Source organism: Ovis canadensis, chromosome 12 (assembly GCF_042477335.2).
Source record: "Ovis canadensis isolate MfBH-ARS-UI-01 breed Bighorn chromosome 12, ARS-UI_OviCan_v2, whole genome shotgun sequence".
In the NCBI taxonomy this organism is placed as follows: domain Eukaryota; kingdom Metazoa; phylum Chordata; class Mammalia; order Artiodactyla; family Bovidae; genus Ovis; species Ovis canadensis.
The window spans coordinates 38,581,404-39,085,932 of record NC_091256.1 but is presented as its reverse complement, the minus strand read 5'-3'; the positions used below and the strand labels follow the sequence as shown (position 1 = coordinate 39,085,932).

General features: G+C 39.1%; 3 protein-coding genes and 2 long non-coding RNA genes across 9 annotated transcripts; 1 reads left to right on the top strand and 4 right to left on the bottom strand.

Annotated features, from left to right (window-relative positions):
• Positions 1 to 28,760: 28,760 nt before the first annotated feature.
• Positions 28,761 to 29,608, bottom strand: LOC138416013 (uncharacterized). Its single transcript, XR_011247478.1, has 2 exons — positions 29,475 to 29,608; positions 28,761 to 29,073 (listed from the first exon to the last, which is right to left on the bottom strand). It is a non-coding gene; the product is annotated as an uncharacterized lncRNA (long non-coding RNA).
• A 2,893-nt stretch (positions 29,609 to 32,501) lies between these two features.
• LOC138416012 (uncharacterized) lies at positions 32,502 to 35,857 on the bottom strand. The gene is made up of 4 exons (XR_011247477.1): positions 35,081 to 35,857; positions 34,240 to 34,519; positions 33,496 to 33,579; positions 32,502 to 32,813 (listed from the first exon to the last, which is right to left on the bottom strand). It is a non-coding gene; the product is annotated as an uncharacterized lncRNA (long non-coding RNA).
• Positions 35,858 to 66,849: 30,992 nt separating this feature from the next.
• LBR (lamin B receptor) lies at positions 66,850 to 97,232 on the top strand. Of its 5 annotated transcripts, none has more exons than XM_069545472.1 (14): positions 66,850 to 67,520; positions 72,881 to 73,059; positions 74,877 to 75,092; positions 77,476 to 77,559; positions 78,223 to 78,415; positions 80,278 to 80,474; positions 82,303 to 82,357; positions 86,276 to 86,467; positions 87,161 to 87,264; positions 88,159 to 88,284; positions 91,775 to 91,943; positions 94,147 to 94,227; positions 94,330 to 94,452; positions 95,193 to 97,232. In XM_069545472.1, the coding sequence occupies exons 2-14, from the start codon at positions 72,895 to 72,897 to the stop codon at positions 95,351 to 95,353; spliced, it is 1,866 nt and encodes a 621-aa protein (XP_069401573.1). In that variant the 5' UTR covers positions 66,850 to 67,520; positions 72,881 to 72,894; the 3' UTR covers positions 95,354 to 97,232. The 5 variants fall into 5 exon arrangements, with proteins under 5 accessions (XP_069401573.1, XP_069401572.1, XP_069401575.1 ...); XM_069545471.1 differs by lacking the exon at positions 66,850 to 67,520 and adding an exon at positions 68,070 to 68,405; XM_069545474.1 differs by lacking the exon at positions 66,850 to 67,520 and adding an exon at positions 68,295 to 70,238.
• Positions 97,233 to 99,142: 1,910 nt separating this feature from the next.
• On the bottom strand, positions 99,143 to 416,550 carry LOC138415814 (dynein axonemal heavy chain 14-like). The gene is made up of 75 exons (XM_069544370.1): positions 416,461 to 416,550; positions 391,172 to 391,442; positions 390,708 to 390,753; positions 390,522 to 390,619; positions 383,072 to 383,232; positions 381,701 to 382,045; positions 371,583 to 371,924; positions 368,117 to 368,486; positions 366,143 to 366,333; positions 363,077 to 363,322; positions 354,518 to 354,639; positions 351,007 to 351,178; positions 349,623 to 349,727; positions 349,412 to 349,530; positions 348,726 to 348,800; positions 334,224 to 334,311; positions 319,726 to 319,979; positions 313,627 to 313,858; positions 312,846 to 312,899; positions 310,629 to 310,774; positions 309,102 to 309,170; positions 308,048 to 308,234; positions 307,120 to 307,196; positions 301,625 to 301,793; positions 296,550 to 296,639; positions 289,918 to 290,052; positions 276,072 to 276,275; positions 269,906 to 269,999; positions 268,413 to 268,621; positions 267,091 to 267,343; positions 261,898 to 261,979; positions 256,685 to 256,914; positions 251,654 to 251,770; positions 243,254 to 243,412; positions 241,842 to 241,977; positions 240,214 to 240,275; positions 238,649 to 238,833; positions 236,839 to 236,967; positions 233,812 to 233,949; positions 232,666 to 232,833; positions 231,223 to 231,393; positions 227,136 to 227,303; positions 225,886 to 225,978; positions 222,768 to 222,965; positions 219,996 to 220,157; positions 217,317 to 217,508; positions 215,322 to 215,503; positions 210,610 to 210,718; positions 209,234 to 209,359; positions 204,894 to 204,988; positions 202,800 to 202,959; positions 195,478 to 195,609; positions 195,027 to 195,122; positions 188,501 to 188,641; positions 184,611 to 184,826; positions 181,005 to 181,235; positions 180,637 to 180,758; positions 178,320 to 178,564; positions 174,232 to 174,653; positions 173,956 to 174,154; positions 159,404 to 159,640; positions 156,142 to 156,227; positions 148,465 to 148,621; positions 146,021 to 146,231; positions 139,873 to 139,975; positions 137,645 to 137,872; positions 127,166 to 127,363; positions 121,207 to 121,397; positions 118,484 to 118,644; positions 117,286 to 117,482; positions 111,823 to 111,935; positions 107,545 to 107,684; positions 104,593 to 104,756; positions 99,766 to 99,912; positions 99,143 to 99,376 (listed from the first exon to the last, which is right to left on the bottom strand). The coding sequence occupies exons 1-75, from the start codon at positions 416,548 to 416,550 to the stop codon at positions 99,161 to 99,163; spliced, it is 12,429 nt and encodes a 4,142-aa protein (XP_069400471.1). The 3' UTR covers positions 99,143 to 99,160.
• A 55,394-nt stretch (positions 416,551 to 471,944) lies between these two features.
• On the bottom strand, positions 471,945 to 503,701 carry LOC138416405 (dynein axonemal heavy chain 14-like). Its single transcript, XM_069545490.1, has 5 exons — positions 503,625 to 503,701; positions 495,856 to 495,990; positions 476,238 to 476,367; positions 473,105 to 473,257; positions 471,945 to 472,061 (listed from the first exon to the last, which is right to left on the bottom strand). The coding sequence occupies exons 1-5, from the start codon at positions 503,699 to 503,701 to the stop codon at positions 471,945 to 471,947; spliced, it is 612 nt and encodes a 203-aa protein (XP_069401591.1).
• Positions 503,702 to 504,529: the final 828 nt, after the last annotated feature.

Genomic DNA, 504,529 nt, shown 5'->3' with positions numbered 1-504,529 from the left:
CATCCAGAATTTAAAGATTTAGATGCCTTCCTAAATTGTTACAATGCTTTACCAAATCTATGACTCCTACATAACACAAACCAGTGGTCAAATGTAAAACAATATATTGTAGATTTACTGTAGGTTTTCAACTTTTTTAGATTTATGCATGTGGACATTTTTATAACGTAACTACAACCACCACAAAAATTAGCTTTTTTAATTGCAGACTGTAATGCATGTTAAACTAATATGTAGTGGCCTTTTCAAGGCCTAGTCCCAGGGAAAACATTTTGTAGAGTATAGGGAGTGGGAGGAGGGGAAGGAATAATTTTTTATTTAAAGTTAATTTCTGCACTATCTTTTTTCTCAGTTATCTGCATGAATAATGATGAGGAATATTTTGTGACTTTAATTGGTAAATATGTTAACAGAACCGAGTACTTAATCTTTTACATCATGTCTTCAGCTGTTTGTATTTTAATTCAGTAACTTCAGTGGTCTGAAACATGATTCTGAGCTTCACATGAATTCTGTCTTACTGTGGAATTCAAACGTTCAATCCCTGAATCTGGCAGTTATTGTTACCTAGGTGCCCTGTAGTTACCCAGGTGTTCAGGTACACATTCCTGACTTCAGAGCTGCTTTCGGACTTTTACGTCGAAATACTAGAAAAGTAACGATGGCAGCGAGTAAGGTCACAGAAATCATCGGATAAAGGGAAAAACGACGAGGGGTCCTGCATAATTTTCTTTTAATAAATAAAGTGAGACTTAGGTGGTAGGAAGAAGGAACTAGATGCTCTGCTTACCACCACATGCGTGTGCGTGTTTGTGTGGGCACTCACGTGTGTGTGTGTGTGTGTGTGTGTGTGTGTGTGTGTGAGATGCACTCCCTTTTCTTTGAAACTTCTAAGAATAAAATAGGGGAGCAATCCTGTATGTTACAATGATAGCATTTTTTGAAAATCTAGGAAATCAGAAATTCTCCAGGTTCTCCGTCTTGGTTTATGCTTGAGTTGTTATGTGCCATATTTGCTTTGAAATCTTTGATTATCTGTAGTTTTACTAAAATTTTGAAGAAATAATCCACTGTTGTCTGCTTTCTGGATTTCTTAATCTACCTTCATAAGACAGAGCTTGTTGATAGCATAGTTTTCTAAATGCAGGTTTGCAGCCATCACCACTTCAAAGAGGTTTGAATGAGGAAATTTTTTTTTTTCCTTATTGAAACAGTTCTTGTTTCTGTAGAAACTTCATTTTTAGATTAATCTGTGATGGATGAGCTATCATAATTCTAATATGCAGTTCTTTTTCTATCAGCTATTCATTGTCATCCACCAGGAAAGACATTAAAGATGCAGCAAGCTTATAGAGTACTACTTTCTTAAATAAATAGGAGGCATTTCCATCTTTATTACCATACTTTTGGTTATGCAAACACTTTGGTGATATAAATGTTTTATGTCCCCCATAAATCTGGTCAGAAATCATTTTTGATTTTGTTGATTAAGTTAAACAGTAGGATAGAGTACTGGGTACAAGTGGTCCAAAGTAAGGTAAAAGACTATGCTAAAAATGCTAGATCTTGAAGAAGAAACTGGTTTATGCACTAAACGTTTTGTGCCTTGGTCTAAATATTAACATGTCTGTGTAAAATGACAAAAAGAACCAGTGTTGAATCACATTTTATTTCCTGTCACTCTGCTTTATCCCAGACTGCTAAATGTGTTCTTTCCAAGAAGTTTGGTTGAATTACTGTATACATTTACTGTCCTGTGTGACAGTTTTGTCATTGTTAGAGATTTCAGTAGTTAAAATGGGAAACAGAAGCTTAGGTTATTTTCCTTATCAAAACTCTGTTCCTGGAGCCACGTTATTATGATGGCTTTCGTGCTCTTGTACATTGGATATCTTAAGCTGAGTGCAGTTTAGGGGATCCTTTCTAATTACAGGAAGGTACTTCTTTCCTTTAACACTGTGATCTGACCTGGGACAAATCTGTACTACACACTATGTAAATGGCTAACAAGTCAACTGCAAACCGACTGAATGTACAAACCTTAGTGCTGGTGCTGAAATCTCTTCAGAATAGTCATCATGATCTCAAAGTTTGTTTCAGAATTTGCAAGCATCAAGTGTCAATCAAAACTGAAGATGAAACACTAATGAATGTTGAATTTTCATGCTTTAGGTGTACTTCCTTTATAGCGTTTTTGTTTCTCTGCTGTTTTTACCATACTGTTCCATTTAAATTTCCTACACGCTAACTTCGTTTGTGCGATTGAAATAAAATTGCAGTATATACATGTTGCTTGTTTGTGACACTTAGATAATCTGACATAATCTGTTGGTTCTAAATAAGTTGCTTTGAATGTAAAAACCACTTTAAAATCCATGGCTTCACTACTTAAAGTTTACATATCACGACACTATTCTTTAAAGATTTCATAAGTCATAAATACTAAATAATGTATACAAAGGGAATATGTGATCATGTATCTACTTTTTGCTTGAAATAACTGTTGGGTGTTCCCTGTTTGTTCTTATTTTCTCTTGGCCCAGCTTGGTATGGTGTCTTATAGGCAAGAATGATACGTGTTTAAGTGTACTCCATTTTGTTCTACAGCAGAGATACATTAAGCTCATTGATGGCAGTTAAATTTTTTCTTAATATAGTTTGCATAAAGGACATTGTATAGTCAAGGGCCTTATTGAGTACTGAATTTTACGTGTAGTGAAATCTGTATCTGTAGTGTTTGTTTATACAGAATATTGAGTTCTTGATACCTGCATATACATAGCAGTATGTTTTATCTGACTCTTATGCAGTATTAATTTTGAGTTTCGCTTTAAAATTCTGTCTTTATTAGAAACACAACAGCCTTTGTCTTCTCTCTGCCACCAGATCGTAACTTTACCTTCCTTCATCTTCTCCACTTCTCATGGCCCCCTGTCCCTGCCACTCACTGACATTTGCAGCTATTACCCAGACTACAGGTGTACACATATTAACCGGCTTTTTTTCTCTATATCCCGTCTCAGGTTCTTGCTTCTCTTTGTGTAAAAATTAGAATGTATGTCTACAAACTTAAGAATCCCTTCCCATTTGAAAATGAATGGCGTACCAGGTGGTAACCTTTAAAATTTGCCTAGATACAACTTTGTTTCCTAAATTTGTGTATACTGTTAGTGCCCTTGTAAAGAATTGCCCTTTAAGTTCTACAGAGAAGCGTTATCCTGTGAAGCACAGTTTACAGAGGTATGCCGCAGCTTCTCTGGATTCCTTTTTGTAGTCATCATAATTTTATATCTAACACCATTAACCTTTAAATTCTATTGACTGTAAGCATAAAAGTGACATCACATAAAACATACTGTGTGCAGGAACCCTGTAGGAACTCTTAATTCCTTTATGAAGCTATTACATAATCCACTTTCCTAAGGACATCTACTCCAGCATTCATGTTAAAGCTCCAAACTTGTTCCTGGCAGTACTGTTTTTGTCTTTAACAGAAACGTGAATTCATATCTGTTCATTTCCTTAAAGCTCAATGGGATGAGAAAGGGATCCCAAGAGTATATTGAAATTACTGATGCTTAATACCTCTGACTTTTTGCTAAGAAGCCATTTCATATTTAGACTTAGACACTTCTGAAGTAGGTATAAGGAATCTTTGTCCATCTGGGCAATTAAAATTGTCCCAGGTACCTTTGGCTACAGAAAGGCACAGTGGAGAACGTTTATTCTTAAGGGTAGCTTTCTCAAACACATTTGCTTAAGAAGCTAAAGTTGGCAACCTCTCAAGAAAGGACATTTATGTGAGCCAAGGACTGTTGAGGGCCTAGAATGTAGACTCTATTCCAAACATCCAGGTAGGCTGTGGGTTAGGTGTGTTCCCTTTATATTGTCTCTAGTTCCTTTTTGAGGCTCAGAAGGTTTTCATATCTGTTCATAATACTAGAAAAGTGAAACCTTCAAGTTTTCAAAGAGTCTAAAATTGATGAGAAAGTATTACTACAGTAAATTTAAGGTGGTCAGGGATATGCGGCATCAGTGTAAGTGGAGGTCTACGATAGCTCCCTTGTGATACCAATGCTGAACTCACAAAAGAGGCAAGTTGAATCCGTAAGGAGAGATAATTGAGGGTCCCTAATGTGTAAGTTATGTAAATTTATATCTTTCTAAATAGTTGTTTTTTTTTAAGAGTCCCTGTGAGAGGGTAACTAAAAGACAGTCATAATGACTGAGGAGGTTAGAAGAATTACTGCCACATTTATTGGTTTTATGTTAAATCTGATGAAATCAATATATGTGAAGGTCAAGAAATTTAAAAAGGACTTTTCTTTCAGTTATTATAGATTTGTCTGTTGCACATGCTCTAAGCTAAAATGTTAGGGTCAATTAAGGCATGGAGTAAGCTTCAAATACTTGCTGATGAATGTAACATAGAATAAATAAAGCTGAAACCTCAGTGAATTGTTGGAGCCAAAAAGTCACAGTGAGCTGTACCTCAGAGACGCTGAGCAGAGAGCAGGGCCCCTGGAAGCTTCTGGAATTGGGTCAGCGGATTCCTAGTAAGAGGGAGGAGATGCAACGTTTTAAGAGTTCTGCATCTCTTTTTAAAGGCATATGTCTAGCAGAAAACTCAGATAACGATCTTTTCTCAGCTGTGTTCCAAGAGAAGACAGCTTTCATTTTGATAAAAATTATTAGAAATTCTTACATATTTCCTAAGAGGACTAAGTTTGCATTTATTCCATAAACTTAAAAATCTGTATACAAATCACAGCCTCATGGTTTATTGTGTTTAGATTTAACTTTTTTCCCCTTTGGCTCCAAGAATGATTTCTTTAGCAATAAGTAAAATGATTTTTAAAATATATTGACAAATCACTAATAGGCAATGAATAATGTTATATGGGTATATTTGGTTTTTAGTTAATGGTGGTTCTTCCAAGAAGACAGTACATATTAAAAAGCGTGTAGTTAGTTGGTCCTTTGGATTTTACAGGAAATGGCACTTACAAAATTGATATTGAGGAGATAAACATTGGTAGGTATTTACATTAAAGGGTCTTTAAGTATCAGGTCCCAGAGTTTCCAGTCAAATCTGTAGAAATTTCTGAGAAGATTGATTCTTGGCTTACACGTAAAATGCAAGCTCTTTTAACCATACAAAAGAAATGTGCCACAGAGGCTTTTAAAGATGTGATTCTTAACAGTTGCTATTAATGTTTCATGCCGTTAGTCACAATCATGGACCCTTAGTCTGAGTCCCTTCTTAAAAAATGAAAGGCATTTTAAAAGACATTTTTCAGTTTGTTTCATTTTAGGTAAGAAGTCCCAATGTGGAATTTTTATTGTCATTAACCAAGTTAAACTCGGGTGTAAACTTGATTTGTCCTGCCTGCCATGGCACCAGCTGTGTTAAATGTTTCCAAGTTCTCGCAGGTGCTCGCTCATACCCTCAAGTCTGAGGTTAGTCAGTTCTCAGTGGTGGACAGCTTAGTACTGTCATCCAACCCCCGTGTGACCATGGGTGCTGCCAGGCTGTGTCAAGTGCCAGTGGTCAGACAAGTGGAAGCTGGATGTGATGAACTCAGTAGACCGGAGTGAGTTCTATACCTTGAAGCATCAGTGGTAGGCACTGACTTTGTCACTAAAGTATCCAGGGAGAATCATAACCCAGGAGAAAAGTATTGGGAAGGTTTAGATATTCAGAAAACAGAGTTGTTAGTATTAAAATCTGGCTTAATTTTCTGTTCATTTTTCCAAGGAGATGGGAGTTTCAGGCCTGAGCAAAGGGGTAATTCACAATTTGGTTTCCCTACCATAGACAACTTGTCTTTGTAGGTTTCAGTTGCGGAAATTTAGCTGTAGAGGGTAGTGTTTGGTCCTCACATAAAACAGCCTTGTTTTTGAAAGTAAACATCATTGAAAGATTGTTTTTTTAATCCACTCCTTCACCCTTTTCTTAGATTTGACAGTGTGTTTTCCTCCTGCTCCTTGGTGTGGGAAGTGGACCAGCCAGTGGCCTGGGCTCCAGTCGGCTTGACCAGCTGTCAGACTGCAGGGTGATCCATGTCCTCCCTGGGGCCGCGTCTCTGCCTGCCTCTAACATTTAGCTCTGCGTGCAATCATCCAGTGTGTGCTACAGCCACTGGATTGCTTGCTTGCTTCCTTTTCGATCGAAGAGAAGAAGAGGGGCCTGGTCTTAAGATCCACTTTTTATTGTTTCAAACTCTTGATCCTGTTCGCTGGAATCCATGCATCCTAGGTGTCGACAATAACGGAAAATCAGTGAAATGACCACTTTGAGGTCAGTAGTGCTGTGTTAGTGCTGGGGTAGCTGCTACTCCAGGGTCCACTGCTCACTCGTGGGCTTTCACAGACCGCGTTACGGGTGTCTTTATTCTCCCGGCCTTGGCTTCAGCCTGGAAGCACACACATCCAGCCATTCCCACAGACCAGTCTGGGATCATGTAAGATGTGAGACCTTGCTCCAGTTGCATACGTTACTGACAAGCTCCTTTTCGCTTTTTCTGGCCTAGCAGCTATTGTTAAGGCAACACTGCAGAGCTGCACGGCCCAAAGCAGCGCTTCTGTTTCTAGGGGAGGGATGCACTCCTACAGCTCTTGTTTGCCCTGAGCCTGCTGTGTGTGCTTTCTGTCACTATCATCTTGGGAGGAATGGTTCCCTCCCCTCTCTGCCCTTTTCATTATATACAAGTGGAGAAGCTTGTTTTTAATCCTCCTGTGCCATTTGGGTGGAGGTGGTTCTTAGTCCTTGCTTGATCTTGAGAAGACTGTGGCTTAAAGTCAGAGGTTGAATGAATGGGAAGGTTTGGGATTAGGAAAGATGAGTCCTGTTCTGCAGACTTTCTTTTTCTTCTTTTCTTGTTGGGCATCTGTGTGTTCTGAAATTCACCTTTTGTTCCCAGTAAGATACGCTTTTACATAATGTATGTGTTTTGGGGGGTGGGGTGGAGAATGAAGTGTTTCTAAGAAAAGTGATTGAGCTAGAAAGATTCTGTCTTGAGACATCTGCAGTTGATGCAAAATATTCGAAACTCAATTACAGTATTTACACATTTTCATCTTTTTTTGGTTTGCTTGATAAGACTGAATGAGGAAGCAGTCTGTAATTATAGCAACATTGCAAGTTTACGCTCTGTAGCTGGGGTAGAGAGAGTGGGTGAGTTGGGGCTAGCCGCATCTGTGCAGCAGCGGAGTGGGACTGCAGGCAGAGGTCAACCCAGGTAAGTTCCAGCACAGAGCGTTCTGTTGCCCCAACTATGGGAGGCGTTTTCAAAACCTTTTACTTGACCTGAGCAAAAATCAGTTCCATTGTGCCCTCTGCTGACCTCTGGGGAGTTGAAATGAGCATAGGTGTGAATGACAGGAAGTCTTTCTGGTGCTTTTTATCTTTTGAGAAGTGGGGGAGTCAGGAAGAAACCTTTCCAGTTGGACAGCAACCTACACCGTTTCCATTACAAGATTTAGTATGTTAAATACATTTTCATTTTCATACCTTCTGAGTTGTTAGTCCATCAGCATCTTGTAGAAGAGCTCCAGTTGGTAGGATTTGAAGGTGAATTAATTACGGTCCAAATGGGTTAGTCTACCATGTTATCTTGCTTCGCTACACAATTTTAAAACTAGAAATATACATTTATGTCCTTAAAGAGTATACAGAGTTGTTTTATTTGCTAAGGATGTGAATATTTGCAGCCCATGGATCTGGGGCTTTATAATCTGGAGTTGAACCTCTTAGGGCAGTATGGACTGAAACAACTCTTTAAAAGTTAAGATTGACTTAAACATACTGAAGGCCATATTTTAGCTGGTATTAGAAATTAATGTCATACAGAACCTCATGTATCTTATCTCATGGAATTTCTGAGTTATTGGCCTCACTGAATGTCAGTAGTAAAAGAAACTGGTAGCAGCTTTGTTTTCAAGCAACGGATTGTCAGTTGCTGCTTGACTCCAATTATTTGTAAATCCAAATAAAAGGAGATCTTATCATCGTCAGGAAAACATTACCTTCCAAGCTTGGCGTCTGTCTGTAAGAAGGGAAAGTGGAAGAGAGGGTGAGACATGAAACCAAAAGAGTGAGTAGGCTTGGTGGGATTAGATGGCACCTAGGTTTTGCACCAAAGTTTTAAATACGAATAAATAAAGAGGAGGACCACTTGCAAGACAACTTAGGAAGGACTTGCCAGAAAGCCGCAGCTCCCGCTGCACACTAGTGCCTTCAAAATGATTCTCTGTATGAATTGCATGCAATTTCATGTAACCATAAAGTGTAACTTGTATGTGCATGACGTGTCTAGAATGTGTAAAGTTCAGCAGAAAAGGGGTATAGCTAGCCCTGTCAGTGGTGTATCAACAAGCCTGCTGAAGTCCTTGGACTTAATGTGACTTAGGTCTGCCGCATCAGAGCCGTGTGTTTGCTTTTAGCAACCATGTCATTGAAATCAGATCCATTCCTCCCTTTCTACTTCCCTTTCCTACTTTGCAGCTTTGCTGGTTTTAACTGCTTCACTCTCTGCTTCTTGGTATCCTCTCTTGTTTTGAAATAAAAAGATGAAATACTTAAGACAAAGGAGAGTTGTTTTTACTTTACCAGTTGCTCTTATCAAAGATATGTGAAAAAGAGTTTGTTTGGCTCTCTTTGACTGTGATTCTGACCTTAAAAAATGCTCAGTTGTAAAAGCTTTCTCTGGGCCTCCTTCTGCATGTCTCCCCATCACTAAGGAAGGTGTCAGGCACTGCTTTCATCTTCTTAAATGCTGCTCTGCACTTCTGTCTAACCGTGTCCGCAGAAGAGAGCGCTATTCTTGATGGAGCCACCTGAGCACCACCTGGGTTTCCCAGGTGACGCTAGTGGTAAAGTACCCACCTGCTTATGCAGGAGGCTGAAGAGACATGGGTTCTATACCTGGATCGGGAAGATCCCCTGGAGGAGGGCATAGCAACCCACTCCAGTATTCTTGCGTGGAGAATCCCACAGACAGAGGAGCCTGGCAGGCTACAGTCCATAGGGTCACAAAGAGACATGACTAAAGCGATTGATCAGGCACGCAAGCACCACCTAGGCTCATCGAGCAGCCTGTCAGGTAAATGCAGGGCTGTGGATACACGCCCCCTGATTTTCTCTGGGCTACTGAATACCCTGTACTTTTCAGTTGAGTGCATGTTAAGTTACTTTAGTTGTGCCTGACCCTTTATGACCCCATGGACTGTAGCTCACCAGGCTCCTCTGTCCGTGGGATTCTCCAGGCAAGAATACTGGAGTGGGTTGCCATACCCTCCTCCAGGGGATCTTCCCAACCCAGGGATTGAACCCACCTCTCTTAACATCTCCTGCATTAGCAGGCAGGTTCTTTACCACTAGCGCCACCTGGGAAGCGCAGCTGTATCTCGTCTGTAACCTACCAGAGTCGCTGCATGCAGATACCCGGAGCACTTTTGGAGTTTAGAAAGCAGAGGGCACCTGAGGCCGTGAGATCCTCCCACTCTTCCTGGATTCCCTAAAGGCCAATTACCTTTCAGCCAAGGATATCCACAAGCCTCTGGTTTGTAAGGAGCTTGATGCTACATTCGTGTAAATGATGTGACCATTTAAAAGGTCTTGTTTAAACCTCTACATTTTTTTTTTCCAAACTGTGGAGTCAGGGAAGTGAAAGAAGGCTTTTCATAGCCTGAGGTAGAACAGCTTGAGTGGTTTCCTTTTTCTCCAGCCTCATTTCTGGCTGAATTTCTTCACCTCTCTGCCTCGAGGCTCACTGGAGAGCAGGGACTGGGGGTGAGGTGGGTTGGAGGTTGGGTGCACCGTGATCTCTGGTTTCCCTTGCTCCTGGAGACCATGATGTTGTTCATTCTAGGTTCAATCCCGTGATATATAGCAAAGAGGTTATCCTAAGAGACTATATGATAAAAAGATTTGCCAGGCTCCTCAGTTGCAAGTAAGATGCTCTCTTGGAGTTTATTATCACGAGACATGATACCCTGAGATGCTGCACCAGCAGTTATGTGACAGCGAGATGTGCCAAGGGGAGGGCAGTCATCCCCACAGTGACCTCAGCCTTGGTTTGGTGCTTCTGCTCTCTCAGCCGGAAAGTTCAGTCTCTGGGTCTTTGCCACGCCATTCCAGCTCAAGCTTCGTGGCCTGGCTGCAGATGGCTGAGGGTCCCTACCACCGATGGGCCAGGCTGATAGTGACATTCAGTAGCAAGAAGTGAACACAACCCCTCTGACCTTGCCAGACCAGTGGAGGTCACATAGGTCGAGTTCACAGCCCCTCTGTGGACCGGGTGTGAAGAGCCACTGTCCTGCTGTTTCTCTTGGGCCACAGGGCCTGTCCTAGCAAAGGCTGAGGGGGTTATTGTAACGCTGAACTGATGTTGCTAACGTCTGTGATGCCATCTGTGGGGAGAAGACACTGCAGATCTAGCCTTCAAAGCTCTCTGATGGGAGTCCCCTGGGATGTGGCAGTGATTTCTATTCTTTTATGATTACGTTTATCATCAGTCCCAAGCGCCCAGAACAAAGATTCATGTGGACAGCCTGGACGCTGGAAACGATGCATAGTGTGGAGTTGTGTTTCCTATTTCTGCTAATGAAACTGAGCAGAGCTCTGGGACCCTGCAGACTGGTCCTGTCAACCCGGAAAGGGCACTGCCTCCCTGCAGTGGGGCCTGATGCCTGAAGTGAGAGCAGATGACGCCTCCCAGGCCAGACGGGCTCCTGCCCTGGGGGCCGCCCAAGCCCACACTAAGGCTACTGTCAGGAGTTCTCACAGCCAGCGTTCCCCACCACATTTTAGCTCTTTTTAGAAAAAAAAAAAAAAAAAGAAACTTGAAATAAAACACATGGGGGCTTCCTAGGTGGCGCTAGTGGTAAAGAACCTGCCTGCCAATGCAAGAGACATAAGAGACGCAGGTTCGATCCCTGGGTCTGGAAGATCCCCTGGAGGAGAAAACGGCAACCCAATCCAGTATTCTTGCCTGGAGAAGCCCATGGACAGAGGAGCCTGGCAAACCACAGTCCACGGGGGCACACAGAGTTGGACATGACCGAAGTGACTCAGGACTGGCAAAGTACATGGAAAGGCCGCTTACATGTACAATGCGCTGACTTGACACAGTAAATACAGCCACTGGGCCAGCACCCAGATCAGGAAAAGACATGCCATTACCCCCGCGCCCACTTGTATTCCCTTCCATCCACACCCAGGAGAAATATTTCTGACCTCTAACCCCATGGATGAATTTTGGCTGTTTCTGTGCTTTATTTAAAGGGATTTGTGCTTTTTCGTGTCTTAATATTGTATGTGAGTTTATAATGTGTGTGGTGGTGATGATGGTGCTCACCGAGCTTGAGCAGCTCCCAGGTCGGGACCCCCAGGGCTAGCGGTGCTGTGAATGTCCAGCCAGCATGTGTCTTTGGTGACCACAGTGATGCGCTTCTCATGGGCATGTGCCTGGGAATAGAACTGCTGGCCACAGCCCACGTCTGTGGCCAGCTTCAGACACTGAGTCGCTTTTCAAGACACTCCTGACAGCAGTGTGTCACCATTACACTTGTGCACGAGTCCGTCACGTAGCCCGCTGTCCACAGGGAACGTCAAGGGGAAGCAGCAAGCTCGCCTCCCCAAGATTCCTCAGGAGTCTGATTTGCTGTCCTGGAAACATGGGGTTAAGGACTTTTCTCACACACCTTCCTTGCCCTCTTACCAAGAGCACTATTCATGTCTACACTTACTGTAAGGAATTTGCTCTGAAGATGTTTCTCCCCCCTCTGATAAGTTTGTTTGTACCTGAGGGAATTGTTTTTAAGTTTTATTTCATTTAAAATTTCCACCTAACCAAGGATGGAGTAATTGTTTCCTCTTGACTGGCAGATTACGAAAAGGTCTCTCAAGGCAAGGAAGTGAGAGGTCCACGCCCAGCAGCCTAGAAAGTCACTGCCTTTAGTTGTGTTTATATATTTATGTAATTTGGGGCACCCCACTCCAGTACTCTTGCCTGGAAAATCCCATGGATGGAGGAGCCTGGTGGGCTGCAGTCCATGGGGTCGTGAAGAGTCAGACACGACTGAGCGACCTCACTTTCACTTTTCACTTTCATGCATTGGAGAAGGCAATGGCAACCCACTCCAGTGTTCTTGCCTGGAGAATCCCAGGGACGGGGGAGCCTGGTGGGCTGCAGTCCATGGGGTCGCACAGCGCCAGACACGACTGAAGTGACTTAGCAGCTATTTTATTATTTATTTATTTATTTATTTAATTTCTGGCTCTGCGGGGTCTTAGTTGCTGCCAGGGCTTTGCTCCAGTTGCCCTGCGAGGGCTTCTTGTTGCACTGGCCTCTCTTGTGAACACGGGCTCTAGAGTGTGCGGACTTCAGTAGTTGCAGTGCGTGGGCTCAGAAGTTGGGGCTCGCAGGCTCTCGAACACAGGCTCAGTAGTTGCGGTGCACAGGCTTAGTTTTTCCACGGCATGTGGGATCCTCCCAGACCAGAGATCAAACCTGTGTCTCCTGCACTGGCAGGCGGGTTCTTCACCACTGAGCCACTGGGGAAGCCCCTTGCTCTGGTTTTGCTTTTGTATTCCTCACATGGCAGGGAATTTGCTTGATTTGAGGAAGTAATCCCACCTTCTGTGTCCAAAGATTTAGGGCATGAAGCGGATGTTAAGATACAAGTCTCTAGGGGTAAATGCCAATATTTTTTGCCTGTATGAGGAGTTAATATATTTTTAACTGGGAGCTATTCAAAATTCCAAACTCCTTTCCTTTCCTACATTTTCAGAAATAAGGGAAAGACATTCCACTTATTATCATCTGAGAAACTATCAGATTCTCTCATCAGTATTGAGACATGTTAGTCAACAAGGTCCAGAAGGTTTGGGCAGCGAATGGAACCAGAAGTGGGATGTTTTTCCTTGCAGGTCCCTTGTTTCACCAACCACTTCATGGCAGGAGATCTCAGATGCTGCTTGTAACCTGGCGATGCACCAGGATTCAGAGAGCTGTTCAGACCGCCTCCAAGTTAACAAAAGACCGAGAAGGATGGACCTTCTGGATTTTAGGGTATTTCTTTTCTGAAATCCTTGCGGATTAAGCGACAAGAATAGGTGTTAAACAACAGGGGTGGGATTAGGTCTATAAACTCAGAAAGCATGACTATCAAGAGGAGGGTACCAAAGAGCTTAAGATTCAAGACAATTGTCTAGTAGAGTTTAGAGCTGGGGGTAACCAGGGGCGTCATCAACCGAAGCCCTGCCTCCACAAGGCAGTTGTTATCGGTGGAGCCAAGGTCTCCCTCACTCCCACCCTCTGCAAGCTGCATCTCAGGTCTAGACAAGGGCAGCTGTAAGTGCGGAGAGATGGGATATATTAATAACTGGAATTTAGCCAAGACTCAGACACAATTAGCTTATAAATAATGTGAATAAGCTTGAAAAGATCATTTTTCCCAAGATCGTGGCTCAGTTTAAAGTTCTCTTTTCACAATAAACTCCATCACAAATACACAGGTGCCTCAACACCCAGAAAGAAGGGAGTGAATTAAGTCACAGGGACAATTTCAGGAGGTGGCTGACTGGATGCTTTTGACCCTTTCTTCTCTAGAACTGTAAGGTGGGGAAGAGGGAGAGGAAGTATGTTTTGCCTCTGAAGTATGGCCCTGGGCTTCCCAGGTGGCACTAGTGGTAAAGAACCTGCCTGCAACGTCAGAGATATAAGAGATACAGGTTCAGTCCGTGGGTTGGGAAGATCCCCTAGAATAGGAAATGGAAACCCACTCCAGTATTCTTGCCTGGAAGATGCCATGGACAGAGGAGCCTGGCGGGCTACAGGCCATGGGGCTCCAAAGGGTTGGACACGACTGAGGGAGCACACAGCATGACGCAAAATAAGGCCCCTGCCCTGTGTAGGGGGGACGTGGGGAGAAGACGTGTGAACTGTGTGGGTTTAAGGTAGTTTACAAAACCAAAAGCACAATGCGTGTGTAACAAGTCATGTGTAATGACAGAAACAGATGAAGAAATAATGCATGTTGCCTGAAGTTGGTGGGGAAGTCCATTCGCCTGGCATCCAGAGGACCTGGGCTTCAAGAAGGAGCAGTCGTTGTTATGTGACAGTGGGGAAGGGGTTTCTAGCAGGGCAACCAGCAGGGCTTGGGGGTGTGCAGCTCGGCTCTCTGATAGCCCCGAGGCTGGGGATGCGAGATGCACATGGTGAGAGGCGGAGTCTAAGGGGGTGGGAGAGAACTGGAGACACCGTGCATGCCACACCAGATTCCAAGGTTTCCAGAGAGGTTCAGAGGTCCTCACGAGAGAAAGAGGGATTGATGCTGATTATATAAAAGAAGAAAAAGGCATTAAGGAGGGGAGGGATGGAGTAGGTGGTTGGGGTTAGCAGATATAAGTTTTTGTATATAGAAAGGATAAACAGCCAAGTCTTACTCTATCACACAGAGGACTATATTCAATATCCTGTAATAAACCATAATGGAAAAGACTGAAAAAAAAGAACATTTGCTAATGTACAACTGAATCGTTTTACAGACGAAATTAACACAGCACTGTAAATCAACTATACTTTAATTTTTGAAAAATATAAAAAACTAAGGTAAAATGAGACGCTTTCTACCTAAATTGCTTTATGTGTTCAGAGAAAAAGTAGAGTATTGGCCCCTTTGGGAGACAAGATTGTGGAATGCTTCTCATTTCCATCTAAGGTGGAGCTGATGTAATAATAATAGGAATCAAGCGCACAATGAATGTCATGCACGTGAATCATCCCGAAACCACCCACCAACCCCTGGTCTCCGGAAAAACTGCCTTTCATGAAACTGGTCCCTGGTTACAAAAAGGTTGGGGACCGCTGCTAAAGACCAGGCATGTAGGTGTTGCCTGGATTCCTGCATATGCTGCCAGGACAGCGGGTGAGGCGACCTGGGATGCAGGAAAGAGTGAGTCCACTGGCCCAGCGCTTTCCTGAGTCTGTTAGAGGAAGGGGGAGACATTCGAGCTGGGGCTTACTGGGTGTCTTGGGGATACCGAGGCTAATCTGACCAAATGCTTCCAGCCTTAAGTAACAGAACACCTAACTTAAAAGCAGCTTAACAGGAGTTTTGTACTTAGCTCCTATTCTGGCTCAGTTGGTAAAGAATCTGTGTGCAATGCAGGAGACCAGGGTTCAGTCCCTGGGTCGGGAAGATCCCCTGGAGGAGGAAATGGCAATGCACTCCAGTATTCTTGCCTGGAAAATCCCACGGAAAGAGGAATTTGGTGGGCTACAGTCTCTGGGTTCACAAGAGTCGAACATGACTTAGTGGCTAAACTACCCACCACCTATTCGCCCTGCTGGGCACAGCGGGATGCACACTCAGGGTTGTGGACACAGACAAAATACACAGCATGTGACACTGGGCAGAGGAGGTGGGAGCAGGTATGGGTCACCCGTACTCACTGCTCAGGACTGCACACCACGGCGCTGCAGTCGGGAGCAGCGTGAACAGCAGAGGTGCGGAGCAGGGGCTGGTGATGCCAGGAACGTGAGGAGCCCCACTTCCCATAGCAGGATGCGACCGGCAGGGAAGTGACACTTGCCACCCAGGGCCCAGCGGGATGCCGGGCAGGGGACCGGGATGTCCTCCCGAACACCCTCATGTGCACAAGACGCCCTCACCACACACTTGGTTCCCAAGGACGGACTCCAAAGAGGAAACGTTGACTCAACAGATTTGCTCACGTACGATATTCCTCCATATGCTCAAAGGACTGGTCTTTGCCAATGTGGGAGGGAGGAGAATATTGTGTTGCTCTTCTGTTGGATGCTGCATTACAGTTCCTCAGAGAAACAGTGCCAGTGGGGTCTGTGTATCAGTTCAGTTCAGTTCAGTTCAGAAGCTCAGTCGTGTCCGACTCTTTGCGACCCCATGAATCGCAGCATGCCAGGCCTCCCTGTCCATCACCAACTCCCGGAGTTCACTCAGACTCATGTCCATCAAGTCAGTGATGTCATCCAGCCATCTCATCCTCTGTCATCCCCTTCTCCTCCTGCCCTCAATCCCTCCCAGCATCAGAGTCTTTTCCAATGAGTCAACTCTTCGCATCAGGTGGCCAAAGTACTGGAGCTTCCGCTTTAGCATCATTCCTTCCAAAGAAATCCCAGGGCTGATCTCCTTCAGAATGGACTGGTTGGATCTCCTTGCAGTCCAAGGGACTCTCACGAGTCTTCTCTAACACCACAGTTCAAAAGCATCAATTCTTCGGCGCTCAGCCTTCTTCACAGTCCAACTCTCACATCCATACATGACCACAGGAAAAACCATAGCCTTGACTAGACGGACCTTAGTCGACAAAGTAATGTCTCTGCTTTTGAATATACTATCTAGGTTGGCCATAACTTTTCTTCCAAGGAGTAAGCGTCTTTTAATTTCATGGCTGCAGTCACCATCTGCAGTGATTTGGGAGCCCAAAAACATAAAGTCTGACACTGTTTCCACTGTTTCCCCATCTATTTCCCATGAAGTGATGGGACCAGATGCCATGATCTTCGTTTTCTGAATGTTGAGCTTTAAGCCAACTTTTTCACTCTCCTCTTTCACTTTCATCAAGAGGCTTTTTTGCTCCTCTTCATTTTCTGCCATAAGGGTGGTGTCATCTGCATATCTGAGGTCATTGATATTTCTCCTGGCAATCTTGATTCCAGCTTGTGTTTCTTCCAACCCAGCGTTTCTCATGATGTACTCTACATAGAAGTTAAATAAGCAGGGTGACAATATACAGCCTTGATGTACTCCTTTTCCTGTTTGGAACCAGTCTGTTGTTCCATGTCCAGTTCTAACTGTTGCTTCCTGACCTGCATACAGATTTCTCAAGAGGCAGGTCAGGTGGTCTGTTATTCCCATCTCTTGAAGAATTTTCCACAGTTTATTGTGATCCACACAGTCAGAGGCTTTGGCATAGTCAATAAAGCAGAAATAGATGTTTTTCTGGAATGCTCTTGCTTTTTCCATGATCCAGCGGATGTTGGCAATTTGATCTCTGGTTCCTCTGCCTTTTCTAAAACCAGCTTGAACATCAGGGAGTTCATGGTTCACATATTGCTGAAGCCTGGCTTGGAGAATTTTGAGCATTACTTTACTAGCGTGTGAGATGAGTGCAATTGTGCGGTACTTTGAGCATTCTTTTGCATTGCCTTTCTTTGGAATTGTAATGAAAACTGACCTTTTCCAGTCCTGTGGCCACTGCTGAGTTTTCTAAATTTGCTGGCATATTGAGTGCAGGACTTTCACAGCATCATCTTTCAGGATTTGAAACAGCTCAACTGGATTTGATTTAGGTCATAGCTGAATGGTCTAGTGGTTTTCCCTACTTTCTTCAATTTAAGTCTGAATTTGGCAATAAGGAGTTCATGATCTGAGCCACAGTCAGCTCCTGGTCGTGTTTTTGTTGACTGTATTGAGCTTCTCCATCTTTGGCTGCAAAGAATATAATCAATCTGATTTTGGTGTTGACCATCTGGTGATGTCCATGTGTAGAGTCTTCTCTTGTGTTGTTGGAAGAGGGTGTTTGCTATGACCAGTGCATTTTCTTGGCAAAACTCTATTAGTCTTTGCCCTGCTTCATTCCACATTCCAAGGCCAAATTTGCCTGTTATTCCAGGTGTTTCTTGACTTCCTACTTTTGCATTCCAGTCCCCTTGCACATATATATCACGAGGAATATCAGATATCATATCTATATATGCGTATGGAATTGCTTATGTGATTACAGAAGCTGGCAAGTCTCCAAGTCTGCGGTTAAGAGGCTGGAGACCCAGACCTGTGGTACAGTAGTACCCCCCTTATCAGCAGTCTCAATTTCCACGATTTCAGTTACCTGGGGTCAAGTGGGGTCCAAAAATATTAATGAAAGTTCCAGAAACAATTCATAAGCTGTGCAGCACTCTGAGTGGTATGATGAAATCTCTGGACTCTTGCTCTGTCCCTCCTGGGATCCCCAACCATCAACTTCGTCTGCCCATTACTCAGCCACTGACATCATTGTGGCTCAGTGACCCAAGAGCCCCCAAAGCAGATGGCTCTCTTCTGATGTATCAGGTCAATGGTAGCCTAATGCCACGCCATTCACCTCACTCTAGCTCATCACGTAGGCTTTTTATCATCTGACATCATAACAGGAAGGGTGAGTACACTATAATATTGTGAGATAGAGATTTACTTAACTTTTATTATAATGCACATTTTTTGACATGTACATACTGCTTAAGGTCTTCCCTGTAGCTTAAAGGGTAAAGAATCTGCCAGCAATACAGGAGACCTGGGTTTGATCCTGGGTTGGGAAGATCCTCTGGAGAAGGGAATGGCAATCCACTCCAGTATTCTTGCCTAAAGAATCCCACGGACAGAGGAGCCTGGCGGACTACAGTCTGTGGGGTTGCAAAAAGTCGGACACAACTGAGCAACTAACGCTACTACTACATTCTGCCTTGTTGTATTTGTTAGTTTTTGGCTGCACTGGATCTCCGCTGCCGCACACAGACTTTGTCTAGTTGTGGACAGCAGCGGCTGCTCTCTAGTCGCGGTGCATGGGCTTCCCATGTGGAGGCTTCTCGTGGGCTCAGTAGTTGCAACTTGCTGGCTCTAGAGTGTGCAGTCTTCAGTAATTGTGACACACAAGCTCAGCTGCTCCCCAGCATGTGGGATCTTCCCAGACCAGGGATTGAACTCCTGTCCCCTGCATTGGCAGGTGGATTCTTATCCACTGTGCTGCCAGAGAAGTCCAGAATATATTTCTATAATTGTAAATTTTGAGGGGCTATGCTGTGTGGCTTGCAGGGATCTTAGTTCACTGGCCAGAGGTTGAACCTGTACCCTCAGAGGTGAAAGCATGGAGTCGTAACCACTGGACCGCCAGAGAAGTTCCTATGATTGTTCTATTTTATTATTATAGTTGTTAATCTATTACTGTGTCTAATTTATTAACTAAGCTTTATTATAGGTATGTATGTATAGGAAAAAACAGTCATGCATGGGGCCCCTTCAGTACTAAATGCAGTTTTAGGCATCCAGTGGATATTTTAGTACATAGCTCCAGTGGACAAGGCTAGATACAACCGTTCAGGTCTGAAGGCAGGCAGGCTCCAGACCCAGGAAGAGCTGACGCTTCAGGTCAAGCCTGAACAGGAAAATGCCGATGTCCCCAGGGACTTCCCTGGTGGTCCAGTGGCTGTCTCTGGGCTTCCAATACAGGCGATGCGGGTTCAATCCCTGATCAGGGAACCACGATTCCACATATTGCTTGGCGTGCCCAAAAGATTAAAAAACAAAATTAAAGCTGATGTCCCAACCTGAAAGCAGTCAGGCTGGAGGACATTTTTGTTTTATTAAGGCCATCAGCTGATTGAGTGAGGACCACCCAGATTGGAGAGAGCAATCTGCTTTACTCAGTCTACGGATTCAAATGCTAATCTCATTCAAAAACATCATACAGACACACCCAGAATATCTGGCCACGTCTGGGCACCCCACAACCCAGTCTACTCCACATGTAAAATTAACCATCATAGCTATGTACTCCTGATCTTCCCTTGGCTGCCAAAGGCCTAGCAGACGTTTGGGAAACCAGACTTTCTCTCTACTTTAGGCCTGATCAAAACGCTTCCTCCCCCACTAAGAGGAAAGGGAGCTGTGATACCCTTCCCCACTGTGACCAGAAAGGGGTTTTTGTCCCCATTTCATTGCCAAGGGGAAGCAGTCAAATTCAAATATTTGTTTCTGTATCCTATTCCCCAAATCCTTCTAATTTACCTGCCTGGGACAGCCTGTCCTGGTGACCCCTGGGGGTTCTCCACCAGGGAGACCCTGTTCTGGGAGTTTGTAGGCTCCTGAGTGTGTGGGAGGGACAGGCGCTGTTGGGAAAAGTGAGACTCACTAAACACTGTGAGTGCGCCCCATGCAGTGCGGAGGGGTACCAGGCAGGGGGTCGGGACAGGGGGTGACCACCCGAAGCCACTCAGGCCTTAGATGTAGGTTGAAAAGCTGGGCTAGACTCAGCCTTACCCTATTCCTGGACGAGGCGAGGTTCACCAGTAAGTGTGTGCACGCGCATGTGTGCGTCTGTGTCTGTATCTGCGTGTGTGTCTGTGTGCTGCAGCTCTGCGTGGTATTTCCATCTTTCAAAGACTTTGCATCACTCCAGGTTACACCGTCCCCACAGCTCCCATCAGCCCAGCGCTCCCCTTCAGTCGGGCTCATTGGCCACAGCATCTGGGGTTCCGGCCGCATCCGGGTGAGAGGGGACTGCAGCAAGCTTCTGAGAGTCTTGGACTTCCCTGGTGGCTCAGACGGTTAAGCGTCTGTCTACAATGCGGGAGACCCGGGTTCAATCCCCGAGTCGGGAAGATCCCCTGGAGAAGAAAATGGCAATCCACTCCAGTACTATTGCCTGGAAAATCCCATGGACAGAGAAGCCTGGTAGGCTACATGTAGTCCATGGGGTCGCAAAAAGTCGGACACGACTGAGCGGCTTCACTTCACTGAGAGTCTTGCAGGAAGGCGAGGTGAGGCACAGGGACGAAGCAGCCAGTCTCCTGGGTAGGTTTAGCCAGCTTCACTCCGCCCCCCAGGGCGGCCAGTTCGCTGCTGCAAGTGAGCCCCTGCGGGTCTCCCAGTCCCACGGAACTGGGCGGCGGCGCTCGGGCTACCCCTGGCGGTCACTTTCAACAGTGCAGCCAGTCGAGAGCGGGTGTGCAGCGCCCTCTGCTGGTCTACAGCTGTTATTTCTTTCCCTTGAATTTCGCCTTGGGATTGGGAAGTACTGTTACTGTCCTTGGAGAAGGCCATGGCACCCCACTCCAGTACTCTTGCCTGGAAAATCCCATGGACGGAGGAGCCTGGTGGGCTGCAGTCTATGGGGTCGTGAAGAGTCGGACATGACTGAGTGACTTCACTTTCACTTTTCACTTTCATGCACTGGAGAAGTGGCAACCCACTCCAGTATTCTTGCCTGGAGAATCCCAGGGACGGGGGAGCCTGGTGGGCTGCTGTCTATGGGGTCGCACAGAGTCGGACACGACTGAAGCGACTTAGCAGCAGCAGCAGTTACTGTCCTTCGTTCACAGTTAAGAAAACTGAGATACAGAGAAATTAGTAATTTATCCAAAGTGAAGCTGACTGAGAGGGGATATGAACCCATACATACTGACTGCCTTTAAGACCAAGGCAGCTAATATGACCTCAAGGTGTGTCCACAAAAATGTGTGCACAGAGTCTTCCTTGGGGACCCAGCAGATCTAACCACTCCTGCGGGGCTGTGATGAGCCCTGTGTACCCCACTTTTGGAAAGCCATCAGCAGCAAATCACAACACATTCAGGATGAATGGCCAAAATGATGAGAGGATTCGAAGTCCAGTCACGTGAGGAAAAATGGAAAGCATGGTTTTTTTTCCCTGGAGAAGGGACTTAGGAAACAGGAGAGGATTCCACACACCCGAAAGAAAGAGGGACTGGAGTGCCCTGGGATCCCACAGCAGGGGGACGGTGGGCGGACAGATCTCTGCGGTCCAGAGCCTTTCGAGGAAGCGCCCCACAAGGTGGACATGACCGCTCACTGGCCCTTGCCAGCAGGTATGGAGGGATGTGGACAAATGTGAGAGACCCTCAAGGCACTTGCAGCCTCTCGGATGCAGAGCAGTGGGTGTTAGCAACAGGGCAGGAAGCCAGACCAGCCCTGGGGAGGGCCCAGGGCTGTCTGCTCTCCTCTATGGGGCGAGGTGGGAGGTTAATTTTGGCTGCACAGGGTCTTCACTGTGGCCTGCCAGCTTCTGTAATTGTGGGCAGGTGGGCTTCTCTAGCTGTGGCATGCAAGCTCTCAGGGGTTTTGAGGGGGTGGCGGTGGATGCTGCTCAGGACCTGGCTACTTTGGGGCATAGGATACATTTTCCAGCCTCTGAGGGGCTGAGCCCTCTACACCTGGGGGGTAGAGGTGTGCTCCCCAAATTGCAGACAGTGACCGAGGGTGTTCTAAGCACCAGAAGGGGGTGCCCTGAACCCCATGCAGCCTCTTTTGCCCCACAGCAGGGGAGGCGGGAGGGTGGGTGCCTGGGAGAACAGACAGACTTTGTTGCTTGTTGTTTATGGACTGCCCAGTCTCTTTGGGTCTCTTCAGAGTTTGTATTTTGTTTCTTAGTGGCAGCCTTTTGGTTGGGCAGACGCTGAGGCCTCCGGAGTGGGGAGACCCTTGCTACTCCTGGCACCTGCCTGCTGGGTGCTGGGGGCTACGAGGGGGAGCGAGGATCGGGTCCTCCGGCCCCTCTCCAGCAGTGAACCCGAGGCTCAGACACTATCCCATGAGGTGGAAGCAGACAGAGGGTGTGGACGAGGGGCATCAGGTGAGGGTCTCCAGGAGGCCAGCGCTGAGCCAGAGTTGAGGGTGCAAAAGATTTATGGGGGAGCAACGCCAGCAGAGAAAAGGGGAGCGAGCGGGGCTGGAAGGAGGAGTTGGCAAGCTGCCTCTGGTCTCAGCAGCCCAGTGGATGCTCAGACTCTCAGTGCCCATTAGAGGAGGCTGCGGGATGGAACTGGCCACCGTGCCCTCACCTGGCTTAGTCACTGGCTGAAGGGGCCGAGAGGAAGATGGCCTTGACTGTGACTCAAAAGCTGAAGCTGATCCCATCACTCAGGTTGCCCCCAGCTGACCACCCTCCTTGCAGCTCCTTCTGAGGGGTCCATCTGAGAGTCACCTAACTCCAGTCCATGATGGAGGGTGAGTGGAGGGGTGGGGGCTGAAGCTAGGCCTGTGCCCCACAACCCACAGCTCCCCCAAGAGGCCACACCAGCATTGGGTGGTCCTCCATGGGTCAGCCTCATCCGGAGAAGGGGCGTTTTGCTGCCCGGCCCTCCCAGTCATCCATGAAGAGGGGTGGCCCCCCAACTATCTGGACCCCCAGGAAGACTGCAGTTGACTTCTTAAGGCAGTTCTGTTCCTCATGACTCACCTGGGACAAAGGTGGCTCAAATAGGGGCCAAAGCACAGCATGTGTTCAGTGTGACCAGCAGGCCAAGCTGGGAGTGAAAGTGGCCGGACAGGGAGACATTGTCTGACCGGAGCTTCTCACTCACCTCCAGCCCCAGGGTCCCCTGAGCCTGGGCCCAGGGTGCTGGTCACCTGCTGCCTGCAGGGTCTCTCCACCCCCCATCAGTGTCAGTCTGCTCTTTCCTATTGTATGCCAGCATTGATGGCAAGTCTTGGGCTCGGGGCCCTGGGACCTCTCTGCCGATGCCCAGACCCTCCCACAGGCACAGAGCTCCAGACCATGGGCTCCTCATCGGATACTGAGACTCCCCGTTTTATAAGAACACGGAATCCCAGAGAGAAGAAGTGGGAGTTGTCTGAGGTCACCCAGCAGCAGATACCGGCTCCAGAGTGGGGAGCTCCTGACAGCCAGTCCGGGTGCTTAAAACCCCAGATCGAACTGCCCACCTCCAAGTGGACCCTTCCCAGCTTGCTGAATTATCCTCTTCTGCCGCCTGAAGTAGGATGCTTGTGTTTTACTGTAGGAAGGGCTGGCACTTATTGAGCACCTACTGTGTACCAGGTGCTGGGAACACGAAGAGAAATAAAACACAGTCTCGGCCACTGTGTGTGAATGAGCGTGTTGCCTCGCTGAGGTTTGTCACGCGAGCACAGACCAGCTCTGGACACCGGAAAGTCCATCTCCATACCACTTTATGTGCCCACAAGGCTTTTCCAGCTCTAGCTGGTCTGAATTTCCTGCTGCTCGGACAAGTTAAGGGAGCCGAGAAGCCCAGGGTGACCTGAGGTTTCACCACAAGCTTGTTCTTGTGGAAACCACCTCCATCCCCAGGTTAGGTGGAATGCGAGGTGGGAGGCACCAGCCAGAGAGGGCAGAGCCAGCGCTGGGCTCTGAGACCAGCACCCTGCGTTGTCAGGCCGCTGTAACAAAGGGCTGCAGACTGCGGGGCGCTTAACCAGCTGGAAGTGTCATTTCACAGTTCGGGAGGCTTCGAAGTCCAAGATCAAGTTGTCAGCAGGCTGGGAAGGAGACTCTATCTCCTTGGCTTCTAAACTGCTGGCTGCTCCCTGTGGGTTCTTATCGTCTTCCTTCCACACACATCTGGGTCCAAAGTTCCTCTCCTCTCTAGTTGTGGCCACGGGCTCAGTAGCTGCTCCAAAGCGTGTGGGTTCCCTGACCAGGGATTGAATCTGAGTCACATGAATTGCAAGGCAGATTCTTTACCCCTGGGCTGCCAGTGAAGTCTCCTCAATTCAGGGGAGTCGGGTTTGATCCCTGTTCAGGGAACCCACATGCCTTGGAGCAACTACTGAGCCCGTGGCCACAACTAGAGAGTCTGTCTGGGCACAGCATCAAAAAATCCCGCGTGACTCAGTGCAGGTCCCACGTGCCAGAACTAAGACCTGACACAGTCAAGTGAGTACATAGATAAATAATTAAAAAACCCACTCTGACTCCCCTATTTCCCCTAAAAGTGGGAAATAAATCTCCCATGTGAAGGTATCTTCCCTGTACCGGAAAGATAAAATGCATTCTTATCACCAGAGTTAGGGAATCCAAGGCTAAGAAAGATGCATAACAGTGTTACTTCATTAGTCTGCAACCCCAAGGACAAGCTCTTTTGTTAAATCTTCCCAAGTAATTGTTTAAAAATGATATGTAAACATCCTCTTTTGGTTATTTCGGGAGTCCCATTTCTATGAGTGTGCATGCTCAGGTGCTCAGCCTTGTCAGACTCTGCTCACTAGGCCTTTGGCAAGAACACTGGAGTGGGTTGCCATTTCCTCCAAGGGATCTTCCTAACCCAGGGACTGAACCAGCGTCTCCTGATTGGCAGGCAGATTCTTTACCACTGAGCCTTCCATGCATATGAATTAATTTTTTAAAATTTGTCTTGTGTCAATTGAATTATTAGAGCAACCAAAAGAACCCAGGAGTGGTGGCAGGACAGGGGTGGGAATTTCCCCCTTCCTGACTGTTGCACAGAGCATTTGGCTGAGGACAGTACACCCACACCCGTCAACTGCAGTGTGGAATCACCTGGGGTCTTGGGCAGAACCTGAGCGTCTGAGGCAGCAAGCGGGGCAAAGGCAGGGAATGTGTGCTCAGTAGCTCAGTCGTGTCCGACTCTTTGTGACCCCATGTGCCGGGAGCCAGCACGGGAGATCCCACCCATGACAAGGTCATGCGGAGAGGCCTGACGGGCAAGGCCAGTCAGGTCTCAAGGGGCCCTCTGCCTGAGCATCTACCCCGAAACCAAAATCTGTCTGTTTACTGTCTGCTATACTATACTCTTCTGACATAACAGGGGCTATCCCCGACCACCTTTCTCTGGAAAAAGTTAACTTAGAGCTCCAACTGATCTCCTGCATATGAAAGGAATGTTTCAGCTCAAATCTCTCTGATGGCTCTCTAACTTGCCTGACAGTTGGAGACTTTTACAGCTTGTGATTGTTTACAGCCCCCACCCCCTGACTGCGAGAGGCACGAAGTTTAAAACATCTTAAAGATATAGAGCCTTTTAGAACTAAGAATTAGTTTGGTAAAGGATTTCATTGCTGAGTTAATGTTTGCTGCCAGGCCTCCATATTCTTTATCATTTAGGCACCTGAAGGATATTAATCAATGTAATTGGTGTTGGGAGCCAGCGTGAGGAACTCCGCCCATGGCAAAGGCCATGAGGAAGGAAGCTTGACATACGCAAAGGCGTGATCAAGCCTCAGGAAACCCCCTGTTCCCGAGCATCTATGCCAAAACCAGAGTACTTTACGGGGAGCTCTCCCCCATAACCATTTCTCTCAAAGAAGGAGTTAACTTGCAGCTCCAGTTAATAAAAATTCCTGGGCGTGATAAGAGTGTTTCAACTTACGAACTCTGAAGTTTCTCTGGCCTGCCTGATCAGGCTCGTCCGGCCACATGTGATTGTTTACAGCCTCCCAACTGTGAGAGGCATGGGATATTTTTTCTAAATACAGACTCTTTTGAGAAGTTAGAAGATCATTAGTATAGTATTAGTAGGATGATTAGGAATTATATTGGTGAAAGGTTTTTTCTTCATTTGTCGTGCCAATAATTACTACTAATTCCCTGCCCTGGGTGTGACAAGGATGTCTCAGGTCAAACCTCTCTGCTGACAGACTAGCTTGTGTGACAGCTTCTCAGCCATAAACAGCACAGAGAGTTTGGAGTATTAGCATAGGGCTTTTTTCATTGATGAGTCAACGATTGCCATCAGGCCTCCATATCCTTAGGCACCTGGGAATATATTAATCAATGTATTTGGAATATAGAAAAGGAAATATAGTAGTTTTTTGATGTTAGCAATACTAGACTTTTGAGTTAATGAATCTTCTCTTTTGTTATAGATCACTGTACTTTGTTATAAATCACTATAAATCACTATGCTATGTAACTTTATCACTATCTTAAGACAAAATAGATCTTAAGGGGAACATTGGTAAACGGTTTACATTTGTTGAGCCAATATTTGCTGCTAAAACTTCATATTCCTGCCCTTATAATGAATATAACTAGCATATAGGAGAAATAAGTATTAACCTTTAAGATTAATCATGTTAAACCTTAGGTTAAGTAAATTCCTTTCTTGATTGTAACTCCCTACACCCTCACCCTATAGGAATGCATTTTATTTGGAGGGTGGTGCCTGATTTAAGAAAAAATCACCCCTGGAAAAATAAGTTTTCTGGTTAACTGACCGGTATCAGAAAGGGCCATAAAATGTCAGCAGACCTCATGGCTAAAAGATGATGAAACTCATAAGACCTTTGTATAATTTTATATGAAGCACCTGATTGTGACAAGGGTCAGGTCTGCTGACCCCCGCGTGACTCTCTATTCATCCCTATGTATAACAAAACGGTATATAAACAAACCTGAAAAATAAAGAAATCGGATCAGTTTCTGGAAAGACTGATTCCCCCGTGTCGTTTCTTTCTCGCTCCCCATTTTCCTGGCTGAATTCCCATCTGAAATGTGGGTACTCACCAAGCCTGCTAATTCTGCCTGGGCTTCTGAGATCGGACCAGGGAGGCCTCAGTGCCTCCTCTCCTTTGGGAGAATGGAAAGACGCCTGTGGCCTACGTAGGTGGTGATTGGTATTCCATGTAAACCAGTTATTCAGCCTCTTTTCTCCACTAATTCTCCTACTACACTATCTGTTTCTAATCTCCCTCTGTATCTGTAATTAAATAAGTTTTTTCCAGGACGCCAACTCTGTCCCCACCTTCGAATCACCCTGGATCCACCGGGGCTGGACCCTGGCAAATTGGGATATAGAAAAAGGAATATAGTAGTTTTTGATGTTAGCAACACTAGACTTTTGAGTTAATTTTCTGTTATAAATCACTGTACTGCTCTTTCTTTGTTATAAATTGTTGTGTCCTTGCTATGTAAGAATGTAACTTTATTTAGTGCTTTCTGAGAGTGGTACCAGACTTTGGGAAGAACAACACTATTAAGGCAAATAAGTTTTCTGGTTGACAGGCCCTTATCAGAAAAGGGCCGTAAAATGTTAATTGGCCTTCTGGCCAGAAGATGGTGTAAATCACCTAAGACTTGTGTATACAGCTAGGTATGCAGAGAGAAAGCCTGGTCTCGATAAGAGTCAGGGCTGCTGACGGTGCATAATTTTGTATTATCCATTGATCTCTATGTACAACCAAGAGTATAAAAAGCTTTCCCACCACCTGAGAAGCCCAAAGGAAAAGAATTCACTCAGGAGAAAGCCTTTAGGTTTTGTTTCTAGCACAGAAATTCCCAAGCAGGATGCCAAGGAAGAGGACGTGCCTTCTTTTCAGGGGAAGGGGCAGGGGTGGTGGCTGCTCCTGGCAACTTCAACTAGCGAACGGCCCCACTGTCAGGGGGTTGGGGACACAGAGTCCCCGTGCCTTGGGACTGCCAGATTTAGCAATAAAAATACAGGATGCCCAGTTCAATTTCAGTCTTAGGTTCACAACAATTGATTTTTTTTAAGTACAAGTACTTCCCACACATTGCATGGAACACACCTACACTGCATGATGACTTACCTGTTAGATCAAGAGGCCAGGAAAGACCTCTCTGAGGGACATCTGGGCAGAGACGGAATGAAATCAAGAGACAGCAGGACAGACCTGGGGGACCAGGGGAAGCAGAAGATGGGAAGGTGTGGCTTATCGGAATCTCATAAGGGTCAGTGTGGTATGTTTCAGATTTTAGTGTGAGCTGATGAAAATGCGGATCCAGTACCCTGCCTCTAATTAGAAGTTGTGGGCAGACCCAGGGCTCACTCCTAAACAAGCCCTCCTGGAATCTGGCTTGCTCCCTCCTCCTTGCATTTTCTGCACACAGTCCAGGGGTTCACCTCATGGTCTTGGGGGTCAGAGGTGGGAGCCCTTTAGGGATCATCTCACACAAACCCCTCCTGTTTCTGGCGGGGTATGGGTGCCAGGGATCTCTGAAGACCTCGCCTGCCGAGATGAAGGGGAGCGAGTGGCTCTTCACAGTTCCTGTGTGTTTCTGGAAAGACCACAGGGAGCACAGGTGTGTGATTTTGGAGACATACCCCCTGCAAGACACAAACACACACTCTCTCTCTCTCTGTCTCTTACCCTACAACCATCGCTTTTCAGCTGGGCCCCCTCGATGGGACATCCAGCTTTGATGTCGTCAAAATCTTGGCATTCTCTACCCACCGAAGCCAGATAAAAAACATGGAGACAGAATTTGGAGGAAATAGAAAGGTGGTTTTAATCTTCTGCCGGCGGAGGGAAGATGCAGCAGGATCATGCCTCAAGAATTGTGCCCCTCTCCCAGGGGGAGTCTAGGGGATTATATAGATGAGGGTTCCAAGCTCTGGGTTGGTGATGAGGAACAAAGTTATAAAGAGTTTGTATAATTCTTGTATTGTTTCAAAAACAGTCGAGGCTGGCATCAGGTAGCCCGGTAGTTGGGTCCATTGTCTTTTGTGACTTGTACTGGGCTTTCTTTGTATAAGGCAAAAAGAGAGGAAAAAAAAAAAAGGCGAGGAAGAGAGTGCTGTAAAGGTGAGAACAGATACAGGATGTAATTAGCATAGAGTCAAAGGACAACAGATGCAGAATGAAGCTTATGCAGAGCTAAGAGGCAGAAAAGCAAACTCAGTCATAGACAACAGACTAGTAACAGTGAAAGTGAACCTAGGAGTGATCAGGCCTGCTCACCGTTCTCAGAAAAGAAAAACCCATTCCTCTTTTTTCCTTCGCATTACGCCAGCTTGACCATGTCAGGCGGGAGGTGGTCTCTACCTGGCAGCTCTCAGTTCCCTGACCCCTTGGGACATGCTTGCAGGTCTAAGTGGAGTCTCTGGCTAGGGCTCAACTTCCTTTTTTCTGGTTTGAAAGAACATGCCAAAGAACAATGTCCCTTCCCCAGAGCAAGGGCCCCAGAAAGCTCCTTACACTTCTCCAAGCTGGGCGGTCAATCGCAGGCCTCTGACTCTTCCCGGGCAACCCGGACCTCAGCCCCCAGCGCCTCTGAGAGCCCCACTAGCCCGTCTGTCCAGACCTCCATCCACCCACCGCCTCCACGAAAGGAAGTGAAAGGGTCAGAACTGCCCCAGCAATGCCCCCTCCCCTCCAGCACCTCCTGCTCGCGCAATCCCGCCCCGCCCCGGGCACACCCATCCTCTGCGGAAGCACGCGCCAGGGCCGCCCCCCGCCCCCGCCTGCCCCCTCCCCCGCCTCCCCCGCCTCCCCAGCCCAGAGCAGAACTGAGACAGGAAATGAGCTCAGCTGCTCCAGCCACAGAAAGGGCGGCTCCCGCAGGTCGGCCCTGCAGGTGCCTCCAAGTTTCTGAAGCAGACCTCACTCTTGCCCCAAACCCATAGCGCCAGGACCTGAAGACCTGGAGAACCCGAACACAGCACTCGGATCGATCTATCCCAAAGGCCGTGCACATCGTTGGTGCTTATCTGGCGCCCGTTGCCCCCCCAGGAAGATACAAACAGGGACAGTCTTTGCTGCACCCACACGGGCCAGGAGCAGCCCCTGCGGTTGCCAAGGATGGGGAGAGCGAGAAACACACCCCTCCTCTAGGCCCCAGATGGCCCCAGACCTCCTCAGCTGCAGTGGCTCCAGGCGGGTTACTTCGTTGCTGGGTTCTGTTTCCTCCGGGAATTGTGAGGTTGAGATGAGGACGCGTGCAAGGTGTGTAATCTGTGACACACACAGGTGCATAACAGCAACCCATCTGCCGTCTTCCTGCCTGCCTTCCCTGGTGACTTGTCAAGTTATTGTGAGAGGGGTAGCTAAGGGTAGAAGACACATCTGGGGGGTTCATGCAGTTCATGGTGACCCTTGTTTTTGGAGGCGGCACAGTAGAGCGGTGGAGAGGATATGGCTTTGGCTGTGTGACCTTCAGCAAGTGACTCAGCTTCTCTGTGCTTCGATGTGAAACTGGCTAAATGAGATTGATACTATCAATACCTACTTTAGGGGGTTGTGTTGAAGATTTAACTACACATATTAAGTTCTCCATTCTGTAAGTGCCTGGCACACAGTAACTGCTCGGCAGGAGTTAGTTCTGGTCATGCTGCACACCTGGGGGCAGAGAAGCAGAGGGCCGCCCCAGGGCACTGCTGATTTTTGTTGGCATCTGGGGGCCCAGACACTGTGCTGCACCTCCACCTTTAGTTTCCCTCTGTTTCCTGATCCTCTTTCTAATAAATTGCCTTTTGGGGTAAAAGTTAGGATCTGTTACTCTTGTACCCTTAACACTGGAATGGAAAAGAAACAACCAACATCATTCCCCTAATCTGACCTGGAGCTTGTATCTCCTTGAGGGGGATTGTTCATTTTTGATTTCTGAGGACCCCCTCCTCCCCCACCAACTCCATGGGCTCATCAGGAATCAAAAGGCTTTCAGGGGAACAGGAACAGGAGAAGGGGCTTAGGCCACAGTTCCCTGAGCACTGCCCCCTGCCTCCAGGGGCTCCCAGACGTCCCCACAGGCTCTTCCTGGGTGGTCACAGGCACACACTGGGATCCCCCCACCCTGATCTTGAGCCTGGGGGGCTCTGTGGACTCGTCCAGGGCGCATGCCATGTCCCCTGGGCAGTCTGGCCTTCCCACTGGAGGGGACCGAGGCCTGGGCTCCGGCCCTGCCAGGCCTTAGGCAGCCCAAGTGGATTTTTCTTGGGCCTGGGCAGCCCCTGAAGCACCAAGAATCAGTCGGCCTCCCCAGCGTTTCCTCTCTCTCTGAGAGCCTGGCGGAGGAACATGGAGGCCCATCTGCCTTTCTGGGTGGAGGAAGGGAACGGTCCTCTCATTTTATTCCTCGTGCCGACAGTTTATTTCATAGCCATATTGTATACTTGCAGCCAAAGACGTGTCAACAAAGAACAAAGAGTGTGGCTCACCACTGAGTTCTACAAGGGCCAGCGTCTTAACCCACTGCATTCCCACCGACAGTGTGCCCCGAGAAGAATTCAGGATGAAAAACAGGATTAGGCACCCTGCGCTTTGATTAAACGGGCCCCTGGATAGTTAGATGCATAGCTTAGAGGAGTATTTTTGCATCTTCCCGTTCATAGGAAAGCACTAAAATCATGAACTTGAGATATCTGTTCTTTGTGATTAGCAGTTGTCTTTTACCAAGATGTGTGCTAGCCCAGATGTATTTCCTAGCCAAAAATCATACAGAAACTGGTTTCTCCCCAGTTTCTTCAGAGTAGTTTCCTCTGAGCTGCTGAGTGGCTGTCTCCTAGGTTATTGTCTTCAGCAATACCCTGAATAAAACTTAAATTTACAGCTCTTACCATGTGTCTTTCTTTAAGTCAACAGATGTCTCAGGGGAGGCCCCAGGTTTCAGGGGAGATGATGCCCACAGCCTGCTGCGGCCCTGCCTGCACCTCTGCCTTGACACTGGGACAGTGGGACCCCACCATGCCCACTTCGCTCACCCAGAAGATGAGGCTTTATATTTCCTTTCCCCAGCTTGGGCCGATCAGGCATTGTCACATTACTTTCTCAGGTCCCACTTCCTGTCCCACTGAGGCCCACAGGCTAACCACCCCCAGTAACTCACATCATGTCTTCGCAGCTTCTTCTGTCTGTTCTCAGGTTATCAAGCATCCAGATTGCTCCCTGGGACAGAAGTCCTGCTTATGCAGGCGACAGGGATGACTCCCAAGCCTTTTTCCCTGTTGTTCGTAGCCCAGGCTTTCTGCCAGCTCACCCAGGCGGTGCCTCTCTTTTGGCCCATGAGATTCTTCCTCTGGACCCTGCCGATCAAGGCTCAGAGCTGACTCCTGGGATCTGCAACACAGGCATCTCAGGCCTCACTCTTCCCCTTCCCCACTCCTAACCCCACCTCTAGTCATTTCCTCTTTCAAGATGCAGACTGGGCTTGCAAGTCTGGTTAAACACCCCATCAAATCTCCTACTTCCTGTCATTAAGAAGGAGAAAAAAGGCAGTTGTTCAGAATCTTCAGATGTGAGCAAATCCCAAGAGTATTTCTTTATTATAAAGCATCTTTCAGCAAAGAAGAAATTCCAGCGGCCACAGTTTAGTATTTTTTTTTCAATGAAACAGAAACAGTTATTTCAATTTAGGAGCAAAATATCGTGGTCCTTGTGCCTCTCTCTTCTTTCTTGCCCTTCTCCACATGATATTTGTGACTTGGTGACATCTTTTTTGCTGATGTCTACATCTTTCTCATGCATCTTTCTCTTGCATCTTTCTCATTCAGCCATGAAATCAAAAGATATTTGCTCCTTGGAAGGAAAACTATGACAAACCTAGACAGGGTATTAAAAAACGTAGACATCACTTTGTCAGTTAAGGCCCTTATAGTAAAAGCTATGGTTTTTCCAGTAGTCATATATGGATGTGAGGGTTGGACCATAAAGAAGGCTGAGCACTGAAGAATTGATGCTTTCGAATTGTGGTGCTGGAGAAGACTCTTGAGAGTCTCTTGGACAGAAAGGAGATCAAGCCAGTCAAGTCTAAAGGAAATCAACCCTGAATATTCATTGGAAGGACTGATGCTGAAGCTGAAGCTCCAATAGTTTGGCCACTTGATGCAAAGAGTTGACTCACTGGAAAAAAACCTGATGCTGGGAAAGATTGAGAGCAGGAGGAGAAGGGGGTGGCAGAAGATGAGATAGTTGGATGGCATCGCTGACTCAATGGACATGAGTTTGAGCAAACTCTGGGAGACAGTGAAGGACAGGGAAGCCTGGTGTGCTGCAGTCCATGGGGTCACAAAGAGTTGGACATGACTTAGCATCTAAACAACAACATCTTTTTCAACCCAGTGCTTCAGACTACCTGGAAGGATTTTATTTGCCTTTCCTGTAAAGCTAAGCCCCCTCACCTTGACCGCTTTAGCTCAGGTCAGCACTAGCTCTCACCAGGATGGCAGGCACAACCCCTTACCCTCCGCCTGTCTCTAGTCTCACTCACCCCACCTCTGCCTACCCTGAGGCGGCCGGGTCTCTGATCGTCTTGTTCTTCTTGCTCAGTGGTGAAACACTGTCTACAGCAGAGGGCAGCAAACTTTCTCTGTAGAGGGTCAAATGCACACAGTTTAAGGCCATATGGTAGACTCCGCCATTCTAGCCTAGGTGGGACTGTGTTCCAATAAAACATCATTTACAAAAATAGGCAGCAGCCTAGATTTGGCCGTGGACTGCAGTTTGCCAACCCTGATCTACAGAAGGTGTGGACAGCTCAACCTGCCCTAAGACACCTTTGCAGGTGTGGTTGCTTTCTCTCTCTTCACTTCCACTTCCCACACCCCTCTGCCACCCCCACTCCACTCACTGCCAGTTCCATATTGCTTCAGGTGCCCCCAATGCATTGCGTTCCTGCTGTGTCTTTGCATGTAACGATTCTTCATCCTGGGCTTCACCCTTTCTCCACCTGGGAATCGCCCACCTCTCCCTCCAGATTCAGCATCACCCCTCCCTGGGCATTTCGGGTCACACCCACTCCCAGCTGTTCACCCTTTCTGCTTCATTTGCCTGACCTCCAACAACACCAGCCCTTTTCTCCTCTTCCTTGGGATTCCATCTTGCCTTGTATTTTTCGCTTTTCCTGCCTCTCCTACCTCCCCTCCTCCGTCTCCTGCCAGTCTCATCCCTGGCGCTCCTCATTGCCCGTTTCCAGCCCCTGCGCCCGACCCTCTCGCTGTGGACCATCTCCTCCCCATGGCTCACTCACCTCCTGGAGGCTGATGCTCCCAGAAGCACACCTCCAGCTGGACTTCTCCAGAGCGCAAGACTTCGGGCTCCCGCAGACGCCACACTCAAAGTCACATCAGCTGCTCCCGCTCGGTGTGTCCACGCCTCAGCTCATTGGCTCTCTTCCCGCATCCCTCGATGTAAGATGGCATCTCAGGTTGGACGTGTTTTTGGAGCATCCTCCAAAGCCCCTTAGCCGCAGCCATCTGTCTGCCTCCAGCTGTTCCACCCCCTCCGCCACATTGGTCCTGGGTCACTACCTGTGGTTCAGCAAGACACCTCTGCCTAGGTGCGCATGAGCCCAGCTGGCCATTCAGTCTCTTCCCAGGGCATTTGGAACTGGGTAGTTCTGGTGTTTCTTCAGTTGAATTGGCCTATTCTGTGTGGGTGGTAGCTGGGGAAAGGCATTTTCCACCACTGCAGGGCCTGGGGGAACAGCGGGAGCTGGTCTGAGAGAGAAGGAGGGCTGGGCAGGCAGAATCAGAGGTGAGAAGGCTGAGGTCAAGGCTGGAGCGTGAGGTGGCAGAGCAGGGGTCATGCGCCCACTGTACAGATGCTGAAGGAGACACCAAGGGAGGAGTAATGTGGTCCCCAGGTGAGTAATCCAGGCTTTGCCACCCTGACCCTCCTTCCCTCAACTGGGTCCCGTGCCCCCTTAGCCTCTGCTCTCTGCCAGCACGGGGGTCCCCTGAATCAGAAGCCCCTTCCTGCTCTGGGTGGCTGGACCCCCCTGCATCTCTGCAGCTGTGCCCCTCTGCTGCGCCTTCCCCTCCCTTAGTGCACTCCTGACAAAGGGTTGAGAGCCAGAGGGCTGGACTGACCTGCTGGGTCTGGGCTGGTTTGGGGCCAGGCCTTTCTCGACTCTGGTCTTCGCATAACAAGGTGATGCTCTTCCTCTGGCAGCAGGGTCCCTGGGTGGAGGTGTGGGTGGGGAAGGGGTCCAGACTCCTCCTGCTGGCTCTGGCTCTTGTGGTCTCTTCTAGCCTGGACTGGGAGCCCAGTAGGCCCAAGACTGCAACCCAGACTGGCACAGCGGGCAGAGACTAAGGAGGGCCACATGGTCCCAGCAGAGTAGCAGGAAGTTTGCCTGAAGTCTCCAGCAGGCCATCTGTTCCCACTAAGCAGAGCGTGTGGTCTTGAGAGAAGCAGCCAGGGCTACAGAGCTGAGCCACCAGGGACTCTCTTAAGGGAGTTCATTTTTTTAAAGGTTTGTTTTATCTCTCTTTGGTTCATTCGGGTTGAATGTGTTTGCATACAGCCCTTTAGGCCTCTGTCCGCTGCACCCCTGCCCTCCAGACCCCAGTGAACACCCTTAGACGTAAAAAGACAAGGAATAAACAGTGGATGCAAGATGAAGGAGAAGGGGATAGGCCCTCCAGGTCCTTCAAAAGCAGTCCATCCCTCTGGGTGAGTTCAGGGCAGCGGGGGAAGCCCCCACTTGCTGTCCCCACAGAAACACTCAAGGACAGCCGGACTCAAGAGAAGTGGCTCAAAGAAGAAGCAGAATTACCTCCCCGACTGGGCCATTGCAGAGGCCACGGTTCACAGCAGGGCTGTGAAAGACCCCAGCTGGTGCGAGGACACCCATACTTTCTGTCACTTTTACCCTATAGATGCTGATTAGCAATTCAACTCTGAGAGGTTCTGCATCTTTAACTGAAAAAAAAAAACACAAAACTTGGTTGGAGTCGTCATGGGGGTCATAAAGAGAAGTGAGAAAAGTGAAACTGAAAGTCACTCAGTCGTGTCTGACTCTTTGTGACCCCGTGGACTAGACAGTCCATGGAATTCTCCAGACCAGAATAATGGAGTGGGTAGCCATTCCCTTCTCCAGGGGGATCTTCCCAACCCAGGGATCAAACCCAGGTCTCCCGCATTGCAGGCGGATTCTTTACCAGCTGAGCCACCAGGGAAGAGGTGACCCTCATTTCTGTGCGAAAGCACTAGTGGGGCGGCTGCTTCCGGGTAGGTGGGTCATTCAGCCATTCAGCAAGCAGTTAACTAGAGGTGGTGACACAGAAGGGTCCTCAAGGATGTGTTCTGTGTGGGGTATTTGGAGGCAGCAGCGTAGGAAAGGAGCTTGGAGAGGTTAAGAGCAGGTGGGGGACGATTCGTGGCAGCTGGCCAGCTGTGTAGCTGTGGTTGCTGCTTTTACGTTAGATTGGATTTCCTCAAGCGTGACAAACAAGAAGGCCTAGTGGAACAGGCTGGCTTTCTGTAACTGTTGTTCAGTTGCTCAGTCATGTTGGACTCTTTGTGACCCCATGGACTGCAGCATGCCAGGCTTCCTTGTCCTTCACCAGCTCCAGGAGTTTGCTCAGACTCATGTCCATTGAGTTGATGATGCCACCCAACCATCTCATTCTCTATTGCCCCCTTCTTCTGCCCTCAATCTTTTTCCCAGCATCAGGGAAAAGGCGAAAAGATACGACAATGGCTTTCTGAGCAGAATCCAAACTTTGGTCAAACCCTGTTACAACTAATTTTGCATCACAATAAATATACTCTATAGTTTTCAAAAATCCTCAAACTTCAGCTTACTATTCTTTACCGCTGAAATCCTTAATATGCTCCCAAAGCGATGAAACAGAAACCCTCGCCGCCGCTCTTCCTGCTCTTGGCTTCCACGAGCATCTGCAGTCTTCCCAGCATCGGGGGTTGGCCCCCCTGGAGTCTCCACATCACGGACACAGACGGAGGCTGGGCTGGTGCCTGGAGGCATCTGGGACTGGAGGGTTCTGGGTAAGACACTCGCCTTCTCTCACCACCGGGTGCCTGCAGGACTGTCTCCAGCGGTTCTCACAGAGATCTGTGCTCCCCGCCTCCCTCCCTCACTCCCCCCCTCCCCACACTGTGATCAGACCTGTCCCTCCTCCCACTCCCAGTGGCTGCTCACCCCCGCCACACCTGAGGGCTCAGACCTCCGCCCTCCCCTCTCCTGCTCCCAGGACGCAGTCCCCAGGACCTCAGATCTCTGCTCTCGTCTCTCTCGATATACCACGGAATATCGATGGTATCCCAGAAACATCTCAAATTCATCACATCCCAGACTGAACTTGTCCCGTTCCCGCCAAATCCTTGCCCCTCTGTTGGTATTCCTTATCTCAGACAGAGACGCCCCCTCCTTCAGCTCACTCACCCAGAAACCCAGCGGTGTGGGGGTGGCGTAGTTAGAGGAATGAGGCTCCCGGTTGAGCCCCTGGGTGCAAATTCCAGTTCCACCACATCCTGTGTTATCCTGGCACAGAGGTTCTTTGGTCCTCCTGTGCTTCAGTTTCAAAGAATGAAAATAGTCTCCTTATACACAGTGAGGAATAAAGGAAATGTTCCAGGGGACCCAGCCACATAGATGGTACTCAATAAATACCAGCTGTTATTACCTCAACAACAACACACACACACACACACACACACACACACACACGTGACCAGTGACGCAGACCTGTGGGCTCGACCTTGTCTCCACGTTCAGGCCCGCCCCCCAGTGTTCCACCATCTCGGCCACACCCTTGACTCAGACCCTCATTATTTCCACTCTGAACTACTGCAGCAGACTCTCTCACCCTTCATAGTCTCCCTACTCCTGTCCAGTTGGGAAATATAGAGCAGCCTTATTGAGATATAACTCACATACCACATAACATCTATTTCTGGTTTATTGACTATGCCAAAGCCTTTGACTGTGTGGATCACAATCAACTGTGTGGAAAATTCTTCAGGAGATGGGAATACCAGACCACCTGACCTGCCTCTTGAGAAATCTGTATGCTGGTCAGGAAGCAACAGTTAGAACTGGACATGGAACAACAGGCTGGTTCCAAATAGGAAAAGCAGTACGTCAAGGCTGTATATTGTCACCCTGCTTATTTAACTTATATGCAGAGTACATCATGAGAAACGCTTGGTTGGAAGAAACACAAGCTGGAATCAAGATTGCTGGGAGAAATATCAATAACCTCAGATATGCAGATGACACCACCCTTATGGCAGAAAGTGAAGAGAAGCTAAAAAGCCTCTTGATGAAAATGAAAGAGGAGAGTGAAAAAGTTGGCTTAAAGCTCAACATTCAGAAAACGAAGATCATGGCATCTGGTCCCATCACTTCATGGGAAATAGATGGGGAAACAGAGGAAACAGTGTCAGACTTTATTTTTTTGGGCTCCAAAATCACTGCAGATGGCGACTGCAGCCATGAAATTAAAAGACGCTTACTCCTTGGAAGAAAAGTTATGGCCAACCTAGATAGTATATTTCAAAAGCAGAGACATTACTTTGCCGACTAAGGTCCATCTAGTCAAGGCTATGGTTTTTCCTTTGGTCATGTATGGATGTGAGAGTTGGACTGTGAAGAAGGCTGAGCACCAAAGAATTGATGCTTTTGAACTGTGGTGTTGGAGAAGACTCTTGAGAGTCCCTTGGACTGCAAGGAGATCCAACCAGTCCATTCTGAAGGAGATCAACCCTGGGATTTCTTTGGAAGGAATGATGCTAAAGCTGAAACTCCAGTACTTTGGCCACCTGATGCGAAGAGTTGACTCATTGGAAAAGACTCTGATGCTGGGAGGGATTGGGGGCAGGAGGAGAAGGGGATGACCGAGGATGAGATGGCTGGATGGCATCACGGACTCGATGGACTTGAGTCTAAGTGAGCTCCGGGAGTTGGTGATGGACAGGGAGGCCTGGCATGCTGCGATTCATGGGGTCGCAAAGAGTCAGGCACGACTGAGAGACTGAACTGAACTGAACCACATAATTCATTCATTTAAAATGTATACTGAATGGTTTTTAGTATATTTACAGAGTTGTGTAACCATCTCCACAACCAATTTTAGACCATTTTCATGACCCCCATTAACGGTACTCCCCATTCCTGCTTCCACTCCCGGCCCTAAGTTAAGTTAGTTAAGTTGCGTCAGTTGTGTCCAACTCTGTGTGACCCCATAGACGGAAGCCCACCAGGCTCCCCCGTCCTTGGGATTCTCCAGGCAAGAACACTGGAGTGGGTTGCCATTTCCTTCTCCAATGCATGAAAGTGAAAAGTGAAAGTGAAGTTGCTCAGTCGTGTCCGACTCTTAGCGACCCCATGGACTGTAGCCTACGAGGCTCCTCCGTCCATGGGATTTTCCAGGCAAGAGTACTGGAGGCCCTAGGCAATCTATTTTCTGTTCCTATAGATTTCCCTATTCTTGACCTTACATATGAGTGGAATCATATAATATGATCTTTTGTGAGTGGCTTCTTTCACTTAGTGTGATGTTTTCCAGGTTCATCCATGTTGTAACAGGTTTTTATTCCCTTTTATGGCCAAATCCCCTGGTGGCTCAGATGGTAAAGAATCCACCTGCAGTGCAGGAGACCTGGGTTTGACCACTGGGTTGGGAAGATCCTCTGGAGAAGGGCATGGCAATCCACTCCAATATTCTTGACTGGAGAATACCATGGACAGAGGAGCCTGGCAGGCTACAGTTCATGGGGTTTCAAAGAGTCAAGACATGCCTGAGGGACTACACATACAATATAATACAATGGCCAAATAATAGTCCATGGTATGGGTGTGGCACTCTGTGCTTGTCCCTTCCCTGGATGATGAACTGGACAACAAAGAATTATTTCCACATTTTGACTGCAACAAATAACGCATCTATGAAATTCGTGTACAAGTTTTTGTGTGGACATGTTTTCATTTCTCTGTATACCTAGGGGTCATATTCTATGTTTAAATTTTTGAAACTGCCTATTTTCCGTGGAGAAGGCGATGGCACCCCACTCCAGTACTCTTGCCTGGAAAATCACATGGATGGGGGAGCCTGGTGGGCTATAGTCTATGGGGTCACTAGGAGTGGGACACGACTGAGCGACTTCACTTTTACTTTTCACTTTCATGCATTAGAGAAGGAAATGGCAACCCACTCCAGTGTTCTTGTCTGGAGAATCCCGGGGATGGGGCAGCCTGGTGGGCTTCCGTCTATGGGGTCGCACAGAGTCGGACACGACTGAAGCGACTTAGCAGCAGCAGCAGCAACGATTTTCCAAAGTGGCTACACCTGCAGTCCTCTCAGTAGTTCATGATGGTTCCACTTTCTCCACGTGATTGCCAACATTTGTTATTCCCTCTCTCTCTTTTTTTAACTCTCTCCATGTTAGTGCTTGTGAAGTGGTATTTCATTGTGGCTTTGATTTGCATTTCCCTGGTGTCTACTGATGTTGAGAATCTTTTTCATGTGTTTGTAGACCATTTGTATATCTTCTTGTGGGAAATATCTATTCAGATCTCTCACCCATTTTTAATTTGGATTATTTATCTCTTTATTATTGAATTATAAGAGGTCTTTATGTATTCTAAAAATGAGTCCATTATCTGATATTTGATATCTGATATTTGATTTGCAAAACTCTTCTGTTCCATGGGTTGTTTTTGCATTTTTTTAAATTGATGTGGACCACTTTTTAAAAGATTTTATTGAATTTGTTACAATATTGCTTTTGTTCTATGTTTTGGCTTTTTGGTCAGGAGGCACGTGAGATCTTAGCTACCCACACAGGCATTGAACCCACACCCTCTAAATTGGAACGAGAAGTCTTAACCACTGGATAGCCAGGGAAGTCCCCTCACTTTCTTGATAGTGTCCTTTAATGTCTTTTAAAAGAAACAAAGGTTTTCATTTTGACGGGTTATGCCAGTGTAGCTATGTTTTCCCTTTGGTTGCATGGGCTTTTGGTGTCATATGTAAGAAACCATCACCTAATCCAATGTCACAAAATTTATGCTGCTATTTTCTGCTAAAAGATTTATAGTTTTAGCTCTTACATTTGGGTTTTCAAGTCCATGTTGAGCTGATTTTTGAATATGAAGTAGAGGTTCAACTTCATTATCCTGCATGTGGAGATATAATTGTCCCAGCATCATTTATTGCAGTGTTCTTTTTCTGATGAATTGTCTTGGCATTCCTGTCAAAAGTCAACTGACTGTAAATGTGGTTGTGTATTTCTGGACTTAATTTTCTTCCCCTGATCTAAATCCCTATCCTTGTGCTATCTTATTTTTAAAAAATTAATTAATTTATTCTAACTGGAGGATAATTACTTTACAATATTGTGGTGGTTTTTGCCCTACATCGACATGAATCAGCCATGGTTATCTTCTTTATCACGCAGTTTTGATGACTTACAAAGACCAAGATTTTTTTCTTTTACTTTTCATTTTGTATTGGGGTATAGATGATAGTCAAGGCTATGGTTTTTCCTGTGGTCATGTATGGATGTGAGAGTTAGACTGTGAAGAAGGCTGAGTGCTGAAGAATTGATGCTTTTGAACTGTGGTGTTGGAGAAGACTCTTGAAAGTCCCTTGGACTGCAAGGAGATCCAATCAGTCTGTTCTGAAGGAGATCAGCCCTGGGATTTCTTTGGAAGGAATGATGCTAAAGCTGAAACTCCAGTACTTTGGCCACCTCATGCGAAGAGTTGACTCATTGGAAAAGACTCTGATGCTGGGAGGGATTGAGGGCAGGAGGAGAAGGGCACAACAGAGGATGAGATGGCTGGATGGCATCACAGACTCGATGGACGTGAGTCTGAGTGAACTCCGGGAGTTGGTGATGGACAGGGAGGCCTGGCGTGCTGCGATTCATGGGGTCTCGAAGAGTCGGACACGACTGAGCGACTGAGCGGAACTGAACTGATAGATGATTAACAATGTTGTGATGGTTTCCAGTGAACAGCGAAGGGATTCAGGCAAACAAATGTATCCATTCTCCCCAAACTCTGCTCCCATCCAGGCTGCCGCATAACATTGAGCAGAGTTCCATGTGCTATACAGTCGGTTCTTATGAATTATCTGTTTTAAATGTAGTGGTGCATACATAACCTTCCCCAACTCCCTAACTATCGCCTTCCCCCATCTTCCCTCCCAACAACCATAAGCTCATTCTCTAAGTCTATGAGTCTCTACAAAGAGTAAGTTAAAATAAAAAAAGTATGAGTCCCTCACATTTGTACTTTTTCAAGATAATTTGGGCTACTCTGAGTCCTTTGAGTAAAGACAGTGATAAACTGGGTTACTCTTTTGCTTAAAGATCTTTTCTGGTTCCCTCTAAGACTGTGTGGCAATTGTCACAGTGTTGCTGGTTTCCCGAGCCTCTGTCAGAGGAGTGGGCTGTGTGTGGGGGAACCAACAAGAGGAGCCAGTCTGTGCTGGACCACAGCTGTGCTCCTCTCCTGTGTCTCCATCACTCCTGCCAAAAGGGTGGCTGAGTGATGAATATTTGTTTTTGTATTTTTTCTAAGTTTTTCTCCTTGTTATTATTTGATTAATTTTATTTTTTGCTCCTCTCCTTGTGTCTCCATCACTCCTGCCGAAAGCGTGGCTGAGTGACGATTATTTGTTTTTGCATTTTTTCTAAGTTTTTCTCCTTGTTATTATTTGATTAATTTTGACTGCACTGAGTCTTCGTTGCGGTGTGTGGGCTTCTCCTTGCGGTGGTTTCTTTTTCGGTGGACCACAGCCGTCAGGAGTTGTGGCTTGTGGGCTTAGCTTCTCCACGGCCCGTGGGATCTTCCCGGACCAGGGATGGAAGCCGTGTCCCCTGCCTTGGCAGCCAGATTCTCAGCCACTGGAGCGCCAGGGAAGTCCCAAGTCTCAAGTCTTTGAATCGCATTTGGGAAGAGCCATGAGGTTGATAGTCTGTCTGGTCTTGGGGGGCCCCGGGTCCTTAACGCAAGGGCACTTCTGGAGCACGGTGGGAACTTGTGCCTGGGCCTCATCTTACAGGCAGGCACCATGAGCACCTGTCAGGTGCTGGCCAGACAAACAGTCCTTGCTCTCACGGAGTTCTCACTCCGGGGAAGGGAAGGGCCAGGAATGAGCAGGATAACGTGAGATCCTGTTAAACTAACAGGAACGGCCTGGAGAGCACTGGAAGGGCAACTGGAAGGTCAGGTGCTGAGATAAGGAGATGACACTTCAGTTCAGATCTGAATGAGCAGTTGGGGTCTCCCTTGGGAAGCTCTGCTAGCGTGACCCCTCCCAGCCAGCCCTGGGTCTGGTCAGCACATAAGCGTGTCCTAAGCTGACTTGTCACTTCCGCTGCCAAGAACAACTACTTTTATTTTGGTTGTGTTCCTTTTATGGTCTCCTGCTTGTAGATGTTTTCATGATGCAACTTTATTAGGACTCACCAAGAGGAAGGGCAGTCTTCACTCTTTCACTAGAACACACATTCCCTGAGGGTAGAGGTGCTCTGCTTTTTCCCATCTGTGTTTCCAATCTCCCAAACAAGTTCTCAGTATATATCTATATTTCTTAATTTATGACCACTCTGAGTGGCATGTGGGATCTTAGTTCCCTGACTAAGGATTGAACCCACGCACCCTGCATTGGAAGCACAGAGTCTTAAGCACTGGACTGCCAGGGAAGTATCTTAAGTACATACATGTTGATTCAACTGACAGTGCTCCATCAGCTGCTACCAAATCTATTTATTGACTCTGACTCCCAACAACTGTTAAAATAAAAACACCCCTGTGTGTGATGAAGCGGTGCTGATTTCTGGTGGATGTTTGTTTGGTCCAAACTTTAGACTATGTGGCACATTTCTAAATGTGGGGCAGGTTGGGGTAACTTCTTTTCCTATGAAGTCCTGTATTCTTTTGTGCACAATAGCTAGTGTTTAATGAGAGTGATGAACTCCCTGATGTTCAAGCTGGTTTTAGAAAAGGCAGAGGAACCAGAGACCAAATTGCCAACATCCGCTGGATCATGGAAAAAGCAAGAGAGTTCCAGAAAAACATCTATTTCTGCTTTATTGACTATGCCAAAGCCTTTGACTGTGTGGATCACAATCAACTGTGGAAAATTCTTCAAGAGATGGGAATAACAGACTGCCTGACCTGCCTCTTGAGAAATCTGTATACTGGTCAGGAAGCAACAGTTAGAACTGGACATGGAACAACAGGCTGGTTCCAAATAGGAAAAGCAGTACATCAAGGCTGTATATTGTCACCTTGCTTATTTAACTTCTATGCAGAGTACATCATGAGAAACTCTGGACTGGAAGAAACACAAGCTGGAATCAAGATTGCTGGGAGAAATATCAGTAACCTCAGATATGCAGATGATACCACCCTTATGGCAGAAAGTGAAGAGGAACTAAAAAGCCTCTTGATGAAAGTGAAAGAGGAGAGTGAAAAAGTTGGCTTAAAGCTCAACATTCAGAAAACGAAGATCATGGCATCTGGTCCCATCACTTCATGGGAAATAGACGGGGAAACAGAGGAAACAGTGTCAGACTTTATTTTTTTGGACTCCAAAATCACTGCAGATGGTGACTGCAGCCATGAAATTAAAAGACGCTTACTCCTTGGAAGAAAAGTTATGACCAACCTAGATAGTATATTCAAAAGCAGAGACATTACTTGGCCGGCTAAGGTCTGTCTAGTCAAGGCTATGGTTTTTCCTGTGGTCATGTATGGATGTGAGAGTTGGACTGTGAAGAAGGCTGAGCGCCGAAGAATTGATGCTTTTGAACTGTGGTGTTAGAGAAGACTCTTGAGAGTCTCTTGGACTACAAGGAGATCCAACCAGTCCATCCTGAAGGAGATCAACCCTGGGACTTCTTTGGAAGGAATGATACTAAAGCTGAAGCTCCAGTACTTTGGCCACCTCGTACGAAGAATTGACTCATTGGAAAAGATTCTGATGCTGGGAGGGATTGGGGGCAGGAGGAGAAGGGGACGACCGAGGATGAGATGGCTGGATGGCATCACGGACTTGATGGACGCGAGTCTGAGTGAACTCCGGGAAATGGTGATGGACAGGGAGGCCTGGCATGCTGCGATTCATGGGGTCGCAAAGAGTCAGACACGACTGAGCTACTGAACTGAACTGAATGAGAGTGAACATTTGTTTGGAGGATTTGCTATATGTCAGGAGCTGTGCCAAGAGATTAGTGCATCACCCATTTTAATCTTTATAACAAGCCATATGAGGTAAGCGTTATCATAATCCCCATTTCACAGATGAGGAAATGAGGCATGGTCTTTTCCAAGGTCACATGCCTGCCAGGTGAGGATCTGGGAGTCTCAATACAGGAAACATGTCTCTGAAACTGATGTTTGGCACCTGAAAGCCCCTGTTCTCCTGGAATCCAGGCAGAGGGGAGCCCAGGCAGTGTGCAGATGCTGTAAGTGTCAGCATAGGATCTGGACTCTTGATGCTGAGAGGTACTGGCTCCAGGGCTTCCTAGTGGCAGCTGCAATTCTAGCGCCAGGCCCAGCACTGCCCCCATCCCCAAGAGGTGCCCCCATCCCCGAGAGGTGCCCCCATCCCCGAGAGGTGCCCCCATCCCCGAGAGGTGCCCCCATCCCCAAGAGGTGCCATTCAAAGAAGACTAAGAGGTCTGTTTACACTCCATCTGAGCTGCTCTTGTTTCCTTTCCTGGTCTCTCTTTTTTTTTTGTCTTCTCTTCTCTCCAGAACATCTCCAGTAGGTGGGGACCAAGTAAAGGGAGTTTGAAGATTTCTGACAGGCACAGTCCTTAGAAACTTTAAAAAAAATTTTTTAACAAAAGTTCCAAAAAAAAAAAAATACTGTTCTGCCTTAACAAAGGAGTCTGTCAGATGCGGATCTCCAGAAATTCACCAGGTTAACTTCCTCAACGCTGGGGCAGCTAAGTGGCAGGGGACTGGCTGCAAAGGGACACTACTCCAGGAAGGGAGACTTTGCCTTTACCGCAGCTGCTGTTCAAAGGGCATCTTGTTAAACCACCGCTGTGTCTGTCCTTGTGAAGAAAGGGCAGCAAGTTGCACCCCCTGCCGCCCCAGGGCAGTCTGTTCAGCATTTGGGGGCACCTACTATGTGCCATTCCCTTGCTCTAAGGCTAGGAAAACAGACCAACTCCCTGCTTTGCAGGATCAGTTCTAGCCCAGAAAAGCTGATGAATGAAAAAGGAGTGACCCCAGGGGAAAGGGCTCTGGAGAAAAGGACAGGAAATGTGTGGTGCTAGGGAACTGTCATTTTCAACAGAGTGGTCCAAACAGACCTCAATGGGAAGAAGACATTGGGGCAAGACCTGAAGGAGAGAAGGAGGGTGCCCAGCTGTGCTGGAGAATGTTCTAGCAGAAAAGACAGCACGTGCAAAGGCCCTGAGATGGAAACCAACAGCGAGGAGGCCAGGGTGGCTGGAGCCAAGTGAGTGTGGGGTGTGTGGCAGGGGATGAGGCCAGTGGAGGGTGTGGGGGTGGCTTTGTGTACCACTGTGAAAGAAGGGAAGCCACCGGAAGGTTTAAAACAGATCATTGACATGACCTCAAGTTTCAAGAAGAGAAAAATCAGTTGATGGCTGTGTGGAAAGCAGCCCATGGGCAAAGGCAGATGCAGGGTACCAGTTAGGAGGCTGTTACAATAATTCAGGCAAGAGATGGTAGCAGGGAGGGTATCGATGGTCAGATTCTGGTGTGCAGCATTTCAGAGGTAAAGCTACCAGGATTTCCTGACAGGTTAGATGTTTCTCTTTGAACACGGAGTATAAAAGTGTGAAAGAGCCTGGGATTAGATTTCAACAAGCCTGGCTCTAGTTCTGGCTCTGCCTTTTGTTAGCTGTGAGACAGGATAAGCAAACCAGCCCCTTAGATCCCAGCTTCCTTATTTGTAAAAAGGAAGTGAGAAATATATGCCCCTTTACCGGTAGGGCAGGTCTTTTTTTTGAGAAGATCAAAGGAGAAACGTGGGTGACCTCTCACTGTAAGCTACAGAGTGCCATGAAGATAGAGAGGTCATTTATTCACCTGCTGCTGAGTTTCTGCAACAAACAAAACCAACCCTGATGATTAGTTTTCACGACTAATTTCTGGTTGCATTTCTCTCCATCAGTGGAGTTTCTTACCTGGGGGAGGGGCTGCCAGAGGGATCAGCTGCCTCTCTCTGCCTCGCCTCTGGGTGCTGGTATGCTGGGGTTGGGGACTGTCCCCTCCCTATAACCTGCCAGAGGTGCCACGGACAACTCTGTAGTCTGTGCCCTGTCTGAGGGCTCCCACGTGAGATGTGGTGGGTACAGACATCCAGCCTGTGTGGGTCCTGCTTCAGACCTTGTACCCTGATGGGGGGCTGCATCTTTCGGGAATGTTCTTCATTTTATTTACTTTTTTTTCTCGAATTTGCACAGGACAGCTGCTGCTGCTTTTAAGTTGCTTCAGTTGTGTTTGACTCTTTGCGACCCTCCATGTTCCAGGTTCCTCTGTCCATGGGATTCTTTAGGCAAAAATACTGGAGTGGGTTGCCCTCTTCCAGGGGATCTTCCCAATTGGGGATCGAACCTTCATCTTTCAGTTCTCCTGCACTGGCAGGCAGCGTCTTTACCACTAGCACCCCTGGGAAGTCCTGCGTAAGACAGAGGACCAGGCTACCTGAAAGAAAGTGAAGCCACTCAATCCTGTCCGACTCTTTGAGAGCCCATGGCTGTAGCCTAGCAGGCTCCTCCATCCATGGGATTTTCCAGGCAAGAGTACTGGAGTGGGTAGCCATTTGCTTCTCCAGGAGGTTTTCCTGACCCAGGGATTGAACCCTGGTCCCCTGCATTGCAGGCAGATTCTTTAACAGTCTGAGCTACCAGGAAAGCTCCGCCCTTCCCTAGTAGGGACCAATAAAGTGATTTCCTTCTTTGTGTGTGTGTGTGTGTAGGTAAGCTACCTTTTTTCTTTTTGCAATTTGCTGCAAAAGTCCTTATTGTACAGACAGTTCAGAGAGGGCCTCTGCCCATAGTAATGTTGCAGAGTGAGTTTATATGGGCCACTGTGACCTTCGCCTGATATAAAGCCCAAGGCTTTGGCTGGAGACTCGGGTTCGATTTCTGGGTTGGGAAGATCCCCTGGAGAAGGAAATGGCAATCCACTCCAGCACTCTTGCCTGGAAAATTCCACGGACGGAGGAGCCTGATAGGTTATAGTCCAGGACACGACTGAGCAACTTCACTTTACTTTTGGCTGGTACCACTGGTAAAGCTGAAATTGAAGAAAGCAGGGAAAACTGCTAGACCATTCAGGTATGACCTAAATCAAATCCCTTATGATTATACAGTGGAAGTGAGAAATAGATTTAAGGGCCTAGATCTGATAGATAGAGTGCCTGATGAACTATGGAATGAGGCTCATGACATTGTACAGGAGACAGGGATCAAGACCATCCCCATGGAAAAGAAACACAAAAAAGCAAAATGGCTGTCTGGGGAGGCCTTACAAATAGCTGTGAAAAGAAGAGAAGTGAAAAGCCAAGGAGAAAAGGAAAGATATAAGCATCTGAATGCAGAGTTCCAGAGAATAGTAAGAAGAGATAAGAAAGCCTTCTTCAGCGATCAATGCAAAGAAATAGAGGAAAAGAACAGAAGGGGAAAGACTAGAGATCTCTTCAAGAAAATTAGAGATGCCAAGGGAACATTTCATGCAAAGATAGGCTCGATAAAGAACAGAAATGGTATGGACCTAACAGAAGCAGAAGATATTAAGAAGAGATGGCAAGAATACACAGAAGAACTGTACAAAAAAGATCTTCACTACCTGGATAATCACGATGGTGTGAGCACTAATCTAGAGCCAGACATCCTGGAATGTGAAGTCAAGTGGGCCTTAGGAAGCATCACTATGAACAAAGCTAGTGGAGGTGATGGAATTCCAGTAGAGCTATTTCAAATCCTGAAAGAGGATGCTGTGAAAGTGCTGCACTCAATATGCCAACAAATTTGGAAAACTCAGCAGTGGCCGCAGGACTGGAAAAGGTCAGTTTTCATTCTAATCCCAAAGAAAGGCAATGCCAAAGAATGCCCAAACTACCACACAATTTCACACATCTTACATGCTAGTAAAGTAATGCTCAAAATTCTCCAAGCCAGGCTTCAGCAATATGTGAACCATGAACTCCCTGACGTTCAAGCTGGTTTTAGAAAAGGCAGAGAACCAGAGATCAAATTGCCAACATCCGCTGGATCATGGAAAAAGCAAGAGAGTTCCAGAAAAACATCTATTTCTGCTTTATTGACTATGCCAAAGCCTTTGACTGTGTGGATCACAATCAACTGTGGAAAATTCTTCAAGAGATGGGAATAACAGACTACCTGACCTGCCTCTTGAGAAACTGTATGCAGGTCAGGAAGCAACAGTTAGAACTGGACATGGAACAACAGGCTGGTTCCAAATAGGAAAAGCAGTACGTCAAGGCTGTATATTGTCACCCTGCTTATTTAACTTATATGCAGAATACATCATGAGAAACTCTGGACTGGAAGAAACACAAGCTGGAATCAAGATTGCTGGGAGAAATATCAATCACCTCAGATATGCAGATGACACCACCCTTATGGCAGAAAGTGAAGAGGAACTAAAAAGCCTCTTGATGAAAGTGAAAGAGGAGAGTGAAAAAGTTGGCTTAAAGCTCAACATTCAGAAAACGAAGATCATGGCATCTGGTCCCATCACTTCATGGGAAATAGATGGGGAAACAGAGGAAACAGTGTCAGACTTTATTTTTTGGGGCTCCAAAATCACTGCAGATGGTGACTGCAGCCATGAAATTAAAAGACGCTTACACCTTGGAAGAAAAGTTATGACTAACCTAGATAGTATATTCAAAAGCAGAGACATTACTTTGTCGACTAAGGTCCGTCTAATCAAGGCTATGGTTTTTCCAGTAGTCGTGTATGGATGTGAGAGTTGGACTGTGAAGAAGGCTGAGCGCTGAAGAATTGATGTTTTGAACTGTGGTGTTGGAGAAGACTCTTGAGAGTCCCTTGGACTGCCAGGAGATCCAACCAGTCCATTCTGAAGGAGATCAACCCTGGGATTTCTTTGAAAGGAATGATGGTAAAGCTGAAACTCCAGTATTTTGGCCACCTCATGCAAAGAGTTGACTCATTAGAAAAGACTTTGATGCTGGGAGGGATTAGGGGCAAGAGAAGAAGGCGACGACCAAAGATGAGATGGCTGGATGACATCACTGACTGGATGGACGTGAGTCTGAGTGAACTCTGGGAGTTGGTGATGGACAGGGAGGCCTGGCATGCTGCGATTCATGGGGTTGCCAAGAGTTGGACACGACTGAGCGACTGAACTGAACTGAACTGGTAAAGCTGGAGTTGCACTGGATAATGGTGAGGAATGAGAATAAGGATCAGGAGCTTGTCCTGCCTCGGGGGCGGCTGGAGGGTCAGACTCGGGGACTGCCTCCTAGGATGCCTGGGGCTCCTCCTGGGCCATCAGCCTTCCCTGGGGCCTGGCTTGCACTCCCTGCCTCCCTAACTCACTCTCTCTGTGCCTTCTGCCCTCTTCCTACTTTTTCTACCCCTGCTGAAATCCTGCCAATCCCTCAAGGCCCACCTCGAATACCACCTGCCCCTGTCACCCCACTGGCGTGTCCCTAGCCCATGAGCCCTCTCCCTGTGGCGGGGACAGCACTGCATAACCGGGAGGCCAGGCCCACTGGAGGCTGGAGGGCTGAGTCCTGGCTCAGCAGCCTTCCAACTGTGTCAACCTCGGCATGCCACTCCACCTCTTTGAATCTGACTGTCCTCATCTGTAAATTGTGAATGATATTCTACCTTGAGAATATAGACAACGAAGGACCCGGATGCAAGGCCCCAGAAGGGTAACGAGATTCTTGGAAAGGCAGGGGGCAGGTAGAGAGTCCCAAGTCCCCTGCTTACAGAGCCCGTGCTCTAGCTTGGGAAGCAGCTGCGCTGGGATTCCCACAGGCTCCTCCTCCCCTAGAGTCCTCTGTGGGCCGAGGGCAGGATAGAGACAGGCCCAGGTGAGAGGGGTATGCTGTGCCCTGAGCTGTACATGCTCTGCGCTCGGGCACTTGCGCCCCACCTTCCCTCTCGCCTCCTGACCTCACCTGAGAGGGAAGATTCCATAGGGGACAAGGGTGGATTCTTCCTCATCCTGTGAGTTCAACTGGTGAGCCCAGCCCGGGAGGTGGCCTACAGGTGGCTCTTTAATTGGATTGAAAAAGTGGAGTGTTTTCCCTCCCTACCAAAAAATAAAAAAGCAATAAAGTGGAAGATGGAGGAGTAGAAGGAAGTTTGGGAGTAAGGAGTTTTAGCCACTAGACCACGGAGGAAGTCCTGGTGATGTTCTGAGTACTGGGTCGAAGCCCCATTGTTGTGGGTACTGTTTCGAATCCGTGGATAAGATAGGAAAGGACAGACTGGCCAGTTGTGACTGCCTGCCGCTTCACCCTGGTGTGTGCTCAGGTCCAGACTAGCCCCTAATCTGAGGAGGGAGGGCAGGGCCAGACCAGAGGGCAGCAGACCAGGGAGGGGCAGTGGAGATGCCCCACAGCCCTAGGGAGACCCTGGGTCCTGGGAGGGCAGGGATTAGGGTCCCCCTGGAGGAAATGGCAACTCACTCCAGTATTCTTGCCTGGAGAATCCCATGGACAGAGGAGTCCATGGGGTCGCAAGGAGTTGGACACGATTGAAGCAACTTAGCACGCAAACACGGAGGCAGACTCAGTGGAGGTGGTGGGGAAAGGGGGTGATGAGGAATGAAGGAAAAGCAGAGAGGGCAGAGAGAGGAAAGGGGCCTCTCCCTGTTCTAAACACCAAGCCCAGTAGGATCCTTCCAAGTTCTGTTCCGGCCCCTCCGTTCAGGGGGCTGCTTGCAGGATGCCCTCCCACTACTCGCTGAGTCAGACTCAGACGTCCCCCTGTGGGCCCCACTGCCTCTCCCACTGCCCCTGCTGGCCCTTGCCTGGGGTGTTGTCCTTAATGAGTCTCTGCAAGACCCCCAAGCCCCTTCTCCACGTCCTGGGGCGGGTGTACCCTTTGTTGTGGCCTGACCACCATGCCAGGCACTGTGCAGATGGGCCCCCACGCAGTGCCTCAGGGGTGCCAACTATATCATTTTCTTTCTGGCAACATTTTGGATCATTACAAGCGTCTTTGAAAAGCAACCTTTTAATTACAGGACGAATGCTGCCCGTGGGAAGGGGCGTCTCCCAAGTGTTCCAGGAACAACTTGGCAGGAGGCACTTTCAAGGGAAGCACAGAGCAACCAGACAGACCCGGTGTCTGTCCAGACAGGAGCCTAGGCCCAAAGAGGGGCTCCCAGGGGAAGAGCAAGGGCCCCTAAGGCAAACGCCCCCTTGCTCACCAGTTCCCTTGCACCCAAACCTCCCCGCCCCCAAGGAAGTCCCTTTGGCCATAAGCCAAATGTTGGGAGGGCTTCCCAGGTGGCACTAGTGGTAAAGAACCCACCTGCCAATGAAGACCTAAGAGACGCGGTTTCAATCCCTGGGTTGGAAAGACCCTTTGGAGGAGGGCATGGCAACCCACTCTAGTACTCATGCCTGGAGAATCCCAGGGACAGAGGAGCCTGGCAGGCTACAGTCCATAGGGTCGCACAGAGTCAGACATGACTGAAGTGTCTGAGCACTCATGCTAAGACATGAGTTGGGAAAGTCACGGGAACTAAAGGTTGGGAACTAGGGTCTCTGCAGACACAGTGCCTTCCCGTGTATCAGAATATTCTCTCCACTCCATACAAAATGGCACTGTCTTCCTGGAGCTCTGGGGCTGGTGTGTTTTGACATGTGCTAACCTAGCCATCCGGAAAAGGCAATGGCACCCCACTCCAGTACTCTTGCCTGGAAAATCCCATGGATGGAGGAGCCTGGAAGGCTGCAGTCCATGGGGTCGCTGAGGGTCGGACATGACTGAGCGACTTCAGTTTCACTTTTCACTTTCATGCATTGGAGAAGGAAACGGCAACCCACTCCAGTGTTCTTGCCTGGAGAATCCCAGGGACGGGGGAGCCTGGTGGGCTGCTGTCTATGGGGTCGCACAGAATCAGACATGACTGAAGTGACGCAGCAGCAGCAGCAGCAGCAGCAGCAGCAGCAGCAGCAGCAGCAGCAGCAGCAGCAGCAGCAGCAACCTAGCCGTCAATGGTTTTTCTGCGTGTCTCAGGCCTGCCCCCGCCCCCCCCCCCCGCCCCCCGCTCCCCCTAACCTCTTCTTTTTGTTTTCAGAAACCAAACAAAGCCAGGCAGGCCAAAACCAGGAGGGGGCTTCCGGGAAACATCTGGGGCTGCTGGGCAGACGTGAGCTGTGACCCTGGCTCACTGGAGAGCTCTGTGCGGCATTCAGAGGCCAGCCCACTCCCAACCCCTGAGAACTCCACCTCCTGGCGTTTTCCCTGGGCTGGCTGATTCCCTGTCCCGGGAGTTGGGTGTTCATATTAATATCCCAAATGCTAATTAAGATCAAAATGACTCTGCCGTTCACCTGGGGGACAGAAGTCTGGACAGGTGACACAGCCTCTGCCAGCCCTCCATGGACAACAGCCTGTGAAAGCTTCTCACTGGGAACCATCAGCATCATAGTCTGCCTTGGGGGTGCGCTTGGAAACTAGTTAAAGGTGTATGATGAGAAACTTGGGAGGAACTCGGTTGACAGATGATACTCAGATGTTTCCTCGAACAAGCGTGGTAGAACCACTCCCAGTCTCCATTATCTAGCCTCATCTACCTGCTGAGCAAGGTACTGCATGGGGGCAGGCAGAGGGTCCTAGGGAGGCTGTTCTCTCTCCCTCCTGATGGTCCCTGAGATTTTGGAAGCCAGTGAGGTTCACCCTGCCTGTGTCCTCAGAACGCTTTCAATGTGACTGTCATAGAGTATATCTCTTGCGGCTCCATCACGATGTCCCATTCCATCAAACTTCAGTGTTTTTGTCCTTAATTGGCATGTCCTCACTGAAACTCTGTGGTCTCTTCTCAAGCAATTTTCCAGCAACAAAGTTTTCCTGGCTAGCCCGTAAGCAGTACTTTTTAAGCATTTGGGTGGGCACGGATCCAGGTGGCAATTTTCGACCATCTGTGAGACTACCTGACAGGTTTCCAAGATCAAGCAGATCCACAGGCTTAAACAGGCAGCTTGCGCCCTGAAATGCACGTGGGGAGGGGCTGGGGTACCCATGTTTCTTCATTCTTATCACCACTGCCCCATGTGCTTTTCATTCAAGTCAAACCATAGGGAGGACTTAGTTTTTACAGAAAAGCAAACTATTAAAAAAAATCGCATTCTTGTAAACACTCTTCTGACTGTGCTGTTCTGAGGACAGGGTTACATTTGGTGACTCTTTCCAAAGGTTTATGGTTTTACCAGCTGCCAGGACCTGGGTGCTTCTTGGGAGGATAAAGGCTGGCTCTGCTCCTAAGTTGCCGACAGTAAAGGCTTCACTTCGCTGCCAACTTCGACCCATCAGCCTCCTCTAAGATAAGCTTCAGGATTTTCATGTTGCAATGCACTCTAAACCACAGAGGTTATGACTTCTCTGTTTCTTCTTTCCTGAACCACCAGGCAGGGCAGCAAGCCCTGCCCACTTCCTGCTCACGTGTTGGGTCTGCAACGACCTTTTACTCCAGGACGTGAAGTCAAAAGCAAGCCCCGAACAATAGCCAGGCGACTCTGTGAGGCGGACACTCCAGCCTGGGCACCGACTCAGGATTGCCTTAACTTCAGAACAAACTGCAATTAGTTATGTAACAAATCCCAGCCAGTCTCACAAACTCCAGACTTTAGGAATGCAATATGGATTAGCTCTATGCTTAGGCATAAAGATGTTGATCTTCTATCTCTTGCACTTTTTTTTTTTTTTCCTCCTGGGGGTGTAGCTGAGGCTCCCCGGGGAGCTGTAAGAGAAGGCACTTCTGATAGAAGCAGACAAGGAGAGCTTGAAGGCTGGGTTTTTGTGACATCAGATAGCCCTGCAGGGGGCTGGGTGTTTGTTGTTACAGAGAGCACAGCCTAAAGAGACAGCTGCGCCAAACAGCAGGCAACTGATTGGGTGTGTTCAGCGCTTGTGCACAGCCCTTTTTGTTGTTTAGCTGCTAAGTTGTGTCTCACTCTTTGGGACCCCATGGACTGACTGTAGACCTCCAGGCTCCTCTGTCTATGGGATTTCCCAGGCAAGAGTACAGGAGTGGGTTGCCATTTCCTTCTCCAGGGGATCTTCCCATCTCAGGGATCGGACCCAAATTTCCTGCACTGGCATGTGGATTCTTCATCCCTGAGCCACCAAGGAAGCCCATGCACAGCTCCAGTTGCCAGCAAACGGGGCAGATAACGAGACCACATGACAAGTCCTAGCTTTCCTGGTGCCTACAGTTCATGAGCCACCAACCGCACATTGAGCCACCACCCTCACTGGGTATAGAATTACTGATTTTGAGGGGTGGAACAGACCACCAAGGACATCTTGTTTCCTGTCCCAAATCTCTGGAAACCAGTTGGGATTTCAGCCACTCTTGGCTGGCCTCTCTTGGCCCCTCATGAGTCACCATGGGCTCCAAGTTAGACAGCCTTTGTCTCTCCTCCCAGCTGTGCCTCTTACTCCTGTGTCAACCTGGCAAGCCAGTTAACCCCTTTTCTAGTTTCTTCACCTGCAATATGGGTATACCACTTCCCTCTTCACAGGATTTTTGGAAGGATTAATAGAGCTATCTGCACAAAAGATACTGGCACCTAGCAGAGTTTTAATGAGTGTTAGGTAGATCTCGTACATATCTCTGTAGTCCCAGACATTGGCTGGCCTGTGGTGAGCTGCTGCATTTCTGTGTGCAGGACAGAGGGTGGGTCCAAGCACTGACCTAACTCCACACATTTCCTTATTCTTTTCTTGCCTCCCGTATGTCCTTTAAATTAACCATGCCAGGATATACAACTCCCACCCCCACTGCTGAACACATCTGTGGGTGACCTTGCCCTCAGCTAGCATTCTGTCTCCTTCCTCCCCTCATGCAGTGAGGGTACTGCATGCTAAGGGGCCGCACCCCTGGACGGTGACTTGGGCAGACCCTGAGAGTCTGGAAACTCTCTGAGCTGGTAGGACCATATCACTATAGCAACCACAGAGAAAATGTAGTGGTACATTCTCTGTTCTTCTCTTTCTATCCTACCCTTTTTTGTTCCAAGTGTGTGTGTGTGTTTTCATCCACTTTTGTTTATCCATTCAAAAAACCATGGACCCATACCATGGCTAGGACGCAAAGACCACTAAGATAATGAAACAGTGCCCATCCTCAGTTTGGAGTTAGAGGTCAGCAAACACATCATGCTGAGTGACATGTGATGAAACCAGTTACGAGTGAAGGACATGTCGCATTAAGTTTTTGTTAGCTAAGACAAGCCCTTCTGCTGGCTGCACTGGGTCACATCTCCACCTGACTGCCCTCCATCTATACTTGACAGCCCTCCATCTATACTTGACAGCCCTCCATCTATACTTGACAGCCCTCCGAGGGCTCTGGCCAGTCTAGGCCGGAGACTGTCTGCAGTGCTTCCCCAAATATCTTTTTAAAAAAAATTTATTATTTATTTACTCAGTTAATTTTTGGCTACACTGGGCCTTCATGGCTGCAAGAGGGCTTTCTCTAGTTGCAGCGAGTCGGGGCTGTTCTCTAGTTGCGGTGCCCGGGCTTCTCACTGCAGTGACTTCTCTTGTTGTTGGGCACAGTCTCCAGGGGGCACAGGCTCCAGGGAGTACAGGCTCTAGTAGTTGTGGTGCGCACCTACAGCTTGCCCCAAGGCAAGTGGAATTTCCCCAGATCAGAGATCGAACCCATGTCCCCTGCACTGGCAGGCGGGTTCTTAACCACTGGACCATCAGGGAAGTCCCCAAGAGCATCTTGACAGAGCGCTCTTTCCTCTACATTGGGGCCAAGATGGAATCTTCAGGCCCTGGTCATGCTGGAGTGATTTTCATGTGATTTAAGCCTTCTTTGTTCTTCCTATTTAGAGACTTCAAACAGGCAACAAAGGGAGTCAGAGATTTTTTAATTTCTCTGAAGTCCTTAAGTGTATAACAAGTCGAAAACTTCCCAGCCCCTTTGCTTTCGGTTTCATCTGTCTGTGGCGACAAGGTTCTAGAAGGCTTCCTAGACTGTGCACCACCTGCCCATGCCAGGAATGGCACAGGCAATCCAGACTTCCGTCTTGAAAGTGCCCCTGGCAGCCCATCAACTTCTAGCTGCCTTTGAAACAGCTTCTGCTCCATCCTCTTGGTTTGCGGATTATAACTTGACCTCTTCTTGGAAGAAATAGAAGCAGAATACTCTGCCACAGCTGGTTGAGGCAGAGCCAGTAGAGGGAGCTCAGGGATGTCATTAATTATTAACTAAGGGTATCCAGAATTTCTAACATATGGCACATGGACAACAGGAGCGAACATTGAAAATAATCCAAATCTTACCGACAAGGAGTGAAACTTGTCATGGGGAACACTCCTGAGCCTGTGGCCAGATGAACAAAGTTCACGGCGCCATGGGCATCGGTGGCCACGTGATTTTCAGGAGTGCTCAGTTGGATTGCTGAACCTGGGAAGTGCCATGCCCCAGGCCAGCCCTACTCTACCAGAGGCGAGCACTTTCCTCAGTGGACGCCAAACTGTGGGTAAGATCTCAAAGGCATTGGTGTGAATTCAGCAAGTATTCCTTGCAAAATCTACCTAAAGGTGGAAGACATGGCAGCTGCTATAGAAAACTGTATGGAGGTTCCTGAAAAAATTAAACACAGAATTACCATATGATCCAGTAATTTTACTTCTGGATATGTGTATGTGCGCTAAGTCGCTTCAGTCATGTCCGATTCTTTGCGACCCCATGGACGGTAGCCCACCAGGATCCTCTGTCCATGGGCTTCTCCAGGAAGAATACTGGAGTGGGTTGCCATGCCCTCCTCCAGGGGATCTTCCTGAACTGAGGATCAAATGCATGTCTCTTAAGCCTCCTGCATTGGCAGGCGGGTTCTTTACCACTAGTACCGCCCGGGAATCCCAAAACTTAAAGTAGGAAGCCGTATACTTCTATACCCAAATTCAGAGCAGAAATATTCACAATAGCCAAAAGATGGAAGCAACTCAGGAGTCCATTGATGAGTGAATGGGTAAACAAAGTATGGTGAAGTGAAAGTGAAGTTGCTCAGTCGTGTCCAACTCTTTGCGACCCCATGGATTGTAGCCTACCAGGCTCTGAGGAGCCTCTCAGTCCATGGAATTTTCCAGGCAAGAGTACTGAAGCAGGTTGCCATTTCCTTCTCCAGGGGATCTTCCCAACCCAGGGATTGCACCCAGGTCTCCCGCACTGCAGGCAGACGCTTTACCATCTGAGCCACCAGGGAAGCCTAAGAAAGTAAAGTATGGTATATACATACAACGGAAAATCATTCAATCTTAAAAAGGTAACCAATTCTGACATATGCTGTAATGTGGATGAGCCCGAGGACATTATTCTAAGTGAAATAAGCCAGTCACAAAAGGACATATACTTTGTGAATCCACTTATATGAGGTATATAGAATAGACAAATTAATGGAGACAGAAAGCAGAATGATGGTTGCAGGGACTGGAGGCGCGGGATAATTATTTAATGGGTACAGTTTCCATCTGGAAAGATGAAAAAAAGTTCTGGAGACTGAGAGAGTTAACTTAGGCACGTTGATAAGGAGTCCAAGCCTAAGGCCCCTTTAAAGAAAGTGAAGTCACTCAGTCGTGTCCGACTCTTTGTGACCCCATGGACTGTAGCCTACCAGGCTCCTCCCTCCATGGGATTCTCCAGGCAAGAGTACTGGAGTGGGTTGCCATTTCCTTCTCCAGGGGATCTTCCCGACCCAGGGATCCAGCCCTGGTCTCCTGCATTCCAGGCAGACACTTTAACCTCTGAGCCACCAGGGAAGTCAAGGCCCCTTTAAGGAGGAGGTAAACATTCCTTCTTTTTCACATTCTTTTGGCTTAGACAACTAGGCCTTGTAGGCAGCAGTATCTCTTATTCAAGGACATACGTTTTTTTGAGCTTTGAATGAATGTTATGGGAGAAGGCCTGGGTAAAACTTCCACAGCCTTGAGTTTTGGATTAACCTGTTCCTTCTGGCTAATCTCGTGCTGACGTCATCCCTGGATGTGTGTTACGGGAAAGGGTTTGGGTGAAATTCTCACAGCCTTGAGGTATTTTTTATCTATTTTCAGCAGCTAGTCAAGAAGTGAAGTAAAGTGAAGTGAAGTCGCTCAGCTGTGTCCGACTCTTTGTGACCCCATAGACTGTAGCCTACCAGGCTCCTCTGTCCATGGGGTTTTCTAGGCAACAGTACTAGAGTGGATTGCCATTTCCTTCTCCAGGGGATCTTCCCAACCCAGGGCTTGAACCCAGGTCTCCCGCATTGTAGACAGACGCTTTACCTTCTGAGCCACCAGGGAAGTCAAGAAGAATATAAGGCTTAATCTAGTGAGGTGGATACTCTCCTTCCTCCTTCTGATGTCTATGCCAGAAGCTTTTTCTGTCACTTTCACTTTAAATAAAAGCACAGAGTGACTGAGACTGTCTTCAGTCCTAGAGTTAAATCTTCTTCAGAGACCATGAATACGGCAGCACCGTTCACCATAAGTTATCAAGCTGAACGGTGATGATGGGTGTACAGTCATGTGAAGCCACTTAGTACCATTGAACCGCACACTTAAAAATGGTTAAGAGGAAACATTTTATGTTATATGCATTTTACCACAATTAGAAAAAGAAGCAAAAAGCGGTAGTATTTACAAATATTACTGATTATTATTAGTGAGCAAAGGATTTTCATAGTAACTGGCAGAATTTATATTGCCCTTTTGGATGTAATAAGAAATAAGAATTCCCTCATTTGACTATGACTGTGGACATTAAGAAGGGCATCCCATTAAATTCGTGGTCAGCACTCTGGGACTCTTTCACAGGCATATACATTGTCTAGTAGGCATATGGGAAGCAAAAGCATGTTTGAAACGCAGACCATTAAGAAAAGTGAGCATAAAGGGATCTGAGTAGCCTGCCTTGGCCAGTGGGAGGTGATTCCCAGAAAAATGGGAGCATCTCCCCTCTGTTCAGAATGGGTGTCTTGGCCTTGACTTATGGAAGGGCCAGGAGAATGAACACAAAGAACATCACAGAAAGTAAAACAGGAAAAAGAAGTGGAAATTAAAATAAAAAGAGCTGTATATTTGTAGAAATGACATTTTTGATTGGTGCTGCTACAATGCTATTTGGAAGATTAATGATATAGGAGGGCTTCCCTTGTGGCTCAGCTGGTAAAGAATCTGCCTACAATGTGGGAGACCTGGGTTTGAACCCTGGGTTGGGAAGATCCCCTGGAGAGGGGAAAGGCTATCCATTCCACTATTCTGGCCTGGAGAAATCCAAGGGGTCACAAAGAGTCAGACTGGACTGAATGACTTTCACTTCCGCTTCCAATGCTATGGGAAGGCTTATAATCTTGTACTTTTGTTACTTTACAAATGGGATGATTCTGAAAGGTAAACCTTTCTTTTTTACATTACATAGACAAAAGGTTATATTACTGAGATTTCAGAAATCTAAGTTTGTAAAAACTATACTCATATAGGCAAAAGTGGCATTTTCTTTCACAATGTGACTTACCCTGGAGAAAATTCGGAGTTCAGAGTACCATGACTTACTTTGCTACATAGAGGTGGTTGTCTCTGTGATCATAGTCTCTTGTATCAGACATAAATAAGCAAAGAAATGTCTTAAGTAACTTAGTATGATGATGCATTTTTTTTTTCTGCCAAACTACTCATGTTAAATAATATTTAGAGTTCTTGAATGGCTGTTCAGGCTGTCTCTGCACAATTTGCAAATACATCTATGTTGCAATTATATTTCATCCATTTTTTTAATGTGGGCCATTTTTAAAGTCTTTATTGAACTTGTTACAACATTACTTCTGTGTTATGTTTTGATTTTTTTGTGGTGGTGGGGTGGGGCTTGAGGCATGTGGGATCTTAGCTCCCCCACCCGGAATTAAACCTGCACCCAACACATTGGAAGGTGAAGTCTTAACCACTGAACCACCAGGGAAGTCCCCTGTTTTAATAGACATAATAGTTAGATATATAATTAGTCACTTATGCAGATGTGTGTTCTGAATAAAATAATACGCTATTGTACTTCAGACAGGCTTTAGGTTGTACAATCAATAGGATGCACTTGCTCAAGAAAAATGAAGAAATTTAAAAAAATTCTGCAAATCTGATTTTCAACATTCATCTCAAGAATTTTATATCATCTCCCTCAAACTTTAAAAAAGAAAATTTACTTATCAGTATTTATTTGGCCGTGGAGGGTGTCTAGTTGTGGTACAGGAGCTCTAGAGTGGGTGGGTGGTCTTAGTTGCCCTGTGGGCATGTGGGTGGGATCTAGTTCCCCAACCAGGGATGGAATCCACATCCCCTGCACTGGGAGGCTGATTCTTACCCACAGGACTACCAGGGAAGTCCCCCTTAAACATGTTTTAAGCAGATTTAATTGCGCTGGCTGTGTGCTGTGCTTAGTCCTCAGCCACGTCTGACTCTTTGGAACCCCATGGACTGTAGCCCACCAGGCTCCTCTGTCCATGGGATTCTCCAGGCAAGAATACTGGAGTGGGTAGCCACTCCCTTCTTCAGGGGATCTTTCCGATCCAGGGATCGAACCTGGGTCTCCTGCATTGCAGGAGTACAGTGAGTACACTGATACTTAAAAAAAAAAAAAATAGAAAAGAAAAAAAAAATTACAGGGGAAAAGTGAATCTTCTAAAACAGCCTCGAGCGGGGAAAGGCATTCAGGCAAACCTGCAGAATTAGGGCATAGGAATCGAGAGCTGAGGAGGAAAGGATTAAAGGTGGAGGCGAGGGCCAGCTTGCATGCCAGGTGTGCTCAGAGGCGCACAGTTACAAAGGTTCTGCGTCTTCAAAAGGTAGACAAAAAGCCCATGAGCTTTATTGTGATCAGCCTGGGAAGCCTCCAGCTGATTCGACAGTGGGGGCAGGTAGCAATTAGAAGTTAATGGCCAGGAGAACCAGGACACTGACCCAGGAACCAGGGGGGCTCAGGCAGAAGAAAGGGCAGGCGCTTTGGAATCTTTAGATCTGGGTTAGAATTTTCACTCCAACACTTATTTCCTGGATGTGCCTTGGCATGTTTGTCGACCTGAGTCAATTTTTCATCCTAAAGATGGGCATAATGATAACTATTTCATTGAATTGATTTGAGTCATAAATAAGATAAGGAGGGGACTTCCCTGATGGTCCAATGGTTAAGAATCTGCCTTACAATACAGGGGACTCCAGTTTGATCCCTGGTCAGGGAACTAATATCCCACATGCTGTGGAGCTACTGAGCCCACACACTACAACTAGAGAGAGTCCGTGCACCACAGTGAAAGATCTGTATGATGCAATGAAGATCCCATGTGCTGTAACTAAGACCCGAGGCAGACAAATTAAAAAAAAAAAAGGATAAGGAATAGAAGTGCTCTCCACACTCCAAGTTCTCATTAGACATTAGTCCCCTCTCCATCATATCCCTTTCTCCACCACCCAGATGCCAACTGCAGGTGCCCCCCACTTTTCCTAAAGGGTGTGGAGCAGTTTTAGTGATAGGGTCGGAGTAATCTCTAAAGAGGAGTGCAAGTGCTGGACATTAGCATTGATGAGCTCAGGCTTAGTTTGGCCGGTAGTGAAGCAACGTGGCAATTACATATAACACGAACAAGTACACTCTGTCCCACACTGGGGCCCCCAGTCTGCCCCAGACAGACTCTGGGTGGGAGGTGGGGGTGGATGGCTGCCCTCAGGGATTTACAGTTTAGCCACTGTGCCAACACAAACCATGTGTCTGGGTTATGTCTAAACCCCATGTGAAGCATCCAATAGGTTCTTAATAGAAACATATTCTGGATCAAGATGGATAAGGGCTCAGAGATTGAGACAAGGGCAGAGGGAAGAATGGTCAGCAGAGTGAGTACTGGTGGCTGGGGGCAAGGGAGACATGGAGAGGAGGGCAGTCGAGTTGTGCTTCTAAGGCAGAAAGCTCTCTTATCTACCCTGCTTAATGGGAACAGTTAGTGCCAGTGAAAGCTCCATTGCCTCTTCCCTTAACGCAGCCTCAGAAGAATCTCAGTTACTAGCCCAAGAGGGAGAAAATTTACTTAGTCTAGCTTTTGGAGAAACACAGATGACACAGTTTCCTAATTAGCTAACCAGTCATTTCTTTAATGGGGTGAGACACAAAGAGAAATAAAATATGATTCCTGCCTTTCAGGATGTCCATCACACAGCAAGGCAGTGACAGGCATATGTGGGCAGTGCCATGGGGGCAGAGAGATGGGGGAAGCTTTGCTGAGGATGAGCAAGAAGGCCATTCTTGGAAAAAGGGAGAAGGCATTCAAGCAATGTGACCAAAGCCCCATCAGAAATTTTGTAGAAATGGAGGGTGAAGTGGGTGGGAAATTTCAGATAGGCATAAAAAGGAACAGAGGGAGCCCATCTTGGGGCAAAGATCTATGAGGGCAAGAGTTTCTGAAGCCCTTTCCTATATGTCATGCTATGAAGTATGAACATTTTCCTGCAGAAAAATAATTCAGGACCCCCAACACACCCAGGTAAATTTTATGCTAATTTTAAAAGTTATTAATCAGCAAATGTTAAAAACAAAATGTTTGAATAATAATTACTTTCTGAACAAAGGATCTTCAAGTTTTAAGATTAAATCTGGGACTTCCCTAATGGTCCAGTGGCTAAGACTCTGTGCTCCGATGCAGAGGGCCCGGGTTCTATTGCAAGTCAAGGAACTAGATCCCATGTGCTGCAACTAACAGTTCAAATGCAGCAACTAAGGATCTCATGTGCTGCAATGAAGATCAAAGATCCTGCGTGCTGTGACTAAGACCTGGTGCAGCCAAACAAGTAATTAAATGTTAAAAAAATTAAATCTGGTGAGTGGGTTAGATTTTTCACTTAGAATAGTATAGACCAAAAGACTGAGGATACAGCAGTCTTATATTTAATAAACTAGCACTACAGGAGGAGTCAAAGGATTAGATACTTAGATAAAAAACAAAAGTGCATTAAAAATTTATTGACACATGCTATTGAAAACACCAGTTAATCTATACTATGAAAGTGAAAGCGTTAGTTGCTCAGCTATGTCTGCCTCTTTGCAACCCCATGGACTGTAGCGGGCCAGGCTCCTCTGTCCATGGGATTCTCCAGGCAAGAATACTGGAGTGGGTTGCCATTCTCTTCTCCAGGGGATCTTTCCAACCCAAGGATTGGACCTGGGTCTCCTGCATTGCAGGTGAGTTCTCTATTGTCTGAGCAACGAAGGAAGCCAATCGGTGCTAAAGGAGGATTCAAAGGACTTAGATACTTAGATAAAATACAACAAAGGCATCAAAAAGGTATTGACACATATGCTATTGAAAACACCAGTTAATCTATCTACAATTGATTAAAAATGCTGACCATGAACTTGAAATAAAGCTGTAATAAGAGTTGTTGGCTGCTATACCTCCCAATATGTATTAGGTTGGTATGAAAGTAATGGCAGTTTTGGATCGTGAATTTTAAATCATTATAACTAGGCTTAAACACATCTTTGTTATTCAAAATAGGAATCATTACAATCAACACATTTTTGCCAACAAGAAATAAGTTTATTTCTGTAGGATAAAAAATACATACTTTGGGATTTGATGAACTCTCAGAAAAAGCATTTTCTGCCTCCTGCTGGTTGTGGGAGCATTTTCTCTGCAAAAAGCTGTCGAGGTCCTTGAAGAAGTGATAGTAAGTTGGCAAGAGGTCAGGCGAATATGGCAGATGGACAAGGTAAAACTCCGTAGCACAGTTCATTCAATTTTTGATGCTCTGGTTGTGCAACTTGCGATTGGACGTTGTCATCGAGAACTGGGCCCATTCTGTTGACCAATGCCAGTTGCAGGCATCTCGTGGATTTGCCGAGCATACTTCAGATGTAATGGTTTCACTGGGATTCAGAAATCTGTAGTGGATAAAACCGGTAGCAGACCACCAAACAGTGACCCTGACCACTTTTTGGTGCAAGTTTGGCTCTGGAACTTCTCAGTCCAGCCACTGAACTGGTTGTCGCCAGCTGTTGTATAAAATCCACTTTCATCACAGGTCACAATTAGAAGGAGAAATGGTTTGCTGTTGTTGTGTAGAATAAGATGACACTTCAAAATGACAACTTTTTTGATTTTTGGTCAGCTCATGAGGCACCCACTTAATGAGCTTTCTTCCCTTTCCAATTTACTTCAAATGCCAAATGACTGTAGAATCGTCAAGGTTAAGCTCTTTGGCAACTTCTTGTGTAGCTGTAACAGGATCAGCTTCAACGATCCTCTCATTTGGTCATTGTCAACTTCTGATGGCTGGCCACTGAGCTGCTCATCTTCAAGACTCTCATTTCCTTTGTAAAATTTCTTGAACCACTACTGCGCTGTACATTTGTTAGCAGTTTCTGAGCCAAATGTGTTGTTGATGTTGAGAGTTTTCTCCGCTGCTTTACAACCCATTTTGAATTCAAACAAGAAAATCGCTTGAGTTTGCTTTTTGTCTAACATTATTTCTCTAGCCTAAAATAAACATAAATAAATAGCAAGTAATGTCATTAGCAAGAAGCATAAAGCGAGAATTGTGGATTAAAATGATGTATAACATAACCACATTTAAGAATGTCTTCCAATATCAAACAGCAAAGTTCAACAATGCAAAACCACAATTACTTTTGCACCAACTTAATATAATTGGATTTAATCCTTACAATCACCTTGTAGAATAGGTACACTTATTATCCCCATTTTACAGATGAGGAAATCAAGCCTTTGAGAACTGGCTGGGAGAGGACTGAAAGTGAGTGTTAGAACTGAAATTCACACTGACTCACAGGGCTCAGTGATGTCTTGAGGGTCAAGTGAAGTAAATAAATGAAGATACAAAAAGTCCTTAGAGCAGCAGGAGGCAGAGGACAGAACTTAATAAATAAAACTAGTTACTATGATTATTATACCAACTCCTGCCTCTTCTTTTCTTTCTTACTAGCCTTACCTCTTTTAAATTCTTCCACTGAAGCTGAGGATAGCAGTATACTTGGGTCCATGTACTGAAAGTCTCTCCTTCTGGCCTCTGATAGTTAAATATTTAAAAAAGTGGGGGGCTAAGTAAGTGTTGCAAATACACATAAATGTAAGTTCTTCAAATAAAAATGAAAGAAAAAATTGTGTCAAGACCAATCTAATTATTTCATCACGGTAATCACGAACTCCATAGCTATGTGAATACAAGCCAATCAGGTCAAACAACATTGGTAAAAATGTGTTTTTATCAGACAGCTCTTGGGATTCTTTTATGAAAGGCTTTTTGCAGCTCACAGTGCATAAGAGTTTGTTATGAACAGTACCAAATGAGTCCAGCTGTACGTCTTCATGCCATGGGAAATTGTACCTAGACCTATATCCTGAAAGACATGTGTCAGACCTGATACCCCAGACTTTCTGGGAAGCAGAGCCAAATAATGCGCACATTAGAAGACATCACATTTCTTGTATTTCACATCTAAGCCTTCCTGGCCCCATGTATGTCTTTTGGCTGCTTTAGTGACAGTGCTGATTGACTTTTTTTCTCCACTACTCAGTGGGAACAGGGACTGTGCCTCTTAACTACTGGTTATGCTTTAATCTATTTTTTTTTCTTGGTTGAGCCTTTTATTTGGGAAGTTAGTTCCCGGATCAGGGATCAAATCCATGCCCCTTGCATACGGAGCTTGGAGTCTACCACTAAACTGCCGGGAAATACCAGTGCCAAGATACGGCTCTTCAAGTGACTTTATATATTCTGAAAATCCACAGCTGGCTAACGGTGGATGACAAATGTCTGAGAACTAAACTGGGAAATCCACCACTCATTCAACACTGGATGTGGAAGACAGAGAAAGTTCAGTATGTTATTTGCTTTTACTTTTTTGTAGTTGTAAACCTGGGTGTTTTGTAGTTGTAACTGAGAAAATGAACAGTCTTGCACCGGAAGCTGGGCTATAAATGGTAAAGTCCACTTATTATAATTTAATGGACAGTGCTTCCAAAATAGAAATTTACTTAAATTTACATAGTAAGTTAGATTAACCTAGTAGTTGGGTTAAAAAAATACTTTGATTAAAACCACACTGCAAAATGGGGAACCTCAGTGGACTGCTTTAAACTCTTGACCTCAGAGGAAGGAAACCAACTAACCAATAATGATAACTTGGAGAGAAAAAAAAGGTTTAGGATCCATAACAGATTCGTCGTCAACAGTGTAATGATTCAGCATTCGGAGGCCAAGTAAAACAAGACTTGCGGGTGTGCAGGTCAAGTGGTATCTCAGCGTACACGGACAGAATTTTCTGTGTGACACCGCACGTTGGTGAGTATTTTTTACTGATATCTCTGCAGGACCTCCCCGTAATGTTGATTCTCCTCCTTACATCAGCAGTCCTAGAAACGATGTGAGCTGTAGGGAACCCGTGGACATTTTTTTTTACCAACCCCCACAACCACCCAATGGCCCCACTGCCCCCACTGTCCCCAAGCTACCGTCCAGGTCAGTTTCTACCGAGATGCAGCCATTGCCAAGACAAAGGAGTCCCAGATTGCCTTCGGAGCCACTGTTTGTCCGCAAGATTTCCAGAGGGGTTTTTTTTTTTTTTTTTTAAACACAGTAAGGAGAGCACTAATAGTGTTTTAGCAAGAAGTACTTTCGGCCTCCGAAAGTTGATCTTTAGTGATCGTTATGCAAATTTATTTTCTTTACAGCTTTTTACGATCTCTTTTGCCAAACTACTTCACACACCAATTTCCCTGCTGTGTATCGCCAGGCAACTGTGGCGCGAATGCTGGGAGGGAAAGGGTGGGGAGAGCGAGCAGTCCGTGGGTCTGGCGGCTGAGATAAGGCCGGGGGAAACACAGCCTTCTCGGGCTGAGCCAGGATCTAATACTCCGAAATCTGCCACCCGCAGTACTGGTCAGGCTGCTGGGTGGGGCGGGGCGGGGCGGACGCGCCACGTCTCGTGACGAATCGACAGCTCTGGGCATGATTCAAAAGGCCGAGAAGCCAATAGGAACCCTGGGAAGGCTGACCAGAGGGGCGGGGCGAGGAGAGGGCGGGGTCGGGGAGGCGCGCGCCCGGGCCGCGGGACCGCGGAGCGCGAGAGCGCGAAAGCGGGCAGTGTCGCGCGCGCGGAACCGCCGCCGGGTTGCTGCTCCGCGACTCTCCCGAAGCCGTTCGTGTTCCCGCAGGATCACCGAGCAGGTGAGCTCCCGAAACCCCGCCCCGCTCCCCGCAGCGCGGTCTCCAAGGGATCTGGGGGAGGCCCGCTGGGAGGGTTCGGCGGATGGGCAGGGGTCCCAGGGCGCCTGGCGTGGAGCGGCGGCTTCGCCCTCCCCTCCTACGGGTCGGTCCGGGCGGCTGCTGGCGAGGCTTGAAGTGCGCCGGGCCCGGCCAGCTGCGGAAATGAAGCTATGGTTTTAAATTGCAGACGTTTCCCTCCATTTTGGACGCGCCGCGTCGGAGTAAAATGATGTTGTCTGGGGAGGATGTGTGGGTGGGTGATCCACCCCGGTGCCTTTGTCCCCGCCCTGCAACATCGGCCCTCCCAAGACTGCTCCGAGCGCCTTTTTGACAGATTAGCCTGGTGGCTTGGCGGGCCCAGCTCTTGGGTAGGCAGAACAGGCGCGGCAGCCTGGCGGACGGGGAAGTGGGGTTGGCAAGTTGACTTTAATTGTCGGTGGTTGTCACTGCCCTGGAGGGTCGTGGCCGTCTCTGGCGACTTCCAAGGCTGGCTGCATGCATTGGATTCCCCCGCCCGGTGTTTCTCCGCACTCAAAAAACGGGCAGGTTTGCGTGCTCCTGCTAAAGCTCTATCTTTTTTCCCACCCTTCTTTTTAATATAGCTTTTTAAGGCTTAAAAAAAATAAGTGCCTGACTGCAAAGGGCCTGGTTCCAGGCGGTTCACCAAAATAATTACGCGGTCTGATCGGGAATCAGGCTGTTGATACTCAGAATGAGCCAGTAGATACATTGGACAGCGCGTGGACGATTCAAGGGTTCAACCTGGAGCAAGTGAACTTGCTCACCTGATGTGTGGAGGAGCCTGCACCCGGCCGGACCCCAGCTAGACCCATGCTTCTGGTCCCAGCCCTCAGGGACCTTTAAAATAAACACGTGCACATCTGTAAAGACACCGTGGTAACTGCCATGGAGAAGAGGATGGGTGTGTGTGCACTAATTTAGATCGAGCACCAAGTCCAATTTAAGTTTGGTTTCTGAGAGCTGTCTAGAGAAGAGGGGAAAGAGTGAGTACGAGGGAAATTATTGCTCCTTCAGTTATTTATTTTGCTTAGGACGATAGTGGGGCCATTCTGCCTGTGCAGCCAGGAAGATGGCAGTTTGTTCTGCACCCTGCGGCAGGGGCAGGAGCTAGGCCAGGGGTTCCTGTTTGAGTTTTGCCCGGTAGGCCAGCCGTGGGTGCAGGTGTTGAAGAGGGAAGCTGTGAGGCTTCATTTGCTCTTCCCTTTCTTTGCCATGTTTAGACTGATTTGGGAAAGTGAAGAAAGATGACCGAAGATGTGATCAGCAGGGAATAGCACATTCTGTTGTGCTGATAAACAGTAACATATTGGAGCCGAAATGTGTAAGGATTCCAGTGCCAACTGAAGCTGAAGTTAGCAAGCATGTGGCTTAATAGAGAAAAGCCTGAGGGTCCCCATGTTTCCACTGCTAATGGGGGGATGCAGTCATTGTGTTCAGTAAACAGAATCTTTCTTTGCAGACATACTTGGCTAAAACCTCCCTTTTGAGGGAGGCCTATCTTTTGATTTTCTAGGCAATGGCAACACACTCATGTACTGTTGTCTGGAAAACCCCGTGGGCGGAGGAGCCTGGCAGGCTGCAGTCCATGGGGTCGCTAAGACTCGGAGACGACTGAGCAACTTCACTTTCACTTTTTGCTTTCCTGCATTGGAGAAGGAAATGGCAACCCACTCCAGTGTTCTTGCCTGGAGAATCCCAGGGACAACGGAGCCTGGTGGGCTGACAGAGTAGGACATGACTGATGCGACTTAGCAACAGCAGCAGCAGGTGATGGTACGGTGACTGCATAAATGTCCTGGGGCTTTTCTGTCCTACCTGCCTCGTTACTCCTGCAGGGTTAGGATGTGATGCACTGTGCAATACTCGTGCAAAGTGGAGGTGTACCATCATAATGGTGGTGGTTTCATCTTTTGGAACATTTGTGTACGAGATAGAGGTCTCCTGAGAAGAATGCTGGTTTGTCCCTTTTTTTTCCCCCTTTTTCAACCACCGTATGAAAGATTGCTGTTCCTAATTCTTTTTTTTAAGTTGAGTTTAGAGACCTAACAGATATCCACGAGATATCTTAATTTGTTTAACCCCAAATATTTGATTGATAACAGAAAAACCTCTTTGGCATTGACCTATGACCAGTATTGGATAGATACTGTGTATGTGGTATCTGTGCAATGAAATTTCTGAAAGGGACAGAATCTGCTCAAGGGATTTTCGCTGGTGATAAAGATCCTGCCTGCCAATGCAGGAGACATAAGAGAGCTGGGTTTGAGCCCCGGGTCGGGACGATCCCCTGGAGAAGGGCATGGCAACCCACTCCAGTCTTCTTGCCTGGAGAATCCCATGGATAGAGGCAGGCTACAGTCCATGGGTCGCACAGAGTCGGACATTACTGAAGCGACTTAGCACACACACAGGCAGCCCTTAATTCCTGAGGGACTGTGTTTCAAAAGTTTGTGAAGAGTTATTTGAAACTTGAATGACATCTTCATGTAGAAAGATGTAATTGCCTTCTGCCAACCCTGGTCAATTGACATCAGAGAACTAGTACTGATAACAGAGGTTTGATTTTAAGGGGTCTGAGAAGAAGGAAGGGGCATAAGAGAAGAGAGGAGAGGGCACATTTCCTTCCTCTTTCTTAGTGTTTGGAGGCTTGGAGCTAAATGTTGAAATAGGCAAAACTTGCTGTTGTCACCTTCCCTTTTTGTGTCCCTCCTCCGGGTCCCAAGGTGTCCACCACCTTCTTTTTTTCAAGTTCCCCTCACGTGACTCCTCAGCCAGGTGGGACTTCATCCTCAGAGCCTTTGGGCTCCTTGTCCTTGCTCCCCCCGCCCCCGCCCCCAGCCCAAGCTCCTTCATTACCCCGGTAATGCTATCTCAGGTAGGTGCCTTGTACCTAACATGCGAATGGACTGACATCCTGTAATCACCACCTAAGTCTTTCTGTTTTCTTTCATCTACCCACCTAGCTCCTATCTATCTAAACAAGTGAAGCTTGTGAAGCTTGCCTCTCCGATGATTAACGGGGAAGAAATGTGATGCTTGGGAAAGACTTTCTCAGGAGGGGTGTGATAATGTGACTTTCTCCTTTCCTAATTCTGGAGTGTCTTCAAAAGCTCTGAGATGTTGGTATTGTTATGTAATCAGCTCTTGACAGGAGCTGAGTGAGGAATGTCTGTTTGTATGCCCAGAGGATATTTCGGGGATGAAGGTGATGCAAAGAGAGATTTTTCTGTCGTACTGCCTTCTTCAGAGGGCCTAGCTTGTTCAGTTGGTGTTGTAGATGTCTTCAGGAGCTGGTTTTATCCTGTGGAAATGTGAATCTGCTGGTCCATTGAGGGAGAAGCTCTTACTACCGAAGAGCTAGAAGCACCCAGCAATCAGTCGATGTTTGGAAAAAAGTAGCAAACAGGTCTCATGTAAGTGGCAATTCCTGCAGATTGCTTGTGGCTTCTTAGGGTGGTGTTCTTATACCAGGCTTCATGGGCTGTGGTTCACTGGAAAAGAAGGCTATAACTGGAGGTTGATGTTTGCTGTAGGCATCTGAATAAAGAACTAGGATACTGGCCTAGTTATGTGGTTGGCAGAATTACTTGGTATACATTTGAGACTTCAGCTGTAAAACTTGAAAGATTTGTGAAAACCCCAAATTTGCTCTTCATTTTGGATTTGAAGTTATTTTTCTCGCTCTTGGTAGGTTATATAATGTTAATTATATTTGATCTCCTTCCAGTCCAAGGGACTCTCAAGAATCAGTTGTTCTATATTTGTCCTATTGATAGTTATTGTTGTTATGCTCTTGTGGTGCCTAATTTAGAAATTAAACTTTATCATAGGTATGTATGTGTAGTATCCATCGGACTATAGTATACATCCCCATAGTATATACGGGGCTCTGTACTGTCTGTGGTTTCAGGCATCCACTGGGGATGCCTGGAGGTCTTAGAATATATCCCTCTCGGATAAGGAGGGAACTACTGTTTATGTAGATTTAAATGTCAGAAAATATGTAGACTTTGTGAGACTGTGCCTTGCTAATTAGAGAAGTGTGGTCGCTGTAGGTGGGTGGTGTTTTGCATGGTGCAAATCACTTGAGCCTTTATGTTTTGTCATATTTAATCCTCAGTGCCACTGCTGTGTGTAGTGTGATTTCCAGTGAAATATGGTGTGGCAGAGAGAACAACCTCTGTGTCCTGACTCCGCCACTCCATGTCGCCTCTCTCTGTGCCTTGGACAGAACAGTTAACATATTTAAGCCTCAACTGTAAAACAGGAATTGTACACTCTTTCCTCCAGAGGCTTTTCCAGCACGAAAGTCTTGACCAGTTAAATATTTTGGAAAGTTATATTTTAGTGTTTAATGTGAAAAGACAAATGTGTATATGCTCAGACTCTTTTTTTTTTTTTTTTTAACTATTCAGACAGATTTTTGAAAATGCCGAGTAGGAAATTTGCCGATGGTGAGGTGGTAAGAGGTCGATGGCCTGGGAGTTCGCTTTATTATGAAGTAGAAATTCTGAGCCATGACAGCAACTCCCAGCTTTACAACGTGAAATACAAAGATGGAACTGAGCTTGAATTGAAAGAGAGTGATATCAAGGTAAGCGCTCTTTGGTTTATAGACCATGTTTATAATAATTGGGAAATCCTGGTAGGCGTGGTTTTTAAGCTTAGAGCAGTCAGGTCTGGCTCTCACACCCCTTCTCTGGATTATATCCTGATTTTGGCTCTAGAAGTGGATCAATGAGGCACAGTGCTGTGTTCCTCGGAAGCTCCCAGTCTGCTGAAGTCAGACACTTAGATCGCCCTCTCCCTGGTTTAATGCACTCTGCCATTCTGTGACAGTTTGTCATGGGTGGTACTGGAGTGTAACAAGAATAGGGAAGGGCTTGGGGTTTTGGGGCAGCCTTTCAGAGCTGAGTGCTGAAGACAGATAGAGAAACTCAGGTGATGGGGCCAGGGGCTTCCACAGTGGGTTGTGTGCCAAAGGCTTGGGTGGGGGGTGGAGACAGACAACCAGTGCTGAAAGGGTGTGGTGGACAAGGGCCAGAGGAGGGTTAAGAAGGAACCAGAACTGGAGAGGTTTGGGTTTCATCCTAGACACTGAGATTTAATCAGGAGAGTGACGTTAGTTAGATTTGAGCCCAGGGCTTCTCAACCTGTCTGGTGAGGACCTGAGCTTGAAAATATCTGATCCATGGTTATATAAGTACTTATTAATATATCATAATTACTAGGCAAATGAAAAAAAAAAAGTACAAAATAAAAGCCCCGACTTTTAATTCTCAGATTCAATAGACATAAAATTACTTGGTCAAAATGGTATAAAAATTTCTGCTCACTTCTTCTCAATTTCATTCCTTGTCTCAGATCAGTAACCCATCTCGAGCCCACAGTGTGTGGACCACAGTTCGAGTGCTGTAGACCAGGGGTCTGTGGCGGTTTTGAGTAAAAGGACAGGTTGCAGATGTCTGAGGCTCTGTGGGATGTATAGTTCGAGCAGCATGAGAGTAGGTCTGGGCGCGGCAGTGTCTCAATGAGATTTTATTCACAGACACTGAACTTTGAATTTCAGATAATCCTCATGTGCCACCAAGTTTCATTCTTCTTTTGAGTTTATTTGCAGTCATTTAAGAACTGTAAAGCCATTCTTAGCTCTGGGACCACACAAAGTGGGTGGGAAGGATTTGGACTGGGGGGTAGTTTGCCTTCCTTGAGGTCTAGATCCCTGGAAACATTTGGAGTAGGTTAGGGCAGGGTAAAATATTACTAAATAACCCAGTCTTGGACTTTTTTTCAAAAATCTGACAGTGTTTTATTTGGAGTGAAACGGTGGGACTGATTTTCTTGTTATTTTTTGTGTGCTCTTTTCTTTTGTCCCATCACCTCAGTCTTTTTTTCTTTAAAGATTTTCTTTTCTTTTTTTGATGTGGACCATTTTTAAAACTCTTTGTTGAGTTTGTTAACATATTGCTTCTGTTTATGTTATGGTTTTTTGACTGCAAGGCATGTGGGATCTTAACTACCTGACCAGGGATCGAAACCCCCTGGATCAGGAGGGGTGAAGTCTGAACCACTGGATTGCCAGGGAAGTTCCCATCTCAGTCTGAGTCAGTGTTATTATATCTCTTGTGTATGTTATTGGGACAATATACAGCTACTTGATTTAGAATAGGCATTTCATGGCAGTACCGTCAAAGGAGAGTTAGGGGTGGAAAGGCTGCCTTGGCCTCGGGAGAGACAGGCCATTGCCGCAGTTGTCATTGGCCTCATTGGATGGATGCTCTGCTCCCGTGAGCTCCTGAAGTGACTTTAGAAGCATTGCTGCCAATCACTGCCATTGCTCCCTTCTTGCAGTGTGGATCTGTATGTGTTGTGACTTAGACGCTGAAGCTCTGCCTTCTCTTCCCTCTCTAGCCTTTAACCTCCTTCAGGCAAAGGAAAAGTGGCTCGACTTCTAGTTCTCCTTCTAGACGCCGGGGGAGCCGCTCGAGGTCTCGCTCCCGGTCCCCTGGCCGGCTACCAAAAGGTTCCCGCCGATCCGCCTCAGCGTCGTACCAGGCTGACCTGAAGGAAGCAAGGAAGGAAGCCAAGAAGGACATGTTGGAAGTTAAACTGACTCCGCTGGTGCTGGTGCGTGTGTTTGGGAGCCCTCCAGCCTCACATAGTGTTTAGTCTGCCCAGATCACGTCTCCCCCTTTATGTGTCCGCGTGTGATCTGCAGTTAATAATATTAAAATGTCAGGGAAACATCAAATCTAAGGTGGTGACTTGGAAAGGTTACATTAGAAAATGACTGTTTGGAAGAATAGAGGGTTTTAAGTGCCATGAAAAAGAACGTTTTTAAGTTTTGAGTGTTACTTAATGTTGTGGTTTTAAAAGAAAAAGAGCAGTGTTTAAATTTTAAATAGATGCAAATTATAGATTGAACTAAGTTTTTATCGTAAATAAAAGTTCATGTAGACAATAATGAGACAAATAAATTTAAAAAATTGAAAGAAAAGAATGAGACATAATATATGGTATAAAAACATTCTTGCTTAGTATCACTGTACTTAATTACCGTCTGTACTCAAAGATGACACTTTTAATTGAATTACTTTCACAGTTCAAGGTTGGAAATATTAGGGTATGCAGAGCCTGTAGGACCTTGCACAATGAATAATTTGGATCACAGACCAAATCAAAATTATAAATAAACAGAATTGAAATGTCATTGTTTACTCTCTTCACTTAATGTTACCTCTTTCCTGGACAAAATGCACATAGATTTTTAATAACCTTAAAAAACTGGATTATTACATAGTATTTTGCAGTCAGATTTAAAAATTTTAAGATATTGGGAATAACCGTCTATTATATTTTCCTACATCACTTTTGTTGTTGTACAGTATTGTTTGGATTTACTGTAAATTGTATGGAGGTAACGTAATTGTTAGCACCCTTGTTGATAGGCATTAGCTTTTTTTCTTTCTAAATGTTCATTATTATAAACAAATATTCTTACACATCTGATATATCCTTAGGATACAATCTTATAAGTGGAACTGCTCTGTCAGATGGATAGAGTAGATTTGAGGCTTTTACTGCATATTGCCAAATTGTTTCAAGAAAGTTTATACCAGTTCAGGTAGGGTATGAATGACTATTTTCTCATTCTGAGTAAAATAGTTATTAGTTTTTTTTTTTTTTCCGCCAATATGATCATCAGAGATTTTCAACTCACTGTTTTAAATTGCATTTTGATGATTATTATATTAGTGAGTTTGAACCTTGTCAGTGGCTCTCTTTACTAGTCAGATGACTCGGGGTAAGGAACAAATGTATGGTTTCTGTCACATGTCATTTTTAGCTTTTAGTGACCACTATATTTTTTACAGTGTAACTTCCTTATAGTCCTGGTGACCCAAGAGCTACAGACTAGCTTTGCTCTTCACCAGTTGAGCCCTGGGCTCACCACGGACTCATTGCTGAGTTGAGGATGGTGTGATGTGCATGAAAGACCGTACTTAGACTGCACGTAGCTTTGACATCACGTCATCCTTGTTCTTTTGGACTCCTGATTGTGATATTTGCATTACTTTGCTTCAGCGTGGATACTCTGTCAATTTGCCATCATTATAGTTTAGGGCCAGTTGACTAGCTACGTTACAGGATTACACTGTGGTTGCTGTGGATCACATATTGGACATTTGCAAAACCACTGCTAAGTGGCTCATTGACACTTTGATAAACTTAAGTATATGTCGAAATCTGTCACTGCTCAGTTAGACCTTGATTTGAGCTAGAACTTGGTCCTCTATTAATGTCTTCTGATAGCTAGCCGCTCAAAGGATATATTTATCTTTTTAATTTGTTTTCCTCCTATTGCTTTATTAGCAGTATAATCTGTCTGTGACTTTAAAGGAGCAAAGTGACAGGTTTCAGCCGTACGTGGCCTGAAAAATGTTTCGTAAATTTAAGTCCTTCCTTTGTACCATCAGTAAGAAATTCCCTCCACTGCGTAAAGAGAATGACATTCAAGGAAAGGGACTGAGTTGAGAAAAGAGAATTAGGGAGAGAAAATGTAAGGTTAAATAAAACTGAGGTAGATGAACTCGAGAAAATAGGCAGTTCACAGATTACTAGTAGTACTCTGTAAGTACCCACTATTTCTTCATTTCCTATTATTTAGAGCATCTGTTATTGAATAGTGAAATTACAAGATTTAGTCTGATTTTGTTTAAAAGATGAAACATTTTATGAAAAATGGTATATTACAGAAAAATCCCAATGAACTCTTTGGCCAACGCAGTAGAAACCTCTAAGAGCCAATCTTTTGAAGACTGGGAAATTCTAGTCAATTCTATTCCATTTCATTTTTAGCAAAAATAGGCTGAAATAGGCTGAGTTCAGACTTTGAAAATCTTTGATTGGTTTTATTGCTTGGTTTCACAGTACTGAATTTTTACCATCATGTTCCCTTTTACTAAACTACCATTCTTATGGTTAAAATGTTTTATATTCTTCAATTTAGAAGCCATTTGGAAATAGCATCAACAGATATAATGGGGAGCCCGAGCTCATTGAGAGGAATGACATACCTCACAAAAACACGCAGGTATGACGTGGTTCATTTCTCCTCTTGGGCAATCTTTTTCTTAGTTAAAGTGACTTTCTCTAAAGAAGCACATTGAAAACCATCATTTTTCTTAGAATCTTTTCTAAAATTCTGTCCTTAAATTAAGACTAAACATAGAGGTTGTCATACTGAGTGAAGTCAGTCAGAGAAGGAGAAATATCGTATGATATCCCTTATGTGTGGAATCTAAAAAGAAATGATGCAAATGAACTGAATTACAAAACAGAAAGGGACTCACAGACTTAGAGAATGAATGGTGCGGTTGCCGGGGGGACAGGGTAGTTATGAAGTTCGGGATGGTCAGGTACACCCTATATTTAAAATGGTCAACAGACAAGGACCTACCATATAGCACATGGAACTCTGCTCAGGGTTATGTGGCAGCCTGGATGGGAGGGGAGTTTGGGTGAGAATGGATATGTGTATATGATGTATGGCTGAGTCCCTTCACTGTTCTCCTGAAACTATCACAACATTGTTAATCGGCTATGCCCCAATACAAAATAAAAAGTTTAAAAAAAAGTGTAATTTAACAAATTTATTAGTTTATATGGCTATATTAAGATACTGAATTAGTTAATGTGGTAGCATTCATGATACTGATTGACTATAGATACTTAATACTTTTTATTTTTTACATAGGAAAAATTCCATTTGTCACAAGAGAGTAGTTATATACCTACACAGTATAGCCTTCGTGCAAGAAGAGAAGAGATCAAATTAAAAGAAGTAGATTTGAAGGAAGAAACAGTTGTCACAAAAAGACCTGCATTGTTGAGAACCTCTGAAGTGACAGCCACACAGTCGAAGGACTTAGAGTTCGGAGGAGTGCCTGGTAGGTAGCAGAATCAGCCTGGGGAGGGCAGGTGGCGTGGGCGAGTGGTCATTGCTGTGAAGTGAGCAGGAAAGGCCTTTCTCTGAAGAAATCTGCAGGCAGCCAGGGAGTGAGCCTGGCAGGAGCCTGGGAGGAATTTTCAGTTAGGAGGAACAATAGGTGCAGAGGCCTGAGTGGGAGCATTTTGGAGGGTTATCATAGAGGAGAAAGGGTGCCCTTGTGGCTGTATGTAAAACTTTTAGCGACCTTTTCATAGGTTTTGAGCAAAGAAGTGTAAAGTGATGAAGGGAAGGTTGGTATGAAAGTTGTATGTAGGAAGGACAGTGAATGATTGGTGATTGGGAAATCTGCTAATAATCAGATCATGATGCCAGGGCCTGGCTTGGCAGTAACACTGGGAATAAGCTGCATGCTTCCAGTGGGGTCATGGTGTCTGCCTTACCTGCTGGACAGGTTGCTTTTGAGGGTCAAAGATCTGAAGCGTTCAGAGGCTTGGAGTTATTAAGTGGGTGGAGTGGTGAGGTTTTATGAGGTTATACCAAGAAAGGACTTCTTGGTCAAATGGTTCAAAATTCTGCATGGCTTAACTCCTTTGTATTTTATAAGTTGTAACTCATGTATGGATGTGAGAGTTGGACTGTGAAGAAAGCTGAGTGCAGAAGAATTGATGCTTTTGAACTGTGGTGTTGGAGAAGACTCTTGCGAGTCCCTTGGACTGCAAGGAGATCCAACCTGTCCATCCTAAAGGAGACCAGTCCTGGGTGTTCATTGGAAGGACTGATGCTGAGGCTGAAACTCCAGTACTTTGGCCACCTCATGCGACGAGTTGACTTATTGGAAAAGACTCTGATGCTGGGAGGGATTGGGGGCAGGAGGAGAAGGGGACGACAGAAGATAAGATGGCTGGATGGCATCACTGACTCGATGCACATGAGTTTGGGTGAACTCTGGGAGTTGGTGATGGACAGGGAGGCCTGGCGTGCTACGATTCATGGGATCACAAAGAGTTGGACATGACTGAGCAACTGAACTGAATTGAACTAAACTCTAGGTGGTGTCCAACATTGCTTAACAGTCTGTGCACATGCTACATAAATGTGATACTGTTTGTTTTTTTAAAAATAATTTTACTTCTTTATTTTTGGCCCTGCTGGGTCTTCATCACTGTGCAGACTTTTCTCTTGTGGTGGGCAGGGGCAGCTCTGTGTTGCCGTGCTTGGGTTTCTCACTGCGGGGGCTTCTCTTGCACGGGCTTGAGGGCGTGGACTTGTGTAGTGGTGGCGTATGGATTCAGCAGTTGCAGCTCCAGGGCTTCAGGGCACAGGCTCTGGTCCTGTGGCACGTGGGATCGTCCCAGATCAGGGATCTGACTCACTTGCACTCACGGGCGGATTCTTTGCTGCTGAGCCATGAAGGAAGCCCTGAATGTGGTACTGGTTTAATTGTTAGAAACTTAGGGATATAAAGTTTTTTGTGTTTTAAAGATTAGACCAATAGATAGTTTTTAGATGTTCCAGTCTTCAGATTGCTGGAATCTCAACATATTTTTTCCCATTGTGGTTGGATTTTGAATGTTTCAGAGGTTGGTTTCTGAGGTGGAATCTAGCTCTTCAGTGCTGATTGTGTGCTGGTTTTTTTTTTTTTTTTTTTTACTACTTTTATGCCTGTGGTTGCTTTCCCAGAAGATGTAACAGGTGGACATGAGGACTATCTCGTGGGACATTAGACACTGGTTTCAAACAGCTAGCCAGACTTGAGTTCTGACCTTCACTAGAAACTCAAGTGATTCTTGCAAAAAAAAAAATAAAACAAACCGGCCTGGATTGAAATAAGAGCCTTGAATGTTCACTGATTATTTACAGGTGCTTTTCTCATCATGCTTGGCCTGCCGGCCTTCCTCTTCCTGTTGCTGTTGATGTGTAAACAGAAGGAGCCCAGTCTTCTGAATTTCCCACCTCCTCTGCCAGCTTTGGGTGATTTATGGGAAACCAGAGTCTTTGGGGTCTACCTCCTCTGGTTTCTCCTTCAGACTCTGTTCCACTTACTGCCGATTGGAAAGGTAAGGTTATGTTGGTGGGGCGTAGTGTAATGAGATGGTCTTCCTTTCACTCCCATGTTTATGTGAACGTATTGATAGTAGTTTTAAGGTTAAAAGCTGTCCATGGTCACAACCACCCAAGCTTAGAAATTTTAGTTTGTTAAACCTTTACTCTTTGTGCTCTGTAACACTTGCTTATCAAGCAGAGCTTTAAGAATCTGATTAAGGGTTCTTGTGTAACTTTCCAGACCAAATAGGAAAGAATAAGCTATTTTGCAAAATAGCCCGAATAATAGAGGTTTCTGGGGAAGAAAAAAGTTTCCTCATATGTCATTTCAGGTGCAGAATTTTAAATTATCACTTGATAGGCTACTGAGCTCAATGGATTTTAGTCCGCTTCTTTTACTTTTTAAAATATGATAAGTTTTCTAATTTTCATCTCAGAACTTTGTTGTTTGGACCATTGAATGTTCTCTTCAAACTCATGCAGTGTCTTTAAAACTTGTCCTCATTGCTGAGTATAGACTTTTTTTTTTCAGTAGAATCCTCTACTTGGATATATTTAAAGGAACATGAGATTCCTTAATGAATAAATAATTCATTTAAAGATCTTATTCTTAGGGCTTTGCAAGTTTGCCAACTGTCTGTAGACAAAAGGATCAGTTTTATTGGGAATGGAGAATGTCAGTGATAGGAGGCTAGAGCTGCAAACTTTAAATACTTTGGGACCTCACCATAACATTGGCCTTAGAGAGGATTCTTGTGATATGAATTTTCAGGTATTTTTTAATAAGACTCTACAGTAAAAATCATAAGTTCAGATAAAGTTAAGTTAAAGTTAGGTCAACTAGATAATATTTATTGAGAAAAGCAGTTTTGATGGGGTTTATATATATTTATTTATAAATATATATATATATTTCGCAGACTAAAACCAAACATAGGAGTTATTAGATAACTTTAGTAGATAAGAATCATTTGAAATTAGCATGTGGTTTTGCTAATCCTGTGATCTCAAACAAACATTACATTTCTACTGGGTTCCCTTTCATAGCTAATGAAAGAGTATAGTAGTTTGGCCGAAGACAGATGATACCATATTAGTATTTTATAATTTATAATGAATTGCACCGTTTCTGAATATTGGGGAGTAAAATTTCGTTGCCATTGGGCAAGTGAACTTTTTAACTCATCCCATTCAAATGTGTTTCTTGAGTACCTTTTAATATGGGGATGCTGTGGGTGATCCAGATGAAGAGATGAAATGGTCCAGTGAACATGCTCACTGTCTCTAATTGGAGATAAAAGAATCACATGAAATGATTGAATAACTGGGTGAGCATATATTTATAAACAGCAGAGCAAGTAGGTATATGAGCTCCTGCCATCAGTGATACGGGCCATAGTGAACTGGGTGAGTGGCGTTGAGCCTGCTTGAAAGGACTGCACAAATGTGGGGGGCTGGAGTTGTACTCCACTTTGTAAGCAGTGGGGAGTCATTGAAGGATTTGAGCTAGAGATCAACATCTAGTACAGGTTTTTGAAAACACATCTAGTCTTGTGGTGGGACATGGGATGGTTGGGGGAGGGTGGCTATTGCAATAGTCTGAGCACACAGAGAAGTCACTACTAGATTTGTATTTGAGATAAACTCCTGAAAGTGGAATTACTTCACCAAAGGGCGTGCTGCAAAGATTTTTGAAACTTGTTACTAAACTTTCCTACCAAAGACAATCCTCCTTGTTGGGCATATTGAAATTTAGGTGATTTTACAAGACGCACACACACACACAGTAAAGTGATGTGCTTTTTAAATTTTTTAATTAAAAAACAAAACTTTTCTTTTAAGGTTGTAGAAGGAACGCCTCTTACTAATGGAAGAAGACTCAAGTACAGATTAAATGGTAATCTTTTTTTTTTTTTTAAGACTCAAATTGATGACTTGATACACAGACTTTTGGGTGTTGTACTCTTTTAAACTATCAAAGCTGATTGCACCAGAGCAGTAAAACGTAAATTATTTCTTAGTAGTCTAAAGGGCATGCAAGTAAACTGCTCACACCTGCAGCCAGTATGTCAAAATTATGCTGTGTAGGGTAACAAGCCCCTCAGTCACTCTTTTCCTCTCTCCAGTTCTATTCTCTTTTTATGTACTTGTTAATTTACTTCTGGCTGTGGTGGGTCTGTGTTACTGCCCGCAGGCTTTCTCTAGTTGCAGTGAGCAGGGCCTGCTCTGATTGCGGTGCACAGGCTTCTCACTGCAGTGGCTTCTCTTGTTTGGAGCACAGGCTCTTGGGTGCGTGGACTTCCATAGCTGTTGTAATGAGTGAACTCAGTAGTTGCAGATCCCAGGCTCTAGGCATGCAGGCTCAGTAGTCCTGGTGTATGGGCTTAGGTGTTCTGTGGCACGTGGGGTCTTCCTGGACCAGGAATGAAACTGGTGGTGTCCCTTGCATTACACGTTGGGTTCTTAACCCCTGGACCACCAGGGAAGCCCCAGTTTTATTTTCTTAATAGTATTTATTATTCACTGAAGCAGTTTTGCACAAGCATTTTATCATCCTGAGTCTTCTCCATGTAGTGAAGTCCTACACGATATAGGCTTCCTGGCCACTCCTGCTCTAGGGAGTTCTTGCTCATTTGCCCCGGCCACTGGCCTGTGGGCCATCTCTAGGCTATATTCTCAGTGCTTTTGCCTGGAAAACTTTGCCCCTGTGTCAGCTGCCTCATCTCTGATGTCTCTCTGCTCAGAGAAGCAAGCCCTCAGGTCCCTTTCTTTCTTTTACCCTGCCTTATTTTCCTGTATGATAGGTCTTCCAGACATCAGGGTGCTTGTCTGTTCATGGGGGTCTCCCCACGAGAAGGTGGCTTGTGGGCTGGGACTTGGCTGCATCTTTGTGGTACCCTCCGTGTCAGCAGAGTGACTGGCCTGTAGGAGGCGCTTGTTAGTGGGAGCTCTGAGTGGATGGAGTGGAAGTCTCACTGAACATCTCAACAAGAGGGCCTTGTCCCCCTTAATCCAGCACCTCCTGTGGTTGGAGTATGTGCTGAAGAAGAGGATCAGCCTACCTTTGCCATGTAAAGACTGATGAAGTTTCATTAACTTAAGAAATAAATGTATATATAGTGTGCTGCACTGTGCCTAGTCACTCAGTTGGGTCTGACTCTTTGCGATCCCATGGACTGTAGCCCACCAGGCTCCTCTGTCCATGGGGATTCTCCAGGCAAGAACACTGGAGTGGGTTGCCATGCCCTCCTCCAGGGATATATAGTGTAGTTATCCTTAAATGATTTTCCATGTTAACTAGACTGAGTAGACTGTTTTCCTTTCCTTGGGAATTATTATTATCATTTTAAATTCTTGGGCTGTTTTGACCCTGTCACTTCTCACCTGTTTGACTGTGGGTGCCTTTTTCAGTGGCTCACCTGGCATCCACCTTATCTGAAGTCCCTCTGCTGGGCTTCAGAGGGGAAGCCAGAGGTGCTCTAGATGCCTCTTGTGCCAAGTTGTAAAGCAGCGAGTCTAGCTCAGCCCCTGACCCATGGTGGTTGCGTGACACTTTTTTGCTGCTACTGTCAGATATTTTGCTTGCTTTTGGAACCAGGTGTAGAATCTGCCCTATGCCTTGCTTCCCCAGTGAGGCTGAATCTGGGGAGGGATGGGGTGGTGTCCACTTCTTGCCATCAGGTCTGTCACTATTTGTGTTTTGTGAGCTTCTCTCTAGGTGCCCATTTACCTCTGAGTGCTCTTCTTTTTTGTTTTGGCTTCCCTTTGAAGGCGCGGCTCCTCCCAGGCTGGGCACAGTAGTCCTGTGCTTGGAGCTGGCAGAGCACGCCAGCAGTGGCTGGACTAGTTGCTTGATCCTTCTTTTTAAAATTTCCTCGTCTGATTACTCTCACTCTAGCATTAGAAAATTTTACCATTATAAACTAAGGAGAGTCCTAAGATGTTTTGAATAATTTAATCCACATAGGCGAGAGAGCAAGAGCAAGAAACTGTGTCATGTACCATTCTTTTTCTTTAATATTCATAAATTTTATGAGCATTAAATGAATGTTTTACAAAGTTACTCATTAGAGTAAACATGATAGGTGGAAAATGTGGATTTAAATAGTTACTTAGAGATGACAGTTTTACTTTACAAAAACCTTGGTTTCATAATTCTTTTTTTTAATTTTAAAAAAAATTTGTTTTAATTGGAAGATAATTGCTTTATAATATCGTGATGGTTTTTGCCATACATCAACGTGAATTGGCCATAGGCATCCATGTGTCCCCTTCCTCCTAAACTCTCCTCCCATCCCCCTTTCAGAATTCTTACAATATCTACCTCTTTTCTGTGTTAGACTGTATTTTTTTTCTTTTTTTAATATAAATTTATTTATTTTAATTGGAGGTTAATTACTTTACACTGTTGTGTTGGTTTTGCCATACATCAACATGAATCCGCCACAGCTATACATGTGTTCCCCATCCTGAACCCCCCCCTCCCTCCTCCCTCCCCGTACCACCCCTCTGGGTAGTCTCAGTGCACCAGCCCCAAGCATCCTGTATCCTGCATCGAACCTGGACTGGTGATTCGTTTCATATATGATACTATACATGTTTCAGTGCCGTTCTCCCACATCATCCCACCCTCCCCCTCTCCCACAGAGTCCAAAAGACTGTTCTACACATCTGTGTCTCTTTTGCTGTCTCGCATACAGGGTTGTTGTTACCATCTTTCTAAATTCCATTGTGTTAGACTGTTTTTATCCAAATGTGATTTGATGACTTAGAGGACAGTTTCTGCAGACACTTGACTCCTGAAAGGAAAACTATTCCTTGTGTCAGAAGAAAAAGCAGACACAGCCTCTCTCTGTTGAGCTGTACCAGGGCTAGCTTGGAACAGGGGTTCCTCTCGTGGGGCCTCCCTTCTACTTTGGAATGGACATTGTCTCTGGGCCCCACCAGTCCCTCCCTGGCATCTCCAGCCCGCTGGTCCCCTTAGTCTCCTGCCCGGCTCTGGAGGGGCCATTTGTGTTGGGGCATTCTTTGAGGGCAGGGTCTTGAGGTCTGTGTTTGGGAGGTAGAGTACAGTTCAGGGTCCTTTGAGACCATTACTGAGAAATTATTTCAGGTAAAAATATTCATAATTTATAACCAAGATTGCCCTGGGGCTTTAAAACGTGTCCACCGGGACTGCCCTGGTGGCTTGGATGGTAAAGCGTCTGCCTACGATGCAGGAGACCCGGGTTCAGTCCCTGGGTCGGGAAGATCCTCTGCAGAAGGCAGTGGCACCCCACTCCAGTACTCTTGCCTGGAAAATCCCATGGACAGAGGAGCCTGGTAGGCTGCAGTCCATGGAGTCGCGCAGAGTCGGACACGACTGAGTGACTTCACTCACTCACTTTAAAATGTGTGTTTGGCCCAGCTCTGTCAGTAATTAGCCATTTGACTTTGGGCCTGTGCGTTTGGACCATGAGAATTTTGAGGATCTTTTATGGTAAATTTTGGTGCACCTCTTTTCCGCTCTCTCTTAATTAAAAGCAGATGACTGTTCACAATGAAAAGTATGTTATTATTAAGTATTATTAATAATTATATTATTAATTAACATACTGTTATTGATTAAGTATGCATGGGAGATGTAGCGTCTATATTGAAGACTGCTAACCTCAGGGGTACTGCTTTTTCATGCGCTTGTGTGTATTTAGCCTGGATAATGAAACTATAAGACTTTGAAAAATAATGTTACATTAATTTATAATGGTATAAATTTCTTGTGAACCCTGGGTTAACATTAATTTTTTGACCCTCCCCCCCCCTTTTTTTTTTAAAGGATTCTATGCTTTTATCCTGACATCTGCACTGGTCGGAGCGTGCTTCTTCTGGAATGTAGAGCTTTATTATGTGTACCATCATTTCCTTCAGTTTGCGCTTGCAGCCGTGGTTTTTGCCATGGGCTTGAGTGTTTACCTCTATGCCAGGGCTTTGAAAGCGCCCCAGGATGAACTGTCGCCAGCCAGCTCTGGTGAGCAGCGTTAGACTGTGTGGGTCCCACGAACGCCTCCCATGAACGTGCCCTCCCACCCCCCTGGCCACCCCCAGGACCCAATTCTAGGCTTTCATAGAACTCTCTTCTCTCTTCAGTTTATGAGGGATGAGAAATAGGAAAAAAAAAGATGAAAAATAATTTTAAGAAAAATGAGAGGAAGGAAATGTGATTCTCCCCTCATGCTTTCCTGTTTGTTTCCTCTTCCTTTTTTAGTCACTTGATGACAGTGAGGCATTTGAATAAGTTGCAGCATTTCAGTAACATTAGTGTTATAACAGTTTATAGCTTATGTTATATTTTGTTTGAAACAGTACACCTCCTTTTTTAAAAAATCAAATAATAGAGATTATAAACTGGTCGATTCTAACTTAAAGTTTTTAAAAACATTAAAAAAAATTAAGTGACTTATTTTAAAAATTGTGAGTCTACATTAAAAATAAAAACTCTAGTTCCCTCAAAATGCAGGAATCTGGGCGCCATAGGTCCCATGCCTGTAGCAGTATGGATATTTCCAGATGGGACCTGCGTCCCCTGCCTGTCTTCCCTGATGGTTTGCCAGGTTCTTGGGGATGACTGAATTGTGATCCTGGGTAGTAGACAGCAGTACAGTTTTAAAGTCTCATAGTTGGTTTTGGAATACTGTTTGGATAAAAACTTTTCCCTTCTTAGGAAATGCCATCTATGATTTCTTCATTGGCCGGGAGTTAAACCCTCGGATTGGTACTTTTGATCTCAAGTACTTTTGTGAATTGCGTCCCGGATTGATTGGATGGGTATGTCTTTTTTTTTTTTTTAATTTCAGTTCAGTAGTACAAACTAGTCTTGCATTTAGAAAGAAATGTAGACAATTTTGAAGTGAGCTTATAGGTGGTATGTTTTTAGGAATAATTATAACTTTCCATAATTTTGTCTACTTCAAATATTTTCTTTCTTTAAATATAGTCCAACGGGTTAAGATGTCCTGTTATAGGTTATTAAATGTTAAAAGAGTTTATATTATTTTGACTATATCAGTTTGTGTTTATGGAAGAAAATAATAGTGTAAATGAATATATGAAGAAAAAATATATTTTCTTCCTTTAAAAAAAATGTACTTTTACCTTATTTTAGACTTGTATGAAAGTTGCAAAAATAAGAGTTCCTTCACACCACTTTCTGCAGTGTTGATGTCTGACAGAGCCATAATATAGTTATCAAGAATAGCAGTTAAAAAAGAAAAAAAAAAAAAAAAGAATGACAAACTCACCTTTTACAGTAGGTTAAATTAAGTCTATAGACCTTATTCTGGTTTCACCGTTTTTCCGCTGTTGGCCTTTTCCTGTTCCCGGATTCTCTTCAGGGCCTGACAGTGCATTTGTTTGTTATTTGGTGTCCGTGTCCTCTAGTCTGTAGCAGTTGATTCATCGTCCTTTGTCCCTCATGACTTCGACACTTCTGAAGAATACTCAGTTGTTTTGTAAGAGGGCCCCTAGATTTGGGTTAGTCCAGCATTTTCTCATGATTGGCAAGACTGCCACAGAATAAGTGTCTATCTCAGTACATCTTATCAAGGGATTGATGTGTCTTGTCACCGATGGTGGCTTCTCAGTGAGGTGTGTCTGCAGCTTTCTCAGCTGGGAAATTACCACCTTTCTCTCTGGAAACTGTACCTGCCCCTTTTGTTTTAGGTGGTCATTAACCTGGTGATGCTTTTGGCTGAGATGAAGGAACAGAATCGCGCCGCTCCATCATTAGCAATGATTTTGGTTAACAGTTTCCAGCTCCTGTATGTGGTAGATGCTCTCTGGAATGAGGTAAGTAATTTTTAAGAGCCTTGGAGTCAGATGGCATTGGGTGTGGGTGAGTGACTTGACTCGTCCAAGCCTCAGATTCTTACACACAAGGTGAGGAGAACATAACCTGCCTCCACGGGTAATGAGACTAAATGAAGTGTGGGTCCGTGTGACAGTGAGCTGACACACAGTGAGCTCTAACAGATGGTAGGTGTCCGTGTGTATCAGCTGCTCTGTCAGCCGCTGGATATTTAAGATCTGTGGATCTTGAATTAGTGGGTGTGACTGATTCATATAAATAAAACTTCATTTCTTAGTGATTCAAATGGGTGAAAATGGATGGATCAAACACTAGCACTGAATTCAGGTCAGTTCAGTCGGTCAGTCGTGTCCAGCTCTTTGCAACTCCATGAATTGCAGCACGCCAGGCCTCCCTGTCCATCACCCACTCCTGGAGCTTACTCAAACTCATGTCCATCGAGTTGGTGATACCATCCAGCCATCTTATCCTCTGTCGTCCCCTTCTCCTCCTGCCCCCAATCCCTCCCAGCATCAGGGTCTTTTCCAGTGAGTCAACTCTTCGCATGAGGTGGCCAAAGTATTAGAGTTTCAGCTTCAGCATCAGTCCTCCCAATGAACATCCAGGACTGGTCTCCTTTAGGATGGACTGGTTGGATCTCCTTGCAGTCCAAGGGACTCTCAAGAGTCTTCTCCAACACCACAGTTCAAAGCATCAATTCTTTGGCGCTCAGCCTTCTTCACAGTCCAACTCTCACATCCATACATGACCACTGGAAAAACCATATCCTTGACTAGACAGACCTTTGTTGGCAAAGTATTGTCTCTGCTTTTTAATATGCTGTCTAGGTTGGTCATAACTTTCCTTCCAAGGAGTAAGCGTCATTGAATTAGGATAGCAGTTTTTGGATTATCAAGGAGAGGCTAGTTCTTAAATACTGGGGGAGTTGTTTTATTGTTGGTGTTTCAGAATACAAAGAATAACTTTAATCAGATGGATATAAAATCAGAAATCATGATACATTGAGGAAACCAGTTTAAATGACACTGACCTCTTAAGGTGGCTTTTCTCATACGTTGATGCAAGATCAGTTCTTTCTGCTACTTGAAGACCGGCAATGTTTGCTAGTCTCTGTCTCACCTAAATATATTATTCTTGAAAACAGTATCTTCTTTGGGTCTGTTCTACAACTGTTTTATCATTTACTTTTATCTTTGTTACCATCTCCTCCAAATTCTAAATTAAGTTTTCTTTCAATTTTAAAAAACAAAATGGATGGTCCTACATCATGATGTTCCAAAGCAAGTGTTACATGGCAGCCTGTTGACATTTTGAGAAAAGATCCTTCTTTAAGCTGTTTTTGAAAAATTGTATTATTTGGTCATACTCAGTCAAGGCGACTTTGAAAACTTGATACTGATATGTCGATAATCTTCCTTTTCTTTGGAAGGAGATTAGGACCTCTTGGAGGTAAGCAGATCTTGAGTACAGGTAGCCACATTTGGACCCTTATTGAGCTCCTACCACTAAATGTGGACCTGGGCTCACCCTGGGAAACTGCACAGATGTTGGGAGCATCTGATACAGAGTTCTCTGAAAATTCCAAGTCTACTCAAAATTAAACGTGCTTCTGAAGTTTAAAAAAAAACACCAGTTCTTATAAATGTACTTCATCTTGCCAGTTGTAGGTCTTTCTTTGATTATGTAACAAATAGATGCTCAGAAGATGGTAGGATATGTTTTACAAGTCAGATGATATTTCCTCGGTTGCTTTATCCCCTCAGAGATTATTTTTTTAAATTCTTATCTGATGATGAGTAATTCTTCCTTCTAGTTTTCTGTCTTGTCATGGAAGTCACTTTTTAAGTGACTTAGAAATTCATGTTTTCTAAAGATTGAAACAAACATTGACTTCTGTTAATTAACAAAAAATGATTGTGTCTTAAGGCAAAACTCTTAAGGCAGTTTTTTAACCTGGGGTAGTGGATTAAAGTTGGGAAGTTATTTTTTAAATAAGCCATCACTGTCTCAGCCAGATTATAGTTAGCTTCTTGAAGGAGAAACCTGATTTTATGGTTTTCTTTAGTATCTGGCATGCTGCTGTTCAGTGAGTGGATGCTTAATAATTTTCTTATTTGATTGAGTGATAGAAATCCCTCTATGTGTTAAGTGGCACACCTTGAGAAATGGAGACTATGAACTTAAATGTAAATGACCCTTCCTCTGAGCCTCTGCTTCTGTCCTGCAGCCTTCTGAGTCCCTGGGAACTGGGTGGGGCTGAGGGTCCTCCCTGCCCCTCCTGGCACGGGATGTTGGTATCTTGTCCCTTCCTCTCTGCCCACTCCCATGTGCCCCTGTCATTATCCCTCGTATACTATCTTGCCTGCTCCCCAGTTCAAAAGAATAGGCGTGTTGACTAGAGGGTGACCCAATAGGCCTGGAAATTCTAACATCCATTTTTCTGTTCTGTGGTCTTTTTGTTTGCTTCCTGCGGGGGAAAATGCATTTTGGAGATCTCACTCTTTTTCTTTCACCTAGAACATTGATTCTTTGATAGAGATTATACTTGCTAATTTTTCTGGTCAGTGTTGAGTACTGGAGTCTGAGGCAGGTTAGGGAGGCCCTGAGACAGTGCCCTCTCCACTTCCAAGGCCTGCGGGTTTCTGGCTCGTGCCAGTCAGATCCACAAGAGAGTGCATTCAGGCCCTGGTTTATCCTGAGCAGTGAAGCAGGCGGTTTCCCATGATGCCGGGTAGTGTGGACAAGCTACCTGAAAAGCTAGATCATGCTCAGAAGTTAGGTTCGGAGCCCTGGCGTGCTGCAGTCTATGGGGTCACAAAGAGTCTGACACAACTTAGTGACTGAACAACATTAGCTAGGTTGGCACACCTGTACTCAGTGCTGGGGTGGCAGCTGGAAACCCACGCTCACCGCATCTTCCAGTCTAGTAGAGAGGGCCGCTGAGTTACAGGACAGTCAGTTGGCTTCGGCGAGTGGTGGGTTGAGGAAGGGAGTACAGGCCAGGCTTCAGCTGCAGTTTGGGGAGGGTGTTCCAGGCAGAGGCGGGGAGGCAGAAGAGGCATTGGGAGCTCTGTGGTTCAGGATTGTGGAGGGAGTGGCTAGAGTGACGGGATGAAGCCGAATGACTCAGTGTGATACCTGCGCCAAGGGAGACAGATCCCCGCTCCCGCCTTCAAACATTTTAGGTTGCTGTACTGTCTCAGAGGATGAGATGGCTGGACGGTATCACTGATGCAATGAACATGAACTTGGGCAAACTCTAGGAGATGGTGCGGGACTGGGGGGCCTGGTGTGCTGCAGTCCATGGGGTCACAAAGAGTCGCATATGACTGGGTGACTGAACAACAACTACCTTCCTTTAACCTTTTGTAAATTTGACTGTAAATTAGTACTTTATTTGAATACTTTAAACATCGAAGCTTTTCTCCCCAAACTTTAGAACATTTTTTTCCCTTCTCTGTACCCATTTAGGAAGCATTATTGACAACCATGGACATTATCCATGATGGATTTGGATTCATGCTGGCTTTTGGAGATTTGGTGTGGGTTCCATTTATCTACAGCTTTCAGGCCTTTTATTTAGTCAGTCATCCAAATGAACTGTCTTGGCCAATGGCTTCTCTAATCATTGCTCTGAAACGTGAGTATTAATTTCAGTCTCTGTGTATTAAATACTGTGTACTGAGTCTGTTGTAGTGTGGTATCTACATGTTTACAGCGTGCCCTTTTAAATGGCCATGAGTAGCTCAAGTATGAAATAATCTGTCATGGATGAGTTGAGTCATAAAAGATTCTTGCAGCTTGCAAAGAGAATGGATACTTCTTCCTTGGGTTCTTCAGTAGTTATTTAAACATCATTTTGAACAAAACACCTGTTTTAAAAATTTATTCAGTTCAGTTCAGTCGCTCAGTCATGTCTGACTCTTTGTGACCCCATGGACTGCAGCACACCAGGCCTTCCTGTCTATCACCAACTCCCGGAGTTTACTCAAACTCATGTCCATTGAGTCGGTATTGCCATCCAACCACCTCATCCTCTGTTTTCCCCTTCTCCTCCTACCCTCAATCTTTCCCAGCATCAGGATCTTTTCAGATGAGTCAGCTCTTTGCATCAGGTGGCCAAAGTATTGGAGCTTCAGCTTCAACATCAGTTCTTCCAGTGAACACCCAGGACTGATCTCCTTTAAAATGGACTGGTTGGATCTCCTTGCAGTCCAAGGGACTCTCAAGAGTCTTCTCCAACACCACAGTTCAAAAGCATCAATTCTTTGACACTCAGTTTCCTTTACAGTCCAACTCTCACACCATACATGACCACTGGAAAAACCATAGCCTTGACTAGATGGACCTTTGTTGGCAAAGTAATATCTCTTCTTTTTAATATGCTGTCTAGGTTGGTCATAACTTTTCTCCCAAGGAGTAAGTGTCTTTTAATTTCGTGGCTGCAGTCACCATCTGCAGTGATTTTGGAACCCAAGAAAATAAAGTCAGCTACTGTTTCCACTATTTCCCCATCTATTTCCCATGAAGTGATGGGACCAGATGCCATGATCTTAGTTTTCTGAACGTTGAGCTTTAAGCCAACTTTTTCACTCTCCTCTTTCACTTTTATCAAGAGGCTCTTTATTTAAAAATAATACAATTATTGTTAAAAACAATAAAAGTTTATTGTTTTAGTAATGATTGATTTTCTTCTGTTGAGAGCCCGCTTTTTCTGGTAGTACCTTGAAAAACAGGGAGATGGTCTTGCCTTCCTAGAGCTTATGCTCTTATAGAAGAAATAAGACACTCAGACACTGGATTGAAGCACAGGAAGAGTCTAGAGGAGGGACTAATAGAGCAAATATGATGGGAGTTTAAGGTAGAGAGCACGTCTCTCTGGGGAATATCACTGTAAACTTACTGGAGAATGTGACATTTGATCTGTTGGGTGGGTGAAAGTGGCATGGGGAGACAGATACATCGGACAGAGGGAACAGCTCAACCAGGATGGTGGGGAAGAGTGAGGAGTACAGCTTGGCTGATGGTAGCAGGTTAGATTCAGGATGGGTTTTTTCTTCTGTTACACTGTTCGTTAAACACATCCACCAGAGGGAGGGCAGGGAAAATGACCACTGAACTTCAAATGTTGCTAGTTTCACTACACTAATATCTATGGTAGAAGAAAAATTCAAGTCTCTGGTTGAAATTAAGATTTAGTTTCACTATTGGTTTGGTTAACACATGCCTGTGTGTTATTCAAGACAGGCTATGTCTATTTTACAGTTAAGCTAAAAATGGGGAGTGGAGTTATTTTTTACTACTTTATTGAGGACTGATGATACATAATCATATGTCAGGGCCTCTTAGTTTTGACATTTTGAAATTTGAAATAAATCTACCAGCTTAAGGGGCTTGCAGTGGGATTTGGCATATATTCACGTTTATGTGCATATTGTTCTGGTACAGATTCTGAGCTATAGTTTTATTAATGAAGCATTCCTGTTATGGTCAGTAGATGTCATAACTAACAGATGAACTCCAGTATTGATTTTATTGTAATGTGGGCTGCAGTAGATTTTATTCATGGATGCACCGTGAATAATAATGCATATTTGTTAGTTTTGCCTTCAAGGTGTCCCCAGGTAGATGAGGAAAGCTGTAAGATAGTGAGATATCAGGATTGGATCTTCTTTTGTCATCCTGAGATTGAGAGGGTGTGAATTGTTCTTAAGAAATCAGACTCTTCTGTACCTTGGACATTTCCTTGAAACACAGGAATCATTTCTAAATGAAATTACAGATGCTTTAAAATAAAGATTATATGTGAATTGTTAACAAATGAAATTTTTAAAAAATTACAGTATGCGGATTTGTAATCTTCCGATGTGCAAATTCTCAGAAAAATGCATTCCGGAAAAATCCCACTGATCCAAGGCTTGCACGTAAGTATTGGTTTATATTTATTGTATTTTTGCATTACGTAAGGATTTTATGTCTCTGCTTGTCTTAGAATCATTAAACATGTATTTTTTATTTCTGTATAGATTTAAAAACCATTCATACTTCAACGGGAAAAAATCTTCTTGTTTCTGGATGGTGGGGTTTTGTTCGCCACCCCAATTACTTGGGTGATCTCATCATGGCCCTGGCCTGGTCCCTCCCGTGTGGTAAGCATTCAGGAAGAGAGCTGATGGGACTCTTTCCCAGGCCGCCCACACATGTCTGTCTGTCCTCTGTGGGTCTGGGTGTTGTCTGTGTTAGAGGCTGGGGTTTTTCGTTCCCTGATTGAGTGTTGGGTTCTATTTCCAGCACCTCATTCATCCTGTGTCTGAGGGGAATTAGGAATTCACAGACCATGAAGTTTTACTCTAAAATCCTGCAAGCAAAACTTTGTTTTCAACTGTGTCTGGCAGCTTTTTTCCTAAGCGGACTATGTAGGAATTAATAATCAACTTTTTATTCATGACTCGCTATACATGGATTCTGAAAAAATTTGGCTCCTAAGAAAAGGCGCACATGGCGCTTCATGCGTCTGGGTCAGCCCACACCCTGCAGCACTGGCTGCCCTGCTCTGCCTGCCCCGCAGTGATGGCCAGCAGCTCTCTACCCTGAGCACCGGAGGGGAGGAAATGGAGGGATTTGCTTTAATTAGAAGGGCAGATGTTCTGATTATGAAGGATTGTTAGGATGGATTAATCACTCTTCTCTGAATAGCTTTTAACTCAAATGACTACCTCCTGCCACACAGCAGTGGGATTTTATGAACTGGCTTAGTTGTTTCCCCTATTATTGGAGAAAATGGAGTAATGGGACGCCCCAATTTTAGGCTGTTTGGGGAAGCGCAGGAAACAGTGTTGTCTAGTGAAAAATAAAAATACTAGGTACTGTTTCCTTTTGTTTCCCCCAGGTTTCAATCACATTCTGCCTTATTTCTATGTGATTTATTTCACCATCTTGCTGGTGCACCGGGAAGCCCGTGACGAGCACCACTGTAGGAAGAAGTATGGCCTGGCGTGGGAGAAGTACTGCCAGCGAGTCCCCTACCGCATATTTCCCTACATCTACTGATTCTGCTCTGGGCACCCTCTAAATGCTCCTGCAGTTCTATCTTCCGTTTGCAAAAAAAAAAAAAAAAGAAAAAAAAAATCCAAAATGAACCTTCTTTCATTGCACTGACAGAATCTGTATATTTCTTTTTCAGGCAGGGCTAAAGATAGAGCCAAGTAGTAAGTCTTTTCCTGTAGCCATGTTTAATAAATCGTAACAATTAACATAAGGAAAATATAAATAGAATTTGCACTTAGTAAATTTTTAATCTTTAAAAATCTGAGAACAAAAAACAGTCTTATAAATGCACTGAATATTGATGTTCAGGATTTTTGATTACCTTTCAAATTTTGATTCTTTTGTCCAGTTGGTTTGGTTTTTGTCTTAAATAAAAACATTGTTACATTTTAAAGTTCATTTATGTTTTCTTGCATTAAGGGGATAGAACTTTCATTTGTTTCCCTTTAAATCATTTTCTAGTTGTGTGATTTGAAAGTAAAAACCAATTGTCTGTTCAATGCTGTAGGGGAAGGGGAATAACTGATAGTGGACACTGTTTAATGAAGACCATTAGTAGTGGTTTGCTTAACCTCAGCTTCTAAAACTGCATTTGAAACTGTAAATACGTAGCTTTTATGTAATATATGGTGACTTCAGGTTTTTCTGTATAGTATTTTGAATGTGAAATAATTTTCAGAACTAAGTATTGGGTTGGCCAGAATATTCATTTGGGTTTTAACATAAAAAACCTGAACGAATTTTTTATCCAACCCAATATCTTTTAAACAAACATTTGCAGTATTTTAATTAAGTTTTGTAAAGTAATACATGTGAATTAAACATTTTGAAACAAGGAGAATTCATTTAATATTGTATGAAAGATGGTATTAAAACATAGGAAGGGTATTTTTTTCCTAATCCAAAGTTTCTGAATTTGGCTTTGCTACCTCAATTGCAGGTGTTTGTTTGCCTTTATAAACTGTTGCAAATAGAAAAATAGAATAAATATATATTTTTGGAGTAACATCACTATTTAAACCTTTTTACACAGATTGGTGTTTAAAAATTTGCCATTTCCAGAAAGGCTAATATTTTTATATGTTTTTGACTTTTTAAATTAAACTGTGTTTTTGCTACTGTTAGTTCATGCAGTGTATACTGTATTTTGCATATCCTTTATATTTACAAAACTCTACTCCCAGTTAAGGAGTGTTGTGTTCATCTTTTGAAATCTGTTTATCTAAAAGCAATTTAAGGGAATAGTTTAAAATCATTACTTTTAGTTTAACAGATGTGCATAAGGTAGCTTTAGCCTTTAAATTCTACTTAAGTTGATATAGTCTCATTGTTAATTATCCTATAGTGGAACAGTAGCAAATTCACTAAGCTTTCATATTCAGAGTTAAATTGTTCTCAGTATCTTAAACATAGGCAAACCTAATAAATATAGTCTGTACGTTGGGGTTTTCAATTATACATTTTCTATATGAGCCATTTAGATATGCAGTGTTTATTCTGTGCTGCAGTTTGAAGTGTATATAACTGTGCTTGTGTTGATATGATCATGAACTTGGTTTGCTCAAGCGTTCCACATCCTGTAATCTTTAAATGTGGTTTTGGTGAAATTTTCAGTGTTTATTAGTACTGATGTATGCAAGCAGTTTTTTTTATGCTTTTCTTCTGGCATCAGAAAATGTCCCAGCTTGTTCTATACTAGATTCACCAATGAAGCATTAGGGGAGAAAGAAGGACCACTAATTCTTTCCTTGGTGATGAAAAAAGGGCTGTCACCAATACAGTGCCACAATTTGTTTTTAATTTGTTTTTGACATTTTTTTGACAAGTTTTATAATGAAGTTTTAAGTTGGAAATAAAGTTGAAAATAAAGATGTTGCTTTGACCACTTTGGAATCTCTCTTTTTTTTTCCACCTGTAACTCTTGGGATCATTGGGACCAAAACAGGAACCCTTAGATTTCTGCTCCCCACCCAACCCCTGGTTTATTCCAGGATCCTTTGGGTCCCTCCTGGACCACAAGGAATCCAAAAGGTAGACTGAGACCCCTGGCAAACTGCAGTTTGCATCAAGGTTCTCAGACATCAGAGCTTGAAAAGGGTTAGAGGAGAGTCTTAACCTGCAGATGGTGATCATAGATTGAGTATTTGTTCTTTAAGAAAATAGAGGAATGATCAAAAGTGTCATAGATTCAGTAATGCTTTCAAATGAATTTGTATTAATTACAAATGCACCTAAGTGCATTTGAAAGCCAGTACATGCATGTGAGACACATTTGTGTGTCAGTGAGATCAGACACCATGTCTTGATCTCTCTTCGCAGTATGAAATGACTTTGCAGAAGGTGGGTGTGTCAGAATACACTCCAAAACCAATTAAGTTAAAAATATCACATCATGTGATTCTTGGTCTTATTTTTGTACTCTTTGCGGAAAAGAGTTTGCTTATTGGTGGTGTCTGTAACTCATGGACTGTTTTGTTTTAGCAAATCATGGATAATTGCTAAAACTATTTTAATGAATTCAAGGACCAAATAAGACCTCCTTCACTTTCATGCAATGGAGAAGGAAATGGCAACCCACTCCAGTGTTCTTGCCTAGAGAATCCCAGGGATGGGGGAGCCTGGTGGGCTGCCGTCTATGGGGTCTCACAGAGTCGGACACAAGTGAAGGGATTTAGCAGCAGCAGCAGCAGCTTGTTTCTTTTGTTAAAATCCTATATTTGTCATTTTCTTATTGGTTCCTGAATGACAGGGGCTAGGTCTTTATAATTATTTTCTACAGCACTGTGTGTAATTAGATTCACAATGTATATGTTTTTGATAATGTGACTTTCAGTGTAGTTTCCTAGACACAAAAGTAAGTAGATGTTAATATTTTGTTCATGGCTATTAGAGTCTATTATGAACTAGACTAGTTCTCTCCACAACCTCTTCTCCCCCTTATTGCAGATAGAAGGGATTGTTTGATCTTCATTTGTGGAAACATGGGATTTATTTTCTGCCAATGGGCCCACTGCTGAGGTAATGTGACAACAAACATGGCTTGGAATCCAAGCCCTGCTTCTGGCAATGTGAGCTTGGGCAACGCAAGCTCCAGGAGCACCAGTGTCTTCATGTATAAAGATCGATATGCCACATAGTACAGGTGGCCTGAAGGTATAGGAATATGAGTTCAGCATAGTTGGTGTTCAACAATGAAAGTCTACCTACAGAAATACATTTTGACATGCAATTTTCACATTTTTCATCCAGTTTTGACACTTAAATTCTCAGTTCTCAGCATTGGTTTTTCAGTGGAAAGAGAAAATCTGGTGAAATCAGAACAAGATCATTTCTTTCAGAGAAGACTGTTTGTCTCAGAAGTCTGCAGTCAGGCCAACAGTGTCATGTTCTGTGTTCTCTCAGAGCAGCCTGGGAAAGTATTCCAAAGGACTACTCTTCATGTATATGTTTTATTGTATATAATTGCAGAAATTGCTCTAAAGTCAAAAATTCCATAAGGATTAGATGCCCTAATGCCATGCTATTTGCCATGGTTTTCCCTTTTAGAAAAGTCAGACCTTCTGCTTTCTGGGGGCATGTTCTCTTACCTGGAGGAGAGCCCACCCACAGGGATATTGCTTAGAATGGAAGCAGCTGGGAGCTCCCCCTACATGTTAAAAGTTTTCACATACAAATGGAAGGAAGAGATGGCACTGTCTAATCTGCCTTGATCACACAAGATTATTTTCATGAAGGATGTTGACTCCATGTGAATGTCTTGAAGCGTGTAACTGGTTAGAGTCCACAATTACATGGTTTGTTATGGAAGTTTTATTTTTCATTCTCCTCACACAGCAGTGCAACCTGCATTGTGATCCAGTGACTAGGAGGTTTCTTTGTGGATAAGTACACAGATGTTAAAAAGTTTGAGGATAAACCAGCAGCTGTCAAAATACTCGACCTCTCAGGTGTCTGGTAAACTGGGCATTCAAACGTATAGAGTTCTGGCTCTGTCTGCTTAGATGCAGTTGAACTTTCAGTAGAAATCTAAAAAAAAAAAAAAAAAATGCTCAAGTTACACAGTTAAGTAAGCCAGCAGCTCACATTTCTTTTATACTAGATTTGGGGAGTTTGTTATAAATTGAATACATTTAGGTGATTATGTGGTTATGTAACTGCATATAGAATTATGCCTGATTTTTTAGTCACTAGTATAGCTTTATAGTATGTATTCTTGAGAAATCACACTGGATGTTTGTACAGCATCTATTTTAGGTTTTAGGAGTATTTGGGGCTATTTTACATGTTTGTAGTCTGAAGTATATTGGTCAATCTCCCTAGTGAAATCATAAGGATGGAAACTAGAAGGAATGGTTGGTACTACTGAGGGAAAGCTCAGTGGTTTAAAACTTTGTGATAAACATCTGGGAGATTACCTTTGTTGGCAAGAAGTATATTTCAGGAAAATCACAACATATCTCACAAGGTAGCGAGTCTTCTAGTATTTTTTCTTTGTGATTCCACCTTGCCCCCTCAATGAATAAACCAAAGACGTGAACTCCAACATGTGTGGGGTCTGTGCCCTAAGAACAAAGAGAGGTGGTGTCAGAGGGTCCCAGGTGAGATGTTCCCTTTAATAGAAGCTGCATCTAGAGGAAGGTCAGGGAGGAGGCCAAAGAGGAGGGGGTGTACTTCCTGTCACTGCCGTGTGGGTTCTAGGGTGAGTACTTCATCTTAGAGATACTCATTGCCAGGTTCTAAGGCAAGTACTTCATTCTCTTCTCTGAGAGCATGAGCAACTTGTAGGTTTTGATCTATATATGATGATCCTGGATTCACAAGTATTTCAAATACAGTAAAACTTCAAATTTCTAGAATTGTAATCCTTAGGTCACTTTTTAAAAAGAGAGCAAAAACAATGACAAAACAAGTCAATCTTCTAGTGAGATGGCAGGGCAGCAAGACCCTGTGCTCACCTCCTCCTATGGCCACACCATATTTACAGAGCAAACATTGATGAGAGTGATCTGAAGACTTTCTGCAACTCAAGATGTAAAGAAGGAACCAAAATGAGACAGGTAAGAGGGGCAGAAATGCAGCATTTACTGAAGACCCATGCCCTAGGTAGGCAGACCACAAATGGAAAGATAATCACAATTGCAGAGGTTCTCTACAAGGAGCAAGTGGTCTGAGTGTACACGGATGGAACTTTCTCCAGGACAGATCACATGCTGAGCCATAAAAACAAGTCTCATTAAATTTAAGAAGATTGCTGCAATCGTATCAAGTTCCCTACCACAATGCTAAGAGACTAGAAATTAACAAGAACAAAACCTGTACAACACAAACATACAGATGCTAAACAATAGGCCACTAAACAACCAATAGGTGACTGACTGAAGAAATAAAAAAGGAAATTAAAAAAATACCTTAAGACAAATGAAAATGGAAGCACGATGATCCAAAAGCTAAGGAAGCAGCAAAACAGTTCCCAGAGACCAGTTTATATTGACGCAAGCCGACTTTAGGAAACAAGACAAATCTCAGACAACCTAACCTCACATCTAAAGGAACCAGAAAAGGGACAAACAAAAACTCAAGGTTAGTAGAAGAAAATACATAATAAAAATCAGAGCAGAAGTGAATCAAATAGAGACTAAAAATAGAGAAAAGATCAATGAAACTGAATCAATGCAGCTGATTCTTTGAAAAGTACCACAAAATCAACAAACCTTTAGCTACTCTCATCAAGAAAAAAATGAGAGAGGGCCCAAATAAAATCAGAAACGAAAGAGAAGTTACAAAAGAGACCACAACAATTTAAAAGATCATAAGAGATTACCATAAACAACATGCCAATAAAATGGACAACCTAGGAGAAATGGATAAATTCCTAGAAATGTACAATCGCCCAAGTTTGAATCAGGAAGAAATAGAAAATATTAACAGACTGATTACCAGTAATGAAATCGAGTCAGTAATGAAACAGAATCAAAACACTGCCAACAAACAAAGTCCTGGACCAGAAGGCTTCACAGGGTGTTAAAGAAGAATTAACATACATCTTTCTCAAAGTATTCCAAAAAATTGAAGAGGAAATAATGCTTTGGACCTCATTTTGCCAGGCCAGTGCTACCCTGAAACCAAACCAGAAAAAGATATGATGGAAACAAAAAATTACAGGCCAGTACCACTGATGAACATAGACACAATAATCTTTGCTGCTGCTAAGTCGCTTCAGTCGTGTCTGACTCTGTGCCACCCCATAGACGGCAGTCCACCAGGCTCCCCCGTCCCTGGGATTCTCCAGGCAAGAACACTGGAGTGGGTTGCCATTTCCTTCTCCAATGCATGAAAGTGAAAAGAAAGGGAAGTCGCTCAGTCATGTCCGACTCTTAGCGACTCCATGGACTGCAGCCTACCAGGCTCCTCCGTCCGTGGGATTTTCCAGGCAAGAGTACTGGAGTGGGGTGCCACTTTATGGGAATGTAAAGTGATGCTGCCACTATGGAAAACAGTATGGCATTTCCTCAAAAATTTCAACAATTACCATATGATCCAACAGTTCCACTCCTAGATCTATACCCAAAAGAACTGAAACAAGGACTCAAACCAATATTTGCAAACCCATGTTCGTAGCATCACTGTTCACGATGGCCAAATAGAATCGACTCAAACATCTATGGACAGATGAATGGATGAAAAAAACATGGTGTTGTGGACGAAAAGTCTTTTGTTGCTATTGTTCAGTCACTAAATCATGTCCGACTCCTTGTGACCCCATGGACTGAAGCATGCCAGGCTTCCCTGTCCTTCACCATCTCCTGAATCTTGCTCAAACTCATGTCCATTGAGTAGGTGATGCCACGCAAACATCTCACTCTTTGTCACCCCCTTCTCCCCCTGTCCTCAATCTTTCCCAGCATCAGGGTCTTTTCCAATGAGTCAGCTCTTCACATCAGGTGGCCAAAGTTTGTACCCTCCTCAAATTCATAAATTGAAGCCCTATTGCCCAGAGTACCTGTATTTAGAGATGAGGCCTCTAAAGAAGCAATTAAAGTCATATGAATGGGGGTTTCTCGATCCAATAAGATGAATATCCTTATAAGAAGAGATACCAGAGAGTTTGCTCTCTCTTTCTCCACACATGCACATCAAGGAAAGGCCAAGTGAAGACATAGCTAGGTGAGGACATAGCTAGAAGATATCTGTGTGCAAGCCAGGAAGAGCTCTCAGCTGGCACCCTGATCTCAGGCTCCCAGTCTCCAAAACTGGGAGAAGACACATTTCTGTTATTTAGGCCATCCTGGTTGTGGTGTTTGTTATGGAGACCTGAGCTGAGACGTGGTATACACATACAATGAACTATTATTTAGTCTTAAAAAAGAAGGAAATTCTGACACATGCTACCACATAGACGACAGACATTATAAAGACATTATGCTATGTGAAATAATGTGCGTGCTAAGTCACTTCAGGGCTTCCCTTATAGCTCAGTCAGTAAAGAATCTGCCTGCAGTGCAGGAGACCCAGGTTCGATCCCTGGGTTGGGAAGATCCCCTGGAGAAGGAAATGGCTACCCACTCATATTCTTGCCTGGAAAATCCAAAAGACAGAGGAGCCTGGTGGGCTGCAGTCCATGGGGTTGCAAAGAGTCGGGCACGACTGAGCGATTAACACTTCACTTAAGTCACTTGAGTCGTGTCTGACTCAGCGACCCTATGGACTGTAGCCTGCCAGGCTCCTTTGTCCGTGGGATTCTCCAGGCAAGAACACTGGAGTGGGTTGCCATGCCCTCCTCCAGGGGATCTTCCTGACCCAGGGATCGAACGTGCATCTCTTATGTCTCCTGCATTGGCAGGTGGGGTTCTTCATCACTAGCGAGTAAGCCAGTCACAAAAGGACAAATATGTTATGGTTCCACTAATATGAGGTTCCTACAGTAGTCACATTTTTAGAGATAAAAAGTAGTGTGGTGGTTGGGATGGTTGGAATGGGGAGTGTTTAATGGGCATGCGGTTCCAGTTTGAAAAAATGAGAACGTTCTGGAGATGACTGCACAACAGTGTGGATATACTCAATGTCACTAAACAGTACAGTTAAAAATATCTAAAATAGTAAATTTTATGTTATGTTTATTTTACCACAATCAAAAATAGTAAAAAAAAAAAAGTAATAGAATAAAAATTCAATTAAAAAAAAGGAAAAATGAGGAATGATTTGCTCTACTGTCTCCATATATAACTTAAAACTTCTTGACTTGTGTGGTGTTGGTCCTGGAATAGAAAATAGATTGCTAAAACAGATTGGAGTTTAGTAAACCACAAGAGTGGCCCTCAAACCAGTGGGACAATGGCGGGAGCATGATGGGGTTAGGGTTGGCCTGAGAATCTGGCTTGTCAGCACTCACACGCCCAGATAAACTGCTTCCAGCATAATTAGCACATGTGCTGAGTGCCCTGAGTTTCATGGCAGGCTGGGTGAGTGCTTCTCCTTGCAAGTGGCTGAACTCTGGAGTGAGTGGGTTGCTGGATGGCAGGCAGTTCAGCTGAGCCACCCTCAGGAGAGATCTGCCCTATTTGTTTGAAATATTACCTTTGGGGGCTTCCAGTGGTTAAGACTTCGCCTTCCAACGCAGGGGGTCTAAGTTTGATCCCTGCTCAGGGAGCTAATTTCCCACATGCCTCATGACAAAAAAAAAAAACAAACAAACAAACCACAAACCCCAAAACATAAAACAAAAGCAAAATTATAATAAATTAAAAAAAATGGTCCACGTCAAAAAACTTAAAAAAAGAAAGACATACGACCTTCAAATCCTGATGTAGAAGTATTCAGTCTTCATTTATGTCAGGGAAGAGTTATAAGCAGAAGCAATATTGCAATAAATAAAAACTGTAAAAATGGTCCACATTAAAAAAAAATCTTAGAAAGAAAGAAAGAAATACCATCTTCAAATCCTGATCTAACAGCATTCAGTCTTCCTTTATGTCAGGGGAGAGTTGTAAAGTTCATTTATTGTATTTATCTGAATCGTTTATTCATTTAATATATTTCTAATTCTTCTCAACTCCCTAGAAGCAGAGTGGGAGAGATGGCATTTGATGGCGTTTGGGCTTGAGGGAGACTGTGCCATGCTCTAGTGCCTAGCATTGGACCTGGCACTTGGTAAATGAGGAATGAAGTTTTGTTGAGGGAATGATTGATGGATGGATTGAATGAATGAATGATTATCCTTTCCAACCTCTGAAGTATTCCAGTACCTTAAAGGCTCTCCTGACTATGTTGAGTTTCTTCTGGATGATTATGGAGAACTCCTTGTCTTTGACGTCGGTGGTGTCCGAGATCACATGGTGGGTAAAAGTCAGGGCATCTGTAGAGATTCCTTGGGACCGTCCATAGTCTTGAAGCACAGTGATGAGAAAGGCTTTGGAGAAAAATATGCGCCAAGCTCCTTGTGAGTCTCAGGGACTCAGGAGCTGTGCCTGTCCCAAAGTTTCCCGTGGGGATTAGCAACACTGATATCTCATGGGAAGGGAAGAGTGGAGAAAGTGTCAGGAAACACCTGTGGTGGGTGTGAGACAGGGCTGGATGGGAGGAGAGTATAAATCCAACTGCCTCACTAAGGACTTGGGGATATTAGTCTGGCTAGTAGCGCGAGCTTCCTGGGGAACATGGAGAGCATTTGTAGGCCCAGTGTTCCTCCCATATTCAACATGGGAAGAGAGGGGCTATGGATCCCAGGACCTGATCACTTTAGACCCAGTCTTGGCTGATCAAAGTACCTTATCTTCCTGGCAGCAAACATGGGGCCCAGGGGCAAGGGCAAGACCCAAGTGTGTCAGAGCCTTTCTCAAGAAATGACGTATGAGGACGTCCCTGGTGATAAGTGGCTAAGACTCCACGCTCTACAGGGTGCCTGGGTTAGAGCCCTGGTTGGGGGACTAGATCCCACATGCCACAACTAAGATCCATATGGACATTAGGAAGAGGAAGGCTCTTTTTCCTGTGGAGATGTTGAACTTCTTGTGGCCATTTTTTCCTTTGGTGGCATCAAGAAAGGCTATGTGCAGCAGAGAAAAACAGAGAGACCAATAGAGCAAAAACAGAGCTCAGACATGAGGAGGCAGCCCGAGAGTGACATGGAGGATACTGACTACCTGAATCCAGCCATGCTTGAAGCCAGGCCCCTTTGGCTTCCCTTCCACTTATATGTGCTTATAACTTGTCCTCTTTTGCTTACACAAGTTTGGATTGCCTTCTGTAGCTTGATACCAAGATACCTAACACAATGCTTCACTATTCTCCTTGCCACTAGCTCCTTTTCTCTTGTTTAGTTCTTGTTCTGCATAAATTGCCGGTTAAGTAACTCCACTCTACTTCTTGATCATGGAACACTGCTGCCTAGAAGCCACTACACCAGTGCACACAGAGTGAATTTTAGTTTCTTTTGACTGGGCAATTTAAACCCTGTCATCCTGTCATGTCTTCTCTACTCTAAATACCCACTTCCTGGGCCTGACTCAGTGCCTTTGTTCAGCCTTTAGCCTTAGATAATCTTTCTCAAATTTCCCTACAGTTCTTCAATGCCCAAGAGACCATCTCTACAGACCCAGCCAGAAGTGACTTCTCTCTGTGCCCCTTTCAGAAGACTAAATGCTCCAGGAGAGGATGATATTTTCTCTGATAAAATGCTATTCATAGTTTAATGCAGTGGTTAAACATGTGAATTTCCAAGTCAGATAGGCTAAGTTTGAACCTTGGCTCAGTCGCTTATTATGTGATTTTGGACAAATTACAACTTCTCTCTGCCTAGGTTTTCTTATCTGAAAATAGGGATAATAATAGTAACAACATTATAAGATTGTCATGAGAATTGAATGACTTAATATAGACAAAATCCTGGGCTTCCCTGGTGGCTCAGTGGTAAAGAATCCACCTGCCAATGCAGGGGACACAGGTTCGATCCCTGCTCCGGGAAGATCCCATGTGTCACAAGACAACCAAGCCCATACACCACAACTACTGAACCTGTGCTCCAGAGCCCAGGCACCGCAGCTACTCAGCCCACGTGTCATGACTACTGAAGTCTGAACGAGAATCTGCTGCAATGAGCAGCCCACGCACCGCCACCAGAGAGCAAACCTAGCTCTCCACAACGAGAGCAAAAGCCCAGGCAGCAACAAAGACCCAGTGCAGCCAAATAAATAAATAAAAATGAAAAATCACACACACACACACACACACACACACACACACACACACTCCTTAGAGAGTGCCTGGCACCTACTAATAAGTACTATATTTAGTAAGTGCTAAGGGTGCTAATTGCTGTCCTCTTATTCTGTCCCTACCTGGATAATATCTAATTGGTAAGAAGGAAGCTTCAAGTCTCATCTTAGAAGTTATTTCCTTAGTAGCATTCCCTTTCCTGACCCTTAGTTTAGGTCCTCCTGTTTTAGGCTCTAAGAATATTCATCTATTCTTATATTCATTTAGAAAGACACTTACTCTTTCTTCAAATATTTACTGAGAACTTTTTTTTGGTGCTTGGAATACAATAGGGAATAAAAACGGAACTGGCTTCTGCCTTCGTGGATATTACAGTCTAGTGCGGCCCCTTTACAAGTCTCATTACACCCTGACCGTACATTATTATAACAGGTTCTGGTTGAATATCCGTCTTTCCTGCTGGACATTTGTAAGCTGGTGGGGCCTAGGACCCAACAAACATTTATTCATTAATTCTTATTAAATGAATAAATGAACAAAAAGGCTGAAGCACGGGATCAATCCCTTGGGCAGGTGCCCATCTCCAGGAGTCCACTCTTAAGATGTAGAGGCTTTGGGGAGGCGTCTAATGTTGTTGGCTTCTGATCTCATAGAATTAATGACCTAGAGATGAGGAAGTGAGACTCCTGCCAGGGTGAGGGTGAGGTCTGACAAGGATGTGGGTCTATTCTGGTGCTTGAGGAGATGGGGCAAGGGAAGGACGTGAATGGGGAAGGAGGAGAGAGACTGCTCTAGTGCCTGCAAGAGGCCCTGGTACCTGTATGTGTGTGTGTGTGTGTGTGTGTGTGCTGGGGGTGGGGAGCAGGGCTATCCTAGGGACCTCTCATCCCAGAGAGGAAGAGGACAGGGAGAATGCTGGTGGAGGGGTTGGGGACAGACTTGCCTGGATCAGGCACAGGGCTGGTCCAGGTTCTCATGCTCACCTTGTGGAAAGAAGAAAGCTGGGAGCCAATATCTTGCAGGAAATCCTTCAAAGAATTCACTGTTTTCCTCAGTGGGGTATTTGGGGTCTTGGCTAGGTGATGTGCTGGAATGCTTCCAAGCTGTGACAAGTCTCATATACCTATTGGAAGGCAGACCACAGATTGGTGTGGTTAGAGGCATAATAATTGCACATTTTCAGATGATCTGAGCAATTTCTTCCAGCCTCTCCTCCTGGATTCCTCCTTCCCTTTTCATCTCAAACTCTCCCCCTTCTCTGGACCCTTATCCTATAGTTTAATGAAAACCAGCTATGGCTTTAAAGCTTTTGAGAACGCAAAGCCCTGGAAGGCAATTAACAAGGGATGTGGTTATTATAGTAGGGATCTTGACTGGGCTATGTGGAATCTTGCAGATTGGGTTTGAGTTACTGCCTTCTCTAAGAAGATAAACAGTAACATTCACTTATTGTTCAATGGTGAAAGAGACAGTTTGGTATAGACTTTGGAACTAGGTTTTCTGGGTTCAAATCTCAATACTTCCACTTTCTAGCTGTAAAAATTTGGGCAAGTTGCTCCATGTTTTTGTGTCAATTTCCATATCTCTAAAATGAGAATGATAAATAATAGTACCTACTTCATATCACAGGGTTACTATGAGAGTTAATTCAATTAGTACGAGCAAAATGCTTTGAAAAATGGTACCCTGTGAGTGTGTGTGCATTCTCAGACATGTCTGACTCTCTGTGATTCTATGGGCTGTAGGCCACCAGGCTCCTCTGTCTGTGGGATTCTCCAGATAAGAATACTGGAATGGGTTGCCATTTCCTTCTCCAGATCTTTCCAACCCAGGAATGGAACCTGCATCTCCTGCATCAGCAGGTGGATTCTATACCATTAAGGCAGAGGAACCAGAGATTAAATTGCCAACATCCATTGCATCATAGAAAAAGCAAAGAGTCCCAGAAAAACATCTACTTCTGCTTTATTGACTACCCCAAAGCCTTTGACTTTGTGGATCACAATAAACTGGAAAATTCTTAAAGAGTTGGGAATACCAGAGCACCTTACCCGCCTCCTGCGAAATCTGTATGAAATCTGTCAAGAAGCATCTGTATGCAGTTAGAACCGGACATGGAAAAACAGACTGGTTCCAAATTGGGAAAGGAGTATGTCAAGGTTGTATATTGTCACCCTGCTTATTTAACTTATATGCAGAATACATCATGTGAAATGCCGGCTGAATGAAGCACAAGCTGGAATCAATATTGCTGGGAGAAATATCAATAACCTCAGACATGCAGATGACACCACCCTTATGGCAGAAAGTGAGGAAGAACTAAAGAGTGTCTTGATGAAAGTGAAAGTTCAGTTCAGTCACTCAGTCATGTCCGACTCTTTGTGACCCCATGGACTGCAGCACGCCAGGCCTCCCTGTCCATCACCAACTCCCGGGGTTTGCTCAAACTCATGTCCATTTAGTCATTGATGCCGTCTAACCATCTCACCTTCTGTCATCCCCTTCTCCTCCCACCTTAAATCTTTCCCAGCATCAGGGTCTTTTCAAACGAATCAGTTCTTCGCATCAAGTGGCTAAAGTATTGGAGTTTCAGCTTCAGCATCAGTCCTTCCATTTCAGGACTGATCTCCTTTAGGATGGACTGGCTGGATCTCCTTGCTGTCCAAGGGACTCTCAAGAGTCTTCAACACCACAGTTCAAAAGCATCAATTCTTCAACATTCAGCTTTCTTTATAGTCCAATTCTTACATCCATACAGGACTACTGGAAAACCCATAGCTTTGACTAATGGACCTCTGTCAGCAAAGTAATGTCTCTGCTTTTTAATATGCTGTCTAAGTTGGTCATAGCTTGTCTTCCAAGGAGCAAGCGTCTCTTAATTTCATGGCTGCAGTCACCATCTGCAGTGATTTTGGCACCCAAAAGAGTAAAGTCTGTCACTGTTTCCACTGTTTCCCCATTGATTTGCCATGAAGTGATGGGACCAGATGCCATGATCTTTGTTTTCTGAATGTTGAGTTTTAAGTCAACTTTTTCATTCTCCTCTTTCACTTTCATCAAGAGGCTCTTTAGTTCTTTGCTTTCTGCCATAAGGGTGGTGTCATCTGTGTATCTGAGGTTACTGATATTTTTCCTGGAAATCTTGATTCCAGCTTGTGTTTCATCCAGTCCAGCATTTCTCATGATGTACTCTGCATATAAGTTAAATAAGCAAGGTGACAATATACAGCCTTGACATACTCCTTTCCCTATTTGGAATCAGTCTATTGTTCCATGTCCAGTTCTAACTGTTGCTTCTTGACCAGCATCAGATTTCCCCAGAGGCAGGTCAGATGGTCTGGTATTCCCGTCTCTTGAAGAATTTTCCACACAGTTTGTTGTACTCCACACAGTCAAAGGATTTGGCATAATCAATAAAGCAGAAGTAGATGTTTTTTTTCTGGAACTCTCTTGTTTTTTCGATGATCCAGTGGAGGTTGGCAATTTGATCTCTGGTTCTTCTGCCTTTTCTAAATCCAGCTTGAACATCTGGAAGTTCAGAATCAGCAAACTAAAATGGTCTGGAATGGGTGAATTTAACTCAGATGACCATTATATCTACTACTGTGGGTAAGAATCCCTTAGGAAAAATGGAGTAGCCATCATAGTCAACAAAAGAGTCCAAAATGCAGTACTTGGATGCAATCTCAAAAATGAAAGAATGTTCATTTCCAAGGCAAACCATTCAATATTACAGTAATCCAAGTCTATGCCCCAACCAATAATGCTGAAAGTGAAAGAGGAGAGTGAAAAAGTTGCCTTAAAACTCAACATTCAGAAAACTAAGTCTCTGGTCTCATCTGGTCCCATCACTTCATGGCAAATAGATGGGGAAACAATGGAAACAGTGAGATACTTTATTTTTGGGGACTCCAAAATCACTGCAGATGGTGACTGCAGCTATGAAATGAAAAGACACTTGCTCCTTGGAAGAAAAGCTATGACCATCATAGACAGGATATTAAAAAGCAGGGACATTACTTTGCCGACCAAAGTCCTTCTAGTCAAAACTATGGTTTTCCAGTAGTCATGTATGAATGTCAGAGTTGGACTATTAAGAAAGCTGAATGCCGAAGAATTGATGCTTTTGAACTATGGTGTTGGAGAAGACTCTTGAGAGTCCCTTGGACAGCAAGGAGATCCAGCCAGTCCATCCTAAAGGAAATCAGTCCTGAATATTCACTGGAAGGACTGATGCTGAAGCTGAAACTCCAATACTTTGGCCACCTGATGCAAAGAACTTACTCATTGGAAAAGACCCTGATGCTGGAGGAGAAGAGTATGACAGAGGAAGAGATGGTTGGATGGCATCACTGTCTCGATGGACATGTGTTTGAGCAAGCTCTGGGAGTGGGTGATGGACAGGGAGGCCTGGCATGCTGCAGTCCACGGGGTCGCAAAGAGTAGGACACGACTGAGTGATTGAACTGAACTGAACCACCTGGGAAGCCGAACACCCTGTGTGGCACTCCTTAAACGTGAACTACTGTCATGCCTTTCAAATTGTTTTGTGCTATGTATTAAAAAATTTAAAATTATAAGTAATCAGTTTTTCTTTCTTTTCCCATTTCTTCCTGCTAGTGTCACATGACACAGTGCAGCATAACAGAAAGAGGAAGGTACTAGGTTCTGTTTCTACCTCTGTCTCTTAGGGTAGAGTGACCTTGGAAGGAACTCTCCAGTTCTTAGATCTCTGTTTCCTCCTCCTAAACTGAAGATAAGAATCCCTCCTTTTGAGGAGATGGTGGGATGTTTGGAGAAAGTAACATGGAAACCTATATTACCATGTGTAAAATAGATAGCCAATGGGAATTTGCTGTATGATTCAGGGATCTCAAACTGGGGTTCTGTAACAACCTTGAGGGGTAGGATGGGGAGGGAGATGGGAGGAGGTTCAAGAGGGAGGGGACATATGTATACCTATGGCTGATTCATGTTGATGTTTGGCAGAAACCAACACAATTCTGTAAATCAATTATCCTTCAATTAAATAAAATTTAAAATAAAAAGCCCAAGCTCTTAAAAAATACTGAAATTAACACATTTGCACCTTAAATAAAACACCCTAAAATTTTTTAGATTAAAAAAAAAAGAACACCTCTTTTGTTTAAATTCACATGTTGCAGTGAGAACTCAGAGGCCAAGGATGTGAAATTACATGGTGAAACCATTAAGTTCAAAATAAAAATGACGCAGAAACATAGAGCAGCCTTTCTACATACCGATGATGCATTGCGGTATATGCCATTTTGGCCCAGGTGTTAAAGAAGTTCAGCCTCTGGATGAGGTCATTCACCCAGGAACTCAGGGCTTTACTTGACTTGTAGGCATATTTCTGTTGGGATTGAGAAACAGGCACATCATTTTTTTTTTAAAGATTTGTCTTTGAAAGCATTAAGAACATATCTGTATACTTTGGCGACAGACTCAATTGCCAGAAATAAATAACTTGGCAAGAAGATGCTATTTTCCAACTGAAAGCACTTAGGTGAGAAATCTGAAAACTCTTAACCAGGGCAAATCAGCTCGATCTTAACAGTGCTTTGGATAAAACACTTACAATTTCCATCCTGGCTAGTCTTTCCTCATTCTTTTCAAGTTCTCCAATCAGTCTTCATTGCTGCCCACCCCTCTACCCACCGACTTCTTTCCCCTTATCTGGGAAGATTACCTTCACAGGCCATTAAGTCTAAGTAATCTCAACTTTCTGGCCTTCCCCTATACAAAATTCTATAAATCTCCACCCACTGTCTCTTTCCCCCCCTCTTTTCCTTCCAGTTTCAAGTCAGGCTGGTTCCTGCCCCTGTGCACTGCACAGCACTTCTGGAGTATTTTTGCTTTTCTGAAGCTTCAACTTCCATTTTCCATCCCTTTGTTTATTAACACACTCTTCTATCTTAAATACACAAGCCACCTAACACGCAGTCCTGCTTGTTTGATCCTCAACAGAATAGCGAACTGCATTCAAGAATAGATTAAAAGGATCATAAACAGTGATCAGGTGGGATTCAGCCCTGGGAGGTAAGGATGGTTAAACATGAAGATCAAAAAACGTGATACACCACAATGTAGGAATGAAGGATAAAAATCCTATGATCATTTCAATAGATGCACAAAAGGGATTTGACAAAATTCAACATCTTTTCATGATAAAAACTCTACACAAATTACGTATAGAAACAATGTTCCTCGGAAGAATGGGGGTTGCCAGAAGTAGATGGGAGGGGGAAATATGATAATGTAGATCAAAGAGTACAAATTTTCAGTCATAAGAAGAAGAATAACTTTTGAGGATCTAAAGCATAGTAATAATATGGTATTTTGTATTTAAAAACTGCTGAGAGTAGATCTTGATCATTCTTACCACCATAAAAAAAGTTAACTGTGTTAACTACGTGAGGTGATGGATGCATTAATTATCTTGGCCTTGGTAATCATCCTACAACGTATATATATATCAAATCATCATGTTGTACACTTTAAGTATATACAACTATCATTGTAAAATTTTCCTCAGTAAAGTTAATAAAAACACCACTGTACTTGTGTGTTGCAAAGGAGGCAAAAAAGGCCCCTTGTAGCTCTCTAGGCTTGCTCTTCTTTTCTCTAGTCAGGCTTCTTGAACAAGTTCATCGACTCCTGTCCCCTCTTCCCATTGCCTGCCAAACCTGTTGTCATTTGGTATCTTCATTAGAAGTCATCAAGGACCTTACACATTCCATATTCGTGATCCCACCCTAGACTCATCCCTCCCATTCGTCTAACTTGTATTCTCTGCAGCTTTTGACTAAGTTGATTGCCTCCTCCCTCTCCTGCCTTGACTTCTGTGTCCACACTCAATCCTAACTTTCTCTTGAATTCTCTACTTCTAAGGTTTCATTCTTGGACTCCTCTGTTTCCCTCCCTTTCAGATGGTGTTGCCTAATATTCCCTCAGCCTTCTTCTCTCCCTACTTTACATTCTCTCAGATCTAATTCACAGTGGTTTCCACTACTTTGTCTAAGCTGATAGTACAGATATCTTGCTTTGCACTCTCATCCACTTTTTCCGGGATAGCTTCACTTGGAAGCCTCCCCTAGCTTCTCGAGATGTTTCATGTCCAAAACAGGATATTAGCATCTGCCCTCGAACAGACTCTGTTTCTGCCCACTCTGTCTCTAAATGGTACTATTGCCCACCTAATTGTCCAAGCCATACATTTCTCCCTGGCTAATTTCAGCTCTTGCCATTCGGTCAGATGTGCCCTCATTTCACCCATAGGTAACTAAACCTAGAGGATTCCAATTGAGCCATGCTCTCTCAACTTCAATTTGAACGCATGTGACTCCCAGCCCTTTCACTAGTTAACTTTCTCCGTAAGTCACGAAGCCACTCTGCTGCTCAGTTTCCATATCTGTAAAATAAGGATATTGGAGCAGAGGAACCCCAAGATCCTTTCAAGCTGCGAAGCCTTATGATTCTAAGTATGTGCAGCTTGTAGATCCAATATCTCAATTCTCTTCACAGCTTGCACTCAGTTTTTAAGTATTTATAATTGTCATTGCTTTCTCTAAACTCTATGTTTTCTACTATAGGTTTTAAAAATACCTTTATTGAGATATAATTCACAAACCATATAATTTATTCATCAAGATTCTGTCCATTCATCAGGAATATTTGAGTTGCTTCCATCTTCTGGCTCTGAATAATGCTGCTGTGAACAGTCATGACAAGTTTTTTTGTGTGGGTAAGTGTTTCAACTTCTCTTGGGAATATACCTAGGGTTGGAACTGACGGGTCAAATGGCAACTCTATGTTTAACTATTTGAGGAAATAAAATACTATTTTCCAAAAGTGGCTACACCATTTTACCAAGAGCAGTATATGAAGATTCCAATGTGTCTGTATCCTTGCAATGTTTATTATTGTCTGCATTTTTTATTCTGACCATCATAAGTGTGAGTGAATGCTCTGTTGTGTCCGACTCTTTGTGACCCTATGAACAGTAGCCTGCAAGCCTCCTCTGTCCATGGGATTCTCCAGGCAAGAATACTGGAGTGGGCTGCCGTGCCCTCCTCCAGGGGATCTTCCTGACCCAGGGATCAAGCCAGCATCTTTGCGTCTCCTGCACTGGCAGGTGGATTCTTCACCACTGCACCACCAGGGAAGTAACCATCCTAGTAGGATGTGAAATTATACCTCACTCTGGTTTTGATTTGCACTTCCCTGATGATGAATGGTGTTGAGCATCTTTTCATGTGTCTGCCTACATTTCGATTACAAATACATTTTAGCAAGTAGGCAGATTCACAAAGATGTAATTCATAAATAATAAGAATTGACTGTGTGTCTGTCTGTGTGTGATTTCATCCTTATTTTTGAGCATATCCTGCTGATGCTCGTAGCTGTAGTTCATTCCCTTTCACTGCTGGTATAGTCTAACATAAGAATATACCATGTATTTTTCCATCCTATTGTGAATGACACATTTTAGTTGTCTCCAGTATTTTATCATTATAAATAATGATGTTCTGAATACTTTTGTACATGTTTCTTGATACTCATGTGCAGGGGATTATATACTTTTTATATTGTTGAGATTATACTATATATGCTATTTTGAATCTTAAAAATTTTTTTATTTACAAAACAATATAACAAGCATTTCTCCCTCCTTTGCAATTTGTTTCAAATGTTTTAGTGATTACCCTAAAAATTACAGCAATGCATAATTAATTTGTAAAAATCTATGGGTTATTATTACTTTTAATGTCCTTCTCTGAGACCTAAAAATTCCATATCCTCCCCACTCTTGGCTTATATGTTATTGTTGACCCTTTCTATTCTTGCCCTTTCCATTTCAAAATGTTCAATATTCTATCCTTCTTTAAAAAAAATAATCCCACTGGATATTAATATTGTTGTTGCTTTTTATTTTTCTTAAAATTTATTCACCACCTCATTTACCACTTTTCCGCCTCTTCATTCCTTCTCACATCTCAGAGCTTCCCCCCTTACCTCCTTCCACCTTCCTGCTGGAAATGAGGAAAGGCATTCAGGGCTTCCCTTAGCATTTGCTGATGATGAACTCTCTCAGCATTTTCTTGTTTTGGTCTTTTTTATTTCATCTTTTGTTTTTAAAGTTTTGTTTTTGATGTGGACCATTTTTAAAGTCTTCATTGAATTTGCTGCAGTATCGCTTCTGTTATTTTATTTTGGCTACAAGGCATGTGGGATCTTAGCTCCCACACCAGGGAGCTAAGAATCCTCACTCCCTGCATTGGAAGGCAGAGTCTTAACCAATGGGTTTCCAGAGAATTCCCATTATCTTCATTTTTGAAACAAAAGTTTTGTATATACAATTTTAGTTTAACAGTTCATTTCGTTTGACACGATGGAGATACCATTTTCATTCCTTTGAAAGTTACTTTTTTCTAGCTGCTTTTGAAGAGTTTTTCTTTGATTTTTTGCAGGTTTATTAGGATGTATCTACACATAAGTTAAAAAAGATGTACACTGCTTGGGATTCATTGAACTTCTTACATCTATCAATTCTGGAAAACTCTCAGCTCTTATTCCTTTAATTACTGCCTCTGCTTCATCCTCTCTCTTCTCCTCTTCTGAACTTCAGTCAAACTAATGTTGGACAGTCTGTTTGCCCTCTGTGAATCTTCAAAGCTCTTTCATAGTTTCCATTCTTAGTCTTTCTGGGTTGCATTCTGGATATGTTCTTATGATCTTTTATTTTTTGCCTAGAGAATTTTTTTTTGGCTAATAGAAACAATTTATTGCCAGAGAGCAAATGGGCCAAGCGAGGCCAGAATTTTGAGGCAGCACATACTTCACCCCCATCTCCTACATTACAAAAGAAATTTTTATAGCCACCAGCCCTCTGCACAAGCAACATCCCCTTACCCCTACCTTCTCCCCATTCCACTGTACACAGCTGCCTGGCTCCCTCCAGTCACTGGTTATCAGCAGACCTCGGCCTGCAGTGAGTTTACCTTGGAGCTGACCTGGGACCCGAGCTCATCCTGGTGCTGGGCACCAGCTGGCCCCTACCAGGTCCATGCTTTCTTTGTGGACCTGTTCTCAGTCCCATCTCCCTTGATGTGCCTCTTGGATGCCCTAGTGGGGGTGGGATGGGGCTGTCAGCCCAGTGCTTTTCGCTTTTTTAAACTTTCAAAATTTTAACTTGGGTTTCTTGAATCTAAAACATATGTGTTTTTATACACATTTATGTAAGCATGTGTTTTATAGAAGTATACATATTTTTATAATCCTTAAAAATGACTTAGTGTTCTAAAACTTAAAAAAATTTCTTAGAGAAAAAGATCTTAGAGATCTTTCTAGCATATCAACACATACCTTATTATTTGGATATATCATAATTTATCTAACCAGATTTCCATTAAGAGGCATTTGAGTTGTTTTCAGCTTTATGCTGAAACATAAAAAGCCCTGCAACAAATATCCCTTAAATAAATTTATTCAAGTAGAATTGCCAAATTGCCCTCTCAGATTTTATTAATATATACTCACACCAAAGGTATATATTGTCACCAAAAGTATATATAAAAGTCAACATCTTTTAATGGATACGTAATATTTCATCATGAGTCTATACCATAGTTAACTTACCCTTTCCCTAGAACTAGGGCATTTATTTCAATCAAGCGTGTGAATGGGAAAGGATAATTGCTTACCTGCCACAATTTGGGCACTTTTGTATTAAGAAAAGAGTCATATATTTCCTCCAATTCTTGGGTAAGGATAATCTCTCCTTTTATAGCAAGTCGAAGATCTTTCAGAGACTTATGTATAATAGATAGCAACTGATCAAATCTTTCAATTTCTTGGATCAAAAAGGTTAGCAAGACACAGTGGATAAGTGGATCATAGCCTGGATTAAAAGAAGAAAAAAACTGTGGCATCTTTCAGATAAGATGAGGCTTTACTTGGAGAGATATAAGCTTTGGAAATTAAAGGAGTTTGATGTGAGTAGCCCAAGGATTGAAAACTATTTTCTGCAAAAGGCCAGTTAGTAAATATCCCAGGCTTTGTGGGATACTCAACTCTCCCAATGTAGAGCAGGTGCAGGCATAGACAACGTGAAAACAAATAATCATGGCTGCACCACAATAAAGCTCTATTTGTGGGCACTCAAATTTGAATTTCATAAAATATTTGTGTCATGAAATATTATTATTCTTTTGACTTTTTCAACCATTAGTTTAGCTTGTAGGCTCCAAAATGAATCCTTTTTTTTTAAAAAAAACTTTATTTTGTATTGGGGTATAGTAGATTAACAATGTTGTGACAGTTTCAGGTGAACAGTAAAGGTTGAATCTCTTTAAAGGGTGAAAGTATGGATGTTGAAAATTTAATAGGGCAAATTACCACAGTCCAACACTTTGGCCTCTCAGAGCTGGGTGTGGAGCCAACTCTGGACAATGAGGATTGCTCTGTCTCCTCTGGATCTGCCATCCCTCCCTCCCCTTTGCTCCTCAGAGTGCAGAAGTCTCCCAGCTTGGAGAGGGTCAGAGAGCCCACCTAAATCTCCCTGCCCAAAATGCTGTTCCGCCAGGCAGAGAAGCAAAAAGGACAGAGACTTGAAAGCTCTGTAGACTCTCTCAAGCAGACTTGCTCCTTTCTGGTTTTCTACATCGTTATTACTCCTTTACTTTTGTCTTGGGGTCATGGACCTTCCCCCTGTCTACCCCTGTCCCCATCATTTTCTCTTCTGTTCCCCATCACTCAGCTTGGAGAGAGAAGAGGGCATTGCGTTAGTTTTCCATCTCACATTGGCCTTTCCACTTTGTTAATAACTTTTGTCCTCCTGATGCAGGAGTCCTTTCCTGAGGAGGCCGGCCTGAGGGGAGGAAGGTCATGTCCCAGGCTTACCTTTGGGATCTTTATGAAAAGACTCCCAGATGGGGCTTAACATGATGTACTTCAGTGTGCTTGGAGTTCCAGCCCATTCTTCTTTCTCTACAGACAGTGGCAGCCGCATTATCATGTCCGATAACATTGCCATCACCAGCTCATCCTTGCTCTTCTCATGACTGCAAGGAAATCAAAAGAAAAAAGGAGATACAGGCTTGTCCAATCTAGGAGGGCCCTCTATGTAGGCCCCATCTGAAGGTAAACACAAATTCACAGAACCACAGAACTGTGATATGGAGACCACAGAGACTTACAGAGACCATGGAGTTCATTTCACTTTACAGGTGAGAAAACTGCCCAATGCACTTCAGACATTTGCAAGGGAGATTCATATTTTTAAAGTTTTCTTAAGGTTTCTTTGAAAAGTATTCATCTGAATGCATCTGCATGAAACAAGTACCAAGACTGGGATGCAAACAAGGAGGCAACCAGACAGAGGATGCTTCAGTAGCTTGATAGGTTACTCAACTGCATGTCAGATTCCTCTGTGTTCATACACAGGGCTTCCTGGTAACACACTCAGTGGTGGCGACAGGAGAACAGCATGTGTATAGGCCTGGTAGGAGTAAGGCCATACAAACACTGAAGACAGAGGAGGTCTTTGGAATCCTTTTACAGATGCAGAAATCAGGGTTCAGGGAGATGATAAGACCTCCCTGTACAGTGGATGAAGAGGGAATGGGGTACACCTCTTTTGAGTTCCATCACTCTGTTACTCTATACACTAGTGTAACTGTATATATATATATATATATATATACACACTGGTTTTCCAGCAAACATTCCAGGTTTCATACAGTTGAATGAATGTGGTCCTTCGAAGTAAGTGATAATCTGGTGATAAGCTGTGTATTTAGCTTAACAGTGCAGAGGATCAGATGGTTGGATGCCATCGTCAACTTAATGGACATGAGTTTGAGCAAACTCCGGGAGATGGTGAAGGACAGGGAAGCCTGGAGTGCTGCAGTCCGTGGGGTTGCAAAGAATCGGACACGACTGAGCAACTGAACAACAACAAAAACAACAAGAGCTGCCTCTGAGACAGTTTACAACTTGCATGAGCTGACGTTTTCCTAGCTTTGTCATTATGCTTTGTTTTTGACATTGAAGTAGGATTATTCAGTGGAACTCATCCAAATGGTTGAAGGATCAAAAGATTAAAAAAAAAATCTAACTCATATTCTAAGTGTAAGATTTGCTTACCATTGAAGACACTACCTTGAATGTGAGAGATCTTTCAAGTCAAGTCCCACAAACAAGTTTCTAGTAAACTTTTTAGCAAAGGTGGCCTAACTGCAATAATCGTAGCCTCTCCACATGACCAAAGGGATATTAATACACATATTTGGTCTGCTTATTAAAAGCATTCCCTTATAATCACCTCATCTCTTACTGGTGTATTTATTGAATGCTAAAAGAGCAGAATTGGGCTTCCCTAGCGGTCCAGTGGTTAAGACTATGCTGCTTCCACTGCAGGGAGACGGAGGGGCACAGGTTCCACCCATGGTGGGTAACTAAGATCCCTGCGTGCTGCGTGGTGCCCCCACCCCCTAAAAAAGCAGGGGTTGTTGTCAACCTCATTAAAAAAAGAAAAGTGCAGAATTAATCCTTAAACGTGTAGGGCCTGCAGGAAATTCAACCTGATATTCTGGGGACTTACTGAAGGAGTTCCAATTGCATAGTCTTCTATCTCTAAATGTCAGCTTTCCTTCTGGGTCACAGATAGTTAATATATGTTCATTTTGTCAGTGAAATGAGTATCCAATGATCTTATTTTGTGTCAGTAGATTTGATCTTGACGGATATGAACAAATAGCTAAAGGTCATAGCCAAATCCAATGAGATGTCATTAAAAAATTTTTTTTAAAAAATATATGGACCATTAAAAAAATTCCTTATTGAATTTGCTACAATATTGCTTCTGCTTTATATTCTGGTTTTTTGGCCATGAGGCATGTGGGATCTTAGCTCCTTGACCAGGGATTGAACCCGTATCCCCTGCATTGGAAAGTGAAGTCTTAACCACTGGACCACCATGGACGTCCCCAGATGTCATTTTAACATGAATCGTGTTGTCTAAAGAGACAGAAAGACTTAGAGAATGCAGGATTTCAGTGGGTTCAGAGCTTTTCTAGATAGATAGATAAAAATGTGAGCTTCTCAGGTGGCCCTAGGGGTAAGGAATCTGCCTGCCAAGGAATCCGCCAGACACAAAAGGGGTTTGATCCGTAGATCGGGAAGATCCCCCAGAATAGGTAATGGAAACCCACTCCAGTATTCTTGCCTGGAAAATTCTATGGACAGAGCAGTCTGGCAGGCTGCAGTCCATGGGGCCCCAAAGAGTCAGACACTATTGGGTGACTGAGCACACACAGAAACACACACATACATGTATGTCTAGGTCCTATAGAAGTAAATATAACGTTTCATATTTATACAGATTGAGTTAAAAAATACCAGGTACAATTCACTCATTCAATGAAGATTTATCTTGAACCTACTACAGGCTTGGTAATTATATGTGTGTGTGTGCTCCTGTGTATGTAAACTTGCTTCTCTGTCATTTGGAGAATTTAGTTTCTGTGTTTTTTGACTGTATTTTTTTGTAAGCAATATATTGTATATCTTCAAATGGATATTTAATAGTTTACAACTAATATTTCTTCCTAGTGAGTTCTTACCTGAATATGAGGTTGGTGATGGTAAATCTTGGCTGTATGCCAATGAGATTATCAATGAACTTCTGGGCCTGGATCTCCCTGAAACCCCTTGTGGCCTCAGGGTGTAATTCTAGGAGCTCAGGAGGGTCGTCATCAGGCAAAGACTGGATAGTGCATATGTAGTCCTTCATGCTTCCAGATTTTGGCAGCGGCTAATATATGTGAAAATTTAAACGCTGGTTAGTTTTTACTTCCTGAAACATTTACTTTTGGCAATGTATGAAGGTGATATTTCCCCATGAAATTGTATACATTATTTTATGCTTATTTGTTGATGGTATACGCTAGATACTTCTGTCAAAAGTTGCACTTGGGCTATGTTATGAAGTGCAGTTTCATGACAGACACATATAGCTTTCTCATCGGAAAAAGAGGAAGGAAAAAAGAAAGGAGGGTGATTCTGACTACCCACTGCCTCAGTGACCTACAGCCACCGATAATGGATGCACTCAAGAATTAAGAAGTCATTTTACTTTGGTGAAGCCTATGGAAGACATGTGAGCATGATCTTAAGAATAACTGAAGAGACTAAGGGAGTCGGCGGGGGTGGGGTGGGCAAAACTGGGGACGATGGTCAAAAGGGACACGCTTCCAGTTAAAATAAGCAAAAAGCAAAAAACCAAGTGAGTTAAAAAGTTATTTAATAGGGAAATGAAAAGCTTTTTCTTCCTGTTTGCCAGGTATATTTCCCAGTTGACAAGTTATAACCAAGTACTGATTGGATAAAGGCTCTGTAAGGTAAGCAGTTATTCCTTTGTCTGATCCAAGGTCACAACTAATTAAGAAAAAATATGTTTTTAAAAACCTATTAAGTCATAATGATAAATGTGGCTGTGCTGGTTAAAAATATGTCAAATTCTTTAATATTCAACGCTCCAAAAGATGGAGTCTAATTCTCCTTTTCTCAGCTGGAGCTTGGACTAAGTGACTGCTTCTGTCAAACATAAATAAAGTGGAAGGGATGGAGTGGGACTTTATTTTTTTTTTTAAGCTTTAAAATAAAATTTTATTAAAAAAATTTCAGCTCATAACATATATATTATTCTATCTTCTCTCTACCCCTACTCCCCACCACCTTTACTGAGGTATAATTGAAAAATAAAGCTATATATATTTAAGGTATATAATGTGATAATTTGATACAAATGTAAGTTGTGAAATAATGATCACAATCAAATTAATGAACACATCTATCACATCCATAGAGTTATTTTTTTGTTGTTGTTGTAGTGATATTGCTTAGCTTCTGTTATCTAGCATATTTCTAGTTTACAATACAGTATTATTAACTATAGTTATCATGCTATACATTAGATCCCCAGAGCCTATTTATCTTATAACTGAAAGTTTGAACCCTGTGACCAATATTGCCCCATTTCTCTCTGGAGTGAGACTTTGGAGACCAGGTCTTAAAAGGCACTGCAGCTTCTTCCCTCCCTCTTGGTTAACTCACTCTGGGGATGCCAGTTGCCATGTTTTGAGGACCATCAAGTGGCCCCAGTGCTCCCAAATGATGGAAGATGAGTCGACCAATGGCCAACCCGTGAACTTATGAGTGAGTTTGGGAGCAGATCCTCCGGCCTCTGTTAAGCGTTCATGACTGCAGCCCCAGATGATACCTTGTCACCTTATGAGTAACCTCGAGCCAGAACAGTGCAGCTACACTGCTCCAAGGATATGTGCCAGTGCATCTTTTGTTTATTAGATTATAAACTGATTCATAAGAGATGCATGGGGTTAAAAGTGAATTATATCAGCGTGGACCAAAAGGGATAGAGGCAGTGAAACATGGAGAGAGGACTTCAGGCTCCTGTACAACTACAGACAGGAAGCATGTGAGAAAACTATTTAGCTGTCAACAAGAGCTACTTTCTATGGAACTGGAAGTCTAACTCAGAGGGTGGAACCATGATCCCAGTGGAGGGAGGCAAGAGCTTCTGAATCCTCGCAGGAAATAAGACTGAGTCCTAATCAAGGAAATGCAGCATTTACCCACTGGGGTTTCAGAATTTCTGTGGACTAGTGACTGCTGTGTGTCTTCCATTTTCCCCTCTCTGCAGGGAAGACACAGTCCTATGCCTCTCCCATCATTGCCTGTGATATAAATGGTAGCCATTGAGCATAGATCAAATGTCTTTAAGTTTTTATTTTGTAAAAGCCACTTTTTTTTTGCATATTATGCATATTTCTTCTGTGGTGTGAGCTTTCAAAACCATGACTGATTTTCCAGTTTCCATGTTTTTTTCTACAAAATCAAAGAAGCTATAGAGAATAATCTTTTGAAATAAAGGGAAAAACTGATAGAGGCATTGGATCCACTGATCTGAAGATGAAACAAAGACCAAAGACCAGGCTACATAGGTGAGAAGTGTCTGTTGAGAGGGAAGGGCTGAGTCAAGTAACACTGCTACCTGCGGACCCCAGTTTTATCTTTCCCATCAATGAGTTTAATAGCAAAACACTTGTAGTGTTCGAAGATGGCTTCCACCGAGTCAAACTTTTCGTCTCCTCTGAGTCCTATCCCTAGGGCAAACTGCTGATTCCTCTCCAGCAAGTATATTTTCACATTGTAGACTTTGTTCCCATAAAACACCACCAACACATAGGACTCTGTCCTGTTGGTGGTGTTCTCCTTCAGTGGGCCCTGTTCTTCTTCAATAACGCCTCTTCCACTGCCCTGAAGACTGTATTTTCCAATGTACCATTCACTGTGCTGGACATTCTTTGTCATCAGACCTCGCAGGGAAAGGCTTTTCCCTGCTCATGATTTTATAAAGTAGTGGATTTTCCTGAGGGCCAGAGCTGGCTGGAGACTGACTTCTCTGAGGTTGGGATGGCATGCTTTCTGTATGATCTCTGTTTTGTGTAGTCTGGTTGTGTGTCACAAATGAAGAGCTGACAACGGCAAGAGGAATCTCTAGAGGATTTTGGTTTTGTGACAGGTGAGATGCTTCAGGCTTCATCCGGTGATGAGGAACTGTGAGTGTCTGGGAGTCTCCTGTGGAGGTGTGGGTCAACAGTGGCCTGCCGTGGGGTCAGGGGCACTGGCAGCAGCAGTGCTGGGAGGCTCGGAGTGTTGGCATAAATCCTCTTGGAGGAGGTCGCCATGCACCCTACCATACAGACTGCCAAGTGTCTTTTAATTAAAAGATCTTCATATGAAGGGGAACAACTTAGGGAGTTACACCACAGGAACTGCACCCAAAGAGTCTCATCTGCTCAAGATCCTTGACCTTAACACTGTAATGGAATGAGAACTTTCAGGGGTCTGAGAGGGAGTGAGAACATTTGGTATCTGGAAAGACAGTATAACATTTGTGGCCAAGGATTTTGAAAGTTTAAAAACATTGCCTCAAATTATTTAACTCTCCTATCAATCTGATTCTGTGGCTGCTTGACCAATAGAACACTATACAGAATAAACATTCTGTGTCAGGTCTGGTCGTAGGCCTTAAGTGTTAAAGAGAGGGGAAAAAAAAAGAAAGGAGTAACTGACCACTGACAAAGAAGAGAAATGCATTGTTCACATGGCCAGGAAAGTGGGTAGTAATGGCTTTCTTGATAGCTTCAAGGAAAACATTGACCAATTAATGAGGGCCACAGGGAGACATCGGGGCTTCCCAGGCGGTACAGTGGTAAAGAATCCACCTGCCAATGCAGGAGACGCAGGAATCTCAGGTTTGATCCTTGGATCAGGAAGATACCCTGGAGAGGGAAATGGCAGCCCATTCTGGTAGTCTTGCCTGGAAAATTCTATGGAAAAAAGAGTCTGGTGGGCTATAGTCCATGGGGTCACCAAGAGTCAGACGTGACTGAGTGACTGAACACAAGCACAGAGAAACATCAACTAACAGAGACATTAATAAAAAATTATCTGCAGAAACTAAGATTATGACAAGGAATAGGAAGAGCTGGCAAGTTTTTCTGACAAAACTGTCATAAAATTGCAGCATTTAAAGCAACTAAATAATTGAATTTATGATGTTAGAATCCTATTCTGTAGTCTGATAGAATTCTGCCAATGGAATTATATGCTTCTATGTTACTATGTTTCATATTCTCTTGAGCATACTTAAGTAACAGTCTATACACAAAACTATGCCCACTGTACTTTTTTTTGCAACTTAAAAAACTTTCAAGGATAATTTTATCTTAAGGGTTGAATTTAGACTCTAAACAACTAGAGCATTATTTAAAAGTTTTTTTTTTCTCTTAATGGAAATCTAAAAAACAACTCATAGCTTTTCCTGCCTTAACAGATTGCGTCGTCTTCCTTCTCACCTTCCATCATCTCCCTTATGCAAAATCCGACCCGTCACATTCATGTCAAGTCCTCTTTCCACACTCTCAAACCAGAGGTCTGGAGGATTTTTCCCTCCGTTAGCAATCATCTGCCAGGGTACAACTGCTGTGTGTAAACTGGAGACTCTTGCTCCACAAAGATGGAGGCCTGGATGGAAGTTAAACACTAAACAGAGAGAGGACGAGGGATGACGCAGAGTTTCGTCTTCTTCAGTGCTTGGGGTAGACTCCTTGAATCTCAGCTCTCTTTACTGTATGTGGCTGCACCCTGAGAACCCCAGTTTCCTCATCTCCAACTGGGGATAATATCTATTTCACATAGTTGTTTTGAGCATTAAATGAGAAAAAGACATCAGTCGACAAGGGTGGATCAGACCAGCACAACTTAACTTACTTCTGCTTCCTTGTCCTTTGTATTTTATACTCTAGGTTCCCAGAGGGCATGAGCCATTTATCATTCTTTTCATTTACTGGCCAGCATAATGCTGCATTTAATAGTGTAGATTCCAGGTTGTGCCCTTGGTGGATGGTTGCTAGCAGAGCAAAAATCCTGCAGACCTCTGGCCTGAGAGTTGGGAGGGAGGACTTGGCATCACTGTCATGGCTGGCAATTTGTGTAGGGGAAGTGAATGGAAGATGAAAAGGATAATTTTTTTTTAGTGGCGGGGAAGGGCATGCCACGGTTTGCAGGTTCCCCTACCAGGGACTGAACCTGCCTCCCTCAGCAGTGAAAGTGCAGAGTCCTAACCACTGGACTACCAGGGAATTCCCAAGAAGATGAGAAGGGAGATAATGCCACCTGGGTGATCATGGTAGAGTGGGTGTGGGCCTGGTGGGAGGAGGACAAGGAGAGACAGAGGTCATACCCAGGTCATTTGTGGAGGGTCTTTAGAGTACGGATAGGTAGATAAAATGGTAATTAATAGAGTGATGGTCATTTACTTTTGTAATACTAAAAGTTATGTGTGTGTGTGTGTGTGTGCTCTGTCGTGTCCGACTCTTTGCAACCCCACGGACTGTGGCCTGTCAGATTCCTCTGACCATGGGATTTCCCAGGCAAGAATACTGGAGTGGGTTGTTGTTTCTTCCTCCAGTGTATCTTCCTGACTCAGGGATCTAACCCCTGTCTCTTGCATCTCCTGCATTGGCTGGTGGATTCTTTATCACTGTGACACCTGGGAAGCCACACTGAAAGTTAATAAACACCATTAAAAGTGAATGTTAAGGGCTTCTCTGGTGGTCCAGTGGTTGAAGACGTGCCTGCCAATGCAGGGGACATGAATTTAATCTCTGGTCCAGGAAAATTCCACATGTCATGGGGCAGCTAAGCCTGAGTGCCATAACTGCTCAGCCCTTGCAGTTAGAGCCTGAGTTCTGCAACAAGAGAAGCTGCTGCAGTGAGAGGCCCACACACTGCAGCTAGAGAATAGCCTCTACTTGCAGCAACCAGAGAAAAGCTTGTATGCAGTAATGAAGAGCCAGTGCAGCCATAAATAAATACATAAAAAGAAAGTGAGAAAAGTGAATGTTACGATTTATTTTAATATAGATTTTAAATAATGGAGCAATCCTTAGTTAAACATAATCAAAATGTTAAGAAAATAAATCCTTTTCTTACCTCATCAGTAGAGAAACTGAAGTCATCTTTTAGAACTTCAGGATTACAAAATTTGTAGAGAAGGGTGTTTAAACATCGCCTGTCCCAGGTGTCAGTCACCCAGCCACCGTAAACCACCTCCCCAATCAGGTAGCGCAGTGTCTGCCAAGGAATACTGGACTGACCACTCAGGAAATTTTCCAGCACCTTTATGGCAACCTGTAGAAAATGCACTAGTTTTCATTATTTAAGCACATGTTTTCAGGTTGTTTTCATGGTTTAACAGAAAATCAACAACTCAAACAGCTGCATATATTTTCTCTTTAAAAATACGTGGAAAAAAAAGAATAAAAATATTAGGCTATATATTTTACTCATTGTTGTTGAACAAACTTTGAATTACTTAACTGATTAATATTGTTATTTTTTGAGTAGACAAAACAAACATGTAGTACTGAATTCAGAGGGCTTCCCAGGTAGCACTAGTGGTAAAGAACCCGCCTGGCAAAGCAGGTAGACATTAAGAGATGCAGGTTCGATCCCTGGGTCAGGAAGATCCCCTGGAGGAGAGCATGGCAACCCACTCCAGCATTCTTGCCTGGAGAATCCCCATGGACAGAGGAGCCTGGCAGGCTGTAATCCACAGGGCTGTAGAGAGTCAGACACGACTGAAGCAGCTAAGCATGCACAAGCACACACTGAATTCAGAAGATACAAAAGGATAAACAAGGGAATGTAAATTTTCTCCTACCCCCTACTCTAGCCTTCAGAGCCCCTGCCATGAGGCCATCATTGTTAACAATGTCTTGAGCTACGCTTACCGACACTTTGCGACCCATGGACGGGCTTGCCAGGCTCCTCTGTCGATGGGCTTCTCCAGGCAAGAATATTGGAGTGGGTAGCCATTCCCTTCTCTAGGGGAAACTGAACCCAGGTCGTCTGCATTGCAGGCAGATTCTTTACCAGCTGAGCCACAAGGGAAGCCCCCTATGAAACTATATGCACATAAACTGATTTCATTCCTTCTTTTTCCCTTCTGACCTGCCCTCCTCTCTCTCTCCCTTTCTATCCTCCCTCAGTCCTTCAACTATCCTTCATCTCTCCTTTCCTCTCATCTTTTTTTTTTTTCTGTATTCCTATCTTTATATACACCATCCTGCAACTGACCAACCAACATATCTTGGCTACTGTTGTTCAGTGGCTGCAACAATTCATGTTTCCACTAACAGTTGCCACTGTTCTCTCATTCTTTCACTGTTCTTTCATCCCTTCCTCTACTAAGAGAGGTTGCCCTGGGCAATTTTTTTGTACTTTGCTGTTAAATTTGTAGTTCACTTGCTACTAGTTATTTTCAGAATCTTTTTTTATGTCTATTGGTCAAGATTTGATTTTCTGTACATTAGCTATTTTTCCTTTGGATTGTCTTTTTCTTGTTAAAATGTGAGAGCTCTTGTATATTATAGACATTAACTCTGTAAGATATTTGCATTGCAGATATTATCCTAAATCTGTGATTTGTCTATTGACTTTATTTTGTTGCCGTTTTCCATATAGAAGTTTTTATAATCACACATGCGTATCTTTTCTTTTATGGTTCTGGGTTTTGAATTTTAGCTAAGTTATCCCTAACTCCACAATTGTACATGTACTCTCCCAAATTTATTTTTAAAGATTTTTATTGTTTTACTATGCATTTAAAGTTTACTCCATTCTGAAATTTATATTTGTATACAGTATAAGATAAAGGGCCAAACCAATTTTCTCCCAGCTGGATGGCCAGTATAACCAGTATCTTTTACTTAAAAAAAAAAAATTCCTCATTACTGAGTTAAAATATTTTCTATGTCAATATTAAAATTTCATATAAACTCAGATCTATTTCTGTATTCTCCATTATGTCTCACTGATTTGTTGTCTACTTCTGCCAAACAATATTGGATTTAGTATAGTGGATTTTTAAAAATATGTTTTGATATCTGGTGAAGGGAGATTCTTGCAGTATTTTAATTTTTTGTATATTTCCAGTTTCTTCTTCAGTGTGTCTTCTTCTATGTAAACTTTATCAATTCCAGAATCTTCCTAATAGGGTTCTAATTGAATTGACATTAAAAGTGATATGTAATTTTGGAAGAATTGGTAGTTTGTGATAGGGGAAGTCTTCCTATAGAAGAGAGAAGGCAGGATTGAAAACAATGTGGCATCAGACTGCAAGAACTGTGTAAATTTGGAGAGTCTTTTAAGTGTTCTGAGCCTTCATTCCTTATCTTTAAAATGAGGATAATTAGTGTACTTACTTCATAAGGTTGTTATGAGAATTAAATAATTCATATAAGCTGAAACTCCAGTACTCTGGCCACCTCATGTGAAGAGTTGACTCATTGGAAAAGACTCTGATGCTGGGAGGGATAGGGGGCAGGAGAAGGGGACGACAGAGGATGAGATGGCTGGATGGCATCACTGACTCGATGAACGTGAATCTGGGTGAACTCCTGGAGTTGGTGATGGACAGGGAGGCCTGGCGTGCTGCGATTCATGGGGTCGCAAAGAGCGACTGAGCGACTGAACTGAACTGAACTGAACTGATAAAGTAATCAGAACATTTTAAGCTCTCAGCAAATGTTATTCTTTTTTACTTCCTGATATACAGTGTTAATTATTTAGGATGCATAGAGTTTTTATTAAATTTGTTCCTGAATATTAAAAAAAAATTTGTCACTACTGTGAATGTACTATGCTTCCATGTCTAGGTGTTTATTGCTAGGGAAAAGTTATCGGCTTTTATATATTTATGTTTTTATTGAGCCACTTCATTGAATTCTCTCATTCTAACAGGTCTTTTTTTTAAACTAGTCTCTCAGATTTTCTAGATATACAATTATATCATCAACAAAAGGTAGTTTTTTTTCTTTTTTTTCTTGCTTCTCTTTTACAGCATTAATATGAATTATCTTATCTTATTGCATTTACTAGAACTTTTAAGGCAATGTTGAATGACAATGGTGATAAAAGGGATCCATGTCAGATTCCTGATTTTCTTTGAAACAATTTCAGTGTTTGGCTATTTAGAATAATATTTGCTTTAGGTTTTTGGTAGTCTTTTTCATATTTAAGCTATTGCTTTGAATCCTATAAGAGTTCTTTTTAGGAATGGTACCTGGATTTATAATAAAGCCTTTTCTATATCTATTGATCTGATCATTTAAACTGAGATTATAGATTTTCAAATACTGAGCCATTTTTTACATTCTTGGAATAAACCCTACTTGAGCATAGTATATCATTCTTTGCTTCATTGCTGAAACCTATTAAGTTTAATATATAATTTTTATATGAAGTCCTAAGTGAAATTAGCCTATAGTACTTTTCCGTATTATCCTTACTAGGTATTCATATTAAAATTATGTTGATTTCATAGAATGAATTGGGGAGATTGCCATCTTTTTCTAAGTTTTGGAATAGTTTAAATAATATTAATATGTCTGTTTTTTAAAATTCAGAGTGAAATAAGTTGTGAAACCATTTCATTCTGGTATTATTTGCAATTTCTTATGGCAATTGGTCTAGTCAACATTTCCATTTCTTTTTTTTTTCCTTTACTTTTTAAAAAAAATTTTATTTTTACTTTATTTTGCTTTACAATACTGTATTGGTTTTGCCATACATTGACATGAATCAGCCACGGGTGTACATGAGTTCCCAATCCTGAACCTAGAAAGTTCATATTTTTCTGGGAAATCATCGGTTTCATCTAGATTTCCAAACTTTATTAGTTTCATCAAAAACAAGTTTTAAAATTTATTTTTCCTTTCTATATTTTGTATTTCATAATATTAAAAATCATATTTAATTTTTATTTTTTCTAATTTCTTAAGATGAATATTTATTTCCTGCATTTCTTCTTTAATAATGAATATTTGGGTTAGTTGTTTTTTTTTTGAGCATAGCTTTTGTCTCTCACATTATTTTTGGTATGGTGGTGTTACTCGCTCAGTTGTGTCTGACTCTTTGCAAACCCATAGACTGTAGCCTGCTAGGCCCCTCTGTCCATAGAATTCTCCAGGCAAGAATACTGGAGTGGGTTGCCATTTCCTTCTCCAGAGAATCTTCCTGACCCAGGGATCGAACCTGGGCCTCCTGCATTGCAGGCAGATTCTTTACTATCTGAGCCACCAGGGAAGCCCCCAATTTTTGGCTGTACCCCACAGCATATGGAATCTTATTTCCTGGGCCAGGGATCAAACCCACACACCCTGCATTGGAAGGCAGAGTCTTAACCACTGGCCCACCAGGTAAGCACCATTTCTTCTTTTTTTTTTTTTTTTGGTATAAAGTAGTATAAATTTCTATTATGTTTGAGATATTTTATGACTTCTCTTCAATATTCTCTTTATCTTCCCTTTTAATATTCTTATGTAGAGCTGTGTTTCTTATTTTACAACTTGTTAAGATTTCTTGGATCAAATGTTTATAGTTTATTAGATTATGACTGGAGAACATGACCCATAAAATCATTAAATATTTTTCTTTGTGGCCATGTTTATGATTAAGTTTTCTAACAGTTCCTTAGCTATATGAAAATATATGAACTGTCTGTTGGAAAGATGTTAGGTTCTATTTACATCTGTTAATCAAGTTTATTAATTGTACTATTTTCTCTGTCTTATTTTTGCTTATTAGATCTAATTGTGAGTTTTTTGAAATTTCCACAATAATCACATATGCATATACATTTATATAATGCATATGTACAGATACACGTGTCTATATAGACATACATGTGTGTGTATATGTGCTACAGTGTACCAATTGTGATAAATAAAGACACCACATAATGGAATAGCTGAGAGCACAAGCTCTGAAGCTAGACCACCTGTGACCAAGTCATGCCTGTTCTGCTCACTCATTAGGCAAATTGCCAAACCTCTCTGAACTTTAACTGTAAACTAAGGATCATACTACCTTGTTTTTAGGAATGCTGTAAGATTTCAGTTAATTCATTAAGCACTTAAAACCATGTCTGAGAGAAAGCACTGTAAAAGTTAAGTTTTCATGACTGTTATATTTTCATAAACTGTTTCTCTCTCTACTACTTGGTGCTTTTTCAGCTTAAAATCCATCTTGACTGATATTAATGTTACCATTCCTGTTTTTTGCTGTTTTTGTTTTCTTGGTAGTTTCAAGCTTTCTCACTGATGTAAGGGTTTTTCATATAAACTCTGTAAAGTTGAGTTTTGTTTTGTAACCCAGTGTAATAATTTTGCCTCTTTAATGAAAGATTGCAATCCATTTACATTTAATGTAAAACCTGATATTCCCTTTGTATTACTTTACATTGTTAGTTTACTTTGTTGTTTCACTCCCTCCCTCATTTTAATAGGTTGATCAAATTGTTATTTATTTGCCTTTTGATCTTCATTAATTTAAACATTATACCATTTCCATTACAGGTTATCTTTCCTTTCCTTGAATTCATATTAAAATTTTTCAAATGAAGAGATGTCAATTATTTTCCTACCAAAGTTTTCCATTTCCCTATTTTTTCCTTTGCATTCTCTAATGGTAAAGCTAGCAATAAGGTGAAACATTTAGAAAACTTATACTTCCCTCCTCTCCTCTTTCCTTTCCTCACATAAACACTTCGGAAGTTTTTCACTTTCCTCCTTCACTCTTCATGTACATGTTTCCCCCCACTCCAATCCCTAGGCTTTGTTGAGACACCTTAGTACTCTTACTACAGCTTGCTGCTGCTGCTAAGTCGCTTCAGTCGTGTCCGACTCTGTGCGACCCCATAGAGTGCAGCCCACCAGGCTCCCCCATCCCTGGGATTCTCCAGGCAAGAATACTGGAGTGGGTTGCCATTTCCTTCTCCAATGCATGAAAGTGAAAAGTGAAAGTGAAGTCGCTCAGTCGTGTCCGACTCTTAGCGATCCCATGGACTGTAGCCCACCAGGCTCCTCCATCCATGGGATTTTCCAGGCAAGAGTACTGGAGTAGGGTGCCACTTAGTACTCTATAAAGTTTAGTAAACTATAGTTTAGTGCTCTTACTAAAACTCAGCTTAAAACTATTAAGGGAATTTTTCTTGTATGACTTTTCCTCTTAAATAATCTATATTTAGCACTTGACTACTCACCCTCAACTGTTTATTATTATCTATTTAGATTTAATAATCTACTGTAAGGTTTAACAATATACTGTTCACCACAGTTTCAATTTCTTTTCATTTTCCTTTATTTTGGGTCTTTGTTTTGATATATTTGTACATAGGGTAGATCTTAAGCATTTTCCACAGATAGAGAACACGAGTTACATATTATCTAAATCCTTGCTTATATGCAAATATCTTTCTTTACTTTGACAGAGTGAATGATATTTTGTCTGGAAATAAGATTCTTGGCAGGCAGTCTTAGTCTCCCAGATACCCTAGATGTTATTCCACTTTATTCCAGCTAGTGATGGTAGATGACAAGTCTAAGTGTCATCACTGTGCTTTTATAACTTGTCTCTGAAGCTTGGCGTTCAGAAATTTTCTAGCTTATGTCCAAATACATCTTTATGACAACTCTGCCTGTATTAGTAAGGATTTTCAATCTGTAAACTCAAATCTTTCATCAGTTCAGAGACAATAAAACAGCTGTTTTCTTTTTTTCTCTCTACTTAGTTTTCTCCCCAGGAATTCATATCATTTGCATATTTTTAGGTGTTCCCTTTAAATGCCTTCTTCATTTGTGCCTTATGATTTCCATCTTATTGCAACTTTCTTCCTATGCTCTGAGTTATTCCTTCTATTTGTTTTTTCTAGCCATTAACTCAAGCCCCAACCATGACCATTTTTTCCTTCATCTCCCTCTAACTAACCATCTAACTTTTTTTTTAAGTTCAAGAATCACAGTGTGTGTATACAACTTCAATTAGTTGAGAGTACATGGAGCCTATGTACTAATTAACACCTCTTTCCACATGTGTGTAAATGAATCATGCCAAAACACAGTGACACTGACCCTCTTTTTGTGATAATACACAATCGTTGGAGATCATAAATTGATCATATTTACAATCATAAATTGAGCTAATCACACAAATAAAAATTCAAAAATTTGGAAAAAAGGCAAAAGGATGACCACATATCTCTTCAGTGTCATACTGGAACATTGTCTAACATGCTCACTTAAGGATTATCAAATACTTCAGGAGTATCTGCTTTTGTTTTGATTTACTATTTCCTATTGATTAGAGCACTTTCCAACTCTGTACAAGTATAGGCTAACTTATAGGAAACTGTTGGCCCTGTATCTGTTTCTTTCTGATAACGATGCAGATGAAATTTTGTCTTGTAGAAATACAAATGGTTTCTGGCTCATAAAGAAAATTACAACCCCAAGGTTACAATTTTATTGCCTGTATGGCATTTGGCAGTTTTATATGTAATTTGATAATCATGTTTCATTATAATTGTTTAAATAATTCTAAATATTTGTTATCCTATACTTTTAAAAGGACCCTGGTCACACAGTGGTAAAGAATCTGTCTGCATTGCAGGAGACATGTGGGTTTGATTCCTAGCTCAGCAAGATCCTCTGGAGAAGGAAATGGCAACTCATTCTAGTATGCTTGCCTGGAGAATTTTATGGACAGAGGAGCCTGGTGGGCCACAGTCTTTGTCCAGCATGCAAGAGTTGGACACGACTTAGCAATTAAACAACAAATGCTTTTAAAAATCAGTTTTACCATCCTGCTGATTCTTTTATCAATGAGTTAAAAATTCTTTGATATGTGATCATGTAACAACAAATCAGGTGTGTAAAATGTGTATGCACTTTTGTATCCTTATGGGCTCTTATAATTTTCTGTTCTATTTCTTGTGTTCTTTCTCTCTTTGGCTACTGGATCTTGTTTGATATGTTATTTTTCTTGGTCTTGTCATTGTGGCTCAGGTCCAGACTTTGGGGAGCTTAAAGTGGTGGTAGCCCTACATGTGGTGGAAAATATATTGATGTTTAGTCCTGTGGGCTGGCAGATAGCATCAGTAGTCAGTTGTCAGTCCACTGAGGAAACTCTCCAAGTTGCCTGACAGGGAGCTGACTGGGCCTGAAACTCCCCCTAGTGGGAGGAGCTGTGATCAAACTCAACTTCCCACTGAACCAGAAGTTTCCATTTAACGAGAGGGGCTGTACTGGAATCCAATTTCCCACAGTTTCAAGGTGCTAGCATTTGGCGTTTCTAGCATTTCTAGACAACTACTTGAACATCAGGTACCCAGACTCAGACATCCTGGCATGCAAGCAGTCTGCTTCTTTGCCGCTGGGAAGAATGCTCTCACACTCGCCACATGAAAGGGGAGGACAAAAGAGGGGAAGGCCGCTTCTTTTGGAGAGCGGTGCCACCATGTAACCAGCTGCTTCTGCTTAAGCAAGCCTCTCTGCCAAATGCTAAAAGGACAGCAGCAGCCTATAAATTCCAGCCTGTGCCAAGTAAAGCTGCTGCCTTTCACCCCAAGCTCTTTACATGAACGAATACCCTGCCAACACCTGGCCCTCCGCAGTCCTACCATTTGTTTCCCTTGCAGATGGTTTAGTGTATATTAAACCATCTGTGTATATTTATACTGAAATAAATATATACTCTAAATATATGTGCAGAAGTGAGATCATACTATATATGTCCTGTTATAACCCAATTTTGGCAATCAATCTTATAAATGTGGCTATCTTCGTCTATATCAATAGTAACAGGAATTCTTTAAAGGCTTTCAAAATATATTATCAAATTGTCTTCTTGAAAGTTACTAACAATTAAATTAGCTGTATGAGATAGTGCCTGCTTCTCTACATTTTTGTTTGTTTATTTTAGCCACGGTGGTACTGAAAGGTGGTATCTTATTGTGGTTTTAATCAATATTCCCCTATTGTATTTGGCAGTGTTCTCCAGAGAAACTGAACCAAACAGGATGTATGGGGAATCAAGGCAGTGTATGGAGGTTCCCCAAAAAACTAAAAGGAGAGTTGCCATATGACCCAGAAATCCCATTCCTGGGCATATATCTCAACAAAACTGTTATTTGAAAAGATATACACATCCCAACATTCATAGCAGTGCTATTTATAATAGCCAATACATGGAAACAACCTAAATATCCATTGACAGATGAATAGAATATTACTTAGCCATAAAAAAGGATGAGAAATGCCATTTGTAGCAACATGCATGGACCTAGTGATAATCATAGTGAGCAAAGTAAGTTAGAAATACAAATACCATATGATCTTATGTATGTGTGGAATCTAGCTACTGCTGCTGCTAAGTCGCATCAGTCGTGTCAGACTCTGTGCAACCCCATAGATGGCAGCCCACCAGGCTCCCCCGTCCCTGGGATTTTCCAGGCAAGAATACAGGAGTGGGTTGCCATTTCCTTCTCCAACGCATGAAAGTGAAAAGCGAAAATGAAGTCGCTCAGTCGTGTCCTACTCTCAGCGACCGCATGGACTGCAGCCTACCAGGCTCCTCCGTCCATGGGATTTTCCAGGCAAGAGTACTGGAGTGGGGTGCCAGTGCCTTCTCCAGTGGAATCTAGAATATGACACAAATGAACTTACCTCTGAAACAGACTCACGGAAACAAAGAACAGGCTTGTGGCTGCCAAACAGGGGGAGCAGTAGAGAGTTGGACTGGGAGTTTGGAACTATGCATATAGAATGAATAAGCAATAAAGTCCTACTATATAGCACAGGAAACTATGTTCAATATCTGGTGATGAGCCGTATGGGAGAGAATATGAAAAAGAGAATCACTGTGCCTATATACCAGAAACTAACACAACATTGTAAATTAAAAAAAATAGTTTGCAATATTAAACACCAATAAAGGGTTCTATATAAAGAATAGTGAAGACTCTTCAGCTAAAATTTCCCTCCTACAATGGGTCAATGTAATTTTTCTTGCTTTAAATGAATAAGTAGAAACAACAATCACTTTTGTGGTGATTTTTATGTGTCAGGCACTGTTCTAAGTGCTTTACAATTCATACTGTATTGACTAGCCTGTTCTTATCTTTTTTTTAAAAAAAATTTATCTTCTTATTTGGCTGTGACAGATTTTAGCTGCAGCATGTGGGATCTGGTTCCCTGACCAGGGATTGAACCCCAGCCCCCTGCCTGGAAGTGCAGACCACCGGACCACCAGGGAAGTCCCTAGTCTGCCTCTTACAATGCCCTTTGGTAGAGGTACTTTTTTGGCCAAGGAAACTAAGACCCAGAGAGGTTAGTAAGCTTGACAAATAACTTGTAATTCCTGTACAGCTATAAGCAGAAGAGCTCTGATTTTATTCCCAAAAAGAGGGCTTCCAGGTCCCCGCTTTTAAATGTTAGTCAGCCCTCATGACCTAGTTACAGAGTTTGTTACCTTAGTATCACGAAAAACATTTAGTATTTGTGTAGATACACATTAGGCTTTCTATATCTTATCACTACTTATTTGGTGTTATATATAAAGTACCAGACTTACCTCCAAGTCTGAAGAACTAAATGCATATGCAATATTCCAGCCCAATATTCCATAAATTTTTCTTTCATTGATCAGAGCATTGAAGAAACACAAGCTGAATAAAATTTTTTTCCACCATGGTCCACAGTCAGGTTTTTCAAATAACTCTTCTGTTACCTCTCCACTCCCACTGTATCCAAATGTCTGAAGTAAATTATTTTTCAGTCCCTGGGGATTTTCCACTGCAATCTTTAAAACAGATGTGAGTAAAAACAACTTGCGAGGACAGACACAGGCATTAGGACTGGTCGGGGGTGGGGGACTCTTACTTACATAGAGAACTAGCTAAGACTGTATCTCATAACAGAACTTGCTGAGACTATAACTTTTTAAGATTCAGTAGCAAATAAAACATCTTGTGTTGTTCTTGTCCCATTTGAGAACTTCTGTAAAGGGATTGTATTCGTACTTTAAAACGAGAAGTACAACAATGTTATTAAAAAGCACTCCTGATTGCTCTGCAAGCCCAGCTTTTTAGAAAGTTGAAAGTGAAGAATTCCTATATTCTCAATGCTTGATGGCAGCTAAGTGACTGTAACAGAATCAGGGCAGCATGGCCTCAGCAAGGCAGCAGAGAGAAGGAGCATCACAGAAAGTACACAGAGAACTTGTGGAACCAACAAAAGTATCTAATCATCAGTGATATGAAAAAAGAGGACAAATAACGTGGTGTGTTACTAAAATGCTCTGTTTTCACTGAAAATCGATTGATTTCTTACCTAGGAAAATTGAAATGAGGAGGTACAGGAGGTGAAGTGGGAAGAGAATTACTTGGAGGGCTTTTTTTTTAAAGAGCACGACTGTAAGTCTAAAACCGAAAGGTCTGAAAACGTTTCTTTACTTGCACAGTTTTCATAGATATACACACATAGACATATATGTGTATTTCATATTATGTGGATATGTATGTAGGATATGTATAAATATGTGTAGATAAGTGCTATGATATGTGTGTGTGTGTACATAAATGTGAAATTTCTTTTAAAATTGAATTTATTTTAATTAATTTTCATTGGAGCATAGTTAATTTATAAGGTTGTTTGTTTTTGCTGTACAGCAAAGTGAATCAGTTATATGTATATACACATATTCACCCTTTTTAAGATTTTTTTCCCATATAGGTCACCACAAAGCACTGAGTAGAGTTTCTTGTGGCACACGAGATTTCTGAGTTAAGGATCAGACTGATTGATCTATTCACAGAGCACTTCAAATGTTCCTTGACAGCTCTACGTCTGTCGCCACCTTTCATATCCCCCTCTCATGGACGACGAAGATAAAACGCTGTCTGACGTAACACTCTGCCTGACCCTGGGAGGTAAATGGACCCTCTTGAGTCTCAGACAAAAAGCTGCAGATTTCTCCAATCCATGTCCCATCTTCTCTAGGAGTAGGGCAGCTGGGAAGCGCCTCAGTACGGTGGGCTTGGGTAAATACACCAGGGAGTCTGGGAAGAGCTGGGGTCAGTGTGACAGGGAGAAGTTTCTTTGTTTCCCAAGAGTAAACTTGATTTATTCTCAGGCTGGATTGGGACTCTATCAGGAAGCTGCCCATCCACCCCATTTCCTCTGATTTCACACTAACTGGTAAACTTGGAAGGGTGCATGTGTTTGCATATCTGGGCATGCGTTCTGCCTGTACTGCTGGTCAGACTCCAGCTATTGCTATTAGGACTCCATCTTTTGGTCAGCTGGACACTTGTTTACCAGAATTGACCCAACTCTTAGTATTTATTCAAACTTTATGGTGGATATGAGTAGAAGTCACAGATAATTTTAAAATAGGACTTTTTAGTCAATAGTTTCAACCTGCTTTTTGCCAGACCCTTTTCAGATAATTAATGACAAATTGTGAAAGAGTTAGGGGGACCAGAGACAGGAAAAAGCTAGAGAAGCAAAAGGCAAGGAAGGACCCAAATTCTTTACTCTATCTTCTGGTTTATGGGACTTGGAAGTCTAAGCATCCTTGTTTGAGAAAACAAACATTTAAACTGTCCAATCCCTTGAAAGCAGGAATCTTGTTTATACTTTTGCATCCTTTCTGGTCCACAATGTAAGGCTGAGCACTGGGAAGATTTAGCATACTAGAATTAGCACTCTCTTCTTAATTCAGAATCATGAATACAAGATAATTTACATTCAAACAGTGCTGCAGAATCAGTATTAGTATCTGTTATACATTGCCCTTACCTTTAAACTCTTTTGAAGGATAGGAATTGGGAAAGAACTGTCTGATTTTGAGCTTAACCATAGCCTGAACTTAGGCTCTATTGTCACATCTGGACTATTAAATCTGTAAAAAGAAAACATTTATAAATATTTTAATGTGAAAAATTTTAATGAAATCAATATGTTCTAAGAATCATAGTTGTTTTAGTGATGAAATGGCCTTAGAAATCACTTTAATAATCAACCATAAGAACTTCTATATTGCATAAGAATTTGTGTAAGATCCATTAATTTCCATTTTGAAAAGGTAGTCTTCCCTCACTTACATACAAAAATGATCTAGCTTCATTGCAAAAAACTTGGAAAAAATGAAAAATTAAGAACAAAATAAAAACCAGAGTTCCATTGGTCAAATCTGGCACAACTGAACATCATAATAAACATTCACAGTAACAGATTATAATCCACTGAATCAAATAGAAATCCATGAGTCTATGTTGATGTAAGTAAACGAATGAATAAATAGATAGGGAGGAGAAAATCTCCTAATAGTAGAATTTAATTTAAAATTTAGAAGAAATTATGGAGTTAGAAAGTTACCATTTGGCAAATAGTCTAGTAATTATTCACCCAAAAATTATCACTGGAAGTTAAAAGTAGTAAGGAAAAGTTTGAGATGCATCTCTACAGTTAGTAGATACCACTTTAATTAAATAATCAAAATGAAAAATGTCACCAGTAGTAGGAACAGATTGACATCAGTTACTTCTTGCTATGATGTACAAAGAAAGATTCAACAACACTTCTGGGGTATTCCTGCAATACTGCATAAAGTAACTCTAACCATGAGAAAATAGGAGACAAACCCAAACTGATGGACACTTTACAGAATGACTGGCTTGTACTTTTCTGAAAATGTCCAAGTTGTAGAAGACAAAAACACTCTAAGGAACTATTCTAGAACAAAGGAAAACTAAGAGACATGACATTTGAATGCAGTGCGAAATCCTGAGTTGGAATCTGGACCTAACATTTTTCTTCTTTTGCAATAATAGATATTATTGGGATAACAGCCTAGATATGACTAAGTTCTATTGATTAGATAATCGGGTAAAGAATTTGCCTGCAATGCAGGAGACCTAGGTTTGATCCCTGGGTCAGGAAGATCCCCTGGAGAAGGGAATGGCTACCCACTCCAGTATTCTTGCCTGGATAGTTTTATGGACAGAGGACCTCAAGTCCTCAAGTTCTCTTGAGGTCCTCAGTTCATGGGGTCGCAAAGAGTCAGACTCAACTGAGCGACTAACACAGACACAGACACACTACAGTACTTGGAGGTCAAATGGCATTATGTCTGCCTTGACACTGAACTTAACTTTCAAAGGATTTAAAAAATGTCATACACACATATACACATATGTACATATAAACGAATGATAGGGTAAACGAGGAAAAGAGGTTACCAGTAGAGGAGAGTTTTTGGATCATTCTTGCATTGAAGGAGGAAACAGACAGAGCTGGACTCCATCTTAGGCCAGGCTGCGAACGTTAGGCTACAGGCACGGTCACCCTCCCAATGGACTCTGAACTTTGTGCCTGGAGTCTATAGAAATGGCATATCAGGATAAAAGAGCCTCAGGACTTGGACTTGGACTTTCCATTGCCTAAAAGAATATGCTAATTATCTCTGTAACAGGGCAAAGTGGTAAAGTCCATTATGTTTATCAGGATATGACCACAGGCCTATTGATAAATATCCACTGTTTATCTAGTCTTGTGACACATGAATCATGGATTAACTTCGTATCTCTCTTTTACCTTATCCAGACTAGTTTCAAGGAATTTGGGGAGGTGGTTTTGAGCAAGTACACTTAGGGTATATAAGGTTTTCACAAAAACTGGCTAAGAGGAGACTCTGCCTTGGGCCCGCCGGTGTAATAAACTGCACTCCACTATCTGCATTGTCCTTCTGAGTGAGTTTGTTTCCAGGAACATATGGCTACAGCAGCATTTTCTCTGCAAGTCTGAAATTATTTTAATTTAAAAAACAAACCAAGGGACTTTCCTGGCGGTTCAGTGGCTAAGACTTCATACTCCCAACGTAGGGGGCCCAGGTTTGATTCTTGTGGTTGGGGAACTAGATCCGGGGAGCTGCAACTAAGAGTCCAGAAGCCAAAGCGAAGATCCCACGTGCCACAACTAAGACCCAGTGCAGCCAAAGTAAAGAGACAAATAAATATAAAAAACCCAGAACAACAAAAGCAAAAGTACACCAAACAAAACAGAGAAGTAAAATCTGAACTCTATGAAGTATAATATTTTTCATTTTTTCCCTTGTTGATTCTCTATTTCATTTTAAAAATAAAAATATTATATATACTGTCCATACATGTACTGTACAGGCTGCAATTTGTAGCCTTCTATTTTCCCTCCTGGTGATATATTGTGAATGTACTCCTTTAATTCCTAAATTTAAGAAAACCTTTTCACCTTTTCCTCTCTCTGTGTGGGATACTAGGGTACTAGTAATAAATATTTAAAGGCTTAATTTGATAAAGAAGTATTAATTTCCCTTAATCATCCTCTGGTTATATCAGTATCAGTATCAGTTATATCAGTTCAGTTGCTCAGTCATGTTGGACTCTTTCCAAGCCCATGGACTGCAGCACGCAGGGCTTCCCTGTCTGTCACCAAGTCCTGGAGCTTGCTCAAACGCATGTCTATAGAGATGGTGATACCATCCAACCATCTCATCCTCTGTTGTCCCCTGCTCCTCCTGCCTTCACTCTTTCCCAGCATCAGGATCTTTTTCAATGAGTCAGTTCTTCACACCAGGTGGCCAGAGTATTGGAGCTTTAGCATCAGTCTTTCCAACGAATATTCAGGACTGATCTCCTTTAGGATGAACTGGTTAGATCTCCTTGCAGTCCAAGGGACTCTCAAGAGTCTTCTCCAACACCACAGTTCAAAAGCATCAATTCTTCAGCACTCAGCCTTCCTTATAGTTTAACTCTCACATTCATACATGACTATGGAAAAACCATAGCTTTGACTACACAGACCTTTGTTGGCAAAGTGATGTCTCTCTCTGCTTTTTAATATGCTGTCTAGGTTGGTCATAGCTTTTTTTCCAAGGAGCAAGCGTCTTTTAATTCCATGGCTGCAGTCACCATCTGCAGTGATTTTGGAGCCCAGGAAAATAAAAGTCTGTCACTGTTTCCATTATTTCCCCATCCATTTGCCATGAAGTGATGGGACTGGATGCCATGGTCTTCGTTTTCTGAATGTTGAGTTCTAAGCCAGCTGTTTCACCTTCCTCTTTCACTTTCATCAAGAAGCTCTTTAGTTCATCTTCACTTTCTGCCATAAGGGTGGTGTCATCTGCATATCTGAGGTTATTGATATTTCTCCTGGTAATCTTGATTTCAGCTTGTGCTTCATCCAGCCTGGCATTTCACATGATGTACTCTGCATATAAATTAAATAAGCAGGGTGATAACATACAGCCTTGGCATATTCCTTTCCCTATTTGGAACCAGTCCATTGTTCCACATCTGGTTCTAACTGTTGCTTCTTGGCCTGCATACAGATTTCTCCAGAGGCAGGTCAGGTGGTATTCCCATCTCTTTAAGAATTTTCCAGTTTGTTGTGATCCACACAGCCAAAGGCTTTGGCATAGTCAATAGAGCAGGCGTAGATGTTTTTCTGGAACTCTCTTGCTTTTTCAGTGATCCAACAGATGTTGACAATTTGATCTCTGGTTCCTCTGCCTTTTCTAAATCTAGCTTGAATATCTGGAAGTTCTCATTTCATGCACCGCTGAAGCATCACTTGGAGAATTTTGAGCATTACTTTGCTAGCATGTGAGATGAGTGTAATTGTGTAGTAGTTTGAGCATTCTTTGGAATTGTCATTCTTTTGGACTGGAATGAAAGCTGACCTTTTCCAGTCCTGTGGCCACTGCTGAGTTTTCCAAATTTGCTGGCATATTGACTGTAGCACTTTCACAGCATCATCTTTTAGGATTTGAAATAGCTCAACTGGAATTCCATTCTTCCACTGGCTTTGTTCATAGTGATGCTTCCTAAGGCCCACTTGACTTCACATTCTAAGATATCTGGCTTTAGGTGAGTGATGACACCATCGTGGTTATCTGGGTCAGTAAGATCTTTTTTGTATAGTTCTTCTATGTATTCTTGCCACATCTTCTTAATATTTTCTGCCTCTGCTAGGTCCATACTGTTTCTGTCCTTTATTGTGCCCATCTTTGCAAGAAATATTCCCTTGATAGCTCTGATTTTCTTGAAGAGATCTCTAGTCTTTCTCATTCTTTTGTTTTCCTCTATTTCTTTGCATTGATCACTGGGGAAGGCTTTCTTATCTCTCCTTGCTATTCTTTGGAACTCTTTGGAACCCATTCAAATGGGTATATCTTTCCTTTTCTCCTTTGCCTTTTGCTTCTCATCTTTTCTCAGCTATCTGTAAGGCCTCCTCAGACAACTGGTTATATAGCATACTTTTAATGATTGTCAATTACTCTTATTAAGCTTTTGAAACTGTTTTGAAGAACATTTTATTAATTTTTTTTAAAAAATGATACAATACTATTGGCCATTCTATTGCTTTTTTCTGTCTTAATACACTTTTTGAAAGCTGATACAATGACTATCTGGTCCATGTTGTATCCTTAGTCTCTAAAATGATTTTTGGCAAATAGTAGGTTTCCTACAAATATTTTTTGAATTAATAATAAAAAACCTAGTGGAAATTATTGTGTCATATTTCAGAGTTTGCATCTATTGAAATCATATAATTAAGTAATCTTCATCTTCTGATTCAAGTAATGAAACAAATGTGAAAAAGTGAAATTAGGAAATAGTTTTTAAACTCCTTAAAGAATAATAGTCTGAAAACAGAATGCATAATATTAGTAAAGGTTTTAGAAATTTAAGCCAGACAGCTGCATTTTGGTTTCATAATTCCCTTGTGGATGCTCACAGCAGAAGAATAACAGCATGAAGAAGCAGAGACCCTCATTTAAAGGCAATTTTAGATATAGTATTGGCCATACTCAGTAAAGCAGACAAAAATGCAAATCTGGGGAAAAAGCTATTGAATACAATTTGTTAAAACATTACTAACTCAACACTTTGCTAATTCTTCAAGCAAAGTTAGAGCATTCTATTCCCAAATACTTTCACTGCAAAGAAGGCTGAACCTATCGGAATTTTTGTTTGAGTCAGCAAGTACTTTGGGAGAAAACAGCCAGTGGGTTGAACTAGAGTAAGTCACAATAGGTACCAAATAAGCCCGTAAAGAAAATTATCACTGAAATTATGGATGCTGTGGTGTTTTTTCACTTGAGTCTAACTCTTTGCAAGCCTACAGACTGTAGTCTGCCAAGCTTCTCTGTCCACGGGATTCTCCAGGCAGGAATACTGGAGTGGGTTGCCATGTCCTCTTCTAGGGGATCTTCCTGACCCAGGGATCGAACCCATGACTCTTAATTCTCCTGCATTGGTAGGCAGGTTCTTTACCACTAGCACCACCTGGGAAATATGGATATGAGGTATTATATTCTGCTGTGTGGAAGCAATAGGATATTACAAACTATGCCACACGTACATTTCTATATATATGTATATGTACAACTGTATGTCTATTGAGACTCTGAGAAGGGGAGAAAGAGAAACTGATAAACTGGATGGAAAGTAAAAATTAAAGAGGTCTTTTATTCTAATAAAAAGTGATATATTCCTAGTGTAGCTTTCAAGTTCTTGGAGAAAAAAGAACCGCCATAAAATAGCCTGAGTTACCTCTGAGTGGCCTAACACTTTATTTTATCACTGTTTAAGCAGAGGTGTACATTGCCATTTCCAGTTTTAGCTCATTGTTTTGATAATAATCTGATCCCTTATGTGTGTACAGGGGCTCAGTTGCTCAGTCATGTCTGACTTTTTGCCACCCAATGGACTGTAGCCCATCAGGCCCCTGTGAACATGGGGTTTTTCCAGGCAAGAATACTGGAGTGGGTTGCTATTTCCTTCTCCAGGGGATCTTCCCGACTCAGGGATTGAACCTAAGGATCCTGTAGTTACTGCATTGGCTGGTGGACTCTGTACCACTGAGCCACCTGGGAAGCCCTTACAAGTAAATGTAAAACTCTTACGATTCTACAATAGTGCAGAGCCTTGGCATAAATGATGCTGCAAGATGGCAGTTCTGCAGGAAGACCCATTGCTCTGTGTTGGTTAGGGCCTTAACAATGAGGGCTTCTGCTTTAGCTGCCTGGCCACGACCCAAAGAAATCATGGTCACATGATTGGTTGTTCCCATTAACTCTTGTGCAAATTTCAGGAGAGTATTGGTGAGGTCGATTCCTGTAAAACAACATGGAAAGGTACATACTGTTGTAAAGTCACTTAATCCCCTTTAAAAATACATTCTAGCATTTATTAAGTGGCAGTGGGAAAGGGTCTACACATAATGGAAAAACTAGTCTTTTAAATCAGAAGGTAGAGCTCAAATTTTGGCTCTTCTATTTTCTTTTTTTGCAAAATTAATTTTCATTGGAGTATAGTTGATTTACAATGCTGTGTTAGTTTCTGCTGTACATCAAAGTGAGTCACATATATATATATATATACACACACATATATGTATATGCATATACTTAGCCATTTTTTAGATTTTATTCCCACTTAAGTCATTACAGAGTATTGAGTAGAGTTCCCTGCGCTACACAGTAGGTTCTTTATTAGTTATATATTTTATTATATACAATGTGTATATGTCAAACTCAATCTAATGGGGTGACAGATGGGATGATACTATTTATTACAGCAGTAGCAGGTTTGTGGGTTGTTTTCTCCAGCACTTACTTGTCCCTTCCTCCTCTACAGCTGAACCCTGGTGTTATTACAAATGGCCATGTGCCCAGCTAAAATACTTCATTTTTAGCCTTTCATGCAGCTAGATATGAGCATCTTATGTTTTGTGAAAAAGCTTTGGCAGCAAAGTTTCTTAAATGTTGTGCTATCTTCCATTCTGTACAGCTAAGTGAGTTACTTATACATATATAGTATATAGCCACTCTTTTTTCCTATTTGGTCCCATATAGGTCATTACAGAATACGGAGTAGAGTTTCCTGTGCTACACAGTAGGTTCTTTATTAGTTATCTATTTTATTATATGTAGTGTGTACATGTCAAGCCCAGTCTAACAGGGTGACAGATGTTTGGAACATAGATGTGATGGCCACAGCCCTGGCTGCCACATCAGGCTAAGTTTTCAAGAAATAGACAGCACTGTTATGAGTGTGTCAAGCATATAGCCAGCTGCTTCACATGGAAAAGTTTCAGATGAGAAAGCCTCTACATGGGGGCACTTTGAACAAGGCTTTTCCTAATAGAATCAAAGTTTGAAAATGGTGAGTTCTAAAGACATGTTTGATTTGAAGATAATGAAAAGCAGAAAATAAATGAAGAAAGTATTTTGCTTAGGAGAAAATCTTTTGCTTAGGGTCTGTAGAGCAGACAAGATAAAGAAAAAAATGCATTTGAAGTCTTGAAGCACACAAGCATACAATCAACAGAGGTACTTCTGATAATTTTATGACATTTTTTCACAGGTCAATGGGAATTAAAATTGTTAATAAAGCAAGGGTAATCCCAAATTTCATATCAATAATATGTGTGTTTGGGAGGTATTTTCTGCATACAAAACTAGTGCTGATAAGTTTTTCCATATTCATGAATCTGGGACAACTCAGTTTTCTTTGTTCTTTTACATTTTTAGTCATTCTTTTTTTTTTTTTTTTTTAAGTGCTATTGCTTTATTTGCTTATTTTTTTAAATTGAGATACAGTTGATGTACAATAATGATGTAAATAACTTTTAGATGTATAACAGATTGAGTCATAATTCTTAACGGTTATAGTTCATTTATAGTTATCATAAAATACTGTTTGTATTCCCTCTGATGTACAATATATCCTTGTAGCTTATTTATTTTACACCTTGTAGTCTGTACCTCCCAATCCTCTACTCCAGCTTGGCGCTCCCATCTTCATTCTCTCCACTGGTATCCACTAGTTTGTTCTCTATATCTGTGAATCTGTTTGAAAGATTCATTCTTAATATAGTTTACAGTTTTGTAGTGAAGTCAGTCAGTCATGTCCAAATCTTTGCGACCCCATGGGCTGTAGCCTACCAGGCTCCTCCCATCCATGGAGTTTTCCAGGCAAGAGTACTGAAGTGGGTTGCCATTTCCTTCTCCAGGGGATTTTCCTGATCCAAGGATGGAACCCGGGTCTCCCACATTGCAGGCTGATGCTTTAACATCTGAGCCACCAGGGAAGCTCAATTCTTTAAGATATTTAAGAATAGGACAATTTCCCCAAATATTTAAGAATAGGGAAATATTTTAAACACAGAACACCCTGACACAGAACCTACTTCTCTACACGTGTATACCTGTGGCGGATTCATGTTGATGTATGGCAAAACCAATACAATATTGTAAAGTAATTAACCTCCAGTTAAAATAAATAAATTTGTATTAAAAAAAGAAAAACATCATCATGTCATCTTAACTGTTCACAAGTAGCTTACCATGGGAGTGAATAAGTATCAGTGGAGTTCTGGCATTGGATTCTTCATACGATTCCTTCAAACTGGTTCCAGTGCTGTGAATATATTCATTTCCTATTTTTTCAGTTATAAACCTTTCCACAGAATTCTTTAAATGTTCTGGTCTAAGAATTTTTATCTAAGAAAGAAACCATGAGAGATAAGTAACTTTAAAAACTACCCAAGGGAATATCTTTCCCTGTGGTAAGAGGAAACAAACTAAGAAGTATTCAGTATTTAGGTTGCCCTTCAAAATTTTGTGGTGTTCCTTGTGTTGGGAAAATTTGATGGGGAGGGGAGTGCTCCCACCATTGCTCTTGACCATCCTATGGTCCTTCCTAGATGCCAGGGTATCTGATGCCTCTATCTTTCACACTCTGTGATCTTATTTTGTACATGCAAATCCAAGTTAGGGTCCCTGACTCTGCAAAAAGAGACCTTGCCCCTGGGTTTTTTCCTCCTCTGCTGTACATATCTAGAGCAAGAAAAAACCCCACGGTATTAGAAGATGAAAATCCAGGATAGCATAGTTGGAAAAGTACTAGCTCTTCCATTAATAAAATGAAAATCAACAGCACAATATTTGTGTGTTTAAACAAACTGAGCACACATCTGCAGAGAAATTTAGAGGGACTAAAAAGTTTTGCAAATAGTATACAGGTGGTAAATAGAAATTCATCCATTGGAAATCATTGCAAATTTCAGACATTTTCCATGAAAACTGCTTTAAACTAATCACTTATGTGCTATTTCTTTACAGAACGATCATACATTTTGTGCTGAGTATTTTCAGACTCCATCATTTTAGGCAATATTAAAACTGTATGTGTCTGTGAGTCTGTGTGGAGGTACTAGATTGAACCTTGGGTCATTGTCAAAAACCATCAACTATTGGCAAGTTCACATATTTAAAAGAACACCTAATATAAACTCATTATGTTGAGTCTGCTCTTTTCTGTATCCTTTGGAAAAATTAATCTCAAATTTTTAATTAATTGCAACATACGTATTTTTAAACATGAAAATTGGCAGCACACATAGAATCTGGGGTCTAACAGCAGAGTTCACCCAGCATTTCCAGCTATGAAAGTGTGAGAATCAACCAGGTGAAACACCATTAGTTGTGGTCCATCACTGCTAAGAATCTGTCTCCCCAATGTGATTGTCATCTTTTGTCACCATCATACTGCTGGTTCCTTCCTTATTTTATTAATCAAGTGAACATTTATTAAATTTCTCCTCTTGTGTAATTTTTAACCCCAAGAAATTTTGGAGGGGGGTAGTAGGAGAGAAAGAGAAGTTTGAAGAAATGGGTTCCATTGAAATAAATTTTATTAGCTCTTTTCTAAGAAGCTACATATAGTTCTGAAAAATTTCCCCATGTCCATATCTCCTCATTGTCATCTTTCCCCCTCTTTTCTATCCAGTGGGTTATATAAATGGAAGGAAGTGAATAAACTGGACAAAGTCCTTGCCCCTTTGGAGCTCCATGATATCATTCTTCTCTAGGTTGAGTCTTCTCCCTGCTGCTGCTGCTGCTAAGTCGCTTCAGTCATGTCAGACTTTGTGTGACCCCATAAATGGCAGCCCACCAGGCTCCGCCATCCCTGGGATTCTCCAGGCAAGAACACTGGAGTGGGTTGCCATTTCCTTCTCCAATGCATGAAAGTGAAAAGTGAAAGGAAAGTTGCTCAGTCATGTCGAGTCTTCTCCCTAGTATATTCTAAATCTTATAAGTGGCAATCTCAATTTCTGACTCTTAGAGGTCAGACCCGGTTTCAAATATTTAAACTCAATTTCCCTATACATACACTTAACATTTTATTGGACCATGTCTTCTGACTCTGAGTGCTGGGGTCCTGCCCCAGGGTAATTTGAAGGGGAGAAGGAGTAGGCGAGGAAAAACGTACTTATTTAGAAATATAAAAGAGAGATTAGGAAAGAATAGCATAGTGAGAAATTTAGTGGAGAAAAGAGGCTGAATAACTTGCTTTACGTGGAGAATTAATAAAGTTCCAAGACAAGGAACTTGCACCGTCTATGTTAGGCCACCGGTGCCCACTTGAAAGCGGGGGGTGCCCCACCTTAGGCTCCCTCTCGTGTGGATCTTAAAAGCCAGGGCAAGTAAGTAGACTCGGAGAGCCTCCACGCTTCAGATGGGAATTCAGCCTGAAAATAGAGTAAAGAAGACATGGGGGAAACCAGTCTTTTCAGTGACTGGCCCATCCTCTATTGTCCAGAGAGGCCTTTTATACTTTTTTTGTACATAGAGATCAATGGATAATACAAAATTATGCAGCATCAGCAGCCCTGACTCTTATCGAGACCAGGCTTTCTCTCTGCATACCTAATTGTATACACAAGTCTTAGGTGATTTACATCATCTTCTGGCCAGAAGGCCAATTAGCATTTTACAGCCCTTTTCTGATAAGGGTAATAGTGTTGTTCTTCCCAAAGTCTGGTGCCACTCTCAGAAAGCACTAAATAAAGTTACATTCTTACATAGCAAGGACACAACAATTTATAACAAGGAAAAAGGAGTACAGTGATTTTAAACAAAGAGACAATTAATTAACTCAAAATTCTAGTATTGCTAACATCAAAACTACTATATTCCTATTTCTGCATCCTGATTACATTGATTAATATCCTCCCAGGTGCCTAAAAGATAAAGGATATGGAGGCCTGGCAGCAAACATTAACTCAACAAACTCTTCACCAAACTAATTCCTAACTCTAAAAGGCCCTATATCTTTAAGATGTTTTAAGTTTCATGCCTCTCATGGTTGGGGGGGCTATAAACAATTCACAAGTTGTAAAAGTCCGGGCAGACCGGTCAGGTAAGTTAGAAAGCCATCAAAGGGGTTTAAACTGAGACATTCTTTTTATATGCAGGAGACTGTTACTGGAGCTCTGAATTAACCCTTTTGGGGATAGCCCCCTGTTATGTCAGAAGAGTAGTATAGCAGACAGTAAACAGACAGATTTTGGTTTCGGGGTAGATGCTCAGACAGAGGACCCCTTGAGACCTGACTCGCCTTGCCCGTCAGGCCCCTCCGCATGACCTTGTCATGGGTGGGATCTCCTGTGCTGGTTCCCGGCACCTGAGTTTGGTAAACAGGATGACTATACTCATAAAGTTGCTAGTGATAAACTAAAACCACTTGGGGCTTAATGGGGGAGAGTAATGTAGCATGGGTTTTAAAATCTAGTTAATTTTGTTAAGGTAATACACACTTGTTACATAAAATTCAAATAATACTTGCTATATAACTTGATACATAAAGTTTCAAAAAAAGTATAAATTGAAATATGAAGAACCTATTTCCTAGATAACCATTATTTGTTTCTTGTCATTCTTTATATTTTCTACATACACATGAATATCTCTCTAACCCCACAAACGGAGTTTTTACTATACAGACTGTTAAGTATTATGCATTTTTCAGTTAATATAGCTTAAATACATCTTAATGTCATAATTGCATCAATAATCCACATACAGAGTAGAGGAATCAATCTGTCTAAAGTTTTCAGGTGGATAACATAAACTGGAGAAGTGGGTTGGGCTGAAGAAAAATAATGCTCCTGTATAATAAACAGTTATGCAAATATAATATTAAATGGTGAATAGCATTCAACTTCAGTGTCAGGAAATAATTGGGAGCAGTGAAGACTATGATACACTGCTCCAAAAGGGCAGAGAGTACTCAGCTCTAGCTATTGCTATGGATGATTGTGGGCCAAGTATTAGCTGATCTTCTAATTTTTTAATAAATGCTGGAAATCTGGATTTTTATGTCAAATTTCTCAATTTGAAAATTTTGGCTCAAAAGAAGAAAAAACAAAACCCAAACAAAAATTAAAAAAAAAAACAACACACAAATGTATATACCAATGTTCCAGCAGCATCACTTGCAACAGCCAAAAGGTGGAAACAACCCAAGTGTCCATGGACGGATGAATAGATAAACAAAATGTGGCATATGGATACAATGCAATAGTATTCAGCTTTGAAAAAATTCTGACACATGCTACAACATGGATGAAACTTGAAGACATTAAATGAAATAAGTCAGACACAAAAAGATAAATGTTGCATGATTCTACTTACATGAAGCATCTATAATGGGCATACTGTTCATGGAGTTCTTGCTGCAAGAATACTAGAGTGGTTTGCCATTCCCTTCTCCAGTGGACTATGTTTGGTCAGAACTCTTCACTATGACCTGTCTGTCTCGGGTGGCTCTGCAAGGCATGGCTCATAACTTCATAGAGTTATGCAAGCCCCTTTGCCACGACAAGGCTGTGATCCAGATCAGTATTCATTCCAATCCCAAAGAAAGGCAGTGCTAAAGAATGTTCAAACTACTGTACAATTGAACTCATTTTACATGTTGGTAAGGTTATGCTCTAAATCCTTCAAACTAGGCTTCAACTGAGAAATTCTAGATGTACAAGGTGGATTTAGAAAAGGCAAAGAAACCAGAGATCAAATTGCCAACATTTGCTGGATCATAGAGAAAGCAAGGGGATTCCAGAAAAACATCTACTGCTTCATTGACTACACTAAAGCCTTTGTCTGTGTGGATCACAAAAAACTGTGGAAAATTCTTAAAGAGATGGGAATACCTGGCCACCTTATCTTCCTCCAGAGAACCTGTTTGCAGGTCAGGACACAACAGTTAGAACTGGACATGGAACAACAGACTGATTCAAAACTGGGAAAGAAGAAGGTCAAGGCTGTATATTGTCACTCCATGCTTATTTAACTTCCATGCAGAGTACATCATGTGAAATGCCAGGCAGGATGAATCACAAGCTGGAATCAAGATTTCTGGGAGAAATATCAACAACCTAAGATATGCAGATGATACAACTCTAATGGCAGAAAGTGAAGAGGAACTAAAGAGCCTCTTGATGAGGGTAAAAGAGGAGAGTGAAAAAGCTGGCTTAAAACTCAGCATTCAAAAACTAAGATAATGGCATCTGGGCCCATCACTTCATGGCAAATAGAAAGGGAAAAAGTGGATGCAGTGACAGATTTTATTTCCTTGGACTCCAAAATCACTGTGGACAGTGACTGCAGCCATGAAATTAAAAAATGTTTGCTCCTCGTAAGAAATGCTATGGCAAAACTAGACAGTGTATTAAAAAGCAGAGACATTACTTTGCTGACAAAGGTCCATATAGTCAAAGCTATGGTTTTCTGGTAGTCATGTACAGATGTGAGAGTGGAACCATAAAGACAGCTAAGTGCTGAAAATCGATGTTTTGGAGTTGTGGTGCTGGAGAAGACTCTTGAGAGTCCCTTGGACTGCAAGGAGATCAAACCAGTCAATCCTAAAGGAAATCAACCCTGACTATTCATTGGCAGGACTGATGCTGAAGCTCCAATACTTTGGTCACCTGATGTGAAGAGCGAACTCATTGGAAAAGACCCTGATGTTGGAAAAGATAGAAGGCAAAAGGAGAAGGAGGTGGCAGAGAGTGAGATGGTTAGATAGCACCACTGACTCAACGGGCATGAATTTAAGCAAACTTGGGAAGATAGTGAAGGACAGGAATCTGGTGTGCTGAAGTTTGCGGGGTTGTAAAGAGCTGGACACGCCTTAATGACTGCAAAAAAATAACAACAGAATAGGCAAGTTCAGAGAGACAGAAAGTAGAATGGTGGTTGCCATGGTCTAATGGGAGGAAATAATGGGGAATTTTTTGGTACAGTGTCTGGGATGATAAAAATTTCTAAAAGTGGCTAGTGGTGAGTTTTCACAATCCTGTAAATGTACTTACTGCCACAGAATTTTATATTTAAATAAACTTAAGAGGGATTATTATCAGAAGTAAATGAAATAATGAATGTATGCCGCTACAATAAAAAGTTGGAAAGGAAACAACTCACTTTAAGATATAAGGATATAGAATATTTAAAATAGTCTCTGCTATTTTGGTTATCTTTATTGGAGATTTTGAAATTTTATAAGAAAGATCTCCGAAGACTCAAGTTCACTTGTTTTGTGATAAACTGTACTTGAAATATTGAGAAAACAAAACCACAGGCCCAGTAAAAATGTCTGTAAGTCAGGTGCAATCTTTTTCTGCAACATCATGAGTAAATTTTAAAGTGATGTAAAAATAAAATTTAAGGCAGAAACCAAAAGAAAGATGATTCAGTGTTCAGGCTGGCATTTTCAGGAAGTTAGAGTAAAAGGGAAATAAGAGGAGGGATTTCCTCCTGTCTAAACCAGAGGCTGGAGAAGGCAATGGCACCCCACTCCAGTACTCTTGCCTGGAAAATCCTATGGACGGAGGAGCCTGGTAGGCTGCACTCCATGGGGTCGCGAAGAGTCCACACGACTGAGCGACTTGACTTTCACTTTTCACTTTCATGAATTGGAGAAGGAAATGGCAACCCACTCCAGTGTTCTTGCCTGGAGAATCCCAGGGACGGGGGAGCCTGGTGGGCTGCCCTCTATGGGGTTGCAGAGTCGGACACGACTGAAGCAACTTAGCAGCAGCAGCAAACTAGAGGCTAAATGTGGAAAATTAAAGATTGTTTGAGGTGATAAGTGCTTCCCTGGTGGCTCAGGTGGTAAAGCGTCTGTCTACAATGCGAGAGGCCTGGGTTCGATCCCTGGGTTGGGAAGATCCCCTGGAGAAGGAAATGGCAATCCACTCCAGTACTATTGCCTGGAAAATCCCATGGACAGAGGAGCCTGGTAGGCTACAGTCCATGGGGTCGCAAAGAGTCGGACATGACTAAGCAACTTCACAGAGGTGATAAGGGCAGATTTAGAAAAATCTACTCTAAAGAATCTACTTTGGCAAGTATAATACGGTGTTACTGGTGAAAGCACAGATTTCAGAGTCAAATTGTCTGAGTTTCAGCCCTGGCTCAATTAGGCATTCTATAAAAAGGGGAAATAATAATGTCTACCCCCAAGATGATTATGAAGATTAAATGAAATAATTTATGAAAACCGCTGAGTACATGCTAAGCTTTACTTACTTTAAGGGGCTCACAAATGACACCCATTCACATCCCTAACCTGCCAACCTCATAGCCAGATTCTGAGGCATTGACTAATAAAGGAATCAGGGAAAATACCACCTTTATTATCAATACAGGCCAAGGTGGTGGATATGGTTTAGGTGGGTGTAATTCCTGATACTAAACCGTAGAATTCAGCAGACTTTTCTGTCACAAGCAGTGCCGGGCAGTCTTTGACTTTTCCGTAAAAATCCCTGGTATGTTCTTGTGAAATTTATGGCATTGAGAAGCAGAGCAGAAATTACGCTTTTTGCAGGAAGGCTGAAAGGGACAGGGGAGAAGGGCTAAGCCATGCACACTGATTTCGTCTCTCAGATTACCTGTGTGACAGGTCCTTCCTCCTTTCTCGGGAGGAATGAATCAGGGTGCAGAAAGATGCCAAGAATGCTTGTTACTCTAATTGAACTCCCACCACATAAAAGCACATTAAAATGAAATGTAAGTGCTTTCCCCTAGTAGCAATGTTCATTAAATATTAGCTGCAAAATCTATATATTTTGCTCATAAAAGTTTAAAATTTAAAGAGTTTAAGTTACTGATAAAGTGCTCAAAACATTTAGAACATCAAAACATTTAAAACATCAATATTTTCTCATAGCACATCTTACCAAAATAAGTCTTTGAAATGGAGTGAGTTTCTCCCAGGGAAAATTTATAGAAGTGTATATTTCTTCATTTTCATTAAAAACTTGAGCTAGGTAAAATTTAGAGAAACTGAGATTAACAATAAAATACTTTGGATCACCAAAAGATAATACAATGATTTTTTTTTTCACTATAAAATTGTGAGGTTTTGTTTAAAACACTGCTAACTTCTTTTAAAGTGAGATTTCTGTGAGATTTCTGGCATCTCTAACTATCTTTAATATTGTAAAAGAGGTATATCTTAAAGTAGATTTAACTTTCAACTCGTCTCTGGTGAAATGGTTGAAGAATGAGAACTAGAAGAAGATGATGGATGACAGGAGGAAAAGAAATATGAGAAGCAAAGGGCAGAGCTGATATTTTATGACCTGATCCTGAATATATATTGTTTATAAATTGATAACTAGAGGTTAGAGATTTCTATTCATATAACAGAATATAAACTAACAGCTAATAAATATAAACAGTAACTCTAGAGGCTAGAGATTTCTGTTCAGAATCTACCTATAACAGACATAAGAAATGATCAAATGGAAATGCAATGATTTTTAAATTTTTGAAAAGTTGAATATTATAAAAATATATTTTAAGACTTTGACCCCTTTTACCTTTGATAGAGAGTCACACTTACCCTTGATACAGTCACCACAGGATCACACTTTTTTGCAAGGTGGGAAAAATTCTAGTTTTCATTTCCATCTATTCCATATACAGCTATCATTTCTACCAATCTTTTATTTCTACATTATTTCCTCAAAGTCTAACTTTAAATACAACTTAGATAAGAGACATAGCTTTTTAAAATAGATAAGATATATTCTGTTGATCTTAAAAAGGCCACAATACATGAACATCTAGTTAAAAATGGATAAACTTGGGGTTACTTGCAAAGTAAAAGATCTTCACTTAACAAAAAGTCAGTAAAGAGTGCCTTTAAATGAAAGATATCGACTCTTATCTTACAGCATAATAAAAAATGAATCCAAGACAGATTAGTGCAAAATGCAACAAAATAAAACAATAATGAACCTGAGAGAAAACTTTAAGGGAAGAAGAAAGCCTCTTAATCAGAACTGGAAATGAAAAAATTATAAAAGAAAAGACAGACATAATTAACTATACAAACATTTAAACATTTGTATGTTATAGATATTACAGACAAATCCAATAAGCAATGACAGATTTTGAAAAATATTTGAATGAGCTGTTTAATATTTTTAACAAAACAAAAATTAATACAATGTTATGCTAATTAATTATAAGTAAATAATTTTATTATTGTATAACTGTATTCATTTCACATGCTAGCAAGGAAATGCTCAAAATCCTTCAAGTTAGGCTTCAACACTACATGAACTAAGAACTTCCAGACATACAAGCTGGATTTAGAAAAGGCAGAGGAACCAGAGATCAAATTGCCAACATCCATTGGATCATAGAAAAAGCGAGGGGATTCCAGAAAAACATCTACTGCTTCATTGACTACACTAAAGCCTTTGACTGTGTGGATCACAAAAAACTGTGGAAAATTCTTCAAGAGATGGGAATACCAGACCACCTTAGCTGCCTCCTGAGAAATCTGTGTGCAGGTCAAGAAACAACAGTTAGAACTGGACATGGAACAACTGACTGGTTCAAAATTCAGAATGGAGAACAAGACTGTATAGTGTCACCGTGCTCATTTAACTTTTATGCAGAGTACATCATGTGAAATGATGGGCTGGATGAATCACAAGTTGGAATCAAGATTGCCAGAAGAAAGATGAACAACCTCAAATATGTACCACTCTAGTGGTAGAAAGTGAAGAGGAACTAAAGAGCCTCTTGACCAGGATGAAAGAGAAGAGTGAAAAAGCTGGCTTAAAACTCAACATTTAAAAAATTAAGATCACAGCATCCAGTCCCATCACTTCATGGCAAATCAAAGGGAAAAAAGTGGAAATAGTGACAGATTTTATTTTCTTGGGCTCCAAAATCACTATGGATAGTGACTATAGCCATGAAATTAAAAGATGCTTGCTCCTTGTAAGAAAAGCTATGACGAACCTAGACAGTGTATTAAAAAGCAGAGACATCACTTTGTCAACAAATGTCTGTATTGTCAAAGCTATGGTTTTCCCAGTAGTCATATACGGGTGTGAGAGCTGGATCATAAAGAAGGCTGGGTGCCAAAGAACTGATGCTTCTGAACTGTGGTGCTGGAAGAGACTCTTGAGAATCCCTTGGACTGCAAGGAGATCCAACCAGTCAATCCTAAAGGAAATCAACCCAGATTGGAAGGATTGATGCTGAAGCTGAAACTCTAATACTTTGGTCACCTGATATGAAGAGCTGACTCATCGCAAAAGATCCTGAAACTGGGAAAGATTGAGGGCAGGAGGAGAAGGAGGCGTCAGAAGATGAGATGGTTGGATGGCATCACTGACTCAATGGTCATGAGTTTGAGTAAGCTCCCACTCCAGTGTTCTTGCCTGGAAAATCCCAGGGATGGGGGAACCTTGTGGGCTCCCATCTATGGGGCCGCACAGAGTCAGACACGACTGAATTGACTTAGCAGCAGCAGCAGCAGCAGCAGCAGCCAGGATATAGTGAAGGACAGGAAAGCCTGGTGTGCTGCAGGCCACAGGGTCGCAATGATTTGGATACAACTGACCCACCTAACAATAACAACATTATACTAATAGGATTCTTAACAAATGGACAAAAAATAAGATCAACAATGGAGTAGAAAATGGGCAAAGTATGTAAATAAGCAAACATCTGAAAAAGTACCTAAACTTGATAGATAACTTTAAAGACTTTAAACTTTTCAGATTGGTAAAAGTTAAAAAAAATCAATACTATTCTTTGAAAAGGAGCACTCATATATTGCTGGTGGAAATATAAGTTATTACGGACTTTCAAGGAAGACAACTTGGAAGCGACTATAACTATACTTTTGAACCAACAATTCCATTTCTGGCTATCCCAGAGAAATAAAAGTAAAGGAAATATATCTAAGGCTGATCACGTTTTGCATAACATAATTGTATTTTGTGGCAAAAATCTGGAAGCAAAGCAAAATGGAGAAAAATGTGGAATGAGAATTACATTAAATAACAAGTACTTATTATATAGTTATGTTTCTCCCTTTAGTTTTTTCATAAGATATTGAACTACACTGATAACTTGATAATATATATACACATATGTAATGAAGTTAGATTAAGACACTGAATACTTTACCTATCTCTGGTGATTTTTCACTTTCCTCCAAGGAAGCATTTTCTGAAGAGAAAGCTGTGCTCATCAGCAAATATACGGCGTTACTGTTTTTAAAAGCATTCCATTGTGACACATTTGATAACAGGGATTTACATAGAAGAGAAAAAGGCTCTAGTTCATTGCTGATATAAAAACACTGCTTCCACCTGGAATCTGACACCCACTGAAGATGTTGATTTTTACAGGTTTCATATATGCCTAACAAAAAAGGGAAAAGTGATCACATAAGAAGAGATGTATCCTTTACCTTTAGTTACTCATTAGAAAGTATATGCTTAATAAATATTTTTTGTTGAGGAAAAAGCCATCTTATATAAAAATTATATAAAGTGTAATTTTTCAATTATGATAAAACACATAACACCAAATTTACTACCTTAACCATTTTAAGTGTACAATTCCATAGTGTTAAGTATGATTCATGTTGTGGTGAAACAGATCTCCAAAACTTTCTGCAAGTCTGAAGCTCTGTACCCATTTTCCCACCTCCTAGCTCCTGGTAATCCTTTTCTCATTTCCCCACCTCCTAGCTCCTGGTAACCACCCATTCTTTTGTTTCTGTGAATTTGACTTCCTTATGTACTTTATGTAAGTGGAATCATGCAGTATTTGTCTTTTGGTGACTTGCTTATTTTGCTTAGCATAATGTCATCAAGTTTCAGCCATGTTGTACTATGTGATAGGATTTCCGTTTTTTGACTGAATAATACTCCATTTTATGTATATACTACATATTCTTTATCCAGTCACCAGCGTACACTTGGGTTGCTTCTACCTATTGGATATTGTGAATAGTGCTGCTATGAACACTATATGCAAATATCTCTCTGAGACCCTGCTTTCAATTCTTTTAGATATATAATCAGACATAGGATTAATGGATCATACGATAATTCTATTCTTAGGTTTTTTTTTTTTTTTTTGAGGAAACTCTGTACTGTTTTCTGTGTTCCAAATATGCACCATTTAAAAATCCCATCAACAGGTTTCCATTTTCTCTACATCCTTGCCAGAACTTATTATTTTCTTTTTTTAAAAAGAAATGGATGTGAGATGATATCTTTATGTAGATTTGTTTCGCATTTTCCTATGATTAGTGTTGTTGAGCATCTTTTCATATGTTTATTGTCTATTTGTATTTAATCTTTGGACAAATGTTTATTCAAGTATTTAAAAATTGGGTTATTTGATTTTTTTGTTGTTGAGTTGTAGGAGTTCTTTATATATTCCATGTAAATATAAACTTATCAGACATAGGGCTTGAAATATTTTCTCCTATTTCTTAGATTGCCTTTTCACTCTGTTGACTGTGTCCTTTGATGAACAAAAGTTTTAAATTTTGATATAAATTTGATATGTAATAATTTTGATATATATTAATTTGATATAATTTTGATTTGTCTATTTTTGTTTTTGTTGCCTGTGTTTCAGTGTTAAATCCAAAAAATCACTGCCAAGTCCAATGTTAGAAAGATTTTTCCCCTAAGCTTTCTAGGAATTTTATAGTTTTAGTTCTTATGTCTAAGTCCTAAATCCATTTTCAGTTGATTTTTATATTTGATATGAGTCCAATTTCTTTCATTTGCATATGAATGTTCAGTTTTGCCAACACCATTTTTTTTTCCTTCAGTTCAGTTCAGTTGCTCAGTCGTGTCCTACTGTTTGCAGCCCCATGGACTGCAGCACGCCAGGCTTCCCTGTCCATCACCAACTCCCAGAGTTTACCCAAACTCATGTTCATTGAGTCTGTGATGACATCCAACCATCTCATCCTCTGTCATCCCCTTCTCCTGCCCTCAATCTTTCCCAGCATCAGGGCCTTTTCAAATTAGGCAGCTCTTTGCATCAGGTGGCCAAAGTATTGGAGTTTCAGCTTCATCATGAGTCCTTCCAATGAATATTCAGGACTGATCTCCTTTAGGATGGACTGGCTGGATTTCCTTGCAGTCCAAGCGACTCTCAAGAGTCTTCTCTAACACCACAGTTCAAAAGCATCAATTCTTTGGCACTCAGTTTCCTTTATAGTCCAACTTTCACACCCATACATGACTACTAGAAAAACCATAGCCTTGACTAGATGGACTTTTGTTGGCAAAGTAACATCTCTGCTTTTTAATATGCTATCTAGATTGGTCATAACTTTTCTCACAAGAAGTAAATGTCTTTTACTTTCATGGCTGCAGTCACCATCTGCAGAGATTTTGGAACCCCCCAAAATAGTCAGCCACTGTTTGCCATGAAGTGATGGGACCAGATGCCATGATCTTTGTTTTCTGAATGTTGAATTTTAAGCCAACTTTTTCACTCTCCTCTTTCACTCTCATCAAGAGGCTCTTTAGTTCCTCTTCACTTTATGCCATAAGGGTGGTGTAATCTGTATATCTGAAGTTATTGATATTTTTCCCAGCAATCTTGATTCCAGCTTGTGCTTCTTCCAGCCCAGCGTTTCTCATGATGTACTCTGCATATAAGTTAAATAAGCAGGGTGACAATATGCAGCCTTGATGTACTCCTTTCCCTATTTGGAACCAGTTTGTTTTTCCATGTCCAGTTCTAACTGTTGTTTCCTAACCTGCAAACAGATTTCTCAAGAGGCAGGTTGGGTGCTGGGGTCCAACCCTGGTGGATCCAGGGTAATTCGAAGGGGAGACAGAATTGGTGTCCTAGGAAAAAGCTATTTTATTAGAAATAGAAAGAGAGATTAGAAAAGAATAGTGTAGTAGGAAAATTAGTGGAGAAAAAGATGCTGAATAACTTGGTTTACATGGAATATCAATAAAACTCCAAGACAAGGAGTTTGCACCATCTACGTAGACCACCAGTGCCTACTTAAATAGCGGAGGGTGCCCCGCCTTGGGCTCCCTCTTGCGTGGGTCTTAGAAGCCAGGGCAAGTAAGCAGACATGGTGAGCATCCATGCTTCAGATGGGAATTCAGCCAGGGGACACGGGGAAATCAGTCTTTCCAGAAACTGATCCGTTTTCTTTATTTTCAGGTTTGCTTATATACTTTTTGTTATACATAGGGATGAATACAGAGTCACATGGGGTCAGCAGACCTGAATTTTATCAAAATCAGGTGCTTCATATAAAAGTATACAAAGGTCTTAGGGGTTTTACATCATCTTATGGCCATGAGGCCTGCTGACATTTTATGGCCCTTTCTGATAACGGTCAGTCAACCAGAAAACTTATTTTTTCCAGGGGTGATTTTTTTATTAAACTAGGCGCCATCCTCCAAAGGCACCAGATAAAGTTGCATTCCTATAGGGTGAGGTTGCAGGGGGTTATAATGAAGAAAGGAATTTACTTAGCCTAAGGTTTAACATGATTAATATCAAAGGTTAATACTTATTTCTTCCATATGCTAGTTATATTCATTATAAGGGCAGGGAATATGGAGATTTAGCAGCAAATATTGGCTTAACAAATGAAAAACTCTTCACCAATATAATTTCTAATCAACCCACTATACTATACTAATAATTTTCTAACTTCTCAAAAGAATCTGTATTTAGAAAGTTTAAAGCATCTTGTGCCTCTCACGGTTGGGAGGCTGTAAACAATCACATGTGGCTGGATGAATCTGCTCAGGCAGGCTAGAGAACCTTCAGAGGAGTTTGTAAGTTGAAACACTCCTGACACACCCAGAAATTTTTATTGACTGGAGCTGCAAGTTAACCCCTTCTCCGAGAGAGGTGGTGGGGGACAGCCCCCCATAAAGTCAGAGGTGTAGGTGAGAGCATGAAACAGTAAAGTAGGCAGACTCTGGTTTTGAGGGTAGATGCTCGGGAACAGGAGGTTTCCTGAGGCTCGATCCCATCTTTGCGTTATGCCGAGCCTCATTCCTCATGACCTTTGCCACAGGCAGAGTGCCTCACGCTGGCTCCCTGCATCTCCCCCTTTTTTATTTCTTAAAACAGCCAGATGCAGCTCAGTCACGAGCTTCTGAATGCTCTGCTGAAGAATCCTGACAATACAAGGAAGAATGATTATAAGAAGTAAAATCAGAGCACCAACAGCAGCATAACTGAAGATATTAGACAGAATGTTTTTTCCAGAAATAAAGTTAGAGAAGGTGTGGAAAAAGTCATTAGCTGCTCCAGCAGCGGTAAAATCCAGTCGAGAGTGTTCCAAGGTCTGTATCTGATTGTGAAGTTTTCCTAAGTCCAGGCCAATATCAGAGCTGTTCCAAACACCTGAAATATGATTTTTAATTTTTTCCCACTCATAATCTGTCTCGTTTACTTTCAAAGATGTCACGCATATCCACCGGTAATTGGCGTGGCATGACAGAGCCATTTTTGCTTTTAGAGCTTGTAGTTCAGTCCCAATATGCATTATCGCTTCTTCCAAGGCATCCACCCTCATCTCTAATTTTCTATCTATAGCTTCCTGTGTTGCCAGAGTTAAAGAAACATTTTTAGACATAGTGTCAACATATTGGGCAGTATGCACTTGTTGAGTCAATGATATTGCTGCCACAGTAACAGAAGTGATTGCGGCTATTAAAGCTGATATTCCTAGAATAAGTAAGCCTACAAATCATCATGCTAGCATCAAATCCTGTAGTTGTTGCAATACAGCAAGACCATAATTATCATACCAATAAGTAGTTACAGTTATAGGCACCATAATATAGGGTGGACGTTTTAACACCACAAAAGAACAAACATTATATTGAAGAGTTAAGCAAGATGAAAGCATACATTTTTCACAAGACACTACATTAAGTCCACCTGTATAATTCATTTGTATAATAAGTTTTCCAGAATCATTAGTGAAAAGAAAAACATAAGGAGAGGATAAACAAGCCCAAACAGAATAAGCAGAATTATTTTCTGGTCAGAGTTCACGCTGCAGCAGCTGTCAGTCCTGCCGGGATCTCGACGTTTATCTTGCCTTTCCTGCCAGTGGGCGCGGCAGCCAAGCGAACGCAGACTCCGGTGGGGCTACCGGCTGCGAGGGCAGCGCACTGGGCCCCGGCAGCCAGGCTGGCCCCGCCCACGGCTCCCAGCGCGCGGCTGTTCCTTGTGGTGGTGGCGGCGGCTGCGGCGGCGGGGGCAGAGGAGAGCCCTTCAAAGTAATGGCAAATCAGTCTGTCTGGGATCCAAATCAGAGCATCTGTGTCCTGTGGAAAAATACAAGCACATCCTCGACCGCTAGTTAATAATGGGTCAGGACCTTTCCATTGTCCGGAGAGGAGGTCTTTCCACTTTACCAATGGCCTTGCATTTTGTTGTTCCAGATGAATCAGCATTTAGGTTATTTATTACAAAGAGAGCATGTTGCAAGATCTGATGGGGAGAACTATACTTACACTCCTCTTTTTTTAGTTTTTGCATTAACAAAGCATGTGAGGGTAAATGATGCAAAATTTGACCACAATAATTTCCTACAGCAATCTGCCAATCTTCATCAAACATTAGAAGAGCATCAAGTTGTTCCTTATTATATGGAATTACAATCTCTGCTGGCTCTTTACCGAACCATTTAATGCTCCACTTTCTCCCTTTTAATATCAACATTGCTATTAAGCCTGGATAAGAAGCTACCACTTTTTTAGCTTGGGAGGGAAGATGGATTCATTTTAGGGGACCGTTTTGCCACAGAACTCCTGTAGGTGCTGTTGGAGTAGTTAGGCAAAGGAACTGCCAAGTTACTGTTAAATCAATTTTTTTTAATAGCTATCAGATAAAGCTGCTTTTACTTTGCCTAGGGCTTCCCGAGCCTCAGCAGTTAATTGTCTTTTAGAAGTTGGATCGGGATCCCCGCGAAAAATGTTAAAAAGGGGTTTCAATTTGGCAGTGGTTAATTTTAAATAAGGTCTAATGCAATTAATATCACCTACAAGTTTTTGATAACCATTTAAAGTGACGAGACGGTCTTTTCTCAATTGCAGCGGGGCATGAGTCACAGTTTCTGAATTGATAACCCTTCCTAAGTAAGTTATGGGTGGGTTGATCTGAATTTTCTCTGGGGCAATTTTTAAACCTCTAGCTGACAATGCCTGGGTCAAGTCTTGGAGTACAGTTTGTAAATGAGCTCTATCAGGATGAGCTATTAAAATATCATCCATGTAATGGATCATATATACTTGTTCATAGTTAGTCCTGATATCTTCTACAGCGGCATTGACAAATTTCTGGCATAGGGTGGGGCTATTTTTCATTCCTTGAGGTAATACTTTTCACTGAAACCTTAACTAAGGCTGTTTAAGATTTTTTGCTGGCAGACTAAAAGCAAATCGCTTTTTATCCTTAGGATTTAAAGGAATGGTGAAAAAGCTGTCTTGTAAATCAATTACGATTATATTATATCCCTCTGAAACGGCTACTGGAGAAGGGAGCCCAGGTTGTAAAGCTCCCATGTCCTCCATGGTGGCATTGATTGCTCTTAAATCTTGTAAAAGTCTCCATTTACCAGATTTTTTCTTAATGACAAAAATAGGAGTGTTCCAGGGGCTATTGGAGGGCTCAGGTCAGTTCAGTTCAGTTCAGTTGCCCAGTCGTGTCCGACTCTTTGCGACCCCATGAATCGCAGCACGCCAGGCCTCCCTGTCCATCACCAGCTCCCGGAGTTCACTCAGACTCACGTCCATCGAGTCCATGATGCCATCCAGCCATCTCATCCTCGGTCCTCCCCTTCTTCTCCTGCCCTCAATCCCTCCCACCATCAGAGTCTTTTCCAATGAGTCAACTCTTCGCATCACGTGGCCAAAGTACTGGAGCTTCAGCTTTAGCATCATTCCTTCCAAAGAAATCCCAGGGCTGATCTTCAGAATGGACTGGTTGGATCTCCTTGCAGTCCAAGGGACTCGCAAGAGTCTTTTCCAACACCACAGTGCAAAAGCATCAATTCTTCGGCGCTCAGCCTTCTTCACAGTCCAACTCTCACATCCATACATGACCACAGGAAAAACCATAGCCTTGACTAGACGGACCTTAGTCAGCAAAGTCATGTCTCTGCTTTTGAATATACTATCTATGTTGGTCATAACTTTTCTTCCAAGGAGTAAGCGTCTTTTAATTTCATGGCTGCAGTCACCATCTTCAGTGATTTTGGAGCCCCAAAAAATAAAGTCTGACACTGTTTCCACTGTTTCCCCATCTATTTCCCATGAAGTGATGGGACTGGATGCCATGATCTTCGTTTTCTGAATGTTGAGCTTTAGGCCAACTTTTTCACTCTCCACTTTCACTTTCATCAAGAGGCTTTTTAGTTCCTCTTCACTTTCTGCCGTAAGGGTGGTGTCATCTGCATATCTGAGGTGATTGATATTTCTCCCAGCAATCTTGATTCCAGCTTGTGTTTCTTCCAGTCCAGTGTTTCTCATGATGTACTCTGCATATAAGTTAAATAAGCAGGGTGACAATATACAGCCTTGACGTACTCCTTTTCCTATTTGGAACCAGTCTGTTGTTCCATGTCCAGTTCTAACTGTTGCTTCCTGACCTGCATACAGATTTCTCAAGAGGCAGGTCAGGTGGTCTGATATTCCCATCGCTTTCAGAATTTTCCACAGTTTGTTGTGATCCACACAGTCAAAGGCTTTGGCATAGTCAATAAAGCAGAAATAGATGTTTTTCTGGAACTCTCTTGCTTTTTCGATGATCCAGTGGATGTTGGCAATTTGATCTCTGGTTCCTCTGCTTTTTCTAAAACCTACTTGAACATCTGGAAGTTCATGGTTCACATATTGCTGAAGCCTGGCTTGGAGAATTTTGAACATTACTGGCTTGTGAGATGAGTGCAATTGTGCGGTAGTTTGAGCATTTTTTGGCATTGCCTTTCTTTGGGATTGTAATGAAAACGGACCTTTTCCAGTCCTGTGGCCACTGCTGAGTTTTCCAAATTTGCTGGCATATTGAGTACAGCACTTTCACAGCATCATCTTTCAGGATTTGAAACAGCTCAACTGGAATTCCATCACCTCCACTAGCTTTGTTCGTAGTGATGCTTCCTAAGGCCCACGTGACTTCACATTCCAGGATGTCTGGTTCTAGGTGAGTGATCACATCATCATGATTATCTGGGTCATAAAGATCTTTTTTGTATAGTTCTGTGTATTCTTGCCACCTCTTCTTAATATCTTCTGCTTCTGTTAGGTCCATACCATTTCTGTCTTTTATTGAATCTATCTTTGCATGAAATGTTTCCCTTGGTATTTCTAATCTTCTTGAAGAGATCTAGTCTTTCCAATTATATTATTTTCCTCTTTTTTTCTTACAAATTTAAACTTTTTATTTTGTATTAAGATATAGCTGATTAACAGTCCAATACTAATTGTTGAAAAGATTGCTCTTTTTCTATTGAGTAGTCTTCATAACTTTGTTGAAGATCATTTGATCCTATGTACAAAGGTTAATTTCTATGCTCTCCATTTTTTAAATTTGGTCTATTTGTCTATCTTTATATCAGTAATAGAATATTTTGATTACTGTAACTTTATAATATAGTTTGAAATCAGGAAATGTGATGCCTCCAACTTTCTTCTTTTTCAAAATTGTTTTGGCTATTTAGAATCACTTGAAATTTCATATGAAATTTGGGAAGAAATTTTCTGTTTCCTTAAAAAATGGCATTGAGATTTTGATAGAGATTGCATGAAATCTGTAGATTGATTTTGGTTAGTATGGCTTTCTTAACAATACTAAGTCTCCCAATCCATGACCATGTGATGTCTTTCCATTTATTTGTGTCTTTTTTAACTTCTTTCAGCAATGTTTTGTACAAGTCTTTCACCTCCTTGGTTAAGTTTATTCCTAAGTATTTTATTCCTTTTAATGTTTGTTTTTCTTTTTGCTATGGACCATTTTTAGTCTTTATTGAATTTGTAACAACATTGCTTCTGTTTTTTGTTTGGTTTTTTGGTCGTGAGACATTCGGGATCTTAGTTCACAGACATACTCAGAAATAATGTTTTACCAGGGACATGCCTGGTGGTCCTGTGGTTAAGAATTCATCTGCCAATGCAGGGCACATGGGTTTGACCCCTGGTCTGGGACGTTTCCACATGCCAAGGGGCAACTAAGCCTGTGTATCACAATACAACTACTGAGCTCACGCTCTAGAACCTGTGAGCTGTAACTGCTGATCCTGTGTGTCACAACTACTGAAGCCCATATACCCTAGAGCCCATGCTCTGCAATAAAAGAAGCCACTGCAATGAGAAGTCTGAGCATTGCAATGAAGAGTAGCCCCCACTTGCTGCAACTAGAGAAAGCTCGCACACAGTAATGAAGACCCAGCACAGCCAAAAATAAATAAATAAATACATTTAAAAAAAAGAAAGAATGTTTCATCAGCTATCAGAGTATTTCTTAGCCCAGCCAAACTGACACACAAAATTAACTACGGGGGTTACCAGTACAAATACATAAAGCATCTTAAAAGTTATAGCATTGTATTTTCAACTGAGAAAAACAATTTCAATTGCATGCAAAAACTTTCTTAATAGCTACCCCAACATTTTATTTTACTGATATCACAAGCCACATCTTTATATATTATATACCTGTTAACATAGATTTATAGGGCTCTTTTATGTTTTATTTATTTGTCTGTTTGGCTGTGTTGGCTCTTAGTTGTGGCACGTGGGATCTTTGTTGCATCATGTGGGATCTTTTGTTGCAGCACATGCTCTCTAGTTGTGACACACAGTCTCAGGAGCTTCGTGGCATGTGGGATCTTAGTTCCTAGACCAGGGATTGAACCTGTGACTCTTGCATTGCAAGGCAGACTCTGAACCACTGGACCACTAGGGAAATCCCAGATTTATAGTTTTCAAAATGCTTTTTGTCATTTAAATTCTATGAGTCCAAATTACAATAGTACAGGTTTCTATATTTTAAAATTTATTTACCTTTACTATAGAATCAACTATTTTTATATGGATTTATGTTGGTCTCTATTATCCTTTTGTTTATACTTGAAGGACTTCCTTTAGCATTTATACTGAGCAGGTATTTCTCTCAACTCCTGTTTTTTTTCTGTGACAGTCTTAACTTTTCCTTTCTTTTTGAAGGAGACTTGCCTGGTGTCAGTCAAGCCACAGAATGGCTACACATAGTCCTGGGGTCCTGTGTGTAGGAGATAAGTCCCTTAGCTGAATAGAGAACCATATGGACAGCTAGAAAGGCTTGAGAAGGCTGGATTCCACTTGCGAAGAGTATGTGGATGCTGGCTTGCCCCCAGACCTCACCTACCTGAACCAAGTGAATACCCAGATCTGCTCATTCCATGCCAGAGCACGACACTGACTTCAAGCCTGCCAGCAGCTATGGAGAGACTCTACCTAGGAATGCAGAGGTGACCTGGGGGCCTGGGGCATAGCTTAGTTGAGCAGCAGTGGCCATTGTTGGTACTTACTCAAGTGGCAGCCCAGACTGCGGACGGCAGCACAGCTGCTAGGTTTCTGTGACCACCTCACTGTGCACTCCAGTCCAAGCCAAATGAGTATCCTTGGCTTCAGCCCCACTCACTCCATGACATAGCACATCACTAGACCTGGGCTGGTCATGACCAGGGAAAAGAAGCAACTGTGGGCTGTGTCTGAGGGGAGCTGAAGACACCCACAAGACTTCTGTAAGCACATGAGCATCCGTGGCTTCAGCACCCCCATTCTTTGGGGTAAGGGTCCCAATGGGGGAAGGAGGAAAAACATACATGCAAAGGGAACAGAACCAGCTGGAATTCAACCCTCAGGGCTTCTGCTCTAGCACCTTGGGAGCAGAGTCCCAAGGTGATGGACACTGAATAGATGGGAAGTCTCCCTCACACTCTGTGCAGGCTTTAGCTCCTTTATCTCCAGCTACACTTCCTTCCAAGGTGATAACCGCCAACACACCATGAGGAAAAATGTGACCGGAATCCACATCAAATCCAGCCCTCCACCAAAGGTATGGGGCACACACAGTCTGCAGAGGGACATTCCCACATAAGAACACTCCTTTGAGACCACAATAGGTAATAGTACATTTTACAATAACTTTCTCTGCTTCTTTATAACAGTCTCACCTAAATTTAGAGAAGCAGAGAAGGTTAAGTAAAATGAAAAGCAGAGGAACTACTTTCAACTGAAGGAGCAAGAAAGGACTGTAAATTGGTACACATATTATGGAAAAAGTTATGAAGTTCCTCAAAAAGTTAAAAAGGAAATTACCACGTGATCTAGCAATTTTGCTTTTGGGTATTTGCCCAAAGAAAACAAAAACATTAGCTTGAAAAGATGTGTGCCCTCCAATGTTCATTGCAGCTTGATTTACAGTAACTAAGATATGAAAGCGTCCCAAGTTCCATTGATAGACAAATGAATAAAGAAGATGTGATATACACATACAATAGAATATTACTCAGACATAAAATTTTGTAACAACATGGATGGACCTAGAGGGTATTATGCTAAGTAAAATAAGTCAGACAGAGAAGAGAAATACTGCATGAGGAATCTAAATCTAGATTGTTTGTGAAATCTAAGAAACAAACAAAGCAAAACAAAAGCAAATTCATAGATATTGAGAACAAATGGGTCGCTGCCAGAAGGTGGTGTGGGTGGACAAAATAGATGAAGGGGTTTAAGAAGTACAAACCTTCAGTTATACAATAAATAATCATGAGGGTGTAATATAGAGCATAAAGAATATGGCTATTATATTTAAATAACTTTGTATGGAGACAGATGGTTACTAGACTTGTTGTGATTATGACCAAATCACAATGTATGCAAATGTCAAAATATTATGTGGTACACCTGAAACTAAGGTAACACTGTATGTCAACTATATTTCAAAAAATGAACATATGCAAATATCAATAGATATAAAGAATATATATGTGGAAGAAAAAAGTGAAAAGACAAAACAGTAATATTAACAGTAGTTGTCTCTCTGGATGGTAGAATTTATTTACTTCTTTTCTGTATGTGTAGGTTATAATGGCTTTTATAATCAATACACATTGCTTACATAATTAAAAAGCTATTAAATATCTTTGTTTTTTCTTGAGAGCTAAAAATAGTTTTAACTAATTAATTAAAAATATAATTTGTGTTCAACATTATATAAGTTTCAGGTATACAACATGGTGATGTGATGTTATTTCTTAAAGTATACTCAGAGTGTTTTAATGACTGCAACTACAGTAGACGCCTCTAAAATTGGCTGCTGCTGCTGAATTTTTGGCCACCTGTTTTGCTGCATGATCTTGTCTCTTGGTCTTAGGAGAGTAGTTGAGGAATAAACTTCCGAATGAGGTTATGACACTCAGATTCACCCTCTTGTAAATATGGTGCCTAGAATTGTGAGGTGCAGAGTCTGAGAACTATTAGAAGTCGAGTTATGTTAACAGTAGTCTGTATTTTCATATTGATGCTTGGCTGTTCACATTTTCCTTGAATTTTTCTGAGATACCCTGTTCTATACATTTTTAATTTTTAAAGCCATTGAATTATTGTTGTCTATATTTCTCGAGCAAAATAATCTTAATAAATTCAAAAGAGCATTCATTGATTCAAGAGTCATTTACCAAACATTTACTGGGTGCCAGCTTTTGGTACTACAAAAGCAAAGAAAAAATAAAACTATCCAAATGTCTGGATAGCAACTGTTTTCATATTTTCATTCTGAATTCTAGTTTCTGCTAATAGTCTCAAAACAATTGATAAATCACCACTTTTTCCTCTTCAGGGAGAATGTCAGATTTCCTTTAAATTTAATGTGTTGCAATTTAGAGATATGGGACTACTAGACCATCTTACTTGTTTCCTGAGAAACCTATATGCTGGTCAAGAAGCAACAGTCTGAACTCTATGTGAAACAACTGACTGGTTCAGGACTGAGAAATGAGTATAACAAGGCTGTTTATTGTCACCCTGTTTATATGCAGAGCACATCATGAGAAATCCTGGGCTGGATGAATTATAAGCTGGAATCAAGATTGCCATGAGAAGAATTAACAACCACAGATATGCAGATGATATCACTCAAATGGCAGAAAGCAAAGAGGAACTAAAGAACCTCTTGATGAGGGTAAAGGAGGAGAATGAAAAAGCTGGCTAAAAACTAAATGTTAAAAACATTGAAATCATGGCATCACTTCATGGCAAATAGAAGGGGAAAATGTGGAAGCAGTGACAGATTTCCTCTTGGGCTCTAAAATCACTGCGGATGGTGACTACAGCCATGAAATTAGAAGACAATTCCTTCTTGGCAGAAAAGCTATGAGAAACTTAGCGAGTTAAAAAGCAAAGACATCAGTTTGCTGACAACGGTCTGTATAGTCAAGGCTATGGTCTTTCCAGTAGTCATGTATGGTTGTGAGAGCTGGACCATAAAGAAGGCAGAGCAAGAAGAAATGACACTTTCAAACTGTGGTGTTGGAGAAGATTCTTGGGAGTCCCTTGGACAGCAAGCAGATGAAACCAGCCAATATTAAAGAAATCAACCCTGAATACTCACTGGTAGGACTGATGCTGAAGCTGAATCTTTGGCCAATACTTTGGCCACCTGATGTGAACTCATTGGAAGAAGACCCTGATGCTGGGAAAGATTGAAGGCAGAAGAAGAGGGCGTCAGAGGATGAGACGGCTGGACATGCAACGGACATGAACTTGGGCAAACTCCAGGAGGTGGGACAAGGAGGTCTGGCATGCTGCAGTCATGAGGTCATGAAGAGTCAGACACAACTAGCAACTAAACAACAACTTAAAATTACAGCACAGCACAATAACATAAATGTGTTAATGCTACTGAACCATACACTTAAAAATGGCTAGGATGGCAAATTCTATGTTATGTATATTATTACCATAATTTAAAAAATAAACATATTAAAAATATACAACACTGGAGCATCTGCAAAGATCCAATCCTTAAGTATTTTGCCTAATCTTTTGGATAAGCATGATTTTTGTGGTTCAAATTTTCAGATAATTTTCCTAAGAAACTGAGGGCAACTATAGTTAGGAGGGTGAAATTCACCTTCTGATGGTATTTAATGAAAGGATGTATGTGTATGTCCCTATTGACAAGCATTAGGTGTTCTGCTTTATAGATTAGAATTATAATAACCTAGCAATTGTCACTTATTTGTTCATTCAAAAATTATTGAGTATCAGTTATAGGCTTCCCTGGTGACTTAGATGGTAAAGAATAGCTTTTAATGCAGGAGACCCAGGTTTGATCCCTGGGTCAGGAAGATACCCTGGAGAAGGGAATGCCTACCCACTCCACTATTCTTGTCCAGGAAATCCCAGGGACAGAGGAGCCTAGCGGGCTACAGTCCACATGTCGCAGAGTTAGACATGACTAAGCAACTAGCACTTTCACTTTCACCTAATATGCTCAACAGTGTAGAGGATACAGTGATGAATTAGATATTGTACTTGACTTCAAATTGCTTTTAGTTTAATCAGTGTAGAAGCACTGACTTGGAGCACCTTCGAGATCTTTTACTACTTTTCAGGAAATGTGTTTAATGGGTTTTTAGTACGTCTAGAGCAATTATTTTTACTTACTGTTGAGTTTAGGCTGGGGCATTACACCTTTAATATTTGCTAGCATGCTAGAATTTAAGAAGATGTTCCATTCTTCCTTTGGTAGGGATCCAATGTCATCCTGCATTAAATTTCCATTAGCATTATTTTGCATGATTGTAGTGCAAAGACCAAAGGAGAAGCAAAGTTTATGTCGATTAAACAGAGCTAAAGAGACCACCTATAAAGAAAGCATAACTGTTAGGCTAATCTAGCTGGGTCAAATAAATGAAAAATTCACCTTTGAGAATGTCTCACCTTAAAAATGTTTCTTGTCAATGTATCTATTGAGTTTTTAAGATGTCTATCTAAGGTTCTTTTTTCACTTCCCAATTTAGGCTCTTTTGAGAGATTTGTGATTTCATGACCTTTTTTCAGAAACATTGTCTCTCTTTTCAGACTGTGTTCTTCCTGTTCTTTGCTTTTGGAAACTACTGATGAAACAAAAATTTGACGAAACCAGTCTAGGGAGAACTGGTACATGTAATCAATCTGTGCAAGATTAGACACTAGAAAGTAGAGCAGGGCACCCCGCGTAGCAATGGGGAGATACACTTTACGTGTTTCTTCAATTTTACTTTCTGCTTTTCTTGTTGCTTTGATTCGCTTTGAAATTTCATTTGAAGTCATCTTGGATTTTCTTAAGATGTCTACAATTTCCTCATCATCTAATACAAATCCTAAAGACAAAAAATGAGTTTAAATAAAAATCATTGGAATATTAAATAATTATTTCCTCATTCTCTACTCTTTGAGTTTTACTATTGGTCTTTCGTAGGTTTTACTTTGGACATGGACCTGTCTTAAATGAAGATAGGCCATGTTTCTAAAAAATTTGATTAATAGTACATATGCCTCCCCCTTCCCATCCTCTAGTCTCTTCTTTATACTACTTTAATGTTTGAGGATTTTATTTTTATTATAGGCACATAATAAATAGCCCTTTCATCATAAGGAATGTATTTCCACTTGATCTTCTATACACACAGAAAATGAAAATAAAATTTTCAGAAAATAACAACAGCATCATTATTTTACGTGATGTACTCTGGTATTTTCCATTGTGTTCTATTTTATTAAACAAAGTTGATAATGATCAATAAAAGTGATTTTTCATTCCACTAATGGGTTGCTACTCACCTTTAAAAAAACACTGCTTTAGAAACACACATAACAGTTCTATCCCTTTCAAATGTATAAGACAACTTTCATATTCCCATTTTAAACTCTACTGTTTTATAGTAGAGCTATTCCCATTTTTCAAGTGCTTTTTTTTTTCTTGGCCAAGACACATGACTCGCAAGATTTTATTTCCCCAACCAGAGGTTGAACCCATGCCCTAGGCAGTGAAAGAATGAAGTCCTAACCACTGGACCACCAGGGAATTCCTTCAAGTGTTTTTTTTTTTTAATTAAAAAAATTTTTTTTACTTTATATTGGAATATAGTTGATTAACAATGTTAGTTTCAGGTGTACAACTAAGAAAGGTGTACATATACAGGTACCTATTCTTTTTCAAATTCTTTTCCCACTTAGGTTATTAAAGAATATTTAGCAGAGTTCTCTGGGCTATGCAGTAGGTCTTTGTTGGTTATCTATTTTACAATTTTTTTTAAGTAGATAAATTAAGATTTTTAGTTGGAGTTTCAATATCAAACTCTCAAAAATTAATAGAATGACTATACAAAGAAGTAGAAGAATATAGTAGACCTGAAAAGCACTGTGAATCAATTCCACATAGTTAAGATTTATATTATTTTAACACAACAGTAGGATACAAATTCTATTCAAGTTCCCATAGACTGTAAACTAGGAGCCATAAAAACTAAGAACATAAAACAAGGTGTAAAAAAATTCATGGTCTAAAGGTATTGAGATCATACAGTCTGATCTTTTATCACTGTGGAATTATGTTAGAAATCAATATCAAAAGATATTTGCAAATAACCCCCATATTTTCGAGTGTAATGTGACATTTTGCAAGAGAGATCTCTGACTTAGCCATTGAAGGCCTCAATAAAGTTAGATTGAAAAAAAAACACAGAGGGTGATTGCAGCAAAGAAAGCATTTAAATGAGAAATTAGTGTTAAAAGGAGAAATATTTTTGGTGATACAATTTCTAGACCCCTTGATGCTCACCTCTGGACACAATTTGAGAAAAGCCCTCTTGAAATGTGGCATCCAGAACTAAACATAGCTTGACATGGCCGTTGAAAGGAATCATGGGATTATTACATTTGAAGATCTGGAAACCATATTCTTATTGATGCAGGTGAAGCAGTCTAAGTTACATCTGGATCTAAACTATGGGCTGCTTCTTATAGTCACTACCCTTGATTCACCTCTCCCAACAGGGGGTGAGGAGTCACACCAAATATAAAATATTTACAAAAAGATGGTAAGGATAATCTATTTTTACTAAAACTTGGAAAGGAGGAAAAAAATATGTTCAAAATCAAGGGGTCTTTTATTGAGCTTTTTCCAAGAACAATTTTCATTAAGTGTACTATCTGTAAAAAGTTGTAGCCTTTAAAAAATATCTCAGACTCTAAAAAGAGAAACAACTGATAGGGAATAAATGCTAAAGGCATAATAACAGAATATAGTGCACTAAAAAAAGGAGTACATCAAGGCTGTATATTGTCACCCTGCTTATTTAACTTCTATGCAGAGTACAACATGAGAAACGCTGGACTGGAAGAAACACAAGCTGGAATCAAGATTGCCAGGAGAAATATCAATAACCTCAGATATGCAGATGATACCACCCTTATGGCAGAAAGTGAAGAGGAACTACAGAGCCTCTTGATGAAAGTGAAAGTGGAGAGTGAAAAAGTTGGCCTAAAGCTCAACATTCAGAAAACGAAGATCATGGCACCCGGTCCCATCACTTCATGGGAAATAGATGGGGAAAGAGTGGAAACAGTGTCAGACTTTATTTTTGGGGGCTCCAAAAGCACTGCAGATGGTGACTGCAGCCATGAAATTAAAAGACGCTTACTCCTTGGAAGAAAAGTTATGACCAACCTAGATAGCATATTCAAAAGCAGAGACATTACTTTGCCGACTAAGGTCCGTCTAGTCAAGGCTATGGTTTTCCCAGTGGTCATGTATGGATGTGACAGTTGGACTGTGAAGAAGGGTGAGTGCCGAAGAATTGATGCTTTTGAACTGTGGTGTTGGAGAAGACTCTTGCGAGTCCCTTGGACTGCAAGGAGATCCAACCGGTCCATTCTGAAGGAGATCAGCCCTGGGATTTCTTTGGAAGGAATGATGCTAAAGCTGAAACTCCAGTATTTTGGCCACCTCATGCGAAGAGTTGACTCATTGGAAAAGACTCTGATGCTGGGAGGGATTGGGGGCAGGAGGAGTAGGGGACGACTGAAGATGAGATGGCTGGATGGTATCACTGACTCGATGGACGTGAGTCTGAGTGAACTCCGGGAGATGGTGATGGACAGGGAGGCCTGGCGTGCTGCGATTCATGGGGTCGCAAAGAGTTGGACACGACTGAGAGACTGAACTGAACTGAATGTGTGTTATCATAAAGAAGTTTTCCTCTGTCTTGTTAAAACTATAGTTTATCCAATTTAGGAAAAGATTATAGCAAAATATGACATTTGTCAGAAAATAAGAGAGGCTGTGTTCCTGAATCTCATTAGATCAATTGTGTCGCTTTCTGTGTATTTTATATAATACCTAGATGTTTTGGTTTTGTTCCCCAAGAAGTTAACAACTATGATTCCAATCTTGCATGAGAAACAGATATGGAAACCTTGTCTATGTAACTAGTCTTGTGATTAATAGAACAGCTTAGTCATGGGTTACTAAGAAACAGCTTTTACATGTAATTAGAAAAGGAACAAAATCAGATCTTTCCAGGTATAAACATGTATTTAAAGTTTCATAGTAAGTTTCATAGTTTCATATACTTTATTTTGTGATTTATAATATGAAATATATCTTTGGTCTTCATTCCCATTATTGGCACAGAGCTTCTAAAATCTTTGGAATTTCCTATGGAACCACCGAGGTGGTGCTAGTGATAAAGAACCCGCCTGCTAATTAATGAAGGAGATGTAAGAGACATGAGTTCGATCCCCGGGTCAGGAAGAACCCCTGGAGGTGAGCATGGTAACCCACTCCAGTATTCTTGCCTGGAGAATCCCATGGACAGAGAAGCCTGGCAGGCTGTGGTCCCTAGGGTCGCGAAGAGTCAGATAGGACTGAAGTGACTTAGCACGCACATACTTGGTAACAATTCAGAATAGTCCTTTCAACTTTTATTCTGTCCTTTACAAAGGTATGCAAGGGTCTACTAATATCACTAAAGACCTTAACTTACCTTGTGCATTCTCTAGTAAATTTAATGTTTTTTGCTCCAGTTCTTCAAGAGTCTTAGCATCCAGGGAAATACTCTCTAAGAGCTGGAAACGTTGATTTTCTAAATGAGGAACTTCATGACTTAATACAATAGATAAGAGTTGATCTTGAAAACCTTGGAATGTTACTGTGAAGTTTATCATAGTAACAAAGCTATAAATGAATGGAGGAAAATAGGGGTTGTCTATTTCTGTAGATACATATAACCTAAAACGTGAGAAAGGCACCAGTTATTATTCAAAGGATATGCAGAAGAAAAAAATGAAACAAATTTATTTAATAACAAAAAATACTTCTTCTGGAATTAAACAAGATTGATTTTTAGTTTTATTTAGCCTTATGCACAAAGTAGGCTCTCAGTTTATACTAAGCACTATCTAGAGCTTTAAAAATACAACCATAAATTATGTACATATTTGGTCTAAGCATAAGGAAGAGGAAAAAATGCTACATAATGGGAGTTTTGATTTGCTACTAGATCATTGTAAAGACTATGGTTTTCACCCTGAGTGAGCAAGAAGCCAATGGAGGAATTTGAGAAGAGGAGAGACATGATGTTTTATAAGAGGACCACTCTAGCTGCTGTCTTGAGAGTAGCCTGTGCAGAAGGAAGACAGAGGACAAGAAGGAAGATAGGAGACTGGTTAAAATGTGAGAGATAGTGATGGTGGCTTGGAGCTATGTGGAACCAGTGGAAGCATTCAAGAGTGCTCAGATTCTGGATCATGTTTAGTTTTCATAGCAACCCAGTATTTTGGGCTGCACCAGACTTCCCTGGTGGCCGGGTGGTAAACAATCGCTGGCTAATGCAGGAGACACAGGTTTGATCCCCGGGTTGGGAAGATCTCATGGAAAAGAAAATGACAACTCACTCTAGTATTTTTGCCTGGGAAAACCCGTGGATAGAGGAACATGGCAAGTTACAGTCCATAGGGTTGCAAAAGAGTCAGATATTATTTAGCAATGAAACAACAACATTTTACAAAGGGTGAAATTGAAGCTTACAGGGGTTAAATAAGTTGCCAATAATCACATGGCTAACAAGTGACAGAGAGGGAATCTGTCATCATCTGCCCTCTAAAATAGTCCCTCCACCACCTCTTCAAACATGCAATTCAAACATGCAGACGAGGCTATCAGTTCAGGGTAATGTTACTTCAGTAGTATTTCTAAGCTGTTGTTTAATCAATCAGGCTGTATTCAGTGAGAAAGAATGTGTTAACACAGTGCTTTCCAAAGTGCATTCTGTAGAACACTATTTTCTGAAGAGGATTTGTTCAGCAAATAAAGAGATTTTAAGTCCTTGTAGGAAAGAATATTGTTTAACTTTGTTTAACCCAGCTCTTTAAAAAAAAATGCAGAATTTCTTTTTCGAGTGACCCCACCCCAACTAAATCCCGGGAAATGATGCTTTGAGAAACATACTTTGGAAAATGTTTTACTAACAGAAGGAAGGAGGCAAAAAAGGGAGAATTCTAGGGAGTGAGAATTCGTTGAGGAGTGAGAATTTGGTAGCTCTGCTCAAGTTAGAGGATTCACTGACTGACAAGTTTAAGAGTCAGGACAACTTGGTAAGGAGTCAGTCTGTCAGAGTCCCTGTAAAGAAGTTAAAGGCACCAGGCTAGGGACCATTAAAATCATCTTCTAATTCTCATTACTGAGTACTTGCTTACTAGAATCTTTTGATTATGAATTGAAGGAGAGAATGCACATAACTGATAATACAAAGTCTTATTCTCTTGGGAACTGCATTTTGGTTGTAATTAAATTTGTCTGTATAATAGTGCTTTGTGAAATATGTTGATGAATTGGTTTCCTGGAGGCCCATCACTGCTTGGAACATGGACACAATGTTTTTATCTGTCTAGGCAAAATATCTTTTTGCTCTAGGTAGCAGAAGTGGATTTTGTTTTTTAAAGAAGCAGAAGCTTTTCCTGCCCCAATAAAATATTGTGCAAACAGATCAAATTGAGGTTCATGAGTTCAGGTGGGGCTGGGATTCCTGATTGCTGCCCTTCTTGCACTGCTTCTGAAGACTCTTCATAGAACCCATAGCTTCCATCAGGCACAGTTTGAAAATGGTTTGGTTTGGAATGACTTTATACATAAAAATCTGTTCTCCGTTCTGTTTACTATTGTGTGCTACTGGCAACACAAAAACAAAAAGAACGTTCAAGTGCAATCTGACTTTTTTATCAGGGCTGAAATATGGGACCTGCAATATTATCTATCTTTAAAAGTATAAATATTTGAGTCAATTCAGCTATGAAAGACATTACCTAAATTTGGAATTGTATTCAATCTCAGAATCATTAATCTTTATGAAGTATTGTCCTCTTCTCTGGTAGATATCCTTTTTCAAAATTTCCTTTAAACTTGGAGGTAATCTTTCAGGAAGATTCTGAAAATAAATAAAATAAAGAAAAAATTCATTTTACAACAAATAAATCAGCTGAAAAGGCACAGCATTTAAAACATGTAAATCTTTAATGTCTAGATACCAATGAAAGCTGTGAGAGAATTAAACATTGAAAATATATTGCAATTATTTATGCACTTATTTATCATTTTTTTCCCTTGACAAAGTTACCTATCACTTACAGTCTGTGTGTCAGCTATCTGGAATTAGGTCATTTTGTCTAAATACCTGCAAGAGGACACTCCCTCCTGTTTTCATAGCATTCTCAATTGTTTGGATGTAATTGCTATCCTCAGTGGAGAGCTCCTGCAGCCTAGATCCTTCCATCTGACGGATCCAGCTGTGTGCTTGCTTCTGTGGGTCAATCAGCAGTGGCCACTGCAGGCCATTCTTGATCAAGATGGCATTCTCTGTTGAATACTGACCAAGAGGAAGTCCCTGATGATGCCATTGGCGGATCTGGAAAGAAACCATTAGAGTTTTTGTTGTTTCATAAACTTCTTCACATCTTTTCTTACCGTGCAGGATACTAAAGAATCCTATAGACTATCAAATAATCTTTAAAAGGATGAATAATCTTTAAAAGTCTTCCAGTCATGCCCAACTCTTTGCAACCCCATGGGCTATACAGTCCATGGACTTCTCCAGGCCAGAATACTGGAACGGGTAGCCCTTCCCTTCTCCAGGGGGTCTTCCTAACCCAGGGATGGAACCCAGGTCTCCTGCATTGTGGGCAGATTCTTCACCAGCTGAGCCATGAGGGAAGCCCTTAAATGGACTAAAAAAAAGAACAATTTAAAACAACTGGGATATGAAATTTTTGGTAAGGTGACTCATTATTCAGGACATTACATGCCTTTGTTTATCAGTAGGGATGAATGCTCATCACAACAGATATCTCATTTTAGATTTACTTTTTAGTCCCTAATTATGTTTATGGCTATTTGGATAGTCTGTTTTGTGAGCTGCCTATTCAAGACTCCTGCCTATTTATTTACTGGGTTGTGTATCTTTTGCTTAGTGATGTATAGTGGCTCTCTTTTCTACTCTGAATAGGGCTCTTTGTTGAACATATGTATTACAAATATCCTTATCTGTTCTTTGACTTTCCTTTTTATGTTCTCAGTTGTGTCTTTTGATGAATAGAATGTCTATATTTTAATGTAATTAAATTGGTCAACTTTTTGTTCTGTGTTTAGTTCTGCTTAGGATATCTTTTCTTTACCTAGGGTCATGAATACATTCTCCTAAATTACACCTTATTAATTTGCCTTTCACATTTAGGTCTACAATTTAACTTCAATGAAATTTTTGTGTGTAGTATAAAATAATGTCAATTTTAAAAATGAATATTCAATTATCCACCACTGTTTACTGAAAAGCCTACCCATTCCTCATTGCACTATAGTATCACCTTTGAAATAAATCAAAGTTCTACCTATTTATGGATCTGTTTCTGGGCTCTCAGTTCTACTTCATCGGTATAGCTATTTATCCTTACATTGTTACACGCAAGGATAAATAATACCACTGTCTAATTACTGTAGCTTTAAAGTAAATCTTGATATTGCAATTTCTCCCACCTAGTTCTTTATCAACATTGTGTTGGACATCTTGGCTCTTTGCCTTTTCTTATAACTTTTAGAATCAGCTTGTCATTTGACACACACACACACAAACACACATCCCTTCCTGTTGGAAAGTTGACTGGGATTACAATGTATCTTTAGACCAATTAGGAAAGAACTGGCAATTTTAGAATATTGAGTCTTCCAATTCATGAACATGGTATAATTCTTAATTTATATAGGTTGTCAAAAATTTATGTCAATAATATTTTATAGTTTCATTTCTATAATTAGCACAACTTTTTGATAGATTCAGTATGATGCTGTGATAAATTGTATCTAAAAACATCATGCACCCTGTTTGTTGCTGGTATATAGAAATGTAATTGGCTTTTTGTATACCGACTTTAATTCCAGAAAGTCTGCTAAATATTTATCAATGCTCATGATATATCTACATATTCTCTTGGATTTTTAGATACATATAATCTGCAACATTACATATTTTTTGTCTCTCTTCTTTCCCCATTCTAATATTTTTTTTTTCTTGCCTTACTGCACTGTTTAGAACCTCCATTACAGCAGTAAATACACACGGAAATAGTAGATATACCTTTGTTATGTTCCCAATCTCAAAAGAAAATATTTTGCCAAGGATTCATTTATTCAATTCTGATTTTTTCTTTGACCTGTGGATAGTTTGGGAATACATTTCCTAACTTCCAGAAATATGAGGATTTTAAGAGAAGCTTTTAATTATATACTTCTAGCTCAACTGCTTTTTCGTCAGATAACATAGTCTACATGATTCAATTCCTTTGATATTTGTTGCAAGTTTGTTTATAGTCCATTACATGGTCAATTTTGGTAACGTTCTATAGTGAACATTGAATGTAAATGTTCTATATTGGCATTGAATGTGAACGCTGTAGGCGTAGGCTGCAGTGTCTTATTAACATATTAATAAGTCCATTTGTTGATTACGTTGTTCAAATCTTTTCCATTCTTACTGGTTTGTGTGTTCTTTTTCTGTGAGTTATAGAGAGAAATGTGTTAAATTTTCACTATGATTGTAGATTTGTCCATTTTTATTTATAGTTCTTTTAATGTTTGCTTTATATTTTTTGAGGTCATGCTATTAGATACAAACAGATTTAGAATCATTAACATAATCTTGAAGAAGAATTAAACCAATTCTAATTTTAACATAAGCTTATTTAATTCTAGCAATCATTTTTTTGCCTTAAAGTCTATTGTCTTTTATTTTTGGTAATAAATGGCAAATTTCTTCCTACTTTTTTATTGCCAATCTTCTTTATGTTTTAACTGTGTCTTTTCTAAAAAACATGTAGCTTCTGTTTTGTGGTTTGGTTTATACTTTTATGTAGTTTTACAATCTTTGACTTTTAACTGTACCATTTAGTCCATTTACATATATTGTAATTACTGATACGTGATATGCGTGTTCAGTTGCTCAGTTGTGTCCAGCCCTTTGTGACCACATGGACTGTAGCCCACGAGGCTTTTCTGTCCATGGAATTTTCTAGGCAAGAATACTAGAGTGGGTTGCCACTTTCTACTCCAGGGGATCTTCCCAACCCAGGGATTGGACCTGCATCTCTTGTGTCTCCTGTATTGTTATGTGGATTCTTTGCCACTAGCGCCACCTGGGAAATCCCAATTACTGATATATTTGGGTTTGAATTCATTGTTAGCATTATGAAAATGAAAAGCCAGTATTCGCTTCTGAGAGTTTGTATTTTTGATGGTCAATTTGTTAGTGGGAGAACCAATCCAAAATTATTCTCTATGAATGAAAAAACAGGTGTTTTCTTTTTTGCCTTTGCAACATCAGCACAAAACTTACACAGATAAGACAATAAATACTTATTGATAAATTGATAAATATAAGGTCTATAATTTTGGATATTTCTGAGACTACTAACTATTGTTTGATAAGAACATGAATTTTATTAATTAATGGGTTTCTGGGAGAGGAAATGGCTATATTTATAAGATAGTACAATTACAATGGAAAAGGGATATTTTTGACTGTTTCCCAGAGGATAAGAAACTTAAGGCAACTTAACTGAGCTATATGAAGTATATTTTAAAAAATACAAAGCAAACTTCTTTATTTTTACTTATAAAATAATTTCAGGAATGGATTCAATCCCCAAGGTATGTGTGAACATGCACACACACATACACACACAATCCAAACCAGCAATAATCACTTAACTGGATAATAGAAATATGTTACTACCTCATGTTTTTGTGCCATGACTTCAATTAAAGAAAAGTTAGAAGACAAAGAAATGTTGTTTTCAGTACAAAGATTCTGCCACTTTTCCACAATCAATTGGCGAAATTCTGCTGTTAACACTCCGCTGTAGACAATGCATGCTGCTGAAATAAGTATGTCACCCAAAATTCCTTCCAACTTGTTGTCTATTTGATCAATTGTTTCTTGCCATCGAGTCTAAACATTCAAATAAAAAGTTATTGATATTTAATATAAAATATTCTATTGTAAGACATTTTAGATAGTAATAGTCTCCAGGTTGGATCTATTATTGCTGTTACTATCTATTCTTATGCCATAGTTGCATTAAAATTAATAATTAGTTGTTGTTGTCTAGCCAACGAAGCTGTATTTGACTCTTTGAGACCCCATGGACTATAGCCCACCAGGCTCCTCTGTCCACGGGATTTTCCAGGCAAGAATACTGGAATGGATTACCATTTTCTTCTCCAAAAATTAATAATGGATCATATGAAAATACAAACTGCTTTTTGAGGAGAATATGAGTCTTATTCTTGGATCTGTGACTCCCATATTTGCTAAGACTGATAGCCATTTCAAATACTTTGTGTAATAAAGTAGGATAATTTTTAAAATAATGATTCATTATAATATATTATTTATAACATTGTACAGGAGACAGGGAGCAAGATCATCCCCTAGAAAAAGAAATGCAAAAAAGCAAAATGGCTGTCTGAGGAGGCCTGACAAATAGCTGTGAAAAGAAGAGAAGCAAAAAGCAAAGGAGACAAGGAAAGATATACCAATTTGAATGCAGAGTTCCAAGAATAGCAAGGACAGATAAGAAAGCCTTCCTCAGTGATCAGTGCAAAGAAATAGAGGAAAACAATAGAATGGGAAAGACTAGAGATCTCTTCAAGAAAATTAGAGATACCAAGGGAACATTTCATACAAAGATGGGCTCAATAAAGGACAGAAATGGTATGGGTATGGACCTAACAGAAGCAGAAGATATTAAGAAGAGGAAGAGATGGCAAGAACACACAGAAAGAGTGTACAAAAAAGATCTTTATGACCCAGATAATCATGATGTTATGATCACTCACCTAGAGCCAGACATCCTGGAATGTGAAGTCAAGCGGGTCTTAGGAAGCATCACCACAAACAAAGCTAGTGGAGGTGATGGAATTCCAGTGGAGCTATTTCAAATCCTAAAAGATGATGCTGTGAAAGTGCTGCACTCAATATGCCAGCAAATTTGGAAAACTGAGCAGTGGCCACAGGACTGGAAAAGGTCAGTTTTCCTTCCAAGCCCAAAGAAAGGCAATGACAAAGAATGCTTAGACTACCGCACAATTGCACTCATCTCACACGTTAGTAAAGTAATGCTCAAAATGCTCCAAGCCAGGCTTCAGCAATACGTGAACCGTGAAATTCCAGATGTTCAACCTGGATTTAGAAAAGGCAGAGGAACCAGAGATCAAATTGCCAACATCTGCTGGATCACCGAAAAAGCAAGGGAGTTCAGGAAAACATCTACTTCTGCTTTATTGACTACGCCAAAGCCTTTGACTGTGTGGATTGCAAAAAACTATGGAAAATTCTTAAAAAATGGGAATACCAGACCATCTGACTTGCCTTTTGAGAAATCTGTATGCAGATTAGGAAAACAACAGTTAGAACTGGACATGGGACAACAGACTGGTTCCAAATAGGGAAAGGAGTACATCAAGCTGTATATTGTCACCCTGCTTATTTAACTTATATGCAGAATATATCATGAGAAATGCTAGGCTGAATGAAGTACAAGCTGGAATCAAGATTGCTGGGAAAAATATCAATAACTTCAGATATGCAGATGACACCACCTTTATGGCAGAAAATGAAGAAGAACTAAAGAGCCCTTTGATGAAAGTGAAAGAGGAGAGTGAAAAAGTTGGCTTAAAGTTCAACATTCAGAAAACTAAGATCATGGCATCTGGTACCATCACTTCATGGGAAATAGATGGGGAAACATTGGAAACAGTGGCTGACATTTTGGGGGGCTCCAAAATCTCTGCAGATGGTGACTGCAGCCATGAAATTAAAAGACACTTACTTCTTGGGAGAAAAGTTATGACCAATCTAGACAGCATATTAAAAAGCAGAGATGTTACTTTGCCAACAAAGGTCCATCTAGTAAAGGGTATGGTTTTTCCAGTAGTCATGTATGGATATGAGAGTTGGACCATAAAGAAAGCTGAGTACCAAAGAGTTGATGCTTTTGAACTGTGGTGTTGGAGAAGACTCTTGAGAGTCCCTTGGACTGCAAGGAGATCCAACCAGTCCATCCTAAAGGAAATCAGTCCTGAATATTCATTCAAAGGACTGATGTTGAAGCTGAAACTCCAACACTTTGGCCACCTGATGCAAAGAGCTGACTCATTTGAAAAGACCCTGATGCTGGGAAAGATTGAGCGCAGGAGGAGAAGGAGATGACAGAGGATGAAAAGGTTGGATGGCATCACCGACTCAATGGACATGAGTTTGGGTAAACTCTGGGAGTTGGTGATGGATACGGAGCCCTGGCGTGCTGCAGTCCATGGGGTCGCAAAGTGTTGGATACAACTGAGTTATTGAACTGAACTGATAATGTATTATTAATGGTGTTCAATGATGGTAATAACGACCAGAACTTTTGAATATTTACTTATCTGACTGACACTATTTTTGAAAATCTCATGAGAGGTTTTCAATATTCTGTTAAGTAAAAGCCCACTGACTTTAAGATCAAGACATTAAAGCTTAGAAAAGTTAAGCAAGTTCACAAAGCTTCTGAAGAATGCAGCTAGGATTGGAACCCATATTCTTTGGCTATATATCCTCCCTCTACAACTGTGTATGTACTTGACTGATCAAGAAATAAAGCATGTTGAGCAAGAACCACATCATCTGGAAGCTTAAGATCTGAGATAAGCTGTTCTACTTCCTCTCAACATATTCTTGATTCACAAGGATATCAGTAATCTTCCTCTGTGATCTCCATCTGGTTGGTCTCATTTCATAACCTCTTTCTCCCTGCCCCATAGGAGTCTTCTGCGATATATATTTATCTAAACAATTAAACTAAATTAAAATTATCTTGAGAATTTTGTAAGATTCTTTGATATAGCTGAGTAATGACTTAAACCAAGATGCTAGTCAGCTGACTGAGGATTCAAGCATAGAGAAAGCAGATGAATTAGAAGAGAAATAAAAAGATGAGATAAAAGAGGTCAGAAGACTGACAAAACAAAATAAAATTTTCTTTTTCCTGTCTAAAGACATCCCCTTCATTTCAGCCCCACCCATGTTTCTACATTCAGCTGGGGTTATTTCTCTGCTAGAAAAGGAAAACTCATGCCATATCCATAGGCAGATTTATTATTTTGGGCCTCATCAGACAAAGCGTGCTGATGTTTTAGGCACAACTTTTTGATCATTTTATTCTGTTATCCCTGTTTTAAGACTATTTAATCAAGATTCTTTTATTTTTATCTCAGTAGAATTGCCTGTGTATGTGCTCAGTCGTGTCTGACTCTTAGTGACTCTGTAGACTATAGCTTGCTAAATTCCTCTGTCAATGCGATTTTTTCAGGGAAGAACACTGGAGTGTGTTGCCATTTCCTCCTCCAGGGGATCTTCCCAACCCAGGGGCTGAACCTGGGTCTCTTGTGTCCCCTGCGTTTGCAGGTGAATTCTTCACTCCTGTGCCACCTGCCATTATAGAACTGTCTGCTGATCTTAAAAGGGAAACTGACAGCAAAATAGTTTTAAGCAGTATGCTATAGCCTTCAGTGAAAGCAGCATCTCGGGTTTGTGAAGTCTAGTAGAAATTAATGAAGGAGATATAAAACCAAAGAAAGTCCTGCCTTCTCATCTTCCAAGGCAGTTAGTAAGATAGATGCACACTGTAAGCGCTTGGTGGCCAGTTTTCTTCGATGTGCTAATAGTTCTTTTTCAGCAACAATCTCTTTGTAGGCTTCTTGCAAAAACTGAAGATGTTCTTCAACCTGAAAGACAATTAATTCAGTATTGAGATAAATTCTTACTCTCATTTTGCCTTAAGAGTTTATCTGTCATTTATGCAAATATGGTGTGTAACCATTTCATTTCACATCCTAGAAAATCTTCCTGGAAAGACAGATATATTATCAATGAAAATGTACATTGCGGTAATTAAATGAATGATTACTTGATACTGAACTTTTTAAAAAAACCTGCCAACTTGCTTGATAAGCTTTCTTACAATCTTGGTATCTGAAGATTCATTTCTGATTTATTTTTCACACAGAAAACCTTGTATCATATCTAGTTTCCTTCTTTTAAGGAACCGATTGAACATTTTTCATCCCAGATACTCTGATCATTAGAAACTAATGCGTTTTTGAAGCTGGACTGGTGGATGAAGCAACTATTAAATTATCCCTAGGCTGTAAGTAGGGGCTTCCTTGATGGCTCAGATGATAACGAATCTGCCTGCAATGCAGGAGACCTGGATTCCATCCCTGGGTTGAGAAGATCCCTTGGAGGAGGGCATGGCAACCCACTCCAGTATTCCTGCCTGGAGAATCCCACGGACAGAGGAGCCTAGAGGGCTACAGTCCATGGGGTGACAAAGAGCTGGACATGACTGAGCGACTAACCACAGGCTGTTAAGTGCTGCTAAGTCACTTCAGTCGTGTCCGACTCTGTGCCACCCCATAGACGGCAGCCCACCAGGCTCTGCCGTCCCCGGGATTCTCCAGGCAAGAATACTGCAGTGGGTTGACATTTCCTTCTCCAATGCAGGAAAGTGAACAGTGAAAGTGAAGTCGCTCAGTTGTGTCTGACTCTTTGCGACTCCATGGACTGCAGCCTTCCAGGCTCCTCCGTCCATGGGATTTTCCAGGCAAGAGTACCGGAGTGGGGTGCCATTGCCTTCTCCGTAGAAAACATATTTTCATGATTAGTTGATGAAACTGTTTTCTTAAATTACCACTTATCTTGATAATCCTTGCTCAAAAATATTTGGTGAATTCTTATAGAAAAGATTGCCTAAGGAGAGAGTCCAGTGTTTTGACCCTGCCAACAAAAACACCCACAGCCTTATCCCAATTTTCCTTCCCAATTTCATCTCCTTTTCAATATTACAGTACAGCCAGATTGGCTTATTCCATATTTTCTAAATATTTTTCTAAATTTTCTTGCCTCTGGGATTTGTCTCATATTCTTCCCTTATGCCTGGACTCCTCCCTTAAATGGATGTAAATCCTAGGCATTCTTAAAAATTATTATCAACTTCCAGCTGTCATAAAGTCTTAGCTTGACAAGTCCACATGGATCTATACTGGTTACAAAAGTAATTTTTTGAAGGAATTATACATTGCTGGATATTATCTCCTGGGCTATGGTCTTATAGTCATCTTATTCTTTTTTCATGTCCTCAAAATCTCTGAAGACAGGGTTTAGCATGAAGACTTGAATATGATATGTACATATAATTGTATATACAAAATTGTGCCTACTGAATACAGTTAGTGATCTGTAATTTCTCCTCTGATTGCTAAGATGTTATCCTTGTGAAAATACCTAATTTTCACAAAAATATACACATTACTGACTTTTGGCGTGCTTATTCTAATGATTTATTACTTAGTCCTGTTACACCCATAATAATTATTCAGTTGTTTGCTCTTTCATATATTATGTTGGTTTGTTTTCTTGCTTATACTTTCTGTTTAGATTACTCAGAAAACTCTTTCTTTGTTACTTAGGATATAGTGAGTTATTTTCATATTAAAGTGTAGGGCTTATCAATTCAACTAAACACATGAAATTTCTATTATATGACAGACAGTCACCGTGCACCTCCAAGGTAATACATTTAGTGAAATATAAATTTCAATATATAGTGAAATATAATTAAACTAAAGCTCTGGTATTATTTATCGTTCCAAAAGTTTCAGAGATTTTTCAGAATTGTTTTTAATACTAGGACCCAGGTGAACAAAAAAACCTGTTTATAAAATGGGAGACAGTGCATGCTTGAGTAAGCAGAAAATCTCAACAAAGAGTTTAAAACCAATGGAGTTAACTATTACACTCAACTTTAAAATATTAAGTGTAAAAATGGGGCTTCTCAGGTGGTACTATTGGTAAAGAATCCACCTGCCAGTGCAGGAGACGGGAGACTCAGGTTCAATCCCTGGGTTGGGAAGTTCCTCCAGAGTGGGAAAGTGGCAACCACTCCAGTATTCTTGCCTGGAGAATCCCATGGACAGAGGAGACTGGTGGTGTACAGGCCTTGGGGCCACAAAGAGTCAGACACGACTGAGCAACTGAGCACACAAATGTAAAAATATACATTTAAAATATACTTGTTTGCATTCAATGAGTTAAAATATTAGAAACTTCTCATGAAACCTGCAGACCTGGAAGGGAATGTGGAGTATTAGTGAATAAAATTCTGACAAGAATTCGCAGTTTATCTTTCTGTCTTATGCAATGCAATAATAAAAAAAAACAAAGGAGCAATACTGTAAACAAACATTTGTTGGATAGATGAGTGAAAATACTAAGACACACACACAAAATAAAGGACATCAGGAAAATTGAGTAAATATCAAAATTTAAAATACCAAGCATCTTGGGGCTGGTGTATGGGGATGACCCACAGAGATGTTATGGGGAGGGAGGTGGGAGGGGGGTTCATGTTTGGGAACGCATGTAAGAATTAAAGATTTTAAAATTAAAAAAATAAAAAACTAAAAATAAATAAATAAATAAAATAAAAAATAAAATACCAAGCATCAAAAATAAGTACAATAAAACTACACAGCAACATAAAATAAATTCAGTTCAAATTTGTTGCTAATTTCCTTAAAAAAATGTCCAATACTTTTTATATCTCTTAAGCTTGCAAGAAATATCTATGGGACCAGGCAGGTAATATAAATACTTTATGATAGCCATGGAAGAATGCGAGCTCAGGCTGTCAGACTTCCTGAATTTTCAAGAGAATGTGGATTTTAAATGAAATTTTCAGATTTTAAAATGTTGGTAACTACATCAAAATGTAGGGAAAGACTTACGTAGTCCAAATAAAGATGTCAGTGGTCATCTCTGAAGTATATTGCCTTACCCATTCTCAAAAGGTATGTGAGCTATGTAAGGGAGAGGGATTAATGATCTCAGTTCTAGTTTTAGTTTTCATTATGATATTCTTATTTAATTTAAAATTGAGACATCAAAGGAATGTGCTTGTGCTTAGTCGCTAAGTCGTATCTGACTTCTTTGCAACCCCATGGACTGTAGCCCGCCAGGCTCTTCTGTCCATGGGATTTTTTCAGGCAAGAATACTGAAGTGTGTTGCCATTTCCTTCTCCAGGGGATCTTCCCCACCCAGGGATCAAACCCATGTTTCTTAATTCTCCTGTGATGGCAGGCAGATTCTTTACCACTGAGCCACCTGGGAAGCCCATTAACATAACCATGGTTTTACACAGCAACAAAGTAATTAATAGAAACAGGGTAAACAGTTTTTTTAAAAAACATAGATTGATATTAAGTCTTCAGTAAACTGAAGTTATAAAGATGTCCTGGGATAAATGGTAAATTAATATATTAGTGATATAATACTAGCTAACATTACTGAGTGTGTTGTTATCTGTCAGGCACTAACACCTGTATGTTAGTATTTATGTGTGTGTGTGCTCAGTTGCTCAGTCGTGTCCAAATCTTTGTGATGCCATGGACTGTAGCCCACCAGGCTCTGCTGTCCATGGGCTTTTCCAGACAAGAATACTGGACTGGTTTGCCACTTCCTACTCCAGGGGATCATCCTAACTCAGAGGTCTAGCCAGAAACTCTTGCATTGGCAGGTGGATTCTTTACTACTGTACCACCTGGGGAAACAAGGAGAGCTAAGAAGGACTTATTAAGTGAACAAGGAAAACAAACAGAGGAAAACAATAGAATGGGAAAAACTAGAGATCTCATAAAAAAATTAGAACTATCAAGGGAATATTTCATGCATGGATGAGCAAGATAAAGGACAGAAACAATAAGTACCTAACAGAAGCAGATGAGATAAGAGGTGGCAAAATACACAGAACTATGCAAAAAAGGTCTTAATGATCCAGATAACCATGATGGTGTGGTCACTCACCTGGAGTTGGACATCCTGGAGTGTGAGGTCAAGTGGGCTTTAGGAAGCATTACTACAAACAAAGCTACTGGAGGTGATGGAATTCCAGCTGAGCTATTTCAAATCCTAAAGGATGATGCTGTTAAAGCACTTCACTCAATGTGCTAGCAAATTTGGAAAACTGAGCAGTGGCCATAGGACTGGAAAAAGTCAGTTTTCATTCCAATCCCAAAGAAGGGCAATGCCAAAGAATGCTCAAACTACTATACAACTGTGCTCATTTCACATGCTAAAAAGGTTATGCTCAAAATCCTTTAAGCTAGGGCTCAACAGTGCATGAGTCAAGAACTTTCAGATGTATAACCTGGGTCTAGAAAAGGCAGAGGAACCAGAGATCAAATTGCCAACATCCATTGGATCATGGAGAAAGCAAAGGAATTTCAGAAAAATATGTACTTCTGCTTCATTGACAATGCTAAAGCCTTTGACTGTGTGGATCACAACAAACTGGAAAATTCTTAGAGATGGGAGTATTAGACCACCTTATCTGTCTCCTGAGAAACTTGTATGCAGGCCAAGAAGCAACAGTTGGAACCAGACAAAGAACAACTGACTGGTTCAAAATTGGAAAAGGAGTACTACAAGGCTGTATATTGTCACCCTGCTTATTTAACTTGTATTCAGAACACATAATGTGAAACACTGGGCTGGCTGAATCACAAGCTGGAATTAAGATTGCTGGGAGAAATATCAACAATCTCAGATATGCTAATGATAACACTCTAATGGCAAGAAAGTGAAGAGAAACTAAAGAGCTTCTTGACAAGGATGAAAGAGGAGAGTGAAAAGCTGGCTTAAAACTCAACATTCAAAAAACTAAGATGGTGCAACTGGTCCCAACAGTTCAGTTCAGTTCAGTTCAGTCGTTCAGTCATGTCCAACTCTTTGGGACCCCATGAATCGCAGCACGCCAGGCTTCCCTGTCCATCACCAACTGCCAGAGTTCACCCAAACTCACGTCTATCCAGTCAGTGATGCCATCCAGCCATTTCATCCTCTGTCGTCCCCCTCTCCTCCTGCCCCCAATCCCTCCCAGCATCAGAGTTTTTCCAATGAGTCAACTCTTCGCATGAGGTGGCTAAAGTACTGGAGTTTCCCCTTTAGCTTCATTCCTTCCAAAGAACACCCAGGACTGATCTCCTTTAGAATGGACTGGTTGGATCTCCTTGCAGTCCAAGGGCCTTTCAAGAGTCTTCTCCAAAATCACAGTTCAAAAGCATCAATTCTTCGGCGCTCAGGTTTCTTCACAGTCCAACTCTCACATTTATACATGACTACTGGAAAAACCATAGCCGTGACTACACAGACCTTTGTTGGCAAAGTAATGTCTCTGCTTTTTAATATGCTGTCTAGGTTGGTCATAACTTTCCTTCCAAGGAGTAAGTGTCTTTTAATTTCATGACTGCAATCACTGGTCCCATCACTTCATGGCAAATAGAAGAGGACAAAGTGGAAACAGTGACAGATTTTATTTTCTTGGGCTCAAAAATCACTGCGGACATTGACTGCAGCCATGAAATTAAAAGACACTTTGCTCCTTGGAAGGTAAGTATGACAAACTTTACTTGCAAAGCTTCTGTATAGTCAGTACTATGGTTTTTCTAGTAGTCATGTACAGATGTGATAGTTGGACCATATAAAGGCTGAGTGCCAAAGAATTGATGCTTTGGAATTGTAGTGCTGGAGAAGACTCTTGAGAGTCCCTTGGACTGCAAGGAGATCAAACCAGTCAATCCTAAAGGAAATAAACCTTGAATATTCATTGGAAGGACTGATGCTGAAGCTGAAGCTCCAATACTTTGCCTACTTGACGCGAAGAGCTGATTCATTGGAAAAGATCCTGATTCTGGGGAAGATAGAAGGCAAAAGGAGGAGGTGGCAGAGAATGAGATGGTTAGATAGCATCAACAACTCAGTGGATATGAATTTGAGCAAACTCTGGGAGACAGTGAAAGACTGAGGAGGCTGCCATGTTGCAGTCCATGGGGTAACAAAGAATCAGACACAGCTTAGTGACTCAACAACAACACCACCTGGAAAGCCCTATAGTATTTATATTATTTAATTAATCACAATTAATCTTTTCACTACCTGTATTATCTTTATTTTACATTAAACTGATAAAGTCTATTGAGATAATGACTCTTTCCTGATGTTTTTGTCTAGTTCATAAAGACTTTGCGAGTGTAACAAGTAAAGAAATTTCTTACCAGCTGTAAACCTCTTTGTTTTTCGTCCAATCTTTGTTTTGCAATTTTTAGGACATTTTGAGCTTCAGCCACTTGGATTTGTTTAGGGCCCACCAGCTTAAACAGAATGTCACAAAATTTAAGTGCTTCAATTCAAGTTCACTGTTGAAAATACCACTTAAGATTAAAAGACACTTTCACATGTCAACTCTTAAGCTTTCTTAGTGTACAAAGGGAAATAACTAGTTTAATATGGAGAAACATTAAAACAAATAAAACAATAGCATAGTTGTCATAAATTCAAGAACATGACAGGAGAATCTGATGTCTAAGAGTTAACATAATATGGTTGTTAAAGTGTTTTTCATTAAGCATTCTTTCCACAGAAGTTCATTTGAGCATTAAATGCTTTTCTGGGACAATGACATATCACTTGCAAATTGTTATAGGTATTTAAGAGGAAAAAGCATACCTTCTGTGCTTCATGGTAGCTATTCAAAGCTATAACCCACTGGCACATAGAGCAACAAGCAACAGAAACTAGAGCAATCTTGTTTGGGTTGAAATCAGGTAAGACTAAAATCTTCTTCAGTTTTATGAAAACCTAGAGAGAACAGTCCATGTATTACATGAGAAATATTATTGATCTGAAGTTTTCCCCAATCTACACCATAAAGAAATTTTGTTTCAATAAAAATACTCAACTGCTCTTCAAAAGGAGAATGTAAGACATGCCTGGATACAAACTGGCTCTAGTATCACTAATTTTTTAAGGAAGAGGGGAAAAGCCTCTACTGTTGCTGTTATTGTTACAGTAGCTATATTATAGTTGTTGTTGTTTTAAGAACTCCATTTTAAAATGAAAATAAAACAAGTCACCTTTCTTAGTTTTGTGGCATGTGGTGTATAAGGAGGTCTGAAGTCTTCTTCTTGTGTACCTTATGTGTGTCACCTGGAAAACCACCCTCAATTTCTGTTCCATAAGAAGCATGCGGCAGGGCACAGTCCTCTACAAAGTTCTGTCTGGTCAATGATGGTGGTACGGCCTGGCGCATGCTGGGGCTCACTGAGGACATTGTTCTACAGCTTGGTGGTGTCACATGCCTATGGATCCACCTCATCTAAATGGTACAGCCTAGTTTAGAGTTAGTTATATACTATTCCTCCTATACTTTGGGGAGAAATAATCAGAAGGAAATCTTTCTCAGACTGATACTCCTTGTCCCATCCTTTCTAACCAGGCATTTCCTTTCTTGCCTGCAAGGACAGGACCATTTTGCTAAATAATTCAGATGGAATGTGGTCCATTCTCAATGATTACTTGTGTTCTTATTATCATTTAAAATGCTGTTAGGCTTTTAACCATTTCTTTAGATAAGCTATTACTTTTTGAAGTTGAAAGATCTATTTAAGCATAACCATAGGGAATCATTTTTGCTAAGAATACTTCAGAGAGTGAAGAGTTGTTGCGTTAATTCGTGAGTGGTATGGTTGGCAACACATATTCTGCTAAAAAAATTCACCTTGTTCAGGTTCTACTGTATACTTCCTAATAGTACAGATTGATTGTGTTGTTAGCTATTTAATGTCTGTTTTCCCTGTTACAATGTAAACTTCATAACATCAATAAGTGGGTTTTATAAACTATTGTATTGTCTCACAATGTCTCTTACATGGAAAATAATCCATAAATATTTATTGAATTAATTAATGAGTATTCACCCCTTCAGCTGTGACGGTGTCATTCATATATATATATATAAACCTTTTAGTTTGTCCCTGAACTTAGCTCTCAGCTTGGCTCCTATGTAATGTCCCTGTTCAGAAATTATTCCAGCATCTACACATCCAAAGCTACTTCTATATTTTTAGGTAATATTGTTGCAGCAGCAATCACCAAGTAGTACCAAAATCTGTATTAGTTTCTTGTGGCCATTGTAACAAATTACCACAAACTGGGTGACTTAAAACAACAGCAATTTATTTTCTCACAGTTCTGGAGACTGGAAATTTGAAATCAAGGTATAGATGGAGTAGTTCTCTGGGTAAGGGCTCTGCATGGCCTCCCACTCTATTGGTGCCCTGAACTCCACTGCTTGCTCAAGACTTTGGTCCTCTCATCCTTCTTGCAGTCCTACAGTAAACCTACATTCTTCAGAATTAAATCTGCTCCAGTAAAACCATTTACTAGGTGTCCAGACTACCTTATTCATTTTTTTTTTCTGTGCTCTAATCTAACCCTCATCTTCTCACACATAAAACAGTATTTGTAAAGTACTCAGAACAGTGTTTGGTACATGTTATATGAACATTTGTTACATGAATGAAAAAAAGTTTCAGAGATCTGGTTCACGGTAGGGACATAGGAGGGTTCTGAACTCCCTCCCTCTCATGGCCACACTGAATCTACAGCTGCACACGCATGCATGCTAAGTTGCTTCAGTCATGTCAGTCATTTCTGACTCTGGGCGACCCTATGAACTGTAGTCTGCCAGGTTCCTCTGTCCATGGAATTCTCTAGGCAAGAATACTGGAGTGGGTTGCCATGCCCTCCTCCAGGAGATCTTCCTGATCTAGGGATAGAACCCGTGTCTCTTACATCTCCTGCACTGGCACGTGGGTTCTTTACCACTAGCGCCACCTACACGTAGGGAGCAATAATCTCTGGAAGAAAGCCAAAAACTACCTGAGTGATTCCTATACTTGGATGAAAGAGATAAGACCCCACACTGTAACAGGTAGGAGAGGCTGAGACACAACCTCGCCGTGGTGTGGTGTCTCACAGTTGGCAGGGAACTCACAACCCTGAGCTTCTCCTTGAGAACTGAAGGGTGTGAAACCCACATCTGACAACCCAACTTCAGGACCTGCACCTGAGAAAAAAATTCCACAATACATATAGCTTTAAAAGTCAACAGGGTTGTATTCACGAAACTCAAAAGGTTATAGCAATCTGAGAAACATCCCTTAAAACGTCCATGGGGACTCACCCATCCCAGGACCCAACACAGAGGACTGACTGAAAGTGCCAAGGTTTCCAGTGAAAGAGGCTATTTGCTTATATCAAACCTTCAGTCTGAGGGGTAGGCTTCTAAATTTAACACACCTCTTGGAATGACAAAAAGAAGAACAAATGAAGCACAAAGTTGATGGAAGGAAAGATCAGTGCAGAAATAAATGGTTATTAAAAAATCGACAGAAAAAACCTCAATAGGATTAAAAGCTGTTTTTCTTTTTTTAAAGATAAAAAAACTTGAAAACTCTGTAGCTAGACTCACTAAGAAAAAAATAAAGAACATGCAAATCAGTAAAATCAGAAATATAAATTGAGATGTTGCAACTGATACTACAGAAATATAAAAAATCATAACTGACCACTGTGAAAAATCATATACCAGCAAACTGGACAACCTAAAAGAAATGGATAAATTCCTAGAAATATTCAACCTATCAAGACTGAATCATGATGAATCAGGAATTCTGAACAGACTGGTTACTAGTAAAAAGACTGAAGTGAAAGTCGCTCAGTCATGTCTGACTCTCTGCGACCCCATGGACTGTAGCCTGCCAGGCTCCTCTGTAAATGGAATTCTCCAGGTCAGAACACTGGAGTAGGTTGCCCTCCTCCAGGGGACCTTCCCAACCCAGACATTGAACCCAGATCTCCCACACTGCAAGTGGATTCTTTACCATCTGAGCCACCATCAATAAATAAAAACCTCCCAACAAGCAAAAGTCTGGCACCAGTTGGCTTCACTGGTGAATTCTACCAAACATATAACAGAGGAGTTGATACCAATCCTTCTCAAATTCTTCCAAAAAATAGAAGAAGAGGAAACACTTTCAAACTTATTTTTGTTTTTTTAATCAGGCTAGCATTACCTTGATACTAAAACCAGACAGGGTACTACAAGAAAAGAAAATTATCTCTGATGAACATAGACACAAAAATCCACAAAAATAAAAGCAAATTGAATTCAACTATATATTAAAAGGGTCATAAGCCATAATCAAGCCGGGTTTATTCCAGGGATGGATTCAAGGATGCTTCAGCATCCACGAATCAATCAATGTGGTACACCATATTAACAAAATGAAGGGTGAAAATCATATGATCATCTCAGTGGATGCAGAAGAAGCATTTGACAAAATTCAAGTTTGATTTATGAGAAAGATGCTCAACAAATTGGCTCTAGAAGGAATATAGCTCAACATAACAAAGGTCATATGTGACAAAGCCGTAGCTAACATCATCCTCAATGAGGAAGAACTGAAATTTGTTTTTATAAGATGAGAAACAAGATAGGGATGATCACTCTTGCCACTTTATTCAACACAGTGTTGGAAGTTCTAGCCATAGCAAGTAGCCAAAAAAAAAAAAAAAAAGGCACCTAAATTGAAAAAGAAGACATAAAACTGTCACTATTTCCAGATGACATAATATTAAATGTAGAATACCCTAAAACTTCTACCAAAAAAGTGTTAGAACTAACAAATTCCATAAAGTTGCAGTAGACAAAATTAGTATGTAAAAATCAGTTGCATTTCTATACACAAACAATAAATTCTCATAAAGAGAAACTTAGATTTTCTAATGTAGAAAATTCCATTTACAACTGCATCATAAAGAATAAAATATCTAAAAATATATTTAACTGAAGGAGTGAAATATCTGATATTGAAAACTAAAGACATTGATGAAGGAAATTAAAGAAGACACAATAAATGAAGAGATCGTTTGTGCTTATAGATTAAAAAAATTAATATTGTTAGAATGCTCTTACTACCCAAAGCAATCTACAGATTCAAAACAATACTTACCAAAATTCCAATGGCATTTTTCACAGAAATAGAATAAACAATCCTAAAATTTGTATGGAACCATAAAAGACCCTGAATAGACAAAGGAACCTTGAGAAAAAACAAAGAGGGAGGCATCTTGATTTCTATTTTTCACGTATATTACAGAACTGTGGCAAACAAAACAATGTTGTATTGGCATAAAAACAGACACAGAGATCAATGGAACAGAATAGAGAGCCCAGAAATGAACACAAGTGTATATGGTCTATTAATTTAAATAAAGGAGCCAAAAATATACACTAGGTGAACGGACAGTCTCTTACTAAAGAGACTGCAAAAGAATAAAACTGAACCACACTATCTTACATCGTACAGAAATTAACTCAAAATTAATTAAAGACTTGAACATGAGACCCCAAATCATAAAACTTCTGGAAGAAAACACAGGCTGTAAGCTACTTGACATTGACCTTGGTGATGATTTTGGATTTGACACCAAAAACAAGGCAATAATAGTAAAAATAAGTAAGTGTGATTACCTCAAATTAGAAAGTTGTACAGTAAAGGAAACCATCAATGAAAAGAAAAAGCAATCTAAAAAACAGGAGAAAATATTTGCAAACCATATATGTAATAAAAGGTTAACATTCAAAATAAATGAGGCTTCTCACGTGGTGCAGTGGTAAAGAATCCGCCTGCCTGGAATCGCCATCTGGAGGCCTGGACGTGAGATGGCAACGCGGCCCTCCGTGAAGGAAGAAGCAGAAGAGGCCTGGTGGCACCGCGTAGGATGTTGGGCCCGTCCTGCCCACCGCGCCCCCTCCACGTGTGTCTGTCCTGGGACTCGCTTGAGCCCGGGGTGGGGGGGGGGGGGAGGCGGCGGAACCCTGGCGGAGGGGCCAGGAGTGGTCCGCCTCAGCTCTGCACTCCCTAGTTTGGACCATTTCATTCCCGAGGCTGCTGTTGCTTTCTAGGCATCTGGCTGGTGCCCCAAGTCGTCCTGTGCAGCCGTAGACCAGGAGCCATGGCCCGAGCTCGGCCCCAGGGTCGTCGGGCCTCCTTCCTTCCTTCACTGCCAGCTCTCACCTCGGCCCCCCAGGCCGGCTCCTTGCTTCAGTGGGACCTCCCTCTCCCATTTCCCACGAAGTTCTGGTTTTCCCTGGGACCAGTATGGGCCATGATCCACAGAACTCGTCTGCTGGCCTTGGGGCCAGAGCTTTTCCATTTAGGTTGAAAAAGCAGTGACTCTAGCACTGGCTCTCAGAAGGTCGGGGGCTTCCCTGGTTGCTCAGACGGTAAAGCGTCTGTGCACAATGCGGGAGCTGGGTTCAATTCCTGGGTCGGGAAGATCCCCTGGAGAAGGAAATGGCAACCCACTCCAGTACTCTTGCCTGGAAAATTCCATGGACTGAGGAGCCTGGTAGGCTACAGTACACGGGGAAGCAAAGAGTTGGACACGACTGAGCGACTTCACTCACTCACTCAGGTGTGATCCCTGAGAAAATCCTCTGGAGTAGGAAATGGCAATTTACTCCAGTGTTCTTGCCTGGAAAACTCCATGGACAGAGGAGCCGGGTGGGCTCCAGTCCATAGACTCGCAAAGAGTCGGACATGATTGAACGACTAACACACTCACACGTATCCCAAATAAATAATTCATCTAATCCAACAGCAAAAACACCAAGCTGATTAAAAAATGGGCAAAGGATCTGAATACATGTTTTCCCAAAGAAGACATACAGATAGGTAACAGGTATATGCAAAGGTGTTTCACATCATTAATAATCAGGGAAATACAAACAACCACAATGAGCTATCATCACTGTTAAAATGGTTATTATCAAAAGATCACAAATAACAACTGTGGGTGGGAAAGTGGAATACTTGTGCACTGTTAGTAGAAATGTAAATTGGTGAATCACTATAGAAAATAGTAAGAGGTCTTCAACAATTGAAATAGAAGTGCCAAAAGATCTAGCAAGTTAACTTCTGGGTATTTATCTGAAGGAAACAAAAACATTAACTCAGAAAGATATATTCACCCTCATTTTAACTGCAGCATTATTTACAATAGCAGAGACATGGAGGCAGCTGAAGGGTCCATTAATGGATGAATGCATAAAGAAAATGGGAAAAAAAATACACACACAATGAACTATTACTCAGCCATAAAAAAGGAAATTCTTCCATTTTTTATAACTAGAATGGGTCTTGAGAGCACTATGCTGAGTGAAATAAGTCAGAGAAAGATAGAGATCATATGATCTCGTGTATGTACAGAACCTTAAAAAAAAGAAACCAAAAGGAACTCATAGATACAGAAAGCAGATTGGTGATTACCAGGGGTGGGGAGCTAGGGATGGTGAAAATGGATGGAGGTGGTCAAAAGGTACAAACTTCTAGTTATAAAATAAATAAGTCCTGGGGATATAATGTACAGCATGGTGGCTGTACTACTAATCCTGTATATCTAAAAGTTTCTAAGAGAGTGAATCTTGAAAGTTCTCATCACATGAAAAAATGTTTGTAACTATGTGTGGTGATGGATATTAACTAGACTTTCTGTGGTGATTATTTTGCAGTGTATACAAATATCAAATCAGTATGCTGTACACCTAAAACTAATATAATGTTGTATATCAATTATATATCAATTAAAAAATCTCAGACACCTTTATCCACACCTTATACTTTCATAAAGTTATACAATCCATCCAGAAAAAAATTTCCCCCACTATTGACCTCTCCTATTTTCATTATATAAAGAGATCCTGAGACACGACATTTTTCTAATTTTGGTGACATATTGCTTTACCTTGTCACTTCCAGAAAACCATTTATAATTGCATATACAGCTTGCTGTCTGATCTTTTACCCTCACCATTGTCTTCCAATTCTAATGCAAGACTCCAGTGTTAATACTTCCATTTGACTTGCAGATTATAAGTATGGAATATATCAATTATGCATTAATTAGAGATGAACTTTTACCTTCTCAGGTATGCTGTCCTTGTCAATGTTAATTAGTTTTTTTAGGAAACCAGTTTCTGAAAGAAGTAACTTTGCTGTAGTCCAGTTAGGTTTCTTTTGCAGAAGAATACAAACTGCATTCATGACAGTCAGTACAAGGTAAGGAGGCCGTGTATATACTCTGAAATAAATGGTTAAAATCTAATCAACTTCATAACTGAAATCAAAGATACCCTGTAAACTATCTCAAAAGATAATACAGATTTTTAACAAGTATTTTGGTAAGAAGAACTATTCGCCAATATATAGCTATTTCATCATTCAGTTCAGTTCAGTTCAGTCGCTCAGTCGTGTCTGACTCTTTGCGACCCCATGAATGGCAGCACGCCAGGCCTCCCTGTCCATTACCAACTCCCGGAGTTCACTCAGACTCACGTCCATCAAGTCAGTGATGCCATCCAGCCATCTCATCCTCTGTCATCCCCTTCTCCTCCTGCCCCCAATCCCTCCCAGCATCAAAGTCTTTTCCAATGAGTCAACTCTTCGCATGAGGTGGCCAAAGTACTGGAGTTTCAGCTTTAGCATCAGTCCTTCCAAAGAAATCCCAGGGCTGATCTCCTTCAGAATGGACTGGCTGGATCTCCTTGCAGTCCAAGAGACTCTCAAGTGTCTTCTCCAACACCACAGTTCAAAAGTATCAATTCTTCGGTGCTCTGCCTTCTTCACAGTCCAACTCTCACATCTATACATGACCACTGGAAAAACCATAGCCTTGACTAGACGGACCTTAGTTGGCCAAGTGTCTTCAAAAATTTGAGTATCTTTAGTACATGCGTATCTTTGCTTTAGGAAGATGAAATGAATAACACTTAACTATGTAGAACATAGAGAAATTTGGTGGCTCAGAGATTAAAGCGTCTGCCTCCAATGCGGGAGACCCGGGTTCGATCCCTGGGTAGGGAAGATCCCCTGGAGAAGGAAATGGCAACCCACTCCAGTATTCCTGCCAGGAGAATCCCATGGATGGTGGAGCCTGGTAGGTTATAGTCCATGGGGTCGAGAAGAGTCGGACACGACTGAGCGACTTCACTTCATTTCACTTCACTTCACTTCATGTAGAACATACAAGTTAGATGTTAATTATTTTCATTACAAAAGTATTTGCTGCAGATTTCTTTAAAAGAAGGACCTCTCCTCTTTCATCCCAGTATTGGTTTACTGATAGCCCCTTGACAGAAACACTATATGTGTGTGTGTTGGGGGGTGGGGGGTAGCTGAGAGTCAACCTTATTCCTGTAATTTGAAGGGTGCTGTAAGGTGCAACTCCCTTTAAACACATCCTCTGATTATTCTTCATCCTGATCTAAAATTCCTACTATAAAGATCACAGGTAATATAGAGTTGAGGGAGGGAGGGTAGATAGGAATTTGTCTCCTAAGTTATTAATGATATAATTATTGGAACATTGGAAGTTGCCTCTTAGCTACGTTCGAATCAGCTAACATGTGTTTGTGCGTGCTAAGTCCCTTCAGTTGTGGAAACAGCAGGTGGGAAAGAGAGTGGACTAAACTGTGTCTCTGCTGCATGTCCTAAGAATAGCAATGAAGATCATATCATAAGGCATTTCATTTGTCTGGCATTTTGAAGTGAAGTGAAATGTACATTAGCAACATCACAAGGGATAGTGTTTAAAAAACAAAACAAAACAAAAAAAATAAAACCAAGGCATATGCAAGGAATTCAAGCATTAGGTTAGTTTTCTTTAGCTTTAGTACAAGGGCAGGGGAAAAGGCCTGTTTAATCAGAGGAAACCAGTTAGCATTAATCTTTTTTGAGCACTTGCCTTATGCCAGACTATTCTAAACATTTTACATGTTTCAACTCATCCAATCCTTTCAGCATTTATTATTACCCCAGTTCCATAGAAGGGAAGTTGAAACACAGAAAGGCTGTATACTAGAAAGCAGCAGTGCCAGAATTCCAACCCAGGAAGCTTGGTACCAGAGCCCATGATAGGCTTATTTTAAAAGTAGGATATAGACATAACTTTTCCCATGTATTTTTGTTTTATTTTGAGTTCTTGCAACCCAAAAGAGACTTCAGTAAATTACTCACCTTAATTCAGAGACATCAGCTTTATCCAGGGCGTTTAGAGCCACAATTGCCTTGTCGAGAGCTGGCAGTACACTTTTTAATTCATTGTCAGCTTTCTGCAATAAAGTTATAAGTCCCTAAATACATAAGAATGAATATAGTTGCATACTTAAAATTTTTATATTTTAAAGTTGGAAAATGTAATTCAACATTTTTACAATGCCCATAAGTTATGCTTCTGTATAACTTAGGGATGTACACACGTGCTTGCACTGTTAGAAACATGTGTTACCGTCTTAAATTAGTGCATTTTGCAATCTCTGATGAGAAGTTATCTGTGAGAAGTGAAAACACTGAGTGTTTTCTGCCTTCTGTGTTAGACTTAGTGTAGTTTTAACATTGCCCTTTTGGGAGTGGTCCACTTAAAGATGGAATTCTAAAGAACCCATCTGCCAATGCAGGAGACACTGGTTTGATCCTTGAGTCAGAAAGATCCCCTAGAAGAGGAAATGGTAACCCACTCCAGTATACTTGCCTGGAGAAGTCCATGGACAGAGGAGCCTGGCGGGCTACAGTCCATGGATTGCAAAGAGTTGGACACAACTAAGTGACTGAACATGCCACTTAAAGACAGATTACTGTAAAGCTAATGAAGCTTAAAACCCCTCAGCTGCACAGATCCCCTTCCAAGTTCCTGGAAGGAATTTTGCCAATATGTGTGCAGGGTCATACATTTTTGTGAAGTAAGACATTCTATTTGCAATCAGATAAGATCAATTTCTCTACCTTTTTGACTGACTCTTTGTTGGCTATTCTGTCATGAAAGGTTGTGCTGGATTGACTGTGGATATTTTTGGGATTTCGCTAACAAGCTGACTTGGGGGTTATATTTATGTTGCTTAGAGTCACTTCTCTGTATAATTAAGTTATTACATGCTATTACATATACGAATGACTTCTAGAAATACTTCTGTTGACTGCTGTTCCAACTTTCCTGGTGATGTGACACTAAGGTGAAGGGCCAGAGGTCATACTACGATATAACTTGTACTTATAGTGCCCAGCATCAGAATTTTGTCTGTAGAAAATCCTTCCACTTATTAAGATGAGTAAAATTGTAAGTAGATGGTAGATCCTCATTGACACCTACTCAAAATGGAAGTTCATTCTTCCATGAATATACTTGATAATGCAATGTACACTATTCTAAACCTACTGTACATCTGTCCCCTTTTTTTGATGAGAGGGAAAGACTAGAGATCTCTTCAAGAAAATCAGAGATACCAAGGGAACATTTCATGCAAAGATGGGCTCGATAAAGGACAGAAATGGTATGGACCTAACAGAAGCAGAAGATATTAAGAAGAGGTGGCAAGAATACATGGAAGAACTGTACAAAAAAGATCTTCACGACCCGGATAATCACGATGGTGTGATCACTCATCTAGAGCCAGACATCCTGGAATGTGAAGTCAAGTGGGCCTTAGAAAGCATCACTATGAACAAAGCTAGTAGAAGAGATGGCATTCCAGTTGAGCTATTTCAAATCCTGAAAGATGATGCTGTGAAAGTGCTGCATTCAATATGCCAACAAATTTGGAAAACTCAGCAGTGGCCACAGGACTGGAAAAGGTCAGTTTTCATTCCAATCCCAAAGAAAGGCAATGCCAAAGAATGCTCAAACTACCGCACAATTGCACTCATCTCGCATGCTAGTAAAGTAATGCTCAAAATTCTCCAAGCCAGGCTTCAGCAATACGTGAACCGTGAACTTCCTGATGTTCAAGCTGGTTTTAGAAAAGGCAGAGGAACCAGAGATCAAATTGCCACCATCCACTGGATCATGGAAAAAGCAAGAGAGTTCCAGAAAAACATCTGTTTCTGCTTTATTGACTATGCCAAAGCTTTTGACTGTGTGGATCACAATCAACTGTGGAAAATTCTGAAAGAGATGGGAATACCAGACCACCTGACCTGCCTCTTGAGAAATCTGTATGCAGATCAGGAAGCAACAGTTAGAACTGGACATGGAACAACAGACTGGTTCCAAATAGGAAAAGGAGTACATCAAGGCTGTATATTGTCACCCTGCTTATTTAACTTCTATGCAGAGTACATCATGTGAAACGCTGGACTGGAAGAAACACAAGCTGGAATCAAGACTGCCAGGAGAAATATCAATAACCTCAGATATGCAGAAGATACCACCCTTATGGCAGAAAGTGAAGAGGAACTAAAAAGCCTCTTGATGAAAGTGAAACAGGAGAGTGAAAAAGTTGGCTTAAAGCTCAACATTCAGAAAACGAAGATCATGGCATCCGGTCCCATCACTCCATGGGAAATAGATGGGGAAACAGTGGAAACAGTGTCAGACTTTATTTTTTTGGGCTCCAAAATCACTGCAGATGGTGAATGCAGCCATGAAATTAAAAGATGCTTACTCCTTGGAAGGAAAGCTATGATCAACCTAGACAGCATATTCAAAAGCAGAGACATTACTTTGCCAACAAAGGTCCGTCTAGTCAAGGCTATGGTTTTTCTGGTAGTCATGTATGGATGTGAGAGTTGGACTGTGAAGAAGGCTGAGCACCAAAGAATTGATGCTTTTGAACTGTGGTGTTGGAGAAGACTCTCGAGGGTCCCTTGGACTGCAAGGAGATCCAACCAGTCCATTCTGAAGGAAATCAGTCCTGGGATTTCTTTGGAACAAATGATGCTAAAGCTGAAACTCCAGTACTTTGGCCATGTCATGCAAAGAGTTGACGCATTGGAAAAGACTTTGATGCTGGGAGGGATTGGGGGCAGGAGGAGAAGGGGATGACAGAGGATGAGATGGCTGGATGGCATCACTGACTCGATGGACGTGAATCTGAGTGAACTCCGAGAGTTTGTGATGGACAGGGAGGCCTCGCGTGCTGCGATTCATGGGGTCGCAAAGAGTCGGACACGACTGAGCGACTGAACTGAACTGAACTGATCTGAACTGATTCAACAAGAATTAATCAGGATTCATGGACTTTTAGGTAATAATTATCATAATTTGGAAAGATGTTTTAAAATGTCTCATTGAAAGAAGTGAGAAATTACAGATTCCTTGTACAAATATATGTCAAAGGTACCTTATTTTATAATTTTTAATTCTTATCAGATCATCTTCAGAAGACAAAGCAGCTCTAGGGACTGTTTATTTGGTTTGTGTCACTTCTCTCATTGCCTGAATAATTCTGTCTTTTTAGACTGGCCAATTTCCTTCTGTTCCCTCTAGTCAGAATTCCAATAGGAACCAGTATGGTGTAGCAGATTACCAAATGTTCAACCCTGGTCTGATCAATGGCCACCCCTAGTCAGAGAAGGCAGAGAGTGGAATTTCACATTTTCCATGTGCAAAAGTTTTTTCATGGAGCAACTCCATCAATTAAAAAAAAATATATATATAATATATATATTAGCTAAAACCTCAGTTGGGGGAATTATTTATTTATGTTAAATACAAGAGCTACTATCATTAGCTAATATCTCAAAGTACCACAATAAATATTTAGGCAAGGTTTATTATAAACGATAGTGAATGTGAATAGATATTTCTAATAGCCTTTTTGATAATTTCAAAATATTCTTCTTGGCTCCTTGTTAGATCTGACTACATCATCATTAAAAACATGGCTGAAGAATAAGTAGTTCATACCAGAGATATGAGAGGTATTAGCCTGCCGTCTTCTCATTGTTCACTTGTACTTCCAGTGTTAGCATTATTTTCAATCCAAGGTTTCTCTGAGAAACCTTTTCAAGCTGCCTGTCCATATTTTTTAAAATTTTTAAAAATATAAATGTATTTATTTTAATTGGAGGCTAATTACTTTACAATATTGTATTGGTTTTGCCATACATCAACATGAATCCGCCACGGGTATACACGTGTTCCCCATCCTGGACCCCCCTCCCACCCCCAAGCTGGATAACATAATAGGTAAATCCCCTCACTTGGGCACAAATAAACTGCAGGGCTTCCTGCTGAGCATTGAGGAAATGAGGAGGCCACCGCAACAACCCTTCCATCCTTCAGATGATCCTCTTGGAGGCCACATGCATTTCTGATATGGGTTGAATGAGTTTTATTCATTGTAACCAGGAGAAGCAGACTATCTATTTTCTTAAGGGACCCTCTGTCTTTGCCCTTCACTTAATAGTACTTTGCATGTAGTAGGTATTAATATAAATATTTTCTGGGAAAAAAAATGAAAAACAGGCAAAGTTGGAACACTATATATTTACAAGCAGTTAGCCTGACTTTAAAATTTTGGGGGTAGGAAACAATTTTGCAAATCTCTAAGTGACTTTCATTGATTATATTTTAATTTTACCTGAGCATACTCTTCTACGATTCTTACTTCTTCTTCCATGATTTCTTCATCCTGTTTAACAAGCATCTGAACTTTCTCAACCACTTGGGAATCTTTCTGTAGTTTTTCCATTAGGATTTCTTTCTCCTGATGAACCAAACAACTCTTCTTAAAATAAGTTTTAAGAGATGTGATATCTTTTTAAAAGGATAAATCAAATAGCTTATTTCATTCTTACAGAATTTGTCAAAATCACCATGAAATATATTTGTTTAATAGACTAATAAAAATGATTACAACAAATATAATTTCATACATATGAAGATTGATGATGAGTAATGATTTTTAGAATACTTGGCCAACTGCAAGTTACCACAGTGCATTTCAGATGTATTTAACTAGTAACTGCAGATTTTTCTATTTCTTTTATAATTAGCTAAATACTTATTATTGGCTTCCCAGGTGGCTCAGTATTAAAGAATGCACCTGCCAATGCAGGAGACATGGATTCGATCCCTGGGGAAGGAAGATCCCCTGGAGGGAGAAATGGCAACCCACTCCCAGTATTCTTGCCTGGAAAATTCCATGGACAGAGGAGTCTGGTGTTCTACAGTCCATGGAGTCACAAAGAATCAGACACAACTGAGCGACTGAGCAATTATCACATTTAATTATTAAAATATAATAATGGCTGAGTGGTATGTCATTACATATAGGTACCACATCTTTTTTTTATCCAATCATCTGTCGATGGACATCTACAATGCTTCCATGTCCTATTGTAAATAGTGCTGCAACGAACATTGGGGTACATGAGTCTTTTTGAGTTACTGTTTTCTCAGGGTATATGTCCAGTAGTGGAACTGCTGGGTCATATGGCAATTCGCACAGATGTAGAGAAAGGACTTGTGGACACAGGGCAGGAAGGAGAGGGCGGGATGAGCTGAAAGAGTAGCAGTGACATACATACTCTACCATGTACAGAATAGACAGTGGGAAGCTGCTGCGTAGCACAGGGAGCTCGGCTTGGTGCTCTGTGATGACCTAGAGGCTTGGAATGGGGGCTGGGTGTGAGGGAGGTCCAAGAAGGAGGGTATATATGTACACATATGGCTGAATCATGTGGTTGTATAGCAGAAACTAACACAATATTATAAACCAATTATAATCCAATAAAAATAATTAAAAAATACAATGATGTTACTACTTTGCTATTGTTGTTGTTACTGCTCCCCTCATTTTACAGATAAGAAAACTAAGACTAAGAGAGGCTGCACAGCTGCATGGTAATAAAGCTGAAGTTCGAACCCATGTTTGTCAAGTATCAGCTTCTGCTTGCAAACACCATTCCACGTTAAACCATACAAGTTTTAAAAGAGATCCCAAATCAAACACACCTTTGTTTTTTGTTCTATTTGAGGGCCAAGAATCAAGAGCTCCTCCTGCATATCTGTAACTAGAGCAGTTGTTTCCAGGATCTTGGATAGGCCCATATGGAAACGTTCCCTGAAGGGAAAGAAAGTATTAAGAAAGCATTTTGTTGTTGTTCAGTTGCTCAGTAATGTCCAACTCTCTGCGACCCCACGGACTGCAGCACACCAGGCTTCTCTGTCCTTCACTATCTCCTGGAGTTTGTTCAAATTCATGTCCATTGAGTCAATGACCCAAACATCTCATCTTGTCATTCCCTTTTCTCTCATGCCCTCAATCTTTCCCAGCAGCAGGGTCTTTCCAATGAGTTGGCTCTTTGCATCAGTTAAGAAAGTATAGATATAACAAAATAATAGCCAAGCAAGATTCACTGTAATCATGGACCGGAAGACCACATAGTAAAGATGCCCATTCTCCCCAAAATGATATATAGGTTTCCTGTCAGAATCTCAGTAAAAAATTTTTTTTATGTATAGATGTACTTATTCCAAAATTTATATGGAAAGGGAAATGAACTAAGGTAATTAAAATAATTTTGAAAAAAAAGAATAAAGTGGGTGGAATTATTCTACCTGATTGTAAGACTGATTACATAGCAATAGTAATCAAGATTATGTGGTATTGGCAGAGAGATAGATATGACGATTGATGGAACAGATAGTGAAGACAAAAGTAAACCCACACAAGGACGCCTAACTCAGTTTTGACAAAGGTGCAAAAGCAATGGAGGAAGAAAAGGTTTTTCAACAAATGGTGCTGGGGCATCAGTTACATCAGATGAACTGTAACCTAAACCTTACACCTTATGTTTATGCAAAAATTAACTTGAAATGGACCATAGAATTAAATGTAAAACTATACTGCTTTTAGAAGAAAATATAGGAAAAAGTGATCAGGATCTAGGGCTTGGTGAAGAGTTCTTAGACAGGAGAAGCATAATGTATAAGAGAAAAAAAATCATAAATTGGGCTTGATCAAAAATTAGAACCCTTTTCTCTGTGAAAGGGAGAATGAAAATACAAGCTACCAACTGGAATAGGGTATTTGTAATCCACATATCTGACAAAGGACTTATTTTAGAATATATAAAGAATTCTCAAACTAACAATGAAAAATTTGAACAATTTAGAAAATGTGAAAAAGATATGAAGACACATTAAACTGAAAAGGATATATGGATGGCAAATAAGGGCATGAAAAGATATTCAGCATCACTAACCATTAAGGTGAAAATTAAGATCACAATGTCATATAATTACCTACTTATTAAAATAGCCAGTATAGAAAATAGTGACAATACCAAATGCTCTCAAGGATGCAGAGAAACTGAATCTCCCATACATAATTTATAAAACTACAAAAAATAGTACAGTCATTTTCAGTAACAATTTGATATTTTCTTCATAGGTTAGATGACCTAACAGTCATACTCTTGCCATTTATCCTAGAGAAACAGAAATTTATATCTGCCCAGAAACCTGTACAGAGATATATTCATAATAACTCCAAATTAGAATCAGCCCAAATTCCTTCAATGGTTAGACAAACTGTGGTACGCCCATATGGACTATTACTTTAGGGATAAAATGGAATAAACTCATGATACATGCAATAGCTTAGATCCCAGAGGCATTATGTTGAGTGAAAGCACTATCACTCTCTGTATGTGAAGAATAAAAATGGAGAAATGCAGAAGAGATTAGCAGTTGCAAGGTATTTGGAATAGGAGGAGGGAAAGAGTGGGAGTGACTGTAAAGAGGGTAGCAGTAGCGGGAATCTTTGTGATAATGAACTAGTTCTATATCTTGATTGCTGTTGTGGTTATACAAATGATAAAGTTGAATGGCATAGAACTATAAACACACATTGTGCCAATGACAGTTTCCTGGTTTTGATGTTGTACTATAGTTAAGTAAAATGTGAGCACTGAGAGAAACTGAGTAAAAGGTACTTTGGACCTCTCTGTACTATTTTTGTAACTTCCTGTGAATCTAATAATGTCCAAAACAAATTTTCTTTTAAAATAAGAAACAATAAGTTTGAAAATTTTTCATTTATCTATTCACTAGAATAAAAAACTGAAAATATGCATTTGTATGGAATAAAATAAATAGAAAAATTTAAATAAGAAGACTACAAAGCTACTGGTCAACAAAATTTTAGTTCTAAGACAGGGAATAAGTTCCATAGAGCATTTTCTAAAAAATGAATATATGGTTTCTATTTCTTGGACTTTCATAATCTATGAGAACATCATCACCCATACCCTTTAAATTGTGAATTACACAAATATTTTTGATATTTTATTCTTTTATCTAGCTCTAGGATAGGTCCTCAAAAGTCTCATGTGGATTACCACATTAGCTTTTAAGTCTTCGTTTTTATTTTTTGTCTACAATTTATTCTCCATACCAGAGTGATCTTCCTAAAGTAAGTCTCTTTATACTATTCACCTAATTAAAGAGTTATTATTTGTTGTGTGTTGTGTACGTCAGACATTGTGCTTAGCATTTAATTTGTGAACATATGACCCCCTAGAAACAGGTGATATTAAAAATAAAATGGACTCAAAGGAAAAACTAAAGAAACATAGACAACTGAAACTAAGCTCCCAATGAAGCACACACTTATGACAGGTAACTTGGGCTTTAAAAGTGATTATTTCCCAAAAGGATATCTCCCACTGATACAGGATGCTAAGTGTTTTGGAGGTGGAGAAGAGGCGTGGACTGGCTGTAAGAGACCCAAAGCACATAATTAACCGTTCCCTTCTCTTTTTTTCGTCCCATATCTATTCCTAGGAAGGTTCTTACTGGATTTGTAAGAAGTAAAGAAGAGCTATGATGTTTGGACTTATAACCTGGTGCTTCTTTGTACCACCTAGCTATATTTGATGGATATAAGCACTGATGGATATTGATGATAATGATCATGCACAGAAGGTGATAACTTAGGTAATCCTCATTACACATCAGGGGGTTAAGGAGATGCTCTAGGATAGTTCAAGGTACATAAGGAAGAAACTATTGAGCAACTTAGGGATGTACAGTGTGGGTAAGACATGGGGAAGACTGGGAAGTGGATGAAGTGATTGTGACAGATACTGGTCATACCAATCACGACTGTGAATGGAGAGCAACAACCTTGGATGGTGAGAAGGGGACACCTTAGAAACTTGGAGGTGGGAAGTAGAAGGAAGTTCCATTAATTCCTTATAACTCTTGTCTATAGGACATCTGGCCAATTTACCCAGCCTGTGGCCATCATACTCAATTTAATCACTAACTAACAAAAGGCTTAATCCATGGACTTTCAGAAACATTTTAGGAGCTGCTAACCCAGAGGAGTGAATGGCTTTTATATAAAACAATGGAACAAGATTAACCTTTTGAACTAATGGACTGTTTTCACAGACTGTAGCAACTGCTGTACAACTGATGTTGAATGTGCCACTCTCAGTTGTTGACAAAAAATAAATGAGATTCTGATACCATGTGAGTAAAATGCTGCTGCTGAGGTTTCTACTGCTTCTGTAAATGTCAGGTCTATACTCATCTGCCATATACAGACTAGTTTAAACTCTCAAGCATGAGTGGTGGTGAAAATTTTCATTGCCCTGGGCTTCCAGCTGACCAGTAAAGGCAGAGTATGGGTGACTGCCAATTATTGATGCATTCGGATCAATAACAATTTTAACTGGCTTGACTCAAGATATGAAATCTGTCTGCGGTCTGTCCTCCAAGTGGCAGTCATCATGGCTATTCTCACCCAATGTTGTCCAAGAATGGATGTGGTCTAAGTCCTTATCAGTGCACTTAACTGGGGTATCTGATAGAGTGGGCTATTCTTTTTCAGCTGGATAAATGCCAGGTTGGAGGATAGAGCTGTAAAGGAATGCCTTCACGTGGTACCCTGGCAACCGTTCATGCCTTCACATAGGTCACACAGGAGAAGGTTTAACTACAACTGAGATAAGTCTGTGATCCTTTTGGAACATGAGAGCATGGAATGCTTGTGAGCAGATGCTATAAGACCATTTCCCACTGTCTTTATCTTCTGGGAGGCTGTCATGAGATTGTTTCTCAATGACTCTAGAGTTCTGATTAGATATGAGACTTTCTAGCTCAGGTTTCCTCCCCCACCTTCCCAGGGCCAGCTGAAGGTTCTAAAACTGCTGAGCTGCAGCATGCTGTGGACTTCTCAGCAGCAGGGCCTCCCACTATCAGTGTTGTAGTTGGGAAGATTCCCTGGAGAAGGAAATAGCAACCCACTCCAGTACTCTTGCCTGGAGAATCCCATGGACCGAGGAGCCTGGTGGGCTACAGTCCATGGGGTCCCAAAGAGTTGGACACAACTGAGTGACTTTCACTTTTCATTTCATGGGGTAAGGGACATTGGGAATGGCAATGCTGGTTACTCTTGTTTTCACTGTCCTTGTCTGACTCTAACAATCTATTGCTTCTTCACTGGCAGAATCTGTCAGCCTTGCCTTTACAGGGGCAGCCTGTGAATGACCACAGGGGAGATAGACACCTACCTCTTTTAAGATCTTCTGTAGCTTTTGCTCTTTTCTCTCCAATGAAAAGGTGGGTTGGGGTTCACTTGCATCTGCATCCCTTTTCACAAATAAGAGCACAAATACAGTATACGTATATCTGACTCGGTCTCAAAGCCTTACCTCTTCTTTTGCATTTCCTTCTCTCGGGACTTCAAAATGTGGGCAAACGTATCCATGAATCGCAAGTAGTTACTGGGAGTGATATAATAATGCCTTCTAGTTGTTTGAAAGTATTTTATGTTCAACTCTTTCACGCTTTGGTGGATTTGGACACATGTTGGGACAAGTTTTTCTTTTAAGTTCTGAAAAATAGTAATTTCTAAGAATTAAGAGAAAGCAGTCAATATACACACACACACTAAAGAAAATTGACAGTGCAAATACATTTGTCATTTCTGAGATGTGGAGATGCAGAAAAAGGGTTTGGATGAATGGGATTAAAAATACATGAGTTTTTGTGGTTAGGATGATGTTAGGGTGGAAAAGACAAAAAGAAAAAAGATTAACAATAAACGACATCTCAGCTAGGTTTTTCCTTTATTTCTGCTGCAGCACTCCAAAGATTTAGGGTACATTGTCAATGGCCAAGGTTTATAGTGCTTTATCTTGTATCTTCCTTTCTTTAAAGTAGGTTATTGATAGCAAGATACCCAATTTTCATGAGTGAAATAAAGCTAGAAAAATGTAAGGACTTAAAGGATGTATAGTCAGCCCTCTGTATCTGTGGGTTCTGCACCCACAGATTCAAACAACCACTGAAAATACTTCTTAAATATTCCAGAAAGTTTCCAAAAGCAAAATATGAATTTCTCTTGCGCTGGCAACTATTTACATAGCATTTGCATTGTATTTACAATTATTTACATATACTTACAATGTATTAGGTATTACAAGTAATTTAGAGATGATTTAAAATATATCATAGAGTGTGAGCATATTATGGGTAAATGCTATACCATTTTATATAAAGGACTTGAGATCCTCTGCAGAAGGGATAGGCTACCCAGTCCAGTATTCCTGGGCTCCCCTTGTGGCTCAGTTGGTAAAGAATCTGCCTGCAATACAGGAGATGTGGGTTTGATCCCTGGGTTGGGAAGATCCCTTGGAGAAGGGAAACGCTACCCACTCCGGTATTCTGGCCTGGAGAATTCCATGGACTGTCTCCCGCATTGGAGGCAGACGCTTTAACCTCTGAGCCACCAGGGAAGCCACTGTATGGTCCATGGGGTCGCAAAGAGTTGGGCATGACTGAGTTACTTTCACTTGAGCATCCTGATTTTGGTATCTTGCAGGGGTTGGGGGAGGGGGCTGGAATCGTTCCTTATGGAAATCAATGGACCGATCAATGTAGAGATACAGGTAGGCAAAACTAGAATAGAAAGAGTGTCCTCTTTGCTTACCTTCAGAGAGAATCTGACTTGAACATAATCTAGTTGTGTTTATGCATCTCCAATCCACCAAGCCTAGCTAAACTGGTCACTCTTAACTCAGCTGCAATTTCTTGCTGGTTTCACCCTGAATCTACCCTTATTGGCCTTTGCTTTCCTTGAACACTTGGACAGGTAAGGTTGTAAGCCCCTTTCTAGGTCCCACAGAGTTTCAGGCCTCTCTGAATTTACAACTTCTTTTGCCAACATCTCTTGGGATCTTCATTTGAATCACTCTAGAATAGATTCTTATTGCCTTGTGGCTCATGGGTTCTGAGGCAATTTTGTGTGTGGCCTGTGCTCTCATTTCTTTGTAGTTGTGTTGCTGTAACCAACCCAGTGAAATTCACAAGAAGTACACAGAAGGTTGCAGCATCCTCACCAGAGCATGAAAAATGGAGGTTGTTTACCTTCGTGGAAATCTGCTGTCCACCATGAGGGCAGAACTGTGAAGAGACCCCAGCAATGAGGAATCTGGGCATCACTGAGACAGGGTGAATTAGGGGGCAAAAGAGATGAGGAACTGATAAAGAGTCAAGACACTTGCCTTATTTCATAATTTTGCCCAGAATTGCCTCTCTTTGCCCACCTAAGGTTCATTGTCATTCAGAGATGTAGTATTGTTGGATTCTGATAATAAATAGAAATCGTCACTTGCATTAGATTTCTTTAAAGGGGTTATATTTACCTCTCTGTTCTTGATATCCACTTTTTCTCTTAAGAAAGCGTCAGCTACAATCAGGAGAGCTTCCTCCGGCCATTTCTCATACCAATCAACCGTGCAGGAGCTGATCAGGGAAGGATATAGTCTACAGTTTTGGTGAAAGTTAGGTCTTGTAGGGCTCATGGTCATAAGAATATGAAGATTTTTATGTATTCTCTGAAAATTAATGAGAATATAAGTTGTTTAAATGCAATCCACTGCTTTGAAGAAAATATTATATGGAAAATTCCATTTAAAATTTGTTTCCATTTTTTCCTTAATGGGGGGAGTACCTATCAATCATGTACTGAGTGTCTGTCATAAACCAGAGTCCTTCCAAGGGAAACTACAAGCTTCACAGAGCCCTTCTGAGGAAAGGAGCCAGATTCTGTTCTAGGGGACCTCACCCTCTTGGCTTCAGCTGGATGGACTGGGTAGGGGAGTCACTGGACTCAGAACATTCCTTGTATAAACCATCCTTTATAAGGGGATCTGGTGCTAGAGCTCTATTCAGTAGGGCAGTTTATATCAGATGGTGACGAGTCTGTCTGTTTAACTGTTTCCTCTGGAGTGGTGTGCATTTAAGACTTACAGAAAGTCAAAGAAAGAAACAGTCAGATGAATTAAAGCTAAAAGAGATGCAGAGAATCAGATAATGTTATGTACAGAACGCCGCAGAGATACTAATAAACTCCTACAGCTGAAGGATTACAGCCAAGCAGTATTAGATTCTATATAATTTTTCAGGTCCTAGGCAAAGTGCTAGTTTCAAAGAATTTTGCCTGCATCTTTGCCCCACCTAAAAACTGGTTGCGTTGTTGCTGTTCTTGCCTTCTTGGAAGGACTGACCACAGGGCACAGATTCCTTCCTCATTTCATACGTCACTTTATGATAAAACCACATTTTTGAAAGCAGCTTCAGTGAGTCAATGGTCCATCTAACTCAAAGGGTTCGACTTGTACAAAGTAATAATATCTTTGAGTATCAAGCAACCTATTTTGCCAAATAAGAGTGGTAAAGCTGAAAGAAGACTCAAGGGTAAGAGTTTCCCCCTCCTGCTTGTCTTTAAAATTTGTATAAAAGCAAATGCAACTCCTCAATGCAAAATTCACAAAATACAGAAATCTTTAAATTGAACACGAAATCACATGTGTGCTTAGTTGTGTCCTGCTCTTTGCGACCCCATGGACTGTAGCCCACTAGGCTCTTCTGTCCATGGACATTTTCCAGGCAAGAGTACTGGAGTGGGTTGTCATTTCCCACTCCAGGGGATCTTCCTGACCCAAGGATTGAAATTTGTCTCTTGTGTCTCCTGCACTGGTGGGCGTATTCTTTACTGAGCCACCTGGGAAAACCCACAAAACGAAATTACCTCTCTTTGCTTTGCCCATTTGCAAACTCCTACTTGAAGATATCCAACAGTTTAAACTGTGTTTTCACTATTTATTATTACTGTAAAAAACCTCAAGTCATTTTTGAAAGTATGGCATATATATAAAATTAAAATTGATTTCTACTTAGGATTCTTATTTTTCATTTCTGGAGGGCACTATTCGCCACACTATAAATCAGAATTTATTTTCCTTTTCCACTCACAATCTATTGGATAAACCAATTTTGTAAAGAAGTGCTAGTGTGCCACAAGTTTCCAGGATATCTCCTATCCTTCTTTCTACTGCAGTATTTTAAAATACAACTCAGTTCAAACATCCATTATATTGTTCTCTTACAATTGTGGATTCCATTCCCAGAATTTTTTACATGTTTTTCTTGTGCAAGATCACTAAGTATCTGCTGAGGAAGGGATGGTGGTTCAGTTCAATTTTCAAATGTCTCCATAAAAGATAGAAACTGACTTGAGAAATAAGTTGGCCTGTGGTACTTTACCAGTGAACGTTTTGGCTTGGGTAATCAAATCTATCTGTTCACTGAGCCACTGGTCAGTCATCATGTCTTAAAGACACAGAATGCCTAGTTAATTTGTCCAGTTGATACCTCTTATCCAGCTGATTCTTTCACAGCAAGCTCACTGCCGAGTTCATTCTGAATATTACCTGCTCTACCTGGATAACCCATAGCTTCCTGGACAGTTCTAGGGCTTTTTAAGGGGATGAGGAATTCTTGTTTCTTTCCTTTCCAGGCTTGTTACCAGCATATAACTGAAATAAAAAGCTTCATTGGCTAGAAATGGATCACAGGGTGTGAAATAATCTTGGGATCTTATTTCTCTTATTGCCTCAAGCTAATATTATTTTTTAAAGTCATTGTTAGCCAGCCAGGCCCAGATTCTTGCTCATGTTTGTCCTGCCTATGGTGTGTCTGTGTATAAGGATGGCAGTCATTATTGTAGCTTTAAAAACTCATGTAAAAAACTAAAGAAATTATCCAACTTGAAATTCATGTACAAAATTATAAACATAGTCTATTTTTTTTTTACTTTTAATATTTAAATTTATTTACTCAAATTTTATTTTATTTTATTTTATTTTTAGTTTTTTATTTTTTAAATTTTAAAATCTTTAATTTTAATGCAGACCTTTATGTTCATTGCAGCATTATTTTCAACAAATAGTGGACACTAACATAAAATTTTATGAAATTTGAACATAGTCTGTCTTCAATTTAATATAACAACTTGATAAAGGCAATCCACAAAAATGTACCTTTTGGAAGAACGAAAGTAAAGCTTGCCTATTATCAACATAACCAGACTGTTCGGCAAGAGGTCTAAGCCTGAGGGCAATCGCATCCAGCTCTTCATTTTCAAACAAGTCAGGTATTTTCCCCAAATTAATAATGCTGTTCAAATCGTCCATAAATAACTCCTTAGGCAAAACATACATTTAATCAGGAATGAGTAAATTGGGCATGTATTTCACTCTGGACAAAGCTAATCAAGAAAGCAATAGTGTTTCAGGAGAACTTAGATCAAAAAAAAATAACTTCTCTTAATGTGAGCCCATCAGAAACATTTTTTTCTGAGTCAAAATAAGCTTCATCTATTCATTCATTTATTCAAACATTAGGGAAACAGATTTGGTACCAACAGTATACCAAACACTGTGTTGTGCACTGGGGAAGAGGCATGGGAGGAGTGGGTACAATAATTAAGCTGAGCAGGGACTCTGCTTCACACAGTTTATACACAGTTTATAAAAGTATAATTTATACTTTTGTGTTTGAATACTACACAAACTATTAGAAATCACATGGCCAAAAGCTTATTTTAACCAAAAACATCTCTACAAAGGATTCCAAAATGAATAGGAAGGTAACAGAGGAGAAGCAGCAATGAAAGAAATTCTACCAGAGGAGTAATAAAAAAAAGTATGAGCATTTTGGTTTTTAGAATAAATCCAAGCTTTCTTTTAACAAAAAAGCATTATTAGCATTATCAGTGCCTCAAGATACAGTATTCTTTAGCCACTCACGGGGACCTGGTATTTCAGTCCAGTTGAAAAAGGGCAGAGAACTACGGGGCTGCGTCCAATAGAGGCCAACAGAGGTGACATGGGGCTAACTGCTTTCCTGTCTCAACTAAGATATGATGGAGAACCGCCAAAGATTTATTAAATACTCTGATTATTGCCTACTTGTTGAGAGTCTAGCTAAAGTACTCCATAATATTACTGTCTCAGCACCCATTTTGTTTGGCCAAGCAGCCTGCCGGGGGACTTAAACTGATAAAATACCTCTCATGGATGCACATGCCTTAGATAGCAACCCACAGAGTTACAAGCAAATGTAAATTCTGATATGACTTCCCAACAGCCCTTGTGTCAGCAGTCTTCCTTGCTTCCCAGAGCCTTCCCTTTATGTGCTCCTTAGATAAGACCCCCATGGAACTTACCCTTGTTGGGTTTGAATTGACCAATCTGGCCCTAGCCTGGAAACTCCAAAAGCACTGCAAAGCACTGCTCCCCCAATCAAGGCGTGTGCCCTGGTCCTACCTCTCTCTCTCTCTGCACTTTGCCTTGACTTCCCATGGGTTCCCTCAAAGCATGCTGTGTACCTCCTGCAGAACCTGAGTAATAAACTTCTCTTTCAGATTCTCTTGTCTTTTGCTAAACTGTAGCTCACCATCTGGTACCCTGCACTTAACAAATGTTAACAAACTTAAAGTCATAACACCATTTTTTGGATTCATGCGGAAAGCAATGATGTGGCTAGAAAAAGTCTGGAAAGGAGATGCAATAACCTTAAAGTTCTGCATAACATGGAAAGTGAAAGTGAAAGTCGCTCTGCTGTGACCGACTCTTTACAATCCCATGGGCTATACAGTCTATGGAATTTTCCAGGCCAGAATACTGGAGTGGGTAGCCATTCCCTTCTCAAGCGGATCTTCCCAACCTAGAGATCGAACCCAGGTCTCCCACATTGCAGGCGGATTCTTGACCAGCTGAGCCACCAGGGAAACCCCTGAATAACACGGGAGCCATGTTCAATTCAGTTTTGACAGTGGATTTCTGAAAAATAGTTTCTTAAATTAGAATGATATACATTCTTGGCAGGGGAGAAACTACATCTTCTGAAATCTAGCAAGTGTCTGGCAAAAACCTCAACCTGATCAAGGAGCAGAATATTCAAATTTGGGAAGGGGAGAATACATAGGTAAAGCAGAAAAACTGGATATTATGGAGAATAGCAGATATGACATGACCCTTGGATTTATTTTCAAAATATGACATGAGAAACAGGCACATACAAGTCTAGGGAGAGAGGCCCAGTATCAGGAGAAAAAACAAAATGGGAGTTTGAAACAATACTAATAACTATACACCTCTGGATCATAGATAATAAACAATATTCCCTTGAAATTTTGCCACAAAGAAGTACATACAATCTGCGGTGGTATTCCTAATTATGCTTTGGCTGTGGAAGGGTATAACTTATGCAAAAGAATAGATTTTTAAAAAGTTGAGCGATTAACATTTTTTGCTACATATAAATAAGGCATAAGATGCAAAGAAAGGTCTTGGCTTTGGTGAAACTTGAGCAGAAGGATAAAGGACAAAAACAGAAGCCTCAAACTCTGTGAGAGCACATTGTAGATTACATGATCAGACAGTATATACAGATGATAGGGCTACTTTTAAAAGACAGATTATAAAACTGGTTTTAATGTAAAATGGATGACTTTAGTTACACAGATAAATTACTTCCAATTAGTCAATTAAAATTATAGAGACAGAAAATTCTTTTATTGTGGTACTTATGTAAAACTATCTACAGAATGATTGCATATTCATAAACTCTATAGGCTATGATTGGATAAGCATGGAAAATAATGAAAAGAATTGATACGGCAGGTTAATAGGACGATAGATGAATATTTTCTTTTCAAATATTAAATTTGGAGGGCTCCACTGTGCCACCTGGGAATACCTTCCATAAATATGAAACTTTAGAAAATAATAAAAACAAAAAGTACTTACTTGATCTAGGTTCAAATTACTAACTATCAAAGCAGAGGGGTTGCCTTCTAATCCTGTTTGCATGAACACTTTTTTGAAATCTTCTTTGAATTCTAAGTAGGCATAATTGTGAGATAAAGGTACCCGGTATATTTTGTGTTCTGCCAAATAACAGGCCAGAGTCGCACAAGTTTCTTTTCCACATCCATCTATTCCAATCTTGGGAAGAAAAAAAATTTAGAAATTTTATTTTTAAATAGAAATAAAAAGTTTTCTACTTAGATGTGCTAGAAAGTTAGTAAAACTACCTAAGACTATTTTTAAATGCTTTGATAAACACATGAAACATAAAATATTTTATCAAAACCTTAAAAGGCACTCAAACACTCAATATTTTAATCTTTTCTCTTCACAGCCTCTTGAACTACATGAAATAGCTGCACTGAAAAGGTAATCTGGAAAAATAGCATAGATAGGCTTATAAATAATTGCAATGTGACTATCAACATTTGAGTCTTCATTTGTAAGGATTCAAAAAAGTCTTTTTCCATTTACTGTGGGCAATAACACTCAAGAAGTGCTCTCTGGGAAGTTTTACCCTTTTAAAACAGTTTATTAAGGTTCAAACTATAGACCATACCTATTTTAAGTGCACAATTAAATGATTTTTAGTAAATTTACAGAGTTATGTAACCATCACCACAATCCATTTTTAGAGTACTTCTGCTGCTGCTGCTGCTAAGGCACTTCAGTCGTGTCTGACTCTGTGCGACCCCATAGACGGCAGCCCACCAGGCTCCCCCGTCCCTGGGATTCTCCAGGCAAGAACACTGGAGTGGGTTGCCATTTCCTATCATCCCCTAAATATCCCTCAAGCCTATTTGCAGTCAATCCTCTTTCTAACCTCCAGTCCCAGGCAACCATTAGTAGGCTTTTTTTCTCTATAGATTTGCCTTTGTTGGACATTTCCTATAAATGGAATCATACAGTAAGAAGTCTTTTGCATCTGACGTCTCAGTTAGCACGATGGTTTCGAGGTTCTCCATGTTGTAGTCTGCATCAGCAGTTCATTCCTTTCCATTATTGGATTTTGGGATGTTAAATCAAACACACATTCCTAGAATAAAACCCACTTGGCCATGATATATAATATTCATATGTTGTTACATTCAGTTTGCTGATATTTCATTAAAAAAATTAACAACTATATTCACAGGGATATTGGTATGTAGTTCTCTTTTTTTCATGACACCTATATAGTTTTGGTATCAGGGTGATACTGGTCTCATAGATTAGCTAGGAAGTATTTCTTCTTCTATTTTCTGGAAGAGTTGTAAATGACTGATTTAATTTTTCCTTAAATGTTAGAATTCTCTAGTGAAGCCATTTGGCCCTAGGCTTTTCTTTGTGGGAAGTTTTAAAATTCCTAATTCAATCTTTTGATTAGTTATGTAAGTACAGACTTTATATTTCTTCAGTTCAGTAATTTATGTCTTTCGAGAAAGGTGTACATTTCATCAAGGTGTATTAAATACTTGGCTTTAATAGTTGGAGTGTTCTTGCCTTTTTTCTCTTGATTATCTTCTCTAAAGATTGGTCAGTTTGTTGATCTTTTCAAAGAATCATTTTTTTGTTTGCTTTCATTGATATTCTCATTGTTTTTCTATTCTTTTTTTTTATTGTTTTTATAATAATTTTTTTTTTTTAGTTTTTTATTTTTTAAATTTTAAAATCTTTAATTCTTACATGCATTCCCAAACATGAACCCCCCTCCCACCTCCCTCCCCATAACATCTTTCTGGGTCATCCCCATGCACCAGCCCCAAGCATGCTGCATCCTGCGTCAGACATAGACTGGCGATTCAATTCACATGATAGTATACATGTTAGAATGTCATTCTCCCAAATCATCCCACCCTCTCCCTCTCCCTCTGAGTCCAAAAGTCCGTTGTACACATCTGTGTCTCTTTCCCTGTCTTGCATACAGGGTCGTCATTGCCATCTTCCTAAATTCCATATATATGTGTTAGTATACTGTATTGGTGTTTTTCTTTCTGGCTTACTTCACTCTGTATAATCGGCTCCAGTTTCATCCATCTCATCAGAACTGATTCAAATGAATTCTTTTTAACGGCTGAGTAATACTCCATTGTGTATATGTACCACAGCTTTCTTATCCATTCATCTGCTGATGGACATCTAGGTTGCTTCCATGTCCTGGCTATTATAAACAGTGCTGCGATGAACATTGGGGTACATGTGTCTCTTTCAATTCTGGTTTCCTCGGTGTGTATGCCCAGCAGTGGGATTGCTGGGTCATAAGGTAGTTCTATTTGCAATTTTTTAAGGAATCTCCACACTGTTCTCCATAGTGGCTGTACTAGTTTGCATTCCCACCAACAGTGTAGGAGGGTTCCCTTTTCTCCACACCCTCTCCAGCATTTTTGTTTTGGTATGTTGTGTTTTTGTTTTCATTCACCTCAAAGCATTTTCTAATTTCTCTTGTGATTTCTTCTTTTACCCATTGGTTATTTATTTAGGAATGTATTATAAAGGTTTTGCATATTTGTGAATACTCCAGATTTCTTCCTGTTATTGATTCCAGTAGTAATTCTTTTGTGATCTGAGAACATAATTTGAATGACTAACTTAAAAAAATAGTCATAATAGCGTGACATATCATTGGCTGAATACATTGGATTTTTATTTAGCCTTCTGAAAGCTTTTCTCTATTTAAGGGATTGGTGGAATTTCCAAGAATTTAACTCTCATTTGCCTTCATGAGCAGTAAAATTTTGTGCAATGATTCATTTTCCTAAATAAATGTTCAAGGAATTGTATTATGTTTGAAGTCAAGGTTCACCTGCACAGACACTGTACTGACACTGAAGACACGCTAGAGATGGTGCCGGACCCATCACTGTTTTTACACATTAAGTGCCTTCCAAAAACAAATAGCTGGTGAGCTTTTATGCACTTTTGAGAGGACAAGGATCTTGTCATATGAATCAATGAATATGAGCTTTCATAAATAGAAAGTGTGCAAAAACTAAATTTCTGTAAGCAGAGTAGATTTTTATTGAATTTCCTTAATTTTTATTTTGCATACTAAAAAAATTTGAAAAATTTAAATTCTTACCAGTAACATATGACTTCCTGATTGTCGAAGGATCCTTGTAGCTCTTGCAATGTGTTCTATGGCTTCCTTGAAAAATACCAAGGAATGAGAAATCTACCAGGGGAAATGAAAAAATAAAGTGATATAGGCACAGAAAAATTAAGTGTTCATTGTGGTTTTACATACAAGATATAGAAGTGAGAATGACTAATCTGGTAATCCAATAATTTAGACCCAATAAACTAGTTTACATTAATGGAAAATAAGTGTGCACAATGAGAACTGTCCTTTTGCCAATATTCTGATGAGTAAGATTGGAAGGCAGGCATAGGCTTGAGGGAAGAAGATGAAGGGGACAGCAGCAATATCCAGGCTGATTTTCTATTTCTCTGTCTTGAGGTAGAACAAGCCTCAGGGAATCTGTGTATGGTATCTGACTTTGTTGGTGTCTATGTTCCAAATCACCTTTGTTCATAACTATAATGGGAATGTAGTTTCCCATTGGACTTCCCTGGTGGCTCAGATGGTAAAGAATCCGCTTGCAATGTGGGAGACCTGGACTGGATCCCTGGGTTGGGAAGCTCCCGTGGAAGAGGACATGGCAACCCATTCCAGTATTCTTGCCTGGAGAATCCCTGTGTATAGAGGAGCCTAGAGGGCTACAGTTCATGGGGTTGCAAAGAGTCGGACACGACTGAGTGACTAAGCACAGCACAATGGGAAAAACTGTGAATTAGTCCCAGCTATATTGCTGCTACTTGTTGACACACCCTCTCTTGCATTTAATTCCCTTAATAATTCAGCATTTTATTGCCTCAGTTGCGCACCTTTTATTTAGATGAGGCAAAATAAGATGAACAATATAAACCTATACTTTTACTGGTCTTCACTAAAATTTGAGGGTACACTTTTTGATCTCTCTTGCTCTTATACATACACATACATCTCAAAAATATTTGATTTTACATATACATATACATATGTGTAGTGTTAGTCGCTCCGTCATGTCTGACTTTTTGCAATCCCATGGACTGTAGCCCACCAGGCTCCTCTGTCCATGGGGATTCTCCAGGCAAGAATACTGGAGTAAGTTGTCATTTCCTTCTCCAGGGGATCTTCCCAACTCAGGGAACGAACCTGAGTCTTCTGTACTGGCAGGCGGATTCTTTACTGATTGAGCTACCAGGGAAGCCTATATATATGTGTGTGTATATATAAATATATATTTGAAAATAGTATTCTTTAGATTTTTGTATAGTATGTGTCTCTACCTCCAAAGACGCTGAATTCAACTTCATTTGGAATTCAGTAAGTACTTCAGCAAGTTTATTATAGTCATTGGTATACTGATAGGTCTTCTTTTTATGAGATTTGTTTACATCCAAGAAATCCACAAATATAATTGGGTCATTCATCAGTTTTTCTTTGGTCCATTGGATCTATTGTAAGGTGATTGAATAGAAACTGTTAATAGCACAATTTTACTAATCAAAACTAAAACAATGTACTTATATCAGAGAAGTTCTTAGCATAGTAGGTCTAGGTCTTGGGGATTCTTAACCTTTTTTTGTGCCATGGACCCCCTTCTGACAGTGAAACTTATGGACTCCTCATAAGAGTAACATTTTAAACACATATAGTAAAATGCAAGGGTTGCAAAGGAAACCAAATACACGGAAATACAGTTCTGTTTAAGAACTCTTTGAGAATCTACAGTCTCTAGGTTAAGAACTGCTGCTGTGGGAATAACATTTTGATACCACGAGGTCTCACCAACAATCTGAAGAAGAGAATCTTTCCTCAATCAATTGTTAATCACCACCATAGATATGCAAGCTTCCATATTTGCTTTCTTGGTTCACTTGACAAACCCTTGCCTGTCTTTCAGACCAAGTTCGTGGGCTAACCCCTTCTTTGAAGTCTGACCATTTCCCTCTTCCTAAAACTAGGGAGATAAAATTATTCTTTCTTCTTTTGTCCTACTATGGTGGTGTGTGGATGGGCCTGTTACAGCGCTTACACCTGTTAGGTTGTAAGGTGCTTGGAAGCAGGGCTTACGTTAGTTCTATGGAGGTTTTAGAACTTACCTCAGCTGATGTCTGGCCCTGGAAATTCTTAATAGGCTCTCAGAAGGTGTCTGTTTAAGCAAAAGGCTAAAGGAAGGTCGAGGGACAATATAACATGATGGTTAAGAGACTATCTGAAGTCAGATAGCCAGGACTCCACCACTTAACTAACTATGCAACCTTGGGCAAATTCTTAATCTCACTTTGCCTCAGCTTCTTCATTTGTTAAATGAGGATTATAACAGGACTTAAATCACAGAGATGTTATGAAGATTTAATTGAGTAATGATGGGTAAAGCTTTTAAAACAGTGCCTGGCACACTGTAAGTGTTAACTGTTATTAGAGCTATCACATTTTACTATTTAAAAAGTCAAGCAGTCAAACAACTGACTAAATGGTATTGTATAAACCCAAATTCTTACAGGAATAATTTACATCCTTAAATTTTTAAAGTAGGTTTGGGTAATAGTTCTTTAATTTGGGGGTACCGTAGCTGTTCTTACTGTCTGTGGGACTAACTCCTACTAGGGAAAGACCTGTCTCCCCTAAGTATTTGCTTACTCATTTTCTACTGCCTCTACATCTATTCTTTGGTCTAGCAAAGTCTTGAACTAAATTGCAGTTGGAATGTATAAGGCAAAAATTTAAGATCTTCTCCCAGGACAGAAATAAGCTCTCTTTAGATGGTTATTTTAGCAAAGTCTCTGCATTCTTTCATTCATTCCTTTATCAATTCATTCATCCCAGATGTATTTATCAAGTACCAGCTAGGGGTAAGGGAGGATGTTAAACTCTGGAGATTTAGGTGGGGATAAAAAGCAACGATTTTGTTCTCATGGAATTCATCGGTTAGAGAAAGACATAGGCAATTAAATTCTAATTAGTTCTACGGATGGAAAAACCCCATAGTCCTATGACAATACAAAGACATTTAATCTGGAAACAATGTGGTTTAGGCTAGAGAAGACCAGCAGAAGAGGAAGCATGAGCTGAATCCAGAAGGATGGTCAGGAGTGAGCCAAGGGAAGGGACCTATATGAGTAAAGGAAGGGACAACAGAGACCATTCTGCACTGGCCAAAGGATGAGGTGAGGCGCTCAAATTTCTGACATGGATGGAGGCTTGAATGATAGCATCAGTATTGAGGTAGGAAACACCAGGGGCGGAGTCATCAGGGTAGTACATAGAACGCAGAGAAGGAAGACTGGAAGTGGTTTTGCAAATGGTTTTTCATGTTGAGAGTGAAGTACCCCGAGTAATATGAGACAGATTTAGAAGTCAAGCCAAGCTTTAATTCTAGCATTCAGGCTCTTTCTGCCAAACCACCAGCCTGTCTTTGAACAGTAGATATAAGATCTGGTCATTTTTAATACAATGATAGCTTACATTTACTGAGCACTTATCATGTGTCAGAAACCGCTGTGAACACTTTACACAAGTTAGTGCCCTTAATTATCACCACAGTCCTGTGAAGTAGGTACAATTACTACCTTTTCATTAGAGATGAGGAAACCGAAACACAGAGGGGTCACTTGCTACAGGTTTCATAGCTCATAAATGGAAGGGTTGGGCTTTGAACTTGGGCAGAGCCTGTGTTTGGTACCTCTGTATTCAACTGCTTCTCAGGTTGTTAGGGAAGGAAAGTGAGAAAAGAAAGGACTGGAGATTCTACTGCCTGTGTGAAGGAAAGTAGGAGTGAGGTGAGTGTGAAGCATCACCAAAGAGCAGCCCCAAAGAGGGACAAGAAGAACTGCACCCTGGGTAGAGCCCTGAGACACTCTGGATAAGTAGATGGAGCTGTTGGTGGATGTGGAGATAGCTACTTAGTGAAAAGATTGGTTTACCAGATGTTTAAAAAGTTGGAGGGCAGAAGTGTTATGGGTTAACATGAATGATGATACAAAGAAGGGTCTAGGCTGAGGAGCAGGAAACTTGGATTAAAGAAAAGTAATGATGAGTGTCTAGAAAAAAATTTTTTAAAGATTTTTGAATTTGTGATTTATCTAAAAAATATATATGGGGACTTCCTTGGTGGTGCAGTGGTTAAGACTCCATGCTGGCAATCTAGGGGGTGCAGGTTAAATCTCTGGTTGGGGAACTAAGATCCTACATGCCACATGGCATGGCAAAAAGATAAAAGGAAAAAAATATATGTGTATACAAATGTATGTATACATAAAGACAGAGATTTACATATATGTATCCGTGTTGTATGCTGGGCTTACATGCATGTGTGTATCTCTATGTATAAAGTTTGTATTCCAAATTTCTTCTTCGCTGTTGTAAATAAAGTTGTATCTTTGAGTTTATTTTATTTCCTACAGTGCTTCCAAAGAGGAGAAAAAAGAAAAGAGCCATCATCTTTGGAAAGGAATTGAGAGGAGTTAGGAGAAGGCAATGGCCCCCACTCCAGTACTCTAGCCTGGAAAATCCCATGGATGGAGGAGCCTGGTAGGCTGCAGTCCATGGGGTCGCTAAGAGTCGGACACGACTGAGCGACTTCACTGTCACTTTCCACTTTAATGCATTGGAGAAGGAAATGGCAACCCACTCCAGTGTTCTTGTCTGGAGAATCCCAGGGACAGGGGAGCCTGGTGGGCTGCTGTCTATGGGGTTGCACAGAGTCGGACACGACTGAAGCGACTTGGCAGCAGCAGCAGCAGCAGCAGCAAAGAGGTACGGTAATGGAGTTGAGCTCACCACTTCATTTAGTTAAAACTGTTAGTGAATCAGTTACTGAAGCACTTTCCTTTGTGACCTGGACTAGAGAAGCATGCACAAACTAAAGTTCAAAGGGCTGGAGAGGGGTGAGGGGTCAAAATGTTCATGCCTGCCAGTCCTGGAGGAAAATGAGAAATTTCAAGGCTCTTAAAAGGCCAAATATATGGGCTTCCCTGGTGGCTCAGAGGGTAAAGCGTCTGCCTGCAATGTGGGAGACCTGGGTTTGATCCCTGGGTGGGGAAGATCCCCTGGAGAAGGCAATGGCAACCCACTCCAGTACTCTTGCCTGGAATAATCCCATGGACTGAGAAGCCTGGTAGGCTTCCATACAGTCCATGGGGTTGCAAAGAGTCGGACACGACTGAGGGCCTTCACTTTCTTTCACTTTCAAAGGTATCAAGACCTTATCACTTCAGTTGTTCCAAATCTATAATTATTTAGACATTTGCAAGTAAAAAATGGAATTGTTAATAAAGTTTTTAGTTAACATCATAGAAATGTCTGATGATGTTTAAAAAACAACACTTTTGCTCAAGATACAATTTACAAAAATTTTAAAAATTATTTTACCTGAAAATAATTCTCAAGTTCTTTCGAAAGAATCTGATAGAAAAGCACCTGTTCAGCTTGTTCAAGTAAGCGATCATGAAACACTCGGGTGGCTTCATGAACAAAGAACAGAGCAGCCATCTCTTTGGAGTTAACAACATACTTATCAGCTTGCAGCAAACCTAGAAGAAGCTATTAGGAATTTAAAAACAACAATTAAAAAACCATTATCAGGTAGATTGCAAAGTAAAGCCTCATTTTTTTTTTTGCAGGTTTATGTTTCTATAAAAATAGAGCAATAATCTCAGGCAAGGATTGTCAATTCCTGCAAGTGATAATCTGAACTTCTGATGAGATGGACAAGTTATAAACCAGAGAAAACCTGTATAGTGTCACCCTTAGAAGGAGAGGGCTCAAAAACTCCTCACAGGATTGCTGGAGATAAGTGATGCTTCTTAATGTTCTAAGACTGCCAATTTGGGTTAAAAAACTTATAACCCATTTCAAATATATGTACTATTTTGGGCTAAAGTCCCATAGCATGGAGATAAAAAGCAAACCAAAAAAAGATTAAAAAAAAAAAACATTTTAATCCAGAAAATTCTTAGACTAAATCAGCACTGTTGGCAACATTCTCTGGTGTAAAAGCAAGTCTTGTGAAAATTCAGCATGTTTATGAAATGCATACATGCTTTCATTTGTCTGAGAGCTGTAATAAACTCTCAGAAATAAAGCAAAACCAAAATCTATGTTATAGCCTGGTCATTTCTCTCCCTAATGAGAATCTTAGCCAGTATGTCCCCTGATGGGGACAGACCCCTCCCTCATATTCTCTGCTTTAGCTCCTCTTTGAAGTACCTAGATGCACAACTCTTGAATTTTTATACAGATGCTAAAACCCCCACAAAATAGAATAATTTGCTACTGATGACCAGGAGAACATAGGCCCCAGACCTATTGGAGCCTAAGGATTGATAATGCTAACCCCTGTGACCTGGCCTGGTTACCTCACCATCAACCAATCAGAGCATGTTGCACGAGCTGATCATAGACCCTCACCTGATCCTTAAAAGTCCTTGGCTGAAACCCTCTGGGGAGTTGGAGATGCTTGAGCACTAGTTGTCTCAGATTCCTTGTATGGCCTTACAATAAACACTGAACTTTCATTCACCACAACCTGGTGTCAGTAGATTGGCTTTACTTTTTTAACAGTCTTACAGGTTTCATTATTGAATTCTCTGCATGGAATTACTTTAATGATTCCTTTTAACTGGCTTATAGGATAAGCTGCTAACAGCAAAACTAATCAACTTGAATTGCTCTGTTTTCCCCCTTCTAACAATTAAGTGTGGACAGTATCAGTGAGTAGGGAAATGGAGAGAGAGAGAAAGTCAGTTCAGTAAAACTGCATTGTCTCAAGTTGAATTTTAAACTTAAGTTAGAGAATGAAATTTTAAAACAAACCTTAAATACATCTCGAAGATTAAACATGTAGTGACATTTTGTTGGAGTTGGTAACATAGTCTGACATACTTGATAGTATACAGCTAGACAGCAAGATATTATTTGATCCTTAGTTTTCTGAACTTCTGGTGCAAAGTTATTGATAGAGAAATACATTCCCAAATGAACCTTTAAAGAGAAATTTTATAATTTAGTTTGCCAAAACTTTTAACAACAGACTATTTTTAGTTAATCCCTACTAGAAAGGAGATGTATATGCTATAATGGAAGATCAATTTTGTTTAAAATGTTAGCAATCAGAATTCATTTTAACCAGATGCCAGACTAGTACAAAGACATTCTGGATGTTGAGAACTGAGGAAAATTTCAATTGGTCCTAGTTTGGTGAAAGATTTAGAGGCCTGTGTTATGTGTTTTCTGGGGACAACTGATGCTCCACCTGTGTGTATAATACCAGTATACTGAAAATTCTTCCATATCCTTGTTGCCCAGGAGATGTTACTAGAAGAAATATAAAGTGATAGAACTATTATCTCAGTTAAGATTGGTATATGTATATATTCTATACCAGGTTTTTTGAAGTGTAGATTATTTATCACCTGTAGAATTACTAAGTACTTTTTGAAAAATAGATTAAAAAATGATCTTTAAATTTTGTTATATAAAAGAAAAAGACATAAGTAGTTTGGAAGAATTTAGTAAGCTTGCATATATTTTTCTAATCAAACTAGTTTTCAAATTGAGGCATTTTTCTAATAAGATATTTCAGAATTTCTTCTCTCAATTTTTTATTCTATAAGGAAATAAAAAATAAATATTAGCAAAAATCCAAGTGTACTTTTTGGCAATGCAGATTGCTGAGCTCCATCTCAGATATATTGGATTAGAATCGCTGAGAAAAAAGACTTGGAATTTGTTTCAAACATTAAGTAAACATGCCCCACCTGTGTTTCTTATGCACAATAACTTACATTTTTTATATTTAGAGACAAATTATAATAGTAAGCCGGAAAATACAGAGGGAAAAAAATCCATCCCCTTAAGAGAATTTTCTCTTAATATTAGTGGTTTTAATTTCTCATATTTTCCCTTATACTATAGAATTAATTTTGTTTTTTTTTCTAGAAAATAAATTAGATGTATTACCTGGAAAATAGTTTTTATGGCAGTTTGTGGGAGATGAGGCAATACCAGAATGGAAAAATGTTTGAGCAGACGTGGGCTAATATACCTCCTACTAACTGGAAAAACACAAGCTGCAACTAGAGAGAGATCTTGGATATTCTGCGGGAAGAGTAAAAAGGAAGAGTAACTGAATGTATCTATAGAAAGTGAAACATATATACCTATTTCCCAGCTCCAAAAGGACAAAAGGTTTTTAATGTTTAGGCACACTGGGGGCTCTGAGGAGCTCTGGTTCTTTATGTCTCAGTGTAGAAAGAATTTAACAGGAGGCAAAGTGATAAGAGTGATTTATTAGAATAGGATGCTTGTGAGGTTAACAAGCAGGTGGGCAGGAGGATGCCTCACCCAGAACTTAGTAGGCTATAGTTTTACAATCAAGGGAAAAGTGGGGAGTGGGAAAAGACCACATTCTTCCTCATTCTTGAGTAGATGTCAAGCTACCATCATCAGTTCCTCCTCATCAGGTGTGGGAGCTTTCTTGTCCCTACACGGTGAAAATGGGACTATCATTGCACTATTCAAATCAGCAGAAAGGTGGTCTATGCTAAAAATGGTAAATCATATAAGGTTTTGGTATAATGTCACCTTGTCTTTATATTTTTGTTATTAGTGTGCACAGAGAAACATGTCTTTGCAATCAACAACTTGTTGTTTTGTTTTGGGGCATGTCTCACACTTCTGTTACATGGCTTTGTGGTTAAACAAACCTGCTTTCTTGAATGACCATTAACTTCCAGGGGTCTCCCATACTTTTTCCTTTATTAATACTTATGATTCCTTAGTGGGATTAACTATTAATCACCTTACCTTATCACTTTACTCTGTCCTTATCAATGACAGTATTAGTCTGTCTTCTTAGAAGTTGTTGCTGTTGTTCGGTTGTTAAGTGGTGTCTGATGCTCTAAAACCCCATGGACTGCAGCACACCAGGCCTTCCTGTCCTTTACTATATCCCGGAGTTTGCTCAAATTCATGTCCATTGAGTCGATGATGCCATCCAACCATCTCACCCTCTGTCATCCCTTTCTCCTATTGCCCTCAATGTTTCTCAGCATCAGGGTGTGGCTCTTCACATCAGGTGGCCAAAGTATTGGAACTTTAGCAACAGTCCTACCAATGAATATTCAGGACCAATTTCGATCTCCTTGCTGTCCAAGGGACTCTCAAGAGTCTTCTCCAACACCACAATTCGAAAGCGTCAATTCTTCGGAGCTCAGCCTTCTTTATAGTCCAACTCTCACATACGTACATGACTACTGGAAAAACTATAGCTTTGACTATACAGACTCTTGTCAGCAAAGTGATGTCTCTGCTTTTTAATATGCTGTCTAGGTTTGTCATAGCTTTTATTCCAAGGAGCAATTGCTTTTAAATTTCGTGGCTTCAGTCACCATCTGCAGTGATTTTGGAGTCCAAGAAAGTAAAATCTGTCACCGCTTCCACTTTTTCCCAATCTCTGCCATGAAGTAATGGGACCAGCTGCCATGATCTTACTTTTTTGAATGTGGAATTTTAAGCCAGATTTTTCACTGTCTTCTTTCACCATCATCTAAAGGTGCATTTCACACCCATTTCTTGCCTTGTTTTTATCCCAGCGTCTCTTCACTATCTGCCATTAGAGTGTTACCATCTGCATATCTGAGGTTGTTCATATTTCTCCAGGCAATCTTGATTTCAGCTTTTGAAACTGTAATGCCAGAATACAGCCCAGCATTTTGCATGATGTACTCTGCATATAAGAAGTAACCCATCCTAAATATAATTCCAAGACATGTTACTTCTAGGAGGCCTTCTAAATGTCATCTGGAAATAGCCCTGATTTCTGCCCCGAGTCATTAGAAAATAAAGAATATGTTACTGAGGCTTGTGAAAAGGATTCTGGTAATAAGTGAGAAATGAGGAGAAAAGCCTGGTGAATGGGTCTGTAGAGAAGATAGGATTAGCTGGGTGAGAAGAAGTTTGACTGCTTACATAGTATTTTGACATATTACAACACGGCATTGTAAAGCTGGAATCATAACGAAACAATACAGTTTACGCATGATGGGGTATTTTCAGTTTTTTCCTGCATATGTTCATGCCTAAGGCCTTAGAAATACCATTAAGAGGCTGCCTCATTATTTTCATGTCACTTCAAGAAAATTCTTTAGGTTGTGCATTTCACACCCATTTCTTGCCTTCTTTTTATCCCAGTCTCCTGGATTCTTCCTGGGGGCCTGCACCTCCATTCTGCTCTCTGCCTTGGGTTGATGGTTGATTTAGACAGTTTGAGCGGTATCTGAGTTGATGTCACTCACCAGCAAGTGTATGTCATCCAGGATCCTAGGACCAAGTTTATCTGAGACATGAAACAACCATCTAATTTTACAGATGAGGAAACAAGGCTCAGGAAGTTGAAATGATAAAGTCGGTTCTAGAAACCAGGGTTTCCAGCGAAGGAACCAAATAAGGAGAAAAGTACATTTACTTTTTAAAACATTAAACCCTTCTGATTGAGCTCAATGAATCAAAAATAATTACATAAAAATATCTCTTTGGAATTTTTTTGACCCTGTATGTAAGGTCTGAAAATTCTTTTATGTTCTTGAAAATAAAGATGCGAAAGAGTCTTAAATAGAGATTAAGAATGTATTTCTTAAGCCACATTTTCACTAGCTTTTCTCATATGCAATAGTTGCTGAGGCACTGAAAAATCTGAATAACTATTAATGTGTTTAACAGTAGTGAGCATGTTTTTGACTCAGAAACCAAACCCACTGCAATTTTTATTAAGATTTAATCCTACTAAAAGTAGAATTTCTGTGAACCCATAGACTTGTGCTGAATTGCAAGATGTAATTACAATTGTTGAATTAAGATTTCAACTTTATGTCCATTTGACTAGATTTTCTAAATATCTTGTTTAACTCACTCAACATTGTTAGAAATATTTAACTTATTGTTACGTAACAACAGTTAACATGAAGAAAATCTTAGTATAAACTGTACCTTCCATGTAACTTTTTCAGTATCATAAATTCCTCCCATATCTAATAATTGTCTGATTAACTCCAGGGGTGGCTGTGTTCCATACATATCTGATTCTGGCATATTCAGATCATCAATAAAAATTACAATCTTAAAGAAGACAAAAGGTTTTAAAAACACATATTAAACTCGATTTATGAATTAGGAATATTAAATATGCTATGCTAAGAATATACTAAGAAGAAAATTATATGTAATGACGTGTAGTTTTCTATTAAAAAGCAGATGACCAAATTCTATTTTGAAGATATGATTTTAGAAAACAGTAATCTCTCAAAATAGTGGAAACTACTCCTTCTCTATAGACTTCCCATAATTATATCTAATTATAGTTAGAAATGTATTTGATGGTGGACAATGGAGAAGGCAATGGCAGCCCACTCCAGTATTCTTGCCTGGAGAATCCCATGGACGGAGGAGCTTGGTGGGCTACAGTCCGCGGGGTCACAAAGAGTCGGACATGACTGGGTGACTTCACTTTAAAGTAACCTTATCAAGGCTATTATACAGGAATGTGGGTATTATTCATGCAGAATTTACTGATGGCATGCCTGCTATTGGCAATGCACTGTTTTAGGTATTTCATTATTCATTTAACATGTGTCCTGATTTAGGAATAAAATTGTTATCGGGAACTAGACTCTTGAAACTCTGCTGCAAATGCTATTGTCAGGGGCAACCAGCAGAAAAGTCAGGTACATTTCCAGTTTTCAAACCTGTGTTACTTTCTACCTTTGAAACTATTATGCATTTAAGTGTACTGATTGTACTAATTATTTCACATGAATTAGCCCCTTTAGATTGCTTTAATCTTTGTAAAACAAGAAAAGATTTGAAAAATACAGACAGCCATTTATTTTGAATTATCTAATTACATAATTTGTAACTATCATATCAATATCATCTTTTTTGGGTAAGATACTCTGCCCTCTATCACAAACTGGGTATTTATAGGTAAACCAATTTGACCAAAATTTTGCCTACTTGCATTTTTCATTTCTGTGATTAGGTTGACCAATTATTATTCTTTTCAAAATCCTTAAGACATACCCAATTAAGTAAAGAGTCATAAAGTTTATTTAAATCTTCAGTTAAAATTAAGGAAGGGAAACCTGAATCAAACCCATAAAAGCTCTCGAAATTGATGGGCACAGGGGTTAAACTCAGGGGTTCTTAAGGGCCCTTATGTGATTTTCTTACTAATCAATCCTGAATCTTGACCTTCAGCTTATTTTAGGAAATGACTGGAATCACTGATTGTAAATTTCCGTTGTGACAGAGGGTTTATTTCAACAAGTGGACAGTTAGTAATGCACCAAGCAGACTGACAATAAAAATAAGGAACACCCAATACCACTTCAAGGAAGTAGGAGTTGTCCAAGTTATTGCAAAGCTATTCTCTTAGTACCTTTCCTTGATGCTGTGGATATCACAAAGTTCTCTCCCTTTCTTTTGGAAAAAAATGTGCTGACATATATAGTAAAAGGTCACTGACATCTAACTCATTTTCTGGCCTTATCTACTCACATTTAATTCAGATTCCAGTAGCTTCTTTGGGCCTTAATAATTTTGAATCAGTACAATTCTTCATGTTGTAAATGGAGTTATATTGATCTGGAAACCAAAGTTTCCATTATAAAGTGAATTTTCTAGTCATGTTCAGGAGTGTAGTTACACTTGTCTTTCCCCATATATTAGTATTAATTAAAGTAAGTCACTATCACTTGAGTAGTATAAGCATATTAGTCAACAGGTATGGGAGATGTTTTACCCTATTGTTTTTTGGTGCTCCAAGAGAGTCTTTAGTTCTTCTTACTAACTTCTTAAGAATCATCTCCTTGGTTCTGGCAGCTGACGTATTGATGTTAAAATTTATCGCAGAGACTATAATTCCTTTATTACTATTTTTAAATGAACTTTCATCAGTTTTAACTTCTGCCTTTTTAGTAATCTTATCTATGATGCCACATATAGAAAAAGGTCAAGTTAGAATACTTTCAGAATATTTGTGCTTTACTAAGTTATTACAAATATAAAAAATCACATAATTTTACTCTACTATTGTCATTTCCAAGAAATTACTCTGAGGACATTTCAGTGAGAGAAGGAATGCCAACTACAAAATGCTTCCAAGTGTTCCCTTACTTTTGTGTGGTTAAGAGTGTTTCTTTGCAACCACAGTCAAATGGAACAGTGTGAAACCCGGGTGTGCTCAGTTGCTCAGTGTGTCCGACCCTTTGCAACCCCATGGACTGTAGCCCGCCAGGTTCCTTTGTCCGTGGGATTTCTCAGGCAAGAGTACTGGAGTGGGTTGCCATTTCCTACTCTAAGGAATCTTCCTGCCCCTGGGATCGAGCCTGCGTCTCCTACATTGGCAGGTGGATTCTTTACTACTGAGCCACCTGGGAAATCCATGAAAACTCATAGAACCCTCTTTTTATTTATGCACAATGCACACATATAACTTTCTCTGCTTTTAAAATATTTAAATTTTCAACATACTATATTTATAACAAAATTACACATGAAACGCTAAAAGCAGCAGGTAGGCACTGAAATTAGGCACTCGTTCCTTGAATGAGCATCATCTAGAAGGATTATTTGGGATGGATGATTATTTTGGTAAAAACAAAACCAAACAACTCTTCTGGCAGGAATTTGGGGGCCAGACTCCCTTTCCCATTCTATAGCTATCTCTGGACCACCCATCTTTTCCTCTTCAGAACAGAGCAGTTGCTCCTCACACTACTAAATCAGATTTTTAAGGCTGAGGCTCCTGAAGCTCAATTTGAAAACTGGGGCTTCCCTGGTGGCTCAGAGGTTAAAGCGTCTGCCCGCAATGCGGGAGACCTGGGTTTGATCCCTGGGTTGGGAAGATCCCCTGGAGAAGGAAATGGCAACCCACTCCAGTATTCTTGCCTGGAGAGTCCCATGGACTGAGGAGCCTGGTGGGCTACAGGCCACAGGGTCGCAAAGAGTCGGACACGACTGAGCGACTTCACTCACTTATAGAATCACAACTTTTCTACTGCAGTATTTCTAAAAGCATTAAAGAGCAGGATAGACAGATATTGCTTTCAGTTACTTCTAGACTTAGTCTGTTTCCACTGATGAGCCAGGATACTGGCTTTCTGGTAAGCAATTTTAGTATCCCTCTACCGTAAGCATTCTTTCTAGCTTTCAAGTAGGGTAGAAGAGTTTCAGATGATAGAGGATGTTTCTCAGATTTAAAATTTTAAACTAACAATTGAAAATTTTATTCTGAGATATTTGACAGTATGAAATGACATGCATATGATTGAGATAGGAAGGTTTTAAAACTACTGTAATACATACCTAGACCTCCAGTTGCTGTTTTATGAGTTTCAGAAAGCAAGATGCTGATATTCTGTTTGAAGCTATTGGAATAAAATGTTTTAAGGATTCAAAATTAGCTTATTTACCATAGTAGCCAATTGAACAAAATATAATGAAAGTATCTAGGTTTGGTTGATTTTACTCTTATTGCCTACTAGGAAACAACTATACACTTTTTCCTGTTCACAGTTTGAAAGATAAAATTAGTTACCATTAGAATTGATATTCAAATTTAACAAAACATGGGCTTACTCTTAAAAAACAAACTGAACAAATTCTTAAAATGCCAGGCTATAGGATATTTTCTACGGATGGTAAGCTATTAACTCTCTTGTCCCTTTATAAAATGTATTTTGCCTAATGGCTCACTCAACAAAAGGCCCATTCACCTTTATTTTGATTTTGTCTTCAGGGGTTTCTTTTTTTTTTTTTATGTTATCTTTCTTTATGGTCACTTCAGTTTAAATACTGAACATATAGTAAAATCAATTTTTTTAGACTCCATTATTTTTGATTATCATATTTCAGATAAGGAAAGATTCTTATTGTATTAAATGCTTCAAAAATTATTTCTCTGCCTTTTTAAGGCCTTATTTAGAAGTATAGAGGTGTAGAAGGATACTATTAATATTCCAAAATCATCAGTGTGAGAAGTAGATTATGGTGGCTTGGACTAAAAGTGACATTGAATAAAAAGAAGCAGAGGAATTCAGATGTATTTTGAAGACAGCACAGGCTTGACTAATAGAAGACTGGCTATGCAGCAGAGGAAAATGGGGACACAGGGGTTGGGAGGAATCAGACAGGTTATTGGGGATGGGCAGGTGAGGCGAAAAGGGGGAATTCAGAGATGATTTGCAAGTTTCAGGCTTGAATAACTGGGTCTCATTAATTCCAGTGAGACACACTGGAGGAAGAATTGATTTGGAAGAGAAATCAAGAGTTATACTTTGTCTATGTTACTGTAGAGATGTTCAGGAGATATCCAAGTATACATGTGACATAGGTCATTGGACATATAAGACTCATGATTAGAGGAAATATGGATATCTCCATAATTACAGTTTCTTATTCAATTCAAACAATGTTGGGCTTCTCTAATATTTTAACAGAATCAGAATCAACTTGAAACACAATCTTTATTTGCACAATTTAGATTTCTTTTTCATTACTTTTTTTTCCCTCAGGAAGAGACACAAAATGACAAAGTTCTTCGTAAAGAATACTTTTTATATTTGATAAGAAGGAAATTTATGTTTAATGCAAAAACCAAAAACTAAAACCCCAGATATATGCTACATCATATTTGTATGTTTTAGTTGTATTTTTCCAGGAAGGAAAATAGCTTGTAATTGTACTTTGTTATGTAGAACAAACTGAGATCTTAAATTTAGTTTTTTATTTAAAATAAATGTAAGAAATTTTCACTTAAAGAAATTAATCTAGTTGTTAACACTCTGGAAAAGTAGAGATATTCTTCTCACTTCTGATTTGAATAATTCTGCATTTTCACATAACAGGTTTGCTTCTTTAAAACATGGTACAGTTATACATTAAGGCAAACTATGTTTTTACCAGACAAATCAAATTTAGAGTTTAATGTATACAACCTTGATTTTTTAATTTCATTATATAATAGGACTTCTCCTAAAATTGATCCATATTTCACATCAAATGCTCCTGAGCCCTCTAACTTTTCAAGCATTTGATTAATGGCAGCAGTTTTTCCAACTCCAAAGTCTCCTAAGGGGAAAATATGTTAAATTAGGTTTATATACAAGAAAATTAGTAGATGCTAACATATGAAAATGAAACAATAACATTTGATATTTGAGAATTGCATGAAAACGGTATTTTTGCTCTTCCATTTAAAATAATGTGGTTAAGAATGGGTAAACAAGTTAGTATGTAAACCTCTCAAAATCATTTGAGTTATTTACATCTTTTTAAAAAGAAAAGATTAGGAGTTAATCGTTATCTTTAATCTAATGTTCATTTACATCTATGGCAAACCTTTTTGCTTACAGCACAGCACAACTACTACATGAAATTATTTTTCCCTGAAATTTTTTGCCAACGCAATCTGGGAGACAAATCTGATGACTAGCAACAGAACAGAAAATTATGACCCTATAAGTTACCAAATATTAAGTAAAACTAAGAATTTCCTTTGACCAAACTGAAGGCAAGGTATGGATTATCTGAGACTTCCAGCTTCATTTTGCCTGAATACTTTGAATACAGAACTGGGAAAGTGATACTATTGCCTTTGGTGAAAGGCAATACAACTTAGAAAAGATAACTGAATGGATTGAAATAAATGTTAAGAAAGAGTAGAATCTGTATTGAATTTCTCCTTTGATAATGGTAAAGGGTTGAAATATTTTAACAATGGGTTGAGGAATTATGTGTACACGTTTTTTTAAAATCAGGCAGTTTCTTTTTGTTTTTGACTTGCATGTAGTTGTGTGTGTAAACTGAAGTAAATCAATCAATGATGCCAACCCCCCTCTAAGGACCTTAGCCCAGAGGCCCTGTAGGCCATGCTTATATTAATCCAATAGCTCTACTTCTGGAATTTGCCTTGAAGGTAATGAAAAGAGGAAAAAGGTTTATAATGTTCTGTATTGGCAAACAGGGTTTCCCTGGTGGCTCAGCAATGAAGAATCCGCCTGCAATGCAAGAGATGTGTGTTCGATCCCTGGGTAGGGAAGATCCTTGGAGAAGGAAATGGCAACCCATTCCAATATTCTTGACTGGGAAATCCCATGGAGAGAGGAGCCTGGCAGACTACAGTCCCTGTGGTCACAAAGAGTCAAACATAACTTAGAGACTAAACAGCAAAAATTGGCAAACCTGAGGAAATGGGAATTCATACACTGTTAGTAAGAATGTATATTGAAAGAGGTACTAAATCTTTTTAGGGCATATTTTTTCCCGCTTGTAAAATAAAATATTTGGACTACATAATGATTATGCTCTTCCTAACTCTGAAATTATATTTAAATATTTTTAATACCTGTGAGAAGTACTGGGCAGGAATTCTTTAAAAGAAGACTTATAAGAAAAGAAAGGCATGTTGTGTCTCTGGTAGCAATATAATTAATGCTCTCTCCACATTCTGTTATCTTCAAAAGGTTTTCACTGGATCCTTGAGGATCAGTTAGTATTGAAGTTCCTGTTAAAATTTTTTTTAAAGTTTTAAATGACCTATAAATAAATGTTATTTTCATCTTTTAGATGCTAAATACTCTCTGGAAAAGTCTGTACGTTATAAAACAATTTAAATTTATACATATACGCCACTATTGCTGCAAGTGCCTGGGTGCCTCTGCTGATCTCAGAAAATTTCCCTTTCATTCATACTTTAGGCTGGTGAATTCACAACACACATTTTTAAGTCCACCACATACAAACTCTGATTTTCTACCACCAAACATACTCAAATGCCCTCATATGCAATGTAAGTGTCTACTTTCCCTCCAGTAAAAATGAAAGTAACTCTCCTGCCAAAGACTCCTGCAATCCTTTTTTTAAGAACACCACTTCTTTGGTAATTCTTCCCCCTCATCACTATCAGTCTGTCCTTTCTATTGGAATTTTCCATTGTATAAACATATATGTGCTAGTATCGCCAATTTTTTTAGTGATTGAACCATATGAAATTGATATTTTTCTTAAAAATCAGGTGAATATGGCCAATTTCATGTGAAATAAAATGCACACGCGTGCACACACACACCCCCCAAACGAAACCAAATCCTCTTGATCCCATAGCCTATTACGCAGCCAAAACTCTCAAAGGGGTTAAATACTACATAGCCTCACTTCCTCATCTTTCATTTTACTCCTTTTTAAATTAAAAATTAATACATTCACATGGTACACAATTCAAAACTATGGTATGCAAAGGTATGCATACATGGTCTCGTTCTCTTTCTCTATGTCCTAGTTACCTAATTTCCAATATGTGGACACTGTTCTGCAATTTTTAAAAAGTTTAGTGTAATTTTAGAGAGCCTTTTATAACCTTAAAGACTTTTTTCTGATTAACATTGCTTTTAATGAATGTATAATAAAATATTCACCAGTGCTCCAGTGATAGATATTTATGGCGTTTCCAATCTTTTGCTATTACAAATAAAGTTAAATTTATGTCATTTTTGGACATATGTCAAATAATTTCTTATAAGTAGAGTTGCTGGGTCACTATAAACTTACATATGATTTATAATTTCAATAGATATTGACAAATTGTCCTCTAATGTCTGGAAGTCTTTGAGGCCTTACCCTTTTGCCAAAAGTATCAAACTTTTTGATCCTCACCAATATTATAGGTGAAAAAAATGTATCTAATTCTAGTTTATTTTGCATTTATTATGAGTCAACTATTATGAGCCATTTGTTTTTCTATGAACTATTTATTTATAATCTTTATCCATTTTTTTCATAGAAAATGGGCAACTGGTCTTTTATTTTGAACTGTAGAAGCTACTTACATATTAAAAAAAATTAGCCTTTGTAATACACGACTTAATGGCTGAACAACAGGTTTGGTAAGCATGTGATTTGCTCCCAAGATATGACAGGTAGCAGTTTTGCCAAGTGGTTAGCCATGGCATAACAGGGGTCATGAGCATTCAAGCAAGACTTCTACACTGAGTCTTTGCTGCCAACATCTGATTTTTAAGTTAGCATCAGGTATCACGATTTTTTTTGTTACTGCCTTATTTATAGGTACTAAAATCTATATTAACTATTTTACTAGTTCTGTCTGCTCTAGTAAGGATACAAATATAACAATGGTGTTTCAAAGGTGGAATTTTGTTCTTCTCTTACAAAACAGTCCAGGGCTTATATGTAAGCACTACAGTATCAGGAACCCACACTTCTCTTCTTTCATCTTTTTTCTGCCATTGTTAACAAGCACTTCCCATGTTTAGGTCCCAGATGGTTATTTTAGGTCCTGCCACCATATTTGCAACTCAGAAGCCAGAATTTGCAACTCAGAAAACAGTAATATTAATACATTCTTTTCTTTTTTAAATTGGAGGATAATTGCTTCACAATGTTGTCTTGGTCTCTGCTGTACAACGACACAAATTAGCCATAAGTATATATATCTTCCCTCCCTCTTGCATCTCCCTCCCACTTCCTCCCATCTCACCCTTCTCCGTCGTCACAGAGCTCTGGGCTGAGCTCCCTGTATCATGTAGCATCATTCTACTAGCTATCTCTTTTACACACGATAATGTACATGTTTCAAGGCTATTTTCTCAATTCATCCCACCCTCTCCTTGTGCCACTGTTCACTTCTGTTCACATTTCATTGTCTAGAACTGGGTTACATGGCCACCATTTAGCTACAAGGAAGGTTTAATTGGAAAACCAATTGACCACATGAATACTTGATTCACAGAGAGACAGGAAAGCATGGAGATGATTGACAAGAAGCAGTTTACGCCACACAGGGAATTAACATAAGAGGAATATGGAAAGAAAAGTGGGATCAACTTAGCATAATAGTCCCAAATTGTCTAATATTACTAATTAACTTTACCACCATCAAAGTCCTATTATTTCATCTTATTATTGAAGAAGGAAACATAATATGTTTTCCTATATCCCCACTCAGGATTCACTGGAAATTGCTTTATTAATAAAAATGAATAAGTATTTATTGAATATTAATGAATGTTGAGCTTCAGAATACATCCCTGGTGACCACAGATTTGTTGTTGCAGTTGCTAAGTCATGTCTCACTCTTTGCAACCCCAGGGACTGCAGCACACCAGGCTTCCTTGTCCTTCACTATCTCCTGGAGTTTGCTCAAACTCATGTCCATTGTGTTAATCGTGCCATCCAACCATCTCATCCTCTGTTGCTCCCATCTCCTCCTGCCTTCAATCTTTCCCAACATCAGAGTCTTTTCCAATCAGTTGGTTCTTCGCATCAGGTGGCCAAAGTATTGGAGCTTCAGCTTCAGCAAGTCTTTCCAATGAATATTCAGGGTTGATTTCCTTTAGTATTGATTGGTTTGATCTTGTTGAGCAAGGGACTCTCAAGAGTCTACTTCAGCACCGCAGTTCGAAAGCATCAATTCTTGTGCCCAACCTTCTTTATGGTCTAACGCTCACATCCATACATGACTACTGGAAAAACCATAGCTTTGACTATATGGACCTTTGTTGGCAAAGTGATGTCTCTGCTTTTTAATATGCTTTCTTGGTTTGTCATAGCTTTCCTTTCAAGGAGTAAGCGACTTTTAATTTCATGGCTGCAATCACTGTTTACAGTGATTTGGGAGCCCAAGAAAATAAAATCTGTCACTGTTTCCACTTTTTCCCCTTTTATTTGCCATGAAGTGGTGAGACTGGAAGCCATGATCTTAGTTTTTTGAATGCTGAGTTTTAAGCCAGCTTTTTCACTCTCTTCTTTCACCCTCATCAAGAGACTCTTTAGTTCCTCTTCACTTTCTGCCATTAGAATGGCATCATCTGCATATCTGAGATTGTTCAAATTTCTCCTGGCAATGTTGATTCCAACTTGTGGTTCATTCAGCCTGGTATTTTGCATGATGTACTCTGCATATAAGTTAAATAAGCAGAGTGACAATATACAGCCTGATGTACTCTTTTCCCAATTTGGAACCAGTCGGTTGCTCCACGTCCAGTTCTAATTGTTGCTTCTTGACTTGAATATAGATTTCTCAGGAGGCAGGTAAGGTGGTCTGGTGGTAAGAGATTCCCATCTCTTTCAAAATTTTCCACAGTTTGTTGTGATCCACACAGTCAAAGGCTTTAGCATAGTCAATGAAGCAGAAGTACATGTTTTTCTGGAATTCGTTTGCTTTTGCTGTGACCCCACAAATGTTGGCAATTTAATCTCTGGTTCCTCTGCCTTTTTAAAATCCAGCTTGTACATCTGAAAGTTCTTGGTTCACACACTACTGAGGCCTGGATTGAAGTACTTGAGAATTATCTTGCTAGCATGTGAAATTAGTGCAGTTGTATGGGTTTGAACATTCTTTGGCATTGCCCTTCTTTGGGACTGGAATGAAAACTGACCTTTTCCAGTCTTGCAGTCATTTCCAAATTTGCTGACATATTGAGTGTAGCACTTTAACAGCATCATCTTTTAGGATTTTAAATAGCTTAGCTGGAATTCTGTCACCTCCACTAGCTTTGTGTGTAGTAATGCTTCCTAAGGCCCACTTGACTTCATATTCCAGGATGTTTGGCTCTAGGTGAGTGACCACACCATCGTGGTTATCTGGATCATTAGGACCTTTTTTTGGTAAAGTTTTTCTGTATATTCTTGCCACATCTTCATAATCTCTTCTGCTTCTGTTAGGTCCCTGATGTTTCTGTCCTTTCTTGTGCCCATCCTTGCATAAAATGCTCCCTTGGTATCTCTAACTTTCTTGAAGAGATCTCTATTCTTTCCCTTATATCATTCCCATTCTGTTGTTTTCCTTTATTTCTTTGCACTGTTCACATAAGAAGGCCTTCTTATCTCTCCTTGCTATTTTCTGGAACTCTGCATTCAGCTAGGTACACCTTTTCCTTTTTCCCATTTTTTTTGCTTCTTTCCTCCTCAGACAAACACTTTGCCTTCTTGAATTTGTTTTTCTTTAGGATGGCTTTGGTCACAACCTCCTGTGCAATGTTATGAACCTCTGTTCATAGTTCTTCAGGCACTCTGTCTCCCTAATCTAATCCCTTGAATCTATTCATCTCCTCCACTGTATAAACATAAGGGATTTGATTTAGGTCATATCTGAATGACCTAGTGGTTTACCCTACTTTATTCAATTTAAGCCTGAATATGGAATGAGGAGTTCATAATCTGAGCCACAGTCAGCTCCAGGTCTTATTTTTGCTGACCGTATAGAGCTTCTCTATCTTCAGCTGCAAAGAATATAATCAGTATGATTATTGTCATCTCTCACATTGTTGAACGGTGTTTGCTATGACCAGTGTGTTCTCTTCACAAAACTCTATTAGCCTTTGCCCTGCTTCATTTTGAACTCCAAGGCCAAACTTGCCTACTCCAGGTATCTCTTGACTTCCTATTTTCGCATTCCAATCCCCTATGATGAAAAGGACATCTATTTTTGATGTTAGTTCTAGAAGGTCTTAAAGGAATGGTAAACCACTCCAGCATTCTTGCCTCGAGAACATCATAATCAGTATTAAAAAGACTACAGATTAGGGGTACTCTTTTCAAACAAAAAATGCTTTTGGGAAAAAAACTTTAATCATAAAAAGTAATTTTTGAAGTGTGATGCTCAAACAATCTTTTATACTATGGGTTAACATGGGAAAAATGATATCGATATCCTTAAATGTTATGAATTGATGATGTTAAATATTTAGTCTTTTATTTTAGATTAAAATTGATGCATGATATTATTTAATTTATACATAATAAACTGATCCTATATCATATTTTAATACATAATTGTACCTATACTTTCACGTATACATATTTGTTGTTATTGTTGTTGTTCAGGTGCTAAGTTATGTCCGAGTCTTTGCAACCTCACGGACTGCAGCATGCCAGGCTCCCTTTTCCTTCACTGTCTCCCAGAATTTGCTCAGATTCAGGTCCATTGAGTTGGTGATGCTATCTAATAATCTCATCCTCTGCTGCTTCCTTCTCCTTTTTCCTTCAATCTTTCCCAGCATCAAGATCTTTTCCAATGAGTAGGCTCTTTGCATTAGGTGGCCAAAGTATTGGAGCTCCAGCTTCAGCATCGGTCCTTCCAGAGCAAAATCAATAGTTTAAAAAGGGAGGTGGCAAAGCTTCTCTGAAGAGAGAAGTCTTGGAACTTCTGTCCATTGTCTTTATGTACTTGGAGTGTGCTCCTTGCCACCAAGATCTGCAGTGACCTCTCTGCAAGAACCAAATCAAGCTGTTCTTCATTCAACAGATTCGATCTAATGGGTTTACAGTGCTCCTGACCCTGGAACTTGCTATCTTCCCACAGACCAGAGTAACCTGGTGTGACACCAGGACTTCTGATTTGCATTATATAGTGGTGAATCAAAAATGATACTGTGATACTAAGATTACTGTTATGAGTTTGGGTCTGAAAGCTTGGAGAGTTTGAGTTTCTCCTAAACCCTTGCCTACAATTAGTGTAAGTTGGGGCCAGAGGAAGCAATGTCTTCAGTTCAGTTCAGTTCATTTCAGTCGCTCAGTCGTGTCCGATTCTTTGCGACCCCACAAGATTGGTTTTGTGTGGACATCATGGAAAACTGGAAACTTTAAACAGTATCAAATCCTGGTGTGAATAGCTAGACAACCAAGCCTTGTTAAAAACAGATTTTACCCAGAAAGGAGCCGACTTTCTCCATGTGATTTAGAGAAATCAACAACTTGTATTTTTTAATGTGTACCGTTCTCAAGTATTACCATTTCCTAAATGTATTATAAGAAGATTGGCTTTGTGTGGACATCATGGAAAACTGGAAACTTTAAACAGTATCAAATCCTGGTGCGAATAACTAGACAACCAAGCCTTGTTAAAAACAGATTTTACCCAGAAAGAAGCCGACTTTCTCCATGTGATTTACAGAAACCAACATCTTGCGACCCCCATGAATCGCAGCACACCAGGCCTTCCTGTCCATCACCATCTCCCAGAGTTCACCCAGACTCACGTTCATCGAGTACGTGATGCCATCCAGCCATCTCATCCTCGGTCTTCCCCTTCTCCTCCTGCCCCCAATCCCTCCCAGCATCAGAGTCTTTTCCAATGAGTCAACTCTTTACATGAGGTGGCCAGAGTACTGGAGCTTCAGCTTTAGCATCATTCCTTCCAAAGAAATCCCAGGGTTGATCTCCTTCAGAATGGACTGGTTGGATCTCCTTGCAGTCCAAGGGACTCTCAAGAGTCTTCTCTAACACCACAGTTCAAAAGCATCAATTCTTTGGCGCTCAGCCTTCTTCACAGTCCAACTCTCACATCCATACATGACCGACCACAGGAAAAACCATAGCCTTGACTAGACGGACCTTAGTCGGCAAAGTAATGTCTCTGCTTTTGAATATACTATCTAGGTTGGTCATAACTTTTCTTCCAAGGAGTAAGTGTCTTTTAATTTCATGGCTGCAGTCACCATTTGCAGTGATTTGGGAGCCCCCCAAAATAAAGTCTGACACTGTTTCCACTGTTTCCCCATCTATTTCCCATGAAGTGGTGGGACCAGATGCCATGATCTTCGTTTTCTGAATGTTGAGCTTTAAGCCAACTTTTTCACTCTCCTCTTTCACTTTCATCAAGAGGCTTTTTAGTTCCTCTTCCCCTTCTGCCATAAGGGTGGTGTCATCTGCATATCTGAGGTGATTGATATTTCACCCGGCAGTCTTGATTCCAGCTTGTGTTTCTTCCAGTCCAGCGTTTCTCATGATGTACTCTGCATGTAAGTTAAATAAGCAGGGTGACAATATACAGCCTTGACGTACTCGTTTTCCTATTTGGAACCAGTCTGTTGTTCTTAGATTTGGAAAAAACACCTCTATAGTTTCCCGTAAGGGTGGAATGGTACACTAAGACACTGAGTTATGGGCATTGATAGTTCAGTTTTTTTTTTTCATGCTGAAAACTAAGGATAAAAATGACCAATACTAGCATTACCAGATGATACACAATTGGGGCTTCAAATAACTGTAATACTGTGGTAAATACTGTACACTGGAACTTTGTTATTTCCAATGAAATTAATTTAGATTTAGAATTTTCTGAATGCTTTATATTTCTGAGATTTCTGGTTGTTTTCTGTCAAAAAATCTTATAACTAAATTTTGAAACTCTCTATGAGAGAAAGCTCATCTCAAAGTAATTAAATTCAATTAGTATTCATTGAATTTTTTATATTTGCAAGAAACCTACATGCAGCATATTAGTCCTTATTAAGCTCCTGCCTCAATTTCAACTAAACTCTCGAAATACAACAATTTTCTGTTATCTTCTATACATAGAAGAAGATTGAGAATAAAAATGATTTAGCACATATGCATATTTTTCCAACTATGATTATTTAATTAGCAAGTTCCTTTGCAATTGAGTTGCTACATATATGTTTTACTTGTTTTAGAAGAGGTCCTTTCCCTTTTTCCTTTCAATAATCATGCTAATTAAAATACTGAGCACTTCCACTAGCAAGATTTTTGTGAACTAAAATTTAAAAATGTACAACGGTCTCAATCAAATACTAATACATTTAAACTTGCTCAGAAAGCAATATTCAAAGGTCATTTTTTAAAGACTATCTTGTGACAGAACCAAATGAGTTCCTGGACAGACTTGGAATATGTCAGTCCTCAAAGTTGCTGATATAACCACTTTTATATATAAAATAATATCAAAAATTTATAGAAGTTAGAGCATGGCTCTTAAAATAATTCTTACCTCTTTGTACTAGTGTCTGAACATTAGGAAGTAATTCTGACCATGGCATAAATTCACATTGCTGTATATCCACAAAATACCCAAAGATAGAATGTTCACCATTTGGAAGGTTGATACCTACATTTGAAAATGATAAATAAATAAAGAGTCTCATGCATGGAATGTTTAATGAAGAATATGATCTCTATCTGAGAGATGTGACTGTTTGGTCAGAAATAATAATTCTTCATTAAAGGTATAACCAAACACATAAAACAGGCTTATCATTTTTCCTTCTAATCTTTAATTGTATAAAAGCAAAGCTTTATTATCTCTGACTTATTTTGGATCCAGAAAGTAAGAGGAATCATTCATTATCTGATATTGTTCGAAATCTTACCCAGAAGTTCTGATTATTATTATGTACTGTATATTATTCAGTTCAGTTCAGTTCAGTTCAGCCACTCAGTCATGTCCGACTCTTTGCAGCTCCAAGGACTGCAGCATGCCAGGCCTCCCTGTCCATCACCAACTCCTGGAGTTTACTCAAACACATGTCCATTGAGTCGGTGATGCCATCCAGCCATCTCATCCTCTGTCATCCCCTTCCTCTCCTGCCTTCGATCTTTCCCAGCATCAGGGTCTTTTCAAATGAGTCAGTTCTTTGCAATAGGTGGCCAAAGTATTGGAATTTCAACTTCAGAATCACTCCTTCCAATGAATATTCAAGACTGATTTCCTTTAGGATGGACTGGTTGGATATCCTTACTGTCCAAGGGACTCTCAAGAGTCTTCTCCAGCACCACAATTTGAAAGGATCAATTCTTCGGTGCACAGCTTTCTTTATAGTCCAACTCTCACATCCATACATGACTACTGCAGGAACCAAAGCCTTGACTAGACGGACCTTTGTTGGCAAAGTAATATCTCTGCTTTTTAATATGCTGTCTAGGTTGGTCATAACTTTTCTTCCAAGGAGTAAGTGTCTTTTAATTTCATGGCTGAAGTCACCATCTGCAGTGATTTTAGAGCCTCCCAAAATAAAGTCTCTCACTGTTTCCATTGTTCCCCATCTATTTGTCATGAAGTGATGAGATCAATTGCCATGATCTTAGTTTTCTGAATGTTGAGTTTTAAGCCAACTTTTTCATTCTCCTCCTTCACTTTCACCAAGAGGCTCTTTAGTTCTTCTTCACTTTCTGCCATTAGAATGGTTTTGTCTGCATATCTGAGATTGTTCATATTCTTCCAGCAATCTTGATTCCAGCTTGTGCTTCATCCAGTCCATATAAGTTAAACAAGCAGGGGAGGTGGTCCTAAGATGGCAGAGGAATAGGATGGGAGACCACTTTCTCCCCCACAAATTCATCAAAAGAACATTTAAACGCTGAGTAAATTCCACAAAACAACTTTTGAATGCCAGCAGAGGACATCAGGCATCCAGAAAAGCAGCCCATTGTCTTTGAAAGGAGGTAGGAAAAAATATAAAAGACAGAAAGAGAGACAAAAGAGATAGGGACGGAGCTCAGTCCCGGGAAGGGAGTCTTAAAAAGAGAGAAGTTTCCAAACACCAGGAAACACTCTCACTGCCGAGTCTGTGGCGAGCCTTGGAACCACAGAGGGCAACATAACTGGGAGGAAAAATAAATAAATAATTAAAACCCACAGATTATGTGCCCAATGGTAACTCCCCCAGCAGAGAAGCAGTGCAGATGCCTGCACCCGCCACTAGTAAGCGGGGGCTGGGCAGGGAGGCGTGGGCTGCGTTGCTTAGAGTAAGGACCGGGCCTGAATGTCCTGAGGGCAATCTGAGGGAACTATCTTGGGCTAGCAAACCAGACTGTGGGATAGTTACCATGCGAAAAGCCCTAACCTAAACAAGCAGGGTGACAATATACAGCGTTGATGTACTCCTTTCCCAATTTGGAACCAGTCGGCTGTTTCATGTCCAATTCTAACTGTTGCTTCTTGACCTGCATACAGATTTCTCAGGAGACAGGTCAGGTAATCTGGTATTCCCATCTCTTTCAGAATTTTCCACAGTTTGTTGTGATCCATAAAGTCAAAGGCTTTGGCATAGTCAATAAAACAGAAGTTTTAGAGATGTTTTAAGATGTTTTTCTAGAACTCTCTTGTTTTTTTGATGATCCATTGGATGTTGGCAATTTGATCTCTGGTTCCTCTGCCTTTTCTAAATCCAGCTTGAATATCTGGAAGTTCACAGTTCACGTATTGCTGAAGCCTGGCTTGGAGAATTTTGAGCCTCACTTTGCTAGCGTGTGAGATGAGTGCAACAGTGCAGTAGTTCTTTCTTTGGGACTGGGATGAAAACTGACCTTTTCCAGTTCTGTGGCCTCTGCTGAGTTTTCCATATTGCTGGTATATTGAGTGCAGCACTTTCACAGCATCATCTTTCAGGATTTGAAATAGCTCAACTGGAATTGCATCACCTCCACTAGCTTTGTTCCTAGTGATGCTTCCTAAGGCCCACTTGACTTCACATTCCAGGATGTCTGGCTCTAGGTGGTTATCTGGGTCATTGTTGGCAAATAATTGTTCACAGTATTCCCTTATGGTTTTGTTGTTGTTGTTATTTCTCCTCTGTAATTTCTTATTTTGTTTATTTGGGCCCTATCTCTTTTCTTCTTCATGAGATTGGTAGAGGTTTACCAATTTTTGTTTACTCTTTCAAAGAACCAGTGCTTGGTTTTGGTGATGTTTTATTATTGCTTTTCTAATCTCCATTTTATTCATTTACTGTATGATTTTTATTTCCTTCTTTCTGCTGACGTTAGATTTGGTTTGATCTTTTTCTAATTATTTTAGATGATAGGTTAGTTTGTTTGAGATTTTTCTTCTTTTTTGAGGAGGACCTATATCACTATGCATCTTCCTCTATGAACTGCTTTTGCTAAACCCAATAGGTTTTTTATAGTAGTGTTTTCATTACCACTTACCTCAAAGTATTTTTAAATTTCCTCTTTGATTTCATTATAGATCCATTGGCTTTGTAGTAGCATTTTGTTTTGCCTCAATGTAATCATTCTTTTGCTCATTTTTCCTTGTGGGATTAATTTCTAATATTTTCATGATATGTGGTCAGAAAATGTGCTTGAAATAATTTTTATCCTCTTGAATTTGCTGAAGCTTGTTTTGTGTCCAAGTATATGGTCACTCCTATAGAATGTTCCATGTGCACTTGAAAAGAATATGTATTCTGGTTTTTCTGCATGTAATGTCCTGAGAATATCAATTAAGCCTGTTTTATTTTATCATTTATTATCTCCATTACTTTAATGATTTTCTGTCTGGAAGATCTCTGTCCACTGGCATGACAGGGCATTAATATCTCCTACTATTATTGCATTTCTGTCAGTTTCTCCCTTTATTTTTGCTAATGCTTATTTGATTTTTGTGGGTGCTATTTGGGGTGCATATATGTTAATGACTGTAATATTCTCTTCTTGCATTGATCATTTTATCATTATATAATGTCCTTATTTATCTTTATGGCCTTTTTAAAAAAGTTTATTTTGTCTTATATGAATATTGCTATCCCTGCTTGACATTTCAGTTTTCATAAAATATACTTTTTCATCCCATCGTTTTCAATCTATGTGTGTCCTTTGCCCTAATGTGGGTTTCTTATATCTGTATATCTATTTCCTTCTTCAGATTTGTAAAGTTTTCAGCCACAATGACGACCCTGTATGCAAGACAGGGGAAGAGACACAGATGTGTATAACGGACCTTTGGACTCAGAGGGAGAGGGAGAGGGTGGGATGATTTGGGAGAATGACATTCTAACATGTATACTATCACGTAAGAATTGAATCGCCAGTCTATGTCTGACGCAGGATGCAGCATGCTTGGGGCTGGTGCATGGGGATGACCCAGAGAGATGTTATGGGGAGGGAGGTGGGAGGCGGGTTCATGTTTGGGAACGCATGTAAGAATTAAAGGTATTAAAATTAAAAAAAAAGAAAACATTTAAAAAAAAGTCATTTTATACTTTTTTAAAAAGAACTTTATTTTTAAGTGATTGGTGATTTGTTTACAACATTGGTTTGATTTCTGCCATACATCAACATGAATTAACCATAGGTGTACATACGTTCCCTTCCTCTTGAGTCTCCCTTCCACCTTCTGTCAGCCATAATATTTTCAAATACATTTTTAACTCCCTTTTCTCTTTTTCATCCTTCTGGTATTCTTTCTATGTATAGATTGGAATGCATTATATTATTCAATAGGTCTCATATATTGCTTTAATTTCTTTTTTGTTTCTCTTCCCTTTGCTCTTCTGACTAAGTGATTTCCATTATTCTATCTCCCAGGTCACTTTTTCATTCTTTTGCTTTGTACAGTTTGCCATCATTGCCTTTAGCTCAGCTTTTGTATTAGAAAATGAGTTTCCAAATTTTAGTTGGCTTCTGTTTGTAGTTTTAGGTACTTTTACAGCAACCTGCATTTCTACTAATAACCTTTCTTAACTCTTTCAGTATTTTCATTAACTCCTTTTTGAACTTGTGATTTGGTAGACTGCAAATACTTGTTTCATTGTTTGTTCTTTCAGAGGAATTATCTTGATCTTTTAATTAGGAGTGGTTCCTCTGTTTCTTCATTCTACTCATATTTCTCTGACTCTATGAGTTTAGGAGAAATAGTTATGTACTGTGGTCTTAAAGGGCTGTTTTAATGTGACAGTGTCCCCATGTAGACTCCATGAGTCTAGCAATTTTTGTTAGAGGCTATTTTTAGTATGAATGTCTGCTTTTTCTTTCTTTGGTGTATGCTGACCATTATCCCCTTGATAGGGGTTGTGATTGGTGTTGTGATGGCCAGAGCCTACACTGGATGTTGAGCTGGGCCTCCTCCTTGTTGTGCAGTTATCACAGTCCTATTAAGGATGTTAGAGTGTACTTATTTAACCCTCTTTTAACACTAATCTTCACATTTAAACAGATGAGCTAAATAAATATAAGTCCAATGATGAGTTTCAAATTAACATTTTGAAGTATGCATAATTATGACTTTTCCCTTAGAACTTACCTATTTGTGCATTGCCTTCAAATAATTCACGAACAAGATTGTCAAAATCATAGGCTACTCTTGCAGGTGAATCAGGTTCAGAACTTGGATAAAATATTATATCATCTTCATGTTCATCTTCACGTTGTAAAGTTCCTCCAAATGCCCAAGTAAATGCAAACACAAAAAGCTTTTGAATTGTTTTTTTTAATTTAATAGGATTTTTTGCCATGTACCATGCATTTTCATCCCTGTGGTAGGCAGATGTGGAAAGGTGAAGATTAAAATTTTTAGAAAGCAGTCCAGTAATTTATTTCACCATCACATCAAAATTTTGTTACTAAAATTTTTTATAGTTAAGTATTAACATGGAAGTTTTAGAGTTAATGTATAATTTACCTTTGATAAGTTATGTAAATTATACACTGATACTATTTTTATTTTTAAAGTACCACACGTATAAAAGATTTGTAGTCAAACTTTATTTCAGGTAATAAATGATGTTCACTTTTATTTTAGGTCAATTCGTTACTTAAGAGTTCATCTGTCTCTTGGGAGAGAATCTGGTAAGTCTCCATTTAATGTAGAAAGACATAGACATAGTGAATAGTCATCCACTCTGTACTCTTCTCAAACAAGTCCTATAGGTCGTTGAAATCAAATTGGCTAAAAGCAGGCAGAATCTGGGGAGAGTCTTCTCCAGTCTGGGTCAACCCAGGTTATCTTGGGCTGTGGGACTCTCAAATAACATAGTGATAGCACCAATGATGATGGGGCTAATCAAAAGATTTGGGCCTGATTACAGGATATTTTGAATGGTTCAAGATTTAGTTTTCATAAAATTACTTATAAATTATGAAAATCTTAAAAATGTATCACTGCAGTTTATTGGCAATTATTAATGTATGATGCATGTATATAATCCTATTTGACATTTCTCCCCACATGTAAGAGTTTGTTCAGCAAATATTTTTTTGAATTCCTACTATATCTCAGTTACTCTGAACAAAACAAATACGATCAATTATTTTGGAGACAAGAAAATGAATACCAAACCACGATATGTGTAAAGAATAAAGAGTCAAGCATACTGTGAAGAATCTTAGTAGAGATAACTAATTTAGAGTTTGGGAGTCAGGGAAGACTTCTTTGAACAACTAACAGTTAAATTGAGACCTGAAGAATGAGTGCAATTTTGAAAAATGTAAGAGGAAGAATATTTTGAGAAGAAGATATACATGTGCGAAGACCATGAGGTGAAATGGTTACGACAAGTTTGAAGAACTGAAAAAGAAATCCAGTGTCTTTGAAGCATACCTAATTAGTTGAAAAGTTTAGAAGAAAAGTCTGGAGATATAGGCAGGGGATTTTAAGCTGTGCCAAAACTTCTCCTTCCACTCTAAATGTAATGCAAAGTCATTAAATGGCCATAATACAAAGGAACATTCTAATTTACATTTTTTAAAAAATCAGACTCTTGCATATAAATACCAGGAGACACACACAAGAATAATAATCACAATAATATTTGTAAAAACCAACAAATTGAAAAAACAACCTACGCTTTGTTGTTGTTGTTGCTGTTCAGATGCTAAATCGTGTCCGACTCTTTGTGACCCCAGGGACTGCAGCATGCCAGGTTCCCCTTTCCTCCACTACTAAAGTTTGCTCAGATTCATGCCCATTGGGTTGGTGATGCCATCTAACCATGTCATCATCTGCTGCCCCTTTCTCTTTTTGCCTTCAATCTTTCCCATCATTAGGGTCTTTTCCAGTGAATAGGCTCTTTGCATTAGATGGCCAAAGTATTGGAGCTTCAGCTTCAGCACCAGTCATTCCAATGAATATTCTTGGGGTTGATTTCCTTCAGTATTGACTGGTTTGATCTCCTTGCAGATCAACAGACTCTCAAGAGTCTTTTCTAGCACCACTATTGAAAAGCATCAATTCTTTGGCACTCAGCTTTCTTTATGGTCCAACTCTAACATCCATACATGGCTACTGGAAAATGATAGCTTTGACTATATGAATCTTTCCCAGCAAAGTGAAGTCTCTGCTTTTTAATATGCTGTCCAGATTTGTCATAGTTTTTCTTCCAAGGAGCAAACATATTTTAATTTCATGACTGCAGTCACTGACCTCAGTAATTTTGGAGCCCAAGAAAAGAAAATCTATCACCTCTTCCACTTTTTCACCTTCTATTTGCCATGAAGTGACGGGACCAGATGCTGTGACTTTAGTTTTTTTAACATTGAGTTTTAAGCCGACTCTTTCACCGTCCTCTTTCAGCCTCATCAAGAGACTCTTTAGTTCCTCTTCACTTTCTACCATTAGAGTGGGATTATCTGCATATCTGAGGTGGTTCATATTTCTCACAGCAATCTTGATTCCAGCTGTGATTAATCCAGCCTGGCATTTCTTGTAATGTACTCTGTGTAGAAGTTAAATAAGTAGGGTGACAATATACAGCCTTGACATACTCCTTTCCCAATTCAGAATCAGTCAGTTGTGCCATGTAATGTTCTAACTGTTGCTTCTTGACCTGTATACAGGTCTTTCAGGAGACAGGTAAGGTGGTCTGATATTCCCATCCCATCTCTTGAAGAATTTTCCACAATTTGTTGTGATCCACACAGTCAAAGGGTTTAGCATAATCAATGAAGCAGAAGTAGATGTTTTTCTGGAACTCCCTTGTTTTCTCTATGACTCAATGAATGTTGACAATTTGATCTCTGGTTCCTCAGCCTTTTCTAAATCTACCTTGTACATCCAGAAGTTCTCAGTTCATGTACTTCTGAGGCCTAGCTTGAAGGATTTTGAGTATAATCTTACTATCATGTGAAATGACTGCAATTGTTCAGTAGTTTGAACATTCTTCAGCATTTTCTTTGGGACTGGAATGAAAACTGACCTTTTCCAGTCCTGTGGCCATTGCTTAGTTTTTCAAATTTGCTGACAGATTGAGTGCAACACTTTAACAGCATCATCTTTTAGGATTTTAAATAGCTTAGCTGGAATTCTGTCACCTCTACTAGCTTTGTGTGTAGTAATGCTTCCTAGGACCCACTTGACTTCACACTCCAGGATATCTGGTTCTAGGTGAGTGACCACACCATCATGGTTATCCAGGTCATTAAGACCTTTTTTGTGTGTATAGTTCTGTATATTCTTGCTACCTCTTCTTAATCTCTTCTGCTTTTGTGAGGCTCTTACCATTTCTGTTCTGTATTCATTTCATCCTTCCATGAAATGTTCCTTTGATATCTCCAATTTTCTTGAAGAGATCTCCAGTCTTTCCTATCCTATTGTCTTCCTCTATTTCTCCGCATTGTTCATTTAAGAAAGCCTTCTTACCTCTCCTTGATGTTCTCTAGAATTCTGCATTCAGTTGAATTATATCTTTCCCTTTCCCCTTTGCCTTTTCTTCTCTTGCCTTTTGCTTTCTCAGCTATTTGTAAGCCTCTGTAGACAACCACTTTGTCTTCTTGCATTTCTTCTTTTTTTGGATGATTTTAGTCACTGTATCCTGTAAAATGTTATGAATCTCTATCTGTAGTTCTTTAGGCACTCTGTCTACCAGATCTAATCTCTTGAATCTATTCATCACCTCCACTGTGTAATCATAAGGGATTTGATTTATGTCAGAATGAATGGCCCAGGTTAAGCCTGAATTTTGCAATAAGGGCTGATGATTTGAGCCACTGTCGGCTCCAGGTCTTGTTTTTGCTGACTGTATAGACCATTGTCTTTAATAAATGTCTATAATGTCTTTAAAATGTTGTATAGACCATTCAACATCACAGTAATCCAAGTCTATAGCCCAACACTAATGCCGAAACTTAAGCTGACTGGTTCTATGAAGTCCTACAAGACCTTCTATAACTAACACCAAAAAAAAAGATGCCCCTTTCATCACGGAGGATTAGAATGCAAAAGTAGGAAGTCAAGAGATACCTGGAGTAACAGACAAGTTTGGCCTTGAAGTAAAAAATGAGTTGGGCAAAGACTAACAGTTTTGTCAAGAGAACACACTGATCATAGCAACACCCTTTTCCAACAACACAAGAGACAATTACACATGGATGTCACCAAATAGTCAAAACTTATGCTTATGAATGGACAAATTATGACATATTTTCACAAAGAAATATGCAGTGAAAATGAATTAAGACCCCCTACATGTACAATGGATTAATCAGAGGGACATAACTTTGAACAAAAATGCAAGTCACAGAAGAACATAGTGATTCCACTAAAGTTAAAACATGTAAAGTTGAAAAATATACTGTTTAGGAATATATTAATAAACACAAAATTCAGTACAGTAGTTATCTCAGATGATGGCATAGGTTTAGATAGGTACACTAGGGAACTTCAAAGATAAAGCAGTACTTTTAAAAAATAACTGAGTGGTGTATATATGAATGTTTGTGTATTATTATTTATATCTTGCACATACTTTATAAATATCCTTTTATGGCTACTTGCTATTTAATAAAAATTAAAAATAATATGTGGTTGTCATGTCAGATATGGACTAAAAAACTGGAAAATTTAGAAGGTTATAGCAACAGTATAGGAAAGAAATAATAAACTTTTGGTCTAGGATGCTGATGATCAAGATGTAGATAAATGAACGAATTTGAAGGCAGAATTGACAGGTAAAAACCACATTTACAATGTTCTATCATTTAAAAGCAAATGTGGCATAAATGTCTCAATATCTCATAATGAGATATAGGAAAGCCTCAATAGTGAAACCCTATCCTACAAAATGGCAGAATTGTGGGGCGAGCACTATATTGCTATAGTTTCTATAGTTATTGAGCATTTACTCTATACCAGCTACTACTCTAGATATCCGGCACATCACAGCATTATTCCAGTTTTATTTATAAACAAAAAAAATTAAAGGTAAAAAATATTTAGTAACTTGTTCAACATTTCTGAGCTCATAAAGGGCAGATTCATAAAATAAATTCACATCAACTTTATTCCACTCTCAAACATGTAGTGTCTGGACAAATGTTTTCATATTACTTAGATAACTTTCCAAAATCTGGTGATCTTGTATTAGATATACAGAGACTCTAAATTGGAATAAAATAAATTTAATTGAATTTTAACATTAGGAAGTCATAGATTATTGGTTTATTGACAGATAATCCTGTTTCTATTAGAGTGTTTGGCACTTAGTAGTTAATAAAACATATCTTTGAATGAATGTAGCTGACCTGTTTTCCACATCTTTGAATTTGACAGAAACTTTTGAATGTGAAATTATCTCCTCAGATGAAATGTCCTTCAAGTCTTCACCTTAAAAAAGAAGGAGAGTTTTTCCACAATTAACAACAGACCTAAAATTTAGCTGGTTAATTAATGAGGTGTTATCTCTAACATGGGCTTCCCCCAGGGCTCAGCCATAAAGATCCACCTGCAATGCAGGAGCTGCAGGAAACACAAATTTGATCCTTGAGTCAGGAAGATCCCCTGGAGGAGGGCAAGACAACCCACTCCAGTATTCTTGCCTGGAGAATCCCATGGACAGAGGAGCCTGGTGGGCTACAGTCCACAGGGTCGCAAAGAGTCGAACATGACTGACGTGACTTAGAACACACACATGCGACGTTGACCACTGTTTACTTTGTGAACTGTCATAGAACATCATTATTTCACATCAGTATCTTAGACTTATCAGACCAACTAGTTATCATATCCCATCAAAAGTATGTTATTTTTTCTAAGATGAGAGCAGAGAATGTACCTGCAATTGTTGACATGATTACTATTTATTTGAAGAACAAATCTGTATACATATGTTCATCATTTTATTCTAGCAACTTTTTGTAAGTTTGATTATTCCAAAATAAAAACTTTAAAATATTCAGGTCACCACCATCAAATATGGTGTGCATTACAAAGTAAATAATAAATGAGTTCTAATACATGAAGCATTAAAAAAAGAAAGCTGTACATTTCAAAGAAAACTATATCAAAGTAAACATCACACAGGTACAGTTTGTAGTTGTCTCTTTTCTACTCTCCATCATTCATTTTTTCCTCAAGTCATCCATTTCACAGAGGAACACAAAGAGTGAATGATTATTCATTATTCCTTAGCTTTTTATTCTTTCATAATATTTGTCTTCTTTATATTAAAATAACATAGGGAACTTCTGGGAGAATGAACACAGGAATATGCTGGAAGAGTGATGCTCTCAGAGAGAGATGGAAGCTTCCCATTCTCTTCCCCTGTGCTTTGCTCATTTCTCCCACTTGGCTGTTCCAGAGTTTTATCCACTGTAAGAAACAGGTGAATGTGCTCTTGAGTGCCTTCTGTAGTATCATTCACACATGTTCTGGGGACACTTTCTTCAAAGGACCAGAAAGCATCCAGTTTAATCCCAGATGCATGGGATTGTTGCAGACCAGATACTGCTTGTCTCACTAAGACTCATCATGGAGTATGAACTTTCAGTTTTCTGTGTCTATACTGTCAAGACTCGCAAGTATAAGGTGGGATCCTTGTTTACTTCATAACCAGCAAGACATGTGGAACCTTCTCCATAGAAAGAAATTTAAAGGGAAATGCGTCATTGCAAAGGCTAAAAGTTATATTGTTTTTATCAGACTGTGGAAGACTCTACACTCACATTTGAAAAATTACTGTTTAAAACAGTACAAACTGATGAGAGTTTGGTGTGGTGAGAAGAGGGGGGAGCAGTGTGGAATTGTGGGAATATTCCTAGTCTGGAGATAGAACTCATGGATTTTGAGTGCATGTGGAAAATTCTTAAAGAGATAGGAGTATCAAACTACCTTAATTTTTCTCCTAAGAAACCTGTATGCAGGTCAAGAAGCAACAGTTAGAACCAGACATGGAACAAAGGATTAGTTAAAAATTCAGAAAGAATGACAAGGCTTGTATTGTCACCCTGCTTATTTAACTTATATGCAGAGTTCAGTTCAGTTCAGTTCAGTTCAGTCGCTCAGTCGTGTCCGACTCCTTGAGACCCCATGAATCGCAGCACGCCAGGCCTCTCTGTCCATCACCAACTCCCGGAGTTCACTCAGACTCATGTCCATCGAGTCCGTGATGCCATCCAGCCATCTCATCCTTTGTCGTCCCCTTCTCCTCCTGCCCCCCAATCCCTCCCAGCATCAGAGTCTTTTCCAGTGAGTCAACTCTTCGCATGAGGTGGCCAGAGTACTGGAGTTTCAGCTTTAGCATCATTCCTCCCAAAGAAATCCCAGGGCTGATCTCTTTCAGAATGAACTGGTTGGATCTCCTTGCAGTCCAAGGGACTCTCAAGAGTCTTCTCCAACATCACAGTTCAAAAGCATCAATTCTTTGGTGCTCATCTTTCTTCACAGTCTAACTCTCACATCCATACATGACCACTGGAAAAACCATAGCCTTGACTAGACGGACCTTAGTCGGCAAAGTAATGTCTCTGCTTTTGAATATGCTGTCTAGGTTGGTCATAACTTTCCTTCCAAGGAGTAAGCGTCTTTTAATTTCATGGCTGCAATCATCATCTGCAGTGATTTTGGAGCCCCCCAAAATAAAGTCTGACACTGTTTCTACTGTTTCCCCAACTATTTGCCATGAAGTGATGGGACCAGATGTCATGATCTTCGTTTTCTGAATGTTGAGCTTTAAGCCAACTTTTTCACTCTCCTCTTTCACTTTCATCAAGAGGCTTTTTAGTTCCTCTTCACTTTCTGCCATAAGGGTGCTGTCATCTGCATATATGAGGTGATTGATATTTCTCCCGGCAATCTTGATTCCAGCTTGTGCTTCATTCACCGCAGTGTTTCTCATGATGTACTCTGCATAGAAGTTAAATAAGCAGGGTGACAATATACAGCCTTGACATACTCCTTTGCCTATTTGGAACCAGTCTGCAGAGTACATCATGAGAAATGCCAGGCTGGATGGATCTCAAGCTAGAATCAAGATTGCCGCGAGAAATGCCAATCTCAGATATGCAAGTGACACCACCCTAATGGCAGAAAGTGAAGAGGAACTAAAAAGCCTGTTGATGAAGGTGAAAGAGGAGAGTGAAAAAGTTGGCTTAAAACTCAACATTCTAAAAACTAAAATCATGGCATCTGGCCTCATCATTTCAAGGCAAATAGAAGGGGAAAAAGTGGAAACAGTGACAGATTTTATTTTCCTGGGCTCCAAAATCACTGTGGATGGTGAATGCAGCTGAAATTGAAAGACACTTGCTCCTTGGAAGAGAAGCTGTGAAAAACCTAGACAGGGTATTAAAAAGCAGAGACATCACTCTGCTGACAAACGCCTGTATAGTCAGAACTACGGTTTTTCCAGTAGTCACGTACATTCGTGTCAGTTGGACCATAAAGAAGGCTAGGAGCCAAAGAATTGATGCTTTTGAACTGTGGTGCTGGAAAAGACTCTTGAGAGTTCCTTGGACAGAAAGGAGGTTAAACCAATTAATCCTAAAGGAAATTAACCCTGAATCTTCATTGGAAGGCTGATGCTGACGATGAAGTTCCAATATTTGGGCCACCTGATGTGAAGAGCTGACTCATGGAAAAGACCCTCATGCTAGGAAAGATTGAGGGCAGAAGGAGAAGGGGTGGCAAAGGATGAGATGGTTGGATGACATCACCGACTTAATGGACATGAGTTTGAACAAACTCCAAGAGATAGTAAATGACAGGGAAGCCTGGCATGCTATAGTATATGAGGTCGCAAAGAGTCAGACATGACTGAGCAACTGAACAACAACAAATGTGCCAAAAATGTTTCTTTTTTCTTCCATCTTCAATATTAAAATGGTTACACACACAAAAAGGCTTAAAGATTTATATGATCTGAAGAGAAACCAGAGTATAAAATGGCTACACACCAAAATTCACTAATTTTGATAAGTTTTTAAAAAATGCATGTAAGAATTAAAGATTTTAAAATTTAAAAAATAAAAAACTAAAAATTAAAAAAAAATGCATGCTCTTATGACAGCTGTCACAGTACAATCTAACAAAAAATTTAAATTAAGTTAAAAGATAATTAAGTGTGGAAAAAACAGAACACACTTTTTGGCCAACCTCCAAAATTTTTTTTTTTTTGCTTTCTCCCTAGTCTAAGTTACTCAAGAAAATGGTTGCTCTTCCCTTTCTAGAAGGACTAGTAACTATTTTGTAACTACTTTCCCTGATTGTGCAGAGGGTCGCAGCTTCCTCTATTCAGTGAGTTCTGTTCCTGAAAGCTATGTCAGGTTTGGAAATGAGCAAGGGATCATGACTTTTTACTGAGGCAGCTACCCTCAGGCTTCTGGTCATTCATCCTTGACATCTTATAACACAAACTAATGGACCTAGTTTGTTGCCCATATATTTTGCCCCTAGAGATACTATATACTAACCATCTATATATATACTAACCATCTTAATAACTCTTTGAGAATCGTCTCTGCTCCTTTGCCTACTGCTGCTTCTTTGCCATATGCTGTGGTTTGCTAACTGGCAAAGGGACGAACAAAAGCCCATTCAGAACCATGAGGAGAAGGGGAAAGAGAAAACCTAAATATTCTCCTCTACTTTGTCTCTCACTCATGGTAGTATTCAGTTCTCTTCTGTTCAGGATTTCTGTTTTCCCTCACAGGAACCTTAGCCATCTTGTCACCCCAGGGATTTCTCACAATTTCTTTAATTCAACAGATCCTAACTGGGTTGGCATTTTGTGCTAATTTGCCATCTCACCAGGAACCAAATATGGCTTTTCTGATGGCTCAGCTCATTAAAAATCTGCCTGCAGTGTGGGAGACCTGGTTCAATCTCTGGGTGGGGAAAGTCCCCAGGAGAAGGAAAAGGCTACTCACTCCAGTATTCTGGCCTGGAGAATTCCATGGACTGTGTAGTCGATGGGATTGCAAAGAGTAGGACATGACTGAGTGACTTTCACAGGAACCAGATAGAACCAGTGTTTAAATGTAGACATTCTGACTCCAGAGACCATGCCTTTAGCCATAATGCTATACAGTTTTCTGAACTTTTTGATTTCTTCTTACATGTATTTTAACTACTTTCCATGTATATGTTTTTGTATGATTACAGCTGACACCTAGGATTTGGACCATTCCCCCCCCCCCATTATTTTTATCTCTGAGACTCTTTAAAAAATAATAAAAACTATTATCCCCTGATAGAGACCTACAAGGATTCCTTATTCTATTTTTTCTTGTTACCCTTCAGCACTTATAGATATCAATTTATTGATATACTCTTTTATAAATGATTTTTAATTTGTTCCATGTGCAAGTCTGTTCTTGGTTCAAATGGACTGAAAACTTCTGGCTTTCCTTTCTTTCTTTTATAATCAAATAGAAGGTGATAAATAACTGACCCTGACTAAGATAAAATATCACTGATATGACTTAGGGGCAAAAACTCACGTAGTTCAAAGGTTCCAGTTTTACTCATGAATTCAAAGAATGCATCAAGAATTCTGCAGAGAGTTGTAACAATTGTTATGTCTTGTACAGGAAATGGCTGAAATTTCTGATGTTTCTTTATAAACTGTAGTCCATCTGGGACACTACTTTTAATCATGAATTCAAGACAATCCACTTCTGCTTTATTCATAATTTTAGAATTTTTCAGAAGCCATGACTTAACATAAGGCTCCCATCCCAGATCAACAGGATTCTAATAACAGAAAGCACAAGGTAATTTAATGTAAATAAATAAAATTACAGTGTCCACCTACTTTCTTACTATCTCTTTATTTCACTACTGCCCCTGCCAAATAATGGTTTAGAATCAGCACTTATTAAAGGGCAAGTGATCAAAAACACCTTAAAGAATTACTCTTCCTGATTTTAACCACAATCCTACATAACAACAAGCAACTGGAGGATTATGTGTAGGGAGCTGTGTTGAGGCTATGCACATGTGGTAAGAGGAACTGCTTACCCAAAAAATCAGCAGTTTAGTTTAGTGGTTACACTGAGCTAAGGAGATTAGAACACAGGGCTAATCACGGCTAATAATTAATTTCATGTGTAGGGAACATTCATTCTTTGCCTATCTTCTATTCCTTACCACTGCATTGGTAATGCATTTCATAAGTCCTGAGAGTCATGGAGGGGCTTTCCAAGTGGCTCAGTGGGTAAAGAAACCACATGTCAATGCAGGAGAGACAGGAGACTTGGGTTCAATCCCTGGGCTGGGAAGATCTCCTGGAGGAGGGCATGGCAACCACTCCAGTATTCTTACCTGGAGAATCCCATGGACAGAGGAGCCTGGTGGGCTACAGCCCATAGGGTTGCACAGAGTCGGACATGACTGAAGTGACTGAGAATGCATTCGAGAGTCATGGAATGGGCATGAAAAGCCTTCAGGGCAAACGTTCCTCGATGGAAAAATAATTCCTGTCAATTAACTTAACCTATTGAAAGCACTACTTATGCATGGTTGTGGAACATACTGACATTCCAATTACTGAGTGGACCGACTAAGCATATTAGTAACAGTAGTAATTAACATTCGTATTTACTTCTGGGTTAGGAGGCTTTGCTGCTACTGCTGCTAAGTCGCTTCAGTCGTGTCCGACTCTGTGCGACCCCACAGACAGCAGCCCACCAGGGGACATAAATTACAGTGTTGAATTACATAGCCCTGCTGAATCAAGAGGAAACAAAATAAACATAAAATGCTGCAGATAATGACTAAATAAGAAATGTTCTTTGTTAAGAAATTTGTATCAGAAACTTACCATATAGACCATTGCACATCGGCTGACAATAGCAGGACTAGCTTGAGCTAGACTGTCTACTTCAAAGATCACTCTGATTTTACTAGTCAAAGTTATTCTCTCGCTGTTTGCTAAGCACAACGTCCTAGTGTCATCTAGCATAGAATTTAGATTTTCTACCCAGAAGCTATCCACTGGCCCGTCTAAGACAATCCACTGCCAATCAAAGTCTGGAAAGAAAAATATTTGTAATGTAATTGAGAAAAACCTCACTCTACTCTCCTTACAATCTTGCTAATTTTCTCTTTTAATTAGAAAGTACTTTCTAATTAAGATGAATGATGTCCTAGAAAACCCTAGAATGAATGTGCTTAAATGAGTCTCATATATATTGTGAATATTCATAACACATACTTAGCAATACTTTAAACATTGTTTTGGTATTCTTAGTTTGCTGAATTGTATAATTAACCCTTAAAATTTGAGTTAGAGAAAGATCCATGAATCTAGTTTTTCCAAAACAATATGGTTTGTTTCCCCTTTCAACCCAGGAATATTTTTTGGATATGCTGCCTCTGGGAAATAAAGGGAAATAGGATGTCCTTTGAAGAAAGAATCAAGTAGAAAGATGTTAAGAATATTTCACTTGGGGAACTCATTTTCTTCACTTTGCACACTCTATACCCAGCACATTGCTCCACAATATTAGAAAACCAATTGTCAGGATACATGGATCATTATAGAGATTAAAAAAATAGTTAAACATCTGAAATACAAAAGCATTCCAGAAGAACAGGAGAGTAGAGCTGGGATCCAGACAGCCTGCCTTGGGCTGAAATAACTGCCCTGGATTCCCTGATGAAAGAAATATTATGCTCAATCATTGTTCTCTCCCACATTGAATACCAAAACTGATACACAAAATTCAGGAATCCTAAAAATGTAGAAACAATAGCAGAAATCTCTTTCAAAGTCAGGAACATAAATATACTACTGGTGGATATGTTGATATGACATTCAACATGGAGTAGAGAAAGCCATGACTGGGGCCTCTGCAGTAGACTGCTGGCTCTTTTGGAGTAGGGATCTTTTCATACTCTCTGTCCCCCTGGCACATAGTAAACTGGCAGATAATGGGTATACAATTTATTTTAGATGAATATGCTTGGGTTGTATGATTTGTTTAGATTGTCTGAAAATACTATTGTAGGTTGCCGTTGCTACTTCTAATCCGATATTTATTCCTACCTTTAGTATCTACTTGGTTCTTGTGAGGTATTAATGGTCATTTGTAAAATGAATGAGCTATGTAAGTGCTAGTATTTCTATATATAATTATATATGTACACTAATATATACAAGTTTCAGATAAACATATGAGGAAAAAATAAATGGTACAAGGACAAAATCTCTCTCATTTAAAATGTTTTTAAAGATGTAAATGGAGCTCATGTTGGTTCAGTTTTTCTTCTATTTAATCAATAAGCTTTACTGAATTTATTAATAATACTTACTTTGACTTTCTGGAATTTTAATATCTTTCTCCATCTCCTTCTCAAAAATATGATAATCAGAATCTGCTGCATCAGAGAAATCAAGCTTGAAAACCTAAAATACGTAATCAATAATGTTTAAACTTTTATTTGATCATACTTTTGTACTCAAATGGTCTATATGTCAATATACTTTTTTGAGTAATAAGAATATAAGAGGTTTTGCAGCTGAAAGGCCAACATGTAACCAGTACAGTATAATAGAATTGAGTTATGACTACTGGTCATTTTCTTTCAGAAAATTCTTTTATTTTAGTTGTTTTCATAAAGATAGTACATATTTTTTATAATATTCAAGTACTACAGCAAAGCTCAGAGAATAAAGAAAAAGTTCTCTGAACTGCCACCACCTATTAAAAAAAAAAAAAAAGACAGTTGACATTTTGGTGTATATTTTTCTTAGACCTTCCTTCATGATGGAGTTTTTATATTTTAAGGGACATAAGAATTACCTGCAGCGTTATTAAATTCTAACAACTCAACTTTGGAGATTTAGATTGAATAGGTTTGGGATGGAGCCCAAGATTTCCATTTTTAATATACTCCCCAGGTGATTCAAATACAGGTTGTTCTCACATCAATCTCCGAGGAATTCTAATCTTCATCATCTCGGGGTGCGGCGGGTGCGGGGAATGTCCTATTTATCTCCCCAGTGAAGCTGAGTATTATGCCATTAGTTGACTGGCACTGGCTTCCTTTACCACCAAGTGCAGAGGAAGAGAAGACCAAACTCTAGAGCTGTGCTAGGGGTACAGTGAGGGTTCTGAAGAGAGAGCCCAAACATTGGTGTGAGCACCATGTTTCAATCAGGTCTTAGCAATGCTTCTAATTCCCGTCTACTGGGAAGAAGAAAAATAAGTCCAAGGCTATTTCCAATTATTTTTCCTATTACAAAAGTCTGCGATTATCTTCCCTGTAGATAAGACATTATGCTCTACTCCATTTTCCCCCCTCTAGATAGATATTTTTAAATGTGAAATTGTGGGTCCAACATTACATATTTTAACCTTTAATAAATTCTACTAAATTTCAGTCAGATATGACTTAGTGACCAACAACAACTAAAATTCTTTCTGAAAGTTTGTGGCAGTAATACTCCATCAATGAGACACAAGAATGTTTGTTTCTTCACATTTTTGTTAACACTGAATGTTTTGGCTTTCAATATCCTTAAGTATTGAAAATTTGATGAGAAAAAATGTGTCTATCATTGTCATACTTTTTATTCTTTTGTGTCTAATGCTTAGGCTAAACATCTTTACATATGTCTATTGGTAATTTTTATTTTTCTATCAATTTTATACTCATAGCCTTTCCTCATTTCCTTATTTAGTTGCCTAATCATTTCTTATTCATCTTTGAAGTTCTTTTTTTATATTAGTAATAGCAACTGATTGCTTATAATATATACTGTAAATATTTTCTTCCAGACTGTGGTTTGTTTTAATGTTGCTTGTTGCAATCACTGAAAAAATATTTTCTCATTTATATTTGAAGTCAAATGCTTTTTATCTTTTGATTTATAATTTTTGGGTTCCAATATTAATTATTTCCTAACTCTGAAAATATGTCCCTCAAATTTTATTATATTTTAATTAATTTACTTTATATTAATTAATTCATCCAGAGTTTTATTTCTGTGTGGTGTGGGGATAAAAGTCTTTCTATTTTCACACAGTAAAATGGAAAATTATATAGACAGTGGATTAAATAAAAAATGCTTTTCCTGCTGATTAGAATTATTACTTTAGCTGCATACTAAATTCCTATCTATGTTGAATATGCTTCTATTTATTTCCATTTCTCTATTAGTTCCATTTCTGTGTGAGTGCATTACTATTTTTTAAAATTTTTCAGGACTTGAGTACAATCTTTTTTTTTTACTTATTCACACCATACACAAAAATTAACTCAAAACAGACCAAAGATCTAAATATAAAAAATTATAAAAATCTTAGAATAAAATAAGAGAAAGTCTTTTGACTTTGAATTATGCAAAGTTTTCTTAAGTTATGATACCAAAAGGACAAGTGATAAAAGAAAAAATAGATTGGATTTATCACAGTTAAAAACTTTTGTGTTTCAAATGATACCATCAAGAAACTAAAAAGACTCACAGAATGGGAAAAAATTTGTTAATTGTATGAGGAATTTGATGGGGCTTTCCTGGTGTCTCAGCGGTAAAGAATTTGCCTGCGATGCAGGAGACCTGGGTTTGATCCCTGAGTCAGGAAGATTACCTGGAGGAGAACAAGGCAACTCACTCCTGTATTCTTGCCTGGAGGATCTCATGGACAGAGAAGCCTGGCGGGCTACAATAGATAGGGTGGCAAAGAGTTGGACATGATTGAAGCAACTTAGCACACACGCAAAGAATTTGATAAGGGACTTATATCCTGAGTATATTTTTAAAAATTCTTAAAATTCATTAATTAAAAGATAGATAATCAAACCAACAAGAAGATACAGTAATTGTAAATATATATGCACCCAACATAGGAGCACCAACATAGAGCAGTTCAGTTCAGTTCAGTCACTCAGGCATGTCCGATTCTTTGCGACCCCATGAATCGCAGCACGCCAGGCCTCCCTGTCCATCACCATCTCCCGGAGTTCACTCAGATTCACGTCCATCGACTCAGTGATGCCATCCAGCCATCTCATCCTCTGTCATCCCCTTCTCCTCCTGCCCCCAATCCCTCCCAGCATTAGAGTCTTTTCCAATGAGTCAACTCTTCACATCAGGTGGCCAAAGTACTGGAGTTTCAGCTTTAGCATCATCCCTTCCAAAGAAATTCCAGGGTCGATCTCCTTCAAAATGGACTGGTTGGATCTCCTTGCAGTCCAAGGGACTCTCAAGAGTCTTCTCCAACACCACAGTTCAAAAGCATCAATTCTTCGGCACTCAGCCTTCTTCACAGTCCAACTCTCACAACCATACATGACCACAGGAAAAACCATAGCCTTGACTAGGCTGACCTTAGTCAGCAAAGTAATGTCTCTGCTTTTGAATATACTATCTAGGTTGCTCATAACTTTTCTTCCAAAGAGTAAGCATCTTTTAAATTCATGGCTGCAGTCACCATCTGCAGTGATTTTGGAGCCCCCCAAAATAAAGTCTGACACTGTTTCTACTGTTTCCCCATCTATTTCCCATGAAGTGATGGGACTGGATGCCATGATCTTCATTTTCTGAATGTTGAGCTTTAAGCCAACTTTTTCACTCTCCTGTTTTACTTTCATCAAGAGGCTTTTTAGTTCCTCTTCACTTTCTGCCATAAAGGTGGTGTCATCTGCATATCTGAGGTTATTGATATTTCTCCCAGCAATCTTGATTCCAGCTTGTGTTTCCTCCAGTCCAGCATTTCTCATGATGTACTCTTCATATAAGTTAAATAAGCAGGGTGACAATGATAACAAATGGAAAGACAGAAATTGGCAGTAATGCCATAGTTTGACACTCCACCTACATCAGTGGACAGATTATTTAGACAGAAAATCAAGAGGAAAATGTGTTTTGTGTGTGTGTCTAGTCACTTAGTCATGTCTGACTCTTTGCGACCCTTTGGACAGTAGCCCACAGGCTCCTCTGTCTGTGGGAATTTTCAGTCAAGAACACTGGAGTGAGTTGCCATTTTCCTGCTCCATGAGATTTTCCCAACCTAGGGATAGAATCAGTGTCTCCTGCTTTGCTGCTGCTGCTGCTAAGTCACTCTGTCATGTCCGACTCTGTGCAACCCCATAGACATCAGCCCACCAGGCTCTCCCGTCCCTGGGATTCTCCAGGCAAGATCACTGGAGTGGGTTGCCATTTCCTTCTCCAATGCATGAAAGTGAAAAGTGAAAGTGAAGTCACTCAGGTGTGCCAGGCTCCTCCATCCATGGGATTTTCCAGGCAAGAGCACTGGAGTGGGGTGCCATTGCCTTCTCCCTCCTGCTTTGCAGGTGCATGCTGTACCAGCTGAGCCATCAAGGAAGCCTAGTAGGAAAATATTGGCCTTAAGTGATACATTAGACCAATGGATTTAATAGATATATAGAGACTATTTCATCCCCAAAGAGCAGAATTCACATTCTTTTCAAGTGCTCATGAAACTTTATCCAAGATAGATTATATTTAGGCCACAAAACAAATAACAATAAATTTAAGAAGATTTAAATCATATTTAGCATCTTTTCTAACAACAACAGTGGGAAGGAGATGAATTATTCAATTGTGCCAGAACAATTTTGCATTTGGGAAAAAATTAAGTTAAACACACACAACAAAATAAATTATATTAATACACAGATGAAAATTTTAAAAGGTTTATTATATGTTTTTATTAAGCAACCAGTGATTCAACAATAATATTAGAATAGGGAAAGGTATTACTGAAAAGTTAGAATGTACAAAATTATATATTATAAACTTATTTTCATTGATTGTCAAAAATAAGTATAGCACAGATGACAGATACATTTTTAATTCTTTTTACATACCATTCTCATATCAATGTGGAAATAGCAATAATACAACAAAATTTTATTTCCTTAGGACAAATTACTAGGAACAGATTTCTAAATCAAACAAAATGATAAGTTAAAAATATCAATATGTATTTCCAAAACTACCACCAGACATGTATGAATCTCTACTTCACAACCTTATAATTATAGAATATTAGTTCTCTCTTTCTAAAAATCTTTTCTTAATTTGTTTGGTTTCAAACATTATCTTTTTTGTTATTACACTTCAGTATAGGGTAAATATGGAGAAGGAAATGGCAATCCACTCCAGTGTTCTTGCCTGGAGAATCCCATGGATGGAGGGGCCTGGTGGGCTGCACTCTATGGGGTTGCAAAGAGTCAGACACGACTAAGCAACTAACACACACACACACACACACACACACACACAGATAGGGTAAATACAGTATATAGTGAATGAAATTCACTACTAATCTCTACTTATTACTAATGAGAATATAAACTTACAGTCTTTTGCTATTCATATTTATTCTCTGATGAATTTTGGATTAAATAGTTTATACTTTTTACTGAAATATTTTTGAATCTCATTAGTTTGGAAGTTATACTGGTGGCACTGGGATCATTAGGTTATCCTCTACTTATGCTTAATCCACTGTGTTTTTCTTTAAAAGCAAGTATCTTTAATTTCATTTAATCATTTATTAATCATTTTAAAACACAATGGTACATGTACACAATGGGAATGTAAATTGGTACAGTCACTATGGAGACCAGCGTGGAGTTTCAAAAAAACCTAAAAATTAAACTACCGTATGACCCAGCAATCTGGCATATACTTGGAGAAAACTGTAATTCAAAAAGATACATGCACCCCAGTGTTTATTGCAGCACTATTTCTAATAGCCAGGACATGGAAGCAACCTAAATGCCCATCAACAGAGGAACAGATAAAGAAAGATATGGTACATATACGCAATGGAATATTGCTCAGCCATAAAAAATACCATCATCAGCAACATGGATGGACCTAGAGATTGTCATACTGAGTGAAGTTAAGTCAGAAAGAAAAAGACAAATATACAATATTGCTTACATGTGTAATCTAAAATACAGTGCAAAATGAACTTATCTACAAAACAAAAATAAAGTTACAGATGTAGAGAACAAACTTATAAATACCAAGGAGGGAATGGATGGGTGGCATGAATTGGGAGACTGGAATTGACATATATACACTATCGTGTATAAAGAGATAACTAATGAGAACCTAATGTTCTCAGTGCTCTGGGAACTCTACTCAGTGCTCTGGGTGAGCTAAATGGGAAGAAATCTAAAAACAAGGCAATATATTTATATGCATAACTGACTCACATTGCTGTACAGCAGAAACTAACACAACATTGTAAAGCAACTATATTCCAATAAAAATTAATTAAAAAACCCCCCAAATCCACAAGGTATATTTTCTGTTTTTTAATAGCTCATTACTTTTCCCTTTTTTAAACTGATCATAATAATTTTAAAATTCACGCTGCTGCTGCTGCTACATCACCTCGCTAGTAAGTATCTAATGAAACTTTGATATCAGACATTAGATTAACAATGAAATAATCTATCATAGTGAAATAAAATAAACGTTCCATACTGAACTTACATTAGCAGAATCTGAGATTTTTGATTCGTTGTCTTTGTTTGAGTATTTTGTAGTGTTTAAATATACATAATTCCGAATTGTTGCTGATAATAATCCATCAGCCCATTCCATAGTATTAGGATCCAGATGTCCATATAGTTCACTGAGAGTGATACACTTTGGATTTAAAATACAAATATCTATTTTTCCTCTTCTTCCTGAAATCTGAGAAAAATCCAGTGTGATTTTTAAAGACACTGACTATAGAACAATTGTCTAATTTTTTTTGTATCATTCCTACTAGACGTTTTAGGAGAGATCTTTCCCTTCAAAGAAGGATTCTTTATAAAGGTAGCACTTTGCAAGAAATAGTAAAAATTGACTTATTAAAATTAGCCTTTATATCCAAATAATTATTTTTTAAAATTACAAATATTACAAATAAGGCTTCCCTGGTAGTTCAGCTGGTGAAGAATCTACCTGCAATGCAGGGGACCCTGGTTTGATTTCTTGGTCAGGAAATTCTGCTAGAGAAAGGATAGGCTACCCATTCCAGTATTCTTGGGCTTCCCTGGTGGCTCAGATGGTAATGAATCCACCTGCAATGTGGGAGACCTGGATTTGATCCCTGGGTTGGGATGATCCCCTGGAGAAGGGATCGGCTACCCACGCCAGTATTCTGGCCTGGAGAATTCCATGGACAGAGGAGCCTGGCAGACTACAGTCCATGGAGCTGCAAAAAGTTGGACACAACTGAGCAACTTTCACAGACACACAAATGAATCCCTAGGAAAAGAATGGGAAAAAAGAAAATCCATCATGCTTCTAAATGGACTTAGTAGATGTAATGAAGGGATATATCTGGAGATGGGAAAATTATCCTGATTATCCAAGTGAATTCAATCTAATTGCATGAGTTAAAACTGGAAGAGGAAAGCAAGGGAGCAAATCAGAAACAGGGCAGTACAGAAGGATCTAGAGGTACGGACAGTGGGCAAAGATCTGAGAGAGGCCTCTAGAAGGTAAGGGCAGCTTCCCACTGACAGACAGCAAGGAAATTGGACCTACTTATTTATGTCAACACCTGAATGCACAAGGGAAAGAGTTTCTCCCCAGAGCCTCCGGAAAGAAACTCAACCTGCTGACATCTGGATCATAGCCCAGTGAGACCCATACTGGGCTTCTGACTCCCAGAACCTGAAGATAATAAATAAGTCTAGTTTTAATCCATGTCATTGTGGTTATTAGTTATAGCAGCAATAGAAAATGAACATTTTCTATTTCATATATATGTATATATATATACAATGAAATATACTCAACAAATATATACAATATAAATATACTCAGCCATTAAAAGAATAAAATGTCAGGAAGCATTTAACAGGAGGCTTACTGTGTGCTCTTTTGGATCTGTCAGGAATTCTCTGTTCCTTATTAATTCCTGAATATTCAGGAATTAACCGGATAGGCAAGCCTCTCCCGGGGTCTGAGGAATCCAGGCATTTCCTTCTTTAGTTTTTCTATATGGTGATAAGTACCGTCTTCCTTTTTATGAACCATATGGTAAAAGTGACTATTTACAACCCTCTCTCTTTCATATGGATGACCTCATGTTTCCTTGTAAGTTTTGATTTTATCTCTGCTGAAAATAGCTATCTTGTAAGACAGCATAAATACCTACACAATGTTGACTAAAATACCTTTGCTCCATCAGAGCTTTGGTCCCTGTGTCTTGCTTTCTCTCTCTCTCTTTTTCAGGCTGATCCCCTGGAGTGCAGAGGCTCTCTGAGTTCAATTTCCTGCCTGGGCTTCTAAGACCCTCTCGAGAAGGCGCTCTGCACCTTCACCCCATTGAGAGGGCACCTGAGGCCTCTGTGAAGAAAGCAAGCCCTGTGCCAGGGCCTTTATTGGCTTTCTGCGTAAACCAAGGAATATCAGCCTCTTTCTCTCTCCTTTACTTTCTTATCAGTTGACTCCGGACCACCAGGTCCATTGAAGGACCTCAACAAAATAACATCATTTACAGCAACAGAGATGGACCTACAGATTGTCATATTAAGTTAAGGAAGTCAGAGAAAGACAAATGATATATTGTTTATATATGGAATCTTAAAATATACAAATGAACTTATTTACAAAACAGAAATAGACTCATAGATATAGAAAACAAACTTATGGTTCCCAACTAGGAAGGGGGGGTGGGCAGGGATAAGGACTTTGGGATTAAAATATGCACACTAATATATATATAAAGGGCTTCCTGGTGGCTCAGGCAATAAAGAATCTGCCTGTGCTGCAGGAAACCTGGGTTCAGTCTCTGGGTCGGGAAGATTCCCTGGAGAAGGGGATGGCAACCCACGCCAGTATTCTTGCCTGGAAAATCCCATGAACAGAGGAGCCTGGTGGGCTACAGTCCATGGGGTGGCAAAGAGTTGGACATGACTAAGTGACTAACACTTTCACTATGTATAAAATAATCAACAAGGACTTACTATATATAGCACAGGGAAATAAGTATCTTGTAATAACCTATAGTGGAAGAGAATGTAAAAAAAGAATATATATATATACACACATGAACGTAAAAAAAGAATACACACACACACACAAACACACATATAACTGAATCACTGCTGTATACCTGTAACTAACAGAACTCAATTATAAATTGATTATAAATCAATTATATTTCAATTAAAAAAAACTTTCCATTAAAAAAAATCCCATTATGCCTCATCTAAGAACACAATCAGTATTTGAGCTAGGATGTGTTTTGTCTGGAGTCAGAGTTGGATATAAAAGTCAGGAAGAGTAAGATATAGTTTTAAGCTTCAGGTCATAATTGGTATTCAGACTTTATTTACAACATTCTAATTTCCCTGATGCTGGGAAAAATTGAAGGCAAAAGGAAAAGGAGAGGGCAGACGATGAGATAGTTACAAAGAAGCACTGAATCAATGGACATGAATCTGAGCAAACTCCAGGATACAGTGAAGGACAGAGAAGCCTGGCGTGCTGCAGTTCATGGGGTTGCAAAAAGGCAGACATGACTTAGTGACTGAACACACACATACACATCTGTCTGGTGGCTACTGGAATAACAGATGTCTGTGTCACGATTATGCATTTCAAGCAGGAAGAGCGGCAGGCATTTCTTGCGAAAGCTGCAAGAAGGCTACAGACCCACAGAAGCCTAAAATAAGAAATTTCAGATCAAGATATACAACAGACCATCTAAGGCTCTAGGGAGAAGCTAAGGTAAGAATGTTTGAGATTAAAACATTCAAAAGCAGCTGCATATACAAGGGAATTGTGAAAGTCAGATCCAGACCCAGTAGAGATGCAGCCACGGGGGGTGGGGGGGAAAGTGAAAAGACTTATACTTTCATCTCGGGCTGATCCTTAGGCTTAGATCAGTGAAGAACTATCCCAGCAGACAGCAAGTCTGTAAAGCCTGAGAAATGTGGCTCTTTTTACGAACGCTCAGTTTTCAACAATAAAAAAAATCACAAGGAATACAAAGAAACATGAAAACTTGTCCATTCAAAGTAACAAACTAAACAGAAAACATCCCTGAGGAAGCTCAGATATTGAACATAATAAAAAAAATTTAACTGTAGTAAATATGCTCAAAGAGATGAAGAAAATCATAGCTCAAACTAAAGGAAATGAGTAAAATGATATGAGAAAAGTAGGTAATATAAGTAAACAGAAATTATGAAAAGGAACCAAATAGAAATTACAGAGCTGAAAATATAACAGCTGAAATAAAAAATTTCAGCAGAGGTAATCAGTTAATTTGAGCAGCCAGGAAAAAGAATCAGCAAATTTGAAGATAGGACTATTAAAATTACTTTGTTTGAGGTCATAAAACAACTCTCAATACATTTTAGAATATTTAAATCAATATTCTAAATATTCTCCTCCAACTGCAAATGAATAAAAACAGAAATCAATAACAAAAATTGGAAAATTTTCCAATACATAGAAATTTAAAAATATACTTCTGAACAACCAGTGAGTCAAAGAAGAAATAGGGAATTGAGATGAGCGAAAATGAAAACACAACATACCAACACTTACGGAATACAGTGAAATTAATGCAAAGAAGAAAAAGTACAGCTATAAACACCCACATTAAAAGAGAAAAAAGACCTCAAATCAACAGTCTAATTTAAACTGTAAGGAACTAGGAAAAGAAGAGCACGGTAAATTCAAGACCAGCAAGAAGAAGGAAATAATGATCAGAGAATAGGTAAATAGAGATTAGAAAAACAATAGAGAGAACCAATATGACGAAAAGCTGGTTGCTTGAAAAGATCAACGCAATAGACAAACTTTTAACTAGACTGCAAATAGAAAACAAATAACAGAAATAAAAGCATGGACATTACTACTGCCTTGCAGATTTAAAGGATTATAAGAAAACATTATCAACAGTTGTGTGCCAACAAATTATATAATCTAGATGAAACAGGCAAATTCTTAGAAACACAGAGAACGACTAAAACCTGACTCAAGGAGAAACAGAAAATATCAGCAGATCTATAACCAGTAAGGAGATTGAGTCAGTAATCAAGTGAAGTCGCTCAGTCGTGTCCGACTCTTTGCGACCCCATGGACTGTAGTCTGGCAGGCTCCTCTGTCCATGGGATTTTCCAGGCAAGAGTACTAGAGTGGGGTGCCATTCCTTTCTCCAGAGGATCTTCCCAACACAGGGATTGAACCTGGGTCTCCCGCATTGTGGGCAGATGCATTACCATCTGAGCCACCAGGGAAGTCCATCAGTAATCAAAAACCTCCTAAAAAGTAAAGTCCAAACCTAGATGTTAGATGAGCTTGACGAAACATTTAAAGAAGTATTAACATCAAAGCAAAAAAAAAAAAAAAAAAAGGAGGGAACAGGTTCTAACACATTCTTTGAGGCCAGCTATGTACCCTGATTCCAAACCCAGACAAAGATACCACAAGAAAAGAAAACTATGGACCAGTATATATATATAAAGCACTGGCAAACTGAACTCACCCAAATATCCATTAAGGGATGAACAGATAAACAAACTGTAATGAATGGACACACAAATATTCCAAATAATGGAATATTACTTAGCCATAAAGTAGGATGAAGTACTGATACATGCTACATCTTGGATGAACCTCAAAATCATATGTGAAAGCACCCAGAATAAGAGGTCTCATATTGCATGATTCCTTTTATATGAAATAATCTGAATAATCAGATGAAGCAAGGCAAAGGCTAATAGAGTTTTGCCAAGAAAATGCGCTGGTCATAACAAACGCCCGCTTCCAACAACACAAGAGAAGACTCTACACATAGACATCACCAGATGGTCAACACCGAAATCAGATTGATTATATTCTTTGCAGCCAAAGATGGAGAAGTTCTATACAGTCAGCAAAAACAATACCAGGAGCTGACTGCGGCTCAGATAATGAACTCCTTATTGCCAAATTCAGACTTAAATTGAAGAAAGTAGGGAAAACCACTAGAGCATTCAGGTATGACCTCAATCAAATCCCTTATGATTATACAGTGGAAGAGAGAAATAGATTTAAGGAGCTAGATCTGATAGATAGAGTGCCTGATGAACTATGGAATGAGGTTCATGACATTGTACAGGAGGCAGGGATCAAGACCATCCTCAAGAAAAAGAAATGCAAAAAAGAAAAATGGATGTCTGAGGAGGCCTTACAAATAGCAGAGAGAAGAAGAGAAGCAAAAAGCAAAGGAGATAAGGAAAGATATAGCCATTTGAATGCAGAGTTCCAAAGAATAGCAAAGAGAGGTAAGAAAGCCTTCCTCAGTGATCAGTGTGAAGAAATAGAGGAAAACAATAGAATGAGAAAGACTAGAGATCTCTTCAAGAAAATTAGAGATACCAAGGGAACATTTCATGCAAAGATGGGCTCAATAAAGGACAGAAATGGGATGGGCCTAACAGAAGCAGAAGATATTAAGAAGAGGTGGCAAGAAAACAGAAGAACTGTACAAAAAAGATCTTCACGATCCAGATAATCATGATGGTGTGATCACTCATCTAGAGCCAGACATCCTGGAATGTGAAGTCAAGTGGGCCTTAGAAAGCATCACTATGAACAAAGCAAGTGGAGGTGATGGAATTCCAGTTGAGCTATTTCAAATCCTAAAAGATTATGCTGTGAAAGTGCTGCACTCAATATGCCAGCAAATTTGGAAAACTCAGCAATGGCCACAGGACTGGAAAAGGTCAGTTTTCATTCCAATCCCAAAGAAAGGCAACGCCAAAGAATGTTCAGACTACTGCACAATTGCACTCATCTCACACGCTAGTAAAGTAATGCTCAAAATTCTCCAAGCCAGGCTTCAGCAATATGTGAACCATGAAATTCCAGGTGTTCAAGCTGGTTTTAGAAAAGGCAGAGGAACCAGAGATCAAACTGCCAACATCTGATGGGTCATCAAAAAAGCAAGAGAGTTCCAGAAAAACATCTACTTCTGCTTTACTGACTTCACCAAAGCCTTTGACTGTGTGGATTGCAACTGTGGAAAATTCTGAAAGAGATGGGAATACCAGAGCACCTGACCGGCCTCTTGAGAAATCTGTGTGCAGGTCAGGAAGCAACAGTTACAATTGGACATGGAACTACCAACTGGTTCCAAATTGGGAAAAGAGTATGTCAAGGCTGTATATTGTCACCCTGCTTATTTAACTTATATGCAGAATACATCATGAGAAACGCTGGGCTGGAAGAAGCACAAGGTGGAATCAAGATTTCAGGGAGAAATATCAATAACTTCAGATATGCAGATGACACCAACCTTATGGCAGAAAGTGAAGAAGAACTAAAGAGCCTCCCGATGAAAATGTAAGAGGAGAGTGAAAAAGCTGGCTTACAACTCAACATTCAGAAAACCAAGATCATGGCATCTGGTCCCATCATCTCATGGCAAATAGATTGGGAAACAGCAGAAACAGTGGCAGACTTTATTTTTTGGGAGGCTCCAAAACCACTGCAGATGGTGATTGCAGCCATGAAATTAAAAGACGCTTACTCCTTGGAAGAAAAGTTATGACCAACCTAAACAGCATATTAAAAAGCAGAGACATTACTTTGCCAACAAAGGTCTGTTGAAGGCAGGAAAAGAAGGGGACGACAGAGAATGAGATGGCTGGATGGCATCACCGACTCAACAGACATGAGTTTGAGTAAACTCCAGGAGTTGGTGTTGGACAGGGAGGCCGGGTGTGCTGCAGTCCATGGGATTGCAAAGAGTCGGACATGACTGAGTGACTGAATTGAACTAAACTGAATCTGAATACACAAATCCATACAGACAGAAGGTCAACCAGTGGTTTCCAGAGAATGGAGAGAAAAGGTAATGGGGAGTGATTTTTTAATGGGTAGAGGGTTTTCTTCTGGAAAATTTGAAACCAGAGTGAGGTGGTAATTGCACAATGCTGTGAATGCACTAAATGATATTGAAATTGTACATTTTAAAATGGTTAATTACATGATACATGAAATTCACTTGAATTTTACTTTGCAGTGCATGATGAATGTATACCCACCACAGAACAATCCAACTCAAGGTACAAACATTTTTTAAAGGATGTATTTGTGTGCTTAGTAGTTCAGTTTTGCCCGACTCTTTCCGACTCCATGGACTGTAGCCTGCCAGGCTCCTCTATGCATGGAATTCTCCGGGCAAGAACACTGGAGTGGGTTGCCATGCCTTTCTCTAGGGGATCTTCCCAACCTGGGATCGAACCCAGGTCTCCTGGATTGCAGGTGATTCTTTACCATCTGAGCCACAACGATACCAACATACATAAGGGCATCTAGTACAAGCATTATAGAAGTTTCCTATGATGAAGAGGGAAAAGAAGTGAAGATAAGAAAATAAAGTAATCTAAACTGAACTAAGATAAATATAGAAAAGGTTCTGAACAGACCAATTAGGAAAAGTTTTGAATCTAGGAGGAAGATCAAAATAATTCTATTATCTAAGATCTTGCCATTAGTCTAAATATTTTTATTATATTTTAAAAGCCTCATATATAAAATGGAGAAGGAAACGGCAACCCACTCCAGTATTCTTGCCTTCAGAATCCTGTGGACAGAGGAGCCTGGAGGGCTGCTGTCCATGGGGTCACACAGAGTCTGACATGACTGAAGTGACTTTGCAGCAGCAGCATATAAAAGATACTAAACATGAAAGAATCATTAAATATATTAAATTATAGCATAGTTATACACAGTGCTTCCCTGGTGGCTCAGACAGTAAAGAATCCACTTGCAGTGCAGGAGAGACTCAGGTTTGGAAACCTATGACAAAACTAGTGCATGTGTGCGTGCTAAGTCGCTTCAGTCTTGTCGAGCTCTTTGAGACCCTGTGGACGGTAGCCCTCCAGACTCCTCTGTCTGTGGAATTCTCCAGACAAGAATACTGGAGTGGGTTGCCATGCCTTTCTCCAGCAGACCTTCCCAACCCAGGGACTGAACCCACATCTCTTAAATCTCCTGCATTAACATGCAGGTTCTTTATCACTAGTACCAAGTGGGAAGTCCGATGACAAACTTAGACAGCATATTAAAAACCAAAGACATTAGTTTGCCAACAAAGGTCCATACAATCAAAGCTATTGTTTTCCCAGCAGTCATGTATGGATGTGAGAGTTGGACCATAAAGAAGGGTTGAGTGCCAAAAAACTGATGCATTTGAAATGTGGTGTTACAGAAGACTCTTGTGAGTCCCTTAGACTGCAAGGAGATCAAACCAGTCATTCCAATAGGAAATTGATCCTGAATATTTTTTGGAAGAACTGATGCTAAAGCTGAAGCTCCAAAACTTTGGCCCCTAATGGGAACAGCCAACTCACTGGAAAAGACCCTGGTGATGGAAAAGACTGAGGGCAAAAGGAGAAGAGGGTGGCAGAGAATGAGATGGCTATATAGCATCACCGACTCAATGGACATGAGTTTGAGCAAACTCCCAAAGACAGTGAAGGACAGGAAAGCTTGCCGTGCTGCAGTCCATGGGATCACAAGAAGTCAGACATGACTTAATGACTGAACAACAAAAAAACAACAAATAGTCATATGTGAGCTTCCCAGTGGCACTAGTGGTAAAGAATCAGCCTGGCAATGTAGGAGATAAAAGAGATGTGCATTTGAATCCTGGGTTAGGAAGATCCCCTGGCGGAGGGCATGGCAACCCACTCTGGTATTCTTGCCTGGAAAATAACATGGACAGAGGAGCCTGGTGGCCTACGGTCCATAGAGTCACAAAAGAGTTGGATGTAACTGAAGTGACTTAGCAGACATGCACACACATAGTCATATATACAGAATATACTTATTGGAATGATGTTGCGAGAAGTTTTTAATGACGGGGTTAATTCTCAGCATATAACATTAGGTGAAAAAGCCAACCTTAGAAAATTTGAAATTATTTATACATAGTACTATCTCAATTATCTATAAATATATTTAGTTTAAAAATAATGAAAAGAAATACAACAAAGTATTTGCAGTTGTTATAAATTTCTCACAATGGTACATTTTTTTTTGCAATATAAAAAATATTTTTAATAAAACAAATTTCTGTCCACTGAGTTGTAAGGACTGAATGAGATAATTCAAGTAAAGGTGTTTTCACCAGTATTTGGTCCATATTTAGTATTGCATGAATATTATTTATTTTTATTATTGATGTGATAATTTACCTATTACTAATTATAATAATTGCTTGAGAGTTAACAGTTATTGATAATGGACAAAGAATTATGAGCTGCCACATGAGTGATTTTGAAGCAGGATATTGCACACTAAAAGAATCCACATAGTAGCATGAAATATACTCCTTTAATACACTACTTTATGCAATAAATTGTTTAAAATGCAAAAAAAAAAAAAGAATCCACATAATTGAGAACCTGAGTTTCTTAGACTTTTGAACTACACTACAAACAATGAATCTTTAAGGTATGGACAGTATGAAAAGGCAAAATGATTGGATACTGAAAGAAGTACTCCCCACATCAGTAGGTGCCCAACATGCTACTGGAGGTCAGTGGAGAAATAACTCCAGAAAGAATGAAGGGTTGGAGCCAAAGCAAACACAATACCCAGCTGTGGATGTGACTGGTGATAGAAGCAAGGTCTGATGCTGTAAAGAGCAATATTGCATAGGAACCTGGAATGTCAGGTCCATGAATCAAGGCAAATTGGAAGTGGTCAAACAGGAGATGGCAAGAGTGAACATCAACATTCTAGGAATCAGTGAACTAAAATGGACTGGAATGGGTGAATTTAACTCAGATGACCATTATATCAACTACTGTGGGCAAGAAACCCTTAGAATAAATGGAGTAGCCATCATGGTCAACAGAAGAGTCCGAAATGCAGTATTTGGATGCGATCTCAAAAATGACAGAATGATCTCTGTTGGTTTCCAAGGCAAACCATTCAATATCACAGTAATCCAAGTCTACGCCCCAACCAGTAACACTGAAGAAGCTGAAGTTGAACGGTTCTATGAAGGCCTACAAGACCTTTTAGAACTAACACCCCCAAAAGATGTCCTTTTCATTATAGGGGACTGGAATGCAAAAGTAGGAAGTCAAGAAACACCTGGAGTAACAGGCAAATTTGGCCTTGGAATACGGAATGAAGCAGGGCAAAGACTAGTAGAGTTTTGCCAAGAAAATGCACTGGTTATAGCAAACACCCTCTTCCAAAAACACAAGAGAAGACTCTACACATGGACATCACCAGATGGTCAACACCGAAATCAGATTGATTATATTCTCTGCAGCCAAAGATGGAGAAGCTCTATACAGTCAACAAAAACAAGACTGGGAGCTGACTGTGGCTCAGATCATGAACTCCTTATTACCAAATTCAGACCCAAATTGAAGAAAACAGGGAAAACCACTAGACCATTCACGTATGACCTCAATATATTCCCTTATGATTATACAGTGGAAGTGAGAAATAGATTTAAGGGACTAGGTCTGATAGATAGAGTGCCTGATGAACTATGGAATGAGGTTTGTGACATTGTACAGGAGGCAGGGATCAAGACCATCCCCATGGAAAAGAAATGCAAAAAAGCAAAATGGCTGTCTGGGGAGGTCTTAGAAATAGCTGTGAAAAGAAGAGAAGCGAAAAGCAAGGAGAAAAGGAAAGATAAAAGCATCTGAATGCAGAGTTCCAAAGAATAGCAAGAAGAGATAAGAAAGCCTTCTTCAGCGATCAATGCAAAGAAATAGAGGCAAACAACAGAATGGGAAAGACTAGAGATCTCTTCAAGAAAATTAGAGATACCAAGGGAACATTTCATGCAAAGATGGGCTCAATAAAGGACAGAAATGGTATGGACCTAACAGAAGCAGAAGATATTAAGAAGAGATGGCAAGAATACACAGAAGAACTGTACAAAAAGGATCTTCATGACCCAGATAATCACGATGGTGTGATCACTCATCTAGAGCCAGACATCCTGGAATGTGAAGTCAAGTGGGCCTTAGAAAGCATCACTACGAACAAAGCTAGTGGAGGTGATGGAATTCCAGTGGAGCTATTTCAAATCCTGAAAGAGGATGCTGTGAAAGTGCTGCACTCAATATGCCAACAAATTTGGAAAACTCAGCAATGGCCACAGGACTGGAAAAGGTCAGTTTTCATTCCAATCCCAAAGAAAGGCAATGCCAAAGAATGCTCAAACTACCACACAATGGCACTCATCTTACACGCTAGTAAAGTAATGCTCAAAACTCTCCACGCCAGGCTTCAGCAATACGTGAACCGCGAACTCCCTGATGTTCAAGCTGGTTTTAGAAAAGGCAGAGGAACCAGAGATCAAATTGCCAACATCCGCTGGATCATGGAAAAAGCAAGAGAGTTCCAGAAAAACATCTATTTCTGCTTTATTGACTATGCCAAAGCCTTTGACTGTGTGGATCACAATAAACTGTGGAAAATTCTGAAAGAGATGGGAATACCAGACCACCTGACCTGCATCTTGAGAAATCTGTATGCAGGTTAGGAAGCAACAGTTAGAACTGGCCATGGAACAACAGACTGGTTCCACATAGAAAAAGGAGTATGTCAAGGCTGTATATTGTCACCCTGCTTATTTAACTTATATGCAGAGTACATCATGAGAAATGCTGGGCTGGAAGAAACACAAGCTGGAATCAAGATTGCTGGGAGAAATATCAATAACCTCAGATATGCAGATGACACCACCCTTATGGCAGAAAGTGAAGAGGAACTAAAAAGCCTCTTGATGAAAGTAAAACAGGAGAGTGAAAAAGTTGGCTTAAAGCTCAACATTCAGAAAATGAAGATCATGGCATCCGGTCCCATCACTTCATGGGAAATAGATGGGGAAACAGTGGAAACAGTGTCAGACTTTATTTTGGGGGGTTCCAAAATCACTGCAGATGGTGATTGCAGCCATGAAATTAAAAGACGCTTACTCCTTGGAAGAAAAGTTATGACCAACCTAGATAGCATATTCAAAAGCAGAGACATTACTCTGCCGACTAAGGTCCATCTAGTCAAGGCTATGGTTTTTCCTGTGGTCATGTATGGATGTGAGAGTTGGACTGTGAAGAAGGCTGAGCGCCGAAGAATTGATGCGTTTGAACTGTGGCGTTGGAGAAGACTCTTGAGAGTCCCTTGGACTGCAAGGAGATCCAACCAGTCCATTCTGAAGGAGATCAACCCTGGGATTTCTTTGGAAGGAATGATGCTAAAGCTGAAACTCCAGTACTTTGGCCACCTCATGCGAAGAGTTGACTCATTGGAGAAGACTTTGATGCTGGGAGGGATTGGGAGCAGGAGGAGAAGGGGACGACCGAGGATGAGATGGCTGGATAGCATCACTGACTTGATGGACGCGACTCTGAGTGAACTCCGGGAGATGGTGATGGACAGGGAGGCCTGGTGTGCTGCGATTCATGGGGTCGCAAAGAGTTGGACACGACTGAGCGACTGAACTGAACTGAACTGAACTGAATTAAAATGCATACTATTTATTAGAGTCTAATTTTATATTGAATAAAAATATGTCTTGAAAAGGTAGGAGTTATTCTAGGTATCTAAGGACAATTCAACAGTAGTAAGTCTATCAAGATAAGTTATAAATTAACCAGATAAAATATTAAAATACATGCTTAGAAATCATTTCATAAATTCTAGGAGTCAAAAACTGAAGTGTAATGAGACTAAAAGGTAATTTCCAATGTGTGATAGAGAATACCCATTATAGACTGAGAGCAAAATCATATTAAATACAGATATACCAACTGCATTTTAGATAATGTAAGGAACAAAGTATTATAGTTAACATTGTCTTGGAGAGTTAATCAATTCAATAAGATAAAAACATATAAATATTAGAAGAGAAAAAAATTTATATAGTCATTTGAAGATATTTCAAAGCAACTAGAGGAATAACAAGTGAAACCAAAAGTTAGTAAAAGGAAATAAATCATAAAATCAGCTAGAAATAAATCAAATAGGAATGAAATGTGATATACCATATAAACTGAAGAATGAAGATAATTCAATAGATTACCTAAAACAAATAATTAAACTATTAGTCAATTAGGTAAAATGACTAAATACAACATATATATTTTATAATTTTATTTTACACTAGCGTCTATCAGTTTGAGAGCCAAATGAAAAAAATCTTGTTCACTACAATGATTCCTAACTACACAATTCCTAGCAAGAAATTTGACAAGTAAAAAAAAATGTACTTCTGTAAAGAGAACAAAAACTGTTATTGAAGTATAAAATAAGACCTAAACAAACAGAGAAATATTTTATTTAGTAGAATATTTACCTGTGAAATAGAGTCCCTTTCTTCAATCGATAAGAATTCTTCAATTGGTAATAGTGTTAATGCTTTTTCTAAAATTCTTCTGACTGTTGTTTTTCCTCCACCTGTTGGACCCACTAACATCACACCAACACAAGCCTAAAACAGAATTGAGGATTTATGGCTTAATGCTAGTTTACTGATTATTCAACAAAGCTGAAACCTCAAAGTTCTTATTTACAAATACATCTCTGACTATATCCATGGACCATTCATTCAAACTATTTTTCAATTGGTTGTAATCTGGGTTCTGTTTTATTGACTAGGCAAATATTAAAATCATCATGCTGCTGCTGCTGCTAAGTCGCTTCAGTTGTGCCTGACTCTGCGACCCCACAGACAGCAGCCCACCAGGCTCCCCCGTCCCTGGGATTCTCCAGGCAAGAACACCGGAGTGGGTTGCCATTTCCTTCTCCAATGCATGAAAGTGAAAAGTGAAAGTGAAGTTGCTCAGTCATGTCCGACTCTTCGCGACCCCATGGGCTGCAGCCTACCAGTCTCCTCCGTTCATGGGATTTTCCAGGCGAGAGTACTGGAGTGGGGTGTCACTGCCTTCTCCATTAAGTCTCCCAATTTTAAAATTCAAAGAATGATTTTCATTCTTGATATTTAATAGTTTATTTCACTTTCTAATTCTCATTTACTCCTGTGCCTTTCTCTGTGATTGGCTTCTGTAGTAAGATTTATCTGGGCTTCCTGTTCTCTGTTTTTTCTCTTTTGAGTTCTGATTGTCCTTTCCATGTTAATCTTCCCTAATTCATCCTTGTCTCTCTCTCCTCCACACTGTCCCTATCCAATTTCATCCATTTGAGTATCTTTAACTATCATCTGAATTCTAATGACTCCTTTTAAAAATGTACATTTTTCTCAGTCTTTGATTCTAAATGTCAGAGTGAAATTTCAATGTGCTACTAAATACTTCCATCTGGGTGTCATACATCGTTTTCAAAGTCAACATAATCTAATCTGTATCTTTTTACCCCTACATTTGTTCTTTCTGTTATTTCCCTGCTGCTGCTGCTAAGTTGCTTCAGTCGTGTCTGACTCTGTGCGACCCCGTAGACGGCAGTCCACCAGGCTCCCCTATCCCTGGGATTCTCCAGGCAAGAACACTGGAGCGGGTTGCCATTTCCTTCTCCCTAATCTAGTCAATAAAACCACTAGGTATCAACTGTCTGGGCTTCGCTGGTAGCTCAGCTGGTAAAGAATCCACCTGCAATGCAGGAGAGCCCAGGTTTGATTCCTAGGTCAGGAAGAAGGGATAGGTTACCCACTCTAGTATTCTTGTGCTTCCCTGGTGGTTCAGATGGTAAAGAACCCGCCTGCAATGCAAAAGACCTGGTTTCGATCCCTGGGTTGGGAAGATCCCCTGGAGGAGGGCATGGCAACCCACTCCAATACTCTTGCCTGGAGAATCCCCATGGACAGAGGAGCCTGGTGGGCTACAGGCCATGAAGTTGCAAAGAGCCGGACACGACTGAGTGACTAAGTACAGCACAGCACCAGTTGTCTAAGGTAGAGTACTTGCGTTTTTCATTCTCTTATCTCTATGAAAACTTTTGCATGATATCATCTTTTCTTTATCCCAGCCACAATAGCCTGCCTTACCTTGGTGTTGCGAACTGAATTTTCGTGTCCTCCTAACATTCAAATGTTGAAGCCCTATCACCCAGTGCAGTAGTATTGGAGGTGGGGGTCTTTGGTAGGCAAGCAAGTTTAGATGAGGTCATGAGGGTGGACTGCATGTTGGAATGGTGTCTTTATAAGAAAAGGAAGAGAGAGGAGAGTTTCCTCTCCTTCTACTATGTGAGGACAGTGTGAGAAGTGTCCTGCAGCTCACCATCTGCAGGTAGAAGGTTCTCACCAGAAATAAAACCTGCCAGCACTTTGATCTTGAATATCCCAGTCTCCAGAACTGTGAGAAATAAGTCTGTTGTGTAAGCCATTCAATCTATTGTGTTTTGTTAGAGCAGTCCAAATAGACTGAGTAGGTCAGATGCTAAACATCAGAGTGGGCCCCTCACCGTCTCTTTTGGACTATGGCAAGAACATTGAAGAAATAACTATTTTTAACAATGTCTCACATATATACATTAAAATTTAAATATGGATAAAGTTAAAACATCTTTTTACTTCCATTTCAACCCCTATACCTTCATGAAGGCTTTGTGATTCTCTGGTCTGATAGTCCCATTCTAAACTGGAAAGGTGAGAAAGATCCAAAAAGCCTTGGTTGTCACATGGAAATTACATATTCAGGACTGCAGCTAGCCTGGTCCTGGCATATCACGGCTTTATATGAAAGAACGGCAGCTATTTCTCTGGGAGCAATTTTATACCCCACTTAAACTCCTAAAGCAAAGCTGATGGCTCAGTTGACCCTTGATTCACAAAGATTTCCACAAACGCTTTGGTCTGGTTTACTGATGGTTCAACTAAGCTGAAACCTGAAGTCTCTTGATGTCCAGCCTCAGAGTCAGCTATGAAGGATCAAAAGAAGTCTTGTTTATTTTGCTCCCTGGGAAGAACTCCAATTCTTGGGCTTTTGTTGATGGCCTATTTGGTGTCTCATTTGGAAAACTACAGAACAGAAGATTATAAAGATAATCCTATATGGGGCTTTGTACTATGGAGACAAACGGTAGCTGCGGATCAAACTACCTAAGTCATTCAAGGGCCCATGGTGAGGACCCATTCTAATGAGATTACCCAGAATTAGAATTAAGCTTCTGATTGATTTCTCTTCCCAGGTTGCTGCAACAGCTTTCCGGATGCAACATCACACTGGATGTTGTAACACGTTCACCATCACAGATTGGACAAAATAAAGAACTGTGTGTTTCTGATGCTACCACTGAACTTCAGACTGGTGACTCCTACCAAAAGTTGACACAGTTGTCTCAGTGAGAGAAGCCACACTGCATAAGGCATGAATGATCCCCACTTACACCTGGCAGATCATACATCAGATCTTTGATCTCCTCTATTGGGTCTACTGGTGGTGTTTCACTGATACTAACGCTATTTAAGCTATGGCCCTGCTATTTCAATCCGACTGACTAACTCTAGGCACACCATCACATCTGTTGAAAGTAATTTGTGTCATGTGTTTGAATATCTGGACCATTTGCAACGTGACAATGGTGTCAACCTTTTAATCCAAGAGTCACTCAAAAATGAGCTGATTGTCAAGGGATTCTATGGACAGTCTACACTTCCTACCATCCACAGGCATCCGGTATTATTGATCACTGGAATAGCCTTTCAAAAACTGACTCAGAAAGATTTCTGACTCTATCTCCCTTACCTTCTTTTTGTCCAAACACTTTACCACAAGAAAATTTGATCACTGAATGTGAGTTTCCCCAGAAAGGAATTATTTCTTTTCATTTGCTTCCTGAGTAATTATCAGCATGAAACAGATAAGGGATTATATAGAGCTATTTTATAAATTTGGAATTCAGTCCTGAAGACCATTCCTATACTTCTTATGTAGAAGCCAACCATTAACTTGCCTCCCTCCCTAAACCAATGCAAACTGCACCTCAGAGAAGATTATATGGCCTCTGAGTGTCAATTTTTCACAAATTTACATTTCTTGGCCTAAAAGGTAAAAGAGCGTCCTGTTTTGATCATTTTTTGAGGTCTTCATTGTTTTTTGAAGACACTGTGTGCATATAAAAATTCAATACAATGTGTATGTTCTCCTGTTTATCTGTTTTTGTCAGTTTAATTTTCAGGCAGGGTCGGCAACTCTGAGTGGTGCCAACAGATATAAAGACTTGTTATAAACCTATGATAATTAAGACTGTGTGGTGTTGTCACAAAGATAGAAATACAGGACAAATAATAAAGTATAGAAGAAATCTATCCTTTTATATATGAAAACTTACTATATGACAGAAATCATATATCAGTAAAGAAGTCTTAGGAACAGTGGTTATCCATTCAGGGAAAGGGCTTCCTGGTGGCTCAGATGGTAAAAAATCTGCCTGTAATGCAGGAGACCCAGGTTCAATCCCTGGGTTGGGTTTGATTCCTAGCTTGGGAAGATCCCCTGGAGAAGGGAATGGCAGTCCACTCCAGTATTCTTGCCTGGAGAATCCCATGGACAGAGGACCCCCATGGGGTCACAAAGAGTCAGAATGAAACGTTCTCTTTTCACTTTCTTATAGGGAAAACCAAATTCTTACTTGACATTTTAATGAAAAATAAACCACAGACAAAACTTAAAAGTGAGAAATGCAAGTATCTAAAAATTTCAGGAAAATTACTGACAAAACCTTGATGAGACAGGATAGAAAAGATTTCTAAAAATAGGACACAAAAACACAAGCCATAAAAAAAGATCAATAGAGATTACTGCATTAACAAAGTCTCCTGTACAACTGTACACCATGAATATTTCTAAATAGTGTGAAATGAAAATACCCGCTGCCATATCAACAAGCAAGAAATGTCATAGCCATCAGTGATTTCTGGCCTTCAAATGTGAATGATGGCTCCCCAAACTGTGATCCAGTGGATGCTGTGACCCCACCCCTGCCCCACCCCCCATGGTGGCTGCTGAGGAGCTGGGAAATGCAAGAAGCGGCCAGCGGCCACTGTTTAAGGTGAACAAGGAACTAGGATTGGCCCCAGATAGCTGAGGCTCACGTGGAATGAGGGAGCTCAGGGGTCCCAGAGGCCTGCATCTTCCCATACACAGAACGCTAAGTCCCTTAACTTGATAGCTGATCTTTCATGTTCCCACACTGCCTGCTCCCTTTGTTGCAAACTTGTATATAGCCTGACATCCCCTCCTGCCTCCTTGGACAGAAACGGTATGGACCTAACAGAAGCAGGAGATATTAAGAAGAGATGGCAAGAATACACAGAAGAACTGTACAAAAAAGGTCTTAATGACCCAGATAACCATGATGGTGTTATCATTCACCTAGCCAGACATAATGGAGTCCGAAGTCAAGTGGGCCTTAGGAAGCATCACTATAAACAAAGCTAGTGGAGGTGATGGAATTCCAGCTGAGCTATTTCAAATCCTAAAAGATAATGCTGTCAGTGCTGCACCTGCCAGCAAATTTGGAAAACTCAGCAGTAGCCACAGGACTGGAAAAGGTCAGTTTTCATTCCAATCCCAAAGAAAGGCAATGCCAAAGAATGCTCAAACTATCACACAATTGCACTCATCTCACACACTAGCAAAGTAATGCTCAGAGTTCTTCAAGGTAGGCTTCAACAGTATGTGAACCGAGAACTTCCAGATATTCAAGCTGGATTTAGAAAAAGCAGAGGAACGAGAGATCAAATTGCCAAAATCCATTGGTTCATTGAAAAAGCAAAGGAGTTTCAGAAAGCCATCGACTTGTGCTTCATTGACTACAGCAAAGCCTTTGATTGTGTAGATCACAAGAAACTATAGAAAATTCTTCAAGAGATGGGAATACCAGACCACCTCACTTGCCTCCTGAGAAACCTGTATGCAGGTCAAGAAGCAACAGTTAGAACCAGACATGGAACAACAGATTGGTTCCAAATTGGAAAAGGAGTACATCAAGGCTATATATATATATATTGTCACTGTTTATTTAATTTATATGCAGAGTATATCATGCCAAATGTCCAGCTGGATGAAGCACAAGCTGGAATCAAGACTGACAGGAGAAATATCAATAACCTCAGATATGCAGATGACATCACCTTTATGACAGAAAGCAAAGAGGACCTAAAGAGCCTCTTGATAGAACGGAAAGAGGAGAGTGAAAAAGCTGGCTTAAAACTCAACATTGAAGAAACTAAGAGCATAACATCCTATTCTATCACTTCATGGCAAATGATGGGGAAACAATGGAAACAATGACAGACTTTATTTTTCTGGGCTCCAAAATCACTGCAGATGGTGACTGCAGCTGTGAAATTAAAAGACGCTTGCTCCTTGGAAGAAAAGTTATGACCAACCTAGACAACATATTACAGAGCAGAGACATTACTTTGTCAACAAAGGTCCATCTAGTCAAGGCTATGGTTTTTCTAGTAGTCATGTATGGCTATGAGAGTTGGACTATAAAGAAAGCTGAGTGCAGAAGAATTGATGCTTTTGAACTGTGGTGTTGGAGAAGACTCTTGAGAGAGGAGATCCAACCAGTCCATCCTAAAGGAAATCAGTCCTTTGGAAGGACTGATGTTGAAGCTGAAACTCCAATATTATGGCCACCTGATGCGAAGAGCTGACTCATTTGAAAAGACCCTGATGTTGGAAAAGACTGAAGGCAGGAGGAGAAGGGGATGACAGAGGATGAGATGGTTAGATGGCATCACTGACTCAATGGACATGAGTTTTGGTAAACTCCGGGAGTTGGCGATGGACATGGAGGCCTGGCGTGCTGTGGTTCATGGGGTTGCAAAGAGTCAGACATGACTGAGCGACTGAACTGAACTGAAAGTGAGGGATCAAATAACAAAGTCTAGATAGTTAATTAACAAACCACTTTACTTTGAAGAACATTATAGTAGATATCTTTTATCATAATTTTCTTTTCTCCTTGATCACACCTATTTAAACACAGGAGCAAATTGGTAACATGACATTCTACACTTACCTGAAGTTGATTATAAAACTGTATGATTCTCTCTTTTTGAGCTGGCCACTGTTGTAAGCCCAATTGTTGTGTTGCAATCTCTATTAGTTTCTTAAAGAAAAAAATACATTAATTTAAATTTCATTGCAAATTAAACTCTTAATATGTAAACCTACAAAATCTCTCTTAACTAGGTAGCAAATACAGCGCTTTAAGATAGTATTCCTTAATTTTTTAGTTCACCAACTCCAAAATAATGAAAACATTACTTCCCCCACCAAAGTAAAATACACAGAAAATTTTATGATCACAGACCCCCAGGTAGCAAATTCATAGATCCTCTCCTAGTTTAAGTCATGCTTTATGATGCATTTAAGAACTAGCTGTTACCACAGTATAATTGTCTAATTATCCTACAGTGAAGAAACAGTAAAAGATTCTATATCTTTGTGGAATTTTTTGAAAGGAAAACAATGATAAGTATTTTTATTTTTGCTTATTTATTCATCTGTGTTTAACTCTAATCACCATTAAAGCTGATTTTCAATTTTGTAATGACTATTTTACTGTTTCAATGTTAAGAATATTCTAAGATAGCAAAATTTACAAGATGAAGAATAGCAAAATTTACAAGATGAACAACTTGACGTGGTTATACATTAGATCATCCCAGGAAGTGGCTGCACCTTTGAAAGATATTTAATATTTCGACACAGGAATTATAAGGGCAGCATGATTCCTCCTAAAGTGGGGTTTATTTCAATGTTGATATAATTGGTAACTATGTCTACAGAAAAGGCATGATTTATCCTTTTTCTCACTAGCCTCTCCTACACCATTTCTCATTCCTTGCATTCCTACAACAGGAAACAGCCAAAGAAAACACAGACACTCAGCAAGACTGACTCTATGGAAGGCTAACTGGAGGTAGGAAATTATTTTTGGAAAGCAACCTCTTCCAAAGTTGATGAGGCTGCCCGCTTATGGCCTGCACTGCTTGCAGTTTCAGATGTGGAAACTAGGAATCTCTGCAGTTACTAATACAAACCTAGATACTGCCTGGATACAAGTGAAAAGTCACCCAAGTGTGGAATAAAGACAGCATGGGATGCACAGAAGATCAGAAGAACTGGGATATTAAAAGAAGACATATTAAGATATACTCAGGTCATCCCACCTGGTGAAGGTTTTGAAATAAAATCATAATCCTGACCTAAAATATTTATGGCTGTATAAGATGTTCATTGCAGTTAATTGGATGACAAAATATATGTAGTTCTTATAGCATGATATGGTTTTAGTAATTCTCAGGTTATCATTTGGTTGCTCTGAGATAATGACCCTTGATGCTAACGCTGAAACTCCAGTACTTTGGCCACCTCATGCGAAGAGCTGACTCATTGGAAAAGACTCTGATGCCAGCTGGGGGCAGGAGGAAAAGGGGACGACAGAGGATGAGATGGCTGGATGGCATCACCAACTCGATGGACGTGAGTCTGAGTGAACTCCGGGAGATGGTGATGGACTGGGAGGCCTGGCGTGCTGCGCTTCATGGGGTTACAAACAGTCGGACACAACTTAGGGACTGAACTGAACTGAACACACGTTGAATACTGCTAAAGACAGTAATGTGAATAAGTTGAATAGATTCCAACTTATTCCACATGCAATTCAGATTCTTATATTACAAATGAACAAGAAGTATAAACAGCACACCTACAGGTTATTTTTTTAATAACGTGTCTTCATATGTGGGTGCGTCATATATGATTGATTGGTCATTGTGTAAGCCATCAAAAATACACCACTAAATAAGAGACTGAATTATCCTACACTTGATATTAAAATCATAACTTTAAATTATCTTTGTGCCATTTCCATGAGCCATATACTACAATTTGGTAACATTTTATTAAACAGTTGAGAGCTTGCATATTTATCAATGTGAAAATTATACAAAGGAGGAAGTAGCTGAATAAATTAATATTCTCATATATAAAACTTTTCCATAAGCTATATATTAACTTTTAAAACTGATGAAAAGGTGAATAAATAATGAGGTTCACAAGTAAAATCATTAATCTACATGTAGAAATGTTATTACAATGCTAATGTTATTTGTTTTAGCTGTGTCTTGAAAAATGTTAAAGGTAACACTGGAAGGACTTAAAACTTGTAACTGTAGGAAGGAGAGTAGGGAATTTGCACACTCTATCTGAGAAGAATAGAAAGATGTTTACATAAGACAGAGAAGGAACACTTGTCAACTGATATTTTTCTTTTTTATAGCAAAATGAAAATCTTTAAAATGCAAATGAAATCTTCAAAATGCAGGCAAAACTTAGATGCAAAACTTAGATGCAAATATCCACTGTCTTTCTCCTAGAAACCACACAGCAAAAAGAAAAAAATCAAATTGCATTTTCATTAAAATAATGAAACAAAGAAAATCTAAAAAATGTAAAACAAAGATAAGTGCTATGAAAAAAACTAAGCATGGTTTAGAGTCTGGACCTGCGACTTGTTGGTCTGGAAAAGTCTAACTCATTTAATCATGCGAAACAAAGAATGTTACACTATATGTCTCCTTCAAAATTACATATTAAAAGGGCTTATAGAATACCCTAACAAGAGAATTTATACTGAAATTAAGAATACAAAGGCAAATGAAAAATTTAAAGCTTCTGGAGAGAAAGAACAGATACACTACAAAGGAACACATACTAAGGTGACACCATTTCAAGAGCGGAGCAAGAGAAAATGCAACAATATTTTAAAGATATTAAATATTTTAATGCATTAAATGAAAAGAACCTTAAACTTAGAATTTTATAACCAGACAAACTGTAATCTAAATATAAAGGCGTATGAGAAATAGTTGCCAAAGGTTTGTCACACAAAACCTACTTGAAAAACACTGTTGGAAGAAGTACTAAAAAAAAGGAATACATTGAAGTCTAGAAGAGATATGAAGTTTTATAAAATGCCTTGTTAGTTTACAGTATTCTAAACACATGCACATGCCTGTGTAGGCAAACATATGTGTTTACAAAAACTAGGCCCAAGGAAAAGGAAAAAAATTCCCATAACAAACATTTATGATATGACATACATAAGATTGAGAGTATGGGGAAGACCAAAGAGTAAGCTACAGTACTTGTTTTGAAAGGGAATATATATAGATATTGAAAAAATTAATAAATAGGAACAAATAATGCTGGATGTCAGTTTTCAGTTAAGAGAGGCACCATAGAGAATAAACACAAAATAAACACAGAAGAAAATTCAATCTGTCCCACAGAGAGCAGGGTAAGAGAGAAAACAATAAAGAAAAAGAAATTAAATAAATATTATAACAGTAATGAATTTTAAGATAACAGAATCTATAATGAATATAAAAAGTTAAAATCAACACAGGACAGATAATCACAGACTGAATTACAAGAAAACAAAGTCCACTGATACATTTCCCATAAGACTTATAGTTCAAACAGAGAAACATAGAAAGTTTGAGAAATACAAGAATGGAAAAAGAGATTCTAAAAATATGAATCCACATAAAAAAGTTGGACAGACATCTTAATATCTGACTAAATAGGTCTTAAGGCAAGACATAGCATACGGTCCAGAAAAAGACATAGTGGCTAAAGAATAAACAAACATATATGCAACTTATAATGTCAAATTATATAAAGTAACAAGTAACAGATATGCAAGACACATAGATAAATCAATAATTTCAGTTAAGATTTTGATATACCCCTTTCAGAAACTGATAAATCAGTAAAAATAGATATCAAGCTCTGAAAAATACAATTAATAGGCTATGTATATAACTTTATATCCAATAAGCACAAAATACATATATGAAACCCTTACCAAAAAAAGGCCATTTATTAGGTGATATGGGCAATCTGAAAAAAGGTTATTTCAAAAGGATACATACATGAATTACAGCATATAATCTCCAATTAAAACTATAAAACCATTTGGGTCTGAATTTTGGGGAGGAGGGATGGGAAGAAGTTGCTTTGAGTATCTTTAAAAATTGTTTTTACTCAGTGATCACTTCCCATTCCCTGTTGCTTAATGCAACATGTCTATAGCTTTATATTTATTAACTTAGGTTGTTCATAATGTTTTCATCACTTTTAAATCTTAATATCATTGTTTCTTTTTCAATTATTAATCATTCTTGCTTGAGGTCTATATATAATCAAACTGATAACTTTGGTTTTGTTGTTTTTCCTGTAGTTTTTATTCTTTATTTGGTTGATTTCTGCCCTTTCCTTCATTATTTTCATTGGTTTCATTTCAGAGAATTTGTTTTATTGCTCTTTTTGCTAGTTTCTTACTTTAATGCTCAGTATGAGAAAGATAATCTGGTCTGACCAAATTGTGAAAGGCATTATGGCCAAGATAATTAATTTGACTGTTGTACTAGAGGCAACATTGCTTCAACAGCTGCTTTGGTGATGTGATCAAACATATGTTTTAGGAAAGCAACTCTGGTGGCCATATGACAACATATTAGAATGGAGGGAATAGCAGGAGGTTGTATCATAGTAACAGAAGACACTGAGAGCCTACCTACAGTCAGGCAATGACTGTATGGTTTTATACATATAAGAGAAAGTATAAAGGGCTCTGTTTCTTTACCATCTAAACCACCATGGAAGCCCCATAAATGACTTTGAAATTGTGTCATTTTAATGATCACAAAGTATTTACACATTAAAGTCTTTATTCATAATTCTAATATAATTTGATTCTCTAAGCACCTTTTGAAAGTAGGAAGAGCAGACAGTATCATTCTCACTTGAAAGATGAGAAAATTGAGGAGCAAAATATGTGTTAACAGCCTTCCTTCCTTAAAGGTACACAATTTGTTCTTGTTTCCATTATGCCAAGATGTACTGAAAATTCTTCATTCATGGGAAATATGTATCTCCAAGTATTTTTATGTCCCAAGTTATAACATGAATACAGAATTTCAGGAATAACTAACATTTTAAATTCACATCTATTATAGTTTCTTATCTTAACTGATATTCTACATATAAATGATTTATAATGATTTTCAAAGGTCTTATTACCTCCAAGACAATCTGATTTACTTCTGAAACTGTTGCTCCACAAAAAATATCTCTCATAATCTTTTCAAAAAGTAGGACATCTTTAGGAAGAAACTTTGGTAAGCTAGCTTCTCTCATAGCTTCAATAATTATCAGAGTTTCCTCTGTTTCAGAAATGTCACTGATGTTACTTTATGGTAGAAGAAAGCAAAGAACAAGTTAGCAAGTTTGTTTTGTTGATGTTGAAGACCATTAATATTCTTTTTTAGTGGCGGCTATCCCAATACCTTTTCCTCCTCTCCCCACTGCAAAGCAGCTATGTGGTTTGGGTGAGGTTAATCTGGTTCCCAGCTCCAGGGATGGGCCCTGACTGACTTAGAACTCAGGGTAATGCTGTTTCCCAGCCAAAATAGAAATGTATTCAGGTTAACATCAAATGATAAATAAAATGATTTATTAAAAATCCCTAGGATGACTAGAGAACTAGTCTTGCAGGCTATGTAGTTGGGAACAAAGCTGAGCTATAGAACTGGTTCTGTGAAGACATGGCTGCCACCATCAATGGCTGCCACCAGAGAGCAATGCCTGGTGCATCTAGAGCCTGATGCTTGCACTAGAGTGGCTTGCTGTCTCTGCTAATTTTTGCTAAATGTCTGCAGCTATTGCCACTGCCGTCACCCTTGCCAGAGTGGACTCTGTGTATATCCTATTTCTTTTTCCTCTAGTTTCAGGTTCAGAGTCTAGGGTAATTATGTCTTATTTGCCAAGGTTGTATGTCTGAGAGAGTTTCAGAAAGCAAGCATATGACATAACAAATATTCAAGAAGTGAATATAACCCCAGCTCTAATTAATCAATGCATAGCAGTCACTTGGACACAGCGATTCAGGGGTAGACAAATGAATTGTCTTCTCAGAGTGGTTTGGGACTTCAGTTCAATGGTGTAGTTAGCTCCATTTATTATTAGAAGCCATCCTGCTACCAAAAAGGAAGCCAGTCTAAAAATAACCCAGAACCAGAAAACTGCAGCGCTTAGAATATTTCAGAGAAATAAAAGGGAAACTCAAATCAAAGTGATTATATCCTGCCCCACCTCTGGATTTTCTGATTGGGTGAAATAGTAAATTCCTTCTACTGTTTAAGCCAACTTAATATTTTGTTAATTGTAACAAAAGTTTTCAATATACTGTTATCACACAGTTTATTGCCACATATAATATTTTGTATACTAAACACTCTAGTACACATTTTCATACATTAAACATGCAGTCAAAAGGGGAAAAAGTAACTACATGTGGTATAGTATGACTTTGGAGATAGAAAGGAAAAAAAGTTTTCCCTGCCCTAGCATCCCTCTCATACTCTTGTCTACTGATGTCTGAAATTCTTCATTTTGGTGATAACTTTTAAGCCTTTGCCCCATAATAAAAAGAGCTAATAGATAACATTTATTGAGTATTTTTTTTTACTAGGTCTTTTGCTTAATTGTTTAAGAAATTTCATTAATCTTTTCAAAAGCTAAGAAGAAAAGTGATACTCAGAAAAATGAAATAACACACTCAGTGTCATATAGCTGGTAAATGTCTGAACTGGCATTTAGTCAGGTCTCTCTGACTTCAAAGTCCATTTCTATAAGCACTCTATCTTTACGATGGAAGACTCACTGAGTTGGCATCAGCTGTTTACACATTCCTCTGTAAATACATCAGTGAGTCTTTTTTCTGAAGGTGTTTTGCTAGAGAGGGCGAGAGTCGACCAGAAGTCAAAGTGAGGGGCCACACCAGAGACAGAAACGGTCCCACACTTCCCTGCTGGGGATCTAGTAAGTAACCTTGACCTTTCCCACTTTTTTCTCAAGACAGACTTTGCTTTACATGAAAAGAAATTCTAAAAATAGGGATAACAGTATGTCTGGCTGGGGAGTAACTATTAGATATAGATAAGGAGAGATAATAGCTTATATAAAATATGGTAAAATTGTTACAATACCATGTTTTTCACTAAAATTATACAAAAGAATAACTTAGGGGATGGCATGTGAGATTACTGTGGTGACTGTCTTGCAATTAAAGAATAAAAAAGAAAACTTCTAGACTAAGGTCAACTAAAGTTGAAGACAGATGAAACAGATGGGGATACCAGACCACTTGATCTGCCTCTTGAGAAACCTATATGCAGGTCAGGAAGCAACAGTTAGAACTGGACATGGAACAACAGATTGGTTCCAAATAGGAAAAGGAGTACATCAAGGCTGTATATTGTCACCCTGCTAATTTAACTTCTATGCAGAATACATCATGAGAAACACTGGGCTGGAAGAAGCACAAGCTGGAATCAAGATTGCCAGGAGAAATATCAATAACCTCAGATATGCAGATGACACCACCCTTATGGCAGAAAGTGAAGAGGAACTAAAAAGCCTCTTGATGAAAGTGAAAGAGGAGAGTGAAAAAGTTGGCCTAAAGCTCAACATTCAGAAAACTAAGATCATGGCATCTGGTCCCATCACTTCATGGGAAATAGATGGGGAAACAGTAGAAACAGTGTCAGACTTTATTTTTTTGGGCTCCAAAATCACTGCAGATGGTGATTGCAGTCATGAAATTAAAAGACACTTACTCCTTGGAAGGAAAGTTATGACCAACCTAGATAGCATATTCAAAAGCAGAGACATTACTTTGCCAACAAAGGTCTGTCTAGTCAAGGCTATGGTTTTTCCAGTAGTCATGTATGGATGTGAGAGTTGTACTGGGAAGAAAGCTGAGCACCGAAGAATTGATGCTGGTTTTTTTTTTTTTCTTTTTAGAATTGATGCTTTTGAACTGTGATGTTGGAGAAGACTCTTGAGAGTCCCTTGGACTGCAAGGAGATCCAACCAGTCCATCCTAAAGGAGACCAGTCCTGGGTGTTCATTGGAAGGACTGATGCTGAAGCTGAAACTCCAATACTTTGGCCACCTCATGCAAAGAGTTGACTCATTGGAAAAGACCCTGATGCTGGGAGGGATTGGGGGCAGGAGGAGAAGGGGACGACAGAGGATGAGATGGCTGGATGGCATCACTGACTCGATGCACATGAGTTTGGATGAACTCTTGGAGTTGGTGATGGACAGGGAGGCCTGGCGTGCTGTGACTCATGGTGTCGCAAAGAGTCGGACATGACTGAGCGACTGAACTGAACTGAACTGAAAGTTGAAGAAAAGCATAGTTAAATGTAACTTTTAAAACCCGTTTGATTGTTTTCATGATACCAGTTGTTTGGAATTAGTTAAGACATTTTGCGGCCCAGTACTGTGGTCAGTTTTACAGCTTATTTTCTAAAAAAAGGGGAGATTTAGAGAAAACCAGATAAGGCTGACTGGTAGGCAGAAAAATTCCCCCCTCTTTCCTACTCCCCCAACCCCGCCAATATATTAACTTCCTAATCCCTGGAACTCTGTGAATATTATTTGATAGGGCAGAAGATCTAATTGAGTTAAGAATCTTGAAAGACATTTACCCTGAATCATTCAGGCCTAAGTGTAGCCACATGTTCCTAATACCAGAGCAGACAGAGACATACAGTCGAGAAGCTGATGCGAAGATGAAGGCAGAGGTTGGGGTGATGTGACCTTCCACCAAGGAATGCTGGCAACCACCAGAAGCTAAAAGAGGAAAGGAACAGAATCTCCCAAGAGACTCTAGAAGGAGAGCAGGTCTGTCCACAGCCTTGGTCTCAGACCTCTGACCTCAGGTGCTACGAAAATATTCATTTCCATTGTTTTTGGACATCTTGCTTTTATAGCAGTTTGTTATGGCAGCAGCCCTACAAAACTAACACATCTTTATTATTTTCTTAAATGTAAACACCTTTAAACTCTATTTGGGGGTTAGAGTTAGGCTGCATCAACACAATCTAGAAAGAGAAGAGAAGGCAGAAAGAAGGGAGGGTTGACTCACCATGCATAAAGAAATGAGCGAAATCTGTCGTATTCTCAATCTTAAGAGACAAAATTAGAAACCTTACAAAGCGCTGGGTGGAGTCAAGGGAGAGGAAGGGACAGAGAAGGGAAGAGGAGAGAGGCAAGAAGAAACAATTAAAATTTTAGGTATTAGGAAGGGTCAAGGGACTTTTAAAAAGCAAATTGTCTAATATTCATTTTTAAATTGTTCACTGTGCTTTCCTCTGACATAAAAATAAATTCCCCAGTCCTTTTCATAACACAGTCAGCTTCACTTAATCACATCATGTGTGTGAAGGTTTGGGAGAATCAAAGAAGGGTGGCTTTTACCCTTGGAATAGAGAAAAGAGAGCTACTTTCAGTGGCAGGAGACAGACAGAGAGTACCCTGGAAATGGGATCTCCAACAGCAGGCAGCTGTGAGAACTTTGAGTTTTTTGTGATTTGCAGAGAACAATGAAGGACTTTGAAATGAGAGGAGTACCAGTATCCTTGGAATATTTATTCACACACAGAATTAAGTGAACATAAGAAAGTCTGAGGACTTGAAAGTTCCCTGTCCTAGTGTTTAGGATTCTGGGCTTTTACTGGTGTGGCCTGGGTTCAATCCCTGGTCAGGGAACTGAGATTCCACAGCTGCATGGTATGGCCAAAAAAAAAAAAAAAAAAAAGACTAAGGACGTGAGGACATTAGGGAGCTGATTACTTGGTACTATTTATCTTTAATTTTATAAAATTATAAGATATTTCATAATAGACAGCTATTTACATTCCATCTATATTATACAGACCATTTTGCAAGATATGCTACAGTTCTTTTATTTAAGAAATAAAATATTACAGTGGAGCTATAGCCTATTCCTATTGTTTTCTCCTCCCATGAAACATTTTGTACTTTTTTTACTGTACTTATAAATAATCTATAACATTTATTGTTTAAACATTTCATGTAAATAGTATATTGATATGTCTTTTTGTAACATATTAAAAAAATTTTTTTAATAGGTGATACATGAATACAGCCCCAAATGAAGACAGTACAAAAAGTACACATCTTGCCAATAATGAAAAGGAATGCCTGCTTCTGTTTGGTCTCACCAGTACAAAGTTCTGAAAACTTAAAAACTTTTGCCCATCTGATAAGTGAGAAACAATTTTCAGAGTAACTGTAATGTACATTTCTCTCATTATGGGTGGGGTTGAGTGTATTTTCATATACTTAAAGGACTTTTATGTCTCTTTTTTTCTGAGAACTGTCTGTTGAGTTCCTTTGTCCATTTTTCTATAGGACTGTTTTTTCCCCAGTTTTCTAGAAATCTTTATGTACTAAGAGGATGAGTTATTTAACTGCAACGGGAGCTGCTTATATTTTTACTCATTTTTCATTTGTTTTTTGACTTCACAAAAAGTAATTTTTGACTATTATAAATTATTTCTTTTATGGCTTCTGGATTTCGAGTCTCAGAGCTCAGAATTATTTTATTTTATCTTGTTGTCATTACTTAAAATTTCACACAGTATTTTCTCAGTATTGTGTAACTCCCTTTTGATCTACACGCAATTCAAAATTCAACTGACCATTTAAGCTCCCGTTTCTTCTTCCCAGCCATCACTAAAACTGTCTTCAGAGACCTCAGGCCAAAATCATAATGATCCTATCGAATATTAAAATATTTGAGTTATTAAGTTTCTGGAGAAAAATGAACAACTTGGAAATAAATGCATATGGTATACTGTTAAATCACTAATCATCTATGCTATGAAGAGAAACAGTGTTATGAATTCAAGAAACCCTCAGTTTTGGTTCTAATGTTCTCACTTCTTTCCCAAACTTGTCCTTCTATAAGTCTCCTTCTCAAAAAAAACAAAAACAAAAACAAACAAACAAACAAAAAAAAACGATTAACAAGTTTCAAAGAAGTTAAAAAATCATTATCTGAGTTAAGTCTTCTCTAAAATGGAGAGCTGGATTTAAAGAATATATTGTAAAAATGAACGCTTTGGAGATAACCTGGTTAGCTGCCCAAACCATTCTGGGTTATAAATAAACACAAAGTTGGCATGTCCTAGAACAATAATTTTCAAAGTGGGGCATTCAGACTAGCAGCATCATGAACACTGAAAATTTGTTAGAAATGTAAATCCTCAAGCCCCACCTCAGACAACTAGAAAGTTGGTGGTAAGGTCCAGCAATTTATGTTTTAAAAAGTCCTGCAAATTATTCTGATGCACTATAAAGTTTGAAAACAACTGCTCTAGATGTAATCTTCCTTGCATGGAGAAGGTAGTCTATAATTTAAAATTAGAGCTACTTGACTGCTCTCTCCAGATCAGATCCCAGGGAAAGCTTGGAACTTGGATTTACATATTGCCTTATACACAAGTTGCATGAACTTGATATGCTGATAGGAATTTTAGTTCCAGGTCATTCTTGGACTAGTACCTGAAAAGTTATTATTTAATGCTTCATGTAATCACCTTTACTTTGATAAAAACAGTTTGTTACCTGTTGCGAGAGTTGCTTGCTAGCTAATTCGTAAATGTTAACTAGCTTTCCAGAAAGTAATTTTGCAGATTTGAAACCAATAGACAAGAGCATTATTTCAGCAATCATTTGATAATGGGGAGCCATCATTGCCACTGGGCGAAACAGAGATTTTAAGTTATCTGGGAGTTCCACTCGACCTTTGTATCTTAAGAGGATAAGAAAAACAAAGAAACAGAAAACATCATGTTTCAGTTTTTCAAATGAGAACCACATACATTTCTCCCAAATAGTAATTCTATTGCCTTTCTATGTGACCTTTATCTGAAAACAAGAAGTTTACAAGATGGTTTCTATTGTGCTTTTAACTCACAGAGCTTCCCAGTTTATGTGCTTTTCTTCCTGTGCCTCCTCCCACGGTTTACCTCACATCAGTTCCCTGATTCCATCAACATTCCATCAACACATATTTATTGAGTCTGCCCAGTCTCCACTCCCTGTAAACTACCATACTGTTACTCCTGCTACTTTCATTAGCTTTTCTGCCTGTGTCCTCTTTGTGACAGACTACCAACCTTTTCATTTCTCTCTGGCTATTCATAAAGTGGAAATTTCTCTTGGTCAGAAGCTTAATGTGATATCATCCATATGGACAAACATAGAGCTGTAGCTGCTTATAAATGGTGTGGGCAGTGGAGGGGTTCAGAGGCATGGTGGAGGGTGAGCGATGAATATACAACGTCAGCCAACTCTGTCTATGGATAAGATTTAAAAAAGAGATTTTTGCCTGTGAACATTCCTACCACTTTGAGCACCTGATGCGAAGAACTGACTCATTAGAAGAGACCCTGATGCTGGGAAAGATTGAAGGCAGGAGGAGAAGGGAACAACAGAGGATGAGATGGTTAGATGGCATCACTGACTCAATGGACGTAAGTTTGAGTAAGCTCCGGGAGTTGGTGATGGACAGGGAAGCCTGACATGCTGTATGTAGTCCATGGGGTCATGAAGAATTGGACACGATTGAGCGACTGCACTGAACAGAACTCCTACCACAGATGCAACTGATACTTACCCAGGATTTAGGGTGACAAATACTGCACAAGACATATTTATACGAATTTCTTTTCCTTCCAGTATAAACCTACAAGACATTACAGTATTCATCATTAAGACAACTGCTTTCTGTAAGCCAAGTATCTTAAAACTACAAAAGAGTTTGCAAAACTCCCTGAGACTGTGCTACAATTAAATCTAAACAGAACATGCTGGGAAAAGAAAAAAAAAAAAACAGTAGTAAGGGAAAGAAGAGGTGTTTTATGCCAAATCATGAGCTCTGCTGGGATTCAGATTTATTTGATCATGTCTGATGATGTCTGGAGAGTTTTGTGAGGCTCAAGGTAAGAGGGTACCCATCTGAATGAACTGACTTACACAGAGAAGAGAATCTGAGGAGACATAAAGCTCCACCTGGATGACACAGTGGAACACAGAATGGCCCTCAGTAGAGTTCTTGCTTTAAAATGAAACACAGCCCACTTCCCAACACTCAAGTGAATAATTCTGGGAACACTGTGAAGTAGAACCTTGCATGGATAGTGTCATGCTGCTAGCACCAGAGAAAGAGACAATGGAGAGAAATCCCCTAGTGATTTTATGGACAGCTGAACCGACGAAGGTGGTCAAACAGGAATGGAAGAACTGGGACGAAACCTAGGGACTGTCTAGACACAAATGAGGAAAACTTTTCAGAAGCTAAGATGTGGTGAAGAATTGGTGAAGTGTGAATTACTGTAATCCTAGTCATATCCACAGACTTGTGAAGCCTCGTAACATTGAGAGTAAAGCAAGAAGTGAGTGCCCATTAGCTTGAGTTAGAATTATTAGATTGCAATTGACATTTTAAACCCACAAATCCAAGTATGCTCAAAAAGGTAAATCATGTAAATTCCTAAATTTATCTGAAAAGGAGTGCCCATTAGCTTGAGTTAGAATTATTAGATTGCAATTGACATTTTAAACCCACAAATCCAAGTATGCTCAAAAAGGTAAATCATGTAAATTCCTAAATTTATCTGAAAAGAAAAAAATTTTGCTTGGATTAGTATACATTAGTAATCCTAACATATAAATATTGTTATTAAAGGATTTTTAAAATAAAAGTATATTAATCCAGAGTAATGGAACAACAGAAGGGTTCCTGCGTGTGGTTAGTATAACTTTGTTTTTTTTTTTAATATGTAGAATTAAAGAAAAAAAAACCCTTTGATTTCTTCAAATGAAATATCATCAAATGAATAGCTACTAAGAGAATTTAAACTAAAAAAGAAAAGTAATTAGAACATATTTGCCTCCTTTTCCTGGTAGCCAAGAATACTGTTCCAAGCTTGGGAAAGAGTCTGCAAGCTAACTACTCATATTTTCATATTATTTGCCAAACAAAGGAAAAATTCAAGTTAAGTGCGATTCCTTTTGGTGTGTGCTTAGGAAAACAAAAGAAACAAACCCAAACACTTATGGTAGAAAAAATATTAAACAATAATTAGGCAGTACGTGTACATCAAATTTCCATTCCCAAAGTATAAACACATTTAGCAAATACCTGACAGAATAGCTGTCTTTTGCTGCCTTAATTGTTAGCATCTGTGAGGCAATCACAGAGAGAACTTCCACGTCAATTCTATTGAATTCATCGAAACAACACCAAGCTCCTGACTCAACCAGTCCAAAGAAGAATTTCCCCATTATCTTAAAAAAATGATTAATGAAATTGTTATTTAGGTGAGCATTTTTACTGGGACATTAATTTCTGCAAGTTCTTCCCATTTTACCCAAACCAAGCAAACACTGTTTGTATGTCTCCCTCTCAAGCATTTGTGTAGGGCTGAAAGCAGCAGTATTTAGACTCTAAGACCACTCAACTACTCTGCCTGTCTCCTGTAAAAGTCTAAATGTGTGTGCGTGCTAACTCACTTCAGTCTTGTCTGACTCTGTGACCCTATGGGCTGTAGCCAGCTAGGCAAGAATACTGGAGTGGGTTGCCATTTCCTCCTCCAGGGGACCTTCCCAACCAGAGATCGAACCCTAGTCTCCTGCATTGCAGGCAGATTCTTTATTGTTGAGCCACCGGGAAAGCCCTAAAAGTTTAAACACAACAGCAGCAAACTGATGCTCACAAGAGTGAGAAAGTAGAAGCACAATTCACATTTGCACAAGTGAGCCATCGCCTGGGTGCCATGTGCTCAGAACCACGCACTGGCAGTAGAAGTCTTCAGTACAGCTTTCCGCAGATGGTTGGAAGAGTTCTCCTTTCTAGGTCAGGCCAAGACTCAAGGCTTAGTGGTCAATGCCTGGTAGTAATGCAGACGGTTGATGTTTAGTCATTAAGTCGTGTCTGACTCTTTTGCGACTCCATGGTCTGTAGCTGGCCAGGCTCCTCTGTCTGTGGGATTTTTTTCCTTCTTCAGGGGATCTTCCCGACCTAGGGATGGATCCTTTACCGCTGAGCCACCAGGGAAGCTCAGTAACGCAGATTTCTGAACTAATAATTTAAGAGGAGTGGAAGATTGGGGCCAGGCTGGAGTAGGGGCAGCAATTGCAAGCAGCTCTTACTCTGCTTCTGCCATTTACAGTGGGCAGGTGGCTAGATCCTCCAGTGTCCTTGTGAGAGACTAAAAGTCTGTGTTGAAATCTGTTGATCTGTAAATGTTATAAACTGAAATAAACAAGCCAGATAAAGTGTCTGTGGGCTGAATACCTGTAAAGGAATGCTTGAACTCTAAGAGGAGCTTTTGTTAGGTGCTGCAGAGGGGCAAGGTGTGAGAATTGGAGAGAGCCCCTCTGGCTCAGAAGCCTGAAAAAGTCGGTTCCTCCCACTGACTGCAGCAATCAGATCCTGTCTTTATCTAAAACTTTGATATTTTGTTTATCACCTTTTTTGGGGGGCATTTACTTGGATTCTTTAAAAAATACATTGCACTAAAATACTATTTATTTTGATGACTAAGTTTTTTGGCTCCTCATTGAACTTTGCTTAGCAGGTAAGAGTGTCACTCACCTTACCCTAGTCCCACTCCTGCAGAGCCCCAGTAAACGTAGTTTCCAGGGAGGACAGAGAGGCTATTTGGTAACTGTTTTAAGAATAATAGTTCAATCAGCTTATTTATATTTACTGATATTTTTAATGTGCCAGGTGAATACATACTGGAAGTGTAGGATCTCAGCAAAATGTAAAAGGTTTGGACTTAAGTTGCAAAATAAAATAAATTGGAGTGTTTTGAAACTAAGGGAATTTGTGATAGGCACAGAGGTATATGACATTTTAATAAATATTTAAGAATGTTATGAGATATATTTTAGATAATATGCAACCCAAACAAAATAAGGCTGACATAAACTTGTAATCATTTATATAACCTCTGACTCAAATTTTTGTGTTACTCATAGTAGCTTCATTGTTCTTTATTTTCAGTAAATAAAAGTATAGGTTAGAATATGTAAATTTATATTACTGAAGCAGTACTCTTAATTTTTTATATATTCATGTTTCATACCAATTTTGTTTGAAAAGATTCTCCCTGTCAAAACATTGGAAACTCTCTGTCTTAAGAAGTGGTTCAGCTGAATAAAGGTAAACTGTGTAATGTTTTAAGTTTCAATTACATTTAAAATTTCTCTTCTGTTAGTTTAAAAGAATAGCATTTACAGTTATATTAATACTTAATGTCTAAGATATTTTTCTTATTCTTTTAATCCTTAATGAATTATTTCTTTTATGTGTACAATAGTTTTTTTCTGAGAATATAAGAATAAGCTTTACCTTATAATCCAAATCCTCAAAACAGTTGAAGACTACACAATGTTTGCCTAAGGACTGGGAAACAAAAATGATATTTTAATATATTTATTGAATTATGACACAAAATGCTAACTTTAAAACTTCCAGAGGAATAAAATATCTTTATTCTTGCAAGAAAATTTTTACAATATAAAGGTGTTTATACCAAATTTAGAAATCCACAAGACTCAGTATAGGATTAATGCACATACACTGTTATAGTTTAGTTGATTAGTGCATGGAGGCTTAAGGTCATATTTTTAAACATATAAACAAATAAACTAAGAAAAAACATTTCAGCAATATCATAAACTATACCCTTTGCTTTCATCAATTGCTTGTCTCTTTTTCTTACACACACACACACACACACATACACACAAACACTTCTGTTAATCACAAAGACTAGGCAAAAATCTGTGTATGGAGCTCAAAATAAATGAATCACTTCTACAGGAAAGGAAGGGGGGACAAAGCTGCCATTTACATAGATGTTAGCTCGTTATTATAGCCCAAGTCAACTATGTTGACTTACCAAGATCCTAAGTCCCAGCACACATTAAACATTCAAAATTAAATTATGATGTATGAATTAAAGAATGTGTTAATGTGTTTGCTAAATATTATGAATACTTTAACAACAGGAAAGGTGTAAACTTAAGATAACTTTTAAAGTTTTTTTAAATTTTTTAAAATTTTACTTTACAATACTGTGTGACTAAAAAAAAGAGAAGTTTTTATTTTAGATGTAGAAACCACTTACTTTTGCTAGATCTTTAACACTCTCAGTTTTTCCTGTACCAGCTGGACCAGCAGGGCAACCTCCTAGGTTCAAGTGTAGTGCTCCAGTGAGAGTTAGCCAGCATCTGTCTGTGAGAGGCGTAATCACCAGTCTTGGGGTACAGCCCAAGTACTCGTAGCCATAAGTAAAGCTGGCATCTCCTTGAGATACATAGCACAACTTTTGTTTCTCATTCCATTTATATTGCAGATGTCTGAAAACAATATTTTAAATGATCATATTATTTGGGCAAAATGATTTTTAATTCTTTCTCACATGCAGAAACATAATAAGATTATGTTGACTTGAAAACATCAAAAAATCAAATGAAAAGACTGGTGTATAATTCATTAATTGCTCTATTAGATAGGAACTACTAGAACTTTAAAGACTGCAAACATGAACACTCTTCCCTATGAGAAAAATGGCCTTGCTGAATCATGCTACTTTGGTATGATGGTCAGCATAAATGGAAGATTTACATAACAATCATCTCTATGAAGTTTTTATGGCTTCCATAAGAAGGTGGTTTCAGACATTATTCATTATAACTACTACATTAGTGGTCCAGGACTACATTCTTATGGAAACCACTATGAGTTAAATTGGTGGCCCATTTATATCTTAGTTTATGCTGTCATCTAAAATTTTGTATATCCTTCATAAAACCCTTTTAAATCCTTTCTAGGACAAAGCAGATTATAAAGAAATATAAAAATGAGTATATTTAAAAAAATAAATTACAAAGAAAATTTTGAAAATTATAAACTACCACCTTGGAAAGTCTCAGATGAAGAGAGAGAAGTCACTGTTGAAGGAAATGAATTTTTTAAATTGTAGTTGACTTACAATACTATTACTAGTTTCAGGTATACACTGCTCCATTGGTAAAGAATCTGCCTGCAATGCAGGAGATCCTCTTTCAATTCCTGGGTCAGGAAGATCCTCTGGAGAAGGGGTAGGCTATCCACTCAAGCACTCTTGGGCTTCCCTTGTGGCTCAGCTGGTAAAGAATCCACCTGTAATGCGGGAGGCCTGGGTTTGATCCTGGGTTGGAAAAATCCCCTGGAGATGGAAAAGGCTCCCCACTCCAGTATTCTGGCCTGGAGAATTCCATGGACTATACATACAGTCCATGGGGTCACTAAGAGTCAGACACGACTGAGCGACTTTCATTTTCATAGTCATTTGACAATTTTATAGAATATACTCCATATAAAGTTACTATTGACTGTATTCTTTTTGCTGGATATTACATCCTCATAATTTATTATTTTATATCTAGTAGTTTGTACATTTTAATCTCCATTACCTCTATTGCACTTCTCATTACAACCTCCTTCTGGTAACCACTAGTTTGTTCTCTGTATCTATGAATCTGTTTCTGTTTGGTTATACTTGTTCATTTATTTTTTAGATTCCACATATAAATGAAAATATACAGTATCTTTCTTATTTCACTAAGCCTAATATCCTCCAGGTTCATGTATATTGACACAAATGGCAAAATTTCATTCTTTTTTATGGTTAACATTCCATTGAATGTATATAGCACATCTTCTTTAACCATTTTTCTGTGGATGGATTTATGCTGTTTCCATATCTTGGCTATTGTAAAGTGTTTCAGTGAATGTTGGGGTGCATGTATCTTTCAAAATGGTGTTTTCATTTTCTTCAGATAAGTATAATGGTATAATAGGTAGACCATTTTTAATTTCTGAGGAGCCTCCATACTGTTTTCCAGAATGGCTATACCAACTTACATTTCTATTAGTGGTGCATGAGGGTTCCCATTTCTTCACATCCTCACCAATGCTTGTTACTTGCGGTCTTTTTGACAGTAGCTATTCTGGCAGGTGTGATATGATATCTCATTGTGGTTTTGATTTGCATTTCCCTCATGATTAGTGATGTTGAGCATCTTTTCATGCATCTATTGGCCATTTGTATTTCTTTTGGAAAAACATCTGTTCAGGTCCTCTGCCCATTTTTAAATTGGGTTGTCTTTTTGATATTTAGTTGTATGAGGTTTTGTTAAAAATATTTTGGATATTGACCCTTTATCAGATGTCTCATTTACCAATATTTTCTCCCATTTAGTAGGCTGTATTTTTTGTTTGGTGGATGGTTTCCTTTGCTCTGCAAAAGCTTTTAAGTTTGATTAGGTTCCATTTGTTTATTTTTGCTTTTGTTTCACTTGTCTGAGGAGATATATCCAAAAAATTGCTAAGACCAATGTCAAAAAGCATACTGCCTAAGAAAGCCTTCCTCAGAGATCAATGCAAAGAAATAGAGGAAAACAACAGAATGGGAAAGACTAGAGAGCTCTTCAAGAAAATTAGAGATACCAAGGGAACATTTCATGCAAAGATGGGCTCAATAAAGGACAGAAATGGTATGGACCTAACAGAAGCAGAAGATATTAAGAAGAGGTGGCAAGAATACATGGAAGAACTGTACAAAAAAGATCTTCATGACCCGGATAATCACGATGGTGTGATCACTCATCTAGAGCCAGTAATCCTGGAATGTGAAGTCAAGTGGGCCATAGAAAGCATCCTATGAACAAAGAAATGGAGGTGATGGAATTCCAGTGGAGCTATTTCAAATCCTGAAAGATGATGCTGTGAAAGTGCTGCACTCAATATGCCAGCTAATTTGGAAAACTCAGCAGTAGCCACAGGACTGGAAAAGGTCAGTTTTCATTCCAATCCCAAAGAAAGGCAACGCCAAAGAATGCTCAAGCTACCGCACGATTGCACTCATCTCACACGCTAGTAAAGTAATGCTCAAAATTCTCCAAGCCAGGCTTCAGCAATGCATGAGTCGTGAACTTCCAGATGTTCAAGCTGGTTTTAGAAAAGGCAGAAGAACCGGAGATCAAATTGCTAACATTAGCTGGAGACTGGCAGGCTACAGTCTGTGGGGTCACAACTTTCACTTTGGACATGACTGAGCGACTGAACTGAACTGAGCACATCATGAGAAATGCTGGGCTGGAAGAAGCACAAGCTGGAATCAAGATTGCTGGGAGAAATATCAATAACCTCAGATATGCAGATGACACCACCCTTATGGCAGAAAGTGAAGAGGAACTAAAAAGCCTCTTGGTAACAGTGAAAGAGGAGAGTGAAAAAGTTGGCTTAAAGCTCAACATTCAGACAACTGAGATCATGGCATCTGGTCCATCACTTCATGGGAAGTAGATGGGGAAACAGTGTCAGACTTCATTTTTTTGAGCTCCAAAATCACTGCAGATGGTGATTGCAGTCATGAAATTAAAAGACACTTACTCCTTGGAAGGAAAGTTATGACCAACCTAGATAGCATATTCAAAAGCAGAGACATTACTTTGCCAACAAAGGTCTGTCTAGTCAAGGCTATGGTTTTTCCAGTAGTCATGTATGGATGTGAGAATTGGACAGTGAAGAAAGCTTAGCGCTGAAGAATGGATGCTTTTGAACTGTGGTGTTGGAAGAAGACTCTTGAAAGTCCCTTGGACTGCAAGGAGATCCAACCAGTCCATCCTAAAGGAGACCAGTCCTGGATGTTCATTGGAAGGACTGATGCTGAAGCTGAAACTCCAATACTTTGGCCACCTCATGCGAAGAGTTGCCTCATTGGAAAAGACCCTGATGCTGGGAGGGATTGGGGCAGGAGGAGAAGGGGACGACAGAGGATGAGATGGCTGGATGGCATCACCGACTTGATGCACATGAGTTTGGGTGAACTCCAGGAGTTGGTGATGGTCAGGGAGGCCTGGTGTGCTGCAATTCATGGGGTCGCAAAGAGTTGGACACGACTTAGTGACTGAACTGAAATGATGCTTTCTTCTGAATTTTTTACGGTTTCAGGTCATATATTTAGGTCATTAATCCATTTTAAGTTTACTTTTTATATAAGGTGTGAGAAAATATTCTAGTTTCATTCTTTTCCATGTTGCTGTTAAGCTTTTCCAAGACCATGTATTGATGAAACTGTCTTCTTACCTGTATTCTTACCACCTTTGTCATAGCTTAACTGACCATATTGTATGAATTTAGGAAAAGATTTTTCACTGTACCTGTAGTGCATAAGTAATATTTCATAGTTTCTTTTATTAATGTTTAGGCCCAAATCAGCTTAAGAAACATTTTTATCTTAATGACTTACAGTAGCTTAATTTTTTAAATTATACAAATAAATTGAAAGAAAATATATTTATTTCATTCTTAAATAACTGGAGGGTTGTGTGTACCAGTTGTACACTGCATAATTTCTCAAACTTTGAAATGAGATTGGATCATGCCAATCTTACTTCCTGTGCCACATTAATTTTAATTCAGTGCTTGCGTTTTAACAAGGCCACTGCCAAAAATCTAGCTTTGCAAAGATAAGAGATCACTGAAAGGTTGTAGCATGATCTAATATTAACGTTGTAAACTGCTTCAACCTGTTAGGAGCTGGTTATCTTACTGATGTTATATATCCCTTGTTTGTTTAGTCACTAAGTCTTGTCTGACTCTTCTGCGATCCCACGGACTATAGCCTGCAAGGCTCCTCTGGTTCATGGGATTTCCTAGGCAAGAACACTGGAGTGGGCTGCCATTTATTTACCTCTCCAATGGATCTTCCTGACCCAGGGATCAAACTAGTCTCTCCATCGTTGGCAGGCAGATTTTTTATCACTGAGTCATCAGAGAAACTCTGGTATCTGTAAGTTTAAAAAGTCTTACAGTTGTGAGTACCCTATGGTGTCATGGGACACCAAGGCACACTATATGGAAGCTATACCCTTAGAATCATAGATACACTCAGAGTCTTATTATTAATAAAATCTTCTTTCTCCTAGTTTGCTTTTCTGTATATGCTCTTCCACTTTTAGTTTTCACTTTTAAAGAGAGTCAATAGAAAGTAATAATGACATACTAAACTTTATGCAACATGAGGGCTCACAGACATGACATATTCTTTTAGCAATTAAGAATGTATACAGTTATACTTCAGTAATACAGACATATGAATATATATAAAATATATCCTGATAAAACATAGTAGACAGTCATGCCAGTCAAATGCAACAGCTTGTTTTCACTCTATTTTCCTTGGAGTTTAAAGGAAATTGTCATACCTAAAATCAGGAAATTTATGCTAATACAGAATTTATTAAAAATAAACTTTTCTTGAGAATCAAGGATCTTATACAGGTAGGGCAGTTGTTTTCCTATGAACAGGGGAAACTTCAGAAAAAAATTAATTCAGAAGTTTGAAACTATATTTATTATAGGAATCTTATGTTTGATTTCTTCACCAAAATTAATGGCACTATTTTTCTATACTTTCATATTTGTATATGAAATACTATATGTATATGACTATATACTTATTGCCCCTGGATAGGAAGAAGGGCTTCCCTGTAGCTCAGCTGGTAAAGAATCCACCTGCAATGCAGGAGACCCCAGTTCAGTCCCTGGGTAGGGAAGATCCGCTGGAGAATGGATAGGCTATCCACTCAGGTATTTTGGGGCTTCCCTGTTGGCTCAGCTGGTAAAGAGTCCACCTGCAATGCAGGATACCTGAGTTGGGAAGATCCTTTGGAGAAGGCCTGGAGAATTCCATGGACTATACAGCCTATGGGGGTTGCAAAGAGTCAGACACGACTGAGCGACTTGCACTTTTTAAGAAGGGAGTTCTGAGTTAGAGAATTGGCTAGAAATGTCCTCTGATTTGTTTCTCAGCTTGGTCTGTCCCAGAACTGACAGCACATGGGGGAAAGAAGAGGCTTGAGGTAGAGCTTCTTTCACTACCCACTGAAAACTGCCCTCTGGCTGAATGGTTAAAGGGAAAACACACCTAAGAGGAGTGTGGTCAGTTCGGGAAGATAAAACAAAAAGAACTTAAAATGAAGGAGAAGAACAGTGGAAAAGAGGAATAAGAAAGCACAGGAATATGTACTCGAGTTGGCAGAATTTGCTTAGAATTTCTATAAATCCCAGAGAGATAAAACTCAGGTTGGACAAAATTCGAGGTAGAGAATTAACTTACCTGAGATAGGTATATGAGAAATTATTTTATTTAGAGTTGTAATTTCGATCTACCTACCTTGTCCACTCAAAATCATCTGCATTGAAAATACTTTTGAGTAGTAAATCTCTCACTGTGTCTCTGCAGTGAACATACAGGGTAAGCAACGCCCCTAGCACAACTTTTGCTCGAGAGTTATGAGTATCCAGCAGCACCAGCTCTGCAATCTCTTCTAGCTGATGTATCATACCAGCATGGACCTTTCCCACCTCTTTTTTTGGATGAGAACTCACAAAACTTTTGATACAATCATTATAAAATATGATCTGGCTCTGAAAAAATAAGATATAAAAGTAATAATTTTGAAGCATAAATTTTATAAGTGAAAATAGATATTCTCAAGAGTGGTGTGGTGTGGACTGAAGGCAGGAGGAGAAGGGGACAACAGAGGACAAGATGGTTGGATGACATCATCAACTCAATGAACATGAGTTTGAGCAAGCTCTGGGAGATGGTGAAGGACAGGGAAGGCTGGCATGCTGCAGTCCATGGGGTCGCAAAGAGTCGGACAAGACTGAGCTACTGAACAACAATATGTGGTGTGTATTATGCAAGTCATCATATGTGTGTAAAAGAGAGAGCTTACACATTTGTATGCATTTGACACTTAGAGATTGAACTTTGATTAATGCTTGTGGGAGCCTTATTCTTTAATAAATGGAAACATGTTTATCACCAACATTTATATTTTCTAAATTTTATATTCTTAATCTATCATCGCTTAGGCTAAGTAAGAACCTGGGGACAGTAATAACAGTATCATAATTCCAAGATTAAATTACTTCTGTTTTCTGAGTGGGGTTTTTTAGAGATAGGTTAAGTTTGTAATTTTTAGGATCTTTATATAACTTCTATTATTTGATCCCTCTTTTGTTACTCTTTCCATACATACCAGAGCAGTTTTAAAAAGGCTACTGGATTTAAGTCAAATTGACCTGGCATTTAATGGAGGGAGATATGTCAGGAGGTTCATAGGTTTCCAGCCTGTAATTAGGTGAACTGTGATTCCAGTCACTAAGATATTATATCTATTGGAGGAATAGCATGCTGTAGGTGAAGGGACACAATGGATTCATTTGGGATATACTGAATTTGAAGTGCTTAAGAAATACACGGGCTTCCCAGCTGGCACTAGTGGTAAAGAACTTGCCTGCCAATGCAGGAGTCGTAAAGATGTGGGTTTTAACCCTGGGTCGGGAAGATCCCCTGGAGGAAGGCATGGCAACCCACTCCAGTATTCCTGCCTGGAGAATCCCCATGCACAGAGGAGCCCAGTGGCCTGCAGTCCATGGGGTTACAAAGAGTCAGACACAACTGAAGCGACTTAGCACTCTGAAGAAATACACAAGAGGAGCTATGAGGAAATAAATATTAGAATAATTAGCATAGAGGTAATACATAGAATGGTGAGATTTTTTTCTTTCCAGGGCAAGATAAGTGTACCCAGATGGGAAACTTGATTTATCAGTTAGTGTTTTGGCAGCATGCAAGAGAAACTAACTCTGACTTCCAGAAAGCATGTTGTAGACCTCTAATAGCAGATTAGCTGGAAGTGAGAGCTGAGGCTTAGGAAGTGGGCAGAAGCAAGAATCTGGGCCAGGCATCAGGAACCATAGTCATGGTCATGCCACAGAAGAGTCTGATCAAAAGTCACTGTACTGTCACACCTGAGGTATTTATCCAAGATTCACAGCCTCAGGAGAGAGCAACCAGTGGGCTGAGACCCTCTCCGAGGCTGCCTCAGTGTAGGTTGAGGGAAGGTTTGGATATGGTAAGACTGATTATGAACTAGATTTTACCTATTTATTTAGCTAAACATAGAGGACTTCTCAACCAGTATAGTTTGATTAAATCTATATTGAAATTCTCTTAGTGGATACTGCATGTAAATATTTTATTATCCCAACAGGTGTCCACTCAGAGATAGTTCCTAGTTATGTTACATATGTAGAAGTGTTTACAAGAGGAAGGGAAGTTGTAAATTGCATACAAGGATGGGAAATTTGCAGTATGTAAGGCACACATGGGAAAAAAAAATATGTTCAGTGAGTGAAGTTGAAATCTATCATAAAATATTTTTGGAAACAGATTATTGACTGCTTCTAATTATTAAGCATGTTTGGAAGACCAGAGGTTTGGGAAAGATCCTTTCTTAGTAGAGCAGATTTGATTATTTGAATGCCTGGTAAACTGCAGAAATGTGCATACTGATTAATTATAATTTTGTTGTCTGCATAAACAACAGCTTAAATAAGTCCTTAAGATCTGAGAGCACTTTATTAATATTCAGGCAAGTGAATGACAAAGGAGACCAAGGAGATTTGATAATCAGAATTTGTGTCCATAATCCCAGGTTATCTTAATAAAGGCTTGAAAATTAGGGTGGGTCAAGGAGAAGGCAATGGCAACCCACTCCAGTGTTCTTGCCTGGAGAATCCCAGGGACTGGGGAGCCTGATGGGCTGCCGTCTATGGGGTTGCACAGAGTCGGACACGACTGAAGCAACTTAGAAAAACAAAAGGTAAATAAAAAAATGTAATTTTATTTTAAAATTTAACAGAGAACTACAAGGTCAAGTGTGCTTTAAAAATACTTGGTAATAGTAACTCATGGCAATATGGCTTTTACTTTCATTACTCCAGAAAAATTGCTGTCTCTGAGGTTCATGTTGACCCTAATAACTGACAGACATAATGGAGTTTTCAAACCTTTCTAGAGCATTTAAAAATGATGATCACTCACTTTTTCTAGAGAAAAATCAAACAAACAAAAATATCCCTCTCTCCTCCCTTAGCTTTCATAACAAATCTCGTCATTTCTCTTCTTTTTCTTTTTTCTCCTTCTTTTTTTTAACCCATGTGCTTATCCCCAGAAGCTGTGAATATGTCACCTTATGATGGAAACAGTTGATTAAGACCTTGTGGAAAAATAATCCAAGATGGCGGAGGAATAGGACGGGAAGACCACTTTCTCCCTCACAAATTCCTCAAAAGAACATTTCAACGCCGAGCAAACTCCACAAAACAACTTCTGTAGGCTGGCAGAGGACATCAGGCAACCAGAAAAGCAGACCATTGTCTTCAAAAACAGGTAGGGAAAAATATAAAAGACGAGAAAGGAGACAAAGGAGGTGGTGAGGGAGTTCCGTCCCGGGAAGGGAAGCCCGTCCTGGGAAGGGAATTTGAAGAAGAGAGGTTTCCAAACACCAGGAAACACTCTCCCTGCCGAGTCTGTGGCGAGCCTTGGAAACACAGAGGGCAACATAACAGGAAGGAAAAATAGATAAATAATTAAAACCAACAGATTACAAGCCCAACAGTAACTCCCCCAGCGGAAAAGCAGCACAGACGCCTGCATCCGCCATTGGGAAGTGGGGGCAGGGCAGGGACGCGCGGGAGGCGCGGGCTGCAGAGCTTTGCAAGAATCGGGCAGGAACGCCCCACGCGCAACCAGAACGATCTAACTAGGGCTAGCAAACCAGACTGTGGGATAGCTACCACGCGAAAAGCTCGAACATAAGACACCGCCAGGACCGAGCACAGAACAAAGGACGGAAAGGGAAAAGCCGGCTGCAGACCATCCCCCGCCGGGGACAGGCAGCCAGAGCCGTAAGGACTGGAAAGGGGCAATTGCAGACCCGGAGAGACTTTACTTACCTAACTGCAAGCAGGCTCCTTTGCTAAGACTTCTGGGGGTGCTGGACAGTCACAATCTGACTCACGGGGTGCGCCAGCGGTCCACCCAGAGAGCTGAGCAGCAGAGGCAGAAAAGGTGACAAGCCACGGCGATCGTGCTCGCCAAACTCCTGAGCTACTCGGACCTGGGAAGGGCACAAAGCGCAGTCCCAGCCGAATTTGTGCCTCTGAGGGCTGCCTGAGCGCCGAACCTGAGCGGCTTGGACCGGGGAAGTGCACACAGCCTAGGGCCGGCCCCAGACAGTTCCCGGCTGAGCATCATAGAGCCGGAGCGGTTTGTGCGCCGCGAGAAGGGACAGGTCAAGCGGGGCTGAGATACTGGGTGCACACGACAGTGCTATTTGTTTGCAGCATCCCCCCTCCCCACAGCATGACTGAACTAGTGAGCCTAAAAAACCAGCAAACAGAAGAAGTTAAACAGAGGGAACCACCTTGGAAGTGATCCCACACGGCCCATAACATCAGAGAAGGGCCAGATATATTTTTGACTATTTTTAAAATCATTCCTTTTATTTTTTTGCTTTTTTGTTTTTCTTTTTTTTTCAAACTTTTTTTTTAATTGTTAAGTCTTCTATTTCTCCTCTAATTTTTATTTCTATAACCTATTATTACTATTTAAAAAAAAAGACTTTTTTTTTTTTTTAAAGGCAAACACCATATATAGTCTTTGGATGGTTGTTGGTGTTTTGTTTGTTTGTTTGTTTGTTTTTTAATAATTCTTTTTTTTCTTTCTTCCTTTTTCCTTCTGCTTTTCTTTAATATTGTATCTTTGAAAATCCAACCTCTACTCTAGATTTTTAATCTTTGCTCTTAGGTTTTTGTTGTCAATTCTGTACATTTAAAAACCCAAACTTCACTACCCAAGTTTACCTGAGAGCGAGATTACTGGCTTGACCACTCTCTCCTCCTCTGGACTCTCCTTTTTCTCCACCAGGTGGCCTCTGTCTCTTTTCCCCCCCATCTCTTCTCTATCCAACTCTGTGAATCTCTGTGTGTTCCAGACGGTGGAGAACACCTAATGAACTGGTTACTGGCAGGATTTGTCTCTCTCCTACTCATTCCTCTCTCTTATCCTCCTGGTCACCTCTGTCTACTTCCTCCCTCTCCTCTGCCCTGTATAACTCTGTAAATACCTCTGAGCGGTCCAGACTATAGAGTGCACACAAGGAAGTGACTACTGGCTAGCTTGCTCTCTCCTCTTTTGATCTCACCTCATCTCATTCCAGTTACCTCTAACTACCCCCTCCATCTTCTCTTCTCCTTGTAACTCAGTGAACCTCTCTGACTATCCCTCAATGTGGAGAAACTTTTCATCTTTAACCTAGATGTTTTATCATCAGTGCTGTATAGATGGAGAAGTCTAGAGGCTACTGTAAAAATAAAACTGAAAACCAGAAGCAGGAGGCTTAAATCCAAAGCCTGAAAACATTAGAGAACTCTTGAATTCAGGGAACATTAAGCAATAGGAGCTCATCAAATGCCTTCATACCTACACCGAAACCAAGCTCCACCCAAGGGCCAACAAGTTCCAAAACAAGATACCACGCAAATTCTCCAGCAACACAGGAACACTCCCCTGAGCTTCATTATACAGGCAGCTCAAAATTATCCCAAAACCTTTGATGTCTCATAACCCATTACGGGTCACTCCACTGCACTCCAGAGAGAAGAAACCCACCTCCACCCACCAAAACTCCAACACAAGCCTCCCTAACCAGGAAACCTTGACAAGCCACTGATAGAACCCCACCCAAAATGAGGAAGCTCCATAATAAAGAGAACTCCACAAATTACCAGAATATAAAAAGGCCACCCCAAACGCAGCAATATAACCAAGATGAAGAGACAGAGGAATACACAGCAGGTTAAGGAACAGGAGAGTTGCCCACCAAACCAAACAAAAGAGGAAGAAGTAGGGAATCTACCGGAGAAGGAATTCCGAATATTGATAGTGAAAATGATCCAAAATCTTGAAATCAAAATGGAATCACAGATAAATAGCCTAGAGACAAGGATTGAGAAGATGCAAGAAAGGTTTAACAAGGACCTAGAAGAAATAAAAAAGTCAAAATATAATGAATAATGCAATAAATGAGATCAGAAACACTCTGGAGGCAACAAATAGAATAACGGAGGCAGAAGATAGGATTAGTGAAATAGAAGATAGAATGGTAGAAATAAATGAATCAGAGAGGAAACAAGAAAAACGAATTAAAAGAAATGAGGACAATCTCAGAGACCTCCAGGACAATATGAAACGCTCCAACATTCGAATTATAGGAGTCCCAGAAGAAGAAGACAGAAAGAAAGATCATGAGAAAATCCTTGAGGAGATAATAGTTGAAAACTTCCCTAAAATGGGGAAGGAAATAATCACCCAAGTCCAAGAAACACAGAGAGTTCCAAATAGGATAAACCCAAGGTGAAACACCCCAAGACACATATTAATCAAATTAACAAAGATCAAACACAAAGAACAAATATCAAAAGCAGCAAGGGAAAAACAACAAATAACACACAAGGGGATTCCCATAAGGATAACAGCTGATCTTTCAATAGAAACTCTTCAGGCCAGGAGGGAATGGCAAGACATACTTAAAGTGATGAAAGAAAATAACCTACAGCCCAGATTACTGTACCCAGCAAGGATCTCATTCAAATATGAAGGAGAAATTAAAAGCTTTACAGACAAGCAAAAGCTGAGAGAATTCAGCACCACCAAACCAGCTCTCCAACAAATTCTAAAGGATATTCTCTAGACAGGAAACACAAAAAGGGTGTATAAACCCGAACCCAAAACAATAAAGTAAATGGTAACGGGATCATACTTATCAATAATTACCTTAAACGTAAACGGGTTGAATGCCCCAACCAAAAGGCAAAGACTGGCTGAATGGATACAAAAACAAGACCCCTCTATATGCTGCTTACAGGAGACCCACCTCAAAACAAGGGACACATACAGACTGAAAGTGAAGGGCTGGAAAAAGATATACCACGCAAATAGAGACCAAAAGAAAGCAGGAGTGGCAATACTCATATCCGATAAAATAGACTTTAAAACAAAGGCTGTGAAAAGAGACAAAGAAGGCCACTACATAATGATCAAAGGAACAATCCAAGAAGAAGATATAACAATTATAAATATATATGCACCCAATATAGGAGCACCGCAATATGTAAGACAAATGTTAACAAGTATGAAAGGGGAAATCAACAATAACACAATAATAGTGGGAGACTTTAATACCCCACTCACACCTATGGACAGATCAACTAAACAGAAAATTAACAAAGAAACGCAAACTTTAAATGATACATTAGATCAGTTAGACCTAATTGATATCTACAGGACATTTCACCCCAAAACAATGAATTTCACCTTTTTTTCAAGTGCTCATGGAACCTTCTCCAGGATAGATCACATCCTAGGCCATAAATCTAAACTTGATAAATTCAAAAAAATCGAAATCATTCCAACCATCTTTTCTGACCATAATGCATTAAGATTAGATCTCAATTACAGGAGAAAAACTATTAAAAATTCCAACATATGGAGGTTGAACAACACACTTCTGAATAACCAACAAATCACAGAAGAAATCAAAAAGGAAATCAAAATATGCATAGAAACGAATGAAAATGAAAACACAACAACCCAAAACCTGTGGGACACTATAAAAGCAGTGCTAAGAGGAAAGTTCATAGCAATACAAGCATACCTCAAGAAACAAGAAAAAACTCAAATAAATAACCTAACTCTACAACTAAAACAACTAGAAAAGGAAGAATTGGAGAACCCCAGAGTTAGTAGAAGGAAAGAAATCTTAAAAATTAGGGCAGAAATAAATGCAAAAGAAACAAAAGAGACCATAGCAAAAATCAACAAAGCCAGAAGCTGGTTCTTTGAAAGGATAAATAAAATTGACAAACCATTAGCCAGACTCATCAAGAAGCAAAGAGAGAAAAATCAAATCAATAAAATTAGAAATGAAAATGGAGAGATCACAACAGACAACACAGAAATACAAAGGATCATAAGAGACTACTATCAGCAATTGTATGCCAATAAAATGGACAACGTGGAAGAAATGGACAAATTCTTAGAAAAGTACAATTTTCCAAAACTGAACCAGGAAGAAATAGAAAATCTTAACAGACCCATCACAAGCACGGAAATTGAAACTGTAATCAGAAATCTTCCAGCAAACAAAAGCCCAGGTCCAGACGGCTTCACAGCTGAATTCTACCAAAAATTTCGAGAAGAGCTAACACCTAGCCTCCTCAAACTCTTCCAGAAAATTGCAGAGGAAGGTAAACTTCCAAACTCATTCTATGAGGCCACCATTACCCTAATACCAAAACCTGACAAAGATGTCACAAAAAAAGAAAACTACAGGCCGATATCACTGATGAACATAGATGCAAAAATCCTCAACAAAATTCTAGCAATCAGAATCCAACAACACATTAAAAAGATCATACACCATGACCAAGTGGGCTTTATCCCAGGGATGCAAGGATTCTTCAATATCTGCAAATCAATCAATGTAATTCACCACATTAACAAATTGAAAAATAAAAACCATATGATTATCTCAATAGATGCAGAGAAGGCCTTTGACAAAATTCAACATCCATTTATGATAAAAACTCTCCAGAAAGCAGGAATAGAAGGAACATACCTCAACATAATAAAAGCTATCTATGACAAACCCACAGCAAACATTATCCTCAATGGTGAAAAATTGAAAGCATTTCCCCTAAAGTCAGGAACAAGACAAGGGTGTCCACTTTCACCGCTACTATTCAACATAGTTCTGGAAGTTTTGGCCACAGCAATCAGAGCAGAAAAAGAAATAAAAGGAATCCAAATTGGAAAAGAAGAAGTAAAACTCTCACTGTTTGCAGATGACATGATCCTCTACATGGAAAACCCTAAAGACTCCACCAGAAAATTACTAGAGCTCATCAATGAATATAGTAAAGTTGCAGGATATAAAATCAACACACAGAAATCCCTTGCATTCCTATACACGAATAATGAGAAAGTAGAAAAAGAAATTAAGGAAACAATTCCATTCACCATTGCAACGAAAAGAATAAAATACTTAGGAATATACCTACCTAAAGAAACTAAAGACCTATATATAGAAAACTATAAAACACTGATGAAAGAAATCAAAGAGGACACTAATAGATGGAGAAATATACCATGTTCATGGATCGAAGAATCAATATAGTGAAAATGAGTATACTACCCAAAGCAATTTACAAATTCAATGCAATCCCTATCAAGCTACCAGCCACATTTTTCACAGAACTAGAACAAATAATTTCAAGATTTGTATGGAAATACAAAAAACCTCGAATAGCCAAAGCAATCTTGAGAAAGAAGAATGGAACTGGAGGAATCAACTTGCCTGACTTCAGGCTCTACTACAAAGCCACAGTCATCAAGACAGTATGGTACTGGCACAAAGACAGACATATAGATCAATGGAACAAAATAGAAAGCCCAGAGATAAATCCACACACCTATGGACACCTTATCTTTGACAAAGGAGGCAAGAATATACAATGGAGTAAAGACAATCTCTTTAACAAGTGGTGCTGGGAAAACTGGTCAACCACTTGTAAAAGAATGAAACTAGATCACTTTCTAACACCGCACACAAAAATAAACTCAAAATGGATTAAAGATCTAAATGTAAGATCAGAAACTATAAAACTCCTAGAGGAGAACATAGGCAAAACACTCTCCGACATAAATCACAGCAGGATCCTCTATGATCCACCTCCCAGAATACTGGAAATAAAAGCAAAAATAAACAAATGGGATCTAATTAAAATTAAAAGCTTCTGCACAACAAAGGAAAATATAAGCAAGGTGAAAAGACAGCCTTCTGAATGGGAGAAAACAATAGCAAATGAAGCAACTGACAAACAACTAATCTCAAAAATATACAAGCAACTTATGCAGCTCAATTCCAGAAAAATAAACGACCCAATCAAAAAATGGGCCAAAGAACTAAATAGACATTTCTCCAAAGAAGACATAGGAATGGCTAACAAACACATGAAAAGATGCTCAACATCACTCATTATTAGAGAAATGCAAATCAAAACCACAATGAGGTACCACTTCACACCAGTCAGAATGTCTGTGATCCAAAAATCTGCAAGCAATAAATGCTGGAGAGGGTGTGGAGAAAAGGGAACCCTCCTACACTGTTGGTGGGAATGCAAACTAGTGCAGCCACTATGGAGAACAGTGTGGAGATTCCTTAAAAAATTGCAAATAGAACTACCTTATGACCCAGCAATCCCACTGCTGGGCATGCACACCGAGGAAACCAGAATTGAAAGAGACACATGTACCCCAATGTTCATCGCAGCACTGTTTATAATAGCCAGGACATGGAAACAACCTAGATGTCCATCAGCAGATGAATGGATAAGAAAGCTGTGGTACATATACACAATGGAGTATTACTTGGCCGTTAAAAAGAATTCATTTGAGTCAGTTCTGATGAGATGGATGAAACTGGAGCTGATTATACACAGTGAAGTAAGCCAGAAAGAAAAACACCAATACAGTATACTAACACATATGTATGGAATTCAGGAAGATGGCAATGACGACCCTGTATGCAAGACAGGAAAAAAGACACAGATGTGTATAATGGACTTTTGGACTCAGAGGGAGAGGGAGAGGGTGGGATGATTTGGGAGAATGACAGTCTAACATGTATACTATCACGTAAGAATCGAATCGCCAGTCTATGTCTGACGCAGGATACAGCATGCTTGGGGCTGGTGCATGGGGATGACCCAGAGAGATGTTATGGGGAGGGAGGTGGGAGGGGGGTTCATGTTTGGGAACGCATGTAAGAATTAAAGATTTTAAAATTTAAAAAATAAAAAACTAAAAATTAAAAAAAAAAAATAAAGTCTGATCAGCTTACAAGGAAATAATAAGCTGAGTCAGAGTGTAAAGTAAAAAAAAAAAAAAAATTTAAAAAATAAAAAACTAAAAGAAAAAATAAAAATAAAAAATAAAAATCACCTAAAAAAAAAAATCCATGTTCTTGGGGATTTAAAATTAGCCATTTTATCACTTATCTAGATCTTTAAATATCCTATACCTTATAAATTGAGAAATATCTGTGGTTTTTAATTTTATGTTAACAGGAGAATGAATAAACAAAATAGATTCATTAAAAAAAAAAAGACCTTGTGACAGGGAGGTTCTAGATTTTCTGAGTGGGGCCAGTGTAATCACATGTATCCTTAAAATTGGAGAACTTTCTCTGCTTCTGAACAGAGGGAGATATAACTACTGAAGAATGGTCAAAGAGAGGGGACACTGGTAGCTTTGAAGATAAAGGAAGGGGCTATGAATCAAAGAATTCCAGAAGATGGAAAAAAGACAAAGCAATAGGAATACAGCCCTGCTGATACCCTGATTTTTGCCCAGTAAGACCTGTTTTGCCCAGTGATCCACTGGAGAAGGGAATGGAAAAACCACTTCAATAGTCTTGCCTCGAGAACCCCATAAACAGTATGAAAGGAAAAGAGATATGACACTCCATGGAAGATGTACCCCCCAACCCCCAGGTTGGAAAGTGTCCCATATGCTACTGGGGAAAGGCAGAGAAATAGCTTCAGAAAGAATGAAGAGGCTGGGCCAAAGCAGAAATGACACTCAGTTGTGCATGTGTCTGGTGGTGAAAGTAAAGTCTGATGCGTAAACAACAATATTGCATAGGGACCTGGAATGTTAGGTTCATAATTCATGGTAGGTTGGACATGGTCAAGCAGGAGATGGCAAGAGTAAACATCGACATTTTAGGAATCAGTGAACTAAAACGGACCGGAATGGGAGAATTTAATTCGGATGACCATTATGCATACTACTGTTGGCAAAAATCCCTTAGAAGAAATGGAGTAGCTCTCATAGCCAACAAGAGAACCTGAAGTGCAGTACTTGGGGGCAAACTCAAAAATGATCTTGAATTATTTCCTAGACAAACCATTTAACATCAGTAATTCAACTCTATGCCCCAACCACTAATACCAAAGAAGCCAAACAATTCTATGAATTAATACAAAAAAAAAAAAGATGTCCTTTTCATCATTGGGGATGGGAATGCAAAAGTAGGAAGTCAAGAGATACCTGAAGTAACAGGAAAGTTTGGCCTTGGAGTACAAAACAAAGCAGGGCAAAGGCTAACAGAGTTTTGCCAAGAGAACACACTGGTCATAGCAAACACCCCCTTCCAACAACACAGGAGATGACTCTACATATGGACATTACCAGATGGTCAATATTGAAATCAGATTGATTATATTCTTTGCAGCCAAAGGTGGAGAAGCTCTATACAGTCAGCAAAAACAAGACCGGGAACTGACTGTGGCTCAGATCATGAGCTCCTTATTGCAAAATTCAGGCTTAAATTGAAGAAAGTAGTGAAAACAACTAGACCATTCAGGTATGATCTAAATCAAATCTCCTATGATTATACAGTGGAAATGACAAACAGATTCAAGGGATTAGATCTGATAGACAGAGTGCCTGAAGACCTATGGATGGAGGTTCATAACACTGAACAGGAGATGGTGACCAAAACTATCCCCAATAAAAAGAAATGCAAGAAGACAAAGTGGTTTTCTGAGGAGACTGGAGAAATAGCTGAGAAAAGAAGAGAAGTAAAAGGCAAAGGAGAAAGGGAAAAATATTCCCAAGTGAATGCAGAGTTCCAGAGAATAGAAAAGAGAGATAAGAAAGCCTTATGTGAATAATGCAAAAAAATAGAGGAAAACAATAGCATGGGAAAGACTAGAGATCACTTAAGAAAATTAGAGATACCAAGGGAACATTTTATGCAAGGATGGGTGCAATAAAGGACAGAAATGGCAAGGACCTAATAGAAGCAGAAGAGGTTAAGAAGAGGTGGCAAGAATACACAGACGAACTATACAAAAGAATGGTATACTGGTGTGGTCACTCACCCATAGCCAGACATCCTGGAGTGTGAAGTCAAGTGGGCCTTAGGAAGCATTCCTATGAACAAAGCTAGTGGAGGTGACAGAATTCCAGCTGAGCTATTTCAAATCCTAAAAGATGATGCTGTTAAAGTGCTGCACTCAATATGTCAGCAAATTTGGAAAACTCAGCAGTGGCCACAGGACTGGAAAAGGTCAGTTTCCATTCCCGTTCCTAATAAGGGCAATGCCAAATGATATTCAAACTCCCATACAACTATGCTCATTTCATATGCTAGCAAGATAATGCTCAAAATCCTTCAAGCTAGGCTTCAGTACATGAACTGAGAACTTCCAGGTGTACAATCTAGGTTTAGAAGAGGCAGAAGAACCAAAGATCAAATTGCCAACATTTGTTGGATTATATAAAAAGCAAGGGAATCCCTAAAACACATATACTTCTGCTTCATTGACTATACTAAAGTCTGACTGTGTGGATCACAATAAACTGTGGAAAGTTCTTAAAGAGATGGGAATACCAGACCACCTTCCCTGTCTCCTGAGAAACCTGTATGCAGGTCAAGAAGCAACAGTTAGAACCAGCCATGGAACAATAGACTGGTTCAAAATTGGAAAAGGAGTACATCAAGGCTATATATTGTCACCCTGCTTATTTAACTTATATGCAGAGAACATCATGCAAAATGCCAGGCTGGATGAAGCACAAGCTGGAATCAAGCTTGACAGGAGAAATATGAAGAACCTCAAATATACAGATGATACCATTCTAATGGCAGAAACTGAAGAGGAACTAAAGAGCCTCTTGATGAAGGTGAAGGAGGAGAGTGAAAAGCTGGCTTAAAACTCAACATTCAAAAAACTAAAATCATGGCATACAGTCCCATCACTTCATGGCAAATTGAAGGGAAAAAGTGGAAAGAATGACAGATGTTATTTTCTTGGGCTCCAAAATCACTGCAGTTGGTGACTGCAGCCATGAAATTAAAAGATGCTTGCTCCTTGGAAGAAAAGCTATGACCAAACTAGATAGTGTATTAAAAAGCAGAGACATCACTCTGCTGACAAAGGTATGTATAGCCAAAGCTATGGTTTTTCCAGTAATCATGTATGGATGTGAGAGTTGGACCATAAAGAAGGCTAAGCACTGAAGACTTGATGCTTTTGAACTGTGATGCTGGAGAACACTCTTCAGAGTCTCTTGGACTGCAAGGAAATCAAACCAGTCAATCCTAAAGGAAATCAACACTGACTATTCACTGGAAGTACTGATGCTGAAGTTGAAGCTCTAATATTTTGGCCATCTGATGCAAAGAGCCAACTCACTGGAGAAGACTCTAATGCTATGAAAGATTGAGGGCAGGAGAAGAGGGCAACAGAGGATGAGATGGTTGGATAGAATCACTTGCTCAATGGACAAGTTTGAGCAAACTTGGGGAGATAGTGGAGGACTGAGGAGTCTAGTGGACTCCAGTCCATGGGGTCACAAAGATTCAGACATGACTGAACAAATAACAAAATAATTCACGAGTTATATTCCTTCAACATTTTATCCTGAACATTTTTAAAAGCACGGACAAGTTGATGAAATGAATACCCATATACCTATCACTATGTTCCTTAATAAACCTTTTGCTAATATTTACTTTGTCAGATATCTGTCCATCAAGTCAACCATCTCTCCATTTTATTTTTTTGATGCAGTTCAGAGTTACATATATCAGTAACCTTCACAATGGTTTATTTCTAACTCTTTGTTTTCTGGGCATGTAGTTACAAATTAAATACTGGTACATCAAAGAAGTATTTACTTACCACAGTGAGTACCACTTGTCCTGGATGAGACAGCACCCACAGGGAAAACTGTTGGTAGTACCAGTCATCAACTCCTTGACTTACAAATCTATAGGCAAAACAAATTATAATATTTATATTTAATCACTGATTGTGGCCGTTTAAGGATTAAGCATGATAAGATAACACAGGAATTTTCCTTTAGGCTCTCTGACTTTTCTGTTCTAATTTAGGTATATAAATAACAAAGCAGAGATAATAGAGCTTTAATTCATGCATAATGCATATTCCTTAAATTCCTCTTTAATATCATCTGCACATTTCCAATAAAACCATTGAGTTTCTGGGATGGTGTGCATGTATGTTAAGTTGCTTCAGTCTGACTCTTGACTCTATGGACCATAGCCCACCAGGCTCCTCTGTCCATATGATTCTCCAGGCAAGAATACTGGACTGGGTTGTAATGCCCTCCTCCAGAGGATGTTCCTGACCCAGGTATCTAACCTGTGTCTCGTGTCTACCTGCATTTGCAGGCAGGTTCTTTACCACTAGTGCCACCTGGGACTATATTAAGGTAGAGGATGACACCTATTAGCTTTGAATTTCTAATACTATCAATGGTAAAAACAATATTTGAAATAATTTCAACAAAATTGAATATTAGACTGAAATGATCAGGTGATTTTTAATAGTTAAGTCCTACATTTAACTTTAAAAAGTAATTATAATTTAGCTTTCAAAAGTAATGAAGAGGGGAGGGCGGTCCTAAGATGGTGGAGGAATAGGACAGGGAGGACACTTTCTCCCCCACAAATTCATCAAAAGATCATTCGAATGCTGAGCAACTTCCACAAAACAACTTTCTGAATGCTGGCGAAGGACACCAGGCACCCAGAAAGGCAGCCCATTCTCTTAGAAAGGAGGTAGGACAAAATACAAAAGACAAAAAGAGAGACAAGAGTTAGGGATGGAGACCCGTCCTGGGGAGGGAGTCATGAAGGAGGAGAAGTTTCCAAACAGCAGGACACCCTCTCATCAGTGGGTCTGTGGGGAGTTTTGGAATCTCAGAGGGCAACATAACTGGGAGAGGAAAAAAAAAAAAAAAACAATCCACAAAATAGGTGCCTAACCGCAACTGACAGCGGAGAAGTAGCCCAGATGTTTGTGTACGCCACCAGCCAGCGGGGGCTGGACAAGAAGGAGCAGGTTGCATGCTTAGGGTAAGGACAAGACCTGACTGCCCTGGGGACAATCTGAGGGAACTAACATGAGATAGCAACCCAAACTGCGGGATAGCCAGAGAGAGAGAAAAAAAAGAGAGAACTTTCCTGTGTAAAGCTCTAACATAAGGCGCAGCCTGGCCCGCTCACAGAACAAAGAATTGAGTGAATATCAAAGGAGAGCTAGCTGGCTGCGGACCGGCCCCTTCCCCCACCAGAGGCAGAGAGGCAGGCGAGTGACAGCCAGACCCAGAAGGCAAGGGGCAATCTCGGTCCCAGAGATGGCATCCTCCACCAAACTGTGAGCAGGCTTCCAGTTGCTAACCAAGTCTTCCTGGGATCCTGGACGGTTGACATCTGCCAGGAGGTTCACAGCCTGAGATCAGCTCCCCAGAGGAGACACACAGCACACCTGAGACAGCGCTCTCGTGACGCACTTGGGAAGCTGAGCGGCCGGGACTGGGGAGGTGATTAAGATGCTAGGATGCCACTTGGGAGAGTGCACTTTCCAAGTACCTGGTAGCCTGAGCTGCTTGGACCTGGGAAGGGCAAAAAACACATGCCCAACCAAGTCTATGCATTTGTGGAGTACCCAAGAACCTGAACCTGAGCAGCTTAGACCTGGGAAGTGTGTAAAATGCAGGGCCTGCTTTGGACAGTATCCCAGCAGAGCCTGAGCAGTGTAGACTGGGAAAGCACACACCGCTGTGAGCTGGGGCAAACCCAGTGTGGTCCATACACTGGGAGCACTCCACACACACCAGTGATATTTGTTTGCAGTGTTCCTCCCTCCCCACAACACAACTGAACAAGTGAGCCTAAATAAGTGACCACCTTTGCCCCCTTGTGTCAGGGCAGAAATTAGACACTGAAGAGACTTGCAAACAGAGGAAGTCAAAATAAAGAAGGGGGAACCACTCTGGAAGCGACAGATGCAACGGATTAAAACCCTGTAGATAACATTGACTAAGCATTGGAAGGGTCTTCTCTACAGACCTTGAGAATAAGTATAAGCTGGAACAAGGAACTATCTGAAACTGAACTGACCCCACACTGCCCTCAACAGTTCCAGAGAAATTGCTAGATATATTTTTACTATTATCATTTAAAAAATTTTAAGTTCTTTATCACTCCTTTAATTTTCATTTTTATAACCTACCATTGCCTTGCAAAAAAGATGCTATTTTAAAGTAAATTTCATATATATATTTTAATAACTTTTGTGATTGATTTTGTTTTGCATTTTTAATATTGTATTATTGAGAGTCTAACCTCTGCTCTAGATTTTTAATCTTTGCTTTTTGTTATTTGTTAACCATTTTGTACCTTTAAGAATCTAATCTTTAGTACCCATTTTTACTTAGGGGTGTGATTACTGGATTGATTGCTTTCTCCCCTTTTGACTCTCCCTTTTCTCCCCCAGGTCACCTCTTATCTCTTCCCCTCCCCCTCCTCTTCTCTGCTTAAATCTGTGAATTTCTCTGGGTGTTCTGGGCTGTGGAGAACACTTAGGGAACTGATTACTGGCTACACTGGTCTCTCCTCTTTTGATTCTCCCTCTTTTCCTCCTGGTCACCCCTATTTCCCTCCTCCCTCTTCTCTATGTAAGTCTGTGAACCTCTCTGGGTGTTCCAGACTGTGGAGAGCACATAGGGAATTGATTAGTGGCTAGATTGGTCTCTCTCCTTTTGACTCCCCCTCTTCTCCTCTTGGTCACCCCATCTCCCTCCTCCATCTTCTCTTCTATATGTAATTCTGTGAACCTCTCTGGGTGTCCCTCACTGTGGAGAATCTTTTCACCATTAACCTAGATATTTTATCATCTGTGCTGTATGGATGGAGAAGTCTTGAGGCTACTGTAAGAATAAGACTGAAAGTCAGAGGCAAAAGGCTTAAATTCAAAACTTGAGAACACCAGAGGACTCCTGGCTCCAGGGAACATTAATTGACAAGATCTCATCCAAAAGCCTCCATAACTACACTGAAACCAAGCTCCACCCTAGAGCCAACAAGTTCCAGAGTAAGACATACCACGCTAATTCTCCAGCAAGGCAGGAACACAGCCCTGAGCATTAAAATACAGGTTTCCCAAAGTCACACCAAACCCATACACATCCCAAAACCCACTACTGGACACTTCATTGCACTCCAGAGAGAAGAGATCCAGCTCCACTCACCAGAATACAGATGCAAGCTTCCCTAACCAGGAAACTTTGACAAATCACTAGTCCACCCCCACCCACAGGGAGCAAACTCCACAATAAAGAGGAACCCCAAACTCCAGCCTACAGAAAGACCACCCCAAACACAGCAATCTAAACAAATGGAAAAGGCATAAAAATATTCAGCAGGTAAATGATAAATGCCCACCAAATCAAACAAAAAAGGAGGAGATAGGGAGTCTGCCTGAAAAAGAATTCAGAATAATGACAGTAAAGATGACCCCAAATTTTGAAAACAAAATGGGAGTTATAGATAAATAGACTAGAGACAAGGATTGAGTAGATGTAAGAAATATTTAATAAGGACCTAGAAGAAATAAAAAAAGAGTCAACCAATAATGAATAATGCAATAACTGAGATCAAAAGCACTCTAGAGGGAATCAACAGTAGATTAACCGAGGCAGAAGAGAGCATAAGTGAGGTGAAAGACAGAATGGTGGAAATAAATGAAGCACAGAGGAAAAAAGAAAAAAGAATGTATGTAAGAATTAAAGATTTTAAAATTTAAAAAATAAAAAACTAAAAAAAAAAAAAAAGAAAGAAATGAGGACAACCTCAGAGACCTCTAGGACAAAGTTAAACGCCCCAACATTCGAATCATAGGAGTCCCAGAAGAAGAAGACAAAAAGAAGGGACATGAGAAAATACTTGAGGAGATAATAGTTGAAAACTTCCCTAAAATGGGGAAGGAAATAGCCACTCAAGTCCAAGAAACCCAGAGACTCCTAAACAGGATAAACCCAAGGTGAAACACCCCCAAAACACATATTAATCAAATTAATGAAGCTCTAACAAAAAAACCAAATATTAAAAGCAGCAAGGGAAAAGCAACAAAAACACACAAGGGGATACCCATAAGGATAACAGCTGATCTTTCAGCAGAAACTCTTCAGGCCAGGGGGGAATGGCAGGACATACTTAAAGTGATGAAAGAGAAAAACCTACAACCCAGATTGTAGGTACCCAACAAGGATCTCATTCCAATATGAAAGAGAAATAAAAAGCTTTACAGACAAGCAAAAGCTGAGAAAATTCAGCACCACCAAACCAGTTCTTCAACAGATGCTAAAGGATCTCCTCTAGACAGGAAACACAGAAAAGGTTTATAAACTCAAATCCAAAACAACAAAGTATATGGCAACAGGATCATACTTATCAATAATTACCTTAAATGTAAATGGGTTGAATGTCCCAACCAAAAGACAAAGACTGGCTGAATGGATGAAAAAACAAGACCCCTATATATGCGGTCTACAAGAGACTCACCTCAAAACAAGCGACACATACAGACTGAAAGTGAAGGGCTGGAAATAAATATTTCATGCAAATGGAGACCAAAAGAAAGCAGGAGTAGCAATACTCATATCAGATAAAATAGACTTTGAAACAAAGGCCATGAAAAGAGACAAAGAAGGACACTACATAATGATCAAAGGATCAACCCAAGAAGAAGATATAATGATTATAAATATATATGCACCCAACACAGGAGCACCACAGTATGTAAGGCAAATGCTAACAAGTATGAAAGGGGAAATTAACAGTAACACAATAATAGTGGGAGACTTTAATACCCAACTCACACCTATGGATAGAACAACCAAACAGAAAATTAACAAGGAAACACAAACTTTAAATGATACAATGAACCAGTTAGACCTAATTGATATCTATAGAACATTTCACCCCCAAACAATGAATTTCACCTTTTTCTCAAGTGCACACGGAACATTCCCCAGGATAGATCATATCCTGGGCCATAAATCTAGCCTTAGTAAATTAAAAAAAAAACTGAAATTATCTCAAGCTTTTTTTCTTTCTTTTTTTTTTCTTGTTTTTTTTTAATTTTTTAAATTTTAAAATCTTTAATTCTTACATGCGTTCCCAAACATGAACCCCCCTCCCACCTCCCTCCCCCTAACATCTCTCTGGGTCATCCCCATGCACCAGCCCCAAGCATGCTGCATCCTGCATCAGACATAGACTAGCGATTCAATTCTTACATGGTAGTATACATGTTAGACTGTCATTCTCCCAAATCATCCCACCCTCTCCCTCTCCCTCTGAGTCCAAAAGTCCGTTATACACATCTGTGTCTCTTTCCCTGTCTTGCATACAGGGTCGTCATTGCCATCTTCCTAAATTCCATATATATGTGTTAGTATACTGTATTGGTGTTTTTCTTTCTGGCTTACTTCACTCTGTATAATCGGCTCCAGTTTCATCCATCTCATCAGAACTGATTCAAATGAATTCTTTTTAACGGCTGAGTAATACTCCATTGTGTATATGTACCACAGCTTTCTTATCCATTCATCTGCTGATGGACATCTAGGTTGTTTCCAAGTCCTGGCTATTATAAACAGTGCTGCGATGAACATTGGGGATACAAGCAACTTATGCAGCTCAATTCCAGAAAAATAAACGACCCAATCAAAAAATGGGCCAAAGAACTAAATAGACATTTCTCCAAAGAAGACATACGGATGGCTAACAAACACATGAAAAGATGCTCAACATCACTCATTATTAGAGAAATGCAAATCAAAACCACAATGAGGTACCACTTCACACCAGTCAGAATGTCTGTGATCCAAAAATCTGCAAGCAATAAATGCTGGAGAGGGTGTGGGGAAAAGGGAACCCTCCTACACTGTTGGTGGGAATGCAAACTAGTACAGCCACTACCAAGCTTTTTTTCTGATCACAATGCGGTAACATTTGGAAATAGATAGGGAAACAGTGGAAACAGTGTCAGACTTTATTTTTTGGGGCTCCAAAATCACTGCAGATGGTGACTGCAGCCATGAAATTAAAAGACGCTTACTCCTTGGAAGGAAAGTTATGACCAACCTAGATAGCATATTCAAAAGCAGAAACATTACTTTGCCAACAAAGGTCCGTCTAGTCAAGGCTATGGTTTTTCCAGAGGTCATGTATGGATGTGACAGTTGGACTGTGAAGAAAGCTGAGCGCTGAAGAATTGATGCTTTTGAACTGTGGTGTTGGAGAAGACTCTTGAGAGTCTCTTGGACTGCAAGGAGATCCAAACAGTCCATTCTAAAGGAGATCAGTCCTGAGTGTTCTTTGGAAGAAATGATGCTAAAGCTGAAACTCCAGTACTTTTGCCACCTCATGCGAAGAGCTGACTCATTGGAAAAGACTCTGATGCTGGGAGGGATTGTGGGCAGGAGGAGAAGGGGATGACAGAGGATGAGATGGCTGGATGGCATCACTGACTCGATGGACGTGAGTTTGAGTGAACTCAGGGAGTTGGTGATGGACAGGGAGGCCTGGCGTGCTGCAATTCATGGGGTTGTAAAGAGTTGGACACTACTGAGCAACTGAACTGACTGACAGGAAAAAAACTATTAAAATACAAACATATGGAGGAGAAACAACACACTTCTGATAACCAACAAATCACAGAAGGAAAAAAAATCAAAATACACATAGAAACAAATGAAAATGAAAACACAACAACCCCAAACCTATGGGATTCAGTAAAAGCAGTGCTAAGGGGAAGGTTCATAGCAATACAAGCTTACCTCAAGAAACAGGAGAAAAATCAAATAAATAACCTAATTTTACACCTAATGCAAATAGAAAAAGAAGAAATGAAGAACCCCAGGGTTAGTAGAAGGGAAGAAATCATAAAAATTAGGGCAGAAATAAATGAAAAATAAACAAAGGAGACTATAGCAAAAACCAACAAAACTAAAAGCTGGTTATTTGAGAAGATAAATAAAATAGACAAACCATTAGCCAGACTCATCAAGAAAGAAAGAGAGAAAAATCAAATCAACAAAATTAGAAATGAAAACGGAGAAATCATAACAGACAACACAGAAATACAAAGGATCATAAGAGACTACTACCAGCAACTATATACCAATAAAATGGACAACTTGGAAGAAATGGACTAATTATTGGAAAAGTATAACCTTCCAAAACTGAACCAGGAGGAAATAGAAAATCTACACAGACAGATCACAAGCATTGAAATTGAAACTACAATCTAAAATCTTCCCAACAAAAGCCCAGGACCAGACAGCTTCACAGGTGAATTCTACCAAAAATTCAGAGAAGAGCTAACACCTATCCTATTCAAAATCTTCCAGAAAGTTGCAAAGGAAGGTAAACTTCCAAACTCATTCCATGAGGCCACCATCACCCTAATACCAAAACCTGACAAAGATGCCACAAAAAAAGAAAACTACAGGCCAATATCACTGATGAACATAGATGCAAAAATCCTCAACTAAATTCTAGCAAACAGAATCCAACAAGATATTTAAAAGATTTTACATCATGACCAAGTGGGGTTTATCCCAGGAATGCAAGGATTCTTCAATATTTGCATAATCAATTAATGTGATACATGACATTAACAAATTTAAAGATAAAAACCATATGATTATCTCAGTAGATGCAGAGAAAGCCTTTGACAAAATTCAACATCCATTTATGATAAAAACCCTGCAGAAAGCAGGCATAGAAGGAACACACCTCAACATAATAAAAACCATATATGATAAACCCACAGCAAACATTATCCTCAATGGTGAAAAATTGAAAGCATTTCCCCTAAAGTCAGGAATAAGACAAGGGTGCCCACTCTCACCACTACTATTCAACATAGTTTTGGAAGTTTTAGCCACAGCAATCAGAGAAGAAAAAGAAATAAAAGAAATCCAAATTGGAAAAGAAGAAGTAAAACTCTCACTGCTTGCAGATGACATGATCTTCTACATAGAAAACCCTGAAGACACCACCAGAAAATTACTAGAGTTAATCAATGAATATAGTAAAGTTGCAAGATATAAAATTAACACACAGAAATCCGTTGCATTCCTATACACTAACAATGAGAAAACAGAAAGAGAAACTAAGGAAAAAATTCCATTCATCATTGCAACGAAAAGAATAAAATACTTAGGAATAAATCTACCTAAAGAAACAGAAGACCTATATATAGAAAACTATAAAACACTGATGAAAGAAATCAAAGAGGACACAAATAGATGGAGAAATATACTGTATTCATGGATTGGAAGAATCAATATAGTGAAAATTAGTATACTACCCCAAAGCAATCTACAGATTCAATGCAATCCCTATCAAGCTACCAACAGTATTTTGCACAGAGCTAGAACAAATAATTTCACAATTTGTATGGAAATTAAAAAAAAACTTCAAATAGCAAAAGCAATATTGAGAAAGAAGAATAGAACTGGAGGAATCAATCTGCCTGACTTCAGACTACTACAAAGCTACAGACATCCAGATAGTATGGTACTGGCACAAAGACAGAAACATAGATCAATGGAACAAAATAGAAAGCCCAGAGATAAATCCACGCACCTATGGACACCTTATCTTTGACAAAGGAGGCAAAAACATACAATGGAGAAAAGACAATCTCTTTTAACAAGTGGTGCTGGGAAAACTGGTCAACCACTTGCAAAAGAATGAAACTAGAACAATTTCTAACACCATACACAAAAATAAACTGAAAATGGATTAAAGATCTAAAGGTAAGACCAGAAACTATAAAATTCCTGGAGGAAAACATAGGCAAAACACTCTCTGACATAAATCACAGCAGGATCCTCTATGACCCACCTCCCAGAGTAATGGAAATAAAAGCAAAAATAAACAAATGAGATCTAATTAAACTTAAAAGCTTTTGCACAACAAAGGAAAATATAAGCAAGGTGAAAAGACAGCCTTCAGAATGGGAGAAAATAATAGCAACCGAAACAACTGACAAACAACTAATCTCAAAAATATACAAGCAACTTATGCAGCTCAATTCCAGAAAAATAAACGACCCAATCAAAAAATGGGCCAAAGAACTAAATAGACATTTCTCCAAAGAAGACGTACAGATGGCTAACAAACACATGAAAAGATGCTCAACATCACTCGTTATCAGAGAAATGCACATCAAAACCACAATGAGGTACCATTTCACGCCAGTCAGAATGGCTGCAATCCAAAAGTTTACAAGCAATAAATGCTGGCGAGGGTGTGGAGAAAAGGGAACCCTCTTACACTGTTTGTGGAAATGCAAACTAGTACAGCCACTATGGAGAACAGTGTGGAGATTTCTTAAAAAACTGGAAATAGAACTGCCATATGACCCAGCAATCCCACTGCTGGGCATACACACCGAGGAAACCAGAATTGAAAGAGACACATGTACTCCAATGTTCACTGCAGCACTGTTTATAATAGCCAGGACATGGAAGCAACCTAGATGTCCATCAGCAGATGAATGGATAAGAAAGCTGTGGAGTGAACTCCGTGTGTCTGAGTGAACTCTGGGAGTTGGTGATGGACAGGGAGGCCTGGCGTGCTGCGATTCATGGGGTCGCAAAGAGTCGGACACGACTGAGCAACTGAACTGAACTGAACTGAATGCTTAAATGACTTCATTTAAAAAAATTATCAACATTTATTAGAATATTTTAAATGAATATTCTTTAAATGTTTGCTGCATTACAAACAGTGTCTATTTTTATTATTTTCTTATCTTTGCTGCTGAGAAGTATATTTATAATAACTTAATTATTTCAAAGAATATCAGTGGGAAATGCACCTTTCACCAATTAAAATGACCTTTTATTTAATTTAATGGCCTTATTTTCACTGTTTCATGAAATATCTTTACTTTTTCTTTCATAACTTATTGCATTTCTGTATCCCTCAAACAGCATCTAGTTACATTTTTATTTTGATCTCGGTTAAACAAACTTGCATGAATATTTATGATATTTAGCTTGGGTTTTGTTAGTTCTTTGCTTTTTATTTTGATATTTATTTTTTCATGTGTATATTTATATGAATATACATACAAGTACAGTATAATTTATTTCCTCCATAGTTTTGGAAATATTTATTCTAAGTTTTAAAAAATCTATCAGGAGAAAGTGGATCAAGATTTCTAACTAAATAGTCGTATCTTCATTCTGAACCATATTCCTTCAAATGAGAGAAAATACATGAAAAATTATACATATAAAGAGTTGGAAAACAAGAAAGTATGTTCTAGTGCATCAGAAACTTGAAAATTTTCTAGCAGATGGAAAAAATATTGAGATTGAACAAATGCAGGAGAGAGCCCAGGCCGAACCTGTAGGAAAATTAATTAAGAGAGGGCTTTCTCAACAGGGAAACGAATGGGCCTCTGCCTCCTCCAATTCCCCTTTCCCCCATCCTGAGCTGCTATTAGCCATTCAGAATGAAAATCCATAGAAGTGCTTGGTGGAGTTCTCCTAGGTTTGGGGCTGGACAGAGAAGCAGAATGAAGCCTGAAATAACTCCACACATTTTAAAGACTGTAGGAAAGAAAGGAGGAGAAAGAAGTAAAGAGAGGAAGGAAGGAAACAAAGAAAGCTGACATTGGCATTTTTCCATATGAAATAAAATAATGAAACAGTGCTGGAACTAGAGTGGCAGTCAAATGTCATGGGTAGCTTATGACTGCCAGCAGAAATGAAAAGCAACCTCCATACATTGAAAGAGAAGCTACTCTTCTCTAGTCCTACTCAGGACTAGGTCCTGCACATTTTGCTTGTCAAGCAATACCTACAGTCAGATAGGTACAGATATTAGAAACTAATATTTTTAATTAGAAACTAATATTTGTTTGTAGGAGAAGAGGGACTTGCCAGTATAAATATGAACAGATAACCAAGAATGGTGAAACATTTTAGGGAAATTAATAACAAGAAAAAGAGCAGAAATCCTTACCAATAGAAAAACTAAAATGAGGAAGTACATGAAAACAAAACAAACCACAAATTTGCTAAGCATGGATAACTGAAAGTGTTAGTCACTCAGTCGTGTCCAACTCTTGGCAACCACATGGACCAGAGCCCATCAGGCTCCTCTGTCCATGGGATTCTCCAGGCAAGAATACTGGAGTTGCATTTTTCTCTCCAGGAGATATTCCCAACCCAGGAAGTGGATTCTTTACCATCTGAGCCACCAGGGAAGCCCAAGCATGGATAATTATTGACCTATAAATAGAGAACTAAGAGCAATCTCTAAATAATTACACGGTAATGAGAGGGAGTTATGAATTGACTCATGCTCTTCAGGAAAAAATCAGAGATACTATAGAATTTGATTAAAATGCTTCACTAAGTATATTAAAATATTGAGTATTCACTAGGAAAAAAAGTGTAACTTTAGTACAGCTACAATAAAAGAGATTAAGAAACTCAGTCTAATAATAGTAAGTGAAAAGAAAACCCCAAACCAAAAGTCCAGTTAGAAAACAACAGGATGGCAAGCAGGAGTCCAAACGTGTTGATAATAAAAATAACTGCTGAAAGACAGCATATCAGTCAGCAGGAAACAGCACATTCAAAATAGTACTCGAAGAGAGTTTAATGAAGGTACACTCTGCAGAGGATGAGGGCAGGGTTAAAGGACCCACCAGGGTGAGTGAAGTATCACATTTTAGCAAATGGGGGTCATTGTTATGAAAAGATTGAACGACTCAGGGGAACAATATTACTGGAAACTGGTGAGGGTTGGGGACTTTGGAGAAGGGCCATTTGTCAAAAGCTATGACTTTAGGTAAAGGAACTTAGATTCTGTCAAAACTGTAGTAAGGCAGACAGAGAGTCTCATAGTTGCCCTACCCAACTGGGAGCTAGAGGTTAGGGAGTCCATGGATATGAGTACCCATGGACATGTGCATCCCAGATGGAAATAAGACAAAAAAAAAAAGAGGGCAGAGAATGGGTCTTTAGAGCATACCAGCACTGAAAAGTACTTTAGTATTGGTAGAAAGTAAAACAAAATAAAAGCAAGAATTAAAATCTGTTCTTCATTCAAGAAATCTTTACATGACACAGAAATGTTAAAAATAACATTGTGATATAAATGTTTGTGATTATGGAAACAAGTATGGCATTATTAGTATTAAATAAAAAATACTAACTGGTATAAATACTGATATTTGACTAAAAGAACACTCTACAAAGAATTTTATGGATAACAACAGAGCATCAAAATACATGCTAGATATTAAAAACACAAAAGAAATTGATGAATCCACAAAAAGTAGGAAACATTTTAAGATAGCTTTCTTCAGAAATGGAGAAGGAAATGGCAACCCACTCCAGTATTCTTGCCTAGAGAATCCTGCGGGCAGAAGAGCCTGGTGGGCTGCTGTCCATAGGGTTGCACAGAGTCGGACACGACTGAAGTGACTTAGCATGCATGCATGCATCTTAGGAAATAAAGAGCCAATAAATAAATAAGAAAATCAAGGAAAATTAAACATAAGGAAATATATTCATATAATTCATGACATCCACAAATTAAAGGCAAAAGTGCATGTGAGTTTCTCAGTAGATTCATAGTACATCTGATGTAATCGCTGTTGTTGCTGTTTGGTTGCTAAGTCATGTCTGACACTTTGCAACCCCGTGGATGGTAGTCTGCCAGGCTCCTCTGTCCATGAATTTCCCAGGCAAGGTGGATTCTTTACCACTGAGCCACCTGGGAAGTCCTTGATATAATTAAACATCCTTATTTATTAAAAAAAAAAAAAACTCTGCAAACTTGGAATAGAATAAAACACTGGACTTTGATATAGGGTATATTCCAGAAACCTAAGTATCATAAATGGTGAAACATTAGAAGCTTTCCCAATAAAATTAGAAACAAGGTAATTAAATAGTTAATTTCACTAGAGGACTGTAAGTAAAGAAAAAAGGTTGGGAGACCCCTGAAGTTAATGATCACTCAAGAAAGCAGGGTTACTTAACTACGAAGTGAAGCAGGCTTGCCTAGCAAGAAAACTATGCAAAGAAAGCATAAGCCACGCCCCCAAACAGTTAAACAACGATGACATGGACCCACATGCTGCCCAGCGAGTTCAGTAAGTTCATGGTTCCTAGGACATGCTCCTCTGCATGTACTAGCGGAAACTGTGACATTATACTAAAATGAGATGATTTGCCATCTTTAGTATACACCGTCCTTCTGCTGATTTGTGTAGTGCCATGAGAGTCCTAGGTTGACCATGAGGGGACAGGAAAACTTCCCCATCTGATGAAAAGGAGGAGCTGATGATAGCAAAGTGATGTCTAGTCAAGAATGAGAAAAAAGGTGGTCTTTTCCCTCTGTCCACTTTTCCTTTGATTATAAAACTGTAGCCTCTCAAGGGAGGCACCCTCTTGCTCACCAGCTTGTGAGCCTCACAAGCAACCTATTCTAGTAAGTCACTTCTTATCTATCACTTTGTTATTGTGGTTTAGTTGTTTAGTGTCTGACTCTTTTGCGACTCCATGGCCTTTAGCCCACCAGGCTCTCGATTTTCCAGGCAAGGATACTGGAGTGTGTTGCCATTTTCTTCTCCAGGGGATCTTCCTGACTCAGGGATCAAACCGTCTTCAGCACTGCAGGCGGATTCTTCCTGGGAAGCCTCATCTATCACTTTGCCTCTCACCAAATTCTTTCTGGACTGAGACATAAAGAACTGGAGCTCCTCAGAGCTCCCTCCTCAGATGTATTTTAACAGTTTTAGGAGTAAATAATTGGAAATGTAAAAGACTGATCTAGTCAAATTAGTTTTAAAAATTCACACCCTGAGGCTCTTTCTTTAAAACAGAATGCAATGATAGAAATATAAAGAAGACAGCATTAAAAAAACTAAAGCAAATAATCAATCTTAGGAAGCAAAAATGGGACAGAAGTGCAGAGTACTGAAGTGGGCTGCAACCAGAGGCCTCCTGAGCACTAGGTTTTTTGAAAGCAGGCAGAGGTAGACGTCAGTTCTGGTCCTGGCCAGTCTTCAGAAACTTATGAATTTCAAAGTACACAAGACTGACCAGATGTTGTCCATGAGTACACACTAAAACTGACATTTACACTGCAAAAATGAGTGTTTTCCTTTCAGTCATGTGCCATTGTGTTCTATCAAAACCCATTTCATAAAAGACTATACTCCATATATCTCTCTGGATACTTCCCACTTATATTAGCAGATAATTAAACAAGCTTAAAAATATGTATGCATATACATATAATCTTAGGATTTGAAAATTGTACTTACTTTTTTACCAGATCAAACATGGTTTTCTCTACATTTACCAGCCATTGTTCTATACCACTTCTTATACGGATTTTCCTATAATTTTTTTCAAAAATAATTATTATAAAAAATTCTTTTTATTATTTTTATTCATATTTCACTACTTTGGTCAGTCTGTAAAACTGTCTTAAAACTACACCTATAATACTCTTGGGCCAAAGGACTATAATTCTATACTCTTTGGTATTTCTAGATCTTAAATTAGAAAATAGATCACCTAGTTTTAGGAAATTTTGACATCAAAACAATAAATCTGCAAAATTAAAAGGATCCAGTAAAATATGAATTTGCAAAATAGATAAATATTACAAAACATTTTAAGAACTTCATTTACTATAATTGCCAGGAAACCATTCATGACAAAGCCAGAAGTCAAAGGAAACAGCAGTGGGAGTAGCATCAGCAACCGCAAGCAAATAGCAAATTTCCTTCCTACCTATATTCATATACTGAAACTTTGTGTTGGCTTACAGGATATATTAATATAGAGAGACATGGAAAGGTAAAACTCTACATAAGTAAACTATCTTTGAAGAAATAGTTTGATTAGCAAATGTCTATGAAATGTCAGAAACTTCCAAGCAAAGGTTTTAAATAATGAAGATTTACAGAGTCTAAATGCTTAGTTTATGACAGAGATATCATACTTTGGCAGCACAAGAGTTTCTCCTTCAGCAGATATGAACATTACCACAGCAGGAGGGCCAATTTCTTGTTTCCATATCAGTAAGCGTCTTATATTTTCAAAACATTTCACAAGATGAGGCTGGGGGCCAGAAACAAATGTCAATAACATTATAAAACTCTGACTTGGTTCGATAATAACATTGCTGAAAAGGGAATAATGAATGATATTACCTGTACACACTCAGGATTTCTGCTATCAGATAGAATATCAAGAAGTTCAGCATTGCTAAGAAAGTAAAATCTTGGGAATATCATCCTTTTAGTTTCAAGATAGTCCTGTACAGATTCAAAAGTAATAAAATTCAGAGTATATGTTTAATCATGATATAAATTACATTATCATTTATGCCTACATTTGTATGCAAAAACCACATTATTTAAGTTTCAGTATACATAGTAGTATCAGTCAAAATAACATACTATGCTCAACAAAAGTTATACTTACATTACTAACAAAAAAAGAACCATAACTAAAGCAATTTAAAACAAAAACAAAAAATCCAAGTCTTACACACATGTACACACACATATTATTGATCATTAATAAAGCACTATATTTTAGTATTATCATCATTGCTTTCCAGTGTTCCCAATTTTCTGCTCTTAATTCCCTATCTTCCGTGGGAATAAGTTGTCATTTCAGCAGCCCACTTCACATTCTACTCTACAGAGAATTCCTGTATTTCCACCCCTACCCACAATGTATCTGTGTTCACACCAATCTTAAACTCTTCTTTTCAGAGGAAGAGATACTACTCACTTATGTGGGTGAATTATCTTTGTTTTATTTACTACTCTCTTGTATCTTCAATTTGTTGGTTGCAACAGACTTTATAAACTCTCTTATTAAATATATACATTATATACATACACACACACATGGGCAGAGAGCTTTCTGTAGGTTGTAACTACCATATGTGGGTATTCTGGAGGGGTAATCATAACCACTAAGACTTATGTTCAACAAGCAAAAGGGATGAATGCCTGGAAGAAAAATCTTGGTTTATGAAGTAAAGTGAGTATGTCCACCACAAACCTCAAATATTAAAACCAGCTTTTAAAGATATGCATAGCTAGCTGACATTTTAATGTACTGGAAATATAAAAATATATGAACCAATATACAAAAATATTAATTTATACAATCATCAAAATATTCAATTTCAACTTCTAATGATTTTATCAACTTAACAATAGCTGTGGTGCTAATATAGAAAACATTCATTATTAACTACTTTCTTTGTGTCAGCTCTTGTGTTTTAAATTCATTATCTCATTTAACACAAAACCCCTCAAGGTAAGAGTTATTCCCAGTTTAAAGTGAAGAAAAACTAAGCACTCAAAAATTTGATACTTTGCCTAATGTCATCTAGATTGATTCAACCACTTATTTTGTTGTTTTTAATAGCATTATCATTAACTTATACATGATGAGAGTTTGAAATACTGTTGGCTGCTAGAGTAAAGAAGAAAATCTACATTGTAATTAGTTTCTGTAGTGCATTACATTTTGCAGATTAAATGATTCTCCACTTTACAATTGCTATAGTTTTACCTCAAGATTTTTCTTTATATATTCAAGATGTATATTGCAATTTTGCAGAATTTCAAGGACTCCTGCAGAGGTAGCTATTTGCAAAGCATCCAGTTTGTTGTGTATTTTTAACATTATTTCTTTCCACATGGAAATGACTTGAGAGAATAGTTTTGCTTCTGCCGGGAGCTGCCTTTAGAAAGAAAATTTGAGATAATTTTGTTTTTGAAGGGGCTATAATTAAAATCCATAACCTAGATGCATTTGCCACTGAATATTGTTCAATTTAGGGGTTCCCTGTTGGTTCCGATGGTAAAGAATCCATCTGTGGAAGACCTGGGTTCAATCCCTGGGTTGGGAAGATCCTCTGGAGGAGGGTGTGGCAACCCACTCCAGTATTCTTACCTGGAGAATCCCCAAGGACGGAGGAGCCTGTCGGGCTACAGTCCATGGGGTCGCAAAGACTTGGACATGACTGAGCGACTAAGTACAGCACAGCACAGCATTGTTCAATTTATAAAATGTACTGAGATTATATTTTTGCTGACCAATCACTAACTAAACAGATTTTTTTGAATGTCTATTATGTACAAGTGATGTACTTGGTAGGGAATACTAGGATAAATTAGACATACATTCATCATTTAACAAGATAATATTAACACTGAGTCAGAGAGATAAGATAGCTATATACCAAGTTCTATATAAACTAAGTTGAAGCGATCTGTGTCCTACAAAGGGTAATAAAACAAAGTGCTACTGAAATCCTAGAAAGGAAATGCAATTTGGGGAGAGGTTTTGGGGAAGAAGCTATTTGATCCGAGTGTTAAAGGAGAAGAGAACTGCAGAGAGGGCACTAGACTTAGGAGCAAGAATATAAAGGCATGTATAAGAAAATCCAAGTTTTTATCAATAGTTATTTAATCTTAGAAGATTGGGAAATGTAAAGCAGGTTCAACATAAGTAAAGAAATTTTCTTTTACAGATTATCATTATTTTCTCTCCTTGGAAAAGGGAAGCAAACTCCACACATGGCATGGTAATCTAGTGATATATTGAGTTTTGTTGCTATTGCTGTTGGAGTTTAATGAAGGAAGTGTTTTCAGAAGTTGTGTGATCTAGTTTACTTTTTCTGCTCACGCAATTTTCCTCTCCCATCCTACCCTAGCTCCAACTTGAATGGCTTGGAGGTTGAGGTGGAGAAGAAATTGAAGGGAAAGCCTTAAAAATTTTTTTAATTGGAAAATAATTGATTTACAATGTTGTGTTAGTTTCAAGTATACACCAAAGTGATTCAGCTATACATATACATATATCCATTCTTTTTTAGATTCTTCTCCCATACAAGTTATCACCAAATATTGAGTTACCTGCGCTACACAGTAGGTCCTGAAAAGTCATGTATTATATATATATAGCAGTGTGTAAATTTAATCCCAACCTCCTAATTTATCCTTCCTCTGCTTTTTTGCCTGTGGTAACCATGTTTGTTTTCTTCATTTGTGACTCAATTTTTGTTTTGTAAATAACTTCATTTCAGCCATTATTTTAGATTCTACACATAAGGGATATCATATGATACTTGTCTTTCTCCATCTGACTTACTTCATTTACTATGATAATCTCCAGGTCCATCCATGTTGCTGCAAATGGCTTATTTTTTTTATGGCTGAGTAATACTCCATTGTATATACATACCACACCTTATCCATTCATCTATTGATGGACATTTAGGTTGTTACCATGCTACTGTAAATAGCTCAGCAATTAAAACTTGGGTGCATGTACCTTTTCAAATTATGGTTTAATGGGATTGATGGATCCCACTGGTAGTTCTATTTTTAGTTTTTTAAGTACCCTCTATACTTTTCTCCATGGTGGTTGTACCAATTACATTCCCACCAACAATGTAAGAAGGTTTCCTTTTCTCCACCCCCTCTCCAGCATTTATTGTTTGTAGATTTTTTCATGATGACCATTCTGACTGATGTGAAGTGATATCTCACTGTAGTTTTGATTTGCATTTCTCTAATAATTAGTTATGGGCTTCCCTCATGGCTCAGTGGTAAAGAATCTGCCTGCTAATGCAGGATACACAGGTTTAATCCCTGGTTTGGGATGATCCCCTGGAGAAAGATAGGGCAACCCACACCAAAAGAGTCAGGCACGACTTAGTCACTACACAAAAATAAAAATTTCTACAGCTTAGCAAAAATCTTAGCAGGGAGAGACTTCAATCTCACCTTTAGTTTAGCATCTTCCCAATGTCTCTGGGAGGTTCTAGTACAACTTGCATTTAGATGGGAGTGACGGTAAATGGCACTACATACTATCCTCTCAAAAATTCCCCTTAAAGAATTTTTTTCTCTAATGAACCTATCTTCTCTTTCCTCTCTTCACATCTTCTTCCTGTTATCAGGGCCTTCATCATTTTTCCATTAGTCAAAGACAGGTCCATCATAGGTTTATTTTTTCTTTTCTTTACAATGATTGCATAGAAGCCTTCAGCATCCCTTAATTAAAAGCCCTATTTCTAACCTCACAGAAAATCCTGAAAAGAAAAACTTGGTGATAATGTGAATTCCTTAACCTGGAGTTGTATCTCGCCATCATTTAAGAAATCTTTAGTAGAAAGTAGAATTAAAGTTTGAATTTATGACATTAAGTTGTAGTCATAAAGAACATATCCCTAAGGTATATGGTTTCACCTTTGAGAGCTATCAGAATACATATAGATTAATGAAAGACTAAAACATTCAAATGACAAGAAACAGACATGTATAACAGAAATGTGTGTTGTTCCCTACAAAGCAATACTTACATCTAGACTGTTCTCTTTTGTAAAACTCTAATAGCTCTCCTTTGCCAGTAAAATAAAGTTCAAAATGGTTAACCTGATATTCAAGGTATTCTTGTAATCTGCTCTAATATGCCTTACAAATACCTTCCCCAGGCCTTCCTACTTTACTTCAGAATGGCTTCTAGACTATCTTGTGTAATTTACTGCCAGTAGTTTCAATTCTGTCTACAGAGTACATGTCTCAAGTACTCTTGAGAGCTATCACTTAAAGACAAATTAATTCAAATGTTACAAATAAAAGAAACGGTAGAACCTCTATTATTAGGACTTCTATTATTTCACATGGTTCAAAGCAAGTGACTATCACTAATGTGTGAATACTATTAAAAACATATTTATTGTTCACATGAAAACCATACTAATATTCCAGAACTAAATAGACATCTAGCATTGTGACTTAAGGATTATGACATTTCTTGCCTATTTCCCAGTACTGAATAGCTTTATATCAGTAATTGAGAAATAAAGATTCTTTTAATAAAGATGATGCTTTAAATCTTTTAAAAAAGGAAGATGGTTACATAATAATGATTTGGCAGATTATATTTCTATACCTATAGGTAGAATAGTTTTAGACTGTTCACTGAGGAAATTATTTTTCAAAAATTAAAGGAAATAAATCACTACTATACATTTTTTTTACCTGTACATGATATAGTTTAAGTTTTTTACCTTTGTATTTCTGTAGAAAGAAAGATTGGTTCAAGATAAAGCCAATTTCTTTGGCAACTCATCCATTCCTCAAGAGTGTATGAGAAGAGAGCCAAGTTTTGATCCCATTCATCTACAAGATCCTACAATAATAAAAATGCACATACATACAAATCTAAATACATAAAATTACTTTATGAGTAATGTGATAGAAACAAATCAAAGGTGACTATGAGTCACTGACATAAAAAAATTAATTATAATAGAGGGTCACATTCAGTCTACTTTAGTTCAGTCGCTCAGTCATGTCTGACTCTGCGACCCCATGGACTGCAGAACGCCAGGCCTCCCTGTCTATCACCAACTCCTAGAGTTTACTCAAACTCATGTCCATTGAGTCAGTGATGCCATCCAACCATCTTATCCTCTGTCATCCCCTTCTCCTCCCACCTTCAATCTTTCCCAGCATCAGGGTCTTTTCAAATGAGTCAGTTCTTTGCATCAGGTGGCTAGAGGGTCACATACATTAATGTAGATTGAATTATATTTAGTTTGGGGAGAGGTTAAAATGTCCTATTCATCCAGTTGTCTTATTGTACAATATTCAGATATTTTTGGTAGGCATAGTCTTTCATTCCTTTCTTTAAACATTTTTGTATAAATGTGTATGTACATATAATATCTCTAACAGTTTACATAAATCTAACCATATTATGCATATTGTTTTGTAAATTGCTTTGTTTTAACCTAATGGTGTCTTTTAGAGAGGTTTTATGCCAATACTTTTCTTCCCATTTTTTATTTACTTTATTAATTTATTTATTTATTTTGAATCCCCCTCCACCTCCCTCCCCATAACATCTCTCTGGGTCATCCCTGTGCACCAGCCCCAAGCATGCTGTATCCTGCATTGGACATAGACTGGTGATTCGATTCTTACATGATAGTATACATGTTTCAATGCCATTCTCCCAAATCATCCCACCCTCTCCCTCTCCCTCTGAGTCCAAAAGTCCGTTATACACATCTGTGTCTTTTTTGCTGTCTTGCTTACAGGGTCATCATTGTTATCTTTCTAAATTCCATATATATGTGTTAGTATACTGTATTGGTGTTTTTCTTTCTGGCTTACTTCACTCCGTATACTCGGCTCCAGTTTCATCCATCTCATCAGAACTGACTCAAATGAATTCTTTTTAACGGCTGAGTAATACTCCATTGTGTATATGTACCACAGCTTTCTGATCCATTCATCTGCTGATGGACATCTAGGTTGTTTCCATGTCCTGGCTATTATAAACAGTGCTGCGATGAACACTGGGGTACATGTGTCTCTTTCAATTCTGGTTTCCTCGGTGTGTATGACCAGCAGTGGGATTGCTGGGTCATAAGGCATTTCTATTTGCAATTTTTTAAGGAATCTCCACACTGTTCTCCAAAGTGGCTGCACTAGTTTGCATTCCCACCAACAGTGTAGGAGGGTTCCCTTTTCTCCACACCCTCGCCAGCATTTATTGCTTGCAGATTTTTGGATCGCAGCCATTTTGACTGGTGTGAAGTGGTACCTCATTGTGGTTTTGATTTGCATTTCTCTAATAATGAGTGATGTTGCGCATCTTTTCATGTGTTTGTTAGCCATCCGTATGACTTCTTTGGAGAAATGTCTATTTAGTTCTTTGGCCCATTTTTTGATTGGGTCGTTTATTTTTCTGGAATTGAGCTGCATAAGTTGCTTGTATATTTTTGAGATTAGTTGTTTGTCAGTTGCTTCATTTGCTATTATTTTCTCCCATTCAGAAGGCTGTCTTTTCACCTTGCTTATATTTTCCTTTGTTGTGCAGAAGCTTTTAATTTTAATTAGATCCCATTTGTTTATTTTTGCTTTTATTTCCAGAATTCTGGGAGGTGGATCATAGAAGATCCTGCTGTGATTTATGTCGGAGAGTGTTTTGCCTATGTTCTCCTCTAGGAGTTTTATAGTTTCTGGTCTTACATTTAGATCTTTAATCCATTTTGAGTTTATTTTTGTGTGCGGTGTTAGAAAGTGATCTAGTTTCATTCTTTTACAAGTGATTGACCAGTTTTCCCAGCACCACTTGTTAAAGAGATTGTCTTTACTCCATTGTATATTCTTGCCTCCTCTGTCAAAGATAAGGTGTCCATATGTGTGTGGATTTATCTCTGGGCTTTCTATTTTGTTCCACTGATCTATATGTCTGTCTTTGTGCCAGTACCATACTGTCTTGATGACTGTGTATGCCAATACTTTAAAGTTTTCTTCATTATTTTAACTTCAGGAAATTCTACTGTGTGAATAAGACATCCTTTTCCAGCTAGTATAGTATTAAATAATAGAAAAATGGTTAAAAATCAATTAATAACACAATATTGAAAAATCAGTAGACTGGTCTATCCCCTAACTGTGGCTTCTCAGAAGGAACCACTTGTAACTCATTTATGTTTCTCTTCTGAGATTAACCTCTGTATTTCTTTCTTTTAAAATGGATCTATATTTCAACAGCTTTATTAAAGTATAATGGAATACAATAAACCACACATATTTAAAGTGTACAACTTGATGTTCTCAGATATGCTTATACCTGTGAAACAATCACCAAAATCAAGATAATAAACATATTGATTACCCTGAAAGGGTTTCTTAAACCCTGTTGGAATACCTTCCTCCCAACTGACTTAATCCTATTCCTATGGAAACCAATGATTTCCTCTGGAAACCACTGTCTGAAACTATAGACTAGCTGGCATTTTCTAGATTATATAAATGGAATCATACAGTATCTATTTTTTTTTGTCTGACTTCTTTCACTCAGCATAATTATTTTAGGATTCCTTCATGTTGTTGTATATACCAAAAGTTCATTTCTTTTTATTGTGGAGTAGTAATTCCACTTCATAGATACATTGATACTATACATTTATTATTCATCAGGTTATTTCTAGTTTTTCACTGTTATAACTAAAGCTGCCAGTCTTTGTATGGAGTAAGTTTTCCTTTCTCTTGAATATATACCTAGAGGTGGAATGTCTGGCATGTGGTACATATACTTTTAACTTTTGAAAAATTTTAAATCTAGTATAATATTTTACATCACACCAGTAATGTATGAGAGTTCCAGTTCTTTCATATCCTCATCACCACTTGGGATGATCAGCCTTTTTAATTTTAGTCATTCTACGAGGTTTATAGTGGTGTTTCATTGGGATTTTAGCATTTGATGAAAAATAAAGTTAAGCATCTTTTTATGTGTTCATTTTCTATCCATGTATCTTATTTAGTGAAGTGTCCATTTAAATATTTTTCTCATTTCTTGTTTTTATTTTGAAAGTCCTTTATATTAAACATATGCTTTGCAGATATTATCCCAGCCTGTAGCTTATATATTTTTTTCTTTAATGGTGACTTTTGAAGAGAACAAATTTTAAGTTTCGATGCAATTCAACTGATAGTTTTTCCTCCTACTGATCATTCTTTTAGTGGCATATTGAAGAAAACTTTCTAGCTTAAGGTCACAAAATATTTCTCTGATGTTGTGTTCTCAAAATCTCATACCTGTAAATTCTGCCTTTAGACCTATGATCCATTTTTGAGTTAAATCTTGTATATCCTCAAGATATGGTTTAAAGCATTTCTTTGTTTTGCATGTAACTGTCCAATGTGCCAGTACCATTTCTGAAAAGATTATTGTTTCTCCTCAGAACTATCTTTACTCCCTTACTGAAAACTCATATATATGTGAACTTATTTCTGTACTCTATTCTGTTCCATTTATCTGTCTACCCTTTAGCCAAGATAAAACTCTTGATTACTATAGCATTATAATGTCTTGAAATCAGGAAGTGTTACTCTTCCAACTTTGTTGGGAAAGAAGATTTTTCAAGATTGTTGAAGCTCTTCTAGTTCCTGTACATTTCCATAAGAACTTTAGAACCAGCTTGTTAATTTCTACCAGTAACATGTTGATTTTTATTGTACTCTATTTAGATCTTTTGGGAATATTGACATTTGACTCTTTGTATGCATGAGCATAGTATATCTTCTGTTTATTCAGGTCTTTATTTTCTTTCTACTGGGTTTTGTAGTTCTCACTGGATAGGTCTTACACATATATCTTCATACTTATTGCTAAGTATCTCATATTTTTTATTGATTTTTAAAAAATGTCAAACTCCAATTGTTCCTTGCTAGTCTACAGAATGCAATCAATTGCGTGCACTAATCGTGTATTCTGAAAATTTACTAAAATGAGCTTTATTTACTTTTTTAGTAATTTCATTGAATTTTTTACATAGGGAATTATGTCATATGAATATAAAGAATGTTTTACTTATTTTCTGGTATGGTTGCTTTTTATTTCTTTATTTCTTTTCCATGCCTTATGCACTGGCTAGAACCTCCATATGATGAAGAATAGAAGCGAAGATAGACAACACCCTTCCTGATCTTAGGGGAAAAGTGTTCACTCTGTCATCACTAAGTACGTTGCTAGACATAGTAAAGGACATCTATGTCCTTTATTTATTTAATTTAATTGGAGGCTAATTACTTTACAATATTGTAGTGGTTTTTGCCATACATCAACATGAATCAGCCATGGGTGTATATGTGTTCCCCATCCTGAACCCCCCTTCCACCTCCCTCCCCATCCCATCCCTCAGGGTCATCCCAATACACCAGCCCTGAGCACCCTGTATCATGCATTGAACCTGGACTGGCGATTCATTTCACATATGATAATGCCGTATGTGAAATGCCTTTTACAAGTTTCAATGCCATTCTCCCAAACCATCCCACCCCTGCCCTCTCCCTCAGAGTCCAAAAGACTGTTCTATACATCTGTCTCTTTTGCTGTCTCGCATACAGGGTTATCGTTACTATCTTTCTAAATTCCATATATATGTGTTAGTATACTGTATTGGTGTTTTTCTTTCTGGTTTACTTCACTCTGTATAACAGGATCCAGTTTCATCCACTTCATTAGAACTGATTCAAATGTATTCATTTTAATGGCTGAGTGTATATGCATATGTATGTGTATATGTACCACAGCTTTCTTATCCATTCGTCTGCTGATGGACATCTAGGTTGCTTCCATGTCCTGGCTATTATAAACAGTGCTGCGATGAACACTGGGGTACACGTATCACTTTCAGTTCTGGTTTCCTCAGTGTGTATGACCAGCAGTAGGATTGCTGGGTCATAAGGCAGTTCTATTTGCAGTTTTTTAAGGAATCTCCACACTGTTCTCCATAGTGGCTGCACTAGTTTGCATTCCCACCAACAGTGTAAGAGGGTTCCCTTTTCTCCACACCCTCTCCAGCATTTATTGTTTGTAGACTTTTGGATTTCAGCCATTCTGACTGATGTGAAATGATACCTCATTGTGGTTTTGATTTGTATTTCTCTGATAATGAGTGATGTTGAACATCTTTTCATGTTTTTGTTAGCCATCTGTATGTCTTCTTTGGAGAAATGTCTATTTAGTTCTTTGGTCCATTTTTTGATTGGGTCATTTATTTTTCTGGAATTGAGCTGCAGGAGTTGCTTGTATATTTTTGAGATTAATTCTTTGTCAGTTGCTTCGTTTGCTATTATTTTCTCCCATTCTGAAGGCTGTCTTTTCACCTTGCTTATAGTTTCCTTGGTTGTGCAAAAGCTTTTAGTTTTAATTAGGTCCCATTTGCTTATTTTTGCTTTTATTTCCAATATTCTGGGGGGAAGTGGAATGACTTTTTGGATCTGTGACTTTATTGTCTTAAATACATTTAGAACAATTCTGTCCATTAATTCTTCCATTTTTTTTTCTGCTTTCTTCTCTCACTCTTCTTGGAGGACTCCAATTACATGTCTATTATTTTATTTTCTCGCAGGCCACTGATGCTCTTTTTATTTTTAAAAATTCTCCTCTTTTTTTCACTTTGTATAGTTTCTGTCATATTTTAAAATTCACTAAACTTTTCTCCTTCTATGTCTAATCTGCTGTTAATCTTCAGTTCAGTTCAGTTGCTCAGTTGTGTCTGACTCTTTGCGACTCCATGGACTGCAGTACCCCAGGCCTTTCCCTGTCTATCACCAACTCCCAGAGTTTACTCAAACTCACGTCCATTGAGTCGGTGATGCCATCCAACCATCTCATCCTCTGTTGTCTCCTTCTCCTCCTGCTGTTAATCTTATCCAGTGTCTATTTCACTTTGGACATTACATATTTTATCTCTAGAAGTTTGATTTTGGTCTTTTAAAAAATATCATCCATTATTTCCTTCACTTTTTAATATGTGGAATATAGTTATAATTCTTTCAATGTCATCGTCTCTAATTCTAATTAATAACTATGTCAGTTCTGGATCAGTTTCCACTGGTTGATTTTCCTTTTCATTGTGATTTTTCCTTTCTTATTTCTTTAGATGTCTGACAGTCTTTGATTGGATTCCAGACATTATGAATTTTACTATATTGGGTACTAAATATTTTTATGTTCCTATTTTTGAGCTTTATTCTGGATGGAGTTAAGCTACTTAGAAGCAATTTTATCACTTGTAGTGTTGTTTTTAGATTTGTTGAGGAGGACAAGAACTGCATTTAATCTAGGACTAATTATTACACATTATTGTGCATTATCCTTTTAAGCGCTCTAATGCTTGTGAGTTATAAAGGTTTTTGTTGTTGTTGTCATTGTAGCTGGTGGATATGGGTATTGTTCCCAGCTCTGTGTGAAAGGTTCCTTCTAAGTCTCTCAAGTGACCACTGTCCTGGTCTCCACTAGTTTCTTTACATTCATACGATTAGGTATGCTGCAAACCTGACTAGGGATCTTCCACAGATCTCTGAAGTTCTCTTTCAGTGCAGCTCTGTCCTCCCTGATACTGTATTCTGCAAACTCTAGCTTCTTAGTCTTTCAACAGCATCTCCTAGTACCAGGGAGTCTACCACCCTCTGGACGGATTCCTCCTCTCTCTCTCAATCCAGGTGTGGAAACTAATGACAGAATGATGGGGCAATAATAGGGCTCAACTTGCTTGTTTGCCAACTCTCAGGGATCCTTGTCCTTCAGTGCTTGATGTCCATTTTCCTAAAACCATTTTTTGATGTATTTTTTTCTGTTATGATTTGAGTATTTCGGGCAAAATGGTGTGCCTGATCCCCATACTCCTTCTTGCTTGGAAGTGGAAGTGGTGTGTGTGGATGTGTGTGTCTGTTCTTTTCAACTTCTTGACTAGGACTAATTTATCATTTATTAAACTCATTTTTACCTTTAAATATTGACATTTAGTGCTCTGAATATTCCTTTTCATTGAACTCTAGCCAATTGTGACAAGGTTTGACTTGTAATTCTCTTCTTTTTGCTTATTTCTAATTTAAAAAATTTGATTAACATTTCCTGTACATTCTCATAGCTGTTTTTTAATTTCCATTTTTTTCTGGGTGATTTTGTTGTTGCTGGTTTTGGTCTATTTTTTGCTGCCTTTTCTGTTCATTTTTAAATTTTACTGAATATGGTTAGAGAACAGTCTATTTGGTTTACCTCTTTTTTGTAATTTACTGAGTTTTTGTTCTCTAAGGTCCAAATAATGACACTTTCCCTAACTGTCTGTTTGTTTGTTTGCCAATAATGTGAAGTCTATTTGTTGAGTACCTAGTTCTCTCTCTTGTTTTTTATCCATCTATAATCAATCATGTTAATTTCACTTTTAGATATCTCTATATTATTATATCTTATTATGATTCCTAAAGTTTTAAAATGACTCTTAGCTATGTTATGGGATGTGGGGCTGCTCAGAGAGAGACTATGAGGGAATACTGAATACAAGCTGACCTTGTAGTTCAATTTCTAATTATACTAGAGTAGGTATAGAAGCTGTTAAAATGATGGAGCTTCCCAGGTGGCGCAAGAGGTAACCCACCTGCCAATACAGAAGACATAAGAGATGCTGGTTCAATCCCTTGTCAGGAAGATCCCCTGGAGAAGGGAATGGTACCCCACTCCAGTTTGCTTGCCTGGAGAATCCCCATACGGTTGCAAACACAACTGAAGTGACTTAGCACACACACTATGAGGGAACACTGAATACAAGCTGACTCTAGAGTTCAATTTCTAATTATACTAGAACAGATACAGAAGCTGTTAAAATAATTGCAAGGATACACAAATATAGAGATGGGATTAACCTTTACCTTTAAGACAAATAGCACAGGGAATGAAAATGAAACATATCACTTCAGCAAAAAGAATCTCAAGGCAACAGTTTTGGCATGAGGACTATCAGAACTGTGGCTGTATCCAGCAGCAGTGCTGCTGCTGGCAAAAACCATGGTTTAAATGGTCATATTTTTAATTTGATGTAAATTTACCTTGTCTGCCCAAATTAAAGTTTCTGACATTTCCTGATGAATAATTAGTGCTTCCATGAAAAGTCATATTTAGTATTTAAAATGCTAAATATTCAATCTCTCCTCTATACAAGTACATGAATGATTTATACATTCAAAAGCTTACATGATGCAAAAATTGAACTGATAAAACTACAGACAGTTAAGATATTTCCCTCTGCCATAATATTTACCTTAATGGGCCCAAGATAGGAAGATCCTTTAACTGAGGCAAGTATGATTTGAGACTCTTCCAGCTGAACTAATATATCATCTATAGATGAAATTATTAGGATAGAGTAAGCCTCGGTGTGATGAAGAACTAAATGTAAAGGAGTAGTGTTCCAAAGATCAATAATCTTATACAGCATTTTTTCAAGAGCAGCTTCATTAGTTGCTGAGGTTGATATCTCATTTATTTCATTTTCATACTGAAACATCTAAAACAAAAAAATTTTAATGTCCAATGGAGCAAATAATTCCTGATACATTTAAAATGGAAGATTTAAATGAATATGTTAAAAATCTGACCAATTAGGTTTATATCCTAACCAGAGACTTCACGGTCTAACTTTCATGAAGCAGCCCTTTTCAGTTTTTAATCATGCTATTTCACATTCTTCTCGCTCAGTGAAAATTTCTGACTCAGTATTTATTTCTTCTGATTCTGGTCAGTGTAAAAAATAGTTAATAGCACATTCTGCAGACAGCATTACTTCTTTCAGCTTTCTTTTCTCTGCACTAACGCCAATTGCTTAATTATTTTGTGACAAGTTTTTACTTTCTATGATAATTCTTGGGATATAATAGTCTGAGAGAACATAACTCTAATGGGCACAGCTTTCCATGGCTTCACTTTGACACAGCTCCATGAGGATAAATGTCTCTCAAAATACTTTAATGGAGTATTTACAGACCTTTCCATGTGCCCTGACTGCCAATTTCCATTGGACAAAATCTTGATGTAGTATCTCCAGATTCAATCACCAGAACAGAGATACTTGGAGAGCTGCTCTTCTCTGCATCTTGGAATTAACTAGCTGCCCTTGTTGTTTTTATCCCTGAAAGAAGATTCTACTGCTATTCCCATAGGTCATCCTATTTAATATCTCCATTTATTTCCAGTAGTCATGGATGGATGTGAGAGTTAGACTGTGAAGAAAGCTGAGCGCTGAAGAATTGATGCTTTTGAACTGTAGTGTTGGAGAAGACTCTTGAGAGTCCCTTGGACTGCAAGGAGATCCAACCAAGCATCCTAAAAGAAATCAGTCCTGGGTGTTCATTGGAGAGACTGATGTTGAAGCTGAAACTCCAATACTTTGGCCACCTGATGTGAAGAGCTGACTCACTGGAAAAGATCCTGATGCTGGGAGGGATTGGGGGTAGGAGGAGAAGGGGATGACAGAGGATGAGATGGCTGGATGGCATCACTGACTCGATGGACATGAGTTTGGGTGAAGTCCAGGAGTTGGTGATGGACAGGGAGGCCTGGTGTGCTGTGATTCATGGGGTTGCAAAGAGTCGGACACGACTGAGCAACTGAACTGACTGTTGAAATTGTGCCAGATTTTTGGAATGCTCATTAGCACTGATTAAATAGTCTGAAACTATCTAGATATTTTGATGAATTCACTCTTGGACCACAGTTCAGTTAGGATACTCTGATAATGATCCAGGGAAGGATGCAACATTTAGATGGGATGAGGAAAGAGAGCAAGAGAGGATTCAAAGATTATTTCATCAGATGGTGACTGCAGCCATGAAATTAAAAGACGCTTACTCCTTGGAAGGAAAGTTATGACCAACTTAGATAGCATATTGAAAAGCAGAGACATTATTCTGCCAACAAAGGTCCGTCTAGTCAAGGCTATGGTTTTTCCGGTGGTCATGTATGGATGTGAGAGTTGGACTCTGAAGAAGGCTGAGTGCCGAAGAACTGATGCTTTTGAACTGTGGTGTTGGAGAAGACTCTTGAGAGACCCTTGGACTGCAAGGAGATCCAACCAGTCCATTCTAAAGGAGATCAGTCCTGGGTGTTCTTTGGAAGGAATGACGTTAAAGCTGAAACTCCAGTACTTTGGCCACTTCATGCGAAGAGTTGACTCACTGGAAAAGACTCTGATGCTGGAAGAGATTGGGGGCAGGAGGAAGAGGGGACGACAGAGGATGAGATGGCTGGATGGCATCACCAATTGATGGATGTGAGTCTGAGTGAACTCCAGGGGTTGGTGATGGACAGGGAGGCCTGGTATGCTGCGATTCATGGGGTCGCAAAGAGTCGGACACCACTGAGCAACTGAAATGAACTGAACTGAACTAGAAAAAAAGTGGAGGTACCATTAACTAAGATGGAGAGAATAAAAGAAGAGTGGAATTTTGGAGATGGAGAAAGAGAAGTGCATTTTTGACGTGTTAACTTTGAGATATTTTTTAGACATATAAGTGGAGGTGGATCTATGAGTTCAGGAGGGCAGCTGAATTTAGGGCTAAAGATATAAATTAATTTTTAAAATAAAGTTCACTTTTAAAATTCTTGTCTAATTAAAAAAATTTCCCCATTTCTTCATTATAGCAAATCATTTAGTAGAAAATTTTAGGCATAAAATACTATTTTGGTTATATTAGACATTGTCAACTGTGTAACATGAAATGTAAATGAAGCTTATTGTAAACTGCACATAAAAATAGAAAAATTTTAACCATGAAAATCATAGTAAAATTTTATTTTTATAACAAAATCTACAGGTAAATCAAATAGCTGCTAATTGTGTATTTTAAATAGAATATCAAGTTATTTGTAGGGCCACCCTAATATGCTCTTAATATATCTTCATTTTATATAAATATGGTAGTTTTGATGGTATTCCTATAAAATTTACTCTCCACAAGAAGTATCACTGTTAAGTAAAAACACCAACTTAATTTCATCTGTTATGCATGAAAACCAGTATCACTGTTTTCGAATCACCTAGTAGTAATGGCATGATGAATGGCTTACGCTTATAATATGTAAATCATATTTTTTAAACCAAAAAGCAAATTTACTATTCAATGTAATACTAGTTTTATCAGTTATTAATCTGTACTAAACTACCACCAACGAAGCATCACCTGTCATCTACTAATACATTATACTCCTACTTTTCCTAACATTCCATAAACATCTTATTTTTCTAATTCTTACTCCTTGTAGATTTACTTGCCTACTTAAATTTGGGCCTTCTGCTATGCCAACTTTATTTCAAACTATTTTGATTTACCTTGAGTGCTAGAAGATTCTCCACTGTACAGTTTTTATCAAGAGACACTGACTTTCCAATAATCTCCTGGAGAGCCTCCCAGTGCCTTGGCTTGAGACAGGGGTTTCCTAGTGCTATGATGATTGGCAGCTCTTGTTTAAAATCTATCACTGATTGCTTAAGATGTGTCACCATGTCATTTTTAGGCAGGCCTATAAGAAGCAACGGGTCAGCAGCTTTATCATACAGTCCACATTTTCTAAGCCAGAAAACAAATTTGCTCTTTAATGTAATACTCCTTTATCAGTTATTAATCTGTACTAAAATAATGAGGCTTATTAACATCACTCTCTCATAAGAATCAAGCATGGATTAAAATAAAGGGAAATAGTTGATCAGGACTAGTGATTAAACCCCCAAACTATCAGAACAAGTTATTTTGCAAAATTTGATACTAGGGATAGCTAGTTACCACAGGGTTTCCCAGATTTTCCCTGACAAGATAGACATACAGAGAGGTACACACAAATAATTCAAAAGACTATTTTGGTTTTGGGGCTTTTCAATCCTGCTGATTAAAAGAACATTATGGGAAAAAACCAATCACTGTCATTTCATAAAGAATATATCTTTACATTGAAATGTAGAAAATGAAGGTAAAAACTGCCATAGACCAGAAATGACCTTTCCTCTGGCATTAACAACACAACACACAACAATACAGATTCCTGGGTCGGGAAGATCCCCTGGAGGAGGGCATGCCAACCCACTCCAGTATTCTTGCCTGGAGAATCGCTATGGACAGAGGAGTCTGGTGGGCTACAGTCCACAGGGTTGCAAAGAATTGGACATGACTAAGTGACGAAGCACAGCACACACAAAGGGTGCAGGACTCGAAACCTGTGCAGCTGAAGGTCCAACCCTTATAACCTTTTACTCAGTTTATAAAAGAGGGAGGAGACAGAAAAACAGCCAAAGTAGATCACTTGAGAGAACTGAAAACTATACACATGTTCTTGACTATACAATTGGTACAGATGAGGCTTATTCTATAAAGCTATGTTGAATAACAAAGTGTGTTTCAAGACTTGATCAGATAAAAAGATGAGAATAAATTTTTTGCAAGTCTATACTGTGGTGAACAAGATTTAATCTGGGAAACTATGGATAAAAGAAAGTTTTATCTACTTGTTACTCTATATGTTGCTCTCTGAAACAGATATATGACAATATTGAAAGAGAACGCACAAAATGAGTGTTGTGTTGCTTTAACACTCTGGGTGATTTGTCCCCAATTTTTCTCTTTTCTACAGTTTCTGTGATAATCATATTTCTTATATAATATAAAAACAAGCAAATTAAGGTGTTTTCCTTGAAAGGAAAAAAAAACTATAAAGAAAACTATAAAACTAAAAAAACTATAAAAAAAACCTATAGCTTAAGGTATAGCTGAGAGATTAGAGGAATTAAAAAAATAAAAGCATTATCTTGCCAAGTGAAATAAAGCTTTCTATTTGGAAAGGATTTGATTTTACAGAATTGCTTGCACAGGAACAGCATCTCTGTGTTGGCAAGATTTCAAATTTGATGATTAGCAGAAGGAAAACCTATCAAAATGACTCTGGCTGTTTCCTGCATTGCCCAAAATATACTATCTGCATACACAGTGAGGGTTTGAAGGTGGGTCCTTAACATCAAAACATCTGTGGTTCTAAGAGCCAGAATCAGGCGGAAGCATTTGGGGTTCTACCTAGGGAATTGATTTTTAACAGATATAAAATTGTTACTAGTTAATTAAAAACATTTTTTCCAAAGTTTTAATCTCTTTCTTGCTTCAGGAAGTGATTCCTACCTATACTCTTGTACTGTCTTTTCAGTCATTAATGGTCAGTCTTTAGAACAGGTAAAGTAACAAAGCCAAGGACAATGATCTTGCTGGCCTAGTAGCCATTTTTGTGTAATCTTAAGTAGAAAAACTTGAGAAAGACACTTTACCTTTTTCTAGTACAAAGATTATTTGCATCCATTTTGAAACATTTCTATATACTGATTCTGTATCAATACTGTCAAGAGTGCTGTTCCTCCATTCCCAAAAGAGGGTTCCCCATTCCTCTTCTGCATCCCATAATATTTTCCTTAAGGTTAAGTCATAGTCAATGTCAGCGATCTCTGAAAGTACAATTTGTGTAATCTCTTCCGTATTAAGAAAATACATATGAGACGGGGAATCATCGAAACAATCCTGATAGTTTGAATATGTTTTAGCTTTGACAGCTAAACTTGCAGCTTCCTCTGAAAGAGTCTGGATCATTTCCATTGCTGTTGACACTGGAGTACTAGCACATAACAACACAGAATTTCTTATCTAAAAAAATAATAAGACATTTTTAGGAGGGTATAATGTTCTGAACTTAAACATGTTTTATTGACAGCACTTTAATATGCCACCTAAGTGTCAACAAACATTATTTGCAATCATTATCTGAAAAGATTGTCCTTAATTTATTTATACTCAGTGTATTAGAAACCTGGGAGGAATTTTCAGGAGGCAATAACAGTGAGAGCTCCAGAAGAAATTACCAGTTCTAACTTGAGGAGCAAGAAAGGTTCTGACAAAGATTCTTTGCTTGATCAAACTTTAGTCAGGCTCCCTGGTGGCTCAGATGGTAAAGCATCTGTCTACAATGCGGGAGACCTGGGCTTGATCTCTGGGTCAGGAAGATCCCCTGGAGAAGGAAATGGCAACTTCCCCCCACCTCCCAGTACTATTGCCTGGAAAATCCCATGGACAGAGGGGCCTCGTAGGCTCAGTGGGGTCACAAAGAGTCGGACATGACTGAGTGATTTCACTTTCTTTTCTTTCTGACTGACTACTAAGTAGGTTGTAACTTTTAGGCTCATATGCGCACTTCCTTATAAAATTAAGTTTTATTAAGAACCCTGCTAAGTCAGTTTAACCAGAATTCCCACCCTCAATGTCTGCTCATCCTAGACAACAGATCATTTCCTCTATTGCAATCATACAGAATAAAAATCTGTTTTTACCACTCTGACTACTGTTCAACTCTGGGTTTTCTTTGACAGCTCCTAATACTCAGAGTATGGAAATCCTCTCTTTCTCTCTCTTTTTCTTTTTTTCTCACAGCTCAGTCCTCAAACAATTTTAAGGTGGTGGCAATGGAAGCCTCAGGAGCTGAAACTCTGAGAGAAGAGAACTTTACTTTCTGTGTTGGTAATCTGTGGTTCTAAGGAGGGTCAACCCTGTTGATTTTTTTCTCTCTGTGTTCTACTACTTTGCCCCAGATGTGGGTGCAGTTATGGAAGTTGACAGAGTACAGTAACAAGTCCCAGTTTTCTAACCAGAGGACTGAAACACAGTGCAGAGAATCTGGAAAATATGGAGAAGATCATAAACAGAAAGGATCTCTGGAAAAGTAACTACATAAAGTTGTCAATGAACTCTTGGGCTCAACTGAGCTGCACACATATAGATCTGATCCTATTCAGCACATCAAAGACTCTGAGATTAAACTAACATACCACTACCCAGAATACTACTGACCACTGGATGGCACACACATGGTCTGAACAGCACCTTAGAGACATTGATAATGGAAATAACAATGGAAAGAAACCCACAGCCCAAAGAAAGTGGGTTGGAACTTGGGACCTGAATCTGACTAGGTCAACAGTTTTCTAAAACAAAAATACCAACATGACATTTAGGTACGACACAGAACTTTAGAGCATAATATTTAATCCAATATTATTCCATATACAAAAAAATCAGGAAAACCTCAACTCACATGGGAAAAAATAATCAAAAGACACCAATGTCTAGATGACACATATGTTAGAATTATCTGACAAAGAATATAAAGCAGGTTTTATAACAATGCTGCACAGAAATAATGTATATTCTTGAAGCCATTGGGAAAATAGAAAGTCTTACCAAAGAAAAATTTAAAAAGATATAAAGAAAAATCAAATGAAAATTTTAGAACTGAGAAACACAATAAACAAAAGTAGAAGTTCATTGGATTTGATTCAATAATAGCATGCAAATGATAGAAGAAAGCATCAGTGAACCTAAAGATAGATGCTTACTCTAGTTGAGACCTTCTCCAGGGGTTGCCCTTGACCAAAAAGTCACACAAGATTACACCTGCTCTAGAGCTCCATCATGGACGTGTAAAGAACCAGCCCTTTTGTCTTCATCCAGGATAACTCTGCAAAGTCATTCCAATTTAGAGATTCCCCTGGGTGCTCAGATGGTAAAGCATCTGCCTGCAATGCAGGAGACCTGGGTTCAATCCCTGGGCTAGGAAGATCTCCTGGAGGAGGGCATGCCAACCCACTCCAGTATTCTTGCCTGGAGAATCCCCACAGACAGAGGAGCCTGGTGGGCTACAGTCCACAGGGTTGCAAAGAGTCAGACACAAATGAGCAACTAAGCATAGAACATAGGATCCTATGAAACCTACATGGCAATGACACTAGAGTTCAATTTTTCCTTCTATCCAACCTTGATTACCTCAAGCCCTCACATTGTTGCCAGAAACACTTTCCAATGAACTTACTCTAACACAGATATTCCATCTCAGTGTCCAACCTAGTATACTTAACATATAAATAGGGTGAACTAGAAACCTTGGTACACATGCATATGAAATTTCTAGTAATATTTTAAAGATTGCAACTGAATGCTTTCAAGTACTCTCATATGCCTATTTTTTCACCTTTATTATATTTGTGTGAAGCCAGTATAGATTTTGCATAGATGGAGAAAATTTTTAAAGTAACTAGTTGTAATACATAGCATTGTGCCTAATACATATTAGGTATCAAAATATGCTGAATAAATATGATAATAGTAACTTGTAATGGTGGTGGGGATAGAAGGGAGTGGAAAGAATCAGGGATTCTGGAACCCTGGCCCTCAATGCGTGATCTTAAGCAAACTAGTTAACCTCTTTAAAATTCAGGTGTTTGTTTGTTTTCATGCAGAAAAAGGATAAAGCACCTAGCATGGTTACTGACACTTAGTTAAAGCTCAATAAATGTTAGGTGTTTATTGTATAGTTTGCTCCTCATAAGTGAGTGAAGCTGGATTTATTATCTTTTGGCCTAGACTAAGGCCCAAAAGTATCCAGGGTTTTTTAGCTCTTTTTACGTCATGGGACAACTTTAGCAGTCTGTTGAAGCCTACGGAAAAAAAATCACCAGTTTACTGTTGCTTGTCTACATTAACTCAAAGTTGGAGAAAATGCTAGTTAGAGGTTAGTGAGAATAGACACATAATTACACTTCTCATTCAAATTCACAAATCAAAATTATGTCTGTGGATTCCAGGTTAAGTGGATTCCAGGTTAAGAATACTTGGACTAAATTATTTACTTAAGATTCCACAGAAAGGAAATACCTATATGCTAGGCTTACATAATGAGAAACAAAAACTTACTTTGGCCTTTAAATTACTAACTTCAATACATAGATCAGTGATGTATGATTCCAAATTGTCTCTGAATTTAGAAATAGCAGCATCTTTATTTTTTTCACTTAACTTCACAGAACTTTTTAGTTGGCCAAACTTGATAAGAAGGATTTTATAAATGGCAGTTTGCTCTTCTGAAACATGGATCTGGTAATACCTTACAACAGAATACAGCTGAGCAACTATTATATACTCTTTTTCTAACTTAGATATTTTTGAAGAAATTGCATCCAAAAAAGTAAAATATTCCAAAAATTCTTCCATTTCAGTGGGAGTATATTCCAGCTTCTGCAAGGATGACTCTATAACCTGAAATCATTAACAAATCAATTACAATTATATAATGATTTTTCATTATTTTAGAAAAGTAGTTACTCAATATCTCTCACTAACTTCCATAATTATAATTTCAAAAAAAGACATCATCTAGACATTATTCTAAGTATTGCTTAAATACCGGAGCATTAACAAGATCAAATCCTTTCTATTGTTAACAGAAGGAACTTGAATGTAACTTGCACATAAAATAAATGCTATTAAGACATAAAGATGGTTTCTCCGGTGGCTCAGTTGGTAAAGAGTCTGCTGGCAATGCAGGAGACCCAGGTTTGATCCCTGGGTCAGGAAGATCCTCTGGAGAAGGGAATGGCAAACCACCCTAGTATTTTTGTGTGGTATTCTTGTGTCCAGTATTCCCATGGACAGAAGAGCCAGGTAGGCTACAGATCATGGAGTTGCAAAAATCAGACATGACTAAGCAACTAAGCATGCATGCACAGGAGACATAAATAAGTACTGTTATGAATAAATTTATTCTGTGAAGTAAATGCAATAGTAGTAACAAGGTTATGACTGAAATGTGAACTGTGCATAATAATTGCTCCCATTTTTGGGGAGCATTTATATGTTATGTTCTTTGTGTACATGATCTCATTTTGTTTTTTGTTTTTGTGTGTGTGTGTGTTTTACAATACTGTATTGGTTTTGCCATACATTGACATGAATCCGCCACGGGTGTACAAGAGTTCCCAATCCTGAACCCCCCTCCCACCTCTCACCCCATATCATCTCTCTGGATCATCTTCGTGCACCAGTCCCAAGCATCCTGTATCCTGTATTGAACATAGACTGGCGATTCGTTTCTTACATGATAGTATACATATTTCAGTGCCATTCTCCCAAATCATCCCACCCTCTCCCTCTCCCACAGAGTCCAAAAGTCTGTTCTAAACATCTGTGTCTCTTTTGCTGTCTCGCATACAGGATTATCACTACCATCTTTCTAAATTCCATATATATGTGTTAGTATACTGTATTGGTGTTTTTCTTTCTGGCTTACTTCACTCTCTATAATAGGCTCCAGTTTCATCCACCTCATTAGAACTGATTCAAATGTATTCTTTTTAATGGCTGAGTAATACTCCATTGTGTATATGTACCACAGCTTTCTTATCCATTCATCTGCTTTGTTTACTCAGTCAGTTCAGTTCAATTGTTCAGTCATGTCTGACTCTTTGTGACCCCATGGACTACAGCATGCCAGGCCTCCCAGTCCATAACCAACTCCTGGAGTTTACTCAAACTCATGTTCATTGAGTCAGTGATGCCATCCAACCATCTCATCCTCTGTCGTCCCCTTCTCCTCCTGCCTTCAATCGTTCCCAGCATCAGGGTCTTTTCAAATGAGTCAGTTCTTCACATCAGGTGGCCAAAGTTTTGGAGCTTCAGCTTCAACATCAATCTGTTCAATGAATATTCAGGACTGATTTCCTTTAGGATGGACTGGTTGGATCTCCTTGCAGTCCAAGGGACTCTCGAGAGTCTTCTCCAACACCACAGTTCTAAAGCATCAATTCTTTGGTGCTCCGCTTTCTTTATAGTCCAACTCTCACATCCATACACGACTACTGGAAAAACCATAGCTTTGACTAGATGGACTTTGTTGGCCAAGTAATGTCTCTGCTTTTTAATATGCTGTCTAGGTTGGTCATAACTTTTCTTTCAAGGAGCCATCATCTTTTAATTTCATGGTTGTAGCCACCATCTGCAGTGGTTTTGGAGCCCTCCCAGATAAAGTCTGTCACTGTTTCCACTGTTTCCCCATCTATTTGCTATGAAGTGATGGGATCAGATGCCATGATCTGAATGTTGAGTTTTAAGCCAAGGGTGATGCCATCTGCATACCCTGAGATTATTGATATTTCTCCTGGCAATCTTGATGCCAGTTTGTGCTTCATCCACCCCAACGTTTCTCATGATGTACTCTGCATATAAGTTAAATAAGCAGGGTGACAATATATAGCCTTGACATAATCCTTTCCCGGTGTGGAACCAGCCTGTTGCTTCATGTCCAGTTCTAACTGTTGCTTTCTGACCTGCATACAGATTTCTCAAGAGGCAGGTCAGGTGATCTGGTATTCCCATCTCTTTCAGAATTTTCCATAGTTTGTTGTGGTCCACACAGTCAAAGACCAAGCATAGTTAATAAAGCAGAAGGAGATGTTTTCCTGTAACTCTCTTGCTTTTTTGATGATCCAGCCGATGCTGGCAATTTGATCTCTGGTTCCTCTGCCTTTTCCAAATCCAGCTTGAACATCTGGAAGTTCATGGTTCACGTACTATTGAAGGCTGACTTGGTGAATTTTGAGCATTACTTATATGAGTGCAATTGTGTGGTAGTTTGAGCATTCTTTGCCATTGCCTTTCTTTGGGATTGGAATAAATACCAACGTTTTCCAGTCCTGTGGCCACTGCTGAGTTTTTCAAATTTGCTGACATATTGAGTACAGCACTTTCAAAGCATCATCTTTTAGGATTTGAAATAGCTCAACTGGAATTCCATCACCTCCACTAGCTTTGTTTGTAGTGATGCTTCCTAAGGCCCACTTGAATTTGCATTCCAGAATGTCTTGCTCTAGTTGAGTGATCACACCATCATGATTATCTGGGTCATGAAGATCTCTTTTGTATAGTTCTTCTGTGTATTGTTGTCATCTCTTCTTAATATCTTCTGCTTCTGTTAGGTCCAGACCATTTCTGTCCTTTATCGAGCCCATGTTTGCATGAAATATTCCCTTGGTATCTCTAATTTTCTTGAAGAGATCTCTAGTCTTTCCCATTCTATTATTTTTCTCTATTTGTTTGCACTGATTGCTGAGGAAGGCTTTCTTATCTTTCCTTGCTATTTTTTTGAATTCTGCATTCAGATGGATGTATCTTTTGTTTTCTACTTTGTCTTTCATGTCTCTCTTATTCACAGCTATTTGTAAGGCCTCCTCAGACAACCATTTTGGCTTTTTGCATTTCTTTTCCTTGGTCATGATCTTGATCCCTGCCTCCTGTACAGTGTGTCACAAACTTCCATCCATAGTTCTTCAGGGACTCTGTCTTTCAGATCTAATCCCTTATATCTGTTTGTCACTTCCACTGTATAATCATAAGAGATTTGATTTAGGTCATACCTGAATGGTCTAGTGATTTTCCTTACTTTCTTCAATTTAAGAAATTTAAAAAAGCATAGTTACTACCTGAGTGTTATTTTCTCTAATCTGCAAAGAGGGAAACTGAGTTTCAGAAGGATTAATAAGCCTAAAATATTAAATTTTTTGAGTTACAGAGCTATGATTCAAACCCAAATCTGAATCCAAATCCTGTTTATATCCATTCTAAGTATATGCAATAATTACAAATAGATGCACAAATGTATGTGTATGCTGCGGTGTGATTAGTCACTCAGTCATGTTCAACTCTTTGCAACCCCATGAACTTTAGCTTGCCAGGCTCCTCTGTCCATGGAGATTCTCCAAGCAATAGTGAAGTGGGTTGCCATGCCCTCCCCCAGGGGATCTTCTCAACCCAGGGATCAAACCTATGTATCCCAAGTTGCAAGTGGATTCTTCAGCATCTGAGCCACCAGGGAAGCCCATATATATGTGTATATATAACATTCACACCTTTTATAAGTATTTGTATATCATTCCATTAGATTTTCAAAAGAATTAAATTCCTATGATTAAATTACAATTTTACCATAGTTTCCGTCATGTTTCAAGGGCTCTTGATGAGTATTCATAATTCTGGAATCAGTATCAGTTTAATTTGTCAGCTCACAGCCTTGAATTGCTTGTGTATGTCTCTAATTTTTTAAATACTTTATTCTACTTGACTATATGCTCATGCAAAAACAGCAATTAAAAATTTTATAAAATAAAAATATCTATTACATCACCACGTAGAGATAATTATGCTAACCAAGCAGAAATTTTATCCATTTTATGGTGTATGGGTATATATGTGTGGTGTATGTGTATATATGTGTGTACATGCACATATGTGAACCTGCTCTTGAATATACATTTTTATCACAGGGTTAGTATGGATTGACTTTGAAGTCAGAGAGACCTGTGTTTGAATCCTAGCTCCCATGTTTACTAACTGCATGAACCAAAGTAGCTTTACTTTAATAAACTTAGTGTCCTCATTACAGTTTTGAGAATCAAATAAAATAATTTAGTAATGGGTTTATAATGATGCCTGCTGAATTTGACTGAAAATGATCACAATAGAAGACTGAGTATTAAATTCCAGAAAAATATGTTAAAATAAACTCATATCCCAAAGAAAACAGATAATTACATTTTTGTAGAATAGAGTAGTAGAAAGACATGAAATATTCCCAAACGTCCTTTTTGTTACTAGTAATACATTCAATTAAGGATTGTAAAAGAAAAGAAAATTACAGACCAATTTCACTTACAAGCATAAAGGCAAAAATTAAAAAAATAATGTAGCAATATATCTATGTGCATGTGCACACTGGTAAGGTATATCTATTGATTCAGATATGAAATTAAACTTACAAAGTCAATTAATGTAATTAACCACATTAAAAGGTTAAAGGAAAACAACTGCATGATTATCACAACAGATAAACAGAATAGGATTTTATAAAGTTAACTTATGATTGGGAATGCATGTAAGAATTAAAGATTTTAAAATTTAAAAAATAAAAAACTAAAAATTAAAAAAAAAGAAAAAAAAAGGAAAAAAAAATAAATAAATAAAAAATAAAAAATGAAAAAAAAAATAAATAAAAAAAAAATAAAAAATAAAAAACACATATCAAGTTTGGAACTCTTATGCAAATAAGGGAATTTCCTTAAATATATAAAGGGAAGCTACTTCCCTTTATAAAAACACACCTGGGGGCATGCAGAAGCCAGAAAGAAGAGAAATAAACAGAACTTTCAGAATAGCTTCCTAAACATATATATAGCTCAGAAACAACTTTCTGGAACTAATAACAATGATTCTTCTAACTGTAGAAGTAACTCACATATGTTCACTATGTGCCAGAAACTGTAAAAGAGCTTTGCAATCATTAACTTCTTTAATTCTCACAACTTCTCTAGGTCAGTTACAAATATTATCCCCAATTTACAGAAAAAGATGCTTAAGTATAGAGAGGATAAGGATATAAACTTTGTTGTTGTTGTTCAGTTGTGTCCAACTCTTTGTGACCCCATGGACTTAGTACACCAGGCTCCTCTGTCCTCCACTATCTCCTGGAGTTTGCTCAAATTCATGTCCATTGAGTTGGTGATGCTATCTAACCATGTCATCCTCTGCCATCCTCTTCTCCTCTTGTCCTCAATCGTTCCCAGCATCAGGGTCTTTTCCAATGAGTCAGTTCTCCACATCCAGTGGCCAAAGTATTGGGGCTTCAGCATCAACAACAGTCCTGTCAGTGAATATTTGGGGTTGATTTCCTTCAGGAATTTTGGGCTTCCTGGGTGGCTCAGTGGTAAAAAAAATTCCACTTGCCAATGGAGGAGATGCAGGTTTGATCTCTGGATTGGGAAGCTCCCCTGGAGAAAGAAATGGCAACCTGTTCCAGTATTCTTGCCTGGGAAATCTTATGGGCAAAAGAGCCTGGAGGGCTACAATCAACAGGGTTGCAAAAATTTGAACAGGACTTAACAGCTAAATAACAAGAATTGACATCTACAAGACACTGTATCAAAAAACCAAACAAAATGCACATTATTTTCAAGCACATATGGAACATTCTCTAGGACAGACCACATATTAGTACACAAAACAAGCCCCAACAAACTAAGAGGATAGAAATTATTTAAACAATCTTTTTCTTACCACAATGGCATGAAACTAGAAATCATCCATAGAAAGGAAACAAGCAAAAACCCACAATTACATGGTGACTAAACACTTAATAAAAACAAATGAGTCAATGAGGAAATAAAAAGTAACTTTAGACAAACAATGAAAACATTGCTATCAACATCTATGGGACACAGCAAAAGTGGTTCTAGGAAGAAACTTCATGACGACAAAAGCCGTATTCAAAAGATAAGAAAAATCTCAAGCAACCTACCTATCACCTAAATGAATTAGAAAAAGAACAAACAAAAATTAAGTCAGCTGAAGGAAGGAAACAAAACACAGAGAGGGAAGACATAACATTAAGATTAAAAAAAAGAAAAATAAATCCAAGAGCTGTTTTTTTAAAAGGATAAACAAAATCAACAAATCTCCTCTAGACAGGCTCACCAAGAAGAAAAGAGACATGACTAAATAAACAAAATAAGATGAGAAATAACAACTGATGTCACAGAAATACAGAAAACCATAAGAAAAGACTATGAATAGTTGTTCAGTTTCTCAGTAGTGTCTGACTGCAACCCCATTGACTGTAGCATGCTAGGCTTCCCTGTCCTTCACTATTTCCCAGAGTTTACTAAAACTCATGTTCATTGAGTTGATGATGCCAAGCAGCCATCTCATCCTCTGTCATGGTCTTCTCCTGCCTTCAATCGTTCCCAGCATCAGGTCTTTTCCAATGAGTCAACTCTTTGCATCTGGTGGCCACAGTATTGGAGCTTGAGCTTCAGCATCAGTCCTTCCAACGAATAGTCAGGACTGATTTCCTTTAGAATTGACTGGTTTGATCTCCTTGCAGTCCAAGGGACTCTCAAGAGTATTCTCCAGCACCACAGTTTGAAAGCATCAGTTCTTTGGTATCAGCCTTCTTCATGGTCTGTACATGATCTCTCACATCCGTACATGGTTATTGGAAAAGCCACAGCTTTGCCTATACGAACCTTTGCTAGCAAAGTGATGTCCCTTCTTTTCAATATGCTGTCTGTTTGTCATAGGTTTTCTTTCAACGAGTAAGCTTTTTTTTTTCCCTTAAATTTCATGGCTGCAGTCACCATCCACAGTGATTCTGGAGCCTAGAAAATAAAGTCTGTCAGTTTCCATTGTTTCCCCATCAATTTGCCATGAAGTGATAGGACCAGATGCCATGATCTTCATTTTTTGAATGTTGAGTTTTAAGCCAGCTTTTTCACTCTCTTTCATTTTTATCAAGAGGCTCTTTAGTTTCTCTTCACTTTTGGTCATTAGGGTGGTGTCATGTGCATATCTGAAGTTAACGATATTTCTCCTGGCAATCTTGATTCCAGCTTGTGCTTCATCCAGCCTAGCATTTTGCATGGTATACTCTGCATATAAGTAAAATAATCAGGGTGGCAATATACAGCCTTGACATTCTCCTTTCCCAATTTGGAACCAGTCTGTTATTCCATGTCCAGTTCTAACTGTTGCTTCTTGACCTGCACACGAGTTTCTCAGGAGGCATGTAAAGTGTATGCCAACAAAACGGACAACCCAGAAGAAATAGACAAATTCCTAGAACCATACAGTCTGCCAAAACCGAATCAAGAAGAAACAGATAATTTGAACGGATAAATTATTAGAATTAGAACATAATTTGTAATTTTAAAAAACTCCTTGCAAACAGAAGTCCAAGACAGAATAGCTTTGCAGGGAAGAACTTACAAACATACAAAGAACTTATACCTATCATTCTCAAACTCTCCCTAAAACCTGAAGAGAACAGAACATCCCCAAATTCATTCCATGAAGTCCCAATCACCTGATACCAAAACCAGACAAAAACATTACCAAAAAAGAAAATTACATGCCAAAGTTCTGATGAATATAGATGCAAAAACCTCAACAAAATATGAGCAAACAAAATCTAAGAACACATAAAAAGGATCATGCACCACGATCAAGTTTTATTCATTCCAGGGTAACAATGGTAATTCCATTTACACACATCAATCAAAGTGATACAGCGCATCAAGAAAACAAAAGACAAAAACCATGTGATCATCACAACAGATGCAGTAAAAGCATTTGATAAAATTCTACATTCATTCATTATAAAAACTCTCAGCAACATGGATATAGAGGGAACATATCTTAACATAATAAAGGCCATGTACACATGCTTAGTCTCTTTAGTCATGTCAGACACTGTGCAGCTTCATGCACTGGAGCATCCCAGGCTCCTCTGTCCTTGGGATTCTCCAGGCAAGAATACTGAAGTGGGTTGCTGTGCCCTCCTCCAGGGCACATTTCCAATCCAAGGATTGAACCCATGTTTCTTTCATCTACCTGTACTGGTAGGTGGGTTCTTTAACCTGGGAAGCTCCATACAACATATCCACAGGCAATATAACACTCAATGGTAATAAGGTGAAAGTCTTCCTGCTACATTCTGAACAAGACAAGGATGCTCACTCTTACAGTTCTATTCAACATAATATTGGAATTCCTAGCCAAAGCAATTGTAGAAGGAAAATAAAATGAATCCAAATTGGAAAATAGGAACAAAGACTGTTACTACCTGTGGATAACATGATTTTATATATAGGAAACCCAAAAGACTCCATCAAAAATATTAGAAATAATAAATGAATACAGTGAAATTGTAGGCCTTAAAATCAATACAGAAGAATCTGTTGTGTTTGTATATAGTAAAAATGAATTAGCATAAAGAGAAATTAAGAAAACAATCTCATTTAAAATCATACCAAAGAAATAAAATACCTAAAAATAAATTTGACCAGAAACATGAAAGCTGTACACTGAAAACTGTAAGACATTAATGAAAGTAACTGAAGAAGACACAAAGAAATGGAAAAGTATTTCATGCTTGTAGATTGGGAGAATTAATGTTAAAATGTCCCTATTACTTAAGACAATCTACAGACTCAAAGAATCCCTATCAAAATATCTGTGACATTTTTCACAGAGCTAGAAAAAAGTCCTAAAATGTATATGGAATTACAAAACACCCCAAATGAGCAAAGCAATCCTGAGAAAAAAACACAGCCAGAGCCATCACACTTTCTCATCTTAAAACATATTACACAGCTAAGTGCTGGCATAAAATGAGACACATAGATCAATGGAAAAAAAATGACAGCCCAGAAATAAACCCATATACATATGGGTAATTAATTTATAATAAAGGAGCAAGGAACATACAATTGAAAATGAAAAGTCTATTTGAAAGTCATATGTGAAAGTGAAGCTGGACCACTACCTTAAACCACACACAAAAATCAACTCAAAATGGATTAAAAACTTGAACGTAAGACCTGAAACATAAAAATCCTAGAAGGAAACACAGGCAGTAAACTCTTTGACATTTCTCTTAATATTTTTCTCCTCAGGCAAAGAAAACAAAATCAAATATAAACAAATGGGATTACATCAAACTAAAAAGCTTCTGCACAGGAAAGGAAACCATGAAAAAAAAAACTTACTGAATGGGAGAAGATATTTGTAAATCTTATATCTGATAAGGGGTGAAGATCCAAAATATATAAAGAATTCATACAACTCAACAATAGAAAAACAAACAGCTCAATTAAAAAAATGGGCAGAAGAGCTGAATAGAGTTTTTTCCACTGAAGGTATGCAAATGGCCAACAGACACATAAAAAGACACATGAAAGGATGTTCAACATCACTAATTATTACAGAAATGCAAATCAAAGCCACAATGATATTATTTCACACCTGTCAGAATTGCTATTATGAAAAAAAGGTAGAAATAACAAGTATTGGATAGGATAGGAAGAAAAGGATTGAAATACAATGTGGTACATGTGAAACTTATGTAATATTATAAACTGATGTTATCTCAATAAAGTGTTACAAATTAAAAAAATTGATTCTTATGCAATAAGAATTTTCAAAATACTTACCTCCAATAGATTTGCATTCTTTCTTTCAATTGCAGATCTCAAGAGATTTTGGCTCATATCTATGATGTTCTCAACATATGGTAAGCATTGTAACTGATAATCAAAACTCATAACATTGAAAATACCAATGCGCTTCTCAATGGTCATATTAACAATTTGTCGAAGGTAGTTTCTGAATTTAGACAGTATACTTTTAAACTGTGTTGAAGTTAATTCTTCCACAGATGATATTTTGGTACCTATGATTTTGGCCTTCTCTACCATAGTACAATACTTCCTAAACTGGCAGCTGTAAATACTAACTTGGCCCATTGAACTTCCAATAATAGTCAGGAAAGTTGCAATCTATAAGTAAAAATGTTTAAAAGTTAATCAGGATTTTGTTTTTAAAATGATAATAGTATGGTCTAATAATCTAATGGCATTTTAAAACATTTAAAATGGTTTTATGTGAAGTTCATTTTGTTAAGAATGTCTGTTAAGTATCTAAATATGTAGGAAACTTAAGACTTTAAGAAATTTAGATAGCTTTTCATATTTCGCTTTATGCAAAGCTTCAGTAGGCTATTTTTTTTTAATTTTTAGTTTATTATTTTTCAAAATTTTTTTTTTTTTTTATTTTATTTTATTTTATTTTTTAATTTTAAAATCTTTAATTCTTACATGCGTTCCCAAACATGAACCCCCCTCCCTCCTCCCTCCCCACAACATCTCTCTGGGTCTTAGCATATTATTTTGAGCCATGTAGTAGAGACATCAGTCATTTATTCCTTTGCTTGTCACCTTGTTTTAGTGTATATGCTTCATACATAGCCCCAGAAAAGATGAGTTCTAAATATTATGGGAACTTACCCAATTCTTAAAACATAGCCTTTTGGATAGGACGGAATCTTGACCCAAGCTAGGCAAGTTGGTTGTTTTGTGAATTTGAGCAAAAAAAAATGCCACATTAGATAGTAATGGGAAAAGCCGGGGCCATCATTAGCAAGACAATATTATGAGGGAACTATAAGGAAATGGCTACCCACTCCAGTATTCTTGCCTGGAGAATCCCATGGATGGAGGAGCTTGGTGGGCTACAGTCCACGGGTCGCAAAGAGTCAGACACGACTGAGCGACTTCACTTTCACTTTCATAAAAGATTTATAAAGATGTTTTTCACAGTGGAGGTTTGAAAATATATACAGAGGCAAACAAAGAGGAAAGATCATGAGGAAGACAAATAGGGAGATAAGCTGGAGTGATTTTCCAACTGCCATTAATTATAATACTCTAATTTTTCAATAAATCCCTTTCATCTAAAAATGTCAGTGCATTTCGGTTCCTTAAGCCAAATATTCCTTCCTTAAGACAAACTATTTTTAAACTTACTTTATCTTGGTAAGCAGGATCCATTTCAAAAAGGACCTGACAATCTGGCCATCTGGTTTGATAGTCTCTTACATTTTTCTTTTTATTAGGTAAATCCATAATTAAAGCCGACTCAGTAAACATAGATAGGCGGGGATCTTGGCAAAGAGGAATAATTTTGGCTGAAATATATGATTCAAAGTTCAGTACATTCAGAAATTCCATTGAAAGCTATGCTTTAAAATTACCAAGGACATTTAGAACTACTGAAAACTGAGGCAGATTTACTGGGAGGGCTATCTAGTATTCTATACTGATAAATGGAATTTAAAGGCAGGTATAAAAATGTGGAATTAATATTATAGAAACAAAGAATTACTCCTAGGTACTAGGTGATGGGTCAAGGTATGATCAAAAAATCAGAAGAAATCATTAAGTTAACAAATACTTAAAGTGTATCTGCTGTGTGAAGAGCATTATATCATTACGAGGATACAAAAATTAGAAGACATTATCTCTACTCTCCTTGAGTTCATAATCAGGCTGAACAAATTGGATGTCTAAGGCAAAAAGAAAACCCTTCAATGTACATGCATACACTATCCAAAAGTCAGCTCAAAATAAATGACATATCTACATATAAAACACAAATCTATAAATCTTCTAGGAGAAAATATAGGGAAAATACATGTGACCTTAAGTTAAGCAAAGAATTTTTAAGAGACAAAACCAAAAGCATAATTCTTAAAACAAAAAAAATGACAAACTGTATTTTATCAAAATTAATAAATTTAGCTCTGTGAGAATGAATGAAAAGATAGTTGTCTTTTGGCTTTATTTATGGTTTCCTTTGCTTTGCAAAAGCTTTTAAGTTTAATTAGATCCCATTTGCTTGTTCTTATTTTCATTACTCTAGGAGGTGTATCAAAAAAGATCTTGCTGAAATTTATATCAAAGAGTGTTCTGCCTATATATTCCTCTAAGAGTTTTATAGTGTGCGGCCTTACATTTAGTAAACAAAATGAAAACACAATCCACAGATTGGGAGAAAATATTTGCAAATGAAGCAACTGACAAGAGATTAACCACCAAAGCATACGAACAATTCATGTAGCTCAATATAAAAAAAATTCCAACACTCCAATCACAAAATGAGTGGAAATGGACATTTCTTCAAAGAAGACATAAAAATGGCTAATAAACACATGACAAGATGCTCAACATCACTAATTATTAGAGAAACACAAATTGAAACTACAATGAGGTATCACCTCACAGCAGTCACAATGGCCATCATCAAAAATATCTACAAATGATAAATGCTGGAGAGGATATGTAGAAAAGGAAACCCTCCTACTGTTTGGGTGGAGTGTAAATGGATACAACCACTATGGAGAATAGTACAGAAGTTTCTCAAGGAACTAAAAATAGAACTACCCTATGATCCAGTAATCTCACACCTGAGTATATATACCTGTAGAAAAATCATATTTCAAAAAGATACATGCAACCCATGTTCTGTGACAACCTAGAGGGGTGGGATAGGATGGGAGATGGGAGAGAGGATCAAAAGGGAGGGGACATACTTATACATATGGCTGATTCATATTGATATATGTCATAAACCAACACAACATTGTAAAGCAATTTTCCTCCAATTACACATAAATTAAAAAGAGAGAGATGCACCCCAAAGTTCATTGCAATGCTATTTACAATAGCCAGAACATGGAAGCAAACTAAATATCCGTCAACAGAGGAATGGATAAAGATGTGGTATATATCTATAATGGAATAATACTCAGTCATAAAAAGGAAAAAATAGTGCCATTTGCAGAGATGTGGGTAGACCTAGAGACTGTCACAGAGTGAAGTAAGTCAGAAAGAGAAAAATATCACATAATATTGCTTATATGTGGAATCTAGAGAAATGGTACAGATTAACTTATTTGCAAGCATAGAGACATAGATGTAGAAAACAAACTTATAAATATTAAGCAGGGAAGGAGGTGGGATGAACTGGAAGATTGGGATCGACATATATAATGACTATGTATAAAACAGATAACAGATAACTAATGGGAAACTGCTGCATAGCATAGACAATTCTACTCAGTGCTCTGTGGGGACCGAAATGAGAAGGAAATCTAAAAAAGACAAGATGTATGTATACATGTACCTGATTCACTTTGTGGTATAGCAAAAAATAACACACAATGTAAAGCAACTGTATTTCAATAAAAAATAACAGAATGAAAAGCTAAGGCACAGACAGCGAGAAATTTTTGCAAATGCTGTATCTGATAAAATACTTGTATCCAGAGTACATATTAAGACCTCTTACAACCTAACAATAAATAAACACCCCAACAAAAAATAAGCAAAGGTCTAAAAAGATATACAAGCATATGTTTTAAGTGTTTGAAAAAACAACCATAACAAGTCATTACAAATGAACTGCATAACCGCACTGAAGAGGGTGGGAAAGAGCTGATTTAAGTTACTTTGGAAAACAGTATTTTTATTGTAAACTATAAGCTTAGACACTAAAAGGACCCTACACAAACACTGTACTTATTTGATACATTTGTTTCTTAAAGCGGTGGTTGCTATTGTTTAGTCACTAATTTGTGTTTAACTCTTTTGCAACTCCATAGACTGTAGCCCACCAGGCTCCTCTGTCCATGGGATTTCCCAGGCAAGAATACTAGAATGGGTTGCCATTTACTTCTCCAAGGGATGTTCTTTACCCAGGGATCAAACCTGCACCTCTTGCATTGACAGGCAGATTCGTTACCAATGAGTCACCCAGAAAGCCCTCTTAAAGACATAGGAATAGCAATTCTGAAAATATAATACAAGTATAACAAATAAGTAACTATATTACTGATTATGTGAGCCACATTTCTCACCATCAGAGAAAAAAGTTACATATTAGGAAAAGCAGAAGGCAAGAATGAACCCTGAAGGTGCTAGATTGGGATCTGATAGATATATCAGTAAGAACTCACGTGCTGTGTGCTTAGTTGCTTAGTCCTATCCGATTCTTGCGACCTCATATAAACTGAAGCCTGCCAGGCTCCTTTGTCTATGGGATTCTCCGGGCAAGAATACTGGAGTGGGTTGCCATTTCCTTCTCCAGGGGATCTTCCTGAGCCAGGAATCGAACCCAGGTCTCCTGCATTGCAGGCAGACTCTTTATTGACTCAGCTACGAGGGAAGCCCCAAGAACTCATAGTTTAAAACAAAGCAAACAAAAAATAGATATAGAAATACAGATGCATATGTTATGCATGAGCTAGGATATATTTTCTAGATCTTTTCACCATAGCATCTAAGAGCAATAATAGTGTTATAGCAATGAGCACATCTACAGTCTAGCTCTCTTGATTCCTAAAATTCATTCTCCTATAAAAGGAACCAACCAGTGTTCCTTGAGAAAGTGGTTGATTTAAGGGCAGAGGCAAAGAAAATACAAGATGAGCATGAAGCAACATGTGGTGATAGAACCAAAACAAGTGGCCATTACAGAAAGATGTCAATAGACTAAATGCTTAATCAAAAGATTGAGAATGACAGATTGGATAATAACACAAGAACCTGAAATATGCAGCCTACAAGACTCACTTCAGGCCAAATGATGCACGGACAGACAAAAAGTGAGAGCATGGAGAAAGAAACTTACATGGAACACTGGTTCAAAATTGGGAAAGGAGTATGTCAAGGCTGCATATTGTCACTCTGCTCATTTTAACTTCTATGGAGAGTACATAATGTGAAAGGCCAGGCTGGGTGAATCACAGGCTGGAATCAAGATTTCCTGGAGAAATATCACAACTTCAGATATGCAGATGATATCACTTTAAAGGCAGAGAGTGGAGAGGAACTAAAGAGCCTCTTGATGAGGATGAAAGAGGATAGTGAAAAAGCTGGCTTAAAACTCAACATTAAGAAAACTAAGACCATGTTATCTGGTCCCATCACTTCATGCAAACAGATGGGGAAAAAGTAGAAACAGTGACAGATTTTATTTTATTGAGCTCCAAAATCACTGAGGATGGTGACTGCAGCCATAAAATTAAAAGATGCTTGATCCTTGGAAGAAAAGCTATGATAAACCTAGACAGTGGGTTAAAAGCAGAGACATCATTTTGCTGACAAAGGTCCATATAGTCAAAGTTATGGTTTTTCCAGGAGTCATGTATGGATGTGAGAGCTGGACCATCAAGAAGGCTGAGTGCTGAAGAATTGATGCTTTCGAATTGTGGTGCCAGAGAAGACTCTTGAGAGTCCCTTGGACAGCAATGAGATCAAACTAGTCAATCCTCAAGGAAATAAACCCTGAATATTCATTGGAAGGACTGATGCAGAAGTTGAAGCTCAAATACTTTGGCCACCTGCTGTGAAGAGCTGACTCACCGGAAAAGACCCTGATGCTAGGAGAGACTGAGGGAAAGAGAAGAAGGGGATGATGGAGGCTGAAATGGTTGGATGGCACCACCAACTCAATGCATGTGCATTTGAGCAACCTCTGGGAGATAGTGAAAGACAGGGAAGCCTGGCGTGCTGCAGTCAAAGAGTCGGACATGACTTAGCAACTGAACAGCAACAGAAGGCTACATCCAAAAAACATTAACATACATTCTTTTCAAGTGTGCCTGGCATGTTCTCTAGGATAGAACATAATCTAAATTGGAAAATGAGCCCCAAAACATTTAAGAGAACAGAAGTTAATTCAATCAACTTTTCTGACCACAATATGAAACTAGGTATCAACTAAAAAAGAAAAATGGGAAAAAAGCCAAACAATGACTAAATATGCTACTAAAACCCCAATGAATCAACAATGAAATCAAAGAAGAATCAGAAAATAACACCAAATATGTAACTTAAAAACACAACATTACAACTTCTATGGGATGCAAAAAAAGCAGTTCTAAGATGGAGTTCATAGCAATACAGATCTTCATTAAAAAAAGCAAAACAGAACAAAAAACTCTTAAATAAATAACCTACCTACCACCTAAAAGACTTAAGAAAAGAACAAACAAAACCCAAAGTCAACAGAAGGAAGGAAATAATTAAGATCAGAAGAAATAAATAAAATATAAACAAAAATATAATAGAAAATATCAATAAAATATAGAGGTGATTTTTAAAGATAAACAAAATCAACAAACATCTGGCCAGGCTCATCAAGAAGAAAGGACAAAAATAAACAAAATATAAAATAAAATATGAGCAATAACAACCAGTATCACAAAAACAGAAAAAATTATGAAAGAGTACTATGAAAAGTTATATGCAAACAAAATGTTAAACCTAGAAGAAATGGGCAAGTTTCTAGAAACATATACCCTGCCAATACTGAATTTGGAAGAAACAGACAATTTGAACAAACCGATCACTAGAAATGAAAAAAATCTGTAATTAGAAAAACTACCTGCAAACAAAAGTCTAAGACTGAATGGCTTCACTAGAGAATTCTATGGAACATACAAGTAACTTATGATTGTCAATCTATTCTAAAAAATTGAAAAGAAGGCAACATTCTCAAATGTATTCCAGAGGTTCCTCATCACCCTGACACAAAAACCAAAGACACCACAATAAAAGACAATTAAAGGACAATAGCTTTGATTAATACAGATGCAAAACTCCTAGGCAAAATATTAGCATAAATCCTCAAAAAAATCCCCCAATGCATAAAAAGGATCATACATCATGACCAAGTTGGATTCATTACTAGATCACAAAGATGATTTAACACACACAAAGCAATCAATGCTATACACCACATTAACCAAAAAGAAAGACAAAAACACATGATCATTTCAATAGATTCAGAAAAAGCACTTGACAAAAGTCAACATCCATGCATGAAAAAACCTCTCACAGAAGTGGGTACAGAGGGAACAGACCTCAGCACAATCAGTTCAGTTCAGTTGCTCAGTCGTGTCCGACTCTTTGCGACCCCATGGACTGCAGCATGCCAGGCCTCCCTGTCCGTTACCAACTCCCAGAGTTTACTCAGACTCATGTCCATTGAATCGGTGATGCCATTCAACCATCTCATCCTCTGTCATCCCCTTCTCCCGCCTTCAATCTTTCCCAGCCATCAGGGTCTTTTCAAATGAGTCAGTTCTTCACATCAGGTGGCCAAAGTATTGTTTCAGCTTTAGCATCAGTCCTTCCAATGAATATTTAAGACTGATTTCCTTCAGGATGGACTGGTTGGATCTCCTTGCAGTCCAAGGGACTCTCAAGAGTCTTCTCCAACAACACAGTTCAAAAGCATCGATTCTTTGGTGCTCAGCTTTCTTTATAGTCCAGCTCTCACATCCATACACGACTACTGCAAAAACCATAGCTTTGACTCTATGGACCTTTGCTGGCAAAGTAATGTCTCTGCTTTTTAATATGCTGTCTAGGTTGGTCATAACTTTTCTTCCAAAGAGCAAGCGTCTTTTAATTTTATGGCTGCAGTCACCATCTGCAGTGATTTTGGAGCCCCCCAAAATAAAGTCTCTCACTGTTTCCACTGTTCCCTATCGATTTGCCATGAAGTGATGGGATCAGATGGCATGACCTTAGTTTTCTGAATGTTGAGTTTTAAGCCAACTTTTTCACTCTCCTCTTTCACTTTCATCAAGAGCATCTTTAGTTCTTCTTTGCTTTCTGCCATAAGGGTGGTATCATCTCAGCACAATAAAGGCCATTTATGACAAACAGCAAAAATCACTCCCAACAGTGAAAATCTGAAAGCTTTCCCACTAAATTCAGGAACAAAACAATGCTTCCTCTCACTCCTTTGATTCAACATAGTATTGAAAGTTTTAGCCACAGCAATCAGAGAAGAAAAAGTAAAAAAGTATACACATTTGAAGGGAAAAGGTAAAATTGTCCCTATTTGCAAATGATATGATACTCCATAAAGATAACTTTAAAAATCTCCACACAAAAACTATTAGAACTAATAAATGAATTCAGCAAAATACAATATTAAAACACAGAAACCTGTTGCATTTCCTTACACTAATATTGAAAATTTAGAAAGGGAAAGTAAAAAGAAAAAAAATCCTATGTAAAATTGCATCCAAAAAATATCTGGGAAAAAATTTAAGGAGATGAAAGACCTATATGCTGAAAACTATTAATAAAAATGTAAGGTGAAAATAATATTTACAACTTTTATGCTCTGACATAAAAGACATGCCTTATTTAAGTCTATAAAATCCTGTAGTACATTATCAAAAAAATCAGAACATTGGGCTATTTACCTAATTCCCAACAGTTAGGCTCTCAATGGCCATATGTATAATTCACACATCCTCAAATAATTTGAAGTTCACATTGATTGATTCCAAAGAGTGTGAGTTTAAAATTTTCTAATATACTGTAATATCTGCACATTCCTGGGATGTTGCCAAAGAAAGACAGTGAATCTAACTGAACTTTAAAAAATACTTACTTATGCAATTTTCAATAGCAGCCACCATATTTTGAATTTGTATTGAAAACTCCAATCTGTTGGGAGTTATAAAGAGATTTGTAGGGAATTCTAAAAGTCTAAGAGAAAATAATAAAAGCATATATAAGAAGAATACAGTAACATACAATACAATTACTTGTAATTTCAAAAATATCTAGTACTTACTTATCATTCATGCAGTTTTTCTCAAACTCAGTTTCAAAGTCTAGTTCTATCAGAATCCATCAAAAGAAACAGAATAAAAATTTATTTTTATATAAAAACTGATATTTATGTCAGCTAATTAACAAGGTTATATTGTCAGTACTTTCTAAAACCCTAAGAATAAACTGGGAAGGTTACTTCAAGGATTGAATTCTAGCAGTACACCCCAGCCCCAGATTCTGATTAAGGAGATCTGAGAAGAAATTCAAGAGTCCTTAACATTTACAAAAATCATAGACTATTAACTGATAAATTCATAACTACTAAAATTTTCTTCCATGTGCTATTTTAATTTATCCTTTAACACTTATAAAACTCATAGTCTATTAACTGATAACACATAAACTACTAAAAATTTCTCTCATGTGTTATTTTCCAGCTGCAAAGATACTTTCTCTCACTTTTAATAGTGTCATTCACTTTACCTGAAAGAACGTCATAGCTGTAACTCATTCGTTTTGATTTCTTCATTGGAAGTAGTTCTTCACTTGATTGTTTAATGAAAACATTGACTTCATTTTCTGATGTATCTTCATATACTGCAGATTTTTCAGAGCACTTGTCAGACTCATGTAAGTTCTCTTCAGAATTTTCTGAAGAATCACTCTCAGCAGGAGTTCTCAACTGTAGACTTACTTCAAATATCGGTGCATGTATTTTTCTCAAATCTGTATCCACTTTAATACTATTCAAAATCTAATTTAACAGATACGTTAGAGTGCTAGTTATAATATGTAAATAAGTGTTCTTTTATATACAACAATATAAAACTAATTTTAAATGAAAACTAAACTTTGGCATAAAATAACATTCTAATGGTATATAATTGATTTTCATTTAAAAATAAAGTAAAATAAATGACACATTATATCCCAGTAGTTTTCCAGTTGGTGCCATAATGGGTACATATTAATCATTTAAGAACTTCCTAAAAATATAATTTTTAGGCCCTATCCTAAAAATTTTAAAGGTAGGGGCAAGGTCCTGGAATCTAAAACATCTAAAAGCTGAACAGGTGATTCTCCCATGTACTCTGATTTAAGAACAACACATCAGATAAAGGAAACAATCCCATTTACACTACATCAAAAATAGAAAACCCACAGGAAACTACATTCAATATCTTGCAATCACCTATACTGGAAAATAATCTGTAAAAATATATATATATACCTAACTGAATCACTTTTCTGTATACCCGAAATTGATACAATATTGTAAATCAACCACTCTTCATTTTAAAAACTTCCTTTTGTCCAAGAGCATCCAAACATTCTGATAAGAATTTCAGTGTAGTTGAATCCCCTTAAATGTGTTTACAGTTGACTAAATTCCAAATCTACAAGTAAAAGGCCTTTGTATTAAAAATAATAATAATACAAAATACAAAACTACACTATAAAGGTACAATAATCAAAAGAGTACAAAAGTGGCACAAAATAAGAAATATAGATCAATGGAACAGGGTAGAAACCCTGGCAAAACCCACACACGTATGGTCAGTTAATCCATAACAAAGGTGGCAAGAATTTACAGTGCAGAAAAGACAGTCTCTTCAATAAGTGGTGTTGCAAAAACTGTATGAGAACATTCTCTAACACCATACAAAAAAATAAACTCAAAATGGATCAAGTCCTAAATTTAAGGCCAGACACTATAAAACTCTTAGAAGAAAATATGGGCAAAACACTCTCTGACACAAATCACAGAAATACTTTCTTATCTACACCCTAGAGTAATGAAAATGAAACCAAGAACAAAGAAATGTTAAACTTAAAAGATTTTCATAGCAAAGGAAATCATAAACAAAATGAAAAGACAGCCCACAGAATAGGAGAAAATATTTTTAAATGAACATACAGCTCAATTAAAAAAAAAAAACCAAAACCAAACAACCCAGTCAAAAAATGGGCAGGAGACCTAAACAAACATTCCTCCAAAGAAGATATATAGATGGCCCCAAAGCACATGAAAAGGTGCTCAACCTCACTAATAATAAGGGAAATGCAAATCAAAACTACAATGAGGTCAACTTTCATGGTCAGAAAGCCCATCATCAAAATCTACAAACAGTAAATGATAGAAAGAGTGCGGAGAAAAAGGAAACCCTCCTACACCATTGGCAGGAATGTAAACTGGTACAACAGGGGGCACATTGGTAAAGAATCTGCTTGCCAATGCAGGAAATGCAAGAGATGTGGGTTGGATCCCTGGGTTGGGAAGATCCCCTGGAAAACGGAATGGTAACCTGCTGCAGTATTCTTGCCTGGAAAATTCAATGGACAGAGGAGCCTCATGGGTTACAGTCCATGGGGTCACAAGGAATTGGACATGAGTGAGCAACTGAGCACACATACACATGACCACTATGGAGGAACAGTATGATGGCTCTTGAAAAACTAAAAATAGAACTACTATGACCTAGCAACCCCACTCCTGGGCATATCTCCTGAGAAGACATAATCTGAAAGGACATATGCACCCTAAAGTTCACTGCAGCACTATTTACGATAGCCAAGATACAGAAGGAACCTAATACCCAATGGCAAAGGAATAGATAAAGAAGGTGCAGTGCTTATATATAGTGGAGTATTACTCAGCCATTAAAAGAACAAAATAGAGGTTTTCATACTATGTGAAATAAGTCAGATAAATACAAACTCACTCATGTGAAATTAATTTTTAAAAATGATACAAATATATCTATTTATAAAACAGAAAATTCTGAGAGAGATGGGAATACCAGACCACCTGACCTGCATCTTGAGAAATCTGTATGCAGGTCAGGAAACAACAGTTAGAACTGGACATGGAACAACGGGCTGGTTCCAAATAGGAAAAGGAGTACATCAAAGCTGTATATTGTCTCCCCGCTTATTTAACTTATATGCAGAGTACATCATGAGAAACGCTGGACTGGAAGAAACACAAGCTGGAATCAAGATTGCCAGGAGAAACATCAATCACCTCAGATATGCAGATGACACCACCCTTATGTCACAAAGTGAAGAGGAACTAAAAAGCCTCTTGATGAAAGTAAAAGAGGAGAGTGGAAAGGTTGGCTTAAAGCTCAACATTCAGAAAATGAAGATCATGGCATCTGGTCCCATCACTTCATAGGAAATAGACGAGGAAACAGTGGAAACAGTGTCAGACTTTATTTTGGGGGGCTCCAAAATCACTGCAGATGGTGAGTGCAGCCATGAAATTAAAAGATGATTATCCTTGGAAGGAAAGTTATGATCAACCTAGATAGCATATTCAAAAGCAGAGACATTACTTTGCTGACTAAGGTCAGCCTAGTCAAGGCTATGGTTTTTCCAGTAGTCATGTATGGATGTGAGAATTGGACTGTGAAGAAGGCTGAGCGCTGAAGAATTGATGCTTTTGAACTGTGGTGTTGGAGAAGACTCTTGAGAGTCCCTTGGACTGCAAGGAGATCCAACCAGTCCATTCTGAAGGAGATCAGTCCTGGGATATCTTTGAAAGGACTGATGTTGAAGCTGAAATTCCAGTACTTTGGCCACCTCATGGGAAGAGTTGACTCATTGGAAAAGACTCTGATGCTGGGAGGGATTGAGGGCAGGAGGAGAAGGGGACGACCGAGGATGAGATGGCTGGATGGCATCACTGACTCGATGGGTATGAGTCTGAGTGAACTCCGGGAGTTGATGATGGATAGGGAAGCCTGGTGTGCTGCGATTCATGGGGTTGCAAAGAGTCGGACACGACCGAGTGACTGAACTGAACTGATAAAACAGAAAAACAATGACACATCAGGAATATATTTCAAATTCATCAAAACAGGTCTTGGTCTTTCTTTAAAGTCTTTAAACTCCACTTAAACAACAGAATGATCTCTTTCGTTTCCAAGGCAAACCATTCAATATCACCATAATCCAAGTCTATACCCCAACCAGTAATGCTGAAGAAGCTGAAGTTGAATGGTTCTATGAAGACCTACAAGACCTTTTAGAACTAACACCCAAAAAAGATGTCCTTTTCATTATAGGGGACTGGAATGCAAAAGTAGGAAGTCAAGAAACACCTGGAATAACAGGCAAATTTGGCCTTGGAATGCAGAATGAAGCAGGGCAAAGACTAATCGAGTTTTGCCAAGAAAATGCACTGGTCATAGCAAACACCCTCTTCCAACAACACAAGAGAAGACTCTACACATGGACATCACCAGATGGTCAACACCGAAATCAGATTGATTATATTCTCTGCAGCCAAAGATGAAGAAGCTCTATACAGTCAGCAAAAACAAGACTGGGAGCTGACTGGCTCAGATCATGAACTCCTTATTGCCAAATTCAGACTTAAATTGAAGAAAGTAGGGAAAACCGCTAGACCATTTAGGTATGACCTAAATCAAATCCCTTATGATTACACAGTGGAAGTGAGAAATAGATTTAAGGGACTAGATCTGATAGATAGAGTGCCTGATGAACTATGGGATGAGGTTCGTGACACTGTATAGGAGACAGGGATCAAGACCATCCCCATGGAAAAGAAATGTGAAAAAGCAAAATGGCTGTTTGGGGAGGCCTTACAAATAGCTGTGAAAAGAAGAGAAGTGAAAAGCAAAGGAGAAAAGGAAAGATGTAAGCATCTGAATGCAGAGTTCCAAAGAACAGCAAGAAGAGATAAGAAAGCCTTCTTCAGCGATCAATGCAAAGAAATCGAGGAAAAGAACAGAATGGGAAAGACTAGAGATCTCTTCAAGAAAATCAGAGATACCAAGGGAAAATTTCATGAAAGGATGGGCTCGATAAAGGACAGAAATGATATGGACCTAACAGAAGCAGAAGATATTAAAAAGAGGTGGCAAGAATACACAGAAGAACTGTACAAAAAAGATCTTCACAACCTGGATAATCACGACAGTGTGATCACTCATCTAGAGCCAGACATCTTGGAATGTGAAGTCAAGTGGGCCTTAGAAAGCATCACTAAGAACAAAGCTAGTGGAGGTGATGGAATTCCAGTTGAGCTGTTTCAAATCCTGAAAGATGATGCTGTCAAATGCTTCACTCAATATGCCAGCAAATTTGGAAAACTCAGCAGTGGCCACAGGACTGGAAAAGGTCAGTATTCATTCCAATCCCAAAGAAAGGCAATGCCAAAGAATGCTCAGACTACCACACAATTGCACTCATCTCACACGCTAGTAAATTAATGCTCAAAATTCTCCAAGCCAAGCTTCAACAATATGTGAACCGTGAACTTCCAGGTGTTCAAGCAGGTTTTAGAAAAGGCAGAGGAACCAGAGATCAAATTGCCAACATCTGCTGGATCATCGAAAAAGGAAGAGAGTTCCAGAAAAACATCTATTTCTGCTTTATTGACTATGCCAAAGCCTTTGACTGTGTGGGTCACAATAAACTGTGGAAAATTCTGAAAGAGATGGGAATACCAGACCACCTGACCTGCCTCTTGAGAAATCTGTACACAGGTCAGGAAGCAACAGTTAGAACTGGACATGGAACAACGGGCTGGTACCAAATAGGAAAAGGAGTATGTCAAGGCTGTATATTTTCACCCTGCTTATTTAACTTATATGCAGAGTACATCATGCGTAATGCTGGGCTGGAAGAAGCACAAGCTGGAATCAAGATTGCCGGGAGAAATATCAATATCAGGGGATGAGATGGCTGGATGGCATCACTGACTCGATGGACGTGAGTCTGAGTGAACTCTAGGAGTTGGTGATGGACAGGGAGGCCTGGCGTGCTGCAATTCATGGGGTTGCAGAGAGTCGGACATGACTGAGCGACTGAACTGAACTAATGTAATTATACTAGCATAACTATCTCTACTGAAAAATAACAGGAGTATTATAAGAATAAATATTTTATTTACAAAAAATATAACTGCTCTTAGTTTCAATCTAGGCATAAGTTCTCAAGTAATATTTTGATTCCTTACATCCCATAAATTATCTGTTGTGCTTGTGGCATCCAGTAAGTGTTTCTCATTTACTGAGGTGAGATCAGATCAGTGGCCTTCTGAATCACCTACCAGAACTTCAACCTTTAGTTTAAGTCATTAAGAAATAAAGGGATTTAACAATAACAACAAGTCCTTCACCAAAGGGAAATTTATTGATATATTATCATGTGATCAGGATTTACTTATATATGAGTTGAATCTTAACAGCACAATGTTGAGTAAAAATATTTAAAAACAGAAAAGCAGCACAATGATATTTCTGCAAATTCTAACATGTACAATAACAAAATCCAAGATATGATTTTTAAAAAATTCAATTTAACTTTATGGAAGGTGGATTGAAGAAAAATACAAAAATGATATTTCAGTGACTCCTCATAAGAGGGATAGGGTGTGTTAAAAGTTGGGGGATAGGGAAAGAAATAAAACAATAAAATGATATAAAACAAAATAAAATAAACAAGAGACCTTAATGAACAGATATGCATAAATCAAGAGGATGATCAATTCAGCTCTCCATATCTGATCTCCTATACTAAATGAGGTGGCAGAAGAAAGAACAAGAGAAAACACCAGAAGAACTAGATGGAGCAGAGATCAGAAACCTGAGAAAGAGTTCACAGTAATGGTGTTGAAGATAAGAAAATAACTTGGGAGAAGAATGAATGCACAGAGTGAGAAGATACAAGAAGTTTTTAACAAACAGAAAACATAAAGAACAACCAAACACAGTTGAAGAATACAATAACTGAAATGAAAAATACACTAGAATAAATCGGTAATAGACTAAATGATACAGAGAAACAGGTCAGTGAACTTAAAGACAGAATAGAGGATATCAATGCCACTCAACAGAAAAGAGAATGAAAAGAAATAAAGATAGTTTAAGATACCTCTGAGACACAATCAGGCACGCTAACATTTGCATTACAGAAGTCCCAGAAGAAGGAAAGAGAGAGAAAGGGACTGAGAGCATATTTGAATACATAAGAGTTGAATACTTCCTTAACCGGGGAAAGGAAACAGTCATCCACGTCTGTGATATACAGAGTCCCACAGAGGATGAAACCAAAGAGGAACACACCAAGACACATTGTAATTAAAATGACAAAAATTAAAGAAAAGGAGAAAATATACTAAGAAACAATATTCAAGGGAACTCCCATAAGGCTAGGCTATCAGCTGATTTTTCAGCAGAAACTCTGCAGTCCAGAAGGGAGTGGTATGATAAAACTCAAAGTGATGAAAGGGAAAACATACAACCAAGCACATGCAATAATCCAGCAACACTCCTTCAGATTTAATGGTGAGATCAAAAACTTAACAGACAAGCAAAAGCTAGAATTCAGAACCATAAAACCAGCTTTACAAACAAGGTTAAAGGAAATCCTCTGGGTGAAAAAAGAAAAGGCCAGAATTAGAAATGAGAAAATTATAAAATTAAAAAGGTCACCAGTAAAGGCAAATGTATAGTACATGTAGGTAATATCCCACAGACAAAGCTATTAGGAAGGTTAAAATCAAGAGTAGTAAAATCATCTATATCCACAATAAGCAGTTAAGGCCTACAATAAATAATTAAATGTAAAATATGATATCAAAACTATTATAAGGAGCGAGAGCACAAAAGCACATTTTAATGCATTAGAAATTAAGAGAAAAGCAACTTAAACTATGTTTATTATAGACTGCTATATAAAAACCTCAGAGTAATTATAAAACAAAAATCTGTAACAGATACACCAAAACACAAAGAAAAAGGAATCCAAACATAACATTAAAAATAGCCATAAACTGACAAAAGAAGAGAATCAATGAATAAAAAAGGGAAAAAAGATGCCACGCCCCAAATCCAAAACAATTAACAAAATGACAGTAAGAACATACATACTGATAACTAGTTTAAATGTAAATGAACGAACTGCCCAAATCCAAAGACACTGAGTGGCTGAATGGATATAGAAATAAGACTCATATATGCTGCCTACAAGACATTCACCTCAGATCTAGAGACACACAGACTGAAACTAAAGAGATGAGGCATTCCATGCAAATGGAAATAAAAGTTGGAGTATGTTATTTAGACAAAATAGACTCTAAGTAGAGACTGTAATAAGATATGAAATAAGACACTGCATAATGATCAAGGGATCAATCCCAGAAGATATAACAATTGTAAATACACATGAAACCAGCATCAAAAGTCAAAGTGAAAGTAACTCAGTCATGTCCAACTCTTTGCAACCCCATGGACTATAACAGTCCATGGAATTCTCCAGGCCAGAATACTGGAGCGGGTAACCTTTCCCTTCTCCAGGGAATCTTCCCAACCCAGGGATCAAACCCAGGTCTCCTGCATTGCAGGCAGATTCTTTACTAGCTGAGCCACCAGGAAAGCCCTTTTCACTTTCAGTTTCACAATCCAGCATAGGAACACATAAATAAATATGAATAAATAGTAATAAACATAAAGAGAAATTGACAATAACACAATAATAATAGAAAATTTAACACAACATTCATTGATGGACAGCTCATCTAGACAAAAAATCAATAACTGGCTTTAAATGACACATTAGATAAGATGAACTTAATTGATATATATATAAAGAATTCCACCTGAAAGCAGAAGAATACACATTCTTTTCAAGTGCACATGAAATATCTTCCAGGACAGATCAAATATTAGGCCACAAAACAAACCTCAGTAAATCTAAGAAGTTGAACTCAAAGCAAGCATCTTTTCTGACCACACTACCATGAAACTAGAAACCAATTACAAGAAAAATGGCAATAAACAGAAGCATAAAGCTAAAAATATACTATAAAACAGAGCCAACAATGACTGAAGAAATCAAAGAGGAAATAAAAAAATTCACAGAGACAGATGAAAATAAAAATATGATGATACAAAACCTATGAAAGGCAGCAACAGCAGTTCTAAGCAATAGAAACTTACCTCAGAAAACAAGAAAAATCTCAAATAAACAACCTAACCTTACACAGAAGAACAACAGAATGAGGAACAAACAAAACCCAGATAGTGGAAGGAAATAAAGATCAGAGTAGAAATAAACAACAGAAACAAAAATCAATGAACTAAAAGCTGGTTTTTTGAAAAATAAACAAAATTGACAAATCTTTAGTCAACCTTATCAAGAAAAAAGGGAGAGGGCCCAAATCAATAAAATCATAAATGAAAAAGTAAAAGTTACAACCAACACCACAGAAATTCACAGGATCATAAGAGACTACTATGAATATCAATGAACCAATAAAATTAACAATCTAGAAGGAAAGGGCAAACTCTTAGAAATGTACAATCTCTTTTCATGTGTTTGTTAGCCATCCGTATGTCTTCTTTGGAGAAATGTCTGTTTAGTTCTTTGGCCCATTTTTTGATTGGGTCGTTTATTTTTCTGGAATTGAGCTGCATAAGTTGCTTGTATATTTTTGAGATTAGTTGTTTGTCAGTTGCTTCATTTGCTATTATTTTCTCCCATTCAGAAGGCTGTCTTTTCACCTTGCTTATATTTTCCTTTGTTGTGCAGAAGCTTTTAATTTTAATTAGATCCCATTTGTTTATTTTTGCTTTTATTTCCAGAATTCTGGGAGGTGGATCATAGAGGGTCCTGCTGTGATTTATGTCTGAGAGTGTTTTGCCTATGTTCTCCTCTAGGAGTTTTATAGTTTCTGGTCTTAGGTTTAGATCTTTAATCCATTTTGAGTTTATTTTTGTGTGTGGTGTTAGAAAGTGATCTAGTTTCATTCTTTTACAAGTGGTTGACCAGTTTTCCCAGCACCACTTGTTAAAGAGATTGTCTTTACTCCATTGTATATTCTTGCCTCCTTTGTCAAAGATAAGGTGTCCATAGGTGTGTGGATTTATCTCTGGGCTTTCTATTTTGTTCCATTGATCTATATGTCTGTCTTTGTGCCAGTACCATACTGTCTTGATGACTGTGGCTTTGTAGTAGAGCCTGAAGTCAGGCAAGTTGATTCCTCCAGTTCCATTCTTCTTTCTCAAGATTGCTTTGGCTATTCTAGGTTTTTTGTATTTCCATGCTAATCTTGAAATTATTTGTTCTAGTTCTGTGAAAAATATGGCTGGTAGCTTGATAGGGATTGCACTGAATTTGTAGATTGCTTTGGGTAGTATACTCATTTTCACCATATTGATTCTTCCGATCCATGAACATGGTATATTTCTCCATCTATTAGTGTCCTCTTTGATTTCTTTCATCAGTGTTCTATAGTTTTCTATATATAGGTCTTTAGTTTCTTTAGGTAGATATATTCCTAAGTATTTTATTCTTCTCGTTGCAATGGTGAATGGAATTGTTTCCTTAATTTCTTTTTCTACCAAAAATCCGCAAGCAATAAATGCTGGAGAGGGTGTGGAGAAAAGGGAACCCTCCTACACTGTTGGTGGGAATGCAAACTAGTACAGCCACTATGGAGAACAGTGTGGAGATTCCTTAAAAAATTGCAAATAGAACTACCTTATGACCTAGCAATCCCACTGCTGGTCATACACACCGAGGAAACCAGAATGGAAAGAGACACTTGTACCCCAATGTTCATCGCAGCACTGTTTATAATAGCCAGGACATGGAAACAACCTAGATGTCCATCAGCAGATGAATGGATAAGAAAGCTGTGGTACATATACACAATGGAGTATTACTCAGCCGTTAAAAAGAATACATTTGAATCAGTTCTGATGAGATGGATGAAACTGGAGCCGATTATACGGAGTGAAGTAAGCCAGAAAGAAAAACACCAATACAGTATACTAACACATATATATGGAATTTAGGAAGATGGCAATGACGACCCTGTATGCAAGACAGGGAAAGAGACACAGATGTGTATAACAGATTTTGGACTCAGAGGGAGAGGGAGAGGGTGGATGATTTGGGAGAATGACATTCTAACATGTATACTATCATGTAAGAATTGAATCGCCAGTCTATGTCTGATGCAGGATGCAGCATGCTTGGGGCTGGTGCATGGGGATGACCCAGAGAGATGTTATGGGGAGGGAGGTGGGAGGGGGGTTCATGTTTGGGAACGCATATAAGAATTAAAGATATTAAAATTGAAAAAATAAAAAGCTAAAAAAAAATTAAAAAAAAGAAATGTACAATCTCTCAAGACTGAACCAGGGATAAATAGAAAATATGAACAGGGATTTTCCTGGTGGTCCAGTAACTAATAATCTGTGCTCCTTTTGCAGGGGGCCCAGGCTCAATCTCTGATCAGGGAATGAGATCCCACATGCTACAACTAAAGATCCTGAGGGCCACAATTAAGATGCAGTGAAGCCAAACAAATAAATAAAGATTTCTTTAAAAAGAAAAAGAAAATATGAACAGACCAATTAACAGTAATGAAACTGAATCAATAATTTACAAACAAAAGTTGCTGTCTAGGTGGCTTCACAGGTGAATTCTACCAAATATTTAGAGATGAGTTTACGTCCATCCTTCTCAAACTATTCCAAAAATATTGAAGGGAAAGGAACACCTCCAAACTCATTCTCTTTTTGCCCACCATCACCTTGATACCCAAACCAAAAATATCACAAAATAAGAAAATTACAATCTCACTGACAAACAATAGATGCAAAAAAACTCCAAAAACATACTAGCAAACCAAATCCACCAATACACTGAAAGGGTCATATACAATGATTAAGCAGGATTTATCCCAGAGATGCAAGGATTTTTTCAGTATCCCCAAATCAATCAGTTATGATGCACCATATTAGGAAACCATAAAATTGCATTCATTTCAAATGCAAGTATATTGTCACTCTATTTATTTTAACTTCTATGCAAAGTACATCATGCAAAATGCTGGGTTGAATGAATCAAAAGCTGGAATCAAGATTGCTGAAAGAAATATCAACAACTTCAGATAGGCAAATAGATACCACTCTAATAGCAGAAAGTGAAGAGGAACTAAAGAGCCTCTTGATAAGGGTGAAAAGGAGAGTGAAAAAGCTGGCTTAAACTCAACATTTAAAAAAACCCCCAAAGATCCTGGCATCTGGTCCCAACACTTCATGGCAAATAGATGGGGAAAAAGTGGAAACAGTGACAGATTTTATTTTCTTGGGCTCCAAAACCACTGTTGACAGTGACTGCAGCCATGAAATTAAAAGACGCTTGCTCTTTAGAAGAAAAACAATGACACCTAGACAGTGTATTATGAGAAAGTAGAAAGAGAAATTAAGGAAACAATTCCATTCACCATTGCAACAAAAAGGATAAAATACTTAGGAATATATCTATCTAAAGAAACTAAAGACCTATACATAGAAAACTATAAAACACTGGCGAAAGAAATCAAAGAGGACACTAATAGATGGAGAAATATACCATGTTCATGGATAGGAAGAATCAATATAGTGAAAATGAGTATACTACCCAAAGCAATTTACAAATTCAACGCAATCCCTATTAAGCTACCAGCCATATTTTTCACAGAACTAGAACAAATAATTTCAAGATTAGCATGGAAATACAAAAAACCTAGAATAGCCAAAGCAATCTTGAGAAAGAAGAATGGAACTGGAGGAATCAACTTGCCTGACTTCAGGCTCTACTACAAAGCCACAGTCATCAAGACAGTATGGTACTGGCACAAAGACAGACATATAGATCAATGGAACAAAATAGAAAGCCCAGAGATAAATCCACACACCTATGGACACCTTATCTTTGACAAAGGAGGCAAGAATATACAATGGAGTAAAGACAATCTCTTTAACAAGTGGTGCTGGGAAAACTGGTCAACCACTTGTAAAAGAATGAAACTAGATCACTTTCTAACACCACACACAAAAATAAACTCAAAATGGATTAAAGATCTAAACCTAAGACCAGAAACTATAAAACTCCTAGAGGAGAACATAGGCAAAACACTCTCAGACATAAATCACAGCAGGACCCTCTATGATCCACCTCCCAGAATTCTGGAAATAAAAGCAAAAATAAACAAATGGGATCTAATTAAAATTAAAAGCTTCTGCACAACAAAGGAAAATATAAGCAAGGTGAAAAGACAGCCTTCTGAATGGGAGAAAATAATAGCAAATGAAGCAACTGACAAACAACTAATCTCAAAAATATACAAGCAACTTATGCAGCTCAATTCCAGAAAAATAAACGACCCAATCAAAAAATGGGCCAAAGAACTAAATAGACATTTCTCCAGAGAAGACATACAGATGGCTAACAAACACATGAAAAGATGCTCAACATCACTCATCATTAGAGAAATGCAAATCAAAACCACAATGAGGTACCACTTCACACTAGTCAGAATGGCTGCGATCCAAAAATCTGCAAGCAATAAATGCTGGAGAGGGTGTGGAGAAAAGGGAACCCTCCTACACTGTTGGTGGGAATGCAAACTAGTACAGCCACTATGGAGAAGAGTGTGGAGATTCTTTAAAAAACTGGAAATAGAACTACCTTATGACCCAGCAATCCCACTGCTGGGCATACACACCGAGGAAACCAGAATGGAAAAGAGACACATGTACCCCAGCGTTCATCGCAGCACTGTTTATAATAGCCAGGACATGGAAACAACCTAGATGTCCATCAGCAGATGAATGGATAAGAAAGCTGTGGTACATATACACAATGGAGTATTACTCAGCTGTTAAAAAGAATGCATTTGAATCAGTTCTGATGAGATGGATGAAACTGGAGCTGATTATACAGAGTGAAGTAAGCCAGAAAGAAAAACACCAATACAGTATACTAACACATATATATGGAATTTAGAAAGATGGCAATGACGACCCTGTATGCAAGACAGCAAAAAAGACACAGATGTGTATAACGGACTTTTGGACTCAGAGGGAGAGGGAGAGGGTGGGATGATTTGGGAGAATGGCATTGTAACATGTATACTATCATGTAAGAATCGAATCGCCAGTCTATGTCCGACGCAGGATACAGCATGCTTGGGGCTGGTGCACGGTGATGACCCAGAGAGATGTTATGGGGAGGGAGGTGGGAGGGGAGTTCATGTTTGGGAACGCATGTACACCTGTGGTGGATTCATGTCAATGTATGGCAAAACCAATACAGTATTGTAAAGTAAAATAAAGTTAAAAAAAATCAAACTTGTAGAAGTAAAATGGTGGTTACTTGGGGGGTGGTGTGTAGGGATATGGGACAGATGTTTAAGGTACAAACTTGCAGTAAGTGGTAAATAAGTCCTAGAGATCTGATGTACAACACAGTGAAAATAGGCAACAATGTTGTATTACAGTCCTCAAACTTGCTGAGAGACTAAAACGCAATCATTTAAAGCACTAAAACGAACTGATAACTATACAATGTGTTGCTGTTGTTGTTCAGTTACTCAGTGGTGTCTGACTGTTTGTGACCCTATGGACTGTAGCACGCCAGGCTTCCTTGAGAGAGGTGCTAATTATTGCTGTAATGGCAATCATATAAAATATGACAGACTAACATGTGTACACTTTAAATTCACCCAATGTTGTATGTCAAATATATTTCAACAAAAATATGGAAAGTAAGGAAACAACCTGATTAAAAAGTGGGCCCAAGATCTTAGGAGACACCTAACACAGAAGATATACAGATGGCAAATAAGCATATGAAAAGATACTCCACATCATTTGTCATCAGGAAATGCAAGTTGAAACAAGAGTGGGATACTACTACACACCTATTAGAATGTGCTGGTAAGGATGCAGAGTAACAGGAATTCATCCACTGCTGGTGAGAATGGAAAACGGTACAGTCACTTTGGAAGACAGTTTGGCAGTTTCTTATCAAACTAAACAAACTCTTATCACACAATCCAGAAACTGTGCTCTTTGGTATTTAACCAAAGGAACTGAAACCTATGTCTGCACAATTGTCTCCTCATGCTATGTTCTTAAGTGTCAAAACTTGGAAACAATCAAGATGTCCTTCAGTTGGTAAATGGAAAATAAACTGTGGTATATCCAGGCAATAAAATATTACTCAGTGCTCAAAAGAAATAAGCTATCAAGCCATATAAAGACACAGAGGAAACTTAAATGCATAGTACAAAGTGGTATAAGTCAAATCTACAGCAATCTGGAGGAGGCAAAACCAAGGAATCAAGGAAACAGTAAAGAGATCGAAGGTTGTCATGGATTCTGCAGAGGGAGGGATGAACAGGTAGAGCACAGAGAGTTTTTAGAACAGCGAAACTCTAGTAATGACCAGTATATAGTGTTCATACATATAACGAATATATGTCGTTACATAGTTGTCCAAACTCACAATGCACAACACCAAGAGTGAACCCTAATGTAAACTATGGTCTTTGGATGATAATGATGTGTCAATGTGTGTTCATCTATTGTAACAAATATACTGCTTTCATGGAGGATGTTGTTAATGGAGGAAGCTGTGCATGCACGGGGTCAGAGAGTATATGGGAAATCTCTGTATCATTTGCTCAGTTTTTCTGTGCACCTAATATAGAAAATCTAAACAAAGCAAAAAAATTACTATGAGCATTTAAATCTCAGAGTGTTAAATCTCAGAGAAACTCAGAATTCATTTTTCCATGTCTGAGTGAGGAATGAGGTATTGCACCTAAAATAAAATGACAAAAAACTAATCATTATTGTATTATTATCTTAAAATAATTATGAGTTACAATTAAAATAATGCCCACAAAAAAAAAAAGCAGAGATGCCAACAAAGATTTGTAAAGTCAAAGTTATGTTTTTTCCAGTAGGCATGCACAGATGTGAGAGCTGGACCATAAAGAAGTCTGAGCACTAAAGAATTGATGCTTCTGAACTATGGTGCTGGAGAAGACTCTTGAGAGTCCCTTGGACAGCAAGGAAATCAAATCAGTCAACCTTAAAGAAAATCAACCCTGAACATTCATTAGAAGGACTGAAGCTGAAGCGCCAATACTTTGGCCACTTGATACGAAGAGCTGACTCACTGATGATAAGTAGGTAACAGAGGATGACATAGTTGGATGGCATCACTGACTCAATGGACACGAGTTTGAGCAAACTACAGGAGATAGTAAAGGACAGGAGAGCCTGGTATGCCGCAGTCCCTGGGGTTGTAAAGACTCAGACATGACTTAGCAACTGAACAACAACAACATTAATATATTGAAGATTAAAAACCACAGATGCAGGAAAAGCTTTTTCAGAAAAGTTCTGCATATCCATTTATGCCAAAAGCTCTCCAGAAAGTGAGCATAAAGGGAACATTCTTCAACATAATAAAGGCCATATATGAAAAACACTCAGCTAATATTATCCACAACAGTAAAATATTGAAAGCATTTCCTCTAAGGTCAGGGTCAAGATAAGGATGCCTATATTCAACATACTTTTAGAATCCTAGACACAGCAATCAAAGCAGATAAAGAAATAAAAGGAATCCAAAATGAAAAGGAAGAGATAAAGTATCATTTTCTCAGATGACATGATACTTTCATACATGGAAAATTCTAAAGATGTCATCAGAAAACTATTAGAGCTCATCAATGAATTCAGTAAAGTTACAGGATACAAAATTAATACACAGCAATCTATTGTATTTCCGTACACTAACAACAAAGTATCAGAAAGAGAAATTAAGGAAACAATCTCACTTACTGTCCCTTCAGAAAGAATAAAATATGTGGAATAAACCTACCTAACGAGGTAAAAGACTTGTAACTCAGGAAACTTTTAAGCCACTGATGAAAGAAACTGAAGCCAATACAAACAGATGAAAAGATATACCATGTTCTAGAAGAATTCATATTGCTAAAATGAAGATACTACCCAAGGCAATGTACAGGTTCAATACAATCTCTAAATACCAATGGCATGTTTCACAGAATTAGAAAAGAATTTCAAAACCTGCAGGGAAACACCAAAGACTCTAGATAGCTGAGACAATCTTGAGTAAGAACAGAGCTGGGAGAATTACACTCCCTGGTTTCAGATTATACTACAAAAGTACAATAATCAAAATAGTATGGTATCGGCACAAAACAGACACACAAATCAATGGAACTGAATAAAGAACCAGATAAACCCACACCCTTTTGGCCTATTAATCTATGTGAAAGGAGGCAAGAATATACAATGGAGAAGACAGTCTCTTCAATAAGAGGTATTGTAAAATCCGGACAGTTATTTGTAAAAGAATGAAACTAGAACATTCTCTAACATCATATACAACATAAACTCAAAATGAATTAAAGACCTAAATATAAGACCAGATACTATAAAAATTTAGAGGAAAACATAGGCAGAACAAGCTTTGACATAAACTGCAACATTTTTTCAGATCTGCCTCCTAAAGCAAGGGAAACTAAAGAAGAAATAAACAAATGGGACCTAATTAAACTTAAAGGTTTTTGTGCAGCAAAGGAAGCCATCAACAAAATGAAAAGACAACCTATCAAGTGGGAGAAGATATTTGCAAATGAAATGACTGATAAAGGGTTAATATCCAACATATATGAACAGTTCATATAACTTAACATTCAAAAAACAAGCAATTCATTTTTACAAAACGGGCAGAACTGAACAGACATTTTTTCAAAGAGGAAATGCAGACTGCCAATAAGCAAATGAAAAGATGTTCAACATTACTAACCATCAAGAGAATGAAAATAAAAACTACAATGAGATATCACTTCAAACTTATCAGAATGGTGATCATTGAAAAGAATACAAATAATAAATGTTGGTAAGAATGGAATTCTTGTTCTCTGTTGATGGGAGTGTAAACTGGTGTAGTCATTGTGGAAAACGGTGTGGAGGTTTCTCAAAAAACTAAAAATAGAACTACAATATGACTATCATTTCACTCCTGGGTATGTATCTGAAAAAACCAAAAACACTAATCTGAAAAGATAAATGTACCCCAAGTCCATAGTAGTATTATTTATAATTGCCAAGGTATTGAAGCAAACTGTGTTCATCGGTAGATGAATGGATAAAGAAAATATGGTACACACACACACACACACATGACACAATGGAACACTACTTAGCCATTAAAAAAAGAAAATTTTGCCATTTGTAGCAACAGGGATAGACCTGGACGGCATTATGCTAAGTGAAATAAGTCAGACAGAGAAAGACAAATACTGTATATCACTTATATGTGGAATCTAAAAAAATATGACAAATTAGTGAATAAAACAGAAAAGAAGCATACTCACAGATATGGGGAACAGATTAGTGGTTACCAGCAGGAGAAGGAAGGGTGGAGGTGCAATATTGTGGTAAGGGAGTTAAAAGGGGGAGTTATTATAGTTTGATATGAAATCATATGTGTGAAACTTTTGAAAAATTTAAAGTACTATACAATTAAAGAATCTTTCATTCAATAAATTAATTTTAAAAATATAATAAAAGAACAGGTATAAGAATACATAAAAATTCAGCATAAGATAAAAATATGCTTAAATCAATTGGAAAAGTATAGATTATTTTAAAAAATGTAGTAGTACATTTGGGGAAAGCTAATTTACCTCTCTATCTCATCATATATTTACCAAAATAATTCTCAGGTAAAATAATTATTTAAATGTAGAAAATAAAACCACAAGATTACTGCATATACTAATAAAAATAAAGCATCTTTTCTGACCACAATGCAGAAAGATTAGATGTCAATTACAGGAGAAAAACTATTAAAAATTCCAACATATGGAGGCTGAACAACATGTTGCTGAATAACTGACAAATCACAGAAGAAATCAAAATATGCATAGAAGTGAATGAAAATGAAAATACACAACCCAAAACCTATGGGACACTGTAAAAGCAGTGCTAAGGGGAAGGTTCATAGCAACACAGGCTTACCTCAAGAAACAAGAAAAAAGTCAAATAAATAGCCTAACTCTACACCTAAAGCAATGGAAAAGGAAGAAATGGAGAACTCCAGGGTTAGTAGAAGGAAAGAAATCTTAAAAATTGGGGCAGAAATAAATGCAAAAGAAACAAAAGAGACCATAGCAAAAATCAACAAAGCCAAAACCTGGTTCTTTGAGAAGATAAATTGACAAACTATTAGCCAGACTCATCAATAAACAAAGGGAGAAAAATCAAATCAACAAAATTAGAAATGAAAATGGAGAGATCACAACAGACAACACAGAAATACAAAGGATCATAAAACACTACTATCAGCAACTATATGCAAATAAAATGGACAACTTGGAAGAAATGGACAAATTCTTAGAAAAGCACAACTTTCCAAAACTGAACCAGGAAGAAAAGGAAATCTTAACAGATCCATCACAAGCATGGAAATTGAAACTGTAATCAGAAGTCTTCCCACAAACAAAAGCCCAGGACCAGACAGCTTCACAGGTGAATTCTACCAAAAATTTAGAGAAGAGCTAACACCTATTCTACTCAAACTCTTACAGAAAATTTCAGAGGAAGGTAAACTTCCAAACTCATTCCATGAGGCCACCATCACCCTAATACCAAAACCTGACAAAGATGCCACACACAAAAAAAGAAAACTACAGGCCAATATCACTGATGAACATAGATGCAAAAATTCTTGACAAAATTCTAGCAAACAGAATCCAACAAGATATTTAAAAGATCATACATCATGACCAAGTGGGGTTTATCCCAGGGATGCAAGGATTCTTCAATATCTGCAAATCAATCAATGTAATACACCACATTAACAAATTGAAAAATAAAAACCATATGATTATCTCAATAGATGCAGAGAAAGCCTTTGACAAAATTCAACATCCATTTATGATAAAAACCCTCCAGAAAGTAGGCATAGAAGGAACATACCTCAACATAATAAAAGCTATATATGACAAACCCACAGCAAATATTATCCTCAATGGTGAAAAATTGAAAACATTTCTCCTAAAGTCAGAAACAAGACAAGGGTGCCCACTTTCACCACTACTGTTCAGCATAGTTTTGGAAGTTTTGGTCACAGCAATCAGAGCAGAAGAAGAAATAAAGGAATCCAGTTTGGAAAAGAAGAAGTAAAACTCTCACTGTTTGCAGATGACATGATCCTCTACATAAAAAAACACTAAAGACTCCACCAGAAAATTACTAGAGTTAATCAATTAATATAGTAAAGTTTCAGGATATAAAATTAACACACAGAAATCCCTTGCATTCCTATACACTAACAATGAGAAAACAGAAAGAGAAATTAAGGAAACAATTCTATTCACCATTGCAACGAAAAGAATAAAATACTTGGGAGCATATCTACCTAAAGAAACAAAAGACCTATGTATAGAAAGCTATAAAACACTGATGAAAGAAATCAAAGAGGACACTAATAGATGGAGAAATATACCGTGTTCATGGATCAGAAGAATCAATATAGTAAAAATGGGTATACTATCCAAAGCAATCTACAGATTCAATGCAATCCCTATCAAGCTACCAATGGTATTTTTCAGAGAACTAGAACAAATAATTTCACAATTTGTATGGAAATACAAAAAAAAACAACAACAACAACAAAAAACTCGAATAGCCAAAGCAATCTTGAGAAGGAAGAATGGAACTGGAGGAATCAATCTGCCTGACTTCATGCTCTACTACAAAGCCACAGTCATCAAGACAGTATGGTACTGGCACAAAGACAGACATATAGATAAATGGAACAAAATAGAAAGCCCAGAGATAAATCCACACACCTATGGACACCTTATCTTTGACAAAGGAGGCAAGAATATACAATGGAGAAAAGACAATCTCTTTAACAAGTGGTGCTGGGAAAACTGGTCAACCACTTGTAAAAGAATGAAACTAGAACACTTTCTAACACCATGCACAAAAATAAACTCAAAATGGATTAAAGATCTAAACCTAAGACCAGAAACTATTAAACTCCTAGAGGAAAACATAGGCAAAACACTCTCCAACATAATCCACAGCAGGATCCTCTATGACCCACCTCCCAGAATACTGGAAATAAAAGCAAAAATAAACAAATGGGACCTAATTAAACTTAAAAGCTTTTGCACAGCCAAGGAAACTATAAGCAAGGTGAAAAGACAGCCTTCAGAATGGGAGAAATTAATAGCAAACGAAGCAATGGACAAAGAATTCATCTCAAATTTATACAAGCAACTCCTGCAGTTCAATTCCAGAAAAATGAATGACCCAGTCAAAAAGTGGGCCAAATAACTAAACAGACATTTCTCCGAAGAAGACACAGATGGCTAACAAGCACACAAAAAGATGCTCAACATCACTCATTATCAGAGAAATGTAAATCAAAACAACAATGAGGTACCATTTCACGCCAGTCAGAATGGCTGAAATCCAAAAGTCTACAAGCAATAAATGCTGGAGAGGGTGTGGAGAAAAGGGAACCCTCTTACACTGTTGGTGGGAATGCAAACTAGTACAGCCACTATGGAGAAGAGTGTGGAGATTCTTTAAAAAACTGGAAATAGAACTACCTTATGACCCAGCAATCCCACTGCTGGGCATACACACCAAGGAAACCAGAATTGAAAGAGACACGTGTACCCCAATGTTTATTGCAGCACTGTTTATAATAGCCAGGACATGGAAGCAACCTAGATGTCCATCAGCAGATGAATGGATAAGAAAGCTGTGGTACATATACACAATGGACTCAGCCATTAAACAGAATACATTTGAATCAGTTCTAATGAGGTGGATGAAACTGAAGCCTGTTATATAGAGTGAAGTAAGCCAGAAAGAAAAACACCAATACAGTATACTAATGCATATATATGAAATTTAGAAAGATGGTAACAATAACCCTGTATGCAAGACAGCAAAAGGACACAGATGTATAGAACAGTCTTTTGGACTCTGTGGAAGAGGGTGAGGGAGGGATGATATGGGAGAATGGCATTGAAACATGTAAATTATATGTGAAATGAATTGCCAGTCCAGGTTCGATGCATGATACAGGGTGCTCAGGGCTGGTGCACTGGGATGACCCAGAGGGATGGGATGCAGAGGGAGGTGGGAGGGGGGTTCAGGATGGGGAACTCATGTACACCCATGGTGGATTCAAGTCAATGTATGGCAAAACCAATACAATATTGTAAAGTAAAATAAATAAAACCAAAAATAAAATTAAAAAATAAATATTATCTTGGTATGAGAAATTCTTTTCTAAATATGATACTAAATGTAGAGACTATAAAGAAAACAGATGATTGATTTTTCTGAAAGAATTAGGGCAGTTTTAGATTCACAGCCTAATTGAGTAGAATGTATACATGCATTTCCCATGTATCTGCTGAGCCCACACTGTCATAACCTCCCCACTGTCAACAAGCCCCACTAGGGTGACACATTTGATACAACTAATGAACCTCCAGTGATATATCATAATCATCCAAAGTTCATAATTCACATTAGAGTTCACTCTTGGTATTGTATATTCTATGAATATGTAGATTGTATGGGTTTGGACAAATGTGTAATAATCCATCATTATAGTATTAACATGTACTTGCACTGCTCTAAATATCTTTTGTACTTCATCTATTTATCCTTCTGTCCCCCAACCTCTGTCAACTGCCGGTTTTTATAGTGTTGCCATAGTTTCATCTTTTCCAAAAACTGGAATCATACATCCTGTAGTATGTATATACATATAATTTGAAGCATACAGGACATAGCCTTTTCATATTGTCTTCTTCTTCTTCTTAGTAATCCTCTTTTTATGGCTTGATAGCTCATTTATTTTTAACAGTGAATAATATTCCATTGTTTGGAGATATTACAGTATATTTATACATTTACCTACTAACGGACATCATGCTTTCTTCTGGTTTCGGCAATTTTGAATAAAGCTGTTAGAGACATCCACATGGAGGCTTTTGTGTGGACTTTAGTTTTCAACTCTTTTGGTCAAATATCAAAAATAACAACTGCTGGATCTTACAATAAGTGTATATTTAGTCTCTTCCCAAGTGGCTGAACTGTTCTGCATTTCTACCAGAAATGAGTGAATGTTCCTGTTGCTCCATGTCTTTGTAGGCATTTGGTGTTGTCCATGTTCTGGATTTTGGCCATTTTTATGTATGTGTAGTAGTATCTCACTGTTGTTTTAATTTACATTTCCCATAAGACATATGATATTAAGGATATTTTTATATGCTTGTTTGCTATCTGTAACCTTTTCAGTTTCTGTTAAGATCTTTGGCTCATTTTAAAAGTGGGCTTTTTGTCTTCTGTTGAGTGCTCAATGTTTTTTGTATATTTTGGATCATAATTTTTTATCAGATGTTTGTTTATCACTGGTATATACGAAAGTGGATCACTTTTGAATATTCATTCTTATATCCTGCAACCTTTTTATAATTTCTTATTGGCTCCAGGAGATTTCCTATGTAGATAATTGTGGGCTTCCCAGGTGGCGCTAGTGGTAAAGAACCCACTTGCCAATGCAGGAGACATAAGAGACAGGAGTTTGATATTAGGGTCAGGAAAAACCCCTGGAGGAGGAAATGGCGATCCACTCCAGTATTCTTTTTATTTATTTTTTAATTGAAGGATAATTTGTTTACAGAACTTTGTTGTTTGCTGTCAAACCTCAACATGAGATGGCTGGACGGCATCACGGACTCGATGGACGTGAGTCTGAGTGAACTCCAGGAGATGGTGATGAACAGGGAGGCCTGGCGTGCTGCGATTCATGGGGTCGCGAAGAGTCGGACACAACTGAGTGACTGAACTGAACTGAACTGAACTGATACATATATCCCCTCCATTTTGGACCTCCTTCCCATCTTCCTCCCCATCCTACCCATCTAGGGCGATACAAAACCCTATTTGAGTTTCCTGAGACATACAGCAAATTCCGTTGGCTATCTAATTTACATATGGTAATGTAAGTTTCCATGTTACTCTCTCCATACAAATCACCCTCTCCTCCCCTCTCCCCATGTCTTTCTCTTTCTGACTTACTTCACTCTGTATAATAGGCTCTAGGTTCATCTACCTCATTAAAACTGACTCAAAGGCATTCCTTTTTATGGCTGAGTAATATTCCATTGTGTATATGTACCACAACTTCTTTATCCATTCATCTGTTGATGGACATCTAGGTTGCTTCCATGTTCTAGCTATTGTAAACAGTGCTGCAGTGAACAATGGGATACATGTCTTCAATTTTTGTTTTCTCAGGATATATGCCTAGGAGTGGGATTGCTGGGTCATATGATGGTTTTACTCCTAGGTTTTTAAGGAATCTCCATATCGTCTTCCATAGTGGCTGTATCAATTTACATTCCCACCAACTGTATAAGAGTGTTCCCTTTTCTTCACACCCTCTCCAGAATCTACTGTTTGTAGACTTTTTGATGATGGCCATTCTGACCAGTGTGAGGTGATGTCTCATTGTAGTTTTGATTTTGCATTTCTCTAATAATTAGCGATGCTGAGCATCTTTTCATGTGTTTGTTAGCCATCTGTCTGCCTTCTTCAGTGAAATGTCTGTTTAGGTCTTTTTCCCACTTATTAATTGGGCTGTTTGTTTTTCTGGTATTAAGTTCTATGAGCTGCTTGTATATTTTGGAAAGTAATCCTTTGTCAGTTGTTTCATTTGCTATTATTTTCTCCCATTCTGAGGGTTGTCTTTTACCTTGCTTATAGTTTCCTTTGCTGTGCAAAAGCTTTTAAGTTTAATCAGGTCCCACTTGTTTACCTTTGTTTTTATTTCCGTTACTCTAAGAGGTGGGTCATAGAGGATCTTGTTTTGATTTATGTAATCGAGTTTTCCGCCTGTTTTCCTCTAAGACTTTTATAGTTTCTGGTCTTACATTTAGGTCTTTAATCCATTTTGAGTTTATCTTTGTGTATGGTGTTAAGAAGTATTCTAATTTCATTCTTTTGCATGTAGTGATCCAGTTTTCCCAGCACCACTTATTGAAGAGGATGTCTTTGCCCCATTGTATATTCTTGCCTCTTTGGAAAAAATAAGGTACTCTTAGGCACATGGGCTTATTTCTGGGCTTTCTATCTTGTTCCATTGGTCTATATTTCTATTTTTGTGCCAGTACCATACTGTCTTGATGACTACAACTTTTTAGTATACTCTGAAGTCAGGAAGGTTGATTCCTCCAGCTCCATTCTTCTTTCTCAAGACTGCTTTGGCTATTTGGGGTCTTTTGTGTTTTCATATGAATTGTGAAATTTTTTGTTCTAGTTCTGTGAAAAATGCCATTGGTAATTTGATAGGGATTGCATCGAATCTGTAAATTGCATTTGGTAGTATAGCCATTTTCACTATATTGATTCTTCCTACCCAGGCATGTGGAATATCTCTCCATCTGTTTATGTCATCTTTGATTTATTTCATTAGTGTCTTATAATTGTCTGTGTACAGTTGTTTCCTTTGGTAAATTTATTCCTAGATATTTGTTTTTGTTGCAGTGGTGAATGGGATTGATTCCTTAATTTCTGTTTCTGATTTTTTTTGTTGTTAGTGTATAGAAATGCAATGATTTCTGAGTAATGATTTTGTATCCTGCAACATTGCTAAATTCACTGTTTAGCTCTAGTAATATTCTGATACTGTCTTTAGGATTTTCTATGTACAGTATCATGTCATCTTCAAACAGTGAGAGCTTTACTTCTTTTCTGATCCAGAGTCCTTTTCTTTTCTTCTCTGATTGCTATAGCTAAGACTTCCAAAACTATGTTGAATAATAGTGGTGAAAGTGGACACCCTTGTCTTGTTCCTGATCGTAGGGGGAATACTTTCAGTTTTTCACCATTAAGAATAATGTTTTCTGTAGACTTATCATATATGGCCTTTACTAGGTTGAGGCAGGTTCCTTCTATGCCCATTTTTTTAAGAGTTTTAATCATAAATGGGTGCTGAATTTTGTCAAAGGCCTTTTTGCATCTATTGAGATTATCATATGGTTTTTATCTTTCAATTTGTTAATATGGTGTATCACATTGATTTGCATATATTGAAGAATCCTTGCATCCCTGGGGAAATCCCAACTTGATCCTGGTGTATAAGCTTTTTGATGTGTTGCTGAATTCTGTTTGCTAAAATTTTGTTGAGGATTTTTTGCATCTATGTTCATCTGTGATGTTGGCCTGTAGTTTTAATTCTTTTTGTGTTGTCTTTATCTGGTTTTGGTATCTGGGTGATGGTCACCTCGTAGAATGAGTTTGGAAGTGTTCTTTCCTCTGCAATTTTTTGAAAGAGTTTTACAAGGACAGGCATTAGCTCTTTTCTAAATGTTTGATAGAATTCTCCTGTGAAGCCATCTGGTCCTGGGTTTTGCTTTTCGGGAGATTTTTCAATCACAGTTTCAATTTCAGTGCTTGTAATTGGGTTATTCATAATCTCTATTTCCTTCTGGTTCAGTCTTGGAAGACTGAAGTTTTCTAAGAATCCATCCATTTCTTCCAGGTTATCCATTTTCTGCATCCTGTAGGTTTTGAGTTGTCACGTTTTCATTGTCATTTGTTTCTAGAAATCTTCTGATTTCCCTTTTGATTTCTTCAGTAACCTGTTGTTTATTTAGAAACTTGTTTAATCTCCATGTGTTTGTTTCTTACAGTTTTTTTTCTTGTAACTTATATCTAGTCTCATAGCATTGTGATCAGAGATGCTTGATATGATTTCAATTTTCTTAAATTTACTAAGTTTGATATGTGACCCAAGATGTAGTCTATCCTCGAGAATGTTCCATATGCACTTTAGAAGAAGGTGTATTCTTCTTCATTTGGATTGAATGTCCTGAAGATATCAATGAGATCCAGCTCATCTAACGTATCAGTTAAGACTTGTTTCCTTATTAATTTTCTGTTTTGATGTTCTGCCCATTAGTGTGAGTGTAGTGTTAAAGTCTCCTACTATTATCGTGGTACTGTCAATTTCTCCTTTATGTCTGTTAGTGTTTGTCTTATGTAATGAGGTGCTCATATGCTGGGTGCATAGATATTTACAATTGCTATGTCTTCCTCTTGGATTGACCCCTTGATCATTAGGTAGTGTCCTTTCTTGTCTCTTGTAATCTTCTTTATTTTAAGGTCTATTTTGTCTGATATGAAGATTGCTATTCCAGCTTTCTTTTGCTTTCCATCTGCATGGATATATTTTTCCATCCTCTCATTTTCAGTCTATCTGTGTCGTTAGGTCTGAAATGGGTTTCTTGTAGTCAGCATATATATGGGTCTTGTTTTTGTATCCATTCAGCCAGTCAGTCGCTTCTGGTTAGAGCATTTAATCCATTTACATTTAAAGTAACTACTGATATGTTCCTATTGCCATTTTCTTAATTGTTTGAGGTTGATTTTATAGATTTTTTTCTTCTCATATTTTTTGACTATAAAAGTCCCTTTAACATTTGTTGTAAAGCTAGTTTGGTGGTACTGAATTCTCTTAACTTTTGCTTATCTGAAAGATTTTTATTTCTCCATCAATTTAGAATGAAATCTTTGCTGGGTACTGTGATCTTGGTTGTAGACTTTTCCCTTTCAGTACTTTAACTATATCCTGCCATTCCCTTCTGGCCTGCAGAGTTTCTGCTGAAAGATCAGCAGTTAAGCATATGGGGTTTCCCTTTTATGTTACTTGTTGCTTTTCCCTTGCTGCTTTTAATATGCTTTCTTTGTGTTTAGTCTTTGTTAGTTTGATTAGTATGTGTCTTGGTGTGTTTCTCCTTGGGTTTATCCTGTAAGGGACTCTTTGTATCTCTTGGACTTGATTGACTATTTCCTTTTCCATGTTGGGGAAATTGTCAACTATAATCTCTTCAAAAATTTTCTCATATGCTTTCTTTTTCTCTTCTGCTTCTGGGACCCCTATGATTCGAATGTTGGTGCTTTTGATAGTCCCAGAAGTCTCTGAGACAGTCCTCAGTTCTTTTCATTCTTTTTGCTTTATTCTGCTCTTCAGAAGTTATTTCCACCATTTTACCTTCCAGTTCACTGATTCGTTCTTCTGCTTCAGATATCCTTCTGTTGATTCCTTCTGGAGTATTTTTAATTTCAGTAATTGTGTTGTTTGTATGTTTATTCTTTAATTCTTCTAGGTCTTTGTTAATTGACTCTTGCACTTTCTCCATTTTGTTTTCAAGGTTTTTGATCATCTTTACTATCATTATTCTGAATTCTTTTTCAGGCAGTTTGCCTATTTCCTCTTCACTTATTTGGATTTCTGTGTTTCTAGTTTGTTCCTTCATTTGTGTAGTATTTCTCTGCCTTTCATTATGTTTTTTTCCCCCCTTTAACTTATTGTGTTTGAGGTCTCCTTTTCCCAGGCTTCAAGGCTGAATTCTTTCTTCCTTTTTGTTTCTGCCCTCCTAAGGTTGATTCAGTGGTTTGTGTAAGCTTCGTATAGGTGAGATTTGTGCTGAGATTTTTTTGTTTGTTTGTTTGATTTTTCTCTGATGGCCAAGGCTGAGTGAGGTAGTGGTAATCCTGTCTGCTGCTGATTTGGTTTGTATTTTTGTTCTGTTTGTTGTTTAGATGAGGCGTCCTGTACAGGGTGCTACTGGTGGTCAGGTGATGCTGGGTCTTGTATTCAAGTGGTTTTTTCTTTTGTGTGAGTTCCCACTATTTGATACTCCTTAGGGTTAGTTCTCTGGTAGTCTAGGGTCTTGGAGTCAGTGTTCTCACTCCAAAGGTTTGGGGCTTGATCTCTGGTCATGAACGAAGATTCCACAAGTGGTTTGTTATGGCATTGAGTGAGATTAAAGCAAATAACCAAAAACAAGAAACCAAAGATGAACCCCAGACAAATGGCAGCTACAAAATCAGGCAAATAATAATTAAAATAATGTAATATACACATATACATATATAAGCATAAGCAAAATCAAAGCAGTCCAACAAAAATAAAGTATAATAGATTGATCCAGTGAACAGAGGAAATAAAAAATTATATCTACCAGTTAAGAATAAAACAAACTGAAGCACAAACTAGAAAACAAAACTAAAGCAAGGTGCCAAGTAAGGAATAAAGCAATGAAAACAAAACTAACAAATATGTTGAGAGGAAAGGAAAGAAAGAAATGAAAGGGTATGCAAAGTTAAATAGAAGTAAATAAAGAAGAGTTACATACATTAAAGATTAATTGCAAGGGGGAAAAACAGTAGGAAAAGCAAACAAAGGAATAAATGTAGACAGAATAATAATAGGTTTAAAAATTAAAAATTAAATTAAAAGACAGAAAAAAAAGGAAGAACAGTAAAAAAAAAAAGGAAAACTCCACAGAACTGCAAAAGCCCAACATAGAGGCAGAGGTTTATAACAACAATAAAAAGTGTGACTGAAAAAAAAAATCAACAAAACTCAAAAGCTTGATTAGGTTTCATAGTGCCAATAAAATCGACAACTACAACAGAGGGGTGGGGGAAGATCCCAAAGAATCTACAGCACAAGTCAAAACATAAGAATAATAAATGTTTTCTTGAGACACTGCTGTCAGAGTCCTTTCCCTCACAGGGAGTCACAGTCCACCTCACCTCCCTAGAATGCCCTCCAGCACTCTGCTGGTCTCTGGTCCTGCTGTGGTGGGCAGCTCAGATTCTAATCTGGTCCTACTCCTGGTGTGTTCTTGCCTCCAATGTCCACAGCCCACAGAACTAGTGTGTTTTCTTTTGGGGGAGCTTTCAATGTCCTCATATATATTCTATAGAACAGAGTCTGCCAGGTTGATTGAGTGGATTTAATCTGCCGCTTGTACAGCTGGTGGGAAGGTTTTGGGTCTTCTTCCTTAGACACACTGCCCCTGGGTTTCAATTGTGGTTTTATTTCCACTTCTTCATGTGGGTCGTCCACTGGAATTTGCTCCTGAGGCTGCCCTGGAGGGCTTGGGTCTTCCCCAGTGAGGGCCAGGTGTGGAGGTGGTGCAGCTGCTTGGGTCGCAGGAGTTATGGCAGCACCAGGTACTCGGGGGGTTGGTGGCTAGGGCAGCAGGAAATATAGTGCTCTAGAAGGGTATGGCAATCAATATTGGACAATACACTTCAGTACTCTTACCTGGAGAACCTCCATGACAGAGAAGCCAAGCAGGCCACAGTCCACAGGGTCGCAAAGTGTTAGATATGACCCATATGTATAGACCCAAGACTATTTTTTTTTGCCTGTGGCAGCTCTGCCCCAGTAAGGGTTGTGAGGGTGGCACAGCTGCTTGGGCTGCAGGGACCCTGGCAGCGCCAAGTGTGCAGGGACACGGAATGCCTCTGCCACAGGCATTATGGCCCTATCAAAATTCTTTTTTCATTCCTCTTGTAGTTGGAGATCAGAAGGCCTCTGTGGCCAGTCTTTCTCCACAGCTCCACCCACTCAGGCACTTAAGAGGGCTCCCTTGCCTGGTGTCCTTCTCTGTTGTTCCATGCATCATGCACATAGAGAGGCCCCCCAGCTGGGGACCTACTCTGTAGATTGGCACATCAGGCAATTACAGGGGCACTCTGGGTGGGGTCCTACTCCGTAGTTTGGTGCATCATTACTTAAAGGAGCACCCTAGGTGGAGTCCTACCCTGTAGTTCAGTGCATCAGGCACTTGATGGCCAGCCTATTGTTCAGATGCTGATGCTGGCATGTAGGGAGAGAAGTTATGGTGATGGCTCCACCCCCTATGTGTGATTCAGCAGTATTGCCTTGCTTCTATGGCTGCCTGGCTTTCCTCCACAGGCATTTCCCACCACAATCTTCTCCCTCACATCCCCTCAATCTGTCTCTCCTCAGTCAACAGCAGCCCTCACCCTGGGATTGCGCCACAATCCCTAAACTCCAGCTCCCAACTGCTGTGTCTTCTAGGGGACCTACATCCTGTCCTGGGTATGTATGGCTGCAGCAAAAACTGTCTGATTTTCATTCCATTTAGACTGCCACAGATCAGCTGTTTCACTCTCAGCGTTAAACATTTCTCCTCTGACTCAGACAATTGCCCCAAAGTGGGGATCAGACCCCTGCTTCAGTTCCACCACCCACAGAGGGCAGGTCAAGTCCTTCTAACACTCCTGTTTTTTCCTCTAATTCTTTGTCCTACCAAGCTTTGTGTGGTTCTATATATTCTTTCCACTGGTCAAGTACTCCTGTCTGCTCTCAGCTGGTGTTCTGCATGCACTTCGGTGTCTGAAGATGTATTCCTGATGTATCCATGGAGAAAGATGTACTCCACATCCACCTACTCTTCTGCCATCTTGTTCTCTCCCACTCTGGTATTCTTGCCTGGGAAATCCCATGGACAGAGGATCCTGGAAGGCTACAATCCATAGGGTCACAACGAGTCAGACATGACTTAGCACATAGCATATAGATAAATATGCATAGGCTTATTTCCTTTGGTTTTATTTAATTATCTAGTAATTCCAGTACAATGTTGAAAAGCAGTGGTGAGAGGGAACATACTTGTTTTTTCCCTGATCTTAATGAGAAAGATTTAGTCTTATCATTAAACACAGTGGTCACTTCAGTTCAGTTGCTCAGTCGTGTCCAACTCTTTGTGACCCCATGGACTGCAGCATGCCAGGCTTCCCTGTCTATCACAAACTATTGGAGCCCACTCAAACTCATGTCCATAGTGTTGGTGATGCCATAAAACCATCTCATCCTCTGTTGTCCCTTTCTCCTCCTGCCTTCAATCTTTCCCAGCAACAAGGTCTTTTCCAATGACTTGCTTCTTCACATCAGCTGGCCAAAGTATTGGAGTTTCAGCTTCAGCAGCAGTCCTTCCAATATATACTCAGGACTGAGTTCCTTTAGGATGGACTGGTTGGATCTCCTTGCAGTCCAAAGGACTCTCGAGAGTCTTCTCCAACACCACAATTCAAAAGCATCAATTCTTCAGCACTCAGCTTTCTTTATAGTTCAACTATCACATCCTTACATGACTACTGGAAAAACCACAGCTTTGACTAGTGGACCTTTGTCAGCAAAAAAAAAAAAAAAAAAAGTCTCTGCTTCTTAATATGCTGGCTAATTTGGACATAGCTTTTCTTCCAAGGAGCAAGCGTCTTTTAATTTCATGGCTGAAGTCACCATCTGCAGTGATTTTGGAGCCCCCCAAAATAAAGTCTCTCACTGTTTACCCATCTATTTGCCATAAAGTGATGGGACCAGATGGCATGATCTTAAGTTTTCTGAATGTTGAGTTTTAAGCCAGCTTTTCACTCTCCTCTTTCATTTTCATCAAGAGGCTCTTTAGTTCTTCACTTTCTGCCTTAAGGATGGTGTCATCAGCATATCTGAGGTGATTGATATTTCTCCTGGCAGTCTTGAGTCCAGCTTGTGCTTCCTCCAGCCCAGTGTTTCTCATGATGTACTCTGCATATAAGTTAAATATGCATGGTGACAATATACGGCCTTGATGTCCTCCTTTTCCTATTTGAAACCAGTCTGTTGTTCCATGTCCAGTTCTAACTGTTGCTTCCTGACCTGCATACAGATTTCTCAGGAGGCAGGTCAGGTGATCTGGTATTCCCAGCTCTTTAAGAATTTTCCAGAGTTTGTTGTGGTCCACACAGTCAAAGGCTTTGGCATAGTCAATAAAGCAGATGTTTTTCTGGAACTCGCTTGCCTTTCTGATGATCCAATGGATGTTGGCAGTTTGATCTCTGGTTCCTCTGCCTTTTGTAAATCCAGCTTGAACATCTGGAAGTTCACAGTTCACATACTATTGAAGCCTGGCTTGGAGAATTTTGAGCATTACTTTACTAGCTTGAGAGATGAATGCAACTGCGGTAGTCTGAGCATTCTTTGGCATTGCCTTTCTTTGGGACTGGAATGAAAACTGACCTTTTCCAGTCCTGTGGCCACTGCTAAGTTTTCCAAATTTGCTGGCACATTGAGTGCCACATTTTCACAGCATCATCTTTTAGGATTTGAAATAGCTCAACTGGAATTCCATCAAGTCCACTAGCTTTATTTGTAGTGATGCTTCTTAAGGCCCACTTGACTTCACATTCCAGAATGTTTGGCTCAAGGTGAGTGACCACACCATCGTGATTATCTGGGTTGTGAAGATCTTTTTTGTATGGTTCTTCTGTGTATTCTTGCCACATCTTCTTAATGACTTCTGCTTCTGTTAGGTATATGCCATTTCTGTCCTTTATTGTGCCCATCTTTGCAGAATTATTCCCTTGGTATCCCTGATTTTCTTGAAGAGATCTCTAGTCTTTCCCATTCTATTGTTTTCCTCTATTTCTTTGCATTGATCATTATATTGATCTAGAGTTAGCTGTATGTTTTCTATATATTTTTAACCAAGGTAAGGAAGTTCATTTCTATTCCTAGTTTATTTAGAGTATTTTTTTTAACATGAATGGGTATTAAATTCTGCCAAATGTTTTTTCTATATCTATTGAAATGAGTATGTGATTTTTATTCTTTAGCCCTTTGCTGTGATGGATTACTTTAATTGACTTTGAATGTTCAGTGAGACTTCAATACCTGGGATAAATACCACATTTATATAATTCTTTTTATTGATTGTTAGATTTAATTTGCTAATTTTTAAATGATATTTATATCTATGTTCATGAGAATTATTGGCCCATAGCTTTCTTTTCTTGCAGTGTGTTTACATGTTTTGGTATTAGGGTAATGTTGGGCTCACAAAATAAGTCAGAAAGTATTCTGTTTGATTGTAGAGAATTGGTATAATTTCTTCCTTAAATGTTTGGTTGAATTCACAAGTGAAACATATGGATCTGGTACTCATAGGTTTATATTTCTTCAAAAAACTCATCTTCTAGCCAAGACTTTTAATACTATGTTGAATAGAAGTGGTGAGATTGGGCATTCTTGCCTTGTTCTGGACCTTTGAGATACAAAGACCAATGGGACAGAATGGAGAGCCCAGAAATAAACCTATTCAAATTGGGTCAATTAATTAACAACAAAGAAGCCAAGGAAAGTCGATGGAGAAAATGAATCTCTTCAATAAATGGTATTGGGAAGACTGGACAGCCACATGAAAAAGAATAAAACTTGACCAGTGTCTTATACCATATTCAAAATTAACTCAAAATGGATAAAAGACTTGGACATAAGATCTAAAAATATAAAACATCTCAAAGAAAACCTAGGTATTAAGTTCCTTGATACAGGTGTTGGTAATGATTTTTTATTTTAGAATATTATACAAAAAACTAAAGCAATAAAAACAAAAATAAGTAAGTGGGACTACATAATACTAAAAGGCTTCTGCAAACCCAAGGAAACCATTAACAAAATGAAAAAACAATCTACTGAATGGGAGAAAAATGTCTTAAAATCACATAGCTGATAAGGGGCTAATATCCAAAATATATATATAACTCATACAATTCAATAGCAAAACAACAAACAATCTGATTTTTTTAATGGGCAGATGATCTGAATAAATATTTTTCCAAAGACATACAGATGGCTAATAGGCACATAAAAAAAAATACTCCAATCGTTAATCATCAGGGAAATGCAAATCAAAACTATAATGAGATATCACCTCACCTGTTAGAATGACTGTTACCAAAAAGACAAGAAATAGCAAGTGTTTCTAGGGAGTGGAGAAAAGGAAAGCCTTGTGCATTACTGGTAGTGGTGTAGCCACTATGGAAAACAATGTAGAGGTTTCTCAAACAATTATGAACTACCATAAGAGCTAGGAATTCTCCTTTTGGGTATTTATCTGAAGAAAATGAAAGCACCAACTTGGAAAGATATATGCATTCCATATTCATGCAGAATTATTTACAATAGCCAAGATATGGAAATAATTTATGTGTCCATAGATTGATGAATGGATAAATAAGATGTGAGATATATAAATAATGGAATATTATATAAAAACTTTATACATAAAAATGGAAATCTTGCTATCTGCATTAACATGGATGGACTTCAAGGTCCAAGAGGAAGAAAGTAAGAGAGAAGAGAAAGTAAGTCAGAGAGAAAAAGATATCTTATGACCTCTCTTATACATGAAATCTTAAATTAAAAATCTAAGTTCATAGATACAAGGAACAGACTGGTGGTTGCCAGAGATCAAGGCTAAGGGATGGGTGGAAGAAATAGGTAGAGAGTAAAAAGTAAAAAAACAAAATGCAATTGATGTAAAACACACAGATATTTTTCAATCATTTGCAAAATAGTGACATATATATAAACACATTCATGCATATGTTAATATATATGACATAGGTACCCTATGATTAATATATACACAAACACAAACATTAATGCATACCTATTTCTAAAATAATGAAAAATACCATACTCTAAATCTTTAAGATTAAACCAGTTAGCAGGACATATTCTTAGAACTTTGCATGAAATAATTTAAAATGAAAGCAAACTATCTGTGACTCATTTTACTCAGCTATACATTTAAATGCAAGATACAAAATATTGATTTAGCTAATTACAATGTAGTCTTTAAACTATGCCTAAGTACTATTTCATCATCTTCACCTTTAAAAACCATAAAATATATGTTAAGGACTCATTCTGTTATCATAAATTCTCTTTCTCAAGATAACCAAAAACAGAAAAGAAAAAGTCTGTTCTAGTATTTAAAAGCAACAATGAACACTGTAAACAATATAAATTTTCTATTGTTATTATTCATTGAAAATATATTGTGTTCATCTCATAAGCATTTTTAGCCCACTCCAGTATTCTTGCCAGGAGAATCCTGTGAACAGAGGAGCCTGGAGGGCTGCTGTCTATGGGGTTGCACAGAGTCGGACATGACTGAAGCAACTTAGCATGCATGCATGCATTGGAGAAGGAAATGGCCACCCACTCCTGTGTTCTTGACTGGAGAATCCCAAGGACAGAGGAGCCTTGAGGGCTGCTGTCTATGGGATTGCACAGAGTCGGACACGACTGAAGCAACTTAGCAGCAGTAGCAGCATAACCATTTTTAGTATATAATGAGATCTAAGGAAGCCTTGCAAATAACTGAGAAAAGAAGAGAAGCGAAGGGCAAAGGAGAAAGGGAAACATATATACCAATGAACGCAGAGTTCTAGAGAAAAGTAAAGAGATAAGAAAAGCTTTTTATGTGAATAATGCAAAGAAATAAAGGAAAACAATAGAATGGGAAAGACTAGAGATCTTTTCAAGAAAACTGGAGATACAAAGGGAATATTTCATGCAAAGATGGGCACAATAAAGGACAGAAATGGTATGGACCTAACAGAAACAGAAGAGATTAAGAAGAGGTGGCAAGAATACACAGAACAACTGTACAAAAAAGATCTTTATGACCCAGATAACCATGATGGTGTGATCACTCACCTATAGCCAAACATCCTGGAATGCGAAGTCAAGTGAGCCTTAGGAAGCACTACTATGAACAAAGCTAGTGGAGGTGATGGAATTCCAGTTGAGCTATTTCAAATCCTAAAAGATGATGCTGTGAAAGTGCTGCATTTAATATGCCACCAAACTTGAAAAACTCAGTAGTGGCCACAGGACTAGAAAAGATCAGTTTTCATTTCAATCCAAAAGAAAGAGAATGCCAAAGAATGTTCAAACTACCGTACAACTGTGCTCATTTCATATGCTAGCAAGATTATGCTCAAAATCCTTCAAGCTAGGCTTCAGCAGTACATGAACTGAGAACTTTCAGATGTTCAAGCTGGATTTAGAAAAGTCAGAGGAATCAGAGATCAAATTGCCAACACCCATTCGATCATAGAGAAAGCAAGGGAATTCTCCCAAAACATCTACTTTTGCTCCATTGACTATGCCGAAGCTTTTGACCGTGTGGATTACAACAAACTGTGGAAAATTCTTCAAGAGATGGGAATACCAAACCACCTTACCTGCCTCCAGAGAAACCTCTATGCAGGTCAAGAAGCAACAGTTAGAACTGGACATGAAAGAATAGACTGGTTCCAAATTAGGAAAGGAGTACATCAAGGCTGTATATTGTCACCCTGCTTATTTAACTTATATATAGAGTGTATCATGTGAAATGTTGAGCTGGATGAATCATAAGCTGGAATCAAGATATTTGGGAGAAATATCAACAACCTTGTACATGCAGATGATACCAATTTAATGGCAGAAAGCGGAGAGGAACTAAAGAACCTCTTGATGAAGGTGGAAGAGGAAAGTGAAAAAACTGGCTTAAATTCAACATTCAAAAAACAAAGATCATGGCATCCAGTAACATACTTCATGGCAAACAGAAGGGGAAAAAGTGGAAACAGTGACAGACTTTATTTTCTTGGGCTCCAAAATCACTGCAGACAGTGACTGCAGTCATGAAATTAAAAGATGCTTGCTCCTTGGAAGAAAAGCTATGACAAACTTAGCATATTAAAAAGCAGAGAGATCATTTTGCCAACAGAGGTCCATATAGTCAAAGCTATGGTATTTCCAGTAGTCATGTATGGATGTGATGGCTGGACCATAAAGAAAGCTGAACACTGAAGAATTGATGCTTTTGAATTGTGGTGTTGGAGAAGACTCTTGAGAGTTCTTGGACTGTAAGGAGATCAAAACAGTTAATCCTAAAGGAAATCAACCCTGAATATTCACTGGAAGGATGATGCTGAAGCTCCAATACTTTGACCACCTGATGCAAAGAGTGACTCATTTGGAAAGACTCTGATGCTGGGAAACACTGAGGACAGGAAGAGAAGAGGGTGATAGAGGATGTGATGGTTGGATGGCATCAGTGACTCAAGGGACATGAGTTTGAGCAAACTCCGGGAGATGGTGAAGGACAGGGAAGCCTGGTGTGCTGCAATCCACAGGATCGCAGAGTGGGACATCACTTAGTGACTGAACAATGATAAGCAATCTATTTTCCTGTAAGAGCAGTCAGATGTGCTTTGAAGTTAAAAAACAAACAAAAGATGTTGGGTGTCCTAGACAAGTTCTTAAGCTAATCAAGGGTATAGGCGGATTCACAGTTCCTTACACCAAGACTGTTTTCCTTTCACATGGCTTCAGTTCCATTCTTGCAACATCTGTGGTCAATGGTGATATTGTTTTTATAGCTATCCTTGTAGGGGTGCTACGTGACATATTTCTGAGATTATATTTTTTTATATCTTCCTTAATTTGGGGGGTACACTTATATGGATACTTGTCATCATGTTTGATCTTTGTTCTTCAAAGTTAAACTTCACTTTCATTGATAAATAGTCCTTCCTAAGTATTTGAAGACTCTGGTAGAGGTCAGCTACTTGCTGCAAACTATTGATGGGACTATGTCATCTCCTTTTTCTGAGCTGTGATGTAGGAAGGCAGTATTTACTTGGTGGGCAGTTCATTTGAGTCAACCCTGGAAATAAATGGGGTGACAGATTTTACAGCCTGCCTACTTGTGTTCTGTTTCTCCAATATGAATTTGGAAAGTGCTCAAAAAGCATTAGGAATAAAGGGTATGGAATAAGATGAGCAATCTATTCTAAGAACATTCACCTATATGTAAGAAGGGCTCAAAAAAGATGAGCTAACATTTTAAGTTGATTTCTCGAGTAAGCCAATGGTAAATATTTTTCAAACATGCAACCTGACAACAGAATAAAAAGGAGATTATTTAGTAAATAAGTTCCATTATTCATTCATTCATTATGCTAAAGGTCCTTTCTTTAGATATATTAGGAAAAAATCTCATAAAAAGTTAAAACAGTGACAATTTATTGCAATGAGTCAATATACTAAAAGTTGTATGATGTGTACCTACCATGTACCACTGACTTTTGCTTTATGTGTTTTCTTATTCAATCCTCTCAGTAGCACTGTAAATATGTTTTTTTTTCATTTTAATGTATATATTTATTGATTTGACTTTTTTTTAATTTTAAAATCTTTAATTCTTACATGCGTTCCCAAACATGAACCCCCCTCCCACCTCCCTCCCCATAACATCTCTCTGGGTCATCCCCATACACCAGCCCCAAGCATGCTGTATCCTGCGTCAGACATAGACTGACGATTCGATTCTTACATGATAGTATACATGTTAGACTGTCATTCTCCCAAATCATCCCACCCTCTCCCTCTCCCTCTGAGTCCAAAAGTCCGTTATACACATCTGTGTCTTTTTTGCTGTCTCGCATACAGGGTCTTCATTGCCATCTTTCTAAATTCCATATATATGTGTTAGTATACTGTATTGGTGTTTTTCTTTCTGGCTTACTTCACTCCATATAATCGGCTCCAGTTTCATCCATCTCATCAGAACTGATTCAAATGTATTCTTTTTAACGGCTGAGTAATACTCCATTGTGTATATGTACCACAGCTTTCTGATCCATTCATCTGCTGATGGACATCTAGGTTGCTTCCATGTCCTGGCTATTATAAACAGTGCTGCGATGAACATTGGGGTACATGTGTCTCTTTCAATTCTGGTTTCCTCGGTGTGTATGCCCAGCAGTGGGATTGATGGGTCATAAGGTAGTTCTATTTGCAATTTTTTAAGGAATCTCCACACTGTTCTCCATAGTGGCTGCACTAGTTTGCATTCCCACCAACAGTGTAGGAGGGTTCCCTTTTCTCCACACCCTCTCCAGCATTTATTGCTTGCAGATTTTTGGATCGCAGCCATTCTGACTGGTGTGAAGTGGTACCTCATTGTGGTTTTGATTTGCATTTCTCTAATAATGAGTGATGTTGAGCATCTTTTCATGCGTTTGTTAGCCATCCGTATGTCTTCTCTGGAGAAATGTCTATTTAGTTCTTTGGCCCATTTTTTGATTGGGTCGTTTATTTTTCTGGAATTGAGCTGCATAAGTTGCTTGTACTAGCACTGTAGATATGTATTATAATTGTTTGATAATACACTGAGGTTTGGTTTGATTGAAATGAATTGTTCAAGACTATACAGTCCTAATGTTAGAATTCAGCACTATCTGATTCCAAATTACAGGGTTTTTGTTATAATTGCTATTTAAGATGTAACAAGAACTTGTTTACATATATAAACATTTGGGAGGGATCTTGAAAGTTCATTACTTTGTGCATACACCATATACAGTCAGCCCTCTTTGTCTGTGGGTTCCACATCCATGGATTCAACCATCTGAGGAACAGTTTTATTTTTAATTCTAGAAAGTTCCAAAACGCAAAACTTGAATTTGCCACATGCTGACAACTATTTACATTGTATTAGGTTTATAAATACTCTAGAGATAATTTAAAGTATAGATATCCTGGAATGTGAAGTCAAGTAGGCCTTAGGAAGCATCACTATGAACAAAGCTAGTGGAGGTGATGGACTTCCAGTTGAGCTATTTCAAATCCTAAAAGATGATGCTGTGAAAGTGCTGCATTTAATATGTCACCAAACTTGAAAAACTCAGTAGTGGCCACAGGACTGGAAAAGGTCAGTTTTCAATCCAATCCCCAAAAAAGGCAATGCCAAAGAATGCTCAAACTACTGCACAATTGCACTCATCTCATACTCTAGTAAAGTAATGCTTAAAATTCTCCAAGCCACATTTCAGCAATAAGTGAACTGTGAACTTCCAGATGTTTGAGCTGGTTTTAGAAAAGGCAGAGGAATCAGAGATCAAATTGCCAACATCTGCTGGATCATGGAAAAAGCAAGAGAGTTCCAGAAAAACATCTACTTCTGCTTTATTGACTATGCCAAAGGCTTTGACTGTGTGGACCACAACAAACTCTGGAAAATTCTGAAAGAGATGGGAATACCAGACCACCTGACCTGCCTCTTGAGAAACCTAGATGCAGGTCAGGAAGCAACGGTTAGAACTGGACATGGAACAACAGACTGGTTCCAAATAGGAAAAGGAGTACGTCAATGCTGTATATTGTCACCCTGCTTATTTAACTTATATGCAGAGTACATCATGAGAAACCCTGGGCTGGAGGAAGTACAAGCTGGACTCAGGACTGCCAGGAGAAATATCAATAACCTCAGATATGCAGATGACACCACCCTTATGGCAAAGAGTGAAGAACTAAAGACCCTCTTGATGAAAGTGAAAGAGAAGAGTGAAAAAGTTGGCTTAAAACTCAACATTCAGAAAACTAAGTTCATGGCATCCAGTCCCATCACTTTGTGGCAAATAGATGGGGAAATAGTGGAAACAGTGGCTGGCTTTACTTTTCCGGGCTCCAAAATCACTGCAGATGGTGATTACAGCCATGAAATTAAAAGATGCTTACTCCTTGGAAGGAAAGTTATGACCAACCTAGACAGCATATTAAAAAGCAGAGACATGACTTTGCCAACAAAGGTCTGTCTAGTCAAAGCTATGGTTTGTCCAGTAGTCAGTCATGTATGGATATGAGAGTTGGACTGTGAAGAAAGCTGAATGCTGAAGAATTGATGTTTTTGAATTGTGGTGTTGGAGAAGACTCTTGCAAGTCCCTTGGACTGCAAGGAGATCCAACCAGTCCATCCTAAAGGAGATCAGTCCTGGGTGTTCATTGGAAGGACTGATGTTGAAGCTGAAACTCCAATACTTTGGCCACCTGGTGCGAAGAGCTGACTCATTTGTACAGACCCTGATGCTGGGAAAGATTGAGGGCAAGAGGAGAAGGGGATGACAGAGGATGAGATGGTTGGATGGCATCACCGACTCAATGGACATGGGTTTGGGTGGACTCCAGGAGTTGGTGATGGAAAGGGAGGCCTGGCGTGCTGTGGTTCATGGGGTCACAGAGTCGGACACGACTGAGTAACTGAACTGAACTGAAAGGATGTGTGTAGTTAAAGTTGCTCAGTCATGTCCAACTCTTTGTGACTCCATGGAATTCTCCATGCCAGAATATTGGAGTGGGTAGCCTTTCCCTTTTTCAGGGGATCTTCCCAACCCAGGTATCTAACCCAGGTCATCTACATTGCATGTGAATTCTTTATCAGCTGAGCCATGAGAGTAGCCCAAGAATACTGGAGTGGGTAGCCTATCCCTTTTCCAGTAGATCTTCCCGACCCAGGAATCTAACCGGGGTCTCCTGCATTGCAGTGGATTCTTTACCAACTGAGCCATCAGGGAGGTTATATGCAAATACTACATCATTTTACATAATGAACTTGAGCTTCTATGGATTTTGGTAACTGTGGAGGTGAGAAGTGTGAAAGGTCATTCTGCAACCGTATCTACTTGGCATACTAATGGATGACACCTTGTAAAGATGACTTGAGATCCAGGTCCACATGGATTTACCTTGCCACATGCCTTTATAAGTTTTCTTTGTTATTTCTAAATGCAATATGTACTAAATGTCAGAACTTAGAACACATAATTAATCTGCAAATATTTTCAATCTTGAAGTAGAGACTCATTTCTGAAGAAATGTTAAAAATAATATTAAACACTCTAAGGACTGAATGTTCTCTCCTTTTAAAGTGCAACACTCCAACTCTCACATTGTCATCTATTCTATCACACAAAACAGCCTGATTCCTACATGACATATTCAGAGCCTGGCCTGAACAGACTCACTCACAGTGACTCTATTTAAGCCATACTTTTAAAGCTGCTCCCGTTATACACTTCTGTGTCTCTTTCCCAAAGAGACACAGATGTGTATAACGGACTTTTGGACTCAGAGGGAGAGGGAGAGGGTGGGATGATTTGGGAGAATGACAGTCTAACATGTATACTATCATGTAAGAATTGAATCACCAGTCTATGTCTGACGCAGGATGCAGCATGCTTGGGGCTGGTGCATGGGGATGACCCAGAGAGATGTTATGGGGAGGGAGGTGGGAGGGGGGTGCATGTTTGGGAACGCATGTAAGAATTAAAGATTTTAAAATTTAAAAAATAAAAAACTAAAAAAAATTTAAAAAATAAAATAAAACAAATGTTAATGGTAAAAAAAAAAAGCTGCTCCCAAGAGACCCAGCTCAAAGAGAGCAGAGCAGTCTGCATTAGCTACCACATAGTCTATCTGAATGACAGGCATGTTTAATCTGTTTCCTTCAAATATCTGTGGTGCTTTGTCTCTTACTGATGGCACTGCCTATAAAACTACAAGGTTGTTAAGTCCCTTGATTTGGCTCCATCCACGGCTGGGGCACCTCTAAGGCAAAAAAAAAAAAAAAAAAAAAAAAGGCAACGCAATGCTATTATGCCAAAATGTTAAGTTCACCTCTTTGGAAGATATTCATTTCGGCCAAGGCAATGGCCCCAGATAATCAGACTAGGATTCAAACTGTTTAGTCTGGAATTTGTAGCTCCTCATAATCTGTTCAACTCTACATTGTGGTATTCACACCAAGAATCCTCTGTTCCACATGACTTAATGTTATTCCTTTCTGCTCACAGTTTCTTATTCTTGCCTCTATACTCATGCTGCACCTATTTCTTGAGTCAGTGTCCATTTGATTAGGTGACCCAGAGATTATTTCTCATATAACACTTATATTCCCTGGCAATTATTCCACTGATCTATACGCACCATGCCTCTATTCAGAATGTTGACCTGGTAGTTCTACTGAGAGAGCTAAATAAAAAGGCAAGTATAAAAGCATGTAAAGCTGGCAACTTCAATTCAGATATCTGTCCTCTAAATTTTAGAAATTTTCTTCACTCTATGTGTATTTAATCCTATAATGCTCTCTACTTATATTAGAACTTTTTATACCCATGATTGGTGCCTGACCAAAAGAAAAATATTCCATACTAAAATCATTATTAACAAATTAAAAAACAAACAACACATTAGTATCTGTATTTCTGATGTATGGCAAATGATTATGGTCTATATTTTTAAATGGTTTTTGTAATTCCATAGGAAAAAAGAAAACTTCATCAGAAAAATGCAGATAGGACATCAAAAGATCAAATCTGAGAAATAAAAAGGCTAATAAGCATGAGAAAAATACTCAATATCATAAGCAATAACATAAAAAAATTAACTCTAGTTAATTCCAGGTCACAGTTATCAATAGGCAATAACTAGCAAAAAATAGGACACACTTTAAAAGGCCATCTTTAAGAGAACAGAAGTTAGTATAAACTTGTTTGTAGAGAAATTCTGCAATGCATATAAATAGCTTTAAAAAGTCTGTAGTGTTGATTTAATGTTATTTCTAAGGAAAAATTAAAACAGTACATATCCTTTTATCTTGAAATACTTCTATTCCTAAGTCTGTATAAAGGAACTACTAGAAGCAACTATTAATAAAATAATAATTCCCATAGAGTACAGGTTAGGGATATAAAGAACTTGGGTTAAATCTAACAAAAAAAAAACAACCAAAAAAAAAAAAAACTTGCACAAAATTTTCAAGGAAACAAAAATATAAAAGACATTAAAGAAGAGTTATACAGCAGAATGTTAGTAGCAAGACTCATTATCATAAAATATTAACTCCCCTGACCCCCTCCCCGCCAGCTACCTATATATCTAGGCAATTTCAATCAAACTCCAAGTAGGATTTGATTCTAAAATGTATATGGAAATGAAACCGCCTGAGAATAAGCAAGACACTCTTAGAAAAGGAAGTGACTTGTCCAGTATGAGACTGGCACAGGAATAGGCCAACAGGCAATAGAACACAGTCTGCAAACAGAAGACGTATGTAGAAACACGAGATTAAAGATAAAGAGCTGCCATTGCAGATGAGCAGGAAAAGGATACAAATAAATAGTGTTTGAGCAATGGTTACTGGTATAGAAATAAATAAAAATAGATCCTACTGTCAGGGGAGTGTGTAATTTCCTCGGTTCTGTCTGGCCGCAACAAAAATTAGAAGCGTTGGCCAGACCAGTGTTACAGCTCAGTTTTATTGGCAAGCAAAGAAAAATACGTCCTCCAGGCGTGAAGGCAGGCCAACCCAAAAGACTGAAGAGAAGCCCCTGGCTCAGTTTTGTCTCCTCTTTTTATGTTTTTTCCCTCTTCCCCTTGAGCCTGCCCTATGTAAACTGGGCTAGCCGGGAGGGCTGTTTGTTTTACCTGAGGTTCTCACTCCAGTCTTCGGACCTTCCTTTGTTCTATTTCCACGGGCTTTTCCCTTCTTTGTCTTTTAGCCACCGCCATTTTGGACTCCTTTTTCCTATTCTAGCTACCTAACACTACCATGCACCATACCAAAAAATATTTCTAGATAAATTTTAAGAGAATATTAAAAGTTTTATAAGAAAATACAGGAGGATAGCTTTATTACTCCAGGATGGTAGATAACTTCACACACCAATATAAATGAAAGGAATGATAAATTCTATTATATAAAATTATGAATTATTGATAATCAATATACATTATCCAGGGAATAAAAATAGCATGTTTTCCAGTAGAAGGATTATATATATATACACTTACACACATATATATATAACATAGATTACACAGAATATATATGTAACTTCTAGAAAAACAATACACAGGTTAATAGGCAAAAGATACAGAAGATTAAATATGAATCTCCAATTTTTAAAAATGCACAAACAACTAAAAAGGAAATAAAAATGAAAACCACAGTAAAATGCCATTTCAAACCTATCTAGTTGGCAAAGACATTAAGTGCTGGTGAGGCTATGGAGCAATACAGTTGAAAATAAAGAACTCAGAGATTTCACTCCTTAGTAATAAATAAGTAGAAGGAACATATATAAGAATGTATAAAACAAAAACTGAAAACAGCCAAAATGTCCATCAAAAGTAGAACATGTTATTAATGTTTCATCAAGAAGGAATATATATATGTACATATATGTATATATATATAGGAGATATTTAAGACTTTTTAAGTCTGGGTGACATTTCATTGGGTATTTACTTAATTATACTTTAAAGCATGCTGTGCTGTGCTGTGCTTAGTCACTCATTTGTGTCCAACTCATTGTAGCGCAGTGGACTGTAGACCAACAGGATCCTCTCTATCCAAGGAATTCTCCAGGCAATAATACTGGAATGAGGATCTTTCCAACCCAGGAAACAAAACTGGGTCTCCTGCATTGTAGGCAAATTCTTTACTGTCTGAGCCACCAGGGAAGCCCAAAAATCTACCTAAAATACTTTTTAAAGAGTATATAAAGTACATATTACACCATGCTAGCTCAAAAAAAAATGCTACTATTGCCACATAGGGCATGTGTTTACCATGTAAAATTTAATCCGAAGAAAATAATGCTGTGGGTAGGGGTGATGGCATGAAAAAATTTCTTAATTAAAGTTTCCAGGATTCTTTCAATGTTTTCATATTTGGTCTGTGTTATTTTTAAGTTAATAACACAAGCAAAAAAAGTACTCCGGAAAAAGCAAAGAGAGAGGAATACAGTAATGGGAGTAGAAGAGGGTAGCTGCTACTTTAGACAGGGTGGCCTTCCTTAACTACTTTCATGTAAAATAGTATACATACATAAAATAGTTATTTGTTCCGTATTCCCTTATCTTTATTTTTTTCCACAGTACTCATCACTTCATTATCTGTTTCCTCCAGTAGAACAGAAGTTCCAAAAGGTCAGGGAATTTCTTTTTACTGCTATATTTCAGTGCCTAGACCGATGCCTCGTATATAATAAGTACTCAGTAATGCATGAACAAATGAAACAAATGTAATTATAGCTTTCTACAGTGTGAGCAGATGTGTGTGTGTAACTGTGTGTTTCAGTTTCAATCATAAACCACAGTTTTAATCCCAAAAGTTATTTTTCATTTTACATTAAATATTTATGCTTATACTTTTAAAAGACTATTTTACCTCATTGTCTTGTGTTTTTACTTCTGACTTTAGAACAGAATAAGCATATAAGTTTGAATTATCAAATTCTTCATAATCACTTGTCATCTTTCCAGTGAAAGCAAAGATGTCCTTATGTATGCTAGGTTAAGAAATGATAAGAAAAATAAAGTCTTTTAAAAATCTTATACCTCATTAATATGCAGACTATATCAATAACTACACATTCCCAACTAGAAGATACATAAGATGACCAATGAAGAGATGCTCAGCATCACTAATTATCAGGGAAATACAAATCAGGACCATAGTGAGATATCACTTCACATAAATTAGGGTAGGTATTATTTTTCTTTTTTTTAAATATAATACCCACCTTAATTTGTAAGAAATGATATCTCACTGTGGTCCTGAACAATCCAAAAATGAAATTTAAAAAACAATTCCATTTACAATAGCATCAAAAGGATAAAATTATCAAGAATAAGTTTTTTAAAAAATATATAAAATTCATATTGGTGAAAGAAATTAAACAATAGCTATATAAGTAGAAAGGCTCCCTGGTGGCTCAGATGGTAAAGAATCTGTCTGCAGCGCAAGAGACCCAAGTTCAATCCTTGGGTTGGGATGATCCCCTGAAGAAGGGAATGGCAACCCACTCCAGTATTCTTGCCTCGAGAATCCCATGGACAGAGGAGTCTGGAGGGCTACAGTCCATGGGGTTGCAAAGAGTCAGACACGACTGAGCAACTAACACTTTCACATAAGTGGAAAGATATTTCATGTAAATAGATTGGAAAACTTTAGATGAAATGCTCCTCATATTTATCTACCTATCAAATGCAATCCCTATCAAAATTCCAGCTGATTTTTTTTTTTTGCAGAAATTTGCAAACTTATTCTATAATACTATGGAAACTCAAGGGACACAGAATAGCCAAAGTAATGTTTTTTGACTAAAATGATGTTGCTAAAATTAGAGAGTTTGGACATAAAGTATTCCAAAATTTCAGTTCAGATTCCATGTTCACAAATTACAGTATATATATCTAGTTGTGAAACATAAGAAAAATGTTTTTTTTTTAATAGTAGTATTCAAATAGAAGGTGCAAATATTCTGTATTCAATAGATATTACTTGAAATTGACTCAAATTCCAACTGAACATTGAGGCTCCTTCCAGAATCATTCTCAATTATCTTTATGGGGAACACATGTACACCCATAGTGGATTCAAGCCAGTGTATGGCAAAACCAATACAATATTGTAAAGTAAAATAAATAAATTAATTTTAAAAAAAGAGCTGGCTCTGAACTTTGAAAATACAGTGTACTAGGCATAGGATTAACAGGTTTCACAAATAAAAATACAGGACACTGGTTAAAATTTTAATTTCAGATAAACAATAATTTGTTGTATAGATAATAATTGGGACATGCTTTTATTAAAAATTATACTCAGTAATCTGTAGAAGATTTATGTAGCAAAAACAGAACTATGTTCAGCAACATGGAACCGAACATTATTTTTCATACAAAGTTAAAAGTACATTGTATTTCCTTCCTGGCCACTTTGCTGAGTCCCCATCTCTTCGAGAGAGACAAAATTCATCTAAATTATTCCATCTAATTGATGACTGTCATTTGTAACTTTACTACTATTTCTACTTCTATTTGTAACTTTTCTACTATTGGGTATTCCTTTGGAAAAAGTGTATGGATTCATTACATATTCTAATGTATTGTCTATAGATTATAAGAAAAATCAAGCATGTATCTGCTGATACTTTTAAAGTTGATCTGTCTTTATACTTAGAAATGTCTTTTAATAGCAAGCTTCCCTGGTGGCTTAGATGGTAAAGAATCTGCCTGCAATGCAGGAGACCCATGTTCAGTCCCTGGGTCGGGAAGATCCCCTGGAGAAGGAAATGGCAACCCATCCCAGTATTCTTACCTGGAGAATTCCACGGAAAGAGGAGCCTGGTAGGCTACAGTACATGGGGTAGCAAAGAGTCAGACATGACTGAGCGACTATCACTTACTGTTTATCTGAATTTCAAATTTCACTGAGTATCCTGCAACTTACATGGCAACTTGACTTGCATAATTTGGGGGAAATTTTTTGGAAAATTTCTCATGTTTTTATAAATAATATTAAATAAAACAATGGGAGATAATAAGTTCAGATAATTGTAAAAACTGAGCACAAACAATTTTCTACAAGAGAATTTTCAAATTCTAGCTGATATTATTGTAAGTTAACAACATATTACAACAATATGATTACAAATTCCTTTTATAATTAGAAAAGTATGATTTACTTGATGAGTTTTTCATTCTTTTTTTCCACTGAAACTGGCATTCTAGCAGAACTACTAAATAATTCTAAAAGTAGTGTGACTGCAGTATTCATTAGTTGACGGGTGAGTTCCTGAAATATATAGTCAACCAGCATCAAGAATCTAAAAATTACTTCTAATAAGCGTCGATAGGTAGGCAGCTTGAAATGTGTTGTATCTTCAAAATGGTTTGATTCAAAATATTCTTTAATATCTTTCTTTTCTGCCACCTACAATTCAACAAACAATTGAGAGACAAGTGATGATTTCCTACATTAATATGCATGATTTCTAACTTACAGTATTTTAATTAGTCTAAATAACACTGGAACTAAATATTAACAACTTTCTTCACTTTCTGCTTATACTGCATTTAAATGTCAGAGAAAAAGAAAACATCTCATGTTTTATGAAATCCATAAAGTTTGGTGTCTCACTTATAAGCAGATATGTCTATGGAACTCAAACAAGAAGTATATACTAATGAATATCAATGCATTCCTAGATAGAGGGACCCTCCTCAAATACACTGACTTACCAGTAGAAGACAGTTAAATCTGAATATAAGATTTCCTAAAACCCAGTCCAACACTGCCGCCCCTATGCTAGGCTATAGCAATAAGACTTAAAAAAAAAATGCCTACACACAATTACATATTACATACATGCTAATAAATAATACAGAATTAAGAAAAATTCTGAATTCATCAAATCTAAAAATTCTGAATTCATCAAATCTAAAGTTAGAGTTTTATTCTTTATAATAAATAATTATATCTAAAGACAACTGATTTAGTAATTTATTAAAGAATGGCATGTTTTGATCAAAAATACAGGTGGCATCAGTACTACCAATACCACCAAAGATTTCTAAATTATGCTCCTAAAAATAATTCTAAAGTTACTCAAAATGGTTCCTTTTAGACATATTTCTTTTTATGACTGATGAACCTTCAAAATTCTAAAAATACTTGAAATTTTTGTTCTTTTATTGGTCATTCTTGCTTTTTATATTTTTGCTAGACTGGTATTTAACTTCTTGGTAAGTTTTCAACTTGTACCCTAATTTTTAAAACCATAATTTCATTAGCTTTTTATATTGCCTCTCTTTATGTTTCATTTTAGTATTTTTTTCTTTTAAAAAATTAATTCAGTTCAGTTTAGCCACTCAATGTCCGACTGTTTGCGAACCCATTGATTGCAGCACACCAGGCCTGCCTGTCCATCACCAACTCCCGCAGTCTACTCAAACTCATGCCCATTGAGTCAGTGATGCCATCTAACCATTTCATCCTCTGTTATTCCCTTCTCCTCCCACCTTCAATCTTTCCCAGCATCAGAATCTTTTCCAATGAGACAGTTCTTCCCATAAGGTGGCCAAAGTATTGGAGCTTCAGCTTCAGCATCAGTCCTTCCAATGAATATTCAGGGTTGATTTCCTTTAGGATGGACTGGCTGGATCTCCTTGCAGTCCAAGGGACTCTCAAGAGTTTTCTCCAACACCACAGTTCAAAAGCATCAATTCTTTGGCACTCAGCTTTCTTTATAGTCCAACTCTCACATCCATACATGACTACTGGTAAAACCATAGCTTTGACTAGACAGACCTTTGCTGGCAAAGTAAGTCTCTGCTTTTTAATATGCTGTGTAGGTTGGTCATAGCTTTTCTTTGTGGGGTGACCCAAAAGTTTTGGGAGCTGGCTGCTCACTCCATTCCTATCCTGGCCAGAGAAGCTCTTCTAACCTAAGCAGTTCCCTCTTGGTACCGGGCAAAGCCAGCCATAAAAAATGAGTTCTTTATTGATACAATGGTTGCAACAGTTGCTTGAAGAAACTGGACAAAAAAATAGATAGGGTAATTTCTACACCAATTACAGGCACAGCCTCACTGAATCTGACAAATGGAATACTAACTTTACTAATAGATTATGTTTTTATTAAAAAGTTTATCTTTTCAATGCTTTGAAAACTTAGTGTGCATAATGCCTGAATTTTTTATTGGTAAAATGGTGAAACTGACTATATTAACGATTCAAAACAAAGATTTTTAGTATTGATACCAAATTAGCTTTAAATGGCTTAATAACTATATCAGTACAAAAGTAAACTGTGATAGGCCTAGTAATGCTGGTCTTTTATTGAGTATTGGTGAGGCTAATGGAAATTCTGGCATCTGAGAGGTTAACCTATTCCCTATCATCACAAGGTATACTTTAAGTTAGACATATCTCACTTTTGGCTCTAGGTTTACATCACTGATAGTGACTATCCATTTCCATTTCATTAGTTCTACACTTGTGCTGTATTTCCCCAGAGCTAGGCTGTCCCAAACATTGCCCAGAAGAATGTTTTTCAATCTAGCTCTACTTTAGATTCACTTGAGAAGCTTTTATAGTGCTCCCGGGAACTGACAACTGATATTCATTCTGGAAATTGGCAAATAGGGAAAATTCTCTGACTGATGTAGCCACAAGGAACCCAGTAACTCAGTGGTCTATTACCCAGATTAAAGAGCTGTGTCACAATAGGGCTTAAGCCTCTGAGAAATAATAGCTAATGAAAAAAAAATGCTTTATTGGTACTTTCATTCCCAACGTTAGTTCTCAATTTTTTAATTTGGACACATTCTCAGTTTTATGATGTTCTCATCTTTATTAAATCTACATACTTCCATGGAGTAAATAAGTTTGGTGCATTTCTAAAACAGAGCTGGCAGTAAGTCTAGTAGATTCTTATCTGAAATTGATTTAACTGAAAATATCTTAACCAATATTTATGGCCAAATCCAAGTGATGCTGAATGTGAGAAAGTAGACACAATATGAGTAATATTTCAGATAACCATGATGCTGCGATCACTCACCTACAGCCAGACACCCTGGAGTGTGAAGTCAAGTGGGCCTGAGGAAGCATTACTACAAACAAAGCTAGTGGAGGTGATGGAATTCCAGCTGAGCTACTTCAAATCCTTAAAGATGATGCTGTGAAAGTGCTGCATTCAATATGCCAGCAAATGTGGAAAACTCAACAGGGGCCACAGGACCGGAAAATTTTCATTCCCATCCTCAAACTACCACACAATTTCACTCATTTCACACACTAGCAAAGTAATGCTCAAAATTCTCCAAGCCAGGCTTCAACAGTATATGAACCAAGAACTTCCAGATATTCAAGCTGGATGAAAAGGCAGAAGAATCAGATCAAATTGCCAACATCCTCTGGATCATAGAACAAGCAAGAGAATTACAGAAAAATTCTACTTCTGCTTCACTGACTACACTAAAGTCTTTGACTGTGTGGATCACAACTAACTCTAAAATTCTTAAAGAGATGGGAATACCAACCTACCTTACCTGCCTCCTGAGAAACCTGTAGGCAGGTTAAGAAACAACAGTTAGAACTGGACATAGACCAATGGACTGGTTCCAAATACAGAAAGGAGTACCTCAAGGCTGTATATTGTCACCCTGCATATTTAACTTACATGCAGACTACATCATGCAAAATGCCAGGCTGGATGAAGCACAAGCTGGAATCAAGACTGCTGGGAGAAATGTCAGTAACCTCAGATATGCATATTAAGGTAGAACGTGAAGAGGAACTAAAGAGCCTCTTGATGAAAGTGAAAGAGGAGAGTGAAAAAGCTGGCTTGAAACTCAACATTCAAAAATGAAGATCATGGCATCCGGTCCCATCATTTCATGGCAAATACATGGGGAAACAATGGAACCAGTGAGAGACGACTTGCTTGTTCCTTGGAAGAAAAGCTATGACCAACCTAAACAGCATATTAAAAAGCAGAGACATTACGTTACTGACAAAGGTCTGTTTAGTCAAAGCTATGGTTTTTCCAAGAGTCATGTTATGGAAATGAGAGGTGGATGATAAAGAAAGCTGAGCACAGAAGAATTGATGCTTTTGAACTGCGGTGTTGGAGAAGACTCTTGAGAGTCCCTTGGACTGCAAGGAGAGCAAACCAATCAATCCTAAAGGAAATCAACCCTGATTATTCATTGGAAGGACTGATGCTGAACCTGAAGCTCCAATATTTTGGCCACCTGATGTGAAAAGCTGACTCATTAGAAAAGACCCTGATGCTGAGAAAGACTGAAGGCAAGAGGAGAAGGGAATGACAGAGGATGAGATGGTTGGATGCCATCACTGACTCAATGGACATGAGTTTGAGCAAATTCCAGGAGATGGTGAAGGACAGGGAAACCTGGTGTGCTGCAGTCCATTTGGTTGCAAAGAGTCAGACATGACTGTGCAACTGAACAACAGCAATATTCTACTACCATCTCAGTCACACCTCAGTAATATTTTTATTAATCCCTTTTTTATTTATGCTACCCTTGGCCAAATTGTCCCCATCTGTCTTCATATGACTGGGCTTGGGGAGGTTAGGGGGACTATGAGGAAAAAGATAAAGAAGGAGAAGCTTTTTTTCACTGACAGAAAACAGGTCCACTTCATCTTCCTGTTAATACGTAAAGCCTTTAAGTTACTGCTACCCTGTATCTATCAAAAGTTCAATTCAGAGAAATAATATTTAAAAAAATTTTGAGAGAGACCTAGTCCACCAATTCCTCCAGAGCCTCAAATGTCCACATAGATTCAGCCAAAGCAGCAGAGGTAGCAAGTTCTATAACTAGATGATATCGCATCAGTTCCTAATTGAATTGCACTTTGTGAATTATGATTTCATGCACTGTCATTTACTATACAGGAAACCTATATAAAATAATCCTATGAAATGAGTCACAACACACTGGGTAAGAATGCTTTGAGGACACTGTTATTATATTATCAAATCCTCTTTATTAAATCATTAGGGAAGTTTTGTTTTACCTAGTTATATTTCTCTTGAATATGAGTTTTTATCTTGCACCCACTGTGAATTTTGTAACAATGTTTCCTTTAATAGATCAGCTCAAATTAGAGTGTAAGCATATTGAAGGTATATAAATATAAAATGTATATACAAGCATTTATGTGTGTGTGTATTTGCATTCTACACAGCACCTTGAAAAATCTTATATATAGTAAATGCACAGTACTAGTTGGTTGGCTAATTAACTACGTTTGTCCCTCTGTCCATTTCTAACACTTTTTCCAGGAATGCAATTTGGAGCAATAGTTTTAGTTGATACATAAAAACTGATAAACAGAGAGGATATAATCAAAGAATTACCTTTAAAATTGTAAGTTTTATTTCTGAAATTGCTTTATCCCTGATATCTTCAAGTTGTTTCAATGCCTGAGTAGCCTGGTGTAACTGTTCTTCACAAAATTCGTGTAGAGAATATGTTCGAAACTTATCCAGCTAATTAAATGATAGTAAATGAAAGTCAAAATTCATTAAAAAAAAGAAAATAAAATATCTTTCTCACTGCTTCATATCATAAAGAATAGCATATTTTATACTGTTTTGTATATATCATATATGCCTTATATATTATTCAAATTTAAACAGTATTACTCAATCTAAGCAAACCTTGAAAGAAGACAGAAAAACCACATCATTTTCATTGTTAAATTCTAGTTAGCTTTAGTTAACTTTTAAACCAAAGCAGAAAAATTCAGAAGTTGATATGTTTATGAAATATCTATGAACTCAGGGCAATTGACAATCTTAGGAATTCCTTTTAACTTTGGAGCTCCCATTATCTGTAAAACTTAAAAATATGAACACTAGATGTAGGATAGAGAGACTAAAATTAAATAATTTAAATAAAGTAAATTACATTCTGAATTTATTCAGAATCCTGCATGGAGAAATTTCCATCAACTGTGTTGCTGAACTCCTCTAGTAATACATACACATAATTTTCACCTACTTATGTATATTCCATCATTCTTCCTCTTTTCAGTATTTTATTTTTCCCACATTATGTTAATTCTCTTTCCAAAATACATTTTCATCAACAAACATATAGACATCTTTATCCCTAGTTATAATACCTTATAAATTCCATATCTCCTTGGTTTCAATTATTCTTGTAAATCTTGTAAATCACTATCACATTAATTTCAGAAACTTTCAATAGTTTTTGTTTATGAATAGTTCTAAAAGTTTACTCTGCACAGAAATCACCTGGCTTGTTAAAAATGTAAATTACTAGTGCCACTCACTTCGCCCTCCCCAAAAAGGGATGAGTCACAAAATTTTACAATTTTATTAAGCACTCAAAACAGTGTCCAATAAAGCACAATCATTCTTACACAGGAAACATGATCAAAAGTCCCAATACTCTTTAGCTGATTCTGTGGTCTTGCACATGTCACAATCTAGGATTTAGTTTGTCATTTGAAAGTAAAGTTTTAGATAAAATGATTCACGTATGTTTTTTCCCTTCTGCTGCTGCTGCTGCTAAGTCGTTTCAGTTGTGTCCGACTTTGCGCAACCGCATAGACGGCAGCCCACCAGGCTCCCCCGTCCCTGGGATTCTCCAGGCAAGAACTCTGGAGTGGGTTGCCATTTCCTTCTCCATCTTTTCCTTCTACTTGTAAACATTTCAGTCCCTTTAAAGATGTGAACGGAATGTCATCTGTCATATTATGAAACAGGATATTGTGGCCATCAAGTCAGTAGCTGCTGCTGCTGCTGCTGCTGCTGCTGCTAAGTCACTTCAGTCATGTCTGACTCTGTGCGACCCCACAGACAGCAGCCCACCAGGCTCCCCTGTCCCTGAGATTCTCCAGGCAAGAATAGTGGAGTGGGTTGCCATTTCCTTCTCCAGTGCATGAAAGTGAAAAGTGAAAGTGAAGTCGCTCAGTCGTGTCCGACTCTTAGCGACCCCATGGTCTGTGGCCCACCAGGCTCCTCCATCCAGCCACCCTCAGCTGTGCACCCTGAGGGGATTCAGGATGGAGACAAGCAGGATACTAGCCCTAGATAGTTAAGGTGCATATCAAAGGAATGATTTCAATGGGCCCAGACTCTTGCATCTTCCCATACATAGAGAAGCCCTAAATTCATTAACCTGAGATGTCTTTAAATAATAATAATCTTTTGATGTTCCAACTACCTGGTTCTCATTGCAAGATCCCCTATATATTCTGGCTCCTCCCTTACCCCTTCAAAGCAGTCTCTCAGATATACCTGACAGACTGCCTCCTCTGCTTAATTTCTCAAAAAGTTTGCCAAATAAAACATTCTCAACTTTTAGGCTGTACAGTTTTTTTTCAGTCAACAAAGATGTGCTTGCATTCCAGCAGTGTATTCTGGCACACTTGTGAATTCCATTCATGGCATTAACTTCTAAGCAATTCCATCATATGCATTCTTAACCTTGCTTTATTCTCCTTCCCTCCTCATTGTCAATCCTCATTGCAATCTGCATCCCCAGCTTTGTGTAGTCCCTTAGACCTAGTGTACAACTGGCCATCTTCGAATTCCTGAGCCAGGCTGTTCTCGGTCTATGAATCTCTGTTCTCCTTCCATCTGATCCTGGCTTCTCCAGTCTTAGAAACTCCCATTCTTGCAAAACGTCCTCACAATCCCCACTAGAAGCGCCCCTGCCTTAAAGGCAGGTTCAGTTCCTACTTTTCCCTTATGCTGTTGTTCTTGATCTGATGTTTAAGACTCAATGTAACTTTCAAATCAAAAATACATTGAATATTTTACACAGATTCATATCCCTTACTTAACTGTCCTATTCCCCCCCATCTCTGGCTATTCAAATCCAGCATAGCCTAGCTTATAATAACTTTCCTTCACAAAGCATGCCCCAACCTTATCTCTCAAAATGGTTAATATCTACTTCCTCTGAACGTCTGTGGTATGACTATTTTGCAAGTATTATTTGCAAGCAAATATTCCTTGTCTTACATTTTGCTAACTGATTAGCTAGAATGATTAGAATTAGTTATCATTTTTATATATAAAGAATTATCTCTTTTAATAAACTACAGGGCTTCCCAGGTGGCTCAGTGGTAAAGAATCTGCCTCCCAATGCAGGAGCCGCAGGAGACACAGGTTCAGTCCCTGGGTTGGGAAGATTCCCCTGGAGCAGGAAATGACAACCCACTCCAGGATTCTTGTCAGGATAATTCCACAGATAGAAGAGCCTGGGTGGCTACAGTTCAGGGGGTGGCAGAGAGTCTGACAAGACTGAGCTACAGAGCACAATAAACAATAATAAAAATAAATGCTTTGTCTTTTACTCTGTATCCATCTCCTTTGCATTTTGCATATAATCGATAACTAACACATATATTGTCTGGAAAGGTTTGTTCCTTTCTGCTTCATGTTCCAGGGGGAAGCTAACATGACTTAAGATCTCTAATAACCCCTCTGGGTCACTCTGTTAGCATTACCATCTATTAGCACTTTAGTCATAGATATCAGAGATATTCTAAAATCTCCTTTGCCTTACCACCCATCAATAGGTTAACTGATAAATTTTGTCACTTATTTATTCATAAAACAATGTAATATTATAGCTGTCCAACTGTTTCCTTTTGCATTAAAACCATATTAAAAATACTCCTCTGTGAAATATTTAACTTGAATTTAATCCTTTTTGAAACAGTAATATTATTACTATAACTATACAAATGATATTTCATCTGTAGTAATTAACTAATAGTTATGTAAGCATCTCCTTGCAGGAAAGCACTCTCATCAGGAAATCCCTTCTGTCTCATCACTATACTGTAACTAACCTTAAATCAGACACCCCTGTGCTCTGCTCATCTCCAGCTCAAATATACTTTTCATATCTGACCTAACCTATTTGTTCTTTCTATAGACCCAACAAGTAGAAATGAAGAAGGATTAATTAACATATGACCAGAAGAGATATGGTCAACTAATTATTATTAACTAATTCCCTAGCTTCCCCTTCAGTAATCTCAAGAACAAACTGTGTAAACAAACTGTATAAACAAGAGAGCATCTAAGAAAAGATCACAAGAAATAAAACAAGTTTGTACCCAAGGGGTGGTGGCAAAACTCCAACCCCCATCTCAGTGATTAATGGATATTACCTCCCCTTTTTCCCTCTGAAAACATTCATGGCCAAGCAGAATCTTCAGAGAAGGTTTCTGGGGACATTAAGTCCACCATTTCCCCAGACTGCTGAGATTCTAATCAAAATCAACCTTGCTTTCCACCAACACCTGCCTGTCTCTTGGTTATTGACTTTTCAAGTGCCAAGCAGCTGGATCTGAGTTTGCTAACATTTCTTAACTAATTCTTTGATTTATTTACTCACTCAGGGACTATTCATTGAACACCTACTATGTATCAGTCACTATACATCAGTTCAGTTCAGTCGCTCAGTTGTGTTCAACTCTTTGCGACCCCCTGAATTGCAGCACGCCAGGCCTCCCTGTCCATCACCAACTCCCGGAGTTCACTCAGACTCACGTCCATCGAGTCTGTGATGCCATCCAGCCATCTCATCCTCTGTCGTCCCCTTCTCCTCCTGCCCCCAATCCCTCCCAGCATCAGAGTCTTTTCCAATGAGTCAACTCTTCGCATGAGGTGGCCAAAGTACTGGAGTTTCAGCTTTAGCATCATTCCTTCCAAAGAAATCCCAGGGCTGATAATAGATTCTAAAAATAAGCTGTTCATTTGCAAGTGTTAATCTTATTACATGTGTATAGTTCACACAATTTCTACACTGACTGTCAAATTTATAACTTGTTCAAGCCCTTTCAACTATTTCTCTAAGACTAGATGACTATTTTACTCTTCAGTATCTCCCTTACACAGTGGGTAAGTGAAGTAAAAGATGCTGAAATCCTGCTCAATTAAATATGTAAAGTTTACAGGTCTGTGTACTTAATTTCTTTGAAAGAACTCTACTATATAAATCAAATCATTCATTAAGAAGTCACCCTTAATGGAACTGTGGAACAAGAGAATACATAAATTTAACCAAACACTCTAAGTAGCAACTTATTACAATGTCTTGACAAGCTATAATAAGAGAATAGCTGATAACTATCAATTATGTATTAGAGATAATTGATTATTTATAAATAATATTGCATAGTTAGAGTTTTTATTATAAAGAAAGGGCCTCAATAACAAGCTTAGGTTTTTTGTAAGGAAGAAATTTTTTTCCTTAATTATTAATTTAAAGATTATTGTTAACTGTTAAAATTAAGTGGAATAATGTTCTTTGTAGGTATTTTAGAACATTAGTCATCCATAGTGCTGATTTACTATGGATTGAGAAGTTTGAATTTCTTCAATTTAAAATTATATTTGTTTTTCCTACTTTGTATACACCAACATTATCTAATGGTAAGATACTTCAACCTACCTTTACTAGGCATATGGCATTTGAATTATCTTCATCACCTTTTTTGAGGCTAACTGCATCTTCACAAAGTCCCTTTATATAGAGCAAACAGCCTTGAAATAACTCATCAGTGAAAAACAGATTGCGATACAAAAGTGACCTGAAAGTTTAAAAATTGCCACAGACTTATCTCTCATTCAAAATGAATAAAATCAATTTAGAGTTAATTAGTATGGTATGTTTCAGATGCCTACAGTTAATATTCAATATGTATTACATATACCATGATTTAAATAATATTGATAAAGATTAGTAAGCATTACTGGTTTGGTTTGGCTGGTAATATTGAAAGCAAGATTGTGGGACTGGGTGTGATAAGAACAAAACAGAAGAGGAAACAAGTGATGACTGCCACTGAATTCTAAAAATTTTGCAATACTAGGCAATGATACACAAAAAGAATTATATTCTGTATTTATTAAATTTAAATAAATTTCCTCAATTTATTTTTTGTGTAATTACAGGGGAAAAAAATTAACTAGATTAGGGGCCATTTGGATAATGTTTCTTTATTCTCCAACCACCTATATCTTAAAATAGAGAAGCTGGTTACTTTCTTTTCTCTGCCTTTTCTACTGATCTGATCACAGTCACAAAGATGAGACAAATCACTGCTAACAATTCTGCGAAGAACAGGACAGAATTGGAAAAGAGCAGAATGGAACAGATAATGCTCCTTAAAAACTGTACACCCATGGCTGATTCATGTCAATGTATGGCAAAAACCAACACAGTATTGTAAAGCAATTAGCCTCTAATTAAAATAAATCAATTAATTTAAAAAACTGGATTGAGAAAAGCAAACTGCCCTGAGCAACAGTGTGTAGAGAATAGGGGGGCCTTTGCCCTTCACTGATTCTTCATATATATATTAATATACAATATACAATTAGTTCTTTCTCATCTTTCCATTTTACAAGTGAAAGCTTTATATACCATGAAGCTAGTGAAACTTAAGCTTCATGGGCTCTTTTTATTTGCACCACCTCTTTCAAAGCCTTGTAATTTATCTTAAAGAAGGCCTCTTCTAATTATGTAGTCTTTACATAACATGGAACTATTCTTGGATGTAAAAGAATTTGTTGACTGACATTCCTCTGTGCATCTAGAATAAAAAGGAAGATGTCACACTAAAAACAAGTGGCATATCCCAGAAAAAAAAAAGTCACAAAAAGCAAACCCAATCTTGGTATTTATTAACAAAAGGATGATGATCAAAATTCAGATAGCATTGAACTCACATTACTCAAGATTAAATGTTTAAAGCTTTCTTTTTTTCCTTTTTTGCAAGTGTTTTGCAAATGTATTCAATTTTGTTTTTATATGTTAGCACAGGTATAAATAAACAGGGGTGCCTTATAAAATTAAGAAATGGAAAATGGGAACAAATTTAGAGTTGTAATGGTGAGGTCTGACCAAAAAAATGTATCAATTGATGATTATTCAAATATACATGTTATGAGGAAATCACTAACAAATTTCATTGTGTTGTAGCAGAAAACTAAATACATTCTCCAAAATTTTACTCACACACAACATAGTATTAGAAAATATATGACAGAAGTTTTTTAAAATTCAGGTCCTGGCTTCTAGGAAAATAGAGTAGGTGTACATTTCACTGTTACTCCAGCTAAATAAGTACACCTAAAAACTCTGCACGTTATATATAAATCAACCAAAAGACACTGTAAGGTAGAAAAGAGAAGAAAAACTGACTAGGAATGACATGGTGCTAAAGTTTCCTGGATTTCCTTTTGCCTCATACATCCTAGATTTGGAGCTGAACAAACCAGAAACCTGGAAATGCCAACAGGTATAGAAAAAAGCCTGCTGTCTAGCTAAAGAACCAAGAAAGGAGCAGTCTATCAAGACAGAAAACTTTTAAAAGAATATACATTCTAATTTAGCCAAATACCATAGGAAAAAAGGTGAAGTGGAGAACCTAGAGTTCCATCCTTGGCAAGATTCAATGAGGTACCTCTAGGGTTCCCGTGGAAGGTTTTCAGAAGAAGCTGAGTAGAGAGCTTAGACTTTCATCTTCACTGGGTGGTAAAAAGCAAAGAAACAGAAAGTCACACACACATATTAAAGAAATATAAGACATAAAGGAGAACCAAATTGAAATTTTAGAGTTGAAAAATATAATGACTAAGGAAAAAACTCATTAGATTGGCTCAACAGCAGAATGAAGTGAACAGAGAAATCAGTGAACTGGAAGACAGAAAATAGAAATTATCCAATCTAAACAAGAGGAAAAAATCTACTGAGAAAAATGAACAGAACCTCAAGGATCACTGGGACTATAAAAAAACACGTAGCATTTGTGTCTGCAGTCCTAAAAGGAGAATAAAAATGACAAGGAATAAATACTTCAAGGAATAATAAATGAAAATTTGCCAAGTTTGCCTGAGGCTCTGCAACAACCAAGAGGGTTGGGATGGGAAGGGGACATATGTATACCTATGACTGATTCATGTTGATGTTTGGCAGAAATCAACACAATTCTGTAAAGCAATTATCCTTCAATTCAAAAATAAATAAATTAAAATTTCTTTTAAAAAAGAAAATTTGCCAAGTTTGTCAAAAGACACAAAAACAGAGATTTAAGAAGCCAAGGAAACCCAAAGAAGAGCAAAGATACATAAATCCACACCAAGACACATCAAAGCCAAACTTCTGTTACTTAAGTACACAAAAAGATACAGTCAAAGATACTATGCTCAGTCCCTTCAGTAGTGTCTGACTCTGTGCGACCTCATAGATGGCAGCCTACCAGGCTCCCCCATCCCTAGGATTCTCCAGGCAAGAACACTGGAGTGGGTTGCCATTTCCTTCTCCAATACATAAAAGTGAAAAGTGAAAGTGAAGTCACTCAGCCGTGTCCGACTCTTAGCAACCCCATGGACTGCAGCCTACCAGGCTCCTCCGTTCATGTGATTTTCCAGGCAAGAGTACTGGAGTGGGGTGCCATTGCCTTCTCCCAAAGATACTATAGATAACTCTAAAAGGAATTCTAAAAAGTGTTCAAGTAATCTCCAGAAAGGAAAAAAACAGACAAAACAAAAACACAGAGCAAACAGAAACCAAAAAACAAAATGGCAAACTGAAGTCCTAACATACAAATAATGAAATGTAAGTGATCTAAATATACCAATTAAAGACAAAGATTGGTAGATGAATTTAAAAACATGACCTAACTATATGCTATCTACAAGAAACTAATGCCCAGCAAGAAATCCCCTTTCTTCCAACTTCTCATCCTCACTTTTTGCTCCAGTCATCCCTGAAGCAAAGACTGTCACTTTAACAAGGAGGAGAAGTTGAGTAAAAGCCCAGGTCTGCACATTAAAGTTCATAAATACCATGAGAAAACTATAATGCAAAAAGACACAAAAGTGTAAGCAGTAATCGATTTTATTTTCTTGGGCTCCAAAATCATTGCAGATGTTGACTGCAGCCATGAAACTTAAAGACGTTTGCTCCCTGGAAGGAAAGCTACAACAAACCTAGACAGCTTATTAAAAAGCAGAGACATAATTTTGCCAACAAAGGCCCATATAGTCAAAGCATTGGTTTATCCAGTAGTCATGTACAGATATGAGAGTTGGACCATAAAGAAGGCTCAGCACCAAGGAACTGATGCTTTTGAACTGTGGTGCAGAAGACTCTTGAGAGTCCCTTGGACTGCAAGGAGATCAAACCAGTCAATCCTAAAGGAAATTATCCCTGAATATTCATTGGAAGGACTGTTGCTGAAGCTGAAGCTCCAATACTTTGGTCACCTGTTGCGAAGAGCTGACTCTTTGGAAAAGGCCCTGACACTGGGAAAGACTGAAGGCAAAAGGAGAAGAGAGGAGCAGAGGATGAGATCGTTAGATAGCATCACTGACTCAATGGACATGAATTTAAGTAAACTCCAGGAGATAATGGAGGACAGAGGAGCCTGGCATGTCGTAGTCCATGGGGTTGCAAAGAGCTGGACACAGCTTAGTGAGTGAACAGCAACAAGAATGTTCCAATGTTCACAGCAGCACTATTTACAATAGCCATGACATGGAAGCAACCTATATGTCTGTTGACAGATTAATGGATAAAGAAGTTTTGGTATACATATACAATGGAATATTACCCAGGCAGAAAAATGAATGAATTTGAGTTAGTTGTAGTGAGGCAGATGGACCTAGAACCTGTCAAACAGAGTGAAATGGGTCAGAAAGAGAAAAACAAATGCCATATATTAAAGCATATATACGAAATGTAGAAAAATGGTATTGATGAGCCTTTGCTGGGCAGGAATAGAGTCACCCACATAGAGAGTGAAACTATGGACACAGTGGGGGAAAGAAAGGATGGGACAAATCGAGACAGTATCATTAACATACACCATGTGTAACATAGTTGTGGGAAGCACCTATACGGCACAGGAAACTTAGCTCAGTGCTCTGTGATGACCTAGAGGGTTGGGATGGTGAGTTGGGTGGGAGAGAGGCTCAAGAGGGAGGGGACATATGTATACTGATAGCTGATCTGCATTGTTGTACAGCAGAATTAACACAGCATTGTAAAGTAATTATCATCCAGTGACAAAAAAGTTCACCTAGCTCAGCAAAGCAGGGAGGTCAAATAGTTTCTATATGGTTTGAAGAAGCAAGTTAATTATTAGCCTAATGCCTGGCATGCAGTAGATGCTAAATAGACATTCTTAAATTTTAACAAGGATAAGCCAAAGATTAGGAGAAAATATTTATAACCATGTATCTGTCAAAGAACTCATATCCAGAATATAAAAAGAATTCTTAAAATGCAACAGTATGAAGACAAACAATTCAATAAGAAAATGTACAAAAGACATGAAAAGACATTTTGCCAAAGAAGACAATGAGATGGAAAATAAGCAAATGAAGACACTAAGTATCAGTCATTAGGGGAATGCAGACTAAAACCACAATAAGATATTATTACACACCTACTAAAATGTCTAAAATAGAAAATAGCAACAACTTCAAATGGTAGTAAGAATGTGGAGAAATTGAGTCACTAATACATCGTGTGAGAATGGAAAAAATGGCATAATCACTTTGGAATGTCTTGGCAGTTTCTTTAAAAATTAAACATGCAATTACAGTAAGACCCAGTAAGTGCACTTGTGGTGATTTACCCCAGAAAAATGAAAACTTACGTTCACACAAAAACCTGTTTATGAAAGTTTATATAGCAGCTTTATCTGTATTAGGCAAAATCTGGGTAATATCCAGGTGTGCTTCAAGAGAGACAAACTGTGGTACATCCATACCATAGACTGTTACCCAGCAGTAAAAATAAATGATTAATATATGCAACAACCTGGATGAATCTCCAGAGAGTTATGCTACATGAAAAATCAATCCCAATGTTTATATAATGTATAATTTCATTTATATTACATTCTTTCAAAGGACCAAATTACAGAAATGGAAAAGAGATTAGTGCTTGCCACAGGTTGAGAATGGGAGTGAGAAGGAAGACAGTATAGCTATTAAAGGATTAAAAGACAACATGAAAGATACAGAAATGTTCTGTATCTTGATTTTACTACTGTCACTATCCTGGTTGTCACACTATATCTTTGAAAGATATTACCACCAGGGGAAACTGGGTAAAAGGCACATAAGATTGCTCCATATAAATACTTACAACTGTATTTTCATCATAATTATCTCAAAGTAAAAAGTTTAACAGCAACAAGAAAATTTGGCTGTAATATAGAATTAACTGTCATCTATCTCAGATGATTTAATCATTTCCCTTCCTGGAGGCAAAACTTAGATCAAGTGAGGGTTTCTCTGGTAGCACAGTAAATAATCCACCTGCCAATGCAGGGGACACAGGTTCAATCCCTGGTCTGGGAAGATTACCCATGCTGCAGCGCAACTAAGCCTTTGTACCACAATTACTGAAGCCTGCACATCTAGAGCCTGTGGTCTGCAACAAGAAGCCACCACAATGAGAAGCCTGCATAGAGCAGCAAGAAAATAGACCCCACTCACCACAACTAGAGAAAACCTATGCACAGCAATGAAGACCCAGCGCAGTCAAAAATAAATGACCAGTTTGAAGATGACATGATACTATGCATCAGTTCAGTTCAGTTCAGTCACTCAGTTGTGTCTGACTCTTTGTAACCCCATGGACAGCAGCATACCAGGCCTCCCTGTCCATTGCCAACTCCCAGGGTTTACTCAAACTCATGTCCATTGAGTCGGTGATGCCATCCAACCATCTCATCCTCTGTCATCCCCTTTTCCTTCCACCTTCAATCTTACCCAGCATCAGGGTCTTTTCAAATGAGTCAGTTCTAATCAGGTGGCCAAAGTATTGGAATTTCAGCTACAACATCAGTCCTTCCAATGAACATTCATGACTGATTTCCTTTAGGATGGACTGGTTGGATCTCACTGCAGTCCAAGGGACTCTCAAGAGTCTTCTCCAACGCCACAGTTCAAAAGCATCAATTCTTCATTGCTCAGCTTTCTTTATAGTCCAACTCTCACATCCATACATAACTATTGGAAAAACCATAGTTGTGACTAGATGGACCTTTGATGGCAAAGTACTGTCACTGCTTTTTAATATGCTGTCTAGGTTGGTCATAACTTTTCTTCCAAGAAGCAAGCATCTTTTAATTTCATGGCTGCAGTCGCCATCTGCAGTGATTTTGGAGCCCCCCCAAAATAAAATCTCTGACTGTTTTCACTATTTCTCCATCTATTTGCCATGAAGTGATGGGACCAGATGCCATGATCTTTGTTTTCTGAATGTTGATCTTTAAACCAACATTTTCCCTCTCGTCTTTCATTCTTCAAGAGGCTCTTTAGTTCTTCTTCACTTTCTGCCATCAGGGTGGTGTCATCTTCATATCTGAGGTTACTGATATTTCTCCTAGCAATCTTGATTCCAGCTTGTGCTTCATCCAGCCTAGTGTTTCTCATGATGTACTCTGCATATAAGTTAAATAAGCAGGGTGACAATATACAGCCTTGATGTACTCCTTTCCCCATGTGGAACCAGTCTGTTGTTCCATGTCCAGTTCTAACTGTTGCTTCCTGGCCTGCATACAGATTTCTCAGGAGGCAGGTCAGGTGGTCTGGTATTCCCATCTCTTTCAGAATTTTCCACAGTTTGTTGTGATCCACACAGTCAAAGGCTTTGGCATAGTCAATAAAGCAGATGTTTTTCTGGAACTCTCTTGCTTTTTCAATGATCCAGCAGAGTTGGCAATTTGATCTCTGGTTCCTCTGCCTTTTCTAAAACCAGCTTGAATATCTGGAAGTTCACGGCTTACCTACTGTTGAAGCCTGGCTTGGAAAATTTTGAGCATTACTTTACTAGCGTGTGAGATGAGTGCAACTGTGCAGAGGCTTGAGCATTCTTTGGCATTGCCTTTCTTTGGGACTGGAATGAAAACTGACCTTTTCTAGTATACTATGTATACTATATATAGAAAACCCAAAAGGAACTATCAGAAAATTACTAAAGCTAATCAGTGAATTCAGCAAAGTCAGGATACAAGGTCAATACACAAAAATCACTTGCGCTCCTATATACTAACAATGAAAAATCAGAAAGAGAAATTAAAGAATCAATCCCATTCACCATTGCAACAAAAAGAAAAAAATATCTAGGAATAAACCTGCCTAAGGAGACAAAAGAACTGCATATGGAAAATTATAAGACAATGATGAAAGAAATCAAAGATGACATAAACAGATGGAGAGATATTCCATGTTCCTGGGTAGGAAGAATCAATATTGTGAAAATGACTGCACTACCAAATGTAATCTACAGAGTCAGTGCAGTCCCTATCAAATTACCAATGGCATTTTTCACAGAACTAAAACAAAAAATTTCACAATTTATGTGGAAACACAAAATACTCTGAATACCCAAAGCAGTCTTGAGAAAGAAGAATGGAGCTGGAGGAATCAACCTTCCTGACTTCAGTCTATACTACAAAGCTGCAGTCACCAAGACAGTATGGTAATGGCACAAAAATAGAAATATAGACCAATGGAACAAGATAGAGAGGCCAGAGATAAACCCACACACCTAAGGTTACCTTATTTTTGACAAAGGAGTCAAGAATATACAATGTGGCAAAGACAGCCTCTTCAATAAGCGGTGCTAGGAAAACTGAAAAGCTACACGCAAAAGAATGAAATTAGAATATTTCCTAATGCTATACACAAAGATAAACTCAAAATGGATTAAAGACCTAAATGTAAGACCAGAAACTATAACTCTTAGAGGAAAACATAGGCAGAACACTCGATGAAATAAATCAAAGCAAGATCTTCTATGACCAACCTCCTAGAGTAATGGAAATAAAAACAAAAATAAACAGATGAGACCTAATTAAACTTAAAAGTTTTTGCAAAGCTAAGGAAACTACAACAAGGTGAAAAGACAACCCTCAGAATAGGAGAAAGTAATAGCAAAGGAAACAACTGACAAAGAATTAATTTCCAAAATATACAAGCATCTCATGTAACTCAATATCAGAAAAACAAACAACCCAATCCAAAAGTGGGAAAAAGACCTAAACAGACATTTCTCTAAAGAAGATACACAGATGGCTAACAAACACATGAAAAGATGCCAGCACAACATTGCTCATTATTAGAGAAATGCAAATCAAAACGGCTATGAGATACCACCTCTCACCAGTCAGAATGGCCATCATCAAAAAGTCTACAAACAATAAATGCAAGAGAGAGTGTGGAGAATAGGGAACCCTCTTGCATTGCGGGTGGGAATGTAAATTGATACAGCCACTATGGAAGACAGTTTGGAGATTCCTTTAAAAAGTAGGAATAAAACCACCATATGACCCAGCAATCCCACTACTAGGCATATACCCTGAGGAAACCCAAACTGAAAAAGACACATGTACCCCAATGTTCACTGCAGCACTATTAGCAATAGCTATAACATGGAAGCAACCTAGATGTCCAATGACAGATAAACGGATAAAGAAGCTGTTATACACACACACACACACACACACACACACACACACACAATGGAAAACTACTCAGCCATAAAAAAGAACACATTTGAGTCAGTTCTAATGAGGTGGATGAACCTAGTGCCTATTATATAGAGTGAAGTAAGTCAGAAAGAGAAATATAAATATCATATACTGATGAATATACATGGAACCTAGAAAGATGGCACTGATAAATATATTTTCAGGGCAGTAGTGGAGAAACAGATATAGAGAACAGACGTATGGACACAGTGGGTAGGGAGAGGTGGGAGAGGGTGAGATGTATGGAGAGAGTAACATGGAAACTTTCAATACCATATGTAAATTAAATATCCATTGGGCATTTACTGTATGAATCAGGGAATTCAAACAGGGGCTCTGTGACTATCTAAAAGGGTGGGATGGGCAGGGAGATGGAATGGAGGTTCAGGAAGGAGGGGACATGGGCATACCTATGGCTGATTTTTGATGTATGACAGAAAACCACAAAATTCTGTAAATCAAATACCCTTCAATTAAAAAATAAAGTGGTAATAAATAAAGTGAAAGTCACTCAGTTATGTCCGACTCTTTGTGACCCCATGGACTGTATATTCTCCAGGCCAGAATACTGGAGTGGGTATCCTTTCCCTTCTCCAGGGGATCTTCCCAACCTAGGGATTGAACCAAGTCTCCCTCATTGCAGGTGGATTCTTTACCAGCTGAGCCACAAGGGAAGCCCAACAATATTGGAGTGGGTAGCCTATCCCTTCTCCAGCAGACCTTCCCGACCCAGGAATACAACCAGGGTCTCCTTCATTACAGGCAGATTCTTTATCAACTGAGCTATTTGGGAAACTCTAAATAAATAAAGAAGTAAATGAACAAACAAAAATATAGATCAAGTGACCAAAAGAACTCATCACAGGTTCCCCACAGCACTCTGATTTCTTCACACCACAAAATGGTATACAGGGAAATATAAAAAGTAGTTATTGGAAGAAAAGCTATGACAAACATAGACAGCATATTAAAAAGCAGAGACATTACTTTACTGATAAAGGTCTGTATAGTCAAAGCTTTGGTTTTTCTAGTAGTCATGTATGGATGTGAGAGTTGGACCATAAAGAAAGCTGAATGCTGAAGAATTGATGCTTTTGTACTGTGGTGTGGGAGAAGACTCTTGAGAGTCCCTTGGTTGGACTGCAAGGAGATCCAACCAGACCATCCTAAAAGAAATGAGTCCTGAATATTCATTGGAATGACTGATGCTGAAGCTGAAACTCCAATACTTTGGCCACCTGATGCGAAGAACCAACTCATTGGATAAGACCCTGATGCTGGGAAAAATTGAAGGCAGGAGGAGAAGCGGACAACAGAGGATAAGATGATTGGATGGCATCACCAACTCAATGGACATGAGTTTTGAAATTTGAAAGCTCAGGGAATTAGTAATGAACACGGAAGCCTGGCATGCTGCAGTCCATGGGTCACAAAAAGCTGGACACCAATGAGCAACTAAACAGAACTGACTATATTTATATATATAGTAACACATTTTATGTTAAATATATACAATATTATAATAGTCTTTTAAAAATGAAATAGATTAAATTTAATAATAAGGGGTATATAATGTGACTTTTTAATCATGGCATTAAAATTAATGTATATCTACTTGCATACTACATATTTCAAATAAGGCCTCCTCTCAAAATTTTTATGATTGTATTTCATAGACTTACCTGCTCTTATCAGTCTTAATTCTTTTAACGGTCAGTTTCCAAGAAACAAATAATTTATTAATTCTGAAAAGAAAAACACTTCTTAATTTTATATTCATAAATCAGTACTAACAAAATAGATGAATTAGTAAAGTCTTGGTAATACTAGAAAATTCCCTAGAAAATGTTTCATTCATCCTGAGCTACCTAAAGAAAATATTAAACAATATCACCTTTTTCCCAACCTATCAATACAGAGCACAAAGCAAAGTAAGTTATTAAACTTCCCATAGATACATAATTAACTTAGTCCCAACATTCAAATAAGTATAAAACTTGTAAAACTACTATTTTCATTATAGATTCATTTGGTTACTAGTTTTAAAAGAGAATCATACTTCAAGAAGAGTCAAAGGAGTCAGGATGGAGGAGTAGGAGGATGGAGAGTTCACCTTTCGCCACAAATGAATCAAAAATACATTTACAAATGAAACAGTTCTCACAGAGCATTTGCTGAACACCTGCAGAGGACTTCAGACACCGAAAGGGACAAGAAAGATCCCCACATAACTGGGTAAGATAAAAGAAAGAAGGGAAAAGGAAAAGGAGGGGAAGTGGATTGGGACCTGTGCTCCTGGGGGGAGCTGAAGGAAAGAAGAGGTTTCAGCATCCAAGAAAGACCTCTTACTGGTGGGGAGATCAGCTAGGACAGCTAGGGCTTGGAGGAGAGCACAGCAACCAGTCTGTGGTGGCAGAACAGAGTGAAACCTACACAGGTTGGAGCCACAGCTCTGCGTGCCCCAGCCCGAGACATGTGGCTGCCAGTGCAGACGAAGCATTGGTGCTGGACCATGGGGTCTGATGAGCAGACCTCAGGAAAGGACTGCTGCTGGCTGTGAGGAGACAGTCAAAGGGGGTGGGGGAGAGTAGCTCTTCAACCAGAAATGCTCACACAGAAAGCCTGCAGAGCCATAGAAGTGAGGTGCCATTGCTGAATGATGCACAAAGGGTGAGGTTGCCATTGCAACCCCTCTTCCCATGCAGCCCGTGCCTCCCTGGACACTAGAAAAGGATCCTGCCAGGGCTGGCTCTCGTGTGCTTGTGACTGCCATGCCCCACCGCCACCCCTCACCCCTGCACTCCATTGCCACTGGGGCAGGCTCAGATGCTCCAGGGAAGTCTGAGGCACAGATGCCCGTAGGTGGTCCTCATGCAGAGGTGGGGCTGAAACCACAGCTGAGACACATGAGATGTGAAACTAAGGAAAATGAGCTGAAACCTCTCCTTACAACAGTACAGATAGCAGATTTACACCCCTGTGACAGGTTTTATAAACTCAGCACCTGCGGAACATCTGAATGATCAGTGAGTGATCCCATAGCTAAGACAGGTCTAGCTTTAGCAGCAGTGAACTTTGTGGGCAGATACACATGGTGGATGGGCTAGTCCAGAGTCTGAGCTGTCCCCATAGTGCCCAGAGGGGGTCCATATGCATGATTACTGTAATTCTGAAACCTGAATTCAGTGATCTATGTTGGTGGCCTGGTCAAAACACTTTAGAGACACCAGGGCCAATTGCCAGCACACTCACAGTTAGTCTGGGCCAAGAGCAGTGCCAACAACAGTGTAATTTGTGAGTCTGCACAATGGGTCAAAGGTGACATAACAGAGCACACCCACAGACAAACAGCTCCAGAGAAGGAATACTCAGTGTCTTCTCTCCAAGTGGGAGTGCTCCAAGTCCACCTAGCTCACACACCTCAGATGAGGAACACAGCTCAGAAACAGGTCTACATGCCTCTACAACAACTAGGGAGCAGACCCTGCCCCTGACACAGCATTGACAATCACAGAGCAAAGGGGAGGCCCCTTAAATATTCAGGCCCGGGTCTGGTCACCACAACATCAATCACACTCCCGTTGAAAGGGATAATGGTCAGTATAAACGGAAGAAAGTGGTGGTATATATTTACACTAAAAACAGCCCTTGCACCAAAAAATATTAAACCCACGCATGCTACACAGGGAAGCTCACGTATTAAAAAATACCTAGAAGACAACTTAAAATGAAAGCACAACAATCCCAAACCTACAGGATGCAATAAAAGCAGTTCTAAGAGGGAAGTTTACAGCAACACAATCTTACTTTAGGAAACAAGAAAAATCTCAAATAAACACCTTAAATTTACACCTAAAGCAACTAGAGAAAGAGGAACAAACAAAATCCAGTGTTAGCAGAAGGAAAGAAATCATAAATACAAGATCAGAAATAAATGAAATAAATTAAAAAGTAGAAAAGGTCAATGAAATTAAAAACCATCCCTTTGAAGAGATAAGCAGAACTGATAAACCTTTAGCCAGATTCATCAAGAAAATAAGGAAGAAGGCCCAAATTAATAAAATAAGAAATGGAAAAAGGAGAAACTAACTGACACCACAAAAATACAAAGATCATAATAAGCTACTATGAAGACCAAAAAAGTACAACCTAGAAGAAATGGATAAACTGTTAGAAAGGTAAACATCTTCAAAGACTGAATCAGGAAGAAACAGAAACTATGAACAGACCAATCAATTATCAGTGTTGAAACAGAATCAGCAATTTAAAAACTCCAGAAAACTAGGTCCAGGGCCAGATGGGTACACAGGTGAATTCTACCAAACATTTAGAGAAGAGTTCACACCTATCCTTCTGAAACTCTTCCAACAAATGACAAAGAAAGGAGTTTCTGAACTCATTCTATGAGACCAGCATCACCTTTGATATTAAAACTAAACAAAGATATCAAAAAGTGAAAATTACAGCCCAATGTCACTGATGAACAACAGATGCAAAAATCCTCAACAAAATTCAACAATGTATTAAAAAGCTCATGTATCATGATCAAGTGGGATTTATCCCAGGGATGCAAGGATTTTTCCATATCTGCAAATCAATCAATGTGATATTCCACATTAATAAAGAATAAAAACCATATGATCATCTCAACAGATGCAGAAAAAGATTCTGATAATATTCAACATCCATTTATGATAAATACTCTCCAGAAAATGGGCAGAGAGAGAACCAACTGCAACATAATAAAGACCATATATGACAAATCCACAACTAACATCACAGTCAATGGTGAAAAGCTGAAAGCATTTCATCTAAGATCAGGAACAAGATACAGATGTCCACTCTTGCTACTTTTATTCAACATAGTTTTGGAAGTTCTAGCCATGGCAACCAGAGAAAAAAAGAAATAAAAGGATTCACATTAGAAAAAAAGAATTAAAACTGTAATTGTTTGCAGATGACATAATGCTATACAAAGAAGATCCTAAAGATACTACCAGAAAATTAGTCAGTTCAGTTCAGTTCAGTCGCTCAGTCATGTCCGACTCTGCGACCCCATGAACCACAGCACACCAGGCCTCCATGTCTATGACCAACTCCCGGAGTCCACCCAAACCCATGTTCATCGAGTCGGTGATGCCATTGAACCATCTCATCCTCTGTCGTCCCTTTCTCCTTCTGCCCTCAATCTTTCCCAGTGTCAGGGTCTTTTCAAATGAGTCAGCTCTTTGCATCAGGTGGCCAAAGCACTGGAGTTTCAGCTTCAACATCAGTCCCTCCAATGAACACCCAGGACTGATCTCCTTTAGGATGGACTGGTTGGGTCTCCTTGCAGTCCAAGGGACTCTCAAGAGTCTTCTCCAAAACTACAGTTCATGAATGAGTTTAGAAGAGTTGTAAGATACAAAATTAATACACAGAAATCTCCTGCATTTCTATATACTAACAATAACCTAGTAGAAAATGAAATTAAGAAAACAATCCCATTTATCATTGCATCAAGGCTTCCCAGGTGGCTCAGCAGTAAAGAATCCACCTGAAGGAGATGCAAGAAATATGGTTTCAACCTCTGGGTCAGGAAGATCCCCTGGAGGAGGAAATGTATTCTTGCATGGAAAATCCCATGGATGATAGAGGATCCTGGCAGGAGTCCATGCAGTTGTGAAAAATCAGACACAACTAAGTGAGCATGCACACACCATTACATCAAAAAGAATAAAATACCAAGAAGATACCAACTGAGGAGGCAAAAGACCTGTACTCTAAAACTATAAGAAGCTAATGAAAGAAACTGAAGATGACACAGACAGAAAGATATACTGTGCCCCTAAATTGGAAGAATCAATACTGTCAAAATGACTATAATACTCAAGGAAATCTACAGATTCAATGCAATCTCTACCAAATTACCAATGGCATTTTTTTATAAAACTAGAACAAAAATTTTTAACATTTGTATGGAAACACAAAAGAACCCAAAAAGCAACACAAGCTTTTGAGACAAAATAACAGATCTAGAGGACTCATGTTCCCTGACTTTACACTATACTATTATACAAAACTACAATATTCAAAACAGTATGGTATTGGCACAAAAACAGAAACATAGATCAGTGGAACAGTATAAAGAGCTCAGAAATAAACTCAAGTACTCAAAGTCAATTAATCTATAATAAAGAGGCAAGAATTTATAATGGAAAAAAAGACTCTTCGATAAGTGATACTCAGCAAATTGGACAGCTGCATGTAAAAGAAATAAATTGAACATTTTCTAACAGCATATACAAATATAATAGATTAAAGAACTAAAGTTAAGACCATATACCAAAGAACTACCAGAGGAAAAGAAGACATAACAGGACATTCTTTGACAGAAATTATAGCAATTTCTTTTAGATACACTTCCTAAAGAAAAGGAAATAAAAGCAAAAGTAAACAAATGAGATCTAATTAAACTTAGAAGGTTTTGCATGCAAAGGAAACCACTGACAAAACGAAAGGACAACCTACTGAATGGGAGAAAATATTTGCCAATGATATGACCAATCAAGGAATTTAATATCAACATATATAAACAACTATACATCTCAACATCAAAGAAAATATTAAAGAATGGTCAGAAGAATTGAACACTTTTCCAAAGAGGAAATGCAGACAGCCAATGGGCACATGAAAAGATGCTCAACATTGCTAATGATCAGGGAACTGCAAATCAAAAACACAATGAGATTTTTATCTCATATCTGTCAGAAGTGCCATCATCAAAAACAACATGTGGAACAAATGTTGGCAAGGATATGGAGAAAAGAGAGCCCTTGTATACTGTTTATGGGAATGTAAATTGATACAACCACCATGGAAAAGTGTGGAGGTCCCTCAAAACGGTTAAAAGAGATCTACCATATGACCACTCTTGATTACATATCTGAAAAAAACAAAAACATTAATTTAGTAAGATACAGGCACTTCAATGTTCATAGCAGCATTATTTACAATTGTGAAATTATGGCAGCAAACTCAAGGTCCATCAACAGATGAATGGATAAAAAAGATGTGGATTACACTTCAACACACACACACACACACACATACACAATGGACTACTACTCAGTCATAAAAAAGTATTAAATTTTGTCATTTGCAGCAACATGCATGGACTTGGAAGCCATTAAGCTACATAAAATGTCAGACAAAGAAAGACAAACACTCTATAATATCACTTATATATGGAATCTATATAACCCACTAGTGAATATAACGAAAAAGAAGAAGACTCGCAGGTACAGAGAATGAACTATATGAACTATTGGCTACCAGTAGGGAGGTAGCAATATAGGGGTTGGGGAGTAGAGGTACAAACTATCGCATGTAAGATATGCTCAAGATGTACTGTACAACACTGAGAACACAGTCGATATTTTTAACAATTGTAAATGGAAAACAACCTTTAAAAATGGCATAAAAATATAAAATTTTTAAAATCTAAGGTAATACATGTCATTTTGATATTATTTAATCCTTATGTTTTTAAAAGCTCAAAGAATCTACATCAAAAGGAATGGAAGTTCCCCTAGTGATTATTCATCATCCTTAGTTTTCACACATGAAATAAACATGTTCAATTGTCAAAAAATTTCCCTTAACTTCTCTAAATGAACACTGCCACCTATTTTACACACTTGTAAAACTAATCTAGTACTTTATCACAGTCTCAGTAGTTTTTCCATCTTGATGAAAACAGTCATTCTTAAACAAACACTGAAATGTGATTCTTATTTGTCAAAGTGAGATTTCTGATGTAGTTGATGAGTCAGTGGGGAAGCAAAATGGCAGGGCTAGGAGTGCCCAGGAGACAAATAGCCAGCTAGTCTTAGTGACATCATTGGCTGATTTTGAATCAAAGAAGACAGACTGGAGCTATCTGAGCAGTTCAAAAAGAATCTGGTGATGCCGTTCAAACAGAAATGGCCTGAGGCCTTGGAAAGCCAAAATGCTTCAGACAAATCTAGCAATTTGACCTTAAGTCAGGCTCCAAAGACACATAAACAAGATCTTATCTCACTCTAATCCAGACAGATAGAGTCATGGTACCTCAAGATGCTAGAAGACCCCTGGAAACCCAGATGAATCATAGGGGAACCCACTGATAGTAAAATGAGTATATGCACCAAGCCATATAAATTAATACTTCAGAAAGTTCCATGAGGTAAAAAGGCAATAATGATGCTAAAGTCATCATTGCACTGTATACACAGCATCACCAGCCTAAGTCATTACTGTTTTCATATTTATCTTTTTTTCTATTTGAAACATAACTTATTACAGTATTAGTGATAAAAAATATGTTAATAATCAAAATAAAAAAATCAAATGAACCCAGAAGTTTAAAGTTGACTAAAACTTAACATTTTTCTTAACATCAATAAAGAAAACCAATCATTTTGACTGTGGACTTATTAATGCCAAATGTCATATAAAAAGATGATTCTTATCCCAGTTCCAACTGGATATCCGAATTCTAATCAATGAAAATTATTTAGGGCATAATAGACTCTGAGGATTTATTACAAGGCAAGGATAACAGTAATGGAGAAGGAAATGGCAACCCACTCCAGTATTCTTGCCTGGAGAATCCCATGCACAGAGGAACCTGATGGGTTACAGTCTCTGGGGTTACAGAGAGTCAGATTCGACTTAGAGACTAAACAATAAGGATAACAGTGGAAAGTTCAACACTGACAGTTTAAATAAATATATATAGAAAGTAATGTCCCAGATAATATCATAAACTAATAAATCTAGAATCAGAAACTTCTAGCTTCACTAACAGTACCTAATACAGGGAAGCAACTATTACACATATTCTTGAAAAGAAGCTCCTCAGAACTGTTAATCATCTCCACTGTATGTAGCTTCAGTTTCAAACAGTAACAAAATCAGCTTCATTTTCTGCCAACCTCTTCGATGCTTCAGGGACATCATTACTACCTTTGACTATACATTAAACTTATTCCTGACTAAAAACTGTTGAACTTGCTATATTGTCTGCCTGGAACTCCTTTCTCTCAAGACCCCACATGGAAGTCTCCTCTACACCACATAGAGGTCTCTACTTAAAAACATCTCTGACAATCCTATCTAAAGTAGCAACACACATACACACACATCTCTGTTTTATTATCTTTCTACTCCTTATCACTATCTGAAATTATCTTATTTACTTATTCAATATCTACCTTCCTCCATTAGAATATAAATTCTATAGGTAAAGAGACATTGCATATTTTTTCCCAATTGCATCTGCAGTGCCCAAACAGAAAAACAGAGCAAATACAGAATAAATACTTGTTCACTACATGAATAACTTTCCTGCCATAAGATCCATTCACTTCTCTTACAGAAAAGTTACCAGATTCTTAGTTATTTCAACTATTTACTATATTAAGTATAGCTATTTATAATATTATCTACTTACTTTCTTAGCACACAGTAAAATGCACAAAAAAGGAAAATATTAAAGATGAAACAAAATTTTATAAAACTGGATATATACACTGAAAGATCAGCATTCTGGAACTACTTTGTGAAAGTAGTACTATTCTGTTCAAAGAGCCTCAGGAATCCTGATATCATGTAATGTAATATGTAATTTACATATTATGTAACTAGTTGTTGCTCAGTCACTTAGTTGTTTCTGACTATTTGTGATCCCATGGACTGCAGCATGCCGGGCTTCCCTGTCCTTCACATCTGCCAGGGCTTGCAAACTCATGTCCATTGAGTCAGTGATGCCATCCAACCATCTTGTCCTCTGTCGTTCCCTTCTCCTCCTGCCTTTTATCTTTCCCAGCATTAGGGTCTTTTCCAATGAGCTGGCTCTTCTCATCAGGTGGCTAAATTATTGAAACTTCAGCTTAGCTACAGTGCTTCCAATGAATATTCAGGGTTGATCTCCTTTAGGATTGACTGGTTTGATCTCCTTTATTCTCAAAGAGTCTTCTCCAACACCACAGTTCAAAAGCATCAATTCTTCAGCGCTCAGCCATCTTGATGGTCCAACTCTCACATCCATACAAGACTACTGAAAAAACCATAGCTTTGACTATACAGACTTTTGTTGCCAAAGTAAAATCTCTGCTTTTTCATAGGCTGTCTAGGTTTGTCATGGAGCTTCCCTGGTGGCTCACACCGTAAAGAATCTGCTTGCAATGCAGGAGACCCAGGTTTGATCCCTGGATTGGGACAATACCCTGGAGAAGGAAATGGCAACCCACTTCAGTATTCTCGCCTGGAGAATCCCATGGATGGAGAAGCCTGGTGGGCTACAGTCCACAGAGTTGCAGACAGTTGTACATGACTGAAGTGACTTTGCATCCAGCAGGTTTGTCATAGCTTTTCTTCCAAGCTATCACTGGCGCTATCACTGGAGAAGGGAATGGCAAACGACTTCAACATTCTTGTCTTGAGAACCCCGTGAAGAGTATGAAAAGGCAAAAAGATATGACATGGAAAGATGAACTCCCCAAGTTGGTAGGTGCCCAATATGCTACTGGAGAAGAAAGGAAAAACAGCTTCAGAAGGAATGAAAATGCTGAGCCAAAGCCAAAACAATGACCAGTCGTGGAAGTGTCTGGTGGTGAAAATAAAACCGGATGCTGTAAAGAACATATTGCACAGGAACCTACAATGTTATATCCATGAATCAAGGTAAACTGGAAGTGGTCAAACAGGAGATGGCAAGAGTGAAGACTGACATTTTAGGAATCAGTGAATTAAAATGGACTGGAATGGGTGAATTTAATTCAGGTGACCATTATATCTACTACTGTGGGCAAGAATCCCCTAGAAATGGAGAAGCCCTCAGAGTCAAAAACGGAGTCCAAATGCAGTACTTGGGTGCAATTTTAAAAATGACAGAATGATCTCTGTTTATTTCCAAGGCAAACCATTCAGTATCACAGTAATTCAAGTCTATGCCCCAACCACTAATGTTGAAGAAGCTGAACAGTTCTATGAAGACCTATAAGATCTTCTAGAACTAACACCAAAAAAAGATGTCCTTTTCATCATAGGGGACTGGAATGCAAAAGTAGGAAGTCAAGAGATACCTGAAGTAACAGGAAAGTTTGGCCTTGGAGTACAAAATGAAGCAGGGCAAAGACTAACAGAGTTTTGCTAAGAGAACGCACTGGTCATAGCAGACACCCTCTTCCCACAACACGAGAAGACTTTACACATGGACATCACCAGATGGTCAATACCAAAATCAGACTGATTATATTCTTTGCAGCCGAAGATGGAGAAGCTCTATTCAGTCAGCAAAAACAAGACCGGGAGCTGACTGTGCTCAGATCATGAACTCCTAATTGCAAAATTAAGACTACAACTGAAGTAAGTACGGAAAACCACTAGGCCATTCAGGTATGACCTAAATCAAATCCCTTACAATTATACGGTGGAAGTGACAAATAGATTCAAGGGATTAGATCTGACAGACAGAGTGCCTGAAGAACTATGGACAGAGGTTCGTAACAGTGCACAGGAGGCCGTGATCAAAACCATCCTCAAGATAAAGAAATGCAAAACGGTTGCCTGAGGAGGTCTTACAATTAGCTGAGAAAAGAAGAGAAGCTAAAGGCAAAGGAGAAAAGGAAAGATATACCCATTTGAATGCAGAGTTCCGAAGAACAGCAAGGAGAGACAAGAAAGCTTTCCTAAGTGAACAATATCAAAGAAATAGAGAAAAACAATAGAAATGGAAAGACTAGAGAACACTTCAAGAAGATTAGAGATACCAAGGGAACATTTCATGCAAAGATGGGCACAATAAAGGAGAGAGATGGTATGGACCTAACAGAAGCAGAAGATATCGAGAAGAGGTGGCAACAATACGCAGAAGAACTATACAAAAAAGAGCTTAATGACCCAGATAACCATGATGGTGTGATCACTCACCTAGAGCCAGACATCCTGAAAGTCAAGTAGGCCTTAGGAAGCACTAGTACAAACAAAGCTAGTGAAGGTGATAGAATTCCAGCTGAGCTATTTCAAATCCTAAAAGATGCTGCTGCTGGAGTGCCACACTCAATATGCCAGCAAATTTGGAAAACTCAGCAGTGACCACAGTACTGAAAAAGGTTAGTTTTCATTCCAATCCCAAAGAAAGGCAATGCCAAATGTAACTTGTAACTAGATAAATTTTTAAATGATCTTAAATTAAAAAGCTCCCCACCTCCCTAATTGTTTTACTTTCCTTCATACCATTTCATTTCCACCTGACGTGTTACGTTTTCTTGTGTTCTTTTTATTATTTCTCATACACTATAATCTGGGCTTCCCTGGTGACTCAGACAGGAAAGAATTTGCCTGCAATGTGGAAGACCCAGGTTGGATCCATCAGTTGGGAAGATCCCCTAGGGAAAGGAATGACAACTCACTCCAGTATTCTTGCTTGGAGAATTCCATGGAAGAGGAACCCAGAGGGCTACAGTCCATGGAGTCACAAAGAGTTATACATGACTGAGCAACTAACACAAAAACACACACACTAATATCTACGTTCTTTGAGAGTAAGACAATTGCTTCGTTTGTTCAATACGTTATTCCTAGCATCTAGAATAATGTTTGGTTCTTAGCAGACTTTCATAAATATTCATTTAATGAATAAATGCATGAAAATCAAAAGGTAAGTAAATTATAACTTAAGTTTGCTTGAATATAAAATATCTTTTTCTTAAAGTATTTATCTAAAAAGGTTAAGATTTTAATACTTAAATGAGTACATTTCTCTTATCTAAAAAATTGTTATAATATACACTATTTCCTCAATAATTCCCCATGTATATTGCATTACTGTAGTAGAACCCAGATGTTATCCAGGCAATTGCAATTTCACCAGGATCACACTACAAATAATTGGTTTCATGTTCATTCATCTCACCGAAAAAAGGAAAATATCTTGAATTGCTGTAATAAATAGTAACATCTTCTTTCTAGTAGCCATTCCAAAGTAGGTATAAGTTCTATTTCTTCTTTACCACCTATTTTAGTAACCTGCATATATATAAAGGACAAAACATGACTCAACTTTCTTAAAAAACCATGCACTATATTTAAGAAATTACAAAAAGCTGTATTTGGCTCATAGCTAGTTGCCTTTATGGTAAGTTTTTCTATATCTGACCTCTGCTACTTCCATCTACACTCAAACTAGATTTCCCTTCACAAATAACTATTACTTTGAATCTCATAATTTTTACATTTTCTATAAAATATTTATGAATTTAATTTTAACTACATGGATGCAACAGTTTCTAAGAACATAATAATCCCAATCTCCAGATAATCCCATTTTGACATTCAAAAAACAAGATATGTTTCCTCTCTTCCCAAGAGTATCTCTCCCCCATCTAAATGTAATATTTTCTTAAATTTCTTTCATAAATAAAAGTTGCCTATATCAGCACATATGCATTTATGTGCATGTTTTTGTTTATACAGAAGTTCATTCCACTTTCAGTTGATAATACTTGTTTGAGGTATTTCCATATCTGCACAGTCTACTTCATTTAGCTATGGTCCTGCCCATGTACATGTAAGAGTTTAGTTAGGAGAATGAAAGGGCAGAAAAAGCCACACAGACATTAAACAAATGATGGAAACAAATTAATTGTGTACTTACAACTTGTGATAAATATCAAAGTTTTCTCTAAGAGTATAATAGGGAAATTTCTAGATCTGGGAATGAAGTTTCTGAAAAATCTGAAAAAACACTCTACTTTTATTATCACAATACTTACTATGCCAGCAAATGCCTGTTTTCTAGTTCTTCCTTTAATAAATTACACTAAATATTAAAAAAGCACCTGAGAGGTAAAAAAAAATTCTTAAAATTGAATCTTCAAACATACAATTCTACAAAAAAGAAAAAAGTCACTATTAAATAACTCTCTAAGGAGGCTCTTAAACATAAACTGTTACTCAAATGACCAGGTTTGTCTGAAACCCCAAAAGATGAATTTGTCCAATTATGTTATAAAATGAATAAATTTTCCATGATGATTCTGAAATTTTTAAAAATCCCTTGTAAATATTACCTTTGAGATAAATGAAGCAGTAATAATCCAAAATTCTTTGCAATGTCTAGCTCTGTGGGCAGAGACTACATAAAGATCATATGGATTATAAAAAGCTTTAGAATTTTTTCTAAGGAGGCAATATACAAATTCTCCATCATCTTTCAAAGGTTCCTGAGGTTGAAAAAAATGTAATTAACTTGACAACTTTAAGTAATAAAATGGTTAAACAGATTATTCAATAAGCTGAAACAATTTTAACATAGATTAAAATAAGAAGGGAACCCAAAGTCAATGCTCTGTGACAACCTCGAGGGATGGGGTGGGAAAGGAAGTGGGGGGTGTTCAACAGGGAGGGGACACATGCATGCCTATAGTCGATTCATTCTGATGTACGGCAGGAACTACCACAGTATTGTAAAGCAATTATCGTCAAATTAAAAACAAGTAAATAAAAAAGAATAGTATCACTGAATGAAGCTAACATGAAATCATGTCTATGCAACAAAGCTCAATAAAATCACTCTTCTTAAAGATTGAAGGTATTTAATTTTCATTCTTATACATAATATAGTGATAAAACATCCATGAAAATTGATCTATATACTTACTAACATATGCTTATTAACCTAAAGAACTTGATGATACACCTAGTTTTCACATCTCTTAAATCTGAGATTAAAGCTTGGTCATTTTAATCTCATTTAAATTTACATAGAAATTAATTATTTTGAGAAGTTAGGTAATTTGAGAAAAGTCATAAAGTCAGGAAGTGGCAAAGTAAGGACTTGAATATAACGCTGATTCTAAATCCACATTCTGAGCTATTGCAATATACTAAACATCACTTCCTTACTTACCTGGCATTATTAAGAAATCAGCTATTCTACATTAAGAAAAAGTTTTAAATGAAATTTATTTATTTCAGTTTTGAAACTTTTAACTTTGCTGGCAAAAATTCTACATGAAAGTTAATCAGTCTTTTTAAAAGGTAAATTTTATTATAAAAAGCATTTAGTAACTGAACAATTTCTAACTACTGTAATTTAAAATCTTAGATTCAGTTTTACTTTAAAAAATGTTTTTCTTCCTTGAAGACACTGTTCTTCTCAATTGTCTCAGCTGTTTTTTTTTCTTCCTTATTTTGACGTCTGATATAAAATGACAACCCACTCCAGTGTTCTTGCCTGGAGAATCCCATGGACGGAGGAGCCTGGTGGGCTACAGTCCACGGGTTGCAGAGAGTCAGACACGACTGAGCGACTTCGCTTTATTATGTCTTCCATAGAGATTATGGTTGGAGAAGGCAATGGCACCCCACTCCAGTGCTCTTGCCTGGGGAATCCCATGGATGGAGGAGCCTGGTGGGCTGCAGTCCATGGGGTCGCTAGGAGTCAGGCACGACTGAGTGACTTCACTTTCGCTTTTCACTTTCATGCACTGGAGAAGGAAATGGCAACCCACTCCAGTACTCTTGCCTGGAGAATCCCAGAGACAGAGGAGCCTAGTGGGCTGCCGTCTATGGGGTCGCACAGAGTCGGACACGACTGAAGCGACTTAGCAGTAGCAGCAGCATAATGTGCTCTTAAAAACCTTAATAAACAACCTTAAAAACTGTAAATAAAATGAAACAATAAACTCTGGGTGATGACTTATATAGTACATGAACTTTGTTATAGTTATTTGACTACTTGAGGCATTTCTACTCTAAATTACATCTCCAAAAAGTTAAGGTTACTAGAAATTTAGTGTAGACACAATTATTCTAAGTGGATCATATATGTAATTAAATAATCTGATTACAGAAGCAGAATAATATTCCAATTACTCTTTTTCAATTAAAAACAAGTGTTACTTTTTATATTCTCAATTCTTTCTCCACATACAAATGAAACATATCCTATCAGAGAGTCCATAGAGAGCTTATGATAGTAAACTCATGTACAGCTATGTTTTTTTAAACTACTATGCCCACTATCTGCCAGATACCATGCCACAAGCATTATATCATTGAATTTTCATAGCTCTCTACAGTAAGCACTACTATCTCCACTTCAAGGTCCAAGATACTAAAGCTCAGGGAAGTTAGGAACTTGCCCCAAATAACATAGTGAGTGTATAGAAATTCAAAACTAGGTGAATCTGATTTCATCATGCATGTATTTTACATTAATGCTGCCTCTGAATAATAATCAAAAGACCATTTATCCTCATGGGAACAGTCTAGAGCAAGGATCAGAAAACTATGGCTAAGTCCAGATATCCAATTCTTAAATAATTTTGTTTAAATTCAGCCATGCTCATTTGTTTATATACTATCACTACTGTTCCACTACAATGACAGAATTAAGTAACTAGAACAGAAACCATATAGTCTGAAAAGCTTAAAATATTTATTATCTGGGTCTTTCCAAATAAGTTTTGCTGACCCTTGGTCTAGAACAGTGGTTCTCAACTGTGCATCAGAATCACCCAGATAGCTTAATAAAATACAGATGTCTGGGCTCCAACTTTAGAGTTTTAGATTCAGAAGGTCAAGGGTGAAGATGAAAATACATGTTTCTAATATTCTGCAAGCTGTTTCTGATGCTGCTTGCCTGGGGGTTGCACTTTGAGAACTTCTGAACTAAAAGTAGGAAGAGATGATCCTATTCCATCTTAGATCACCTGTCATAAAGGAGGTCACAGGAGGAAGATCTTACTTCTAATCATAGCTTCTACCTTTAGTCGTGTGACCTTGGACAAGATAAAATCTCTCTGAGGAGGCTGCTGGGTAACAAAAAAATACAAAAGGTAAGAAAATAGAGGAGACAGAAAATCAGTACCAGGAGTAGGAGAGTAAGAAGGATAGAATGCTACAAAGTATTAATACATCAGAATTTCTCTGTAAATCACAAAAAACTAATCAGCAGGAACACAAGAGTAGATTCAAAATTCAGGGAGATGTCTTATCTGTTCATCAGTCTTTAAATAAGTGAAATGAAGTTACATCAAACATTTTTTGTAAGCAATTACCATAAAACAATGATTGCAATTTGATTAATGTAATGATGTCTAATTTTGATAGAATATCTAAAATGAAGGAAACAAAGATTTACATATAGCTTTTAAATTTTAATTTTTATACTAAAGACTGCATAAAATATAATAATACCTTTAGAAGTATCTTCTGAGTTGCAGTTTTGAAACATCTGTATTCCAAACTGTGCTGTGGTAATACTGTTTGCCAACCGAGTTTTTCTCTTAGTCTAATAATATGACATATCACATCATCATCATTTGGTACTAGTTTAGAAGGTAAAAAATCCAATATCCAATATAAGTGCAAATATGGACATTACTTAAGGATAATGTTAAATATTTATACATAGAGAAAAATTTAAATGGTAACATACTTAAAATTTACACAAACATTATTAATTAAAAGAAAATCCAGCTTAAAATTGAATCTTAACAGCAGCTAGAAAGGAGGAATAATATTTTTCTGTTTAAGAAAGATATTTCAAAAGACAATTCCACAATTACACAGACAATTAGCAAGAGAAGATACCAGGAACAGGAGTTAGTTGTAGTGTTCTCTTAGGTGGAGGCAACAGGATCAGAAAAGTTGGGATGGCTAAGTGAGATGGAAAGAATTCTTCCTAGAATTCATCCAACAGACACCTCTCAGACCTTATACTTCTTGAAATCTTAGCAGCTGACAATTCTCTTCTTCTTGAAACATTCTCTTTTTTTGGTTTTTATTCACCATGCTTTATATATTGTTCTCTTAGCACTTAAAAGCCACACTGACAAAACTTAAAATGCTAAGAAGTAGTTCAAGATATCTGGTCCTCCAGAAATCACACAGTTTCTTTGCTAGGAATTAAATGATACTTCAGCTATTGTATAAAACAGTGTCAGGACTAGAATATGGCATATCATGACCCTAAAAATAACCATTCCTCTTATAATATTTTGTTCCCTAGGCACCTAACTTATTTTACCCTCGTCTGAGCCTTGTAAGTTGCTTATACATGGAAATACATTAATAATAAGAATACTTTATATCTAACATTAGGTATAAAACAGAGAAAGGGAGGCACTGAAAATTAGTAAGGAGATGACACAAATTATGTATGTCCAATCAAGAGGATATATAATATCACATACTTAGATATGAACATATTATATGTATCTGTAGAAACCAAAGTAATGTGGTGTTGGAATAGGAAAAGCAAAACAGGTCAGTAGAAAAGATTCAGTTCAGCTCAGTTGCTCAGCCATGTCCAACTCTTTGCGACCCCATGAACCACAGCAGGCCAGGCCTCCCTGTCCATCAACAACTTCCGGAGTCTACCCAAACCCATGTCCACTGAGTTGGTGATGCCATCCAACCATCTCACCCTCTGTCATCCCCTTCTCTTCCTGTCCTCCACCTTTCCCAGGATTAGGGTCTTTTCAAATGAGTCAACTCTTTGCATCAGGTGGCCAAAATATTAGAGTTTCAGCTTCAACATCAGTCCTTCCAATGAACACCCAGAACTAATCTCCTTAGGATGGACTGGTTGAATGTTCTTACAGCCCAGGGGACTCTCAAGAGTCTTCTCCAACACCACAGTTCAAAAGCATCAATTCTTCGGTGCTCAGCTTTCTTTATAGTCCAACTCTCACATCCATACATGACCACTGGAAAAACCACAGCCTTGAGCAGACAGACCTTTGTTGACAAAGTAATGTCTCTGCTTTTTAATATGCTGTCTAGGTTGGTCATAACTTTCCTTCCAAGGAGTAAGCGTCTTTTAATTTCATGGCTGCAATCACCATCTGCAGTGATTTTTGGAGCCCAGAAAAATAAAGTCAGCCACTGTTTCCACTGTTTCCCCATCTATTTCCCATGAAGTGATGGGACCGGATGCCATGATCTTCATTTTCTGAATGTTGAGCTTTAAGCCAATTTTTTCACTCTCCTCTTTCACTTTCATCAAGAGGCTCTTTCGTTCTTCTTCACTGTCTGCCATAAGGGTGGCGTCATCTGCATATCTGAGGTTATTGATATTTCTCCCGGCAACCTTGATTCCAGCTTGTGCTTCCTCCAGCCCAGCGTTTCTCATGATGTACTCTGCATATAAGCTAAATAAGTAGAGTGACAATATACAGCCTTGACGTACTCCTTTTCCTATTTGGAACCAGTCTGTTGTTCCATGTTCAGTTTTAACTGTTGCTTCCTGACCTACATACAGGTTTCTCAAGAGGCAGGTCAGTTGGTCTGGTAGAACAGATTAGAGTAGACATAAAACCATTTATAAAAGACAGCCTAGTATAGTCAGAGCTTTGGTTTTCCCAGTAGTCATGTATGGATGTGAAAGTTGGACCATAAAGAAAGTTGAGCACTGAAGGATTGATGCTTTTGAATCGTGATGTTGGAGAAGATTCTTGAGATTCCCTTGGATAGCAAGGGGATCCAATCAGTTAACCCTAAAGGAAATCAACCTTGAACGTTCATTGGAAGGATGATGCTGAAGCTGAAGCTCCAATATTTTGGCCACCTGATGGGCTTACTGGAAAAGACCCTGATGCTAGGGAAAACTGAAGGGAGGAGGAGAAGGGGGTGACAAAGGATGAGATGGTTGGATGGTATCACAGACTCAATGGACATGAGTTTGAGGAGGCTCTGCGTGTTGGTGATGGACAGGGAAGCATGTTGTGCTGCAGTCCATGGAGTCACAAAGAGTTGAACATGACTGAGCAACTGAACAACATTCAGTAAAAAAGGTGTTATTTCAAATCAATGGAGGAATTATTATAAATTATAATGGAAAATGGTTAGCCATTTGGAAAAATATGAGGTTATATGTAAGCATAAATTATAGATGGATTAGGGAAATAAATGCTGAAAAGCAAATTATAGATGTGTTAGAAGAAAATATGCGAGACCATGTCTATAAACTTGGGGTAGTGAAAGTTTCCTGGGAAAATAATCAAAGCATGTTAAAAAGAAAACAATAATAAATTTGACTTCCACAAACAGCAATTTACACAGGAAAAGCCATCATAAACAAAATTAATATATAATTAACATACTGACAGAAAATGTTTATAACCTGTATAAGACTAGAGATTAATATATCAAATATTTAAAGACTTCTGCCCAATCAATAAGAAATAAACATTTTGATAAAAAGATGAGCAAAGAATTTATAGGAAAAGACAAATGGCCAGTAAAAAATGTTCAACTTTATTAGTAAATCAGGGAGTTGTTCTCACCAATCAGACCAGCAAAAAATTAAAAGTTGGGATATCAACTGCTGACAAAATTAATCCTTTTATGCAAGAATGTAAAAGTATAAATTAATATATTCATTACTGATGGTGATTTGGCTGACTTAATAGGATTTAATAGAGATTGTTGGGAAACGGAAGTATAATTTAGGACAAATAAAGAATAATGATCTTCCAGAATATGTAGTAAGTTTAAAGAATATCTTTCGAAAAGCTGGGAAAAGTGTCTTTCTAATAAGGGTCAGATTTAATGAAAAAAAATCATAGATATTTACTAAAAACAGACACTATATTATATATTCAACATTGGAGGGTGATGCACTTCCATAAGCATGCTAGGTGTATAGTCTAATCCAAGACAGAAATTCTTTATCTCAGAAAAATGAGGAGACTGGTCTATATCCACCTTCAAGATCAGTTAAGAATATAGGGAGTTCTGGCTTAAGATGAGGAAGATGCTGAACCTCTTCCCATGGACACATCTAAATTTGGAACAATTTCTTCTAAATGACTGATACATGTGAAACAATTTCCTCTGAAAATCTCCTTTGGCAAAGCAATAATAACATATTGGACAAAGGAGAAGATAGCCACATTAAAGTGGGTAGAGAGGCTAAGATAATAATCTTGTCCAAAACCCCACTCCTGGCACAGCAACCTAAAACCCACAACCCCAAATCTGAAACTCAATTTCTGAAGCATTTCCCTGAAAAGCAAAGGTTTTGAATCCCACATTGGGCACCCCAACTTTAAGACCTACTCCTAAGGGATCAGCACCCCCCCAACCCCCCGCAAAAATCTAGATTTGAAAACTGGCAAGGTTTGTGTCCACAAGACCCACAAAAGTGTAGTGATATGAGAAATGGCTCTTAAAGGGTTTGTGCACTGGACTCACCCATGCAGAAACATAGCTCAGAGGCAGCTGATCACACTCAGACTTTAAGGGAAAGAGGTTCATTTGCATGTATTAAAGGGTTGGCCTGAGAGGCAGGCATCTAATTTAACGCACACGTTAAGACCCTGCTGGAGCACTCTCCAGGGACAGAGACTGGTGGACACCATCTTTAGACTCTTCCTCTGCTTGCCCTAGCTGCCAGGCACCATTTGGGGACCCTCCCTTTGACCCATTACAGCCAGTGATCACCTCTGCCACACTCCAGAGTACCAGTATCTCCCAGAAGAGAGGCCTTACATGCTTCTGATGCTCTAATTTTTAAAGCTACTACCCAGGGAATGCCTTTTGATCATCCGGCTCTGGAGGCTAAAGGGGGCTTGAGTTCCTGGTTCCACGGGGCTGTAAAGATCAAAGAGACAGCTTTTGGCTGGCTACTACCCCTAAGGCATTACACAGACAGCAGACTGAAACACACGCCCAGTGTCTCTATGAAAGAGGTCCATTTGCTTTGCAGGAGCTTTGGCCTGAGAGGCAGGTTTCTGGTTTGACACATGTCTAGTGGCCTAAGGAAGTGCTCTCAGGAAGTGCTCTCTCTCTGCCTTGCTCTAGCTGTGGGTATCTCCCAAACAAGAGCTGACAACTTGTCTGGCACCCCAGTTTTTGCAGCTGCTGCCAGGAGACACCTCTACATGGCCTGGGATCATGTGTCCAGCAGAGCTATGCCCATGGAGCCCACAGGACTATAACCAATAGGAAAAGTGTTCTTAAACAGCTACCACCTCCAGAGCACATCAAGAGGCAACAGACCCAGAAGCTCAGCCTCCACAGATCACTATTGCCTCCCAGAAGTGAGTTTACACACTAGTGGGGGCCTCAATTATCGTGACTACCATGCAGGAACAACGCCAGGTCACCTGTCTCTGGTAGCCCATGGGACATACACTTGTAGTCTCATATATCTGAATATTTTAGGAACTGCTTCCTGAGAGTCTGGCTTTCAATCAGCCTAAAATTAGGTTCTGACTGAGATGCTCCCCTCTGGACTGACAGGTCTTGACACAGCTTCAAATACTTGGAACTATTAAAAACATAATAGGCTGCTTGGACAATCACAAAGATTTGAGAGGCAACCAAGATCTAGGGCAGGGTTGTACAACAAGGTGTATTTCCTACACGAGGCCACTATTTCAAGACACGGAGACGTGGTTGTTTCATCTAATACATAGAAACCAAAACAGAAAGTCAATAAAAATGAAGAAACAGAGGACTATACTTCAAATAAAATAAATCCCCAGGAAAAATCTTAATAAATTGGGGATAAATAATTTACCTGAAAAAGAGTTCAGAGTAATGGCCATAAAGATCCTCACCAATACAGTGAGAACTTCAACAAAGAGAAAGAAAATATAAGTAACAAACTGAAGTCACATAGATTCAAGGGATTAGATCTGATACAGCGTGCCTGAAGGACTATGGACGGAGGTTCATGACATTGTACAGGAGGCAGTGATCAAGACCATCCCCAAGAAAAAGAAAGGCAAAATAGTTGTCTGATGAGGCCTTACAAATAGCTGAGAGAAGAGAAGCTAAAGGCAAAGGAGAAAAGGAAACAAATGCCCATTTGAATGCAGAGTTCCAAAGTATAGCAAGGAGAGATAAGAAAGCCTTCCTCAGCGATCAATGCAAAGAAATAGAGAAAAACAATAGAATGGGAAAAACTAGATAGAGATCTCTTCAAAAAAATTAGATACACCAAGGGAACATTTCATGCAAAGATAAGCACAATAAAGGACAGAAATGGTATGGACCTAACAGAAGCAGAAGATATTAAGAAGAGGTGGCAAGAATACACAGAAGAACTATACAAAAAAGACCTTCATGACCCAGATAAACATGATGGTGTGATCACTCACCTAGAGCCAGACATTCTGGAGTACAAAGGTGAGTAGGCCTTAGGAAGCATCACGATGGACAAAGCTAGGGGATGTGATGGAATTCCAGTTGAGCTATTTCAAATCCTAAAAGATGATGCTCTGAAAGTGTTGCACTCAGTATGCCAGCAAATTTGGAAAACCAAGGAGTAGCCACAGGACTGGAAAAGGTCAGTTTTCATTCCAATCCCAAAGAAAGGCAATGCCAAAGAATACTCAAACTACTGCACAGTTGCACTCATCTCACACACTAGTAAAGTAATGCTCAAAATTCTCCAAGCCAGGCTTCAATGGTATGTGAGCCATGAAGTTCCAGATGTTCAAGCTGATTTTAGAAAAGGCAGAGGAACCAGAGATCAAATTGCCAACATCTGCTGGATTATTGAAAAAGCAAGAGAGTTCCAAAAAGAACACCTACTTTTGCTTTATTGACTATGTCAAACTCTTTGACTGTGTGGATCATAACAAACCATGGAACATTCTGAAACAGATGGGAATACCAGACCACCTTACCTGCCTCCTGAGAAATCTGTATGCAGATCAAGAAGCAACAGTTAGAACTGACATGGAACAACAGACTAGTTCCAAATAGGAAACGAAGTATGTCAAGGCTGTATATTATACTCACCCTGCTTATTTAACTTATATGCAGAGTACATCATGAGAAACACTGGGCTGGATGAAGCACAAGCTGGAATCAAGATTGCCAGGAGAAATATCAATAACCTCAGATATGCAAATGACACCACCCTGATGGCAGAAAGCAAAGAAGAACTAAACAGCCTCTTGATGAAAGTGAGAGAGGAGAGTGAAAAAGTTGGCTTAAAACTCAACATTCAGAAAATGAAGATCATGGCATCTGGTCCCATCACTTCATGGCAAATAGATGGGGAAACAATGGAAACAGTGATAGACTTTATTTTCTTGGGCTCCAAAATCACTGCAGATGGTGACTGCAGCCATGATATTAAAAGACACTTGCTCCTTGGAGAAAAGCTATGACCAACCTAGACAGCATATTAAAAAGCAGAGACATTTCTTTATCAACAAAGTTTCATCTAGTCAAAGCTACGGTTTTTCCAGTAGTCATGTATGGATGTGAGAGCTCGACTATAAAGGAAGCCAAGCACCGAAGAATTGATGCTTTTGAACTATGGTTTGGAGAAGACTCTTGAGAGTCCCTTGGGCTTCAAGGAGATCCAACCAATCTATTCTAAAGGAACTCAGTCCTGAATATTCACTGGAAGGACTGATGTTGAAGCTGAAACTCCAATACTTTGGCCACCTGATGGGAAGAATCAACTCACTGGAAAAGACCCTGATGCTGGGAAAGATTGAAGGCAGGAGGAGAAGGGAATGACACAGGATGAGATGGCTGGATGGCATCACTGACATGATGGAGATGAGTTTGAGTAGGCTCCGGGAGTTGGTGATGGACAGGGAAGCCTGGTGTGCTGCAGTCCATGGGGTCGCAAAGAGTCAGACACGACTGAGTGACTGAACTAACTGACTGAAGTCACAGAGCTGAAAAATACAAATATTGAACTGAAAAATACACTAAAGGGGTTCAACAACAGTCTAGATGAAGCAAAAGTAAGGGTCAGTGACCTCAAAGAAAAGACAATAGGATCCATCAAAATCAAAGCAAAAAAAAAAAAAAAAAATAGGTGTCCTTGAAAGAGAAAAGAGAGAGAAAAGCCCAGAAAAATAATTTGAAGAAATAATGGCTGAAAACTTCCCTAACTCAGGACAGGAAACATACATTCAGATTCAGGAAAACTAGAGGTTTCCAAGTAAGATTAACCCAGAGTGCCACACCAAGACACACTATAATTAAAATGTCAAATGTTAAGGACAAGGAAAGAATCTTAAAAGAATCAAGAGAAAACAATTTGTTATGCACAAAAGACTACAAACAGATTTTTCAGCAGAAACTCTGCAGACTAGAAGAGAATGGGATAGAATATTCAAAATGCTGAAAGAAAAAACTTTCAGCCAAGAATACTCGACAAAGTTATTTAGAACCGAAGAAAACAACGAGTTTTCCATAAAAGGAAGGGCAAGAAAAAAGTTCATCATCACTAAACTGGCCTTGGAAATGTTAAAGGGACTTAGCTGAAAAGAAAGGGTACTAATTAGTATCAAGGAAACAGATATAAGAATAAATCTCACCATAAAGGTAAATATAAAGTAAATGTAGTGGATTAATCAATTATAAAGGTGGTATGAAGGTTAAGCCTTTCCAGGTGGCACTAGTGATAAAGAACCTGTCTACCAAAGCAAGAGACATAGGAGACACAGATTCAGTCCCTGGGTAAGGAAGACACCCTGGAGGAGGGCACGGCAACCTACGCCAGTATTCTTGCCTGGAAAATCCCGTGGCCATAGAAGCCTGGTGGGCTATAGGCAACTGGGTCATGAAGAGTCACACCTGGAACTACTGAAGTGACTTAGCACGCAGGCACACACACAACAATTAATGATTGCTTTTAAAATGTAAATAGACTACATTTACCAATTAGAAGACACAGAGGGGGTGAATGGATTTAAAAAAAAAAAAAGGAAGACTCATCTGCTTGCTGCCTACAAGAGATTTACTTCAGAAAAAAGGACATAAACAGACTGAAAGTGAAGGATGGAAAGAAGATATTCCATGTAAATGGAAAAGAGGGCTGCAGTAGTTACACTTGTATTAGACAAAAGAGACTTCAGAACAAAGACCATAATAAAAGACAAAAGCCATTATATAATGAGAAAAGGGTCAACCCAACAAGAAGATATAACATTTATAAATGTATATGCATCCCAAAGATGAACACAACAAAGGTATATAAAGCAAATATTAACAGGAAGAGCCTGGCAGGCTACAGTCCATGGGGTCACAAAGACTTGGACATGACTGAGCAACTAACACTTTTACTTCACTTCATATCATCCATACAGAAAATCAATACGGAAACAGTGAATTTAAATAACACATTAGATCAGAAGAACTTAATATACAAGAAGCATTCTATCCAAAAGGAGAATACACATTGTTCTCCAGAGCACATGGAGAGAGTAACAGAGTAGCACTGTGCCTACTATAATTTGCTTTTAAAATTATAAAATCTTAACATGTATTATATCCAGATAATGAGTACATGAATAGCTGTTATCTTCTTTACTTCTTCTGTGTGAAACTTTTCAAAAATATTTTTAAAAATTCTAAGTACCTAAGTCTGTTTTCATGGATTTATAGAAGCTGAGAAGAGCAAATTAAATAAATATCATCATTAAAGGATTAGATTGTTTTTATTTGTCTGGCAGTCATTAAGCCTAAATTATTACTTTCTTACACTGATATCAAGTTCAAAACACTAAAGAACAATGTAACAATATATTCAATACTAAGAATTCATAATGCATAGCAACAGTGATTGTATTTGTTGCAGTAAGATCCACTACTAGTTGTCTAAATACATTACAGTTTACATTTAAATTGTGGTTTAAACTTAAACCACAATTTTAGTGGTTTAAAGCCACCCACATTTCTGTGGGTCAGGAGTCTGGACATGGCTTAACTCCGTCCTCTATTAGTTTGCAATCAAGGTATTAGCTGGGGTTGGATTCTCATTTGGAGGTTCATATGGGAAAGGATCAGCTTCCAGACTGTTGGTATAGAATTCATTTCCTTATAGCTGTAGAAGTCATAGCAGCTTACTTCTTCAAAACCAGAAGAGGAGAGAGACTCATGAAGTCTGCTAGCAAGAGGGTTACATAATGTAATATAATCACAGGAGGAACAGCCCATTGCCTTTTTCATATTCTACTGATTAGAAGCAGTCACAGGTCCTGCCCACACTCAAGGGGAAAGGATTAGACAAGGGCATGAATACTACCACATCCATGCAGGTTTCGTCCAGTCTCAGGCATCTATAATTTTGAGGATTTTCTTTTAAAAAAAAATGAAGCCTATGTAAGTGACAGACTCTGAAGTCTAAACTTCAATAGTTTTATGATAAATCTTCCTTGGACCATAGTATTTCTGTGAAAAACAGAAGAGTGTACTTTGCCCTATAAAACTTAAAATATTAATACAAATAAAAATTTCACGTATGGAGAAGCACAAACTGGAAAATGTTAGTCGAAGAAAATCTGTTTAAAACTAAGTTGGACAAAGGCATAACATTATTAAATATGATGATACCATCAAGTTTTAATAAAAGAATAAAACAAAACCACACTAAATTCCAGTTGAGCTATTTCAAATCCTGAAAGATGATGCTGTGAAAGTGCTACACTCAATATGCCAGCAATTTTGGAAAACTCAGCAGTGGCCACAGGACTGGAAAAGGTCAGTTTTCATTCCAATCCCAAAGAAAGGCAGTGCCAAAGAATGCTCAAACTATCGCACAATTGCACTCGTCTCAATGCTAATAAATAAATGTTCAAAATTCTCCAAGTCAGGTTTCAGCAGTACGTAAACCGTGAACTCCCTGATGTTCAAGCTGGTTTTAGAAAAGGCAGAGGAACCAGAGATCAAATTGCCAACATCCGCTGGATCATGGAAAAAGCAAGAGAGTTCCAGAAAAACATCTACTTCTGCTTTATTGACTATGCCAAAGCCTTTGACTGTGTGGATCACAATAAACTGTGGAAGATTCTGAAAGAGATGGGAATACCAGACCAGCTGACCTGCCTCTTGAGAAACCTGTATGCAGGTCAGGAAGCAACAGTTAGAACTGGACATGGAACAACAGACTGGTTCCAAATAGGAAAAGGAGTATGTCAAGGCTGTATATTGTCACCCTGCTTATTTAACTTATATGCAGAGTACATCATGAGAAATGCTGGGCTGGAAGAACCACAAGCTGGAATCAAGATTGCCAGGAGAAATATCAATAACCTCAGATATGCAGATGACACCACCCTTATGGCAGAAAGTGAAGAGGAACTAAAAAGCCTCTTGATGAAAGTGAAAGAGGAGAGTGAAAGAGTTGGCTTAAACTTCAACATTCAGAAAACGAAGATCATGGCATCCGGTCCCATCACTTCATGGCAAATAGATGGGGAAACAGTGGAAACAGCGGCAAGCTTTATTTTGGGGGGCTCCAAAATCACTGCAGATGATGACTGCAGCCATGAAATTAAAAGATGCTTACTCCTTGGAAGAAAAGTTATGACCAACCTAGACAGCATATTCAAAAGCAGAGATATTACTTTGCCAACAAAGGTCTGTCTAGTCAAGGCTATGGTTTTTCCAGTAGTCATGTATGGATGTGAGAGTTGGACTGTGAAGAAGGCTGAGCACCGAAGAATTGATGCTTTTGAACTGTGGTGTTGGAGAAGACTCTTGCAAGTCCCTTGGACTGCAAGGAGATCCAACCAGTCCATTCTAAAGGAGATCAGTCCTGGGATTTCTTTGGAAGGAATAATGCTAAAGCTGAAACTCCAGTACTTTGGCCACCTCATGCGAAGAGTGGACTCATTGGAAAAGACTCTGATGCTGGGAGGGATTGGGGGCAGGAGGAAAAGGGGACAACAAAGGATGAAATGGCTGGATGGCATCACCGACTCGTTGGACGAGAGTCTGACTGAACTCTGGGAGTTGGTGATGGACAGCGAGGCCTGGTGTGCTCCAATTCATGGGGTCACAAAGAATTGGACACGACTGAGCAACTGAACTGAACTGAACTGATAGTTACACATCAAAACCTTCAGAGACTATTCTTAATTAACAACATAGTCATTGAAAAGTCTGTCAATTTTTTAATCTAGTGATATTTTCGGTTTTCAAACAGAATTCTCCAACATTTTAGGAATTATTTTAAAAGAACTTTAAAATTTATATTCAAAACTTAAAAATTCTTTAAGCAACCAAACACATAAAATTCAGTAAAACTGTTTCTTCTAAAATCTGTGTTAGACTTCTCTGGTGATCCAGTGGTGAAGAAATCAGCCTGCCAATGCAGGAGACATAGGCTTGATTCCTGGTATGAAAAGATTCCACATGCTGCAGAGCAACTAAACCCACATTCCACAACTACTGAAGCCCGTGAGCCCTAGAGCCCATGCTCCACAACAGAGAAGCCGCTGCAATGAGAAGCCCACGCTCGACAACAAAGAGGAGACCCTGCTCGCCACAACTAGAGAAAGCCTGCGAGCAGCAAGACCCAGGGCAGTCAAAGATAACTAAAATTTTAAAAACTAAATAAATAAAATAAAATGTGTCCAACATAAGCACACAAGACCACAGAGTAATCTTTTAAAGTGTAGTGTCTTCTAAACAAGCTGGATCAGTATCTCATACCTGTTCTATCATATGATGCAAGTCTTTTTTTCCTAACTTTCGGACAACCATGAGTTTGATCCTTTTCCTTTGATTTCTCTTTCTTCTTACAGGGCAATGGTTCTGAAGTAAGTATATCTTGTTGAATTCTAATTGCTTGAAGGTAATCTGAAAATAAAACCATTATTAATTGAATAATCTGCATGAGCTATAAATAATACCACATAATTCCACATACCAATCGATAAAGCTGATCGTTACATCATAGTATTTGAGAGCACACAGTGAGTCAAATTGCAACTTTACCACTACCAGTTCTGTGATTTACCTTCTAATTATCAGTATGCTTTACTTTACTAACCTTTGAGTTGAAGATTGTTACTGTGAGAACCTCAGAGGTTTTTTACAAGGTTCAAATTATTATATTTAATATGCTCAAAGTACATAGTAAGTGGTTACTAAGGTAAATGTTAATGATCTTATTATTACAACAAACCTTTTAAATGTGAATCCTTCTGTGAAATAAATACATACAAAATCCTTTTATTAACTGTAATTTAATAACTGAGCCTAAAAAATGTATAGATACAGATGCTGAAAAGTAACATAGGGCCTGGTGGCTCAGATGGTAAAGGAATCTACCTGCAATACAGGAGACCTGGGTTCAATCCCTGGGTAGGGAAGATCCACTGGAGAAGGGAATGGCAACCTACTCTAGTTTTGTTATTTTCTAACACTGAATTAACATGCAACCATCTCAAGAACTGGCTGTTTATACACCATTACCTTGTATACCTCACGATTAGAAAGTGGCTTGTTTTCCTCCTTGCTCCTCATTCACCACTGCCAAATCATTACAACTTGCCCTTTAAAAAAAAAAAAATCCTACTCCTCTGAATCTCATGCCTTTTTGTTATATCATATTCTTCCATTTTTCACTGACATTCACCAATTGTCTGGTCACCCAATTAATCTGGAACCCTGGCCCCAGCGAGGGCTTACTTACTCCATATTAAATCTGTTGTCATTCTAGAAATTTTTTCTAGAGTTTTCTGGGGAAGAACTCTAGAAAAACTCAAGATTCTAGAGGCTTGCTCAGTCATGTCCAGCTCTTTGTGACTCCATAGAGTGTAGCTCACCAGGCTCCTCTCTCCATGGGACTTTTCAGGTGAGAATACTGGAGTGGGTTGCCATTTCCTCCTCCAGGAGATCTTCCCTGACCAAGGAATTGAACTCACGTCTCTTACATCTTCTGCACTAGAGATGGATTCTTTACCACTGCACCACATGGGAAGCCCCCTAGAAACTTTACTCTTCGTGAATTAAGACCTATCTGACATCATGCTCTTATCTTCCAATTTCTAGACAATCTCTCATATCTTAGTTGAAGTTTGTCCACTTCAACTTACCACTATCAAGATTATATCCTAAAGCTTGCCATCACTGGTCTTTATCCTTCCAGCTTGCTTATTACTCCCAACATCACCATTCTTTTACCTCCTCAGTACTTCCAGTTCACTGTTCCATTACTTTTTTACAATCCATCAACCTTCTTTTTTTTTTTTTTTTCACTTTTCTCTTTATCCAGCTGAGGTTATCTTTCAACAAAACTCTTGTCAATATCCTAAACTCTCCCTTTCTTTTGGTCTCTCCTATATGGCAAAACACCAGAGCTGGATGAACCCAACTCTATGTGCCCTCTGTGCATATATCTGCACAGTTATTTTTCTGGTTAACTTACTCTTCTGGCTTTTCAACAGCTATTTCAGACTTTCTCCATGCTCCCTGAATCTCAAACCACTAAATTCCAATCTCCCAATTTCAACCAACCCCATAACAACACTTCCAAGGAACATAAAGGCGTCAGATGGGAATTCCTTCAAATAGTCATTGCCAAATAAGCCAAGCAGCAACACACATCTATACTAATGCTTTCCTCCTGCCCTCCTTACTAATAGAGGAGATGTCTGTTTCTCCTTCTCCCAAAACCAATCATTTCCACCTTTTGTTAGACATATCCCCTCATGCCTACACTATTAACCATTCTTTTTTTCTTTTTCATATCCAGGCAGCTTCTCAATCTGTTAATTGCCTTTCTTCACGGTCAAAATTCTGGAAAGAGTTGCATACAATCTCTATTCTATTTCTTCATCTATTATGCACTTCTTAATCCATTCCAGTCTGGCTTTGGAACTCCACTAAAACAATATTCAAGTGAACATATTCTTCAGGTCAGTAAAGTCAATGGACACTGTCTGAGCTTATTTTACTAGATTTACCAGTGTTATTTGACAGTTTAGACCACGTCTTCCTTCTTATAGAGGTATAATTGACAAATAACATTAGTTTCAGGTGTACATAGTGTCTCAGTATTTGTATATATTGCAAAATTATCACCATAGTAATTCTAGTTACCATCCATCACCACACATAGTTACAAATTTTTCTCTTTACATGAAAACCTTTAAAATTTACTCTCTTATTAACAATGGTTACTATTGTTAATGATAGTAATGTTGTAAATGACAGATCTTCCATTTATGATGGCAAAATGTCCTGTAAACCCACAGTAAGTTGAAAGTATCGTTAAGCTGAAAATGCACTTAACACACCTAAGCTACCAAACATCATAGCTTATCTTAGCCTACCTTGGAGTGCCCAGAACATTTACATTAGCCAATAGTTGGGCAAAATCATCTAACATAAAGCTTATTTTAAAATGAATGTGAATAATTTATGTACTTTATTGAATACTGTATTGAGAGTGAAAAACAGAATGGCTGTATGGGTACAGTATGGTTATAAATGTGTTGGTTGCTTACCTCATGGCTGTGTGGTTGACTGGGAACTGGGTCTTGCTGCTGCTGCCCAGCATTATAAAAGAATATTGTACTATATTTTGCTAGCCCAGGAAAAGATCAAAATCCAAAATTGGATATGCACCAATTTTCCATTATAAAATCAAAAAACTCTAAGTTGAATCATCCTTAAGTTGGGGGCTGTCTGTACATCCCTATGCATTATCTATTTTATGACTGAAAGTCTGTTCCTTTTGAACACTTTCACCCATTTTGCCCATCCCCCATCCTCTGTCTCTGGCAACCACCAATCCGTTCTCTCTACCCATGAGTTTGGGGGTTTTTTCCCCCATATATAAGTGAGCCCACACAGTTTTTGTCTTTCTGTCTGACTTATCTCACTTAACACAATGCTGTAAAGTCCATCTATGTTGCCCTAAATGGCAAGATTTCCTTTTTTATGGCTGACTAATATCCCAGTATTTATATCACATTTTCTTGATCAATTCATCCATCAACAGACACTTAGGTTGTTTTCATGTCTATACTATAGAAAATAATGTTGCAGTGAACATGGGGAGTGTATATATCATTTCAAGTTAGAGTTTTCATATCCTTCAGATAAAAATCAAGAAGTGTAACTGCTTGATCATATAGTAATTCTATTGTTAGTTTGAGGAAAACTGTTTTCCTCAAGTTTTCCGAAGTGGTTATACTAATTTACATTCCTACAAACAGTACACAAGGGTTCTCTTTTCTCCACATCCTTGCAAACACTCTTATTTCTTGTCTTTTTTATAACAGCCATTCTGACAGGTGTGATGATTATCTCTTTGTGATTTTGATTTGCATTTCTCTGATGATTAGTGATGCTGAGCCCCTTTTCATGTACCTGTTGGCCATCTGTATTTCTTCTTTGAAAAAATGTCTATTCACATCTTCTGCCCATATTTTAATCAGGTTGCTTGTTTTTTTGTTATTGAGTTGCATGAGCTCTTTATATATTTTGGATATTAACCTCTTATCAGATATATGATTTGCAAGTTATCCGATATATGATTATTTACTACCATTTGGTAGAATGTCCTTTCATTTTTTGGATAGTTTCCTTTGGTGTGCAGAAACTAGTTTTATGTAGTCCCACTTGTTTATTCTTGCTTTTGTTGTCTTTGCTTTTGGTGTCAAATTCATGAAAACTGTCACCAAGACCAATGTCAAAGAGTTTTACACCAGTCTCCTTCTAGGAGTTTTATTGCTTTCAGGTATTATGTTCTGCAACAACAACATTATTTGCAAGTCTTGAAACCATTTTCTGTTAATTTTTGTGTATTGAATAATAGATGTCTAGTTTTACTCTTTGAAAATTGGCTATCCAGTTTCCCCAACACCATTTATTAAAGAGACTGTCCTTTCCACATTGAATATTCTTGGCTATTTTGTCAAATTATTGGCCATTTATACATTATCTTATTTCTGCTTCATTCTTCACTCTCAAGATTGCTTTAGCTATTTGAGGTCTACTGTGTGGCTCCATACAAATTTTAGGATTGTTTTTTCTATTTCTGTGAAAAATGTCATTGGAATTTTGATAGGGTTTGCATTAAATCTGTAAATTGCTTCAGGTAGTGTGGACATTTTAACAATATTAATTCTTCTAATCCACAACCAGAGATTATCTTTCCATTAATTTGTATCTTCCTCAGTTTCTATCATCAGTGTCCTACAGTTTTCAGTGTACGGGTATTTCATCTCCTTGGGTGAATTTATTCCTTGTGTCAGTTAGTTGCTAAGTCATGTCTGACTCTGTGACCCCACGGACTGCAGCACACCAGGTTTTTCTGTCTTTCACTATCTCCTGGAGTTTTTGCAGACTCATGTCCATTGAGGCAGTGATGCCATCCAACCATCTCATCCTCTGTCATCTCTTTCTCCTCCTGCCTTCAATCTTTCCCAGTATCAGGGTCTTTTCCAATGAGCTAGCTCTTCGCAGCAGGTGGACAAAGTACTGGAGCTTCAGCCTCAGCATCAGTCTTTCCAATGAATATTCAGGGTAGATTTCCTTTAGTTTGACTGGTTTGATCTCCTTGCAGTCCAAGGGACCCTAAAGAGCCTTTTCCAGCACCACATTTCGAAAGCATCAAATCTTCGGAACTCAGCCTTCTTTATGGTCCAACTCTCACATCTGTACATACCAGTGGAAAAACCATAGCTTTGATGAGATGGACATTTTTGTTTAAGATAGGTAAGCTTTAAGCTTGTAGCATATTTATGTGCTGACAAAAAAGAGCCAATAGAAAGGAAGATGAGAGAGAAGATAATAGATGGACCCCAAGTTCCTGAGGGCATGGCAGAAAAGGAGCTCCAAACAGAGGTGGTAGGAATAACCTTAAAGGAGAGAAGGCACAATTATTCCCTGAGACAAATTCTGCAGGTGAAACTGGGGAGCTGCAAGTTAGACAAGTTTCCATTTGATTACTTCTATCTTCAATTTTTACTTTTTATAAAGTAGAGGCATAATCAAGTAATTCAGGCTCATGGTTAAATTGCAACAGCTTAAACAGATGTTGTATGTAATAGAAAGGAGAGTTAAAAAGAGACATAAAATAACGAAAGACAGAACTGAGTGCCCCATTGATACTGGGAACCATGAAATTGGAAAAAGAACCAATCAATGTGATTATGTAAGTGTTCTGCAAAATAGGCTTACCAAGTTGGTAACCAAGCAAAATTGACAATTACATGGTGGAGTTTGCTTTTGTTGTTCAATCACCCAGTTGTGTCCTACTCTTTGCAACGCTATGGACTGCAGCATGCCAGGCCTCCCTGTCCCTAACCATCGCCCAAAGTTTGCCCAAGTTCATGTCCACTGCATCAGTGATGCCATCCAGCCATCTCATCCTCTGATGCCCTCTTCTCCTTCTGCCCTCAATCCTTCCCAGCATCAGGGACTTTTCCAATGAGTGGGCTGTTCACATCAGATGACCAAAATACTGGAGCTTCAGCTTCAGCATCAGTCCTTCCAGCAAGTATTCAGGGTTGATTTCCCTTAAGATTGACTGGTTTGATCTCCATGCTGTCCAAGGGCTTTTGGGAATCTTCTCCAGCAGCACAGTTCAAAGGCATCAATTCTTTGGCGTTCTGCCTTCTTTACAGTCCAACTCTCACCACCGTACATGACCACTGGGAGGACCATAGTCTTGACTATACAGACCTTTGTTGGCAGAGTAATGTCTCTGCTTTTCAACACACTGTCTAGGCTTCTCATAGCTTTCCTGACAAGAAGCAATTGTCTTCTGATTTCATGGCTGCAGTCACCGTCCACAGTGATTTCAGAGCCCAAGAAGAGGGCCACTACTTCCACATTTTCCCCTTCTGTTTGCCATGAATTAATGGGGCTGGTTGCCATGATCTTAGTGTTTTTTTAATATTTCGTTTATGCCAACTGGTTCCCTCTCTTCCTTCACCCGCATTAAGAGGCTCTTGAAGTTCCTCTTCGCTTTCAGCCATTCGAGTGGTATCATCCACATATCTGAGGTTGTTGATGTTTCTCTCACCTATTCCAGTTTGTAACTCATCCAGCCCAGCATTTCTCATGATGTGCTCAGCTTATAGGCTAAACAATCAGGGTAACAGCAGACAGCCCTATCGTACTCCTTTTTCAAACTTGAACCAATCAGTTGTTCTGTACAGGATTCTAAGTGTTGCTTCTAACTGTTGATTAGAGTTTACATTTTGCCAATTCAGGTGCAGAGGAAAGAAATGGGAAAATGAAGTTGAAGTTACTGGTCACAAAGTGATCCAGGAAGAAGTGAAGAATGGAGACCAAAGCTGAATAGAAAAAAAAAGCTGTGTTTTCAAAAAAAAATTTAAATTTTGGAAATGGTAGAATTTGGGATTGGAAGAAGGAAGGTAAACAAACAAACAAAAAAAACGGAGGTATGTGGAGGGAATAATCAAGACGCTGGTTGACAAGAGGAACAAAGAGGGGTTAACAACAAAGCTAGAAGGCACTAGGGATTTAAGGGAATGTTGACCCCCTCCTTTTATGGTTATCTCACACACATACCGGAGAAGGTGATGGCATCCCACTCCAGTACTCTTGCCTGGAAAATCCCATGGATGGAGGAGCCTGGTAGGCTGCAGTCCATGGGGTCACTAAAAGTCAGACACGACTGAGTGACTTCACTTTCACTTTTCACTTTCATGCTCTTGCCTGGAGAATCCCAGGGACGGGGGAGCCTGGTGGGCTGCTGTCTATGGGGTCGCACAGAGTCGGACACGACCGAAGTGACTTAGCAGCAGCAGCAGCACACACATACAAAATAAGAAGATATGCATGACAGAGCAGTGTAAATTGCTATAGAAATGTCAGACATTCTTGGTGGTAGCAGTGATATTATTGTTGTTATTTTTATTATTATGCTTAGTGTTCTCTTTAAAAGGTAAGCTTTGTATTTCTTTTAATTTCTATAACTAATGGAATTAGTAAAGTATCAAACCTTGTACCATTTCAATATATTTTACTTGTTTACTTGATTTCATACTATGAAAACTTCTTTCTATCTCCACAAAAGCAAATAAAAGTCAACATGCCTGGAGTGTAATCTTGATAAATTTCTTCTACTTTCTCTGACTTCAAGGGTACAGAGATTGTTCCAAACGTTTTATGTTTCAGTGTCTCCTTTCCTGCTGGTCGATTCCCTGATGGTAGAACATCTGGAAAATAGTTTTCTTCTTCATGTTTTAAAACTCTAATATGACAAAGAAAATAAGATACTATAGTTAACATTCTCTATAACTTAAATTTTAAATCTTTCTTCTCTACTTTACAGTGCAATAAAATATCTATCTTGTCAAACAATTTTTGATAGTCACTTTGGAAAGCAGATCTGAAACATGGAGAGTCTGGTTAAATGCTAAATAGGTCTAACTGATATTACTGAAATTTTAAAGCTGAAAGGGACTTAAGAATCATCATCTAATTTTATTTTAAATGATAAAGAAATGTTACCCATTTCCTGTGCCTCTGATATGACACCCATAAATATTTATCTGAAATTTTATACTTCATTATTAAAGATAAGTACAATGATGGATGACAATAATCAAAACGCAACAAGATAAAAGGAATGTTACCCAACTAAGTTGGTGGCAGGGTGAGGTCAGAATACAGTTTTCTGAAATTCAATCCTTACATAATTACCCTCCTTTATAAATATATATATAAAAAAAAACTACAGCAACCACCACCAACAACCCGTACCAAGATTAAAGCCAAAATCTTTTCACATTGCTTTAGCCATTTACTTTGTACATGTTGGGAAAATGTATTCATAGGAACAGAATCCAAAATGACTGCAATACCTACAGCTACATACCATATTTTTGAAAAGCAGAGAAATTTCAGGGTTCTGTAACTTCAAACATATACTTCTCAGTAGAAAAGATACCCTCGTTAGGTATATTAAACAAAAATACTTAATCACATGAATAATAAGGTAATACTTCTCTTCAAAGACAAATAAAGCATTTCTTTGAACCTGTTTATGGATGGAAAAACTTTATTAGGTATTTCTAACTCTTTTTTCTTTGAGGACTTTGTGACTGCCATTCGGTTTGGACAGCAAGGAGATCCAACCAGTCCATCCTAAAGGAAATCAGTCCTGAATATTCACTGAAAGGAATGATGTTGAAACTGAAACTCCAATACTTTGGCCGCCTGATGCAACGAACTGACTCATAGGAAAAGACCCTGATGCTGGGAAAGATTGAGGGCAGGAGGAGAAGGGGATGACAGAGGATGAGATAGATGGTTGTATGGCATCACTGACTTAATGGACATGAGTTTGAGTAAACTCCAGGAGTTGGTGATGACAGGGAGGCCTGGCGTGCTGCAGTCCATGGGGTCACAAAGAGTCAGACACGACTGAGCGACTGAACTGAACTGAACTGATTCGGTTTATAAACACCTTGAACAGTTTCCTTGTCATTATAATGACTATCCCCATAACTTTTCCATATCCTTTGTTCCTTTTTTTTTTTTCTTCCTGAATCATTTACCATTTTCTTAGCAATCAGTTCAGTTCAGTTCAGTCGCTCAGTCATGTCTGACTCTTTGCGACCCCATGAATTGCAGCACACCAGGCCTCCCTGTCCATCACCATCTCCCAGAGTTCACTCAGACTCGCGTCCATCGAGTCAGTGATGCCATCCAGCCATCTCATCCTCTGTCATCCCCTTCTCCTCCTGCCCCCAATCCCTCCCAGCATCAGAGTCTTTTCCAATGAGTCAACTCTTCGCATGAGGTGGCCAAAGTACTGGAGTTTCAGCTTTAGCATCATTCCTTCCAAAGAAATCCCAGGGCTGATCTCCTTCAGAATGGACTGGTTGGATCTCCTTGCAGTCCAAGGGACTCGCAAGAGTCTTCTCCAACACCACAGTTCAAAAGCATCAATTCTTCGGCACTCAGCTTTCTTCACAGTCCAACTCTCACATCCATACATTACCACTGAAAAAACCGTAGCCTTGACTAGACAGACCTTAGTCAGCAAAGTAATGTCTCTGCTTTTGAATATACTATCTAGGTTGGTCGTAACTTTCCTTCCAAGGAGAAAGCGTCTTTTAATTTCATGGCTGCAGTCACCATCTGCAGTGATTTTGGAGCCAAAAAAAATAAAGTCAGCCACTGTTTCCACTGTCTCCCCATCTATTTCTCATGAAGTGATGGGACCAGATGCCGTGATCTTCGTTTTCTGAATGTTGAGCTTTAAGCCAACTTTTCACTCTCCTCTTTCACTTTCATCAAGAGGCTTTTTAGTTCCTCTTCACTTTCTGCCATAAGGGTGGTGTCATCTGCATATCTGAGGTTATTGATATTTCTCCCGGCAGTCTTGAGTCCAGCTTGTGCTTCTTCCAGCCCAGCGTTTCTCATGATGTACTCTGCATATAAGTTAAATAAGCAGGGTGACAATATACAGCCTTGACGTACTCCTTTTCCTATTTGGAACCAGTCTGTTGTTCCATGTCCAGTTCTAACTATTGCTTCCTGACCTGCATATAGGTTTCTCAAGAGGCAGGTCAGGTGGTCTGGTATTCCCATCTGTTTCAGAATTTTCCACAGTTTATTGTGATCCACACAGTCAAAGGCTTTGGCATAGTCAATAAAGCAGAAATAGATGTTTTTCTTAGCAATACTGAGGAGTTATTTTCACATTTTGGGTGGTAATCTTTGGTCATTTTGTGTGTATTAAAAGTATCTTCCACTTTGGACTTATCTTTGAACTCTTGACAAACAGAAGTTCTTAACTTTAAAATAATCTAATTTATCTATATATGATTTGCCTTAATTAAGAAATCTTTCCTTACTCCACAATGATAACACAATTCTCATAAATTTTCTTAACAGCCTTACAGTTTTGCCTTTCACAAGTCTTATAACTGATTTGTGGCATGAGGACAAATACAATTTCTGTACCCTCCAGATAAGGATATGTGATCAAACCCAGGTCTCCCGCATTGCAGGCAGATGCTTTACCGTCTGAGCCGCCAGGGAAGCCCATGTGATCATTACAACACCATTACTGAACACCCCATCCTCTCCCTCACTGATCTGTACCAGCAAGTCTGTCATCAATCAAAATGTGTGTATATTCATTCACAAAAATTCATATATTTTTTTTGTTTGTTTATCCTCATTTCTATATCACACTACTTTATTTACTATAGTTTTGATAGCTTTAAATTGTCTTTTCCCCAAATCTTCCCAAATTGTCGTTTTCCAGAGAAAGTGCTCACATATTCTTGGCCCTTTGATTTTCTATATACATTCTGTTGCACTCTCAATTTTGTAATTTTACTCATAAAGGCCAAATATGTTTTTTATTAGAGTGTAACTGTTTTACAGCTTTGTGTTAGTTTCTGCTGTGTAACAAAGTAAATGAGCTACATCCTGCTAAGACAAGAGACTTAAGAAATGTGGGTGAGCTCGCTGGGAAGATTCCCCTGGAGGAGGGCATGGCAACCCACTCCAGTATTCATGCCTAGAGAATACCATGGACAGAGGAGCCTTATAGGCTACAGTCCTTGGGGTCACACAGAGTCAGACACGACTGAAGTGACTTAGCACACACGCACACACACCTCCCTCTTGAGTCTCCTTCCCACCCAGCAATCCTACCCCTCTAGGTTGTCACAGAGCCCTCAGCTGAGCTCTCTGTGCTACACAGCAGCTTCCCCCTAGCTATCTGTTTTACACATGGTAGTGTGTACATGTCAGTACTACTCTCCCAATTTGTCCCTTCCTCCCATGCCCACATGCCCATTCTCTATGTCTGTGTCTCTCTTCTTGCCCTGCAGACAGGTACATCTGTACCATTTTTATAGATTCCATATATATGTGTTAATATATATTTGTTTTTCTCCTTCTGACTTTACTTCATATGAAAGACTCTAGGTCCATCCACATCAACAAATGACCCATTTCATTTCTTTTTATGACTGATATCCCACTGGATATATGTACCAAATCTTCTTTATTCATTCATCTGTTGATGGACATTTAGATTGCTTTTATGTCCTGGCTATCGTAAATAATGCTGCAATGAACACTGAGGTACATGTCTTTTTGAATTATGGTTTCCTCAGGGTAAATGTCCAGTAGTGGGATTGTTGGGTCATATGGTAATTCTATTTCTAGTTCTTTAAGGAACCTCCATATGTTCTCCATAGTGGCTATATCAATTTACATTCCTAGCAACAGAGCAAGAGGGTTCCCTTTTCTCCACATCCTCTCCAGCATTTATTGTTTGTAGATTTTTTGATGATGGCCATTCTGACTGGTGTGAGGCGATACCTCATTGTAGGTATGATCTGCATGTCTCTAATACTTAGTGATGTTGAGTATCTTCTCATGCAAACACATCATTTTTAAAAGAACTTTTTAGGTACCATACTTTTCATTATTATTATGAATGATAGTTATGGTTTAATTATATTTTCAATCCATTGCTGGACCATAGGAAAGCAATACACTTATAAATACTGAATTTAATCTAGCAGCCTTGGTAATAAATTCATTTATTATAAAATTTTGTAAATTATTTTGTACTTTATTTGTGGACAATCTATGAATAATTGCAGTTTCTGATCTTTCAAACCTTATAGCTTTCTTTCTTGGGCTTTTTTCTTTTCTTTCCTTAGGACCTTTACTAGAATGTTGAATAGAAATGGCAACAAAGCAGGCATTCCTCTCACTCCTCTGAATTTAAAAGGAACCCATTTAACACTTGATCATTCAACATATGGTACCGCTCTTGGTTTTTGGTAAATGCCCTTAATCAAGTGGTTTCCTAAGAGTTTTTATCATTAACAGATATTAAATTTTATCAAATCTTTCTCTTTCATCTTTTAATTGGTATTGATAGATTTTCTAACATTGAAACTTGCATTTCTGAAATAAACTATACAATTTGATCTTGATGTATCATCCATTAATATACACTGCTTTAATTGGTAGGTTAATATTTTATTTAGAATTTTTTTGCTTCTGCGGTCATGCATGAAACTTATTTGTAGGATTATACAAAGTGCCCTCAAAAACTGAGTTAGAGACTACTTTCTCTTTTTCTATTCTGTAGAATAAGTTGTATACGATTGGATTCACTCTTCTAGAAACTCAAAAACTCAATTTCTCTGGACCTGATGTGTGTGGTCTGTAGTAGTAGGAGAAAGAGGAATGGGAGTGGTGGTGATTCACTACTACTAATTCAACAATTTAAGTGGTAAAAAGAAAGCTCATCTTTCTATTATTTATTGAGACTATTTTAAATATTTACATTTCTCTTATAATTTTTATATTTTGTGTAAGCTTTCAATATTGCCACAAAATAGTTAATTTACTCTTATCTTTTCAATTGCAGATCTGTACTTAGCTCCCTTTTCTGATCTAGTATTAGTTACAAAGCCTCGGAATGACACTACTACACGGTGCGTCATTCACCCTACTCTCCCTAGATCTGGGTTTCAGCAGGCAGCACATCTGGGTTTCAGGAGAGAACACGTCGTGAATGGTGCTTCCTGGGGCTGTGCAGTGTCACAACCCTGTCTGTTGGTGACTTCCCTTTCTTTCTCCTGGTTGATCTTATCAAATGATTGTCAATTTTATTGACAACTGGTGCTTTTGCTGGTTTTTCTTCGATTATCTTTGGTATCTATTATGCTAATTTCGGATAATCTTTATCTTCTTCATTCTGCCTTCTTAGGATTTATTCTGTTCTACATTCTTACCCCTAACTACTTAAAGTAGATTGTTCACTCATTAATTTTTTTAGCCCTTTTTGTCTTTTAATACACAGTTTTATGACTATGATTTTCTCCCTAAACACACAATTTTTATATGTGTGACATAGTTACTAATGCAGTAGTTTAAGCTCCCTTCCATTCTTCTTTTCTTCCTTCTATTACTATATTCAGTTCTAAGATTTTTTTCCTAATTTCCTTTAGAGGTCCTCCTTTCACCAACTATTTAGAAAAGTATTTGTTTTTTCAGATATTATGTTTCATTTCCAAATGATTTCTAGTTAAACTCTTATAACTAAGTCCTAATGTAATTAAAGAGTATGTAATGTATATTGATAATTTTTTTAAACAAGGTTAATGGTCTTAAATGGCACAGCATTACAACTGTTCCATATTCCCTGAAACAGAAGGCATATCTTTTACTTTTTAAATTTTTTATCTGTTATCCTTTTGCATTTTAGGATGCTTCCACACTGTGCATTTTTTGAAATTCAATTTGACATTTAAAAAGAAAATGTTTAGTCCATTTGCATTTACTGTGATTACAGACATTTTGGGGATTTATTTCTACCATCTTATTTTGTTGTCTATGGATCCCTTTTCTTGTTGTTTCTCTATATTTTAACTCTATTTTTTTTCTTTTTTTTTTTCCAGGAAAATTTCCTCAACTTTACCTTTCACCTGTTCTCTTAAGCTTCACTTCTGCTATTATATAATTAAATTTTCAAAACTATCTTGCAAATGCTCCATTTTTTTATTCTCTAAATGTGAACTGTTTCTTCTGTTACTGTCCAATCATTTAATGATAGTTTTGTGGTGGTAGTTTTTGAAGTTTTCTTCTCCTTGTATTATGTATTTCCTCCAAGCTTCTTTGATTTGTTTCGGTCTCTAACATGCTATAAACAGTCCCCAAATGATCACAGTTTGCTGGTTGTATAGGAGTCACCACTAAAATAACAATGAAACAACTTTTCATGCACTGGTGTTTTTCAACTGGTAGATTTGACTTTGGGGCAATCTGGGAATTTTGTTAAGCATTTCCTACTGACATTATCTACACATCTTTCCTTTTGGCTGGTCAATTTCCCAGAGAGTAATCTCTAGCTTTTGTGAGCTTTCTCAAAGTCAAACAAAAGAAGAAAACTAAAGATCTCTTTGATTTGAATACATTAATCTACTCTGAGCTGTTCTCAGATTTCTTCTGAGAATAAAGAAAGAAATAATCTTTTGGCTGTGAGAGGGGACGAAGGAGATACGTATTCTGATTGCTTCTTATACAAACCTTCAACTTACTGATTGCAGTCTCAGCTGCTCTGCACTTTCAGAGGTACATAATATCCTTAATTCCTAAGTTTGTGGGACTGGAGGGAATAGTGATGGAAGGGAGGAGATGGGGGAGGATGAATCAGCCTGTTTCTGGGCTACACCAGCTGACACCATAGGTTTATAATTTCCACTCTGCTAAATTAATAACTTATCCATGTATTTTCATGCTTTCAAAATTTCACTGGTACTCCGACTTGCTTGTATCTCATCTCGAATTCTCTTATTCCGTACTATCATTTTAACAGGATTTTAGGAAAGAGAGCCATAAAAGCAAGGGTTCCAACCAATCATGTTTAAATACAACTCAGAAATATTTTCAAGATTTCTTTTCCATTATTTTTTTCTGAGTGTATGCTGATACACTCTGAGAAATGTGAAAAAAACAGAAAAATACATGAATCTCCAACCTTTTCTCCATCTGCTCTCTGCTGCCCTCTTCTGCTCTGAGCTGTCATTTTCTATCCACAGTCCATATCTAGAACCAAACCACCTACTGCCCTCCTGGGATTTCTCAGTTGTTGATTAGTTTCTCATACCCATCAACCTCGTTTACACTTTTTGGCATATCCAAAGTTGGTCTGGGAGAAGGAGTCAGTGTTAATTTGCCTATTTTGTCAGAAAGGACTTCCTAAGAAACCAAGGTCTTCTACACGCCACAATCCTCATTCAATTCTCATGTGATATGTTATATTTTCCATTGTCAGAATGGCTTATCAGTAGCCAGGTATGTTTGAGATTTTAATTTAATTATATCTTATTTTACCTTGGTTTTGAGTTTCCTTTATCCTTGTTCCTGTCTTTATTTACTGGTGTCAAATCATTGGGTCTGAATGTCTCCATATATTTTTCTGAACAAAACTATGAAGTGATGAGCTGAGCTGAAAAAATACATTCACATTATTTTTAAAATATAAAAAATTATTTCACAGCTATTACTACTGATTCTCTAAACTATATATACATATATATATGTATGTATATATATAGTTCCCAACTTTCCACTAGGCTTTATTAATTTAATACTCTCATTACCTTCAAGTGTTTCTTGTGTATAGTATAATTTTCAGAGCCTTCACTATGCTAGCTATCTTTCTCAGAGCAGTCCATATTGTCTAACTTCCTCTCTATGACAATTTTTTCCTTCTTACATTGATGTGTTTATACACATATAATTCTAATTGCCCTTAACTTCTATACTAAATATAAGAAGTTTTAAGATTATCTCCCTAAGAATAAATCATCAGAAAGAACTCAATGAAGTCAACAGAACTGGAAGCCTAAGACACTGAACTCATTCCACCATTTACTAAGTACTAAGGCCACATTCATGTACTACCAGCATTCCTCAGATAGAACAGAATAGAACAAAAAGAAATGGGTTTTGAAATGTGCAAGACAGAGAGTCTCCTTCTGATTACTGAGGGAAATTTAACAAGATACAGAAAGTCTCAAAATAAAGTAAATTTTGCATGGAAGTAAATTCTAACTAAACAATTTAAGCCAAGAATAATTTTCTTAGCTTTTAGCTGTGAGTTTTTTCAGTCATTTAAATACATTAAGAAATGTATGGAGGTTCGGTGCATGAGACAGAGTGCTCAAGGCCGGTGCAATAGGATGATCCTGAGGGATGGGACAGGGAGCGAGGTGGGAAGGGGATTCAGGATGGGG

Excerpts from the sequence above, each read along its gene's own strand:
- LBR (XM_069545472.1), top strand. The coding sequence starts at position 72,895 with ATGCCGAGTAGGAAATTTGCCGATGGTGAGGTGGTAAGAGGTCGATGG. Across the intron at positions 75,093-77,475 it reads AACTGACTCCGCTGGTGCTG|AAGCCATTTGGAAATAGCAT; the intron begins GTGCGTGTGTTT and ends TCTTCAATTTAG. Across the intron at positions 91,944-94,146 it reads TCTAATCATTGCTCTGAAAC|TATGCGGATTTGTAATCTTC; the intron begins GTGAGTATTAAT and ends AAAAAATTACAG.
- LOC138415814 (XM_069544370.1), bottom strand. The coding sequence starts at position 416,550 with ATGGGCATAGAAGGAACCTGCCTCAACCTAGTAAAGGCCATATATGAT. Across the intron at positions 268,622-269,905 it reads TAAAATTCCAGAAAGTCAAA|ACTTTGATTGGCAGTGGATT; the intron begins GTAAGTATTATT and ends TTTTCTTTCCAG. Across the intron at positions 251,771-256,684 it reads TGAAGGCAATGCACAAATAG|GTATCAACCTTCCAAATGGT; the intron begins GTAAGTTCTAAG and ends TTTCAAATGTAG.
- LOC138416405 (XM_069545490.1), bottom strand. The coding sequence starts at position 503,701 with ATGGAGACATTCAGACCCAATGATTTGACACCAGTAAATAAAGACAGG. Across the intron at positions 495,991-503,624 it reads AAAGGAAACTCAAAACCAAG|AGTTTTAAAACATGAAGAAG; the intron begins GTAAAATAAGAT and ends TTGTCATATTAG. Across the intron at positions 473,258-476,237 it reads CTCAGAAGATACTTCTAAAG|GAACCTTTGAAAGATGATGG; the intron begins GTATTATTATAT and ends TTTCAACCTCAG.